The sequence below is a fragment of the Heterocephalus glaber genome, unplaced genomic scaffold (genome assembly GCF_053883595.1).
Source record: "Heterocephalus glaber isolate CG9 unplaced genomic scaffold, H.glaber_assembly_v1.0 deba00001523, whole genome shotgun sequence".
In the NCBI taxonomy this organism is placed as follows: Eukaryota; Metazoa; Chordata; class Mammalia; order Rodentia; family Bathyergidae; genus Heterocephalus; species Heterocephalus glaber.
The window spans coordinates 17,213,078-17,739,446 of NW_028258327.1; the positions used below are offsets into that span (position 1 = coordinate 17,213,078).

At 38.7% G+C, this 526,369-nt stretch overlaps 4 protein-coding genes, 2 non-coding genes and 1 pseudogene across 19 annotated transcripts; 5 read left to right on the top strand and 2 right to left on the bottom strand.

Annotated features, from left to right (window-relative positions):
• Positions 1–64,995: 64,995 nt before the first annotated feature.
• On the top strand, positions 64,996–440,838 carry Bach2 (BACH transcriptional regulator 2). 8 transcript variants are annotated; one of them, XM_087187974.1, is made up of 10 exons: positions 64,996–65,496; positions 147,257–147,321; positions 149,828–149,926; positions 156,422–156,531; positions 279,905–280,053; positions 352,585–352,718; positions 356,981–357,235; positions 414,957–416,549; positions 428,032–428,238; positions 433,015–440,837. In XM_087187974.1, exons 7-10 carry the CDS (start codon positions 356,993–356,995, stop codon positions 433,498–433,500), a joined length of 2,529 nt encoding a protein of 842 aa, XP_087044100.1. In that variant the 5' UTR covers positions 64,996–65,496; positions 147,257–147,321; positions 149,828–149,926; positions 156,422–156,531; positions 279,905–280,053; positions 352,585–352,718; positions 356,981–356,992; the 3' UTR covers positions 433,501–440,837. The 8 variants fall into 8 exon arrangements, with proteins under 8 accessions (XP_087044100.1, XP_087044103.1, XP_087044101.1 ...); XM_087187972.1 differs by lacking the exon at positions 64,996–65,496 and adding an exon at positions 143,609–144,927; XM_087187977.1 differs by lacking the exon at positions 149,828–149,926.
• A 10,982-nt stretch (positions 440,839–451,820) lies between these two features.
• Gja10 (gap junction protein alpha 10) lies at positions 451,821–456,599 on the bottom strand. The gene is given in 3 exon segments (XM_004921152.2): positions 451,821–451,983; positions 455,159–456,337; positions 456,339–456,599. Coding segments are annotated over 3 exon segments (1,479 nt in total). The 3' UTR covers positions 451,821–451,944.
• LOC147824974 (U8 small nucleolar RNA) lies at positions 453,622–453,740 on the top strand. The gene has a single exon (XR_015441601.1). It is a non-coding gene; the product is annotated as a U8 small nucleolar RNA (small nucleolar RNA).
• An 8,172-nt stretch (positions 456,600–464,771) lies between the features above and the next one.
• LOC147824975 (U6atac minor spliceosomal RNA) lies at positions 464,772–464,906 on the top strand (annotated as a pseudogene).
• A 5,388-nt stretch (positions 464,907–470,294) lies between these two features.
• Positions 470,295–475,619, top strand: LOC147824976 (uncharacterized). The gene is given in 2 exon segments (XM_087187979.1): positions 470,295–475,123; positions 475,438–475,619. Coding segments are annotated over 2 exon segments (4,551 nt in total). The 5' UTR covers positions 470,295–470,605; the 3' UTR covers positions 475,471–475,619.
• Positions 475,620–488,478: 12,859 nt separating this feature from the next.
• Positions 488,479–522,052, top strand: Casp8ap2 (caspase 8 associated protein 2). 7 transcript variants are annotated; one of them, XM_087187982.1, is made up of 12 exons: positions 488,479–488,637; positions 497,756–497,838; positions 500,835–500,903; positions 501,534–501,634; positions 502,372–502,446; positions 505,141–505,256; positions 509,944–512,141; positions 513,125–516,248; positions 518,852–518,951; positions 519,343–519,395; positions 519,537–519,656; positions 521,461–521,748. In XM_087187982.1, exons 2-11 carry the CDS (start codon positions 497,784–497,786, stop codon positions 519,637–519,639), a joined length of 5,994 nt encoding a protein of 1,997 aa, XP_087044108.1. In that variant the 5' UTR covers positions 488,479–488,637; positions 497,756–497,783; the 3' UTR covers positions 519,640–519,656; positions 521,461–521,748. The 7 variants fall into 7 exon arrangements, with proteins under 7 accessions (XP_087044108.1, XP_087044107.1, XP_087044112.1 ...); XM_087187981.1 differs by having other exon boundaries at positions 519,537–522,052; XM_087187986.1 differs by having other exon boundaries at positions 509,944–511,880; positions 519,537–522,052.
• On the bottom strand, positions 502,534–502,644 carry LOC147824977 (U6 spliceosomal RNA). Its single transcript, XR_015441588.1, has one exon. It is a non-coding gene; the product is annotated as a U6 spliceosomal RNA (small nuclear RNA).
• Positions 522,053–526,369: the final 4,317 nt, after the last annotated feature.

Sequence of the window (526,369 nt, forward strand, 5' to 3'; positions counted from 1 at the left end):
ACCTTTTTATATCCGTGAATCTAACCCAAATGAAAGCATTGAGAAAAGAAAATTATACAATTGTAAGAACTCCCCATCTCTGAATGTCTGTGGGTTTTGGAAAAATAAAGAAATGGGGAGTTAAGAGCTAAGGTAAGCCAAGGGTGTGCACCACGCATTGTACAGATCCCTGGAGTGCTGTGGCTTTGGGGTACTTTGTCTCTCACTGAGACAAGAGTGCCATTGTTGCTTTCATCACAATTCTGGAATGAAGAATAACAGTGTTCTTTATTTGTACATCCTGTATAATCTCTTTATTGAAGACCTACATTTCGGCAGTCTCAATTTGAACCATGGATCTTAGAAAAACCTGCCCAGTGATCAGAAAGAGACTGAGGCAGGTAAGAGAAGGAGCTTGCTGGTGTAGTGCTGCTGTGCACATGCCCTGACCTGGGCCCCAAGCCAGGCAGTCAGGGTCCTCCTTTGTGCCAGGCTGGCTGGGGGCATAGCTGGGCACTGGGATTGCAAGCACCTGCACAGACTATGGAACCCAACAGACTCAGGTAACCCCTGGCTAATGTGATTTTGATCCTCAGTTTACTCCCTGTGAAATGGGAAACAGTAAAAAGTGTCTCATGGGGTCTTCATGGTGGTTGAGTTAGTGTTTATAGAGTTCTTACAGCTATATGTGGCAGGTAGTTAGCCCTTGTGTGCATATTTACTATTGTGATCCCCAAGACTCCAGGGGAAATCCAGTTAATGGCAAAATGGTCTTTATATGAATATAAACCATGAAATGCTAGCATTTAATACACACATGATCCCAGATCACAAAGACAGGTTTGTAAGAAGACATAATTTTATCATAATAATGCATTGTTGTTGACAAACACAGCAGAGATAGCCACACAATGGAAAAGACACTGCTGAGCCATTTCAAGGCAAAAAAAGGAATTGACCCAAGAGCAATAGGATTGTGACATTGCCTCAGTGGTATGTGCCTTTGAGGACTCGGGTGTGTATGAGCTTCAAAAAATGGCCCCTTTGAGACAGACTTTCTCCCCCAATTCCCTGGTTTAGAGAAACTCACAGTTCACCAAGGCAGTTTGCTCAACTCTAATTAGGAACCTGATTGCTGGTTGGCCTTGCACAAAGGACTTTTAATTAGGGCTGAGAATGCTTAGAAAAATCCACTTGGCAAGTCGACTCCCTCCCTCTATCTCCTTTTTAACATCTTGCCAAGATCATAAGGAAAGGGAGAGCTTAATTACAGTTGGTGTATATATCTTTAAGAAAAAAATACATTAAGTGCTTTAAAATAGGCTCTCTTGGCTCTGTGATCACAAGGATTTTACTCACTTCTTATCCCTGATTGGTCTCATTCTCAGTTACAGATGAATCAGACACATTTTGAGCAGCTTTAAGATTTGCTTTTCATCCGAAGCCAAGTAGGCAAATGGCAGTGAATTCACAAGCTTTTCCAAATGATCTCATAGGTTCCTCTGGCTCCACTTTGGGGGCCATTTGCACTCTGCAATGCTGTTATCTTAAATACTCCCGGCCTGCTGGTATCTAAGGAGAGGCCACAGTGTAGGACAAGGCGAGGTGCTCCACTTTCTAGAAGGCAAGTCTGAGTCCCTTAATATGTGCACATGGAAGCTGTGTATGAAAAACGGAGAAAAAAACAGAACTCATGAAAGAGTTCAAGCCAGGAAGGTGAGCTGGGAGGAAGCCATGGGTAAGCAGAGAGCCTTGGATATGGATGCTTTCTCTTAGCTGTTCAGGAGAGCATCCTCATCTCTCAAGGTATTGGCCACCCTCTCATTAAGTCAGCCTGACAACAAATGACCCAAGGTCTCCCCATCAATCCATTTGAACCTGGTCCTGGCAGCCAATAACATTTTAATTATTGATATGAAATGTCTGATAGTACATGGAAGAGCTGACCCCAGTATAATGTATGCTCAGGGCTGGAGAGTTCTAATCAATCACTAGAATGCACAAGATTTTCCAACTGAAGTTTTTCTTTCTGTGGTTCCTTTAGTCTCTGCCTCCTCCCCCCACCAGAGTCTTTGTGCCTGAAAGCTAAGGATCCCTTTCATCTTATCTCAGGAACCTGAAGCTCTGCTATTGAATTACATTTTTTCACTTACTATTTATGTTTGATGCAAAAATAAGAAAGTGGGTAGAACCAGAAGATGCTGTCACTTACTTCAGAAAGGGATATGTCGATCATTCTTGAGCCCCTTCCAGCTCTTTCACACTTTTAAAACGTGATGCTTCTGTGCAGACTCTTGAGTTTGGCTCTGTGGAAATATCTTAAAATGTAGTCACATCTCTCCCCAGGGAGCTTGAGCAGGTTTTGGTCAACAGAGATTTTAAAGTTCTCTTCCTCTTGACTTATGGCAACTCGGCCAGGGGTAAAGGAGCTGAGCTGCTTTGAAATTGTTGTCAGCACCTGGAACTATCTAATGTCAGCAAAGTGCTTTCCTCTGCACACATCTTCTTCCTATGTTCACTCTGATTCTGTAGTAGCCGCAACAAATACATTGAGCTATTTTATGGTGAATGTCATTGGGCTAAAAACCCTTTAATGGCAAAGAAAATACTGGAGGCAGAACAGCTTTCTAATTCAAGACAGGTGAATTTCCAAGATATTTGGCTGATTTATTACAACATATGTATGTCTCTTTTTTTACATTGTTTTTACCCTGTCTCAAGGGAGATCAGACATCTCCTTATCACTGTTATGTTCTTCAGGCTATTAAAAATAATCAGGTTTATAAGTTACCTTCTTTCCCAACTGCCAGCAATGCTCCCCAGAATTTAGTGCTACCTCTTCTGATGAGCTGGAGAAGGAAATATCATTATCCTTGTTTTACAGATGGAGAAATCTGAAGCCCAGGGAGACTGTTTTGCCTAAAGGTGAAAGTGTTGTTTTAATCCTATACTTTTATTTTTATCTCTTTAAATTTCTTCCTGAGGGTGGTAATAAGCTTGGAGGATTCATCACGACTAAAGTCTGTCTGAAGACTTGTTTATGAAATTATTTCAATAAAATCCACAATCAGATCGGCTGGGTGGGTCTTCAAACTGAGCAGCTTCCCTAATGAGCACATTCATCAGGGTGGCAGAGGCTCGTTACAGGCGGGCATCTCCCACACTTCGTCAAGGCGGGTGGTGAGGCTGGTAGAGATGTACTAGTAATAAAGACCAAAGCTCTAGGAGCTTTGGTACTGGAATCTGGTTTCATTCTCATTTGTTTAATTATTTAACAAGTTAGATTGAAAAGTGTTTGTGAAGCAGTTAATAATGTGACTTCAGAGCAGGATGGATATCTTTGGCACGTCCTTCTTTTTAGCTCCAGATGCTACTTGAATTTGACTTTCCATATCTAGTTACTGTATCCCAATTTCTCTTTCTTGTGGTTGTGCTGTTTTGCCCTCTGATTTCATCCTGCTTCCTTGCTTCAACTCACACACTTAACTTACACAAGATGTTGAATTTTGAAAGGAAAAAGGAATCGAAAAGGGATTGTTGTATTGTTTCAGAGCTCAGAGCTTCAGCAAACTCATAGGCCTTGGTGTTACCAATTGTATTCAGGTACCTTGTGTAACACAGTACTCTGGTTATCCACACTGGATAAATGAGACCAAAATGGAGCCACTGTGCAGCCAACTTGTCAAAAGGCTCCATCACTCAAAGATGAGAAAATGCTTCTCAAGATCTACCATTGCACACACCTGTGTGTAAGCGCAAGCGCGTGCACGCACACGTGCGCACACACACACACACACACACCCTGCCCCATTGGCTCAGTTGCCCCTATGTCGTCTATGAAATGGGAAGGAGACAAACAAGGTGAGTGCCACCACAGACTGCCTTGTCTAATGGAAACAACTAGGTAGGATCGTTACATCCATTTTCCACTTCCTATGTGAAAACTATTTGATGGAGAGGGAGAGAGACATAACACCATTCTCTCTTTGTTATTTTTTAAAGCATTTACAGCTCTCATCACAGTAGCTTTATAGAATAATTTCAAGTCAGGGATTGTGATGCCCCTGCCTTGCCTTTGTTGTCCAGAATTGCTTTTGCTATTCTAGGTTTCTTCTGGTTCCAAATGAATTTTAGGATTGTTTTCTCTAATTCTGGGAGATATGCTATGGTATTTTGATCAGGATTGCATTAAATCTGTGAAACAATTCTGGGAGTATGGCCATTTTCACTATATTAGTTCTTCCTACCCAAGAATAAGTGATATCTTTACATTTTCTGATATCCTCTTTGATCTCCTTTTTCAGAGTACTGTAGTTTTCAATGTAAATGTATTTTACTTGCTTCGTTAGATTGATTCCTAGGTATTTCATATTGGGAGGATGCTATTGTGAAAGGGGTTGTTTCCCTAATTTCTCTCTCTCAGTGAGTTTGTTATTTGTGTACAGGAAGGCAATTGATTTTTGAGTGTTGACTTTGTATCCAGATATGCTACTGAATTTGGTTATTAAATCTAGAAGTCTTTTGGTGGAGTTTTTGGAGTCTTCTATGTAGACTATCATGTCATCCACAACTACTGATAATTTAACTTTTTCCAGAAATGCCTGCTCATTGTTAAGATTTGGTGGGGGTGGGACAGAAAAACAAAAATTAAAAAGAAAATTACATGACTCATAATTAGATCACCCAAGTAGAAAATGTTAACATTTGGCTGTTCTAATCATAAAACACACTTTTTAAAATTGAGGAATAGTATGTGTATATATTTTAAATCTTACTTTTCTTTTCCCTTTACCATTATTTCTTGAGCGTTCTCCCATTAAGCAGTCTTCAAAAATACAATTTTTATCAGCTTTATAAATTCCATTGCATGATGTTACAAAGAATTCTGTGGGCCGAGGATTTAGCACCACGCCTGCCTCACAAGCACAAGGTCCTGAGTTCAATCCTCAATACCAAAAAATAAATAAATAAATAAAAAGAATTCTGTAATGTGTATCCTTTTGCATTCATCTCCATTTTTGGAGGAACAGATTTTTCAAATGAGACTAATGAGTTAAAGTTCATTAACATTTTGAAAATTCTGTTTTCAATTTGTTTTCTAAAAGCATTGTACCAATCTATATGCTGATAGCTATTTATGACAATATCCATCAAACTGAATCTTTGCTATATTAAATTTTTAAAAAATCTAATCAATTGGATAGATTGATAAATGGCATCTTATTGGTATTAATTTGTCTTTCCTTGATAACTATTTTTTTGTATTAAATTCTTTTACTGGTACATTGTAGGTATAAACACAATTACATTTCTCATTGGGAATTGTACCTTTATATAATGCATCTTGGTTCTTATTTTTTCCCCATTCCTAGCCCTCCCTTCACCCCCTCTACCCTTCCCTATTTACAAAGACTTTATTTCTGCTTTTTCCATTTCTCAGCATTTTTTCTGTTTCCTTCTTTCCTTTCCCTTGCCCCTCCCACTACCCCTACCCCTTTGGACCTTTTCTTCCTATTTTACATTATCGATTATTCATTCTAATCATTGGTACATTTTAGGTATACAATATAATGACATTCATCATTGGAAATTTGCACCTTTACATAGTCTCTCTTGGTTCTTATTTTTCACCATTCCCCAGCCCTCCCTTCAACCCCTCCAGTCCTCCCTATTTACAAAGATTTTGTTCCTATTTTTCCATTTTCTCATATTAATCCCATTCCCTTCTATCCTTTACTCTAGCCCTCCCACTTCCTTCCCCTTTGCCCCTTTTCTTCCTATTTCACATTACCTATTATACATTTAGTCCTTATTTACACTTTCATTTTCTGACATCAGAGAAACTATTTGGTATTTACACATGTGTGTCCTATTTATTTCACTTCAGAGTATTGCCTCCATGTGCATCCACTTAGCTATAAAGGTCTCTAATTTCTCATTTTTTATGGCTGAGTAGTACTCCATTTTATAAAAAAACCACATTTTCTTTATCCAGTCTCCAGTTGATGGGCATTTGGGCTGTTACCAAGTTTTAGCTATTACAAACTGCACTGCTATGAACATGGGTGCACATGTATCACTGTGGTATGATTCTTTTAATTCTTTGGGGAAGATCCCCAGCAATGGAATAGGGGGTCAAATGGGACTTCCAGTCCTAGTTCTTTGAGGTATCTCCATACTGATTTCCACAGTGCTTGCACCAGTCTACATTCCCACCAGCAGTGGAGCAGAGTTCCTCTTTCCCCACAGCCCCGCCAGCATTTCTTATTGGTTGATTTCATGATAGCAGCCATTCTTTCTGGAGTGAAGTGGAATCTCAGTGTTGTTTTCATTTATATCTCTCAAATGACCAGTGATGTTGAACATTTTTTCATGTATTTCTTTGCTATTTCTACTTCTTTGTCTGAGAAATGTCTACTCATTTCAGATGCCCATTTTTGAATTGGGTCTTTAAATTTGGGAGGTCTGATCTTTCTAAGTTTTTTATAGATTCGAGATAGTAGACCTTTGTCTGAGGAAGAGCAGGTGAAGATATTTTCCCACATTGTGGGTTGTCTCTTCACACTGCTGGTGGTTTCTCTTGCTGTGCAGAAGCTTTTTAATAAAAAGAGATCCCATTTGTTGATTGTTTGTGCTAGTTCACGAGCAACTGAGGTTTTGTTCATAAGATCGTTTCCTACACCGATGTCTTCAAGGGTTCTACCTAACCTCTGTTCCAATTGGTTCAGAGTTTCTATTTTAATATTTAGATCTTTCATCCATTTTGATTTTAGTTTAGTGCATGGTGAGAGATACAGGTCTAGTTTTAATCTTTGGCAAGTTGAAACCCAATTTTTCCAGCACCATTTATTAAAGAGGCTATCTTTCCTTCAGTGAGGGTGTTTGGCTCCTTTGTCGAAGATGAGATGGCTGAGTGTGTCTGGCATTGTTTCTGCATCTTTTAATCTGTTCTGCTGGTACTCAAGTCTGTTTCTTTGACAGTACCATGCTGTTTTTTTTTTATCACAGTAGCTTTGTAGTATAGTTGCAGGTTGGGGATTGTGATACCCCCTGCCATGTCTCTGTTACCTAGAATTGCTTTTGCTATTCTGGGTTTCTTCTTGTTCCAAATGAATTTTTGCATTGTTTTCTCAAGGTCTATGAAATATGCTGCTGGGATCTCAATCGGAATTGCATTAAATCTATATAGCAGTTTTGGAAGTATGGCCATTTTCACTATATTAATCCTTCCTACCTAGGAGCAGGGGATGTCTGTCCATTTTCTGATATCATCTTCAATCTCTCTGTTCAGAGTGCCATAGTTTTCAGAGAAGAGGTCTTTGATTTCTTTCGTTAGGTTGATTCCTAGGTATTTCAGTTTTTTGGATGTTATTGTGAAAGGAATTATTTGCCCTATTTCTCTCTCAGTGAGTCTGTCATTGGTGTAGAGGAAAGCTATTGATTTTTGTGTGTTGACCTTGTAACCAGCTACTTGACTGAATTTGGTTATTAAGTCTAGAAGACATTTGGTGGAGTTCTTGGGGTCTTCTATATAGAGTATCATGTCATCTGCAAATAATGACAATTTGATTTCTTCATTACCTATCTTTATTCCTTTTATTTCTTTCTCTTGTCTAATTGCTGTGGCTAATGTTTCCAAAACTATATTGAACAAGAGTGGTGATAGTGGACATCCTTGTCTTGTTCCTGATTTGAGTGTGAAGGATTTCAGTTTGTGACCATTTAGTATGATATTGGCTGTTGGTTTTTCATAGATGGCTTCTATCAGTTTGAGGTAGAGACCATCTATTCCAATTTTTTGTAGGGTTTTTATCATAAATGCATGTTGGATTTTGTCAAATGCTTTTTCTGCATCTATGGAGATAATCATATGGTGTTTGTCCTTGGCTCTATTGATATATAGTGTATTACATTGATTGATTTGTGTATATTGAACCATCCCTGCATCCCTGGGATGAATCCCACTTGATCAGGGTGTATGATCTTCTTGATGATCTTCTGCATTCTGTTTGCCATTATTTTATGAAGGATTTTTGCATCTATGTTCATTAGTGAGATTGGCCTATAGTTCTCTTTTTCAGTTGGGTCTTTCTCTGCTTTGGGGATCAAGGTGATGCTTGCTTCCAGGAATGAATTTGGGAGTATTGCTTCCCTATCAGTTTCATTGAAGAGTTTCAACAGTAGTGGCAGCAGTTCCTCTCTAAATGTCTTGTAGAATTCAGCAGTGAAGCCATCAGGGCCCGGGCTTTTCTTAGTTGATAAGTTTTTAATTACATTTTCAATTTCATTGGTTGATATTGGGTTGTTCAAAATTTTTAGGTCTTCTTAGTTCAACCTTGGTAATTCATATGTATCTAGGAATCTGTCCATTTCTTCTGTGTTGTCCATCTTATTGGCGTATAGGTTCTGGAAGTAGGTATTGATGATCCTCTGGATTTCTGCTGGGTCTGTTGTCATTTCACCCTTTTCATTCCTACTTGCATGGATTTGGGCCTTTTCTTTCCTTTTTCTGACAAGGTTGGCTAAAGGTTTGTCAATTTTGTTGATTCTTTCGAAGAACCAACTCTTGGCTTCATTGATTTTTTGTATCATTCCCTTAGTCTCCATTGCATTGATTTCTCCTCTGATCTTTATAATTTCCTCCCTTGTATGAGCTTTGGGGTTGTCCTGCTCTTCTTTTTCTAGAAGCTTGAGGTTCATTATCAGGTTGTTTAATTGGGCTCGTTCTGTTTTCCTAATATACGTATTCACTGCTATGAATTTCCCTGGTAAGACTGCTTTCATTGTGTCCCATAGATTCTGATAGGTTGTATTGTCATTGTCATTTAATTGAAGGAACTGTCTGATTTCTTCTTTAATTTCCTCTGTGACCCATTGGTTATTCAGAAGTGTGTTGTTCAATTTCCATGTGTTTATGAAATTTTTTGAGTTTCTTTTTTGATAACTATTTTTAACAGCTTCATTAAGATATAATTTACATACTCTACATACTGTAAAATCACCCAATTAAAGTGCACAATTTCAAGATTTATTCTGAAAAATTTTGAAGTTGTACAATCATCGCCAATTTTAGACCAATTACAGGACATTATAATTTTATCTCACCATCCCAAAAACTTCCCTTTAGCCCACTTGTAGTTAGCCCTCACTCCCTAATCCTTTCCCTAGGCAACCTCTCTAATCTGCTGTTTCTATAAATTTTTTCTGGACACTGCACAGAAATGAATTAAAACATAGTATTTTGTATCTAGCTTTTTTATTTAGCATAATGTTTTTGAGATTTATCCATGTTTTAGCATGTCACAACAGCATGTGTCTGTATTTAATTCATTTTATATGGTTGAACAGTATTTTGTTTTACGTTTTTTTTGTTGTTGTTGTTGTTGTTTGGTACCGGGGATCAAACTCTGTTCCCTGTGCTTGCGAGGCAGGCGGCAGAACCACTGAGCTAAATCCAAGGCCCCTTAAAGAGAGATTTTTGGAGCTTTTGTCAGTTCCTTCCAAAGATTATTAGTCTTTTCATATGCATAATTTATTTAATCAGTTTTGGCATTTCCCCCTAGAAAACCATTCATTTTGTCAACATTTTCAAATTACTAACAAAATATTATCTTATTCAATTTACTCTTCTCTGTAATATGCTCATATCCCTTTTCTCATTTTCATTTCTCATTATTTGTTTATATTTTCTCTTTTCCTGGATCTGACTGGTAAAAGATTATTTCCTTTTAAATTTTAAAATACTTGGTCTTATCAATTATATTTTATTTTCTAATTCACAAATTGTGCATTTATCTCTATTTGTGCTTACTTGGATTTATTTTATTCTTCTATTTCTCATTTTCAGTCATATGTTTATTTTCATTATCTCTGCTTTACTGAGAGCACATGGGGCCCTCAACATACATCTTTGTACAGACCTGGCTATATTCCATGAATGCTATATATAATACTCTGATTTTTAAATTTTCTAAATAGCTTACAGCTATAATTTTTTTCTTTTTGATGCAGTCAAATAAGCTTTTCTCATTTATTTCCAAGTGCTTCAGAGTTTAGATTTTTAACTTTTTATTTAAACTTTTGAGACTTGGTTCTAGCTGCAATTTGGACAAAAGCTTTATTTGTGACTTTATATATTATTTGTTTTGCTAAGAGTTTTAAATAATACTTCAAGAAAGGCTTATTCTTTGTTGCTAGGGAACAAAATTCAGATTTTGCCTATTAATCAACTTTAATAATTATAATCTTCTGAACTTTGGTATCCTTATATGCTATTGATTGTCAAAGTGTAGTGCTTAGCTTTCCCATAACAATTACTTTTTTATGGACTTCTCTTTTTGTGTCAATTTTTTAATATTTAATTCTGTCCTTTTATCATAACTATATTTTTCCAGTTCTGTACTGGGAATTGAAACTAGGACCTCGTGCATGCTAGGCCAACACTACACCACTGAGATACAACCCTAACTCTTTTTAAATTTTGAGATAGGGTCTCATTAAGTAGCCCAGGCTACCCTAGAACTTGTGATCCTGCTTCAGCCTCCCAAGTAGCTGGGATTTCAGGCATGTGCCAGCATCACATGACCTTTATCACTATAATATCTTCATTTTGCATTGAACCTTTTGTCAACATAAAATGCCAAAAAGTTTCCTTTTTTCCAAGTATTGCTTTATGATGCATCTTGTTTTGTCTAATCCTTACTGCCATTTTTTCTTTTTATTTGCATTTGCTTGAAAAAATATTTGCTATCATTTTGCCTTTTGACCACTTAGGATTAATTTCAATATTGGGGGTATTTTTCCTAATTTCAGGTTGAATTCACCATCACTGCATAAATTTTGACAACTATAGAAAAACACACATATGAAAAATAATTACCAGTAACCAGACTTTTCTCCCTTCTCCTTTCTTCTTTTTAAATCCCTTCTTCTTTTTAAATTTTCTTTGATATGTTCACAGAAAGCTGGAAGAGCCCACATGGGGCATGCAGGTCAGAGACCAATTAAACCAGAAACTGCATCATTTTACAGGCCAGAACAGAAAGGGAAAAAGTTATCAAGAAACATGGCTTGTTTCTGTTTCATTTCTTGAAATCCGAAACAGCAAATCACATTCCTCTCTTGTCCACTGTGGCAGCTCAGAAATAAAGTGATTAGATTGCCAGGGCTTCAGGACAAGAATGACTTGAATCTGCCACAGTCTGGAGGAGAAGCCCAGGAGGTCCCTTGTGTCAGGAGTTTGGAGAAGTTGATTTCAGCAGCTGCCACTAAGAAAAAAACTCCAGCTTCAGAGAAGGCCTGGGCGTGGGGGGTGGTGTGTGTGTGTGTGTGTGTGTGTGTGTGTGTGTGTGTGCATGTGGTAATATGTGTACGTGCAGGGTAAGCCAAGGGGCTACAGCAGCAGAGAGGGCTTGGCAGCAGCCCAAGGTCCCACTAAGGGTGAGAAGATCGTCAACACAGCTGAGTCGGTTTCCCTCCAGACATCCCTGGAGGGCAAAGAAACACTGGGTGTAAGAGGTGCCTCAAGTCATGTTCTGGCTGAAAATTAAGATTCAGAACTTAAGCAAAAAAAAATGTGTCCTGTGTCAAAGTATCTTAAAATAGGCTCTCCAAAGAAAGGTTAAAGGGATTGAATGCTTTCAATATAAAAGATCGAATCTGAGGTTACCTTAGGGGTGTCGCTCAATGGTTTTCCACTTTGTCTAGAAGACAAAAATGGTGAAGTGTGACCTTTTAAAACAATGGAAAGATCAAGGAGTTTCTTAACCCCTAGATTTACACAACAAACAGTCTGCAGGAAAAGACTGTAGACTCTCCATTTCCAGTGGTCTCTGGAGAGTGGATCACCAGCCATGTAAGAGGCAAGGGCTATGGGCTGCTGGCAAGGGCACCAATGTCTGGGTCTGGCAGACCCAGGCTGCACCTCTGTACCATCTCAGAACACTACTGAACCTCTGTATACCTAGTTTCTGCATCTGTAAACCAGGGATAATAACAAGTGTATCACAGGCTTTTGTTGGATTAAATTGAAGGATAACTACATAAATCTAGCTCAGTACCTGATGGTCCTCGATGCAAGTTTGCTTCCTCCCTTCTTCCAGCTATCATTTGATGAGCAGTTAGTCTTACATATTGACCATTGAAGAGAATACTACTTCAACTCCATTTACCAAAACCTACTGAGCACCTACTTTATGTAGGGCACTGGCATGGACATTTGGTATTTCTTAGCTCCTAAATATCCACTTGCCCTACTTTTGGTACATCTCCAATTTTTGTGAGAGGGTCCACCCAACCTCCTTCCCTCTCTCTTAGTCAGTGTGGTTTTGGTGGAACTACTGGGTGAAATGTGACCTATGTGCATTTCCAATTAAAGATCCTAAGGATTTGTCAAGAGTGGTTGATTCAGCAGGAGAGCTAAGACCATTTACTAGAGCTTTCTGGAGAGCAAACCATCTCTTCTCCTAAACCTGAATCGAAGGCTGGAGCTAGTGCAGTCTTTTCCCCTCCTCCAGTCCCTTAGAAAAAAACACAGAAAGGAGAGCAGAGCTGAGTTTAGAAACACTGAAGAGCCCAGTTGGCCCCTGAAATTTTCAGTTATGTGATCCAGTAAATTCCACTTGATGTTTAAGCCAGTTTGCCTGTTGCCAAAAGAGTATAAAATGATATAGGCCATGTAAGACACATAAAAATAAATAAGGCAAAAAGTTTATAAATTGTAAATAATCATTTACAAGAATAATAACAGCATAAGGCAAAAATTTATTAGGTACTATTTATCTAGTGTTTCCTAAATGCTGGACCATTGCTAAAATCTTTGCACACATTGTTATATTTAATGTTCACAACAGCTATTTTTGTGGAAATAGCAGTATTTGACTTTGAATTTGATAGACATGTAGAAATTGGACAGGTGCAAGAGGAGAGTAAAGAAGGTAAATGGAAGAAAACAAATGAAGACAGTTTGGGAAATAGTTCACATACTGTAATTTGGGGCCTAGAAGCCATGAAAGATAGCAGTGGTGATAAGATCGGAAAGGCAGATTGAGACCAGCTCATTGGAAGTTTGGAATATCCAGGCAAGGGATCTGTGCTTTTTTAAATAAGGTTGTCTAAGGAAAGAAGTTAGAGACCCCAAATCTAGTCTCATATGGCTTACTTTATCTGGGAAAAATATTCTTTCAATAAAAAATAGTGATTTTTTTTTCAAGCTGCGTGTAGAAGAAGGGAGAAATTATTACTGCGTAAGCACTCAAATTTTTTGCCCTTCCCTAACTTTTATAAAGTAAGTCTTGCTCTTGGGTCAGCAGCCAGGTGCCCTCAACTGTGCAGAGAGTCAAGAAAATGGAAAACAAAGCAAAAAATTTTTAAATCTAACGGGTGAGTTGCCCTTACCCTAAGTTTAGGTAACATGTAAGAAAGAGGGACAGAAAGGCTAAGTATTGAGGGATTGGAAATTGAGGAGAAAATAGAGTTCTCAGGAAGTTTTTGCCATCTGTGTGGAGAAAGCTGAGGGTGACAGGGGTAAGGTGTTCTTAGAATATGGTGTATGTGCTTTCTTGGGAGAAAAGAAAATAAGGACTAGAGGCACATCCTTGTAATGACTTTTTCATTTCCAGATTGCAAGTGCCAGGATTTATCGTCAAAGAGGAAGAGCTTGAGTTATACTTATAGCAAGGCACAACTGGCCAGTGGTAGGGAAGAGGAGGCATATTTGTGTTCAGCTTGTGGGTGGGTTGGCACAGGAAAGGTGCTGAGAAACAGCCTACCCACAGAAAAGGTACTGAAAGCAAGAAGAGAACCAAAGGTGCACGTATATCAAAACCATGGGGCCAGGTCCTCCAAAAGCTAAACACAGAAATTACAATATGACCCAGTAATTCTACTTCAAAACAATTGAAAGAAGGGACCTGCACATCAATGCAAGTATAGCAGTATTAATAACAACAGCCAAAAGGTGGAAACAACCCAAATGTCTATAAACAAAATGTGATATATACAATGGAATATTTTCCGCCTTAAAAAGGAGTTAAATTCTGATAAATTCTGCAACATGGATGAACATTAAAAATATTGTGCTCAGGAAGAAAAGATCCAAAGGGTTAGGGGAAGTGGGAGGGGAAGGGGAAAGGAAAGAAGGGAAAGGAAAAATTATGAGAAAAGAAAAAAATGGAAACGAATTCTATGTAAATAGGGAAGGGTGGAGTGGGTGAAGGGTGCACAGGTAATGGGGGAAAAAATAAGAACCAAGATACATCATGTACAGGTACAAGCATCCAGTGATAAATGTAAACGTATTGTATATCTAAAATGTACTGATAAAAGAATTTAAGGGGAGAAAAATTATGCTCAATCAAAATAAGCCAAACAGAAAAGGACAAATACTATACCTACTTGTACTGAATTCCACTTATATGAAGTACCTAAAATAGGCAAATTCATAGACACAGGAAGTATGATAGATGTTAGCAGGGGCTAGTGGAAGAGAGAATATTGTTTAATAAGTACAGTTACTTTTTGGCATGATGAAAAAGTTCTGAAAATGGATAGTAGAAATGGTTGCATAACATTGCAAATGTAACTAATGCCACTGAATTGAACACTTAAAATTGTAAGATAGTAACTTTTATAAAATGTATGTTTTACCACAATTTTTTAAACCACACATGATGTAGGGTCATTAATGCTTGAGTAGGAAGTGAGGTTTTGCCTACTATCCCCATCGATGGGTCTTGATCAGAAGGGAGAGCTATCAAAATGTTGTTCTAAGAACACTGATCAATAGCGATAAGCCAGATAAGCTTGGATCAATGCCAAGCACTAAAGTAGGGTGTAAATTTTCAAAACAGAGCAGACAGGTTAAGTCTAAGAGCCAGACAAAGGGTGAATCAGGGGGATTTGTGATTACTGGATGAAGAGAAAAGTATTGAGGAAGCTAAGAAATTTTCATGATTTCTACTTATTTTCCCTTAAAAATTTTTTGCTACAGTGTTTTTAAAAGACAGATAATTTCTTCTCAGTATTATCTAATATTCTCAATAGATGCCATAAACAGAACTAATCAGGCCCAAAATCTTTAAATTGTCAACCTCGGCCAATAAGCAGTAAGTACTTTACCATATGGAAAGAAGTGGGCAGTCACGACTCAGACAAAGTGACTCTGCTTTTCTAAATGGAAAAAAACATTTTGTGTTCTAATGTTGACCAGAAACGTTACTGAATGCAATGCTGAAATCTGTAAGTCAACTTTCTTGTGGTACTGCTATGTTTCCTGTTGCATCACTATATGCTTCTAGAAAGAGGCAAATGTCAAACTCTCAGCTGATCAATAGGAAAGCCAATTTCCAACCTGTTTTTCAGGATCTTCTCTGTCTCATTTTTTATATTTTCATAACCCTGCTGTTCCAATAGTAGTTTGACATTTCCACTTATTTTAAATCATATAAAATCCAAAGCAAAGTATATATTTATATAAAAACTCAAATTCCTACAGGTTCAAAAATGGTTTGTTGTTGTTCTCTATAACCCTTAAAGGCAGTTTATAGACATTTTTTTTTTATCAAGGAGACCCCAGCACCTCTTAGTCACAATGAAATTAAAGCAGCAGTTCTCCCAGGAAAAGAGGGAGATGTGGTGGAAGTGAAGAGAGAAGGGAAAATAAGGGGAAGTAAAAAGAATTTAGATATATTATGTACATGTACCAATTCCCTATAATAAATGTAATCATTGTGTACTGCCAATATGCACTAATAATTTTTTTTAAAAGAAACAATGAAGAGAGAACTCTGACACCAGACTAGGTTGCTGCAGAAGAGATCATCCTGACTAGATACCACAGTGAGACTCTGAGCAGCCAAATAAAAACAGAAAGAGAAAAAAGATGACAAAAGCAGTTGGAACTGAGGGCGGGGTGAGGTTTCCTAAATATCGCCTTTGTCTTTCCTAAATATCACCCATGAGTTACGTAAAGGAAATCTCAGAACTCTAATGTCTGGGTACTAATTTTAATGTGGTAGAAATTGAACTCACAGGCAACAGCAGCCAGAGATGTTTGGGTTGTAGGTAGTTTAAGGCAGTGGCTTCAGATAGTTGCTTCCTTGGACCTGTGTTTCTGTTTATGTACACAGGGAACAGCAGCTGAGACTTTAAATAACAAAGATTCCACTTTCCTTCTAAGGTCTTTGATTCCATCCCCTCATCCAGCCTACTGTTCCGTCTTACTGGTGACACTGTACAGATCCTCCTTCCCCTGCAGGGTAGAATCCTACAGCTCTGTCTTGGTCATGCCACATCCTGAGCAAACATCCTTCATAAAATTTTCAGAATGAAATCCAAACTAGTTTGGTATTTAAAGTCCTACACAGTTTCCCCTTTACCTATCTCCCAAGCTTACCTTCTTATACATCCCAGCACACAGCTTATGTTTAAAATATGTTGGCATGACCTCTTTTGTATCCTGGGCAGTGGTAGTTTCTGTATCCTAGAAATCATTACATTGAGGGGTGTGACAGCTGTGTTGATGAAGTAGTCAAGGTGAATATGCTGAGGAAGCTAGGTTAAGAGAGGGAAGACAATGGAAAAGATTTTCCAAGGCTCAGATCTGCAGCTTCTGGAGATGAAAAGAATGCTTAGCTCCTGGTGGCTTCTTGGTACTTGGGTCCAGTCTCTTACTCATCAGGGTCTCTGTATTTCATGTCCTTTAACATACAGTGCAATAGAGCAAGCTTGAGTGACCTTTTAGTGTTTTGCTTTGTTGCCATCAAAGGAATCTGAACTAGAAAAGGGGCAGCGCAGCACAGACTGATAAAATCTCTGCTTTCATTCTCTGTGTTCTTCCCAGGCAGGGCTCCTAAAGGATCCTATCCCTTCCCTTCTCTTTGGGCTGTCACAGCAAAGCACGACTTCTAAATTCCTGCTGTGGAGAACCAAGAATCAATTGCTCAAATGCTGTCAAAAGGTGACATCCAAGTTTGAGTGACAATGATGTCGCTGGTCGTGTCCTAACCACTTGTCTATTTTTAGTTCTGTTCCTGCTTTCTGAAATTATAATGCTTAAGCAATTTCCAGGAGTGATTAAAAAGTGCCTTACCCTTTTTGAAGACGATTCTTTGATCCTGAGCTTACACCCTCCTTACATCTTTCTGTCAGTGACAGGGACTTTGGAATGTTTCATCTTACTAAATACCAAAAGACTTTGAGCCCATTGGTTGATAACAGAAATTGGAGCTTGTCAGTAGAAATTTACTCCGTGTGTTCACCAAGTTACTCTCCATCTATAAAATAGGGGTAACATAGACAGGCCTTCTCGAGGATTCTGGGAAATAAGTCAGTCTAATGGATGGAAAGTGGCTTATTAACAATTCCAAATAGCATTATTATTATCAATGCTCACTTATCTTCAGGTATATTATTCCAAGTTTAAATGTCATATACAAAGAACTACTATCAGGCTGGGGACATAGCTCAGTGGTACAGCATTTCTCTAGAATATGTCAGGCCTGGGGCTTAGTCCCCAGCACTACAAAAACAAACAAACAAACAAAACTATACAGCCCTTAGAGATATGTGAAGATGCAGGTGACTACAGTATTTTAGGTCTTCTAGTAAATGACGACTAACCATTTGGAGGGCACTAGTGTATGTGTGTGTGTGTGTGTGTGTGTGTGTGTACATTATCTAATTTTTTTACATTTAACACAAATTACCTCTCCCATCAGAAGAGAATAGTTTAAAAAACAACCTATGTGTGAATTAGGGACAGATAAAGGTAGGGAGCTTGGATAGGGAATGAATTAGAAACAAATTTTAAGTAAATAAGATAAACATCACCCTTGCCCAAAGAATTTAGGAAAGTTCATATGAATCTTCCCCCAAAGTGGTCTCCATCCTTCAGCGTTCGGAACATATTTTCAGGAGTTACAGATCAGATCCCACAGAAACAGACTAAGGTACAGGAAGTTTATTGGGGAGTGCTATTGGGAACCATTCTGGTGGGGAGGAAGAAGCAGCAGGATTGGGCACAGGGAGAGGTTGGTCTACATTCAGTCACAACTAAAACCTCAACTGACCCCACAGCAATGCTCTGCAGCTGGGATGCCTTGCAGAGCCACCCCAAGCTGGGCCATGAGGCAGGGCTTCTATCTTCCCGCATGGAAGGAGTTTGATTGTCCTTTTCAGCTGAGAGTGACTGCCTATAGAGGCGACTCAGCTGCCACCGTCAGCTCCATTTTCAACAGCTGGTGCAATAACACCCTCAGAACAGAAGCAGGGCTACAAGGATCTGGCTCACAATGCAGGATCCACCACACCAGATCAGGATTTCCATTGTAGCATTTTATGTGCCAATGAAATAGTGGCTAAGAAGGAACTCCACGAAGATAAGCTGCTCTTTCCAACAGTATTCTTGGGGCATATGGTCAAGCAAAAGGAACAAACCCTAAACTAACTGGTAGCTGAGCTTCAATAGAAATTATGCTCAGAAGCAGGAAAGCTCCAGACAGCACCTTGTACTTTTATGCCAAGCCCAGCAGCAGGCCACACCACACAACTGGCTCCTTAAACCACAGACTTGCAGCATTTATCACAGGTATTTAATTCCAAAAATGAGGGCTCAGCTTTAACCCAGCTGAAAGAATTACTCTTGTTTTGCAAGCTTGCCATCTCTTTTAGCACATACACCTGAGAGTTGACAGTATAACTTCAAAAAGGCCCATGGTATTGAGCTGAAAACTAAAAAGTATCAGAAACAACTTGGAGAATGAAAAGATCAAAAAGAACATCTAGAAAACTTGATATGCTCCCGTTAAACAACAGGATGTGCTAAAACTTATCTATATGAAATTTTGAAGGATTAAAGTCCTTCTATATTTTCTTTAAATTTCATAGATATTCATTCCCTGGAACATTTTTTAATTAAAATTTACTGAAATGTGTCGCAAAACGTTTGCCATGATTTTTTTTAACAGGACTGTGTATTTTTATAAGTTCTAAGGAAGGATATCCTCTCTCACCAAGTGAAATTCTGAAGTGGCACCTCTAATGTCTCTTGGTCCCTACTTGCTGATTACCTTGGCTCACAAGTGTATCAGATCAAAAAGAAATACTGCTAACTCGGTTAATTCAAGATTGAATTCTGTGATTTTAGTTCACCTTTAATGGACATTGTATCCGGATTATTATAACTAAAATAATGGCCCTTTATACTTTTTCTGGCTGCTCAATTCTTCCTTGTCCATTTGCAAGGATTTTTATCTTTAACCATGGGGGAAAATGTACACTGGCTTACATTGGTGGTTTGGTAGATCATAAACAACCATCATACCTTTCTCTTTATGGTGTTCTTCATATTTTTAAATGACTTTAACAAATACTTTGGATGTCCCCAATCTGTTCCAAGTTATCACTGTCATATTGTTGATGCACATGATTGATAAATGGATAACTGTTCATTTTTATGCCTGAGTATTAAACTACCTACACTCATTGGTCTAGATTCTTGCCAGTTACCCACCCACTGATCACACAGATTGAGCTTCAAGTTCCACCTCTGGGACTTAGCACCTCTCCATACCTCAGCTGTCCCATCTATGAAATAGGAATATCTACTCACAGAGTTACTGGTAGAAATGATTAATATAAAAGCAGCGCCTGGCTTATGGAAAAAGCAAGTACTATTATTTCTATGTATTTTCTTTGAATTAATTCAGTTAAAAGCAGTGCCTGGCACATAAACACTATATGCATGCTAGTAGTATCATTGTCATACTATTTTAAAGCACAAACACAAATTTATAATTGCTACCACTTACAGAGCTAACTTATGACATTTCTCTTAAATTACAGCACAAAATCCATTGCTTAATCATTCTCCTGTTATTAATGAGTTCACATTCTGTATTGCACTTATAGGCACCAAAAACATGACATCCAAGCTAATGACAATATGCATTTAGTGGCAGAGCACTTACCTAGATTGCACAAGATCCTAGATTCAATCCCCAGAACTGAAAAAACAAACATATATAAACATATATATTAGACAGCAAGAGAGAATTTCAACAAAAAGGATTCAGTAGATGCTACAAAATCATTTTGATATTCCCTGCTAATATCTATTTCTAGGCAAGTAGAAATAGAGTCCATCTTCCCTCTCCCTGTATTTTCTTGGATAATATGATTCTGCTTTACAGAATTGCTTGTTTAGTTGATAGCTTACTAGTGTCATCAATAGTACAGTATTTACTGCATATAGCTATCCCTGGGTAAGTCACAGGCCCAAACTGATTGCTGGTGTGATAAACATTCCACTACTCGATACATAGAAAGAGTTAAAGTACAAAAAAATTGACCAAATTTTTGAATTCAAAAAAGAATACAAAAGCTGTCAGACCAGGAGTGGTAATGTACACATGTAATCCCAGCACTGTAGGAGGCTGAGGTAGGAGGATTGCAAAGTTTAAGCCCTGCCTGAGCAGCCTAGGGATTGAGTGAGAACCTGTTTTAAAATGCAAAATACAAAATTAAGAGATAGAGCTGAAAATGTAACACTGTGTGAAGACCTTCAGTTCAATTCCCATTAAAACACATACACACACACACAAAAAATCATTGAGCATGATAGAATTTCAGAGAAAGCTTTAGGGAGGTGAATTTTAAGCCAGAAAAATTATATACATGAATGTGACAGCAGAGAAAAGGGTTCTGGAATTCATCACGACAGAGAGGAAGAAGTTAGCCGTTCAAAAATCTGTTCAGAGAATCTGCCTGTGGTAGCACCACACACACACACACCCCTCTGCCCTTCCAAACCTCATGTTTGGAAGGACAAGCCAATCAATTAATTTGATAGCTGTTGTAGAGTGTCTGCTGCAGATTCTGTGGTCGCAGATCAGGCATGACTTTCGCAAACTTTCCCAGAAGACGGGGTGAATATCAGAAATCCCTGTGAATCCCAGGGGAACTCTCAGGCCTCAGAGGAGAGTTTTGGGTCTTAGAAGCTGTCATTGGATACTGAATAGTAAATGATAATTCCCTACACTGTTGCTTGGGGAATGTTCCCTATCATGACACACAAATTATCTTAAGGTTGCTCAACTCAGAAATCTGATTCCCAGTAGCAACTAAAGAGGTTTTAAAACTGCCCTCCTGTGGCCACAGTATGGGAAAAAATATAGATGTCAGAGAAACCACACACTGAGAGAGAACTCAGGTTAGAAATTTGAAGAGCCAAAGCATCTGCTCTGGTACCATCATTAGCAAGCAAAGATCAATAACTTTCTGGCTTTTTTCTATGTGGTCATGCATTCTGCCCTTATTTATTACATCTTTGTATCATCCCAACCTAGATTATTGGCTTCTAACAGGCAAAAATTTATGCTGACACATCCAAATGCTGTGACTTGCAGGAACTTCCACATTTGTTTCCTCCCTGGAAAGTTATTAAAGAGTATATCACTTGTTAGTGTTCTTGTTTCCTTTCAGGAACATGTCAGATCTTCCATAATTTCAGAGAACAAAATAGCTTACTTCCTTATTAGTCAAGGTTTTCAAAGAAACAGGAAAGAGACAGAGAGACATTAAGATTTATTTATTATGGAAATTGGCTCCTGCAATTATGGAAGCTAAAAGTCCCCTGGTCTGCCATCTGCAAGTTGGAGAACTAAAAGCCAGTGGTATAATTCAGTCCAAGTCCAAAAGCTTGAGAACCAAGCATATTAATGTCCAAGGGCAGAAGAGATGGATGTCTCAGCTTAAAAGAGAGTGAATTCTCCATTCCTCTGCCTTTTGTTCTATCCAGGCTCTCACTGGATTAGATGATGCCCGCACTACTTGGGGAGGGTCACCTGCTTCACTCAGTTTGAAAATTAAAATGATAATGTCTTCTGGAAACAACCTTATAGGCACACCTAGAAATACTAGGTTTCTGGACATCTTGTGGCCCAGTCAGGTTAACACATAAAACTGTCATACTTCCACTTGTTCTCTGTGATGGAGTGTCTATACTATCACTGATACTGTTGTCCTGTTGTTTCCACCATGGCTACCACCACCACTACCTACTCCCTCCCCCCACCCCTTTCAACTCAGGTATCTAAGCATTGCTGAGGGTACTTTTAAAGACATTTGTTCTTCTATCAAATTTCAGGACTCCGGACAAGAGCTATGGCCATAATAATTTTCTCTCACACTGAGCTAATTCTTGTCCTGTCCCACTCAGCTCCACTCTGGTTTGAAACTCTATGGAGGGTTTAATGCAGTACTCTAGGCAATTAGGTGTTTGACAACTGCTTTTTCATGGTGCTGAAGCTGAAGATAAGAGGCTGAAAACCCTTCCTGAAACAAAGGTCAAATTATGAGAGAATACACCTTTCTGAATGGGCTGTCTGACCACCAGGCCCCTCTGTGCCCACCATATAGGACAGCAACATCATAAACATGAGCACAGGTCTGAGCATGCAGGGACTGGGATGATGGTACCACATTCTTTCAAGCCAAAATGTCTCCACTGCACAGAGGAACAATAATATCCTAAACTTAATGACCAAGTTGGGAAAATATTAACTAACATAAAGGATTAGGAACTCTCAAACTAGCATAAGCAAAAACCCCATAGATTCCAAATGAAATAACAAATGTTTATTCAAAAACACTAATTAGCAAGCAAAATGTAGGTTAATGAAACAGAGCTCTTAAGAAAGTGAGGAAGGATATAGAGGTAAGGGGGAGGGGAGTCAGACAATTTCCTTAGTGAGAATGATGAGAGAATTGCTTGCTCAAGGGCAAATTTTATGGAAAATCATGATCCAGTGCTAACAGAGAAACCTTTCCAAAGAGTTAATGGAGCAGTTAGAGAAATTCAGCTTCAGTAAATCATGAGGACTTAGAGTATTGATCTGAACATTCTAGTAGATAAAAATATGAAGCTGAGCTGCTGACCCAACTATATAATAGAACAGCTCTTCAAAAGTGGCTAGGATTTTAGTTGCTGAGTTGATGCTGGAGTCTTGTCCCAGGAGTTCTCTCTCCTAAGCAGATTCTCTTAAATTCTGCACACTCTCCTGGAGGTTAGAAAGCTCACACACTCACATAACTTCCACAACTGCACCTCTTATCTTCTTTTTTTTAATTTATATATATATTTATTGGTATATTTTAGGTATAAAATACATTTACATTTATCATTGGGTGTTTGTACCAGAACATGATGTATCTTAGTGCTTCTTTATTCTCCCATTACCTGTGCACCCTTCACCCCCTCCACCCTTCCCCATTTACACAGAGCTTGATTCCATTTTTTTTCTCATAATTTTTCCTTTCCCTTCTTCCCTTTCCCCTTCCCCTCTCACCATCCCCAAACCCTTGGACCTTTTCTTATTTCAAATTATCAATTATTCATTTTAATCATTTTCATCCTTATTTACACTTTCAATTTCTCACACTAGAGAAACTATTTGGTATTTACACGGGTGTCCTATTTATTTCACTTAAGAGTATGTCCTCAATATGCATCCCTTTAGCTATAAATGTCTCTAGTTTCTCATTCTTTATGGCTGAGTAGTACTCCATTTTATTAAAAAACCACATCTTCTTTATCCAGTTTCCAGTTGATGGGCACTTGGGCTGTTTCCAAGCTTTAGCTATTACAAACTGTGCTGCTATAAACATAGGTGCACATATATTGCTGTGGTATGATTCTTTTAATTCTTTGGGGAAGATTCCCAGTAAGGGAATAGCTGGGTCAAATGGGACCTCTAATCCTAGTTCTTTGAAGTATCTCCATACTGATTTCCACAGTGGTTGCACCAGTCTACACTCCCACCAACAATGGAGAAGGGTTCCTTTCTATCCACACCCCCACCAGCATTTGTTATTGGTTGATTTCTTGATAGCAGCCATTCTTTGTGGGGTGAGGTGGAATCTCAGTGTTGTTTTCATCTGCATCTCTCAAATGACCAGTGATGTTGAACATTTTTTCATATATTTATTTGCTGTTTTTACTTCTTTGTCTGAGAAATGTCTGTTCATTTCAGATGCCCATTTTTGAATTGGGTCTTTGAATTTGGGGGGTCTGATTTTTTTCAGTTCTTTATATATTCTAGATAGTAGACCTTTGTCTGAGCTACAGCTGCTAAATATTTCTTCCCACATTGTAGGTTGTCTCTTAGCTCTGTTGGTAGTTTCTCTTGCAGTGCAGAAGCTTTTTAATATGATGAGATCCCAGTTGTTGATTTTTTGTGCTAGCTCCTGTGCTACTGAAGATTTGTTCATAAAGTCTATCCCTATGCCAATGTCATCAAGAGTTCTACCTAACTTATCTTCCAGAAAGTTTAGTGTTTCTGACTTAATATTTAGAATTTTAATCCACTTCGATCTTAGTTTAGTGTGCAGTGATAGGTATGGGTCTAATTTTAATCTCTGACAGGTTGAAATCCAGTTTTTCCAACACCATTTATTAAATAGGCTATCTTTCCTCCAATAAGGGTGGTTGGCTCCTTTGTCAAAGATGAGGTGGCTGAGTATGTCTGGAGTTGTTTCTGCAGCTTCTAATCTATTCCACTGATCTTTGGGTCTTTTTCTTTGCCAGTACCATGCTGTTTTTATCACAGTAGCTTTGTAGTAGAGTTTCATGTTGGGGATTGTGATACCCCCAGCCATGTCTCTGTTGCCTAGAATTGCTTTTGCTATTCTAGGTTTCTTCTGCTTCCAAATGAATTTTTGGATTGTTTACTCTAGTTCTGTGAAGTATACTGTTGGAATTTCAATTGGCATTGCATTGAATCTATATAGTAGTTTTGGAAGTATGGCCATTTTCACTATATTGGTTCTTCCTACCCAGGAGCAAGGGATATTTTTCCATTTTCTTATATCCTCTTCGATGTCCTTCTTCAGAGTGCTGTAGCTTTCAGTGTAGAGGTCTTTTGCTTCCTTTATTAGGTTGATTCCTAGATATTTCATTTTTTTAGATGCTATTGTAAAAGGAGTTATTTCCCAGATTTCTCTCTCAATGGGTCTGCTATTTGTGTATAAGAAGGCTATTGTTTTTTGAGTGTTGACCTTGTATCCAGCTACTCTATTGAATCTGTCAATTAGGTCTAGAAGACTTTTGACTGAGTTTTTTGGGTCTTCTATGTAAAGTATCATATCATCAGCAAATAATGACAGTTTAACTTCTTCCTTTCCTATCTTTATTCCTTTTATTTCTTTCTCTTTTCTAATTGCTATGGCTAACGTTTCCAGAACTATATTGAACAGGAGTGTTGACAGTGGGCATCCTTGTCTTGTTCCCGATTGACTCCCAAATTCCTAATCCCTCGCCCAACCTCTCATCTGGTCTCCAGGGTGGTATTTCGGAGTCTCTCCAGGACAGTTCTACTCAGGTGACTCAGAGTCATAGTTGATTAGACACTCTCCACAACAACCCCTTCACCACCATGGCCAATGAAAAAACAACAATAAAGCAAGCAGACCATAAATTCATCCAAATTGTATTCCTTGTCCCCTAGCCTCAAGAACACAGACATACTTGTAATTCTTCCCACTTCCCCAGCTCCTCTACCAAACTTGTCAATAATGTTAGTATTTGACTTCAGGTTGGTATTCAGCCTTCTTCTGATTAGTTTTCCCATCTGGAGAATGTAAATAACAAAGGGTTGGTGAGAGAATTGAACAAGGCCCCATGTGTAAAGCACTCAGAATGATATAGTTATACATGAGCCATCATTTTTACCATCACTAGCATTACATTAAAATATTTCTTCACTTTTTTCTCTTCATAAACTCCATCAGCATACCAGACTCATCAGGCTGCTCTCTTGAACCAGGCTTCACCTTAAGCCTAGGATGATACCATAAATATGAGTTCCTGAAGCTTCTCTGGATATCTTGCCAAACTCTTAGAGTATGTGTCAAAAATAGAATAGAATAGTGGACAAATCATACTGTAGGCAAGAGGCTTTCCTTCCAAGAGAAAGCCAACTAAACAGTGAGGGCCCTGAGGTGTGGGGGACCAGAGAAGGGGACTTGCTTACAGTTAAGAGAGTACTGTCTCATCAGTTGCTTGGCAGGTTGGAACGCTCTAGAAGGGTACTTCAGAGCCACTTTTTATAGCTTTATGAAGATGTCTAGCCAATTGCATCTTGTGTGAAATAAGTAGGAACTTGGGTACATTAAAAATTAATAGAAAATTGCATGAATAATGAATCTGTGGTGGCGTATAAAATGATCATACATTTCCTCCAGGTTAGACAATGCATCCCTGAAATGCTATGGGCTTTGTGACCTTACAGTCTTCATGGGTGGCCTAAAGAAAACAGGGAAAAAAGAAATCAAATAAAACCCAGGCTGGGTGAAGGACATTTAGCTACACAAGCCACCTATGCTTATAAAGCAATATGCCTGAGAGTCTTTCCCCAGCCCTTCATTCTCAGAGATGTGACACAAAGCCAAGACTTCTAAGCCTAAATTGCAGTTCACACAAATCCCTGGCACTGACCCAGCCTCTGAGGATTGAGAAAATACCATCAAAGCTGGTTTGGGCCAGCTATCTCGGAGTCATGCCCACTCCAGGGAATGTGGTCACAGGAATTGCAATGATCTGTTCTGGCCCATGGAGGGTCAGGAGGGGAAGAACCAAGAATAAGCAGTGTTTACCAAACTCCCACCTCCACATCACCCTTACCCTTCCCAGGAAGCCTGCTTTTTGGGATGTCCAAAGAAAAGTACTGCAATTAATGTCCATCTCCAGCTTTATGAGGTTATTTCCAAATGTTTGGTAATTTCCCATGTTTTGCTTCTCATCCTGCCAGTATCCACTACTTGGTTATCATGAGCACACACACACACTTGGCTGGCACATTTTGGCTTGCAAAGTTTTAGATATGTTGATTCAACAAGAGAAACAACAGAGAAGGGAACATTTCCTAGCAAATTAAAGACAGGCAGAGCCTGGTAACACAGGTGATGAGATGAACATTTCCAAATCCACTTCCCCACACAGTTTCTTTGATGCAATTTTTTTTTTTTTGCCCTCAAGGAATTTCATGGTAATGCAAACTGTACTCAAAAATCAAGCCTTTGTAACAAGGGCTACCTTGGGACTGTTTGTTCTCTGTAGTGTAGCCGTGTGTGGCATGACCCCGTTTCTGAATGTGCATGTGAAAGTGTGTATGGTGGGAGAAGGGGGATGTTTCTATAATGTGTGATCCAAGAGTCTGCTTTCAAAGCTAATCCCTAGAGGTAAAATAAGATATGGATCTAATTTGATGAGACACTAAAATCTTCTGACTTGTCTTATCTAACAGAATTTTGATGCTTGTTATTCATTAAAAGATCTAGGGTAATAACTTTATTTAGTGCTTGTATTTTTTCCCCCTAGATTGCTAGTAGAAAGTCTAAGACACTGATTTACAAACAGAGGTTTCTTAAGTACTATTTTTAGAACAATGCTACAGCAGATTTATATGATGGGGGGACTATAGTCACTTTTGAGCAAAGTAGCATTTCACTGCATAATAATGAAGTACTAATTGCTCTTTGTCATCACTTTTTATGCAAATTGCCCTGGAGCATTTGCCCAATATGCATTTTACATTTCAACAAAGAAAGTGGAGTCTTGACAAACAAGAATCCTATACTCAAGCAAAAATAAAAATATCAGCTATAAAATAAACTGCTTAAGGTGCATTCTCTAAGGATATAAATTTTTCTATTGTATCATTCCCATTATTAGATCTATTGGGCCAATAAGATGCTTTTGAATCTGAAATAGCGGGTTATGTGTCAAGCAAAAAATAAGTTTGTGTGTGAAACCTGCATATTTTACTCATCCTACAATTTACCATGGAAGTTTGATGTGAAAATTATGTTCCCAGCAGAGTTTAAATAGACCAGGTCAAAATGGAGATTGTCAAGGAATCAAATTGTGTCAAAGCATTTATCACAGGCACAAGTCTCACTATTTTAGAGGTTTCCATTATCCTAACAGATTCCCATTTTTTTAAATCAGTATTATTAAAAATTTTAGAAAACATATGACTTGTATACGATAAATATCTTCAGAATTTGAAACACTTCTTAAGTGTATGTATGTTCAAACACTGGCATGGATCATCACTGATCACTGTGAGAACAGGCACCAGAAAAGCAGAAGAGAAATGATTTTTAAATTTTTAGGGGCCTTCAAATTCAAAACCTAAAATTCAAACCTGTTCATGTAGGTTATTATGAAGGTATATTTGTCAAGGTAAGAGAATAAAACATATTCTATTTAGCAGTCTATTAGCTTGATCTATACCATTTAAATATTTAAACATGATGAGTGGACCTCCACTTGTACTCTTTCCCTAGGCCCTACAAAAGTTAGGGGCATGTCTACTTCACAGAAGCTCCCCAACCCCTACTCCAACACATAGGCACTTGCAGCTCACAAGTATCAATGAAGTCTGTATATGTGCATTCTAAATAAAAAATGAAATTTAAGGGCAGCTGACTTCTAAGGCCATCACTTCTGCTTTTCAGTAAATCCACACTTTGCAAACAGAAATACACAGTACTCTATGTGACGAGGTGCTGTTTAGAAAATAGAGGATTTCTTCTCAAATACACTGATTTAAACTGTAGCTATGTGTAAATGACCATCATAGAGCATCATTTCCAAAGAGAAATAATTCCTTGGAATAATAGTTAGTGCACTGTAATGCCTGTTTAGTTTCAGACTTCAAAGTCATTACAACCCTGAAATAATTAGCCTATGACCCCTTCTTCTAGACTGGATCTATAAAATATTTTCTATCCACTTTCACAAGCTTCCAACACCATATCCAGAAAAGTATTTGCCTAAGGCCATTGAATCAGTCAGGGGCAAGTGAAATCACAGAATCGTCACTCACAGGACCAGACCCCCTCCATTAGACAGCCTGAGTATGAGACGAAATACTGGTAAACATGAGCTTCTGAGTTCAGGAAATGTACTGTGAAGGGCATAATGAATTACTTATGCTGTGTAGTGTATGTATAAATCATATTAAAGCATGCTGAATAGTACATTATCATGCTTCTATTTTGCATTACAAAAGTAACTAATGTAAGCTGCAAAGTGTACTTTAATCCATTATTCATTTCTAAAAGTAGTCAGACCACTATTCAAGTACCATAAAAGGCTACCCATATAAGCAAATCTACTTTTCGATTTATAAAGATGAAACAGCGAGATTTTAAAATCAATTTTAAATTAGTCAAGTTGTATTTATCAAAACTTATATTAAATCTATATATTCCTAGTTCAGATGGAGGAATTATGACAAATTATAACTCCCCCCAGTCCAGAATCAATATAATTCCTTTCATATGTGTGATTCTCTGACAGAGTTTGTTTTTCCTCACTCTTAGTGTTTACATTGGGTCAAACCCTTTTAGTTTCCTCCCTCATACTATATACCCATTCTGATTTCCCACAGTATCTACTTCAATGTGGTCAGTGCCCCTTCCATTTATATTTCCCCAGTGCAAGAGGTTGGAACATGCTTAGATTGTGCCCCTTAAAGGCCTTTCTAATCATGGCTTGAAAGCCATAGAAGAAAAGCCTCTTACCAATTAGCCCATAATGATATAAGAACAAAACACAAACAACAAATGAAGAAACTACTCACAACCTATATTGCAGTCAATTTTTTAAATGTTTAAAGTCAAAGAATTTGAGAAAAATCCAACAACTTAATAGAAACTGAAAAAAAGATGTGAAAAAAATGCAGAGAAATAAATACAAATAGACTTAAAACATAAAAATGTATAACATTACTTATATAAAGAGCAATTAAAATTAAAGCTACATTATATCATTTCTCACTTATGAAGTTATGAAAAATCAAAGTTTGATAATATAACTTTTGGCAAAGCTATGGGGAAATCACATATGTATACTGGTGGGATTGCAAATTAAAATAAATTTCATGAATGGAGATAGGTAGAAAAGGGATCTGGGAATAGGGAAAGGTGGAAGGGAAGAGGGGGACTTTGAGAATTAATAGAGAATTAATTGCATAAATGATAATACATATATAAAACTCAACTATATAAAAACAAATGGGGATGATCCCTGTTGAGTAATATGGAAATATCCTTGGGACATATTAGAATAATAGTAAGGTACAGAACAGGATATACTGTATGCTAACTTTTGCATAAAAGATGAGGGGGGATGAAGACAAGTATTTATAATTGCTTAAATTTGCATTAACAAATTGAAAAGAAACACAAAATATAAAAATAAAATTATCCTATTGGAGATAAAAGTGAATCAGGACATATACTTCTAAATGAATATTTTTTCAATCCTTTTGGTTTTTGAATTATATGAACATATTACTCAAAACAACTTGAAATTAAAAATAGATAATGGTATTTACATCACCCTGATTTATTTCTTTTATGGCACTTAGCACTATCTGATGGTTTCTTGTTTAATTATGTGTTTCTTTGTTTCTTCTCTTCTTGAACAGAAGTCAGAAAATTATTGGCCAAATCCAACACCCATCTTATTTTATAAATAAAGTTTTATTGAAACAAAGCCATGCCCATTCATTTATACATTTCTAAGGCTGCTTTAGTGTGATAGTAGCAGAGTTCAGTAGTTGTGACTGATAACCATATGGCCCACAAAGTCTAAAAAATTTACTATCTGGACTAAATTTACCAAAAAATGTATGGAGACCTTTGCTCTAAAATGTGAATTTCTGCCTAATAAAGTGTAAGAATAGAAAGTTTATTGATCTGCATTCTATCCCTTTCCACCCAGAATAGTGTCTAGTGCACAGCATTGCTCAATTAAATTCCCTGGTTGGGTTCCTGGGGAAACAAACTCAGAAGGGGAGAAGGGCAGAGGGAGAAGCCAATGCCTCAGAGCAGGCATTGCGTGGAATGCCTCACTGACTTGACAGGGAGCTCTGTAGATGGAATGACCCTTCAGAGCTGTCTGAGTTGAAGAGGCTGGACTTTTCAACTCCCGCTAGGATCTGTTGTTGCATGGGGCCACCCTGGGAAGGAGGTGTGACCTGGAGGGAAGTAGCTTTCTTTAGGCAGATCTACTCTTGAAGGGGTGATGCCAGCTGAGGGCTGTCTGCCAACAGCACTCCCAACAGCTGGGAGTAATGAGTCTTTAACTATTGTGAGGAAAGGAGTGTCACAGCATACTTCACAAGAACAAACTGAAAAAACAACCATGGGAATATGTTTTTACGCATTTGCTCCAGGGATAATTCCAACTCTTTGGAAGTACGATTCAATAGATTTTATTTTTACACTCTTTCTTGAAACTTCTCGGTATATGTCTGAGTATGTTTTCTCAGAAGCATCCTCTGCAGTGCTGACTGGGACACAAGTGGATTTTTGTTAGATGCAGGGAATGCCAGCAGAGGAGCAGAGAAGTCAGACAGGGAAGGTGCAGCAGCAGTCAGTCCCACTGGCTGTGGACAATATAGAGTGGGCTCAGGGAATAGGGCTCACTTGGGAATTGTTGTCACTTTGCCACTAAGTTTGTAACTATCATTGTGATCAGTTATACCTGGTTCTGATTCTTAGTTTCTGATTATAAGTAAGCAATTTTGGTTTTTTTTAACCCACTCCAAATCATTACATTTAACTTAAAGACAAGAGTCTACCCGATGTGGAAAAGTTATGCTGACATTCAAATGTTCTATGCAACTTGCAGTAAGAATCCCTTCTTTTTGTTCCCTTCTCCAATAAGAAAACCAGCAGTTTAGATATTACTAAGTAAAAGGTGTAGGTTTACCTTCCCTAACAACTCTCCTGTAACTGTGGTTAGTTTCATCTCCCCTCACTCTCCTACCAAGCATCATCAAGCATTACCATTAACACAAGGGAAGCAGACAGAGAAATAAGATTTTCACCTTATTTCTACACTGAGCTGGGGGTTAACTCAGTGGTACAGCACTTGTTTGGCATGTGGGAGGGAGGCCCTGTGTTCCATTCCCAGCACTAGCAAAAAGAAAAAAGAAAAAAGTCACATAGAACTTTTTCATCTATTTGAGAGATTGCAACCACATAACTAGATTTTTCCAATCTGGAGACCATAATTTTCACATTTTTCCAGAAAGGGTGAATAACTTCCCAACTCAAACTTAAGTTTTTATCCTTTGAAACTAAAGATTCTATATTTCTTACTTAAAAACAATGATTCCTGTGAGAACAATCAGTTTCTCTTAGGAACCACTGAGGCTTTTACAACTCAGATAAACATGGTTTCAACTCAAAACTACTTTCAGTAAGAGCTATTCTTACTGTAAAACCAAACGTACCATAGTATAAGTAAAAAAAATTTTTTTAATAAGAAAACAAAATTACGTATAAATTATAACTATGTAAAAAATAACCTATGAACAAAACAAAAAACTCAAACATTGAAATAGTAACTTTATTTGTGTCTATATTTTATACATGTTTGTTTTGTGAATAAAATAACTACAGGAAAAAAAGATAACTAGACATAATATAATTAGGTTTTAAATACTGGTGGAAGATGGGAGTATTGTCTAGTGCAATAAAAACCAAACTGGCATCCTAGCACTTTCTTCTAGCTCTGGCTTCATGATGGTATTAGTAGGTGGCAGGGCCCAACTCTCTAATCCCCCGGTCTCGGGCTCTTCCCATGAAAAACTGATGTCTAAATTTCTTTTGAACTCTAATATTCAATGATCCTATAGTTTTATCTTCCCATAATTATATACAGCATGTTGTCCCAATATTATTGAAGCAGTTCTCAGACTTTGGAGGGCATGAACATCACGAGGGGAGCTTTCCAAAAACAGATCCCCGGATTGCAATCTTATAGATTCTCTATCAGTAGGTTAGACTGTTTTGCAAGCATCTGCATTTTTATCTCAGTCCACAGGAGATTCTAATGCAGCCACATTTGAGAGCTATGTAATGTCATAATCTATGTACAAATCTTGAAGTCTTAGAATCGTCTAATGAATGAAACTATCTGGTATAACACTATGAGTCTTGATTGAGATCATCCAACACTAAGTTATACAACTGGGGCAGATTTTGTTCTAAAATACTTCACTCAAACTCATCCACTTACCCCATTCACCTTGTTATTATGTTAACCTTCAGTCTGGGCTCCATCAATATTTTTTTACATCTTTGTGTCATTCTACAACATCTGTATCAGCCTATGTGCCTCATCTCTGAAACACAGCAGACTCCCTTTGCATGTAGAGCCTGACTCTGAAACATGCACACTTTTCCATTAGCACTGGAAGCTGGCCTCTCGTTCTTGGACAGAAACCATGCTTGCTTTGGTATAGGTAACAGCAGCACATCTTCCACTGGTGACATGAAAGCAAACAACAGAGCATGGAGATGAAAGTAAAACAATTTTGAATTACTATATATTTAATACAATATATCCAAAAGTCAATATTCTCTGTGTTAGCAAATCAAAGAACAAAATCAGCAGATTGTGTCTGGACCCTTTCTTCTCCCATGAATATAAACTTGGACTCATTGATAAGACAAATTGAGATGTCCTCATACAGGCACTGCTTGTGGACAAGCAGTTTAAAAATTCAAAACACAAATGTCCTTACTGGATGGTTATGATGAAAAGTAAATTTTAAATTTAATAACCAGAAGAAAATAGCCCAAGGACTGTAGGATGTTTAGACATGAGTTTTGGATGGGAGAAATGTTCATATCTTGGTGCTTACATTGTTCAACAAAGGTTCACTTTAAACATGTCATGAATTTAAATAAATGACAGGTATTCAAAAATCAGAATAGGATTATAACAAGTTTGAGCCCAGCCTGGGCAACTCTGCAACTTAGTGAGACCCTGTCTCAAAACTAAAAATAACAAAAGGGTTGAGGATGAAACTCAGTGTACAGGCTCTGATTCAATCCCCAGTGCCGATGAAAAAAAATCAGAATACCATATTCCTTTTGACATTTAAAATATCATTGGATCTACTGGTAATGTTTTATTCCTTAATCTAGGGGCAAGTTGTACATGTTCACTTTGAGAAAATTCTTTGAGCTGTAAACTTATGATTTCTGCTCTTTACAGTTAGTATGTTGTATTTTAGTAAAAAGCTTACCTGAAAATTCAATAGACTTATAATCAAGTGTGCATACACTCTTTCATGAATGTAAAGTTGCTATATTTTTTGTACATGACATATTAGAAAAACCAAGGAAGGGAAAAAGGAAAAGGATAGAACCAGTCTCTGAACTATAATGAATAAAACTACATGAAGTAAAAAGGAAGAGCTAGGTCGGAAGAAAGTATAATTTAATGTCAGTAAGATGATGTGACCATCTAATATTACCATTTTTAGGGTAATGTCAGAGCTAAAAAATATTATTAGTATTCTTTTAAAAGAAGACCAATACAGATACAGATCTGTGCTACAAAGCAATGTAATTTCTCCTATAAGACTAGAACTCCATTTTCAAAGGAAGTATTACGAAACCATTCGTCCTAGGATTTGAATGGCAGAACTGGCCACTCACAAGCTCTATGGGATTGGGTGTATTAACTTATGTAAGCCCTAATTTATTCATCTGTAAAAGAGAGATAATAAAACCTATCTTGTGAGGTTGTTGTGAAGATTAAGCAAATAAGATGTTGAAGCCCTGGTCCAATGTTGAGCTTAAATAACAATTATTGTTTTTCATTAAATTTATTGGTACATTTTAGTTATTATACAGTACAGTTACATTCATCATTGGGATCGTGTACCTTTACACGATGTATCTTGGTTCTTATTTTTTTCCCCATTCCCCTTCCCTCCCTTCACCCCCTCCACCCTTCCCTATTTACAAAGACTTTGTTTCCAATTTTTTTCCTTTTCTAGTATTTTTTCTTTTCCCTTCTTTTCTTTTTTTTCCCCTACAGTAACAATTATTATTGCTGTTCCTGCCACAAGATGTAAACATTTTGAGGAAAACTTGTGTTTCCATTTGGCATTACTTACATTGATTTAAAGGTAAAATAGAATGTTCTGGTAAAAAAATATATATTTTATTTTTTATGGAGCATTAAGACCATTTTTAGGGAGCTGGGCATGATGGAGCACATCTATAATCTCAGCTATTCAGAGACTGAGGCAAGAGGATCACAAGTTCAAGGCCAGCCTGAGCAATTCAGTGAGACCCTGTCTCAGAAATAAAGGGCACAGGATGTAGCTCAGTGGTAAAATGCTTCCCTAGCATGCATGAGATCCTGGGTTTAGTCTTCAGTACCAAAAAACAAAACAAAAAACTAAACAAATAAACAAAAATACATTTTAGGACAAATAAATGATTTCTACATGCTAAAAATGTCTGATTTGGCATCCCTTCTAGTTTTTGAGTAAAACATGGAAGATGTAACTAAAAGGGCTTGTAAGTGGGTTCTGACTGCTGATCCATAAACTCAGCAGTTAATATAAACTCTGGATTTACATGGCCTTCAATTTCCTCTTACAACAGTTGCCTGAGTCGAATTTATCACCCTTATCCTGCAACACTCAAAAGGGTAGACAAGGTGACAACAACAGCCACACTGGCCAGACAGTTCTCTCATGTGAAAGTGTTTTTGAGCAAGCACTAGCTTTAACTTTTCCACCCAAATCAAAATGTGATTATGAGGTTGTGTTTAGACAGGGCTTGGATCTAGATCACAATGTTATTTATGTATGCTTATTTAAATACCTAACTATGAAGGGAAGTTTTCCCTATAAATTACCTCTGGGGTAATCATATGCTGATTGGTTAGAATCAAATAGATCTATATCTACAAAAAGCTGTGTTAATATAAACAGAACTCTGTTAACATAAAAACCCTTTAAAATACTATGGACCCCAGCTGAAACCTACCAATGCAAGGAAGATCAGAGGTTGAATGATATTCTCTCTTTTTTTGTTTGTTTGTTTTTGGTACCAGGGATTGAACTCCGGACCTTGTGCTTGCAAGGCAGGTGGTGGAACCACTGAGCTAAATCCCCGGCCCTGAATGATATTCTCCTTCATTTGCCCTGCTGCTTTGATAGTTGCAATTTGGTAAACTGGAAACAAATTCACAAGGGGCAAGCTTGCCATTTCAAGGTCCTCGGATTAAATTGAAGTCTTGTTTTTAATTTCATTTCCTTTTTTATTTAAAAAAATGAACTTGTTATTCACTTTTCTAAAGCATATGAAAATGTAAGTTAACTGTCCCAGCTCTGCCTCTCTGCCTGGTTGCTCACTGGATAAAACACAAATATATTATCAAAAATACCATGGGCATAAGCAACCCAACACAACCATTAAGGTTGACTGAGAAAGACTCTAAACAAAGAAATAACCATTATCTGAGAATCCCCTATACAGGAAAAATCTAGATTTTTATGTTCAAGTCCATTTGGGGCACTGGAAAAGAAAGGCAGGAGTTTTGTCTCTATTTTAAAGAGGAAATTATTGTGAGAACAGAATTAATTTTTGATTTGAACAGAGTCAATGCTAACGATTTTCTGCTTTCTAGCCACAACTCTGATATTGATAGTCTTTGTCATCTCCAACAAGCTTTTGTGCCTCAATTTTATCATCACAACATAGGAACAATACAAACAGGCTTCATCTCCTGCCATTGATGTTCCCTTGGCCACCTATGTGAACTGAGTGGTGGAAAATAAAATTACAGGCTTTGAATATATTAGGAAAAAATATTTTAAGAAATCTCCAAATGAATCCTTTTATCAAATGAAACATGCTATGTACCTTACTTTTAAGAATACATTTATTTTTTAGTATTATATTCTTGGAAAGTGAAACACATTCAAAGAAGGAAAGTATGGTGATTTATATGAACATTTTATGGGCCCAGGGGAGGTGTCTGAATAACCACCTTGTTCCTGCTCAGCTCCTTGCTGCAGTGCTAAGGTGGGAATGTGGAGGAATTCCAGAAGAGGTCAGTTCTTCCATGATGATTCTTCAGAAATTGAAAACATTCTGTGTTTGGGGAGGGCTAAGAGGAAGAAGAATAGAAACCCAAACTACAGAGGTGGGAAGTAAGAAAAAGCAGTAAAGCTATGGCCATGAGGGAGTTTTTGAGCAGAAGTGGTAGAAAGCTTAACATAGTCGTGAACTTGAAAGATAAATATGATGAAAGACAGAGATCATGACATAAGCTTGAGTGAAAGACAAGAGTCAGGTTGTGCAAGGCCTTCTAGACTGTGAATGTTGCTGAAATTTTAGTCTAACCTCAGTGTGGGGTCATTAAGGGTGTTTTGAACAGATGGCCTAAGCAATACCATTCACACTTGAAGAAAATCTTCCTACTGCCATGTGAGGATGGGCTGGAGGTAGCAAGACTGAAAGGGAGGGGCCTTTGCACTTGTGCTAGTCCAGAAAGACATTCTACAAGCTGAACTAAGGTGAAGACAGTGGAAATGGGGAGTAGTGCGCAGCTTCAATGTAAAATTTGGAGGTAGAATTGTCAGGTCTGGCTGAAAGATGGGCTCTAGGGATGTGAGATGAGGGAAGAATCAAGGATGACTCCTAGGTTTCTAAAACGAGTGACCAAGACTCAGTTGCTTGTCCCTTACTTCTTTGCAGTACTTGCATAGAATCTCAGTAGTCTTATTATTTCAGCTCTAACTCTATTCACAGTTATATCCTCTTCAGCTCTATCCTCCTTCTGAGTTTCAAATCTAGATTTCAATCTGCCTACTGTGCATCAAATGCAATCATCTGCTTCATCTTCTTGATCAATTCTGAAACAAGAGAACCTTTAAAAAGATGTACCTGGGCTGGGGATTTAACTCAGTGGTTTCGCCACCTGCTGCACAAACAAGCACAAGGACCCAAGTTCGATCCTCGGTACTCCCCCCCAAAAAAAGATGTACCTCCCTCTCTGTTTCACCCCAACATCAGATAATTTTCCAAGATCAGAGTTACTCTGCCTCCAAGACAACAATCAATTCCACTCCCTTCTCTTTTCCCTCTCCCACTTCATTCATGTTCCAACCTGCCCAGGCACTGTTAATGTCTCCTGCTCCTTCCCTCACCACCCATCTCAGTTCTCTCAGTCCATTCTGTACTCTATTTCCAGACTGATTTCCCGTAAGTGAAAAATCCAATCACTTCATACTTATGCTAAAAAATTGCCAATGTTACCCAGAAGGAAGCTCCCCTGCTGCCATCCCAAGCTCCTAGGGCACAGAAGGTGAGCTGTGGAGGCACCAGACCCCCCTCCCCCCAGAAATGAGAAGACACATAAATAAGCCTCAAAAACAGACTTCTGGATCACCTACTGCAACCCCAAAGGGAAATGAGATGAAACAATCTGATACTCAACCACCTGGACTCTCTGAACTGGCAACAAAAGAGGATCTGGGAAAAATGAAATCAGAAATAATTACTCAGATAACAGCAAAGATTTTGCTCATGGTGCAAGACATGATTAATAAATCTAGAGAGGACACAGATAAAAAAAAAATAGAGGATCTGAGGAACATGATGGAATCCCAACATAGGAAACAAATGGAATCCATAAAACAGATGCAAACAGATTTCCAGGAGATTAAAAACTCCATCAAAAGTCTGCACAGCAGAATGAACCAATGTAAGGATAGAATTTCAGATATAGAAGAAAAGATTGCAATTAGTGACCAGGAAAAGAAAAATTGCTTTAAAATTGTAAAGGAACACGAGAAATCAATCCAGCACCTGCTAGATGATGCAAAGAAGAATAACATAAGACTAATTGGAGTCAATGAAGAAACAGGAGAGAGTGCAGATGACATAAAAAACTGTTTCACAGAAGTGATGGCAGAAAACTTCCCAAGGAGGGGAAAAGACCTTGACATACAGATAAGTGAGGCATATAGGACTCCAAATAGCCTTGATCAAAAAAAATCTACATATAGGCATATAATAGTTAGGAGTCCAGAAATCCAACAGAAGAACAAAATTCCACAAGCAGTGAGAGAAAAGAATCAAATCACATACAAAGGAAAGCCCATCAGAATCACAGCAGACTTCTCAATGCAAACCCTCAAGGCAAGAAGAGCTTGGAGTGATGTATTTCAAGCCCTAAAGGAAAACAGCCTCCAACCCAGATTGATGTACCCTGCAAAACTATCTTTGAAAATTGATGGAGAAATTAGATACTTTCATGGTAAAGAGCACCTCAGGAACTTCATGAATATCAAACTGGCACTCCAAAAAATGTTAGACAATACCCTAGCAAAAGACAATGAGGATCACAACCCCAGGAAACCCAGCAGAATGAATCCATTGGGCGTGACAAATTAAACGCAAAGGGGGAAAATCCAACAAAAATAAAAAGTCATCACAAGGCTTTTAAAACTTTTAACTTCATCTCCCTAATGAGTGCATAATTCAGTCTTGTTATTGTACTGATTAGTATTTTTCTGATTCTAGAGTTGAACACCTTTCCTTGTGCTGTACTGGCTATTTATCATCTTCTGTCTACTTTTTAATTGGGTTATCTATTAATGAGCTCTAAGAATTCTTCATATATTCTGGTCATAGGTTATATGCATTGTAAATATGGTCTGTTTAAGGACTACTTTTCATTTTAATGATGTCATTTAAAGTTCTAAATTTTGATGGAAGCTCATTTATCAATTTTTTTCTTTTATACATCATGTCTTTTGTATCCTAGGTAGTTCTTGCCTACCCTGAATTCATAAACATTTTCCCTTATAATTTCTTCTTAAAGTTTTATACTTTTAGGCTTTCATATTTAGGTTCATAGATCCCTTCAAGTTATTTCCATGTATGGAAATAAAGGGTTGAGGTTAATTGTTCATATACGGATACCAGGTGTTCTACTGCTGTTTGCTGAAAACACTATCTCTTCCTCGGCTCTTGAATTGAGTTTATATTCTATAAAATGCTAATGTTAAATAATCTTTCAAAACTCAGTGGACCATATATGTGTGGTTCTATTTCTAGATTCTCTGTTTTATTCCAATGATCTATATGTCTTTCCTTACACCAACACTGCCTTGCTTACTGTAGCTCTAGAAGAAGTCTTAAAATTAGATACTAAACGTCTTCCAACACTGCTTTTGACTTTTTGTTTCTTTTTTTTAACTTTTCTAGGTCCTTTGTACTCCTACATAACTTTTAAATTTCAATATCCAATTCTTCATTTATAGCAAGTGTACACAGACCTGAATTTTTATATATAGCTTGTGTTTTCTAATCCTGCTAAATTCAAATACAAGTTCTAGGGGCTCCTAGAGATTTCTTAGTATTTTCTCTGTAGATGATCATTTCATCTACATATAAAGATTTTGCTTCTACTTTGACAATCCTATCCTAATTGTGTCATTTTATTGCCAGACTATTTTGGTGGGGCCTGTCATGTAAAAGGGCCGAAGACCAAGACCAGACCAGGCCACAGCAAGCCTTTATTAGGGGAATAGATCTGCCGGACTGTCTCTGAACAAAGGAGAGACAAAAGCAATATGGCCAGGACAGGGAGAGTCTTTTATAGAGACTGGGGTGGGGTTTGTAGGGGCTGAGGTGGGCTTGAGTGAGGTAGTGACTAGGGAATGGAGGAGCCGATGATGTCACTAGATGGTAGGAGATGAGCAAGTATTACGTTACTTTCTAGGTGGGAACAGGGGCATGCTGGGAAGAAGGGTTTATTCTTTGGTGGGAGCAACCATCTTGGCATGACGTCACACAGGGGAGGGGGCAAGGCACCACAGGAAGAGGGCAGCTACTATACATAATAGCTGCTGAGGTAGTGGGAGACCTATCAGGGCCTAGGTTTCAAAATTTAATGGACAGATAAAGAGTAAGCATATCTGCCCTTGTTCCCCACCTTAAGGAAAAAGCATTGTATCTTCTCCATTCATATAAGGTGTTCTCGCTGGAAGTATGGAGTACATGTCTTTAATCTGGTGAGAAGGTTCTGTTCTACTTCTAGTCTCCTGATAGCTTTCACCATGAACAGCTGTAGAATTTAGTCCAATACTTTTCCTCCAACTAGTGACAGGATCATATGGCTTTTTCCTTTCCTCTGTTAAAATGATGACTTTTGGGGGTGGATCTTCCAATGCTGAACCAACACTGCCATCCCTATAAAAAAACCACTTTCTACATACTGCCAGATCTGACCTCTAATAGTTTGTTTTGTTAAACAAATTTCTATCTATGTTCATACTTTTTCTTCTATTATCTTTATCCAGTTTTAGGATCAGCACAATGTTGAGTTCCTAAAATGAGGGGAGAAGTGTTCCTTCTTTTTTCTGCTTTAATTGTTTGATATAATTTATCAGTTAAAATGTATATGAGCCTGATGTTGTCATATAGATATGTTTTCAAGCTAGGAATATACTTTCTTTAATAGGTGCTATTCAAATTTTATATTTCCTCCACAGTTAGCTTCATTAATTTGTCTTCCAAGGTACTTCTTAGGAGTTGTCCAATTTATTTCAAAACAGATTTTTGAAATATGCTTTCTATATCCTTTTAAATTCTGTAAAATCTGTGGTAATGTCTCCTAGATCTTGATATTATAATTTAAAAATGCATAATTGATATTGTGTAGCAGGAAGAAAAGGTCTAAAGGTGCAGGGGAAGTGGGAGGGGTAGGACAAAGGAAAGAAGGGAAAAGAAAAACTATGAGAAAAGGAAAAAAATGGAAACAAAGTTTTTCAAATAAGGAAGGGTAGAGGAGGTGAAGGGAGGGCAAGGGAAGGGGAAAAAATAAGAACCAAGATACTCGTGTATTGGTACAAGATCCCAATGATGAATGTAACTGTATTTTATACCTAAAATGCACCAATAAAAGAATTTTTTAAAAATTGCAGATGTTTCCTTGTTGCTAAAGAAATCAAATGCAAACATTTATGTCTGGCATGCAAGGTTTTCTGCCACATATACACTAGCACACTTTAGGGGAATCTTCCACAGAAGTGGAGTGACCTTGTGAACATTGGGAAGAACAGGCAGAGGGGTTGGCACTAGACTTGAACATGGGAGACTGAATATGGAGCTGCAGCTGGGCTGTCCATCTGCATTAAGAGTTGCTCCTCCTCAAGAATGCCCTTCATCACTGTAGTTTTGTAATATAACTTCAAATACGGGATTGTGATGCCATCATACTATAGTGACACATATATATCCATGTTTATAACAGTACAGTACATAATAGTTAAATCTTGGAAGCAGCCTATGTGTCCATCAACAGATGAATGGATAAAGAAAATGTGCTATTTATACATAATGGAGTATGGCTCTGCCATAAAGAAGGACAAACTTGAGTCATTTGTAAGAAAATGGATGCACCTTGAGATCACATTGTTAAATGAAATATGTCAGACACACAAGCTTAAATATTGCATGGTTTCTCTTATATAAGAAACTCAAAACATAAATAAAGAACAAAATAAAAGACAGATAATAGAAAGTGGGGAGATAGATCTTTTTCAAATGAGAAGGGGATCGAGAGATGGAAGCAGGGGGATGGAAAGGACAGGAAGGGGATGAAAAAAGATTGAGATGTGTTATATGCATGTACCACCACACAAGAAATGTAAACATAATGTACTGCAAACATGTCCTAAAAAATTTTTTTAAAAGAACGCCTTTCACAAAAATATCATTCAGATTAGAATTAGACCCACCCCAGCTCAGTGTAAATTCCTGAAGGAAGCTGTAGAGCAGTGAACTTATAGCACAGGTGCTGCAGAGGGCTATTTGTTATCACCAGAAGCTTAAAAGGTCCATCGTTACTGCTGTACAGTATTGGCTATTTTGGTTTGTCCAACAGGCTTTTGCTTTCAAGATGTTCAACAGCCTTTTTATTTTGAAGGTGCCAACCAAAGCTTTTCTCCCCTTTTCCTCAATGATGAATCCACACATGAGGACATAATCCCCCAGAGCCGAGCAATGTATGGATTCTGGAGGAGAAGGTGCTGTTGCCCCTCCAATAGTGTGGAGCAGTAGGAACCATATGAGCCTGTAGCTGCAGGTGACCACTTTCCCTGCACACAGTGAGCACCTGCTTGAGCATGAGTCAAATGAAGGGGAACAGGAACTAAGAGGACTAGGTCTCCTTCCTGGGCCTGGCTGTTACACAAGCAAATGGCTGTAAGGACAGCAGCATGGGAGGGAAATATTAAATGACCCAACACACTTCTCTTATCATTGTGGATCAGTGTTTCATTTCACCAAATCCTGTTCTTTGCCCTTGGGGTGCTCCCTGTTTTGGCTCCTCTCTGCCTGCCCCCACCCAAGCATCCTCTCCACCTGGAGCTTTGGGAAATGTGTGGCTAGATCATTGCCTCTCCCTTCTCAGGTATAAAATGCTATCCTCCTGGTGTTCCCCAGTGGGCTACTTCAACCCTAAAAAGAACTAATTATCTCTAAAACATCTTGAGCTTTTATCAAGACAAAATATAGAACTAGCGCTCCACATAATTGGATACAAAGTACAATCTCATGTATTTGAGATCAAAAACAGAAACATTGTAAGGCACACACACAAATACACCATTCCACAAAACTTTGAATTAGTGAGATTTGGATTATATGATAGTTGTTTAGTGAAACAATACAGTATGTCTGTACAGCTGGAGAACAGCAATTGCTCTGAGGTATTCACGGTTTTTGAATAAACAAATAGTAGACTCAAGTAATTTCATTGCTTTCCATTCCCTATTTGGGCCCAGTTCTCTTATGCTTTCCTCTTTGGGAACACAGGATGCCTTTGGATGAGGGGTGATTCTCTTAGGGCATTGTCATTACTATTTTAAATGTGACACTAATGGCCTAATGGCATTAGCGCACCTTTCAAAAGTGCCCAGTTTTCTCCTTGGAAGAAATTTCAGCAATGATAGGCTGCAACTGAGTAATTTCTGATAAGCAATTAGTACATATCAAATAAAGGCATGTTATTCAAGGTTTCATACTGCTCCTAGAGATATAGCAGGGATTACTCATTAAGGCACATTTGTAAGAAACTTCTGTGATTATTATGGAAGCAGTGGGCTATATTCAATAGAGACATTTAACCATTTAAATAAATGTATTTTTAACCATAAAGTGTCACTGTTCTACAGATCTGTTTGTCGTATCAGCATGTTGGAGATAATGAGATTGAGTTAGTGTTTTAGGAGCAGTTGAAGTCATCTTGGGAAAGGTAGCAGCAAAAGACACAGCAGTGTCTGAAGCTGTGAATCATTACTTATCTGTGTGAAATCTGATGGTGCTTAAATCTATAAAATACAGCCTTAGATGACAACACAAAATGTCTCTCAAGCACTCTTCTACTCTGTAGCACTAGTTTTCATAACTGAGATGAAAAAAAATAAAATAAATAAAACACACCAGGGTTGGAAATTTTAATGGGGGAGAGCCTTACATTCATATTTCAGAAAACAGCTCATTTTTGAAGTATGGGCCACTATATCTATCCATCAATGATGCTTCTAAAGAAAGAATACCCCCACACACAGCCTATGAAGAGAAAGGCCAAGATTTGTTCCCTGGGACGCCACTCTGCTCTCTCCACCCTCTCCAACTTGGCAACAGGTAATTAGACCAGGAGTGGGTCCCCGACCCATCCAAGGCCACCAACCCCTGACTGGCCATCAGCCTGTGCTGGATAACAAACTGGGACATCAGATTTCTTCTCTCACAAATTTGGACTAAGAAACAGCTAGAAAATAAGAAAATAGGCAATAGCAGCTGGCGCTGAAAAGATGTGTGTGGAACTGCCACAAAGAAGAGCCAGAGTCTTAAAAAGGGCCACACTTGCCCAACACAGAAGCAGAGACCTGCAGCCCCAGTGCTCAGGAGGGTGAAGCAGGAGGGTCTTTTGAGCTGGGATATGAGGCCAGCTAGGGCAACACAGTGAGGCTCTGGCTCATCCATTTCTGAACTTTTTAGGAAACAGAAATTATGGGCATTGGAAGATGTCTTAGTCACTTTTCCTTCATAGAACACAAGACCAGAACACAAGACCCAACATCTGCAAATCAAAGGAGGAGAGGTTTATTTGGCTTCCAGTTTTTATAGGATTCAGTCCATAGTCAGCTGTCTCCAAGGCAGGAAGGATGTGGTAGAAGGGTCTGTCGGAGGAAAGCTATTCCACCAATAATGGCCAGGAAGCAGAGAGTGAAGGGAGGAGCCACAGAGGGAGATATACCCTTCCAGAGCATGTCCCCAGGGGACCCCCTCTTCCAAACAGACCCCACCTCCTAACATCAGTTATGAATACATCTGTGGATTAATCTGCTGATGAGTACAGCATCCCCATGATCCAATCACCTTTCAAAAGCCCCACCTCTGAATACATGAAGCTTTAGGAAGACATTCTAGATCTACACCACAACAGGAGGTATTCTGGCTGGGTTCATATTGGCTGGCCTGTGAGATGGAAGGAACCTCAGTGATCACTTGATTTTTTTTTTTCACAGAACATGAGAGGGCCTAGCAACGTCTCCAGTTTTCCTGAGCTTGCCAGTGCACAGACATCCGGGGAGGGAGAAGTGAAGAATGCTGGAGCCTATCTTGCAGGGAGCCACTGTAGACCTTCTGAGAGGAAAGACCCATAAGCAGTGCAGAAACCCAGGAAGTGGGCTGGAAGAAGTCACAGAGGTGTTGGTATTGGGAAGGAAAAGTGTTCTGGGTACAATCTGAGGCAAAATCTGAAAGCCACAGGCTTCCCTTCATAATTCCCGCCCCTGGGAACGGGAGTGTAATACAACCAAAGAGCACTTATCACTTGCCTCGGGAAACACTCATACCCATATCACCTAGACCAGAGAAGGCAAAAAGGAGAAGCCACTGCCCTAGAGGAAACACACAAGCAAGTGAGCAAGTAACCTGGAGTATGTCCCAGGTCAGGGTTGCTCAGCACCACTGTGGAGCACTAGTGAGGGCAGGAATGGCAGCCACACCACAGATGGCACCCCCACGGAAGCTAAAAGATCCCCCTCCCCGTATACTCTGAGATGGGGCACAGTTAAGGTTTTACCACCTGTTAAGTGGAGACAAGTAATCCAATGAATCCAAAGACATATTACTCAAGGAGATTTACCCAGGTACTCTAGATGGTAGGGCTGAGAGTAACAGGATTTTCTGAGTGAGCAGACAAAGCTGGTCAGCAGTGAGCAGAATGGAGCAGCGATTGGGGCTATTGACACCTTTGAAATTCCAGTTTCAAACTGAGTCCTATATATTTTTTATAATAACTCCCTCTATCTCTTTCTTGCCGTGCCTGAATAGGTCTCTACTTATTGCAACAGAGAGACAAATAAATATAATTAAATAAAATTAAAGGTTCAGAGTAGAAAAAATCTCCATCATTCTTTGACCAGAAAATCACCAACTTTTTAGGGTTTACACCTGCCTGCGTCTTTGTTCTACCTTCCGTCCTCACTTCCCCCATCCATCCTGTCCTAATAATTGTCTGGCTCCTTCTAATAATTGTCCTGCTCTTCTTGTGAGGCTGTGGGCTGGCTGTTCACCTCTAGTCTGAATCAAATTTACAAATGGGTCCTGGAGCTGTGAAAAGTAGATATAATTAAGCACTTACAATACTCAAGAGACTTTGCTTGTTGCTGTCACACCTGTCATCTCATTGAGTTGTTTATGATTATCCATTATGGGGTTATAATAGTAGATCTTTTCAATGAGGAAAAAACCTTGAAGAAGTAAAATTATGCAACAGGAAAGTGCAGAGAGCAGCATTTATGTCGATAACAGGTCTTTATGATGCCACAGCTTATGCCAACTGTGTGGTCCTCCTTCAATTTAGAGAGTAGAGGAATCCAGTTTGATCATCTAATATTTACACCTATATATGGTGGGTTATGAGGATTGCCACAAAACTGCTCTTCCAAGTGGAAAAAGCAGAAGAAGGAGAAGAACTGCATAGGAAGTAGAAGAAAAGAAGCAAAAGAAGACTAGACAAGGTGGCAGCTGAGGAAAGATGTTCCATAGGGTTGATAGAGGAATTGAGGAATACAAAGCTCCTTCAGAGACCCTGAATTCCATCTTGCACCCCCTACTTTAGAGCTCCCTAGGAACCAGGTCAATCTGGTCCATATTTCTCAGTCTCACATCTACCACAATAAAAGACACAATCAATATTAAAATAAAGTCAGGCCCAAATCTGATAGCCAGTCAGTTAAGTCTAGAAAGCAATCTTTGGCACTTTGTCAGCACAAAGTACAAGTTTCCATTTTTCATTTTGGAAAATTTCATATTACACAATTTACTATTTCCTCCACAGCCACCAGTGTTATTTGCCATCCGTTTGGCTTTTGGACCAAACTCAAGCATTTGCTGGCCAAGTCGGCTTTTACAGGCTTGGGCAACGTTGCATTTTGAGTACGAGAACAGGCCCTGGAACCAGACTGTGTAGGCTCAATTCCTGCTTCCAGTACTTGATGGGGTGTCTTTAGGAAATCACTTCACTGCGCCAAGTTCCCTACTCCCAAGGTTGATTAGGGTGACCAAGCCTCCTGGTTTTCCCCTGCTGTAGTTTGAAAGTGTCCCTCAGTACTGGAAATGTAATCCCCATGTGACAGTGTTGGGAGCTGGAGCCCTTGAGAAGGAAGTGATCAGGTCATGAGGGCTCTGCCCTCCTGGATGGATTAATGTCATCATGGTGGGAGTGAGTTCACTGTCATGGGGATGAGTCTGTTATTAAATTTAGGTTGACTCTCCCTTGCTCTCTCTCTCTCAAGTCCCCTTTTGCTCTTTCATCCTTCTGCCAGGGGATAATGTAGCAGGAAGGTCCTCCTCAAATGAAGCTCCTCAATTTTGGACTTCCCAGCCTCTAGAACTGTGAGAAGTAAATTTCTGTTCTTAATAAGTTACCCAGTTATAGATATTCTGAAATTGTAGTGTAAAACAGACAAAGACAGCTCCAGACTGAAAGGCTTTGTGCATTGTAGGACTTTCAGTGCTAAAACAGAAAACAGCCTAATTAAACAATAGGTAAACTGGGACGAGTTGATCACACAAAGACAAAAGAAGAAATTGCATTAAGAACAGTGAGTGTTCCACACATTAACCATCAATGTTATGTGAACCTGCTGTCAATGTGAGTACTAGAATGGTCATAATTTTTCCTTAATTTGTGGCTCTGGAACTGGATCTTACTCTTCCTTTTCTCCAAAGCCTAAAAATCACTGAAAATAGGACAAAGATGAGGGTGGGGATGCCTGTGCTAGCAGGGAAGCCCACCAGCAGAGAGAGCGCAGACCAGATCCCAGGCTCCTCTTCCAGCCTAGAATAATACCAGACATCCCACCCTTACCCCAGATACTATACAGGCTTTGCTGGTCCTGAAGACTGCACTCAGAGCTTGATCCAGTGTCATGACATCTCATCTCTAGAGTCAGATTTCTTGTCATGTCATTCTGACTCCCCCTCAGAGTTCCACATGAGTTTTTTAAAAATGAAAGGAGCTAAAAATATCAGGCCCATCTGGACACCATGATCAGGAGTCCTGTGATGTTCCATTTCTTGCAGACTTTTCAGGTGCTTTATACCTGAGGGGCTTGTGCATTTCTCACTAACTGGTCTCAGATATAAGAGTAAATGGTGTGCACTATAGTGTATGGCTGAAGCACAGTACTTAGGGAGTCTAGATTCTCTGGATCATGATCCTGGGCAGCTTTCTGGCCCAGACCTGGATTCCCACATTTGCAACATTGAGATAATAATTGCTAGTATTTAATAAGTACTTACTGTGCGCTGGGCACCCAATATGGAGTATCTTAATCCTCAGGAAAAACCAAAGAGGTACGCAATTTAGGTATCTATATTATAGAACTGTGAGAATCCCTTCTCGGTCTTTGGCTCAAATGAACTGTAGAACTGTGAGGAACAGAGAGATTTAAGTAACTCACTAAAGGTCACACAGCTTGTAAGCGATAGAACCAGATTCAAACTCAGGAAGTCTGGCTCCAGAATCCAAACTTGTTTTTTTTTTTTTTTTAGTTTATTAGTACATGTGTGTAGTATATATTGTTTACAATTCCTTGTGAAAAGTTGGTACATGTACATAATATATCTTAATTCACTTATTCATCCCCTTTCCTTTTCCTCCTTCCCCCTACACTCAACTGAGTAAAGCACTTTTTCCCACCTGATCTCTTTCTTTTAATTGAGACATATCTAAGAAGTATAGTTTACACAAATCTTAAATATACAGTATAGCTCAATAAATTTAGTAAAACACTTTGAGTGCAGTCAAAAGAGATACTGTTGTGTTTCCTTTATCCTTTTCTTCCCTTCCTCTGGAGTCAGAGCTGGGGTTGTGGGCTGAGACATTAGCAGGGAGCTGATCCACAAGCAAGGAGACTAAAGAGATATGACAACCAACTCTAGCCCATGATCCTGAATTAGATCTTGTTCCACAGAGGAAAATGATAATTGTTGGGACAATTGGGGAAATTTGAATAGGATCTCTAGATTGGATGGTAGTGTTACAGCAATGCTAACTTCCTGATTTGCAACTTGTATTGTGGTTAATATAATGTCATTGCTTTTGAAAATATGCACTGATGCATTTAGGGGTTGATGGAGTATCATGTTGACAACTTGTAAATTATTCAGAGGAAGAATAATGGTAATGGATGTGTATATGAAGATATATATATATATATATATATATATATATACACACACACACACACACACATATATGGGGGAAGAAAGAGAGAAATAGACAACAAATGTGTCACATTGTTAACAATTAGGAAATCTGGCTGAAGGAGATATGGCAGCTCTGTATCATACTTGCAACTTTTTAAAAAGTTTGACATTTTTTCAAGATGAACTATTTTAAAAAGATGCTGTCTGGACACGACGAATCACCCCGCTGCAAACAGGCAGGGCTGCCCACGCCCTACCGAGGTCCCCAGTCGCGCGGAACACTCCAAATCAGCCCGATGCAGACAGGCAGGTCTGTGCACGCCCTACAGAGGTCCCAAGTCGTGCAGAAGACGCCAAATCACCCCACTGCAGACAGGCAGCCACCTGGTTCCACACTACAAAGACGCAGAGGACACCATACCACCAGACCAAGGTACTGAGTCCCGCTGCTCCTGGCCCAGAGGTAGGGGCTTCTGAGCCACCATCCCACTGCTCCTGGTCCAGAGGAAGGGGCTTCCCAGTCACCATCCTTCCCGCTGCTCCCAGCCCACAGGAAAGGGCTTTTGGGTCACCATCCCTACCGCTGCTCCTGGCCCCTGTCCCACCTCTCCCAGCTCAGAGGAGGTAATCCGTGCAGGCACTAACAGCACCACCGCCTCAGTCAAAATGAGAAAACATGTAAATAAGTCTCAAAACCAGACTCCCAGATCACCTACAGCAACCCCAAAGGGAAATGAGATGGAACACTGATACTCAATCACCTGGACCCACTGAACTGGCAACAAAAGGGGATCTGGAAAAAATGAAATCAGAAATAATTTCTCAGATAACAGGAGAAGTTGTGCTCCTAGGGCAAGACATGATTAATAAATCTAGAGAGGAGCTCAGGAACATGATGGAATCACAATATAAGAGAAAAATGGAATCCATAAAACAGATGCAAATAGCTTTCCAGGACATGAAAAACTCCAAAGTCTACACAGCAGAATGAGCCAATGTGAGGACAGAATTTCAGATATAGAAGATAAGATTGCAATTAGTGACCAGGGAAAGAAAAATTGCTTCAAAATTATAAGGGAACATGAGAAATCAATCCAGCAGCTGCTAGATGATGCAAAGAAGAATAACATAAGACTGATTGGGCTCAATGAAGAAACAGGAGAGAGTGGAGATGACATAAAAAAATCTCTTCGCCAAAATAATGGCAGAAAACTTCCCAAGCAGGGGAAAAGAACTTGACATACAGATAAGTGAGGCATGCAGGACTCCAAATAGCCTTGATCAAAAAAAATCTACACATAGGCATATAATTGTTAAGATTCCAGAAACACAACAGAAGAACAAAGTTCTACAAGCAGTCAAAGAAACAAATCACATACAAAGGAAAGCCCATCAGAATCACAGCAGACTTCTCAACACAAACCATCAAGGCAAGAAGAGCTTGGAGTGACCTATTCCAAGCCCTAAAAGAAAAGAGCCTCCAACCCAGATTGATGTACCCTGCAAAACTATCTTTCAAAATGGATGGAGAAATAAGACACTTTCATGACAAAGAGCACCTTAGGAACTTCGTGAATACCAAACCAGCACTCCAAAGAATTTTATGCAATATCCTAGGAACAGACATTGAGGATCACAACTCCAGGAAGCAAAGCAGAATGAACCCATCCGGCATGACAAGAAATTAAATGTAAAGAGGGAGAAGACAACAAAAAGAAAAAGTCATGGCAATGACAAGTCAATACATTTCAGTTATAACCATCAATGTTAATGGTCTCAATTCACCAATCAAAAGAAATAGACTGGCAGAATGGGTCAAGAAGCAAAATCCAACAATATGCTGCATACAAGAAACACACTTCATTCAAAAGGAAACTCATAGGCTGAAAGTTAAAGGGTGGAAAACAATACTCCATGCGACAAGTACCCAAACAAAGCAGGAGTAGCTATCTTCTTTGCAGATCAAGTAGATTTTAAACCAACACTGACTAAGACAGATGAAGAAGGACACTACATCCTTGTAAAGGGAAGAATCCAAGAGGAAGAGATGACAATCATAAATATCTATGCACCAAACACTAGTGCACCCAACTATATAAAACAAATACTAACAGACATGAAAAGTCATATATGCACTAATACAATTGTAGTGGGGGACCTCAACACCCCACTGTCACAAATAGATAGATCAACTAGACTAAAAATAAGTAATGAAATACTAGAACTCAATCAAACTCTTGAACAAATGAACTTAACAGATGTTTACAGAGTCTTCCACCCCACAAAATCAGAATACACATTCTTCTCAGCTGCACATGGGTCATTCTCCAAAACAGATCACATACTCACACACAGAACATGTTTAAGTAAGTGCAAAGGAATTGAAGTTATCCCCTGTATATTATCAGACCATAGTGCGATGAAATTGGAGATCCATAGCAAAAGAAACTCAAAAAATTTCATAAACACATGGAAATTGAACAACACACTTCTGAATAACCAATGGGTCACAGAGGAAATTAAAGAAGAAATCAGACAGTTCCTTCAATTAAATGACAATGACAATACAACATATCGGAATCTATGGGACACAATGAAAGCAGTCTTATGAGGGAAATTCATAGCACTGAATAAGCATATTAGGAAAACAGAATGAGCCCAATTAAACAACCTGATGCTGAACCTCAAGCTTCTAGAAAAAGAAGAGCAGGACAACCCCAAAGCTCATACAAGGGAGGAAATTATAAAGATCAGAGGAGAAATCAATGCAATGGAGACTAAGAGAATGATACAAAAAATCAATGAAGTCAAGAGTTGGTTCTTCGAAAGAATCAACAAAATTGACAAACCTTTAGCCAACCTTATCAGAAAAAGGAAAGAAAAGGCCCAAATCCATGCAATTAGGAATGAAAAGGGTGAAATGACAACAGACCCAGCAGAAATCCAGAGGATCATCAATACCTCCTTCCAGAACCTATATGCGAATAAGATAGACAACACAGAAGAAATGGACAGATTCCTAGATACATATGAATTACCAAGGTTGAACGAAGAAGACCTAAAAATTCTGAACACCCAATATCAACCAATGAAATTGAAAATGTAATTAAAAACTTATCAACTAAGAAAAGCCCGGGCCCTGATGGCTTCACTGCTGAATTCTACAAGACATTTAGAGAGGAACTGCTGCCACTACTGTTGAAACTCTTCAATGAAACTGAAAAGGAAGCAATACTCCCAAATTCATTCCTGGAAGCAAGCATCACCTTGATCCCCAAAGCAGAGAAAGACCCAACCGAAAAAGAGAACTATAGGCCAATCTCACTAATGAACATAGATGCAAAAATCCTTAATAAGATAATGGCCAACAGAATGCAGAAGATCATCAAGAAGATCATACACCCTGATCAAGTGGGATTCATCCCAGGGATGCAGGAATGGTTCAACATACACAAATCAATCAATGTAATACACTATATCAATAGAGCCAAGACAAACACCATATGATTATCTCCATAGACGCAGAAAAAGCATTTGACAAAATCCAACATGCATTTATGATAAAAACCCTACAAAAAATTGGAATAGATGGTCTTTACCTCAAACTGATAGAAGCCATCTATGAAAAACCAACAGCCAATATCATACTAAATGGTCAAAAACTGAAATCCTTCACACTCAAATCAGGAACAAGACAAGGATGTCCACTATCACCACTCCTGTTCAATATAGTTCTGGAAACATTAGCCATGGCAATTAGACAAGAGAAAGAAATAAAAGGAATAAAGATAGGTAATGAAGAAATCAAATTGTCATTATTTGCAGATGACATGATACTCTATATAGAAGACCCCAAGAACTCCAAGAGTCTTCTAGACTTAATAACCAAATTCAGTCAAGTAGCTGGTTACAAGGTCAACACACAAAAATCAATACCTTTCCTCTACACCAATGATAGACTCACTGAGAGAGAAATAGGGCAAATAATTCCTTTCACAATAGCATCCAAAAAACGGAAATACCTAGCAATCATCCTAACAAAAGAAATCAAAGACCTCTTCTCTGAAAACTATGGCACTCTGAACAGAGAGATTGAAGATGATATCAGAAAATGGACAGACATCCTCTGCTCCTGGGTAGGAAGAAGTAATATAGTGAAAATGGCCATACTTCCAAAACTGCTATATAGATTTAATGCAATTCCAATTGAGATCCCAGCAGCATACTTCATAGACCTTGAGAAAACAATGCAAAAATTCATTAGGAACACGAAGAGACCCAGAATAGCAAAAGCAATTCTAGGTAACAGAGACATGGCAGGGGCTATCACAATCCCCAACCTGCAACTATACTACAAAGCCACTGTGATAAAAAAAAAAACACAAAAAAACAACAACATGGTACTGGCAAAGAAACAGACCTGAGGACAAGGGGAACAGATTAGAAGATGCAGAAACAACGCCAGACACACTCAGCCATCTCATCTTCGACAAAGGAGCCAAACACCCTCACTGGAGGAAAGATAGCCTCTTTAAGAAATGGTGCGGGAAAAACTGGGCTTCAACTTGCCAAAGATTAAAACTAGACCTGTATCTCTCATCATGCACTAAACTAAAATCAAAATGGATTAAAGATCTAAATATTAAAACAGAAATGCTGAACCAGTTGGAACAGAGGTTAGGTAGAACCCTTGAAGACATCGGTGTAGGAAACGATTTTATGAACAAAACCTCAGTTGCCCGTGAACTAGCATAAACAATCAACAAGTGGGATCTCTTCTTACTAAAAGGCTTCTGCACAGCAAGAGAAACCACCAGCAGTGTGAAGAGACAACCCACAATGTGAGAAAAAATCTTCCCGTTTTTCCTTAGACAAAGGCCAACTATCTCGAATCTATAAAGAACTTAAAAAGATCAGACCTCCCAAATTTAAAGACCCAATCTGAAAATGGGCATCTGAAATGAACAGACATTTCTCAGACAAAGAAGTAGAAATAGCAAATAAGTACATGAAAAAATGTTCAACATCACTGGTCATTCGAGAGATGCAAATGAAAACAAGGCTGAGATTCCACCTCACTGCAGAAAGAATGGCTGCTATCATGAAATCAACCAATAACAAATGCTGGTGGGGCTGTGGGGAAAGAGGAACCCTGCTCCACTGCTGGTGGGAGTGTAGACTGGTGCAAGCACTGTGGAAATCAGTATGGAGATACCTCAAAGAACTAGGACTGGAAGTCCCATTTGACCCCGCTATTCCACTGCTGGGGATCTTCCCCAAAGAATTAAAAGAATCATACCACAGTGATATATGTGTGCCCATGTTCATAGCAGCACAGTTTATAATAGCTAAAACTTGGAAACAGCCCAAATGGCCATCAACTGGAGACTGGATAAAGAAAATGTGGTTTTTTAATAAAATGGTGTACTACTCAGCCATAAAAAATGAGAAATTAGAGACATTTATAGCTAAGTGGATGCACATTGAGGCAATACTCTGAAGTAAAATAAATAGGACACATGTGTAAATACCAAATAGTTTCTCTGGTGTGAGAAACTGAAAGTGTAAATAAGGACTAAATGTATAATAGGTAATGTGAAATAGGAAGAAAAGGGGCAAAGGGGAAGGAAGTAGGAGGGCTAGGGGAAAGGATAGAAGGGAATGGGATTAATATGAGAAAATGGAAAAATAGGAACAAAATCTTTGTAAATAGGGAGGACTGGAGGGGTTGAAGGGAGGGCTGGGCAAGGGTGAAAAATAAGAACCAAGAGAGACTACGTAAAGGTGCCAATTTCCAATGATGAATGTCATTATGTTATATACCTAAAATGTACCAATGATTAGAATGAATAATCGATAATGCAAAATAGGAAGAAAAGGTCCAAAGGTGTTGGGGTAGTGGGAGGGGCAGGGGAAAGGAAAGAAGGGAAAGGAAAAATGATGAGAAATAGAAAAAATGGAAATAAAGTCTTTGTAAATAGGGAAGGGTGGGCTAGGAATGGGGAAAAAATAAGAACCAAGATGCATTATGTAAAGGTACAATTCCCAATGAGAAATGTAATTGTGTTGTATACCTACAATGTACCAATAAAAGAATTTAATTTTTTAAAAAAGCTGTCTGTTATTGAAATGAACCCACAGATGAGACAGCAGGTGAAAAGCAAGATAGAAATGAAAATAAACATTTTGTTCTCTTTCCATTTCTTTGTTTTTGAGACAGGGTCTTGTTACATCACCCAAACCGGTCTCAAATACCCATCCCCTGCCTCCGCCTCCTGAGTAGCTGGGACCACAGGAGGATGCTACCATAACAAGCTGATAAACATTTTCTCCATCACTGAATTTGAAAAAGTAAAGTTTGAAAGAAAAAGAGTTTGTAGTGTTCATTTAGATCTCGCCTGGATGAAGCAGGCTCTCCTGCGGATAACAGACTTAGGGCTATGATGAATTAATAAACAGGCATTCTGATCCCACACCTGCTTTCATTAGCATGAGCTGGTCATTGGATCTGGAACACAGGCTCCCCATTTGGACCATGGCCCAGCACCAATCCTGAGACACACACTCACCCACCTGTGGGACACCGTCCGTTTCAGCCTCAGAAAATTGAGGAGAGAAGAAAGCTACCAACAGGATCTTGCCTGTTGCCAAGACCTGGACAAAACTGTAAATCCAGAGGGTGCTGGAGTGAAACTGGAGCTTCACTGTGTACCTGTGTCTTCAGCCATCTGCAAAATTGCCAAAAGCCCCAGTCAAGTCTGAGCCTAAAGCACCAGTTTCCACAGGCACCTAACAGCTGAGATGCAGAAATATTAGCTCCTTGATGTACGGTGGGGTGGAAGACCTATACAGGGGGCATCTTGGGAAAGTGGACAGTTACAGGAGGCCCAAATCTTGTCACAGGCATAGGCGCCATGCCGGAGGCACCCACGTGGGCTCCAACAGCTGTGCTGACCAGCACATAGCTGTTAGCACTGTTCAGGTTGGATGCCCTTGTGTAATTATATCACATAAACAATTTTTTAAAAATAGATTAGAAACTGTAAGTATGGTCTTACATCTTCTTTAGGGAAATTGCTACAGGGCTAGTGAACTCAACTTTCTGTACCCCTCAAAAAAAAAATCTTAAGCTGGGTTGAGGAAAATAAATCAATTTTTATTAGAGAAAATCATCAAGGGTTTCTTCTCACAGTGGCTTGAAAATTGTAAGATTATTTCTGTCTCCAGCCAAACTTTTTCAAATTTCTTTAAAGCAAAAATGTAATGAAAGTATCAATTGATGGATAAAAATATCTTTTTGATGGGATCAGAATAAAGAGATGGGTATTTGTTAATCAGTTAATACAATCAGTTAGTAAAAGCCAGACATCACAAGCTGTGGGTAGTAGGCCTTGCTACAGCTATTTTTTAAAAAGAGAGAATAAAAGGAAAGTGATCTTATGATTATTATTTTGTTTATTGGAGCCTAAACTCATCGTCTCCTTCCCAGTTTCTCAGGTGGAAAAAAATCCATCTCTCTCCCCAAATTCCCTACCTCTTGCCCCTACCTTTCCTCCTGAAGCCTCAAAGTCTTAGCATCATCGCTGTAACCCAGTCAGTTTTCAAGTCCCACTTTTCATAGTAGATTTGGGAGTCCTTTCCCCATCCTGCAGATTATATGTGGTGCTCATGTTCTTCCTTTCTCACATCCACCCATAGCTACCCCTGCCCAGAGTTCTAGATTCTTGCTGTTTCCTCTTCCACATGCAGTGCTGCTTCTGTAGCCTATCTCAATCTTGCCCTCAACTCAGGTTCCCCCCATCTGACTTTATTCTCCAGGGCTCCACTTCTCCACCTATCCTTCCTCCCCCTGAGATGAGTCTAGAACTTTTCCCACCAGACCTTTCTTTGTCATGGGATGTCATTCTCAGGCCCCTCATTGAAATGTGCTTTCCCTTGCCTTCCTCAACTTCCCAGTCTCTGGAACCTTCCTGGTTGTTCCATTCCTATTTGTTTTTTCATGAACCTCTTGCGCACACTCATCCCCAACACAGATGTCTCTCAAAGTTCAAACCTTGGCCATCTTTCCTTTTGACTCCACCCTTTACCAGAGTGATCTCACCTTCCTCCTGCACCCCACATCCAGGGCCCTCCTGGTCACTCAAACTAGAAGTCTCCAATCCCTCTTCCCTCTTGTTGTTCCTCTTTTCCCTTACCTACCATATAAACATGACCCCTAAACCATAAATATTTCTGAATTCATCTCCTATGGCTCCAGCCCCTTTCAGGCTCCAGATTTCAGCTATTTTCTCCAGCCTCTTCGAGCACCTTCATGCGGCCAAAGCTATGTTTTTTTCCCAAATCAGATCTTATTATGGCAATTGATCATTGATTTTTCCATACACCCAGCTAGGCTTTCCAGCATCTCTGGGGAACTGAAGGCACATCTTTGAGTGTCAGAGAGAATTTTTAGTCCTGATGGACACAATTAAAAAAAAAAACTATAGTGTAAACCAACCCACATACAAAATAGAGGACAAAAGAAGTTCAAGTGAAATTTTAAAATATAACAGGAAACTGAAAGACGCTTTGTGCTTAGAGAGGCCACTGGGGGCCATGTTCTGAGATCCCTAGGAGGTTAGCATTCCATCTTTTCTGCCATTATGAGCACTTCATTGGAAAAGTTCAAAGGGAACTTTGTCCTGTGGATAAAATTGTCTTCACAATTCTGTTCCGTGTCAACTTTCCCACTTCCACATTCTGCTATTGGCTGTCACTTGTAATCATCTCAATGTTCTACACCAATTCTGCTGCCTGGAAAGACCTCCCAGTACTTTTTGACAAAATTTCCTTTTCCTTCAGAATCCAGCTCTGTTGTCACCTCCCCCAGAAGCCATCATAAACTCCCAAACAGAGTGAGTAGACAGATGCCCTCTTTCCCACTCAGGTCCTTAATATGATGTACTGTGATGATTTGTTTACCTGTTATCTTCCCTACAGGTCCATAAGCCCTTGACTTATGTATTTCCAAAGGCTAGATTAATGCTTGAACATAGGCTGTGCATGCTCAAGGAGATGAGAAGGGAAAGGATTGTTCTATAACAGGTACAAGATTTTTCCCAATGGGAAGGGAAAAACTCATGGAAATAAGGCACCATCAGAATGGCATTTTGTTATTGCAGAACCTCTGTGCTGGTCTCCTATGCTTTCTACTTCTGATCTGACCTACCTGTCTTCATGTAATGAGTGCTCACTCTTTCTCAGCACTCCAACTTGTGGATGTTTTGGTCAGACCAAAGCCTTGTCTCTGCGGAGCCTCTTGTATTGAGTATCCAGCTGCCTTCCTCTTCTCTGGATCCTCCCTGGCCTCCAGATTCAACACAAATTGCACTTCTTCAGTGAAACCTTTCCTGGCTGTCTCAAATCTTAAGTTTTTTCCCCCTTTTAACACCTAAAACACTTAAGTTCTTATTATAATTTAATTACATACATTTTGAATTTTATAACTTTTACTGGCTTCATTACAGAAGTAATACATTTATAATGGAGAAAAAATTTTAAGCAAAAAAACAAACAAACCACTCATTAACTCTTCTTGAATCACTTTAATATTATATATAAATCCTTCCAGACTTTTTTCTATGGATACATAGGCAATTTATCCACAAATTACATTATATCCTAGTTTTGTAAATTGTCTTGAAAATGTACTAATAAACCATTAGCATGCTAATGTATATGATTCATGTTTTTTTGATGAATCCATAGCATTCAATTTTATATATGAACCACCACTTTTTTAGTCAATCCTCCACTGTAAGTCATTTATATTTTCTATTTTATTTTTGCTATGATACAAAATATCTTTTCGTATATCTTTTTTTTTTTTTTTGGTATGGGGGATCGAATTCAGGACCTTGTGCTTTCAAGGTAGGCAGCAGAACCACTGAGCTAAATCCCCAGCCCTCTTTTTGTATATCTTAATATTTGCATTACTATAAATTCCAATGAACACAATTTATATGTAAATAAAATATTACTTATTGCAACATGTTAAATCATAAAAACAATTAAATATATAAAATAATTGCATTTGTCAACTGTTTCATGTACACTCATTCCTCAAGGATAGGGTCCAATGTTTTGCAATTTTTTTACCTCTCCTCAGTATAACAGATCATATCGTGCATATTGGAGAATTATTTTATTTTATTTCATTCAAGTTTTCGGGTAACACAGGTATCAATTCTTTAGTGTAGAAGCAAGTCTTGGGCTATATCATTATGAATAGCAATGTAAGAATCCTTCCAGAGATGGGACAAATAAGAGAGATGTGTATTTCAATGAGAAAATGCTGCCAGCTAAATTTAACAATAAACTTGAACTCAAATTTTTGTGTGGTCCCAGTTACCCTAGAAACCGCAGTGCTCTCCAGTTTGGAGTACACTGATCATTTTTCAGAACTTGTGTGAAATTTTGTATGATGAGAAATAACTCTTATTGACAGAGGCATGCTATAAAGATCCCTGCAGTGACCCTCCAAGCCCTCTGTTGTCCAGCAATACTGCTACATTTCTTGGCACCAGTTCATACTTGTTCTTCTCTCCTCCAACTCCCACTCGATGCCCTCCTCCACCATCAGTTGATGATATCATTTCTTAGTTCACTAAGAAAATAGAATCACTCAACAAGGGTTCCCCATACTCCCACCACCACATCCTGGCATCCCAGCCCCCACCTGAACTGCCTTCCTTCTGGTTGCTAGGGATGAACTGGCCCTGCCCTGAAGTTCCACCTTCTACTCAAGAACTTCATTCCAAAAGTTCTTGGGCTATCCCTGGGCTCTTCTTTCTTTCTTCCTTCCTGCATTTTCTTTTGTGGGACTGGGGATTGAACCTAAGAGTACTCTACCACTGAGCTGCATCCTCAGCTCTTTTTGAGACTGGGCCTCGCCAAATTGCCAAGGCTGGTCTCGAGCTTTTGATCTGTCTCAGCCTCCTGAATAGCTGGGATTACAAGCCTGTGCCACTGTATCTAGTTCTCTCATCACTCTCTATCTCCCTCTCAAGGAGACCATTCTTACCAAAGAGCTCTGATTTCCCCCATCACCTTCTAGTCATTTCCCCATTTTCTCTTTCACAACCAACCTTCTCTAATGAGGGTTAATGCTGTTTACTTCCTGTCCTCTAACCTCCTCTCAGATCCACTCCAGCCACCGTTCACCTCTACCATCCCTCTGTCCAAGACACTCATGACCTCCAGGTCACCAAACATAAAAGTCAATAATGTGTTCTCTCATTCTATTGGTCCTGTAAGTGGCACTGGCACAGCTGACTACTTCCTGCTCTTCAAAACGTCCTCTTTCACTTGGCTTCCAAGATGCTGCCTTCCTCTCCCCCCGTTTCTCTCCCTGGCTGCTGCTTCCTGGCCTCCTTGGCTAGAGGGTCCTCATTTTCTTCATCTTTCCAACCTCTAAATGCTTCAGACCTCTTCTCCTTTTATCTTCTCCACATGTATTCCCAGATGCTCCATGTTGATGACTCACAGACTTCTATCTCTAATTTGGACCTCTCCCCTGAATTCCACATTCCCACGTCTCATCACATGGCCAATTTCCCCACTTAGATGTCTGGTAGACATCTGAAATTTATTGCATCCCAAACCAAATCTTGAGTTTCCCTGCATACCTACTCCTCCTTGTGGCCTCCCCCATTTCACTAAATGGAACTGCTACCAATTAGCTGCTGCAAAATCCAGAATTTTCTTTGACTTCTCTTCTCTCATATTCCATAACTGAACCATCAATGAATCCTATGAAGTTTACTCTGAAATTGTGTTCAGACCCAATTTATGCCCATTATTCTTGTCCAAGTCATCTTTCTCCTAATCCATCTTAATAGCCTTCTATCTGGTTTTCCTGGTTCTGTTCTCATCCTCCCCTCCATCTAGCAAAGAAAATGATCCTTTAGGAGTCAAAGCCAGGTCATGTTCTGCATGTTCTGCAGAAACCCCTAGAAATATCTTCTCATTTTGCTTAAATAAAAGCCTGTTGGCTATCTCTCTGGCATCACTTCCTGCTATTCTCCTTTCCTGCTTTTCTGCACAAGTTACAGTGGCCTCTTTGCTGTTCTTATTGCTGGAGCAAGCCCTGTCTACTGTACCTCAGAGCCTTTGCACTTACTCTTCTTAATATCTGAAAGGCTTTTCTCCTAAAATAACTGAAGCAATTGCCCTCTTGTTGCATTCATACCTCTGTTCAAGTTTTCCTTTATCAAGGAAAACTGCTTTGACCCAACCACCCAAATACAAAAAAGCTCCAAACCCTACACTTCTGACCTCCCTTATCTACTTCATCCTCACGCATTATAACACACATTTGATTGTGTATGTGTGTGTGTATTTGGCTCATTGTATGTCTCCCTCCCCATACCAATCTCATCACTAGAATGAGCATTCCACAGAGGCTTTGTTCTGTTCACTATCACATCCCAGCTCAAAGAACAGCACCTACCACATAACAGGTGGTTCAACAATTGTTGAATAAATCACCAAAGCTATTCAAATCTCATCAGTTCTCCAAAGCATCACCTGTGCACTACTAAGCTGACGTCTTATGGTTTATACATTTGACATCTGATTTTCAAATAATGATCACTAAGTGGTAATTCCAAAGAACTTGTCCAAAACAGCAGAGTTCTCCTCTTTGTAGAATTTCCTTCAACTTCTGGGCTCCTCCCGGCTTTGATCTTCCTCTCAGCATCCCACTCTCTTATCCTTTGTCAGATTTCACTGGATGTCAACTTGGCCTTGCTATGTCTTGTTCAAGGCACCACATTTGAAATTCTGCCTAATGCTTTGCCAAAGGATAATCACTGTCCTCAACATCAATTAGACCCTTGGATAGGGTGCAGGAGAGCATGAAAGTAGAAGACTCCAGAACTGCTTTCTTTCCTCTGTCTTCTTTTCCTCCTCTTGTTTGTGTCCTGTATATCATATCTTTTCCTGGTTTACTTTTTAAAATCAGGAATATTATAGAAATCAAGTTGATTAGCTTCAATGCCATTGTACAAAGTTACTGTCCCTGAAGCTGGATTGTGCTTAGAAATACATCACAGGCAAAGCCCATATTCTGGTTCAGAGTACACTTGTAATTATGTAGAGGAAAAAAATCTGTATTAGAAAAGGTTGAATGTCCAGGTATGGGAAATAGATTGACCTCTACTCAGGTTTCATACAGAGTGAAAAACCTGCATCTCTTTCCCAGTGTGCACACCGACAGTGCCAGAGCAGCACCACAGCCTAGGAATCACTCAGCACAAGGGTGCTGAGGCCGTCCACAGCCTGACCTCTAGCAGAGCTTGATTTATCATTCTCATTTCATATAATTCTGAATAAATTTTTTAGGGTATAATTCAAACAACCTATTTCTTTTATGGGGGGGTATCGGAGATCGAACTCAGGACCTTATACTTGCAAGGCAGGTGGTGGAACCACTGAGCTAAATCCCGGGCCCTACAACCCACTTCTAACTATTGAAAATAAAATTAAGTAACTAGCTCTCTTCTAGACTTCTTCAAGCTTCTCAAGAGCACAGATTTTTGTCTTAGCCAAGCCATAGAGATGTATGATTGCAGAACTGGAAATAACCTTACAGGTCAGCTGGTTCTAATTCAAACTCTTTGGCTTAATAATGCAACCCTATCACAGGTGCATTAGATGCTTTTCATCTCTACTTGCTGTCTACCCCATACTTGAGGATTTCAATCCAAAAGAAGCTGAGTCTTTAGACAAGAAGACTAACTGGAAATACTTATCAGCCTTTGAAGTGTCTATCTAGGGCCAGAAATAAGGGGACAAGATCAGAATACAGCCATATTTCTCCAACTCTACTCAGAAGGGCAGCCATGGCTTGCTTGAAAAGAAATGAATTTACACATCTTCATAGGGGTGTTCTCAAGCTTGGCTCTTGTGAGAGAAATGTTTATTGGTGCTAGTAATGCAAAGCAGAGTCATCCATAACACTGTAAGAAATAACAGTGGTGTGTCACAGGCAGGAGTAAGGAGTCTTTCACCAAGGATCAGTGTTCTATCCTTGCAGTGGGATCAGGCAGGAACTTTAGAAGCTGAGTATCTGCCCCAAGGGGCTGATCAGAAATCAGGAGACCAAAAGCTACCCTTAGCTTTAAGACTTCTCATCTGAAACAGAAGGAGTGGCAGAGGAAATCTCCCAGTGTGTTACCAGACCTACACGTTGAAGCTCTGCAGTGCTGTTAGAAAAAAATGAGCTCAGCACCTTCAGCCTGCATTGGGCCAAAGCTCAGCTTTCCACACAGACATCCCAAATGGGGCCTTTAAAAACTCTGCCCTCCAATGAAGGTGGTTCGAGCAACACTTTGGATGATATCACAAGACTCCCAAGGCGATACTTCACTGCTTCCTCAGCATATGCCGGTGCCCATTTTACAGGGGGGGATTTATGATCCTTCTCTCAGTAGAGCGTGCCAAAGTTTTATAATATTCATTAAAAATCAGCACCACATGTAATAATATGGAATACTGCCTTACATAAGTGGGCTAAGTTATAGGTGTTTAGGGAAACATGGCAGAATTTCCTGGCCTTGGCAAAGGGTAAAGTTGCAGGCACCAGCACAGCACTAACACAACCTAATTTTATTGTAAATGTACCTTCAGCCTAAGTCCTAATTACTCTCTGTAAAGCTCTAACCACCACCAAGCTTTTTTCCGACAGGGAAGCCACATGATGGCCTTAAGGCGCAGCAACACTAACCCTGCAGGGTCCAGAGTGGAAGACAGGGGAAAGTGGTTGCAGCGCAAAGGAGCTGGGAAAGGGTCCTTTTTAACTGAGGCTTAGCAATAGATAGAGCTCTTTTCAGAACCCTGGCACGGGGGTTAGAGGCTCGCTCAGTGGGGCAGTCCAAGGAACTGCAGGAAGAGGATTCAAGCGTTGGCCTCGTTCGTGGGTAGGGGGCTGCTCTCCCAAGGCATACTCCACCCCGCAGAGGGGGACCCGGGCGCATCTTTTTCCGTCCCTCCAGACAGCCCAGGAATCCCAGGTTTGGAGGTCGGGCTCCCCTCCCTGGGTGTACTGCCTAGGGTTCTGGCACCCTCCTTGTGTGCCACACTAGCTCTCCCCACTACCCTAACCCCACTAGCCGGCAACCCTTGTCTTATAAGACCTGTAAAGCCAGGCCCAGGCAGACGGTCAGCAGGGCTGGGAGGAGCGGGCCCTCCCGGCCGCGCGGCCGCACAAAGCAGGGAGATGGGAGGCGGGAGGCGCGCCCCCTCCCGCGATCCGGTGGAGCGCGCGCTCACCCCCACCCCCACCCCACCCCACCCCACCCCACCCCACCCCACCCCGTCCCCGGAGCGCCGTTCGCGGAGCCGCTTACGCTAGTCGCCAGGCGTACGGCGCCCCAACAGCAGGGTGGTGCGCTGCCCGGCTCCCGTAAAGTTATTGTGAATGGGGAGCGGGTGACGTCAGCGCCGAATGTCAACAATGTAGCGATTGAGAGTGTGGGCGTTCCGGGGAGAGCGCGAGCCGCGCGGCGCGGAGCAAACACAGCCAAGCCGCCGCCGCCTCAGCTGCAGCGCGGCCGCGCACACCCGGGCTGCGGTCGCAGCAGCGCAACGCGAGCGCCCGCCGCCCTCCCGCCCGCTCCGCCGCCGCCGCCCCCGCTTTCTCCCGGGCCTCCCTCGCCCCCGCCCCTCCCCCTTCCCGGCACACTCAGGGGGCTGGGAACGAGCTGCCATGTGATGCGCGTCCCCTCCGCGAGCTCTCGGTGACCCCCGAACCGCCCACCGCGCCGGCTGCCGGGAGGGGGCTGCGGTCTGGGAAGACGCGGCGCAGAAGAGGCGGAGAAGGACCCAAAGTTCTCCGGTGAGGTGAGTCCCGGGCCCGGGCCCGGCGCCGGGCGGGGCGGCGGGGCAAGTTTGCGGGGCGCGCGGGGGAGGCGTGGGGAAGCGCCCGCCCGCCCAGCGCCCTGCCCGCCTTCGCGGTATTTTCTAGGAACTGGAAGGGGTGGGCATGAAGCCGGCGGACGCGCCGCGGCGACTGTGCGCTCGCCCGCCTGGCTGTTTACGGCGGGCGAGGCGGCATTGTATTTTGCTCGCGTCGACGGGTGTTTTGGAACAGCAGGGGGAGGAGGAGCAGAGGGTAATAAGTCAGGCGTGGGGAGGGCGGGCTGGCGGGAGGCGCGCGTCCGCGCGAGCAGGAGCAGCTGTCAGACCAGCGGCCCTGCCCCCGGTCCGGCGAGGCGCCGGCGCCCCCGGCCCGCGGTCCCCGCGCCAGGCCAGGCGGCCTCCGCCAGCTCACAGCGCCCTCGCCCAGGGCTGCTCCACGGAGACCGCGGCCGCTGCGCCTTGCGCTCAGCTGTCAGTCGCCCCCGGGTGGCCCGGACCACCGGGACGGCTGGGGAATTGGAGCTTAAGTTTAGGGTCTTAGGAAGAGGCGCTGGGGGCCTCGCGCTGCAGACCCAGGTGGAATCCCTCCTAGCCAATGATCGGGTTGTCGGACTGCGTCCTGCGGAGCCTAGCTTGGGTGCTGGCGGCTCCTGAGAGGGACACCTAGCACCCCTTGCCCCCAAGGTCCTGCATGAAGTCAGAGAGCCACACACCCACGCTCTACACTCCAGTCTCCAGCCCCGGTAGCTCCATTTACAAGAGTTTATCCAGGGGATACTTCACTTGCCCATGCCGAGGTGCCCCACGCCGATGGGTCTCAGTTCCCTCACCCAGTGGGTGCCGAGGAGCCGGGAGAGGGCGGAGAGGGCGCTCGTGGGCTTCCCCTGATGCCCCTGAGAGGGGGATCGACCGAACATCTCAGCGACCTCGGTCTGGCCAAGGATTTACAGGAACTTGGACCACGGGAGGAAGCGGGCAGGGCCGGGCGTCTGTGTCTGAACGGCCGTGCGCCCCTGGCTTTGGGGGTCGTGGGTGTGCGGGGAACCCCAGCATCCTCTCGCGTGGAAGCCAGTTCTGCAACTTGAGGGAAGTTCCCGCGGCCGCTGTCCGGATGGGTTTGTCTGCGGCCAGGAAGATGCGCCTCACAACCTGCTCGCCGGGTCACCACCGTCGCCACCACTCGTGACCACCGGGAAAGGAAGGAGATGGGGGTGTCTCATCCCCGAGACGGAGTCGCAGACGACTGTACCCGCGGGTAGCGAGACGAAGCGTTCCTCGGTCTTCACCTTCGCTGTCTAGTGCTGCGTTCTCTCACTCCGTGTAAATTTCATCTGTTGAGTGTATTTAACTAAAAAGGGTAATTACTTTAGATAAAAATCCTTTCCTGCCTAGTGGGAACCTTGGCAGAGATGATGCCTAATGAGATTTTTTTTGCTTTTGTCTGTTTAGAGTAAAATTAGAGATGTTAACTCTGATAACAATTTTCTCAGATCATTAAAATGTAACATGTAGGAAAGGCATGTCGAGCTTCGAAGGCTCTGGCTGACATGAAAGAAGCTGAGCGTGAAGGCTGCCCCTCCTCCGGTGGAGAGGGTTATTTCGGTGAGGCATTGGGCGTCTTGCTTAAATGTGAGATCGCCCCGCCCTGGTTCTCGGCAGCTCCCAAGTAAACGGCATTTTTCATTCTTGCAAGGTAATAATAAACCTGAGTCAAAATGACATCTTGTTAGAATTAGGCTTTAGTCTGTAAGAGAGATTGCTAAATTACAGTGTTACATTCAAACTGCACCAATGAAAGGTCTGTCAGCATTTCCATTATAAATTCAGTTTTTCAGGAGTTTGTAATTTCACCACAAAACTTTGAGTGGGTGCAATGCTATTTCTTTTTTCTTCTTCTGGTGTTCTGGTCTTTTAAAAGATGCATTGATTGTCCCTTTCCATCCATCCTGTTTTCTATTCCTGAAACTTCAGTATTATTCGAATGTGGGAGGGTGGCAGGTGTCAGAAATGAATATACAACCATGGACTCAAGTACTTTGGTCAGTATTTTCACTTTGAATTTTGGAAGGCATCAGGTTTGCCATTTGGTAATCATAAATGTATTGAGTAAATTCTTCTGATATCTGTCTATTCTGCAGGTGGATTGAAATGTTATTTGGCAGTGTATATGCTGCGAGTATACTGAGAGATACATTTTCCTCATGCATGTGTGTGTCTGAACTCATGGCTAAATTATGAACACTGTTAGTTATTTTTCAGTCTTTTGTATGTTGCATATCAGAATCTGCCATAGAGAAGAGGGGTGAGGCAGAAAGGGAGGGTGGGAATAAAATACCCTAATTCACTTTCAATCTTACCAGTGCTTGAGAGGAAGCCATTTATTCTCTTTCTATTGAATTATGCCCTTTGACTCAGTATCTTCAGGCAATTCCCTTCCAGTCACTCACCTCTGGCTGCTGTGTGAGGGGCTTAATTATTTGCAAACTGCCTTGAAATCCCTAGATGAAAGACACAGAATAAGTGCAAAGTATTGTTATTCAGATATGGAATTTAATGATCCATTACAGTTCATGAGGAAAATGCACTTTGCAGTAATGGTAGGAAACGTTTCCACCTGATAGAGGGTAATAATAACTGCTTAAAAGTAGGTTCAGATTACAGATGAGACAATTAACTCTAGCCATGTGCTCTTCAATTTGTTGCAATTCATTTTGTGATCAAAGTGAGTTGCAGAGAGCCAGATGGTCAGGTTCACGTTCAAATCTCTCCTAGGCCAGCCCTTCACTTCTAGGCCCACTGTCTGTACAGCCCAGGACTTGGTTATTCATTAGCACTTGTGAGCTGTTCCTCAGAATTTCCTAATAGAGGTTCCTGGGATGCCAACAAAAGGGCTCAGGCCAATCTGTATTGTTGGGAGCAGTTTAATTTTACTTGGATTAACTCTCACTTAGTGTCTCTGGTGTAGATTCAGCCTTAACAAGGAAGAGGGCCCAGTGGGTCTCGAGCTCCATTGCGTGCGGCTCCACTGATCTCTAAGGTTTGAACTTCAGATTTCAGGGAGTGTTGCAAATACTGGCTTGATTGTTGAATGAATGGGAGAATACTGTCCTTAGGTAAATAAATACCTTGCTGTTTGTCTAGGGCAGTGATGGTGAACCTTTGAGAGCTTTCAGTGATAACAAACAGCCCACAGTGGCACGTGTGCCATAGGCCTAAACCACTGGTGGTGGGGGGTGACCATAAGATGCACATGACCCCACCTCTGTTCCACTCAGAAGTATCTCGCATCTGGTTTATATTCAGCTGTTGTTTATGTGTCTTAGTCATTCCTGAGCAAAGTGCTCTTCATTTCCATTTTTCACATCCTATGAATTTTGTATCTGGTCCTGGTGAGGAGAGGATGGGTGTGGAGTGGCAGGCAGTGACTACACTGCCTCACTCATTGTCTACTCTTGTCAGGCGGGAATTGGTGAAATGCTGGCTTTGTGTTGCCACATTGTTGGATTTTTCCAGGGGAAGCTGAATATTCAGGTTTTTATGTAGAATCCCCTATTTTAACATTTTGACTCAAAAAATTTTTTAAATGTTGGATGAGAACATGTATAAAAGCTAGAGCTGCCCTGCAGACAGCATGTTTTCCATTACTAAATAGACTGAAATGTCTTGTTGTTTAATATTTATGTATTTAGCTGTTTTCTAAAGGCTTGGCGCATAGTGGATGATTTGAGAGTATGTGCCAATTGAATCCTTGCAACTATCAAATAAATTAAAAAAATAAGAGAAACGAAACTCTGAATCAAACCAAATCAATGATGAACCTCACTTGGGGATGGATATCTCTTTTTAACAGAGAATTCAACGTGAAAGACCAAATGATACCAGGAACATAGTTTTATCCTCTACAGGTAAATAATCCATTGCTTTTGAGCCATGCACCTTCTATTTAGCTGTGAGTGACCAGATGGTAACTTGTCTGTTTAATGCCTGAGGACTTCTATGTGAGTTTTACATTTGAGAACACCCACTAAAGTAATAGATTTGCTTTATTGAATGCCCACATGTGCCAGACAGTGCTAACTACTTTATCTGTACGCATCTCATTGACTCCTCTGAGCAACCCTATAAAGTAGGCATTGTGCCCATCCTGCAGAATTACAAGGTATTAATCAGAACTTTGAATGTGATGTCTAAAGGTTATTTCTCTGCTATGTATACATAATCCAGCCTGGAGTCAGTGATGGTAGTTAGCACTGTCTGGCATGGTGTAGAACTGTGGTATGCAGAGAATATAGTCCCTGCCCTCATGTACTTGGACAGGGAACAATGCAACATATAATGTATTTGTCCACATCAACGATTTTAGGCCACAAACTGCTCATGTCCCTCCCTGTTCCTGTTTTCTCTCTCTGGATATTGAATAAGCTCCAGTGACATATGACCCTAGCAGAGGCACTCAAAGCTCAGAAGTCAGGGCTTGTTGCAAAAATTGGAATTTCTTAGGTAAAGCAGATTAATATGCTTTTGGCAGAGCTGGAGTCATGTTAAGGAAGGCAGTAGCAAAGCTGTGGGAATGAAGGAGAATAATTCTGTATTATCAATGACAGTATGTGACCTGGTGCTGTTCTATCTTTAAATTTTATGTAAATATTTACAAATTATTCAAGTCCAAATTGAAACTTTCTATAAACAAACACTTTGAATGATTACCCGAACTATATCCCTTTTAGGTTTTTTGGGGGGGACGGTCTGGGAGGCATTTAGTAGAAAAGTTATTTGTCAATTCAAGATTCTCCTTTGAAATTTTTTGTCTTTTTTCCCCCTTTGTTACTTTTGAATGTCAGTCTCCTAACAACTGAAACTTAAATCATACTGTCAATATGCTGCTTAGCTTTCTTAACGTGGGAAGAATCCTCAGAATCTTACGATCATGTCCTTTACAAGGGCCGTTTCTTTTCTAAAGAATTTGTCAATTGAATCTTGTCCTACTACTAGCACTATTTCAAAATCAGGTAGGAATTTTGCCTCTGATTTTCTTTGAGCAGTTTTTTTCCCCAAAAATAATAAATCTCTCCAATCTGAACACATGTCATGTACTAGTGCATTCTGCATACACCCAGAGTGCCTCAGCCTTCCCCAGTAAGTTCACACTCCCCACTTCTCTAGCATATTCCCCTGGTTAACTTCTTTTTTGTCCCTTAGCCTGATAATGAATTGTCGTTTGGTTCAAAGATGTGTCATTTTTCTCCCTGACCTTTTTGTCCTTCTCCTGAGGGCTATAGGACATGCTGCAGCTGATGTGATGAGAGCCGACGCTTAGTTGCCAACTCCCTCCCATGCTTGTGGCAGCCTTCATCTTCTTCTTTCCCAAGCATTTGAATCCTCTGCTCTCTGTGCCTCCTACTTCTTGTAATTCTCTTCAGTTGTTCCTGAGCCTCTAGCTGGCCTGTCTACAGACTCTGTTCAGGTACCTTCAGAAGAAGGCTTTGAGGTGTTCAGGTCCCCCTGCATTCAAGTCTTGTTCCAGCATCTTGTCTGTCTCCCATCACTTTCAGACAGAGGCTCTAGGAGTTTCCTTGGGACTCTCCCCAAGTTTAATCCATAGAAGGCTTAGATCTTCACTTTGGAGCTTAAAGTTGGGAGACTCCAGCATGATGAGTTCTCATTCCACAAGTAGGAAAACAAACTGAATGTGCAAGCTCAGCAACTTTCTTAGTATCATACTATCTATACATTATTGAAAATTTTTATTTTCTTCTCAGCCTGTATTCTTCTAAGCAGCAGATTTATAGATGCTGCCAAATGAACCAGGTTTCCAGAAATGCTATTCTTTAGAGGCAGGTGCCTCAATCATCTATTAAACAAGAATACTAAATATCTCTTAAGTGACAGGTGACCACAGTGCTAATGGGGAGCAAGTGCATTCCAGGCCTCTGCCCTCATGATGGACAGCCTTTAGTAGAAGGATGACACAAACCAGTTAGAAACAGAGAGCTCATTAAAACTCCTGCAAAACAAAACAAAACTCCTGCAAAGGGAGGCTATTCCAGGGAGGGGGTTGCAGAAGCCTCAAGCCCGAGGAATTGTAGTGTGAGATTCATTCAGGACCATTCTGAAACTTGAGGCTTACTTTTTCCTCCAGCTGCCTAATCCTATTAATTTACTACTATCTTTGGCCCTTTGGAGTATTGCGTAAGCCATGATATAACTCATGGGGCCATTTTAGCAAATAATGGTTCCTGTATACAGAGTCCAGAATTGATTTATTTACCTGTGTCTTTGGAGCCTGATAAAAACAGAATTGCTAATTGCCAAAAGTACTGTTAATTTCCATACTTGGAAAGTTACATTCTTACTTGGAACATATTAGGGTCATTTTGACCACATTTGAATGATCAGAAGCTGCATATAAACAGTCCCTTTCAGTCAGCTGATGTGTGTGCCACCTAGGCAAGGACCTTAGTGTATGTGTAAATCTAGCTTCTGTCTGAAGTCCCCATCTACTCCAGAGCAGGGGTGGTCTCCATCCTCTGCAAACTGGGGACAATTATTTGGACCTCTCTTGGAAGCACAACTTAGGAATGTTGACAGTATCTATATAAAACCAGGTGATTATATTGAGCACTGCAAACTCCTTCTTTTCTTTTTCTTCAGTGATAGCTAACCAGCCTTAAAAGCTTCCTATGTGTGTTGCTCATATGAAGTCACTTAATCCTCATAGCCATCCAGAGCAAAGTGTGATCATTAGAAGCTGAAGCAGGCTCCCAGCCCAGAGGAAAGGGCTTCCGGGCCACCGTTCCATCGCTCCCAGACCAGAGGAGGTGAGCCGTGCGGGCGCCAACAGCACCGCCCCACCTTGAAATGAGAAGACACGTAAACAAGTCTCAAAACCAGACTTCCAGATCACCTACAGCAACCCCAAAGGGAAATGAGATGGAACACTCTGATACTCAACCACCTGGATTCTCTGAACTGGCAACAAAAGAGGATCTGGAAAAAAATGAAATCAGAAATAACTTCTCTGTTAACAGCAGAGATTGTGCCTATATTACAAGACATGATTAATAAATCTAGGGAGGACACAGATTAAAAAAAAATAGAGGAGCTGAGGAACACAATGGAATCCCAACATAGGAAACAAATGGAATCCATAAAACAGATACAAACAGATTTCCAGGAAATTAAAAACTCCATTGAAAGTCCACACAGCAGAATGAGCCAATGTGAGGACAGAATTTCAGATACAGAAGATAAGATTGCAATTAGTGACCAGGAAAAGAAAAATTGCTTCAAAATTTTAAGGGACCATGAGAAATCAATCCAGCAGCTGCTAGACGATGCAAAGAAGAATAACATAAGACTGATTGGAGTCAAGAAAGAGGAGAGAGTGCAGATGACATAAAAAAACTGTTCACAGAAGTGATGGCAGAAAACTTCTCAAGGAGGGGAAAAGAACTTGACATACAGATAAGTGAGGCATATAGGACTCCAGCTAGCCTTGATAAAAAAAATCTACACATAGGCATATAATAGTTAGGATTCCAGAAATTCAACAGAACAAAGTTCTGCAAGCAGCTAGAGAAAAGAAACAAATCACATACAAAGGAAAGCCCATCAGAATCATAGCAGACTTCTTAACACAAACCCTCAAGGCAAGAAGAGCTTGGAGTGACGTATTCCAAGCCTAAAGGAAAACAGCCTCCAACCTGGATTGATGTACCCTGCAAAACTATCTTTCAAAATTGATGGAGAAATAAGGTACTTTCATGACAAACAGCACCTTAGGGACTTCATGAATATCAAACCAGCACTCCAAAAAATTTTAGATTATATCCTAGGAACAGACAATGAGGATCACAACCCCAGGAAGCACAGCAGAATGAATCCATCAGGCTGGACAAGAAATTAAATGTAAAGGGGGAGAATCGAACAAAAAGAAAAAGGCATGACCTTCATCTCTCTAATGAGTGTATAATTCAATCTTGTTATTGTACTGATTAGCATTTTTCTGATTCTAATGTTGCACACCTTTCCTTGTGCTGTACTGGCTATTTATCATCTTCTTGTGTCTACTTTTTAATTGGGTTGTCTATTAATGAGCTGTAAGAGTTCTTTATTCTGGTCTTAGGTTATATGCATTATAAATATGGTCTGTTTAAGGACTACTTTTCATTTTCTTAATGATGTCATTTAAAGTTCTAAATTTTGATGGAATCTCATTTATCAATTTTCTTCTTTTATACATCATGTTTTTTTATATCCTAGGAAATTCTCGCCTACCCCAAATTCATAAACATTTTCCCTTATAATTTCTTCTTAAAGCTTTACAGTTTTAGTCTTTCATATTTAGCTTCATAGATCCTTTCAAGTTATTTCTATGTATGGAAATAAAGGTTTGAAATTAATTTTTTATATATGAATACCAGGTGTTCCAGTGCCATTTGCTGAAAACATTTTTTCCTCTGCTCTTGAGTTGAGTTTATGTTCTATAAAATGTTAATGTTAAATAATCTTTCAAAACTCAGTGGACCATATATGTGTGTTTTTATTTCTAGATTCTCTGTTTTGTTCAAATGATCTGTATGTCTTTCCTTACACCAACACTGCCTTGATTACTGTAGCTTTAGAGGAAGTCTTAAAATTGGGTACTAAATGTCTTCCAACACTGTTTTCTTTTTCTTTTTACTTTTCTAGGTCCTTTGTACTCCTACATAACTTTTAAATTTCAATATCCAATTCTTCATTTATAGCAAGTATACACAGACCTGAATTTTTATATATGCCTTGTGTTTTCTAATCCTGCTAAATTCAAATACAAGTTCTAGGGACTCTTCAAGATTTCTTAGTATTTTCTCAGTAGATGATCATTTTATCTACATATAAAGATTTTACTTCTACCTTGCCAATCCTATTCTAATTGTGTCATTTTCTTGCCAGACTCTTTTGGTTTGGGCCTATGTTTCAAAGTTTAATGGACAGTTGAAGAATAGGGTTACCTGCCCTTGTTCCCCACCTTAGGGAGAAAGCATTGTATTTTCTCCATTCATATAAGGCATTTTTGCTGGAAGTATGGAGTACATGTCTTTGATCTGTTGAGAAGGTTCTGTTCTACTTCTAGTCTCCTGATAGCTTTAACCATGAACAGCTGTAGAATTTAGTCCAATACTTTTTCTCCAACTACTGATAGGATCATATGGCTTTTTCTTTCTGCTTTAAATGTTTGATATAATTCATCAGTTAAAATGTATATGAGCCTGTTGTTGTCACATAGGTAGGTTTTCAAGCTAGGGATATACTTTCTTTAATAGGGGCTATTCAAATTTTATATTTCCTTCAGAGTCCATTTCATTAATTTGTCTTCCAAAGTACTTCTTAGAAGTTGTCCAATTTATTTCAAAAAAGATTTTTGTAATATGCTTTCTATATCCTTTTAATTTCTGTAAAATCTGTGGTCACATCTTCTAGATCTTGATATTGTAATTTTAAAAATGTGTAATTGATATTGTGTAATAGGAAGAAAAGGTCTAAAGGAGTAGGGGAAGTGGGAGGGGTAGGGGAAAGGAGAGGAAAGAAGGGAAAAGAAAAAATATGAGAAAAGGAAAAAAAATGGAAACAAAGTCTTTGTAAATAGGGAAGGGAGGGCAGGGGAAGAGGAAAAAAATAAGAACCAAGATACTCATGTAAAGGTACAAGATCCCAATGATGAATGTAACTGTATTTCATACATAAAATGTACCAATAAATTTAATGGAAAAAAAAAGCTGAAGCACAGATGTCACCTAGAAAATGAGTGATAGAGTTAGGGTTGGACTCCAGATGTCTCATGCTAGAGCCTGCACTCTGAACTGTCATGTTGTGCCTCCCACTTTCCTTTTCTTCTTCATTTGAAGTTGGAATTCTCTGTAACAGGTCTCAGAAGGGTAAATATAGGACAACCCATCCTGAAATATTGGATGTTATATTGATAGCTATCTCAAAGGTAAAATTGAACAATAATTTCTCAGGGAAACTGAATTAACTCTTGTCATTGACATGACTTACTGTTTAATAATTGCATTCCTCAGATTTTAGTGTCCATTTAGGGATAAGAAGATAGAAGTGATTACGTGGAAAAGCAAAATATGAACTAGGCTGAGGACCTCAATCCATGGCCAGTCACCTCTTTAACTTTCTTGTTGAAGAAGTTTTTTGGCTTTCTCTTTTCTTTCAGTGGGAAGGGAAAATGTGAAAGCAACTATTCCTCTAATAGGTATTCTACCCTGGAGGAAGAATATCATTCGGAACCAATTCCATTAAAACTCCTAATTGGAAATATTAGCTACCAGTAACAGATACAAGGAGGTAACCTTTGTTCTCATTCTAGTCAATTTCAGGAGAAGATTACCTTGCCAGATTAGCATGTTGCAACTCTCAACTGAGAGTTGAATGATTTTAAAGGACTTAGCCAGGCAGTTAGTTTGGCAGTGCCCCCAATTACCTTGGTTTGCAGGGTCACTGTTTGGACTGCTGACTCAGCTGAGCTCTGCCTGGGCTGGACACCAAGTTGTCATCACTAGTCAAGAGGCATTATTCTTAGGAGCTGCTTGAACATTAAGCACATGTTTGAAGCTCAGCTTTGGAGATGATCAAGTGTATGAATGTACTGTGCTTATTTTTCAGCATTTATTTCAAATTTTGGAGCCAGCTAAATGGGGAGATACTTAGTGTATCAGTGTTGGAGGTTTTAAGTGATTAAAAAATCAAGCAGATGAGTGCATAAAGATTTCTATGCAAACAATGATGAGCTTAAATTAAAGCTGCTGATTTAGTGTGAGAATTACTTGCATTGATTTGTAGAATATCTATATGGGTTCAGGATTCCATATTATGCAAATGAATAAGCCCTGAAGAGTCAAACTGAAAAAAAATGAAATTAACTGTGAAAGATATTATTACCCATTCAGTAAGAGGAAAATGTAGACATACCTTGAGTTAACCCTTACTTTTCATATATCCTTCTAAGATCAGCATCAGGAATGATGGTCATTCCTTGTCTGAATTATAAAGAAGGAAGACAAGTGTGCTATCAGTTTTCTTAAGGTCCTTTTTCGCTCCTTTCTTCTTTGCTTTGTGCTCTGCTGCCTTTTGGCTACCCAGGACCCTTAATTAGTTCCTTTCCTTCTCTCCCCAAATCAATCTCAGAAAGATTTTAGGAGCATAATTTTACTAGAATATAAATAACTGAGCACACCTTGTGTATTATTTTTCTGAGGCATCTGCATATTAATAGGACACAAAGCCAAAGAAGTAAAACCCTAAAGATAGGAATAATGGGATTTTACATACTAACCAGGTAATAGGAGTATATTTTTAGTGAAGAGAGAGTGTTTATAAACCTAACCCTGGACAAAGAATATAGACAAGTAGGTGAGAGGACATGAACCACAGTCATATTAAAAATATATAGAGCAAATGATTTTTAATAATATGTTTGTTAGTGAGCATCACCTTCCTCTTGCCAGACACTGGATTTGAGCACAAAGTATCAACCTATCTAGCAAGGCAGTGAGTTATGTGACATTTAAACAAAACTGTAGGGAAAAGCCACTTGTTCTGTGACTAGGGATTTCTGTCGGTCAGTGGCAATGACTCTGAAATTCTCTGTTATCCTTGTGTATTGAATCTTAGGGGAAAAAGCCACACCTCCTACCTTACCTACTTCTCTACTGCAGTTTCAATGATAAAAATTGAGTTGACGAATTGGTACTACTCATACTGTTAGCATGGCGGTGACATTTGGACAGTAGGAAAGGTTGACTAATGGAACTATGCTTATTTTATTTGTTGCTTGGTAAACACCCAGCTGTGAAGAAGAGTCTGACCTGCCTTCCTTACCACCCCTCCCCATTACACTCTTCAAGCAACCATGCTATGTTGGGTTGATGGCGCCATCTAGTGCCAGTTATGAAATTGTCTGCTGGACTCCACTCTTGGTGTGGGTGGAGCTGAGTGTAGGAGTCCTCTTTCTGTGGGAGAGCACGGTAAATTGAGGGTCCTTGCTCTAGTTCTGAATTTCCTTTTGTCTTCATAGTTGAGTTATGGCTCTGTGTCTTCCTTTCTCCTAGACTTCATTTCTTCTTTTTTTTTAAAATTATTTTATTGGTACATTTTAGGTATACAAGACAATTACATTTCTCATTGGGAATTGTACCTTTACATAATGCACCTTGGTTCTTATTTTTTCCCCATTCCTAGCCCTCCCTTCACCCCCTCCACCCTTCCCTATTTACAAAGACTTTATTTCCATTTTTTTCCATTTCTCATCATTCTTCCTTTCCCTTCTTTCCTTTCCCCTGCCCCTCCCACTACTCCTACCCCTTTGGACCTATTCTTCCTATTTTGCATTATTGATTATTCATTCTAATCATTGGCACATTTTAGATATACAATATAATGACATTCATCATTGGAAATTGGCATCTTTACATAGTCTCTCTTGGTTCTTATTTTTCACCCTTGCCCAGCCCTCCCTTCAACCCCTCCATTCCTCCCTATTTACAAAGATTTTGTTCCTATTTTTCCATTTTCTCATATTAATCCCATTCCCTTCTATCCTTTCCCCTAGCCCTCCCACTTCCTTCCCCTTTGCCCTTTTTCTTCCTATTTCACATTACCTATTATACATTTAGTCCTTATTTACACTTTCAGTTTCTCACACCAGAGAAAGTATTCGGAATTTATTCATGTGTGTCCTATTTATTTCACTTAAGAGTATCGCCTCAATGTGCATCCACTCAGCTATAAATTAGACTTCATTTCTTCTGTCTGCCTCTCTCGTGATCCCTCTTTGTAACTCTTCTCCTTTTTCTTTGAAGCAAACAAAAACAAAATTCTGTACTCATTGTGACAAATAGAAATGATTTTCTCATGATACTTTATGCCAAAGTGAGAGGACACCATGAATTTTGAAGTGAAATTAACCATTTAAACCATATTGAAGAATCAGAGTGAAACTAAAGATGGAGTGCAGAAGCCTCACTTAGAAAGCTGTTCTCCTTATCCTCCACTAATTAGATGTTTCCTCAAACACAGTCAAGAAAGTTTTCCTTTCATTGGTTTTGGAACTTTCCTCATCATATGATCTTATCCTTCATAAATTGCAGATTTAATTTCTCGTATCTTAAATTAGAAGAAACATTTTCATGGACTGCCCTGGGACACTGTCTCATGGGCATGGCACTGTTTCTGTGGGAAAATGTATTCTGAGTTCCAAACCAGTTCTCTGGGTTTTGGGATCCAGTATTAAATGAGATGCCACTGATAGAAGACATGTAGGACGAAGTGTGGCATGTGATCTCTGCATAATGTTTGTGGGACCTGAATTAGGTTTAAGACTCCCACATTAAACAATGAATTTTTGATTTCCATTTATGTTAAGCATTTGACATTGTGGGTTTGAAAGTAAGTCCCTTCTGAAAAACAGGAACTGTGCTCGTCTGTTACCAGTTCTTGTGGTCGATATGGCAACTATTTTGATTTTTCAGAAGGGAGGAAAAGCAGTTAAATCTAGTTAAAATTACAGCCAGTTAAAATTAACTGGCTCATGAGATTTGAATGCAGCTGTTCCACACACAGAGTGTGAGTTATTTATTACTACTATCAATTATTAGTAGTTGTTATTTCTTTTTGGGCCAAGGCATAGATTGTTTATATTTTTGGTCTTATCTTGGGAAATAGGAACTGCAAGGGTAGAGAGGTTTCTGTTTGTTTATTTGCATGTACCCTCTTTTTGTTTTTGTCAGGTAGGTGTGTGCACCTTGTGTATGCAAGAGTATTTTAGCATGTCAGCAATTTCTTATCAGAAGTGCCTGCTGACTCATGTAGCCGTTGCAGTGCTCAGCTGGCCACACTGTAAACTGTCCACCTTACCAGTACCACCCTTGAGAGCACCAGCTGGCTTGGTGCTGAAAGGCTATTTTCAGATCTGTGGTGCCTTCCCCTCCCTATAGCCAAACAAAACCGTCTGGTTGCAAGATAAAAAATTGGGCAAATTTCTGCCTTTGTAGGGACTGCACGAAGAATCACAGCATATTTCCAAATGCCTTAGGAAAACTGATTTACTTCATTGTATTTTGTGGGAATATTTAAGGGGAAAAGACTGATACAAAGGGAAAGGGAACCTGCTGTTATCCCTTCTTAGCACTAGAAGGGTTTTTGTAAACCTTTAGCTTGGGCTTTCTGTCACTGAAACTTGACCCACTTCTCTAGGAAGCTGTGTGCCCTGAGCAGGGAAGGGGGCAGAGAGTGGGAGTGACTAGCCTCAAGTCCCTGAGTGAAGATAGCTTTTGTTTGTATCCATTGCATATTGTTAAGAAGAACAAAAACAAAAGCAAAGCACCTAACTTCCAGTTATTTAAGCTGCCATATACTTTCTGAGATGGTTTCACTGTTTGTTTTCAGAGTTCAGTGCTACTTCTTTTCATCGGAAAGTGTGAAGTGTGCTTTTCTGAGGTTTCTATATAAACTTCCTTCTGTAGATGCAAGTTGATCAAATTATCCTTCCTAAATTCTCTGGAGAAGTTTAAGATGAGCACATTTAGGGAAAGGAAAGCTTTGCACACACCAAAGAATTCTTCCTTTCTTTTCTTTCTTTCTTTTTTTTTCCCTGTAGCTTCAATAAGAATTCTGAAGCAGCTTTGACCAGTAATAGAGAAAAAGCCGCAGTTACTGTGTGTAACATGATGTTGATGGATGTTCTTGGTTTCCGCTGATATGAATGACTCATCAGTATCAATAGAATTGTGACTTCTAATAATAACAAAGTGCAAAACCTTCAAAACATGTGGTTTTAGCCCTTGCTTTTAGTGAAAGGTTGGAAAATGTTAGTTTGAGCTTTTTTACTTTCTGATCTCTTAATTTCACCTGAGTATAAAGTTGTTTTTCGTGGGTGTGATGATGACCCTATTTTTCATTTTACTGTTTTTAGTTTCATTATGATAAAGGAGACAAGCTCAGATCATTTCATCATTTAGAAATCTGTGCACTAAGCATCTCCTGCCAGGGCTGTGTTTTTGAGGGAAATGTGGCTGAAAAGCAGATCCTCCCAGAATGCAGAAAGGAAAAAACTGGTCCCAACTACAGTCCACCAAGCTGCTTGCCTCCTACACAGCACCTATTGTGGAGGGCTGTGGTATTGCTGAGTAGCCCTATTGCCATGTGAGTCATTGTCAAAGGATTCCGAGAGGATGGATAATAGAAAACACGAGTCAGAGGAAACACCACAGTGGACAGAAGCAGCAGTCACAGGAAGTGTGCTACCGCCTCTGCACAGCAGAGGAGCTGCCCACCAGCCCTGAGCACCCCAGGGTTTAGGCATACATTAGCACTTTGCAGCCTGTTTACATGGGTATGTGGGGACACGGTTCCTTTTTTCTTTAGTCTTGGTTTGTTTTTCCTGCAGTTTGACCAGACCATTACAGATCACTGTCTTAACTCTGTGCCCTACTGGTCTTATCCAAGAGCCTTTATTTTTACATTCTGCAGTTAAAGCAATGGAATTTCTAGACTATAGTAGAACAGTATCATATTTACTTTTATATGGTTTTTCATTCTAAACACTACACCTTTAAAATGCTCCTTTGTCATTTGCTTTCTAGTTGCTACAGCCAAAGGCTTTTTACACCTTGCTTGCTTGGTCTGGGAAATAAATCTTTTACAGGAAAGCTCACAGTTAGAATTTTATTAGTTAAATGTTTGTGTCAGTCTTGCATCTTTCACGCTTTATTTTCAATGGATTTTTAGTCTCCTTCCATCTTCTTAGCATTTTGGATTTTTAATAAATTTACCTCCCTGCTACTCTTTTTGCCCTTTACTCAAAGTGCTTAGAAATGTCAGGTACTACATTTATTCAGTAAATGATTGAATGAATGAATGAACTTAATGACTTGCCTGCTTAAAAAATCACATGTGGCTTATTGATACCCACAACAAAAGTTCAGACTCCTCAGTGTGACATTTAAAATTCCTTATAACCTGTTCCTGACCTATACTTTCAGATGTTATTTTGCAGTTTCCTAATATATGAATTATATTTTGACCCTGAAGTTCTTTTATTCTAAAATTACTTTTTGAGCAGATAAATAATGTATCAAGGGCTTGCTCTTGTAGAGGATTCTTACCTGTGTGTTTCAAGAAACGTGGACAAAAGTGTTCAAAGAAGTGTGTTCGGTAAAAACCTGAAAACCCCCAAGCACCCATTAAAATTAGATTGAATCAGCACATTTTGTTCTGTTTATTCATGGGATACTGAGGTACTATTTGGAGTGAAAAATGAGTATATACATATACAGAGTCTACCCCAAAATTATACATACACTTCAGGAAAAGAAAAACTTGTATAAATGTTTTAATACTAAATTTATTGAGACATCATGAGAGTAATAAAAGTTACCTTTGGCCTCTTCAATTGCAAGAGTTTCTCAGAGTGGTGGCCATTAGCTTCCAGACATTTATTAGGACAGTGAACTGCTGCTTGGGTAACCTTGGTCATTGAGATTGCTGCACATGCATTTTCAATTTCTTCTCTAAGGGCCAGCAATATAGTGAGTTTTCTGCAATATGTGATATCCTCTAGGATCCTTCATACAGGGGAACACTATCTGTTGAAAAAAACATCATAATGTTTTTCTTTTTCTGAAATGTGTATACATTTTTTGGCAGAGAAGATAGGTAGATAAATAGACAGGGTATGGAGGTGAAGAGGCAGCAGTGCTTGGTAGGTAAGAGCAAGGATTTTGTGTGAGTTCAAATTTTGTTTCTGCCACTTATTTTATGACCTTGGACACATTTGTTAAGCTCAGTTTCCAGATCTGTGCATCAAGAAAATTGATAGTTTCTGCCTGATAGAATCGTCAGAAGGATGAAATGGATTAATATTTGTGACATGTTTAGGAGAGTGGCTGGCATATAATATGTTGTGTGTGTTTGTTAAACCAATAAAAAGGCATCAAACTGGGTGAACCTTCTGAACAGAGTGTCAAGTGATAAAAGCAAGACACAATGGAACATACATAGCATTCTATTCATGAAAAGTTCAAAAGCACGTGAAACTAAATACATTGTTTAAGGAGACATACATAGATGCCAAAACTACAAAGAAAATTAAGAGATTATCACAGAATACCAGTTAATGGTTATTTCCAGAGGTGTGGGGAGGATATGATGAGGACAGGGCTTCTAAGGCCCTGAAATATTTTGTTTCCCGAGTGGGACAGTAGTCCCAAGGATGTTCTTTTTTATGATTAGTTTTAAAGTATATATTATACATGCCATTAGATAAAACATTTTTAAAGGATTTGCATAAGTTATTATTTTCTGAAAATGTTTCTGATTTGATCTGATACCTTTTACATGACCTGAGAGAATGCAAGGCCCAAAGCACCAAGATGACATTAAACAGGAGTGACTGTAAATTTCTACATTTGGGTTGAAAAACTAAATTGTTCAGATAGACACTTTGGTACACCTGCTTCATACTAGTTCTTCCAAATATCATGAGCTACCGGTAATACCTAAATGTATTTACCTAAGGTGGCATCTTTCTAAGGACACATTAAGAGAGCTGTCCCATTTAGATTGGGGAGTATAAGGGTCTTGTCCCATGTGAGGAATGCATCAGCATCACCTGGAATGTGTAAGAAATTCAGTCTAACCACCACTGAGCCAGAATCTGCATTTTTTTTTTTTTTTTTTTTTGAGAGACAAGATCTCACTAAGTTGCCCTGGCGGGGCTTCAAATTTATGATCCTCTTGCTTCAGCCTTCCAGAGTGCTGGGATTACAGGTGTGTACCACCTTAACTGACTCAGATTCTGCATTTAATCAGGATTCTCACAGGGATTCACACACACACATTGGAGAGACACTGGGCTGTTTCTAAAATCCCTCATAATTCTTAAAATGTGATGTTTTTATCTAGCAAACTGCATACCGAGCTGAAAACTACCAGTGAAAGTAGTAACTTCATCAATTTAAAACACCCAGTTATATGTATACAAAACCAAGTATCTGTCACTGAATTAGTTTTAAACAAAATTTTGAATTTCCCCTCTAATGCAAAAGTCAGGTTGCTTATGCATGGACTACTATTGGAATTAAAATATAACATTATTAGATTCTCTTCTTTTTTTTTTTTTTTTGGTATCAGGGATCGAACTCGGGACCTTGTGCTTGCGAGGCAGGTGCTGGAACCACTGAGCTAAATCCCCGGTCCAGATTCTCTTCTTTTTGATAGAGGAGTGGATTCTTATTGCATTAATTGGTATATGTTTGTAGTACATAATGATTACATTAATCGTGGGGAGTGGATACATGTACATGACATTTCTTAATTCTTTTTTTAACCCTTTTCCCTACCTCCCCCTTGAATCTAGAACTAGATTCTTGCTTTAAAATTCTCTGTTAGTGTCTTCTATATTCATTAAAAATTCCGAAGTAGATTAGGCTTCTGAATACCTGTTAAAAATATTCAAAACAGACATTTAGATGATTAAAAATTCTCATAATACATTGATTTTACATTTAGCCTATTTTTTCGTGTACATATTCCATATTTTGACCTAGGAACCTTTGAAGTCTTGAGTATTTTATAATGATTTTCCACAGTACCCCTTATCTTTCAGATTGTAGATCTGAGATCAGGCAAGTAAAACAGTTTTATCTTTTCCCCCTCAAAAGATCATGACTAACTTAAGCTCATCTCTTTTTTTTTTCCTTAAATATTTTACTAGTTATCCTTTTAACTTATGAAGTTCAAGTGGAACCCATGATTCATTTCATCTTTTCCCCTTCTTGTTATTAGTCATTTGTTCTTTTTATGTCTGTAGCAAAACTAATAGTTAACATGGTAGTCAAAAAATTCCAAAATAAAAAAGTTTCTCAAATGATTTAAAATCAGATATAAAGCATGCTTCACTGTCTGGTAAAAATCAATGGAGAAAACTTCTCATGAATAGATGTTCTTTAATGTTTTGTGACCGTGAGTTATTTAGTTTAAGCATGTATTTCTAGATCTGTTTTCTTTTGGCATATAGGAAAAACTACACTTTTGCAGTCGGCTTAGGTAGTATTTAGTGTATGTGTGTTACCTGGATGAGATAAGGTATGACAGAAGGCTTTATGAAGTGGTAAAGTACTATAGACATACTAATAACTTTTGTGTATTATAACTATGTTTTAATTTTAGTTTAGCAAGATTTCCCTGCTTTTTATAGGACTTCATGAGACTCTTCAGATTATGATTTCTTAAACCATAAATGATTGTGAACATGTCATCACACTCTACCACACTGACTGTGAGGCAGATGGCTAGACTCTTTCTACCATATTTCATGTTTGCTTACTTCATACATTTGTTTCTTCATTCACCATGGGTATAGACTATTTCCTGTGTGAAACTTCCTGGGCTGGGTGCTTTATGGCTGAGTGGCTTTGGTCTTGATAAAAGAATTTTGTAATTTATACATTTATTTTTATAAATCATAGCATCTTACCAGATTTTGGATTATTAACTCGCCATCTTAAAAGTTGAGGATTGAAGCTGAACTTAGTAGATTGAAGTTGAATTTAAGAGCTATTAGAAATACAGTTGCTTGACATATACTCTATTTTTAAGAACAGAGTTTAAGAACATTACTATATATTTCTACATGGTCTGTCAGATTTTGGATTTTTTTTCAAAATGGCTTGAAATCATAAAGCTAGTCCAGATTCTAGCTTGCATTGTCCAATATGACAGCCATGGATCATGTCTGGCTTTAATGCACTTGAACCCTGGCTAGTCCACATTGAGATGGGCTGGGAAAAACACATCAGATTTCAAAGGTTTAGTACACAGAAAAAGACACAAAATATTTTTAACGATTTTATTATGTCAAAATAATATTTTGCATATGTAGAGTTAAGTAAAAACATTAAGATTAATTTGGCCTATTAAAGTGTGGCTACCAGAAATTTACAGTTACATATGTGGCTCACACTAAATTTCTATTTTAAGTGGTGGTCTAGACTCTAAAGTCTAGGGAGTTGAGAACATTCAGCAGAAAGATCAGAGCTTAACAGAGTTTTAAAGATGAGACACCACTGACAGATCCACTTTCTGAAAGGAGAAATCCCAATCTGCACCTTCGCCCTACTTTTAGATATACTTGCTTCCTTTCTCGAACCCACAAAAAAGAGCACCAGCTAGCAAGAATTTAATATCTACAATGTACAAGGCATTGAAAGGCTTAAAATAAATGTTACACATGTTCTTATCTTTGGGGGGGAAGTATATACTACTGAGGATACAAGATATGAGCAAGTGATTTGTTAAAGCATGGTGTGAGAGAAAAATAGCTGTTCATTGCCCTTATCCAAGGCTGTTACAGCAAACAGGTGGTAAAGGAAAAAATGAAAAGATGCTTTAGAGGGAGGAAGGATCCCCATGGTCTAGAAGGGTATCCTACAGGAGGAATGGCTTAACCTGGCACCACACAGTGGGTATGATTTCAGTGAGCAGAGAGAAAGGGGCATAGCCTGTAGGAAGGAAGATAGAGTAGAAACAACAGAAGATAGGAAAGCATTAAATGATTGAGAGATATGTGAGAAAAAGAGAGCTGAACCAGAAGATTTAATAGAAAAGGTGTGAGGCGGATCATTCTCTGATTCACTTAGCATTAGGGTTTAACCTTTGACATCATCTTTTTTTTTTTGGTATATTTTAAGTATACCGTATAATGACATTCGTCATTGGAAATTTGTACCTTTACATAATCTCTCTTGGTTCTTATTTTTTCCCCATTCCCCTGCCCTCCCTTCAACCCCTCCATCCCTCCCTATTTACAAAGACTTTGTTTCCATTTTTTCATTTTCTCATGTTAATTCCATTCCCTTCTTTCCTTTACTCTACTCCTCCCACTTCCCCTTCCCTTTTGCCCCTTTTCTTCCTATTTCACATGACATCATCTTCTAATATGCAGTATGACACTGTTCCAAAATTTATGTTAATAAGACCTTATTGACATCTCAGATGATAGGTTTGCCAGGATGCTTTACCTTGACGTAGAATACCTTTGATTGTTAGGAAATTCTTCAAATAGCAAAACTGGTAATATTAGATTACTAGTCACATTTATACTCACATTTGTGTAGAACTTTATAACTTAAAGAATTCTTAGATAAATATAAATTTGTTTAATATTTTAGGCAACAATGACAAGCATTGCATAACTGCTTTACTTCAGTGCCTTGATATAGTATCATTTAATTTTTGTTTTCAGCTTTATTATATAGAAGTGGAAGCCAGAGTTGCTAAGATTGAATAATTCATGGTAAAATTTGGAATTCAAACCCAACTCTTAAGCATCATTTTACTATGCTGAACCACTTAAGTTTTCATACCTATGTATTAGTCACTTTCTCATCAATAAGACAAGACACTGAATACCCACAACTTAAGGGAGGAGAGGTTAATTTTAGCTCACGATTTCAGAGGATTCAGTCCATGGTTAGCTGGCTCCAAGGCATAGTGGAAAGGGACAGGAAAGAAAGTTGCTCTTGTCTTGGTATCCAGGAAGTAGAAAGATGGGGGAGGAGCCAGGGACAAGAATAGATCCCCAGTTACCTCCCTTTTCTAACCAGGCCCCACCTCTGAATAACACAGTCAGCTATTAACTCATCAATGGACTAAATCACCGATTAATATAGCACCCCATGTCCAATTACCTTTCAGAGGCCCAACCTCTCAACATGAGACTATTGGGAGACATTTTAGAACTGTAACACACTTGTAAATCTGTTTCTTGAGAGAAGCTAATTTTATGTAACTTTATTTTGTGGTACTGGGGATTGAACCTAGGAGTGCTCTCCCACTGAGCTGCATCCCCAGCCCTTTTTTTGAGAGAGTATCTCACCAAATTGTCTAGGCCGGGCTCAAACTTGGGATCCTCTGGCCTTAGCCTCTCAGATAGCTAATATTATAGGTGTGTACCACCATGCCAGCTTTTTATTTGTTTTTGATTGAATGATAATATAGAGAGACAAAAGTATACCTATTACATACATTCATCCTAATGAATTTTCAGAGTGAACACACTGATGTAACCAACTCCCAGATTAAGATAGAGAACATTAGTAGTGCCCCAGTTATCCCTCAGGGTCCCTTCCAATAACTACACAATATATGATAACCACTACTTTGATAGTTAAAAGCATAAATTTACTTTTCCTGTTTTTCAACTTTATATAAATGGACACATAGCATGTACTATTTTGTGCCTGACTTCTTTCCTGAATAATGTGTTGGTGAAATTCACTCATATTGTTGTGCACAGTGGTTGATTTTTGATCCTCCATGCTTCATAGTGTTACATCGTGTGACTGTACCACCATTTATCCATTTGTGTACTTTCCAGTATGAGGCCATTATGTGTAGTGCTGCCATTGAACATTCTAGAATATACCTTTGAGTAAAGGCACATGAGCATTTGTGTAAGGCATATATGTACAAAAGCAGCATGAATTTTAAAATACCCTATAGATGAGGTTGAAATTTGACCTTGTAATACTCTTTTGAAGGAAAGTAAAAACTTCAAACTCAAATCTCTCAAATGCTGTATCAAAATTACTATTAAGGTGGCCATTAGAAAAGAGTCCAAGGCAGATTTTCACTGTCCTAAAACATTTCTGAAAGGAACAATAAAAGAATTAGAAAGAATTCTAGAAAGAGTTTGAAGGGGTTAAAATATTGAGATACTGAATTTATATTGCTCAGTTTCTTTTATTTTTATACATTTTTATGCAAGAGAAGTTAAGATGATAGTGGAAATTAAGAGGAGATTGGTACCAAGATGGCCGTTATGTTAAGGCATAATAAGTGATGAATAACTGGGGAGTATATTTGCTGGGGAATGAAAATAGAGATGGGAGTAAATGGCAGGAAATTCCATTTCAAAATCTATAATGAAAGCTATAGTTCTCAAAAGTTAACAGAAATTTCCTCTCTTGCTAAGAGTAATCTATAGATAATAGAATTTATATTCATGTAAAGGTGGCAATTACAGGTATTATAACTTGTTTCTAGAAAAAAATTTTAAGGCAGACATTCATTTGAAGACATACTGTCTGAATATCCTAGGTTTTGCCAACATAGAAGACTTCAGTGTCTACCCTCAAAGCTTATTAATGTTCATGATGATCATTTAAAGATGTGCATCTTATGTTTAGACTTACAAGGGCTGTTGAACTTAAGCAGTCTGGGCATTACCTTTTCAGAATTGTTTTAGGCAAATTACAAGGGAAGTGGGAATATGGGAATACTTCCATAGTTTCTTTGACTTCAGTGAACAAAGAACACTGTTAATATTATCAATCATAAATTAATATTGTTTTAGAGTATTAGAGATATGACATTAACTCAGGACTTGGCTCTTATAGAATAAATGCTTTGTACATGTGCTGCTGTAGTAGACTTTCCTTCTGATTATTGATTGCCCCTCATTATTATGCTGTTAGTGATGTATGACTACACTGACCTGGATCCAAATACTGGGTGTATTTTGGATTATGGAAGTGTGTTTAAAAATCACATTTTTCTTTAATGCCCATTGGTGACTTTTAGGATTATAAACTATGGTCAGAATTTTAACTTACTCAGTTTTCTTCTCATTCTCCAAATTAAATATAAAATATGAGCATCCGGGGGTGGTGAGAGGGGGAAACTAAATTATTTTCAAGTCATATTTGAAGAGCAGGTGTGTTCGCTCACGATTTACAGTGCAGGTGCATTTTATTTTAGCTGTTTAAAATGGTAATAAAATTATTCAAGTAGAACAAAGCAAAGTTTTAAAAATGACTTGTAAACAGTTGCTCTGTTTTTCCCTTGTAGTCCCCCCACTTGACTTATGTGACTTATGTGGATTTCTGAAGCAACTGCCTCAAAGAATACTGTTCCAAACCTGTGAATTACACTCATTCAATAATATCCACCCTTTCCATTTGCAGGACAGTGTGGAGTCATGGGGCCATCAGTCTTTTCTTTGTCCAATCTTATCCAAGGCCAAGAATAGTCCTCTCTGCTTTTGGACCTAGTGACATTTCCAGTTGTCATTGAATACCAGGGACACAAACTGCACCCCCAGGCAAACCCCACTTGACCCTTGCCCTCTACCAGAAGATTTGTCTGCCTCAGCCTTTTACGCACCCAAAGAATCTATTGCCAAGTGTGTACTTGTGTAGCTGGTTATCAGGGTGGTGTGGGTGTGTTTAGAGGGGTCTTCCCTTAGCTCAGCTTTGGGTCTTCGTGTGATAAAATCTAAAGAACACAGGTTACTCATCACGAGTTAAAGATTTTTCCCTTTTCACATCGATGCTGCTGATATAATGTTCTACGTTGGCTGATTATGTGTGCGTACTTTGTGGCTGCCAAGATGCAGCTGGAAAGTGTGCGGGGGCTGTCTGCTTCCTCTGAGGCTGCCACAGGTGGTCAGGTGGGGGCGGCCATGATAAAGGTACAGCACCCACTTCCGTCAGCCTGTCTTGTGAGTCGTGTAACCTGCCACCTGAACTGAAGTTGCACTTCAACCAAACTCTCCATAGAATTTATGTTTTGCTGCTTCTGATTTGCCTGTTGAAGGTTTATGACTAAGGTTGTGGTTAATTCCCTTTTTAGGTATGAAAAATCTAAGTTATTCTGTGTGGCAATTTCTTTTTCTATTTTCTTGACATGGACTTTCTGGATTTTGTAAAACCAAATCTTAAAAAAAATTTCGTGTCATATAAAAGTTATATAAAGGTTAGATTGATAATTATTCCCTCATTATAGCAAGAATACAATCAGTTCTTGTTCTTGGAAGGTTAAGTATGTTGCAGTGCATTTTTTTTTTTTTTTTTTGGTACTGGGGATTGAACTCAGGACCTTGCGCTTGAGAGGCAGTTGCGGCGCCACTGAGCTAAATCCCCAGTCCTGTTACAGTGCATCTTACGATGGAATCACTGCAGTTATTTAGAATAGATATGGCAAGGCCCATTTCAGAATACTGTTATAGAATCATTTGATTGAAAAAGGATTTCTTATTCAGACTGCTGTTTACCACTGTGTCTCTAGTTTCTACCAGATACTGTGCTTGGGTGGTGGAAAACATATAAACTGCCCTTGCAGAATTTATAGGCTCACTGTAAGGGAACCAACATGTTTGCCTGATGATGTGATAGGAGTTTTATATGCTCTTTTTCAGTCTTTGAGGGACTCCTATAAATAAACTAATACCATATTATTAACTACTTCTCAGAGAAAGAAGCTGAGGCTCAAAAGACATTAAGTACCTATTTAGGGACACCTGTACTGAACAGCCAGGCCTCTGCTCCAACCCCAATGCTCTCTCCATATCTAGGCTACCTTCCGTGCTTGGTGATGTAGAAAACAGCTGGATTCGGGGACATCCACTAAATGTTAGAGTAGAGGGAAGGAATGGAGTGTGACTAGAATAATCAGAAGACCCACTGATGGATCTGGGAACTAGACCAGAGCTTTGACAGTGGGTAGAACTTGTACAGACCCTTGGAGAAGAGAGCGGTTTCTGCATAGGGTATACTGAATGAGGGAAAGTTTAATAAGAAAAGGAGGATAAGTGGGCATGTCCAGGAGGCATGGTATAGGCAGTCTCACTGGAATCAGTTACAAATTAACACATAACAGAGTTCTCACTCTGCCAGACACTATTCCATGTTTATTACATCTTACAACCAATCTTATCTTCTCAGCAACCTTCTGAGGGAGATATTATTAAGTCCATTTTAGGGATGAGACTGAGGCACAGAACAATTAAGTGGTGGTTGGCACTTTAATTCGAGGAGTGACTGGCAGGCTTCAGAGTCTGAGTTTTTAGCTGCTCTTCCATCTCACTGCTATGCCATACAGGTTGCTTTATAAGGTGGTGGCAAGGGTTCTTGAAGCACTAGGAAGATCCAAATGATGGGGGGTTAGTGATAAAAAGATCCAAATGGCAGTAGCACGTGAGCTAATTTGGAAAGAAGAGGAAAACAATTATTCTAGGCTAAACATGGTCTGGGCAGGGGGTAGCAAGAGACAGCAGTGAGATATAAAGAATCAATGGCCTTTATGAATGATGGGAATGGAAGATGAAGAGGAGGGAATGAGCAAAAAGAACTCTGGGTGGCTGAGAGGATAATTCTGCTATTGAAAAAAAAATGAATAAAGTCAATAGAGAAGCTCTTTTGTCCATAGAAATAGCACTGCAGCAAAAAATGAAAGTATTTGAAAGGATTAAATATGTAGTAGAGGTACCATATGCAAGAAAAAAGGCTCACTGGAGAATTGAAATTAAGGGATAGGAGTCAGGTAGGGATAGGAATGATTTGTGAAATACCTGCAAGGAATTGGTGTCTTGGGAATAGATGATTAGACAGATGGATGGACAGAGTAGGAGGGGTTAGACAGACAGAGACAGAGAATGAATGACAATGGATATGAATGAATCAGGTCAAGGAGAACAAGGAGTAAAAGGGGGGGGTAAAATTTGACAGAGGGGAAAGCCATTTGTACCCTGAACAGTAAGGCTTGGTGGAATGAGGAGGTGATATCAAATTGGAGTCAGGACTATAGTCTTTGGTATTACTGAGTTCTTCCTCAGTGGCAAATACCTGGTCCTTTTTCTAAGCACTGAATTGACAGGTAGTTTAATGAGGGCCAAGTAGAGAGGAGCTTAGTGCTCACTACTTGGTTGCCTAATTCTGCACTTTGTTGCACCAATGAAAATGAATTAATATACTTTGCCTTTCAGCACATTCATTCACATAGCTCCCAGTTTCTGATTGTGGAGGTGTTCAGTTTATGGCCACAAACTGAAGATATTATTTGGGGCCAGGTTAATGAGCCCTTGAAGCAAAGCAGCTGACGCCAAGGTGTCCACTTGGAACCATGGTTGCCTACTATACCCTCTCTCTCCAGGCAGGGGCCTGAGTGTCAGCTTGCGTATATGTATTTCTAAGCCTCTTAGGAATACACTGATTGTTAGAAGGAATCTGAACTGCATTATAGCACTGCCACACAGGGGGCTCCTTTCTTGTGTAAAGTCCAAAAGATATGACGGTAACCTACATTTTCTTAACTTCTCAGAAGTCTCAAAATACCAGAATGTGTCACAGATTTTTTGATGTCTGTTTGCCCTTTGGTGAGAATCCAGATTTCCCTTATTTCAGTATTGCAGCTGTAAATTATAAAACATCTCATCCACTACAGTGGTACTCACAGTTGTTTCTATTTAAGCTGCCAGATTTGGAAATGCACCTCATTGTAGCATTAAAAATTTTAGGGAAGAGAGAAGGAGTTTTTATTTACAAATGGTTAAATTTTTTATTTTAGCTTTGACTATAAGCTTATTTGGTTCTTTATTATCCCAGCCAGTTTTTCTTGGTAACTATAACTTTGGTGTATTCTGCTTTTAGAAAATTTGTCTTCATCCAGAAAAGTCAGAAGATTTACGAAAAAGAAAGCTCCCCACCAGCATAGACTATACTAGCAGATGAAATTTTGAAACAGAGCCAGCTCAGGAATGTCAACCCTCCTTACCCCTTGCCTCTTTTTCTTGCTGCCTGTCTTTTGTTGTCATTAGTATCTTCTCTCACAGTGTGCCAGGGGAGGAAAAATATAGTCAGGGAGATTTTGCTTCTTATCTACAGTTTTGGCAAAAGTTAGTGTGTTTGGATGAACTTTTGGTAGTTGATTTTGGAAATGTCTGGAGTTTTATTCATTCTCCTGTTCTCTTCACTTATAATCAAATTCATTGTTCCTTACAGGAGAACCACCTCAATCGCTTATCTAACTACCTCAGTGGTTAGTAATCTCTTCTGATTATTAGAAAGTTTTCTTTTAAACATAGTCCAAATATACTGAATAAAATCTAGTCTGTCATTATTAAAGTTCCTAAGTATCTTATATTACTGTTATGACTATTGACTCTCATTGTTTAGAACTGTACTTCTCTGTTTGGAGTAAAGCATCCATTTTGTTTTAAATTTCCAATATGTTGTGGAGTGACAGTTTTATAAAATACAAAATGAATCAATATAAAAATGACATTTAAGAGACATTAAAAACATAAGCCTCATTTAAGATTTTTGCTTTGTTTTGTTTTGCTTTTTGTTGTTTTTTGAGACAGGATTGCAGTGTGTACTCAAGGCTGGCCTTGAACTGGGTATATAGCCCATGCTGGTCTTAAACATGAGATCCTCCTGCCTCACCCTCCAGAATACTGGAACTATAGGTGTGCATACCATGCCTGGATAATGTTTTTATTGCATTGGTCAGGCATAAAGTTACACTGGCAAACTGCCACAGAAGTTTCTCAGTGCCTACTCCCAATCTCAGTGCTGCTTCCAGCCCTGTGCCTGGCCTGCACATCCTACTTTGAGCTGCATTGACTGGATAGATTATAAACAATTCAGGAGGATGAGGTTGAATATGTACTAACTTTAGGAAATACCCTTCAAGTAGGCTTTGGGGGACTCATGTCACTTTCATATTATTTGTATATATAAAAATTAAGTGCCAAAAATCTGCTTATTTAAAATTTTTCTATGTTTTAAAAAAAAATACAGGACAGTACATGGTTATTCCAGTGTTTCAAACAATAGAGGTAAATATAGAAAAAGTTAATTGCATTCTCTTCCCTTGTCTGGTTGTTTCTTTTCAATTCTTTGTGCACAACATATATAAACAACCATATGCATATAAAAGTAAGGTGACTGTTTTCTTCTATAAAAATAGCATCATAAAAAATGCTCTATAACTGATTTTTACTTAATATTTTCTCATAACAGTTTCCCTTATCAATAAATATGAATCTTATTTTTAACAGCTATGTAACATCCTACATTATAGTTGCACAATAATTTATGGACTGTTTCCCAGTTGATGGGCATTCAGGAGTATTCTAGATTTTCAGCATTCCCACCAACATTACAGTTAGATTTGTGCACAGATATCCACCTGGATGTTTGAAAGAGAGATTCCTGAATGCTGCATCAGTGCCAAGTGACATTCTGAAACAGTTGCCTTAATGGCAAGTCCCACCAGCAAACCAGGAGATACCTGTTTGCCTCATACTGCAAGGTATTGGGACTCTCTTAAAAATTTCCCATTATGATGGATTAAGTGATACCTAGTTGTTTTAATAAGAATTTACCTGCTTACCAGTGATGTTGTGCCTCTTGTCATATGTTTAAGGGCCTGTTGGATCTTTCTGTTGAATTTTGGGGAAACCATGACAGATTTCATTTATTAGGCATTTTAGCAGCAGTCTTTCTGTGCACAGTGTACCCAGTAATTGGGGTGTGTCACTGTGTCTATTCTAGTGATGTAAAGGAGATGGGAAGAGGGCAAATATATAGTATTGAGGATGTTTTGTTTTAGGGCTTTTTCCTGAGGTGGTTCAGTTCTGTTTTCATTTTCTGACATTATTTTCTTCAGAATAAGCTTACCTATAGGAAATTAATCTCGGTTGAGGATTTAGCCCTGCCTCGCAGTGGCACCGTACCTGCCTCGCAGCTGTAAGGTCCTGAGTTCGATCCCTGGTAATGGAAAAAAAAAAGAAAAGGAAATTCATCTCCCTATTTGTGTATAATATAAAAGGACCCAGGGTGGGGCCTCTGTGTGACTTGACACAATGTATACTGTGTCTTTATTCAAAAAGTCCCAAAGATTGCCACTCACATGCTTTTCATTAAGTTAAATTCACACAACATATTGACACATGACATAATTGTAAACTGTGTTTAAGTTTACAAGTCAGTCAGTGACATTTAGTACATTCACAGTGTTATGAAGTCATCACCTCTAATTCCAAAACATTTTGATCATCCAAAGGAAACCCTATACCCACTAGGCAGTGACTCCTCTCCCCACTCTCCTCATCCCCCATCCCCTGGAAATTGCTGATCTGCTTTCTTCTACAATAATTTAACCTTTTGGATATTTCATAAAAGTAGAATCTTACAGTATGTGACTTTTTATGTCTGGCTTCTTGCATTCAGCATCAAGTTTTTGAGATTCATCCACCACATCATTGTATACATCAATCCTTCAGTCCTTTTATGGCTGGATAGTATTCCATTGTATGCCACAGATCCTCCATAATTTGTTTGCCCACTTACCAGTTATTGAATATTTCCACTGTTTACACTGTGCAAATGTAGACTCCAGGTTAGTCACACAGATGGGACATCTAGGGGAGAGGACGGCCTCTAAGAAGAGCCTTCCTATGAGCACTGGGGATCTTCCAGAGGTTCTTCGTTGTAGCTGGTCATTGATAGGATCTTTTAGAAGGGTCAGCCTTGGGGCCAGATTTAGGATTTACTTTCATCGTTTCAAGATCTAGGTTAACAGGGATCACAAAGCCTCCCTTTCACACCCTCTGAATTTAAAAAGGAACTTTCTTTCTGTCTTCAAGGCACTAGGTTACTCCAGCCTTAGCCCTGCAGTGGCTGGGAGAGATATTCCCCACTGTTCCCTTTATGGAGGTGGCTCCAGCATCCTATCTGGAGCTTGTAGAATGTCATGCCCAGAAGGAGGAACTGTCTGTGTTGTGGTTGGCATAAGACAATGCAGGTTCATTTCCCAGTTCAGCAGCTTTGCCCCAGTTATGTACCTCCCAGTTTTCACCACTGTAAAATTGGAGCACCAATGCATTATAGATTGTGAAGATAGTTAAATGGAATAATGTATAGAGCACTGTTACAGTACCATGTGGTACTGTAAATATTCATTTCCCCTTCTCAGAGTTTTTTGTCCTCCCCTGTACAATGTCTACATCATTACCTACTTTATGTGTTGTAGCAAAAATAAAATGAGGTAATATGCCCATAAAGGTTCTTAGCACCATGTCTGACACATAAGTTAACACATACTCTAGACAGAAAGATACCTTACCTCGAAATTAGTATTTCTTGCTGGGAAAATGCCATATAGTTGATTACATGCAATCTGAACGGCTATAGGTAGTAAAGATTTCAGCTGATTGTGTTCAGTTCTGAAGCTTTGTGTTCATCAGCATAGACATTTCAGGATAAGTAAAAGACAGCCATGTTCTGGATAGACAATAGCTGAGATCCTGCCTTGTGAGTTAGAAATTTAGCATCATATTTGCATAAATCCATTAAAGAAAGTTATGTATGTCATACTGTTGCATCCAGAGGAAATACATGTACAGTATAATGGCTGCACCTTCAGATCACAACGTTAAGTGAAATAACTCAGACACACAAGCTTAAATATCATATGGTTTCTCTTATATGAGAAACCCAAAATATAAATAAAGAGTAAAAGACAGATAATAGGAAGTAAGGAGATAGATCTTTCTCAGATGGGAAGGGGCTCAAAAGATGGAGGGAAGGAGATAGGGGAGAGAAAAGGGATGAGAAACATTAAGATAACATGAGAAATGTAAATATTATGCACTGCAAACATGTACTAATAAAAATAAAAAATAAAATTCTCTAAACACACAAGACTTCTGTCTGGCCTTTGGAAATGGTCATTTAATATCATGTATTAGGTACCATTTGAATGCTGTTACAGTATTTAGAAATCCTGTATGTGGGAAATGGGAAGTGATTATAGAAAAAATAGTGGAAAAGAGAAGAAACTGTCTTCTACCATGGCACCTCACAACTGTGTCACTAGCCTGCCCTGGGGATGAAGTGGATCCCCCAGTGTAGCTCCATGTGAGGAAATGTTGAAAAGATTTTCTCAGGGTAAGTACCAGTTTAGCTGAAGAAAAAGAGAATCCATGATTTTCCAGAAATAGAGCATGCCCTTAATTACAATCTTGTTTCTCTGGCCAAATCTATATATACCAACTATAATAGAGTACCACTCACGTACAATTTGCATATATTCGATGAAGCATTTTTGTCAGCTGACTTTTGAAAGTGTTTAAGAATATTTGTAACACTTATTTTTTTAATTTATAAGTTGAACACAGTCATTTATTTGTTAAATTTATTCCATGAGTGTACTTTGAATTGCCCCAGTCCCTCCTTAATCTCCCAGGAGCCACTGATGAACAGATAGAGAGGGAGCAAGTGAGCCAGCATCTCTCTGGGAGGTAGAGACCCCAAGACCTGAGGACCAGCTCTCTGAGTTGTGAATGTGTTCATTATGCTTCCTCACCTGCATCCTAGACTCAAATCACAGCCACAGCCAGGACAGGCACATTGAATCAGCATCACTTCTGGAGTAGAAAATAAAAAGTGTCTTTTGTTGGTCTTGACATTCTTTTAGCACAAGGCCCCTCAAGTTTTAGATTTTTGAATCCGAAGAAATGCATTTGCAATTGGAAAACCTGGTGCTCATTAAGTAATTATTTTAAAACTTTCTTTTGAAAATGCAAACCTAGAGGAAAGATGAAAGAATAGTATAAGAACCGTCTTTTTACATTCACCAGTTATTAACATTATTTTGTGTCTATATGTATAATTTTATGTATGTTGGCTGGAGTTCTTTTTTTTTTTAAAGAACTATTTTAAACTAAGTTGCATAGTCCATAACATTTTACCCCTAAACACTTCAACATCACCTCTGAAGAATAAGGACATTTTCCTACCCAACCACAATACTATTACAAAATAACTCAAATGAAAATGTTAGCCAGAGGACAAAATTAGGGGGACCGAGATTGAACAGTGCTTTCACTAAACTTGGAATGTATAAGGAGAAATACAGGGTGATGATTAGAGCTCATATTGGATTCCCTAAAGGATGAATTTTGTGTATACCACAGGACTATTCAGCTGATGCAGATTTTCTCTGAACATTTACCTACTTTAAGGAGTTTTTCTTGGTGCCCTAACATCTTTTAGTATTTTTTGGAGGGTTATAATCCTGTCATACTATAAATACATCCTTTCAGCATCATCAGTCTAAACTCAAAAGACCATATCCTACTTGTAGATAAAATTTTCAAGAGACTTTGCTGGTGCGATTAAATTGAGAATATGAGACTTTAGTTGTTATGGTCAGAAATGTTTATTAATGGGTAGTTTGAGTAAACATGGGAGTCCTGTCATGGCATTTCACTTAAGTTCGAGTAAAACTTGGTATATTAGCACACTATTTTGAGAAATAATTTTACCAGCCTGGTAAAATGTTAAACTTTACTGTCATCAGACATTTTACAGATTTAGGCTTCAGGAGTCAGTTTAAGGACAAAATTCTGCTCTTATAAGGCTGAATGGCAGAGACAAAATTAAGTAGATGATGTGTTGTATAAAAACATCACTAATTTGTGTATTTTAAAACAAAGACATATTTTCTTGATACTGTTAGCTCATAGAACATTAAAAAATTAAAAGCTTTCTTTGAACTATTTACCTGAAAACATCCATTTTTGGTAGGTTTGCATATTTTATAAGAAGAAATATGTTTAGGGATTTTTCACATTTAAAAAAAAGCTATTTTCACTAAGCTTTGGGGTGGAACCATATTAAGCTGTCTTTCTGAATAGGCCTATCATGCATCATCATGTCAAGAACGAGAAAAAGTGTTTCCTTTAACAGCAGTATATGTCATAGAGATGTCTGACCCATGATTTTTAATGAAAAGGTCCATTTTCAGGAAACTTTTGTGTTTATCCAGTGTGTTGAATGTGATAACTGGCCTCCTACTGATCAGGGGTGAGATGATGTAACCAGAGTTTGAGATTATATATTTTATATTTCATTTTCATTTTCTTTGTACTCTGCTCTATTCAGTGGTCATGGAGATTTTTAATTTTAAGTTCCCTTCTTACGTATCAAATTTATAAGCTATGATTTTCAGAATAGTTGGCTTTGTGGACAAATTAAAAAGCATTTAATGTAAAATGCATGTGTAGCTTTTTGTGTAGTAAAGCCATGTTTTTCCTTTGCCCAGTTTAATCATCTCCTGTTTCCAATTTGTGTTAGAAAGTTCTGTGTGAAATGTGACCTCTAGTTTATACAATTACTAAGAGTGAATGCAAGTCCCTTGGCATAATAGCCCTTGAACTATCTCTGTGGCAATCTTATGTAGAATATTTGAATCTTTCTCCTTTGATGGCAAGCATTCACATTTCAAATGTAAAATGGTGATGTCACCACTTGGATTTGGCCACCAGTGTGTACATGTAATATTGATTGGTATAATGGTTTTGGCCACTCTGTGAGAATGCTACTTTCTTTTTTTTTTTTGGTACCAGGGATCGAACTCAGGACCTTGCACTTATGAGTCACGCGGCGGAACCACTGAGCTAAATCCCCAGCCTCAATATCTGCCTCTTAAAAGCAAAAGCAGGATTCTCGGGCCAGGGATTTAGCTCAGTGGTTCCGCCACCTGCCTCACAACAGCAAGGTCCTGAGTTTGATCCTCGGTACCAAAAAAAAAAAAAAGGCAGATATTGTAGGGCAAACTCAAGCTGGAAGATGGTGTTTGTTCAGCATTCAATCTTTCAGTCAGTAAACACTAATTAAGTGCCAACTTTGTGTCAGTGTTCAAAAAAGGAACAAGAGAAGATTGTTGCCCTGAAATCATGTGGCCAGGTACTAGGACCAGGCACTAACAGCACAACGGTCCCTTTAGTATCCTTGGGGTGGGGCTGTGGGGATGGGAAGGGTCCCACCGAAAGTTGTGTTAGTCAGGAAAGACATCACTGAACAAATGAACCCCAAACTACACATAGAGAGGATGAGTAGAAGATTCCCCAGGAAGACAAGGGTGATAGTAAGAACATGAAGGGGAAAGGACACATACAGGAATTACTTGTCATGTTGTATGAATTTCAGACAGTTCCATATGACTAGAGTTTGGGAACATAGAGTAGTGGAGGAAGATAAGGCTAAAGCTGATTCCAAGGGTCTTATAAACCATGCTAAGGAGGTTGGCCTTCATCATATATGCAGTAAGGCATCATTTCAGGAATTTTAATGAAGCAGTCTCATAGTCAAATTTGAGCTTTAGAAATATTGTCTTGCAGCAGTATGGAGATGCAGTGAAAGGGGAATGGAATCCAAGGCCAGAGGACTCGCTGCTATGCTCCTGCAGAAGTTAATGGGAGCAGTGATGAGGCAGTGACAATAGGGATAGAGATCAGGAGAGATGATAATGCTGAAAGCCAGTTAAGAAATAGAATCTTAGAACTCTGGGAGGCAGAAGGATCACAAGTTCAAGCCCAGGCTGGGCAAGTTAGTGACTTAGCAAAACCCTGTCTCAAAATAAAAAAGGGCTGGTGATGTAGCTCGGTGTGAAGGCCCTGAGCTCAATCCCCAGTACAGGGGATAGAATCCTCAGAACTTAGTGACTCTTAAAGATATGGGTATTGAGAGAGATTGAGGACAACTTCCAGGTTTCTGTTGTTGGTGACTACATGAGTGATGTCATCATTTTATGGGTACTCAACCGGGTCATGAGATTGGAGAGTGAGATTAGTGTAAAAGACAGAGAACAGAACCAGTGATAGAAGCCCTAGGAATGGACATTCAAAGAGGAGGCAAATAAAAGATAGTCTTAGAATGATGTGAAGAGAGGAGGAAAACCTGAGGATAGAGTGTTCCAAAACCTAAAGCAAAAGTCTCAAGGAGGGAATGGTTAAGAATGTTAAGTACTTCGGCAAAGTCAATCAAGTTTTATTGGATTTGTTAACTCAGAAGTTAACCAAAGTAATAAGTTCAGTAATACAAGCAAGAGCAATTGGTGAGTAGTGAAAAATGAGAAAGATGGCAGTTCATTTGTGCTCCTTTTGTTAGAAGCTTCCATGTGAAGAAGAAGGTAGGAGAGTCAAGGAATATTTTTTAAATCTTATATTTGGGTTGAAATTTTCAAGCATGTTTATATTCTAGACTAGAGGATAAATAGAATCCAGTAACAAGGAAGAGCAGGAGAGAATCAATGGAATAATGTCTCTAAGAAGACCTGAGGGCATATCAGCTGAAACATATGAAGAGATTAGTTTTGAACTAGAAAAAGAATACCTCATCTTTATTAAGACAGGAGCAAAAGGAGAAAGGCTAGGTGTGGATATGGATAAATGAGAGCAGAAAAAGGAAGGTAGGACTTGAAAGTTGGAACTTTGAGCTCAATGTGGTTGTGCATGCCTGTAATCCCAGCACTCTGGGAAACTGAAGCAGAAGGTTCACAAGTTTGAGCCCAGCCTGGGCTCAAATTTAGCATCTATCTCAAAATTTTAAAAGGGGAAAAGGATATACCTCAGTGCAGAAGCCTTGGGCTCAATTTCTAGTTTTACAAAAAAATTATATATAAATATATATATATGAAATATGTATATGAAATTTGAAATATATTTATATATGAAATATGAGGGATGTAGCATCTATGAAAATGTATGTTTTAGATCTGCAGTTGGAAGCATAGTTGACTGATGGCCCAGCTTCTCCCCTCTGGAGCCTGCCCTGCATTGCTAGGGCCACTGTTAGCCTTGGATTTTCTCAAATGATAACTAAACACAACAGGGGCTCCTATTACAGGATTATTCCTGTAGGATACAGAATTTTTCTAAGGAGCTGCATTGGCTGGATAATTCTCATTGGCCTAACCAGATCTTTCTTAGAATTGTGCTGCAATTTGATACTTTCTACCTGTTCCTCCTTCTCTCCCCATATTCATAAGTGTGGTCTGAAGGACCTCCACTGTTTTCTAGCTTTCTTCCTCAATAAAATTTGTCTTGCTTCTTAGTAGATTTAGAACCTCTTCTTAGTAGACTCAATTTAACAAAAAAGAACTTGATCAAAATTTATGTATTATTCAGATAAAGCTAGCTGCTGTAAATATAACTCCTCAGTTCAACAATAAATCAACCAGATAGAAAATAAATAAGGAAATATTGGCCTTCAATTGCTTTTATTACTTAATGACCTAATAGACACAGACAGAACATTCTATCAGCAGCCAGATATACATTTTTCCTTATTGTATATGGGACATTCTCCAGGATAGACTGTATATTAGGCCAAAAAATAAGTTCTAATTGAGATTAAAATTATAACTAATATATATATTTTTTTTGGTACTGGGGATTGTACTCAAGACCTTGCACTTGTGAGGCAGGCACAGTGCCACTGAGCTAAATCCCTGGCCCTACAGATAATATTATTTTAGACGACAATGATATGAAACTAGAAGTCAGTAATGGGAATAATCTTGGAAAACTCACTAATATGTGGAAATTAAACAACATGCTTTTGAACAACCAGTGGATCAAGAAGAAATCAGAAAGGAAACTTAAAATATGAATCTTGAGAGACAAATGACAATGGGAATACAACTTACAAAATGCAGCAAAAGCAGCTTTAAGGGGGCATTTATAGCAAAATATGCCTACATTAAAAAGGAAGATTGCAAATAAATATATCTCAATAAGTTAGAAAAAGAAAAATTAAAGCCAAAATTAGCAGAAGGGAAGAACTAATAAAAATTAGAACAGAAGTAAATCAAATAGAGAATAGAATAACCAAGAGTTGAATTTTCCTATCAAACATTCAAAGAGGAATATCATTACTTCTAACATTCTTCTAAAAATATAGAGCTGAAAGGAATACATTCAAACATAAAGGGCTACTTTACTTTTTGATACCTAAGCCAGATAAAGATGTCTCAAGAAAACTACAGGCCAATCTCTCTGATGAACAGAGATGCAAATATCCTCAATATATATTAGCAAACCCATTTCAGCAACACATCCAGAAAGATGATATACATCATGACCAAGTGGAATTTATCCCTGGCATACAGGGCTGGTTTAACACATCCAAATAAAACAATGTGATACATTAACAAAAGAAAGATAAGTCAACAAAGTCTATCCTTCTTAATAAAAACTCTCAATAGTACAGTTATAGAAGGAAAGTTTCCCAATATAATAAAGGCCCATGGCTAACATTATCTTGAGGGGAAAACTAAAGGCTTTTTCCAGTAAGATTCAGTACATGCCAAAGGTCCCCATACTTGCCACTTGTATTTAACATAGTTCTGTACTACTACTAGCAATTAGAAAAGAAAAAAAAAAGATACTCAAATCAGAAAGGAAGAGGATGGGCCAGGGATTTAGCTCAGTGGTTTTGCTGCCTGCTACGCAAGCGCAAAGACCCGAGTTTGATCCCCGGTACCAAAAAAAACGAAGGAAGAAGAAACATCTTTATTTGCAGATTACAGTATTCTACATGTAAAAAAATAAAACCAGAGATGCACATATACACAAATGATAAAGAATCAATGTCAAAAATGTGTAAGGAGGGCCTGGGATATAGCTCAGTGGTGAGTGAAAGGTCCTGAGTTCCATCCCTGGTACCAAAAAAACAAAACAAACAAAAAAAATGTCTAAGGAACTCACAGCTCAAAAGCTGAAAACAAGATAACAATTGAAAAAAAATCTCAACACAAAGCAGTTCAATGTTTAAATGAGCAAAAGACCTGAATAAGAATTTTTCAAAGACATAAAAGTAGCTGATTATTATAAGAAAAAGTATTCAACATCATTTATCATCAGGGAAATGCAAATTCAAACTATTACAAGGACTGAGGGTGTGGTTCAATGGTACAGCCCTTGCCTAGCGTGCATAAAACCTTAGGTTTGATTCCCCAGCACTGCAAAAAATAAACAAATAAATAAAATCAAATATCATTTCATACATATTAGGATAGTTATTACCAAAACTTCAAAAGATAAATGTTGACAGTAGCATTGAGAAAAGGAAACTCTTGTACACAACTGGTGAGAAGGTAAATTGGGGCAGCCATTATGAAAAACAATATGGAGATTCCTCACAATATTAAAAATAGAGCTGCCAATGAGTCAGCAATCTCTCTTCTGGGCATATACCCAAAAGAAATGAAATCACCACCTCAGAGATAGCTGTACCCTCTTAACTTACCCGTTCTTCTGGTAATTTGCTATACTCATTGCATTTGTTGCTTTTGCAGATTTTGATCATTGTATTTTTTCTGCTTAAGGTTGGCTTTCTTCTCTCTCTCTTTCCTGTTGCTTTTAAATTTGTCAATCAGAGTCTTGGACATCCTTTCCTCTCAGGCCCAGTTTCTTCTCATTACACACAGCTAAGCAGCCCTTCTCCTTGACCCCCACCTTGGGTCCACATTTACCATTCCAGTGGCACTTAGCTGCTTTGCAGAGTACACTGCATCTTTCTCATGCCACCTGCTCTTAGCACTGTCTTGTACATGGTAAACTTCTAACAGATGTTGAGTGAAAAATAAATCTTGATTTCTGTGGAGGAACAGAATGAGGTTCAATTTGGAAAATCAGTCATGTAGCCACCAATGCACAAGAAAAATACGAAATTTTAAAAGAACTAAGCAGAGAGGATAGGCCTGTAGCTGTTTCTTACGTCTGTCATGATCATAGAGGTATAACTTGTATTATTTATGGGAGTTAGACAAAGGGGTATTTTATTTTTCCTTAAATTCTTTTATTGGTACATTTTAGGTATACAATACATTTACATTTATCATTGGGTACTTGTACCTGTACATGATATATCTTGATTCTTATTTTTTCCCCATTCCCTGTCCACCCTTCACCCCCTCCACCAAAGGGGTATTTTAGAACACTCAAGCCTATGAAAGTTTGAGATCATCATTCCAGTGTTGAAAAAGCCAAGAGATTGAGAACCCACCATTTTTGCAATCTTGACTTATTTTTACAGTCTTGACATATTAATGGAGGCAAATTGAGACTTTGGTTGGTTGTAGAAAGTATAAGTTATATTCTCATGAGAATATATTTAAGTTTGAAATATGATAATAGCTTCTGCAGGCCTTTACAAATGTATGTAAAATACTTGTAAATGGAAGATAATGAATTAACAAGAGACTTTTTATCCAGCTAAAATGTATCAGGTTATTGTTACTTTTCTATAAATCCCCTAGCAGATTTTATTTTTCTGGTACTGTTTTTATTGTTTCTGTGCTTGCTTTTCATTATATGATAAAAATCCAAGAGGAAATAGTTCTTAAATGCAGGTTAAATATCCCTAATCTAAAAATTTGAAAAGCTGCAGAATCTGAAACTTTTTGAGCACTGACATGACACTATGAGTAGAGAATTTCACACTTGACCTCTCATGTGAAAGGTCACTGTCAAAATGCAGGCATGCTAACAATCATCTATAAAATTAACCTTCAGCCACCATAACACCACCCCCAGCACCGAGGAGCAGAACTGCCCCCAGCACAGAGGAGGTGAGCCTTCCAGGCCACCATACCACGGCCCCCAGCACTGAGGAGGTGAGCCTCGAGGGTGCCAGCAGCACACACACCCCTCCATTGAAATGAGAAGACATGTAAACAAGTCTCAGAACCAGACTTCCAGATCACCTAAAGCAACCACAAAGGGAAGCAAGATGGAACAATCTGCTACTCAACCACCGGGAATCCCTGAACTGGCAACAAAATAGAATCTGGAAAAAATGAAATCAGAAAAAATTTCTCAGATAACAGCAGAGATTGTGCCCATAGTGCAAAACATGATTAATAAATCTAGAGAGGACACAGGTAAAAAAAATGCAGGAGCTGAGGAACATGATGGAATCCCAACATAGAAACAAATGGAATCCATAAAACATGTGGAAACAGATTTCCAGGAGATTAAAAAGTCCATTGAAAGTTAACTCAGCAGAATGAGCCAATGTGAGGACAGAATCTCAGATATAGAAGATAAGATTGCAATTAATGACCAGGAAAAGAAAAATTTCTTTAAAACAGTAAGGAACCATGAGAAATCAATCCAGCAGCTGCTAAACTATGCAAAGAAGAATAACATAAGACTGATTGGAGTCAATGAAGAAAGAGGAGAGAGTGCAGACTACATAAAAAAAACTATTCACAGAAGTGATGGCAGAAAATTTCCCAAGCAGGGGAAAAGAACTTGACATACAGATAAGTGAGGCATATAGGACTTCAAATAGCCTTGATCAAAAAAATTCTACACATAGGTATATAATTGTTAAGATTCCAGAAACACAACAGAAGAACAGAATTCTACAAGCAGTGAGAGAAAAGAAACAAATCACATACAAAGGAAAGCCCATCAGAATCACAGCAGACTTATCAACACAAACTCTCAAGGCAAGAAGAGCTTGGAGTGACATATTCCAAGCCCTAAAGGAAAACAGCCTCCAACCCAGATTGATATACCCTGCAAAACAATCTTTCTAAATTGATGGAGAAATAAGATACTTTCATGACAAAGAGCACCTTAGGAATTTCATGAATACCAAGCCAGCACTCCAAAAAATTTTAGACAGTATCCTAGGAAAAGACAATGAGGATCACAACCACAGGTAGCACAGCAGAATGAATCCATCAGGCATGACAAGAAATTAAACACAAAGGGGGAGAATCCAACAAAGAGAAAAGGTCATGACAATGATAAGTGAATACCTGTGAGTTATAACCATCAAAGTTAATGGTTTCAATTTACCAATAAAAAGAAATAGACTGGCAGAATGGGTCAAGAAGCAAGATCCAACAATATGCTGCATACGAGAAACACACTTAATTCAAAAAGAAACTCACAGACTGAAAGTTAAAGGGTAGAAAACAATACTCCATGTGATAGGAACCTGAAAAAAAGCAGGAGTAACTATCCTCTTTGCAGATCAAGTGGATTTCAAATGAACACTGATTAAGAGAGACAAAGATGGACACTACATCCTTGTAAAGGGAACAATCCAAGAGGAAGCGATGACAATCATAAATATCTATGCACCAAACACTAGTGCACCCAACTATATAAAACAAATACTAACAGACATGAAAAATCAAATAAGCACTAATACAATAGTAGTGGGGACCTCAGTACCCCACTATCACAAATAAATAAATCAACTAGACAAAAAACAAGCAACAAAATACTAGAACTCTATTAAACTCTTGAACAAATGAACTTAACAGATGTTTCCAGAGTGTTCCACCCCACAAAATCAGAATTCTTTTCAGCTACATTCTTTTCAACTACACACAGGTCATTCTCCAAAATAGACCATATACTCATAGAACATGTAAAAGTAAGTACAAAGGAATTTAAGTTACCCCTATATATTATCATACCATACTGCAATGAAATTGGAGATCAATAGCAAAAGAAACCGCAAGAATTTCATAAACACATGGAAATTGAACAACACACTTCTGAAAAACCAATGAGTCACATAGGAAATTAAATAGGAAATCAGACAGTTCCTTCAATTAAATGACAATGACAATACAACATATCTAAATCTATGGGACACAATGAAACCAGTTTTAGGAGGGAAATTCGTAGCAGTGAATACTCATATTAGGAAAATAGAGCAAGCCCAATTAAAAACCTGATGCTGAACCTCAAGCTTCTAGAAAAGAAGAGCAGGACAACCCCAAAGCTCATACAAGGGAGGAAATTATAAAGATCAGAGCAGAAATCAATGCAATGGAGACTAAGAGAATGATACAAAAAAATCAATGAGGCCAAGAGTTGTTTCTTCAAAAGAATCAACAAAATCGACAAAACCTTAGCCAACCTTATTAGAAAAAGGAAAGAAAAGGCCCAAATCCATGCAATTAGGAATGAAAAGAGTGAAATTACAACAGACCCAGCAGAAATCCAGAGGATCATCAATACCTACTTCCAGAACCTATATGCCAATAAGATGGAAAACACAGAAGAAATGGACAGATTCCTAGATACTTATGAATTACCAAAGTTGAATGAAGAAGACCTAAAAATTCTAAACAACCCAATATCGATCAATGAAATTAGAAATGTAATTAAAAACTTACCAACTAAGAAAATCCTGGGTCCTGATGGCTTCACTGCTGAATTCTATAAGACATTTAGAGAGGAACTACTGCCACTACTGTTCATACTCTTCAATGAAATTGAAAGGGAAGCAATGCTCCCAAATTTATTCCTGGAAGCAAGCATCACCTTGATCCCCAAAGCAGAGAAAGACCCAACCAAAAAGGAGAACTATAGGCCAATCTCACTAATGAACACAGGTGCAAAAATCCTCAGTAAGATAATGGCAAATAGAATGCAGAAGATCATCAAGAAGATCATACACCCTGACCAAGTGGGATTCATCCCAGGGATGCAGGGATGGTTCAACATATGCAAATCAATCAGTATAATGCACTATATCAATAGAGCCAAGGACAAAAACCATATGATCATCTCAATAGATGCAGAAAAAGCATTCGACAAAATCCAACCTGCATTTATGATAAAAACCCTACAAAAAATTGGAAAAGACAGTCTCGACCTCTATCTGATAATGCCATCTATGAAAAACGAACAACGAATATCATACTAAATGGTCAAAAACTGAAATCTTTCATACTAAAATCAGGAACAAGACAAGGATGTCCACTATCACCACTCTTGTTCAATATAGTCTTAGAAACAGTAGCCACAGCAATTAGACAAGAAAAAGAAAAGGAATAAAGATAGGAAATAAAGAAGTCATATTGTTATTATTTGCAGATGACATGATACTCTATATAGAAGACCCAGAGAACTCCACCAAAAGTCTTCTTGACTTAACCAAATTCAGTAAAGTAGCAGGATACAAGATCAACACACAAAAATCAATAGCTTTCCTGTACACAAACAACGTACTCACTGAGAGAAAAATAGGGCAAACAATTCCTTTCACAATAGCATCCAAAAACTGAAATAACTAGGAATCAACCTAACAAAAGAAATCAAAGACCTCTTCTCTGAAAACTATAGCACTCTAAAATAGTGATTGAAGAGGATATCAGAAAATGGAAAGACATCCCTTTCTCCTGGGTAGGAAGAATCAACATAGTGAAACTGGCCATACTTCCAAAACTGCTATATAGATTCAATGCAATCCCAGTGGAGATCCCAGCAGCATACTTTATAGACCTCGAGAAAACAATGCAAAAATTCATTTAGAACAAGAAGAGACCTAGAATAGCAAAAGTAATTCTAGGAACAGAGATATGGCAGGGGGTATCACAACCCCTAACTTGAAACTATACTACAAAGCTACTGTGAGAAAAACAGCATGGTACCAGCAAAGAAACAGACCTGAGGACCAGTGGAACAGATTAGAAGATGCAGAAACAACGCCAGACACACTCAGCCATTTTATCTTCAATAAAGGAGCCAAACACCCTCACTGGAGGAAAGATAGCCTCTTTAAGAAATGGTGCTGGAAAAATTGGGTTTCAACTTGCCAAAGATTGAAACTAGACCTATATCTTTCACCATGCACTAAACTAAAATCAAAATGGATTAAAGATCTAAATATTAAAATATAAAAGCTGAACCGGCTGGAACAGAGGTTAGGTAGAACTCTTGAAGACATTGGTGTAGGAAAAGATTTTATGAACAAAACCTCAGTTGCCTGTGAACTAGCACAAACAATCAACAAGTGGGATCTCTTCTTATTACAAAGCTTCTGCATAGCAAGAGAAACCACCAGCAGTGTGAAGGGACAACCCACAATGTGGGAAAAAATCTTCACCTGCTCTTCCTCAGACAAAGGTCTACTATCTCGAATCTATAAAGAACTTAAAAAGATCAGACCTCCCAAATTTAAAGACCCAATCCGAAAATGGGCATCTGAAATGAACAGACATTTCTCAGACAAAGAAGTGGAAATAGCAAATAAATACATGAAGAAGTGTTCAACATCACTGGTCATTCGAGAGATACAAATGAAAACAATGCTGGGAGGGGCTGGGGATTTAGCTCAGTGGTGTCAACACCTGCCTCACAAGCGCAAGGTCCTGAGTTCGATCCACAGTACCAAAAAAAAAAAAAAAACAAATGCTGGGATTCCACTTCACCCCAGAAAAAATGGCTGCTATCATGAAATCAACCAATAATAAATGCTAGCAGGGCTGGGGGGAAAGAGGAACCCTGCTCCACTGCTGGTGGGAGTGTAGACTGGTGCAACCACTGTGGAAATCAGTATGGAGATACCTCAAAGAACTAGGACTGGAAGTCCCATTTGATCCAGCTATTCCCCTGCTGGGTATCTTCCCCAAAGAATTAAAAGAATCATACTACAGTGATATATGTGCACCCATGTTCATAGAAGCACAATTTGTAATAGCCCAAACTTGGAAGCAGCCCAGTTGCTCATCAACTGGAGACTGCATAAAGAAAATGTGTTTTTTTCCTATAAAATGGAGTACTACTCAGCCACAAAAAATGAAAAATTAGAGACATTTATAGCTACATGGATGCCTACTGAGGCGATACTCTTAAGTGAAATAATAGTACACACATGTGTAAATACCAAATAGTTTCTCTAGTGTGGGAAACTGAAAATGTAAATAAGGACTAAAAGGTATAATAGATAATGTGGAATAGGAAAAAAAGGCCCAAAGTGGAAGGGGAAATGGGAGGGTAGGGGACAGGAAAGAAGGGAATGGAATTTACATGAGAAAATAAAAAAAATGGAAACAAAGTCTTTGTAAATTAGGAGGGATGGAGGAGTTGAAGGGAGGCCAGGGGAATGGAAAAACAATAAGAACCAAGAGAGATTATGTAAAAATGCAAATTTCCAAAGATGAATGTCAATATATTGTATATCTAAAGTGTATCAATAGAATTAATAAAAAAATAAAAATAAAATACCGGCCTAAAAAAAATTGACCTTGAGGCTATGAAATTAGTAGTATATGAAATATAAATAAATTTTATGTTTAGACTTGGGTTCCCTTACTCAAGATCTCATTATGTATATGGAAATATTCCACAATCTGAAAAATCTCAAATATGAAACACTCCTGGTCTCAAGCATTTTAGATAAGGGGTATTCAACTTTAAGGTATATACTCAGATTGTAAGACACAGACATTAAGTATAAGATGATACCATTTTTCTGATCTAGATCCTTTTTCTTTTCTTTTTTTTTTTTTTTTTTTGGTACTGGACATTGAACTCGGGCCCTTGCACTTGCGAGGCAGGTGGTGGAATCACTGAGCTAAATCCCGGACCCTAGATCCTTTTTATTTTCTTAAAATCAAACATATCATGAATTCAAAAAAGTGGAGAGTAGCTAATTTAATATGGCCCTGAATCTACTTTCTTTTTCTCTTTTTTTTTTGCGGGGGGGGGGGGGGATGCCAGGGATCGAACTGGGGACCTTGTGCTTTCGCGGCAGGCGGAGGAACTACCGAGCTAAATCCCCAGCCCTCTTTTTTTTCTGTTTTAAGAGTGTTATACCTTGTGTGGTCCAGGGTGTAAACAGATTATTTTATTCACCACTCCCTTAGAACAATCAAATAATGTGCTTCATTTTATCAGCGTGCTTTAATATATGAAGTTATATTTAGTGAATATTTTACAATAATTTTTGAAACGATCTGGGAAGACTCACCTACCCATTGATTACTTTTCATGAACAAATTATACCATATACTTGAGTCCATGTAGGGAGCATTTATTTCTCTTTATCAACTGTTGATCAGCACTGTTCGCAGAGCTCTGTGCTGCATATGAAGACAATAGCCTATTGATTTGTTTCCACATATTTTTATAGTATTCTTTTTTTTTTGTATGGGGGATCGAACTCGGGTCCTTTTGCTTACAGGGCAGGTGGCGAAACCACTGAGGTAAATCTCTGACCCCTTTTCTAGTATTCTTTACTTGTTTTGTTTTATTTTTGGCCCTAAATTCATTCTGTAATTTAAGCTCTTGGTTGTGATTTGTTGCTAGGTTTTTATAAATTGATGGAAATATTTTGGAAATTAATTTTTAGGATGTTAACCTGTAAGACAAGTATAAGCACATTATTGTATAACTCAATAGAAAGTCTTTAAAAATAAATATTCTTTGTGTGATAAAAGCATAATGATAAATTTTAAGTAGTTTGGTAGTGACGTTTATTTCCGTGTACATTTTTTTTTTTTTTTTTTAACCACGAAGAAGGCCTTTATGATGACTAGGGCTTCTGTGTGACCAATTTCAGGTCAAATAAATATGTCATGTAACTACTGCTGTATTTTGTCTTTCAAATACTCTTAGATTATTCTATATGATATGTCTAAAATGTTTTGTTTGACATCTTTCAACTTAGGTTTCTCTTTCATTCACTAGCTTGACTAGAAAAGAAACTCTAAATACATAATAAGAAAACCCATAGATGCATCTCCAGGCCAATTCTTAGTGCTTACTTTCATGAGAAGTGCTGTATTTTCCGCCAGTGTAGTTATTTGTTGTTCAGGTTGAGTAGGATGGTAACCAACCTCAGGCTCAACACCCATTAAATCCACCTACTTCCTCTTAGGTATCCTAATTTCTGTATAAAAATAAATAACTATCAGTTCATGTGAAAAACCTGTAGTTATTTAAATAAAGTCTTCTTTTTCCAAGTTGTGAATACTCATTCCCTTCAGTATTCCTCATAATATAGTTCCTTAATCATTCTGATTTCCCTCCTCTTTGTATTCTTCAGTTTAATAGAGGGTGCCTTAACATGTAGTGGGCAAAATGTAAAGTTACTCTCTCTCTAAGCAGTTTGACGGAAGCCACATATGGTGAGACTTTGACTTCTCTGGCCTGAGGACAGTGCTTTTGTTAGTGCAGCCTGAGTGCCCTTTAGTAACACATCACATAGCCTGTATTGCACTATCAGGCTGTCTGACCCCTACGTACAGGACGTCATGGTGAAGCCTGGTCAACTGGACTGTATTCATTTTGACCCAGTTTTTTAAAAACACTTGTAAGAACTTTTGGTATCTTGTTTCTGAGATCCCTGGTATATTGGATTTGTGCTAATATATCTTATGGGTCCATTGTTTCAGTCATTGATGAAATGGGCAAATACAGACTTCTGTCCAGAATAATATCCACTTTCATTTGCTTTAGATGGTCTTGCTGTTGAGTGTCTGTGCCTGGGGAAGTAGAATGGTAAAATAAGAAAAAAGTCTGCTTTCTGATCATTACAAATTTTACTTTCAAGGAATGAAATAAAAAGAAAGTTAAGTAGGAAATTCAGGTTTTATTAATGTTATCTAATATGTCTTAGGATACCCATACTGTCAAAGAAAACAAAAGTTTACACTGGAGCCTAGTTATAACTTTGCCTTTGGAAGCCCAAAGCTATGGGGGTCCATATTTTGGGGGTCCAAAGCTCTCTGTGGTTTGGGTCAGATACCTTTCCATGTTCCAAGGGATTTTTGTGTGTCAGTGGTATTATTAATTCTTTATCAAATTTGGCTAGAGGAAAAAGCTATCTGGCACCAAGATGTGTGAATCTTTATATTGTTAAATAAAATGAGGATACCTAGGCGGTCTTAAATTGGTGCCTCTCATTATTTAGGTTTTAAAATAGTGTGGTAATCATGTGTATTCAGGCTGGCTACTTCGGTTTTGGTACAACATAATGTTGCTAGGACCATGGTTGAAAATTTGATCTTAAGCTCTTTCTCTTTCCCCCTCTCCTGCTCTCCTCTTCCTCCCTCCCACCCCTCCTGAAATCTGCATATGTATTAAATTTGCCCACTCCTGAAAAAACAACTTAGAATACATACTGTGTTACCATTATCATTCTTCTGTGTCAGTACAGATTTACATGAGATGTTTTCATCTAACCTTGAATGATTTCTATAAATTATAGAACAGAATTAACTTTCTATCGAAACTCTAGCAGTTGTTCTGAAGACTCCTGTTTGAGAAAGTTTCTCTCACATCCCAAGAGGTAGGTAGGTTGTGCTGAGGGGAAATTTGCATCTTCATTAGTTACCCATGACTAAGTCCAGGTGTTATCTTCTGAGTTAGGAAGAGAGAGCCCAACCTGGCACATAGTGCCCTGGTAACACATTTGGTTTTTAAGGGAGAAAAATTCTGAAACTGAAAAAGTTCTATCTTTTTATATGAATAGCATTGATGAAAATGCATCAAGCAGGTGCTGGGTATGTGCTAAACAACTTAATGATTTTTCAGGTAGTAAATGACTGTTTTTAAATGTTTCTATATTATTCTCAGCCAAGCTACTGAATTAAAAAGTACAAAGGGCTAAAAATATTTAGTTTCAGTACTGACGGTTTTAAAAGAAGCCATCCTCTGTGATTTTAGTTTTCCATTTGCAGGAAAAGAATGTTATAGAGAGAAATGGTTGAAAGCATTTCACTGCTCAGGTTTTAAGAAAAATTGCCATCAAGAAGGGCAGTAAGTTAAGTTTCAAATCATCAGGGTTTTAAAAGCCCAATTGTAGAATGAATGCAGGTATTTACAATTACTTTTACTATAACTATACTATTATTATTCCTTTTGTACTATTGGCTCCAGTTCCAAATGAAAATATTATTGCCTATTTTCAAAACTTTTTTATATGAAATTAGAGGGCAAATTACTAGTGTCAGATTACTTGGTCTCATATCTCATTTTCATCCCTTGGGTTTATGATACTTGCTTGATTTCTTTGTAAGTCAGTGTACCCATTTGTAAAACTGGGATAATAGCTGGGGGTTAGCTCAGTGGTGTCGCCACCTGCCTCACAGGTGCAAGGTTCCGAGTTCAATCCTCGGTACCAAAAAAAATAAAAACCACACAAAAAAACTAGGATAATAAGTAGTCCCTGCCTCCTAAGGTGGTTGGGAAGATTAAATGATATGATGCTGTACTTATAGAGTATAACCTGGTACATGTTAACTACCCGGTAAATGTTGGCCATGTCTATGTTTTTCTTTTTAAAAACATTTATTTTAGTTTTTAAGTATAAGATTTATTCTTTAACTATATTAATGTTATATATAGTTCAGTGTATTAACTATGCGTTGTTGTGCCATCGATCTTTAGAATTTTCATCTTGCAAAACTGAAATATTTATTATTATATTTTAAATCTCATTTCTCTCCACAATCAGTTGCACAGCTCAGTGTACCTAACATTGGGTGCAGTTTCCATGGGCAGGGAGTGTAGACTGTTGCATTCTCTGCTGTATCGTGAATCAAGAGCAGTTCCTGGCTCATTTGTTGATTGAGCAGTGAGGCTTCATTTGACATGGTCGATGGGCTTTTGAAAGATTATTTCTTACTTACATTATAAATCTGTTTCACAAGTAATTCTAAATATACATGCAAAGCTGACTCCTTTCTTAAGGTTATTTTTTAAACAACTGTTTTTTGTTTATAAATTTTGGTTTTGGTAACTCAATTTTTAAAAAATTGAGGATGGATGGATAGATGGATGTAGATGGCAGAAGAAAGAGACATTAGATGATTTGCCCAGAATTTGGACAGGATTCAGTAAGTTCAAGCCTGGTTTCTTTCATTCAGATCTGGCCACTACGCCTACTGTTACTTAAGGCATGTGTGAATCATCTTGTTCTTTCATTTAGAAATCAAAAGTTCAGGCCTAGATTAGTATTTACCCAGATCAGTGGAACACCACCTTTCCACTGAGAGGGCAGCATCCTTTTGTGAATCTGTGAAGAGAGTGTCTGCTGAACATTGTCTAGAAGTGGCCCAAACTCTGTGGGTGGAGAGAAAGGCAGGAGGAACATGTACTCACTGAAAAACTTCCCATCTATTAAATAATTTAGAGTCATGTTCAGTGGAGTTGACATTTAGACTATTCTGATGGAAAAATGTCGATTTTTGATAGGGCTTATTTGCTTCTGGGTGAAACAGTGTAACTTTTTCTTGCTCAACTTTAGGTTTTGTTTTTATGGCATATTAAAATGCTCCCATGAGCATTTATTTTTTATTTAACTATTACTATTAGGAAAAAGGCATGAGATATGGCTTATGCAAAGGTTAACTTCCTTCTGCTAGAGACTGTGGAGCCTCTAATTGCCCAGGACCTCGCAGTTCTTGGAGGAAGATGACAGAAAGCCACATTACCTGCCAAAATTGTTATGGGGCCACATCTCAGCTGAGTGGATCTCTCCTTTCAGCTGATGCTTGGAAAACCTCACCCTGTTCCCACGGCAGAGATAGTCAACAGCCATCTTCCAATATGTGGCAGTTTCAATCAGTTCCATTATGACTTCTGAAAGCGAAAAGGAAAATGATCTTAACTAGTCACTTTTTCCCATGCCACATGACAGAGTTTATCTCTGAATCACAGACCATAATCTTCTGAAAGATCTCTGTTGATTCTCTGAGATATTAAAATATTCTTGTATTTAGATTCTCTGATAGCAGGAGAATATAAAAGTTCTTCCCAAATTTTTTAACTCCTCCTTTTGAATCACTTAAAGACCAGAAACCAGATAAAAGATAGCTCCACAGTCTGGACCCTTAGAACAAAATAATAATTTTTTCTGTTCCTTCATCCACAGCAGCAGGGTTCCCTTCCTCATAAAGAATTCAGCCTCCTCTTCAGAGCCTCCCAGGGCTCTACTGACCTGGCCCCAGCCGCCTGCTCCTCTCTGACCTTGTATCAACCACTGGACCAGGGGCCGGGCTCTTTCTGGGGCTGCTGCTTCTTCCTGAAATGCCCACCTCACCCCCCAATTTTCCTTTTTCTAACTCTTGCTCAGCCTTCACCTCCTTCACTTTAAAATTACTGACTCTGAAAAGCTTTCCCTGGTCCCCACCCTCAATGAGCACCACCCTTGTCCTTTCTTTTCTAGCCTGTCTTAGAACTTTAATTTCACATTTACCTATGAGTTTCTTTCTTTAGTGGTTTTTCTCTTCTATTACACTGTAAGCCCCATCAGGGATCATGGCTGTTTTTGCATGTTGTGCATAATAATCCAATTTCTAGGAAGCAGGATACACTCAAGGAACAGCTATTGAATGAATTAATTTTCCATACCTTTTAGTAGATAAAAAGTATAAATATACAATTTTAAGGATGTATAATTTTATCAGGAATTTTAGATAGTGAAAACTACATTGGATTAATCTTTTCATTTCACAAACATGCTGAGAGTTGAGGGTGCACTATGATATGATGTTCTGGGTACTGAATACATGTGGATGGGATAGGCCCTGGCTTTGTAGAGGTCTCACGTAGGGGAGATGCTGCTTGTGAATTGGCAAATGAACAGTTTGGCCAAATGTGATTCACACAAATTATTTAATTCACCAAATATTTATTGATTACAAATCATGTACTGGAAAAGTTAGCTATACTCGCAATAAGTATATTCATTCATGTAAAAAATTTGTTAAGCAGCAGTGATACACCTTAATCTAGACTTCATAATGTATTCTAAACTAGAACCTTAGACAAATATACACTTGAAAGTGAGTATAGCATAAGAAAATAAAAGAACTTTCTAAGATTAAGGAATTAAGGACTAAGGAATGCAGATTAAGGAATGCTTTCTGATTCAGGATGTCAGAAAATATAATAATATCAATATTTATTATAACAATTGAAGTGCTACACAAAGAATGGGCATAAAATTGGGTAAATATTGATAATGGATTATTGATAACATAATAATATTGATATTTATTGATATTGATATTAATGATTTCTCAATATTTATAATTTCTCAATATTTATAATAATAATGATGATTGAAACGCTACACAAAGAATGGGTAGAACTTTGAAGCTATGAGGGAGGAAATTCTAGGCATGGGAAGTACTTGAGTAAAACATGGAAATGGGAAAGCATATCAGGAATAGCAATAAACTCCCTTTAACTAAAGTGTAGAGTGGATGATGGTGAATAGGAAGAAACCAGACCAAAAAAGCAGGTTGTGACTATTGACCTTTAGACAAGTAAAAGATTTCTCTAAGCTCAGAAAAGGATGACTTTAATTACCTTACCTAATACCGTAATGACACTAATACCACAGAATGAACTGATGCTTGTGTAAATGCATTGTGAGCTCCTGCCACCACATCAGGCCTCTCCATGTGAGGACATGGGCAGCTTCATCCTTTCGAATCATAGCTGCACTGTTGTTTCAGCAGTAGTGTACAGAGTAATAATTTATATGTGGTACTGAGTTTAACCCCTATGAGAAAAGTAAAAACAGTAAAAGCTTTTTTAGGGAAACCTAACATTTGAAGTATTTTTCATATTTTTAGTATATAAAATCCTGACAACAGATATCCTAAATGAATATATATATTTTATATATATATATATATATATATATACCTTTCATCAAACTTTAATGTAGGTTTCTTTTGAATACTTCCCCATATGATACCTTACAATTTCAGTGTAAATGTTCAGTTTCCAGATCAAATTCTAACTGCTGCCTTGGTGTTTAAGTTGAGGTAGGCTGCTTTGTGGATTATTGACTATCTGTGTTCCTAGAAAGTTTATTACAAAATAAAATTTATAAATCAGATTTTACTATTTATATATGGTGGTATTTTGTTTTAAATAATCCTGTGGTAAATCCATTTATCTAATTTACCTTTTATAAATCCAATCTTAATACAGACCTATTTTTCTTGAATTAGGGGTAATTTTATAAAAAGTAAGCTAAGTAAATGAATTTTTTGCCAATCAGGGTTTTTACCAGAATGTGTTATTTTGTTTCCAATGAATGTGTGTTATTTCCTAAGCTGCCCTGCAGAGACAGTCCATAGGGAGGAACTGGAGGAGGCAGAGAGAGCTCAAGACCAACATACTTATTTTTCCTTTTGTAATGGAAACTTGAGGGAACCCGTCTTAAACAGCTGAGTAAAAATTGAAGGATGAACCTAAAGTATTCTAATTAGTTGGAGGATATTATTTTCAGGATCACATTAAGAATAAATGTGGAAAAATTATATTTAAAATAGATACTTTGTTGTAACTTTTAGAAATTGATCATTTCCACACATTATACTTATAAAAGTATAGTAAATTATCAACTTTATAACTATGTATTTTGTGCACCAAGAGACTATGTAGAGGCACGAAAAGAACAATAAATTAGAATCCGTGATTTTATATAGATTGATGGCTTCTGGCTCTCACCATTCTGTTCCAGCAGTAATGATTCAGTTTACCAATTTATCACACTGGCTTAATCTCTGCCTCTTTCCTTCTCACTTCTCTTCCCCTGATAGCTTCTTTAGCTGTTATCCCTTCTGCCTCTTTGTGCCTAATTCTTTTGCCATTGTCAGCTTCCTGACGTGGAATGAGCATCTGGGCCTGGAGCGCTTTGGAACAGCTTCCTGGACAGCAAGGCTTCGTAGACTTTTTTTCAACTCTATTTACACCTCCTTTAAAAATTTTTAAAATCCAAACACTAAAAATATTTTAAATTCAGACTTTTTTCAAATTCGGATTATTTCTAGTCACTTCATAGCTAAATCTGAAGTTCATCTTTATAGGAGTGAAGCTAACTAAACTAGTGAATGGTATAAATGAACTTATAAAGGATAGACTTACCTACTTAAGAGAACAAATTGCTTTCAGCCAGTTTAAAAATGCTTATTACCTTTAAAATGTAATCATATTTCAAGGAGGAATTTGCAGTGCTTGAACATTTATGTTTGGCAGTTTATGAAAAAAACCACTAAAATCTATATTTAAAGCAAAACTGACAATAGAGGTTGTTTATCCTTCGTAGTTCTTGCCTGGTTAAGTTCAGCACACTAAGGAAGATCACTTGGAGCTAGAAAAGCTTAAGAGGGTGGATGAAGGATCAGGGGGAGATCAAAAGCAGCTCCAGGGAGGAGGCAAGTCCAGCAGGCAGTTGTAGGCTGTATCTGGTATGGTGCCAGGCAGTGTTCCTCACAGCAAAGGCAGCATGAGGCACGGCCTAGAGCTTCGCACAGAGGAGTGTATCTGTTTGCATAAATGGGGCTGTGTGGGCGTTCCTGACAGGTGGGCAGTACATACAAGTGGAAAGACTATAATGCTAGTCAGAAAATGTCTCCAATGGAAAGATATTGTTTTCTTCTGTTACTAGGACAAAATTTTTATGGTCTAAAGCCAAAACAATAACAAAAACAATAGCAACAAAACTCAGCACAACAACCTAAATGATTTTCACTATTATGATCATTAAGCATTTTTTTTCCAAGATCTCAACTATAGTTTAGAGAGGTTTCATTGAAAATGATACCAAAACAAATTTGTTTGAAAGTCAAGTGGAATCACTGACATCACAAAAAACATGACCATCTTCTTAAGAATTGCATAAAATTTAATAATTATAAAGAATTTTTAAAACGATCTTTATGACTACTTACTTTTTTTTTTTGGTACCGGGAATAGAACTTGGGACCTTGCACTTGCGAGGCAGGAGGCAGAACCACTGAGCTAAATCCCCTACTTACATTTTTTGAAGCCATAAAAGTCAGGTAATTTGCCCAACAACAGCCACTTTTCCTAAATTTTTTAGTCAAATTATCTCACATGTTTGATCAGGCCCCGGAAAGTTAACTGTCCTTCACTTAAATAGATCACAGACTGGGAGTGTTTCCTGGTTACATCACGTAGGTACAATAGGATGTACTTTGGTAGGTGTGTTTTCTGTTGTAGTTTTGTTTTTGTTTTGTATTGGGGGATTGACGTCAGGGCCTTGTACATGCTAGGCATATACTTTACCACTGAACTACACCCCAGCCCCTAGATTGATGTTTAAATACTAAAAATGATCGTTATAATCACTTTAAGGGGCACTTTGACACTTTTGTACAAAGTTCACTATAGGTGGAATACATGGGACATGTGGGGCTGTGACATGCTCTGTGTAATATTGATAAACAGATGACTGTATGAATTTTCTAAACCCCACAGAACTATTTTACATGAAGAATAGACCCTAATGTGAAGAATATAGTTAGTGGTAATATAATGATTTTGGTTCACTAATTATAATAAATACTCACGCAAGATATTAATAAAGTAGGAAACCTAGGGGAGAGGAAACTTTCTGTTCCATTTTTTCAATAAACCTAAATCTGTCCTAAAAAGTAAAGTTTATTAATTAAAAAAACTTTAAAGGTAAATAAAAATAACATAGGCTATAGTTTAAAAATAAAAAGAATACCCCCAAATTTTTAGAAAGTCTGATGCAACTTATGTTTTGTAATCCTTCCTACCTTGTATCTTTAGTTTAGTTTTGTTTTTTTTTTTAATTTAGCTTACATTTTATCTCATTGACCTTTAGCTAGTAATAGGCAGTTAGAAAAAGCAAAAAGGAAGGTTGGCAATTCCATGTGGTAGACATTTTAGATTGTGAGCAGGAGCTCTGCCCTTTTTGTGCCTAACAGGCTCCCTTTTCCCTGCCCACATCTCACCTCTTTTTCCCCCCTACCCACTTTTAGCTGAGTTCTACCTTGCTTTTGACAGCAGACAGGCTGAAAATGGACACTAATAGCCACTGTGCTGTTTGTTTTATTTTTGTATATCTTTTAATCTTCACAACAATTCCCATTTGTTAGAGAGAAAATGAAACCAATGGAGATTCAGACCATCCACTTTGACTCCAGTCTGATCTGTTGACCACCTGGCTGCCATGAATATGCATAACTGTACCCCCGCCTGCCCCCAACCTCCTGTGTAAGTAGGTGGGAAGGGGAGTCTTTGGAGAAGGTGGTCCCAGCCTCTGCTATTTAAGTTGATTGTATCTGTGCTGGATGCTACTGCTCCATAGACTAGTGGCTGCCATGGAGAAGATCTGTCTCAGCACTTTTAAACCATTAGGTGATGCATTATTATCCTATCATATTACTACACATGTATCATTGTAATATATGATATAGGAAACATATGTACATTTAGTTAACTCTTAATACCTAATTTCACATTGAAAAATGATAGGGTTGCAATGTAAGGTCTATTTGGCATTAAAAAAGAGTATTGTTATTTTAGTACAAGTTAGCAGATTTAGCTTCTTTATTATATTTGGCCAAAGGCAATATTGACATTTGGTTGTCATCTTGTAGCCTGCAGATGTTTGTGATGTAGGAGATAGAAACTTGGTCCCTGGCAGGGTAAAGCTAATGTGGTGGGTGATGCTCACTCCAACTAATCTACAAAGCAGGTGGTCTACATACTGAGGATTAAGAATGACTTCATGTAAAACGTGGTTTTGGAAGTCAGTTTGCTTTCTTACTTTGTGTTGAGTATTTAAAATTTTTGACATACTTCTCTATTCAACTTGATATTCTTGTAAGGTTCTATTACATTGCAATGGGGCCTCTAGCGGATTATTATTTTTCCTTGTGTCCTTTTTCTTAATATAATAAAGCAGATAATAGCAGTGTATTTAAAGAAATCTTGACTCAATATTATAAATTTAATCCTAAACCAAATAAAAATATTTTACAAGTGTTTGAAAAATTCATTGCCATATAAATATGTTTAAAATTCATATCATTTAGACTGAAAATTTTTTAGTGTGTTTTACCTCCTTAAAATGTGAAATGTGCTTTATTAATGTTAAAATTACAGCTTACTTCACATTTTTTGTGAGGCAAAATAAGTTATCAAAAGATTTAACATGTGTTAAACTTCTTCATACTCTGAAAAAAATTATAGTATTGGAAATACTATTTTTCATTTACTTTAAAATATTTTGAATTAATTTTTTGGACCTAGTCCATAACTACAGAAAATAGAAGATTTAAAAATTAGTATAATACATACTTGTTACCTATAAGATTAATTTTAATGATCAACTCAAGTAATAAAATATATTGTTTTATATCTATTTTTATATTTTCTGTAGCAGTATGGAAATACTTTCCCTGAGGTTTCTTTTTGTATATTAATTTTTATACCTTGATTTTACTTAGTAGGTCTGAAGCAGATTCAGCCAACTGCATGCAAATTGAAAATATTCAGATAAAAAGTTGTGCCTGTACTGAACATGCATTTTTATCAGTCTCTAAACAATACAGCATAACAATTATTTACATAATGCATTAGATGTTATGAGTAATCTAGAGATGATTTAAGGTATATGGAAAGATGTGTGTAGGTTACATGCGATTACAATGCCAGTTTATGTGAGGAACTTGATTGTCCTTGGATTTTGGTATCAGTGGGGAATCCCCCACAAACACTGAAGGTAATTGTATTTGATTTTTCAGTTGTCCCACTGGCTAATTCTTGCATGCTGGTTGTAAAAAAAAATTTTTTAAATAACATATATATGCAAATATATATAGTTTGTAAAATAATGTTTATATATTATCTATATTATATATGTTTTTTACTATGCTATAGACAAGATCAGGCGCATTCAAAGTGGTATTGCCTTAAAGTTGTTATGTTGTAGAGATCATATATGTCAGTACAAGCTTGAGGAAAGCAGAAAAACAAACATGACCTAAGATCCCACCAGAGATAACTATCAGCTCTTAGTCATATAGATAAAATTTTTATCTTAGTCATATCTAGTGCTAGGTATAAATATGTTCATATTTCCAGATATTATTGAAAAAATATATAGAAAAATTTAAAGCAAAAAATAGGTCATATAATGCTTTATGGAGTGATGGCTGTGTTCCTTTAATTTCTCATTAGGACCTGGCTGTAACTCTACAGCAAGCACCTGGCTCAGGCTCACCCATGACATTTTGAGTTGATCTTTCTCTTGTTTTCTTTTCTAGCTGACCTTCAAACAGAAAGTTCATAACCTCTTCTCAGCTGTTAATGTGATTTACTTCATATGTCTGGGAAGTTAGGATTGTTGCTGAATTTATTGTTTTAAGGGGATTGAGGTTCTTGGTCTATTGCCAGGATGTTTCCAGCTGAGAGAAAACTAAATCCACCAACCTCCATTTCAAAGATTACCAGGTTTTTGGCACATGGTCATTTTAGGAGCCCCGTTAAGCAATTGTTAGTCTGTTCCTGGCACACTTTGTACACATTGATTGTAATCTAAGTATCATTTTAGTACTGATCCACAAACACCCCAGTGGCTTTCAATCAGAAAAATTTAGTGCAGCAACTAACCTGCTGCTTATGTTTTAAAATAGGTATTTGAATTAGTTATCATTTAACTTTGTAATTCTGACCCTGTGTTAAAATGTGCAATTTTTCCTAATTTTCAAAATAAGAGCAGCATGTGCTTTTCAGGCTCATATTTGCAGCAAACACCTTATTAAATATAAATGAAAAGTAGGCACTAGATGAGCTCTACACGTGGTGATATTACACCCCTAAGAACAAATATGTCATCGTTTCTTACTGTATGAGAAAGAACCATTCTGTCATAGAAAAATGAGATTTAAGTGTTAGTCTAATGAAAATCAAGTGACCAGAGTTGTTGTCTTGTTAGCCAGCCTGGAGAACATTAGCAGCAGTGTTTGGAAAGCCATCAGGAATGGCCATCAAGCAAGACCAAGCCAGTTGCTTTAGATTCCTGTTTTATGCCTGTACCACCCTCACTTTTGCTTCTTCCTAGCATGAAACAATAGGGAGCAGAAGAAGAGTTTTAAAAATCAGCTTACTACGAATGAAATTTTTTCTGTATAATTAGTAATCTTAAAAAATAGAACTAGGTTAAATAATTTTTAAAGTATATAATTAATTCAGCTGGACACCAGCCATTGTGCTATTGTATGTATATGCAAATATGCTAAGAAATTTAATATTTTATCAAAAGGCACAACTCCAAAAAATGAAGCCTACTGACACGTTTCTATGGCAACCACTATTACAGTGTGTCTGGCCAGTGAGTGTCTTCACATAATTGTTCTCTGAGAGTTTCAAAGAGTTCCTTTAAGTTTTCTTTTCCTCTCATAGATGGCCAAATAGATGGGTGGATAGATGATCGACAGATGATAGAGATACAGATACATTTTTCTCCTTAATGGGGATTTGAGACTATTATAAAATTCCCTTAGATTCATATACAGTGTGACTTCATTCTTATTCCTGAATATGTTTGGCTGGGGGGGCAGATCCATTGTTTTATAAAATTAGTTTAAGCCAGTAATGAGGCCAGGTAAGTACTAATTTCTAAAAATATAAATAGAGAGTGAAGAAGAGGAGGAGGAAGAAGAGGAAGATTGCCTTGCCCCTTAACTGTTCTCTGTGGAACTGCTGGATTGAGACAGTGTTGATTTCTGGAATGACTAATGTCCTTTTAAAATTAAAATTCATTTGCTGTCCCTGTGAGACTGTATTAGATGCCCTCCTTCATCTGTCTTCTGTCATTGTCTTTGTTATCCACCAGGCCCTTGAGACTCTGCCTTGGAGATCTGACCTGGATTTAATGAATGCTCTTTGTAGCCCTTCTTCCTTGTCTGAGGATGTGTGTGGCAAATACAGAGGAAGTCACAACTAATTTATACAGAGACCTTTGTGTTTCCCAGCAGGTTTATTCCAAAAAACTGCGATGTAACCACTGGTACAGAAGGGATTCTGTTGAGTTTTATTCATTTGTTTGCTTTTTTATTTTTGGTTTGTTTTGAGAAAGTTTCTGCCTCTCTCAAGACCATAATGTCACAAAACAAACAGATGTGTCAGGCATTCCCATGATTAGAATGTGTGCTCACTGACAGCATTAATGGCATTTATCTGGTTAAATTCAAAGGAAAAACAGTCTATGAGGTAAAGTGGCAGGAAATAGAAAGATCCTAAGGAAATAAAATGAGACTGAGCCCAGCAGCTGGGGAATTTCATGTGGCTTACAAAGATGACAGAGAAGCCAGGATGTCTCTGAGCCTGTTAGATATGGTTGGTTTATAACACTCCGTCGCTTGCTGAGGAGAAATGAGTATTAACTTAGGCACCCATTCTCTGTGTTTCTGAGTCCTCCTAGGTGTGTACAATAAGAGACTTTGTACAGTTTCACAAGGCTCACTACAATAGTGTAAGTAATATAGTCATCAATTTTAACTTTTAGTCTCAGTCTCTTCAAAAGCAGCTGAATGATAATAGGCCCACTTTTCTCTCCAGTGAGCTGAAGTTAGCTTCATGGAATCCAGCTTTTTGCATCTGGAATCCCAAAGTCTCTTTTTTTCACTTTGTCCATTTCCCCATGGCTTTACCATTTCTCTTCTGGACAAACAGTGACCTCTTTCCTAGGCTCCTACTTTCCACAGATGGCTCCTTTTTTCATTATTCATACTGCCAAGTGGAATGGTCTTTCTAGAGGCAAAACTGAAGATTATGTCATGGCTGGTTAAAATCTCTCAAAGACTTCCTTCTTCATCAAGCACATTCCTTTGCAGGACCCTAAGTCCCTGAATGTTGAGGGCCTGCCTGTCTTTTCAGTCTACTCCTCCTCCCTGCTTCACTCCCTCCATGGTCTAGCCCAGTGATGGAGAATCTTTTAGAGGTTTTAATGATACAGCCTACTGTGACATGCAGCTTCAGCCCGCTTCACCACCACTCTAGCCAAACTTTTGATTTCCCACATTTTGTGCTGAATGCTGAATGCGTGAGTCCCACCCTGCAGAACTGAGCTCTCCTCTTGCCTCTGTCCGTGCACTGTTTTCAGTGGTTATTTGACTTGCCTTCCTCACTAGACCATAAGCATCTTGAGGACCATTTCTTGCCTCTGTTTATTTGCATAAACCAAATGCATAGTTGATGCTCAGTAAATGTTTATTATGTGAACGAATGAATAAATAAGTGATTATATTACACAGGAAGCAGAAGTGAAGGAGGGGCTGAATTTAATTAGTAAGTAGAATAGGCTTGAACTATATTTAATACAGATTCCAACAAGAGCGAGGCTGGCTGGTTGTTCAAGTGGTCCTCATAAGAACTAGCCCTGGTGGATATCCATGGGACCTAAATCAGTTTTATTAGTTCTTTTACAGAGAGGAGACTTGTAAGAATTGACTTATTAAGGTTATGAGACTAATTCATAACTGAGATGCTCTATAGTTCTTGACAGTGAGAAAGAGTGAAGTCCAGCAGCATGACTGAAGTGGTCGTTTACTTAGGACACATCCTCTTGGTCAGTACATCCACTTAGGAGGACAAGTACTAGAGCTTTGTAAATCCTAAGAGGAATAAGTCAATCCTTTCAAACTGTTCTGCAGGGATGTCTCATCAGGCTGGATTACCTAGAATAATTCTTTTTATACTGAAAGATATTTCTCTCTAGATTGGTGGCTTTTGCATAGTCCTTAACAGCACTCAGAACAGTTCTCCCTTTGCAGTAGTAATGGTGAACTATTGAATGTCCACTGTGTGTTGGGCACTGTTACAAATGATTTATCTACTTTAACTCAGTCTTCACAAGACTTAACAAGGCAGTTATAGTCATTGGCTCCACTTTTACAGACTACGGAACTGAGAACAAAGATGTTGATTGGTTCCCCCTCTTGTGAGGGAACAAGGATTTGAACCCATACAACTGGACTCCAGCAATGTGCTAGCAGCCATACTCTAGCTGCCCTGTTTGAGAATGTAACTAGCATGTCTTACTTTTCTTTATGTGACTTCATTTAATTCTCACAGCACCTTTTGCAAATCAGGTATATTAACCACTTCTTTGATTGCGAGTGACAGACTAACTTCAGCAAAAAAGACTTAAAAGACTTAGCTATGTCCTATAACAACTATCTTTGGGCCAAGAGACTGATTGCAATGATAGTCCCCCCATTGTTTAGGAGGGGCAGCTTTTCACAAAGGAAGGAGAGAGAGCCCTGAACAAAAATCCTGTGAGGAAGTAGAAGTTTTGAGAGGTGAAGTAACTGCTCATGGTTGCTGAGCCAGTGAGTGGCAAAGGGAGATTCAGCACTACTTCTCCAAAGCCATTCTGGGTCTGCTGCAGATTGTATGAACCCTGTGCAGATTTACATCCTGCTTCTACTGCCTTGTCTTCGGCAGGTAATGGTATTATTAGCTGAGACCTTGTTTTCTTTGTGTATTCTATTTCTGGAACCCACTGTGATCACCTGTGAGCCTGGCTGCCTCCCAAATGGAGTGTGCCTTACGTTATTTAATCCTAAATTATCTTTTAGGATGGTTGTATAAACAAGTTAGTCCATCTAAACTTTTACTGCTTTCCACTTCAGAAGGTGACCTTTTCTGACCTGGCCTCAAATTCTGGAGAAATCTTGACTGAAGTCCTGTAAACAGATCAGAGCTTTTTCAGGCTAATTTTATGTAAAGCATCAACCTTCATTGATATTTTGGCTCTTGATCCCTTAAGCAAGTGAGTTTGTGGGAATGCCCATCAATTCAAGCAGCAGGCCACAGGTCTAGAAGGTGTAGAAATAGAAGGTCAGTTTATACTCCTGCTCTCCAGCTCAGTGAAAGATACTGAGTTTCTGAGTCTGTTGTGAGGAAATGACAGTATTTTTCAGCACTTATACCCCCACTGACTGAAGCTCTGACCCTTGATGTGTTTAGTTTTTACATGTGCTCATCTCTGTATCAAAAACAGAGGAAGCCACAGGAAATCGCTGCCTGTATTTCCAGGAAACGTAACTACATCACCGGCTCCCCAGTCTGCACAGCCCAGAATACCCTGGTTGCAGGCACCACTGTCACTGATGAAGGTGGTGATAAGGAGCAGGAGTGTTCTCATCCTGTCACTCTGCCAATGAAGGCCCACAGAAGACAGCCTCTTCAGACTGACAGGAAAACTGTCTCATTCTTCAAGCATTCAATCTCTGAAAATGTGAGTGCTGCATATGAAGTGAGGTTTAGTGCATATCAAAGGGCTGGGGGTCCTCACTCTCTGCTCAGGTGTGATGCTGGTGCCTGGACAATGGGGATGAAATGATCCTGGGAAAATCCTCACATGAGCCCCAGGATGGAGTTGGGAGCTCTAAAGACTAAGGTTACACTGACCATCTACTATTTTTAAGGAATTATTATTATACTTAGTGATGATCATACTAACAGCTGATCTTTACTGAATGTGGACTGTAGTATACAAGGCATTTTGCTAAGATCCTATGAGCATTATTTAATTTAATCATCAGCAAACCGCAAAAGAGATTTGCTTTGTTATTCCCAACTTTTGCATATACCTGAGACTCATAGAGCTTAATATCTTTGTCCAGGGTCACACAGCCAGTGAAGGATGCAAAATTTAAACCCAAATCTATGTCAGGCCAGCACTCTCCATAGCCAGGTTTTACAAGGGTGGCGTAGGGCTGCGTCAAAGGTAGGCTGGGAACATATGCAAAAAAGGCTTTAGGGTAGATCTGTGGAAGTGACATTCTTACCTGGAAGAAAGGGTTGGCTCCAATAAATACTTTACCTTGAACAGTTTATGTGTCTTCTGGTTGCTGGCCAAAGTCATAAGTTTAAGGCTTCCCTCCCAATTCCCCCCGAAAGTGACTTCTCACCTCGTGCTCTCATGCTCTCAGTTTTTTTATATGAGAAATTCAGAATGTGATTACAGGTTTGAGAAACTGATAGTGTTCAGCTTTTCTGTGAACTGAAACAAACTTTTGTTTATGCATGAAGTCTATGTCACAGATCAGAGAGAGCTGGTATGGAAAAGTCGCCATAAATATTTGAAGCTTAATGAAGGCTATCTATGAAATAATACTCCACATTACTGCAAAAAGATTTCATTTGGATTCAGAGATTTACCTTATAAAAGCAGATAATAAAAAGTAAGAAAAGGAGGTTAGGAATTGGTAAAGGGTGTCAAAAGACTGTTTAAGTACTTGACAGAGACAGGCCATAAATGTGGTTTTGAACTTTCTGACAGTTTTTATGAAGATGGAAAGAAAAATATTGGAGAAATTGATTCTTGAAATTCAAAAAGTTCTCAAAATTTAAGGAGAAAAACAACTCCTACATAGGTACTCTCTACATAGGTACTGGTTAGTGTTGGTTTAAACTTGTTGCTGTGCAGTGCTGCTGCACATCTTTCTATATTTGGCTTATTATTAGAATTTTTAAAACTATCATATAGTTTGTGTGTGACCTATCATATATCTCCTGGATTACTCTGGGACTGATAATGTAGTTTGCATATTATCTGTCTTCATTTCTCTTTCCTTCTGTGCCTGTTGTTCATATTACGGACATTTCTTTTCCCATTAACATTTATGGTGAATGATCATCAGGGAAAATAAAAATATGCACACATCTCTAGCAACCAGTTTTGCTGTTTGCAGAAGTGATTTTAATGCTTTTTTTAATGCAAGGGCAATGTCTTCAGGTCTTTCTACTCACAGTAAAGCTCCCAGCAGTCTTGGGGCTCACCCCACCCTCGTGTGTGCTTAACCTAGGTCACTGTTTAAAGCAGCAAGGAAGAGGCACCTGGAAGGATGGGTTTTGACCCTATTATACCTGAGATAAAGCCCACTCCATGAGAATTAGTATACAGGGTGAAAAAGGGTGAAAACTGCTGATTTTATATGAAAAAGGGCTTTGATTACCTGTTTGGCAGTAACATTTCCCCCTCCTTCAGTTATAAGGAATTGAAATTATTACAAGGTACCCTTGTAAATTTGTGCCCTTAAAGGGCTCAAATCATAGTCAGATTTTTTCCCCTCTTTTTTTCTTTGGATCACACACACTGAAAGTTTGAAAGTTTGAAGGATAGGAGCATTTCCTCCTATTTAGAAAACAATAATGCCTAGCTTTCACCAAAGTGCTTTTCATCTCCAATGCTCTCTTAAATATTGACTAATTAAATAAAAATGGAGGAAGTCTGGCTAAATATCTGTCTCTGAGGACCAGCCCAAAGGACTGAGAATACACAGTGATTTGCTGTGTCTTTGAAACAGAAGCAACTAAAAGTCTTTTATTATTGGCTGTAATAGCAAGTGGCATCTATGATTATGTTTGGCACCTGACACATCAAATTGCATTTTAGTTGGCTGTTATACATGAAATAGAAGGATATGAGTAGACTAAAAATGGTAATTTTCAGCCCTGGGATATGGAATATTTGACATCTAGGAGTTGCCATGACAACTCATCAGGATGTTGCTTTGTAATCTTTTGGATTAGGTTCTGGCCTAGGGTCACTGGATTGGAATTGGCAGGTGGTTTGGTAACAGGATGCAAATATTGTACCTTTACACAATGATAGTTGAATTTGTAGTTTGGTCATATTGCTAAGGTCAAGTACAAGTGACACTGAGAGAATATTTAAATTCCTGCAGAACCTAGACGAGGTCATTTTTGTCAGTGAAAATCCTCAGAGTGGTCTGAGATTCAGCAATTGAGAAAGATAGGATTTCCTGTCCTTAGCCAGTGTATAAAAAATATACAATAATCCTCAATATATGTACATCCCTGAGCAGTTACATGTAATGAAATCTGGAAAATTAAATCCTTTTTATAATTGTCTTACATTATAAAATTGGAACCAAACATCCATAAGAAAACAGTTTGGTCACAAAGCAAACCACAGCTGCTTTCTAGTGCTCCATGTCACCCATCTCACGAGAAATGGCCTGCAGGAGTGGGAATTGGGCAGAATGTAGAGGGAAGCACTTGGGAAATAGGGCACCACATTCCTCCCCCCTCATATTGGGCTTGGCCAGAGGGATGGCATCCTGCATATAATAATGTGCCTCTCCAGCACACTCCTCACCGGGATGATCAGTGGAAGCCACCTGGGAACTAAAGAGGTCTGTCCTCAGTCTGATCCCATTTCTGCCACTAATAGTGTGATCTTGAACAAAACACATTTCCATTCTGGGTTGCCCCTAGGAAATCAGAGGGTTGAATTTCCTCTGGCTGTCATGGTGTGCTATTTATCATCTCGTGGGGCAGAGCCAGGTTTCCACGTTGCTCTGCTTTGCCAGCAAGCCCACATTTTCATCATCACTTTGTAGCAGAACTATCTGTAATGGTTAGTGGGACCTCCTAATAATTAAGAAAGAGTGTAAAAGGATTCCTACTTGCCCCCATAATTTTTCAGCTTTTCTGATTTTGGTTCTCAGAACCAAAGGTTGCTCTGTGGTGAGGAAAGGTTGAAATCCCCAGGAGAAGACAGCCAGTTGTGTGTAGCTGTCCCATGACCATACCATTAGCATCAGTTCAGCTTATATTTACTTAGCATTTTCTTTATGGAGAAAGTGCTAAGTACTTTGTATACATCAGGCCATTTTATCCTTTTAACAAATACACATGCATGCAAGTATATACCTGTATGTGATATGTATAAAATTGAGCATTTGCTGTGTACCTTTTATTATGCCAAATCCTTACAATAAGCCAATGAGGCAGGTAAATGGATTAAATTAGGCAAGCCTCTAAACAAAGGAGGTATTATCAATTATCTTCATTTTTACAAATAATGAAACTGAACCATAGCTAGTCACAAACGGAGCAGGGATTTGAACTCCCACATAGCATGGCCTCAAGCCCCTTCTCATAGCCTCTCTACCTGTGGTTCCCCACACTTGTACGCTTGAACAGTCACCCGAAGAGCTTTTGATATATGCACATCCTGGGACTCCACTCCAGGCCAGTGAGCTGCTCTCTGGACTCGGGTTTGCACATAGCCAGCCAGAATCTCAGCCTCATAGGCTTATGTGGTTGAATAGCTTCATGGCCAGCAAATGACTGCCAAGTATCTTGATAGCACAGTGGGAAACCTTGCAGTTATTGTTGTTTTCAAGACCTGCACCTACCAACATGCCTTTGTTTCGTTTTCCTCATCTAAATCCCAAAGCCACAAGTTCCATTGGGGCCTTTTAAAGACTCTGTAGTACACTAGATTATAAGGATCAGAGAACAAATTTCTTTTTAAACAAAAGTAGTTATTTCTCACATAGAAATGTCAAAGTTAACCTTTGCCCATCACTGTCACCAATTTAACTTTTAGTGATTTTTTTTCCTCGGTGAGTTCAACTTTTTACCATGAGAGTTGCAGACTGGGTTCCAAAACTGATGCACATTGAAATTACCTAGGAGATCCTTAAAAACTACAGATACCTGGCTTCTACCCCACACATTCTGGTTTTGTTAGGTCAGATGTGACCTGGGCCTGGGACTTTAGAACCTTTCCAGGGAGTTGTTATGTGCAATAGATTCAAGCCAGTGATTTGAAAATTTGGCCTGTAAGTTCCCAGATGTATCAAGTTGAGAAGACCAGGGAGTCCCTCTGTGGACAGAACTTTCTGACAGTGTCTCACCATCACCTCTCTTCTGTGTTTCAGCTGGAATGATTGATTTGCATTTAATTCTGCTCACTTCATTACCTTACTTTGAATTCTGCCTCATTGTCAAATGATGGTTTCCCCACAAAGGATGCTCTTTTACCAGTATCCCTTTTGGAGAGATATTGGCGACATGTCTGTGTGATACATTTGTAAAGTTCTCAACCTCATATGAATCTTTCTTATTTTCACTATTTTTTCTATGTAATGCATTTCTTTGTACCTTTCAGAAAAATTTTTTTGTACTAGGAATTTCCAGGATCTTCTGAGCTGCTACATTCCCAGCTCTTCTTTTTTGTTTGAGACAGGGTCTGGCTAAGTCACTAAGTTTCCTAGACTGGGCTTGAACTCTCAGTCCTTCTGTCTCAGCCTCCCATAGTGCTGTGATTGCAGATGTGCATCATCACATCTGGCTCAAAAATTTTTATGGTTTTAACACATGTTGCTTCTTTCTTCTAAGACCAAAATAAACACCTTTTTCTACTTACCTTGCTTTTTTTCCCCAAAAATGTTTGACCATTAGATTCACTGTTGGGAGGTGACTGCTGGGATGCCTCTAGTAACAGTTGACAGCATTGTACAGATAGCAATATGGTAGAAAATTGGAGATTGTGTGAAGAATTGCCTCAGACTTTATCCTTAGGGAGTTTAGTAAAGTTGAAGTAACAACAACTAGAAAATATGCTTGGATTATAAAACCAAATTAAATGAGAAGGGTAAATTTGTTGACAAGTTTGCAAATATACTTGATCAAGAAATTATTTTTGCAGATGGTAGATCATGAACTAAGACTTTTAAATTGAAAAGTGTTGTATGCTGGGTAAGGGGAGACAGGCAATTTACAAGTGGAATTGGGCTGGAAATTTAGCTCAGTGGCACTGTGCCTGCCTGGCAAGCACAAAGTCCTGAGTTCTATTCCTGGTACCAAAAAAAAAAAAGTTCTACAAGTGGAATAACTCTACCAGAGACCGGGAATGAAGAATGAAGTGTTGCAGGCTACTAGGCCTGCTAGCTAGCTAGGCTGGTATAAAAAGTACAAATTGGGAATGGCTAATAATGAGGAAGGATTGCTGAGGTGGAGCTAGCTGTTGTGTGAGATTTAATAGCAAGAATACTTTGGAAGAGCTTTAAAAAATTATATCTTAGGAGTTTCTGTTTCCCTTTTGTGATTGTTGCAGTCCAGTTGGTCTGTAATTGTGTTGATATTTTGGCTCATAGAAGAAGGTTGGTAGTGTGGGTTGATTATTATGTTTTTCTTAAGAAAGGTTTTGAAATTAACTCTGTTCCTTAGGTTTAAAAAGTTCTTGTTCTGATGTCTTGTCTATGTCTTACTGCTGTAATCCCCAAGAAAAAACAAGAAAAGAAAAGGGAGATAGGATGCTTCTCTTTTGAAATGGAAGGGTCAGAGAAGCCAGGGGGCTGTCATGGTTGTCTCTCTTTGTTCAGGAATTAGAACATGTGACCGAGTGGTTCCACCCCTCATTTTGTGAACTGTTTTCCTCTGATATTTCCTAATTTTTCCCTTGATGTTTCGGTCTGTTTCTTCACAAGACTTTGAGGTCTGAAAGACCTCATTGTTTCACAGAAGTGCGAGCTTGTGCACATTTTGCTGGTCTGGCTGCCTGGGGTCTGAATGGATGGTACACTGCTGAGGGACCAGGAAGACTGGAGAATGCATGGGGCACACTCCTGATAGTAGCAAACACTTTATGTTTATCCAGAGTCCAACAAATGTTCCTTATACAGGGTGCTGTATTCTTTTGAAATGTTACTCACAAACTGCAATTTGATTGGCAGAAATATAGACATTCCACAGAAAGCTTCTCCATGGCAAATCAAACAGATGAATGCCCTATACAAATGTCATGTCATCTCCAGATTAATGCAAACTTTTGTTCTTGTAATACACATATACTTCTTGAGGGTCTACCTGGGACTTACGGATGCTTTCAGAGTAATAGGTCCCTACATTCTGGACAGCAAATCCCATTTAAGTGTACTTTTTCAGGGTACAAAATATTAAAGTAGAAGGAAAAATGAAATGACAAATGAGCCCTAAGTAAAGTTAAATGGGTTCTTTTGAGTAAAAGAAATTGGGGTTTAATACTAATGGTGGTTTTCTTTACATGAAGATAATGTTATCTTTATATTGAATTCTAAGGAATTGAGATCTACATTTGATTAACAGTAATAGACCAGTAGAAGACACTGCATTTATATGGATTTATAAAAGAACTTTGACATTTTCATTCCATTTTATAAAATTCCCCATTGTTTTTGAATGATAATGGTAGCAGTGACATCCAGATCCAAAGTTGGTATTATGAGTCAAACTTGTGCATATTTCTTCGCAGATCCATGTTCAGTGAGTCACACTGGCAGCTTGAAATCAGCTTAGCCATAGTGGGAGTATTTACACCATGGGAATCAGCAAACACTAAATTCAGAGCTCCCCACCCTCAGAGCATGTTTTTACACAGTTAGCAGCATACCACTACCCAAAGTGGAACTTAAAATTTAAGGAGTCTTCTTCAGAGACAACTAACTTAGTGCTTCCACTTGATGTACAAACAGCAGGAACATTTAAAAATATAAGCCAGGCCATATGGCTCCTCTGTCTGAAACCTGCCAGTGGCTCCCTATTATACTAGGAGTGAGCATCTCACCATGACCTTAGACTGCATGCTTTGACTGCCCCTGATCTCTTTTTCCTCATCCCTGCCAGCCTCTGGGCTGTCACCTCCAGACCCTGGTTTCATATCTGTTTCTACAGAACACCCTAGACCAGTGGTGGTGAACTTAGGGCACGTGTGCCACAGTGGACTGTTTGTATCATTGAAAGCTCTAAAGGTTCACTCTCACTGCCCTAACCATTTTCCTCTTTTAGAGCCTTTACCACTCACAAGCAGTGGTACTCAAACTTTAGGGTATATCAGAATCACCTGCAACCTTGCTAAAACAGCCTGCTGGGCCCCACCTCCATGTTGCTGAGCTAGTGACAAGTCTCCAGGTGATGCTGCTGGTCTTTAGGTCACACTTGGAGAGCCACTGCTGCTGTAAGTAATATTCGCTCAGTTTACCTCTCACTTCCCTCAATTCTTGATCCACTTGCACTTTCTCCATAAGGCACACCCTGACCACCCTATTTAAATTGCAACCTTCCTCCTTCTCCACTCTTCCAGTCCTCTTCCCACTCTATTTTTTTCATTGCGTCTGTTAACTCATAACAAAAATAACTTAATTATGATTCTTAATTGTGTTTATTGCATGTCTCTCCCCCAGTAGACTCTAAATTACACAAAGGTAAAAATTTGTCTCTTTTCTTCATTTATGTATTTAAGTCTCTCAAACAGTGCCTGGAACCTGGTAGGTGAATACATTGTTGAATGCGTTAATGAATGAACAACATTGAGAAATGAATAATGTATCTCACATTTTCGCCCCAGCCTCTTAAACTCACTAGAGAATCTTAAAACGCTTCCTGTAGTTTTGTCTCTTGACTCACTGCTTTTAGGATAATGAGAAATGGTTTCTGCTTTCTGCTTAAGTTTAAGAATGACTTGATCCTTAAGTAATAGGTGCACCCAGTGGATTCTTCTACCTTTACATTTTAACCTGAAAGTCCCTAAGCAAGTGGTCTTCAAACTCTGGTCTGCTGAAGTTCCCTGGAAATATTTGAGAGGTTCTGCAAGCATTTAATTTGCATTTCATTTTTAATACTTTTTAATTATTTTTATAACTAATTTAAAAAGCATACACACTTAAATGTCTCATACACCAAATTTTAATGCATTGGAACTACTAGTGCATTGATTTAGATCATTAAGTTAACCTCGAAATAGTGGATTTTTTGCTTCTTTGGAGTAAATATTTGAACTCTTTAAAAATAAATCATCAAAGAGGAAGTTCTGTAGAAGCATTTTTTAGATGCCATCCTGATCATAAATTGAAAAAGTGAATTCCTCCTGTCAAATGTATTTGGCATGCTCAGTTATATGCCAGGCAGGGCCTCAGAGCCTCAGTGATCTGTAAGCTTCTGTAGGATTAATGGGCAGTAATAGGATATATATACACGGTACACATCACTTAGAGACTTGTGCTCTTATGGATCATGGATACTCTATATTTTGGATATTCCTATGTTACCAGAATCTGGGGTTCTGTGGACTCTTTTCAGGTCCTTGGTGTCCTGAACAAATATTTGAACAAGACACATGAAAAAAGTCGTGGGTTTTACATTTATTAAAGGTAGAAAAAGAAGTATACTCTGCAGAGTGAAAGCATATTACTGAGAGAGTTCACATTGGTCACAAGGTTAATGATGGAGGTCTTTTGTATCCCTCATTCTTTTTTTATATTAATTTTACTGGTACATTTTAGGTATACAGTATAATGACATTCATTATTGGAAATTTGTACCTTTACGTAATCTATTTCGGTTCTTATTTTTTTTCCCATTCCCCTGCCCTCCCTTCAAACCCTCCTCCCCTCCCTATTCTTTAGGCTGACATCAGGTCTAGGCCATCCTATCAAAACCCTCTTGATCTTGCTCCAGAATTGAAGGTAGCACTTTCTGAGGTCCCAGTTGCAGAGCTTGGAAACTGCATTCTGCGCATGTGTCCTAGGTCTGTGTGATTGACAGGTCACACATACTTACTCAGATGGTTTGCCACACCCTAATCTCCTGCCTCACCTTGACTGACTCTGAAGGAGATCAAGTAGTTGTCAGATTATCACTAGCAATTAAGATTTTAATAAGTTTTTGACCACTGCCTTTTTTCAAGCTTTTGAATAAGTTTGAGGTAGATCATGAAACTATAAAATGAAGTGCTTCAGTTTGTAATAGCTAAAACTTGGAAACAGCCCAAATGCCCATCAACTGGAGACTGGATAAAGAAAATGTGTTTTTTTTTTATAAAATGGAGTACTACTCAGCAATAAAAAATGAGAAATTAGAGACATTTATAGCTAAGTGGATGCACATTGAGGCCATACTCTGAAGTGAAATAAATAGGACATACATGAATAAATACCGAATATTTTCTCTGGTGTGAGAAACTGAAAGTGTAAATAAGGACTAAATGTATAATAGGTAATGTGAAATAGGAAGAAAAGGGGCAAAGGGGAAGGAAGTGGGAGAGCTAGGGGAAAGGATAGAAGGGAATGGGATTAGTATGAGAAAATGGAAAAATAGGAACAAAATCTTTGTAAATAGGGAGGACTGGAGGGGTTGAAGGGAGGGCTGGGCAAAGGTGAAAAATAAGAACCAAGAGAAACTATGTAAAGGTGCAAATTTCCAATGATGAATGTCATTATATTGTATACCTAAAATGTAGCAATGATTAGAATGAATAATCGATAATGTAAAATAGGAAGAAAAGGTCCAAAGGGGTAGGGGTAGTGGGAGAGGCAGGGGAAAGGAAAGAAGGGAAAGGAAAAATGATGAGAAATGGAAAAAATGGAAATAGAGTCTTTGTAAGTAGGGAAGGGTGGAGGGGGTGAAGGGAGGGCTAGGAATGGGGAAAAAATAAGAACCAAGATGCATTATGTAAAGGTACAATTCCCAATGAGAAATGTAATTGTGTTGTATACCTACAATGTACCAATAAAAGAATTTAATAAAAAAGATAAATAAAATGAAGTGCTTAAGAACTGTTACAGTGTCCAATGCAGCTATATTTTGCTGTTCAAATCCACTCATTTTCTAGAATTCAGATGCAGAAATTTCCCAGAGTGAGCCAACAACAAGGGATACAGTGTTATTTGTGCCAGTTTGGTTTCTGAGTTTCAAATAGTAAGAGTCTGAAAATTTGAGTTTCAAGAGTAGGATTCAGATAGTGATATCTGAATTTGTCTGTGTTAGGATTTTCTTAACACAGTGCAACTGAAAGCAAACACAAAAGTATGATATGGACCTTGCTATCTAAAAGCACCACTGCCTACTATCTTAAAAGTACAGTACATTTGTGAAATAATTCTGTTTACTTTATGATACATTTTATAGATTCCCCTTGCACATCTGTTAATGCATCTAACACTGTGTTTTAATGTTTTGTTTTGTCTCCCACATTATGTTTGAACCTCTTAAATAAGTAAGGATTAGGGCCGGGGATTTAGCTCAGTCGTTTTACCACCTACTGCGCAAGCAAGAGGACCCCTGAGTTCGATCCCCAGTACCAAAAAAACCAAACAAACCTGAAATAAGTAAGGATTATGTCTCATTCATCTTTGCTTCCCCAGAGTCTAGCACTGCCTAACACATGGTGAGTACTCAGCCCTTGTTTATTAAATGACATTGCATTGCACTGTAGAGGGAAGCAAACTTGAAAGAAAATTCAAATACATAATCAGTGACCTTTCGCTGTAAGCACACATTTTAGCATAAAAACTTTTGTTAGTTCTGTGATTCCTTTTCTTTTATCCCTCATGTACAATCATTTAGGATTTTCTGAATTCTTTGTAGAAATGTCCTTCATCTCTGACTCTTCCATGCCATCCTTCTTGCCACTGTACTGGTACAAACTTTTTGTCCTTCTCTTCATCCCTTACGTCGCCCATGGAAGCAGGCTCCAGAGCTCTTTTCCAGACCTGGTCCTCCCTCTGACTCTCCATGTTGCTGATGCAGTAGCCTGCTTATTAAACAAAGCTGAGCATGTCCTTTGTTTTGTATTGCCTGAAGGAAGAAGAGTAGACCTGTGTTGCCCAATATAGTAGCCACTAAATCGAAGTGGCTGTAGAGGTCTTAATTGTTGCTAATCCAAATCAGAATGTGCTATACATGGATAACCCACACCTTGCTTCAAAGCTTGATATGAGAAAAAGAAAATAGCTTAATAATTTTATATTGATAACATGTTAAAGCGATAACATTTTAGGTATATTAAATTAAATAACAAATGATTGAAGTTAACTCTTGTTTTACTTTTTTAATATAGCTGCTAGAAATTTTTATATATTTGGTTCACCTTGCATTTCTGTTGGCCAGTGCTGACCTATGCTACTTAAAGCTTCAACTGACCCCAAGAACTGTATTGGCCTCCTGTCTATCCCAGTCCTTCCTATTCCCCTAAAAATTCCTCATAACCCTCAGACTCACTAACCCTTTTTTATACTTACAAGTTTTACTTTTTCCAGTTTAAGTTCCTTCTTCCTGAAATGTCCTTCCTTTTCTTTGTTAGCTGTCCAAAATTCTGTTCAGACTTTTAAGACCTGACCTATTTGTCACCTGCTCGTGAAGTTATGCCTCATTTCCTGAAGCAGAATTAGCCACCTCTCCCCTTATAGCAAGCCCTTGTTACCTCCATTATTGTCCTTGTCTTGATGCTCTGCCATTAGATGTTTTCTTAACCATGTTCCTCAAGGGAAGAGGCTGCAGCTTGCTTCTCTGATGACTGCCAAGGGCAGTGTCTAATGTGTACTAGACATTTGATCGACCTTTATTAAATTAATTTATGGGATGTGGGTGTAGCTCAGTAGTAGAGCACGTGCTTTGCATGAACAAGGCCCTGGGTTTGATCCCTAGTGCCAAAAAAATTAACTTATGAATTAATTTTATCCTACAGTACATGCTGCTATTTTGCATGCATCAAGATTTGATTACTTTAATCATTGGTCATGAGAAAAATTAGATCCTAAGGTGGACAAGACTAGACCTCTCAGCCGTAATTACAATTTCCAATTTTATGCTCAGTAAAGTCTTTTTATTCTCACTGACTAATTTAAAAAATTTTAAATTCAAATTTATAAAACCTGTAGGTAATGTACAGTTACAGATACCGGTAAATATCAAATGACAGTGCAAATTACTACTTTTACCTAATTATATCTACAGAAATTTCATGAAAGATTTTTGTTTGATGGAAGAGTATACTTCTGAACATGTTTGAAAGGCACTGTTCTAATCCTAAATTTCATTTGCATTTCCATTCCAACAATTTTGTTTTAAGTTTGATGAAGTGGTTTCTACTATCACACCAGTTCACATAGAGCAGTACTCTTCAACTCTAGCTGCATAAACTGGAAAGCTTTTCAGTAAAGTGATGTTCAGCCCATCCCAGGGACCCTAGTACAGCGATGCTAGGGAGAGTGGGCCCAGGTACCAGTTATTTATGAAAAGCATAAATTCCTTGTAATAAATGATTCTGCAGTGCTTAAACAGGTAGCTAGCTATTACAATGTTGAAATTTTGAATTAATTTTTTTTAGTCTTTTTATTATATCATGCTGTTGCCTTTCTTGGGAGTAAAACTAATATAAGCATACATTTGTATGATTACGAATGTATGCATTTGTATAATCATACATTTGTATTGTATACATTTGTATGATGGTTAGGGACCAAATTTAGCCTTTAGTGGAACTCATCACCAACAAACAATTTCCTAAAGCTTCTGAAACTTAAAAATTTCCTTCTCTGCCCTTCTCTAAAAGCTGCATGCAGCATAATTTTAATGTCCCTTTATTGGTAGAGATAGCCAGGACCACACCTATTTGAGATCACGGAAATGGAAACTGACAAGGGCAGTGACTGAGAAGTCTGCACAGATAGTGGCCCTCTTGGCCACCTTGTTGGCCTGAGTAAACAGTACTCCTTTGACAGATCCTCCCTCTCTCTGCCCTGTTGAGTGTTGTTAAAATCTGACCTCTTAGTTAATCACTTTTTAATGATAGTCTTCCTTTTGTTCTTGGGATGTGAGAAAGCAGCCTTTTGAAAAACATGTGAAAGATTTAACTTAATTTCCTAATTCAGTGAAATGGGCTTATACTATAGACATCATTCTTATGGCAACAAAGAACAAAATGATCTAATTTCTGTGTGTTATATATCTTTCACGTTTTTGTTTTTTGGGGGGTTTTTTTTTGGTACCAGAGATTGAACTCAGGACCTCACACTTTTTTTTTTTTTAGTTACTTAAATTCTTTTATTGGTACATTTTAGGTATACAACACATTTACATTTCTCATTGGGAACTTGTACCTTTACATGATGCATCTTGGTTCTTATTTTTTCCCCATTCCTAGCCCTCCCTTCAGCCCCTCCACCCTTCCCTATTAACAAAGACTTTATTTCCATTTTTTCCATTTCTCATCATTTTTCCTTTCCCTTCTTTCCTTTCCCCTGCCTCTCCCACTACCCCTACCCCTTTGGACCTTTTCTTCCTATTTTGCATTATCAATTATTCATTCCAATCATTGGTACATTTTAGGTATACAATATAATGACATTCATCATTGGAAATTTGCACCTTTACATAATCTCTCTTGGTTCTTATTTTTCATCCTTGTCCAGCCCTCCAATCCCTCCATTCCTCCCTATTTACAAAGATTTTGTTTCTATTTTTCCATTTTCTCATATTAATCCCATTCCCTTCTTTCCTTTCCCTTACCCCTCCCACTTCCCCTTCCCCTTGCCCCTTTTCTTCCTATTTCACATTACCTATTATACATTTAGTCCTTATTTACACTTTCAGTTTCTCACACCATAGAAACTATTTGGTATTTATACATGTCTGTCCTATTTATTTCACTTAACAGTATCACCTCAATGTGCATCCATTTAGCTATAAATGTCTCTAATTTCTCATTTTTTATTGCTGAGTACTACTCCATTTTATTAAAAAACCACATTTTCTTTATCCAGTCTCCAGTTGATGGGCATTTGGGTTGTTTCCAAGTTTTAGCTAACACAAACTGTGCTGCTAAGAACATGGGCGCACATATATCACTGTGGTATGATTCTTTTAATTCTTTGGGGAAGATCCCCAGCAGTGGAATAGTGGGGTCAAATGGGACTTCCAGGCCTAGTTCTTTGAGGTATCTCCGTACTGATTTCCACAGTGCTTGCACCAGTCTACACTCCCACCAGCAGTGGAGCAGGGTTCCTCTTTCCCCACAGCCCTGCCAGCATTTGTTATTGGTTGATTTCATGATAGCAGCCATTCTTTCTGCAGTGAGGTGGAATCTCAGCCTTGTTTTCATTTGCATCTCTCGAATGACCAGTGATGTTGAACATTTTTTCATGTACTTATTTGCTATTTCTACTTCTTTGTCTGAGAAATGTCTGTTCATTTCAGATGCCCATTTTCAGATTGGGTCTTTAAATTTGAGAGGTCTGATTTTTTTAAGTTCTTTATAGATTCGAGATAGTAGACCTCTGTCTGAGGAAAAGCAGATGAAGATTTTTTTCCCACATTGTGGGTTGTCTCTTCACACTGCTGGTGGTTTCTCTTGCTGTGCAGAAGCTTTTTAATAAGAAGAGATCCCACTTGTTGATTGTTTGTGCTAGTTCACGGGCAACTGAGGTTTTGTTCATAAAATCTTTTCCTACACCAGTGTCTTCAAGGGTTCTACCTAACCTCTGTTCCAGCCGGTTCAGCATTTCTATTTTAATATTTAGAACTTTAATCCATTTTGATTTTAGTTTAGTGCATGACAAGAGATATAGGTCTAGTTTTAATCCTTGGCAAGTTGAAACCCAATTTTTCCAGCACCATTTATTAAAGAGGTTATCTTTCTTCCAATGAGTGTATTTGGCTCCTTTATCAAAGATGAGATGGCTGAGTGTGTCTGGCATTGTTTCTGCATCTTCTAATCTGTTCCACTGGTGCTCAGGTCTGTTTCTTTGCCAGTATCATGCTGTTTTTATCACAGTAGCTTTGTAGTATAGTTGCAGGTTGGGGATTATGATATCCCCTGCCATGTCTCTGTTACGTAGGATTGCGTTTGCTATTCTGGGTCTCTTCTTGCTCCAAATGAATTTTTGGATTGTTTTCTCAAGAGGACCTCACACTTGCCAGTCATATTCTTTTTAATGGGTTGTAAAATACTTTAAATTCTGTAAAGAAAAAACGCTGGGATAAATATTTGGGAAACATTGTGAAAAAAATCCTATTAATTCTGATAGCGGGATCCATGTCATTTAATACATTGTTAAAAACACAGCCAAAAGAAAGCAAAACATTTCCAAGTTATCAATTTGTTAAAAATTGTAATATGCTTTTATTTTTCTAAAATGTCTTATCTCTTAGTTCAGGTTTTTTTGGGAGAAATACCCTCCAAAAGATGTACACTAGGAATCTAATATTTTAAAGCAGAAAAATCAAATCCTGTAGTTTAGCATGGTTATTTGTAGTCAGGGCTATGTCATCCTGTGTGGGATCTACATCAGGCAGATTGAATGCAGAGACAAACTTTGGGTTGGGTGAGTGCGTGTGTGTGTGTGTGTGTGTGTGTGTGTAAGTCCCAGTCAAGGAATATGAAGTGACTCTGAAGGACATCACAGCAACTCCTGGATGTGTGAAGAATGTACCTATTTTTAACATGCTGGATCAAATGTCAGCACTGGATAGGACATGAGGAAGGGGGAAGGGGCAGACTTGTACAGATTCTGTGGATAGTAAAGGGATCACTGGTGTGTTTACAATACAGCTATGCATTCTTAATGGCTCTGCCGCTGCCATGTCAGGTAAAGTTTTCTTTGCATGTGATGAATGGCAGAGAATTCCTTAGGGAGGGAACCAAAGGAGCTGGGAGGAGGAAAGGGGAAGGGAAGAGTGGAAAAGAGAGAAAAAGAAACATGCAGCTCCAGAGGGACGCAGCCTGTGCTTTGCAGTTGCTTGTGTGGATAGAAACCAGATGGTAAGCTGGAACACCCGCTTGGCTATCTGAGGAGCCAAACATATGGTTAATGGTTGGGAGAAATAGCTTTCAGAGCCAGGGCTTTGCTGACTGCTTCATATTACAGATTGTTACAGTGTGTCATTACATTGCCAACCTAAGTGCTTAATACCCACTGCGGGCGCTGGGCAGACACTTACAAGAAGGACTTTTAGCTCTTTGCTGGCTCTGAATGGAGAAGTGACATCATAGGGAGGCTGAAAATGTCTGGTGTTGGAGGTAAGGAGAAGGATAATTTTGTAGTGGAAACAACCCTTCTCCCCGTTTTTACAAGGCAAACCTTCATTGCTTTGAACTCTGCTGTTTTCTGAGAACCTTTTTGTACCAGACTGACCCCCCCACCCAAAGCACAGAGGGAGGTGCTAACAACAAAATCTCCCATGCAGGCCATGTCCCCCACTCCAGTGGGTGTGGTAGTCCCCTTCACTTGGAAGCTGCATCCCTACACTCAAGAGTCCCCACATTTGAAGTTTCTGTTTGGGGGAGCTTTGGGCAACAGCAGGCCTGTGTTATCTAAGGAACTGCTGAGCCCATTCATCTGCTTTTCACGGCCCGCTTCCTTTTATTTTTAGCCAAATCCGTCAGGCCTGACAGGCGGGTAATTCGAGCCAGAGAAAGGGCAGAGCTCCAGGTCCTTTCCACAAAGCAATTCTTCTCCTCCCTCCAGGGAGGGCTCCAGACTTGGCCTGCTTCAGGCAGATGGATTTGTTGAGTCATGTGAGATCATTTACACAAAAACACAGTGAGGCAGTGGAAATTAAAAAAAAAAAAAAAAAAAAGAAAGAAAAGGAAAAAAAGAAGGGTGGGCAGAAGGCGAGAGGAGAGAAAGCCAAGGGAGAGTGTGCTGCCCTGGCTGCTTGGGAGTGCAGGAATTTTGCAGCAAGGCAGCTAGACTGAGGAATGCCTAAGAGTCATTTGTGTATAAGGTAATGTCTAGTTTACAGAGCAGGGTGGAGCCGGACTAGAAAGGCGCCTCCAAACGCTGCTCACCCCTATTTAAAAGTGGAAGGGGGTGTGGAGAAACTTTTTTAAAGCAACACCCACCAAACAAAGATTGCACTGTTGACAGCACTGGATTCCAGTAGCAGTAAACTACCAACAAGCTGGTTTAGAGAAAATGAATTTGCTCTGTGATGTAATACAAGTTTGCTTTGTCCTGACGCCAGCATGACTGAGGAAGCAGGGGAGGCAGAAGAGGAAAATTGGAACGGGACTCTTGGTTAATGGTTTCCAGAGATTATTTAGCAGGACTTGAGGGAGGAAAGTGGATATTGTGGAGAATTGCTTTGAGGTGTACCATAATTGTGGTAGGTAAAATAGAGTCATTACTATGGTTTCTTTGCTCAAAAAAAATTGAGCAATGATTTTGAAATGCCAAAGAAGGTATCATTTTTGTCTAGCATGGTATTCATTTTCCCTTAGCTTTTGGGGCATTTTTTTTTTAAGGCTGATTTCTTACATCATGGTAAACAATATTAACATTAGTGAATCAGTTTTGTTTACTGTTTATACCACAAGCCTTTAAGGCATTCCATTAAAAATTTGTCCCTGCTCATTCATGAAATTTTTCTTTTTCTTCAAATTTGCTTACATGCATTAGCTGTGCTTGGATGGGATTTTCCCCCTTCTTTTGCTGGAATGAAAGAACTCATAAGAGAATAATGACTGGGTTATCTAAATGTGTATTCTTCAACCAAATGTAATGAAAGCATGCCATGTAGGGGATAGACAATACATGGGAACAGGAACAGAAAATTAGAAACGGGGCATTTCAAAGTATACACCATGGTTATTTCCATTATGCATTTCTGCAATTCTGCATTTATTTGGGTCCCTCTTATATAGCTTTTTTTTTTAGTCATGTTAGAATGTAGGTCAACATCAACCATGGTTCCTCTTATTATTTTGTTAGTATTTCAAAAGTTGAAACTTCTTGCCATTTTTTCCAGACCCAGATGTACTTAGGTTGCCTGTATGTTTTCAGTAATCATAGCTCATAAATTCTTTTTATTAATATTCACCACTGAATTTTGATAGTAGGCACTCAGATCACACCTTGACCTGGCACAAGCTCAGTGCTGCTGATAATAACATTGATGTCACTCCACTTTTTCTAGGGTCTCTAATGATCTTACTTGGAGTAAAGGACAGCTTTCATTTATTTTGCTTGAGGAGAGAACTGGTAAGTTTTTGTGGTTGTTAATCATGTACATTTCGGAAACTCCAAACAGCATGAGGTCAATGTTATTGCAATGTGATTATGAGTCTGGTTTGTTTTAAACCTACTCATATCTTTGAGTGTTCTCTCTGCATCAGGGTCTGTCATTCTCAGCACTTTTGATATTTTAGACCAGATAATTCTTCATAATGGAGCCTGTCCTGGGCATTGTAGAATGTTGCATCACTGACTTCTACCCACTATTTACCAAAGCCACCCTCCCCTGGTAACTACAAGCAAAAATGTCCCCATACATTGCCAACTCTCCCCTGGGGGGCAAAATCACCCCCAGCTCAGAACCACTGCTCTGTTCTACATTCTTATTTTGGTTTGGGTGTTCACTTTCTACCTGATGAGCTGGGTATTATTTTTGAGACTGAATTAAAAGATATAAAGTAATGTTCTACCTCCTATCTTTGTATGTGCAGTGCTGAAGATTGAACCCAGGAATTCATGCATGCTAAGCACTTTCTACCAGAGTTTGTAGATAAACCCTCATTCTCCTGTCATTTTAAATAGAAATCCCAAGTTAGGTCAAGTTTTCCAAGATGCAGGCAGGAGTATTTTAGGGAGAGATTTTCTCCACCAGAAGACTTAAGGGTTTTGGCAGAACCTCTCACTCTTGGAATTCTGGCCTTAGCAGTTGGAATCCTTCAAGGCTGCCTTGTAGTGACTTTTCCAGAGCTACTCAGTAGGAAATGACCCCATGGCTGAGCCTTGGGATGATGACATCAGCAGCAAGGGGGCTTCTCACTAGGAACCAGTGCAGAGGGCCCAGGCTTCACACTCACCACCTTTGTGTGCAGCCCCAGAAAAAAGGAAAAGCAGAGTGGCAGTGCTCTCTTGAGAACAAAGCCAGCATCTTCCCCATTCCAGTGGCTGTGGTCTCAGAAGCTGGAACTCTCTTTAGGAAGCAATGTGGAGTTCTCCACAGCTAAGGCAGGCATAAATTTCCTGTTTGTTTTGTGAGGACTAGTGTTGACTGCTGTAATGAGATCAGAGGAGACTGCAGGGACATGGCCTCCAGGTCAGCTGCTGGGGCCATTTTCTGTGGCTGTTCTTTTGGCTTCTGATGGAGAACGGCAGTCACTCCCTAAGACCTTGGTTGTGACATAGTGAGGTGATTGTGTCCTTGTTTCGTTTCATGCCATCTTTGCCTCTCTCATCCTACCAAAACATTAATGTGTAGTCATCTAATTCTAAATCATGGACTAGTGAGTGTCAGGCACATTCCTTTCCACAGAGCCAAGGATGGGCCTCCTCGTGTGCAGAACATGCAGCCTCAGGCAGGAAGGTGACCTGCTTCATTGGGGAAACTACCTGACTAGTTAATGCTGGTAAGGGTAGGTTTCTCAAGGCCTGAGCTACCTGGAGCTCTTCTTACCCAACATCACTCCACTAGGAGGGTGAATTAGGTTAGGGAATGAGTCACAACAAAATAGCTTATTCTACAGAAATAATATTTCTGGCTCTAGACTAAATGAGAGCTAAATGGTGATGGATATATCTCTATATATATACAATCCCAAATATGGTAGATTTGCCTTTAGAGAACTACAAACTGGGCATTTTTGGCAGAATAGTATATACTATATTGAACTGACATAGCGTGGCCCACTCCTGACACCCTCCAAAAATCCTGAGGTGGATTGTATAAAATATATTTTCAAGTCTGTATAAGTTTCAAAGCAGGAAGGGAAATCTCCAGATACCAGATGACACTGCTGCTGTTGAACTGTGTTTTAGACCTGCAGTTAGCTCAAGATCTAAACTGTGGTATTCATACGCAGCACAGGAATTGTTTGTTCAAGGGGACAAAAAGAGCTCCCCTCAGAGTGTATGGGGCTGAGAATGGCAACTGAGTGGCACAGCAGTGGAATAGCTGTAGGGTTCCTAGTTCTACCTCCTACATGTTAGGAAACTTATTTTGATATAAAAAGTAATTGGAGAGCACTGAAAACCATTGACCCTGGTAGAAGCAAACACTAGATCCCTGTGTAGAGGTTTAACAATCCAGTAGGTGATTCTCCCTCCAAAAGAATAGGGCTTGCTAGAAGGAAGCTGGTAATGAAAAGTGCAGTATATGAACCCTAGGAAGGCGAGGTTAATAGTTAATCCCTGGGATTGCTTCCCCCCACAGCCCACCTTCTCAATAGAGCTTTTTGCGGGGTATTAATGAAAGTCTCTTTCCAGAGGAACAAGGCATAAGACCCACTCTTGCTTACTACGCAGATGAATTTCATTTGTAAGCACTACCTCCCATTTAGGTACTATGCCCTCATATAGCCTTTCCTCAAATTCTTCTTAAAAATAAATTTATGATTGAAAATGTTTTATGGAAGAGAGAACTGGCCCTCCAAGTTCTTTAAAGAGGTACCTCTGTACATTGATATTTTCCTTGATATTGCTCTCTTTTTAGTGAGTCATTCTGCAGTAATCCACTAAGCTGTCTGTTATTTCTGCTTCTCAGCAAATCACAGGAAATGAGTTTGCCAGAAACGTGCAGCACCCCTCACCCCAAGGGAGAGTGAAGCTGAAATTGTTTGAAGAGTTCTGGGATGCTGTCAGCGTAAGTCCAAAGAACCCTGGGTAAATCAGGCATGGTTGGTAAACCTTTATCCTAGATTAATGCACTTTGGCCTTCTCAATCCAAAGTGGCTAAGTGGATCAGAAGTGGCCACCAAGGATACCCCTTGTGGTGACATGCACTACTGGCAAACTTGAGTTGAGGGAGCTAAAAATTAAACCATGATTCTTTATGTATCACAAGGTAGTGGAATCTCCTAGGTTTAATTTTTTTATCCTGAGCATGAAAAGAGTGATGTGATGGCCCTAGTATTACACAGATAGTATCCTGCTGACATAAAGTGATGTCATTCTTCTTGGGAGAAAAGGCTTCAGTATTTTATTGTTTTTTTTCATTTAGTCTCAAAATATTCTGGACACATGAAGGGTAAAAATAGATATTAACGTTAAAGCAATAGAAGATGATGGAATAAAAGGAAATAGGCTCAACTGGTGCTGAATTTAACCAGGATACTCCCAAACATTAGTTAGTACCTCCTGTGTGTAAGGCAGTAGAATGGGTGGTCAGTGTTTGGGTACAATTGTTTGACTAATCCAGCAGGACAATAGAGAGGCAAACACCTAACTGTAATTTAGTGCAAAATGAGGTTGTATGAATGGTGGGAGCTGGGGACAGAAAGGGAAGGGCCCAACTTTTTGGAGTACTATGTGTCAGATACTTCTCTTCATTATATGCCATTTAGTCTTCAGAACAATCTTGGGAGGTATTGAGAATTTCCCTTAGTTTTAGGGAAGAAGGAAGAGAGACTTACAGAGGGTCAATAACTTGCCACAAACACATGCCAAGAGGTAGAGCTGATGTTTCAATTAACTTCACTCCCAGTCCCTGCTTTGCCCTCTCTCTCCCTGGGATTTCTGGGTCCGGTGAAGCCACAGCAGTGTAACCCTGGAGTAGCCAGGTGAAAACATCTAGCCCAGGAGAGTTAAAGGAAGGAAGAATCCCCTGGTGACTTGAGATCATAGACAATAGAACATGCAAACTGATCCATCAAATCTAATCCCTGTTGGATTTCAAACGCATTAGCATAAGTTTCCAACATTAAATAAACAAGTGTTTTAATACAGTATCTCAATATCTTGGCTTTCTTGAATATCAGTAACTCGGGCTGTGCACCTTGCTCCTACTTTAGCTGGGCTAGTGCTGAGTAGCAGATTCATTGACTCCTCATTGTCTTTCCTGAATTGACCATTTGCTCATCTTATTCTTTCTTGACTGCTGTTGCCATCTGAATTTATGATCCTCTGGTTTAGACTGTCAGACAAGCAAGGGAAGCGAGCTGGATCAAGTTATCTCATGGGGGTTCTTCAATACTGTGCCTTTAATTTCAGATAACCCTAATTGACCAGGAGACTGAGCTTGATCTTTTATAGTGATAGCCTGGAATATAAACATTAGCTATACATGTGATTTAACTATAGGACCCCCTTGAACGGGTACCAGAAGTGGTCATGTGAAAGCGCTACTCCTTATCTAACTCTCAGACCACGTTTTGGTTATTAGTAGTGTGTCTCTCCTTTGTAATTTATAATCCTCTTGTTTCTTCTTCCTTATCACAATTTCCTATTGAGCTATAATTTATGTACTAGTTAAAATTCAGAGTATTAATTTTTTAAACCACCTTCCCTGTCCTTGGGGAGGAAGGCCTTTGGTTGATGTTGATGGCAGGTGCTCTTGTCTGTCTGGCTCAGGATGCATGTCTTCCTGCTGTGCAGTGAAGGTGGGCACAGGGGAATAAGGCATGTGGCAAACACTGTCAGTCTCTTGGGGCAAAAGTATATTAGGGAGCGTTTGCTGCCTCAGTGTGGGGTGATGACACTGAGATCCTCCAGAACCAGAGCCACACATATGTTGTATAATTTGGAGGAGGGAGAAGGACCCGTAAGATGCTCCTCAGGCAGCTCTACCCTAGTCCTTCTGCCTCTTCTAGAAGAAAGGAGTGAGCCAGCTACTTGAGAGGGCTGGGAAAGTGAGGGCTGGCATTTGTTTATTCCTTTGCCTTGGGTCATTAATCCCAACACCATGTACCTTATTGTAGAAGGGAGATATTGAACTTTCTATAAGAAAATGGCCTTATATTTATTTAATCTTGGACAAGGATTCCAGTTGAAGCTTGTCAGAATTTAATTTCTGATACCTATGAGTAATCAGGAGCCTGATTAATCCTAAAAATAGGATGGAGGAAACAAAGGATATTTTTCTCGCCTGTTCAGCTGATTGCCCAAGTTCCTAAGTTCTGGAGTTTTGAGTACTTCCTCTAGATTATTCTCTGCCCTTTCTGTCCAAAGCCTGCTCCTCTTTATTACTTCACTGTTCCTTCCCTACAAGCTCTTGGGTTTGTCATGGGTCTTCACACTCCAGGCCTCTTGTAAGCTGCTATGTGTGGTGGTGGGAAGAGGAGGGACAAGAGTCCATTCCATAGACTGGCCTCAGGGTGCATTATATTTAAAACCTAGTGAGACTTTTTACATTGTGAAGCATGACCTGCTTGTTCTTGTTCGCCTATATTCCTTTGGAGTGCTTGAGCTATCCAGCTTTGAGAAAAGGCTTCTAGAATAAACATCTCAGAAGGGAGTGGGGGGTTGGAGTTGAAGAAAAGCCCAAGTCATCATAGTCCATTCCGGCAATAAGTATTAACTGCATTTTTGAGGACCAAGACATAATGTACAAAGAAACAACCCTTGACACTTCTAAACTTCTCTTAGAATATGGAGAAAAGAATAGTTGGCTTATGCTGTTTCCACCACCATACCTCTGCACCACCTTAGCAGTGATCCCAGCTAGTAATATGGACTTTCTCTGTGGTAGGTGGAGGTTGATGGTAAATAGTGGTGAAACTGGTAGACCCGGTCTTCACTTTTCTCCAGCTCCCACTTGCTGATGCCTGAGTTATGAGAGTGTATAACCCTAAAGATGCCAGGAACCTGAATTTCTTGTCCCTGTTGTAGCAAAGACCTGGCTAGTGAGGGGTCCTTGGCTATATCACCAAAGCTATCTCTAGGTGTTTACCCACCTGACTTTCTTCCTGTCTTTATAACTTTGATCTTTTCATTTCTTTTATTCTTCATGAGTGTGTGTGTATGTGTGTGTATGTGTGCACATGCACATGCATGCACTGGGAATTGAACCCAGGACGTCATGTGTGCTAAGCATGTGCTCTACAACTGAGCTACACTCCCTGCCCCCTCTCACTTTATACTTACCCTCTCTGCCTGCCTACTTACCTACACTTTGGCCATCTCTAAAGATGGATTATGTTTCATTTTACCTTTTAGACATCCACTATTGACCACAAGCTTTATTGTTCACTGAACAAACTCTGTTAGGGTCAGCTGAGTAGATGTCACACATTGGCTTGTGGAATTGGCTTACTCAGGATACCTATTAAAGGCATCTATACTTTCTTTTTGTTCAGTACCAGGAGGCTCTAACTTCTTAAAAGATTAAAAAACATTGAATAAAAAGAAAATCCCTGAATTCTACCATGGTAACTCAGGTATCATTTTCCTTAATGTTTTATATTTAAGATTCAGTCTGGTTTTTGACCTGAATATTTCTCTGTGCTTCTTCATAAACTGAATTGGCTACAAGATAGCCAGGTTCTCTCTGTTTCAAAGGAGATGGAAAATACTTGGTAGAACAAGTTGGCCAGTCTTTCTGGTTGCTGTCCAGAAGCAAATTGACCCAGTTTTTAAAACTGTCATCTGTTCTCTGAAGTGTTTTCTGTTAATGGTGGTTTATGAAGGATGTGTGTATATTATTCATGGGCAGAAGCTCATGTTTATTTTTCACTTGTGGTCTTTTTACATCCTTTAATTCCATAGTGTCTTGAAACGAAATCACTTCTTGTCCAGGTGTACTGCTTATTACAGCATGACTAGGAAGAATATTTTTACCTTCCTCTATCTGGTTAGGAAAACTACTCCTCTAATTAACATCACCACTAAATGAGAGCATTAATATAAATGTCCACTGTAGAGTTTTGAGTACTACATAGCTGGATGATATTCTTAATATTTTAAAAAAGATTTACTACCCTGATATTCAAAGATTTTCATTTTTTACAAAAACCCCAAGGATATTCAGAAGTAACTGAATTTTTAAAAAATCCTATGTTAAGACTGTGCCATCCTAGGCTCTGTGAGAGCAAAGAAAAAAAAGTAGTCATAATATTTTTTAGGAACTTTCTATGTGTCTAATATTTCCCTCAAAGAAACTTTAGCCTTCTGGCTAGATTGTATAATGACATATATGACAATGACATAAGGACAAGGTACAGGGAGAGGTCCATAATGAATTTAGTGTCCATTGTGTGCCTGAGTTTTGAGGGAACCCAGACTTTGTCATGGTTAGAGCTGGCACAGGAGAGGGTCCTCAGAGCAGCTGTGCTACGGACCCCTCATCTGCTTGTTATCTTCTTCTTGTGGCCACTTTCCTGTGTTAATGCCATTATAAATGTTCTGATAACATTGTGACAGTAGGCATCTCCACGAGGCATGGGGACAACCTTTCCCATTAAGTGCTAGGCTGTAGTTTGCTTAATTTTTTTTCAGTCATTTTTAAGTTGATGAGAATTAGACACTGAATATTCTTAACTTTGAAGCCTTGATTACCCAGGGTTCTGTACACATGGAGATGTTTGGATGCACTTATGCTGAAAAATCAGAATTCCAGGATCTCTCCTTGTATGTCATTGTTAAAATATGTTATTGCTCTGACTGAATGTGCCATTTTCTTTGGAATCTTTTGTCTACAGTGATTTGCAGCTAGCCTTCTGATTTATAAAAAAGTTATATTATGTTCCAGAATAGTAATGTAGGAATTTATCTCTTAAAAATATAATTGCAAAGGCAAGAAAAAGGAAAGAAGGGAAAGGAAAAAATTGAAGAAAAGGAGGAAAAAATGGAAACAATGCTTATGTATATAGGGACGGGGGGAGGGCAGGGGAATGGGAAAAAATAAGCAAGATATATCATGTATATATTATGTACAGGTACAAATTCCCAATGATGAATGTTATTGTACCTAAAATGTACCAATAATCTCTCCCCCCCCATATATATATAATTGCAAAATCATTGTCTCAGCAGTGAAAGACCTGGACTCATTGAGCAAATCACTCAGAGTTAAAGGTGATCGTGGTTGGCTGGTGGGATTAGGAGTACCTTTTCTTTGTCATATTGAATCTATTCTATATTGTTGCTGTTAAATAATACATTTGTACTGTTTAAAAGCACTGCAGTTCCAGTTAAACCTCCAATTCCACTTTTCACTGGAAGCTTCTTAAATATAAATTCTTCCTAGATGCAACCTGAAAAACTAATGCACTGGTCAGGTAATAAGGAACCTTACAATGCTTTGTTCTCCTCTCAGATCTACCCTGTAAACATCTTTCAAAGAAAAAGGCTACAAGGCCGGGGATTTAGCTCAGTGGTTTTGCCGCCTGCTGTGCAAGCGCAAGGACCTGAGTTCAATCCCCAATACCACAAAAAAAAGAAAAAGAAAAAGGCTACAAATCTATTTAAGTGGTTGGAGACATTTTATTTTATTTTATTTTTTAATTTGACAAATTGAGAACTTTGGAACCATACTATAAACTGCTTTTTAAGTGGATTAAAAACCTTATGTAAAGAACTAACAACATGAATAAAAACACAGACCATATTCTATTTTGGCAGTGTTGGATTATGTAGTTCATTTGGCCCATAGAAAACTGACCTCCTGAATTCCACAATGGCATACTGCCTTCCAAAGTTCTGTGGAAGGTCCTACTTACCAATTCCTGGCAGTGACACAGGCTGCAGCCTATGCCTATTTTTTTGTTTCTTGTGGGCAGCAGGGAAAGGATCTCAGGTCTGGTACACAGTGGGGCTGCTAATGTGATAGTTTCTGGCCCCTTTTAAGGAAATCATAGTCTGAATTAGAAGCTTATAAGTCATTGGCCTCTCTAGCTTACTGATCACTAAATCCTCATAACCAGCCCATGGTAAGTACTCAAAAAATAGTTATTGAATCAATGAGTCTTGTCCCTGTGAATCTGCAGTCACTCTAAGCATTTAATATCTAGCTTTTTCTTGGTCACTGGCATGCCCAGTACCCAGAGGCATGCCTTATGGCTCCTGATATGACTATACAGAGCTTCACTATCCAATGTAGTAACCACTAACTGCATCGGCTATTTAAATTTAATTCCCATTAAATATTTAGCCCTCAGTTTGTACTAGCTACTTTCTAGTTTGAGCTTTGCTTAGAAAAGGCAAGGAATTAGCATGCGAGCAGCACCACTGTGTGCCAACTTCACTGCCTTACCCTGTTCTCCAGCTGTGCAGCTGAGAGCCTAACAATGCCCCCCCTCGCCAGTGGTCACCAAGTTGGACAGTAAAGAACATGAAACATTGCAGTCATGGCAGAATGTTCTGTGTCATAGGACTGCTCAGACCCTTCCTGAGTACCAGCTGATGGATTTCTTTGTGTTCACAGTGCAGCTGCCTGCTTCAGGAAGTGAGGGCTCCAGGAACGAGAATCTTTAAGAGCTGCCTCACATTGTGTTGTGTCTGGTCCCTTGGTCCCATCCCTACAGCATGAACAAGGTAAGAGGTGCTTTGGATCAGCACTTGTGTTTTTTCCTTATGGTACTGTGGTGGGCACATTCCTTTTTCCATGCTGTGAGGAGGCTGATTCTCCTTCTGGAAAGCATTTCAGAGGTTGGAGAATTGTATGATCCCTGTGAGCAGTGTTTCAGGCAAGGTTGCAAGAGCTGGTGGCCATGCCATGGCTGTATAGCCCTCTGGAAATAATCACTTGTATTTTCCAAGGCCTCTGGGTGGCAGGAAGATTGACTGGTGGGGGCTTAATTTCTGTTTTCACATCTGTAAAATGCTAGTAATAGTGGTACTGACCTCACAACGTTGTTGTAAGGATGAAATGAGTTACAGTAATGGATGTACTAGTGTTAATACAGGCCTGCCCACATTACTAGCACTTGGTAAATATTTGCTGCTGTTGTTTTTGATTTTGAGACACTTGCGTCCCTCAGACATAGTTTCTAAGAGTTTAAACAGCTCTGGTTGATTTGGTGAGGAGTAACTGATTATCAGATGGACACTCTGGAGATAAATGATGAAGAAGGCTTGAGTGAAGCCTTTAACAAGTGATAGGCTATTTTGGGTTATTGTGACTAGTGTTCTGAGGCATGTACCTCATTTCATCTGGAAACACAGAAGAAGTAACATCTAACTCTGGGATCTAGAAGGGCAAGATAGAAGTGACATTTGGAGTTGAACCCTGGATGGGAAGTGGTAATTTTCTGGACGGAGAAGTTGGGACAAGGCACTCTAGGTAAAGGAAGCAGCTTGTATTCTGGTGCAAAAGCATATAAGAAAATCTGCCGAAGAGTTTCATATGGGTAGAACAGGGGTTTCTCAACCATGACACCTGCATTACAGGTTTTTTAGTAGTAGCCCCTTCCCCTACATTCTAGTCCTAACAAAATATCTTCAGATATTGTCAAATTTCCCTTGGCAGAATCACACTCTGGTTGAGAACTCCTGGTCATGGAAAATGGCCAAGTATGAGCCCAGAAGCAGAGGGAAGGGCCAGATTCTTTGATCCACTGACGCATTTAAAACAGAGAGGCACTTCCAGAGACCGGCAGAAACAGATGTGAGTTGTGGTAGAAATGGACAGCACTTCTATTAGGTGATTTGGTCTTGAAGAGATATAGGAGAATCCCTAGACTTCAGAAAGCCCATTAGACTCAAGGAGTTTTCTATACTAAGAACCCTCTTCCCCCTGGTGACTTTTCTCATGGGCATTTGTCTGGCCTTCTCAAAGATGAGAAGCTCCCCAACCCCTTCGGGCTTGAGATTGTGGGAAGAAGCCCCTGCACACTCCTTATCCCTGAAAGGATGCTTTACAAGCAGCTATGCTTGCTTTACTCTGTCTGAAGAGACCAGGAAAAAATAAGCATTTGTTCTTGAGAGGTTTTCATTTGGGCAAGCCAAGCTAAAGAGGAGGAAACCTTGTGCTGAGTGCCCCGCCAGCCCCCTCCCTACCCAGGCTTAACTATTTGCCCTTAAGCATTCTTTGAGAAGTCAACTTTAGGTATTCTGGAAGGTGGGCAGGTGTTCTGCCCCACAGTGCGATTAAAGGTGGGGAAGGTGATCTGTCACTGCAAATCCTGGCTTCTGTTATTTAGAGTGTGGTGTACTGAAAAGCTAGAAAAACTCCGGGGAAATCTGTATTCACGTGCAAGCTTGTTCTGACAGCCCTGACCTAAGACTCTCCAGGGCAATTCAGGACCTGATGTCATGGATTTTCTCTTGATACACAGCTGGGAACCAGATTCTTCAGCAGTTTCAACTGTCTCAGTGCGTGTGTCTGTGCTTTAGAGTTACATTCTGCCTGAGTAGACCAGTGTGAGTGCTTTATTTTCTATTATTTTAATTGAGAGTACTGATTAAACTGGATATGTCACCTCCATAGGTCAGCATTTTTATTTTTTTGGCATAAGGTGAAGAATAGGTCACTCTCTGAGGAGGAAACAGCTCTTCCCAGCATTAATAAAAGAAGGGAATTATCTCATCAATTAGGTATGTAAGTAAGTTAGAATGTTGGAAATGTTGTTGTGAGGGTGACTGGTGTTCTAAGTAGAGTTCTTCCTAGAAAGTTGGAGTGAGATGAACTGTGTGTGCTTCTCTTTGTTGGACACACACTGTTATACTGTCCTTCCTAAACCCCAATTAGCTGATGGGACATTGCAGTTAAAAACTGTCAGGATGAAGGGTGGCTGCAGGTTTTGAGGGCAGCACTAAGGTGATGCTGATTGCAGTTCACTAGTGACAGGTCTTTTGGGGATCAATAAAGAATCGTTCCAGAAAATACAGGAATGGCCCCTAGGGAACAAAAGGCTTGGCAGTTTGTCTTCCTAATTTAACAAGGCTGATTTGATAGCCCATGAGCTGCCATCCACCAGGTAAGGCCTTCATTCCTCACATTCTTGAGCTCCTATATGTGATAAGATCTGAAAAAACACCAGGAAGGATTGCAGCTCTGACTAGCACATTGGTGCATTAGAGAAGAGAAAAGGAGGTATTCCCAGGCACAAGGCCCATCATGAGTGTGCCACCATTTCTCGAGGCCAGTGTACATGAGTTATGTCATTCAACTGATACCAAATTCATAAGGTTTATACAGAGTAAATATCCTCCCATAGATTTACTTTCTCAATATTGTAAATAGGCCTTGATGGTTGTAGAATCTGTGACTTATGTGTTACAGGAACTGGGAGTCATATATTTTCCCAGGGCATTTATTTTCCCTGCCCTTGAAAACCATCTTTCCTGCAGACTAAAAAACCATCTTTCCAACTTTCATATACTCTCCAGATTTGTTTTGTGAGAGCTGACTTCCCACTCTTTATGCTGGTCAAAAACTTCATACAGTAATTAAGTTTTAAGTTTTGTAGAGTCTTCATCCTTTCTTCTTGACCATTCTCTCATTAATACATATGTGTTAGCAGAAAAGCAGGGGAAGGATCTGGGATAGAGATAAACCCTTCCAGGTCATGTCCCCAATAAGCTACCTCAAACCAGGCCCACCTTCTAATAGCAGGTTAGCTGTAGCACCCCATAATCCAGTCACTTCCCTCCAGCCATGCCTCTGAGTGAAAGAGGCTTTGAGGGAACATTCCAAAATCTAAAGTACAACATATAAATACAGGGGTACCTCAGTTGAAAAACTTAAGTCTTTCCACTATTCTGGTTGCAAAGCAAATTGGACAAGAACCGAATCAAATTTCCCCATTAGGTCAAGGTTGAACCTAGCCATTGAATTTGATTTGGTTCTCATCCAATACGGATTGCAACGAGAATAGTGGAAAGAATTAAGATCATGAACCGGCACGCCCTACCGAGGTCCCGAGTCACGCGGAAGATGCCGAATCACCCCGCTACAGACAGGCAGGTCTGTACACGCCCTACCGAGGTCCTGAGTCACACGGAAGATGCCGAATCATCCTGCTGCAGACAGGCAGGTCTGCCCACACCCTACCGAGGTCCCCAGTCCCGCAGAACACGCCAAATCAGCCCGCTGCAGACAGGCAGGTCTGTGCACGCATTACCGAGGTCCCCAGTCCTACAGAACACACCAAATCATCCCGCTGCAGACAGGCAGCCACTGGTTCCACACTACAAAGACACAGAGGACACCAGACCACCAGACCAAGGTACTGAATCCCGCTGCTCCTGGCCCAGAGGTAGAGGCTTCTGAGCCACCATCCCACTGCTCCTGATCCAGAAGAAGGGGCTTCCCAGACATCATCCCTCCCGCTGCTCCCAGCCCACAGGAAAGGGCTTTTGGACCACCTTCTGTCCCGCTGCTCCTGGCCCAGAGGAAGGGGCTTCTGGGCCACCATACCTCCCACCACTCCTGGCCCAGAGGGAGGGGCTTCTGAGCCACCATCCCACTGCTCCTGGTCCAGAGGAAGGGGCTTCCCGACCACCATCCTTCCTGCTGCTCCCAGCCCACAAGAAAGGGCTTTTGGGTCACCATCCCTACCGCTGCTCCTGGCCCCTGTCCCACCTCTCCCAGCTCAGAGGAGGTAATCCGTGCAGGCACTAACAGTCCCCCGCCCCAGTCAAAATGAGAAAACACGTAAATAAGTCTCAAAACTAGACTTCCAGATCACCTACAGCAACCCCAAAGGGAAATGAGATGGAACACTCTGACACTCAACCACCTGGACCCACTGAACTGGCAACAAAAGGGGATCTGGAAAAAATGAAATCAGAAATAATTTCTCAGATAACAGGAGAAATTGTGCCCCTAGTCCAAGACATGATTAATAAATCTAGAGAGGAGCTCAGGAACATGATGGAATCCCAACATAGGAAACAAATGGAATCCATAAAACAGATGCAAGTAGATTTCCAGGACATGAAAAACTCCATTGAAAGTCTACACAGCAGAATGAGCCAATGTGAGGACAGAATTTCAGATATGGAAGATAAGATTGCAATTAGTGACCAGGAAAAGAAAAATTGTTTGAAAATTATAAGGGAACATGAGAAATCAATCCAGCAGCTGCTAGATGATGCAAAGAAGAATAACATTAGACTGATCAGAGTCAATGAAGAAACAGGAGAGAGTGGAGATGACATAAAAAAACTCTTCACAGAAGTAATGACAGAAAACTTCCCAAGCAGGGGAAAAGAACTTGACATACAGATAAGTGAAACATTTAGGACTCCAAATAGCCTTGATCAAAAAAATCTACACATACGGAAATAATTGTTAAGATTCCAGAAACTCAAAAGAAGAACAAAGTTCTACAAGCAGTTAGAGAAAAGAAACAAATCACATACAAAGGAAAGCCCATCAGAATCACAGCAGACTTCTCAACACAAACCATCAAGACAAGAGGAACTTGGAGTGACATATTCCAAGCCCTAAAAGAAAACAGCCTCCAACCCAGATTGATGTACCCTGCAAAACTATCTTTCAAAATTGACGGAGAAATAAGATACTTTGATGACAAAGAGCACCTTAGGAACTTCGTGAATACCAAACCAGCACTCCAAAGAATTTTACACAATATCCTAGGAACAGACATTGAGGATCACAACTCCAGGAAGCAAAGCACAATGAACCCATCTGGCATGACAAGAAATTAAATGCGAAGGAGGAGAACCCAACAAAAAGAAAAAGTCATGGCAAAGACAAGTCAATATGTTTCGGTTATAACCATCAATGTTAATGGTCTCAATTCACCAATCAAAGGAAATAGACTGGCAGAATGAGTCAAGAAGCAAAATCCAACAATATGCTGCACACAGGAAACACACTTAATTCAAAAGGAAACTCATAGACTGAAAGTTAAAGGGTGGAAAACAATATTCCATGGGACGGGAACCCGAAAAAAGGCAGAAGTAGCTATCCTCTTGGCAGATCAAGTAGATTTCAAACCAACACTGATTAAGAGAGACGAAGAAGGACACTACATCCTTGCAAAGGGAAGAATCCAAGAGGAAGAGATGACAATCATAAATATCTATGCACCAAACACTAGTGCACCCAACTATATAAAACAAATATTAATGGACATGAAAAGTCATATATGCACTAATACAATTGTAGTGGGGGACCTCAACACCCCACTGTCACAAATAGATAGATCAACTAGACTAAAAATAAGTAATGAAATACTAGAACTCAATCAAACTCTTGAACAAATGAACTTAACAGATGTTTACAGAGTCTTCCACCCCACAAAATCAGAATACACATTCTTCTCAGCTGCACATGGGTCATTCTCCAAAATAGACCACATACTCACACATAGAACATGTTTAAGTAAGTGCAAAGGAATTGAAGTTATCCCCTGTATATTATCAGACCATAGTGCGATGAAATTGGAGATCCATAGCAAAAGAAACCCAAAAAATTTCATAAACACATGGAAATTGAACAACACACTTCTGAATAACCAGTGGGTCACAGAGGAAATTAAAGAAGAAATCAGACAGTTCCTTCAATTAAATGACAATGACAATACAACATATCGGAATCTATGGGACACAATGAAAGCAGTCTTATGAGGGAAATTCATAGCAGTGAATATGCATATTAGGAAAACAGAACGAGCCCAATTAAACAACCGGATGCTGAACCTCAAGCTTCTAGAAAAAGAAGAGTAGGACAACCCCAAAGCTCATACAAGGGAGGAAATTATAAAGATCAGAGGAGAAATCAATGCAATGGAGACTAAGAGAATGATACAAAAAATCAATGAAGCCAAGAGTTGGTTCTTCGAAAGAATCAACAAAATTGACAAACCTTTAGCCAACCTTATCAGAAAAAGGAAAGAAAAGGCCCAAATCCATGCAATTAGGAATGAAAAGGGTGAAATGACAACAGACCCAGCAGAAATCCAGAGGATCATCAATACCTCCTTCCAGAACCTATACGCCAATAATATAGACAACACAGAAGAAATGGACAGATTCCTAGATACATATGAATTACCAAAGTTGAATGAAGAAGACCTAAAAATTCTGAACAACCCAATATCAGCCAATGAAATTGAAAATGTAATTAAAAACTTATCAACTAAGAAAAGCACGGGCCCTGATGGCTTCACTGCTGAATTCTACAAGACATTTAGAGAGGAACTGCTGCCACTACTGTTTAAACTCTTCAATGAAATTGAAAGGGAAGCAATACTCCCAAATTCATTCCTGGAAGCAAGCATCACCTTGATCCCCAAAGCAGAGAAAGACCCAACTGAAAAAGAGAACTATAGGCCAATCTCACTAATGAACATAGATGCAAAAATCCTTCATAAGATACTGGCAAACAGAATGCAGAAGATCATCAAGAAGATCATACACCCTGATCAAGTGGGATTCATCCCAGGGATGCAGGGATGGTTCAATATATGCAAATCAATCAATGTAATACACTATATCAATAGAGCCAAGGACAAACACCATACGATTATCTCCATAGACACAGAAAAAGCATTTCACAAAATCCAACATGCATTTATGATAAAAACCCTACAAAAAATTGGAATAGATGGTCTCTGCCTCAAACTGATAGAAGCCATCTATGAAAAACCAACAGCCAATATCATACTAAATGGTCAAAAACTGAAATCCTTCACACTCAAATCAGGAACAAGACAAGGATGTCCACTATCACCACTCTTGTTCAATATAGTTCTGGAAACATTAGCCACAGCAATTAGACAAGAGAAAGAAATAAAAGGAATAAAGATAGGTAATGAAGAAATCAAATTGTCATTATTTGCAGATGACATGATACTCTATATAGAAGACCCCAAGAACTCCACCAAGAATCTTCTAGACTTAATAACCAAATTCAGTCAAGTAGCTGGTTACAAGGTCAACACACAAAAATCAATAGCTTTCCTCTACACCAATGACAGACTCACTGAGAGAGAAATAGGGCAAATAATTCCTTTCACAATAGCATCCAAAAAACGGAAATACCTAGGAATCATCCTAAGGAAAGAAATCAAAGACCTCTTCTCTGACAACTATGGCACTCTGAAAAGAGATTGAAGATGATATCAGAAAATGGACAGACATCCCCTGCTCCTGGGTAGGAAGGATTAATATAGTGAAAATGGCCATACTTCCAAAACTGCTATATAGATTTAATGCAATTCCAATTGAGATCCTAGTAGCATACTTCATAGACCTTGGGAAAACAATCCAAAAATTCATTTGGAACAAGAAGAGACCCAGAATAGCAAAAGCAATTCTAGGTAACAGAGACATGGCAGGGGATATCACAGTCCCCAACCTGCAACTATACTACAAAGCCACTGTGATAAAAAAAAAAAAAAAACAGCATGGTACTGGCAAAGAAACAGACCTGAGGACAAGGGGAACAGATTAGAAGATGCAGAAACAACGCCAGACACACTCAGCCATCTCATCTTAGATAAAGGAGCCAAATACCCTCACTGGAGGAAAGATAGCCTCTTTAAGAAATGGTGCTGCAAAAATCGGGCTTCAACTTGCCAAAGATTAAAAGTAGACCTGTATCTCTCACCATGCACTAAACTAAAATCAAAATGGATTAAAGATCTAAATATTAAAATAGAAACTCTGAACCAGTTGGAACAGAGGTTAGGTAGAACCCTTGAAGACATTGGTGTAGGAAAAGATTTTATGAACAAAACCTCAGTTGCCTGTGAACTAGCACAAACAATCAACAAGTGGGATCTCTTTTTATTAAAAGGCTTCTGCACAGCAAGAGAAACTACCAGCAGTGTGAAGAGACAACCCACAATGTGGGAAAAAATCTTCACCTGCTTTTCCTCAGACAAAGGTCAACTATCTAGAATCTATAAAGAACTTAAAAAGATCAGACCTCCCAAATTTAAAGACTCAATTCAAAAATGGGCATCTGAAATGAACAGACATTTCTCAGACAAAGAAGTAGAAATAGCAAATAAGTACATGAAAAAATGTTCAACATCACTGGTCATTCAAGAGATGCAAATGAAAACAACGCTGAGATTCCACTTCACTCCAGAAAGAATGGCTGCTATCATGAAATCAACCAATAACAAATGCTGGCGGGGCTGTGGGGAAAGAGGAACCCCACTCCACTGCTGGTGGGTGTGTAGACTGATGCAACCACTGTGGAAATCAGTATGGAGATACCTCAAAGAACCAGGACTGGATGTCCCATTTGACCCCCTATTCCACTGCTGGGGATCTTCCCCAAAGAATTAAAAGTATCATACCACAGTGATACATGTGTGCCCATGTTCATAGCAGCACAGTTTGTAATAGCTAAAACTTGGAAACAGCCCAAATGCCCATCAACTGGAGACTGGATAAAGAAAATGTGGTTTTTTTATAAAATGGAGTACTACTCAGCCATAAAAAATGAGAAATTGGAGACATTTATAGCTAAGTGGATGCACATTGAGGTGATACTCTTAAGTGAAATAAATAGGACACACATGTATAAATACCGAATAGTTTCTCTGGTGTGAGAAACTGAAAGTGTAAATAAGGACTAAATGTATAATAGGTAATGTGAAATAGGAAGAAAAGGGGCAAAGGGGAAGGAAGTGGGAGGGCTAGGGGAAAGGATAGAAGGGAACGGGATTAATATGAGAAAATGGAAAAATAGGAACAAAATCTTTGTAAGTAGGGAGGACTGGAGGGGTTGAAGGGAGGGCTGGGCAAGGGTGAAAAATAAGCAAGAGAGACTATGTAAAGGTGCACATTTCCAATGATGAATGTCATTATATTTTATACCTAAAATGTACCAATGATTAGAATGAATAATCGATAATGTAAAATAGGAAGAAAAGGTCCAAAGGTGTAGAGGTAGTGGGAGGGGCACGGGAAAGGAAAAATGATGAGAAATGGAAATAAAGTCTTTGTAAATAGGGAAGGGTGGAGGGGGTGAAGGGAGGGCTAGGAATGGGGAAAAAATAAGAACCAAGATGCATTATGTAAAGGTACAATTCCCAATGAGAAATGTAATTGTGTTCTATACCTACAATGTACCAATAAAAGAATTTAGTAAAAAAAAGATCATGAACCGAGGTACCAATGTATACTTTATGCATCACATAAATTTTTACTAGTACACTTGATCTGAGCCAAAGGACCAAGAAGCGATAATAAATTTTTACTAGTAACAAGGATTAATTTGGTGGCTTATCTATGTTCCATGTACATTGTCATGATATAAAGGAAGGATTTTAAGGTGTTATTTGGAAAAAATTATAGCCAAAATGGGAAGAGGTGCAAATTGGGATTTATAGGAACAAGCAGGGAAGGATAAGTACATTCACTTCATACCACCTTGTAAGTTCCTAAAACCCCACTAGCAGGCCAGTAGTCTACTCTTGAAAGATCTTGTTTTTCTAGTACTAGCAACCTTGACATTATGATCATTCACTCTCTCCTTTGTGGTTCTTGCTTTCACAAAACTATACCATATGCTGGATTTATGGGGATACTCTAATTGGAAAATAATTGATTTTTCTGTTGTTACACAAAATGATCCTGTTCTTTCCCCCACACTTAATAATAGAGTCCTTTTCAGAACTGTTTCTTCCCTATTATGTTCAAGTAAAGCTAGATCTGACTTTTATTGCTTTACAAACTGTTGTGCCATCCAGTGAAAAAGAGTAGTGCCTCTTATCTCTCTTGGTGGGTAGATGCCATTGTTTGCTTGATTATCTGCTCACCAAAATTTTTTCTTTGATTGTTTTCTAGTATTTAGCACCCTGTCCTACTGTACCAGGTTGAAGACAGTTTCATGTTTACAGTCAGATCAGTATCTCTACACTCAACTGAAAAGTAAAACTGAAACTTAGTTTCTGCCTTCATTTACAGTTTTTCTTACTTTGCATCTCCTTACTGCAAAGCAATGAAGTCCACAATTTGTTCCCCCCTTACTTTCTCACCCAACATCTGATGTATACCCAGCTCTAATTGATAAAACATCAACTCCTCCAACACTTATTAATCAGGTGCATGGTGCTCTCCTACCCTGTGCTTGCAACAAATACATCAGTGAATAAAACAAAAGTCTTTGTTGTTCTGCTAAAGGTGGGGAGAGTCATCCCATCCAGAGGTTTAATATTTAAACATAAACCTAGTGTTAAAATTTTTTCCATTTAAAATACTTTTTCACTGAGTGAGCAAGTTAACAGAGCTACTGGATGCAATATAAGGAATTGGTGAATGATAAACATTAAGATCTCTCTCTTTCCCTTCCTAGGACACCTTTAGTGGTTTCACCAAATGCCCACTCTATATTTGATATACCTTGATTGTCATTTTTTTCAAAGCAGTAGTCAAGTCCTTGTTGTGGTAGACTTTGAAGAACTATTGCACAGTTTAAAACTGGTGACAGAAGAAAATATATGTAAACTAAATGATCTTAAAAGCCTTATTGATTTCTAGCAGCAGAAATTAGAAACAAAGAGTGTTTAATAAAAATCTCAATTTATTTTTATCAAAAGACATTCTGAACTACTTTGAAAGAACATACAACAGAAAATTAACTTACTTTACTAAGCATTCTTACAAATTAATACAATTAATGAGATAAAAATGAGTACATTAATAGAAAAGGGGCATAGACAGAAAGACCCATAAAGACAGACATGTAATTAAATAAATAACATATAAGAAAATGTTCAACCTTGACAGTAATCAAAGAAATGCAAATTAAAATGATAATTTGATGTTTTCTACCTATATAATTGATGAAGATTTGTAAAATTATTGCATTGGGACTATCATTCCCTCTCATATACAGTGAAAAACATCCCCATTCTGAAGTGGGACTTAGTGTATATCAAAGCCTAAAACTTGCATGCACATTTGACCTAGAAATTTCATTGATATAGCATTAACTCAGTAAAAAATTGTGTAAAAATTTAGCTAAGGTACTCATCACAACATTGTTAAAATAGTGGTTTTTCTAAGGTAGTAACCACAACCATACAATAAAAATGCCATGGGAGGGTGGAGGAACATTTGATGACATAAAAAAGTATTCTGGATAAATTGAGAATTACTTAAAAAAAAGATGGACAATTTGACCACTATGTCATTGTTTTAGGAAGGTATATGTGTATGTATGCAGAGAAAGGATTACAGGTGCATGTCCAAATTTTAAGGACATATATTGCACGTATATTCTAAATTTTCTCCAGCAATGTATATCTTTCATACTAAAATAATATATTTAAATTAAAAGCACAAAGTCACATTTAAGATATGAATTACATGCATTTTTAAATATACATAATTTAAAAACTGGAAGAATATTCCCCAGAATGTTAACTGGTTTTTTTCAAGCAGTAGATACATGGGACACATCAGTTTCTTCCTTTAACTTTTTTTTTTTTTCAACTTTCTTACAACAAATATTTGTGTTTCATTAGTTATTAGGGGAAAAAAAGCAAACATTTAAAAAGAAATAATTTTTTAGCTGTTTTGCAATTGGGGCACAACTGGATGAAGTTTATGGAGAAAGAGAGGGAGAACAGGGGATTGTTCACACAGATTTAGATTTGAGAGTCATTTTGTTTGGCATTTTATTGGGAAGGAGTGTTTTAATGTATTAATGATTTGGGGACAATAGTAAGTAGAGAAACACTCTTTTTAAAAAAATGATATCCTTTGATTCAGTGGCTCAAATATTTTTAAGTGGACATTATGTCCTCTTATTGTGTCATTTCTTCATACCTGTTCAAATGCATTGCTGATGTGTACAAGGCTGAGCAAGACCAGTGATTCTCAAACTATGATTTGGGGACCCTTGGGAGAATATGAATAGTGTATTCATCCTTCAAGTGGTCTACTTGTGAGATCAAAGCTATTTTCATAATACTGAGACATTATTTGCCTTTTTCACTCTTCTCAAGTATATAGTATGGTGTTTTAGGAGGCTGTGTGACATACAATGATGTCATCTCCAAGACAGCTCTTGGGATGTGTGCTTATGTTTTCATGTTTCCCACATTTCTCAACTTCAATCTCTAACATGGTGAACATTGATAAAAATAATCCACATAAACAAAAGTTCTTCAGGGTTTGTGATAATTTGTAAGCCTGTAAAAGAATCCTGAAGCAAATGTTTGAGAACCAGTGTGCAGAATGATGGACATGTCCTACATGTGGCAAAGCCTACTTTAACAAAAAATGGACCTCGGACTCTGACCACTGAGGATAACACTTCTGTTCTCACCTTCTGCATCCTTAAGCAATAATTGCCCTTAGTCGTTCCAAAAAGTGCATTTGTATAGAGTTTGAGAGGTTGCCCTTAGTCCTTCTAAAAACTACATTTTTATAGCACTTGAGAGGTTAAAAAAAAAGACTTGTTAGCACAAAGCCAGTGTAGCACCTGTGTGACAGGTAAATCGAGTTTTGTTGAATGTAGGATATATGGAAACAGTGACTGTAGACCTCTAGATTGTGCCTCTACATGCATTGCAGTGGGAAATTGATTCTTTAGGAAGGTAACAGGAATGTACCATGGTACCTTGGTTCATGAATGCTTTTGTTTGTGAACAATTTGGTTTGCAAACAGAAGCATTTGGCAAAATTTTGTTTTCTGTTTGTAAACTCTATCAGGACAGATATCACCATAGCCACCTTTCCCACACAAAAACATAGTCATCTTTTCCAGAATCAAAGAACAAATTAAGTTCATGAACTGAGGTATCACTGTAATTCTCTTCTGAGACATAGGGGAGTACAAATTTAAAATAACAGCCAACCATGTAATCCAATAGATGGTTGATTTGGCATGGAGGACAAATTTTTAAAAATTAACTGTATATTTTTATGATCACTTGTCTTTGAAATGTTTGCATGCATATAACTTGTTTGTGTGTTTGTGTGTAAATATGTATAAAATACATTTTAGAGATTGTTTCCTGAGCTATGCAGAATTAGCTCTTTATACAGTCACTTGGACTGTGGGAGCAGAGCTAAAACCCTGTCTCAGTCCCATGGTGTCTCCTCCTTTCTGCTTATCTGGAAACACACTAAAGTTGGTCTGCCCTTGAGTATGGGGCTCACCTCTGAATCTCAGAGTGTGTGCATGATGGAGCAGTGATTGGTGCCTTCTTACCTGAGAAGCAGTCTGCATGGTTCAGGGCCTGTGTTGAAAACCTCAACTTTTCTGTACAAAGAATATGGCCATCAGATGAGTAATTGTGCAGGAGCACCTCAAAATAAGCTTCAGCCCTGAGTTGCTGTGGACCCTCTGTATCGCTACAGGGTCCTAGCAGTGTCTTGAATGAAGGAGTCCCATGGCCTGCCCCAATAGCTCCAACCCTATCACAAAAGATGAAGGAGAATCAAATCAGGTAGGAAGAGGTAAATTAAGGCTTCAGAGTAGAAAAGCTAGACTCTTGGTTAAGCTCCTAACAGCCCCAGGAAAGGAGAAGGGATATGTTTTAGCATGATTGTAATATAATTGCAAGTCTGAGAGCCTTGTGGTGAATCACTATAAGCTCTTTGAAATGTGGTGACAGCTACTGATGGTCAGATAGGTCTCACCTGAAGGAATGATGCTCCCTCCCACCTTGCTCTTCTTGGTGGAACTTCCAAACATTGTGATGGCTGGGTTTTGGAATGTTGTTCATCCTTATTTCTTAAGGATTGAAAAGAGAAGCACCTAGGATTTTCTTGATAATAACAGGCTTTGCTCCCCCACCCCACCCCCATACTGATGAATTGCCCAGTGATTTAATTGAATTTTGACAGAACTGGTGGGTCTTATTCTGTGTCACCATATTGAACTGAGTCTACACAGCCCTGCAGCATAAGTAGAGAGGCCTTTGCATACCTGACAGGTGCAGGCCTCTCTCTTTGAGGCTGGTGGTTGTAACAAAGAAGGCAGCACCTTCCAGTCTTTTGAGTCAGGCAGAGGAATCCTTCTGTTTTCTTCCCTAAGTCCTCAACTCCTTCCCTCTCAATCAATAGGCCTTAATGGGTACAATTAAGTTACATCCTATTTAGTTAATTGGTGATTGGAAACAGGATTATTTAGTTACTTAATCTGTCCTTGTCCATCTTTAGAATATCAACAATCAACTCAATCTACCTGATTTTTTTTGCAAACGTGTGATCTCAAAGAGTGGAATTGCTGTGTATAAAAGAATATATGTAACAGAGGGCTTCCTTTCAATGCAGTTTATTAATATGAGTACCTGGTACTTTAGATTGGCTCTTTTTCCTCCCTTTTTTGTGATATACAGGTCTTACAGCGCATAGGTATTTGCTGGTGTTCTTCATACTATCTTTTGTCTGTAAAATCAGCCTATTTCATTTACTATAAGATGTTTTCAAAGAACACTGTACTTTTGAGTTTATGTGCCTCATTGGCTTCATTTTTTAAAGACCTCATACATTCTGTGAGATAAAATTAATAAATGTACTGTACTAAACAGAAAAAGAGAAATGCCTATTTAGAATATATAAAACTACATAATTTGCAGAAATTTTTCAGTTAATGTTAGAAGACATATTTCTAGTCTCACATAAATGGCAATGTTTATATTTAAATGAAAACATTTAGATTTGATTAATCACAGCTTATATGTTATTCTGGTTTGTTTATTTGGGTTTCTTTCCCTTTTTTATGGAATAGTTTAATAACTTCTTACCACGCTCGTACTTCAATACAGTAGCATTATCTTGAGAGTCTAGTCTCAATTAGTTATAAAGATAAGTAATTAATTAAGATAACTAACCCTAGCCAAAGAGGTAAAGTGCCATCACATGTCATAGTGATCAAGAAGCATCTGTTAATTAGAACAGTAGGAAAGCTGCAGTGGGTTATGAAAAAAAGTATTGGGTGAAATTAGCAATACATGTATTTCTTGTTTTTTCTTAAATCCAACCCATAAACAATTTGTTGTGACAGCTCTAGTCTGAGATTATGGCATTTTGGATAAGGTCTGATTATAGCTAAACATAGACATATATTGAAGATCAGAAAAGGAATATTAAACAATTGAAATTTTGTGAAAGACTGATGCTGTTTCATTGTAATAATTTCCCCAAAGGCACATTAGTAATGCTGCTAAATACAGACTTTAATAGACTTTAATAATGTGTACTTAGAGGCCTGATACACAAAGGGATAATGTATAAAACATTCATTATGGAAAATTGCTACCTTTTTTTATTTAATAAGAAATCTGTTGAAACAAAACCATCACACTGCCTATGGCATTGTGTTCCTGGGTATTAGCAAGCTGAAGAATAATTGCCAACTTCTTTTACAATTTTTTCACCTATTCTAGTCAAATTGCAATCATATTTACTTATTTGTTCCATGAATGAAAATGGGGGGAGAACTTGCATTGGATGAGCTGTTGTTCAAATTGTGGCCCAGGCTCTGGTTACCTCTGTAATCTTGGGCAAGTTGTTTAACATCAAACTCATTTGCAAACTGAACATTATTCTACTTATCTTGCAAAGTTATGGGAGAAAGAAGTTAAATGTTGGTACCACAGAGGCTTCACACAATAGACACTTAGTAAATGTCCTCTATTGTCATTACTTTTTACATCTGTTTGTCTTTATATTGCTTATATCTATGCATGCTGGTTGTGGAGGGAGCAGGAAGGGGGTTGAGAGTAGGAAAAAGCAATTATAAGGAAGCCTTGGTAAGCAGGTCTGTAGCCAAGCCTTGCTTTGGATTTCAGTGTGATTTTAATGTGCTGCTGCTGAGAGCCATGCCGCTGAAAAAGAGAGAAAAGTAAGAAGCATATGCTCTTAGAAGAACAGTGGGGCATTTATCTCTTTTAATGAGATAACATCATTAGAGTGACAGAGTGCAGCGAATCGATACTCAAAATGGACTGGCGCTATCTTCCCGAAGTGCTCTGATTGTTACACTTCACAGTCTTAGAATCTGCTGAATCACGAATTCTGTCTTATCTGTTATTAGAGCCACTGGCTTTGATCTCACAGAATAGATCCACACCTTAGGGATCTCCAGAGAAGCGGGAAAAGGACTAATTGGATAAATGAGAAAAATCCGAGGTGATTTATAAACTGCTCTGTAATCAAGGAACCTCAGAGAAAGGAGGTCAGGCTTCTTTTTCCTTTGACTTCTTTAAATGGCTGCACATCCTAACTCCTTTACCCTCCATCTCTGCTCCCCGCTCTGTCTGCTTCTTGGTGTAATGTCAGAAACACTAATCATGTCAGACTGTGACACTGACAGCCCTGACATTCACAACAAAGAGAGAAGAAAGAGAGAGAGGAAGAGAGGTGGGGGAGGGGAGGCAAGGGAAAGCAGCAGAGCAAGGATTTTTTATTGCGTATAAAACCCATAGCTGCAGAATCACCAACGTTTCTGGACATATCACATAGAAAGAAAAGCAAGGAAAGGCACAGGTGAATGCTGATAGAGATTAAAATTGGGCTGAGGAGATTTTTATGCCACTGTTTTTTTGCCCTCTTCTTTTAGATCTTGGTGCAAATAACCTATGTCAGAATCACCATGCTATGGTTTCTTTCCATGAAGAAAAAAAAAGGAATTTGAATTCCTTTTCCCCTCTTCCAGTTTTTCTCTTTGCCCCACTTTTTCTCTTTGGAATAAAGGAAAGTTAAACACGGGTCTGAGCAGGAATCGTGTACTTCTGAGGGTGCCATTTTATTACCAGCTTAAACTGTTACCCATAGTTTAATCTGAACATGAGCCACTTCAGGGAAGAACTCATTGGTAAGGGATATTTTCTGACCAAGACAAAGCTGAATAGCGACTGTTCCAAATATCCTGAGCAGCACTTGCCTGTGGTGGCCAGATGCAGGAAACTGTTGCTTTGGGCTCCCTAACAGTTGGGGGTGGGCTCCCCAACACCTTTGCACTTACTTCCCTCTCAGACATATTCGCCACTTGGAGCCATTCTGGTGAGCACTCTCTGTCTCTGTCTTGGATCAGTCATGACCTGGAAACCGGCTGCCGCAGCACACATGTGTTTTGAATCCAGATGCTGTGATCTAAATTGAGCTCTGAGCGCAGGCAGAATCATCCTAGCTTTTCTATAAACACAAGAATCCAGCTGCCAGCTCAGCTTTTGAGGGATTTTGAACTACGTCTCTGTCTTAGCTAGGATAAATGTCTCTTTATTTTTTCTTCATGTAAGAAACAAAACTGTGCATTTATCTTATGTTATTTACCCTATCATAAAGGGAGTACATATCGTCTATATTTGAGGGCAGAATACATATGTAGTGACTTCTCTTCAGACTAAAGTAATATTAATTGAGAACTTTGTAAAGGCTGTCATATCATTTTACAGTATTCTCATCCTTAGCATGCAAGTAAAACTTCACATACTTGGGCCACTTAGAAGAAAGGCTCCTCTGAATTTGCAAAAGAAAAAAAAAGAATTAAGTGACTCGTTTGAAATTATTGAGGAAATTCTACTTCTGATGACAGAAGATAGTTTGTTGGGGAAAAGTTGGAAGAATCATCTCAGAACATCTTCCTATAAACTCAAATTTTCTTTGAAATTTTTTTCTAAAATTTTATGTAGATTTTACTTCTGTTGTTCTCTGTGATATAGTCACATTTGCTTTAAGGTAAAGTAATTTAAAATTATCAGTTAAGTGACCTACCATATTTCCCCCAAAATAAGACCAGGTCTTATATTAAGTTTTGCTCCAAAGGAGGCAATAGGGGTTATTTTCAGGGGGTGTCTTATTTTTTCACATACAGTAATCTTCATTTATTCATGTATAACAATCTACATTTATTCATGTACAAAAATCTACATTTATTCAAACATAGTCATGTCATCTTTTGGAACATCATTGTAATTCTCCAAATCCCATTGTGACTTCATTTCCTGTAGAACCATTGTTCCAGTCTTTCATGCCCAGCAACAGAGCTTTCCTGAAATGAGCGCTTCTTGTCCATGTAGCCTGCTTTTAGAGCATTGGCAACATAGCTGTCAGTGATTGTATCCCATGATTTCTTCATCCAAGTTACAGCCTCTTACAGGCTAGGCATCAGAAAATTTCCATTAATTCAAGTGCTAATTTAGGACTTAGGAGACAGGAAGGGCAACAAAAATGATGACAATTAAGAATATGGTCCACACAAAAATGACAAAAAATCGCAAGCATCAGAATTCAGAAAACACTTCTTTAATTCACATGAATGCATTAAGTATGTCCCTTACAACACATGATGTATTACAACGATTCATATAGACACAGGTGTGTCCATTTGTTATCAAGTGAACATGTTGTTTGTGCACTGTGTCTGTACTTTAATTGATCATTCAGCAATAAGTCTTGAATCCATCTGCTTACTTAGATATTTCTCATCCAAAGGCACCTGCTTGGGTATTTACAAATATTTAATTATAATTTATATTATCATTTAAGTATTAATGTCAGTAATATTACTTATTTATATTTAATTATATATCATACACTATTACTATTTTATAATTTAATACATTCATCATGTGTTGCAACTGATGCACTAAATGTGTCCATCTTGCTGACCATCTAACTGGGGCTTATTTGGGGGAAGGATTTATCTTAGAAGCATCCTGGAAAATCATGCTAGGGCTTATTTTCTGGTAAAGTCCTATTTTGGAGGAAAGATGATAATTAAATCCTATATTAGGTAATACTAGCTGGAGTTTTTTCTCTTACTCAAGTATCCAGTGTAGATCCCTCTGATTAGTAAGATGCTTTTATTCAGAAATGATTCAGGAATCCTGAAGTCAGGCTCCATCCATCTTCTGGGTTTGCCATCTTTATTGGTCTATTCAGGCTTCTGTAACAAAGTACCACAGATTGGGTGACTTAAATAACAGAAATTTACTGTCTCACAATTCAGGAGACCAGAAGTCTAATAAGATCAAGGTATGGACACAGTTGGTTATTTTATAGGAAATAATCTATTGCGGGACTCCTTGGGTTATGGATGGCCATCTTCTCCATGTCTATACATCATCTTCCCTCCATTCCTGTCTGTGTCCAAATTTATTCTCTTATAAGTCGTTTTTGTTATTAGTCACCTTTCAGCTGCTGAGACAGGGCCGGGGATTTAGCTCAGGGGTTCCGCCTCCTGCCTCGAAAGCGCAAGGACCAGAGTTCAATCCTTGGTACCAAAAAAAAGAAAAAAAAATTGTCTACAGCTGCTGGTACAAAATGCCTGACATGCAGAACTTAAAAAGGGCTTATTTTAACTCTTGGTTTCAGAAGATTCAGATACTGGCTTGGTCTGACGCAGAAACATTATCCCAAAGAGAATGGCAGAGGAAAGCTGCTCATCTCTAGGCAGCCAGAAAGCAGAGTGAGAGAAAGAGCCAGAGAGGAAGGGGCCAAGGACCAGATACAGTCCCCATGGTCACACTCCTGTCATCTACTGCCTTCAACCAGTGATGCCATCAAATTATGATCTCACCAGTGAATTAGTTCACTGATGAAGTTAAAGCCCTGGTGATTCAGCCATCCTCTCCAACTTTGAATGCATGAGATTCTGGGGGACAGTTTAGATTTAATCCTTAACACCAGTAATATTGAATTAAGGCCCCACTGTATTCCAGTATGACATCATATTAACTAATGATGTACTAACAATCTTATTTTCAACTGTTTTTAGTACTTCAACACATGAATTTAGTCCAAGGGATGTAACTCAACCCACAACACTAATTGAGGCTTGTAACTATATCTAGCTGGTGGAAGGAAAAGAGCATGAAAAAAGAGCCCGCATGTCTTAATCATGAGAGTGGTGAAGTTAGGCAACATCTTTTCTCCTTATATTCTTTTGATAATAACTCATTACATGGCTCTACTTGAATGCATGGAAGCCTGGGAAAAGTCGTGTGGTCCTTGGCTGAATAGTGATGGTGCCCAGTGGCTCTAGACACATCCATGTGCACATAAGTTACCCATCTTTCTAGGAAAATATATCTGATGTCTCCAGCACTGCCTGTATTACTGAGCATACCCAACAGGAGGAGAGAGCAAAGCGTATCCAAGTTTGAGACTCCATTCTAGCATGACTAGGATGCTTTTCAATTAACACTCCAATTATTTATATGTAAGTGAGTGCCTGTAGTTGCTTACTATTTTCTTTTTTTAGGCTCTAAGACATTCCCTAGGGATTTTCTTTTATAATACTAACGGGCATCTTTTCTCCTTTTTTCCCTAGTAAAATCCAGATCAATGAGATTTTATTACAATATCTCCCAAAAATTTAGCTTAAGGGTTAGACTGATTTCCTACAATACAGTAAGGGGTTTTTTTTTTTCTGTTACATGTTCTGTTATTACTGAAAAACGATACATATCCAAGAGGGGAAAAAAGGATATTGTGAGTACAGAAGACAGTTATGTAACCTGCTGTCCTTATCTCTAGTGGCTAGACTTCAGTATTTAATTATAGAAGTCTTGTCTCTTCTATCAGATGAGCCATTATTTTGAAGTTGAACGTGGGTTTTAAAAGTGACTAATTGCTTTATATGTTCTTTTTCAATTACAGTAAGAAGTCATGAATTCTCTACATTTAGAACTGCTAACATTATTTAGATTTGCCTGTTGAATAAGTTTATTCTTTAAAAAAGGGGGGAGGACTCAGAAAATAATTTCCACTGCAGCTTTTTAGCTTCTTAAAGTAATTTGTAAGAAATTTCGAGAGCAGTAGTAATTTGAAAGGATAAGTAGATGCAGTCTGAAAACTTAGTAGGTACTATGAAAGCACATTAATACTAAACCATAATACTTAAGATTTTAGTCCTGAAGTTTCATGTCAAAACCATTATCTTGCTGTGTTTTATTGTTCCATTACTTAAAAACACTATTTTAATCTAATTCGTGTTTGAAATCCATCAATAGTACTGTACTGAAGATTTTCTTTTGATCAAAAAACCTGACAATGGAGAAAGGTCTAGGATGAAGTTTTTCCTTCGTAGATATCTAATAAACAGTCATTATTTTAAGTGTTATTATTTAATTGTCTAATTTTAACCCAACTTTGTATTAACACCTTTCCAGTAGACCCTATTATTGCTAATTTTCACAGCCAACTGTGACTAGGCGATGTTACTCCTCCTTTCCAGAGGAGGGGGACTCAGAATCCCTTAAGTAATGAGCCCCAAACATGTCTAGATAAAGTAGATCTAGTGTTTAAATTTGGGCGTTATTAACCCCAAAACTCATACACATTTCCATTCTGTTACATTGTTTCCTAAGGAGAATATTTGTCGAATTGAATATGAAACATATTGAGTGAATTTGCTAAGCTAAAAGCAAATGTGAGATCCCAGAATGTTTTAGTTCTTGAAAGAACAAGTCATTTACCAATGAACAAATTTGACATAGTAGATGGAAATTTGTTTCATCTAATTATTATACTTGCTGACATTTCAGTAGACTATCACTTCCTAAATAAATGAGCACTCATTGATTAAAATACTACCTAAGCATCCATTATGTGACTAAATTAGATTTCTTGTTAGGGTTCCTTAAAATGAGTTTCTAATTAATGTTCTCATACGGCCCCCCTTTCTGTGCCCAGTCTTTTGTTTTGTTTTTTTTTTTCTGAGCCCAGTTTAAAGCAGGTTATACTGATTTGTTGAGGTAAACAGGGAAAGGCAACCTTGAGCCTTGATGGTGGTGTAGGCAGGCTGGCCTGCAGGCAAGATAAAGAAAACCTGCTGACTTTTTAGTGAGAAGTTCAGCTAGACCCCTAAGAAAAGTATAATCTCAACATTTCTCCTTTTCACCCTCCCAAGCAATGTGATAAGCTTGACTTCCGATAATACAGAGCTGATGAGTTACAGGCATCATTTTCAGTTTCATCCAGGTTGCTCTACTCATCATTTCTGCTGAGTGACTGTAATCAGTTCACATCCCCTGTTTGAAACTAGTGTCTCCATGTGTAAAATGAAGGGGTGGGATTAGACCAGAGTTGTGAGGCTGGTGGCTCAGCCCAGCTTGGCCTCAAGAGTGTCTGTGACATGCTAGAAGTGTGTACATGCATTTTTCTGGAGGGAGAATGGCTTAGAGTTCATATTGGATTCTCCAGTGGGGCTTCTACACACAAAGAAATCAATAAACCAGATTATCTCTGCAGTCTATAGGGACTCTAGCATTCTACATATCCATACATTTTCTTTTACTTTTTTTTTATTGGTACATTTCAGGTATACAACACAACAATTAGATTTCTCATTGAGAATTGTACCTTTACATAATGCATCTTGGTTCTTATTTTTTCCCCATTCCTAGCCCTCCCTTCACCCCCTCCACTCTTCCCTATTTACAAAGACTTTATTTCCATTTTTTCCATTTCTCATCATTTTTCCTTTCCTTTCTTTCCTTTCCCCTGCCCCTCCCATTACCCCTACCCCCTTGGACCTTTTCTTACTATTTTGCATTATTGATTATTCATTCTAATCATTGCTACATTTTAGGTATACAATGTAATGACATTCATCATTGGAAATTTGCACCTTTACATAATCTCTCTTGGTTCTTATTTTTCACCCTTGCCCAGCCCTCCCTTCAACCCCTCCAGTCCTCCCTATTTACAAAGATTTTGTTCCTATTTTTCCATTTTCTCATAGTAATTCCATTCCCTTCTTTCCATTCCCTTAGCCCTCCCACTTCCTTCCCTTTTGCCCCTTTTCTTCCTATCTCACATTAGCTATTATACATTTAGTCCTTATTTACACTTTCAGTTTCTCACACCAGAGAAACTATTCAGTATTTATACATGTGAGTCCTATTTATTTCACTTAAGAGTATTGCCTCAATGTGCATCCACTTAGCTATAAATGTCTCTAATTTCTCATTTTTTATGGCTGAGTAGTACTCCATTTTATTAAAAAAACACATTTTCTTTATCCGGTCTCCAATTGATGGGCATTTGGGCTGTTTCCAAGTTTTAGCTATCACAAACTGTGCTGCTATGAATATGGGCGCACATATATCACTGTGGTATGATTCTTTTAATTCTTTGGGGAAGATCCCCAGCAGTGGAATAGTGGGGTCAAATGGGACTTCCACTCCTAGTTCTTTGAGGTATCTCCATACTGATTTCCACAGTGGTGGCACCAGTCTACACTCCCACCAGCAGTGGAGCAGGGTTCCTCTTTCCCCACAGCCCCGCCAGCATTTGTTATTGGTTGATTTCCTGATAGCAGCCATTCTTTCTGTAGTGAGGTGAAATCTCAGCGTTGTTTTCATTTGCATCTCTCGAATGACCAGTGATGTTGAACATTTTTTCATGTATTTACTTGCTATTTCTACTTTTTTGTCTGAGAAATGTCTGTTCATTTCAGATGAACATTTTTGAATTGGGTGTTTAAATTTGGGAAGTCTGATCTTTTTAAGTTCTTTATACATTTGAGATAGTAGACCTTTGTCTGAGGAAAAGCAGGTGAAGATATTTTCCCACGTTGTGGGTTGTCTCTTCACACTGCTGGTGGTTTCTCGTGCTATGCAGAAGCCTTTGAATATGAAGAGATCCCACTTGTTGATTATTTGTGCTAGTTCCCAGGCAACTGAGGTTTTGTTCATAAAATCTTTTCCTACACCAGTGTCTTCAAGAGTTCTACCTAACCTCTGTTCCAGCCGGTTCAGCTTTTATATTTTAATATTTAGATCTTTAATCCATTTTGATTTTAGTTTAGTGCATGGCAAGAGATATAGGTCTAGGTTTAATCTTTGGCAAGTTGAAACTCAATTTTTCTAACACCATTTATTAAAGAGGCTATCTTTCCTCCAGTGAGGGTGTTTGGCTTCTTTATCGAAGATGAGATGGCTGAGTGTGTCTGGCGTTGTTTCTGCATCTTCTAATCTGTTCCACTGGTCCTCAGGTCTGTTTCTTTGCCAGTAGTACCATGCTGTTTTTATCACAGTAGCTTTGTAGTAGAGTTGAAGGTTGGGGATTGTGATACCCCCTGCCATGTCTCTGTTACCTAGAATTGCTTTTGCTATTCTGGATCTCTTCTTGTTCCAAATGAATTTTTCGATTGTTTTCTCAAGGTCCGTGAGCATCCCCAGGAGCAGGGGATGTCTGTCCATTTTCTGATATCATCTTCAATCTCTCTTTTCAGAGTGCCATAGTTTTCAAAGAAGAGGTCTTTGATTTCTTTTGTTAGGTTGATTCCTAGGTATTTCAGTTTTTTGGATGCTATTGGGAAAGGAATTATTTGTCCTATTTCTCTCTCAGTGAGTCTGTCATTGGTGTAGAAGAAAGCTATTGACTTTTGTGTGTTGACCTTGTAACCAGCTACTTGACTGAATTTGGTTATTAAGTCTAGAAGACTTTTGGTGGAGTTCTTGGAGTCTTCTATATAGAGTATCATGTCATCTGCAAATAATGACAATTTGACTTCTTCATTACCTATCTTTATTCCTTTTATTTCTTTCTCTTGTCTAATTGCCGTGGCTAATGTTTCCAGAACTATATTGAACAAGAGTGGTGATAGTGGACATCCTTGTCTTGTTCCTGATTTGAGTGTGAAGGATTTTAGTTTTTGACCATTTAGTATGATATTGGCTGTTGGTTTTTCATAGATGGCTTCTATCAGATTGAGGCAGAGACCATCTATTCCAATTTTTTGTAGGGTTTTTATCATAAATGCATGTTGGATTTTGTCAAATGCTTTTTCTGCATCTATGGAGATAATCATACGGTTTTGTCCTTGGCTCTATTGATATAGTGTATTACATTGATTGGTTTTCGTATGTTGAACCATCCCTGCATCCCTGGGATGAATCCCACTTGATCAGGGTGTATGATCTTCTTGATGATCTTCTGCATTCTGTTTGCCAGTATCTTATTAAGGATTTTTGCATCTATGTTGATTAGTGAGATTGGCCTATAGTTCTCTTTTTCAGTTGGGTCTTTCTCTGCTTTGGGGATCAAGGTGATGCTTGCTTCCAGGAATGAATTTGGGAGTATTTCTTCCCTTTCAATTTCATTGAGGAGTTTAAACAGTAGTGGCAGCAGTTCCTCTCTTAAATGTCTTGTAGAATTCAGCAATGAAGCCATCAGGCCCCAGGCTTTTCTTAGTTGATAAGTTTTTAATTATGTTTTCAATTTCATTGGTTGACACTGGGTTGTTTAGAATTTCGAGGTCTTCTTCATTCAACTTTGGTAATTCATATGTATCTAGGAATCTGTCCATTTCTTCTGTTTTGTCCATCTTATTGGCGTATAGGTTCTGGAAGTAGTTATTGATGATCCTCTGGATTTCTGCTGGGTCTGTTGTCATTTCACCCTTTTCATTCCTAATTGCATGGATTTGGCCCTTTTCTTTCCTTTTTCTGATAAGGTTGGCTAAGGGTTTGTGAGTTTTGTTGATTCTTTCGAAGAACCAACTCTTGACTTCATTGATTTTTTGTATTGTTCTCTTAGTCTCCATTGCATTGATTTCTCCTCTGATCTTTATAATTTCCTCCCTTGTATGAGCTTCGGGGTTGTCATACTCTTCTTTTTCTAGAAGCTTGAGGTTCATTACCAGGTTGTTTAATTGGGCTCATTCTGTTTTCCTAATATGCATATTCACTGCTATGAATTTCCCTGGTAAGACTGCTTTCATTGTGTCCCATAGATTCCGATACGTTGTATTGTCATTGTCATTTAATTGAAGGAACTGTCTGATTTCTTCTTTAATTTCCTCTGTGACCCACTGGTTATTCAGGAGTGTGTTGTTCAATTTCCACATGTTTATGAAATTTTTCCAGTTTCTTTTGCTATGGGTCTCCAATTTCATCACACTGTGATCTGATAATATACAGGGGATAACTTCAGTTCCTTTGCACTTACTTAAACATGTTCTGTGTGTGAGTATGTGGTCTGTTTTGGAGAATGACCCATGTGCAGCTGAGAAGAATGTGTATTCTGATTTTGTGGGGTGGAAGACTCTTTAAATATCTGTTAAGTTCATTTGTTCAAGAGTTCGATTGAGTTCTAGTATTTCATTACTTATTTTTAGTCTAGTTGATCTATCTATTTGTGACAGTGGGGTGTTGAGGTCCCCCACTACAATTGTATTAGTGCATATATGACTTTTCATGTCCATTAATATTTGTTTTATATAGTTGGGTGCACTAGTGTTTGGTGCATAGATATTTATGATTGTCATCTCTTCCTCTTGGATTCTTCCCTTTGCAAGGATGTAGTGTCCTTCTTCATCTGTCTTAGCCAGTGTTGGTTTGAAATCTACTTGATCTGCAAAGAGGATAGCTACTCCTGCTTTTTTTGGGGTTCCTGTCGCATGGAGTATTGTTTTCCACCCTTTAACTTTCAGTCTATGAGTTTCCTTTTGAATGAAGTGTGTTTCCTGTATGCAGCATATTGTTGGATTTTGCTTCTTGACTCATTCTGCCAGTCTATTTCCTTTGATTGGTGAATTGAGACCATTAACATTGATGGTTATAACTGAAACATATTGACTTGTCATTGCCATGACTTTTTCTTTTTGTTGTGTTCTCCTCCTTTGCATTTAATTTCTTGTCATGCCAGATGGGTTCATTGTGCTTTGCTTCCTGGAGTTGTGATCCTCAATGTCTGTTCCTAGGATATTGTGTAAAATTCTTTGGAGTGCTGGTTTGGTATTCACGAAGTTCCTAAGGTGTTCTTTGTCATCAAAGTATCTTATTTCTCCGTCAATTTTGAAAGATAGTTTTGCAGGGTACATCAATCTGGGTTGGAGGCTGTTTTCTTTTAGGGCTTGGAATATGTCACTCCAAGCTCTTCTTGTCTTGATGGTTTGTGTTGAGAAGTCTGCTGTGATTCTGATGGGCTTTCCTTTGTATGTGATTTGTTTCTTTTCTCTAACTGCTTGTAGAACTTTGTTCTTCTTTTGAGTTTCTGGAATCTTAACAATTATTTCCGTATGTGTAGATTTTTTTGATCAAGGCTATTTGGAGTCCTAAATGTTTCACTTATCTGTATGTCAAGTTCTTTTCCCCTGCTTGGGAAGTTTTCTGTCATTACTTCTGTGAAGAGTTTTTTTATGTCATCTTCACTCTCTCCTGTTTCTTCATTGACTCTGATCAGTCTAATGTTATTCTTCTTTGCATCATCTAGCAGCTGCTGGATTGATTTCTCATGTTCCCTTATAATTTTCAAACAATTTTTCTTTTCCTGGTCACTAATTGCAATCTTATCTTCCATATCTGAAATTCTGTCCTCACATTGGCTCATTCTGCTGTGTAGACTTTCAATGGAGTTTTTCATGTCCTGGAAATCTACTTGCATCTGTTTTATGGATTCCATTTGTTTCTTATGTTGGGATTCCATCATGTTCCTGAGCTCCTCTCTAGATTTATCAATCATGTCTTGCACTAGGAGCACAATTTCTCCTGTTATCTGAGAAATTATTTCTGATTTCATTTTTTCCAGATCCCCTTTTGTTGCCAGTTCAGTGGGTCCAGGTGGTTGAGTATCAGAGTGTTCCATCTCATTTCCCTTTGGGGTTGCTGTAGGTGATCTGGAAGTCTAGTTTTGAGACTTATTTACATGTTTTCTCATTTTGATTGGGGGGTGGGGGTGGTACTTTTGGCGCCCACGCGAATCACCTCCTCTGAGCTAGGAGAGGTTGGACAGGGGCCACGAGCAGTGGTAGGGATGGTGGCTGGGAAGCCCCTTCCTCTGGGCCAGGAGCGGTGGGATAGAAGGTGGCCCAAAAGCCCTTTCCTCTGGGCTGGGAGCAGTGGGAGGAATGGTGGCCGGGAAGCCTCTTTCTCTGGACCAGGAGCAGTGGGACAGCGGCTCAGAAGCTCCTACCTCTGGGCCAGGAGTGGCAGGACCCAGTACCGTGGTCTGGTCATCCGGTATCCTCTGCCAATATCCATAAATTTTAGTATGCACACACTATCACAGACCCAGTAGGTGAGGAAATTAATGCATTCTGTCTGCTTTCAGCAGTATGACATAAAAGGGAAACTTGGAGTATTTTTACTGCAGACAACTGTGTCTGTCATCTCTAACATGGGTGTTCTGTATAGTAGATGTTAAATAAATGTTTGTTGATGGTGACAAAATTTTGTTATTAGCAAAGACCAGGCACCACAAATGAAGTAGAAATAAGTCACATTTTGGTGACAAATGAACATGTTTTTCAAGCCTGGATTTTTCTTGTTATCTGGAATGGTAAAGAGTCATTTAAAATAGTACTTCTTTCTTGGGAATCTCGGACACTGGAATATTAGTGCCATGCCGAGGGAAAAAAAATGATCAGCAGTAATAGACCAATTCTGCCTTGCAAAAGCAGAGGCCTCCGAGCTCAGGCAATGTACTTTGGGTCCTTTTGCCATCATGTTGTCTCACCTGAAAGCTTTCTCACATGTCATGCCTCAGCAGGTGAACACATTGGAGAATTAAGTAAAGGACTCTAGCTCCTCCCGCTTTGGGTAGGGAAGAAAAAGAATTAAGTAGTATCCCTGTCCAGCTGTTCAGTTTGAAGCTAATGGAAGCCCACTCTTGAAGTGTGACTAGTGCATTATTGAAAAACAACATTCTATTATTCTCCAGAAAAGCTCAGTTCAGTTAAAACAAAGACAGCATTTTTTGGATAATTAGACATGCCTTTTAAAAAAACAATGGCGTCTGCCTACATTATTCTCTCCAAAAGTTGCATTTATGTTTTTCTGTTGGTAGACTTTTAAAGTTTGCCTTTAACTCTTTAGTATAAATGTCTACTTGTGTGTTTTGTAACCATTTACTCTCTCAATTTCTGTTTAAAATTTAAATATTTTGACTTTCCTTATGAAACTTTGCTAAAGAAAGAGTAATCATGGTAGATCAGAATTACATTATTTGTCTTCAAAATTTCTATGAGCAATCACTATTAAGGTTATTCTCTTGGCTGAGCCCCAAACTCAAAATCAAGGAGGCAAAGTGTTCAGATCTGGCCTTTAGACACTGTTATTTTATTTTTTAATACTGAAAACAAATACACAGAGGGCCCCTTTTTATTTTTTTTTTCATTTTAGGAACACTAGTCTTTATTATAGCTGCTTAATATGAACCTGTCACACTTACAGTCACTTTTTGGAGTTGTCTGAAATAGATTGGTAGTGTGGTAATCTTGGTGGTATGATAAATGTTTCAGGAGGACTAGAAAAATAGTACAAAATGTTATTGATTGTAACCTTTGACTCAGTTTACTAGCATAAGTTTATAAATTTATCAGAGTGCCTTTTGGTCATGAGTGAATGCACAGTATGGCACATGATTTTGTACCATGTGTATTTGTACATGTATTTTTAATAGATAAGCCTAGGTACCAAATACTGAACACCCTCAAAATTTGAATTGCAAGGAACAATAGCAGAAAATATCACTTGAAACTGAAACATAAAAATAGCTGAAATTAGCCATATATAAAATTCCAAGCAGTTAATTCACTTAGAAAATTCCATGGTATGACTGCTGATAGCTCATGAGGAAAAAATCAAAATGCATACAGATAATGTTAATAAAACTTAACATTTTATAAATTATAGCATATTAGTGTCAGAAGCAAACAGCTGGCTTCTAGTGTGTGTGACAGCCAGCAAAAAGAGTTAGGAGGCTGAAATTTTTAGGACTCTTCCTGCTTATTTCAGACCAGCTGACATCTGTATGTCATGCACACACTTTAAGTTATTAGGCTTGATGACACCAATCTAGGGCATCTGGGATCACTCAGTGATAAGACTGGTGACTTCTGTGATGGGGGAACCTGGGCTCTGCTGGGAGCTTTCCTATGCTTCTAACCACATGACTTCAGCATGCCACCCCCCCAGCCTCGGGCTCCACAGTGCACTCAGAGAGTATTTCAAGGATTTGTTGTGGGAGCTACAAGTGAAAGTGCCTAGGATAGATCCCAACCCCGTAACAGTTGCTCAGTAAATACTTTAATAAAAAGAAGGAAATGGAGAATCCAACTCTGCTCTTTGGGGAGATTATATTTCTCAGTATAAGTTGATCGGTAAACATTTCAATTAATTTGTTGATCTGGCTTTCATCTCTATGTGAACACACATAAATAATGTCTTTTTTGTGCAAAGCTGAGCCCTCATTGGGCCTGGCCTTCAGGTGACCCATCAATTAGTGGTGAGACAGCCTAAAGCCCCAGCAGACCTCTGCTTCATTACTACAAAATGATGTTAGCTCGTCCCAGAGCTTTGTAAATTGGGCTGAAAAGTTAAGTATGTGTTTATTTATTTATTTATATCAGACAGCGAAGTGTATGTATGTACCATAGCGAATGAGAGAAATATGAGTCCCACTCACACTGTACTTTTCAAATTCTGTTAACCCAGTTTATTTTTACTTTGACAGATACTTCCGTTTAGGGGGTGGTTTCCACAGACAGATTCTATTGTGCAATAGAAAATTTGGTAAAGTTTGTCTCTGTTTCCTCTAGATCTCTCAGGTGACCACACCCAAGCCTTGGTATTGCCATGTTCTCTATAACAAACTTGAGTCATTACTTTAGTAAATGATCTTAGTTTCCCTCAGGAGGTCTCTGTTGGCAGAATTTGTGATCTCTTTTTTTTTTATAGGACATCATAGTTAATGTAGGGTAAGACAACTGTGTATATCCAACAGACTCAAATTAAAAGTGGCATAGTTATGTTTACCCATTGCTTTTGATTTCCCAGTTAATTAGCCTTCTGAAATCAATATGTTCATAATGGTTAAGAGTTTGCACCCTGGGAATTATCCAGACTTGGGTGCAGATCTCACCTTTGCCATAGAGGTTCCTAGCCTCTTCCCAAACCTTTTCTGAAATAATGATAGAGGGCTGGGAATTTAGCTCAGTGGCATCTTGCCTGCCTCGAAACACAAGGTCCTGAGTTCAATCCCTGGTACTGAAAAACATAATAATGATAGAAACGTCCACCTCTCAGGTCTCTGTTAAGAATTATATTAAATCACGCACATAAAACACTTAACAGTCAGTATCTGGAGAGAACACTTGGTGAATTAGCCATTGTGATGAGAAGGGGAACAAATGTTGGGGAGGTGAGGACCAAGTTCTCAAAAAGTGACTTCTCTGTTTCAGTGAATGTAGTAAGCACCTGGGATTCACATTAGCCTGCCTATTTCATATCCTTGAAAAGGAACTAATTTGGGTCAACTTTGATACATTGTATTTTAAATTTCTAGTAAGAATAACACTTCAAAACATTGATGATTATTTGTATCAACTTGTAGCCACTACGCTAAAAAATAAGCCAATCTTCATAGATTTCAGAGTACATCCTGAGTGTGACCTCAGAAGTCACAGTAAGGTTGGTTTTATTTTGGGGATTTGGAAGAGCTTCAAGGTGTCTAGAAAATGCTGTAAATGGAAGCTGCTCCACTGGTTATGGTTCCAATGTTGTAGGAATAGTTTGACTTGGGTTTTGTTTCTTAAAGGGAAACTTTTCTGGGTCTTCTTATATTTTTATATTAATTCCAGGGATGAGTCAGTCATGAGTTCAGTAGTTCAATTAGTAGGGAAATCAACTGTTAACTCATCCTTAGGCTTACATCTATATTTTGTAACACAAATGGGCCACAACAGAGAAAATTAGAATATTGTTTTCCTTTCTACATTAAATATGGTAGAGGATCAATCTTCTGTATGAATGTACAAGCTGCCAAAAAAGGTAGATCATTATTACATTGGGGTTTAAAGCAAGGATTGGGGGAATGTGTGTTCTTATTCTATCTTGTATCAGTAGCACTAAGAGTTTTCAAAGTTGACTACCGGAGTGAACAAGAATCAGGTGTATTTGTATAACTGGCATAAAAATAACATTCTGTCTGCATTTTTAATTGAACCAAACATCACACAGAATTGGATACAGCCTCTGCTCTCTGGGATTTTACAGTGTAAAATAGAAAATACTAATGTGTGTAGACATAAAGACAAATTCATTTTAACATTTTGTTAACCTGAATTATTCTATTTAATTGTGTCTGCCTTTCCCACCTTCCTCAAACCTAGGTAACCAGATGTCATTTCATCCATAGGATAATTTTTTTTCCATAGGATAATTTTTTTAAAAACTTTAAATACTTGGTTATTTTCTTGACTATGAAAGTAACACTTATTTTAGAAAAACTGAAAAGTGAAATATAAAAAATGCACTAATACTATCACCCAGAGAAAACTGTCAAGTGTTTTTTTTTTCTGGCATGTTTGCTGTATCTTTTTAAATGTATCTATATATTTTACATAATTGAGATCTAGTTTTGCTGTGTGCTTTTCTCATAGTGTATGTTTGTGTGTTTTTATATTTAAAAATTTAGAACACCATTTTAATGGCTTTACAATATTAGGATAATTTAAAAGTTGAGAATCCAGCTGCAAGTTGCCTAAAAACCATTTAATGTACAGAAATTCAAAGAACCATTCTAAGTGTTCACCAGCCTATCCAGACCCATTTCCAAAACAGAGCTATTGTTCGCCTAAAGTGGAAACTCACCCAACTCTGCATGTTTCCTCAGGCCGGGTGGCTGTTCTGTCTGTCTGCCCCAGTGACTTATCAGCCTCCATGCACACATGCACATTTGTTTATAGCAGCCTTCCTGATACGCAGCCACGGCCTGGGTTTTGGAAAACTGCCCAGCTACATACCATTCATACCACTGACATTTGGCTTCTGGTGGCCAATCAGGTACTCTAACTCCTTCAGTCTCTAGAGAAATCACCCTATAGTGCCATTGACCATGGAGCTAACACACTTGTGAGTTTTCTGGTTGTTAATATCTGGGTACGCAAAAGAAAGACAAAATGGCAGAGTATTATGAAAGGTCACTTATAAAATCAGCCAATCTTCTGTTTGCCCTGGCCATACCATAAAGAACTGCTTGAATTTACACTCCTTTGAGCATAAGATGATGTTTCCTCAAACACTGTGGTGGCAGGTAGTGTCTGAAGGGACTTCCAAGGAGTGACAAAAAACATTCTTAGCCTCCTGGAAGATGGATGTGCCCCTGGGCTGGGGCTTACCCTGTGTATTAGAAAGAGTTGCCTCATTGTCTGGGAAGTCATCCCCTTCACAAAATTTCATCTGGTCCTCCACTTCCCCCAGGAGCCTGGTCTCCTTCTGACCACTTCCATTTCTTGAAAATGAACATCAGAGCACAATGTCTAATCTGGGTGAGGGGTGGGTTAGGAAGAGGAAGTGAAGGAGCAGATGTAGGGAAATTAGGCAGGGTAGTAAGATTGCCCAGGAATGTAGAATGAGGCTCAGAATCCACCTGTTATCTCAGCCAACACTTACTTCTTTCTCCAAAATAGATTTTTTACCTCCTTACATCAAACAACATTCCTTCTCTGCAAGAATCTAAAGAAGAAATATACATAATAAGAGCACACCAAGAAGGAGGAGCCTACATAAAGAGGAGATATTAAAATGATACTCATTCTACAAACATCTCCACTAAGTAATAGTTAATCAGAGCTTTCTTACCTGGCACGTACTAAAATGATATCATTACCTTGTTTGCTATTTCAGCTGTTTCAGGAATACCTTGCCTGTGGGTTGGAGCACTTCTTATAAGCCACTCATATGAGAGCCCTTTATATTTTCAGAAAGGCAAGAAGAGAAATGGCTCTATAAGTTACGTGGGCAGAAAATAAATTGACCTTATTCCTCATGTGTCTAACAGACACAAGGAAGAGGTGTCCTCTGCCACCTCTTGTGGTTAAGGGATGTTAATTTGTTTCTCAGAACACCTTGAATTTAGTCTCTTTGTAGACGAAGGCACCTTTGAAGTTCCTGTGAGAGACCATGAGGTGCATGCCTAATTGCCTCATGGATGATATGAAGTCTTAGAATGAAATCCAGCCATCATTCATTAACTAGCTCAGCTTAATAAATCTTGACAGCTAACAGAGCTCAGTCAAATATTTTTGATTAGAAGCAGCTTATAGGACCCCAGAGCAGTGTGGGGAAAATGGCAGTGTAGAATGAGTTACCCTAGTATCGTCAGTTTCTTCTATTTGAACTTCTCCAGCAGAAATCTAAGGACAATGGAAATGATTTTGCCAGATGCTCTTCCTGCTTTCATTGATGGCAGTAGGAACAAATGAAGACCATTTTCTTAATTGAAATACTATTTATAGTTATTGACAGGAATAATCAGTTCTTGTTAAAACTTTTGCCTCACTAAATCTCTGCTAGATAATAAGGGACATATATGTTATTAGATGTATTAGAATTTCAAAGATCATATTTCTCATAGTAGGAACCTATAGTCAGTCAACAATTTATGATATGAACATGAAGTCATAGCACAAAATCAATAAATGACTCCCCACTGCAAAATTGGTATGATAATAAGCATAAATCCAGCTGATTGATTTGCTATCTGCTCCATACCACAGATAATCATCCAAAATGTTGTGTAACTTTCAGCCATTATTATTTTCTGTAAATGATCTCACACTTAGAAAGTAAAGGTTGATCTGAACTGGAACACACACATACATACAAACTTACATACGTACCACAGTGTAGGTGTGGTTTCACAACCAAAAAACAGCTTTGGAAAGGATTTTCAGAACTTTTGGCTGTTGCTGAGTTGAGGAAAGGCACAAGTGAAGAACCAACTATGTAAGATGTATCCTGTTTCCTTATAGAGGTTTTTAAAGCAAGGGGTTCTTGGTCTTATGCACCTAAGATTGCAGGTTCACTTGCCTGAGTGTCAGACCTACTACTTACCTTGTGAATTAATAATCTCCCAATCTCACAGTTCTACGGAACCAACATTTAATTGAAGGCATGTGATGTGACAACCACCATACTAGCTTCTGGGGCAGGGTGAGGGTGAGAACTGTGATGATGGAGGTAAAGAAGACACCATGCTCATAGGAGCCAGTTGCAAAGATCGACATCTAAACCCATACACAAAGCCAAAGTGAGGACCAGCAGAAGTCTGTCCTGACCCATGTAAATCTGCACATGCTGAAGCAGTTTTGCCTGGAAGACGGAGGGAAACATTGACAGTGAAGCTGGCATTTGAGCTGCATCTTTAAAAATAGTTTCATAGTAAAAGAAAAAATGAAAGGCATTCCAGATAGAAGGAACAGCATGTGACAGGGTGTAGAGAAAGCTCCTTGCATGTTTGGTGATTGGCAAGATGTTGCCATTTTTAATTTACTTGAGAAAGAGAGGAAAAATAAAGTGTGTTTGATTCAGAGATGAACACATCCCTGTTTCAGATCAGGGGTAATTAAAATAACATGTCTGGGGGCCGGGGATTTAGCACAGTGGTTCTGCCGCCTGCCTTGCAAGCACAAGGACCAGAGTTCAATCCCCGGTACCAAAAATAAAACAACAACAAAAAAAAAACATGTCTGTGGAACAGAGGTTATTTTCACCATCCAAACAATGGCTGAGCTCTATCTCCAGCACACCCTGCACTGACCACATTCCAGTGGAGAATGGAAAAGTTTGGCGGACCATGGGCTGGTTTGAAAAGAGCCCCTGAGGTTCACAAGTGATGGTCTGGAGTGCCATCCTGGAGATGCCAGAGGCAGGGCTGGTGAGTATAGCACTAATGGGATGCAAAGACTTCTTAGATCACTGTACATCACCCTGTTAGCTGGGTAGCCCCCCGTGAGCTTCAGAGCTCCGCTCACACAGCCAGAGAGACCTGGGTGCAAGATTTAGTTCTTCTGTCATGTACTTAATGTGGGACTTGGGCAAGTTTATTTCCTTTCTTTAAAGAAATTAAGCATGTAATTGTGTATACCTATAAAATAGAAGTGATTTTACATAAAATATAAATGATTTTACATAAGCGCACATGATAGTAGCATATAGGCTTTTTAATTCCCTACTTAAGAAAATGCTTTTCCCTTTCAGGGGTCCTAGATTATGGTTCCCTTCACAATAAACTTGAAAAAGAAACATTTGTTGTTTTGTTTCTTTTTACACTTTCGTGAATTTGAAATAATAAACTTTGCTCTTAATTTTTGTGTACAACAGTTTCTGTCAGTTGAATTTTTATAGAAACCATCAATATTTAAAAATGTTAAATGTTTATAACCTTTCAAATATTATTTTTGGTAAATAGTGTTTATACTTCAGAAATTAATAAAGTTTAAAAATGCACTAAGCCTTTTTGGGACTCCTGTTAAATTCTTTTTTACATATCCCCCCCCCCAAAAAAAAAACCATATTAAGGCAGAGATGTAGCTCAGTGGTAAAGAACTAGCCTAGTATTCACAAGTCTGTCCCCCTAGCCCCACAATGCAAAAAACACACAATAAACAGCCAAAACCATGTTGAAATCTCTTCATTCAACTGACAGAGTTCTGGAACATTCATTTTAATGGCTGCATAATATGTTATAGTGTGATAGAATCTGTTCCACCATTGTCCTATTGGTGGATATTTACCTTAGTCCTGTTTTTTTGGTCATTATCAACATTGAAATCATAAACATCTTTGTTCATGTTCTTGCTTATAGCACTATTACTGTCATGGCATAAATTTCCAGGAGTGAGATTACAGGACTGGGAAACAAATACAGTTTTAACCTTAACATCTGTTGCTGTAAAAGACTTAACTTGATTAATAAAAAGACTTAGATTTTAGAGTACTTGAAAAGCACATTCACATACATTGTTTGTTCGATTCTCACAATGACCTTTGAGGTAAGTAGAGTAGATACTATTATTTTCCATTGAAGAAAAAATAGAGGCACAAAATGCAAAATGGTTTTTTAGAGTTATCCACCTGGACAGTACTTGACTCCAAGCTAGAACCAAGACTGATCCACAAGAAGCCACACACATTCTTACCTACATTTTTGGTTTTGATAGCTCAGTTAGATGAAAATCTTCAAAATCCTTTAAGGAAAGGAAACATACCTTTGGTTCTGCCACCAGGAGATGGCAGTAGTTGAAATATATTTATTTTCCTTAAAATTAGCACCCCCAGCCTCTTTCTAGGGCCATACCTTTGTTTCTTTTGACATTTGTAACATCTTGATTTTAGTTTTGGCTTACTTGTTTGATCATTGAAAGCTTTAGTAAGATTTTATGGATACTTTTCAATGATCCATTTCCTTGGATTTTTTTTCTTTTTTTTTTGGTGCTGGGGATCGAACTCTGGTCCTTGTGCTTGCGAGGCAGGCGGCGGAACCACTGAGCTAAATCCCCGGCCCTGGATTTTTTTTCTTAATGTATGGAAACATAGTGGAGTGTATTCCACGGGTTGTAAAAGAGTACATATTGTTTCCTTGCTTCCACTGAGGAGCTCCTTCACATATTCTGACAAAATTCCACTTTCCCAAATTCACTGTTCATGTAACTGTTTCCTCATATGTAAAATGGGAGAATATAAATAAAAACCTCCCAAGGCTATGTTAAGGAGTCACAGATGTAAACCATTTAGTACAGCAGGTATTTCTCAGCAAAAGCTCAGTACATGCATGTGAGTGTGTGGTCCCCTCTGGAGCCATACAAATCCTGCTGATAGATACAACAGGCATCCAGCAATATCTACCAGGAACATATATGTGGCATGTACATTTAAAAAAACAACTTTCTTCTGTACAACTGTCAAAATGCCACTAAGCTACTCTGCATTTTGTACCCAAAGAAAGTATTGATACAGCGTATCTCCTTAAATAGAAGTGAAGTTATAAGAAACTCATGGCATTTCTAGGCACTATTTTTGAGTGACAAGTATTTAAACCACAGTGAATACTTTTGTTGCTGCAAGAGTTTGATTGAGAAGAACAGCAAAAAGAATCTTAGTTTCTCTTCCTCCAAGTGAACAGTGTTTTTTTAGCTGTCTTTTTGGGGAGATAGGAAGGAGTGGTTAGTTAAAACCAACAGTGTGTGTAAATAGGAGCAACAAGTGTAGTCAGCGTTTACTCGCCATCACCAATAGACAAATCTCAGAAATGTGGCTCAAGAGACATCTGTAAACAAACAGACTTTCTCCCTTCAAAATAATTTTTTGTTTGTTTCTAGTTGGAACAGCTGTGGAATTCAGTTTTGTATTTGTAGCATGATGTCCAAGTGAGAGATGATGTTTAGATGTAGCATATTAATATCCAAAATGTCGTCTTAGATAATGGTTAAGTGGTAAGGTAAGTGGAGCGAAGCCAGGAAATTCAGAGTTACAGCTGACATTTCATTCTCTCCGAAGTTTGTGAAAAGGCCACAGCTAACTTTGCATTTCCCCAGGAAGAAGGGCGGAGGTTCGGTTGGTATCACACCCTTCATAATATTTAAACACAATGTTATTCATTTTCTCTCTGTGATGAGGGCTTACAGAAACTGTGTCTTTGGCTAACTTCATCTGAGTGTGCTGTTCTGGTCCACAACACCTGGGAAAAGGGAGTTTCCAGGTACCTAGTCTGGGTTAAGAAGTACAGTGAACATTTTCCTGACCTTACCTCAAAATGCCATCTGGCCTGATTGCTTCAGAAACAGTTTTTCAGAAAAGGAAGAGCTGTCTCAAGGCACTAAAAAGACTACAAAACTTACGGTTCACAAGACTTCCTTCTTGACAGCATAAGAGTGAAGACATTACAGAATCTCTTCATCCTCTCTGATAAGGACAGTGAGGCCAGAGAAAGCTGGAGACAGCACAGAGTTGAGAGTTCAGTAGCAGAACCAAAGAACCCCCATGTCCTGACACCTCCTCTGTACTCCACATGTACTTCACAGCCATCAGCCCAGGGCATGAGTTGGGTGAGATTTCACGTGATCTGACTGATATTTCACCAGTGGCACAGGAACTAACAGAGACAGTGGAGTTAAGAGAAGCCCACATCCTAATCTGAATCCCAGATTTACTAACTAGAGGGCCCTGATGATACCAGTTTCCTTGTTTGTAAAAAGATAATGATAATAAGTAGCTCGTTGAGTTGTGGGAACTCAGTGTGACAACATGTGGAAAGCTTAGTATAGGGTATTCAGTAGGTGCTCAATAGATGATAGCTTTTTATGGGCCAGTTGCTGTGCTAAACAGTGAAGATACAAAGAAAAATAAGGTAGCATTTTTGCACTCAAGTAGCCTGTGGTATGGTTGGGAAGACATATATACATATATACATAAATAGTGTTATGAACAGCTGTGGAATTTAGTCCAATACTTTTCCTCCAACTAGTGACAGGATCATATGGCTTTCTCCTTTCCTCTGTTAAAATGATGACTTTTGGGGGTGGATCTTCCAATGCTGAACCAACACTGCCATCCCTATAAAAAAAACCATTTTCTACATCCTGCCAGATCTGACCTCTAATAGTTTGTTTTGTTAAATAAATTTCTATGTTCATACTTTTTCTTCTATTATCTTTATCCAGTTTTAGGATTAGCACAATGTTGATTTCCTAAAATGAGGGGAGAAGTGTTCCTTCTTTTTTCTGCTTTAATTGTTTGATATAATTTATCAGTTAAAATGTTTATGAGCCTGCTGTTGTCATATAGGTCAGTTTTCAAGCTAGGAATATACTTTCTTTAATAGGTGCTATTCAAATTTTGTATTTCCTCCAGAGTTAGTTTCATTAATTTGTCTTCCAAGGTACTCCTTAGAAGTTGTCAAATTTATTTCAAAACAGATTTTTGAAATATGCTTTCTATATCCTTTTAAATTCTGTAAAATCTGTGGTAATGTCTCCTAGATCTTGATATTGTAATTTTAAAAATGTATAACTGATATTGTGTAATAGGAAGAAGAGGTCTAAAGGTGCAGGGGAAGTGGGAGGGTTGGGGAAAGGAAAGAAGGGAAAGGAAAAACTATGAGAAAAGGAAAAAAATGGAAACAAAGTCTTTGCAAATAGGGAAGGGTGGAGGGGGTGAAGGGAGGGCAGGGGAAGGGGAAAACAATAAGAACCAAGATACTCCTGTAAAGGTACAAGATCCCAATGCTGTATGTAAATGTATTTTATACCTAAAATGTACCAATAAACTTAATGGGGGGAAAAATAAATAGAGAGAGAGAGAGAGAGAGATAGTGTGTGTTAAGTGTAGCAACAAGCTACATAAGGAGTGCAGGTGAGGGTAGTTTGGGAAGCTTTGAGAATAGAGGTATTTCACAGATTTTTGAAGATGAGTAATAACTTGGAGACAGGCAAGGATCAAGGAGAGAAAAGTGCATATAGCATGCTGATATGGACTCATGAAGTAATATTTTATTATTAAATATTAAATTAGCATATTAACAATAACATAGAAATGCATTTGGTTTATAATGCTGTGCTTTAAAGTGTCCAGATAGAGAAGCCAGAAAGGATAATAAAAAGGACAACATCTTCTAAAGAGGCTTAGAGGCTATTCTGTGAAAAAATAGGTCAATACTAAAAGATGGGTAAAATGAGAAGTAACATAGTAATATTTGTGTTCTATAGCGATTGCTCAAACCTGGGCATGGTGGCACACTCCTGTAATCCCAGCACTTTGGGAAGCTGAAGCAGGAGGATCCCAAGCTCGAATTCAGCTGGACAACTTGGCAACTTTTAGGGAAACCCTGTCTCAAAATAAAAAATAAAAAAAGAACACCTCAGTATCTCCAAGGTCTGGGGTTCAGTCCCTAGTATCACACACACACACACACACACACACACACACACACACACGCTGTTACTCTGTGGATAGGTGGCAAATAAACTCAAAGGGGAGAACAAGAAGTGGTATGAAATTAGGAACACACTGAGTTGGGTGTGGGTGTCTGGACACTGTCCTCAAGACTGATTTGGGAGGGTGGGTAATGTGTACTATTTGTAAATTGCAAAATGGACTATTATCTACACATATTTTTCCATTTTTCTAGGCTATGTGGATGCTCTGAGTTTTTTCAAATTGTTGCAAGTCTCAACAGCAACAAAAAATCCATATATAAATGGTTCCACTCAGTTCCAACCTGTGTTCAAGGCTGTGTTCTCAATTCCTTTTTAATGCAGACTTTGTGATTAAATAGAAGTCTTTTAAGGATGGGGCTGTTGATAATATGTCATTATTAGAGAACTTTGGATTTAGACTCTTTTTGTAGATGTTTTAACCTTTTGGATTGTCAGGAACCCAGTTCTTTAGGACAATTTTTGGTCAGTAATATAAGTTTAATTATGTTGGCAATTTTAAAACATTTTTGAGAAAAAGTATTTTCACTCTTGTGGCATTGATCAACCCATTATTTTTGCCTGAACAAAAATTCTTTCTAAAGAAGAGATTGTTTTTCAACTGTAAAGTTTTTAAAACTTTTTTCTATTTTCTATATTTATTTCTATATTTATTTATATTTGTTCTATATTTTTCTATATTTCTATTTTCTATATTCTTTTTATTAAACTGTTCATTTGTTGCCTTTCTTCGTATGCTGACAGTTATAAAAACAGTGATTTTTCTGTCTTCCTTTAAAACCTACTAATAAAGGGGGTTTTTTTGTTGTTGTTATTTTGTTTGTTTGTTTGTTTTTTGTACCAGGGCTCAAACTCAGGACCTTGAGCCCGCGAGGGAGGCGGTGGCACCACTGAGCTAAATCCCCGATCCAAAGAAAGGTTTTTTGTTTTGTTTTGTTTTTGTTATTTCAGTGTGTTAGGAGTGAGGGCTCTGAACTTTTGTAGAATAAGAAAAAATAATTTCAAAACTTAGACATAGAAAAGAAATTTCTAAGGCCTGTGTTTTCCAATTTGAAATAACATTATAATACCTTAAATTAGAAAGTACATATGTAATACATATAGAAAGGAATATATAACACAGAGATACACTTTAAGGAATTCAAGAAAAAAAGAGGAAGGATCTCTATTCCTGTTACCCACCTTAAGAACATTATCACTACAATTGAAGGCTTTATGTACCTCTTTTTTGTTTTCTTAAATTCTTTTATTGGTACATTTTAGTATACAATGCATTTACATTGATCATATGTACCTCTTTTCTATTCTGGTTTCTCTCCCCTACTACTTTTCTGGATTTTGAGTTAGTCATTCTCTTGCTTTTCTTTAGTTTTACCACATATATATATACATATGTATCCCTAAAGAATATTCCATATTATTTTAATCCTTTATATAAACAGAATCACACAGAAACATTATGGCCTATATTTCATCCACATTCACCTAGGTAGCTTTAGTTTATCCATTTTTATATAATATTTTACATTTAGTATACTATAATTTAGCCATTTCATTGTTGATGGGCTGTGTACTTTATCATGTATGTAGCAACCTTTATTGACCTTCTTATTAATAAAAAAAGTTTTATAGATTCTTAGGGGTTTTCCTTAGGGATAGACTATTGTAATTTACAAGTAATGACAGTTTTGGCTTTTTCCCTTTTTTTTTTTTCTTTTTTTTACTTAAATTCTTTTATTGGTACATTGTAGGTATACAACACATTTACGTTTCTCATTGGGAACTTGTACCTTTGCATGATGCATCTTGGTTCTTATTTTTTCCCCATTCCTAGCCCTCCCTTCATACCCTCCGCCTTTCCCTATTTACAAAGACTTATTTCCATTTTTTCCATTTCTCTTCATTTTTCCTTTCCCTTTTTTCCTTTCCCCTGCCCCCCCCCCCACTACCCCTACCCCTTTGGACCTTTTCTTCCTATTTTGCATTATCGATTATTCATTCTAATCATTGGTACATTTTAGGTATACAATATAATGACATTCATCATTGGAAATTTGCAACTTTACATAATCTCTCTTGGTTCTTATTTTTCACCCTTGCCCAGCCCTCCCTTCAACCCCTCCATCCCTCCCTATTTACAAAGATTTTGTTCCTATTTTTCCATTTTCTCATATTCCATTCTCTTCTTTCCTTTCCCCTACCCCTCCCACTTCCTTCCCCTTGCCCCTTTTCTTCCTATTTCACATTATCTATTATACATTTTAGTCCTTATTTATACTTTCAGTTTCTCACACCAGAGAAACTATTCAGTATTTATACATGTGAGTCCTATTTATTTCACTTAAGAGTATTGCCTCCATGTGCATCCACTTAGCTATAAATGTCTCTAATTTCTCATTTTTTATGGCTGAGTAGTACTCCATTTTATTAAAAAAACACATTTTCTTTATCCGGTCTCCAATTGATGGGCATTTGGGCTGTTTCCAAGTTTTAGCTATCACAAACTGTGCTGCTATGAACATGGGCGCACATATATCACTATTGTATGATTCTTTTAATTCTTTGGGGAAGATCCCCAGCAGTGGAATAGTGGGGTCAAATGGGACTTCCAGTCCTAGTTCTTTGAGGTATCTCCATACTGATTTCCACAGTGCTTGCACCAGTCTACACTCCCACCAGCAGTGGAGCAGAGTTCCTCTTTCCCCACAGCCCCGCCAGCATTTGTTATTGGTTGATTTCATGATAGCAGCCATTCTTTCTGTAGTGAGGTGGAATCTCAGCCTTGTTTTCATTTGCATCTCTCGAATGACCAGTGATGTTGAACATTTTTTCATGTATTTACTTGGTATTTCTACTTCTTTGTCTGAGAAATGTCTGTTCATTTCAGATGCCCATTTTTGAATTGGGTCTTTAAATTTGGGAGGTCTGATCTTTTTAAGTTCTTTATAGATTTGAGATAGTACACCTTTGAGGAATAGCAGGTGAAGATTTTTTCCCATATTGTGGGTTGTCTCTTCACACTGCTGGTGGTTTCTCTTGCTGAGCAGAAGCCTTTGAATAAGAAGAGATCCCACTTGTTGATTGTTTGTGCTAGTTCATGGGCAACTGAGGTTTTGTTTATAAAATCTTTTCCTACACCAATGTCTTCAAGAGTTCTACCTAACCTCTGTTCCAGCCGGTTCAGCATTTCTGTTTTAATATTTAGATCTTTAATTCATTTCGATTTTAGTTTAGTGCATGGTGAGAGATATAGGTCTAGTTTTAATCTTTGGCAAGTTGAAGCCCAATTTTTCCAGCACCATTTATTAAAGAGGCTATCTTTCCTCCAGTGAGGGTGTTTGGCTCCTTTATCGAAGATGAGATGGCTGAGTGTGTCTGGCGTTGTTTCTGCATCTTCTAATCTGTTCCCCTGGTCCTCAAGTCTGTTTCTTTGCCAGTACCATGCTGTTTTTATCACAGCAGCTTTGTAGTATAGTTGCAGGTTGGGGATTGTGATACCCCCTGCCATGTCTCTGTTACCTAGAATTGCTTTTGCTATTCTGGATCTTTTCTTCTTCTAAATGAGTTTTTGGATTGTTTTCTCAAGGTCTATGAAGTATGCTACTGAGATCTCAATTGGAATTGCATTAAATCTATATAGCAGTTTTGGAAGTATGGCCATTTTCACTATATTAATCCTTCCTACCCAGGAGCAGGGGATGTCTGTCCATTTTCTGATATCATCTTCAATCTCTCTTTTCAGAGTGCCATAGTTTTCAGAGAAGAGGTCTTTGATTTCTTTCCTTAGGATGATTCCTAGGTATTTCAGATTTTGGATCCTATTGTGAAAGGAATTATGTGCCCTATTTCTCTCTCAGTGAGTCTGTCATTGGTGTAGAGGAAAGCTTTTGATTTTTGTGTGTTGACCTTGTAACCAGCTACTTGACTGAATTTGGTTATTAAGTCTAGAAGATTTTTAGTGGAGTTCTTGGGGTCTTCTATATAGAGTATCATGTCATCTGCAAATAATGACAATTTGATTTCTTCATTACCTATCTTTATTCCTTTTATTTCTTTCTCTTGTCTAATTGCTGTGGCTAATGTTTCCAGAACTATATTGAACAAGAGTGGTGATAGTGGACATCCTTGTCTTGTTCCTGATTTGAGTGTGAAGGATTTCAGTTTTTGACCATTTAGTATGATATTGGCTGTTGGTTTATCATAGATGGCTTCTATCAGTTTGAGGTAAAGACCATCTATTCCAATTTTTTGTAGGGTTTTTATCATAAACGCATGTTGGATTTTGTCAAATGCTTTTTCTGTGTCTATGGAGATAATCATATGGTTTTTGTCCTTGGCTGTATTGATATAGTGTATTACATTGATTGATTTGCATATATTGAACCATCCCTGCATCCCTGGGATGAATCCCACTTGATCAGGGTGTATGATCTTCTTGATGATCTTCTGCATTCTGTTTGCCAGTATCTTATGAAGGATTTTTGCATCTATGTTCATTAGTGAGATTGGCCTATAGTTCTCTTTTTCAGTTGGGTCTTTCTCTGCTTTGGGGATCAAGGTGATGCTTGCTTCCAGGAATGAATTTGGGAGTATTGCTTCCCTTTCAATTTCATTGAAGAGTTTAAACAGTAGTGGCAGCAGTTCCTCTCTAAATGTCTTGTAGAATTCAGCAGTGAAGCCATCAGGGCCCGGGCTTTTCTTAGTTGATAAGTTTTTAATTACATTTTCAATTTCATTGGTTGATATTGGGTTGTTCAGAATTTTTAGGTCTTCTTCGTTCAACCTTGGTAATTCATATGTATCTAGGAATCTGTCCATTTCTTCTGTGTTGTCTATCTTATTCGCATATAGGTTCTGGAAGGAGGTATTGATGATCCTCTGGATTTCTGCTGGGTCTGTTGTCATTTCACCCTTTTCATTCCTAATGGCATGGATTTGGGCCTTTTCTTTCCTTTTTCTGATAAGGTTGGCTAAAGGTTTGTCAATTTTGTTGATTCTTTCGAAGAACCAACTCTTGACTTCATTGATTTTTTGTATCGTTCTCTTAGTCTCCATTGCATTGATTTCTCCTCTGATCTTTATAATTTCCTCCCTTGTATGAGCTTTGGGGTTGTCCTGCTCTTCTTTTTCTAGAAGCTTGAGGTTCAGCATCAGGTTGTTTAATTGGGCTCATTCTGTTTTCCTAATATGCTTATTCAGTGCTATGAATTTCCCTCATAAGACTGCTTTCATTGTGTCCCATAGATTCCGATATGTTGTATTGTCATTGTCATTTAATTGAAGGAACTGTCTGATTTCTTCTTTAATTTCCTCTGTGACCCATTGGTTATTCAGAAGTGTGTTGTTCAATGTCCACATGTTTATGATTTTTTTTTTAGTTTCTTTTGCTATGGATCTCCAATTTCATCGCACTATGGTCTGATAATATACAGGGGATAACTTCAATTCCTTTGCACTTACTTAAACATGTTCTATGTGTGAGTATGTGGTCTATTTTGGAGAATGACCCATGTGCAGCTGAGAAGAATGTGTATTCTGATTTTGTGGGGTGGAAGACTCTGTAAACATCTGTTAAGTTCATTTGTTCAAGAGTTTGATTGAGTTCTAGTATTTCATTACTTATTTTTAGTCTAGTTGATCTATCTATTTGTGACAGTGGGGTGTTGAGGTCCCCCACTACAATTGTATTAGTGCATATATGACTTTTCATGTCCATTAATATTTGTTTTATATAGTTGGGTGCACTAGTGTTTGGTGCATAGATATTTATGATTGTCATCTCTTCCTCTTGGATTCTTCCCTTTGCAAGGATGTAGTGTCCTTCTTCGTCTGTCTTAGCCAGTGTTGGTTTAAAATCTACTTGATCTGCAAAGAAGATAGCTACTCCTGCTTTTTTTGGGTTCCTGTCGCATGGAGTATTGTTTTCCACCCTTTAACTTTCAGTCTATGAGTTTCCTTTTGAATGAAGTGTGTTTCTTGTATGCAGCATATTGTTGGATTTTGCTTCTTGACCCATTCTGCCAGTCTATTTCTTTTGTTTGGTGAATTGAGACCATTAACATTGATGGTTATAACTGAAACATATTGACTTGTCTTTGCCATGACTTTTTCTTTTTGTTGGGTTCTCCTCCTTCACATTTAATTTCTTGTCATGCCAGATGGATTCATTGTGCTTTGCTTCCTGGAGTTGTGATCCTCAATGTCTATTCCTAGGATATTGTGTAAAATTCTTTGGAGTGCTGGTTTGGTATTCACGAAGTTCCTAAGGTGCTCTTTGTCATGAAAGTGTCTTATTTCTCCATCAATTTTGAAAGATAGTTTTGCAGGGTACATCAATCTGGGTTGGAGGCTGTTTTCTTTTAGGGCTTGGAATAGGTCACTCCAAGCTCTTCTTGCCTTGATGGTTTGTGTTGAGAAGTCTGCTGTGATTCTGATGGGCTTTCCTTTGTATGTGATTTGTTTCTTTTCTCTGACTGCTTGGAGAACTTTGTTCTTCTTTTGAGTTTCTGGAATCTTAACAATTATATACCTATGTGTAGATTTTTTTTGATCAAGGCTATTTGGAGTCCCATATGCCTCACTTATCTGTATGTCAAGCTATTTTCCCCTGCTTGGGAAGTTTTCTGCCATTATTTCTGTGAAGAGATTTTTTATGTCATCTCCACTCTCTCCTCTTTCTTCATTGAGCCCAATTAGTCTTATGTTATTCTTCTTTGCATCATCTAGCAGCTGCTGGATTGATTTCTCATGTTCCCTTATAATTTTGAAGCAATTTTTCTTTTCCTGGTCACTAATTGCAGTCTTATCTTTTATATCTGAAATTCTGTCCTCACATTGGCTCATTCTGCTGTGTAGACTTTCAGTGGAGTTTTTCATGTCCTGGAAATCTATTCGTATCTGTTTCTGTTTCTTGTGTTGGGACTCCATCATGTTCCTGAGCTCCTCTCTAGATTTATTAATCATGTCTTGCACTAGGGGCACAATTTCTCCTGTTATCTGAGAAATTATTTCTGATTTCATTTTTTTCAGATCCCCTTTTCTTGCCAGTTCAGTGGGTCCAGGTGGTTGAGTGTCAGAGTGTTCCATCTCATTTCCCTTTGGGGTTGCTGTAGGTGATCTGGAAGTCTGGTTTTGAGACTTATTTATGTGTTTTCTCATTTCGACTGGGGCGGGGGACTGTTAGTGCCTGCACGGATTACCTCCTCTGAGCTGGGAGAGGTGGGACAGGGGCCAGGAGCAACGGTAGGGATGGTGACCCAAAAGCCCTTTCCTGTGGGCTGGGAGCAGCGGGAAGGATGGTGACTGGGAAGCCCCTTCCTCTGGACCAGGAGCAGTGGGATGGCGGCTCAGAAGCCCCTACCTCTGGGCCAGGAGCAGCGGGACTCAGTACCTTTTTCTGGTGGTCTGGTGTCTTCTGTGTCTTTGTAGTGTGGAACCAGGTGGCTGCCTGTCTGCAGCGGGGTTATTTGGTGTCTTCTGCACGACTTGGGACCTCAGTAGGGCGTGCACAGACCTGCCTGTCTGCAGCGGGCTGATTCGACCTATTCCAAGCAACTGGGGACCTTGGTAGGGTGTGGGCAGACCTACCTGTCTGCAGCGGGCTGATTCGGAGTGTTCTGTGGGCCTTAGGACCTGGGTAGGGTGTGGGCAGACCTGCCTGTCTGCAGGGAGGTGATTTGGTGTCTTCTGGACGACTCAGGACCTCGGTCGGGCGTGCCCAGACCTGCCTGCCTGCAGCGGGCTGATTCAGCGTGTTCTGTGTGACTCAGGACCTCGGTAGGGCATGCACAGACCTGCCTGCCTGCAGCAGGCTGATTCGGCCTGTTCTGTGTGACTCAGGACCTTGGTAGGATGTGGGCCGACCTGTCTGTCTGCAGAGGGCTGATTCGGCGTGTTCTGTGCGACTCAGGACCTTGGTAGGGTGTGGGCAGACCTGCCTGTCTGCAGCGGGGTGATTCGGCATCTTCCACGTGACTCAGGACCTCGGTAGCTGACTCAGGACCTCGGTAGAATGATGGTCTGTTTAAGGACTACTTTTCATTTTAATGATGTCATTTAAAGTTCTAAATTTTGATGGAATCTCATTTATCAATTTTTTTCTTCTATACATCATGTTTTTTCTATCCTAGGTAGTTCTTGCCTACCCTAAATTCATAAACATTTTCCCTTATAATTTCTTCTTAAAGTTTTATACTTTTAGGTGTTTGTATTTAGGTTCATAAATCCCTTAAATTTATTTTCATGTATGGAAATAAAGGGTTGAGGTTAATTTTTTATATACGGATACCAGGTGTTCTAGTGCCGTTTGCTGAAAACACTATCTCTTCCTCGGCTCTTGAATTGAGTTTATATTCTATAAACTACTAAATAATCTTTCAAAACTCAGTGGACCATATATGTGTGGTTCTATTTCTAGATTCTCTGTTTTATTCCAATGATCTATATGTCTTTCCTTACACCGACACTGCCTTGATTACTGTAGCTCTAGAAGAAATCTTAAAATTAGGTACTAAACATCTTCCAACACTGTTTTTTGTCCTTTTTGTTTCTTTTTTCAACTTTTCTAGGTCCTTTGTACTCCTACATAACTTTTAAATTTCAATATCCAATTCTTCATTTATAGCAAGTATACACAGACCTGAATTTTTACATATACCTTGTGTTTCCTAATCCTGCTAAATTCAAATACAAGTTCTAGGGGCTCCTAGAGATTTCTTAGTATTTTCTCTGTAGATGGTCATTTCATCATCATGTAAAGATTTTACTTCTATCTTGCCAATCCTATCCTAATTGTGTCATTTTATTGCCAGACTATTTTGGTGGGGCCTAGGTTTCAAAGTTTAATGGACAGATAAAGAGTAAGCATATCTGCCCTTGTTCCCCACCTTAAGGAGAAAGCATTGTATCTTCTCCAGTCATATAAGGCATTCTCCCTGGAAGTACGGAGTACATATCTTTAATCTGTTGAGAAGTTTCTGTTCTACTTCTAGTCTCCTGATAGCTTTTACCATGAACAGCTGTAGAATTTAGTCCAATACTTTTCCTCCAACTAGTGACAGGATCATATGGCTTTTTCCTTTCCTCTGTTAAAATGATGACTTTTGGGGGTGGATCTTCCAATGCTGAACCAACACTGCCATCCCTATAATAAAACCATTTTCTACATACTGCCAGATCTGACCTCTAATAGTTCATTTTGTTAAATAAATTTCTATCTATGTTCATACTTTTTCTTCTATTATCTTTATCCAGTTTTAGGATAAGCACAATGTTGATTTCCTAAAATGAGGGGAAAAGTGTTCCTTCTTTTTTCTGCTTTGTTTGATATAATTTATCAGTTAAAATGTATATGAGCCTGCTGTTGTCATATAGGTCGGTTTTCAAGCTAGGAATATACTTTCTTTAATAGGTGCTATTCAAATTTTATATTTCCTCCAGAGTTAGTTTCATTAATTTGTTTTCCAAGGTACTCCTTAGAAGTTGTCAAATTTATTTCAAAACAGATTTTTGAAATATGCTTTCTATATCCTTTTAAATTCTGTAAAATCTATGATAATGTCTCCTAGATCTTGATATTGTAATTTTAAAAATGTGTAATTGATATTGTGTAATAGGAAGAAAAGGTCTAAAGGAGCAGGGGAAGTGGGAGGGGTAGGGAAAAGGAAAGAAGGGAAAAGAAAAAATATGAGAAAAGGAAAAAAATGGAAACAAAGTCTTTGCAAATAGGGAAGGCTGGAGGGGGTGAAGGGAGGGCAGGGAAATGGGGAAAAAATAAGAACCAAGAGACTCATGTAATGGTACAAGATACCAATGATGAATGTAACTGTATTCTATACCTAAAATATAGCAATAAACATAATGGGGAAAAAAAAAGAAGTTCAGCATATTAAAGTATTAGTATAGAAAATTTAAGCAAAAAACAAAAGTCACTTTAAAATATTATCTATTATATATTATCTATTACAGCATTATTAATTCTAACTTAAATTTGTAAAGAGCAAATTGGAATTGTAGAAATTTTTAAATTGAAAAAATGTTTGAATAATTCCTTGGGTACCTCTTAAATAAATAAATACTGACTATAATAGAACTTCAACTATGTGGTGCCAAAACTTTTAAAAATTCATCAGGTTTTTAAAATAGCATTAAACTGGAAAATGCTCCTTTTTACCTACCAACCACTCTGAGGACAAAGACAAACAAAATACTCACCAACTAAATACCAAAGGGGACTAAATATCCGTTATACTTAACTCACTAAGTTGGTTCTAAAAGTTCCAGTGGGTGAAAGTATAAAAGACCATTCATTTCTTTAGTATGAAAACTGACAAACAGGGCAGAAGTAACCAGAAGAGAACAAAGAGAGCAGCAGAGATCTTTAAAGACAGCAGCAGTGGACACCAGGGTGAAAAGCAGCATGCACTGTTTTAAAAAGAGCACCGTTAATCCAGAGACTAAAGCTCTGCACACCAAGAGCAAAGGAGCATTTACAGCTCAGTTCCCACGAGGGCATGACCATGCTCTGTTACAAGTGCATCAGCTGAGGGACAGAGAGTCTATTGTTGAACAATTGTAGTGGCTACCCGCAGGAAGTAGGGTGAATGTCTGGGTTAGTGTCCTGACACCAGTGACTTCATTGATCCAACCTGTGCAAGTATCAGGGAAGGGCTCCACATAGGAAGAGTTATTGCAGAAGGTTGGTCCTGAGTATGTATGTTCTTTTTAAATCATGAAAGCGTCATCTGAGACTTTCCATTTTTAATGTTTATGTTTAGCCTTTGCTTCAGAGTAAAAAATTGAGGGAAGCAGAATATCTTCTTTTAAGGACCAAAGAACTTTTCAGAATACATAAATCACTTTAATGGTTTTTTTTTCTAATTGTAAAAAAGTGACATATTTATTGGGAAAAGGTGCAGAAAAGCTTGTTTTAAAAAATCACCAGTAATTTGAGAGAAGGCAGCTGTTGAATTTTGTTACATATTTGCAGTTCCCAAACTGTGTGCTGTAGTGCTCTGGTGCACTGTAGCAAATTCTGAGTGCAGCTCTGGGTTGGCACAAGATATTTTTCATCATCAAGGATAACACATCTTTACAGCATTGTGCCAACTATTAGCTGGAGGTTCTTCCCACTTTCAGGATTAGACCACACTACATTCTTTTTGGTGACATTGTATCTTTGCAAAACTAGGTTTTCAGTGATTGCTAAGTCTTTAGTGAAAAAAGCAGCATGTGGAACAGCAAATGAGGGTGGTGGTATCCACTCTGGTCCCCAGATGCAAAGTTAACAATACCTAAGAGGTGTACACATTCTATTGACAATTTATTCCACGGTTATTTCAGAAGGAAATAAAATTAGCATTTGTCATTTGTGTGTTATTTTTTCAAAGAGCTACTAAGTTACTAGAACATAAATGGTTATGTTGGTTGGGTCAAACTGCTTAACAAACAGTACTATTAGATATTTATTTTGGCCTGGAGGCACTGTGAAAAAATACTGAGATGGTAAGGGACTATTTAGGGATGTGGAATATGTATCTTGCCAGAGTTCTTTTTACATACACCCACACGTATTTTCAAAGCCTATTATTTTCTTTTACTTAACAACATTATGGAAATCCTTTCATATTAGTAATATAGATCATTATTTTGAAATTTTCATGACCACCAAGCAGTTTTCCATTGTGTGAATTTTCATATTTTTCAACCAATCCTCTAGTATTAGAGGTTTAGTAAAACTTAGTGTGGTCAAACTTTTTGTACATCCTTTTCGTTTACATTGCCAGTGATTCCTTAGGCTAGAGTCCTAGAAAGTGAATCGCTAGGTCAAGGAATAAGTACTTTCTAGTGCCTTTGATATCCATATGGAGAGAAAAAAATGTCAATTTACCCTTTCAAAAAGATTGTACCAATTTCTTTCAACAAATAGTTTTATGAGACTACTTCATCAAAAAGAAGGGAAGCATTGGAAAATTCACAGCCATCAGAACTAAGATCTGTGAAGTGGCCAAGGATGTTTCTCCTTTCCAACTACTAAATTTAAATTTAATGCCAGTGAGAAAGCTTGATAAGTGTGTGCTGGCCACCAGCTTCTGAGAGCCTCCAGCCCCAAAGGTCCAGCTGAAGTCAAAGGTTGCTGATAGCAGCATTCAAGAAGACACCCACTTAAGGACACAACAGCTTTTCAGTAGGAAGATTCTTCAGCCTTTGGCTTACTAACTGGTTTTTCAAAATAACATTGTACTGTACTCCACTGAAATTCATACCACACCTAAGATGTATCGTTCCCAGTCATGCTCCTATGACCTCTTCAACTAGGCCTGGCCTCCAATGCCAGCACATTAGGAATCCATCAGTGCATCGATCCACTGATAAAGTTAAAACCCTCAATATCCAACCGTCTTCCCAAGCCTTATCTCTGAGCATTGCTGCTTTGGGGACCAAGCCTTTAAACATGTGAGCCTTTGGGGAAACATTTTAGATCTAAATCATAACAGATGAAGAACCTATATAATTTACTAACATATTTTAAAGCAATTCTGTTTTATAATTTTATAAGCTTTCCCATTAAAATAGCACTGTAAAACTTTTTGAAAAATTAGTGCTTAGCTAACTCTGAAAAGGTGAGTGAACTCTGCTTGTAAGGGCCCACATGTTACTTTTTCCAAATTGAAATTAAAATTAGTGGGATGCAAAGCAGGATAATCCTGCTTAAAACAGAAAACATTAAAAATTTTGGTATAGATAAATCAAATCTGAGTTAATATTCATCACTATGTTGCCTTCCATATGCAGAACCAACTTGTGTTCACTTATATCAGAAGAGAAGCAAAAAGACCACCCTGGTCTGTTTATCAAACAATTGCCACAGAGAAGGCCTTTCCCCCTTTGTGTAGTTAAGAGAATGTCTGAGCTGTTGGAAATCTCCATGTGACTCTGCACTGCCATGAGATGCTTCCTTTTGAATCCCTTCTGAAGAATTCTGGCAAGTCTGATGTGTTTGGATGTGTCATCTTTAGAGAAGACAATTATTAAGAGAGGGATGAATTTCTGCCTATATCTGTGACTGGTACACTTAGGGGAAAAGTCAGCTTTTGCAGGACTTCAGGAGAATTTCTTCAGGAGAATATCTGTTATTTTTATTGACTAGTATGGTTTTCTTTGTTATTTTTTTCAAACACCAACAACAAGTCTGCTTTCACAGCACTGTATATATTTACGGATTTCAGAAACACATGCTGAAAAATGTGCTGTAATTAGAGAACCCTCATCTATCATGCCTAGAGCAGTGTTCCTTCAAGATAAAGGAATGGGGGGGGGGGTTATCAGTGATGTATGGATGGTTCTGTAGCCCTAGTTATTAAGTATAAATAGGGAGGGATGGAGGGGTGGAAGGGAGGGCAGGGGAATGGGGAAAAAATAAGAACCAAGAGAGATTATGTAAAGGTGCAAATTTCCAATGATGAATGTCATTATATTGTATACCTAAAATGTACCAATAAAATTAATTTTAAAAAAGAAAATCAAAATCATTCTTTGCTCATTTGTCCTTAGGAAATTAAAGTGGATATACTTGGACAGATCTCCAGTCTCTGAATTTTCTTGAGATAACTTCAAACATTACCACTTTTAACCCACACCATTTTTATCAGATCTTCACCAAATTAACAAATTATCTGATAAGAGAATTAATAACTTAAATAAATCTAGTCCTAATGGTTACTCACTCAGTCAGCAGACATTCATGGAGCTCTACCAATTTATAAACATTCATAGGATTTGAGAGATGAACAAGACAGATATGGTCACTGCCCTTGAGAAGTTTTGATTGAATCAGGAAGCTTTCAAAAAGGCCAGAGTCTAAAAATCATTGATATGTTTAGTGGAACTTGAGGGAGTCCTTTGGAACAGTCCTAGAGTCTAGCCTAGGGCTCAGAGAAGTTTCCCTGTGGAGCTCCTGCTCAGTCTGCATCTCAGAAGTTGAGAAGTCAGAGCATTCCTAGACATGAAGCCCAAGTAGATCCCTTCAGGCAGAGGCTCTGCTTCTTCCAGTACACAGTGTCAGCCTTGTAGTTACCCAGGTGCCGGTGTGTTCCCTTGGCTGTTTGCATGGTACCTTCACATGGCTCCAGTGGGCTGCATCATGTCTGTGGTTGGCATTGTGGTCCAGTAGACATTGTCAGTTATGGGTAGTGATGGAAAGGTGAGACATTAAACACTTTTTTCCTAACTAATGCTCTCTGATGTACCAAGTTTATGTTACTCAGTTTAATTTGATTTTTGAGTCAGCCCTTCAGTGAATTTTTAATTAGATGCTTACTGTGTCTAACATGATACTTTGTGCATTCATACATGTGTACTGTATTATTTACATTTATTTAAAATAAATTCAGATTTTAGTCATCTGTGATTTGAGACAGATCATGAGTAGTTATATCCATCTTCCCATTTGTAAGATGTAGTTACAAGTGGATGTAATTTACCTGAGTAAATACTTAATGTTTGTAAAGTGCTTGTGTTTCATTAGAAAAAATATCATTATTATCATCATATATATGACTTGCAAATCATTATACTGATCACAGATATTGTGCCTGCTAAAAAGATCATATTTTCATACAACTACACTTTAGGTGGCTTTAAATTCATTTAATCTTAAACTTCCATTGCAGAGGTTTTTTTAGGGAGCAGGGTCCTTCAAAAATATCTATTTCATCTCCTTCTGGTTAGGACCATCCTATTGTAAAAGGGATGTATGATAATTTGCCCTCTTCTAGTGGAAGCACAAAGGCAAAAATCCTTCCTTAAGGACCAAAACATGATTTGAGTCAAGACTGCTTAGTTGTTGTCTCCATGTGGTCCTTTTGTCTCTGGAGAGACTTAAGTCTGAAATACTGTGATTTGGCTGAAAATTATGTAGCTTTTTGGAATGCTACACAGAAGTTTCTCATAAAGAGGTGATGTTTGTCTTAAGTATCCTGACACTCTGTTTTTGAAAAGTCTGCGGTACAAAATTCACATTTGTTTTATTTTTAGCTTGTGTCTACTCTGCTAGTAAAAATAAAACTATTTTTGTAAGTGCTGCTTCTAGTACTTACATCCACATTTTTAAAAGAACTCATGGAAAACTGTCCATAGTGATAACTGTGTGCAATGCCCAGACTGTTGCAGAATTTTGTTTTAAATATATCTTTACAATAGCTGCATCATAGGGTCCTGCTCACATGATTCCTGCCTCCCCCACCAGGCACACACACAGAGGGACTCATCTCCTCTTGCTTACTTAGAGTAAGTCCTTATTTAATTTGTGCGTTTATCCAGTGTGTGTACTGACTGTCCTTTGTGTATTGTCTGTGGCCTCATGTGCACACATGGCACTGAATAAATGACTGTGATGAAAGTTCTCCATATGAGGCAATGGATTGCTCTTGTAGAGAGTTGTATGTTTCTATGGCAACTCCCTTGCTAAAACTTTGAATTTTATCCACATATATTTTGCAGATACTGAAAACAAGCTTAAGTTTAATTTAGAGAAGCTTTAAGTTTTGAAGAAGAGGACTGCAGCTCCTCAGATGTTACGAGTATACATACTTTGAAAGCTCGTAGGGAAAAAAAATGATAATTCTTTTTGTGCTTGACACTTACCAAAGACCAGTATTCCATTCAGATCGTCTTTTATTGTCAATTTTTCATGCTGCTTGGGATAAAAGTCACAAATATATACACAATTTTATAAAACTAGAAAAGAACAAGCAGGCACTGTGTTTTCTCTGCCTGTCCCCACCCTGTCACCCATCCCAGTTCTGTATAGAGTAATGTCTCCAGCTCAGTGACTTAAATTCACTTACATCATCTTTTTCCTTCACTGCTTGTGACTATATTATCTGTGGGCTCTCAATTAGCCAGCTTCATCTGATCTAAAGAAAACAGGTTCTATCCCTATTTTGAAGGGAGGGCTGTCTCCACGGCTCAGTGCTTTGTGTTTTTCATAGTTGGGTTACAAGAGACATGAACTTCCTTCCTGAGTGATAGAATACAAGTCTAGTGACCATTTCCTAATTCTCTAGGATGATTCAGACAAAGTAATTTGTGTAATCTATGAGGTCTGTGTATGTAAGAGTTTTACTTTGCTTTCGGTTGTCTTATTTTGCTTTTAAGATATTTTGTTTCTTTTAAAAATATACTTAAGTGTTTTATGCTTTTCCCTTTCTTCCTGAAACACATATTCAGTTTTCCTAAAATCAAATCATCTGTGCAGTGGAAATTGTTTTGCTTTTCCACATGTGTTAATTGTTCTGTGGCTTGTTTTGTTTACTGTTTTTGCAGCAGACCTGATTTACCATGGTCCATGCCTTTCATTTTACTAGACCTTGTCATTGATTTCCCAGTGGGGGAAAGACTCTGCCTTCTTACTGGGTAATTAGTTATCTCATTTCAAAAGGGCTAAGTTTCTCTGAGATTAATTTGTCACACTTTAAATGTCTACCTTGAGGATGAGAGTCCAGAATGAGAGTCCATTTAGTTACTTGCTCAGTCATGTGGTAAAAGAAATGCATAGTTAGTCAGTATGGAAATTTTTAAGTATTTGAAGGGCAGAAGATGGTTAATTTGACCATTTATACTTGGCTACTGAGAAATTATGAGTTACTTTATTAGTAATAAGAAACCAGAGTAAGAGATGATACTTCTTAGCCCATGAGGAAGTGTTAGTGTTCTTTATTCCTGAGGCATGTTTTTATTTGCTGGGGCACCGCTGCATAGCACTTTCCCTTGAGTAGTTTTTGCCTAATCCTCTTGCTAAATGAGCAAGCAACACCCCACACACACCCTGAAGTGCAGAGGAGACTGAGTTCTATGGTCTCTTATTGTTACCTCCCAAAATAGCAGCAAGTAAGTGCTAGGCTCTTCTCTGAGGGTGGAGCAAAGAGAGGATCAGTTGCCTCCTGGAATTGTGCCCTGGAACTCCCGCACCCCCACTCACCCACCTATATGGTGTCACTACCCCATCAACCCTGATGCTGCTGAACCCTGTCTCAAAGCCATATTCTTCCTTTGGGTTCTTTTCCTTTCATTGCCCCTTTATTTTCTTCCTTTCTTCATCAGTTACAACTGCGAAGTTTGTCTTTAAATCCCAGTTCCCAGGCCTACCCCTGCCCTGCCTTCCAGCCTCTACTTCTGTCTTTTCTTCTCTATGGGACCCTCTAAGCAAAGCCACTACAAATGTACACTTTGAAAGGAGAGGAAACTGACAGTTAATGTTCTCACCACATGTGTGCGCCGTGTATTTTAGCACCTTTGTTTATGTAAAACTTCATGTGAACAAAGGGTCTGATTTTTTTTTTTTTAATTAAAAGAAATGTTTGTTAAGATGGTCTGGCTCCTGCTTACCTTTTAGCTTCATCTTGCTCCAGACTCGCCCTCCCTGTCTCTTCTCCATCTGGGACAGATTGTGAATGGGCATATTCCATCCTTCCCCTTGGCCACTGCACATGCTGCCTTTGTCTAATTGCTTCTCCCCACAGCCCCATTGTCCCTGCTTCAGGGAGATCTCAGCTCCCCTTCACATAACCTAACTTCCTCATCCCTTCATGCTATCACAACATCACATTCCTTTTCATTATGGCACTTGTCACAGTTGCAACTTTCGTTTTGTGGGTTATTTCATTAATGTCTGTCTCCCCAGTTAATCTCCAAGCTCTTGCAGGCTGGCAGTTTCTTGACTCTGTGTTATCAGTTACAGACACAAGAGTAGGCACATAGATATATATATATAGTACAAAGGATTGAACCCAGGAGCACTCGACCACTGAGCCACATCTCCAGCCCCATTTATTTATTTGTTTATTTAGACAAGGTCTTGCTCAGCTGCCCAGGTTGGGTTCAAACTTATGGTCTTCTTCCTCAGCCTTCCCCGTAGTTGGGATTATAGGCATGAACCACTGTACTCCATGGCTCATTAAGTGACCATCTGGGCCCAACCAGCAGCCATTAGACCCTTTTGTGCTCACTCAACCTTGATTTAGTTGAATACTTCCTCTAGGTGGCCATCTGCTCTAGGGCAGTGGGTCCTGGTCCCAGTCCCTGATCCCCAGGGGTCAATTCTTAGTCTAGGCAGCTTGAGATTGAACAGAAAGAACCAAAGTCTTTGATGATGCTGTTGAGCTGCTAAATAAACTAAACCTGGGACAGCTCTACTAGACCTTGTCATTGACCACATGCACCTTTGTTTTTGGAAATAACAAATCCCCTAATATGTTTAGGTCAATCAGTTTTCTGTTTCTGAAAAGATCCTGATACAAACTGTCATGAGTGAGTAAACAAGTGAGTGATGAATAATTTAATATCACTTTCTTCTTCACCATCTTTTTGGCCCCTAGAGTGCCTTTGTAATTCAGATTTTTCTTCATTTCTGTGAAATGTTGGTTCATTAGTATAGATGTTGATCAGTATTGAGCTCAGTGCTGAAATCCCCCAAAATTTTGGAAACTGTTTTCTGTTACTTAATACCCTGTGAAAAGAAGTTGAACTCATATTCTTCTTCACCTCTTACCCTTTGGCCCTGCACTTTGTTCGTTACTTTTGGGGCAAGCTCCTCTTTAAGGAGTTTGAGAGTCAGGTGAAGTCATACCCAGCAATTTCCTGTTTGTGAGCCTTGAAGCTCTTGAAGAGTGAAGGCAGGTTTGACAGAATCTGTAGGTGTTTTCAGACGTGGAGCTGATTCATCCCCTTTTGGTAGTTAGCTTTCCAAAGGTCTTCATCTCCCCAGCTACCATACCTTGTCTCCTCTCTGGATGCTGCACCACTTTTCTTGGTGTAAGGATGCAATTTTCAGGGCATGACCACTTCATGTATTACGTGTCTTAGTTTTGGTAGGTTGCATTTTAGGCCTTTCTTTCTCCATCGTTATGGCATAGCTACATATAGCAGAGAAGTGTAGTTTGTTTCTTAGCATCTTTTATTACTGTGGAGCTCTAAAGGAGGACTGTAAAGTCGACTGCCTCTATAGACCTCCCCCACCTTGGTTCAGTATAACAAGCAAAGTGCAGGGCCTTAAATATATATCACCTGAAATGCCTACTTATTTGGCAGCAAAGACTTTGGCTGTTTCTCATTATTTACTTGATTTTCCAGCACTTTGGCAATGAAGACTGGAAAATCACCTGTTTTTGTGAAGTGCTTTCCCTGGTAGCATGGTGGTAGGGTGGGCAGATAGGTAACCCTTCTATGAAAGTGTTACTCTTGGGCTGGGGATTTAGCTCAGTGGTTTCGCCGCCTGGTGCGCAAGCTCAAGAACCCGAGTTCGATCTCTAGTACCAAAAAAATAAATAAAAATAATAACTACAACAAACAAAACAAAAAGTGTTACTCTTGGCCATGCCATGAGGAGAAAGTACTGAATTTGTAACACAAAATCTTACATTGGTAAACCAAAGTAGGAAGGATCCTGCTCTGACCCACTGCCTTGCACAAATGACACATTCTCCAAGATTCAGAATATACCCTTTCCTGCCTTAAGGGCCATTATGAAAGTAGAATAATATTTGTAGAAGTGATTCTTATGCCCAGAAAGTACTGTACAAAAGTAATAGTATTATACGGCCACAGAGACAAACCTTTGTAAAGGATTTTTTCCCACTGCTCAGTACCTTCCTCAGTCCCCATCTACACACACCTCCAGAGCTGTGCCAAAGTTGGTCATTGATTTGGCCCCATGTATACCGAGATCATCCCTCAGAACCTGTAGAGTGGGTCACCTGCTGCTTCTAAGGGCAATACTTCCCTCACTGACCTCTGAATTTGGATTTTTTTTAACTTTGATGATTTCCTTTGGAAACAAAATAGTATTGAGGCAACTTCATGAATCTGAGAAAAGGGCTTTATACACATCTCATTCTCAGTCAGCCAGCATTTCCTCATACCTGCTGGCTGCTAGGCATTGTTCTACATGTAAGTGATAGGTTTGTGCAAAAAAATAACATTCCTGCCCTGTTGGAGCTTATTCTCTATGGGAAGAAAACAAAAATAAGCAGTAAACAAGCAAATCAGAATATGTTAAAAAATGATCATTGCTATCAGAATAAAAAGACAGGAAAAAGTAGAAGAGGGTAGGAAGAAGGCCAGTTTGGGATAAGGAGAGGTCAACATAGACCTCCTAAATTTCTAGGATGTTGTTGTTGTATTGTTGTCATCCTTGTTTTTACAGAATGTTATGGTGATTTAATAGTGCAAACAAATTATGTGTAAATGAATGAAGGCAGTTCAGCCAGAAGCTAAATCTAATTCCTAAATGCTTGTGAAAGCATGGGAAGAGGCTCTAGGCTTTATCTGACATGGTCAGGTTATCTATTCTTAGTTTAGTTTCCTTTTCTGAAATTTGTATTTATTATGAAACCTTTGAAGGAGCATATCACTGACACCTCCTGCCATGTGGTTATGGTTAATCATAACTAGCCTCCTTTCATACAAACCAAGAGGGTCATCCAAAATGTTTCCCTTTGGAAGTTCTAAGAAGATTGGCTTTTCAGCCCATAACGGATGGATTTTGCAGCCATGTGGAAAAACCCAATGCTGTGGGTAATTCACCCCTTTTAACATGTGCTTTGTGTTTTGGTGGTAGTCATTTGGGGCTGTTGTGTCTAAGGCATGGAGTTTATTATTCCCATATAAATTACAGATCTCAGACACCCTTCCCAAATAGCATTGTATTTATGATCCCTGCTCTCCCTGTTTAGGACTCCTTCTCCCCATGTCTGCTGTGTGACCTAATGCGTAGATGAACCTCCATCTAGTTCTGGAATTCTGTCTGTATGTTTGTACTTCTTCCTGGAAGCTTGCCCACTCATCCCTTTTCTGTACTTCATTTTGCCGTTCTCCTGAAGTAGCTGAGCCTGGAAGGGGCTGTTCCATTGTCTGAGCCTGTAGACTAGTGGCTCTCTGTTGGGTTCTCTCCCCTGGCAGGACCCTGTCCAGATGATACTTGCTGAGCTTCCTGTCTAGTAGTGATGAGTATAGTGCTATTCAAAAGGCAGACTGGAACTGGAGCTGTCAGAATGAACACTTGAGCACAGCACATGTCCTTCCGATCCTGCCTGTTGATGTCATTCACCGATTTCTGAGGGTTGCAGTGGCTGATGAACAAGGCTGGATGCCTAGGGAGAGCATCCTTCAGACTGAGGATGGCTAGCCACCCTGGCTCATTGCAAGCTCTTCAGGCTTTGAAGCTGCCACTTGTTTTTCTAAATTGCACAGCACACCTCTGTCTGATCCTGGCATAAAGTGGCTGTATTAGTCAGCTTCAGCCATGAAGAGAAGAGGTTTACTCCAGCTCACACAGTTCTAGATTTTCAGTCCATGATCAATTGGGCCCCCTGCTTTTGGTCCTATGACAGCACATCATGGCAGGTACATGTGGCAGAGCAAAACTGTTCACCTCATGCCCAGGAAGTCAATAAAAGAGGAAAGGACTGAGGTTCCACAAGGACAGACACATCTTCAAGGACATATCTTCAGTGACCCAAAGACTTCCCCTAGACTCTACCCCCTAAAGGCTGCACTGCCCCCCAGTTGCACCACCCTGGGGAGCAACCTTTACTGCATGGGCCTTTGGGGGACATTTAAGCTCCAAACTGTAGCTGTGACCTTGAGAAAGTCACCTACTCTCTGTAAGCCTCAGTTTCTAATCTGTAAAGGGAGAGCATTCATCTCTAAATGCTTGGAAGATTGCTTTCTCTTCTAATGAAAACACTATCAACTGCTTGTCTCCTAAAACTTTACTTTTTTGACATGATTGAGCTCTTCTACATCTTTATTTTTTTCGCCCTTGCCTAATTCTCCTCATGAATTAATTTTGTTCATTTTACTACTATTCTCTCTGTGCTTTACAGAGCACAAACCAACATTTTCCTACTTCTAACACCTTCCTGTCTGTGATTCAACTCAGCAAATAGCTGATGTTGTTTCCTCCTGAGCTCCCAAATGAAATTATGCTTTTGTAGTGGTGTCTCTGAGTAGGGAGTTGGGCTGTTGAGAAAAAACATGCTATAGCCACAAGTCCTCATTTTAAAAGAGATAGAAAATGGAATGATATGTTCTTTTTAGGCTGTATGGGCTCCAGTGACCACAACCAAAATAGATCTCTATCCAAGCAGTAAAAAAGGTAACGTATGTGAATTTTCTCATCATACAAATCCTAACACAAAAGCAGTTACAGCACTTTAAGCACAAATTGTATAGTCTGCACCATGATTTTGTCAGAATTTGTTATATGAACCCTGAGGAGGAAAATACTCCGATGGTTAGGAAAGCATTATTTTCTCTAAATCCCTTAACACAGAAGAAGTGTTTTATTTTCTTAGTGCCTTGTGTCTGGAATTTTGAAATGATAGATACAGCTGTGGTATAATAATAAAGATCCACCGTAGGAATTTTAGCATGGAGAGATTTGTACAAATACACAAAAGCACTTGGATTTTGAAGATATATTCCATAACCGTCAGATTGCTATTCACTCAGCTGTCTGCCACAATCTAAAATTTATCTGTTGCTATTTATTTTCTAATTGTTACCAATGTAATGAAAAGAAAAATAACTCTTCTTTATATATAGGATAACTTATTTGAGAACATAGGATGAGAATATAGTGTTAAGATCACATGATATTTTAGGAATCAGATGACGTACTACTTATTTGTTCAAAATATAACTTCCCAACAAGTTCTGATATAATTTATTTTGAAGAGTAAGTACTTAGAAGTGGGCTTTTTCTAATTTAATTGGAAAAGAATCTGGATCTTAGGGCTAAATCCCTTACCCAGAGTCACATAATAAATGAAGGGCTAAAATGACAAGTCACAACTTTGGCATACATTCAGTTCCTTGAATATGAATTGATGCCAATATTTTATGTGAACTATCCATTCTCTGGAAAATTATATTATTTTACATATAATTTTAATAAATATACTTGCCCTTCAAAAAATATTAGAACCAATTCCTACTTCGTCTTCACTTTGGGGGTATATTTAATTATCTATGCACTGATAAAATTCATCTTATTTTTTAAAACTTCTAAAAAACTCATAACCTCCCTCATTAACTCATTCTAGTGTTTAATTAGCTTTGATATCAGAACATTCTCTTATCTAACTTAAATCCCTCATGAGGTAGCTTGTTTCCTCTCACTCACCTAAGACATTAAAAGCAGCTAGTCACAATTATCCAGAACAATATTCATAAAGTCTTCCATATATTTGAAATGTTAGCTTTATAACTGACAGTAAGCATAAATCCCAAATACCAGTAAATTTTAAAATAGAGCAGAAGCTTACAATAAATATAAATGACATAGCATTATTAGTTTTGATGAATGAGTAACACTTTCTAATTTGACTTAAGTAGACTAATTGAAAAGCATTCATCTATTAACACATTTGCTTAAATATTTATCAGGCAACACTTTTGTGATATTGTGCTATGTTCAGAAGTGCAAAAAATGAATACATTTGAGAGTTAAGACTATGTCAATAAAAAGGATTTTTTACTTACTAGATACATTTCTCAGAAATGTAAAGATATAGTAGCCTTATCTTAAGAGGATAAGCCTGTGTCCTATCTAATGACCCTGTGATATTTACCCATGTCTGGGGTAGTGTAATTATTAGAATATTTCTGGTCATTTTTTCCAGCTTAACCATTACTAAAACCTGAAATAGGCATCAAAATTCTACTCTTCATAGTCACTGAGCCCTTCACCTGGAAGTCTCTTCATGTTGGCATTAATATTGAAGAATTACCTGTGTCTTTTCATGTGTATCTGGACATGTATGAGCATGTAGTCAGTTTAGGACTACAAGAGGTTATCACTAGAAATAAATTACAGAGTTGTGAAGCATGAAAATGATACGCCCTGGTTACCTTCTGCAGCCTTTCTTTATCATGAACAGCAGAGGCAGACAGGAGAAAGAGATTTATTCTGAAGCCATTTGAAGCTGACCACGCAATTTATAATAGATGAAATACTGATTTATTGCTGCAAAGAAAATAATGGGTGTTCTTGCTAAAATGCCATTAATAGCTTTATTGTTTAAAGTGCAAATTGTATTCAGCAATTTGTTAGTCCCCTATTGAGGCAAAGTTGAAGTAATTGAGTGTAGGCTTTTAGCAGAAAAAAAGGGCGAAGTGATTAGCAAATCGTAAAAGAATTCATTCACCAAGATTAGCTGAATTTGAATTCTGTCTGAACTATAAAGATGTAGAAAAAATTCACAAATACAAGGTAACACTGACATCTGTTTAAAACAAAATCAACAAGAAAGTTGAAGATGTAACATTGTATAAAGAGTATGCCTTCTCTTGATGCCTTCGATATGTGTAAGACATTGTGGTGGTCACCAGAGGACACATAACTGGAAAAAACATTGTCCCTGCCCTTAGGAGTCTTTTTGCTTGATGGCAGAAATAAGATCATACAAAATTAATTAAAATAAATAGATCTGAGTAGGAGCACTATTTCAGGAAAGGGACACATAAAGTAATTTCAAGGAGGAAAAGGTGACATTCAGAAAGTGATATTTGCCACCACCTGCCTTGCAAGCGCCAAGTCCCGAGTTCGATCCCTGATACCCCAAAAAACCCAAACAAAAACAAAAACCGAAGGTGATATTTGCCAGTTTTAAAAGATGCCTAAGAGCCAGGCATTAGAAATTGCCGCTACTTGGAAGGCTGAGTTGGGAAGGTCATTGACCCTAGGAGTTTGGGGCCAGCCTGGTCAACATAGTGGGATCCTATCTCTTTAAAAAATGCCTAAGATTTCTGTAGCCATGATTTGGATTATGAAGCAGTTCCAGTTGCTCGAATGCCAAAAAAAGCGGTAAGATCTGTGCCGATGGACACTGAGTAGGTCCTTTGATGCATCTGTTGCTATACGGTGACCTTACTTGCTAGGATGGTTCCTAGTTTTATCTATTGTCCTGATGTAATTATTTAATAGATCCCCCTCATATTCTTAAATAATGTCTGTTAAGTGTCAAATAATTATACAGCAATGGAGGTGACCATGCATGTGCCACTCAGCAGTCTTGAGGGGGCACAGCTGACCCAGGCAGGTACCAGCTACTACCGTTTCAATGAGGCCATGCCTCCTCAGGGCTACTCCCAGCCAGTGGCTATGCATGTAGGATTGCTACAAAACACGCCTCTTCCAGCAACATAGGGGATTCCCTACTGAGCAACTTGGGCTTCTCATTGGCAACTGTACTGCACTATTAGATGCTTTACACTTTGTCCTCCTTCTCACCTGCAGTCCTTCCCAGGGCCCAGCATGAACTTGAGCTGAAGGCTTTTCCAGCCTCTTCCTGCGCTTCCCCAAGAAATCTCTACATATGTAATTACACGTTCATGTTTGTTTCCCAGTAAATCTGAACTAACACATTTGCCCTAGTAATTGATAAGTGTCAGATTTTAGATGAAGATAAAACTAGAAGGAAAATTGGAACTGTACTGTGGGCAACTTTGAAAACTACATTGAAGTTTGTGGTTGTAGCTCAGTGGTAGAGCACTTGGGTAGCATGCCCTGGGTTTGATCCCTACCACTGCCCAAAATAAGTACATTGAAGATTTTGACCTTGAATTCAGGAGACAATGAGGCACCATTGAGGGTTTATCCGCCACAAAATAATTGCTAAGTATTTGGTCCTGCTGATGAGGGAGTCGAATAATTGAAGCAAGAAACCCATTTAGAAGGGCATAGCAATCCTCCAATAAAACCCTAAACTAAAGCAGTGTATGTGATTATAAACACTGGCATGTATATGAGAGACACTGCCATAGTAGGCTTGGTTGCTGATCTCTGTAGACAAGGATAACTACAGAGCAGACTCTGGTGCTGATCAGACCCCTCTGAGATGATCAGAGCAATGAGGGAAGAGGGGGAGACCTGATGTTTTCATTAACCTTGCAGTGAGAAAAGTATTGAGAGTGATCGTACGTTGGTGTCTGCAAGTAGCTAGTAGATGGTAAAGCCCACTCATTTAGTGGGATCTGGACCCATTTTAATCTGATCCAAGACCAAAAGAGAGGTAACATTGCAGAGCCTTCTGTGATGTTTCACACTAAATAATAGCCAGGACATCATGCAGCTCAGCATCATTCAGCTTACACTGAAGACTTCTGGTGTTTCATAGGCAGCACTAAATGGAACCCAGCAAGGGATGCAGGTTGTGTATTAGGAAGAAGGAAGCACACATTTCTTGACATATGGAAGAACAGGATAAAGAGACGTTCATCTACCTCTTTATTGAAAAACCAGATAGTGAGATGCTGTGCATTCCCTTTCTTCATCCCATTGCCATGTTCTGGGGGAGCTGATCATATCCCTTCAAGTATTTGGTTGGTTCCAGGTCATACTGTGGGCCTTCCCCATGTTAGTGACTCACCAGTTGAGGGGTATGATGCAATTGAAACTCCAGATGCAACAGTTGATAAGTAACCTGTGTGAATTGAGGTATTTCTGTCAGGCAATAAGCAAAGGAGGTAATGCATAGTGCAGTAGAACGGCCATCCTGAGAGCAAACCATAGCTCTATTACTTGCTAGCCCAGTGACCAATGCTAGTCATTTTAGGGTCCTTATCTGAGAAATGAGAGTACTGGTATTTTCTGAGTTCTTTCAAGCATTATATGAACTAACGTGAACCTTTTACATGGAAGTACAAATATGTTAGTTTCCTGCCCTTTACATATCTCTAATCTCCAGATATTCTTAAGTTCCCAGATATTCTTATTGTTCCAAAACCCAGTATCACTTGGGACTTGCAACTCAGTTGAATCCAAACTTTCAAATTGTACCAGTCATGTGTATATGTCTCTCTCCCTCTCCCTTCCTCCTTCCCCTCCCTCTCCTTCCCTCTCTCTCTTTCCCTCTCCTCCTGCTCCCCTCTCTCCCTTCTGACTTCTCTCCCCTCTCTGCCTGCCAGAATACCTTTCCTGAGTGAGCACGCCTGCGTGCTTGCGTGTGCGTGTGTGTGTGAGTTTGTGTGTGTGTGTGTGTGTGTCAAGAAAGAGACTGAGTATGGAGATACCTCAAAGAACTAGGACTGGAAGTCCCATTTGACCCCACTATTCCACTGCTGGGGATCTTCCCCAAAGGATTAAAAGAATCATACCACAGTGATACATGTGCACCCATGTTCATAGCAGCACAGTTTGTAATAGCTAAAACTTGGAAACAGCCCAAATGCCCATCAACTAGAGACTGGATAAAGAAAATGTGGTTTTTTTATAAAATGGAGTACCACTCAGCCATAAAAAATGAGAAATTAGAGACATTTATAGCTAAGTGGATGCACATTGAGGCAATACTCTTAAGTGAAATAAATAGGACACACATGTATAAATACCAAATAGTTTCTCTGGTGTGAGAAACTGAAAGTGTAAATAAGGACTAAAAGGAAGGAAGTGGGAGGGCTAGGGGAAAGGATAGAAGGGAATGGGATTAATATGAGAAAATGGAAAAATAGGAACAAAATCTTTGTAAATAGGGAGGACTGGAGGTGTTGAAGGGAGGGCTGGGCAAGGGTGAAAAATAAGAACCAAGAGAGATTATGTAAAGGTGCAAATTTCCAATGATGAATGTCATTATATTGTATACCTAAAATGTACCAAAGATTAGAATGAATAATCGGTAATGCACAATAGGAAGAAAAGGTCCAAAGGGGTAGGGGTAGTGGGAGGGGCAGGGGAAAGGAAAGAAGGGAAAGGAAAAATGATGAGAAATGGAAATAAAGTCTTTGTAAATAGGGAAGGGTGGAGGGGGTGAAGGGAGGGCTAGGAATGGGGAAAAAATAAGAACCAAGATGCATTATGTAAAGGTACAATTCCCAATGAGAAATGTAATTGTGTTGTATACCTAAAATGTACCAATAAAAGAATTTAATACAAAAAAAAAAAAAAGACTGAGGATTGAGCCTTGGGCCTTCATTCTCAGCTGGATTCCCAGCTTTTTTGGTTGTTCACTTGCTTGTTTTTATTTTTTAAATTCTGAAACACAATCTTGTGAAGTTGCTGAGTTGCGCAGGACTCAAACTTGCCATCCTCCTGCCTCAGCCTCCCAGATTTCTGGCATTATAGGCGCGTACCATAGCACCTGTTGCCCTGAGCATTTCTGAGATGAGAACTTCCCTGTTCTGGAACTGTTTGGTTCTTGTCTGTGAAATATCAGAAGTGATTCAGGTCACTCAAAGACCGTTTTGGTCCTGGCATTTGATAGGCTTCTGTACATAAAACCACCACCCTATCTTTTGTTGGTTGTTTTCTTTATCATAAAACAGTACATTGTTATTAAATATATTTTTGAAAAGAAGCAGGTGAGGAAACATTTTAAAACTTTTAACTTCATCATCCTTATTAATTACTGTGTACATCCTGAATGTATCTTACCATCCAAAGAGAGAGAATGACACAAAAATATAATCATTGCATTCCCAGTTTCTTTTCCCATGCCACATGAATAGTCTTCAGACCATCATGTCAGGTGACTATCTAGAAGTCTATATGTGCATGCATTGTGGTTTATTACTGGACATCCAAGTTGTTTCTGCTTTATTCCACTAAAATAAGCAAACACGAAGAATGCAGCAAATAGCATCCTGTATATCTGTCTTTTCCCACACCATTGAAGTGAAATTACCAAATCAAATTGCGTGCACATTTTTTTTTGTACCAGGGATCGAACTCAGGACCTTGTGCTTGCAAGGCAGGTGAGGGAACCACTAAGCTAAATCCCCGGCCTTGCATGCACATTTTTAAGGTGTTTTGGTGGTGTTTTGTCAAATTTCCCCACTGAAGAGATGAACCTGTTTGGTTCATAAGGCTTTCACCACCTGGATACTCAGGGGAACAATGGTCCTACTTGGGGGAAAAAAATGAGAGGACACTATGGTGGGGAAAAATACCTCTTTTCCTCATTCATGTAGACCAGGTTTCAAGGCTCCTGTATTTTAAACCTCTTCTTGAATGTGGGATCTTCTTGGTTGGTGTGTGGTAATCCTCATTCATCAGCCACTCCTCTGCCTCCTCTAAACGCCACCTTTAAGTCAGTGACCTGCTCCTTTATAGTATGGACCCTTCTCTGTCATCAAACTGGAGAATCTCATCTGTTTCTATAATTCCATTTTACAAGATTTTCTGTTATTTGCCTTTTCATTTAACAATTTAATTTGGCATATTATACAGTGTCACCATATTTCTCTTTTAGGTAATTCATGCCATTTAGATTGAGTATTCTGTAAAATTTTTGTGAAACATCATTTTGTGAAAGATGTCTTAAAGACTCAAAATTATTTATTTTGCAGAAGTGAAAACGAGATAAAAAGCTTTGTGCTTGTGATAACTACACAACTTGATATTTTCAATTCCAAGTGCTCAAGATCTTTTAGACAAGAGGATGAGGACAAGCACAGTCTTTAAGTGATTATCTGAGGTGTGGGTTGCTGTGGCAGGCCAGCCATGCCACATTTCACCCTCTTTAAGGAGGTGAATACATGGGCTCCTCAGAGGAAGACTGGGTCACCCAGCCCCTTCTGGACCTGTTGTAGCGTCCCTATCTTGCACCTGGGATTGGGACACCAGTGAGTGGCTCCCACCAAATGGTGAAATGAACGACTCTCTGCGTGTGCTGTTTTGGCAGCATGTTCAAAGTCTTATGGTACAGCAATGTGACAGGCTGTGAACAGCAGATCGGAGAAGAACATGAGATAATTTAATTGAAGAGCGAGGAGAGAGGACAGCTGAAGAGCAGAGAGCAGGGATGTGGCAGAAAAAGGGCATTTGAGGAAAGGATAAATTATGAAATAGTGTTCTGAGGACAGTGTGAAAAGGGTACTTCCTCATTTCTTTGGCAGTTTAGGTCAATTTCCTACCCTCACATGCTTTACAAAAAGGGAAATAATTTATTTTTATTACTGCCCCATTCTTGCTATGGCATTTTTAAAATATCATACAGAGCATGTCACCCATTTCTATGTAAGAAACTAACTTCCTCTTTTGAGGGGTTTAGTATTTACTATTTCTGCCATAATATACCCTTTCGGGAAAAATTCTCTTTTTCTTCTTCCTTTTTTTAAACAGCAATAAAAATGAGAGTAGGATCAAACAATGGTGTGTTCTCTTTGACTTATCTTATATCTTTTGGAGGCCACTGCAGACCTTTTTATTTCTTCTGTCATTGGCTCTGAATCCTGAAATGAATAGTTTTAATCTTCATTTGAAAACCACAGTTTTGTGTGGTCTGTTTTATATACCATCATTTATTTGCTCACTCTCAGATTATCTTTGTAGGACAAGAGGTGAAGTCAGCACTATCCAGCCTTTTAGTAAATTTTTGATATCCATTCTAGGTGCTTAAAAAACAGCAAACAGAACTTTAAAATATGGTTTGTCTAGAAATATATAGGTATTTTATTATTTAAGTTGAAATACTTTGTCATTAATCTCTCAGGTTTCCATTTTTTTCTGTGTTGAGACCCTTTGTCCATTTAAGGACATATGATTCTATTGTTTAGAACTAAGTCTTGGAAGTGTTAACAGTCAGCGCTGAGTCACGGAGTAGTTGAGACAATTTAGACTCTTCTGTGTTCATGTTTCATTCTAGAAAACTTTTACTATGTCAATAACAGAATCAGTCCCTTGGTATAAATCAACCTTGTCCTTGAGGGTAGATACCACTGCAAAATAAAGACTGGGGTGTACATAAACAAACACAACAGAAAGTTGTGGCATAGGTCAGTGTGTTAATTAACTCAGTTGAACATACTATTACTGTTACTTCTATGTTTCCGAGTCTTCTTTGATCACACATAATGGTACAAGACTATTGATTCCAGCATAATAAGACTTGAACCCAAATTTTACTACCCCTAAAATTAATCTCTTAAAATCCTTCATATTTCACCTCTTCAGAATTCTCCTCTACATATGAACATAAATCTATACACAGATTTTTAACAAGTTTAATGTGTTCCTGACACCACAGTTGATATTACAGAAAACGTTGTAAGTCAAGGAGAAAAGGTCACAAACTGCCTTAGCCACTTGGACAGGGACATTGGACCTTTCCACCAATTGCTCTCCAGTTGTCCTCCACCCTGCATTGTCTTCTTACTTAAACCCATGTGTTTTCTCTCTGTGTGAAAATGTACTCATGTACTTTGAGAAGATGGCATCTTTTTTTTTCTGGAAGTCACCATCCCTTGCAGATGAATGGGTCAAAAGGTTCAAAATAATCAGAGAAAGATTTATTAATGAATTCATACATTTTAATATAAATGATTTGATTTAAAGGCCTGGAACATCAGTTATATTTGGGAAAATGTCACTCCACACCATTTTAAGGGATATATCTGCAGAAAGAGACCCATTAGGGAGCTTCAGGCAACCTTGTCAGGCAAGGTTATCTGAGAAAGCTTGGATTTTATTTTGAACTCTTCAGTTAAAAAGTTGTGTGTGTGAACTAGTTTCTCAACAGCTGACTGTATACTAGTCTTGTAAACTTTTTCTCTCCACTTCACACCCTCACCCTATCTTCCTAAGTTTGTCTCCGAATGCTTTATATCACCCAAGCACTTAAACAAGAAGGCAGACATTTTCGTCTAAGCTGGTAGCAGTTAATTACCTATCTTTGTCTGTGTTTCAGCACTTAATACTATTTTGACAGGGGTTGCATACTCTCTGTCTTTCTGGAATTTTTAAAGTGCTCTTATGAGTAATTTGAGAAATTCCAAGTACAGATTAGATGAGCTGTTCTTTCCTGTGTCGCATTAAAAGAAGAAAGCATTTACAGAGGACCCACTGTGTGTCAGGCAGTGCGCTCTCCCACGTGCAGTGTTTAATTTAATCTCTTCTGAATCTGCATGGTGAATCACTGGCATAATCTCAGAGTATAAGTGGAGGGAAGGTAAGTCATCTGAAGGATCGGGGAGAAAGATCATAATCTCTGGGTAGTAGATCTACTTTTGTCAGTGATTCAGTCTGTAAGGGCATTCCTGGTCTCATCCTTGGTTGGTAAAAATCCTAACTGGCTATTTATTGGAAGAAGTGTTTCACAGTCAAGGATGTTGGCTCTCTGGGATTTTTCAACATGAGTTTGTTTCTGTTTATTTTCAAAAGCTCATGTTTGTTCACCTGCATTGTAGGTGAATAGGAGGCTCAACTCACCCAATGGAGTGTGTCAGGAAGGATTACTGACTTATATATGCTTGCTTTTAGAGTATTGCAAGAAATTGATTTTACTACTCTTGTCAATAGAGCTTACTCACCCATTCAGTGTTTAAGTATCTCAACCTGTCATTCCCGAACAACAGTGTTCCTAAAGCTGTTTTCCCAGACCTGAGGCAGGAAACCTGCTCCAGATGTGGCAGGCCACACCAGGATCTCTCTATCCCACCCAGGCTCCGCCATTGGAATCACACCCGTATTTCCCAGCAGCTCTGGGCATGCCTCACTGCCCCCAGGGATAAAGGTCTTGCACTTCCAGGTCCTCTCTTGGCACCCAGACTTTCATTTTTTATCTTGCCTTCCTTTGTCCTTCTTTCCTTGAACAAGCATTGACTGATGACCTACTGAGTACCTACCACAGTACAAAGTTTTGGGGCTGAAGAGCTACATAAGTAGACTTTTCTCTGAGTTGTTCAAAACTAACAGATGTGGTTTTTTTCCTAAAGGCAAGCCATAGGTGCCCATTTTTTTAAATAAAGGGAAAATTTAATCATCCCCATATTCCTAGATAGGTTTGCCTACAAAGTGATGATAGGTAAGTATTTTCTACCTGGAAGATTTTTTCAGAACTTTTATTTAAACTGATAGCAAATATGTATTAAGTGATTAATGTGCCAAGTTCTGTGTTGGCCACTAGAAATAAACAAACAGGTAAGATAAGGTCCCTGTGACCTAACAGGGGAAAGAGTTCCATAATGTGTATAGGAATGGCATAGTAGATCTCAAGGGGACACTGAGGCATCTGAAATTATAAATGTGGAAAAAGGTGGAGTGGAGTATCCAAAGTGCCTCCAACAGGGCCTGACACATGGTAAGCTGTTAATAAGCATTGAACTAACCAGTGGTGGTGGCCCTCGGTCAGCGCTTGGTCAAGGTGACCTTTCACCTGTTTCATGCAGGGTGAGGAGAAGAGGGCCTAGGAGAGGAAGCACATTCTAGTGAAGCAGAAGTGGCAGATGCAGAAGTCCCTGAGGGTTCATGGGAACAGCTCAAGGGGTGTCAGAGAGATTATTCCAGAAAGGCTGACTGAGGCCAAGCTATGAAAGGTCTGAAAGCTTTGGCGTTTTTCCTGTTGGTCAGCAGGGTGAGGAGACTTGGTTCATTTTTGAGCAGGGGAGCTATATCAGACCTGAGTATTAGAAGAGCCCTTGGGCTTTCCTGCCTAGGATGTTCTCTAAAGTAGGGAGAAACTTAAGAAGCCTGAGGAAGAGTTGTGGATCACTCTGACCATAGCAGTGGTGACAGGAGATATGGAAAGAAGTTGAGAGAAGCAAAGCTGAGAGGAATTACAGGCATAGCCCATATCAGAAGTGAGGCTGGGAGGAGTCAAGGATGACTACAGCTTTAAAGGACTCATACTGCCCCCGTTTTATTATTTTATTAGTTAAACACACTCCGGCAAATTACTTTATTGTCCAGTGCCTCAATTTTTCCAACTGCAAAATAGGCACAGTTGTACTTACATGTCGGGCCTGCTGTGAGAATTAGCTGAGATAATGGTGGAAGAGCTCTTAGTGGGCTCCCTGGTACAAAATATAACTAGCATTTATTGAACAGACAGTATGGCTAGTGCTTATACTTACTTTGTCATCACAGTAACCTCATGGAGTAGAAACTGTTGTCTTTCTTACCCAAGTGAAGAAAATGAGAAAGGGTAAGTTACTTGCCTGACATAAAACAACTGCTAATGGGCAAAGGTAGATCTGAACCAGTCAGGCAGCCCCCGAGGCTGCATTCTTAACTGCAGCTGCACTGCCTTTAGGTGTTATCAGTGATTGATGATGATGATGGTGATGGTGTTGATGTCTTTGTCTTTGTACCCTCTCAGCCCTAATCCTCAGCTCTCTGGCTGCTAAGACTTTGTGGGGAGTAGGCGGGAAGGGGTAACCAGTGCCTGACCTTTCTCATCCTCTCCCTTCATGTAAAATTAACCTGGCTCGGTCCCTGCTTCATTCTCACCGGACCCTGTCCTGGCACTGAAACAAATCTGATACGTGATTCAGGGAGGTGGTAGAGAAATGAATTACCCTCTAGGAAACACATCTACATTTTAACTGACTTGCAACTACCCGCCACTCAGAAGAGTGACAAATTTCAGGCCAAGAGGGAATTATTTTATTTTTTAAGTTGGAATACCTTAGCTCACACCCTACGGCTGGCTTAGCCTGCCTCTGCTCCTGTGCAGTGTGTTAGTAACATAATGTCTCTCCCTTTAGACCTTTTTCGTTGTTAGTATTCTTTTCCTACTTACCATGCTCTAGTTCATTAAAACTTTAAAAAATAAAGTGAACCAAAAGAAGATCTTGTATATTGCTCTCCCTACTGTAGACTTTATAAGATTGTCTTTCTTTTCTGTATTTGCATGAAATATGTCTGAATCTAATACAAGAAGGAAGATTTTTTGTAACCAAACATTATCCTTCATGAAACTGGGTATCATTTTATAATCAAGTCCATGCAAGTCTCTCAGATTATATATACACTCTTATTATTTTATTTTGAACAATGAAGTACTATTGGGCAAAGCCTCATTATCCCAAAAGCATCCCAGTTAGTAAGAGTTTTGGCACTTATAGAGGTCACCTGATAGAACTGCTATAAAAGTAGATGTTATAATTTAACAGAAATTTAGCTATTAAGCCTTGGTTGCCATCATGACAAGTCTTTCTTAAAGAGTACTTTGAAGAGCAATACAATAAGTGGTCAGATAGTGGAGCTCCCATAAAGATTGAAGTTTAACACTAGATTTCTTAATATGATGCAAATGGATGTTTCTCATGCAGGACCAAATTCCCAGTGCAGCATCATGTACCACGTCAAAGATTCTCTCTGAGACCATGAGAGGTGTCAGATGACTGGAAAGGGGTTCTAATGATGTTGACAACATTGAGGGTGTATGTGAAGCATTCATATAAATTTTTTCCACAAACTATTCTAAAAATACCAATCAATCTTATCATTTTGTATGGAATATAAGTTCCAATATGTATTTATAACTAAATTGAATTAGATATCATAAGAGAGTTACTTCATCACATTCCTAACAGTTTATAAACTCAAGTTAGCAAAGCCCTGTGTATTTTTTATGGTTTTGATTTTATTTTTATTTTTTGTTTTGGGGGGGGGGTTGATATGTTTTTAGGTTGTATTTTTGTTTTCTGATTTTTTTTGTCTTGGTTAAATGAGATCTTTTATTTAGGTTACTATATATTCAAGTATATATGGCAATATAGACTCATCTTTTTTATAAAAACAGAATAATATGATACACTTTATTTTGTAACTTTTTACATTTTATAAAATTACTACTATTTTCCATACCTTAAGTACCTTAACCACCTCATTTGTAATGGCTACATTGGAATTGGTAGGCTGGCATTTATTTAACAGCGCTCTTACTACATATTGAAGGTTATTTTTATTTTCTGTTTATTTACTATTTTAAATAACCTAGATGAATGTATCCATAGATATGTCTCTAAGATAAGTCTCTAAGCATGGCTATTTTTCTTAAGTTTAATGTCTGGAAACAATAGCTGAATCAGGAGCTTGCAGAACTTTGAGGTATTTAATATGAATTGCCAGGTCACACCAACCAGGAATACATCTTAGGGAATTATTCAATTATTGTCCCCTTGTGACAGTATCTTAATTAATTCTTAATAAGTCTTTAGCATGATCATTTTCTTACTGTCCAAGATATTTGTTCTGTCTTTATCATTCCTCACTCCTCATGCAACTGAAAGAGTATTAAATACAAGTTAGAGGATTCCATGTCTATTTTATTGTCCAAACTTATTGATTAAACATGCTTGGTGCCACTGGGCTCAGTGAAGATGTTTCTGCAGCACTACGTGATACATACCCCTTTCCTGTGAATGATGTTAAGTCACTAGAAAATATCCTTGAGTCTTATGAAAAAGAGAACCTGTGATTTTTTCTTAAATTCAATAGAATACTGTTACTGTGGTTTACTAAAATAGTGCTTTTTTTAACTTTCCATTTATTGAATGGGTTGCTAATCTTTATTTTACACAGCCTTAGAAAATGAAGCTTACAAAGCCATCATTATGGGAGAGACTGCTAGTCTACCACCAAATCGCCACCTTCTCACAGAATCCTGTTTAACAGTTGAGCTGGTGGCCAAAAGACCATATTGTTGCTAGCTAACACATTTGTTCCAGCTTCCCATGTAAGAAAGGAGGGGGGCATTCTAGGAAGCTTTACAAGGGATGAACCATACCCTTTGTCTTTTTCTCCATTTTATTCTTTGGGACGTAAGTGTGATGGCTGGGACACCAGCACCATTTTGGACTCGGAGGAGAATGACTATATCCTAGGATTGGTAGAAGGAAATTTGGAAGGAATTTGGGTCCTGATGAATGAGAAACCTTCATACAGTTCTGAACTGCTTGCCCCTGACTCTACTCTTTTTATATGAGAAAAAATTGTTTTATGTAAGCCATTTCTTGGTGGGAGGGGTCTCTATTAGCTGGAGTTTGGCTTAATCCTGTTTAAAACAATGGTCTTAGTTGATTTTATGGTCTTCTCTCTCCCTGTTACCTGTCCTACACTCATTTTCTTTCTCTAGTCTCATTAGCTAAAACCGATTTTTTAGTAAATTTGGAGAACCCACCCCATGCATGTGGAAGTAGGACTGGTGATGCTTTGAAGGTAAGGACATCATCTGAACACAGTGACATTTCCCATATTCATCTCCAAATGTTATGGGAGGCCTATTAGACAAAAAAGGAGGATGGGAGATTTGTATAAAGAACTAACAAATCATTTGCACATGGGGTGACTAGAGATAATAATAATGTACTGTACATTTTTAAAAAGCTAGAATAAAGAATATTGAATGTTTTTGTCACAAAGATTAGAATAAGTATGTTTAGTATGCTTATCTTGGTTTAAATATTATACAGTGTATACATATGCCAAAACATATGTATACTATACATATATACAGTTTTATGTGTTAATTTGAAAATAATATTTTCAGATAAATTTTTAAATTCTCAGTTTGAAAAAAAATAAAGAAATAACAAATGTACTTCTACTCAGAAACTAGTTGGACAGCAGCCTCCTGGAGGTATGAAGTGGCTGCATATCTGTAACTGACAGCTCCATGCAACAAGCTGGAGTGTTCTCAGAGAATCTGTCACTGTGATGTCAACAAGATGCAGGCTGCACTTCTCTACCTTTTCCCTCACTTTTCCTACTAAAGTTAGTTGTGATTATTTGTTAGATTTTTCTGGCTCTTTCATCAAACAGCTCAAGGCATGTAGCTTTTTCATTGGGACATTAAATACAGTAAGTTCCCAACTTACTAATGAGTCCCATTCTGTGAGAACGTTCCTAAGTTGGATTTGTTTGTAATCTGACAAAGTCTTGTACAGTATACCTGCGAGTCTTATACAGTATACCTTTGAAAGTTTACAACTCAAATGTTCGTAAATTGGGGACTTACTATATTATAAAACTTACTCATGAGAAGCACAACACAAGAAATATTGTAACTGAAGAAGGACAAAGAAAGAAGAGAAAAGTGAAGAAAAGAGAGACAATCAGGAATACCTGGGTTCAGCCATGAACACACAGAAGCACCATAAATATAAATATTTTTTGATCTGGTGACAGTCAAAAGCTTTGACTCCTCTTTTTCACTGAAGTCACCTTGAGAGCAAACAAGGAAGTTGAGTTGGGCACATCCTGTTTGTCTTAAAGTGTGTATGCAGAGGAAGATGACGAAGCATCCTTCCAAAATACAGATTAGGCTCCTGCTCTGGAGTATCCTACTTCTGGTCCCCAGGATGAACCCACCCCATCCTTCTTGCTATCCTACTACTGTGCGGAGCATTGAAGTGGGTTGTGGGTATGGTGTTTACTGTACCCTACATCACTGGGGTTGTTTTTATCATTTCTTGATACAACTGTTGAGAGTTATTATTTGGTGGAGAGAAGTCAGTGGTGCTGGAGAAGTGGGCCTGAAAAATGGCCTCCTCCATTTAATATGCTCTGGCTCCCTAGCAGGGGCCCTCTAGTGTATTTAAAGAATCCACTTCAATAATCCATATTGTCATGTCATCTCCAGGTTATGGTTGTGATTTTTGAAGGATTTTTCAAAGGGATGAGTTAAGTAGATCCTTTCTTCTTCCTGTTACTTTGTCTGTATGTCCCTGGTGATTTAAACTGACTGTCACTGTCCAGTTCCTGTTTACATTTCTCCCATTTGTCTCTTTGATTGAATCTAGAATGAACCTTTCAATCTGAGAAAGCATGTCTTGAACTTGTTATATATGTGTGTGTGTGCACGTGTGTGTATATATGTATATATAGTTTGTGTGGAGTATAAGTAGAAAAGTAAGCATTAGGGCTGGGAGGATCAGAGAAGCCGTCACAATCTCTTACATTTTATAGTTGCAAATGCTGGGTCCCAGCAAGGTGAAATCATTTGGTTCTGGTCACACCAAGCAGATCTAAGCCTAGACCCACTCAGCCCCTACCAACTGTCCCACTGTCTTTGGAAGACAGCTACCAAAGCTTATTAGAAGTCTGGGCAACAAGTCCTTCATCATTTAAAATTGTCTTGGAATAAATCATCCTGATTGGGAAGAACACCAGAGAATTATCAAATCCCACAGGCTCCTCAAAGATAATTCACTTTAAACTGTTCTCAGTAAAAGCCGCATAAAAATGTCCAACAAATCATAGAAAAATGAGCTCATGGAGTTGCTTAACCACTAACTTGAATAAGAATCTGTTTGTCCAGAGATGGAAGTAGGCAGAAGATATTTTCAAGTGTGGCAAGCAGTAAAAATTGCCTGGGTTGGTTCTCATGTTTTTCTGGGAAAGAACAGAGAAATGCTTTAGTTCCACTTCTCCTTGCTCCACCCTAATTCTCAATTTTCTTAGAATCCATTTCTTTGAAGCTCAAGCTAATAGATTTATGGCATATTTATACAGTTGAAAACCATCACATTTCACTCAAGCACACATGCTTTCTCTCCAGGAGAAACTTCCTACAGCTCTGCTTGAATATTTGTAAAGAGCTGGTTTACCTCTCAGACAGCATAGAGTTTAGACAGAAGTGCTCTCAGGTAATTTACTTCACTTTGCAGTGGAGCAATTGTTGAATAAAGTGTTAGTGTGAATATTCCTTGGGTGATATTGTGTCTTGGGTTAAAAAATGGCAAATAGAATCAAGATAAGCCTGTCTCTTGCTCTGTCATGGCACACTGTTCTCTTCCTGGCTTTATTAAAGTGGGCTGTGTGTGTGTGTGTATGTGCGTGCACATGTGTGTGTGTGCGTGTGTGTGTGTAGTGGTACCATCATAGGATGACTTGGCATACTATAAGAGCTACCTCACTTTCATAATAGATCCAGTTATTTCTACAAGTTCCTTTCAAAAATGGGAATCTGGGGTAAGGTTTTGCATATTTGTTAGTTTCACACATTGGCCATGTTTTTCTCACAGGCTAGTTTCCTTATATCCTATTTCTTTATAGGATGCTTTAACAAATACCACAGGTTCATGCCCATTATTTTAGGACCTGGCTATTATGTCAACATTTAGTGACCTCATTCTTTTTGCTGCTCCTACAGAACTCATTTTGTTCCCTTTTTAAACATCTTAATCTGTAGTATTCTATGATAGACCAACCCTGGTGATATTAACTGGTAGCTGTATTTAATCTGTTAGTTACTATCAGTTTTGTTAATGTCACCAGCATGTTCTCTATCCCTCCTTTCTGTTTCTCATAGCTGTTTTCTATATCACATATGCAACAAAGAGGGAAGGACAGAGACATTTCTAGGTTACTTTTTATGGGTAAGGCATTTTGTATAGTGAATCCTTTTCAAAATAAACACAGGAGGTAAGAATTGTTAATCCCCATTTTGCAGATAGATGTAGCAACTGAGGCTGAGAAGAAAAGAGATTTGTCAAAAGTACCACAGCTGCTAACTCTAGTTGATCAGGATTTGAAACGGGATCCTTCTGACTCCAAACCCAAACCCCTTCTACACTATCATGTTCATGTAGCAGTTGCCCACATTAACAGTCCAGTTTATGTATAGAACTGACCCTGAAGGTTTCTAGGTATCCCAAAGATAAAGAAATACAGCCTTAGCTTGGAGCATCAGTAAAACATAGTGCAGAGGTGCAGCCAAGGACTGTGCCTGCATGACTGGCAGGTTACAGGAAGGAGCCCCTGACTGATGGGTAATGTCTGTAGAAGGGTAGCTGGCCTTGAAGAAATTCAGGAATCTTAGTGAAGAAGGAGGAAGATCAGAGACAGAACAGAGGAGAGCAGGGAGCAGCATGGGTGACAAGCAGGGCTGATGTGCTTTCTGCAGCAACGATGGGGTCACAAACTCGGCGGCAGGAGAACAAAGGGAGCTCATGGTGGAGGCTGTGCATTGTCAGCTTCCCACCAGCTATGAGGCCCGGATGTCCAATAAAGCTTGGTGAGAAAGGGAATAAATGTGGGGAGGGCTAGTGTGGAGAGGATACAAGGCTTCTGGTCATCTCACAGAGTGTAATCTGGTATTTTAAAGATTTTGACCAGAATTCTGAGCAACATCAAGCATTCAGTAAAAGTTGAGAGAAAAAAATGGTAGCACAAGGTCCTTGGTGCAGAAGCATCATCGTCTTCTAAATTCCTGGAGCAGATTCTCAGAGCCTAACTGTGTTTATGATGAAGGAACCAGTGATAATATTTTGGTTGGCTGTGCTGGGTGGGACAACAGTGACAGCAATAGTAAAAACCGCATTTGTCAGATGGGGAAACTACTTTGAAGAAGGAAATCAAAGCTATCATGATAGCCTTTGTTGCTTAATTTCAATCTCTATTTATTTACAAAAAGACAGCCATAGCATGCTTCCAGGGAGATATTGCTGTTGTAAGGGCATTGCAGCACTGGGGAAGAAGGAGACACACCTCCAAAGTGAGGGTCTGTTGGTATTCCAGGACCACTGCTAGGGTTGGGATCTACTCATCCAGTGCTTCCTCTGCTATATGTGCTGTGTCTGTACCAGTAGGTACAATTGGTTCTTGACAACCAATTGTTAAAACAACCAAGGCCCTACAGACATGGGACATGGCCCTCCTAACCAAGCTCCTAGGGAGGAATTGCCCAGTCATCTAAAACCCTTTCCCCCAAAGGCTGTCCGCCTTGACCAAAGCAAATGCCAGATGTTGCACAAGCGTGCAATTCAACCAGACCACACAGTCCTCAACTTACACATAAATACCACATACCACGGCACCTAGCAAACTCAGCTTCCTTTGTGTCACGAAGCCTGGGCTCGGACTAGCATCACTCTGCAGACTGCCATTGTGGAGATGGTTCCCATTCAGATTATTCTTCTGCACACTGCCTGTCCCTGATGCAGAATTTTTACCATCCCATGGATCTTGACTCAGACCTCTAACCACCTGAACTGGACATCCCAGGATCCCAGCTCTATCAGTTTCTCCTGCCTCACTGAACCTCACAGATCGGGAGAGACTCTTGTCAGTACAACCTTATAAGTGTCTGCCCTTATCTTTCTCCATGCCCAGGTTAATACTAACCTCAGACAGGGCACTAATTGTGTGTTGTCACAAAAGTGCTATATTACAAAAATATTTCTATATTAAAATTAATATTAACATGAAAATGTGCTTGAAGTATTTACAGGAGGTGCAGTTCTGTAGAGAAATAATTTTCTTTTCTCTCTCCCTTATGTACTGAATTTTGTGTCAAACCCAGGGTTACCAGAGTTTCTCATATAACATGGATGGAGGTGTTCAGTGGTGTTGCAGATCTGCTGACAGCAGATATACTTAATTCTGGGTTTATTCAATTCAATTCCAACAACCCAGAGGGGCCAGTTACATTGTTGCTGAGCTTACTCTTGCATTTCATTTAGGTTTCCTTCCAGATTTCTCTTCAGGACATAGATAAAAAATTCTTATTCACTACAGTTGCTACCTAATCTGGGAAGGAGGAGAAGGACAAAGGACGGGGTGGACAGAAATGATACAAAAAGTAGAAAAATCCAGTTTTCCAGGAGCCATGATAATCTAGTTGAGACAAGAAAATAATTTGCTTTTGAATAGCTGTCAAAGTCATAAATATTGTGAGAAATCACCAGGAGGTCCACTACTTACCCCCAAGTGAGTGGAGCAGGTAAGGGCTGCATGTTTTCTTTCCTTTTTTTTTTTTTTTTTTTTTTTGGTACCAGGGATCCAACTCAGGACTTTGCACTTGCAAGGCAGGCGCCAGAACCACTGAGCTAAATCCCCAGCCCAGGCCTGCATGTTTTCAAGGAATGACCAGAGCTGCCTTCCAAGAGGAAATGTGGCTTATCTGGGCCAAGGAGGGTGGCCACACAGAGGAGAAAGGCCTATAATCAATAGGAAAAGGTTGTGTGCCTAGTTGTGGGCCATGAGCACAAAGTCAGTTGTGAATTGCTCTTTGCAAGTCCAGGGAAACCATTACAGTGGCTTGATGGTGGTGTCTGACAGATTGATGGGGCAGAGATCAGAGGTAAGGAATAATCTGTACCAGTGGTACAGAGGGGAACCTGTACAAAAACGATGTCTGTAGGGCTAAAGAGATGGAGATGGACTCTGGGTACATACTAAAGGAGTAATTGGAAGGACTTCATTGAAAACTGAATGTGAATACTGGTGGGTTCAACAAAGGAACTGGAGAGAGAAATGAGAGATGGCCTGGAGACACCAAGTCTGGGTGCCTGGAAGAATTATTGATGGACATAGGAAAGTAGGATGTGTAGCTGGTATACAACCCAAAGCTTTTCTAACACTTTTGTTAGATTTGAAAGACACTGCTTAGGGGCTGTGACCAGCTCTGTTACATGCAGGAAGGCTCATGTTCTGTCATAGGAAAAAAACAAAGACCAACTTGGGTTGACCTACATGACACTGCACATAGTGCTGCCACTGCTTGCACATAGAAGTCTTTCCATGAAGTATCTGGGATTTAGATAACCTCTTCTCTTATTACCTCCAACTCTTTTGTATCCATTTTTACTGCTACCTGCTTCACTGTAGGGTGTGTTTCCATAACTTTTTAATCACCCTGGACATGGTTATGTCAGTACTCAGGAAGGCTAACAGCCTCTGGCCCCAGTCACTGAAGCTCTCTTTCCATTTAATTTAGGGAAGCAGTCACTTTGCTTGGCTATCATAATAACAATAAGCTGTTTTAAAAATTTTAGTTGTGAGCGAAGGCAGCTTGCTCCATGTACATGGACTTGACCTTCCCTTTTCTGTGGCCCACTGACCTCATCCCTTGGATGCCCTGTTCTTGTAGTGGAACCAACACCACGAAAGTGAAATGCTGTATTTTCCACACAGTCAAGCTACATGTGATTGTTTGTTTACAATGACATAATGCTTAAACTTTAATTCAACCCTCCCAAGAATGGCAAGAAATGTGGCATTTGAAGAGTGAGCTCATTTGTTAAAAAAAAAAAAAGGCATTGATATTTCCCATAATAAAGTAGTAGGTTAATAACCACAGTTTGTCCTTCTGGGACTCATCTGTTCATTCAGACAGATTTGCCTAGATTCAGCCCACCAAAGCCAGGAAGTTTGGTATCCTGATGGCTGCCCCTGGGTCTCAGCAGGTTGGAGTCTTTGGACAGCTTTGGGAAAGCTAGTGCATTTAGGGATTTTTATGAAATGTGGAAGTGGCTGCATAAAGGTGACTTTTCCTTTGAACCAGTCTGCAGTGTACAGAGGCCTGAGTATAATCACCAACAAGAAAACGATGCCTCACGCTCCACTCCAGCAGCTAATACACAGATCTCCTAGCAGCTAGGAGTATGGAATTTCTGAATTCATAGAAAGTTAGCATTCATCATCCACATGTTTCACAATTCATCTGCTTGTGTTATTTTTTAGGGTCAAACTTCATTATTACTGGTAAATGCCTTTAATAACCTGTTCCTATTCCCTTTTCCTCAATGGTTATCTGAGAATTTGCTCCTGGGTTTGTCTGCTGGGGCTGGTTGGCACCTACATGCATGAAAGTCAGTCTTTGGCTCTCAAGAATGACTGTTTCCATTAAAATATATTAACAGTAATGACTCATCTGACAGCTTAGGCTTCCGGAAGTATTTTTTGTGTGTATTACCTTATTCAGTCCTCATAAACTACTGTGTGTACCAGATAGTATTAGATTAATTTTAAGGTGAAAAATCTAAAGTTCAGAGATTTACGTCAGGTTATGTAGCAAGCAAACAAGGGCCAGGATCTTAATCAGTTCTGGCAGACTTCAAGTTCCTTCAAATTCTCCACCACATTCATGTGAGAAAACTGGCTGCATCTGCAGAGGGATCTCTCAGTAACTCACTGTGGGAAAATACAGGCATTGACCTGCACTGGCTGTTCATCATAGTTTAGATAGCTTATGCGAGGTTGAGACCACTAGAGGTGGGTAGAAGGCTGCTGGCTGCAGACTCAATTTACTTTCAATTCTAGTTCTGTCATTTTTTGTTAGCGGGTGTGGCTTTAACCAAGATACCTAACCCCCTTTAAGTCTCTATTATCACCTTAGTGGGAAAAATGAAAGTACCCTCAGGGTTGTCATGATATTGAGTGAAATCCTATTTGTACAAGCATATGGTGCAATGCCCGGAACAGAGGAAACACAGAAGGAGTGTCAGCTGCTGCATCAGCATCTCCATCACCAGATGATTTTCTTGATCCAGTTGATTCCTTTGCTGGCTGTAGGTTGACATTTGAATACTGGGTTTGGAACTAGACAGATAAAGCCAACCTCCTTTATCTCAGGATTTCTGACTGCATCTCGTCACACTGGAAGGAATTCCCCCAAGTCACAGTGCACTCTAACGAATCCCCCAAGCCTTATGAAGGTGAAGTCTTAAGTCATGGGTCATTCTTCTTGAGATGGAGTCCTTCTTCCATTTTCTTCCCAACACCTAAAGGAAGGAGAGTTGGGTTCTGATGAGGAATGAGGAGGGAGAACATGGTAGGGCAGGGGTGAGGGGCAAAGCCAGAAGAACTCAGAGGGCACTTGTGGACCATGGCAGGGACACTAGGAAGTAGTGAAATACCTGGGTCACATTTTCTTCTGAGTCAGCTCTATCTAAATTTTATTTTCAATTATAAACAGCTTAATAAAGCTGTTGTATTACCTAGTTTTATATGAGTGGCAACTTCTTATCAAAAGTGCGTTTAATGGAAGTATTCATTTTCCAAGGCCTGTGACTCCTCCCCAAGAGCGCACGTTGCTTAACAGAAACTATTGAAACACAACACCTACCGCACAGCATACAGCTGAGCCAAGGAGCCTGTAAAACCTCTTTGAGATAAAGCCAAATATTTGCTATCCTACCTGGCTTCTTTTTTTTTTTACTCTAATTATCTCAACTGATTTGACATAGTTAAATCACACTGCATTCTTTCTGAGTTTTTACTGTAAATCACTTTGGAGCAAGCAAGTCCTGTCTTCCCAAAGCCATCCTCAGTAAAAGATTACTGCTTTTAAAAAGAAGAAGGAATTCATTATTTGCATCTGGGGATGTGGTTAGAAAGGCACAAGATCTGCTCCTTTTCCTACCCATTGCCTGAGGTATTCCCCAGGGAAATCACTCTGGAAAGAACCACCTTGACCTGGGGAGCTGAGGCTGGAGAAAGGCTTCAACCTTCTTCACCTCAAAAGTAAAGTCTACACACTTCTCGTGCCTGAAGCCAGAAGCCTCCAAACTGAAAATACTCACCTGCAGGGTGACTTTTACAATCCAATCTCAGACACATTTCGTACACTGTCTTTGGAGCAACTTTAGTGTGTATGGGCTGGAAATGAGGGAAAGTGTGTTACTTTTTTTAACCCAACAACTTATAACTGTGTCAACACATAAGACAGTCTGTCAAAGCTTTCTGCTGGTGTTGCTGCTGTGAATTAATTTTGAGCATCACTTGTGAGCAGTAAACACTTTTGCAGTGTGAACAACTCTTTGTACGGTCGGAGTTGTCAACAGCTTACCATCCCCCTCTAAGGGGGGGGGGTCGGCGAAGGAGAATGCCTCCTCCTGACAAGCCAAGCTGGCTGGAGGTTGAGGAGCAGAAAATTGTTGCCACTCTCATTTCTTATCTTTCTGCAATTTTGCCTTTTCTTTAAAGATTTCAGGAAAACTGAAGAACCCTTAAATGTTGAATTAAGCATCTGCCTGTGCCGTGGAGCATCTGGCCACTTCTTGCTGCTTTAGAATTGATTGTAGAATTTGTGGTCCACATCGCTTTTGCTCTTAAATTGTTAAAGAAGAGAGCACCATAAGGAACAAGACGCAAAGACACAGTGTGCACGTCAAACACTAACTTGAAAGAGCTGCTTCTCATGATGTCAAATATTTAATTGAACTCTATGTGCGCTTAAAACATAGTCACTCAAGTTGATGCTTCACGTAATTCTTTGTATATTCATGTTTACCTTTGGTTTGGTTTGGTATGGGTTTTGGTTTTATATTGTTTAAAGTCTCTATTCTTTCCCTCCTTTCCATCCCCTACCCATTACTGTGGTGCCCAGCCATGGCACACCCAGTGCCTTCTCTCCCTGCACACCCCCTGTCGGAAAGTAGCTCTGAGAACATTTTATGACACAGCAGTGAGCTTCCTTGGCTTTGGCCCAGAGTTTTGAGATGTGTTTCAGAGTCACCCTTTCCTTTAACATCTGTAAGAAACTATGGTGTGTAACATTCCCATCCTAGCTGCTACTGAAATATATCTTAGCTTGTGCAATCCCCAAGGTGTGTGTGTTTCCTGTCTTTACATACAATCCACTATATAATGTCATGCATTTTTGACCTAAAATTCCTTTCTTCAGATTTTATAATTGGCCCACTTGTTCTAACATCCTGATGTACTGCCTAAGCCCAGTTTAAGCGGTTCATATCCCACAGGTCACAAAGTGGAGCCTACAGACTTTCTCTCCCCAACATCTCTGTCCCGCCACAGCTCTCCTTTCTTGGCACTTAGTGCAGCACTCTTGCTACGTGCAGGAAGTGCTCTGTAAAGGAGGAAAACTGATTTGCCTCAATTCTCATGACGCTATAGCCACAAGAAAATGAGTTGTATTTTCACCCACTCAGCATCACTTCAGGTTGCACAGATTTCAGGGACGCTATGAGAAGCATCCATCACTTGTTAGGAAAGAGAGGGTGCATGTGCAAGCTGTTGAGCCTAAGGAGATGCCCCTATGACAGTGCAGGCTCGAGGTCACCCAGGGCGTGGACATACTGCCTGTGCCCTGTGGAGAGTCATGGTCTGCACATGCTGCTGAGTTGAGCCACTGGACATCTTTGCCCTGTTTTTCTCAATTCTGAGCAAAGAACTAGTTTCATACCCAGTCAAAGGATATTGCTGTTCTCCTTTCTAAGATGGGAACATCTGGGAGGGGTGATCCTTTTCAGAGGCAGCTGTGCTGTTTCTTCTGCTTTCCTAGGAGTGTGGTTAGTTCATCTCATTCCTCATGTAGAAGAGAGACAGGAGAAGAGACCGTTTCATGAGAGTCTTGAAAGAGTTAACTAAGGGTGTTTTAGAATCATCATGAAATGTATGTAACATAAAAGGCAAATGCAAAATACTTAAATGACAGGTGGCATCATTTGAAAAGGATGTGGGGGCTGATCCCAGAGCTGTGATCATACACAGCTGCATTAATTTGCCTAATCACTGGATTGCTGTAACCAGTGTCTATAAATAAACACACAAACTAATCTTTTGATTATCCTTTTTCATGGCACATTTTCTTCTCCCTTCCTTTTTTCATCTTCATGTCTTTTCATTGTGATTAAACCGTATTTCTAAACTCTGTAATTCCACACATTCTTCTATAACTGTTATTTTAAGCAACCAAAATAGCTTTGGGTGGCTCACAAAGGAGAAATACAGATGGCCAATAAACATATAAAAATTCAGGGAAAAAAAGAAATGAGTTACTATTTTTAAGTATTGGATAGTCCAAGGTTAAAATTACTGGAAAACCTTCAGTGCTGGCAAAGGTGTGGGAGAAAGCAGCATTCATTTGCCAAGTCAGTGGGCACACATGCCGGTGTTCTGGCATTATGTAGCAGAGTGATAAGTGTGCATATCATTTGATTTATGAAACACAATTCTAAGGATTTACCCCCAAATAGTAACAATGAAACAGAAAGGTATATTTTCAAAGATTCTTATGTGATTTTGTTTGCAATAATGAAAAGAATGGGAAAATAAAAATGATCTTCAAAGGAGCAGATTAAATAAATTCTAATACATAATGGAATAATACATATCTCTTAAGAAAGATCAAATAAGCCTATATTTATTGACAAGGACAAAAGATTACAATACCTTGATGTATTGAAAAGGCAGCTTACAGAACAAGGAATATAGTATGTTTGCCAATATAGGAAACCATGATTTCTCAAATGTCCATGTGCTAATATAGATTCCTACTCAGCAGAATGGGTGAGGAGCCTGACATTTTCAGTGTGTTAACAACTTCTCCAGTGTTCTTAATGCTGCTGGTCTGTGAACCACACTTAAGTTTCAAGATTAAATTGTAGACATAGATTGTGTGTAAATTAATACTTGGACATGTGTGTGCAGAAGGCTCTCCAAGATGATAAATCTGAGTAACTTTTAGCTTTGCTTTTTTATATTACTACTTTGTAATGCATCTATCAGCTTTACCTAAATAGTAAAATTGACTTTTATTTAACAAATAGCTTATTCAAAATATCTTTTTAGAAGATGCTGACTTCAGATCTATTTCTCAGACTTCTAAGGCAGGGTAGATCACCAACATCTGTCATTTTTAAGAATAATGGATCACTAAATCACAAAGATTCTCAAGCCTGACCCCCAGAAATTCTGATTCGACCATTCTTAAGAGGAGAAACCAGCATTTTTAAAAAGTTCTCCTGGTAAATCTGATACATTTAATGGATTGGCCACTGATCCAGCCTTCAAATTCCTCATCGTCAGTTTTCAGCAGTCAGAGGAGATTTCTACCTGCTGTCCTGCTCCTTTTTCTTTGAGTCCTTCAGGTTTAGGCTGTAGGAAAGGGGTGTTGGTGCCCATGTCTTCTATTTCCAACAAAAGTTTTCTGGTTTTTTTTTACCAGTCTCCTTTACACCGTTCTATCATTGTATGTTAGTTTCCCAGGGCGTTGTAACAAATTGCCAGACTTGGTGGCTTTACTACACAACAGAAGTTTATTCGCTCAGTTCTGTAGGCCAAAAGCCCAAAATCATGGTGTCAGTGAGGCCATACTTCCTCATAAAGCTATAGAGCAGAATCCTTCCTCATTTCTTCCAGCTTTTGAGGAGGCTTTGAACATTCCTTGGCTTATAGACATACGACTCCAATCTCTGCCTCCATCTTAACATGGTCTTCTCTTCTGTCTCTTATAAAGACTCCTGTCATTGAATTTAAGGCCCACCCAGATAATCCAGGATGATTTCTTCTCAAGATCCTCAATTCAGTTATATCTCTAAAGACCCTATTTCCAAACAAGGTCACACTTAGGTTCCACGAGTTGGTACAGAAACATCTTCTTGGGGGACCACAGTTCAACAACACTTTTGAAGTTAAGTAAAATGTTCTATGTTTCTCGTCCCATTTCTCTATGAGGTTGAGTTTTGGGGTTTGACTTTTCTTTGTTAGGTATAGCGATAGGAAATTCTTCCATGAAAAGAAAATTGAATAGCTACCATGATGTTTGAGTATCCACGCTAGTGATACAGCTGCCCTGTGGAGCTGAGGGTTTTGTTCTTGGGGGAGAAGGGGTCTCCTTCTTGGTAAGCAGCTGTCTCTGCCAACAGCAGGCCTACCCAGCACTCTGCACATATCCACACTTCTTGCCTATGCTCTAGAGAGATACAATCTAACATTCATTTTTCTCCCAAGACCTCCTGAAGAGCAGAAATTAGAGATATGTTTACTGAGAAATAAAAGTGACATTTTGGCAGAAATTTTAGAAAACTATCACTGTAAGCCAGTTAGTTGTGTTCATCTGGACTTGAAAAAGTTGAGGACTGCTTTTCCCACCCCGTCCTTCAAGGAGAAAGAGAAAGACTGAAATGGGGCTGGCTATTGACCTGTCTTACCACTCTTAAGTAGCCCTTTCCTGTAAGCCTTATTTTTTTTTTTTTTTTGGCTGTTGCTATTGTTCTGGTGAGGCAGGATGAGAACTGAACTGTGTTTGACACTAAGAATGACACAAACCTTTTTTTTTTTTTTTGGTGTTTACTGCATCCTTGTGAGGTACGCACTACAGGTTTCTCACAGTCAGTATTTTCAGTTGAGGAAGAGGTTTCTCAAAAATGCTTTGCCAGTGTCTGGTCATGCACAACCTCTGGGCATCCCCAGTGAAGGCTTTGAGTCACAGCCCCTTCAAGGCCCATACAGAGATATGCATTTGGCCTGTGATATGCTTGGCCTGGACTTGTGTCATTTCCCAAAATATACAGGAGAAGAACCAGATTAGTAAAAGGAAACCTTGTTCACACACAGCAGGTGTCTGCTGCCCCAGAAGCAACCTTTACAATTGGAAAGCTCCAGCCTTTGTTAGTTGGGGGAGGGGAGGTCTTGTTCACTGAACTCCAGTTGAATCAGTCTTACTTTTAAGTAGGTAGCCTCATACCAGAAGTGGGAGCCAAAAGACCAAATTGCTAAATATCTAAACCATATGAAAGTAAAAATATTTGACCTTTTCTTTCCCTAAAATGTGTAAATCGTGTATGATTCAGGATAGCTGAAATTTCTACGCTGTACATTTAATGAAAATGTTTTAAGTGAAATAAGCAATTAATAGTCATTGAGAAGAGATAGAAAATTAAAAAGTACAAAGCGCAAAAAAGCAAGAGCCCCATCCGTATCTAGAGATTCTCAGCGTTCATAGCTAATTGTACAGGCAGAGCCCTCTTAAGCTAGCCTGCCTGAGACCAGATGTTTTCTTGTTAGTTGAAAACTTGGTTAACAGATGCATCACTTTTTTAAAAGACGCTGCATACCCTAAATATTATATTTAACTTAAAGTTACAAATAAACAGTAATCTGCTGCCTGTTGTCTTTTCATGTGGGCCCAGTACTTACTCTTGGAGTTTGGGTCTGCTGATCAGGATTCTGTGTCATCTTTCACAAACATTATTGCATGATCCATTTGTAGTCTCTTTAAATGGAAGAATTTTTAAGACACAGCACAATCTGACTGTGAAATCATTTTAAATTTCTATTTCTCAGTCTTTCACAGTTATCTTACTTATACCTAATTCAATAGCAGATTAACTTCTTTCATGTCTTTTATCTTGCTCAATTTTCATAAAAATAACTTCTCACACTAAAATTTAATTGGCTACAATAAGTTTAAATCCATAATTACAATAAGAAGTACAGCTGGCATCCACAGTTTAAGCGTGCAGCTAGATCAGAGGCAGGTGGTGTGATCCAGCGGGCCAGAGAGCATTCTGACATTTATTTGACCACAGGATTATTCACTATAGTCCACAGAGGGAATGGAGAGTGGTGATGAATCTCATTATTCTACTAATGTTGATCAATGTTGGAGAAACTTTAGATCCATCAGTTAAGAGTCTTTGTACCAAGTATGATCTAAACTTCTCCAGGAAACTCATAGGAACAAACCTATGTAAAAAGCAAATAGTCATCAAGTGGTTGAAGGATTCTGCCAAACATAGGAAGCCACTGTGGGACAGTACAGTCTGCAGGAAAACTTGAGATATCTGAGGGAGGTTTATAGTTAGGCAAATATTTAGCTTCTTCTGATGAACCAATCAATAAATATATCAATGAAGATATTTGTGAAATAGGCAAGCTTTGCTCTGAGAACCTTGAACTTAATTGGTTTTCCTATCAGTTTATTTTGATAAAATAGATTTATTTGACTTGTTTTTTAATTTCAAGTTTGTATAACATTGCTAGGTGCACACACACTTTGGTCCTTATGAAGTAGAGAAAGCAGATGTTTCTATTCCCTTTTTACAGATAAAGAGATAGACCCAAAGAATTTCTGCTCCTTGACAACAGTGGTGACTAGCCTGGACTTTCTACTGTGATTTCTGGCTTAAATTCTGTGTTGTCTGTGGTCCTCTTCCCATTTTTAGGGTGTTGGTGAAGCCTTATTTTATAAGCACTATGAGAGGCATCTGTCTTGCTCATTGATATCCCCAAGACCTGGGATAAGTAGGCAAATGAGTGAAAGAGGCAGGACAGATAGGTATTGAGAAGTGAAGTTGGATTAAAGCCAGGTTTTCTGCCTCTTGATCCTATTTCTCTGCTGCCACAGGATATCCTGGTGGGGTTTTGCTGAGTTTTCTGTCTTCAGTGTTTCCTGGGCCTTAGAAAAACCTGTTAGTCTAGACTGTGACAGATAACACGGACCAAGTCCAGTAACTCTGATTTCAATACATTTAGCATTTCAATGATTAAACACAGCATGCAATTTTCACACATATATCTGAGAGTTTTTAACTTGAGTTTCAGAATTATCTGGAAATGTCCAAGTCAGTAATTTCCTTTTCAAGTTGGGTGAACATTATATTTTAAGAGATTGTTTTGCCAGTAACTAAGAACTACCAAATATTTGTTTCATTTAAAATATTTTTACCCACCGATAATCTTCAAGTAAATGTTAATTATATCCTTGTATCAACTTTTTCACTTATTGAGTAATATTACTTGCCAAATATTTTTAATAAATACTGTAATTGCCTTTCTAACTGCTGGGAAGTGGTTCATATATTTAGGTGGTTGTTTCTGTGGCTGCCTACTATTATTTACATTCAAATTTCAGGCTTTCAAGTTTAAATTGATGGCTCAGTAAACTGATACCACAAATCAAGTGGAACTTTGAACAGTCATTAAACATTTTTCTATAATGTGTACAGTATTTTAAATAATGAATTTTTGGACATTATATTAGTGTTTAAGTTAATTTTTGAAGGTTTGCATTCTCATTTTCATGTTTAATTAAGTCTTCATATTTTAGTTGTTGGTTGAAACTAACATAATTGGGGAAATGCAGTAAGGGCTGGACCTAGAGGAGACCCTGGAAAGATCATGACTTAATCATCATTAGATGCAGCTACGTGTGCACAATAGATCAGTTTCCACACATAAAGATAAAAGTTCCCAAGTATCATATGCACATGGAAGTTTACAAGTGTTACACAGGGCCTTATCTGTAAATAAAGTTGTAGATTTTATGAGTCCTATCATGTATTTGTGCAAATGAGGAGGACAGATAACGTACAATACTTAATTTAGGTAAAATGCTCTGAACATTTGCTGTGTGTCCCTGGGACTGGCTTCAAGTTTTACTTGTATGTATTATCTCCTTTAATCTTAACGAAAATCCTGTTAAGCCCTGTTATTTCTATTTTATAGTACTGGTTTTAGGGGAGTTAAAAGTAACTTTTTCTAGCTACCTTATTATAGCCTGCAGATGGCAGAGATCGGAACCAAACATCGGCCACAGCATCCACATGTTAATGTCTTTGCTCAGCTGCTACCTGTTTGAATAACTGTGAAGAGCAAATATTCCTTTTTCTATTCTACTGTATTTTTTTATTTATATATTTATTGGTACATTTTAGGTATACAATACATTTACATTTATCTCTGGGTGTTTGTACCTGAACATGCTGTATCTTAGTTCTTATTTTTCCCCCATTACCTGTGTGCCCTTCACCCCCTCCACCCTTCCCTATTTACATAAATTCTGATACTTACCATGACCCTGATGGCTTCATGTAGTCAACTTTTCTTAAGACCATATCTTGGTCTTTCTCTAATTGAGGCTTTTTTCATTCATCAAATGCATATATCTTGAATTAATGAGAAGATGTGAACATTAACAGGTTAATTATAGCTTGTGCAGTGATCACTGATATGCCAGTATTAATTGTATGTACATACAGATACAATAAAATTATTTATCAAAACTCTTATGCACTATGAGGACAGATCTTTTAAAGGAATAAATTCTAGGGACACCAGAGATGTACTTGGATGAAATAACAGGACATCTTAAAAAGCTGTTTTAATCACTGAAGGGTAAATCTCCCTAACGTGAAGTCCAGTTGCTTAAAGAAGTTACTTACACATAGAATATCATGATTCTTTCATCTTGTATGTGTAATCCATGGAGCAAAAGAAGCTAGTTAGTAACAAAAATCAGCTGTGTAAGGCTGTGTCCCTATTCCCTTAGTATGAATAATAGATGATTCTTCAGGTTCTTTGGTTAGCATGACAGTTCCAAGGAGTATCCATAGGCAGTGCCTTTGCTTTAAAGCTTACTTTTTTTTTTTTTTTTTTTTTTTTTTTTGGTACCGGAGATCGAACTCAGGTCTTTGTGCTTGTGCAACAGACGCCGAAACCACTGAGCCAAACCCCTGGCCTTTAAAGCTTACATTTTAATTGCTTTAGAAATTTTAAATTTTAGGCATTTTACTCTGTTAGTTCGAAATGTCCTTAAGCATAACTAAAGAAATGAAGCCATAATGGATCATTAAAAAACTATTATAAGCAGTAATAAACACTGTAATGTAATGAACTAGACAAAAATGAAGGTGAAAAAGAATTTAGCAGAAAAGGGCATAAACTTAGGTAAGACAAAGTTCATTCTTGTTTGGTTCAAAGACTGCGAAATAACAGAGATTTTTATTGATCCAAAATACATGTAAAGACTACCAAGCAAAAACATGAATATTGAAACTCGAGTTCAAAAATTAGAAAGAACCAAAGATCTTAAAGAAAAGAGAAAAAGCAAAACTGACCACACATGCTTTAGAATTTTATCTTTGATGGGATTCGAGCATTAATTCACTTGTTCATTCATTCCAAAGTTTTTATTGAGTGAGCACCTGTTGTGTCTTAGGTAGCATACTAGGTGCTAGGGCTCAGTAATGGAAAGGGAGAGCAGAGTCCTGGATCCTGTAGGCTCACAGTTGAGTGGAGAATATGTGTAAATGAGTGTTTGTCATAGGAACTTGCAGGAGTATAAAATGATGTAGAATTGTAGAAGAAGTGAACCTGACATAGAAATTCAGAAAAGGTTCTGAGGGAAAATGCTCTCGAATCTTACACTTCAAGGATGATTTTCCCAGGGGAAGAGGAGAGGAAGAAGAGGGAATGAGTGTATGAAATCTGAGATGAGGATTGCTGGTGCTTTTCAAGAACTGAAGTTCAGGATGGCTGGAGCATAGAGCAGGTCAGGAAGAATGGTGAAGGATGAGGCTAAGGAATGAGCAACATGCTGATCATGACTAAACTTGGAAGCTGTTTTTAAGCTCCGCTTACTGGGAAGTAGGGATGTGCTATGGTCAGGTTTTCACTTTGAAAGATTACCTTTCTGAGTGTAAATAAGGACTACATGTATAATAGGTAATGTGAAATAGAAAGAAAAGGGGCAAAGGGGAAGGAAGTGGGAGGGCTAGGGGAAAGGATAGAAGGGAATGGGATTAATATGAGAAAATGGAAAAATAGGAACAAAATCTTTGTAAATAGGGAGGAATGGAGGGGTTGAAGGGAGGGCTGGGCAAGGGTGAAAAATAAGAACCGAGAGAGACTGTGTAAAGGTGCAAATTTCCAATGATGAATGTCATTATATTGTATACCTAAAATGTAGCAAGGATTAGAATGAATAATTGATAATGTAAAATAGGAAGAAAAGGTCCAAAGGGGTAGGGGTAGTGGGAGGGGCAGGGGAAAGGAAAGAAGGGAAAGGAAAAATGCTGAGAAATGGAAAAAGTGGAAATAAAGTCTTTGTAAATAGGGAAGGGTGGAGGGCATGAAGGGAGGGCTCGGAATGGGGAAAAAATAAGAACCAAGATGCATTATGTAAAGGTACAATTCCCAATGAGAAATGTAATTGTGTTGTATACCTACAATGTACCAATAAAAGAATTTAATACAAAAAAAAAAAAAAAAGAAAGATTACCTTTCTGGTAGAGAATACCCTGGAGAAGAAAGAGACTGACAGGAGAGAGACCAGTTTGGAAATAGGCCATGCAGTCTGGGACTTACCTTGCTTGATCTGCAGAAATGTATCTATCAAGATGGCCAACATTCATAAAGTGTTAATGTCATCTAAGATTTACTTAGGAAAGCAGAGTTGTACCAGTGAGGGGCATTATAAGTTAAGCACGTTATTTCCTTTACCTTACATATACAGTTAGTCCTCCATATCTATGGCTTCCACACCCAAAGATTGAACCAACTACTAATCAAAAATTTTTAATTTTTTTCAGAAATAAAATATGCATCTGTGCTGAACATGTATAGGCCTTTTTTGGTCATTATTCCATAAGCAAGCCACTATGACAACTACTCACTTAATATTTACATTGTATTAGGAATAATAAATAATCTAGAGATGATTTAGGCATATTGGAGAATATGCATAGATTATTTGTAAATACTATGGCATTTTATGTAAGGGTCTTGAGCACCCACAGATTTTGGTATCTAGACAACTGTATATGCTGTTTTTCAGCACACAGAATGATTTTCAGCATAGTACCTTAGCTCCCATTGTCACTCATACATGTTTGCATCCACTCACCAAATACTAATTAGTCACCTCCTGCATTCTGTGTACTGTCTTGGATTGTAAGACAAGAAGTGAGATTCCTACTCCTAAGGGAATTCACATTCTGTTTCAAGAATACAGACTATAACCCAGTAATCAAATTAATAAACAGTATCATTTCAGAGAGCATTGAGTGCTAGGAGAGTATTAAAATGCAGCCATGTGATGGAGAGGAGGGCAGTATTTAGGGAGGTCTGTATATGGAAGGTTGGCCGATGCCTAACAGGCGAGTTAAGACCTGAACGAGAAGGCCCTACCACAGCAAAACCTGGGGGAGGAGCCTTCCAAGTTGAGACAAAAGGAAATATGAAAGTGCTAAAGCACACAGGAAATGAGGAACAGCTGAAGGCCAAAGTGACTGGAGAAGAGGGGAGGAAAGGATAATGGGCAACAATGAGAAGGTCCAGGCAGGAACATGGTCTGGGTGAAAACCTCAGGCTCCTGTGAGCACTGGAAAGCTAAAGTAAGGATCTTAGGACAGTGATATGATCTCAAGTACAATTTTAAATGATTACTCTCACTATTATGGAAAGAGGGGCTTTATAGTCACAAAAGTGAAAGCACAGAGGCCAGAAAGGAAGTTTTTGCACAAGTCCAGGAGAGAGATGGTGGTGACCACCCTGAACAGAAGATGTTGAACTCAAAGTATAGTCTCTAGGTTCCTGAAAGTCCCCAGACCTGTTGAGAGAAATGCAAGGTCAAAATTTTTCCTAGTGGAATTGGGATACTGTTTTCCCTTTTTACAGCACTGACATGTAACTAATGGTCCAGAAGTGACGGTGGGTGAGACTGCTGTTATCTTATAGCATGAGACATGGCAGGTGCACCAAACTGTGCAGGTTCTTCACTGCCACACATTCACGGGAAAACAGACTACCAGTGCCACCAAAGAATGTCCTTGCAGAAGCAGTAACCATTACTACTTTTATTAAATCTTTACTCCTGAGTTGATAACTTTTTAGTATGCTGTGTAACAAAGTGGGATGTGCATATGAAGTTCTTCTGCCCTATCCCAAAGTATGAGGGTAATCTCAAGAGACACCTTAGTCCAATTGTTGAGTTGCAAGCTGAACTAGCTGGGTTTTCTTTTGTTTTGTTTTGTTTTTCATGAAACTCCAACCTTACTTAGAACAACTCACAGGCAAACTCCAGTTATGCAGAGTTGAGTATTTACTTGACAGACATTTTCTCAAAATTGAACGAAGTGGTTTTGATACTTCAAGGAAAAAAACTATAGTATTTGTTGCCAATGATCAAATTCAAGCTTAAAACAAAAATTAGGATTTTAGAAAATATGTCACTGCCACTATGAGCTTGACAACTTCCTAATGCACTAAAAACTTTTTCTGATGAAACTGATGGTGATATTAATGAATATGGATCTTTTGATATTGAAGTATGTAATGTATAAACATGTGGAAGATCTCTATGACAGTCTACAAGTATTTCCAAATGATGAATGTGTGGTGTTATAAAATAGAATACAAGTAAAAGAGTGATTCAAAGTGTAAGACACACTGATAGATTCCAATGTGATAGAATGAGAAAAGTTTCTGCATGGGGTTCTCAGCTCTACATTTCAGACTCCACGTTTTTAAAACTACCACTGTTATGTTCTACATAATCAAAAAAGAATATCCAAAGTTATGAAAGGCTCTGAAATTCTTACCATTTGGGGGGGCGGGGAGAGTGCCGGGGATCGAACCCAGGTCCTTGCTCTTGCAAGGCAGGCGGCGGAACCACTGAGGTAAATCCCCGGCCCAAGAATTCATTGTTTTTTAATTATTTTCGCTACGTTTTTCCTTCCTTCCTTTGTCTTTTTTTTTTTTTTGGTACCGGGGATCAAACTCAGGCCCTTGCCCTTGTGAGGCAGGCAGTGGCACCACTGAGCTAAATCCCCAGTCCTGTTTTGTCTTGGGTTTTTTTGGTGGTACAGGGGATCAAACCCAAGTCCTTGTGCTTGCGAGGCAGGCAGCAGAACCACTGAGCTAAATCCCCAGCCCTGGCTCTGAAATTCTTTATCCACTTCCAACTACATCTGTGTGAAGTCAAATTTTCTTCATACACTTCAATCAAAACACCATCCCCCAACAGAATGAATGTTACAACAAATATGCCCTTGCCGGGGATTTAGCTCGGTGGTTTCACTGCCTGCTGTACAAGCACAAGGACCCAAGTTCAATTCCCGGTACCGAAAAAAAAAAAAGAAACAAACAAATATGCCCTGGATAGATCAGTCTTTTACTGAAGACCTTTGTGAAAATGTACAACAATGTTATTTGTCTCACTCTTATTTGGGAAAATATACTTATTTTTCACAAAGTGTGTTATTTATGTTAACCTAGAATAATTTTAATATTCCAAATAAGATGGATTTTGTATTTTTTAATTTTCTGCTTTAATTTCTAGTATCAACAGATATAATTCACATACTCATAATCAAAAAACTCTCTGAGTTCTTTATTAATTTTTAGATATATGAAGGAGTTCTCAGCCCAACATGTTTGAGAAACTCTGAGCTAGTGAAAACTAGTTTAGTTTAGGATATATTATGGAGATGCAGTCAATGGAAGACTTATTATCACTTTCTTTGATTCATGATCATGATTTCATTAATTCTTCAGATATTTTTCCCAAGGGACTATGATTTTTTTAAAAAAACTGGAGAGAAGCAAATTTGGAGGGAGAGTAGAAACAAGAATTCTTTTTTGGCTATATTATATTCGAGATACATGTTCAGATACCAAATAGGAAATTGGATTTGGAAATTAGGGAAGAAGTCAGTATGAGGTATAATAAATCTGGGCTTCCTCACCATAGAGGTAACAAAAGCCATAGTCCTGGGAGTAAGTGTGATTAGAGAGGAAAAAAAAATCCAAGGTTGGAGCTAGGAGACCCATAAACATTTAGAGGAGGAAGAGCCAACCAAGGAGACTGGGAAGGAGTCCCGGTGAGGCTAATGAGAAGTCAGGGCAGTGGAACACCACAGAAGAAGAAAGTTGGCAACTCAGTCAAATGATGCTGAGAAGTCATTTGTAGGAGGAGACAACAGATTTGAACATAGAAGTGACAAGACCAAGCTCATCAGTGACCATGATAAAAACAGTTTCTTTGGGGTGACACATCAGAACTACTTATAACAGTTTAAGGAAAAAGTAAGAAATGAGAAAATAGGACATCAAGTGTAGACAACTGTAGGGGACAGGGGAAGGGGACGTTACCAGAACCTCTGCAGTTAGTCCTGGTCTCCTGCGAGCCACGGCAGCACACGGCGAATTACAGGAAAGGTAGAAAAATGAGACTGAGAAGAAGCTGAGCTTTGGGTCTGATCAGTGCTGCTCTGGGCAGCAAAGACAAAAGCCCCCAGCTTACCACACCTTTTATTCAGTACATCGGGAGAAACAAATGTAACAGATGACTTGCAGAGAGTTCAATAGTTCACATTGGGATAAACAAGGTGTAACGGAAGGCTTGCAGAGAGTTCAGTACATCTCCGGCAAACAAGATGTTAATCAGTCCAAGAACAATGAGGAACTGAGCAGATGTTTGTTCTCCCAGGATGTTTCTTGTCCTGGAGAATCACAGCATCACTGGATCACTGAAGTCTCAGTTGTGACCGGAGGCCAAACTGGAGTTATTCTGTAGCTGGGCTGTAGGCAAGAGAACTAGGCTAACCAAATGATTTATCCCTAGAATTATGTAGCATTGCTCCCAACAGACAACTCTTTTGAGGATTTTCCTTCAGAACAGGAACAGAGAAAGGAGTAGTATGTGGAGGAAGCTGTGGAATCAAAATGGGATTTTTAAGATGGGAGATGTTAAATGTGTTTATTTTCCAGTGGAACTGTCCAGGATAAAGAGAGAAAATAATGTCACAGTGAGAGTAAGGATAAATTACAGAACATATTGCTTAAATGAGAGACATATTGGGTTCCAGAGCTCAGGAATAATGATCAATCCCTGACACAAGGGGGAAGAGCAAAGAGAGCCGAAGAATAGAGCAGATCATCCCTACTTCTCAACAAAAGGTTGACAATAGGAAACATAAATTCAAGAGAGTTCTTGGGAGGGGGATCTCTAACATAATAAGGGTTGTTCTAGTCTATTTTCTGCCTCTAAAAACACAGTACTGCAGATTGAGTAAGTTATAAAGAAAAAAGGTTTATTTTAGTCTCATAGTTCTAGTCCAAGGTCAGGAGGCCACATCTGGTAGTGGCTTTCTTGCTGACAGAGTCCCAAAGTGGACCAGGGCATCACATGATAACATAGAGGTAGTATGAGAAACCCAGCCAAACTGGCTTTTGTAGCAGACCCACTGTTAAAAGATAACTCACTGATCTATTAACCAGTTGGATAGATTAATCCATTCATGAGGGCAGAGCCTAATCACCAGTCAGAGATGCCTGATCCCACCTCCTAATATCTCATTAATGGGGATTAAATTTCAACATGAGTTTCAGAGGGGAAGAACCATATTGAAACCACAGCAAGAGCCTAGGTCATTGGTGGTGAACCTATGGTACACTTGCCTCAGTGGGCTGTTTGTATCATTCCAAGCTCTAAAAGGTTCACCATCACTGGCCTAGCTTCTGCATTTGGTTGGTTGGTTGGTTGGTTGGTTAATTGATTGATTGATTTTCTTAGTTTTTGTTTTTTTCACTTTCTTGAGTCTGGAGAGATGGTAGATGTTTCTCCACTGCTTTAGCCATTTAGTTCTCTTTCTTGGGCTGCATTAAGCAAAGTCCACTTGATGACCAGCTTGTGCTTTGGCCTCTTCTCTCTGATCCAGTAGACTCAGTAGACTCCAGTAGACTTTCTGATCAGTAGACTCTCCTGATGGGAGAAGGAGATTAAACAAAGAGTGTCTTCTAATTTTAAGGGGTGCTCACCTTTAGTAATATGCCCTGTAAGTGAAGCCCAGTCATCTCTACCTGGATGCTTCCTGACTTCTCCTTGATATGTCGATTAGAAGAGGAAATGTCTCGGGTTGCAGGGTTTCCATTCTCAGTTGGGAAACCATTGGGACCAGCAGCTTTTAGCAGAGAGCTTTAGGTGAGGTTCTATTCCATTCCAAGAAAATACTGTCCATAATCCCAGGGGGGTATTTTAAATATTCTTATTGCTAATGAATGCCAATCATTCCCTTCAGTATCTCATGTTAGTAATACATGACTAATTCTGTGTCATCTCAAGACATCCCCCAGGTGAGGGGGTGGTTTTAAAAAAAAAAGGAAGTGAACTGTGTCTGGTTTCATTATGAGGCTGGGGCTCATATCAGTCCTCACACCCCTGGGGCAGGACACTGCATAGAACAGAAATCCTGAAATCGGTTTCATCATTAAACATCCTCTTGTCTTAGATAATTCTCAGTAGGAGAAATAAATAAATATAGTAAATATTTATTCAGAGTCGCCTCTCAGAATTTACTGAGGAAATTTCAGTACAGCATACACACTGAGCCAATTCCTAAAGGGTATTGTTTTCTGAGTTAGTTTTCACCCTGACTGCCCACTGCTATGTAAGCCTAGTACAATTTCATAATAAAAAAGAAAAAAGAAAAATCCTTTGAGCATAGTTCTCTTTTATGTGTTCCTTGGCCTCTGAGTGAATAAAAAGAAGAAAAAATAAGGGACTAGAGCTCAGTGAGTTGACATTTAATAATGGGAGTAAGTTCTAAGACCTACAATTGTATCTCACTTCCAAAAAAATCACAAATAGAGATTGTGGGAAATAAAGCACACTAGTAATACATCAAAGGGTTTCATTTCTACAGGTTTATCCCAGTCAGTGTGGGGATGGAGTTCCCCAAAACAATGAAATTGTGGCCTACCTTGTAAGACTAAGAAGATCATAGTTCTGTCTGCTCCTCACTGTTAAAATTGCTCTATATTTGAGATCACATTTTGATGTATATATTGGCAAACATATTGTTGGTTACAACATGGTATTAAATTGAAATGATTATCTTTAAATTTAGACTTAAGAGTTTATTCAGAGAACACTGACCCAAGGCAGTGAGAGTGAGAGGACTTAAAATCACGTTGTCCCAAGTGATATTTGAAGAAACTGGAAACAGTTACCTAGAGAGAAGACCCAAAGAAAGAGAAGACCTGCCTCCACTTGCTCTATGCTATCTTTATGGATCCCATCCTTGCTCTGGCTTCCCTAGAGTGCAGACCTGTTTTTTTATGCCATGAAGAGGCAGACTGCCCTCAGAAAGAACTCTGTAATGGTATATGCAATAACATTATACATGAAATTCTTCAAAATGGACTTGGCTTTCTTCTCATTATAGGTAACCAATTAGAATCAAGTAGTTGTGATCAAGCCTTTGATGGCAGATTATACTAACTCATCCCCAAAATGCCTCTTACCCTATGGTGGTATTTATTTCATGCACAGTGTAGTTTTGATTTTTTCATTGACCATCTACCTGATTAAATTAATGAGCTATGAAAGCCAGATAAGAAGAGGTGGCCACTGCAGATGTGTCTTGCCATGGAGTGATGAAGTTCTATTCCCTGGGACCTGGGACCTGAACTCTTTTCCTACCTGAAGACAATGTGGGGTAATATTGAAGTGTTTCAGTTTTTTACTTTTTAAAATGTCTCCTTCAAATATGAAGAAATCTTGTTCTGGCCAATTCTTAACTCAAGGAAGAAAAAGAAAACATATTGAATATAGACAAAGGCCAACCAGCCTCTGCCCTTGGTTTACTCCTCCTACTTCTGAAGATTGATTGTTTAGGTAGGAAAATATAGAGAGAGGAGAAAGCACAACATTTTTGCAAGAGGTTCATTACCTTCAAGATAAAGCATTAGTGTAACATAGGGTTATAATATGGGATAAGTTGTAAATAATTACTTTGAATGTAAGGGGCCCACATTTTGGTATTTAAGGTCTAAAAATTAAGCCTTTTAAAACAGATTTTGATGACTAAAGACAAAAAATTGCCCTATCCTTCACTTTTCTTCTTGTTCCATTGGTAACAGTAGAATTGCCACCCCCATAAATAGATGAAAGGACTGAAAAACAGGAAGCAACATCAAATAGTTTTAAATTGCTTTGGGAAACTCCAGAAAGTGGGTGTAAGATGTGTGGGCCTTTAAAAATGAATCACATTTATGCATTTGATGTACAGCTACTTAATTATTTCTTATAGTTCAGCCTAACATTCACTGGTATTTTTATTTTCTTGCCTGTGTTTTGGTCCTTATTTGCACTGTATAACTGCTGTTGGTTTAGTTGACATTGGTCCCATCAAGTTATTCAGTAAATACATTATAAATTATGTATGAAAAAAAAGAAACCACAAGAGATGAAGGTATTAGGTGATTGTTTTGTGGTGGTGGTGGTGGTGGTGGTTGTCATTGCTGTTATTGTTGTTTAAGATTAAGGTTTGCTTAGTTCACCCATGGCAAGACCATGATATATTTGTTTGTAGTACAGCCAAACAGGAGAAGGTTTGTCTAAGCCATATTAGCATGGTTTTCCCAAAGTGGCAATAAAGGTGGCCTTTGCTGAATTGAGTACCTTGATGTCCTGGAAGTCCCTTGAGCCCTGCCCTTGCTCACTCATAGGATCAGTGTCTGTAACCCTGGGTGTCCATAGTCTACCACTGCTTACCTACATCTTCAGGCTGCCCAGCCCTGATCTTCGTAGTTCCTGGACAGGTCTAGCTCTGAACATTTTAGGGCTCAGAACAAAGACACAATTCAAGTTCATGTGCCACATGTTTAAATATTAAAATGTTGGCTTACTTGACGTGATGACCTTTCTGAAGGCCAGGTTTAATTTAGGATTTCCAAGCTCCTTGGATTGCCAGCCAGAAACATGACAGTGTTAGGGAGCTAATACACTCATTTCTTCTTTCCTGTTCCTGTTCCTTCCATTTCCCCATTCATTCATCCTACAGGTGCCTTGATGCCCACACAACCATGATAAAACCACATTTCTATTAACATCTGCCCTTGGCCTTTGCTCACTTTTCAAGTAATGTAGCCCATCCAAGAGAGGAAGGACCCAGGGAAAAGGCCTCCGCTGACACTGGAAGCTTGGGACCATTTGGGTGGGAAACTTTAAAGCACTGAAGGTGGAAGTATGAATTCAAGGTGGGGTAGGAGACAAGGTTATTTACCCTGACTGAAGGAGAGTGGGACCCTTCTTCCCCAGGCCCAAGAGTCTTGCTGGTTTGGAGCCTTTACATGGAGTCTGCTGCATCTCCTTTTCCATCATGACAGCAGTTATTTCTCTTCACACTGACACCACTCCTGCCTAAATTTGAAGGGCCAGAGTGAGTACACAATTCCTAAAGAAGATTATCATGCTCTGGGCAGGGCAAGAGCAGACACAGTGTTAACATCTTGGTGGTATCTTGCCTTCAGTCTTCTTGGGTGTTTATCTTCTCCAAGCTTTGTTTCTGATCCCTGCTGCGTGCTCCTCCTCTCTAGGCATGGCTAAGTCTCTAACTCAAGGCCTGGGCAAGGAAACTGCTTGAGGGGCTGTTAAGCTGTTCCTCCTTTGCCTTCTCCAGAATAACTGGTCTTCTCAAACTAGTGAAGAATTGTAATGTTTTTGATCAATAATATCAAAGAATCCTTGATACTTAAGGATTTTTGGAATGTTGATGAAGTGTTGGTTTGTTAAAAGACTTGAGTTACATATTGTCCCCTTTTTGTCACTTTCTTGGTCACTGATCAGGCCACTTCTCTGTACTTCATTGCACACCCCCAAATATGAAGAATAAATAATGCCTATTTTTACTACTTCAATTGGACATTTTCAGGACAGACTCTTAAGTATATATGTGAAAAGCAGTCATAATATCACATCATGTGCCCTTCTAGTAGAACTTCAATTTTTAAAAAAATGTATTACCAAGAAATCCAATTCAGATTTCCATAAGTTGACAGAAAAGTGTGAAATCTGTTTCTAACAGATGTTGCCTATGATCCCCCAAATGTAAACAGGTTTGCAAGATGATAGTGAGACAACCTGTTTACACAAGGAAGTACTGAAAAAAGCAAACACAAAAAGCATCACCCAGAGCAGTCATTGTGATCAAAGTGCCGTTGATTATTAGGGTGTAAAGGGAACTGATGACTCAACTTAGCACCACCGCGGTCTCCACATTTCAGTTTCGTAACAGAGTTTCTTTTCAGGAATATTCTTCATTTACACACAAATCCGATTTTCTTTCTAAAATGTTTCTCGATTTTTGTCAAACCGAAAAACCAGGATCCCCTCAAAGATGACTCCGATACCCAGATTATGCTCAGTGAGCATCTTGCGGATGCACTTTACCTAGTAGAGCAAAGGGTTTTACTCCCTGGGATCCTGGTGGCTGAGACAAAAGGTAGGTCTTCCACATACAAACTTCTGGCTCACTCTGCTCTTATGCATCGTCCCTAATTAGTCAGATGAAGTATAGAAACTCTCAGACTGCATGGTGGTAGAAAGTAACTTTCTGAATCAATCAAAGTGTGATATTTTGATCCTTTCATATGCCTGGGTATTCTTGGCAAATGCATGCTCAAATCGGTGACTCAGAGATGCAAAGTAGATCTCTGATGCTGCTCCCTGGCTGGAAATCAAGTTTTAAACCTGAAGCAAAATATAGTCTAGTAAAAAATAATTATGATCTGTGTTAAATTTAGCACTTTTTATGTGAAAATAACTACCACTGTCCCTCAAAATAATGTACATCAGGAGTCTGCCCTAAGTAGAAAGAGGAACTAGGTTAGCAGAGGTAGAGTCTACATGAAAATTGATAAGAAATCTGTAGGATGGCTCTTTTTGTAAAGATTCACTCAGAGCTCATTTAGGATATGGGTTCCCACTGAAATAAACTTTTTAAGTCTGCTTTGAGAATGGTGAGGCTAGGCCTGTGGCTTTTTCACCCGATGATGTCCATAAAAATAAGAGTTAAGAGGGCTGAGAATCTGATTATTTCTAACACCATTCTATGGAAAATAGGTTCGTGTTTCACCATGGACCCTGGGTTTCAGGAACCTTCCTTTCCAGGTAATTACAAGAGCTGTCAGTAAGAGCAGTAAGAGTAGAGACATCACCAAGCCTATGACCCAGAAGCAGGAGCATCACCCAGGGACAAGGAGGGAAGAACTAGTAGTGTGAGCTCCTTGTATTTATAGTGCAATTTAAGTCCTGGATTAATGTGTCAGCATTTTCCTGTGCTTTAGAATACTTAAAAATATCTAAGACTCCAATCCACCAAAAAATAGACATGCAAAAACTGTTAGAACTAATAAACAAGATCAGCAAGTTTACAAGATAAAAAAAATCAATATGCAAAAATCAATTTTATTTTCATATACTACCTGTGAAACACTCTGGAAATGAAATTAAGCAATTCCATTTATAATGGCATCAGAAATAATGAAATATTGGGGAATAAATTGAAGAAAAGAATACTGAAGACTGTAGAACACTATGGAAGGAGATTAAGAAATAAATGGAAAAACATCCAGTGTTCATAAATTGAAAGATTGCAATACTATCCAAACTTGTGCATATTCAACACAATCATCATCAAAATTCTAGCTAGCAGGCCAGGGATTTAGCTCAGTGGTTCCACCACCTGCCTTGCAAGCGCAAGGTCCCAAGTTCAATCCCTGGTACAAAAAAAAAATTCTAGCTAGCTTTTTTGTAAAAATGGATAGGCTGTTTTTTAAATTCATATGGAAATACAAAGAACTCAGAATAACTAAAATAATCTTGAAAAAGAAAAAGTTGGAAAACTCACATTTTCTTTAAAACATATTGCAAAGCTACAATAAACAGGCAATATAGTCCTGAATTACACCACATACAAATATTAACTAAGAATGAGTCATAGACTAAATGTAAGTGCCAAAACTCTTAGAAGAAAATAGAAGAATAAATATGACCTTGGACTCATCAATGGTTTCTTAGATATGACACCTAAAGAAATAGTGGTGTGATGAGAAACAAAGAAAAAAATAGAAGCATGGAACTTTATCAAAATTAAAACTTACATGTTTAAAGAAAACCATTAATAAAGTAAAACCTACAAAATGGAATAAAATACTTGTAAATCATATACCTGACAAAGTTTTTGAATCTAGCATATATAAAGAATTCTTACAGTTCAAACACTCAAAAGGAAAATAACCCAATTAAATAATAGGCAAATGATTAAAATAGGCATTTCTCCAGAAAATATATACCAATTCTAATAAGTATATGAAAAGATGCTCAACATCATTAGTCACCAGGAAAACAAAACCACAATGAGATGTTGCTTTATCCTGGTTAGGATGCCCCAAATCTAAGACAGAAAGTAGGAAGTATTGCTGAGCATGTGGGTACATTGGAACCTTTATACATTGCCTGTGAGACTGTAAGATGGTACAGTCATTTCAGAAAACAGTTTGGAAGTTGTTCAAATGTTAAACATAGATTTACTGTATGTCCTGGTATATATTAGTAAGGGTTCCCCAGAGAAACAACAGACAGGAAGTTGTGTGTATGTGCACATGTAAGGGGCGGGGAGGGGGGGGGAAGGAGGGAGGGAGAGGTAGGGGAGAAAAGTACATTTATTTTAAGGAATTGGCTCCTGTTATTGTAGAGGCTGGCAAGTCAAATTTGCATGGTAGGCCTGCAGACTGGAGACTCAGGGAAGAGTTGAGGTAGCAGTTTGAATCCAAAGGCAATTTGGTGTCAAAATTCCCTCTTCCATAAGAAAAGTCAATCTTTTTTCTTTGGGGCCTTCAACTGTTTGAGTGAGGCTCACCTACATTCTGGAAGATAATCTGTTTACTTAAAGACTACTGTTATAAATGTTAATCACTTCTGAAAAAAAATACCTTCACAACAACATCCGAATATATTTGACCTGGGTACCATGGCATACGCAAATTAATGCAAAAAATTAACCATCACACCCAGCAATTCTACTCCCAGACATATATCCAAGAGAAATAAAAACATATGTCCAGATATGTCTAATTATACATAAATGCCTATAGCAGCATTATTCATAATAGTCAAATATGGGAGTAATACAATGTCCATCAGATGATAAATGGATAAACAATGTGGTGAATGCATACAGTAGATTTTTATTCAGCCATATGAAAGGAATAAAGTATTGATGCACGCTACATCATGAGTGAACCTTGAAAACATCATGGTAAGGCATACAGAAGAAACTACATAGTGTATGATTCTGTTTACCTGAAATGTGCAGAATAAGCAAATCCATAGAGACTGAAAGTAGATTGGTGGTTGCCAAAGATTGAGGTTTGGGAGAGGAAATAAAGAATAACTGCTATGGGGATGAGGTTTCTTTTTGGGGTAATGGAAATGTTCTCATAGTAGTGGTAGTTGTACAACTTTGAATATTCTAAAACCACTGGATTGTGTACTTTAAAGGTGTAAATTTTATGGTATGTGAATTATATCTCATTAAACCTATTTAAAAGTACCCATGGGCCAGGGATTTAGCTCAGTGGTTTTGCCGCCTGCTGCGCAAGCATAAGGACCCGAGTTCGATCCCCGGTACCAAAAAAAAAAGTACACAAGACTCCAAACATAAATAGTCATGGCTACCTTAGAAGCAGGGATTGCCTTTAAAAGGCAGAATATGCTGAATCCTACTTGTGAAGATGGGCACGTCTGGATCTCAGGAATTTAAGTTGGTATTACTATCCTTATTTTTTCATATCAGGAAATTGAGCCTTCCTTTACATTACCTGGGCAGTCATTGCACTTGTATGCTGGGGCTGGACCCAGGTCTGTGTGACATCAGGCTTATTCTTATGCACTTTACCACGTTGCTTCCAGAAGGGAAAACCTGGCCCAACAGAGAATGCCCAGACCTGCTGCTTAAGAGTGGGCAGGCTTTCACCACCTGCTGTGCAAGCTCAAGGACCTGAGTTCAATCCCCGGTACCAAAAAAAAAAAGAGTGGGCAGGCAGATTATTCTCAAGGACAAAGATATGAAAGGTTAAAGGATGCTTTTGGAGAAAAAGCAAAAGAATTTTAAACAATAAAAATGCCAGAAAGGATCAAAAAGAAAAGTGGCAGAAAAACAGTGGGGGTAGAAAGGCAGACCACAAGATCTAAGGTGGCCAATGGAAGAGCAGAATTTAAGAATGTCAAAATAGGGCAAGCACATCATAGACTGACAAGACCGATGGATGTTCCCAGAGTGGCCAGCTGACTTGGTGCAGCCATGCTGACTGTAATTTTGACCAGAATCCCCCTAGTACTATTCCTGAAGCCTAAACCAGAGAAGCCATTTGTTAGGCAGATACAAGGAGCATCAAAGGAAGTCACCCTGAGATGCTCCAGGAGCCAGAGTCTGTTGCAGGGGCCTGGGCAAAATTTGAACTCCTGTTGAAATTCTTTCCCAAGAGATTTTAACCTGAGATTCATGGATTCTTAGGAGATCCTCAGATAAGCTTTAAAGGGTCCTTGAACTCTCCAATTTCATGTGGAAATCGTGTGTGTGTGTGTGTGTGTGTTTTCTGAGAAAAGACTCATCAGGTTTTTAAAGGATCTGTGGTACAAGAAATGTTAAAGTATTTAGAGTACTAGGCTAATTTTCTGGCTGTGTGATAGATTGTGTTAAATGGCCTGGTACTCCTCATTTTGGGAATAAAAATGAATTCTTAGTGAATGATCTCACTGGTGGAAGTACTGTCTTGATTCTGTCATGGCATTTGATAGAACTTATTGGAAGATTAGGTAAGACAGGATGTTAGTACATTTGAGGTCATTAAACCAAGAAAGGAAGGAAAAAATAGTTGTCATGCTAAATACATTGTGGGGTTGAACTAAATGCTGAGTAGCTAAGGGACATACTCTGTGTTCTAAGACAATACTTTTAAATCCTGTATAGAAACAAACAAATGATGGAGACAGCTCCATCTAGACACAAAGGAGTGATTAAAAAAAAATGTCTCCAAGAAATACTGTTTTACTTGGCATTTTAGGAAGGAAGCATGGAAGGTTATAATGTCCTGGGTGGCATAACATTTTTATAAGTGGCTACAACCAGCATAGAACCTAGAGAAACAACAAAAAGTACAAAAGCTTGTACCTTTGCACTTGGCAAACAGCATTCTTACAGTTCCTGTTTTAAGGACAGGGGCATAGTGAAGAGTATGTCACAGGGAATATGATTTGTATAAAATATTTTATTAAATGAAATGCAACCCCAAACATTTATTTTCTGCTTGTCTTTTCCTTCAAATACTTTTTTGGTTTATTTTGGTTATTTTCAACCTTATTTTATTTTTATTATTTAAATGGTGGTGGTTGCATGACAAAATAAATGTACTTCATGCCACTTAAAATGATAAATTTTATGTTTTGAACATTTTACTACAATAAAAGTATATTTGATAATATAGAAGAAAAATCTGCTTACCTTTTAGGACAAAAATTTAAAGTTTCTTTACAATATATGTTAAGTGCCAGATCCTTTCCTAGGCTGTGATGATAGGAGTGTGTAAGTGTAGGCAAAGCTTCTGTGGTTTATAAGTGCTCATTCAAGTACTGTGTAGTCCCAGCTGTGCCACCCACTGGCTGTGGGGTCTGGACCTGTGTACCTGGAAGCAGACATTAAGTCCTCAATAAATGTTCTTTTTTCTTCCTTCTAATCTCTTCACACCTTGGTTTCATCATCAAGATTTGGTGATTTCCAAGGCCCCTTTCATCTCTGCTGATCCACAGTTTAAACTCACTATGAAAAAAATCTGCAGGGCTGGGGATTTAACTCAGCAGTCCCATGCCTGCCTGCCAAGTGCTAAGGCTTGAGTTCAATCTCTGGTACCAGAAACAAAACAAAAACACCTGCAAAACAGGAAAAGCCCACATGGATAAACTCTGAGCAGATGCAGCAACTTGTGTTGCTCTCTACCCACATCTCCTCTGCTCCCCTTTCTCTCTCCTCAGCCTGCCAGAAATCATCCATAACCTTGGAGGTGGAATCAAAGATATACAGGTCAAAGGATTGAGGTGGCTTGGGACAGAGGGCACAGGAAGAGCCTGATGGTGATCTCAGGCTGATTTGGGTATTTCAGGATATGGCTTGCATATGTCAGATTGTCCAAAGGGTATGTGACCACCATGGGATTAAACACTATTGATTTTTTTTACAAGGCAGATAGTGGTGTGAACATAGACACTAAATCCAGAGCAAAAATCTGAGTTCATCGTGTAAGGAAGGAGCAGCAAGAAGCAGGGGAAGAAGAGACTGTATAGGAGGTGGCGTCTGGGGAGGAGGGCTGAGGACAGACGTGAGACCAGTTTCTAGGCAGCAGATGAGCTGGGTTCAGATGAAATCTGACTAAGGACTCAAGGCCCAGTGAAGGTAGGCAGATCCTCAGTGTGGCAGTGTGCCTCCAGCATTTTTTCTGTGTGCATCTGTCACTGCACTTGGCAGATACATGGTCTTCATTCATATATTTCTTCATATAAGTATGTGCCAGGCACTCTTGCAGGTGCCAGGTATCCATGATGAGCAAGAGAGGCTAGGTCCCTGCTATCATGGGTCTAACCCAGGTCTGGAGGAGGAAAAGTAGTTATACATTAAATAAACATGTGGATTTTAATTATCCTCCAGTGAAACCAAATAGGGTGATGCATAGCTGTTGGGAAGACTACAGAGGATAACAGGGACAGTATCTCTGAGGGGACCTACTGGAAGAGCAGTAACCAGCCAAGCTAAGAGAGGAAAGAAGGGAATTCTAGGTACAGAGACTAGCAAGTGGCAAGGCCAGGCAAGGCTTTGCATAATCAAAGAACAGAAAGGGCACTGAAGTGTAACAAGTGAGTGTGGTAAGAGCAGGTGAGGAGATGGGGGCAGATTTTTTTCTAAGAGCAATGGAAACCATTTCAAGATTTTAAGTAGTAAAGTGAAATAATTTTTAAAAATTTAAGATCACGAGCTCCTGTGTAGAACATGGATTGTGGGAGTGTGTACATAAAGAGTCAGTATAGCCGGCCTGAAACTGCTGTTCTTTGAAAGCCCTGCTTGACTGAGTTCCCTTGGCTGGCATCTGGGAACTTGGACTTCAAGAGTGTCCTTGCCATTCCGTAACTGATAAGGGTGCTGTTCCAAAGCATTTGTAAAAACAATGCACTGGGATTCTGGAATTCTGCTACATGCAGGCAGAGGGTGCCTTCCCTGACCAGCCCCCAGTAAAATCCTCACCCATTGAAACTCTAGTGTGCTTCCCTGTAGACAGCACTTCACACCTGATACAGTTTTATGCTGAAGGAATTAACCACATCCTGCGTGACTCCACTGAGAGAGTACCCTTAGGAGTGAGTGTCTGGTTTCCTCCACACTCGCCTCTCACCTTTTTCTTTGGCTGATTCAGTTTTGTATCCTTTTGCTGTAATAAACCATATGCAGAATACAACATATGCTTGTTTCTTTGAGTCTTCCCAGTGACTCACCTAATCCAGCGTGATCTTGGGGACACTGCATGCCAAAGGGAAATTGAAAACAGAGTTCATTTACAATCATAGTAGCAGTGGACCAGATGAGAAATGATGCTGATGGTAGTAGAAATGAAGAAGAATAGATAGATCTGAGATAGCAATTGAAGGTAGAATTGGCAATACTTGCTGAAGGACTAGACGTAGGGTATGGAGAATCAAACTGATAGGTTTTTGGCTAGAACAACGGGATCAATGAAAAGATCTTTTCTTGAAGTGGTAGATCAAATGCCACATGCCTTACTTGTCTTTAAAGCTCTTGGCCAGACTTCCTGCAGCCTTCACCCCTTCTATAGTAATCAGCTCTGTGGACCTCAGCAGTTTCATGTACGGTCAGCCCAGCAGCACCTTGCCTTGTGTAAGATACTGGAGACCCTGCCTGGTACCCACACCTGTGCAGTCTCAAAGTCAGAGTGCCTTTGCAGATGAGGCTGACAGCTATGCGCAGCTTCCCAAAAAGCGGGGAGTACTTTGCAGGTTTTTCTGGCTGGTAGATGAAGCCCTGGCAGAGGTGAAATTCTCAGATAAAGAGAAGGATGGGAGGCAGAGAGCCCTCAACAGCCCCAAACAAGTGCTTCACTATGAGGAGTCAAGGCACTCTTGATGCCCATCTAAGTTCTCAAGAAACTGCTCTTCACTAAGTTGCCAAGCACCCGCCCCCACCATGCCCACCTCCATCCTGCAGTGAGTTTAGTCACTACAGATAGCTACCTGCAATTATGAACAATCCTGAAAGAAAGAATGGAAAAGATGGCACTTGAATCCTAAAAACACCCCTAAATGTACATCAGAAACTACGTCAGGCATTTTCTGTGTAGGCATTGAAAAGAACGGTGATGATCTTCAGAGAGGGAGACCCAGAGTGAGATACCTGATATTGTGTGCTGTTCTTGCCATCTTCATTGACCCAGGACAACTGTCATACAGTGCATCTTTAGAGAATGATCTGCGATGTTTTTAATAAGATGCCTCACAGTGTTTTTGTTTGGTTTGGTTTGGTTTGGTTTGGTTTGGTACAGGGGATCAAACTCAGGACCTTGAGCTTGCGAGCCAGGCTCAGTGCCACTGAGCTAAATCCCCTGCCCTCCTGACAGTGTTTTTAAACTGCAAAAAACTTTAGAATTATAGTACAGTTCATGAAATATACCCATTTTATACTAACAAGGTAACCAGTTATTTTTGTTCAAATTCATTGCAGTAGGACCTGAAGTTTTGTCACCTTACTTGAACGTTTCACGAGTAGCACATGGGAAAGGTCATTTCCTTTGGGGGAAAAAAATAGTGTCCCAAATTTTAATGGATGTTAGAGGGGACCATTTAGAGTCAGGGGAACTTGGGCTCAGATCATGTGGCAGCCCATCTCTAGCAGTGTGACTTAGGCAAGGCACTTTGCCTCTCTGAGCCAGGGTTTTCTCATCTACCAAGTGGGCTAATAACATCTGTAAATTTTCTAGGATAATTCCTAACAAATAGAAACTTTTAGCAAAGGAAAATTGTGGTGACCTGATCATACTTCATCAATATAAGCTAGTATTTTATCTATTATATATAGTCTACAGAAACTCTAAAGTTTTTCAGGGAAGATGTTTTCAACAGTTGTCTCCTTTTATCTCTTTCTCTTTTCTGAATTGTGAGCAGCCAGTGGTTCCAACTGTACCCTCCTTTCATGATAGAGGTGAATTTTTTTTAATTTTGCTAAATTTGGGCACATACATACCTTGAACATCAAAGAAGTGAATTTTCTAGCTGTGGTTCCCCAACCAGAATAACTGAGTCTCCCAGCACGTGAATGTGTAAATGGAAACTTTTAGAGTTTTTGTTTTTGTCTTAATTTTCTCCATCCTGTATGGCTATGTCTCCTGCTCACTTCTTTCCCTGTTGCAGTAGAAAAAACTTACATTTCCTTGTGTCACCTTCCCATGCTTGTAGAACAAAACACAAAAGCCACAAGGTCTATGATTCAGAGGTCTTCTGCCTTATGCAAGTGACTGTTTAAATTCTGTTTAAAAGGTAGATTTTTAAAAATTCATCTCTGTAGTTTCCCAAAAATTAGCATCAGTTTGACTCCTTTCTTTTAAAAAAACTCTCTGGCCATGAAATGGTGCATGACTACTGCATTTAGTCTTTCTGAATATGAATAAGAACTCCAGGGCTGTTCAAAGTTAGGAGAGTGTTTGTCAGTAAACCTGTCCACCAAATTTTTAGTAATGTTTGTATACAACCTGTGACCAGGAGAACATTTGATATTTCACCTTTTTAAACATGTAATAGTTTAAATGCAATTTGTATTTTTGGAACCGAGTTTTAAACTCGTTTCATTTTCAGACCTCCATAAATCATCTTTCTACTCGATCCAAGGGGAAAGTGAGGGAGTGTATGTATGTGTATGTGGAAGTGTGGAAGAATTGTTTTAGTAGCCCTGAAAATCAGCACACTGACTATGGCCAGAGGTGACATTTTGACACTTTAAAGTCAGATTTGCTTAGGTGTCACTCATGTACCATTTCATTGGGATGCTAAGCAAAATCATGTTGTTTTGCTTGGTGAATCTTTCACCTCAAAAGTTATAACATGAATACAGTGAATAGAGTTAGCTTAAAAATATTGTGTCTGAAAACATGATGTCACTAGTCTTAAAGTTTATACAAATGCGAATTCAGGTTCAAACAAGAGTATAAGCTAATATTCTGAATATTTTTTTTGCGGGGGGGAGGTTGTATCACACTAAATTCCAGTAAGGTTGAAACAGGCAATTAGGGTAGGAAAGAATTGACAAGAGGACATAGGGAGCAATGTCAGAAATCAGGAGAGCATTAAACCACTTCTGTGTTTCTTAGAAATTACGTTGTTGGTATTAGATTTGTGATTTCGAAAAAAATAATTCCACCTGTAGTTTCCTGGGGAAAAGCAAATAGGGCTTTGCTCATCAAATCCTATTAAGGCCAGTAAGAAAATCTTAGCTAAGAATTGAATTACAGGAATAAAGAATGCAATCAACCTTACTTGTACAAGAAGTACCTTCTGAAAACCTGATCATTTCACAACTAATTGATACAAATGTTCCCTTGCCCACTGTTTGCAGCTGGAGACCCACTTGTACTTTTTATGACTGTAGCTATAATTAAATACCATTTGCTTTTTCTTAGCCTAAGAATGCAGGTCCCACTGACTTTTTCTCTTAAGTAAATTCAAGATTAAGCAAGAGGGAATTACATACAGATAATTTCCCATATCTGGGATATGTTATTTTATTTGAAAGTGAATGAGTGGTAACCTTTCAGATATCTCTTTTTAAACTTTCCCCAAGCTTCTCTAACAGTAAATATGAAGAAATGAAAAAGGCAGTGCTTTCATGCTTAGTGTAGCATTACCATATCTCCTCACCCACCTTTTCCCAAGAGCAGCCTGGTGAGCCGCTTCAAGATTTTGTGAAGTCACTGGAAATCAGTCTAGCTGAAAAAAAGGCCATTAGGGCAGGAAGTATCCATGGTTCTCTCATTCATTGTTGTTTGGGGACAGCTAAACAGTATGTAGAACCTAGGAGGAGATCAGTAAATACTGTTTGAATGAATGTATTATTTGTTGTTCTGTGAGATCTGAAATACCTCCAAGATTAAGCTAGGGGTAGAGGGGCAGCCTGTGTGGTAGCTACATTGTCCATTACTACATCTGGGTGTTTAAATTTAAATTAATTTAAATTGATTAAAGTTAAAAGGTACCTTTCAAGTCCTTAATGCCCACCCAAGGCATTGGTAACTACCATATTGGACAGTGCAAATGTTGAACTTTTCTGTCATCACATAAAGTTATATTAGTTCTAATGTAGTATCAGTAGAGGCCTAAATTTATGGACCCAATATTTTTTAAGTGAAATTTCCATGTGACTGTAATGTGCCCTCAACACAAAAAGCCCTTTTACACAACTTGCCCCACACTAAGAACTCAGCCAAGAAAGGTGGGTGGCCCACAGAAGTGACTATCTCTTTAGAGTGACAGCCAAACAACAGTGATACTGTTAGCAAGACTGACATCTGTCTAGTTGATATGCATTTCTTTGGCTATAATGGTTGTGAAAGTAATAAAATAGCTGTACCAGTTAATGAAGACCTGCTGTTTTAAGCCCCTCCAGTACCTTCTTATGCCCCCAGAGATACTGCTTATTCCCTAGGATTCGCCCAACATCTCCTCAGAACAATAAGATGACTGAGGTAATATATGCCCCTTCCCCGCTGGACGGAGGCTACTCAAAAATGCTACCCCCGCTTTGCAGGCCTCAGAGTGGCAGATGGTGCCTTTGTTGTCATGGTGCCTTGCCCTTCAGGAGAAACACTTGCTAAGGAGCTTTCCAAAGGTTCCCCCATCACTGCTATGTCCAAGTCCCAGATTATGGAGCCATTGCCTCAAGAAGACCTTAAAATCATCTCATCCAGTGCCCTCGTTTTACCAAAGAAATCAAGTCCCAAGGCACTCACTCACCTAGTTTGTGGCCAGTGCAGAAATAAAACTAACTTGGTACTTCTTTTTTGCAAATCTTTCTTTGTCACTTTCCTTAATTGTGAAGGGGGGATTAATATTTTTAAGCCTCACAAAGTTGTTAGTAAAAAAAAAAAAAGATGACCAACATTTTAGGTATGTCATAAGCTATGAAAAAAAACTACTTTTATACATATTTTCATTGAATCTCCACAAGAACCCACAGGAGGTGTCAGGCTGGGAGGCAATGAGTGGCCTGTCCAACATAACAAAGGTAGGCTAACTAGAGAGATCTACACTCTTATGGCTGAAAAAAACCCCAAAACTATGAATTCTCAAAAATGTAAGATAACATAACCATGTGGTATTACTAGTTTTTAGCCTGTGGCATTTTGCAGTTCAGGATTTAGCAACATCAAAAATAATAACTTTATTCAAGTGATGCATTTTATTATTTTTTTTACTTTGATTATGTGCCAGTTGCACAGACTTTGGTTCAGCATTGAAACAGAAGTGGGCTGCTTTGAAGTATAATTTTAAAATGAGAGAATCCAAATTTGTAATTAGCTTTACAAATGCTAGTTGTACAGTTTAAGTATCTAAAGAGCTTCTGGTAAGCATTTCTGTTATTAGTGGTGATTTGCTTTTTGTATTTTCCCCAAGGCAATTAGACCCTTTGAAAAAAACAAAGTATGCTCTTTGAGGGATCATATCGTCCATTACCACTTTATTTTTCACACCCTGTATTCCTGGTGTGCTTAGAAAATTAACCATATATCTGATAGTGGGCAAAAGAAAATCATATATAGTCCATTCTACCTCCTCTGACACCTAAATATCAGGCAAACACTATTTAAATTATGAAGAAAAGCCACAGTGAAGGAAATGGTCCATTTCTTTTTTTCTGCTTAAATTCTTTTATTGGTACGTTTTAGGTATACAATACGTTTACATTTATCATTGAGTGCTTGTATCTGTACATGATGTATCTTGGTTCTTATTTTTTCCCCATTTCCTGTCCTCCCTTCCCTATTTACAAAGACTTTGTTTCCATTTTTTCCTTTTCTTATATTTTTTCCTTTCCCTTCTTTCCTTTCCCCTTCCCTTCCCACTTTCCCTACCCCTTTGGACCTTTTCTTCCTGTTTCAAATTATCAATTATTCGTCTTAATCATTTTAATCCTTATTTACACTTTCAATTTCTCACACCAGAGAAACTATTCGGTATTTACACATGTGTGTTCTATTTATTTCACTTAAGAGTAAGGCCTCAATATGCATCCATTTAGCTGTAAATGTCTCTAGTTTGTTGTTCTTTATGGCTGAGTTGTACTCTATTTTATAAAGAAAACCACATCTTTATCCAGTTTCCAATTGATGGGCACTTGGGCTGTTTCCAAGCTTTCGCTATTACAAACTGTGCCGCTATAAACATGGGTGCACATATATCACTGTGATATGATTTTTTAAATTCTTTTGGGAAGCTACCCAGCAGGGGAATAGCTGAGTCAAATGGGACCTCTACTCCTAGTTCTTTCAGGTATCTCCATACTGATTTCCACAGTGGTCACAACAGTCTGCACTCCCACCAACAATGGAGAAGGGTTCCTTTCTCCCCACGGCCCCACCAGCATTTGTTATTGGTTGATTTCCTGATAGCAACCATTCTTTCTGGGGTGAGGTGGAATCTCAGTGTTGTTTTCATCTGCATCTCTCAAATGACCCGTGATGTTGAACATTTTTTCATATGCTTATTTGCTGCTTTTATCCATTTCTTGATATAGCTTTGGTCTTTTGATCATTTTAATAGAAACAACTCTTACTTTTACGTGAAATTGTTTGGAAAGATCAATTTCACTCACAAAATTTTAAAAAATATTTTGAATCCCCATCCTCCAATCCTTAGACATTTTGTAGTACCTACTGGTGGCAGAAATTGAATTTATAGATAAGGGATAGAGTAAGGTTATATCATTCCAATAACACAGAAATATCTTTTTTAAATTCTTTTATTAGAATATGAAAATTTTGACATTCTCTACACCAATTATCCTGTAAGATTAAATTCATATAAAGGGAAAAAGAAAGAAAAATTATTAGAAAAAGCCATAAATGGAAAGGAACTTGGATCTTGGAGCCCTGTTTTGGAAATCCTAATTTGTAGTCACATTTGGGAAAAATATATTACTTGTTTGCTTTTTAAAATATATATTATATATATGCCATACTATCTTCCTCCATGTATACCCTGATTTGTGTTGTGTATCAGTTACCACTCTATTGTGCTCTAAGAAACATAGCCTCCTTCCTGCTAGTAGAGGACCTTCAAAGGGTTTACTGTTATCTCAAATTTTCTTGGACTTAACACAATTATCCCTGCTTCATGTAGATGCCATAAATGGTGCTGACAAATGGGTGAAAAGGTAAAGTTTGTGGAGTTGTCTTGGTGATAAGATACTAGGCTCAAATAGATCTTTGATATTCTGAAGCTCAACTTCCTCCAAACACTGGGGCATAAAGAGGACTAATGAGTGAGTACATACATACTTTCAAACTTGCCAGCTACCAATTTTTATACCAGTGCATGCAGCCCCAAATGAGAGAATGCATGGAAAACACCTGGCACCAGAAACAGCACACCACAGCATATTGGAGAGTTAGCCATTATTAGTAGTAGGTCTGAGTTGATTTTGTCCTTACGTCTCTTTCTGCTCTCTGAGACCACGCTGAGGAACAGCAGAATGTCTAGGAAAAAGGAAAACACCAGAAGGAAGGGAACCACAAGGCCTTGGTATTCCAGAAGCTGAAGTTTTAGCCCACAGATAACATGTGAATTATTTCCAAACTCCCAGCCACTTCAGTATTAAGACCCCATTGACAAGTAGCAGCTGTCCCGTTATCTACCTCTGACTCAGCCTGGCCTAATGAGAGCCTTTTGATGGTAAACTTATACTAATCCCATTTCTCTCTTATATGAAAATATAGCAAGCTACTCACTATCTTCTGTGTAAGGAAAAGTAAAATAAAATATCCTATTTTATGTCCTGTTGGTCCTCACAAATTAGAACTTCAGAAGATGTGTGAAGTGCAAGTATATTTTTCTGCTCCTACAGTAGAGTTGGTAATTAGCAAATCACTCATGGCCCTCATGAGAAGGCCATGAATTAGTGAGGCTCTCTAGGAAATCATCAGGACACTTAAAGTTCACACCATTTGACTTGTAATTCTTTTTCTAGGAACCCATTTAAGAAAGTGTTCAGAAATTCTGACTCTGATAATCAAATACATCTCTGAAAATGTTAATTGCAATATCAAAAAAAATCTGTTATTCCAAAACTGATGAAAACAATGAAATAAAATATAGTTTGGTAGAATATAGTAGTACATAGACATTATAGTCATGTTTCTAAATAATTTTAATAATGGGGAAATGCTCACATTCAGATAACTCACATTTTACTTCATAGTTAAATTTAAAAAGTATTAGAAACAAAACTCCAAGTATGTCTGTATATCCCACAATTCCTTAACCCCAATTCTAAATCCAAATTGTTCCAGGGTTTGTTTTATTTTTGTAACTTCTTTGGTGCATAGATCTGGCCTGGTAGAGTTTGAGTGAGGCTCTAGGTTCTAATCTGAGCACTCCAAAAACTAAGAGGAGGGAAAAAGAATAAAAAGAAAAATCTGGCCTGAACTTATAAAGGACTCAATTTTGTCACTATAAGTGCAAGCCTCTGTTTTTGCACAGAAATATTTAATATGCTAGTCCAGACTTAAAATGATAAGTAGTAACTTTATCATACTACTCTAATATCCAAAAAGAGCCTGACTTCTGAAACTTACCACCTCCAGGAGTTCCAGTGAGGAGATTCTAAGCCCTTTCATTAGTGATTTATACTTTCTCTTTCTTTGTGCCTTTTTTTTGTATTTTCTGCATGTCCTATGATAAGCATGCATTCATTTGTCATCAGAGAAAGTAAATGTTACTAACTTTAAACACATCTGAGGCATCACAAACTCACCTCATTTAAATCAAAATTCACAAACTAATTGTTTCCCGAGTCACTGCTAGTTACAGCAGCCACATGTGTCTCTTAAATGTGAGAGAAAACATTATTGAGATGAAATTGAGAAGTAGATAACTGGTGGGATATTGACTGACAAGAAATACCTCAAAGAGGGCCAGGGATTTAGCTCAGTGGTTCCACCGCCTGCCTCGCAAGCGCAAGGTCCTGAGTTCAATCCCCTGTACCAAAAAAAGAAAGAAAGAAATACCTCAAAGAATAGAGCTTCCACCTGGGTGGAGCCAGGCATTAATACCTTGGACCATTTTGTCATATTCTGTTTATGTGTCTTGGTCAAGAGATAGAAAGTTAATGAAAAGATCATAAAGAATAAATCAAGATATTGTAAGATTGGGGTGGGAAGTATTCACATGCAAAGTTTACTTTATTAATAGACAACTTTTCCTCTCCAATCAGGTGGACAGTTACTGACCTACCACACGATTGCCCTGCAAAACTTTGGGGTCCATGTCTGAATGGATTGCTGTAGCCTTCTCATCTCTCCCTTTGCCCAGTTCCCTGCATCCTAAGACTCGACGTCAGGACAGGACCTGGAAGAATTATATGTAAGTTTTGACTAAGGTTTCTTTTTCTTAACAAAACAATGACAAATATTTTCTTAGGTGATAGTAACAAATAGTCTAAGCACACGCTGATTACTTTTAATAGAGTATTTTGAGAGTTAGAATTGAGCAAAGGAGCAAGGATTAGAATCTGCATATTGGCGGTTCCCTAACTCAGTGATTCTTAATTTTAGCTTGCATCAGAATCACCTGGCAAGCTTGTTAAAGTACAGATTGCTGGGCCTTGCATGCAGAATTTCTGATTCAGTAGATCTGGATTGTGTGGGCCAGGAATTTCCTTTGCTAACAAGTTGCCAAGTGATGCTTGTGTAGCTTCCAGGACTCCCCACTTGAGAATGACTGCCTTAAGTATGATTGGAAGAATGAGCAATAAAGGTAGAAAACTGTCTGTTTCAGTATTAAATACCGTTAAATTAAGATATGGCATGCTTTACTTAATACATTGACACACATCTCAGGAAAAATAAGTTTAAAGTCTGCCCAGTACCTTCAGATTTGACAGTACAAATAGATGCCATTATTGCATGTCAGCTTTCCTACCAGTCATTCTTTGCTCCTGATTTTCAGAAGATATGACTAATAGTACTATTATCAAGCTAAAAAACAACAACTATAGTTCTTCTACAAGTATGCTCATCATGCTTTCAGCTACACTCAAAAAGAAAAATCTTTTTTTCCCCTGGGTTGGGAAATATATTGTTCCCGTTCAAAGTTTGTCATCATAGTATTATCCCTCCCTCATACACTTAAATGTGACTTGATTTACAAAACACATGTGACAGGAGGCACACTTCCAATAAGTATCCCAAATCATCAAATTCAGAATTTTGGGGGTGTATTTTGAAGATGGGGTTATATTGTGTTACCTTTCAAATAGCCAGTTGCCTCTCTGCCAAGGACAAGGGCAATTTATTCCATGTTAATAGAAAAATGTAGAAGAGTTTAGGCAGACAATTGCATACCTGGGTGAGTATGTGAACACACATACAAATATACACATATGCCTGGGAATAGATACACATTTTGTATTTTCTGAATTTTCATTGTAGGAATTTCAAACACTTTTTCTTTTGTTTTCTTGAATCAAGATGAGAGTGAAAATTATATAATACTGTCCAGGAAACATTTGAGTTGCTGGGCATTTTAAATCTGTGGAAACAGCACTGTGATTTAGAAGATTTTACTTGAATATAGTAATAATCATTGCTAATAAAGCAATTGTCAAGAAATTATGTAGTGAAGGAGCATAGCCATTGCCCGAACATTAATACAACCAAAATCCCTGGAGATAGATTTTTAAATGTGTGTGTTTAAAATAAAACTCACAAGATCAGAAAAATAAGAGGAAAAGTAGTGGGTGATAGAAGAGTTCTATAATGAAATTAATCCAGAGCTGTCTTCTGAAGCTGCCCAACGAACAACTGGGCTGGTATTAGGGCTGACAGAGTTGTGAGTGATATAATTATCTCTTATTACTCCACCCTCACAAACTCTAACATCTCTGTCAAGCACTATTCTGCACAGCATTCTGGGAAGGAAAGTATTGGTTTATGAAGCATCTCCATGAAGTGAAAGAAAAGGCTTGGATGGAACGCTCCTTATGCTCACTCCTTTATGCTTTGAAATCTGTGTATCTCCACATTTACACATCAGGCTTTCCTGTAGGATGACCTGTGCTCTCGGTCAGTTTCACACCTACAGGTCAGGGTTGAAAGAAAGTTTCTGTGACTAGTGAATCAGGGCTTCACTTTCTGACTGGATATAACAGGGCCTGGCTGTATCACCTCTGTGCCCTTGGAGAGAGGACTCAGTCACCAAGAGCCTAGGACAGTGATGGTGCGAACCTTTTAGAAGTTTCAGTGATAAACAGCCTGCTGCAGCACACATGCCATAGGTTCACCACCAGTAGCCTAGGGTGTCTCTGTTAAACTGAGTACTGACAGGGAGTATATGAAAAACATCTTCACTTTCTGCCTGGTTTTATTGTGAACCTTAAACTTTTCTTAAAATTAGTTTATTAATTTAAAAATACTGAGGGCCAGGGATTTAGCTCAGTGGTTCTGCCACCTGCCCTGCAAGCACAAGGACCCGAGTTCGATCTCTGGTACCAAAAAATAAAAATAAAAATACTGAATATCAAGCATTATGGTGATCCCTCAAAAAATTGACCAGAATTACCATGTGACCCAACAATTCCACTTTTTGTTATATATTCAAGTGAAAGTATGGATTTGTGTTTTTGTGTCCATGTTCATAGCAACATTATTCTCTGTAGCCAGAAGGTGGGAGCACCCAAGTGTGTGTCATCAGATCAACAGATAAACAAAATGTGACATATACATACATTAGAATATTATTAAAACTTTAAAAGATATAAAATTTAGACACGTTACCATAAATGGGGGTGGATCTTAAAAACGCTAAATGAAATAAACCAGATGCAAATGGATGAACATTAAGTGATTCCATTTATATGAGATACTGTACTAAGAGTTGTCAAATTGATAGAGTTAGACTGTAGAATGATAGTTGCTAGAGGGAGTGTGGATTGGGAAGTTGTTTAATGGATATAAAGTTTGAATTTGGAAAGACGAAAAAGTTTGGGAGATGGATAGTAGTGATGACTGCACAACAATGTGAATGTTCTTAATGCCACCAAACACTATATTCAAAAATTACTACAATGATAAATTTTCTGTTTTCACATTTTACCACAGTTGTTCAAATCCTGGATACCAGGGCTTACCCATCTTCCAGAAATGCTGTGCAGAATAACTAACTAGTGCTGGACAGCAGTGTTTAACATCTTCAGTCTCTACCAAAATAGTATTTACACATAAAGGAAGCCTCCTTCGCTGGGACAAAGGGAAGCATGTAGCCACCTGTACTCCTGTCATGAGGCTGCTCTGGTTCTTAAAATTACGTGCTTATAGTAAGCCCATGCACAGAGAGTTGTGTGAACAATGTTATGGAGCTATGTGCCTGACTGTGGTTGTGATAGGTCTTGCTCAGTGGAGGTGGACATGCAGGGAGGAACTAGGGAATGCAGGTTTGTCAGTGTCCAGAGCAGTGGAAAAGGAAAGATTTGAGAGGAAACTCATAGCAGCTGGTTCTCCTGCTATAGGGCCTCTCATTATTATAATTCCTCTTTACATTCTCCAAGTGCTACCTAAGGTATCCTTCATCTGTACTGCTGAGTGAAACAGGTATTATTTTTACCCATAAGTCACAGAATGAGTCAGTGAGTGACCTGCATTACTGTGGGTAACATGTAGGATGAAATCCACTGGGTTAGTCCACTGGGCCCTAGTTTTCTGTGTTTAAAAAGCTGCATTGAAGAGCAACCAGCTGATTCTCATCAGGTCTAGCAGACATGTTTCTTTCAGATCTCCTTCACTACCTTCAGGCCTTCTTCCTGTGGCTGACCAGGGATGGAGTTCCTGAAGAGTACTACATAGGGACCTATTTTTAAAGCTCCAAAAGCACTTTCTTCAATGATGCCCCTTTGTATTACTTTTTTTTAAATGGATGCACAGTAAAGCGATACTCTTTAAGTGAAATAAATAGGACACACATGTGTAAATACCAAATAGTTTCTCTATCGTGAGAAACAGAAAGTGTAAATAAGGACTAAAAGGTATAATAGATAATGTGAAATAGGAAGAAAAGGGGCGAAGGGGAAGGGGAAGTGGGAGGGGTAGGGGAAAAGAAAGAAGGGAATGGAATTAATATGAGAAAATGAAAAAATGGAAACAAAGTCTTTGTAAATAGGGATGGAGGGGTTGGAGGGCGGGCAGGGAAAGGGGGAAAAAATAAGAACCGAGAGAGTATATAAAGGTGTAAATTTCCAATGATGAATGTCATTATATTGTATACCTAAAATGTACCAATGAAATTAATTAAAAATAAAAATATAAAAATAATGCCCCTTTGTTCTTAAGATACTAAGATTATGTATGTGTGCATACACATACACACATACTCATGCATATGTAAATTTGGCTTAAGGAAATAGTACAAAGCAAAAAGGGGGTAAAATGAAGTCATCAAAATTAAACAGTAGGGCCGGGGATTTAGCTCAGTGGCACCATTCCTGCCTTGCAGGCACTAGGTCCTGAGTTTGATCCCTGGTACTGGAAAAAAGAAAAAAACAAATTAAACAACAATATGTATAAATCAGTCTCCTCATTCTTGTACCAGACTTTCCAGTCCTGCTTAGAAACAAACTATGCTTTTCAATTAGGTGTGGACAGTAGGACAAAGCAGCAAAGGTTTCTGAGTCAGTTATTATAATATCACAAAAAACTGGACATAAAGAATTTTTTGTTGTGTTTTATTTTTGGTTTTTTGTTGTTGTTTTTGAGACACAGTGCTGGAATTACAGCCATCACCACATCCAGGTTTAAAGCGTTTTTAGAGAAGAAAAGCCAGGTCATTAAGTGTAAGAAAGAAAAAAATCAAGGACATACACTCATCTCTGGTGTCCACATGGACCTACTACACCCTGAGCTTGCACTGAAATGGCACAGATAAGGTATCTAATCAAAATGAATACAGCCCTGTGAGTTCAGATGACACATTGATGACAAACTCCCCCCAGTGAAGACCAGTGAACCAGTTGACAGCCAGACAAAATGACATGAGGTAGAGAAATGCTGTAACAACAAACCTTTGGGGACCCTCCTTCTTGGCTTTTTTTTAAACAGGGTCTCACTAAATCACTGAGTTGCTCAGGCTGGGCCCTGGGCTCTAATTTGCAGTCCTCGGATCTCAGCCTCCCAGAGTTCATGTGCCACCATGCCTGGTTTGTTGGCCCTCCTTTTCTTATGACTCTGATGTGTGTGGTTCCAAACCTTGAATTCATGTTTACTGATGGTTTAGCTACCTGGAACCCAACTAACCAGAACCTGAATTAATTAACCTTCACACTTCCCCAGCCTTTCCCATCCACCCCACCCTACTGCACACACCCCACTTCCCTTTTTCAGAGATAAAGGCTCAGAAAACAAGATAGCTTTGGTTTCTAGTGAAGAGAGGAGAAATATACCCTGGAGGATATTTGTAGATGATGACACTGACCTGCTGAATCATAGAGAATGGTTAAATACTTTTTAACTAGGAAAAGAAACAGCTTGGGAAAGACCTTCAACAAAAAGCATTTTCTAGCTGTCAGCCAGAAATTTGAAACAAAAACAACTGTCTTTATCCTCAAATAGTCTAGTTAAGATTTTATTGTACCTATTTTCATGCCTGCATAATAACCTAAAAATGTTGAATGAGGATAGAAAAATAAAACATTTTTATTCTTTTTGAGAAACTATGCAAGTTTTGCCTTTACTGCCTTTCCAGTGCTAGAGTTTAAAACTTAGATCATTTGTATATGTTTTCAAAGTAATTTACAAGTTATGATATAACTGGTTTTAAGAGCATAATAAAATAATACCTGTGTATTAATTTCTGTAGTAATTGGGGAACCATTGACATCATTTTAAGGCTAATTCTGTTGGGGTTTTTTAAAGAATGTTTGATATGATTATTTGTAACAGATTCAGTTTTGCAATTATGCTCTGCTCGTGGCATCATCAAAATTCATTTTCATTCTTCACATTCATACTAATAGTATAGGGAAGGGTGATGTTACTGGCATAATGATATATGTAGATATACAAATTGGAAATTTCAGATGATATTTCTTCCCTGTGAGTCTCTAAATAATATAAAACTATGTTGTATTGTGAAGCTGTATACCAAGTGATGTAAGTTGTAGCAAAAATGGTGTATTAGTTCATTCTGATCATTTCCAATCTGTTAGGTTTTGTAAGAAATCATTTGTATGCTCTTATTTGGATCTACCTGCACTAGTGAAATGATGCCTGCCTCTCTCTCTCTCTCTCTCTGTCTCTCTCTGTTTCTCTCTGTCTCTCTCTGTCTCTCTCTGTCTCTCCCTGTCTCTCCTCTCTCCCTCTGCTGCTTTCTTCTCTCTCTTCCCCTCTCTCTTCTTCTCCCCTCACCCCTCTCTCCCTGTCTCTCTGAGCCCTGATTTAACAGACAGGATATACCATGTCCTTCAAGGACACTTCAATAAACTGATCATTGAGATGGCCTGGTGCCTACAGCTTTGTTCCAGCCAGAAAGTACAGAGACCAGGTATTGTGATAAAGAAAAGCACTTATGCTGTTCTGCTCAAGAATGGTTTTTGCAAAGCTTTGCAGAATAGCAAGATTTTTAGAATTCTTGTAGTGCTTACATAGAAATTACAGTTTACTGTTTATATAGATTTTTTCATATTCCATGCCTTGTCACCATGCCAGATTATTATACTGGGTCCTATGTTTTAAAAGTTCTTAATTTCTAGAAAAAGTCAGAATCAGCTAATAGTTGCTCCCTTTTATCAAAACAGAAGTCAAAAAAATGATACAGTCATGGATCGCTTAATGACATAGATATGTTCTGAGAAATGTGTTGTTAGCCAATTTTGTCATTGTGTGAACACCATAGAATGCACTTACACAAATGGTTATGGTATACTAAGTAATATCTTATGGGACTACCTTATATTTGCTGTCCATTGTTGACTAAAATATGAATAGGTAGTACATGACTGCATATATTTACGTTACATAACTTCTACAACAGAAAAGAATAAAAATAGAGTAAGTTACTTATAATCTGGTTACCCAGATACAGCTCACCTATTCACTCATACTTTGTATATTTTTCCAGGCACTTTTCAGCTAACCAACTAATTATAGATTTATAAGAGGTACTCTGTACTCTGCAATAATTGTATGCCACAAGTTGATGGCACTTAGGAATAATGTTTAATGTCATTTTATAGAACAATGATCTCCTTGTTGCTTATGTTTTTACTTCACATTATATTAATCAGTCCTTTAAGAAGAGTTACTGTAGAAGAACTGGAGAAACAACTTTCACAATAGCATCCCAAAAAAATTAAATACCTAGGAATCAATCTAATGAAAGAAATAAAAGACCTCTACTCTGAAAACTATAGCACTCTGAAAAAAAGAGATCGAAGAGGATATCAGAAAATGGAAAGTCATCCCTTGCTCCTGGGTAGGAAGAACCAATATAGTGAAGATGGTCTTACTTCCAAGACTGCTATATAGATTGAATGCAATCCCACTTAAAATTCCAAAAGCATATTTCAAAGAGCTAGAGAAAACAATTCAGAAATTCATTTGGAACCAGAAGAGACCTAGAATAGAAAAAAGAATTCTAGGCAACAAAGACAAGGTAGGGAGTATCACAATCTCCAATTTGAAACTATATTACAAAGCTACTCTGATAAAAACAGTATGGTACTGGCAAAGAAACAGACCCAAGGATTGATGGAACAGATTAAAAGATGCAGAAATAACTCCAGACACACTCAGCCACCTCATTTTTTTTTTGCCACCTCATCTTTGACAAAGGAGCCAAACACCCTCACTGGAGGAAAGATAGCCTCTTTAAGAAATGGTGCTGGAAAAATTGGGTTTCAATTTGCCAAAGATTAAAACTAGACCTATATCTCTCACCATGCAGTAAACTAAAATCAAAATGGATTAAAGATGTAAATATTAAAACAGAAACACTAAACCGGCTGGAAGAGAGATTTGGTAGAACTCTTGAAGACATTGACATAGAAAAAGACCTTATGAACAAAATGTCAGTTGCATGGGAACTAGCACAAAGAATCAAAAAGTGGGATCTCATCTTATTTAAAAAGCTTCTGTACAGCAAGAGGAGCCACCAATAGCATGAAGAAACAACCCACAATGTGGGAAAAAAAATTTTACCAGCTGTTCCACAAAGGACTACTATCTAGAATATATAAAGAACTTTAAAAAAAATCAGACCTCCCAAATTTAAAGACCCAATCCAAAAATGGGCATCTGAAATGAACAGACATTTCTCTGACAAAGAAGTAGAAACAGCAGATAAACATATGAAAATATGTTCAGCATCATTGGTCGTTCAAGAGATGCAAATGAAAACAACACTGAGATTTCATGTCACTCCAGAAAGAATAGCTGCTATCAAGAAGTCAACCAATGGGCCGGGGATTTAGCTCAGTGGTTCTGCTGCCTGCCTCACAAGCACAAGGACCTGAGTTTGATCCCCAGCACCAAAAATAAATAAATAAATAAACAAATAACAAATGCTGGTGGGGCTGTGGGGAAAAGAAGCCCTTCTTATCTGTTGGTGGGAGTGTAGACTGGTGCAACCACTGTGAAAATCAGTATGGAAATAAGTCAAAGAACTAGGACTAGAGGTCCCATTTGACCCAGCTATTCCCCTGCTGGGTATCTTCCTGCAAGAATTAAAATCATCATACCACAGCAATATATGCACACCCATGTTTATGGCAGCACAATTTGTAATAGCTAAATCTTGGAAACAGCCCAAATGCCCATCAATCAGTGACTGAATAAAGAAGATGTGGGGTTTTTTAATAAATGGAGTACTACTCAGCCATAAAAAAGATAGGCTAGAGACATTTGTAGCTAGATGGATGCACATTGAGGCCATACTCTTAAGTGAAATAAATAGGGCACACATGTGTAAATACCAAATAGTTTCTCTGGTGTGAGAAACTAAAAGTATAAATGAGGACCAAACTGTGTAATAGATAATGTGAAATAGGAAGAAAAAGTCCAAAAGGGAAGGGAGAGAGGGAGGGGAAAGGAAAGAAGGGAAAGGAATAAATATGAGAAAAGGAAAAAATGGAAACAAAGTCTCTGTAAATAGGGAGGGACAGAGAGGTCAAAGGGAGGGCTGGGGAATAGAGAAAAAATAAGAACCAAGATATATCATGTACAGGTACAAATTCTCAATGATGAATTGTCACCGTATTGTATACCTAAAATGTACCAATAAACTTAATGAATTAAAAGAGATACTGTACCTGTGTGGACCCACAAGTATCTTTATCAGGTAGAATTTTTTATCAACCAGTGTTTGTATTTCTACATCTCCCAATATAAAATGTATTGAGTGGCCCTGCAAGACTTTTTTTTATTGATACATTCCTGCACTTCATTATGATTACATTGGTACATGTATATGATATTCACTCAATCCCTTTTCTCTTAACCTCCTCCCCTCTCCCCATCTGTCTGTACCTCTTGGACCCCTTCATGGATGGATGGATGGATAGACAGACAGAGACATCATTAAAGTGATACACACTTTACTTAATATGATGTCTTTGACTCTTTCAGGAAAAATACCTCATAGGGAATACAGTAGCTGCATCAAATGGAATTTCTAGAGATTTACAGAAATCTCTATACTACCATGGTGGTTGTACCAGTCTACAGTCCCACCAACAATGAAGAAAGGTTCCCTCCCCAACCCCTGCAGCCTCTCCACCATTTGTTATTATTTGATTTCTTAAATCTAGCCATTCTTCTGGAGTAAGATGAAATCTCATTGTTGTTTAAATTTGAATTTTTCAAATGACCAGCAATGTTGGAAATTTTTTCATGTATTTATTGGCCATTTGTATTTTTTCATCTGAAAAGTGTCTATTCATTTCACTTGCCCATATTTTAATTGGGTCTCTAAATTTGGGGGACCTAATTTTTTTTGAATTCTTTATATATTCTTTATATATATTCTATTTTATATATTTTAATCCTTTGTCAGATGAGTAGCTGGCAAAAAATTTTTTTCCATTCTGTTGTTTGTCTTTTTATTTTGTTAGTGTTTTCCTTTTTTAACTTGATATCCAGTTTGTTGATTTGGTATTATTTCCTGTACAGCCAGGGTTCTGTACATAAAGTCTTTGCCTACACTTATGTCTTCAAGAGTTTTACCTATATGGTCTTGCTGCAGATTGTTTCTGTTTTAATATTTAGATCTTTGATCCATTTTTATTTTAGTTTAGTATATGGTGAGAGATATGGGTCTAGAGTCAATCTTCAGCATGTGCTGTGGATAGCTACTTTTCTCAGCACCATTTGTTAGAGGCTGTCTTTCCAGGTAGCTGAGTGTGTGTGGAGTTGTTTTTGCATCCTCTATCCTGTTCCACTGATCTACAAGTCCGTTGTGTTGTTTGGTTTAGTTTTGTTTTTGCCAATACCACGCTGTTTTTAATCACTGAGGCTTTGTAATAAAACTTGAAGTCCAGAATTGTGATGCCTCCTGCCTTTTCCTTTTTGGCCAAAATTGCCTTGCAAGATTTTTTATAAGCCTCTGGAATCATAAAAGGAAGATCACTTACACACATATGGTTTTAATATTGTGTTCTGCTTATTTAAAAATTAGTAATCAATGTGCTATAACCCTATTTAGAAGAAACAAGGAAGGTTAATTCAGCCAGATTTCTGCATCTCCATCCACAATCCAAATATAGATTCCAATAAAATTCCAATTTTATAATTGAATGTAACAGAGTTTCATTCAAATATCTGCCTTCTTGTGCTCAGACCTAGAGAATTTTTCTTCAACTTTACTTCCTTGTCCTCCTTCAGAGAAGCACCTCTTCAGTTTGCTCTGGTTTGACTTTTGGCACTGAGGATCAGGCTGGAATCTCTGTTCTCTGTAGCGAGCACTAGGCTTTTGGGTTGAGATGAATCCTTACCATTAGCTAAGCTTAGGAAGGGCTTTGAGCACTGAAAGAAATCCCAGCTCAAATTTGTGGGATTGTTAAAAATTCGTCTCATAGAGGCTGGGGATTTAGTTCAGTGGTTCCGCCACCTGCCTTGCAAGCACAAGGACCCGAGTTTGATTCCCGGTAACAAAAAAAAAAAGAAATTCGTCTGAGAAGTATCATCTACAAACTTTATGTCAATGAAATAGAAACTATTTAGTAAGCATCTACAAGAAAAGATTTCGGTTAAAATAGCCCATATTTGGCCAACCCCAGTACCAGGACACCAAGTTCCTTAAAAGCAGAGACTCCTGTCTTCATCCGTTCAGATCCTTTTTGTCCTGGATATAACAGGGACTCCATATGCACTGATTTGAATTAATACCTTGTGTTCTTCAGTGACAGATGAATGAATGTGCACAGGTAATTCCATCTTGCCTTTTTCTCACAGTGGTGAAAGGGTGCTTTGATAAAGATCTGAAATTGTTTTCACTGCCCAGGTTGGGTACAGGTGGAGGGAAGTGGTATACAGTACTTTGATCCTCTCTTGGAGAAGGAGATGCTAATGTGGATAATGAGAATTTGGTTCTTCGGCTTTGGTTTCAGTTTGACCACCTTATTTCACTGAGTCACAAAGCTCATGGTTCGGTGATGAACACATCATTTAAGCCTGAGATTGCCCCCTCAGACTATTTACGACATTGTATCTGAATTTCCCATTGAATTAACAGCATTTGTTGTATAATTTCAAGAACACACTAAAAGTTAATTGGCTTTGCAGTTGACATTGAGATTAACTTTCTCTAACCTAAACCAGTGAAAAGTAAAATGCTCCTCACCACATAAGAGTTTTGCTTTCGCTGTGTTTAGACCCCTCCCACTTTGTCACAGCACAGTCATTTGGAGTCTGATTTGGGGGCGGTGTGGTTGTTTCTCAGTGGTGTATGACCCACTTTTTCGTAATACTTAATTGCCTGTGTTTTTACAACATAAGCCAGAAGTTCTGACAATAGTGGACTAAAACCTAAGAAAGATTTTCTGAGGCATCACCTCAGTGCTGTTCTGCGCTGTGCATTGTTGAAAGAAGGTGTTAGTGCTACAGGATGTGTGTGAAGTACTGGAGGATGACAGGACATTTCCTCTAGTTTCTGGATAATGAGCAAGCAACACAGGTAAAGTTTCTTTTCTCAGAGTTGGCTCCTTTTCTGTCTTCATTATTTTCTTGAAGTAGACTTTTAACTATTAATCACTAACTGCTTATGTTTGCTGCTGTGCCTTTTGATTCGTACTCTTGAGACCTTGCTTGATAACATTCATTAAAAATTTGAAGAGATAGTAATCAAAAGAAGACTCATCTCCATCTTCTTTGTGCCCCTGGCAGACATTCTCTTCATCAATGTTTATTCGCTTATTTGCTGTCAAGGTGTTGTCTCTAGACATCAAGTGCTTCACTCTGCAGTGATATCCATGTGTGAGTTAATGCTTGATAAGTGTCAGGCTGCAGGGTGTTAAGTGTGTTTAAGGCAGACAGAAGGAAAGGAAGGGATAAGTGGATGCTGTGCCTTGGTAAGTTCGGTCCACTGCAGACTAAAAGCAGATATAAGGCAAGTGCTATTAGCTTAAGTTTAGCAAAATCATTCCTGACAGCCTGCTCTGTTTTAAAAATGTTTATGTTTATGATATGACTTTTGTTGACTGGAAAACCTTTTAAAGCATCATTATTGTTTCAAAATAAAAAGATGTAGATATCACCTTCCTGAATACACAGAAGAGTTTTGGGGTACAATTTCTTGCTCCTGAAGGTTGACTGGCATGTAGTTCATGGGGGTTTGTCTCTACATTAAATTACATACCCACTTAGAGTCTTTGAACTTGCCCAGAGATAATAAGTCAACCTTGTTTTCCCTGAAAGTCCAGAGACAGAAAAAGAATGAAAGTACAGGCACCAACTGGAAAAAATGTCACACATTTTAGCCACTTTGCATCCCTTGTTAGGACAAACCCTGGGTTGGGTTTTTTACATTTGTAAAATTGTGCGGTAGGTGGAGCAGTGTGGGTGGCCCAGAAAAAGTAATGGTTAGAATAACATTTTCCATTTATTGCCCTTTGTACATGGCTAAAAATAAGATTCATACAAATCAGAATATGTAGTGCAAGCAAAATCACTCTGTTAATTCTGATGACTGGTTTGCCCACATCTTTGCATCTGTCTGGTAAGTGATATATTGGGTAATAAATGTGTGTCTGTTTAAATAGCAAAAGGCAGCTAGGGCTTTGCACTATTTGTCTGCATGTGATAGTTTATCAGCATTTTCCTCTTGTGAAGGAAGAAAGATACAACTCATACATATACAAATTGTGTCAATCAACAGATGAAAGGAGTAATGGAACCCTTGAATCTTTTTTTTTTTTTTTTTTTTTTTGTTGTTGGAAATGCAGTCTTACAACATCCATCTTCTTGGCCCATTGTTAGAAGGTTGTTTATTGTGAGCTCATAAAACAGTGAGGAAATGGTCTCTTACTAGAGTTGCTGTAAATGGAAAATGGGAGGGAGAGAACTCAGGGTTCCAGGGAACAAGGAAGAGCCCATGAGTGCCCTGTAGGACCCTCCATCGACACAAATGTTGGAAGAGCAATTAACCGAGTAAAAATTCCCCTTCGTCTGGCTTCTGAGTCTACTGCACCCACAGCGAGTGATAACATGTTAGTTTGTGGCTAGAAGAAACACCAAACAGGGATGGCATCAGCATTTATAGGGAAATTTGTACTTTCGTGATCCCAGAGATGGTGCTGTCCCGTTCCACTGACTTAGTGCCTGTGGCATTTCCAAAGAATGAAAATGTGTACAAGTGTTTTAAGCCTTTTGGTTTGATGTAATTGGTGAAATAGATGAGTCAAGAGGGCAATCATTCCAGAAGCCTCTAAAAAATGAAGACTGCAAGTCACATTCCTCCAACTGTGCAGACAGTGTGGCACAGTGGTTAAAGTGAGATGAGAGCTTTGGGACAAAAAAGACACCAGAGCAAATCTTAGCTGAGGTACCTATTGACCTTGATCTATTTACTTAACCTCTCTTATGTCCATGTGTATTTATTTGAAAATGGGAACAAGAATAGAACCTACTTCATAGGGTGAGAATTCAATAGGATTAACATACATGAAATATAAAGCCAGTGCTCCATAAAATTAAGTTGGTGTTATTTTGTGCCATTGCATCATAAAGATATTTTGAAGAACTTCAGGAGATTTGAGGGTTCCTTTCTATGCTTGGAGTATAAGTTTTGGGATTAAATGGACAAAGGATCAGCCTCTGATTCAGTGTTTCTCAATCAGAAAGATAGCATTTTCAAGGTGGCTTGATTCTTCATAGGTTACTAATGTTATCTGGATGAATATTTCTTATTGTGCAATTAAATGAGCACAATATGAGCCTTCTTTCTTTTTAAGATTAGCACTGTGTTGACCATATTCAGTTATTTTTACCTGCTCGCTATGTTTTTTATTTAAATATGGATATTTCAGTTCTAACATCTGTGCATGTTAATAGTAGTACCTGCTTGTATAGATTAAGAAAGAGAGCATGCTAATGTTGTAATCAAGATAGATTTTAAATATTTCAGGTGGGAATGAGCAAAACTTCAGGGGAAATTAGCTTCCATGATGATGCAGTTTCCTGAAGAAAATATTACATCTTTTATAATTCTGTTTACTGATCAATTACATGACCAAATACTGACAGAAAACAATTAACTGTTGCTTTTATTTTCATTAGTTTTGCAAATCATTTTCTGTTTCATGTAATGTACACCTGTCTTTCTAGGAGTCCTTTTCTGCCCACCAGAGTTTTCCATTGCAAATTAAATATATTATCAGTGTTATAAGGTCCTAACTCTAGGTATTATGTAACTTTTTTAGTTAACCTTTAAAACCTTTAGAATTAGATGCTAACAGTTCAAATCAGACTCTTCTTTCAGCCTCCTCCATAACCTTCCTGGCATAGTGCTTCTTCATTTATCAAATTAAAAAAGAAACTATGACAGCGCCTTAACTTTGCCTCGCCCAAGACCTGACAAGAAGTGATAAATGAGACCAGTAGCTAAAGAATTAAATACTTGGTACACATAGAAAATGGTGACGGCTTACTTTTATCAATGAATGCATTTTGTTTTTCTTTAAATGGACTTTTCATGGTCTGTCTTGCCATTCCTGTCCCAGATACCATTACTGATTATAATTTATCTATTAGCATAATCATCAGATTTTCTGGGTTTTTAAACATTAGGTGCCATTAGTCCGCAGTGGAGACACTTCTCAGGTCAACTCTGTCAGGAAGATTTGTCTTTTATTAAAACAATATCCTGCATCCTCCAGTGTATCCAGTGTTCCTTTGTCCATTTTTCTCTGTTGAGCAAAATAGAAGAATGCTTTTCAAGCCAAGCAAATCATTCTAGGTTACTTTCAAGGTTTCTGGCATTGCAGATCCACTTTCACTCCCCTCCACACATCTGCCCCATTATCTTTGCCAGCCTCATTGTATTTTGCCAGAGACTGGAGTTTCTGTAAAAATCATAGAGAAGGTGATAAATTAGGCTCTGGCTGTGATTCCCTCCCACACCTTCATAAGGAATGACAGAGATTCTGAAATCCATCGCAGTGATACACCATGCACTTCTTCCTGCATAACAGCCAGTTTTAACCTATCCTTCATGTGCAGTTTAAGGGCACTGGCTGGGATGGGTTCATTATTCTTTTGGTTGAATAATGTAAAGCATTTGCAATGGAGATTTACTCTAATGATGTATTTTAAGTGCATGTCTGCATTGCTGGTTTAATGCACTCAGTCATGGAATGCTTTAGAGTTTATTGCTAATGGATGAATCTTCAGAAAAACCAGAATTTTTAATAAGATTGTCATTTGGAGTGAAAAATATAAACCTAATGAGAGCATTTCAACCAAGGTTTGTAATTAGGGCTGAATGGAGTAAATTTGTACACGTACGCCACAGAAGGGCACCATGGAAGGTGAAATTGCATGCTCTGCTGTGAATGAGGGACGGAGGCCAATGTATCAGTGTCAGGCCATGGCACTGTGGAGTATAAATGATACTGTCGCCAAGTGCTGCACAGGGTACCCAGGGAATTCCACTCTAGTAAATTACATTACTGAGACAGACCTTGAAGGCATTGTGTCAGAATGCGAAGAGGGAAGAGAGGGCTGTGGGCACCGAGAGGAAGATAGTAGAGGACAACTGGCTGCAGGGATAGAAGCACTGGTTTTCCACTGTACTGGAGAATTTTGTGTTCTCCTTTGTTAATTAGTTTATAAAAGTGACAGCCATATACATGTCAGAGAGCATAATGTCTACTTGAAGTAAAGGTTACACTTAGCCATAAGAGAATGAATGTAAGTTGATTTCTATTAGCCAGTGTTGCATTCTTTAATGTTCACATCTGGATAATATTAGGTGTTCTCTATGAGCTTGCCCTTATTTTGTTTCTGTAAAGAGCCAAGATGCATTGTGAGGATTTAGTCCTCCTTCTCTCAGTAGCATTGTTTTTTCTTTTCCACTGCCTTAATAATAACATGTAAGTCTTAGACCTCTCCTATCACTAGTTTCCTCACATCACCTTCCAGTCCTAAAGCAAACACACTATAGTGGTGCCTAGCATTTCATTTTATGAAAGCACTCAAAGTTAAGAACAGTTTGTTCCTAAAGTGTGATTTATGAAGAAAACCTTTTTTTTTTTTACTTCTTTTATCTTTTGTCCACCTAAAGTAAAGTGAGGCCAATGTTTTTGAGTTGATTTGTCTTGCATCTCTAGGAAGGAGTTAGAAGAAAATAAGCACATCAATTCTTTTTTTTTTAACTGTATATCCTTTTATTGGTACATTTTAGGTATATGATATAATGACATTCATCATTAGAAATTTGCAGCTTTACATACTCTCTTGGTTCTTATTGTTCCCCCTTCCCCTTCCCTCCCTTCAACCCCTCCATCTCTCCCTATTTACAAAGACTTTGTTTCCATTTTTTCATTTTCTCATATTAATTCCATTCCCTTCTTTCCTTTCCCCTACCCCTCCCACTTCCCCTTCCTCTTTGCCCCTTTTCTTCCTATTTCACATTATCTATTATACCTTTTAGTCCTTATTTACACTTTCAGTTTCTCACACCAGAGAAACTATTTGGTATTTACACATATGTGTCCTATTTATTTCACTTAAGAGTATCACCTCAATGGAAGCACATCAATTCTACCACTACCTTTTAGGTCATTGAAGATGTGCCTTTGTCACCTTTGTCTAGTTTGACTCCAAGTGCCAGTTCTAGAAAAAGCCTAGTACTGGGTATTCTAAAATTAGTTATGGTCACTTCTTTTTTAAAGATAATGTACTTTACTTATTTATTTAAATTTAAAAAGGAAATATCAGCTTTGTTCAGTGTTATAACCAGTGAGATTTTCCCCAAGATACTATTATTGTTACATAAATTTTAATAATGCTGTATAATTAAATACCAAGCAGTCACTAAAAATGGCAATATAGCTGATATTTCTTTTTCTCTTTAGCAGCTTTATTTATGAATAATTGACATATAATAAATTGCACATATTTAAAGTATGTAAGAAGTTTGAACATTATGTATATACCCATGTAACTGTCAGCAGAAACAAGACAATGTTTACCCTCCTGGACCCAAATTTTCCCCACCAACGTTTCCTCATTCCTCTGTTTTTTATTTTTGTATGTCTTCTTCTAATTTTTATTTTTATTAGTACATGTTTGCAGTGCACAATGATTACATTCGATACTGGGGATCGAACTCAGGACCTTGCGCTTGCAAGGCAGGCAGCAGCACCACTGAGCTAAATCCCTGGCCCCACAGTCACTTTTTAACTAGAAAATAAATGTCCCTCTTGATGGGTAGATTTTTGAAATGACATCAATCCTGACTGTAAGTATGTGTTATACTTTTGTCCTTAATGAAGTAAATTTGAGAAGCAACTCTAAAAATTGATTAGCTGGGAGAATGCATATGATTCTGCAGAATGTCGCTGCAAGGCTTCTAAATGGCTGGCTTTATCAGTCTTTTTGAAATAGGAACAGATAGACAGCAATGGTGATAATAATACCTTGAATTTGACTTTTACTCTTTCCAAAGTAATACTGTATGCATATCAGGATATAGTTAATTTGATCTTTATCTAGTGGCCATAGTTGCAGGCTTATTTTATTCATCCAATCATAAAACTTAGTGATGCCAACATACTTGGAAAATCAGATTTGTGGATAGATAGGAGAAACCTTGGTTAACAGTAAGGTGGTGAATATTTCTGTTTTGTTTAGACTAGACCCTTACCTTAAAAGGTGTTTTTAGTTGTCGATTCTGAAGTAACATCTAAGTGTAAAAGGTATCGTGTAAAATGTCAGTGCCGTGTGCCGTCCTCAGTGTGGAAAGACTGTGCTTACAGACTTAGCTGTATTCACTAACGCCATATGAAAGTCAGGGGTTCTTACTTCTATGGGACATAAGAGTCTCTCCCTAAGTAAATTCACTAGAAAGTTCCTCTTTGTTCATATGGTGTTACCGGTGGTATGTACCTTATGTCTTACATGTTCTTTTCATCTATGATATCTGCTGGGAACCATCACCTGTGTTTATTGTTTCCACATTACACATGCAGCTTCTTTGTCCTGGCTTTTTGATGCAGCATGCTATCAAACTGCATCTTAGAGTTTTTCTGAATTGAATATTGATAGAAGGGATTTGACCACATCTAAAATGGACCTGGTTTCCATTCTCTTCATTCTGAAGAGCTTCCTTTGTTGCTCCCTACCCATGTCTGACTGTACTCTTTTTTCTTACATTAAAATTAGAAAGGGAGAAAGGGGGAGCTCTTTGGGAGAAATAGGTCTGTGGAGAATTGTGAGTACTCATTCAGAAGCTATTCTTAGTTCTGAGAAGTATAATGAACTTGAGCTTTGAGTCCTGCTGAAGCTCCCATTAATGATCTCATCATCGTCACCTCCCCTCCACTTAATTGTTTTCCCCGAAGAGGACTGGTATTTTCTGCTCAATATTCTGAACGGAGTGTCTTCCAGGTAAAGCACATCTTGAAAGACACTGAGTCCTCTTGCAGTGATAGTTTGCTGGATGATTCTTAATCGTCCTATTAAGTGCTTCTATTTTATATTAACTTAAAGTCTGCTGTGTAGAAGACACTTCCATAGACCTTGATTTACTTGTCAGAAGTCAACCCACTAAAGTTAGCACTTCACTTACATTATCATTATAGTGTTTCCAACTGACAACTGCTGCCACACACTGCCGTGTTCCAGTGCTCCCACTGTTGCAGAAAAAGACTCTTGTTCTGACTTGATGAAAAACAAAATGCAAACAACAACATAGCTCTACCACCAGAGATCCTATAAAGACACGTTCAAATGAACAAAACGTCGTTTGTTCACATCTGACATTAGGATATAAGAATTTAAACAATAAGACCTCTTGTGAAATGTGGCAAAATATGCACCCTAAACGTTGTGAAGTTCTTTGTCTCATGAAAGGCAATTTTTATATGGGCTTCAAAAACCCATTAACTTCAAACCACTCTTTAAAAAAAAAAAGAAAGAAAGAAAATCACTTGTCTCACTATAACGTTAAAGCAATTTCTGTTCTAAGGAAAGGTAAAATGTATTCATCTATATAAAGCTCATGCATTATAATTTATAAAAATCTTAGTACTCTACTAGGAATTGCAGCACCTGAAATGGGAAATCTGTTTTATGAAGCTCATTCTTCCTTTTAATAATATTTATTTTTCTAAATGAAAAAAGAATCCTGTAAATCACTTAAATTCAAGATGAAATTGTAAGGCTTGATAATAATTCTGACATTGTTGGAGCATGGTAAGGGGATAATCCTATTTGAAGATAAATTTTAATTAAATTTGCTTTAATATGAACCCTGTCCTTTTTTGCTTTGAGCCTTTAAGGGACTCTTAGTGTATCTGCAAACCTCCACAGAGCTATGGAAGAAAAATGTAGCTATCTCCCTGTCAGCTCACATCAGGGACTCTGACAAAACCCCAAATTGTCCCAATATTGATGTTTGAAGTGTGACTTTTCAGGAAAGGTTGGGGAACACATGTTGAATGGCCAAAGGTGCTCCATTGAACTGATGTAGTATTAAACTCTAAAGATTTTCGATGTTTGCAGATGGATACATACCGCATCCTTGCAGAATTTTCTTAATTGAAGAAATGTTTCATCTCTGTCTCTGTTGACAGAAAAGATTGCCTACTGATAATTGCTTTGCTTAAGTGTCTGATAATATGCCAGGAATGAGAGCATTCTGTGTTAGGTCATCTTTAATTATGCATGTACCACCTGTCAGCTCTGAATCAGTACCAGATTAGATCCTCTCTTGGAGTCACTTTGGGGAGGGTCAGAGGGAAGCCGAGGTGATCTCTTTTAGAAACAACAAAAATAGTAGTAAACATTCTTATAACCTGCAGCTTTTTTAAGGAGTCTCATCTGCATTGTTCTTGAACAGGAATGAGCCATTGGTACATCTGAAAAATGTTTGAAATCTTGCCCAAGCAAGATAAATTACTGTGAAGACAAATTACTGCAAGAGGGGATGGTAGTACCCCCTCCCTCAGTACCATCTGTTGCATTTCCTTTTTGCTCCCTCTCATCATTGTAAATGAGCCAGGGAAAAGCTCAGAAACATTTTTATAAGCTATGTGAGGACAGGAAATATGTTAACGATGTTAGATTTCATATATTTCAGGGGTTTTTTTCAGTAGTTGGTTGGCTTTTTTTAGAAGGACAAGTGTGGGTTGGAAGTAATGCTTGTTACCCTCTGTCAGCTTTTGGTAGTTTTATTCTCACTTTTCAGGGTTGTTTGGGACTTTCTGGTGGGGTGTTTAGGGTTCTTTACTGAAAGCTCTGTTCTCTTCTCTCCTTCAATAAAGTGGATTTGTGGAAGTTGCTTCTCTTTGTTCACCTGTCAGAGGTCTAAGGGAAGCTTTGAGTTGTTGTGCCCTTTTCACAGGTGGGCTGGAATGACTGAGAGGCTAAAGGCAGAGAAAGGTCAGGTGGATGGAAATGGCAGGTGTGTGATTACTACGTGGGGCAGCTTTCACCTGCAAAGATGAGGCTCCAAACCTGTCTGCTCTCCAGCCTGAGAAAACTGCCTTGTGAGGAGTTTGTGGATGATATCCTAAGAAACCATTTGGAAATCCTGAAATGCCACATTTCAAATTCTGCTGGCTAAAGAACTGAAGAGAAAATCAGGGCAACTGACGGAGGGGTGCAGACCCTCCCCATTTCCACCAGAGCACTGTGCTCTGGTCCACCTGTGGCCCACCTCATAGCTCTAAGTGCCTCTTGGCTGCCCCTTGATATGTGGGTTGCCCCTTGCTTTTTGATCCTAACCAAACAGTTCACTGAAGTAGAGATGCAGTGTATGAAATGCAGAGCAGCCTTGCAAACTAATTACAGTACCATTGCCAGTGCTTTGGCTATTTAATACTCCCTAATACCTAAACAAATGTTATATGACAAACTTTCGACTGCGTACCAGGGATACTTAGGAAAACAGTGTATTTTGGGCTGTGATAGAAAAGAATATCAGGAAGTAAAGCTAAATCCAGAAAAATTGAGAAGGAATTGAAAAAGAGAAGCAGAGAAGAAAAAGCAATATTACTATGTTCTCTCACACCAGCTGATCTTTGCAGGATCCTTCCCATTTACCTCAAAAGATCTTCCACTGTCTACACCTGGTGGACTCTTACTTTGGGTTGTTGTTCAAATGCTATCCCCTCTGAAAAGCTCTTTTGCTCCTTTCTGGAAAAATTTGCTGCCCAACCTCCACCATCCCACTGCATAATCCATGCCTTGGTCACATTCATCATGTCATCCCGTGAGAGTTTATGGACTTTTCTCTTCTACAGAGTGGCTGCTGAAAAAGCTAACATTGTCCTAATCTTGATGGTAGCAGTCCTATATCCAGAGAAAGCAGGAATGGCTTTGTTGACATCTATAGTACTAGGCCACACTAAGTGTGTTATGACAGTACATTTGAGGAGGAAAACAGATACATTTGAAAGCTTCATGAATAGAGTGTCAGGAACGGAGAGGGCATCTGAGTGTCTTATAATCAGTAGTTGAAGAAACAAAAGAAAGCCTGAAAGGAAAGAAAAAAGGAGAAATACAGTAGCTATAATTAAATGTCTGAAAGGGTGTTATTCTAGAGAAAGCAGAACCATAAAGATAGGAGTTTTAAGGAAGAGCTTTGGGTTCAGAGCAAGAATTTTCTTCAGATAAAGCTAGCCCATCCTGACCCTATGCCTTCATTTCATAACAGTGACCTCCCCTCCTATTACTAGAGTGCCAGGCATTGTCTTTTAAGGTCCTATCTGGGGTTGGGGAGCTGTTATAGACAAGATTGCTGCACTGGCAGAGAGGAGATGCACATAAAAGGTAACCCAAACGTTTTTAAGACTTGGGAGTCCCCGTTCCATGCAGAATCACAGTCAGGATAGCTATAGGATATGACACCTAACCTGCTTATGGTACTGGGTGGGTCTTGTACTTAGCATGCATCCAGTCACCTGCCACAGGCTGAAGACAGGATGGAGTTGCAGGAAGGAAGCAGCTACTTCTTCATGGAGGCTGTCCAAAGAAGCAGAGGAACAGTGGACAAGTACCAGTCCACATGCTTTCTGGTCTCTTAGTAGCTACATGATTGTGAGTGGCTCCCTCAAAGCCTATATTTCTTATCATGCAAAGTAGAAATTGAAGCTGGGCCTGATGGCTCATTCCTGTAATCCCAGCACTCTGGAGGCTGAGGCAGGGGGAATCTTGTGAGTTCAAAGCCAGCCTAGACCACCTAGTGATTTCAAGGCCAGCTTGAAATACATAGCAAGACCCTGTCCCCCCCCCCAAAAAAAATCAAAATAGTATTGTTCACTTCCTACAGTTGTCATGAGGCCTACAGAAAATAAAGATGTCCTTTGTGGGTGGAAGTGTGCCAGAGCAGGTCATGATTGTTGCCCTTGTTTCACCCTCCAGAGCTGAGGAGGCGAGAAGAGCATTCTCTCCACCACTTCTGCTGGCCAGAGCCTCAGAAAGTTCTTTTCCTTGCCTCAAGACCTGACCATGTGCTCATATCTTTCTGCTTCCCTGTCATGTGAGCCCGGAGTCTTCTCTACTCTTTCTTTTTTCTGCTTCCTTCTCTATTTCCACCCCTTCCTTCTCTATTTCTATCTCTCCCTAATCATCTTTTATCTCTGGCTAATTTCTGTCCTGGCCTTGTCTTCATTCTATATAGGCTTGTTCTGATAAGCATGGGTTGAAAATTATATTCTCAGTAACTTTTTTATTGTAAACAAAAGATTGTATGTAGCTTTGAGGGGAAGGAGAGGCAAGTCCTTTCTCGGTTTCTTCTGAATTTGCTTCAAGTTATTATTTTCTTTGTTAACATTTTCCCATTCTCTCATCCCTTTGACTTGTAGTCCTTAGCTTACTAGACCCACAGCAACTGATTATCTTTATGATTTTGCTCAATTAGGAGAGTGTCACTCATAGGGAGTTTAACCCATATATTAACTCAGACATAGCAAATTGCTAAATATATGCCATTAAATGAAGAGCTTCAAAATGCCAATTTGATTCTGTTGTTCACAGCCTCTCCCACTGAGAGGGAGTTGCTGAAACAGAAAAAGAAATGGGCAAGGCATGGGAGGTTTCCACCATTATACTGAGTCGGACATTGGAATGCTGAGCCCTCCAGACCCAGACATAACCTTCATCTATTGGTCCACCCAATGTTCAGGAAAACAGATCCTTGTCTAAGACCCAGCATAAGGTCTGGGGCAAACATATAAGGTGAGAGGCAGGATTCTAGTCTGCTATTTGGGTATCAGCAGCTGTGGTTCATTCATCTTTTTCTTCCCACCAGTCTTCATGAGGTCTAGTTCAGTAAATGCCTGAGTAACCGTAAAGTTAGAGAGATAGAATAAAGGAAAAAGAGAAGAAAGGAAAAATAATCAAAAGAAAAAAGGCAGTTGTATTATGTATAGTGCCAGGGGTATAAATTGGTACGTGCTGTAGGAGCAATTTCATGATTACAGTACAAATCAGGGAGGGTTGGTACATGTGGAAATTTGAATAAAATATATGAGGAAATGATGCTAATTATTCTCATCTGTATAGAAGTCAAAAATGGAAGCCACACATTCTCTAGATTTATCACTAGATTGTGCATCTCTCTCCATTTTTCTCCCACTAAGCTATGTTGCTTTGTATTTAGCAGAAGAATGTTACTTTACCTGTTCAGTCATTTCTAACTTTCAAATCAGAGAATTGTATTTGTTCCATGCCATGGGAAGAAAGAGAAAAATCTTTTTCTGTGCCTCTCTTTTGGAACACGATGTGGCTATGGGAGCCACAGACCTGGTAGAAAAGCCTGACTCTTAGTTCTTGGGTCAGCTTATGACTCAACATCAGCCCAGCCTCAGAACCACAATGCCCACCTGAGTGGTCCAGACAATCACATGCATGAGAAGAGATGTCTGAAAAGATCTCTGAGAACAAATGTGCTTAATGTGTAAGGAATTTTCTTATGAAATACTGTATAAAGGTGTTCCCTTTATTTTTCACAGAATATTTATTTCTAAAATCTTCACATAATACTTGAGGTCATTCACTGTCTGATTGAGTCAACTGCCAAATTTTACTTAAAATTAACTTGCAGCATCTTTAAAAGGAAGTAATTTTGTTTTTTCTGCAAAATGCGCTGGAACTTTGTTTTGTTCACAAATGTACATTTGCTGTTTTTTCATAAACTAATAGAAAGATATCTGAGCTTTCAAATTTAATCCCTCTGGGTTTCCACAGCAGTGTTTCTGTCTTTAGTAGCCACCACACTGCCTTGCAGGGCTGTGTAAAGCCCAGTCCCCACAAAGAGTCTGCCATCTAGCAAGGGACCTAACACAGATACAAATAGTTGTGACATAGATAGTAAATGATAGCTGCCACTTTTTTGATAGAACTAGGATGGGAGGAAGGGCATGCTTAGTGGAGATAACTTAGCTTTTAAGCAGGACAAGGAGAAGAGAAAAGGCAAGACACATTTGGGAACCCTAATACTGTCCTGTCATATAGTATCTTTCTATTTGTCCTATTACTCTTACTATGTCCCAGGATCCTTGAGGGCAGGAACTTTCTGATTCATCACTGTTTTGTTCTAAAATGAGCTTATAGATAATAGATCTTAATAAATGGTTGCTTGAACAAATACATTCTGTACCATACATGTCATGATTAATTTCAGTCTCAAAATTAATACCAAATTTTTTGAAACCTCTGTATTTAACACATAAATGAATTTTAGATACTTCTAAAATAAGTATTTTTTTAACTCTGGGGGAAAAAAAACAAATGCAAACTTCAGAAAAGGTTCTAGAATACTGTAGAAAAAGTAAAGTGATTTTGTTTGTGCTTTAGGTGCAAAGTGAGTATAGAGAGTTTTCAAGGAGCCTCAAAAATATTTGTTATATTCTTTGATATATCCCCTATGCTTAACATGTAACAAGTGCTTAATGAATATTTGCTGAATGAATGAATTCAGTAAACATTTGTTGGACTTTTCCTCCGATGGACTCTGAAGGCTACAGTGATAAAGGGTTGACCCAAGAACACCATAAATGAATGGAAAAGACAAGCATTGCTCCTTGTAGTTATTATCCAGTGTGGAAAAGCAATGATAAAGATAATGTGGAGAATTTATTTTCGGTTAAGTATTGTTATCACCTCCAAACAAGAAGTAACAAAAAAGAATCAGCATTTGTCACTTGTCCTACCCATTTGTCTTACTACCCTTTGTCCCAAGTTGTCACATAGCCTAGGGTGGTAGGGGCTTATGGTAAGCTTCAAGACACAATCCTTGTGAAAGGTGGCATGAAAAATAAAGTGTGCAGCAGACTTCCAGGTCAAAGACAGTTTCCGTATGAGAACAGACAGCTGCTTTGAACTTGTCCTTTCCTGAATGTGTCCTAGTCCATGTTCCTTTGCAGTTCCTCTTCCTCTCTCCTCCATCTTTAAAGGCTAGTGCAGAATTACCTGCAGAGTACCTTTGTGTGCTGAGGACTTGACTATGTCTTATCTCCAGACTCCACTTCTCTCCAGTACTTTATACTAAATTGCCTACCCTGCATTCCTTGGGGATTCATATGCAAGGCATCCAGATTGGAACTTGTTATTTTACCCCCAGCCCCTTTCCTCCTGTCAGGAAGAATGTTTCCATACCCATTCATCAAGCAAACCCATCAGTAGAGTCATCCCATGGCATTTGAAGAAAATTGGACCCAGAATCCCCTGAGGATACCAAAATCCAAGAATGCTCAAGTCCCTTATATAAAATGGCATAATGTTTGGATATAAACTACAGATATCCTCATATACTTTAAGTCATCTCTAGATTACTTTATGATACTTAATACAAGCCAAATACTATATAAATATTTACTATAATATGTTGTTTAGGGAATCATAGCAGGAATCTGTACATGTTCAGTATAGACACAATTTTTTTCAAATATTTTCATTCTGTAGTTGGCTAAATACAGAATCTGCAGATCTGGAGGAGAGACTGCACTGCCTTAAACCTCTGGGATCCACATCCGCTCTGCAGTCCATGGCTTCAGTCACACACCCAACTATCCTGTCTCCTGAACTTTTCTCCTCTTATCCATAAAGAAGTGAGAGTGAACTTTCTAAAGCACAAATGCAAGCTGACATGTTCTAAACTCTTTCATAACCTCCTCCATATTTGGCCCCTGCTTATTTGTTCACTCTCATCTCCTAGCTGTCTTCAGCCTGACATGCTAAACACTGTGTGTTTACTGAATAAAATGATAAACCCAGAGCTGGAGATGAGAAAGCATATTAACATGGAAAATCTAGCATATGAAACAAAGATGGGCAACTATATGATGTGTTCAAGAGAGGAGACCAGTGGCTCAGATAGAGGATTCAGGCTGGGGAGTAGGAGATATAGCTGGATACACACATATAGACACACACACACACACACACACACACACACACACCCCAGTTCTGCCCTGTGGCCATACTAAATAATTTGAGGTTTCTCTACATAGCCTGTGGTTTCACAGCTTCATGCCCTGGCTGCTCTCTCAAGCCTCCTCATCGCCATCACACCTCATCCACCTGACTCACCTTCCAGGCCACCTCCCCTGACCTGTCTCCCTTCCAGATAGTTTTTCAGGCCTGAAAGTAGTTATTTAGCCACTGGTCTTATGCTTATGTTTGTATTTTCTAGAACATATAAGCTCCATTAATGCAGAAATATTTGTCTGTTGTATCCCCACCATCCACAGTCCACCACTGTGATCACGTCTCATGCAGTCTATTATCACACTCCACTGGAAAGATTTGTGTGTCTGCTGTGCTTCCTAGAATGGAGAAAAGGAATCGACTCATGTATAGTGTGCACCCACCTCTTTAAAAAGTGTTGGCAAACAGCAAACAAAGCTTAGTGAGAGTTCAACTGAGTGGACAAAGGAGTCAGCCAAAGGTCCATGTTCACACTTCCTGGTGAACTTCAGAGTAGCCTTCTCCCTACCCACCCTGCACTGTCCCCAGCACAGTCAGTCCACAGCCTCTCTCAAACGCCCTCCCTTGCCAAAGCTCTTGCCACTCCCTGAAGCAACGTTCATTAACTCATTCCTGACCTCCTGGCTTTAGCTTCTCCTGCCTTCATATCACTCCACATGCCACTGTGGCCTGATCTGGTATAAACATCCCTTTGATCACATCACTCGCCCTCTCAGGCTCCTTCACCAACACATCATTACTTACTGATAGTCCAAACTCCCTACCCTGGCATGAAAGCCTCTCTCCTGCCTACTCCCTCACACCTCTCAACAGCTGAGCTAAATTCCACAGGGGGCTCTGCCACCCACAGGGATGCTCACTTCCTAGAAGGACTTTCCCTTCAGCCACCTCTCACACTTTCCTCATTTTTTTTTAGCCCAGATCAAATGCTGTCCTCGCTCTCAAATCCAATATGACTGTCCAACTGGAAATGCTTAGGACACTACACTGTTAGGACACTTGGTTTATACCATTTGTATGTTCCCTATTATTGTTTCTTTATTGTAATTGTGAATCATATGAATGCCTGCTCTCTTCAGAGAATGGTGCTATGCATGCCACCAACTCTCTTTCACCAAAATCTGTAGGGTAAACACCATTATCGGTGACATTCTCCTCTGTCCAAGGTCACACAGCTAATAAGGGTGGAGCCAGCTGCAGGGCCTGGTCTGTGTCACTGCAGAGCCTGTGGACCACCCACACTAGCAGCCACCTTAGTCACAGTTCCTGGTTGTCTTATGCTTTCCCTTGAGAAGGGAGGGGTCCTGGACCTCATGTACCTTGGTTCCAAAGGCAACAGAAATATATTGAGTGGACTTATGTGCTCATTATGTATCACTCAGTGTCTTGTGCACAGTGTTTGTGACATGAACGAGTGTCTGACATGTCCCCTTTGTCTTTTGCAATTCATGCTGAAGCACCCACTGTGTTCTGAGTTTTCCAGGGGATGGCACAACCTTGCCATTCCCACCATCTCCTGAGCTAGTCTGTGTTCTGGCTCCCAGATGACTCACTTGTCCTAACTCTTCTCCTTGCTTCAAACTCACTCTACCTGCTATCAGACTGATCTTCTAAACATCAACTTGGTTACTTAGCTCTAGTAATGTTTGATTTCAGATCCCATGCATAATACTCAAGTTCCTTTGCTTTGCCTCCTCACCCCCACTCCCAACCTAGAATCACATATCCAGCTGTATCTTCTGTTTCCCCCCAATCTAAGTCCTCTGTCTGAGCCATTATTCTCCTCCCTTGAACAAGCATATCACATTGATTACTGTATGATTTGCTTTCTGCCAGAGGTTTGAGTTTTCCACATAAAATAAGCCCTTCTTCCTCACTAGCTCTGAGTTATTGGTTGTTCATGAGCACACATTGAACCTGCCTGTGAACAAAGTACTACACACTAGGCTCTGGGAACAAAGCATAAGGCACACTGTCCCCTGAGGGGGCCTCTGGTTTACTGGAGTGCATAACCACAAAAGCAGACAATATAAAAAAAACACAATAAATGAGAAAAAGGTTTGGAGAATTGTCACATTCTACATATTCTCTATAATCTACCCAAGTCTACTTTAGCCCAAACTACTATTTCCATTTTATAAATTCTTAAAATTCTTTTTATTCTACATCATGCATTTTGACATTTAATGCCTAAAGTTGTTATTCAAATGTGTATGTACACTACTTTCATGGGTGAATTTTAAGTGCCTTGAAACAATATATATGCCTCGTGTGGTTTATGCCACCTTTATCAGTTAGCATGTGCTGTGTAACAAAATACTCCCAAACCTAGTGGTTTAAAACAACAAACATTTATTATTTCTCACTGGGAAATTCTGGTTTGGACAAGCTTTACTGGAGCAGAATTGAGTAGTTGGCAGTAGAAATACATGATCATATGGCCTACACGCTCACATATTTAATGTCTGATGCTTTAAGAAGTTTGCTGAGCCCTGTTCTGGGATGGTTGGTCTGAGAAGCCTCACCTAAACTGACTTATCTCTATTCCACATGGTCACTCATCTCCAAGAGGCTAGCCTGGAATTCTTTATATGGTGGTCTCAGGATTCCAAAAAGTAGCAGGAGGGCCAGGGATTTAGCTCAGTGGTTCTGCCGCCTGCCTCGCAAGTGCAAGATCCTGAGTTTGATCCCTGGTACCAAAAAAAAAAAAAAAAAGTAACAGCAAGCCCTAATACGCAAGTATTTTTCAATTTTGTGCTTATATCACATTTTTGCTTAACTCTGGTAAAACCAAATCCAATAACCAAACCTAGGGTCATTGCTGGGGACTACCTGTGAGCCTGTATGAAAGGGGGATTATTGTGGCCATTTTGGAAAACAGTCTACCACAGCAGCCCATTCTTCCCTGACCACCATTCCCTCACCTCCATCCCCAGTGCCCAGTGTCAAGCACAAATTAGATATTGAATACATTTGTGGAATTGAATTAAAAGTACAAAGAGAAGCTTGGGAGGAAAGAATACAAGGACAAGTTGTGGTATAACTATTATGTGTGAGGTATTGCCAAATAAACTGATAAACAGTAACAGAAAAAGCATGCAACACCTGTCCTCAAGGAGCATGTAGCCAAACAGTTCTGTGAGTCCTTTCTGTCCAGTTGTAACGTAGGATTTTTCTCTAGGATTCCCATTAAAGATCTTTAGCATTTGCCATGACCCTGACATCCACTTGTCATTTCCTTTCAACCCTTGCCACCCACCATTATCTGGAGTTCTCAAGCCTACAAAAGACATGCTTTAGGATGCCCTGCACCAACCTCTTCCTCACCTATCCCCCTGAACCTCATCAGCCAGATGATGCTCCTAATACCCTACTTTTATAAGGATGCTTCTTGATCAAAAGCTTCACTCATTCACCAGTTTCAGCCTAGTCCCTAAACTCCTACCTGTCTAGACTATTACTCTCTGTGTATACCACACTGTACGTCCTTATGTCCATGCTTTGCTTGTCCTCTGTGCATAGAGTATTCCCCTTCCCAAATATGCCTGTTGAGAGACTACCCCTCTAAACAGTCAGGTCCAAGTGCTGCTTCCTCCATCTGCTACCTTGGTTGCCCAAATGATAAGTTATTTCCTGGTCTGTATTCATGGGGTACTATGGCCCATGTCACATGCTATTTGGTGTTTGGGTTATCCTAACATCTACTTCGTGCATTGCACTTTGCTTGAGATAGGGACCAGGTCTTAATTCATTTTTTTCACTTCCATCTGAGTGCCTTACAAGGGAGACTTTTAGTAAAATCTTCTGTTATGATTAAATGAATAACTGATATTTTCATTGCACTTTTACCATTTCCAAATGTTATGTTTACTATATTTCTAAGAGGCTGTTGATTTAAACATATTATTTTATATTCACCTAAGAAAGAAAAATACTAATTAAAATATATTAAGATATCAATTCTAAGATATGTCCTAGTTTCTGAAGTATTATTAGGTGGAAAATATATAACCTAGACTCAGTTAAATGTAAACTACTAAATCTAATTCAGATAGATTCAAGTGTCCAATTAGATATGTATAAAACACCTAAATGTGCCAGTCATTGGAATTTCACAACAGCCATGTAAAAGAGGTAAGGTGGTTAGCATTATCCGCATTTTACAGAGGAAAAGATTAAAGTTCAAAGAAGCAACATCACTTTGTTCAGCTTATGACTCAGATCTTTGGTTGAGACATAGCTGCCTTACTAAAATCACCTGTGGATATCAAAACCCTTACGTCAGCTCTGCCTCTAATTGTAAACATGTACTTTTTTTCATAATGATACCTCCCCAAAACTATATGCAAATCAGTTGGCCTTTTGATTTGTTTTTCCCAGCTGTATTGTTTGTCACGTTACCCTCAGGAACATCCTGTTACTTGACATAACATAATATGATGTGATATTTCATGCTGTTTAAGAAAGATTAGAATGATTGTTGGGCTTACGTTTGTCTTGGGTAGTAATTAGCAGCCAGAATCTCTCTCACACATACCCATAGGAGTTTCTCAACATAGTAGAAGACTCAACATAGTAGAAGACTTTCCAAATCCAGCACTTCACTTCATTACTTCATCTGACTACTTGCTTTTGAATTTTAAGAAACACTGTCTGGAATATATATTAAGAGACAAATCTTTTTCTATTAGTAAATTTAGATATTTGGTACTCTTTAGAAGAAATGCATACTTTGACTCATGTAAGAATCAAGCTGATTTTCAAGAACAGGTACACTAAAAACATTTTCCCATGTTTGCTTTTTTTTTAAAAAAAATTCAAATTGCTAGAATAAAGAAGAATACCACAAGTAAAGAGTCTCTCTAGATCAACAGAAACTGGAATGTGTTCAGGTCTTGGCAGACTCAGTTCAACCTTTCATCCATCTGTGGGAGATGTGTTGAAATTCCCCACTGTTATGAGGATTACTCTTAGTAGCTTCTCGATTGGTGGTCACTGCATTTAAAAGAAGAAAGTTGGAGAGGAGGAAAAGAGGAAGACTAGACATATGACACAAAATAGTATCTGTAGATCTGTGGTAGAAAGGAAAGACAGATTATTTAGCTTAGAGAAAAAAGGTAAAGTTAATTGCTGACTTCAAATACGTAAGAGTTTCTGGTAAAGAAAATAATGATCCAGCTATTCCTTGTGACCACAGAGGACAAAACAGGGGGAAATTGGTTGCTGTTTGTGTTGGAGACATTACATTGTGTCAGAGTTCTAAAAGTGGGTTCCAAGAACAGTAAGGTTTCAATTCCAAGACCTTTAGGATTCAGTTACCTAACGTGAATAGTAAGCCAAACTAGAAAATTTCTTAAGGCCGCTTCAACACTGTGATTAAATGAATCACTTTCATAACTAACCAAATTTTAGATCATGATTAGATATATTTTATAACCTCAACCCCTGTCTGCTATGATGCAGTTAAATTTGAAACTAAGGTGTTTTGGACCCCATGAGAATTTGGCTAATTAAAATTATACAGATTTTAATATAGATGTCGCAGCCCTTCTGTCCTATAGGTTATACACATGGGTCAAGCTACACACATGTACTATGTCACATCTTAAAAACTTGAGTTCTTGGGCCAGGAATTTAGCTCAGTGTTTTTGCTGCCTGCTGCGCAAGCACAAGGACCCAAGTTCGATCCCCGCTACCAAAAAAAAAAAAAAAAAAACTTGAGTTCTTCACTTTTCCAAGAATATTGCTCCTGAAAATATCCCCTTACTCTCCTGCATTATCACTCGCTCTCTTTATACTAAGTTTTTTCTATTGGCATATAAAATCTTTACTATTGCCCAATGAAAAACCTTTCTTATGCCACACCCTCCCCTAGCTTCTACCTCCTGTTACTGCTTCATTCACACAAAACATCTTGAACTTTGTGCTTCTTGTCTGTAGGCATTATCTGTAAGTTTCTGGCCCCACTATGCTACCAAAACTACACACTGTAAAGGAAACACTGACTGGCCACCTTGTTGCTTATCTTCCCCAGCTTTTCAATAGCATCCAACACAGTAAATAACCTCTTTCTTCCTAAAATTCACTTCTCTGACCCTCCAGGGTAGCTCCTCCCCTGGATATATTTCCATTTTAATCACTACTGCTGTCTCCTCTGCTCAGGCTCTGAGATAATGTGCCCTAGGGCTTGACCTTTGACCTCATCTTTTTTCTTTGCAGTTTGTTATCTTCTCTCAAACCTTTATGGCACTAACTCCCCAATTTACATCTTCAACACTGATCTCTCCCCTATCAGGCTTGTATATTCATTGAGACACTGACATATCTACTTGGGTGTCTAGTAGTCATTTCAAATCCAATGTATCCAAAATAGAAGTCTTAATATCTACCCAGACCCACTCCACACACATACACTGGAAATTGTCCATCTCCCAGTTGGTTCCATCTCAATAAATCTCATCACCAACCATCAGTCAGTAGTCCTTCACCACCTTCTATATTCAAACCATCAGACTCTTACTGTGTTTACATCTAATCATCTCCTCTAGACTATGTCAGTTCCATTTCTTGCCTAAACTACCTTTGCTCCTTATCTGGCTCTCTACTTTCATTCTTTCCCCCTACAATTCATTCTCTACACAGTAGCTAAAGTAAGATCTTCAAAAACAACAATCAGAAGTCATTCCCCTGCTTTCTAAAACCTTACAAGGAGGATGGTCTGTTCTGACTGATGTCTCTTGTATTTTGAATTCCTAGGAAGTAATAGAAACTTCTAAAGAGGAAAATCTACAAGTAGATGAGTATAGATATGTCAGCAGTAATTACACAAGAAAAGATGAAATTGCCCATAACTTGTGTTTGTGTGTAAGATAGTGTGAGGGAGCAAGAGGGACTGTACTGCAGCTTCCAGATTAAGCCATGGACGCTATAAGGAAGATTAAATGGTTCTAAGTTGGCAGTAACACTTAACTCCATTTGAAGCAAACATAACTTAGGCTCTTAGTTTTTTTGTTATTGTTGTTTTGTTTTGTTTTTGTTCACAGATTAAGATCTTTTAAACAAAAGTCATCAAACAAGAGGAAAAAAATGCTGAGTGAAAATCAGCAAAAGTAACAGATAACATATTGATTACCCCTTATCCAACAAGAACTTTGACGCTTTAACAGATTAAAAATAGACTACCTCTACATAAAAAAAACTAAAACTAAGTTAAAGATAGAATAAGAAATGAGCAAGCAACAATAAGCTATCAAAATATATCTTAAAAGAACAAAAAAATTTTAGTGGTAAAAAATAATTATAAATTCCTTAGATAAACTTGTTGTAATGGACAAAGTAGTAAACAAAAAAACGAGCTAAAGTAGTTTCATGCACTAGAACACAAACAAGATGAAACTATAAGGAAGAAAATAGGTATGAAGGGAAGAATAAGAAAGCCTAGCATAAACCTATTCAGAGCCCCAAAATAAACACAACTATATAGAATGGAGGTAAGAGAGTGCTGGAAGAGATTATGTTTAAGAACATTCTAAGTAAGGTGAGGAATATTGATCAACAATATGCCAAGCACACAAAGGAATTTACCACCTATTGTACTATGATAAAACTGAAGACCACTGAAGAGCTCCCTTAGATGCAGCTGTAGAGAAAACAATGTGCATCCATGAAAGAATCAAAAATTAGACTGACAGCAGATTCCTCAGCAGAAATAATTGAATCCAGGAAACAATGAATTATTTTTAAAGTTCCAAAAGAAAATAATTTTAACCTAAAATTGTAAATTCAGCAAAAATGAGAGTGAAGTATTATTTTCAGAAAAATAAAACTTAATGGAGTTTACCACCATCAGTCTATGCTAAAGGAACCTCAAAGGACATATTTCCTAAAGAGGAAAAGGAATACCAAAAAAAAGTTTTGAAAACAAGAAGAAATGATGAGCAAAAAAAAATGGTAAATATGTAGGTACAGTGGTGCCTCAGTCCATGAATGCTTCTATTTGCAGACAATTTGGTTCTTAAACAAAAGTGTTTGACAGAATTTTGCTCCTGTTCATAAACTCCCCATCAGGTGACAAACACAACTGTGGTCATCTTCCCCACACAAACACAAATACAACCATCTTCCCCAAAATCATAAAACAAATTAAGTTCATGAACTGAGGTACCACTGTAAATCTTAAAAACTATTGTGGCTTAAAATAATATATAATATAGGAATTTTAAAAAATAAACTAACATACTAGTTAAAACTCCAATATGTGAAAAAGGAGATAATCAGAGTCAGCATTCTAAGGTACTTCTGTTGTTCTGAAGGAGTTAAAATACTAGTTTTAGATTTCAATGGCAACTACTAAAAAAAGTAGAAATAGTATTTTACTCCCAAGCCAATTTTTTTAAAAGTCAAGAAGCCAGGGATTTAGCTCAGTGGTTCTGGCGCCTGCCTCGCAAGCGCAAGGTCCCGAGTTTGATCCCCGGTACCAAAAAAAAAAAAAAATCTCCTAATGTAGTTACAATAAAAAAAATCTTGTTGGGCTGGGGATTTAGCTCAGTGGTTCCACCGCCTGCCTTGCAAGTGCAAGGACCTGAGTTCGATCCCCGGTACAAAAAAAATAAATAAATAAATAAATAATAAAAGTCAAGAAAGGGAAAATTGTAATAAAGCATTTAAAAAGCAGAACAAATAGAAAACAAAAGTATGTTTATAGAAAACAAATACAAATATATTAGCAATTGCAATGCATGTAAATGATCTAAGCTCTCTGGCTAAAAGACAAATTAGTTAAGTAAGGATTTTAAAAATAATAATACCTTTTGAGCTATATAGGTTTAGAGAAGTTACATCTCTAATATAGAAAGATAAAAGTCTAAAGCAAAAGATGGAAAATTATATTCTAGCAAATACTAATTCAAAGGAAGCTAGACTAGCTTTGTTTAATTCAGTCAAACTAGACTTAAAGGCAAAAAGATTAGCAACAAAGAGAGCACTACATTTTGATCAAAGTTTTAATTCATTGGAAAGGTTTAATATTTATAAAATAGCCTCAATATATATAAAGCAAAAGTTGATAAAACTGTAGAAATTTTTCACGTGTTTCTTCAAGTTACTTGGTCAGGCAGATAAGAAAACAATAAAAGCATATAAAATTCAAGCAGCACAACTAAATAATTTCGTTCATGAACATAAGGAACTTCATACTAAACAATTAGGATCTATATATATTGTTCACATGGATGTGTTCTTTAAAATTGACCTCATACTAAGCTGTAAAGCAAGTCTCAACAGATTTCCAAGAATCACTATAATAATGACCACATTCTGTGATCATAATAGAATTAACTTAAAATTCAATAGCTAAAAGATCAATCCCCCAAAATTCCCCTTATATGTGGAAATTTTAAAACATTTCTAACTAACTCATTAATCAGTTATCATAATGGAAATTTTTAAATACTTAGAATCAAATGATAGTGAAAAATATAAAAATATTATATTTCAAAACTTGTGGGATGCAGTGTAAGTTGTACTTAGAAAAAAATTTATAGTCCTAAATGCTCTTATTAGAAAAGAGTGAAAACTCATGTAGCTAACTTTGAGAAGATACAAAAAAGGAAGGAAAAAAGATAAAATGAATGTGTATAAGAACATAAATTAACTAGACAATAAACATTCCATATAGTGGATTGACAGAGCCAAAATCTATTCTGTGAATTGGGTTCATAATACAGGGTTTGGTAAACCTTTTTTTGTAAAGAGGCAGAGAGTAATTTTTGTCTCTATCAGCTATAGACAGTAGGAAAATGAATGAATGTGGCTTTGTTCCAATAAATAGTGCATATTTTCAGTACATGCATTTTGCAATTGTCTTGGCCAGTTGACACATGTACATAATACAGCTTGTTTCTTTTTTTTAGTCTTCTTCCTTCCCCCACCCTCCCTCTTCTTCTAGTTGTCCTTTCCCCCTTTTCATTCTTGTTGATATTGTTAATCTTACTTCATGTTTATGGCCTACAATATCCATGTTCATTCAAGTTATTAGGACCTTGTACATGGGATATCTTGACTCTACCTATGTCCTCATCTCCTCACCCTCAACCCTCACCGGTCCGTGGACCCCTTCCCATCTGCAAGAGAGCCATCCCGTCTTTATCTATTCTTCATTTTTCTCTTAGTCTGTACTCTTCTTACGCAGATGAGAGATACCATACAGTATTTAAAATTTATGTGTCCAATTTATTTCACTCAGTGTTGTATTTTTTAGATGCATCCATTTTCCTACAAATCTCAAATTTGTCCTCCTTTATAGCCAGATAATATTCCATTAACTATAGATACCAGAATTTCTTTTTCAAATAATCTCTTGATGGGTGTACAATCTGTTTCCAGGATTTAGCTATTATGAATTGTACTACTACAAACATTGTATGCATGTATCACTGTAGTATGGTGTCTTAAGCTCCTTGGGGAAAATATCCTAGAAAGGTTCATATGGAATTTCTAATTTTAGTTCTTTGAGAAGTCTCCATAATAATTTGCATAATGATTGTACTAGTTTACATTCCCACCAACAATGTAGAAGGGTTCCTTTTTCACCACAGCTATGCCTGCACTTGTTATTTTTTGATTTCTTGATGATTGCCATTCTTTCTGCAGTAAGATGAACATTTTTTTCATATATTTGTTGGTCATCTGTACATCTGCCTCTGTGAAGTGAGTTCATTTTACTTGTCCATTTCTTGACTGGGTCTTTTTTCATATATATATATATATATATATATTTATTGATACATTTTAGGTATATAATACATTTACATTTATCATTGGGTGTTTGTACCTGAACATGATGTACCTTAGTTCTTATTTTTTCCCCCATTACTGTGCGCCCTTCACCCCCTCCACCCTTCCCTATTTACATAGACTTTGTTTCCATTTTTTTTCTTTCTCATAATTTTTCCTTTCTCTTCTTTCCTTTCCTCTTCCCCTCCCACCACCCCTACACTTTTGGACCTTTTCCTATTTCAAATTATCAATTATTCATTTTAATCATTTTCATCCTTATTTACACTTTCAGTTGCTCACATTAGAGAAACTATTTGGTATTTACACGTGTGTCCTATTTATTTCACTTAAGAGTATGTCTTCAATATGCATCCCTTTAGCTATAAATGTCTCTAATTTCTCGTTCTTTATGGCTGAGTAGTACTCCATTTTATAAAAAAATAAAAAAATAAACCACATCTTCTTTATCCAGTTTCCAGTTGATGAGCACTTGGGCTGTTTCCAAGCTTTAGCTATTACAAACTGTGCCGCTATAAACATAGATGCACATATATTGCTGTGGTATGATTCTTTTAATTCTTTGGGGAAGATTCCCAGTAGGGGAATAGCTGGGTCATATGGGACCTGTAGTCCTAGTTCTCTGAGGTATCTCCATACTGATTTCCACAGTGGTTGCACCAGTCTGCACTCCCACCAACAATGGAGAAGGGTTCCTTTCTCTCCACACCCCTGCAAGCATTTGTTATTGGTTGATTTCTTGATAGCAGCCATTCTTTGTGGGGTGAGGTGGAATCTCAGTGTTGTTTTCATCTGCATCTCTTGAATGACCAGTGATGTTGTACATTTTTTCATATATTTATTTTCTGCTTTTACTTCTTTGTCTGAGAAATGTCTGTTCATTTCGGATGCCGAGTTTTGAATTGGGTCTTTGAATTTGGGAGGTATGATTTTTTTCAATTCTTTATATATTCTCGATAGTAGACCTTTGTTGAGGTACAGCTGCTAAAAATTTCTTCCCATATTGTAGGTTGTCTCTTAGCTCTGTTGGTAGTTTCTCTTGCAGTGCAGAAGCTTTTTAATATGATGAGATCCCTCTTGACTGGGTCTTTAATTTTAGGTGATCTATTTTTTGTGTGTTCTTTATATATTCTAGTTATTAGTCTTTTGTCTAAGGCATAGCTGGCAAAAAATTTTTCTCATTCTATCGGTTGTCTCTTCACTTTACTTTTTCATTCTTTTGGTGTACAGAAGCTTTTTAGTCTGGTAAAATCCAATTTGTTGATTCTTGTTAGTATTTCTTGTGCAGTTGTGGTTCTGTTTAGAAAATTCTTTCTTACACCTTTGTCTTCAATCCCAGAGATGCAAGGATAGGTCAACATATGTAAGTCAATAACTGTAATATATCACATAAGCAAGATCAAAAAACCACATGATCATATCAATAGATGCAGAAAGGGCTTCCAACAAAATCTAACACCCCTTCATGATTAAAAAAACCTGAAGGAGACAGGTAAATAAGGACATTCTTGAAATTGATAAAAACTATTTATGACAGACCAACAGCAAGCATCATATAAAATGGGGGAAAACTAAAAATATTCACCCTAAAATCAGAAAGAAGACCTTGACACCCACTACCAGCACTTCTATTCAACATAGTACTTGAAACATTAGCCAGAGCAATCAGGCAAGAGAAAGAAATAAGAGGGATACATATTGGAAAAGAAGAACTCAAATTACCATTGTTTGCAGATGACATGATACTCCACATAGAAGATCCAAAGAACTCCACCAAAAAGCTCTTAGAATTAATAAGCAATTTCATTGAAAATGTAATTAAAAACTTATCAACTAAGAAAAGCCCAGGCCCTGATGGCTTCATTGCTGAATTCTACAAGACATTTGGAGAGGAACTGCTGCCACTACTGTTTAAACTCTTCAATGAAATTGAAAGGGAAGCAGTACTCCCAAATTCATTCCTGGAAGCAAGCATCACCTTGATCCCCAAAGCAGAGAAAGACCCAATTGAAAAAGAGAACTATAGGCCAATCTCAGCAATGAACATAGATGCAAAAATCCTTCATAAGATAATGGCAAACAGAATGCAGAAGATCATCAAGAAGATCATACACCCTGATCAAGTGGGATTCATCTCAGGGATGCAGAGATGGTTCAATATATGCAAATCAATCAATGTAATACACTATATATCAATAGAGCCAAGGACAAAAACCATATGATTATCTCCATAGACGCAGAACAAGCATTTGACAAAATCCAACATGCATTTATGATAAAAACCCTACAAAAAATTGGAATAGATGGTCTCTACCTCAAACTGATAGAAGCCATCTATGAAAAACCAACAGCCAATATCATACTAAATGGTCAAAAACTGAAATCCTTCACACTAAAATCAGGAACAAGACAAGGATGTCCACTATCACCACTCTTGTTCAATATAGTTCTGGAAACATTAGCCACGGCAATTAGACAAGAGAAAGAAATAAAACGAATAAAGATAGGTAATGAAGAAGTCAAATTGTCATTATTTGCAGATGACATGATACTCTATATAGAAGACCCCAAGAACTCCACCAAAAGTCTTCTAGACTTAATAACCAAATTCAGTCAAGTAGCTGGTTACAAGGTCAACACACAAAAATCAATAGCTTTCCTCTACACCAATGACAGACTCCCTGAGAGAGAAATAGGGCACATAATTCCTTTCCCAATAGCATCCAAAAAACTGAAATACCTAGGAATCAACCTAACGAAAGAAATCAAAGACCTCTTCTCTGAAAACTATGGCACTCTGAAAAGAGAGATTGAAGATGATATCAGAAAATGGACAGACATCCCCTGCTCCTAGGTAGGAAGGATTAATATAGTGAAAATGGCCATACTTCCAAAACTGCTATATAGATTTAATGCAATTCCAATTGAGATCCCAGCAGCATACTTCATGGACCTTGAGAAAACAATCCAAAAATTCGTTTGGAACATGAAGAGACCCAGAATAGCAAAAGCAATTCTAGGTAACAGAGACATGGCAGGGGGTATCACAATCCCCAACCTGCAACTCTACTACAAAACTACTGTGATAAAAACAGCATGGTACTGGCAAAGAAACAGACTTGAGGACCAGTGGAACAGATTAGAAGATGCAGAAACAACGCCAGACACACTCAGCCATCTCATCTTCAACAAAGGAGCCAAACACCCTCACTGGAGGAAAGATAGCCTCTTTAAGAAATGGTGCTGGAAAAATTGGGTTTCAACTTGCCAAAGATTAAAACTAGACCTGCATCTCTCACCATGCACTAAACTAAAATCAAAATGGATTAAAGATCTAAATATTAAAATAGAAACTCTGAACCAGTTGGAACAGAGATTGGGTAGAACCTTTGAAGACATCGGTGTAGGAAGATTTTATGAACAAAACCTCAGTTGCCCGTGAACTAGCACAAACAATCAACAAGTGGGATCTCTTCTTATTCAAAGGCTTCTGCTCAGCAAGAGAAACCACCAGCAGTGTGAAGAGACAACCCACAAAATGGGAAAAAATCTTCACCTGCTCTTCCTCAGACAAAGGTCTACTATCTCCAATCTATAAAGAACTTAAAAAGATCAGACCTCCCAAATTTAAAGACCCAATCCAAAAATGGGCATCTGAAATGAACAGACATTTCTCACACAAAGAAGTAGAAAGAGCAAATAAATACATGAAAAAATGTTCAACATCACTGGTCATTTGAGAGATGCAAATGAAAACAATGCTGAGATTCCACTTCACCCCAGAAAGAATGGCTGCTATCATGAAATCAACCAATAACAAATGCTGGTGGGGCTGTGGGGAAAGAGGAACCCTGCTCCACTGCTGGTGGGAGTGTAGACTGGTGCAAGCACTGTGGAAATCAGTATGGAGATACCTCAAAGAACTAGGACTGGAAGTCCCATTTGACCCCGCTATTCCACTGCCGGAGACCTTCCCCAAAGAATTAAAAGAATCATACCACAGTGATATATGTGTGCCCATGTTCATAGCAGCACAGTTTGTAATAGCTAAAACTTGGAAACAACCCGAATGCCCATCAACTGGAGACTGGATAAAGAAAATGTGGTTTTTTTATAAAATGGAGTACTACTCAGCCATAAAAAATGAGAAATTGGAGACATTTATAGCTAAGTGGATGCACATTAAGGTGATACTCTTAAGTGAAATAAATAGGACACACATGTATAAATACCGAATAGTTTCTCTGGTGTGAGAAACTGAAAGTGTAAATAAGGGCTAAATGTATAATAGGTAATGTGAAATAGGAAGAAAAGGGGCAAAGGGGAAGGAAGTGGGAGGGCTAGGGGAAAGGATGGAAGAGAATGGGATTAATATGAGAAAATGGAAAAATAGGAACAAAATCTTTGTAAATAGGGAGGGCTGGAGGGGTTGAAGGGAGGGCTGGGCAAGGGTGAAAAATAAGAACCGAGAGAGACTATGTAAAGGTGCAAATTTCCAATGATGAATGTCATTATATTGTATACCTAAAATGTACCAAGGATTAGAATGAATAATAGATAATGTAAAATAGGAAGAAAAGGTCCAAAGGGGTAGGGGTAGTGGGAGGGGCAGGGGAAAGGAAAGAAGGGAAAGAAAAAATGAAGAGAAATGGAAAAAATGGAAATGAAGTCTTTGTAAATAGGGAAGGGTGGAGGGTGTGAAGGGAGGGCTAGGAATGGGGAAAAAATAAGAACCAAGATGCAGTATGTAAAGGTACAATTCCCAATGAGAAATGTAATTGTGTTGTATACCTACAATGTACAAATAAAAGAATTTAATAATAAAATTAAAAAATAACCAATTTCAGCAACATAGCAGGATACAGGATCAACATACATTGGCATTTATGTGCACCAATAATGAACTTGATGAGAAGGAACTTGTGAAAACATTACCATTCATAGTAGCTTCAAGAAAATGAAATACCTAGGAATTAACCTAAACAAGGAAGTGGAGGATCTCTACAAAGAAGACTGCAGTGCTCTTTATAGTCTTAAAAATTACTGAGGACCTAGAGGAGCTTTTGCTTATTTAGGCTTTATCTATCATATTCTAACTTAAAAACAAACATTATAAGTATTTACTAATTTTAAAATAGTAATGATAAACCTACTACATGTTAACATGAATAACATTTTTATGAAAAACTATATTTTTCAAAATAAAACAATTAGGGGAATAGTTTTTTTCTATTTTTCCAAACTCTTTTGGGTCTGGCATAATTGAAGACACTTTTGTGCTGATATCTATTTCAATATTCACTCTGCTATGATATGTGATTTTGGTGTCATTATATGAAAAACTCGACCTCGCATGAGTATTTGGAGAAGGATAGGGTATTTTAATAGCCTTTTCAAATAATTGCGGGTATTCTTTTTTGATACCACATCAAAATTTGACAGTTTGTAACTTCTTAAAGGTAGTTCCTTTCTGGATCTAAAATGATATTGCTATCAGTGAATTTCTCATTCTCTTTTATATTAAAATTCATTGGTCTGTTTGCACATTGAATAGATCTTTTACCCAGGCATGGTTTTGTAAGACCATACCTGGTTATTTGGAAAAGTTATTTAACTGAGTTATACAGAGCTTCAAAATGGTGACACTACTCTACAGTGTCAAAAAACTCAGATTAATACTACCAACAGTCTCATCAGAAAAGTCTTTCAAACATTGAGAAACTGTCAGGCTCACAGTAGTAAATACACATTTTCCAAAATCTGATTTTCATTTGAAGGCTTGAATTTTTTTTTTTTGGCAACAAATACTGTCAGTTGTTTTCCTTGAAGTGACAGCTTGCTCACCTTGTTCTTTTTCAAGAAAATATCTGCCAAATACCCAAGTCTGAATAACCATAGTTTGTCAGTCATTCTTTCTAGTAAAAATACTGTTCTGTGAAAAAAGTGGCTTGTTAAATATGTAACCCAAACCATCCCACAAATGCTTTTCCTTAAGACAACAGTCATACTTCAGTACATACCAAAAACACTTTATGTGTACATCTCATTTTGTAACACAGAATGTTAAAATGTTGTGCATTCAAGTGTTGACACTTAATATGAATAATTTCTAGTGCTTACACAGGTATATTTTTAAGTGAAACTAGCATTTTGTTTAATGTGAGTGTGTGATGGGAAAGAACTAGAGCAGTTTGATTCCACTGCCTGGTTTCATGCTGAGACAGCGACAGTTCACCAGCTATTATATTTGTACCATCAGTGTAAATGTCAGCACTGTGAAAAATACAAGTAACATCTTAATCTTACAGATTTAGGATCTTTACTCTGAAAATCCAAAATGCTTCAAAATCCAGAAGTTTTTCATTACTGACATGATGCCCCATGCAGAAAATTCCATCCCCATAATCATGTGGTGAATTACAGTCAAATCACAGATACACGAAAAATAACTGTACAAGGTATATAAGGTACATATAAAACATGAATAACTTTTGTGCTTAGACTTGAGTCCCATCTCCAAGGTATTTCATTATAAATATGCAATTACTCCAGAGTCTGAAAAATATGAAATCCAAAACTCACTCGATCCCAAGCATTTCAAATAAAAGATAACCAACATAGATTATAAAAATAGCATTGACTTCTTTGATGTTCTGGAAAAGTCTGAGAAGCCCCAGAGGTTCCAGAGACCACACTGAGATCTAATGCCTTAGAGTCAGACATTCATGTGTCTCTCTCCTTCACAGAGTTCAGATCTCAGCTTTAAATTCATGACCTAAAAACGGTCTGTCCTCCATAATCCCAGTGATTCCTATCCTATCACCCTATTTTGTTTATGTAGTAGCACTGATAACTACTTTTTTAAAAACTAAAATAATACTTTGCACCTAAGCCCTCAATAAATGTTTATAGAATTACTAAGTTTGGTTAAGATGATGTGTAAAAAATTGAGATTCTCATCATTTCTCATTCAGATGGCCTCATGACTACAAATAGCTATTTTTTGCTCACTCTGGATTCTTTAAGAACAGAAGGAATATTTAACTTCTGTATTTTTACATATGTTAATGTAGTCCCTACTAGAATCCTGTAAATTGAATATTATTTATCCTTTTTTATTTTTTATTTGTATATGTTTGCAACACATAATATATTCATCAGGGGGTATTGGTACATATACATATCAAATCTTGATTATTTTTACTTCCCCTTCTCCTTTCCCCTCCCATCTTTCCCCATCCTCAGATCCCCTTTCCATCTTTTGTATAAAAAGTATCTGAAGGTCAAAAAGACTATTACACATCTAAAGAGCTAGTGAATGTTCGAGCTAAAAATTGAACTCATATGCCAGACAGAACAGTAACTCAATGGATGCACATTAAGACATGCTTATAATTATTGCTCAGAGTGCCAAAGTTTTGAGAGTTGCCTGCCAAATGGTGAGGCAAGAGTCATTCAGAAAGTGTAATTGTTAAGAGGGAATTTTTAAAATAATTAAAATTGAAACTCTGAAGTTATAACAAGTGAGCAGCAGATTTTCAAAATTATCTTTTTTTGCACATTTTTAAAATGCTTACCTCAACCTTCAATTCTCAAGAAACTGTTATATTTCTTCAGTCTTTTGCCCTAGAAACTACAGCAATGGTAAATGAGCACCAAGTTCACATGTTACATTCACACCAAAGACCTATCTTTTGCCCTGGCTCCTGGTTTGAATAAGTGTACAATAACCTGTGATAATGCCCAATATTAGCTTTAAGACTTAGGCTAGAGCCTCATTTCAACTTTTATATCCTTACTTCATAGAATATGCAACAGAGAGGCAATGAATGAATATGTAGGGGTCACACAAAAGTCAGCAATGGAACATGCAATACACATTAAGTCTCCAATAGTATAGACCAGTAGTGGTGAACCTATATAGCATGTGTGCCACAGCAGGCTGTTCGTATCATTGAAAGCTCCAAAAAGTTTGCCGTCACATATAGACAGATGCTCTGTTTGCTTCAAGTGACAAATATTTGAAATATTTAATTCCTAGGAGAAATTTACCAAGATATTTTCAAGGGACCTCCTAGACTAGCCGATTAGACATTGAGAAATGAGACATTTGAGAATCAGTTCTCTAGGATTGTGTTTGCTAGCAATGAAATCTTTAGCTAAAAATTGAAGTGGAGTTATTCCCCAAGTTCTGTTTTTAAGGTGTGCTAGTGAGAGAACTTAGGTCCAGCTTACCTGCAGACATTAGTAGTGTGACTCTAAGGATGTACTGACAATTAATTATTAATTCACCCTCCAAATATAAACACTCCTAAGGAGAGATCACTATAAGTCAGGTACAATTTTCCAAAAACTAAACCCTGACCATCCAAAGGTGCTCAAGTTTGCCAAGGAAACTATAGGAGTAGAGATCAAGAAGTGATTTTGGGAAATGAGGTAGGAAGTATGGATTCTGACCACAGAAGACCAATGACATTTACAGGGAAGGGGAATATCTCTGGAAAAGCACTTATGTGCTTCAGTCTAACCCAAGGTAAACTGCATATGCCACTACAGCTCTAGCTGATTTTGGGTTCTCACCAATAATGAGAGGAACCTAGGGGCGGGGGATTTAGCTCAGTGGTTCCAGCGCCTGCCTCACAAGTGCAAGGTCCTAAGTTTGATCCCTGGTACCAAAAAAAAAAAAAGAGAGAGAGAGAGGAACCTGCTGCGTAGCACAGAACAGGCCCCTCTGACCCATTTACCCCAATTAACTTGCTCAAAGCACTGGGGTTTATAGAAACAGCATGGCTAGCTGTTCAAGGCCTGGACTTGGCCACCACAGATGATTTGCTTGGTCTTGAGGATATGGATTCAATTTACCCTTCACTTCATTCTTGCAGTTATGGTATGAAAAATCAAATAATCACCTCTTAAGCACAGTAGGTGAAATATTTGCAAAAGGTCATCTAATACATTTCTTCTCTACCCTTTTTTAAAACTATATTCCCTAGAGAGCCTTTCTCACTCTTGAGCACATCCTACCAACAAGACAATGTCTGTAGTTTGTGATATAAATTTAGCAGATAGGCAGAAAACTTTACAGGCTCCATGTGCCCCCTGTTCCTCCCACTCCCAGAGTACAGCCACCACAGCAGTCACCAGTCTGCTGCATATCATAAATTTCTTCTCTCCACAGTGTCTGTATATCTTAGGACTTTGATCCATTGTAGAGTTCTGGCTTGTGTTTTTTGTTTGTTTATACCATTGATATCTGCTGACAACCCTACCAGGGTTTAAGCAATCTGTAGCATTCAATGGGATAGCAGTAAGCCATAAAGTGGAGAGCTGCCCCAAGAGTGGTTGGGTACAGTCAATAGCATAGGTACTAGTTCTTGGAATCATATTTTCACATTAATGATAATAGGCTTAGTTACCTGATACTTAGATTCTTTTGATTTCCATTAATAAGCATGCCTCTGGCTAAACTGTAGGCTTAATTGGGAAGATTGTGATACATCTGATCAGTCTGTTTTTGAGGCTTATAAAGTTGAATTTTTTTCATAAAAGATGTCTGAGACCAGTGGAAGGAAAAAAAAACTGAAAAAGCCTATTGAATTTATTCTCCAGCAGCCTCCTGCCATAACACCTTCTCTGTTAAAATCACTATATGACCACACCCAGAAAAATACGATTCTTCTACGTAAGGCCTTAGAAACTTAAAAGTAGCTACTATGTCTTCTTATTGGGAGAAGTGCACCATATCTATGTACCTAGCATCAACCTTAGGAGGGAAAATGTAGTTAGGAATCCACTAATATTAGTTGATTCTTCCTCTGCCCTTTCTCTTAGATATTCTATTTTCTTCTTTAGAATTCAGCTCAGGCATTCCCTGTGCTGGGAAAGATGTCATCTGTGCTTGGTGGCATACTGAAGTACCCTGAAACAGGCCACATGGCATGGTATCTCTTTCCCTGGTACCTGTTTACTGTATCATTGGCTCCTGAGATGTATTTGTGTTTGTGACCCCAAGTGGCTGGAATGTGATAGACACCAAACATTTCCAAAATGCATAAATGACTGAGTCATTCCATTTTTCCGAAGTTCTGCACAATTCTATGATTCTTTGAGTGTGCTTCAATATACTTGTAAGCTCCCAGAGCTCATTCTAGAACAGAACGTGTAGGACAGTTGAGAAGACTTGAGATAATACAACTTCACTTGGGGGTTCTCTATTACCTGTTTTGAGGATGAAACAGAGAAATGGAGAAATATCTATGATCGCAGGCAAGCAAATATGAGCAAAGTACTGATGATTTTTAAAGGAGAAAAGTCTAAAACTGTGGAAATGAAAAGAAAGCAAAAAGTCAAAAGACACTGGAGGATTTTATATCACTTTTACTCTCTTGTGATTATAAGCTAGTAAGAGGCAGGCAAAATTCTGTGTACTTGGAAAGAAATATCTCAGAAAGCATGCAAGAAAAATTCTTAACAGTGGCTACCTCTTACATCACCATTCATTTAATGTTTTGTTTTGTTTGGCTTGGCTTTGCTTTGGTTTTTGTTTTTGTTTTTGTTTTTTGTACCAAGGATCAAACCTAGGACCTCGTGCTTGCCCGGCAGGCTCTGTGCCACTGAGGTAAATCTCTGGCCCTAGTGTTTTTTTAAATGTGATTATATTCCTATGGGCCTGAGAAGCTATTGGTGTTGGCAACATGATATTTAAAATAACCTAAAGAATTTGATGGACTCACTGACCTGCTTTTGACTTCTGGGAAAAATACAGCTTCACTGTCTCAAATTCTATAAAATTTAACTTGGAGTTATATATAGTAAAGATTAATTTGTCTTAGTTGTGGAAAGATACCTGCTTATTTTCTTCAGTAGAGAAACATGTGGTACATAAAGAGTGTCTACAGATGTTGGATTTGTGATCCCCCCACCCCTTTCTTAATTTGAAACACGTTGTATACATCTGTTCATCTCATTTCTTTCCAGACGGACTCATTCTGGTAGGTTCCAGCTTACAGCACATGCTCAAAAGGTACTCCCTCAGAGAAGTGCTTAGTTACCAAGGCACCTAAAGTAAGTTGGCACACTTTATACACATACAGAGCTATGGGAACTGCTCCAGGGAATCCTGTGGCCTGTTTTGTCCCCAAATAATTTGGAAAAAGGCTCTTCTGTGAATCCAAGGAAATAATCTGAATTGGCTATCTAAACAGAAAGAAAATGTAGTTCTGTGCACTCTCAGCCCTGTATGTATTATTTCTTGCTCTCGTCTCTCTAAACTCAATTGATATCAACCTGTTAACATCCTCCCTCCTGCACATAAACTTGCTTATTCATCCATTCAACCCATATGAGCTTACTCCATGGTGACCTCTTCCAGTCCCGTGGCTTTCAAATAATTTCCACTAATGGCTCCGAGGTTTATATCTCTAGAATAAAAAGCTCCTCCATCTTAGTACGTCCAAAACCAATACTTGTTCTCCTTCCATCCACCCCACCCCACTCCTGATCCTCCCCTGCGGTTTCCTGACACTACCATTCACCAGTCACTTAAGCTGAAGTCCTTGGAGCCGTCCTTAACTCCTTTCATTTTCTTCCTTCCCACATTCAACCCCATTACCAGATCTCATCAGCTCTACCTTCCAAAAAGATGTCAAATCCCACCATTTTGTCACTGCACTACTTCTCCTTCCTCTCTGTTCTAATCGACCATTCACCAAATCCACCTCAAGAACTTTCTAACATGCCTTCCTGACTCAGGTGTGATAACACCACAACGCATTTTCCACATGGAAGCCAAAATAGTCTTTTAGAAACATGTCTTATCCTATCATAGGCCTGCAATAGCTTCCCATAGCCCCTAGAATAAATTCCAAGCTCCCATCCTGAACTGCAAGTCCTTTCCTGTTTCGAATGACCTCTGTAGTCTTCTCCAGCCAGGACCCTCCATGCAGTCTGGTCTTTAGGTCATCATGGTGCAAACCCATTCCTGTTGTAGGGCCATTGAATCAGCTGTTTATTCTGCCAGAGCTGTTTATTCTTTCTTCAGATATCTGCATGATTTACTCCCTTGCTGCATTTACAGTCTGCCTAAATGAGACCCTCCATGACAAAAATACCTAAAACAAGATCTCACCATGCATATCTTTGGTTCTGTTGCTTTGCCTTGTGTTTTTCTCTATAGCACTATTCATTATAGATCTACTTGCACATACATTATAGATCTTTTGTGTATTAATGCTTCTCCCAACATAATGCAGACTCCTTGAGAAGCACAGCTATGCTTTGTTCATTGCTATATACTCAGGTACATAGAGCAGTATATAACGTCATATACATTCATGGTAGACACCCAATATTGATTGAGTATATGAAAACATTTATTGAGTAGTCACCTTTGTTTCAGACATTATGCTACAGGAAAAGAAAAAGAAAACAGCATGATCTCTCCCCTGGGGAACTTGCCCTGAGTAGCAGAGATAGATGCATAAGCAGTTCTGTAGTGCTGATATGGCTGGGATGCTGGGGAAGCTCCAAAATGAATTGCCCACAGTACCTTCAGGAGTCAGAGAAGCAACCAGAGGAGGTGACATTTGATATTATTCCTGAAGGATGAGCAAGTGCTGGCAAGACAGAAGAGAGTGAGCAAGGCACTTCAAGGAAACATCCACAACAGCATGGAGCCATGCTAGGACAAAGGCCAAGAAAACCTGAAGATGACCAGCTTATGGGAGATTGTATGAGATGAGTTTAGTTAGATGAGCTGCCAGGAAGCAACAATTTATTTTAGTCCTGGCCCTAAATGTGATCCTCTCTGGAGTTTTCGCTTTCAGAGAATGACACCCCCATCCATATAATTGCTCAAGTTGAACTTCTCAAAGTCACTCTTAATTTTTCATTCTGTCATATTCCACATCCAATCCATTAGAAAATCCCATCCGCTCTACTTTTTAAGTATTTGGCAAATCCAGCTTCTTGTTACCAATCTCAGGCTCCCTTCCTAGTCCAAGCCATCATCAGTACTCAGCTAAACTATTGCTGCAAAAGCTTCCCTGCTTCTCTCCTGGCCCCACCATGACCCATATTCCAAACAGACACTGATATTGTCATTGCAGACTGCTTTGATGATAAACTGGAAGAGAAGCTTAGGTTGGTACCAATTCAATGGAAGCCTGTGATATCTATTATAGCATATATATATATATATTTATATATGTACATATTTGTGTATATATATTATATATATGTGTTTTGAGAAAAAGGAAGGAAATTATTTTCATGTCAAAGTTTGTATATTCTTTATATTTGTATGCCTTGTCATTATACTACTTATATGGTGATATAGTCTGTGTTCATGTGACGGAGCCTTCCATTCATATTCATATTTATTTTCATATTTATTTTTATTTTCATAGTACCCTGCACTGTGCCTTTCATACATGGTCATACACTGAATGTCAGTGAAAGTTGTAATTTATTTAACAACCAACTCACTGCTGGATTCCTTTAGTAATCACTCCTGCCATCTTCTAAAATGATTGATTTCCTATAATTTATGTATATACAATGGTTAGAGAAATGCTTATTAAGTAAAACAAACAAGATCTAAGTATCTTCTTGTCAGAATTCAGTAGATACAGCTAAAGCAGTGGACAGAAGTCATGACCTAGAATACTTAATCTTGGCAAATAAGAAAAAATAAATTAAGGATCTAGAGTAACTCAAAAAGTTAGAAAAAGAATGAAAAAACAAACCTAAGACTCAGTCTATGGTACTTTATGGTAGCCCTAATAAACTAATATAATCCTGAAGATTTTTTTCTTTTTGATCATCTTTTTAAACTAAAGTATATTTTTATGCAGAAAAGTACAACAACCATAAGGGTACAGATCAATAACTTTTCCCAAGTAAATATACTCATGTAACTCCCTCATATTGTCCGCACCCAAGAATTCTTCATGAACTCTTCTGTATCAACTAAGTGAATGCCTATGGTGTCTGTTAAATAGCATATACTCTATGTGTATATATGTATGTATGTGTATTATACATAGGACAGAATTCTTCCAGCCCTATCCCCACCAAGACAGCTGCTATTTTAACTTCTTCACTATAGATTAGTTTTGTCCTCTCTTGAACATCAAATAAATGAAATAATATAGTATATGATATTTTCATGTGTTTGGCTTCTTTTGCTCCACACTGTGTTGGTGAGATTCATCCATGTTGTACATAAGAGTGGTTTCTTCTACAAATAATTTTAGCTACACAGTTCAAGGGCAGCATGAACCCTTTTTTGAGACCCTGTCTAAAAAAAGCAAAACAACAACAAAAAATCCAAGGCTAAATAGTAAAGTATCATCTATAGCAAAAGCTTGATTGGTTGTGGTTTTGGTGAAATTTATGAGGGCCCCTGTAGTTTTGCACAATTCTAGGAGGCACCTTCTATAATTTAGTAGCTCTGTAGTACTATGTACACATGTATGCCATCATTCTGTAAACATTTCTCTTTGTGCAAGAGGTGTGGCATAGGTCTGTAATGCCAGCACTCTGGGAGGCTGAGGCAGGAGGATCCAGAGTTCAAGCATGGCTCCAGGCAACTTAGTAACCTAGCAAGGTCCTGTCTCAAAAAAGGGCTGAGGATATAGTTCAATGTGAAGGCCCTGAGTTCACAGGGGCCTACTACCAAAAAAAAATCTTGTAGATCATTGTCAGAGCACATGGGTAAATAATACAGCCTTTTTTTAAAAAAAAAAAAAAAAAAAACACTACCTGTTTTAAAGAACAATACAGCTGGAGTAGTGGCGCACACCTGTAATCCCAGAACTCAGGAGGCTGAGGCAGGAAAATCGCCAGGAGTTTGAGGCCAGCCTGAGCTACATAGTGAGTTCAAGGCCAACCTGAACTGCACAGTGAGAACTTTCTCAAAAAGAAACCAAAACATAAATTAATTAAAAATTTTAAATAAATATTATTTTAGAATATCATTACAGTTTTTATATTTTACTTTGGTTGGTTCAAATTTCAAAAGGCATAGAGTAAAAAGGCTTTAAAATCTCCCCACCTCAGCTTTCCAGCCACACAGTTTCATTTTCTAGAGGCAACAAATATTTCTCATTTATCCTTCTAGAGATATTTTGTGCCTATGTATGCAAAGATATATAGGTCTATGAGTAAACATTTCTGTTTTTACACAGAAGTCTACATATTGTATCACTATCATGTACCTTGCTCTTTCACTTAAAAATATAACTTGGCAATCATTCCATTTGATATATGAAAGTTTTCATTCTTGTTTTATTGTTTCTTAGAATTCCACTGTAAGGACACAGTATAATTTATTTAACCAATTTTCTATTGATAGCTATTTGGGTTGTTGTCAATCTTGTGTCATTATAAACAAGATTGCAATGTATAACCCTGTAATTTTGAACATGTGGAGACTAGCCATATATGTTCCAAAGTGCAATTACTGGATCAAAGGATACACAGTTGTCCCCTTATCCACACTTCAACTGTCAGTTGCCCGCAGTTTCAGTTACCTATGTCACATAGGGTTCCAAAATAAATAGAAAATTCTAGAAACAGACTCCTTAAAAGTTTTAAGTGTGCATGATTCTGAGTAGTGTGATGAAATCTTGTGCTATCTGGCTCTGTCTTGCCCATGAATCATCCCTTTGTCCAGCATATCCATGCTGTATATACCACCAACCTCTTCATCACCTAGTAGCCATCTTGGTTATCAGATCAATTGTTGTAGTATTAAAGTACTTGTGTTCTAGTAACCCTTACTTGACTTAATAGTGGCCTCAAAGAACAAGATTTGTGCTGCTTGCTGTTTGGCTATGCCAAAAAGAAATTATAAAGTGCTTACTTTAAGTGAAAAAGTGAAAGTTCTTATTAAGCTCCTTAATAAAGGAAAGAAAAAACTTATATACTGAGGTTGCTAAGATCCATGGTAAGAATGAGTCTTCTGAAAAAAAAAAAAAGAATGAGTCTTCTGTTGATGAAATTGTGAGGAAGAAAAAAGAGATCCATGTCAGTTTTGAAGTTACACACCTCGAACTACAAAAGTTACACCCATAGTGTGAAAAACAGTTAAGATGGAAAAGGCACTGAATTATATAGGTTTTGCTACTATTTATGGTTTCAGGTATCCACTGGGAATCTTGAAATATATCCTCCAAGGATAAAGAGAGACTACTTTAAGCTTTGTAATTTTGTCCTCCATTGAGATTGTACCAGTTTATAAGCTTATCACCAGTGTATGAGAGTACAACTTTATTCATAGTCTTGCTAATAGATTGTTATCAAACTTTTTAAATCTCTGCCCATTTGGTGAGAGATAGCATCTTGTTATAGTTTTAATTTGCACTCATTTTTTACAAATGAAGCTGAACATATTGTATGTTCATGAGCAGCTATGTGTATTTCCTTTTCTGTAAATTGTTAATAATCTTACTAGTTTTTCTAATGCACTATTGTTCTTTTTCTTAGTTCTTTTGAAAAGATCTTTATGTATTAGGGAAATCAGCTCTTTTTCTGTTTCACAAATGTTTATCCTTTTTTGTTACTTGTCTTTGGTGGTATTTACCCTCAGAAATTGTTGATTTTTATGTAGCACAGTTCCAAAAACTGAAAGTCAACATCAGGGTGTTGACAGGGCTATGTGCCCTCTGGAATCTGTAGGAAAGAACCCATTCTTGCTTCTTCTTAGCTCTGGTGATGGCCATTAATCCTTGATGTTCTTGGCTTGCAGTTGCATTACTCCAGTCCCTACCTCTTCTTTACTTGGTGTTCTCCCTATGTCTCTGTCTTCCCATGGAATTTGTTTCCCAAGGACACCAGTTATCTTGGATAGGGAATCCACCCAGCTCCAATGTGACCTCATCTCAACTAATTATATTCTTCAGTGACCTTATTTCCAAATAAGGTCACATTCTGAAGTGCTGTCATTCAAGACTTCAGCATTTCTTTTGGAGGGAGGGAAAACAGAATTCAATCCATAGCAAAGGTTAATGGAGAACTTTTTTTTTTGGTACCAGGGTTCGAACTTTGGATCTTGCACTTGTGAGGCATGCACCAGAACCACTGAGCTAAATCCCCGGCCCAGTGGAGAACTTTTGAAAGAGTGTTAAAGTTTCTAGAGAAGAATGTTTTAAGCTAGTTTCAGTGACTGATACATGCAGTATGCCATTGTTGAGCACTTGCAGGAAGAAGTAACCTAATGCTCTTTGCACCAAGGGTGTCACCTCCTTGGTAATAATTCATCTGCTGGAAAATAAGGGCCTGACCACAACTGAGTTAAACACAGGAGGAGCTTTTCAGTGTCTCTGGTTGTGTCCTTTATGACTTTATAGTTATGTAAAATTAAGAACTGTATCTAGAGCAATAATTTTTTTTATTAAATTCTTTTATTGGTACATTGTAGGTATACAACACAATTACATTTCTCATTGGGAATTGTACCTTTACATAATGCATCTTGGTTCTTATTTTTTTCCCCATTCCTAGCCCTCCCTTCACGCCCTCCACCCTTCCCTATTTACAAAGACTTTATTTCCATTTTTTCCATTTCTCATCATTTTTCCTTTCCCCTGCCCCTCCCACTACCTCTACCCCTTTGGACCTTTTCTTCCTATTTTACATTATCGATTATTCATTCTAATCATTGGTACATTTTAGGTATACAATATAATGATGTTCATCAACTAGAGCAATAATGTTGGTCTGGAGATGGGCTTTTTTAAAAAAAAAAAAAGTCTCTTCATTTTTCACATTTACTCCAAGGATCCTTCAGAGCCCTCCTTTTTCACTTGGCATGGATTTGGGTTTTATTTTTCTATTGAGGAGTCAGCAAGTTTCCAAATGAGTAATAAGCCCAGGGTGTGGTATGTGGCTTCCTTTTTGGTCATGTATCCACATCATCCCTGAGGTATAATTAATCCCATGGTTCTCACCACCTTTGAAGTTGTTTTCCCAATTTAATGAAATAATTATTTTGTTGTCACTGGCTTCCCCTGTGTGTGGCTTGTTGTAGGAGCTCAATGAGTGTGTGTTGACTAAAAGAAGGAAAACAGAACAGCACTCAGCCATCTTAACAGTTTTAAAATTTAACTATTTCAGGAATTGAATTCTGTTAGACAACCATTAAAGCAGTGACTGCCTTTGACAGAGATGAGAGGGCACATGGCTGGTTGATGGTCATGTCCTATAGTTTAGTAAGGCATAGATTACACAGGTATATGCATTTGTCAAAACTCAATGAATGTGCACTTAAGATGCATACATTGTATATGTTACCTCAAAAGAAAAAACTGTAAACAAATCTTGAACTCTGACAAATACTATAAGGAATAATATTTAGAGGAAAGTGTGCTGATTTCTGCAATTTGCTTTTATATATATTGAAAGAAATAACATGACTTGGTGTATGGATAGAGTGGTAGGTAGATATGTACTTATATAAGCATGTTAATTTAGACTCTAAATAGTAGGTATATGTAAACTGAGTATTCTTTTTCTAAAATAGGACCAGAAGCACTTCATATTTGGGGGGTTATTATTTTGCAATATCTGCATATACATAAAGAGATATCTTGAGAATCAGGCCCTAGTATTATAATTTATTTATCTTTTGTATATATCTTATACTTGTAGACTGAAGGCTATTTTATACAATATTTTGTTTTTGTACATGAAGTAAAAGTTTTATGATATGGAATTTTCTACTTATGGTATTATGTCAGTGCTCAAAAACCTTTGGATTTTTGAACTAAGGATGCTCAAACTGTAGTTGTTTCCTGTAAAATTCTTTAAACTTTTAAGTATATTTGAAATCTTCTGTAATAAAATGATAGAATAAAAATCCAAAGTGCAGAATCACATAAGACTTGGCAAACAAGGGACTGCATTCCACTTGCCATTTTTATCTACTTTCAAATTTGTGTGCCCACTGCTTGAAACAGAACAATATTGTTTGCTGGGGTTCTCCTACTGAATCTAACAATAAATTTTCAGGAATATATAGGGAATCTGTTTCACTGCTATACTGGGAATAAGGCTTTGAAAAGTAGTTGATAAAGGGCAAAAGAAATTTATATTTAGCATGACATCATACAATATGATCTTGTGTCAGCCGCCTACATGTGGTTCAGGAAGAAAGCTGATTAGGCACCATTGAAAACAATACCCTGTTTCATAATTGTGCACATAATTCAAAGGAAACTCATTTTTTTTTTCACTTGAAAAAAGACAACGAAGAGCTGCCATTCTATAATGTTCTCTTAAAATGACTCTTCTTCTGCCCACCTCCAGGTCCCAAGTCATACACACTTGGAGGCTCCATTCTTTTTGATTACTAAATGATTCTGTGATCTTGGATACATGAATATCTTTGAGCCTAAGTTTCCACAATTTTAAAAGGAACAAATTCAATTAGGTCATCTACAAGTCCCTTCTACCACTGGAATGCAGTCTTCCTCTATCATTTTCCTTGGGGGGGGGGGGGGGTGCGCTTTAGTGAAATCTTGAATCCAGACCCAGGCACACCAGAAGGAGGGGCCCAGCTCCAATCAAGGCACACAAAAGACTCTCTGCAAGGAGCTCATTTAAATAATGCCTATGATTTTATAGTCCCAGCAAATTTTCCATCTGTTTCTCCATGTTAGTTGAATGTGAAGTTAGATACTTACAGCATTTGGGAAAGTAAAGCCAATATGTCTTATAAATCTCTTCTAAAAATATCAAGAAGAAAGAGCAGAGAAGAAAGTGATTTTTTTATATTTGTGGGATTGTATGTTTAGTTCACTTGGGCTTATCCCTAGGTGAAAATTCTCTTTTATATACTGATTATGGGAAGAGGCTATCAATTTCTAATGTGTTTTTTCACATTGAATGAAAGCAGAGGAAAGTATTCTTAGCAGGATGAGTCTCATTTCATTGTCAGAATATAATAGAACTCAAGGGCAAGAATAGTTTATATCAACAACCCAAAGAAGGTAATTGTATAAATTTTCTATCTCTTCATGTGCTATTTACTCAACTGTAATGAAAAGGACAAAGATTCAACTTCCATTTTGTGTCCCTTGGCTTACTCTTTATTTATCAGAGGGGCAATTATACATGAATACATATATTTGTATTCATAGTCACAGCGGATGTGTTACATACCAAATATGATGTATCCATATAACTTTTCTATAAATTATGTTCCTATGTTTGCATATCTTGGCATATACCCTTATGTTATTGTCTCCCTTTGATTAGCTGTAAACTGAATATGAGTAGTAGAGTTACTTAAATAATGGAAAACGCTAATTATTAAGAATTTGACTTTACTAATCTACTTAGGCTGGAAATGTTTCAGGTGAGGAAAGCATGGGCAAGCCATCTGATTTTGTCCGTTATTATACTTTCAATTATCTTTGGTGCTTAAAGAGAGACATTAATATAGCCATGGATGACATAGCAAATTACCACAGCTCTCTAACCTTTTAAATTGCCAACACTGTTGTAATCTGTAATTATAGAAATCAGTGTGAGAATTGTGGCACTGCATAATTATCTTTTCCTGATACTTTATTGCTGAATGAATTATTAATCAGAATCAATCTTGTATAGTATTTGCAGCAACTCAGAAGAATAATGTATAATTAAATTTCATTATTCCTATTTTTGTGCTAATGTTTTATGATGTTGTAATTGATAATTAATTGGCCAAAAACTCACACAATACTTGGGAGTTTCAGGTGGCTAGAAAACGTTCAGTGTGCTGAGTTCATTAACTAAGTAATGATCATTCTGTAAAGACCACAGAGTCTAGTCCAGTCTGTATGGGAATGTTTTTTGAAGTGGTGTATTATTCTTTAAGCTTTTCATGTTTCCTTAAAAGAAAGTAATAATTCTGAGCACATACAAATAATTAAGAGTTCTTAATAGATTTACAATCTGGACAAATCTGAGTAATAAACATTGGTTATGGATATCAGGCTGATACACTAGATAGCCTGGGAGTGCTTCTCTGTATATCAATTTCCATTCTAATTAAGCCAGCAGTCTCTATATAACCACAATATGATAGAGAATAGCAGCGTGGCAGCCTTAAAAGCCATTTCTTTCTGCTTTGATGAGTGTAACCCATAGTGTAGCACATCTTTATAGACAAAGTCTGGTTTAATCTTCTTTTCCAATTGTCCAAAATACTAAATGGGTTTCCTCCTCACTGACACATAGAATTTAAAATCTGAAGGGATTATGAACTTTTCCTTGACAGGCATTCTAACGAAGAATTCCTGGTGTGAGTCTCTTTTGGTATCCTTTGCAACCTAGGTAACCAGGAAAAGCTCAGAATCCAAGAATGTCTTTCACTCAGCCTGAGTTCTATTGAAAAGAAACATTGTTGGGCATTTCATGTGAACTTCTGCTGTGCTATTTGATTTTTTTTAAAGAAGTTGCTACTTCTTTCGGGTTTTTAAGTGTCTCCTTTAGAAACTCGCAATTTTTTTAAACAGATGAGCATCTTTTTTTTTCTTTCTGAAGAATTTTGAAGGCATTGTAATAGAGAACTTGACAGTGCATATACTGTTTTTTAATCAGTCCTTTTCTGATCTGATCAGAAAATGATCCACAGGGGACTGTTCCTGGGGATTGCTGTACGAATGCAACTTCACATTCCCAGGAGGATCATGAGTGCTTTATTTTTATATTAGTTGCACTGGCTCTGATGTCTTACGGTTCCAGATTATAAATTGTTAAAGAGGAATTCATCATCAGGCCAATGTGATTAGAACTAAAGCACGTTCTTGTAGCGTAAGAAGATAAGTTGTTCAATGGCCTTCATGCTTGTCTGACCTTGGAATGAAGATCAGAAGCCTTCTTCTTACTATTCTTTCTGGATCCTAGGCCCTCCACAGCCATGTATGGTCTCAGGGTATCAGAGACCTGCTCAGTGCTCTCAGTGAGCTCTGTCACACTAAAGCCATCATCCTGAGGATACAACTGAGGGTCCTGTTAGCTGGTTGTTTTCTGAGAGTTGGGTGCTGTTGAAAGGGAGGACATGATTGGTCCTCTTTGACCTTGTTTGACAGCTTGAAATTAGAGGCTGTGAACATCATGGGAAGGGAATTGGAGTTATCATTCAGAAACAGGAGTAGGGAATCTTTTACTAGGACAGAACACCCAGAATATGCTCTGCAGGGACCCACACTGTACACAACAATGGATAAAGAATAAATTTAAGGGTTTATAAGTAGTTGAGTACAGAAAGCTTTGGAAATAAAGCATATGTAAGACCCCTGTACCCAGAAACTCTACATATGCTATCTTTTCTGTCACCATGTCAGTCCGAGCCTTTCCTGTAGCCTTTGTGCCTTTCCAGTTTCTTGCATGCATGACTTGGAGTTCTTTTCATTAGTTTCATCTAACATTTGCATTGCTTAAAATGGACTAAATTTCCTGTGGATAAATAGGCAAGGTGACCTTACGGCCCAGAAAAGTCAAGCAGCTCCAGAGAGTGTGGGAAGATGCATAAAGAATCAGATTGGAAGGAGACCTTGAAGAAAAGGAGCAGACTTTGCATTCTCTTTTTTACAAAGTGTGTATTGTCTCCTGTGTTTGTACCTAGCACTTTAGAAGCTCTAGGTCTTCCATAAGGAACAAAACTGATAAAAATCCCTGCCAATGAGAGAAAAATAAGCAATACATAAAATATGGCTAAAATATAGTATATGCTAGAGCAAGATAAGTGCTATGAAGAAACACAAAGCAAGGAAGGAGGACAGTGTGTGGTTGAGGTGGGCATGTGGATCAGTACAGTGATCAGGACATCTTCCTGAGGAGGAGATATCTGATCCATGACCTGAAGGAGGTCAGAAATTGACCCATTACTTTTAAATCCCAAGACTGGCTCTCAGAAGACAGGTTTTTCTCTTTATTTCAAATATAAGGATACCCACATCACTGGCTTGCTATAGGAATTAGCAGAGCAGGAATGCCCATTTGTGAGATTCTATAGATCAGGTACCATGAATATTTAAAGTCTAATTTATAGCCAGGTACAGTGGTACACACCTGTAATTCTAGTGCTTGTGAGGCTGAGGCAGGAGGTCACAATTTCAAGTCCCACCAAGGCAACTTAGTGAGACCCTGTTCCAAAATTTAAAGATAAAAGGGACCAGGAATATAACTCAGTGCAAGGTCCTGGGTTCAAACATCAGTATGGGAAGGGGGGGCTGATTTCTAGCCCCACACCAGTTACCCTACATCCATGTAATTTGGGAACTATTGTAATTCCAAGAGATAGGAAGGTAGCTGGGTGAGTCTGAGTTGGGTAGACAGCTAAAAGCAGAGAATGTCAATGTGACACCCAGAAAAAACCAAAAAGAGCTATTGTCAGCCCGAGAATTAAAAGTGAATGGTTGGGCCAGGGATGTAGCTCAGTGGCGCTGCACCTGCCTGGCAAGTGCAAAGTCCTGAGTTCGATCCCTGGTACCAAAAAAAAGTGAATGGAAGAAATTTGCAGGGTAGGAGAAGAAGAGCTAATTTTACTGACCGCTTATTATATGTTGAATGAACTAATGAATTAATGAACAAAAAATGTAGGTTATTTTATTCCTCACAATCCTGTGAGATCAGTATTCTGTATCATACCCATTTTGTACAGATTGGGAAACTGAGGCAAAGAAAAATTCAGTATCTTGCCCAAGGTTCTGCTGCTAGTGAGTAGCAGAGCCAGGATTCAAAGCCAAGCAGTCTGTCTCTAGACCCTGCATTCACAACAGTTACACTATCCTGCCTCTGTGACCCATGAATGTATGCAGTATTTGGTGAGTGCTTACTACGCTGCAGAAATTATTCCAAGCATTCTGTACTTTTGTGTGCTAAATCACTTGCCCTGTATAACAACTGAGTTCAGCTGAGTATCCCTTGTAAAGAGCTTACATAATTTGTCTGAGATGGCAACATAATTACCATTCAAATGTGGGCAGGCTGGTCCCAGAGCTTTGCTTGTTTCTTGGGATACTGCCTCTCATGATGAAAGAGGGTTCATTTGTGCAAAACATACATGCAGAAGGTACCAGTGAGAAAAAAACAGAGCCTATAACAAGAAGGTGGAGCATTCAAACCACGCACTTTGAACAAATAAGAAGGGATAGAATCTTTTAGGAAATGTTATTAGATGGGAATCAATTTAATTCCCCCATCTGCCAGATATCTTTGTTAAGCATAAGAGAGAAATATATCAGGGTTAAGTGCCCATAAGAGCAGACATTCTTGATATAATTATGTGCAAAATTAGCCAAATGGTGGTAAAGGTAATTCCTGATGCAAACAGAGTACTTTGTACTTCTCAAAGAGCCTCCAGATCTGTTGCCTTCATTGACCTTCATGGTCATTGTAGGATGTTTTGGAGGGAAGGCTGCAGTGATGTCATGGCCCAAGTTGCCAGAAGGCATAAGAATCCACACCTTGACCCCTTGTTCTCTCACAGGCATTGGATGGAAATTAAGCGAGTTGGCCTTTCCCCAGGTTTAAGCAGAAGAATCAGGCAAATGAAAATAAACATCATTCTTGGTGCTATCTAGGCTTTCTTCAATACAAGAAATTCTCAGTGTGTGTAGAATTACAAACATATCATGTGCAAAATTTGTTTTCATTGGATGGTAATGTTTTATTTGTGGAATGTTTACTGTAAAACAATGAACATCCTAAATATTTAGTCTCATGCCTTTTAATCTTCATAAGCATTTTATAAATGGAAGACCAAGGATTACAGTCTAATTAACATGCTCAAAGCCTGACAGCTAGGAAGTAGGAGATCAAGATTCAAATGGAAGGGCCGGGGATTTAGCTCAGTGGTTCTGCCGCCTGGCTCGCAAGCACAAGGTCCCCAGTTTGATCCCCAGTACCAAAAAAAAAAAAGAAATTCAAATGGAAGCCCTCTCTCTAGAGATGGAAGGCAAAATGGGAAGTGAGTGCCTACTTTGTAGAGTCAAGAAAATGTGAAGCAGCTTCCCCTTCCTCAGTGTTTCCCTTCACATCTCTGTACTTTTCTCCACCACCTGGCCAAAGGGCCTTGTTGAGCCCATTCCTATTTGAGGCAGGGCTGTTTTCTGTCCTTGTGGCAATAAAATTTTGAGCTTTTAAATAAGTGAATTAGGAAATAATCTCTTCTTTGATGCACTTTGCTTTATCCAAAGCATTTTACCTCTGTAAGGTGAAAACAGTATGTGTGAGTGCTGGTGCTACAGGCATGAAAGACAATTTGTATTCTAAACAGTATACTCAGTGTCATGAGGCATTTTTGTCACTATCTTTTGGTAATAATATTCATCACTCTGAGAAGCTGCCAAGGACAGGACAGGGACCTGGAAACCTCCAGGCATGTTCTGTTTTCCCCCATCCCTCTTCATTGACCTCCTGTCTTCTCCACATACTCCCAAGAGAGCCTTTCACCTGTGTGTTAATTTTCCAGTTCCATTTGACCTCCTGTATGGTGACAGATGTTCTGTTTTTTTATTACCTTATGTGGAATTCATCAAACTGCTGACCAATGGTCTTAGCCTCATTATTTTAATCATTTTTCAATGGAAAACACAGGAGTAGGAGTCTGCATACTTCAGTGGAAATTCCAGTTAAAGGCTGCCTACCTTTAGTGCTGAGTTTTTTCTTAGTTACCAGGTGAACCATCTTGCAATCTAAACCTCATCCAGTCCAGTTTGCATCCCTGCAGAGAAGGTGATATTTCAGAACAGAATCATGTTGTCCACAAGACCCCAATACGTGAAAAAGCAGGTTTCCTTTTATTAAGAACCTTTTCTGTTAAGGCTGTGGTTTTTGCCAGTCCTCAGTAACTCATTATGTTTCCCACCTACAAGCAGCACATCCTCTCAGGAGACCAGGCAGGTAGAGATTGCAAGGATAAATAGCCAACTAACTATAGATACTCTTTGTGTACAAGCAGAGTTTTCTGTCAAAAGTGTGTCCATAGATGCTCCCCACACATACACATATTAACACCTGCAAGCAATAACTAGCCCAGAAAAGAAGTGAGGAACAATGATATTACTAACATCGGTTCTTAAATTCTCATAGAAATCCTAACCCACCATTGTAACTGACCTAGTGGGCAATCTTCTGACAGTAATAATCATGATAAAATCTTTTGAAACTGATTTGAGGAAAACAGAATGATTTAACTTTAGCATGTAGGTGTTCTTTTGTTCTCTCTTCTTCCTCCTTCCTTCTCTTTCTCCCTCTTCTTCCCCACTTCTCCCAACAGATTTGAAGTCCACTAGTAACTGAATTCAGTTTTTCAGATTGTGTCCTAAGTTTGACAGTAATGCTAAAGTTGGAATTAAACAGCCTTGCTGTCTCCCCTCTCTGCTTGCTTTTGACTGTCTGTTGTCTTCTTAGTCTTTGATTCTCTGTTGTGAGTTTTGACTTGGTTTTTTCTAAGACAGAATAATTTCTGTCAGGTTCTGGGAACTCCCCTCCTACCCAATAAAGAAGTTCTGGGGAGGAGTTGCAAGCCCTGTGTTGAACTGTGCGCTAGGTACAAATCTGCAGTGCCTTCTATTAAAATGTAAAATGATCCGTTGAGTCATCTTCCCTCTGGTTTGACTCAGATGCTTTATGGCGCACTTTGCATGTCATTTCTCTCTAATGATTTCCCCATGGAGAAGGGTGTCTGATAGAATCCAGGCAGACTGAAGATTGCTCTGAGTCAAATGGATCTTTTATTCTTTTAGCATTAACCCTTATCTCTCAGTTTCTCATTCTCTCATTTTCCCCGAAGGAACCTTAACGAAATAAATAGGTTCCACCACCCTCATTTAGCCTCCTAATCACTATTCACAATTTCTTCTCACATCAGCAGCATGAAGCTCTAGGGTAGTATTTCTCTGGCTAGAAGGAAAGGAAAGGGGACCCTGGGAGAAAATATTTCACACAGATGCCCTGATTAAAAAAAAATGCAGAAAAGAAATGACTTTTCCCTGTCCTCTAACTCTTAATAGGCACATGCTAATAGGAAGCAGAGATTGATGTTATGAGGAGTGAATATAAATGGAGAACACACATACAAAGAAGTAACACCAGAGACAAATTGAAAGGACAATATAGAAAAGAAAACTTACCAAGAGTAGAAAATGACCTCCCTGAGAAGAGTACATGAATTGCATCCTTAGTTGAAGGGTCACTACAAAAGAACCATAGCAAACCTCAAAAATATAAAAAAGAACAGACTAGACAGTTACAATGCTGCTTGTTGTAATCTGCCCATTCCCAGTTCCACACTTCCTCCTCCTCCCTCCTCCTCTCCCACCTCCCTTGCCCACCCCCACCCCCACCATCCCCAGCCACCACTAACATACTCATGCATCTTGGTAACCTGGCCTAGTCTCTTTCACACAGTGAGGGCAAAGCATCAAAGTCCTTCATCTCTTTTTGAGGTGACAGTTTATGTGCTATGTTATTGTCAAATTCAAGCAATATCCTTTTGCCTGGCCCCTAAATAGTCTTGTCTCCCTTGTCATCGCTCCATGAAGACTCAGGAAGGGAGGATGGACACTCTGCTTGATTCTCTTACCACATGTTTCAGATGGCTTCCAAGAAAGTCCCTGTCCTACACCAAAGCACTTTTAGGGATGGGAAGAGAGCAAAGTCAGTACCAATGGATACCATAATCCATTAGTTTGTGAAAATTGGCTTTTGATTCATCCATCCTTCAGGTTGACTTCATTTAGAAGGGAGGAAATGCACTCATTTATTAGGCGAGTCTTCATCTCCCTCAAAAGTTACACAGTGGCATTTTCCCCTTGCAGCTTGCTGTATTCTTTTGAGTATCTATAACTTCCTAAAACAAAGTTTTATCAAACTTGTAGTTAGAAAAAAAGTGTCAGGACTTTTCCTAAAGTTCTTATACTTTCATAGGACCATAAAAATTAGAATTAAAAATACCATGGAGGTTACTTATTTACTCATGTTATAAATATGGAAATAGAAATGCATTGAAGTGGTTTGGTTTTCACTAGAAAGAAGAAAAAACATGGGATCTCTGAAAGTAGTTTGTTGTGAAGCAAAAACCTGGGTTCCTAATTCTCACCATTGTTCTCATCATCTTTGTCCCTGAATTAAGCTCATTTGTATAGATTCTTATTGAAAACTTCAGCATGAAAGTGATTAGATTTGGGTACCTTTAAGGACCCATATGACTATCAACTATAGACTGTAAGGAAGTGGTGGCAAGCCTATGGCACGTGTGCTGCAGTGGGCTGTTTATATTATTAAAAGCTCTAACAGGTTTGCCATCACTGCTAAGAGGTGAATGTGTTGCATTTGCAGCTAAAAGTCTACCCTAGGACCTTTGTAACCAAGTCAAAGAGCCTGTGGCAGGTTCTCTGTTAACACTTGAGTTGTTAACCCTTTCTTATAATCTTTAATTTGAGAAGAGTTGGATTTTTTAAAATAAAATATAATGTAGGAATGGAACAGTGCATAAAGCAAATGTATAATTTAAAACAAAGTCAACCTGTTACCCATGTCAAGAAATAAGAACATTGTTGGGCTGGGGATTTAGCTCAGTAGTGCCACCACCTGCCTCAAAAGCTCAAGGTCCTGTGTTCAATCCCCAGTACCAAAAAAAATAAATAAAAATAAAAAAGAACATTGTTGCTAGGCATGATGGCACACTCTTGTAATCTCAACACTCAAGAGGGTGCAAGGCCAGCCTAGGCTATATAGTGAGTTCAAGGCCCACCTAAACCACATAGGTTTAGCAAGACCGTCTCAAAAAACAAAAGACATTGTTGACACAACTCTCTGAGATGTTGCAGTGCCCATTTCCAATGACAGTACTCATCCCCCCGAAGAGATCCTAAGCTATACTCTAGGCTTTTTCATTATAGTTTTGCTACCTTTGTCTGTGTCTCCATCTATTAAGGCTGCTCTAAGAGAGTGCCACACTGGATGACTTAGACAACAAATGTGTTTCTCACAGTGTCAAAGTTTAGAAATCTGAAACCAGAGTGCCAGTAGGCTCAGGTTCTTGTGAGAGCTCTCTTCCTGGTTTACAGATATCTGTCATCTTACTCTGTCCTCACGGGGTAGAGAGAGGAGAGTCTCTTATAAGGTCACTAATCCCATTCATGAGAGCTAAATCCTTCTGACCTAATTACCTCCCAAAGGCTCCACCTTCAAAGGCCATCACATTGGGAATTAGTTGGATTCATAACAGTGTGTATTCCTAGATGTTTAAGTTTTGCCCATTTTTGACCTTCATAATGAAATCAGATTGTATGTGATTTCTTTGTGCTTTGTTCCTGTTAGCTTAGTATTCAACATTAGGTTTGTGAGATTCATCCTGCATGTGGCTTTAATTTGCTGTGTATTGTTCCATGATATAAATATATGAATACTATATACCTTGATGTATTTCTGCATCCTGCTACTGGCAGACATTGTATTCTTTTAGTAGGGAGTTATTCTGAACAATGCTGCCATGATTTCCTGTTATAGATACGTGAGAATGTCTATACTAAGTCATAATCTATGCATGAAGAAGAACTCTATTACCATGGATAATCCCAAATTGTCTTCCAAAGGGACTGAACCAACTATATCAATAAACAACTCCTGTTGCTTTTCATCTTCAAAAACACTTAACATTGCTGCTGCCTGCCTCACAAGCACAAAGTTCCGAGTTGGATCCCTGGTACCAAAAAAAAAAAAACACTTAACATTGTAAAACCATCTTAATTTTTTCCAATCTGATGGCTATATATCTTTAATTATTTGTTACATTTAGATCAGTACATATACTCTGCTACCAGAATTCTAATAGTTCTTTCAGCTCAGCTTCTGAATCAAACACTGCTTCTCCACTAAGTTTATGCTTAAGTATAAAAAATTGCTAGTAGTATCCACTGCTTTCTTACTGTATATTTTTGAATATACGGGCGGTTTTTTGTTCTGCATAAAAGAATAAGTGACATGACCCAGGCATGGTGGTGCATGCCTGTAATCCCAGCACTCAGGAGGCTGAGGCAGGAGGATCACCAAGAGTTTGAGACCAGCCTGGACTATGTAGTGAGTTCAGGTTCAGCCTAAACTACAAAGTGAAACCCTGTCTCAAAAATATAAAAAATTTTTTAAAAATGACATCAACCAAGAAAATAACAAAAAAGTGAAATTTGTTATAATTGTCCCTCTTAAGTTTTTTGATATAGTTTTCAATTGTGCGGTAAAAACATTGTCACAAACTATCTCAGTAAGTTGAACTTCCTTCTGAAAGGTCAAGGAAAATGGAAGTTTATACTGAAGCGCAAGAACCATTCGGAGCTGTTAAGGATTTGATGATACAATTGCAAGTGCTTCCTCCTAACAACAGCCTTAAATTTCACTTCCCTTAGCACTAACCAGTAGGCACTCAGATGCAGTGTTTGAGTAAATAAAGAGCACTAAACATTTTAGCTGCTCCTCGTCAGACCATTACTTTAGCTATCTAAGGCATTAAGCAACATTAAGTGACAAGCACAGTTTTCCATTACAAAGTACTGAAATTAGATTGCTTTCCACTTTAAGTAAGAAGTTAGAGTCTTGATGCAGTTTTAAAGTGTTCCCAGTGCAAAAAATGGTAACTGAGTAATTTTAACAGCACTGTGCAGTCTTAAAAGTTCTATAGTCTTGGTAACTGTCTTTTGTAAAAACTAACCCTTACGGATTTATAGTAAATAACTTTGAAGAAAAATAATGCTTTGATAAAAGCATAAATTTACTCAGCAGTGACTAAATAATTTAGTATTTTATTCATAGAAGTATTTACTTAATGCACTGTTTCTGGGAGAAATGTGATTGAAATTTCAGATGAAATGGTTTATAATTTCTTTTTCATTACCTGCAAAGCATATTCATTTCTTTTCATCTGAAGCATTCTGGACATGACAGGTTGTCTATAAAACTTAACATTCTACTTTTTTGTGAATTACAGCTTTTCAGATTTTCTGCTGTGGATTTTTTTAACTTTTTAATGTATACTTTTACCTTCATAACTGTTAGACATTTTATTTTCTGAATATGATCCAATAATGAATGAATGAAGATTGAATGAGTTAATGAGTCTGCATTCATTAATTCAGTACTTTTGATTGATATCAGTTTGAGATGAACATACCATGATAGAATAATAGTATTTAACTTTTACTGCTGAACCATATGATCAAATTATTGGAGTATGTATGTATGTACATGTGCAGCTGGGGTTTTTGGCCTACAGAGAGAAGAATGAGATCCAGCCAAAACCCAAATCAGAACCTTTGGAAAGCTTTCTTACAATCTGATTTCAGCTAATGTCTACATACTTTAACACATTGTCTAATGCTTAAAGACTGACTGTCAGACGCCTACATGCTATTCTGGGCTTTGTTACTCACTATACTGTAAAGTATTTCATTCTTAGATCCCATGGGTCTTGCTGAAGATTTGAGGATTTGCGGCACTAGGTTGAAAATGTTAATAAATATCAGTAAAGCAGGTTTTAAAATATCTAATACAGTGATAAGAAAAGCAGAATTCACTTTGATAGTGGTAGGTCAAAAAAGACAGATTGGAGGAGTTTGTAGAAGAGCACCCTAGATAACTGGAGAATAGGAAGGGCTGCAGAAACAGAATGATGCTTGAAGAGGGGTCTACAGGGAAAGGTGCGACAGAACTCAATAGAAACATGAAAGCCAAGAGGGAGAGAGTAGAACTGGCATGGCAGAAAGAAGGAATAATGTCATAAAATCAAGAAAATCCTCAGACAGACTAAACCTAGCAGAAACTACAGATAATGACAGATTTCTGATAATACTCTTTGAGCAAAACTAATACTGTTTAAACATCTTCCAAAACTCTCTGGAAGATTTAGCCAAAAGAGCAGATGTCCATGTTTATGTGACTCTCATGGCCTACTTCATCAACTTGGAGGGTATACACAGCCACATCTTCCTTATTTTCCCAAACCTGCCCTGTTAGCTGAATATGGAGGCTGTCTGAGATCCAAGAAAGAACTCAGTCTTGCTTGTGACCTAGCATCTGATTGTCTGCACACTGCCTTGCTTCACCACTATTAATGTTTTGTTTTGTTTTTGTTTTTGGTACGGGGGATTGAACTCAGGTCCTTGCGCTTGCGAGGCAGGCGGCAGAACCACTGAGCTAAATCCCCAGCCCTCACCACTATTAATGACTGCCCCTACCTGGCAAAACACCCTTGTTTCTGCTGTTGTTATGAGGTGGTTGAACCCCTATTCACACGTCAGTGGAACGTGTTCCAGGGTAATGTCCTGTTTTAGTTCATATTTCCTTGCTCAGCTATGACCCCCAGAATAAATCTCTTGAGTTATTGACTGAAGAAGCTAACAGCACAGGTGTAGTGTGTCAAAATGTCCTCCGAGGCTTGGATTCCCATTTCCTAAAGGTTACCTTGCCTAAGGTGACTTGTTCTCCCCCTTGAGGATACCATGATTAATTCAAACAGATCATTTCACCTAGAATCTATAAAGAGCAGGGGTTGGAATCTCGCTTCTTTCCTAGAATGCTTTTGTTTCTTCACATATTATCTACCCCATTCCCTGCAACCAGCTCTGTAGAGACAGTTTTGTTGAGTCATACTATAAAATTGGGTAAATAAATGGTCTTTAGAAAGTCAAAGAAAGCTCATTTTTCTCTATTAAAATGACAGAGTCCAACTCCCTGTGATCACGTAGGTGTTTTGCTTTTATAGACTCTTAGACTCATAAAATTATAGATCTGTAAGAACATTACTGGTCTTCTGGTCCATACTTTTCATTTTACAAACATGGAAGCAAGACCAAACAAATTTAGACAATTTTTCCAAATCCACAAATCTGGTCAGTGCCACAGATAAGTCTGCCATACTTCACTTTCATTTCTCTTTTTATTTTCTTTCATTTCATGTTTCACTCAAGAATTTATGGCTTTGTATTCTTCAAAGCAAGCTGCTATCATGGTGTAGGTACATTAAAATATATTACACATAAGTAAAAGGGAACAAAATGAGATATTCCTTGTAAATCTAATTCTAATGAATTAAGCATATCATCTATGTCCTAGAACATTAATTGTTCTGTCCAGTTTTGAGTCTTGCCTGCTACCTTCAACCTATTATGATTTTTAAAGCCAATACATTTTGTAGACCAATTGAGAAAATAGAATGTGATAGGAGGAAGAGTAACAATTTTAGAATTAAGAATGGAGGAAATAAATAAGAATCGAGGCCCTGTGTGGGAGATAAGAAAATCCTGACAACATTCTAAGAATTGAAAGACTAACAAGACAGAATAGAAAATGTTTTTCTTCTTACTAGATAAAAAAGAATTTACCAATGATTTCCTAGTCATAAACAGAAACCAAATGACTTTAACCTTACTTTAAGGCTCAGGGTCGTTATAACTGAATTGTGTCATTTAGAATACTATTTTGATTACATTTTTAAGGGATTCTAGTTCATAAACCTCACAAATACCTTTTCTTGAAACACCAAAGGATTAATTATTTTTCTTTAGAGAAATATTTTTTGTAATTAGGTATTTAAAGGGGCAATTAGTTAACAGAGCAAAGTTTATACCAAATGGCTAACAACATAATGTTATTATTTGTAAAGTACTTAGAATAATTATAATATAAAGAATAAATCCAGGAGTTTGCCTCCAGCCAAAATAGAGTAACAGGCACTATATTTACACACCCTGAAATAACTGTAAATAAAATATGAGACAGTAGTCTTCAAGACATTAGACATGAGGTAAGAAAGGAAAGTAATCCCCAAAAGACAAAAATAAAAGTAAAACGAAACAAAAACAGAAAAGAAAGGAAAAGAAAAGTAAAAGAAACTGGGAGTTTCCAGACCATGGCACAGAAAGGAGGAGTCGAGGAATTGCTGGCTGACTCCCAAGCTGAGGAGACAGAGATAAGTCTAGAGAGATGACAGTGGCTAGAGTTTGGAAAGTAGGATAGCAAGGAAGAGAGAGCTGCACAGAGAAAGAACTCCAGAGATTTGTTGCAGAGTTCCCCTTCAGCATTCTGCAGAGTGCTGCTCAGCACATGTGTGTGAGGAAACTTTCCAAGAATGGGAAGAGAACCACCCAAAATAGAGGAATCTTAGAGTTCAGAGAAAACTGCGACTAACATGTATTCCTACCAACCAGACTAGAAAACCCACATTTCATCAGACATTAGATAAAGTACTTAGTAAAGTGTCTTGAATCCATAGTGGGAGACACAGAGCACTAGACTAAATGCCAGCACACAAAAAAATTGAATCTAAAAGTTGTAAAATGTGCATACAAATGTATTACATCCAATTTAAAAAGTCCAAGAAAATGTGACTCACAATTGAGAGAAATAACAAACTGAGCCAGAAGCGATACAATGTTAGAATTAACAAAGACCACTGATATTGTTATTATAACGTTATTCCACATGTTAAGAAGTTATAGGAATAATTGAACATCTTAAGCAAAGGTGTGGAAGAAATTTTAAAAGACCCAAATTGGACTTTTGAGATGAGGACCACAGTGTCTGAATAAAAACTACATGGGAGCAGAAGCTCAAGGACCCCAGTTCAATCCCCGGTACCAAAAAAAAAAAAATTATATGGGAAGTGATTAATGACAGATTAGACATTTCAGAAGAAGAGTGATGAACTTGAGAGTCTAGCAATGGAAACTATCCAAAGTTAAACGTAAGAGAGAAAAGTATCAAAAATTAAAAGTGAACTTTAGCCAGGAATAGAAAGATAAATAAATAAATAAAAATAAATGTGAATTTTAGAGCTGTGGTACAACTTCAGGTGGTCTAATATATGTCTAACTGAACTGCCTTAAGGAGAATAAGGGAGGAGACAGGAAAACTATGTGGCAAAAATATTTTTTAAAATGACTGATGTTTTCCAAATTTGTTGAAAACTGTACACCCACAGATCCAAGACGCTCAAGAAACATGAAGAAAACTATACCAAGGCACATCGTAATCAAATTGCTCCAAAAAAAGTGATAAAGAGAAAATCTTAAACGCAGCAGAAGGAAAAAACACGTTATACACAGAGGAACAAAGGTAAGGATGACAGATTTTTCAATGAACAATGAAAAAGTGAAAACAGTGAAAAAGACATGGAATGACATCTTTCAAAGTGCTGAAAGGAAAGAGAACAAAAACTGTGAATCTAAAATCTATAACCCACAAAGATAATTTTCAAAAATGAAGGCAGTAAGATTTTTTCAGAGAAGCAAAAGCTGACAGAACTAATCATTAGCATACCTGCACTGCAAGCAATGTTAAAGAAGGTTCTTTCAGCAAAAGGAATATATATATAAAACAAGTATGTATAAATTTAAAAGGATTAAACTCATACAAAATTTGTTCTCTGACCGCAATGGAATTAAGTCAAAGAAAGTAACAAAAAGATACCTAGGAACTCCCCCTAATGTTTAGAAACATTTATATCACATTTATAGATAACTTATGTGTCAAGGTAAAAATCAACAGCAAAATTTACAAACATTCTGAGCTGACTAAAAATCAAAATTAAGCATTTCAAAATATATGAGATATTGGTAAATCAGTGAAATTTATAGCAATAAAACTAATGTTAGAAAAGATAAAAGATGTCAGATCAATGAGTTCATCTTCCACCTTAGAAAATTCGTTGGAGGAAAGAGCAAATTAAATTCAATGTTGGCAGAGTAAAGCATATAACACTGAGAATAGAAATCAATGAAGTAGAAATCAATGAAACAGAGAACAAAATCAATTTAACCAAAAATTAGTTCTTTGAGAATATAAATAAAATAATTAAACCTCCAGCCAGACTGATGAGAGAAAGAAAGAAAGAAAAAAAACAGAGAAGACACAAATTTCCAGTGATCAGGAATATGAGATGAGACATCAGTATGGGTTTTACTGATAGTAAAAGGAAAATAGAAAAATATTTACAATTTTATGCCAATAGATTTAACAGATTTTTTAATTGATTTTTAATTTAAGCAAGTTCCAGGCTCAGAAGGCTTCACAAGTAAATTCTATGAGACATTTGGGGAAGAAATAACAATTCTACAAAAAAAGAAAAAGAAAAGAAAAGAAACCACTTCTAGGAAGTTGAAGAAGAAGAAATAGTTCCCAGCTCACTTTATTAAATGATCATTATTCTGATCCTTTTAAACCAGACCAAAAGGACTACTGAAAAATGTCAGTTAGCATAGATGTAAGATGTTAGCAAACTGAATCCAACGATGTATAAGAAAGGAAAGACATCATAACCAGTGGAGTTTAGCCTATTAATGCAAGGTTGATTTAACATTCTAAAATCAATCAGTATTATTCGCCATGAACTAAAATGAAAAACTAGGATTATCTCAGTAGATGCAGAAAACGCATTTGACAAATCCAACATATATTTCTAATTTTTTAAAAAAAGAAAACTCCAGCACTAGGAATAGAAAGAGACTCTCAGTTTAATAGCAGCATCTATGCAGCACCTATTACCAACATCACATATAATGGTAAAAACCAAATCTTTTCCTCTTAACACCAGGAAGGAAAGGTCCTCATCACCTCTGTTCAACATGGTAATAGAGGTTCCGCCCAACATAATCAAGCAAAAATAAACAAACAAACAAAAAAGATACAACTAATCATCTGAATTAAAAGAAATGTCTTTATTTACAGATCACATAATCTTCAATGTAGAAAGTTATGTGGAATCTAAGAAAAGAAGCTAGGATCTCCAGAACCACACAAAATAATGATAATTATTTGTATTTGTATATTAGCAATGAAAAACCAGCAATTGGAATTTTTTTTTTTTTTTGGTACCGGGGATCGAACTCAGGACCTTGCGCTTGTTAGGCAGGCGCCGGAACCACTGAGCTAAATCCCCGGCCCAGCAATTGGAATTTTTAAAAATACCATTTACAATGGCATCAAACATATTAATACTTAAGTATAAAACATTTCTGGGATTATAAAAGCATTTCTGGGAAAGATTAAAGATAAATAGATTCATTATTATTTGGATGACTGTTCTTCCCAAATTGATCAATAGACTCAGTACAAGCCTAGTATAAATCTCAACAGACTATTTTGTAGATGTTGGCAAACTAATTTTAAAATGTATATGGATATGTAGAGAATCAAACTAACTTTGAAAAAGAGCAGATTGATACATTGTGGCAGTGGCATAAAGATAGGCAGCTTGATAAATGGAAAAAAGAATCCATAAATAGATCACATATATAGACAACTGATTTTCAATAAAGATACAAAGGCAATTCGGTACAGTAATTGTAGTCCTGGAACAATTCAAAAAAAAAAAGAACCTCAATTCATATCTTGTAACATATACAAAAATTAACTCAAAATGATCAAATACCTAAATGTAAATGCTAAAAAATAACAATAATTCTAGCCACAAAAATAGGAGAAAATCTTTGTGACTGGTTTAGGCAAAGATTTATTTAGATATGGCACCAAAAACACAAACCATAAAAGAAAATAATTGATAAATTCAGCTTCACCAAATGAATACTTTCTACTCTTTGAAATCACTATGAAGAGAATGAAAAGAGAAGCTACAGAAGTCTGTGAAAAATATTTACAAATCATATAAGAGACTTTTATTCAGAACATATTAACTCTCAAAATTCCATAATAAGTAAACAAACAACCCAATTAAAATGGGCAAAGAACCTGAATAAACATCTTGCCAAAGAAGATATACAGAGGGCAAATAAGCATGTGAAAGATGCTCAACATCTTAAAACATTAGAGAAAGCAAATTAAAACCACAAGGAGGTATCATATTATACCTATTAGAAAGCCCAAAATTAGAAAGATTGGCCATACCAAATGCAGTCAAAGATGTGAAAGAACTAGAAATCTCATATGCTTCTGGAGAAATATAAAATGGGCCAACCACTTTAGAAAACAGTGGCAATTTCTTAAAAAGTTAAATTTATCTATACAATTTGATCCATCCACTCTACTCATAGGTACTTACCCAAGGGAAATTGAAGTATATATTCATACAAAGTCTTATAAACTATTGTTCACAACAGCTTTATTTGTAATAACCAAAAACTGGAAACCCAAATATCCATCAATAGATGAATACATTTTTCAAAATGTATTCAGACACTAGAACATGATACACCAATAACAGAACAGACTTTTGATACATTCCACAACATGAATAAATAGGAAAATAACTATGTCAAGTAAAAGAAGCCAGATGTAAGGACTGTATGATTCCACTTATATATAACCCTAGGGGGACTGAAAGGTACAAGGAGGGAACTGGTGAGGGGCTTACGGAGACTTCTGGTGGTAATGGGCATGTTCTCCAGCCACATACATATGTCAGAACATCATACACACTATAACTCTGTGTAATAACATAATCATTGTATGTTAAAGCTGTTCTAAAAAATAAGAATAAATCCAAAAAGAAAGAACTTACTATTTGAATTTGTGAGTAGTAAACAAAAACCATGTTATATAAATTAATTATGGATACTCTGTTTTAAGGTAGAAATACAGTATCTTCAAAGGATACGTTTTAAAATGAAGAAGACTTTTATAAATGTAATCCTCATTTTGAATACACCTTTATACGACCCCTGTTGTGATAAATTGTTTCCTTAAAGAGGATTTGCTTCAGTAATGGTGCTGGGATAATAACAGCACAATTCTACATCTGTGGCCAAGCAACAGTTGCATTGTGTTGGTTGTGCTTTATCTTAAGGTGGCAGAGGGCAGATACAACAGCTGACTATTTTTATGCTTCAGTGTGCATACAGTTTAGTTCACCTGTTAAATTGCATATTATGATTAGATACTCTACTTGGCAGCTTAGTCAACTTCAACTTGGGAACTTACATGTACTTCATCAAAACAGCATTTCAAATACTTCAAAATGATTCATTTCCTTTTAGCACAAATTTCAATTAGTACTTAAATTAGGACTGTTTATATGTGAAAGTTCTGCTTCACCTTCTTAACAAAATCAAAACTACACATTCTAAAATGTGTGTGTGTTGTGTGTTTATATTAAATGTTTTAAGTGTTTTCTTGAAAGGTCTGGCTTTGTTACCAAGGAATGAAAGAATGCAGTGAGTAGAAAGGATACAAGACAGCCATCAAACTTGACTTTCCAGATATGTTTTCTGACCTCATTGTGTTAACGGACTGTGAATGTGGTGATTGGCAATTCTGCACCTTTCTGCCCAGCTCATGGCAGTGGAACCCAGGAGTGGGGATGTTGTTTCTTGCCTTCTGTCTGTGACTGAGACTGGTGGTGACTCAGCCTTTCTTTCTTTTAGGGTGTGAACGGCATGTCTGTGGATGAGAAGACTGACTCCCCCATGTATGTGTATGAGTCCACAGTCCACTGCACCAACATCCTCCTGGGCCTCAATGACCAGCGGAAAAAGGATATTCTCTGTGACGTGACTCTGATCGTGGAGAGGAAGGAGTTCCGAGCCCACCGGGCTGTGCTGGCTGCATGCAGTGAATACTTCTGGCAGGCACTGGTTGGACAGACAAAAAATGACTTGGTGGTCAGCTTGCCTGAAGAGGTACGGTAATTTAGTTGGTTTGTGTGGTTGTTAAAAGAGGTTTGTTGAAAACTGAGAGAAGCTAGGAAGTGTACCCTGTGCCACATGGATGTCTCAGTCGCCCACGTTAGGCTTGTAGCATAGCTGGTTTCTGTTTGATACACTTGACATCTCAGAGGCATGAATATGAACACAGCATGTTTCTTTAAGGGAGCTGAACCTTACTTGGGACTTGGCCAATCATAGTTTCGAGTTCACTTAAACTTCAGGTTTTGACTAGTTCAGGCGATATTGGGTATAGTCCTGGATGTCAGATCTGAATCACTGCTATGCTTTCTGTCTTTCAAATCGTTTAAGGAATACTAGAGTTCTCTTGAGAATAAAAAAATGAAAGCATTCACAGTGCCTTCCTCACCTAGGGAAAAAAATACAAGCAACCAGTAATTCTCACTGTTAATACACTGAGATTCTAAGAAGCATAACCTTGCTTTTTTCACCACTGTTGAAAATACCCTACTCAGGTTTCTTAATTACTTTAGTGACTACAATCATTTCATTACTCTGGGGACAGCAGTAACTGGACCTGCAGTGTCCAGAGATGACATTCAATTGGATGTTTTGAGCTGCAGGAACTCAAAGGATGGGCTTCATCATAGTAAAGTGTAAAACTGATCACCCTTTGAAATGTGTATATAATTCCTCTTCTTCAATCATCCTGACTTCTCTCTGTTGTCATGGGATAAGGATAATACTGAGCATCCTTAGGCTTTGTGCTCAGGGCAGCCACTTCCTATGCACTACCACCAGCCATTTACTGCACAGCTCCTGGTGGTATAGCTGACATCCACAGTCCTTTACAAACAGAGTCCCAGCACTGTACACTGACTGCTGAGCAACTCTTCACAGCAGTCTGAGGAGAAACCAGAGACCCATCACTTGGACATGAGGTGCTAATGATTATAACTACCATTAAATCCCAAAGGTCACTAACCCAGATGCCTTCAGAGACCTGGCAAATAATATTAATGGGAAAAGCAGGTGGTGTAGAAACAATAGGAAGCAATGGGGTGAACACCTGCTCCACCAAAAAGTATACAAATCTAGCATAAAAAATCAAATATACAAGGCTGGGAATGTAGCTCAACAGTAGAGTGCTTGCCTAGCACGTACAAGGCCCTAGGTTCAATCCCCCGCACCCCTACCACCCTCTTCAAAAAAAAGACACTGATAGAGCACTTAACTAGCATCAGCAAGGCCTTGGTACCAAATCAATGGTACCTGGTATCTGGTATCAATCCCACTACCAAAAAAAATAAGCAAACAAGATTAGGGTGAAACCGAGTAGAAAGGTCACCAGATTTCAGTCCCTTGTTAAGCAGTAGAGCAGCAGGGTGCCTGCCTGATAAATGTGAGAGCTGCACACACACTCTGTATTTTCACATTAGTATCTTTTTTTCTGTACTTACCATAAAATGCTGCATTAACACTCCTCATGCCACTAGTACCCAGACAGCTAGAGAGATACTAGAACGAAAAGGACAAATTGGTGGAAGATGAAATAACTGGAGCTGGGGTAGGGTATAGAGCATTATATACCAGGTAACTTGAGAAGGCTCCAAATTGGCAGCTGTGGTGTGGCTGGGGGATTTCAAGCTGGATTTTTCTCACCTACACTACTGGGAACATACTTAACCAGTAGGTGGGTTGCCATGAGGGTCAGCCAAGATAAGAAATGTAAAAGTTTTCAGCACAGGGCTTGTGCCAGAGTAGGCATTCATCAAGCATAATTCCCTTTCTTCTTTAGATAGAAGCAGGAATGGCTTTATTACTCCAACTCCAGAATTCCCTGGAAACATCTGGAAAACTTTCAGTTATCTAGAATGACCTTGGGACAGAAAGTGATGCTTACCGTTTATTTATTATCTATTATCGATTCAAAAACCATTACAATTTGCAAAAGAATTGAGTGATACTTAAATATATGTACAAATGAAAACCCTATTTTATATACCTTAGTCTTTCTTCAGTGGCTCTGTGGACCCTCATCTTGAGACTCCCTGAACCATATACCCTAGGCCCAGAAGTGTTCCCATCTAGCACTGGACTCCTGGTCTCCTCAGTGTGCCTGAGCCCCAGTTCTTAGCCATCAGAAGCCCTAAAATTCTGAAGTCCTTGAATTATTTATCAAAATACAATACCAATGCAGCAAAACATAAAAGAAACCAGGATATAAATGTATATGACATATCCTTGAAATTTCTTTTTAGATCAAATCCCTAATAATTGTTTCTTTCCATGGCACACTCTTATTTAAAATAAGAGGCACACTGTAGACATTCCACTAACATGTATTTGACTTTTTTGGGTATATTGGATGTTAAGTGAGAATTTGTTTTGTGTTGATTTGCTTGCTTTCTAGCCTTGTAAAATGACTATTGTTCCTCTATCAAGTATATCCTCCAAACCATTAAAACATTCTGACTGTTCATGTTCCTGCAATCTTCAGCTATAACTAGACATTGGTTTTTCTTCCTTACAAAACATTAATTCTCACTGTTAAGAATCTAGCTCTTCAGTTTCTTGTTGGTGAGATCTTCGAAACAGCCCCAGTGGCATTTTCCTCTGTGGTTCCATAACTGTTAGGAGGCCTAACCTTTGTTAGGTTCTTGCTGGAGGGAGAGGGATGAAATCCTACTGGCTCAGAAGAGAGGAAAGATGTTTGGATTGAGAGACAGGGTAAGGCCATAGAAAAGGAAGGCAAGCTGTTCAGGAAAGCCATAGGACTCTGAAGAGGAGCCTGCTCAATTCTATTACTTATTTTTGTCACTACTCCCTGAGTTCTCAGAAAATGTCTTACAGGCACGAAAGGTAGCAGTTAAAAACCCGTAGGACCACTGGAGTATTTAATAACACAGAACGCAGATTGTAGACGATGCAGGTAGACCATGGCTCTTTAACCATTTCAGAAGCTTTTAACATTTTGAGAAAAGTATTTCACATTTAATGACCTCAATTTCAATATGAGTGTGCAGGGAGTAACAGTACTAGTTCCCAGCTTGACTTGCCAGGCTGCTGTTCAGATTAATGAAACATAATATGTCTACTTCTTGGAAAGATAGTGCTATAGAAACAGTAGATGTTATTATTCCCCTAAAAGGGAAGAACGGTCTTCTCTGATGAAATGGCTCTTACCTCAGAATCCTCATTAAAAGCTATGGTGTAATTTTCCAAGTTGCATTAGTGAGACTTGGCAGCAGATGAAAAAAAGCAAATAAATAAGTCAGAATATTCTAGGTAGCTACTTGCTGGCAAGTAAGGAGTTTTCAAGTCCTAGAATCATGCTGATAATTCTGAAATGCCTAAAGGAAGAATGTATTTATAGTAACACAAAGGTGACTTCCAACCCTGAAATCTGGGCCTCTGTCTCAGATGAGATGCAGTGAAGCAGAGGCATGAAAAGGAGAGCAAATACCATTGTGATTGCATCTCTGAAGGCTACAAGATGATGCTGATACCGAGGGAGGGAAATCTACTGTGAAAATAGCCATTGCAATAGCTAATTTTAAAACTGAGAGGAATAAGCTGTTTTCAAACCTCTTACATTTTTTTTAAGTCCTGAGGCCAGTAAGTCCTATTTAAAGAAACTTAAGCAGAAATGTGTTCCTCTTTTGGCATAGTAGTAGGAGTTGAATAGACAAAAACCTAAGACATACCTAAAAATTATTTTTAAGTGACCTGATTTCAAAGCTAGTTTTAAGGTTTCTTTTCACCTTACCTGTTTATCTCTATTTGATATGAGATGATTACAATAATCACCTACCAAGGCCTTTAACAAAGTTTTTACATTCAATTTTATTAAATTAGTTACCAATGTATCTATTCATTTTTTTAAATTTTATTTTATTGGTACATTTTAAGTATACAATATAATGACATTCATCATTGGAAATTTGCACCTTTACATAATCTCTCATGGTTCTTATTTTTTCCCCCTTCCCCTGCATTCCCTTCAACCCCTCCATCCCTCCCTATTTACAAAGACTTTGTTTCCATTTGTTCATTTTCTCATATTAATTCCATTCCCTTCTTTCCTTTCCCCTACCCCTACCACTTTCCCTTCCCCTTTGCCCCTTTTTTTCCTATTTCACATTCTATTCATTTTAAAACTATTTCCTATATATGAACAAAATATCCCTGGCAGTTTTTTCTTTTTCCTTTTTATGGGCAACTCTTAGCTATTTCAATTAAAATTAATAATAGCTTTAAAGACAAAGTTCAGAGCTGTAAAGTTCCTCTCTTGATCAGTAATCATAACTATTATTTTGTCATATTTAATCATAGGACCTAGGCCTTCAACAGGTTACTTAATTAAACTTTTAATTCATGATAAGAAGTTAAATAGCATTCAGGAGGGGTTTTTTTTTTTAATTATTTCACTTCCCATCCAGATTTAATAAAAAAAAAAAAAAAAAAAGGTGTGCTAAAGAGGCAGAATGGCTGCCGGCCAAGGGTATTGTAGATCATGCCAACATGAGCTGGCAACAAGCCATTATCCAATTACCATTGCTTCACAGTTGCAGAGTAATCGCTCTTGAGTAGATGGTTGAGTCACTGATGATGTAGTGGTACTTTACTTGAGCCAGTACTTCTTAGAATAGGTCTCTTGTTCACTGTTAGTACCTGTCCTGCTTTGCCCATAAAAGTACAGGACTATTTAGGCTGAAAGCCCAACGGAAGAGAAACATTGATTATGTTTTTCATTTCTCTTTGCTTCCTGAAAACTGAGATTGCAATTAAACAATGAAAACATGGTATGGTTTTTAAGTGAGCTACAAGAAAATACAGTTTCCATACTGAAATATTAAGAGTTGGAATCTAAGAGCCAGTTTTTTGTTCTCTCTTTTCTTTGGCAGCTTTAACATTTGGCACAAAGTTGAGGATATCAATAAAGTTACCTAATAATTTTAATGGATTCACATTCCATTCAAAAACTTGGAATGTCACCAGATTGCTTCAGGTTTCAGCTCTATTGTTAGGGTCCTCATGACATTTCTGGTGGATGTACAGTTATAAAAACAGACAGCTTTTGAAAGAAGCCCTTTTTTATGATGAGAACACCTGGAATCTTGGTTGGACAAGCTGTGAGCCAGGAAATTGATTCAGGATTTTTTAATAAAATGGGTCATACCCAAGCATTGGAATGATGTGTGGTTGTTAGTTTAAAAAAAAAAATGCTATTCCTATTCTTAGAAGCTGAAGAAAGTAAAATTGTGTGCCCTAACCAGTTAACACCTATATATTTATATTCTTGTTTGTTTTGGTTGTTGACCAAATCTCAGACTAAATAAAGGATTGGTTTTTGCTTTGAGAATTGGAGCAATTAAATAATAGCACTTTTGTTTCCTAATATTTTGGAACTGTTCTTTTTCTCATTAACTTGATGTGTATTGTAAAATTCACCACTTTGCCACAGACTCCTAAAGTATGTTGACAGTCTCTGTAACTGACATTGGCACCACCTCTGAGCTAGCTAGTGATGCAGTGCACTTCACTGTCTGAGATGGACTTCCACGTGCAGCCTGGCAGAGGCTGTGTGTGAAAAGTTTATACATTCAGCACCCTGGGTGGGATAGAGCCAGGCCTCCAACATGAACACAGTTTTTGACTGACTGGCAGCAAAGAGAAATACTGGCAGCTGTTCCCAGCTAAGCCAAAAAGTTGGCCTGGGGGTGAAAAGAAATGCTGGGATTTGGCCAATGAAAGATTCCTGGATTTAAAAGAAAATCAAAGGAAGGATACACAAGGTCACAAGGTCACAATCACAGGCTTTTGACTTGTTAAGGTAACAACTATTTCATTTTACCTTTTTTTTTACAAAGGATAGTGTTAAATATCATTGCTGCACATTTTTCCTGATTCTTTATTTCTAAGCCATCATCTTGTTCCATTGATTTCCTTAAATATTTTATTCTTTATATATAAAACCAAATGACAGATTATTCTTCCTAAAAGCCATATATAGGTGATATCATTTCTGGAGCCAGTATCAACAGCCGATTGAATGGCAAAGTGTCAAGTTTAGTGGCACATGTGGGAATGAAATGGGTCACTTCAAAGGAATGATACAGAAGGTTACAACTGCCTTCAACTTGTATGTGGGTCATTTCACAGATCTGTCCATGGTAGAGTGTATGCTTAGTATACACAAGACCCTGGGTTCACTCCTCAGTACCCTCACCCCCCAAAAAAAGATCTATTCGGGGAGATTTTTCAGATGCTTCATGGCTTATCTTATTTTTTGTTTTATTGGTTACTAAAATAAGAGGATAGAGAAGACAGGAAAGTAACTAAAAGACTGCTAACAGAACCCTTAAGGGTCTTGCTATGGAAAAAGGAGCATTCTACTACTCACGTTTTCATGTTTATGCTGTCATTCATCTTTTCCACTGGGTGCCTGAGACTGTGGGGATATTCTTTGTGTCTCTTATATCTGCCAAGTAAAGCTATGCAGCCCAAAAACTTAATTGTGCTCTGCAAATAGGAAAGTGGAAAGATTAAAAGCATGGAACACCAAGATTCAGAATAAGGACTCCATAGGTTCAGAAAATCTGCACAATACTAAGGGATGGTAATTGAAGCATACTTTTTCTAATTCTGGAGATTTTTTTGGATGAGTTACATCCATCAGCTCTACATGATGTTAATGTAAAGAAATGCAGTGACCTTTCAAAGTTCTGTTTAATGAGGTTTCTCCATGCCTGCTACTTAAGGCTGTTACAATAGATGTTGACCAGCTGTTCTTATTCACTGACAATGAGGAGAAATAGCATTCCACCTATACCTAAGGGGTTTAAGCCATATTACAGAGAATTCTATAACAGTACAAGATGCTAGGCATCAGAGTGAGGTGCCAAAAGTACAGAATTACCTTCAGAGAAGTGTATTGCGGGTATGTTCACACACATGCACGATACTCAGCACAAAATAAGCACTTAAGTGCAGCACCTAATAGAAGAAGAAGAATGAACCATACTTCATAGGCCACTTCTTTGGGGGATAAACTCTGAAATGTAAGCAAGACCATATTCTTCCAAAAACTTAACAATGTAGTTGAAGAATTGAGACCATTAAAGGTGCATAATTCAAAAGTATTTGTTATAGATGTCAGGTTATATTGGTGGTTATTTGTGCTACATAGGTTCAGATGAAGGTGAAGACAGGCTATGGTCAGATTACATGAGGCCTTACTATGAATATAAAATTTACATGAAAAATTTAAGCTTCATTGGTTAAGTAATGGAAATTTACTAAAACACTGTGAGCTGAGAAGTGACATACTACCAAACAGTGTAAGGAACGTATGTCTAGCAATGGACTGCACGATGGGTAGGAATAACAAACTACTATAGCCAGAGCAGTGAGAGGGTGCCTGCTCATCCTAGCATGAGCTGTGAAAGGGCTATACTTGGGTGAAGAATTAGGAGAATGATGGATACCTTTCAGAGATACCTAGAAATCAGGTATGGTAGCACATAGTAGGGAAAGAGCCCATCAGGCTTTGATATGTACCTATCCATAGTGCTTTTATGTACCTGAAGTGCTGAGAGAACAGGTCTACAGGTGCAGATATGAGAAACACCAGCACATGAATGATGATTGAAACCACTAAATATTGCTGATCTCTTTTAGAAATTGAGAAGAGAGAAGAACAGTACCCGAGATTGAGCTTCAGCACTTAGGTTCTATTGCTGATACCTCTATTCAGACCCAGGTTTACTCAGAAGTCCTAGTTTTAAGTTTATCTTCATTTTATTTGTGAAATATTTAAGCCGCGACAGTTTATTAGACTGAAAATACATGTAGAGGTAATCACTAAATTGTATTTTGAGGCAGATTCCCCCCAAGTGTAGTGTGAGCATCAACTCTTACTTAGTTAGCAAAGAGATGCTGAATTTCTAAAGAGCAAAGCCCTTCCCCTCAAGGTTATTTGTAATCCAGTCATATATATATAATATTTATTATTATTTATTATATTTATTATTATTGTATTTATTATTTTATTTATTAATATATTATATAATATTTATATTATATAATATATTATAATATAATATTTATTGATATGTGGTATGTTTATTATTTATTTTATTTATTAATATTTATTTATTTATTTATATTTATTTGGGTGGGGACTGGGAGGTCAGTTTAACCATCATCCTGTGCAAAGCAGCACCTAGGTACTCAACAGACACTTGCTTAATTTAGTGATATAATTTCCAAAATGAGTCAAAACATATGTTAAAGTGAGAAAAGCTACTTCAACAATAGTCCTTGGGCTTGTAATTTTTTTTCAACAGCACCACAATCATTGTCAAGACAGAAATGGCTGAGTAATGTTCCAGTAGGTCTATACACCATATTTTGTAAATCTCTTCTTCAGTTGATGGACATTTAGGTTGATGCTATATCTGAGTGATGGTGAATAGTGCTGCGGTAAACACAGGAGTACAAGTGTCTTTTGGACATGATTTCACTGGCAAAATGGGAAAACATCTCAATTACCAAATTACAATTTACTTATGGAGAGTCACAAGTTCAAGTCCAGTTTGAGCAGCTTAGTGACTTAGTGGGTCTAATTTGTAGAGGTTTCAGTCCATAATCAGCTGGCTCTAAGGCAGGTTGGCAGAGGGACAACAGTTCACGGCCATTTTATAGAGGCTTCAATCTGTAGTTGGCTGGCTCCAAGGCAGGGCATCATGGCAGATAGGAAGCCTAGTCCTATATATTTTTTTAAATGACATGAACAGATTCAGGAAAAGGTTATCAATTGGGTTAAAACCATGAAAGTGAATGATTGATGAACATTAGTATAGTACCAGAGCAACAAATACAGAAACAAGGTAGAAACACACACACAACACACACACACAGGAAGATCCACAGAGATGTAATTAAGTATTAATAGTGATGGACTATGAGTGGTGGGAATATAATCTTTTTTATTTATTTGTCTGCATTTCCTAATGTCCTACAGTGTACATTCTTATATTTGTATAGTAATAAGAGGGTGATTTGAACAATTAAATATGTAGAGATTAAAGAAAAGGAGAGTTCTTTCATGGGTATTTTCAAACATATATAAATATCTGTATACTCTGTAAATCCATGCTTTGGGAAGTCACTGAACAAGCTTGATGTTCACTTCAGGCCCTGATTGTATATGGAATATCTCCAAGTAGCTGCTCCTTAGAAGATGTATTAGAATGTTACATTTTTATATTAATCAGATGGAAGATGATATGTTTTTTTTTTAAAAAGCTAATAGTAAGAGGGCCGGAGATTTAGCTCAGTGGTGCTGCCACTTGCCTTGAAAGCACAAGGTCCTGAGTTTGATCCCTGGTACCAAAAAAAAAACTAATAGTAAGAGAGGACAGTTCTATCTTCAGTTGGACTTTGTTGAAGGAAGACAATATGAAGCTACCACCAAATCCTGGCAAGCCCAGACCGTGGGGTTCCCAGGGCCTGTGCCACTTTTGTCCTCCTCTGTCTTTCACTTCAGTTGGGTTTTGGGAGCCATTCAGTGTGGGCCTTGCAGTAATGAGGTAGATTTCCTCCTCTGTTCATTTTGCCCCAAGCGTGGAAGAAGATAACGACAGATGTATGATAGAGATTTCAGAAGAGCAAGTGTGAACAGAAAGCGATGCTCTACGGAGTCTGCCCCTTAGACTCGCAGTCCTATTTAAGATAGCTGTTAATACAAACTGTTGCCTCCTTCATTGTCGACAGAATGTTAGTTTTTCCTTACTTCCTCCTCAGGGGCCTTTAGAAATGTCTTTTATCTTTTAAAGTGTTGGTGCTTTTCTTTTTAAGTACATCATTTTTTTTTTTCTTAATTCAGTCTTCAGCCTGTATTCATAAGAGATCTACATTGAACTCTTAGCCTGCTCAGGCTGCCAAGATAAAATATCACAGACTGGGTGGTGTGGACAATGAAAACTCTCTTACAGTTCTGGAGGCTAGAAATCCAAGATCAAGATGCAGTTGGGGTTGATTTCTGGGGAAGCCTATCTTCCTGACTAACAGCTTCTTGCTGTGTCCTCATGAGGCCCTTCCTGACTGCATACCTGGAAAGAGAGCTCTGCTGTCTGTTCATCTTATATGATCTTGACTTCTCTCTAGTTAGGGCCCACCCTTGTGGCCTCATTTAACCTTAACTACCTCCTAAAAGGCCCACACAAGAGAGTCACACTAAAGGTAAGGGCTTTAATATGTGAATTTGGGAGAGATATGATACAGTCCATAACAACCTACCAAAAAATAATTGACTTATAGAAACACAAAAAAACACATGCACAAAATTTACATATGTACAACCACACAACTTTCTTACATATAGCTATAAGAAAGAAAAAAAGTTGTGAACTGATATGGAGTAATTTGTTTGTTTTATCTTTTGTGGTCCCAGGGATTGAACCCAGGGCCTCTTCCATGCTAGGCAAGCACTCAACCACTGGACTAAAGATACTTAAAAGGCAAAAACAAGATGCAGAAGTATATGTACACTATATATGATATGGTACCTTTGTGCAAGAAAGAAGGGAAATACGTATTTATAGCACAGAATATATGTATGATTTATAAACATACACACATATGTATATTTGAATATTTGGAAAAAGGCAGAAACATTTAAAAAATAGTGAAAAGGTCACCTATAGGAATAGGTAGAAACAGTAAAAATGTTGGGAGACTGTGCCTTTTTATTTAGTGTTGACTTTTGAACCATTTAAATCTTTCATATAGTCAATCAATTGAAATTTAATTTTAAAACAATCAGCAAACCTGAAAATTTAAAACAAACAGAAAAATGAACTCATTGTATATTAAATTGGTTAACCATACAGGAAAAAAGAATTAGTTTAAAATTTGTATTACAATTATTAACACATATTGTATAAATGAGTGGGTTTCACTGTGACGTTTCCATTCGTGCATATGTCATGATTTGACCACCATGACCACTCTTCCTTCTACCCTCCCTTGCCCTCCCCTCTCCTCCCAGTGTCCTTCCCCTTTCCAAATAGCCCCACTTCTACTTTCAGATAATAAGCAGACCTGAAAACTTGAGACAAAAATGAATTAACTATATATAAGTTGTTTAATTAGCCACACAGAAAAAAAGAACACAGTAAAGTGACTAGACATCCTCTGTGGGACATTCTTTAAGACAGCTGACCTAAACTTTTCAGAAATGTCACTGTCATAAAAGAAAATGATGGATACCTAGATTAAACAAAACTAACAAAAACATCAATAATTGGTTCCTAGATTGAAAAAGAAAACTGTAAAGGCTATTTTAAAGCAATTGAGAGAATCTGAATGTATGCTGTATGTTAGTTTACAGTATTGTGTCAACATCACTGTTCTTGGGTAGGAAAGTGATACGTTGGTAATATAAAATGTTTTGTTCTTGGGACATATGTGGTGGGACATTGTTTAGGAGGAAATATCATAATATCTACAATTTACTTTTAGATGGTCCTGGGGAAAAAATGTGTGTGTGGCTGTGAGTGTGTCCAAGCACAGGTATAGGCAGATAGGTATGGATGGAGAGAAGAGAGCACACAAATTTGGCCAAATTTAATGATTTAGCATGACCTGTCTCCTCCAGGATTCACCCCAGATTAATCTAGATTAAAGGTGTACAGATATGCATTTCTTTCATCTTTTCTATGGATTGAAATTTTCAAGATAAAAATGTTGGGGAAAACGAGTAATAGATTTGGACTGATTTTGTCATGAAAGTGCACCATTCGTCCAAGAAGTATTTTACTGAGCCATGCACAGTAGCCCACACTTAGAGCCTCTGCCACTCTGGGGGCTAAGGTGGGAGGATCACTTGGACCCAAGAGCTCAAGACTACCTTTGGCAACATAGTCAGACACTGCCTTTAAAGGGGGGGAAAAAAGCATGTCCTGAGCACCAGCTCTTTGTCATACCAGAGCAGGTGTGGATATATCATAGAGAAGGAGAAGAATTCTCACTGATGTACATGTAGTATAGAAGATATAGGAAAACAAGATGGTTTAAATTATTATAAATGCCAGAAGCAAAATAAAGCAAGTGATGTGATAGACAGTAATTGGAGAGGTAACATTAGATAGAATAGCCAGGGAAAGCTTCCCTAGGGAGAATACCTTTGAGATAAAACTTGGATGACTAGAAGGAGCCATTCATTCACTCAACAGATTTGCTTTGAACACCTACCGTGTGAACTGTTCTGGTACTAGGGACATAGCCGTAAACATGATAGAAAAAACTGTCTGCCTTCACAGAGTTTATATCCCAGGTAAGGATGACAGACAATAACTAGGAATATGTAATTTGATGATGAGGCAAAATAAAGCAAGAAGGGAAGTAGTGAGGACAGGATTAAAATTTTAAATATAGTAGTTTATAAAAGCCTCTCTGTGAAGGTGACATAAGAACCAAGACCAGCTGGGGTATTGGGAGGAGACATAGTGTATAAAGCTTGATCAGCCATTTAATGACTTTGATTTTACTCAGGGAAATGGGGTTCTTTTGAAAGATTCTAAATAAAACAATGACATAATGCAGCTTTTCTTTTTAAATGATAGCTCTGAGTGCTGAGTTGAGAATAGGCTGAAAAACGGCAAGGGCAGAAGTAGTGATACCAGGTAAGCCTCTCCTGCAGTAATTTGGGAAGGAGGTGGTTTGCACAAGTGTGATAGCAGGGAAGAATGCAAAAGTTTTGATTCTGATTCCATTTTGAAGGAGAAGCTGCCAGAATTTCCTGCTAACTGGCTGCAAGTGAGATGTGCAAAAAAGAAATGAATTCAACATGATTGTGGTTGGGGGTTGCAGGACCAGAAAGATGGAAGTTGCCACTAACTGAGGTGGGAAAGATCACCCAAGGAATGGAGATGGAAGAGGAGGTGGGTAGTTGGGAAGGTAGACAGCAAGATGAGTAAGATCAATAGCAGCAAAGGCAAAAACTGAAGCTCTGCTGAGTATTTAATGGTAAGCTTGGGCAGGGATAATTAGGAATACCTTGTAAAAAAATTAATAGAATTTTTTTCACTTACAAATTAGCCTATTGGTATATTGAGATATGTCAGCTCAGATGAGAAGGTTAGCTTCCAGTGACCCCTGACTTTTGTCTCTGAGGGCCCAGCTCCCCACAGTTTTAATGGGAAGGGGAAAATTGAGGCTGAAGATGTGGCCGTATTCACAGTGACATGTGCAGCAGTATTGGTAGGAGTGGCCTTACAAGGTTCAGCCAGAGTGTAACAGTGGTTCCCAGACATTTTTTGCCAATGACCTCTTTGACATGTCACTAAATTTCACAGACTGCCTTTCATTTTTTGAGCCAAATTTCCCTCCAGCCTGTGCCCCACACATAAGTCCACAAGGGACACACATTCTAAGCATATTTTGTTCCTCAAGAGCAGGCTCTGGCAGCTTTGAGACTATTCATTCACATTCCATTGCCTCTTCTGTTCTACAGAGGCTGCTCTTAAAATAATGCCAATTGATTTATTCAGATTATTCCTCCCCCAAGGAGATGCTGAAGGCCCTTATGAGAATTCTTCCAGAATTGCTGAGGTTCTATGGACTTCAGAGAATGTACTTAGAACAGTGGCTCTGACAACTTGGGCCCTCAGTGGATGCTTATTGACAGAGATGGGGGGCCTTGTTAAGTTTTATATCCAGAAGTCCCCAAAACCCTTGTGCTTATAGACGGGGGTTTAGGGAAGTAATTGAATTATGAGGGCTGGTTTAGGTGACTTGCTGTTGGAGGTATGACCTGGAATGATCTATTCCCTCCTCAGCTTGGCCCTTCACTCTCTGCTTCCTGGCCTCCATGAGGTGAGCAGCTTTCCTTTACCTAGTCCTTTCCACCATGCAGCTTCCATTTTGAGCCCAGTCTAAACCCACTCACCCACAAGGATCTTCTCTCTGGAGCTCGAACATGTTGTCCTAAAGACAGTACATCCAAGAGAACATTCCGGGGGACCTCCCTCAACAAAACGGTGATAGATTTGCCCTCTCTTTCTTGCTCTTTGTACCTCCAATTCCTGCCTCCCTGGGTTTATTTTTAAATTCATATTAATGAGATAAGTTAGTGATAAAAAGATAAATACTGCATGATTGCACTTAATACTGTATGAGGTCTCTATGGTAGTCAAATCTATAGAAACAGGAGGTAGAATAATGATTACCAGGGAGTGAGGAAAGCAGGGAAAGAGAAGCTGTTAATGGACATAGAGTTTCAGATTTTTTTTTAATATTATTGGTACATTTAAAGTATACAATATAATGACATTCAGCATTGGAAATTTGCACCTTTACATAATCCATCTTGGTTCTTATTTTTTCCCCATTGCGCTGCCCTCCCTATCTACAAAGACTTTGTTTCCATTTTTTCTTTTACTCATATTAATTCCATTCCTTTCTTTCTTTTCTCCTACCCCCCCTTCCCCTTCCCCTTTGCCCCTTTTCTTCCTATTTCACATTATCTGTTATACTTTTAGTCCTTATTTACGCTTTCAGTTTCTCACACCAGAGAAACTATTCAGTATTTACACATGTGTGGCCTATTAATTTTACTTAAGAGTATCGCCTCAATGTGCATCCATTTAGCTATAAATGACTCTAATTTCTCATTTTTTATGGCTGAGTAGTATTCCATTTAATTTAAAAAACACATTTTCTTTATCCAGTCTCCAGTTGATGGACAATTGGGTTGCTTCCAAATTTTACCTATCACAAATTGTGCTGCTATGTACATGGGTGCACATATATCACTGTGGTATGATTCTTTTAATTCTTTGGGGAAGATACCCAGCAGAGGAAGAGCTGCGTCAAGTGGGACTTCCAGTCCTAGTTCTTTGAGGTATCTCCATTATTGATTTCCACAGTGGTTGTACCAGTCTACACTCCCACCAGCAGTGGAGCAGGGTTCCTCTTTCCCCACAGCACCACCAGCATTTGTTATTGGTTGATTTCACGATAGCAGCCATTCTTTATGGGGTGAAGTGGAATCTCAGTGTTCTTTTCATTAGCATCTCTCGAATGACCAGTGATGTTAAACATTTTTTCATACGTTTATTTGCTATTTCTACTTCTTTGTGTGAGAAATGTCTGTTCATTTCAGATGCCCATTTTTGGATTGGGTCTTTCAACTTGGGAGGTCTGATTATTTTTTAAGTTCTTTATAGATTCTAGATAGTAGATCTTTGAGGGACAGCTGGTGAAAATTTTTTCCCACATTGTGGGTTGTCTCTTCTCACTGCTGGTGGTTCCTCTTGCTGTGCAGAAGCTTTTTAGTAAGAAGAGATCCCGCTTGTTGACTGTTTGTGCTAGTTCACAGGCAACTGAAGTTTTGTTCATAAAGTCTTTGCCTACACCAATGACTTCAAGAGTTCTACCTAACCTCTCTTCTAGGTGGTTCAGTGTTTCTGTTTTAATATTTAGGTTTTTAATCCATTTTGATTTTAGTTTAGTGCGTGGCGAGAGATACAGGTCTAGTTTTAATCTTTAGCAAGTTGAAACCCAGTTTTTCCAGCACCATTTATTAAAGAGACCATCTTCCCTCCAGTGAGGTTGTTTGGCTCCTTTGTTGAAGATGAAGTAGCTGAGTGTGTCTGCAGTTGTTTCTGCATCTTCTAATCTGTTCCCCTGGTCCTCAGGTCTGTTTCTTTGCCAGTACCATGCTGTTTTTATCACAATGATTGTAGTATAATTTCAAGTTGGGGATTGTGATACCCTCTACCTTGTCTTTATTACCTAGTATTGCTTTTGCTCTTCTAGGCATCTTCTTCTTCCAAATGAATTTTTGCATTGTTTTCTCCAGGTCTGTGAAGTGTGCTGCTGGAATTTCAATTGGAATTGCATTGAATCTATATAGCAGTTTTGGAAGTATGGTCATTTTCACTATGTTGATTCTTCCTACCCAGGAGAAAGGGATGTCTTTCCATTTTCTGATATCCTCTTCAATCTCTCTTTTCAGAGTGCTATAGTTTTCAGAGTATCGATCTCTGATTTCTTTTGTTAGGTTGATTCCTAGGTATTTCAGTTTTTGGATGCTATTGTAAAAGAAATTGTTTGCCCTATTTCTCTCTCAGTGAGTCTGTTGTTTGTGTAGAGAAAAGCTATTGATTTTTGTGTGTTGACCTTGTAACCAGCTACTTGACTGAATTTGGTTATTAAGTGTAGAAGACTTTTGGTGGAGTTCTTAGGGCCTTTTATGTAGAGTATCATGTCATCTGCAAATAATGACAATTTGACATCATCATTTCCTATCTTTATTCCTTTTATTTCTTTCTCTTGTCTAATTGCTGTGGCTAATGTTTCCAAAACTATATTGAACAGGAGTGGTGATAGTGGACATCCTTGTCTTGTTCCTGATTTGAGTGTGAAGGAGTTCAGTTTTTGACCATTTAGTATGATATTGGCTATTGGATTTTCATAGATGACTTTTATCAGATTGAGGTAGAGACCATCTATTCCAATTTTTTGTAGAGTTTTTATCATAAATGCATGTTGGATTTTGTCAAATGCCTTTTCTGCATCTATTGAGATGATCATATGGTTTTTGTCCTTGGCTCTATTGATATTGTATTACATTTATGGATTTGTGTATGTTGAACCATCCCTGTATCCCTGGGATGAATACCACTTAATCAGGGTGTATGATCTTCTTGATGATCTTCTGCATTCTATTTGCCAGTATCTTATTAAGGATTTTTGCATCTATGTTCATTACTGAGATTGGCCTATAGTTCTCCTTTTCAGTTGGGTCTTTCTCTGCTTTGGGGATCAAGGTGATGCCTGCTTCCAGGAATGAGTTTGGGAGTATTGCTTCCCTTTCAATTTCATTGAAGAGCTTAAAGAATAGTGGCAGTATTTCCTATCTATATGTCTTGTAGAATTCAGCAGTAAAGCCATCAGGACCCAGGATTTTCTTAGTTGGTAAGTTTTTAATTATGTTTTCAATTTCGTTGATTGATATTGGGTTGTTTAGAATTTTTAGGTCTTCTTCGTTCAACTTTGGTAATTCATATGTATCTAGGAATCTGTCCATTTATTCTGTGTTTTCTACCTTATTGACGTATAGGTTCTGGAAGTAGGTATTGATGATCCTCCGGATTTCTGCTGGGTCCGTTGTAATTTCTCCTTTTTCATTCCTAATTGCATGGATGTGGGCCTTTTCTTTCCTTTTTCTGATAAGGTTGGCTAAAGGTTTGTCAATTTTGTTGAGTCTTTTGAAGAACCAACTCTTGTCTTCATTGATTTTTTGTATCGTTCTTAGTCTCCATTGCATTGATTTTTGCTTGGATCTTTATAATTTCCTCCCTTGTATGAGCTTTGGGTTTGTCCTGCTCTTTTTTTTCTAGAAGCTTGAAGTTCAGCATCAGGTTGTTTAATTGGGCTCAGTCTGTTTTCCTAATGTTAGTATTCACTGCTATGAATTTCCCTCGTAAGACTGCTTTCATTGTGTCCCATAGATTCTGATAGATTGTATTAGCATTGTCATTTAATTCAAGGAACTGTCTGATTTCTTCTTTAATTTCCTATGTGACCCATTGCTTGTTCAGAAGCGTGTTGTTCAGTTTCCATGTGTTTATAAAATTCTTGTGGTTTCTTTTGCCATTGATCTCCAATTTCATCGCACTATGGTCTGATAATATATAGGGGATAACTTCAATTCCTTTGCACTTACTAAAACATATTCTATGAGAAAGTATGTGGCCTGTTTTGGAGAAGGACCCATGTGCAGCTGAAAAGAATGTGTATTCTGATTTTGTGGGGTGGAATATTCTATAAACATCTGTTAAGTTCATTTGTTCAAGATTTTGATTGAGTTGTAATATTTCATTGTGTATTTTTTGTCTGGTTGATCTATTTGTGACAGTGGGGTATTGAGGTCCCCCACTACTATTGTATTAGTGCTTATTTGGTTTTTCATGTCCATTAGTATTTGTTTTATATAGTTGGCCGCACTAGTATTTGGTGCATGTATGTTTATGATTGTCATCTCTTCCTCTTGGATTGTTCCCTTTACAAGGATGTAATGTCCTTCTTTGTCTCTCTTAATCAGTGTTGGTTTGAAGTCCACTTGATCTGAAAAGAGGATAGCTACTCCTGCTTTTTTTTGGGTTCCTGTCACATGGAGTATTGTTTTCCACCCTTTAACTTTCAGTCTATGAGTTTCATTTTGAATTAAGTGTGTTTCTTGTATGCAGCATATTCTTGGATCTTGCTTCTTGACCCATTCTGCCAGTCTATTTCTTTTGACTGGTGAATTGAGAACATTAACATTGATGGTTATAACTGATATGTATTGACTTATCCTTGTCATGACTTTTTCTTTTTGTTGGATTCTGCCCCTTTGTGTTTAATTTCTTGTTGTGCCTGATGGATTCATTCTGCTGAGCTTCCTGAGGTTGTGATCCTCATTGTCTTTTCTTAGGATATTTTTTAAAATTTTTTTGGAGTGCTGGTTTGGTATTCATGAAGTTCCTAAGGTGCTCTTTGTCATGAAAGTATCTTATTTCCCCATCAATTTTGAAAGATCATTTTGCAGGGTACATCAATCTGGGTTGGAGGCTGTTTTACTTTAGGGCTTGAAATACATCACTCCATGCTCTTCTTGCCTTGATGGTTTGTGTTGAGAAGTCCGCAGTGATTCTGATGGGCTTTCCTTTTTATGTGATTTGTTTCTTTTCTCTAACTGCTTGTAGAATTTTGTTTCTCTGTTGGGCTTTCTGGAATCTTAACTATTATATGCCTATGTGTAGATTTTTTTTGATCAAGGCTATTTGGAGTCCTATATGGCTCACTTATCTGTATGTCAAGTTCTTTTCCCCTATTTGGGAAGTTTTCTGCCATTACTTCTGTGAACAGTTTTTTTTTTTTATGTCATCTATACTCTCTCCTGTTTCTTCATTAACTCCAATCAGTCTGATGTTATTCTTCTTTGCATCGTCTAGCAGCCGCTGGATTGATTTCTCATAGTCCCTTGCTAGTTTTAAGAAATTTTTCTTTTCCTGTTCACTAATTGCAATCCTATCTTCTACATCTGAAATTCTATCCTCACATTGGCTCATTATGCTATGTAAACTTTCAGTGGAGTTTTTTTTTATTTTTTAATTTTTTTTTTTTTTTTTTTTTTTTTTGGTACTGGGGATTGAACTCGGGACCTTGTGCTTGCAAGGCAGGCACCGGAACCACTGAGCTAAATCCCCGGCCCTTTCAGTGGAGTTTTTAATCTCCTGGAAATGTGTTTGCATCTGTTTTATGGATTCAATTTGTTTCCTGTATTGGAATTCCATCATGTTCCTCGGCTCCTCTATTTTTTTATCTGTGTCCACTCTGGATTTATTAATCATGTCTTGTACTGTGGGCACAATCTCTGCTATTATCTGAGAAGTTATTTCTGATTTCGTTTTTTCCAGATCCTCTTTCATTGCCAGTTCACGGAGTCCAGGTGGTTGAGTATCAGACTGTTCCATTTCATTGCCCTTTGGGATTGCTTTAGGTGATATGGAAGTCTGGTTTTGAGATTTATTTACGTGTCTTCTCATTTCAACAAATGCATGTGCCTTTTTTTGAGGCGAATTTTTGCTCACCCAATGGTCTTGAATTCTCAGCAAGCCACAGAGTAGCCTTTAATCTGCTGCTTACAAGTACACCAATTCCTGGGTTCAGAGTGGTGGCCTTCTGGATCCCTGAGCTGACCTGTTTTCTGGGCAGGCTTCTGGCTGGGGCCTGAGCACACTTGGGATGGTATCTAGGCATGCCTCTCACTGGGGGCCTTATATAGCTATTGTCCATGAGGGCCTTTGGCTGGGGGCTGTGCACCCCAGTTCCTGTTGTCTGTACAGGCTTTGGCTAAGGTCTCCACACACTTATCAATGGCATCAGTGTGAGCCTCTGAGTATTGCTTGTGTGCCTGTGTAGCTCTTTTCCAGGCGGGTCCTTGGCTGTGGTCAGTGGTATGGCGGGCCTCTGGCTAAAGCCCATGTGCCTGTGCAGCTCTTTTCTGGGTGGGACTTTGGCTTGGGTAGGTGTTCAGGAGCCTCTGAGGTTGGGGTGGAGCCCTGGCTGGGATCTGCCTGCAGCTGTGCTGGTCTGGGCCTCACAGCTGCTCCCTGGGATCTTCAGGCCCTTACCGATGGAATGGCGAGCCTCTGGCTGAAGATTGTGTGCCTATGCAGCTCTTTTCTGGGTGGGCGAGTTTCAGATTTCTAAGATGAAAAGGTTCTGGAGATCTGTTCCATAACAATATAAGTACATGTAACACTATTGAACTTTATACATTTTTAGGTCAAATTAAACATTTCTGAAAAGAGCATGCTATTGTCTTGCTATCCAGGGCTTTTTTCTTTGCTTTGTCTTGTAGAGCTGAAGGGCCAGCCTCTGGACAAGTGTGGCCATCTGTGGTCAGAGGCCAGTGTCAACAGCTGCCCCCTGCACAACATGAAGCCTTGACTCAACTGTTCAGCTTGAATTTATGTCTAAAGTTCAAATTAGAATTAATAATGAAATATCATGGTTTCAGATCTGGGAAAACTACCCAGAAAATTTCAACCCAGTGTCAAGTACAAACCTCTGGCACAGAAAACAGATGGCTAAACGGGCTAGAAGAGGAGACCTTCAGAAACCAGGAGGTTGCATCTCTTTTACCTTTGACTTTAGTTGCTCCTACAGAACTATATTTTCTGCTAATTTTTGCCTGTTCTTGATAAACTATAAATATTTATTGAATATCTACCATAAGTAAATGACTATACTGCTACTATGTTTTAGAGCATATCTTTTACCTTCATCTTGCTTCATTTCCTTGCATCCTGTGTCTTTTCTACTCGTAATCAGATCTGGGGTTTTTTCTTCTCATTAGCAAAGATTTCAAAATTACCTAGTTCTATCATAAAGTCTGTCCAAGAGATTATTAAGGAGGAAAGGCTTTGGGCTATTTTCTCCTGTCATTTTAGGGTATAGAATCGCAGGGTGTGTTCAACATTTATGATATTTTTAATGGCTTAGTTATTATGTCAACCCTAGGAAAATACAAGATGGGGCATGCTGCTATCCATTCAAACAAAACTGTAGGTTTGTGTGACTGGCTACATTTGCTCGCCTAACAGGTCTAAGTAGGAAGTGTTGACTTGTTCAGGAAGGGAAACTAATACCTAGAAATAATGCCTGTGTAAATGCCTTCAAACTCAAATTATTGATTCTGCATTTGTTTAATTTCAAGGTTCTATAATTGTACAGTTGAGTTTTTGTTGAACAAGAATGATGGCCTTTGAAAACTTACCTACTTATGAAATCACTGACTTCTTTATTTTTAAAAAAATACTGCTTTCTGGACCAGGGATGTAGCTCACTGGTGCCGCCACCTGCCTTGCAAGCGCAAGGTCATGAGTTCTATCCCCAGTACCAAAACAAAAAAAACAAAATATTGCTTTCCATTACATCTTATCAAAGCTACTTGTGTTCTCTGAAAGTTGTTCATGATCTCAGCAGACTGGTTGGACTAGGCCAGCATGCCAATCTGGAGTAGCTTTAAGGAGGCATCATTCGTAGATTTATAGGAGACTCAGAGAAGTTCAAGCATGCTCTGTTTATTTTGCCAACTCATAAGTCCACATATTTTTCTATGGTATCCAGAGTAAGTGAAAGTACTATCAGCTGCCTTTTATTCTATCAATTTGTATATAAAGTGTTTAGGGATATTAGAAACTTAACAGCTCTCAGATTAATGTGCCATGAGGTGAAGAATACCTTGGAGGATTGTTTTTAAAGGCACATTAGAGTGCAACCTCCCAGTTGGGAATCCTTTTGTAATAATACATAGATAGCTCCCTAGCCTCTGCTTCAACTCTTGCAATAAGGAGCTCACCAGCACTCAAAACAGTGCCTTCCATTTTGTACAATTGTGATTATTGGAAGATTTGTTCTTGTTTGTAGAGGAAGTCTTCTTCCCTTAAATTTTCAAGTGTGACCCTATTTATGCCCTCTAGAATGGAATAGAACAAATCTAATCTCATCTTCTCATGAGAGCCTAATGACTCTCTGGAGGAAACGCTCACATGAGTCCCTATGAGTGCCACTTTCTGAAGGTTTAATACAGGACTCTGTCCCACATGCCACCTGGGATGCAGATTCAGTAATCATCATGATCCTTGTTGGTCAACCCTACTTTTACACACAGCACTTGGAATAAGCACAGGAGTCTCAGTGTGATCTGAACAATAAAGAATAAAACTATGACCTGCTGTCTCTGCATTAAATATCCCTTGTGTCACAGTACTTACCCACCTCCTTAAAGCCAGGAATCTCCTATTCTATCCTTACAAAGTTGAACTTTTTAATACAAGGGCAGGATTTGATACTTGTTTTTGTTAAACTAATCTTTATACATTTACCAAATAGTATCAGGCTGTGGTCACACTTGGGATCCTGATTCTGTCTTCTGGAGCAGCTCACCAGTTCCACCCACATCTTCTCTAAGACAGAGATAGAAGTAAAGCATGACAGAGTAGGTGACAGAAGGCTAGGTCATATCACCAGACACTTCAAGTTGAAGCTGAAATCAATCTATCAACCAGCTACTGATCGCTTAATTTTACCTTTGTCCGGGCCTCATTTTTTTCACAGGATTCAAGGAATAACCTATAAGAGATGTCAGCTGCCTTTCTGAAATCCTAGAGTACTATTTCTGCTGCATTCTCTGAGCAGTAATCCCATTAAACCCAGAAATGAAGTTATTTTGGCATGACTTGTTCCTAATGAAGCTTGAATCATCTGCTGCTTTCCTGTCTGGATTCTAAGTGGGTGATGGTTTGTGTGCTAAACCCAAAAAGATCAAATATACAATTCAGATGGAGATGTTGTTCAAAGACTTGGTTTACTTACTAGGAACATTGAAACAGTCAGAGAATGGATAGGAAGGTTTAAAAGTGCCATATATACTTCCAAATTGAGTGACAGGAAAAATGTCAGGAAAAGACCTCCTCCATTATGGGTATCATTATAAAAATGAAAAGAAAAAAATCATCCACTACAATTCCTGGAAAAATGTGTGATAAGATCAGAACATGATTTAAAAACAGAAATGGATCCTGGATATAAGAAAAAATAAAAAAGTTTCAGTCCCCAAAGCACATGGTGCTACAAACCTCTATTAGAAGTCAAGTTGAACAAAAACTCTTTGGGAGCCAGCCCCATTTGGGCAAGAGTAGGGATCCAGGGCTGGGGACTCTAGGAAAAACAGTAGTTCTTTGACCATGGAATGGACTTTTAAATCCTATAGAAGGAGACATTTAAAACATGTGCCAGAAAGAGTCATTCTCACAAAGCTCCCTCAGTGAGAGTGAGGCACTAACAGATCATCCCCTGCCACCAGAGTTCATATTGCCTCCGACATCTGTCTCCCCAACTTTGTCTTGCACATTTTCCTGTTCCTTTCTTTCTTTGCGATGATGTCTCTGAGAAATAGCAGCCCCTGGCCCTCATCCCTCCAGCCCCTTCACTGTTTTCAGCTGTACTTTGGTTCCTCAAGCTCTTCTTCCAGCATCAGAAATGATTGAATCCTGGAAAAAAAAAATACTGCTGTGGAGTTATTTTTGGCTCCTTTCCCTCTAGCCCCAGTGTCTGCCTCCTCTGACAACCACTAACAGCTGTTAGAAGGGGTTTTCGGTTGCCTGTTTTCTTACTGAAGTGCTTTAACACCAGTTTTCTAAGAGCTCAGCTACACAGTAGAGGGGAGAGAAAAATGGCAGGAGAGTTACATAAAATCTCCTTCACCTGGGGAAGCAGATTTTTTTCTCCTTTTGCAGAAAACATAAGCCTCTGACAAAGGCTGCAGAGACACTGCCAGCTGAGTGCCTCTGGAGGTTAATTCAAGTGATCTGATGCATTGGCCTCAGAGGCAGTCTTGTGTCATTCTCTGGGACACAATCAGGAGTGCTAGATGTCTGTGCATTGTTGCTGTGAGAATCTTAGCATCCTGCCCTCATTCAGCCATCTCCACACAACATCTGTAGTCCTGGATTATACCAAGGGGAGGTGGCTGTCACCACAGAAGTTAGAAGCTGCCCCAAAGGCCCCCAGAGGCCATCAGGAAACCCAGACCCTCCATCAGCCTCTCTAGCAGAGGCTCCCAAGTTACCCCCTCAGTTGTTTACTTCCCTACAAAGAATTGAGATCTGTGGTAGACACTTGGAAAGCTCATTCTCCCCGTAAACATGAATCCATCAATTCTCACTAGCCTCAGGAAGGGTAATGTTGCTGCTGTTTTTGATCCATCCTTATAATTTCATATCTAGCAACATTTTTCTGTCTTTTACTGCTTCACTTTTCAGAGCACCTATTCCAGTGCTTTGCATGGGAGTCACATAGAACTATCCCTGATAATTTCACATTGGAAAATAGGAGAGGCTCTGTCCAAATGTCTTCAACTTAAGAACTTGGCCAGGCTAATTATCCAGGCTCCTCAGCCAAGTATTTCCCAAAATATGAATATGTATTGCACATCTTAGAAATGTAATTGTTTCAGGCAGTATATAAGGACTTTATCAAATTGTTATATTTTTTCATATGTATTCAAAAAATATAATTCATATGTCAAATCTGAAAGTTTATAGATATTGCTTAGGGCAAGTTTCTTCTTAAACTATATTTAAGAAAGACAGTGAATTGCATTAGAAAAAAATATTAAAAATTGTGACAGTAGGTCATGAGTGTCTGTAGTTTTGGAACCACAACATAATTCAGTGCTTTTGCTTTTTAGTCCACTAACTCTGCCTTCTGCAGCCATTATTCAAAACCACAATGGCTGGGGATTTAGCTCAGTGGTACCGCCACCTGCCTCACAAGCGCAAGGTCCTGAGTTCAATCTCTGGTGTCAACACACACACACACACACACACACACACACACACACACACAATGACATCTGGTTGGAAGTGCCTAGTTTCCAAACTTTTGTACAGCAATAAGATTTTTTTTTTTTTTGGTACCAGGGATCGAACTCAGGATCTTGCGCTTGTGAGGCAGATGGTGGAACCACTGAGCTAAATCCCCGGCCCAGCAATAAGATTTTTTAATTAATTGTATTTAGATAAAAGCACTTATCTGTGTTTCTTTGAATCAGCTGTTATTTGGGTTTCTGGTTATCTGATTTGTGTATTTTTTCCAAAATATTTTAGGTCTCCTGCTTGGGTCTGTAAACATTATACAGCCTCCTCACAAATTTTTGTAGCTCATCTTATGCTGAGGATAGAGAACAACATTCTACCTGACTCCTGTTTTGTGAGGTATAATTTCTTCAGAACTATCTTTGATAATCAATAATCCCATCTCCGTTCTCTAAAACCACACCTCTGCCTACCTCCTTCCTCCCCTTCTGTTTCATTTCAGTGAAGTTTTTAAATATATTTTATTAGTCCTTCTTAATCTTACAAAATATTAGGTCTCATGGTATTTTTACCCATGAATATAATATATTTTGGCCATATCCATCTCCCCATTACCCTCTTTTACACTCCTTCCTGTTCTCCTTAGACCCTTCCTCTTGTCTAATAATAGTCTCCCTCTATTTTCATGTCCTTCTTTTTGGATTCCACATATTTCATTTAATGTGATAATCTCCAGTTCCATCAATTTTCCTGGAAAATGACATGATTTTATTTTTCTTTATGATTGAAGAACACACCACTGTGTGTGTCTATGTGTGTGTGTGTGGCACATTTTCTTCATCCATTCATCTGTTGATAGACCTAGACTACTTCCATATCCTGGCTATTGTGAATTGTGCCACAATAAACTTAGCTATACAAGTATCCATATAGTACGCTGGCTTTAATTCCTTCTGGTATATACCAAGGAGTGGTTTACCTAGGTCATATGGTAGCTCTATTTTTAGTTTTTTGAAGACCCTCCATACTGATTTCCAGACTGGCTATTCAAATTTACATTCCCCCAGCAGTGTAGAAGGGTTCCTTTTGCTCCCCTCATCCTCACTAGTATTTGTTGTTTTTTGTATTTTCACTGGTAGCTATTCAGACTGAGGTGAGCTAGAATCTCAGTTGTGGTTTTTGATTTGCATTTCCCTAATAGCTAAAAATTTTGAACAGTTTTTTTATTTACTCATTGGCCACTTATATTTCTCTTGAGAAGTCTGTTCAGTTCATTTACCCATGCATTGATTGGGCTATTGCTTTCTTGGTATTAAATTTTTTGAGATCTTTATAAATTCTAGATATTAATCCTCTATCAGAAGAGTAATTGGCAAAACATTTCTCCCATTCTATAGGGTCTCTCTTCACTCTGTTGTTTCTCTTGCTGGGTAGAAATTTTTTAATTTGATGTCCCACTGGATCATTCTCGGAGTTATTTCATGTGCTATTGGAGCCCTATGCCAGAAGTCTTTTCCTGTGCCTGCGACTTCAAGTGTTTCCCTTGTGTTTTCTTCTAACAGTTTCAAATTTTCAGGCCTTATACCTAAATCTTCATTGATTTTGGTACAAGGTGAGAGATAGGGATCTAGTTTCAGTCTTCTGCATACAAATACTCAGTTTTCCCAGCACTATTGGTTAAAGAGGCTATTCTGCAACATATGTTTTTGATCCTCTTGTCAAGAATCAGATGGCTGTACTTTTGTGGGTTTGTTTCTGTGTCCTCTATTCTATTCCACTGGTCTATATATCTATTTTAGTGCCAATACCATGTTGTTTGTTTTTCTTTTTTTTTTTTTTTTTGGTACCAGGGATCGAACTCAGGTCCTTGTGCTTGCACAGCAGGCTGCGAAACCACTGAGCTAAATCCCCGGCCCACTGTGTGATTTTTATTGCAAAGGCTTTGTAGTATAAATTTTTATGATATTTCCAGCCTTGCTCTTTTTGTTTAAGATTGCTTTGGATATCTAGAGTCTTTTGTGTTTCCATATGAATTTTAGGATTGTTTTTTCTAGTTCTGTGAAGAATGTCATTGGAATTTTGATGAGTGTTGTATTGAATCTGTAGATCACTTTTGGTATTATGACCCTTTTAACAATATTAAATTTTCCAATCCATGAACATGGATGATCTTCCCATCTTCTGATTTTTTTTTCAATTTATTTCTTCAGCATTCTATAACTTTCATTTTAGAGGACTTTTACATTCCTGGTTACATTGATTCCTAGGTTGATCTGTTTGGGTTTTTTTGTTCATTCATTTCTTCATTCATTCGTTTGAAGCTATTGTGAATGTAACTATTTTCCTGATTTCTTTCTCAGCTAGTTTATTTTTGGTGTATGGAAAAGCTAGATTTTTAAATACTTGGTTTTGTATCCTGAAAAGATTTTTAAAAGGCATAGTACTTGATTGGCTGCTGTGAGCATCCATATAATTTAGATGTTCTTCCATAGACAGGATATGGCGGACCTGAGTTTGTTACTAGAAATTTTATATTTCTTCCAGAGTTAGTTTCATTAATTTGTCCTCCAAGGTACTTCTTAGAATGTTGTCAAATTTATTTCAAAGCAGATTTTTGAAATATGCTTTCTATATCCTTTTAAATTCTGGAAAATCTGTGGTAATGTCTCCTAGGTCTTGATATTTTAATTTTTTAAATGTGTAATTGATATTGTGTAATAGGAAGTAAAGCTCTAGGGGGGCGGAGGAGGTGGGGGGAGGGGAAAAAGGGGGGGAAAATATGAGAAAGGGAAAAAAATGGAAATGGGATCTTTGCAAGTGGGGAGGGGTGGAGGGGGTGAGGGGAGGGCAGGGGAAGGGGAAAAAAAAATAAGAACCAAGATACTCATGTAATGGTACAAGATCCCAATGATGTATGTAAATGTATTTTATACCTAAAATGTATCAATAAATTTAATGGTGGAAAAAAATTATATATAGCACTGAGTATAGACAGTCATAGCCTCATTTTCATTTGTACATTCAGGTGTGCTTTTCAGTTTTCCTTTTACCAAAATTGGGGATAAAATAATCCACTTTTTTAAAATATGCAAGTTCCATGACTGTAGAGAGAATCTTCACTCTTTGTTTGTACTATTTGAAATATTCCCATTGTCTTATACATTTTGGTCCATTCAAATGCAGGTTATATTTTTGATGGCCCAGTGACTTAGAAATGAAGTATAGGATAGGCAGTTTGGACAAATTGCCTTCCAGAAATTTAAGAAGTTAGCTATTTGAGCATTTTTTCTTGGAAATTGGTTATGAATCGTGTTTAATTTCCTAAATCAGCTCCCAACCCTTGGTATCTATTCTTTTTTCTTTTTCTTTTTTTTTTCGTACTGGGGATCGAACTCAGGACCTTGTGCTTGCAAGGCAGGCAACAGAACCACTGAGCTAAATCCCCTGCCCAACCCTTGGTATCTATATAGCTGTCTTCTTTAGTTTTTTTCAGCATATAATTTATCATCATGTAAAGAGAGAAGGAAATTAATTCTATATACTCCACATGTAAGTGAAGGGCAAACTACCCAAAAGAAGAGTAGATAATTATAGTGAGATGGGAGATAGAAGGTGTGAGTAGGATTTTCATTAAGTAGGAAGGCTACCTTGGGTTTATTGTCCTTTCGCTGTACTCCTGTAGCACCTTCTTTATAGTTTTGTCACAATACCTGTTACATTTTATTGTGATTGAATTGCATATCTCCTCATTTGGATAGTTAGATCCCTGTGCAGGATTTCTGTGAGGTACCAACAGAGTAGCTATTTGGTTAATGTTGTCAAATAAGTGAAGGACATCTTTTACCAAAGTTTTAGAGGCAGGAAAATGTGTGGGGTATATTAGATAAAAATAAGAGGAGGACTCAAAACCAAATCATTGAGGGGCAGAGACATGAAATGCCAAGAAACATGATATCAATGGATTCTAGTTCTGATGCACTTTGTCAGCCATGCCTAACATCTAGTCACATAGTTATTTTTGGTAGGAAAATATCTTTAGTGTTCCAGCTAACGAACCTATCTTCTCCCAGAATCAAGGACACACAGACTTCCTCTGCAGTGGGACAAAGATCTCAGGGCAGCAGTAATTTATCTCAATAGATTGGAATAAATGTGCTGGGGGAACTCTTTGCACCAACATCCTAGGAGTTCACAGTTGGAGAACAAAGGATAGTTGCTCCCATGAGCTTCCTGAGGACTTGCTGCCATTCAGTTTCAAATACAGCTAATTCATAAAATGGAGGTTGTTTGTAAGTCAGGGACAGCATGTATTTTATGAAAATGCTTTCAGTCTCAGATTTCTCTTTATCTGTACCACCCACACAAACATATATAGAAAAATTCGCTCACCTTTTCTTTGCATTATCCATTTACTTCTCTTTCCACCTTTAAAGGATTAAATTAATATATTTTATGTTTGCTTTACATTCTTTTAAAGCCAACAAAGCTAATCAGTAAATTTAGGTTAGAGTGACACTTGCCTCAGTCGGGTGGCAAACAGCCTTGAACCAGAGCCTGGCCAGCCTTCTCTGGCAAGCTATAGAGTTCACTCTCTAGGCTTCAGTTTCACCACTATAATTATCACTGAGAAACCTATAGTTAATTACAAAGCATGAATGGGAGATATTCTTGGACTTATTTTCATTCATTGCTTGCTGGTAGTTTCTCTGTTGAGGTCTCCATCCATGTTTTTATAGAGCTTTTGGCAGTGTTTCTGCAGTTAGTGTGTGAATTTTTATGATCTGTTGCATGTTATTCATGCAATTTCCTGCCCTGTAATGGTATCAGTTTTCCAGACACAGAGGAATACAGACTAAAACCCAGGAGCCTGCATTAGCATAAAATGTCCCAGTTCTGTCAGTTTGATTAATTTGTCTCTTTGTCTCCACTCTATATGATAAGTGCTATTAATGGTTGCAGCACTTCATATGTCAAAGTCTTTCTTCCTAATGACTTGAAAATGTGGTTTATTTCCCCCCTTTTTGTATTATTTTTCTCATTTAGCATTCCACTCAAGTATAGATTTATGCCATGCTCTTTCATTATCTTACTGGTTGCAGCACTGGAGTGATTACATATGGTGTAGAGTATGCGTAAAGATGTGATCCCAGGGGCAGCAGCTGCTGATGCAAGCTGAAAATAGATCCAGCGTACGCTCAGCAGTTTTCCCAGAGGCCTTTTATTTATTAGTAGCAGTCTTGGTATAGGACAGCTTGGATCCTCATTTAGTGAGATGACTTTTTGCCTCTCTGAACACTGCAGTGACTTTGCTCTATTTACTGACACTGCTGTGTAATTTTTTAACTGCCTTATATCTCAGCAATAACTTAACTCAACATAAATTGTAATATAATCTCAATAATAATGAACTTAAGAAGTGACAGGCTCCATTTGAAGTAATAGAGCTTGACAGATCTAAGGTTCAAATTAATCCTATTTGTAAGACAGCATTTGTACATAATACACTGCTTTAAAATAAATTTCTGTTCTTCGCCAGTGATTCTCACATGTTTTTAGTATTCTCCCTTTCAAGAGGACATTTCTCCAGAAAGAAATGCACCACAAAGCCAACACCTCTTTCATAAGGAAAGCATAAGAGGAAATGTTTTTTTGTATGTTTTGTTTTGTTTTGTTTCGTTTTGTTTTGCTTTTTTCCAGTTCAATCACTGAACTGGGACCAACATCATTAGTGATTCAGGATGGTTAGTTATCACTCCAAGCCAGCAATTCCAAGTAGCTGAGACTTTTTTATCAGTACAGTACATCTGTGATATAATAGCAGAATTATAATTAAGATAATAGTTGACTTACTGTGTTTTTAGGTTCAAATAGGTATTTTTCATAATTTTTTAAACTCCCAGTAATGGACATACATATTCATTTCTGAATAAATATAAGAACTGTTACTTTGTAATATTGTTCTTCTCTATAGGAAGTATTCTTTAAACAGAATCAGGAGGAAGTTCCTTATACATCTTAGTAGAAAACATCTGCATAGTAATCCCTTGCTGCATGAGAAAAATTTTTAAATTACAAAAATAAAAAATTAACATTAAAAGTTTACGGGTAGATCATATTACTGGTGGAGCCTAGTAATATGATAAGGAAATCTTGAAAAATGTATTTATTAATAAAGAGCAGACCATTTTCTGGTGAAATAATAGAAAAGGGAGACAAAAACCCTAAGCCAGTCAATAAATTTACTTTTTTCTGTTTTATGTAAGATTTTTGCCTCCTCAATAGCCACCCAGGCATCAGTAGAAAGCACGATGATCCCTCCCTAAATCTGTTGTTGCCCTGAGAGTGCCATGGGTTTGTTCCTTTGGTAATAGAGATTTTATTAATTCCCTGATTGAAGAGAGCTACACATGATTTCCTGCTGGGTCAGGTTAAAAAATTAGAACAGTGATTCATGATAAATAAAATGTGATTGTTTCATTTTAGCAGGTATGAGACCTGTGGTATTGTTGAAAGAGCATCACTGAAACCATTACTAAACTAAACAAACCAAAGGGGCTTTGAGTGCAGTAAAGAGAAGCCCTCTTTTCCTGTCCACATGCATAATTGCACAAGAAAGAGTAAGACCACAGCATTTCATCAGCTGCGATGGTTGTGGTTCACGTATTATTTCAAATGAGGGGGCGGGGGTAGACTGCTAATAGCCTGGGTACTGTGACAAGGGTGGTAGCACGCATTCTTCCCGGAAAATGCCCTCCAAGGCAATAGTGAGGTGATAGCTGCAGGACAGAAGGCAAGCAGGAGCTTGCCTGCCCCTAATGTGCCTGCTTTTCTTGCTCTTTATTTTTGACTTCTTTTCTTTCTCTCCTATCCTGCTTCACACTGTTGTGTACAAAGAGCACCCAAGCTCGTTCTCCAGGCTCAGCCCTAGTTCCCTGTGTTGTGACACAGTAATGTTATAGCTGACTTCATTTTCTGTCTAGTGGCCTCAGAACAGTGGGTGATCTTACTTGCTGTAGGAGAGGTGATATTCAGGCATGACAAGACGAATTAAGGATGGGGTTTAAGTATTAACTCTTAATTTCCCAACTCTTGTGGTTCTAAATTAGATTCACTGGTGCTGTAACTCAGAAAGTGTGAGCATTTATGTGTATGTGCATGTTGCTAAAACAGTGTGTGATTAGTTGAATTGACCTTGTTTTTCTCCTGAAACACCTAGTATTATGAAAAAAAATGAAGAAAAACATTTCATACATCTTGTCAAATTTTTCATTGAGACCTCTGAAAACTGATATTTCCTTTCTGCCACTAGATCTGCCACTAGACTAGAACAAAAGCACTTCATTTTCATAAGTAGAACTTTATTTTTCTCTGAAGCCTTTTCATTTCCAGGATGTCTTAACAGAGTCATCTCTTTTTGGGTTAAGCTGCCCAATAAATGATGCAGCCTGGGAAACAGGCTCTTGAAGCCAATTATTTACCAAGCGGTTTGTAAAGCAAATAATAAAGAAAGAAATCCATTTTCAGACTGAGCCCAAGCAGAGAAATAAGGAAGAAACAAACTTTACTGAGCATCTGCTGTGTACCAAGTGAATAATCTAAGCAAAATCACAAGATTTTAGTATCAGAGGATCAAAAGAAGATTGAACGCTTTAGAGTTGTGTGTTTTTTAATGGGAACAGAAATGTTTGAACATAAGAGAGAAAAGGGGAAAAGACAAAAGAGAAAGACAAAAAAGTTGTTAAAGTTTATCTAAAAAGATCTTAATGAGGTGAAAGGATTTCAGACACTGTTCTAGTCAAAATCAGTCATGTTTAATAACAATAGTTGCTAGCAAGTAGAGATACAATGGTTTTGTTCCTGTATTTCATGAGCAACTTTGGCCTCTTGAAATTCTTTTGAAAATAAGAGAAAAAAATCTGCATCCAGAGCTTTGCTTGGCTGTCAGTCTAAGGTCTCCCAGAAAACTATTGTCACAAAGCCCCAAATCAATGGGATTTTTTTTTCCCAGTGGATAACACAAGCCAATTTTGAATACAAGTTAAAATTCACTGTGTAAATTCATCCTGGCTTGCCACAGCTGTGAGTGTACTCTATTTTCTATTGCTGTCTTTAAACAAAACATACATCCACCCCACTTCCATACTTCAGATTTCAAGTGAAAGAGAGCTATTTGAAGGCTCGCTCTCAAAACTGACTTGTCAGACCTTGTAGAACTTATTTTAAAAGCTACCACAAATATAGATGTGTGTATCTACCTTTTGAAAATGATTTTAATCCAAGAAAATTACAGCATTTGAATTTGTAGCCATTCAATTATGCACTGAACTCTCTTAAGGCACTTCTGTAAACAAGCGGGAGCTCATGGACCTCTAGTTTTGGTTATACCCTGTTGCACTAAAAAGATACGTATGTTTAATTAAGTTTAGCTTTATTAGCAAGGCCAGCAGGTGTTAATAGGACAGTAATTTTTACATATCAACTTTGTTGCCTTTAGTTGGCAGCAAGGAGAAATATTAAAAGATCTTGCATGCACAGCATGATACCTGGGCGGGGAGGACGCCAGGGGAGTTTTTCTCGTGATGTACTGGGAATCATAAAACCTTAGTCTGAAAAAGCATCTGAACCAGCACTAAGAAAAGGACTATATTTTGTCATTTGTGTACCTGTGTTTTATACAGTGATGATGAAGATGATTTTTAAAAATGATCTTTATTGAGCAGTCACTGCGTGCCAGGCACAGCTCCATACACTTTAGATGTTTAACTCACTGATGCTATAGGATTGTTACTATTATTATCTCCACATGCCAGATGAGGAAATTGAGGCAAGAGAGGTTAATTAACTTGCCAAAACATCAGCTCCTAAGCAGAAGAGGCTGGATGTCAGCCCAGGCACCCTGGCTCCACAGCCCATGTTCTGAACTCCTTGCTTCAGTGATGACAACAGCCAATACTCATTAAAGATGTGAGTGCCTGTGTTTTTAACAGGTGCAAAAATGAAGTCCAGAGTCATGAACCCTCTAGAGATTCAGAGTATTTCCAACTCTCTTTCACGGTTTCCCTGTACCACACAGAAAGCACCATCAACCCCGTGTCACTAGAAATTTACTTTACATAAGAATCACATAAAGATGGAAAAGATGCTCAAGAAAATGGAATTTTAAATGACAACAAAGAGAAAGCATCTGAAATTTGAAGTAAATTTTAATCATTTTTTCCTTCGCTTTACACATTGGTACCTCTCCTCAGTTCAGGCCACCTGATCACATAAAGACCTTACCCGGGGCCTCAATTATGAGACACTGAAGACATAGTTAAGACTTCTCTATGAAACCAACTATAGTATATAGATTTTATAATAACCCAGTATGGTAGGCAGAATAATAGCCCCAAATATGCCCACATCTTAATCCCCCAAATCTGCACGCCAAGACTCGGCAGTTGTAATTAAGAAGGGGAGCGCACCCTGAGGAGCCGGGAGAGCCAGAATGAGAAAGTCCACTTTGAATCTTGAAGTGCACTCAAATGATGATGGACGTTCTGGAGATCCTAGCCAGAAATCCAGGCAAGTGCCACCTGTGACCAGAATACAGGCAGTGGTGGTTGGAAGAGAGGTGTAAATGGATTAGAAAGCCCACAAGGGTCCTGGGAAGACAGTTGCCTTCCCCTATCTCTGACCAGTGCTATGTTTAACACATCATCTTACATTATACGACTGCATCTGTCTTCTTTCGTCTTTATTTTTTTAAAAAAGAACCTTGCATTGTATAAGAACTTTCACCTCTTTCTTATTGGCAGACCAGAATGATTTGTTGAGCAAATTTGCTGTTTCTTAGAAATCCTACATCAGACAATATGTAAAACAACTAACTGGCATCAGTCATGTCTCCTTCAAGAAAGCTTTAGACCACAAAATTCATAGCTCTGTCCTCCTAAGTAAAGTAGGACTCTGAAACCTAAACTGCCTTGGTTACATCTGTGAACCTTTATACAATTCCTCTTGTAGCAAACACATGCTCAAGTATCTCAGATGTCTTCCAACTGCAACTTTATTTTCACCAGTAGGGTATCCAAGTTCTGGCTTTGGTGAATTAGTTAAAAGCAGCATGATGCCGTTTTAATCATTCTGGGTCTTGAATTGGCCTATGCTCTCACACAACCACCAGCTCTTTTTCTTTGTGGCCTTTCTAATCCATTTACACCTCTTCCCACCACCATTGCCTATATTCTGGCCACAGCTGGCACTTGCCTGGACTTCTGTGGCTGTTGCCTCTGTCCAGGTTCTTCCCCAGATGCAGCCAGTATGATCCCTCCTGCTTGATACACTGTAGTGCCTCTTCATTGCCAGCCAGCCTCTTCACTGTATTAAACGACCTTCCAGACCTGTCCCCCTGATCACCTCTCCAGTGTCACTCTGTCCACCACCGCAGCTACTGTACCGCACACTATGTGCTGAATTCCCTCCTGTGTCTTTGCACATTTCTTTCTACCCAGCACACCAGTTCCCACCCCAAACCTGGCTAATCCTCCCTTGGGCATTAGCTTATATGTCATTTCCTCAGTTAGATACCTTCTGCCAGCACCTGTACACTCCTGTTACAGTTCTTACCGTACTGGTTTGTAATTACCTGCTGGCTTGTCTATGTCTTACCAGCCTAGAACCAGGTACTCTTTTCTTCATAATTGCTGTTCTAGTCTCCCTCCCGCCACCAAGCACCTAAGCCTCTGTGGAACAACAGAAGATAATCCATATGCATTTGTTGAAAGAATAAGGTGATTTGTACTTTAAATCGCTAAGGTGATTGTTAGTAACACCTTGTGATTTTCTGCTTTGGAGAATGCTGGTCCCATTGCTTTGTCTTGGAGAACAGAGACTCCTCAGCCTATAAGCCTAGTCCAGCTAAGTACTGTACTGTAGTGTAACTGAGAGCTACTGGTCTCTCTGTGAGACCACATGCTTGCTGCTGGACAAGTTTGTTCCCATATCACTGTATACTATAGTGACAGTAATCTGAAATAGATGAAAAGTGACCAGCTATAAAGTGTTATTAATTGCTGACAAAACTGGCAGTTCATAAAGTCAAGTCACACCCAAGACAATAACAAAATGGCCATTTAGGTCTGACTTCAGTTTAATCAGCTTAAAATGTATTCTATGTGATAAACAACAGTTTCAAATTTTCCCTTTTTTCGCCCTTAAAAATTACAGGATTCAGATTCCACATACATTTTTTGTCTTGTTTTCTTTTTGACTTCCCTTGCAACCCAGATATATAAATATCTTGTGTTCTTGTGCTCCCTCTCCTGGTCTGTTCTATCTTCAACAAGACCACGTTCCTAGAATTGTGCACCACCCAGGTAGGAGCCTGAACATATGAACAAAGAAGCCAGCCAGTGCCAGCAGTGCCTGTTACAAAACCCATGGGGGGACCAGAAACAAATTCTTTTTTTTTCCATTATTTGCAGTCCAGCTTGACAAGGTGAAAAAGGGGCATGCTTCTGTGGGGGAGAAATGCCTAGTATCATTTTTGAGAAATGAGATACTCTCTGAGAAAAAAAAATGTTGCAATAAAAAGCACTTGATATTGCATTTTTTAAAATATGCCTCCCTGAAGATATATAATGCATGTATGAATGTGCTAGATCAGTTAATAGTGTTGATGGCTTCATTATCTGGTCAGGTGCAATAATAAACCCTTTGACATCCTATTCTTCCACATGCCAGATGAAGTGCTCTGATGCCTGGTCTGTGACTACTAGAAGCACACTGTATTCTATTCCTGCCAAAAGTCAAAATCAGAACAGTTTTCACAGGGTGGCAGGGCAGGACTTTGCTTCAGCCACACCAGACTAGGAATGGAGCAGGGTAGAACAGCACTTCCCTTACTTTTCATGAGGGAGACCAGGACTTTACATAGCCTGTTTGGCTCTCAGGATCCTCTAAAATCTGACCCTGCCTACCTTCTTTTCCTGTTGTGTTGTTCTTAGATATTTAATCATTTTACCTGCTTATATTCTTTTTCCCAATTTAAGTTTTTGAAGTATCTTCCCTGACAACTATGTTTCTTTCCTACATTAGCATAGGAGATTGATTTTACTTTTTTCAAAAATCCCCATATCTAAACTTTTTCTCTACCTGTTTTATGCACCATTCATACATTGTGAGCTCCTGCAGGGTAAAACTAATTTTTACTTCTTTTGGATTCACCTCAACACACAAAACACTAAATGCTCAAGTAATATTTATAGCATCTTGTTTATGCCAGATATCTCATACATACAGAGAAATACTCATAGCCTTAGCATTTCTGTGTAATTTAATGATTTCCTATCATTTAACCTTTCTTGAATACTGTACTATCTAATTCACATGGAAAAGTGACCTTTTGTTAATATGTGATGTTATTGCTTTCTAAAAAAAAAATAACAAACTTGGGCTGTGGTGTAGCTCACTGGTAGAGCTCTTGCCTAGCACACATGAAGACCTGGGTTTGATCCCCAGTACCACAAAAAAAAAATTTTAAGCACCTTATTTTCCACAAGGCAAGTATTTAACAAATGTTATGAGAATTGATGCAGAATATACACATGAGAACTATAAGATGTGGTCCTTGATTTTCAGCAAACCCTAATCTCAACAGACAAAGAGGAATATTTCAGTGATGATGCAAAAAGTACTCATGATTAAATGCCAAGACTGGTGTCTGTAAGCAATGCTGTTGTCTGGGTCAGAGAAGGGAGAGTCTGTTTAATTGCCACCTCCTTTACAAAGGTTTTCCCTGGCCCCTTTGTTTCACGTTGATGGATACTCTCATACCTATCCTCCACAGCTTTCATAGGTACAGCTATATGAAGGTAAAATTCAGGAAGTAAAGTCATCAATCCCTCCAGGCAGTAGGTACACCTTGACCAAATGCTAGAAGTCAAAGGGCTGAGAGTCTGACCCTAGAGCATAACTAGAGATGAGACTACAAAGGAAGTAAAATTGAGGGGAAATTTGAAAGACAGAGAAGAAAGTTAAATCTGCTCACTAAGGCAGAGAGTTGCTGCTTGAAACATAACCCATGTCAGGAGCAATAACTCCAAGACTCTCCAGCCTCCCTTTGATTGACTCTCCAGAGAAATTGTGGAGGTACAGGAGAGAGGTGAGATGGAATCAGCAGAGAGGAGAGTTCATGAGCAGAGAAGTGGGCTGTAGAAGCAGTATTCATTTTCTCTTTTGCTTTGAGTCTGTATTTTTACACAATGGAGACTCTACCTAGAGATTCTTAAGCCCTGGCCTCCCACACTTGTTAAAGAAAGAAGTGATGATGCTGTCCAGACACCTGCTAGTTCAGTTGAGGTCTTCAAAGGTACGCTGCTCTGGAAAGCTACTGTCAAATAGCCATGAGTGAGCACTGTGGATCCTCCCTCCCATGAGCCAGACATTTGCTGCTATAACAATGCAAAGACAATGGAGGACTTGTTTTTCATTATGGTTTCTTAGGTTTCAGATTTTCAACTTTGTGACTGAAATTCCATCAAAGTACTGGAACATCCCAGGTATTGTAGGCATCTTAACCTGTATCCTTAAGGCCATACCAGAAATACTTTGATTTCTCCAAAACAAGAACACCTGATGTTCTTGAAATTTGATGTTTTCCAAGAACCAAAGTTCATTTTCAGAATGTTTGGATAACTTTATTTATAGTAGAAAAGGTGTTTTCCCAGGTAGGAGCTATGAATAAAGAGAAATTTCATAATAGTTCCAAACTAAATTCAAAATACATGGCCCAGAAAAGCCTCCAGGGTACATTCTGGATGCACCTGTGAGTTATTTCCTCTTTTCACTGCCCCCCAAGTCAGTGTGAAAGTGTGTTTCAACACTGTAGAGACTGGACACAACCAACCAGTCATTGTTGAGAATGTCCACCTCTCCTGTCTCGGCAGCTCTGATACTGCCAGAGATGACACCATTGACAAAAATAGGACCCTTCCTTTATACCCCAGCAAGCTAAAGTCTTGAACTCACTGCTCTTTCCAGTAAAGGCTTGCTTCCAGTCCTCATTGATGTTATTTGCAATCCTAAAGCCCTAGTTTCCCATGGAAGACTGCACAGCAAGAACCCAGCAAGTCTAGCAAAGATGGTAGTCATGGCAATCCTGATAGATGGTATTAATTCCCTCCCCTGACAGAGAGGAATCATATAGAGAAAAGATTGGGGCTCACTTGGAATGGGTTGAGAAGTAGCTGAATGACAAAAGCGACTCATGCTCTGATCCGGGGATGTGGGTATTGTGTCATGACAATTTCTGCAGCCCTGAGAGCTACAGAGCTGTATATTCTGTCTGCTTGTCCTGTAACTCCAGGGCAACCATTGTCCAATTCACATGTGGAGGTTTTGTGTTAATGGCTGCCGCGGAGAGCACAGATGGTACCTGCATTGCATTAGCATTAACTCTTCTCCATTGACAAAGCCTATTGTAGAAACTGAGAAGGAAGGAGAAACTAAATGTGTACAGTCCTTATGGAAAAATGTCTGGTTTCCATGTGATTTTAACCCCACCTCACTGTATAGCCTTAGGTGACCCAGTCAGCGTGTCTCATCTACTTTTTTTTTTTTTGGTACCAGGGATTGAACTCGGGTCCTTGCGCTTGCGAGGCAGGTGCTGGAACCACTGAGATAAATCCCCGGCCCCTCATCTACTTTTGTGTGGTGGTCAGCAAAGGGTGAAAATGGAGAAAACTAAAGAGTGTAGGAGTACTGTTATTGCTGTTGTGTAAACCCTGCTAATGAGGCAAAGGGTTCTTTTGTTCCTTCTGTGAGCTCCATTAACACATACTTCTGTTGTGAAGGAAGGGACTCTGCTAGAGAAGATGGTACACATCTTTTCAGAATTTTACATTTGTTTCTCAAAAACCTGTCAAGTCCTTGTTTCTTCCTGTTTATCAAATAAAGGGGGAAATAGACCAGGGATTTAGCTCAGTGGTGTGGCCGCCTGCCTCACAAGCGCAAGGTCCCAAGTTTGATCCCCAGTACCCAAAAAATAATAATAATAATAAAAAGGGAGCAAATGACAGCAGACACTTGCTCAGATTGCCAGCAGAGGATTGTCTTCACTAAAAACTAGTAGTCCTCACTTTGGTGGCACTGGATCCTCGTGGCTACTGGGGGATTAGTGGAATGTCAGCCCTCTTTCTTCTAAGGTTAAGAGAAAAATAACATTTTCCATAAGAGACATGTGATCTGTCATTTCTTCAGTTCTGATTTCACATGGAAAATATGACTTCAGTTCTTAAAGAAAAAAAACCTCCCTAATCAGCCACAACATATGTCTTCAAATATGTGATGGATTGTCATGTGAAAGGATTCAGATTGTCTGCATGCCCCAAAGGGCAGCACTAGGACTCAGTTCAATCCCACTAATAGTTATTAAGAACCTGAGGTGCACAAGGGACATGCTTTAAACTGAAAGTGTTGGAGAAAAGAAGAGTTGAATATCAGGCTATCCATGACACCAATTATGGCAGAAACTGGCAGGTTTGACATTGATACAAAAGTGTGAAATATTTGGTGAGTCATTGGATAGACCAAGAAGAAAAAGAAGACAGAAGCAATACATACAGTCTCCAATCTCTATGAGTAAAGCAAAAGTAATTGTAAAATTTTGAATTGGAGACTATTGCCAAGTGTAAAAAATAGAATTTCTTGGGGCCAGGGATTTAGTTCAGTGGTGCCGCCGCCTGTCTTGCAAGTACAAGGTCCTGAGTTCAATCCCCAGTACCAAAAAAAAAAAAAAATAGAATTTCTGTAGAAACTCAAATAACCTAGTGAGCAAAAGGACATCACATTAAAATATGACTATGGGAAAGAATTCCATATTCAAATAATAAATGTAACTACTGGGAAGAAAAGCAAAGCAGCACTGTACACCCAGAAGCTCTGTAAGCAAGTGCAGAAACAGGGACCCTCTGAAGAGTTCTGGGAGGAGATAAGAAGGCAAAGAACAAAATTTAGATTGTTGTAGGCACTCTTCACGGGCCATATAGTCAGGGTAGCTATAATTTCTGTATTCTTATTCTCATTTACAAAATTAGGGCAAAGGAGAGGCATGGTACAGAACTTCACCTATATAAGTAGCTTCCAGAATTCTCTTCAGTCAATAGAAGAATATTTTAGTGGTCATTGATTTGTCATATTGACATTTTCACCATCCACAGGATGGAGACTGCAAGGGCAGACTGCCATTTGTGTCCTAATCTGACTGAAAGGAATTGTCAACAGTACACTGGAGAGGATCCTTTAAGGAAAGAGATAGTATCATCTGAGATATCACTATTGTCAAAGACGAAATTGTTCACAGTCCAGAATATTTCATGACTTTTCTGTTGTGATTTTTTTCACTGTTTTTGTTTTTGGTACCAGGGATCAAACTCGGGACCTTGCGCTTGCGAGGCAGGTGCCGGAACCACTGAGCTAAATCCCCAGCCCTCTATTGTGATTTTTTTAAAAACACATCACATAAAATGTAAAGCAAAAGTAATTGTAAAATTTTGAATTGGAGACTATTGCCAAGTGTAAAAAATAGAATTTCTGAAGAAACCCAAATAACCTAGTGTCATCTTTACCATTTTTAAGTGTACAGTTCAGTAGTTTTGAATGTATTCACACTATTGTGAAAGGGATCTTTAGAACTTTTTCATCTAGAAATTTAATACTCTCTTTGTATTAAATAACTTTTCCCCCTCCCCTCATCCTCTAATAAATACAGTTCTACTTTCCATTACTGTTACCTTTAAATACCTCATATATATGAAATCACATGGTATTTGTCTTTTGTTACTGACTTATTTCACTCAGCATAATGTCCACAACATTTATACACATTGTAGAATATGGCAGAATTTTCTTCCTTTTGAAGGCTGAATAGTATTCTGTTGTATGTATCTACCCTATTTGCTCATCCTTCTGACCATCAGTGAACACTTGCTTTGCTGCTACTTCTTGGCTATTGTGAGTAGTACTTGCTAACAGCATGGTTGTGCAAATATATCTGTAGTATTCTGCTTTTGATTTTTCTGTATATATATCCAGAAGTGGAATCTCTGGATCATATGGTAGTTCTAGTTTTTTTCTTTTTTGAAGAATCTTAATATTTTCTGTAGTATTTGTACTATTTTACAATCCCATCAACCATGTAAAAGGGTTTAAATTGTCCATATTCTTGTCAGTATTTGCTAGAAGCTGATGTATCATTGTAGCTTTGATTTATACTTTCCTTTTTTTTTTTTTAAACAGGGTCTCACTCTGTAATTCAGGCTGGCCTTAAACTCACTATGTAGCCCAGGCTGGCCTTGAACTAGCGGTGATCCTCTTCCCTCAACCTCAAGAGTGCTGGAATTACAGGCCTGCACCGCCATGCCCAGCTGATTTACATTTTTATGATAAATACTGATATTGAGCATCTTTTCATGTATTTATTGACTATTTGTATATCTTTGGAGAAGTGTCAATTCAAGTCTTTTGTTTACTTTTAAATCAGGCTACTGATTTTTGTCAATTTTGTCTTTTTTTTAGTGTGAATATTTAACCCTTTTTCAGATATATGGCTTACAAATACCTTCTATTCTGTAAGTTGCCCCTTCATTTTGATTTTGTCCGTGATGGACAAAAGTTTTAAGTTCAATGAAATCCCATTTGTGTAATTTTGCTTTTGTTTCCTATATTTTTGGTGTCATATGCAAGAAATCAGTACCAAGCCCAGTCTCCTAGTGGTTTTCCCCCATGTGTTCTTCTATGGGTTTTATAGTTTTGAGTTCAAGACATTTTGAAAGTGTTTTCATCTTTTTAAATGAGAGAAAGGTAGAAATTATGCATATTCAGGGAAGGATGATTCAAGAAGGCTAGCAGTGTCCAAAGCAAAGTTCAGAGGAGGACCTTTCTTTTTTTTTTTTTTGGTAACAGGGATCAAACTCAGGACCTCACGCTTGCAAGCTAAATTTAGCTCTGAGCTAAATCCCTGGCCCAAGATGAGGACTTTTCTTCAACAAAGGAGGGTAATTGTACCAGCAGTTCTATGTTTAGTTCAGATTTTTACATTAAATGGTAGAAAATATGATCTCTGAGAAAGTGTGTGGAACTACAAAAAGTGACAAGATAATGTAAAGCTAAAATGAGTAGACACTTTTCAAAGAGATCATGGATAAGGAAAAAGAATTTTCGGTTTTCTTTGGAGCGAGAAAAATGAGAAAACCAATAGCTACTCTTGGAGATTAGCTGTGTAATACTGAGAATAGTGCCAATAAAGGAGAATGACCAAACACTGAGAAAAATTTGGAAAAGAAAATTTAAACACTGATTAGAGGAGCAATTAGAAAGCACCTAAGTTCCCAATTTGATGAAGGAAAGCCCTCAAACTGAACTAGACATGATTATGGTACAACTTATTATGGTCAAAATCTTTAAGGAATTGCAGTGCCTAAGGAAAGCATCTAAAGACAGGCGATCAGAAAGTGACATGATAGTTTTCCAAAAACATAGGAAAATGGATCTGAAAAGTCTGAAGAGCAGTTCCTGCAATAGGAATAATTTCTGAATATCTAGACAAATATACACTCTTAGGTGAAAAACCCAATTTTGCATAGTCAAGATGAAGACATGGTTTATTGGTACCACATGCTAGGGAAAAAAACTTCAGAGATGTTAACTGTAAGGAATAAATGACATTGAAATAAATCTTAGTGTTCCTAGGATACAAGATACAGACCAAAGGACATGATAGTCTGTCCTCTGTAGCTATGACTGGAACATTTACTTAGTGCCAATATCCTGTTGAAGATATCATCAAGTTCATAATGGTTTAAAGGACACTAGCAGGAAGGGAGAAAGACTTGTAACTGTTAAGTTTCAGAAATGGGAATTTTGGCCTGTTAGGAGGAGCCATAGGAAGACTCTAATAGCAGACTGAACTTCTCCTTGCTGGAAGCCTTCAAAAATGTTTTGTGTGTTCTGGCTGAAAATCAAGTGGTTGATGACTTGAAATGATTAGAAGGGTCAAGGGAGTGAAACCAGATCTTGACTCAAAAAAAAGTCTAGTCTAGGAAGATCACTGGCTTCCTGAATGAGGAGAAGGTCATTTAAAATGGAAATTAGGTAATTTTTTCTAAATCTTATGTTTAAAAATAGTTTTGTTTGGAGGCAGTTTTTTAAGTGAAACTGTAAACCTTGATGCAGGTTTTACTACTTCATTACCAGTGAGTGGGATGCTTTTCGTTTTCGTATCACACTAAAAAATGTAAAAAGTTACTACAACTTTATGGCTATTTTAGGATCTATGCTTATCTGAAATTGGAATTTTTAAAATTTTGTGAACTTCATTATAAGTATACCTCAGTTGTTGAATTTCAATTCACTCTAAATTCATGTTTGAACACCGAAAAGTTCAAAAACTGAACATATTTTCAACATAAGAAATAATGGAAAACCAAATAATTGGTTCTGAGGCCCAAAATTTACACTTATAAATTCATTTTTCTAAAACTTTAACAAATTTCACAATAATTTATTTCATTAATTCTATCACGCTTCTCACAATTTCCCTGTCAGCTTTACTGCTAGTGTCACCAACTTTCTTTGGAGCCATGGTTATGATATCTTACACATATAAAGCAAAAAAGAGGCGCAAAGATGAATGTTTTAATGCACTACCGCAAGCACTATACTGTATGTTGTCTAGGTGAGAGTGGGGCTTAGATTGAAGCATCACCCCTTTGTGTCCGTGGCAAGACATGGTGTATGACTCACTCTCAACCAATACAGGTTTTTTCATGTCAGATTTTCAGTTCAACTATTGAGCAAAGCTATGAACACCAAGCAGATTTTTTTTTCAAACTCTCTGTTTGAGTAGTGAAAAGTTCAAGCTTGGAGCCATTGGACAACTGAAGTAGTGTTGTATAATCTTTCAAGAGGGAGATTTTCTATTTTCATTGTATGCTGTCAGAGTAAATATGAATGTATTTATATCATATATGATTCTTGCCCATCACTTAACTGGGAAACATAATCATTTGAATGAAAAGATGACAAATGCCATACATGAAGGAGTTCAGGTGAGGGGGCAAAACCACCTTCTTGAAATGAAAGTTCCATAAGCTCAAGATGTCACCAGTTCTCAGGAAAAACATACTTGCTTTACTCTCTCCATTCATATCAACCCTGACATAACCACAACAAAAAAATACTAAAGAGGCAGTCTTCAGCTTATGTAGTCCATGACAATTCTAAGCCAAGTGACACAGATGGGGGATACATGGTGTTCCCTCTCAACATCAGCTTTATCTGACTGCTTTTCAGTCTGGAAGAAAGCTTTGGCATCATGTGGCTCCCTACCAGAAAGGAATTTCTGCTTTGGTATCTTCCATATTCTAAGGACTTACTCTGTACTAAGCATGCTCATTTTTGAATTTCCATGTGATCAAAGGGCTTCCAAGGATTTACATTTCACTGAGTTACAGAGGAACATAGCACTTATCTTCATTCTTTAGGAGAAATCTAGGCACAAAAACCTGAATCACGCAAATAACAATAGAACCAAGTTTGAGAATCACCCTTCTTCATATCCGAAGAAGTACCACATTCAGTTGGCCAGACTCCTTTGAATAGGATTGTACACAATTGAATTTTCAGAGACTGTAAGAAAACCTACAGTAATATGTTCCCATATGAAATAGCATTTCTTTTCTGGTTCACCCCAGAGAAATAGCAACAGGTAAGAAAGGAGCATGAGGGCTGGGGATTTAGCTCAGTGGTTTCGCTGCCTGCTGCGCAAGCGCAAGGACCTGAGTTCAATCCCCAGTACCAAAAAAAAAAGAAAGAAAGGAGCATGAAAGTTGAACTCTGAGTCAGAATACTTAAGCTAAGCCATGTGACTTTGAATACACCCCTTTACCTTTGTGGGCTTTGGCTTTCTTGTTGGTAAAATGGATGATTAAGTCAGAGAAATAGAAACCCTGCCAGATGTTTCAAACGGGGAATGTAAAACAGGGAATTGGTTATAGAGGTGTTGGAAAACTAAAAGAACAGAAAAGGTAAGGACAGTTAACCCACTGATTAATTACTGCAGGAAGCATCTACCACTCCTAGGGCTGGAAGGGGTAAAAGGGACCTAAGAATCTGAAAGAGTTGTCCCTTCCTCAGGAGTATCCCTGTGGAAGAAACAACTCTTTCCAGATACTCCATCAGGGAAGGAAAGAAAGAGAACAAGAAACAGAAGGAACTATTGCTTCTTGAGATCATTTCTGGCCTCAAAGTCTGTGTTGTCCCACAAATGCCCCTTACTGAGAAAATCTAAAATAAACCAAGTAGCAAAAGAGCCTAGGAAATTGAATTTATAAACCCCCAACCTCATCATCAATCACAGAGAGGAATATAAGATGACTGGGAATGAGACTGAGAGACAAGAGTAAGTAATGAGCACGTGAGTTAATAATGTCAACCAAAATTAAATGAGAGAAGTCAAAGTTAGGAGTAGGTCAGAACCAATAGATTTTCCTATCTTATGTGTATTAAAGTAGTATTATATAAATACAGAAAGAGACACAGATTGGGTTCTGATCTGAAGAATCTCAGAATTTTTTGAAGTTTTTTTCATTAAAAAAAGTTTGTTCTGGAAAAGGTTCAGGCAAGCAGTTATTGACCAAATTCAAATGCATTTCCCTCAAGCTTTTCAATCTTCAAGGCTTTCCCCAAATTTTAATTTTATAATTGAATTGAATTTATCCTCTAAAATCCTCCTTACACAGTTTTCTTTTGTTCTGATTCTTCTTCATCACTTTAAGATTAGTTTGGCCATAAGAGAAAACTGTTTGGTATTGACAATAACAATTTTTTTTTATTTTATGAAAAATAAAATTTCATAACAAAAATAAGGGTATAACAATAGTACACGGTGTATCACTATGTTCAAAATAGTTATTCAGAGTACAAGATATAGTCAAAAATATTCTTACAAAGAAGAAACAGATAAGAATTATTTTAGTTCATTGAAAAAATTTTGTTGACAATAACAATTATTGAGTTTAAGTTGAATATCCTTATTGCATTTTAAAATGAATGGGAGGTTGGTATTTTGTCCTCACTTATAACAAATTCATACAAAAATATTGAGAAAAACACTGTTTTCTTTTTCTTTTTACTTTTCTAGGTCCTTTGTACTCCTACATAACTTTTAAATTTCAATATCCCGTTCATTTATAGCAAGTGTACACATACCTGAATTTTTGTATATACCTTGTGTTTTCTAATCCTGCTAAATTCAAATACAAGTTCTAGGGGCTCCTAGGGATTTCTTAGTATTTTCTCTGTAGATGATCATTTCATCTACATATAAAGATTTTGCTTCTACCTTGCCAATCCTATCCTAATTGTGTCATTTTATTGCCAGACTATTTGGGTTTGAGCCTATGTTTCAAAGTTTAATGGACAGATGAAGAGTAAGCATATCTGCCCTTGTTCCTCACCTTAAGGAGATAGCATTGTATCTTCTCCATTCATATACGGCATTTTTGCTGGAAGTATGGAGTATATGTCTTTAATCTGTTGAGAAGCTTCTGTTCTACTTCTAGTCTCCTGATAACTTTTACCGTGAACAGCTGTAGAATTTAGTCTGATACATTTTCCTCTAACTAGTGACAGGATCATATGGCTTTTTCCTTTCCTCTGTTAAAATGATGACTTTTGGGGGTGGATCTTCCAATGCTGAACCAACACTGCCATCCCTATAACAAAACCACTTTCTACATACTGCCAGGTCTGACTTCTAATAGTTTGTTTTATTAAACAAATTTCTATCTATGTTCATACTTTTTTCTCCTATTATCTTTATCCAGTTTTAGGACTAACACAATGTTGATTTCCTAATATGAGGGGAGAAGTGTTCCTTCTTTTTTCTGCTTTAATTGTTTGATATAATTTATCAGTTAAAATGTATATGAGCCTGCTGTTGTCATATAGGTAAGTTTTCAAGCTAGGAATATACTTTCTTTAATAGGTGCTATTCAAATTTTATATTTCCTCCAGAGTTAGTTTCATTAATTTGTCTTCCAAGGTACTTCTTAGAAGTTGTCAAACTTATTTCAAAGCAGATTTTTGAAATATGCTTTCTATATCCTTTTAAATTCTGTAAAATCTGTGGTAATGTCTTCTAAATCTTGATATTGTAATTTTAAAAATGTATAATTGCTATCGTGTAATAGGAAGAAAAGGTCTAAAGGTGTAGAGGAAGTGGAAGGGGTAAGGGAAAGGAAAGAAGGGAAAAGAAAAAATATGAGAAAAGGAAAAAATGGAAACAAAGTCTTTCTAAATAGGGAAGGGTGGAGGGGGTGAAGGGAGGGCAGGGGAAGGGGAAAAAAATAAAACCAAGATACTCCTGTAAAGGTACAAGATCCCAATGATGAATGTAACTGTATTTTATACCTAAAATATACCAATAAACTTAATGGGAAAAAAATAACACAAAAATACTGGGAAAATAATATATTTTTTACTTGTGTTCAGAGTAGGGGGGCGGGCTAGGCTTTTAAAAGGAAGAGGTCATGAAAAGGGAAATACATGGTATTTAAAGCTCTGATTACATGGTAGTTCTGATTAAAAATGCATAATGTTTGGTCCAAAAAAAAAAAGTTTGTTCTGGGCCGGGGATTTAGCTCAGTAGTTCCGCCACCTGCCCAGCAAGCGCAGGACCTGCAAGCAAGGTCCTGAGTTTGATCCCTGGTACAAAAAAAAAAAGTTGTTCTATTATGAATTAAGAAAAACTATAGGATGTACATTTCTCCAAACCCTTGTAACAGAAGACGTAATAGCAAAAATGGAAGTTATCATAAGGTCCTTCCTCAAGAATTTCCAGAAAGTGACTTCAGAGAGTCTACGTCAGTGGACTGTCTCCAGTCTGGGATCATGATTGTTAATCACCCGGATTCAGGTCATGTCTGTGTTCATCAATGCTGCATGATTCTTTCCTTTTCTTTCCTTTTTTTTGACCAATTAAAAAGAACCTTGGTGGGCTCAGCATATTTTCCAAGATCCCAAAACTTTTTTCTTTTCACTATTGCCTAAACAATACAGTATAGCAACTATTTATATAATAATTATATTAGGCTTTATAAGTAACCTAGAGATAATTTTTAAATCAGGCACCCCTGACTTACAATGACATTTCCAGTAGCCATGCCAGCTAGCCTTTGGAGTTTAACTAGAGTTCCACTGTTGGACCTCTATCCAAGGATGCCATGACCCCTTCTGAAGTCGAAGAGCCCATTTCAACTGCAGGAGATAGGTAACCTGTGTATGTATGTTGGCAGGATCAAATTCACAGGCATATGACCAGTGCATTTGTACAGTTCTCTGTGCTCGGAGGGTCCTGCACTTGACTTGATGGGCTGTCTTGAAATTCTTAATAATCTCTGAACAAGAGGCCCTGCTTTCATTTTGCACTGGGGCGTACAGGTCATGTAGCCAGTAATAATGTTGGGTTAAGGGAAGGCAGTTGTGAATAGAGGACCAGGAAAGGCCTCACTGAAAAAAATGGAATTAAAAAAAAAAAACCTGAAGGAGATGAGGGAGAGAGCCATAGCCTCTTTTACTTCAACACTCAGGGAAAATGTCACCTCCTCTGTGGACTCTTACATTGATGGTTGTAGCATTTACCACTTCAGCTCTATCTTTCCCAGTGCTCTTCAGATACCTCTGTGACATACTTAGATAATACTGTAAACAATTATATTGAATATGTATCCCTCTAATCAATCTTCTAGATCCTTGGAGAAAAATGTGGTACAATTGTCCTTCCCTATCCTAGAGTCTTGCATCTGCAGACTCAACCAACCGCAGATGGAGAGTATTCAGGAAAAAAAATTGACTCTGTATTGAGTACATACAGACTTTTTTCTTGTCACTATTTCCTAAACAATACAGTATAGCAACTATTTACATAAGTTATATTAGGCTTTATAAGTAATCTAGAGGTAATTTAAAGTATATAGGAGGTTATCCATACTTTAGATACAAATGTAAATTTTTATATAAAGGATTTGAGCATCCATGGATTTTGGCCTATACAGAAGGTCCTGGAACCAATCTCTTGAGATGCCAAGGGACAACTGTACTTTACTCATATTTGTAATAGAGCAATAATAATACTTTTCTTTTTTTTTTTTTTTTGGTACCAGGGATTGAACTCGGGACCCTTGAGCTTGCGAGGCAGATGCCGGAACCACTGAGCTAAATCCCCAGCCCGCAATAATAATACTTAATGCCAAGTTCTGTTCCAAAGGTTTAATAGCAAAGCAGGCACTGTCCGTAGCCTTGTATTACAGTTAAAATAACTGAAGCCCAGAAAGATTAAGTAACCAGCTCAAGTTATCACACAGCTGATGGACAACAGATCTGGGACTTGAAACCAAGAAAGCTGATTCCCCCCAGACTTTGTATCATACACAGAGAGTATCCAGCATGTGGTTGGAGAAAAATGAATGAATAGATAAACAAAAGTAGTAACTAATCAGACAGAGAATTTCAGGAACAAATTTATGAATAGGAGAGGGACTTTATGTTTCAGCCACAGACCTAAATTCAAGCCTGCACAGGAGAGAAAAAACAACTTGTTTCAAACCATTTTCACTAGCACAGATAGTAATTTTCTTTAGAAAAAAATAAAATACTTATATGTATAAGGCAACTTGACTTTATATTATTGCTTTAGGAATGGAAAATAAGATTGTTTTTTCCTTTGCCTTAAATTAATACTAAAATGACCAGAAGCTTTTTGCTTTGTTGAAATAGTGGTGTTAACATTAATCTAACAAATACATCTTAAATGTGGTGTGCTTGTATAGCATGCTGCTTGAGGGAGAAAAATGTGATAATATTGGCATTACTTATTTTTTAAATTAAGATTAGAAGTGATGCCTCATTGCTGAATTAGTCTTCATCCTGCAAATTGGGATGCAATGCAATGTGCAACAGAAAGAAAAATGAGTTGTTGCTAGTGTCGTTTATTTGACAGATGCTTTGCTGTGCATATATATCCCAGAGAGATGGTCAATAGATTCAGAGTATTAAAAAGCCCATGATTGTGGCCTTGTTACCTTCATTTTCCCAGTTTCTATAGTGTGTCTTTGTTGCCTTTATTTTACCAACTCTTGAAGTGTGTAAGTAAAATACATACAACTAAAGGGAGGAGCAGTTTATTTTGGCTCATGGTTTGTAAGGGTTTCAGTCCGTATATGGCTGACTCCAAGGCAGAAAGGGCATGGTGGAAGGCCTGAGCAGAGCAAAGCTTCTATCATAGCAACCGGGAAGCAGAGAGACAAGGGACAAGCTGGGAGGGAGACAGACCCTCTTCCAACCAGGGCCCACCGCCTAACAGCACATAGAGGTATGAACACATCAATGAATTAATCCATCAATGAGCATAGAGCTCCCATGATCCAATCACCTCCCCAAAGCGCCACCTCTGAACACATGAGACTTTTGAGGAATATTCTAGTTCTAAATCATAACAAGCTGCATGCTACCACAATGCGTATGTACTGCTAAAACCAATGGGGGATATCTAAATCACAGGGTTTAAATAGAGAGTGATGTCCTAAATCTCATAAGAATTCTTAAACCCCACTTTTTATGTATGCCTGAAGGCCAACTGTCTGATCCCTGGCATAGTCCAGCAGTGAAACTGTTACACATGTCCTATCACATACTCTGTCCAACATCAAAATTGGTCCCTCACAAGAGAGTGAGCTCCCAGCCCTGCAAACAACACCAAACATATTCTCTGCCAGTTGAATTTTCATCACTCATCTTCCTTTCATTAACCACATAGAGATGAAATATCAGAATCCAAAGGAACAGAGGGTTAAGAATCATCATTTCAATGGGTGAGATAACTAATACATTGTCTGTATGTTGACTCACGTCATAGTACAGGTTTGGTAACCTAGCCTTATTTCTCTCAAAAGCTGGCACCTAAAAGTTAGTGCCATTTACCTCACAGGTGCCAGCGTTTGAGTGGGGAACAGTCAGAAAGCAAGAAAAGTGTCACTTCCTGACCTCTCCCAGGTTTCATTCTGCCACCTGTGTGTGATCCAGTCTCATCTGTAGTACAGTGTTTTGTACATTCCCAAACCAGGTAGTAGCATATTTAAGCATGATGAAAAACATACCCTTCAAAATGATCCATCCAAAATATGCCATTCAGACTGCAAGACTATTATCCCAGGTTGTCCCTAATACTGTATTTTACATTTGTTTATCAGTCTTTTAGGCCACTCCTGGCTATTGGATTAGATATGTCTACTTTTCTTAGAGCAGCTCCATTGCCATCAACGGAATGGAACTTCATTTCACTTTCACTTTATTATCGTTATTTTTTAAACACTATTTTTACAGCTCATTAGTTTTATGTGTTTTTCTCACCTCCTGCCCACTCTTATTTTTCCCCATTATTACAGCCTTACTTGTTAAGAACAAAAAGTAACAATACAGACTTGGGGTCACAGTTTCATGAACATACAGCTTTATATTGGAAACTTGATATTTGCCACTCATCTGCACTCCAGGTGTCCTGGCATAGTGTCCAAGAGACCTCTACAAACCTAGAAGTCTTCTCCTCTCTGGAACTTCTCTGGATTTTGCCATGCTAGTCTTATGATCTTGTGATGCCCTTTCCATGGTTTCCTCATTTACATTGTTAGCAATAATTAATTTTTCATTGTTTGTACCTCATCTACAAAGTTCATGTGTAGATCTCTAAAGCACAAGGCTAAGGCCTGTTCATGTCCATCCCTCACAGATCTTAGTGTAGGAAGAAGAGTCAGATGGCCTTGGGTTAGGGTCCCAACTCTCTGTCTGCCAGCTCTATGACCTTGGATAAATTCTTTCACCTCTCTGCTCAGTTTTCTTATCTAAAAAAATAGAAGCTGCCACAGCTGCCTTGCAGAGTGTTATAAGAGCCTGCTAGCAAAGTGCTGGGCATTAGGAGTTGCTTGATAAATAACTATGACTCACTACACAAAGCCTTGTATATAGAAGCTGAGCAAAATTTTGCAGATTTGAATATGGCAAAGATGGATTTAAATTAATGTGGAAGAACAGCTAGTTATGGGCTTTTGAAATTTTGCATTGAAGACAGCATCTCCTCTGCCCTTGAACTTGAATGACAGTTTATAAACCCATCTTTTTTTCTTAAATTTATTTTTTCATTACTGAGGATCGAACTCAGGACCTTGCAAGGCAGGTGTGGCACCTCTGAGATAAATCCCTGGCCCTATGAATTTAATTTTTAAATTGTGTATATTTTTCATGTACAGCATAATATTTTGAAGTATGTGTAGTCTGTGGAATGGTTAAATCTAGCTCATTAAATGCATTGTAGTTACCACCATTTTGTGATGAGGACACTTAACATCTACACTCTTGGTATTCTTTAAGAATACAATATATTGTCACCACCCCTTATCAAATACATAGCATGCAGAATTTTGTCCTATTCTGTAGATTATCTTTTCAGTCTGTTGCTTTCTTAGATGTGTAGAAGATTTTTATTTGTATGTAGTCCCATTTTTCTATTTTTGCTTATGTTACCTCATGTCCAGAACATATGAGGCAACATAGTTGAGGTTTTATTTATATATATATATATGCATAGCCCAGACCAGTGTCACAGTACTTTTTTCCTATTCTTTCTTAGTTTCATAATTTCAAATCATACATTTAAGGTTTTAATCCATTTTCGTTGATTTTTATATTTGGTGAGAGATAGAGGTCAGGCTTCAGTCTTCTGCATGTAAACATCCAGTTTTCCCAACACTAGTTTTTGAAGAAACTGCTCTTTCCCCACTGTGTGTTCTTAGTACTTTTGTCAAAAATTAGCTCTCTCTCTAAATACATGGTTTCATTTAGCTCGCTCTAAATACATGGTTTCATGTCTTGGCCATTTTGTTCCACTAATCTGTATTTCTGTTTTATACCAGAACCATGGTGCTTCAGTTACTACAGCTTTGTAACACTTTTGAAGTCATGTAGTATAATGCCTCCTACCTTTTTTTTTTTTTTTGCTCTAATTGCTTTGGCTATTTGAGATCTTTTTAGTTGTATACAAACTTTTTAAAAGACAGGGTCTTACTCTGTGCCCAAGCTTACCTCCAACTTTTGGGTGCAAGCAGTCCTCCTTTCTCAGCATATTAAATAGCTGAGACTGTAGGCACACACCACTGTGCCTAGCTTCTCTGTGAAAATATCAAGGTTGTTTCTTCTGTTCTGTAAATAATGTTATTGGTATTTAAATATGGATTACATTGAATCCATAGATTGCTTTGGATAGTATGGACATTTTAACATTATTAATCCTTCTAGTCCATGAACACAGAATGTTCTTCCATTTATTTATGTCTCCAATTTCTTTTTTCTTCTTTTTTTTTGGCGGTACTGGGGATTGAACTCAGGACCTTGCACTTATGAGGCAGGCATGGTGCCATTGAGCTAAATCCCCGGCCCTGTCTCCAATTTCTTTCATCAGTGTTTTAGCTTTCATTGTAGAAGTCTCTTGCCTCCTTTGTATATTTATTTCTAAATATTTTTGTAGCTATTGTGAATGAAATGGTTTTCTTGGTTTCTTTTTCAGATAATTCACTGTTAGTATATAGAAATGCTGCTGGTTCTTGTGTGTTGATTTTGTGTCCTATAACTTTCTTGAATTTGTTTATCAGTTTTGACAGTTTCTTGGTGGAATCATGTAGGTTTTCCACATATAAGATGATGTCATCTGAGAACAGGAACAATTTAACTCCTACCTGTCTCTCTTGTATTTCTTTTTCCTGTTTGCTTTGACTAGGACAGGAAGCATCTTTGCCTGTTCCAAACCAGTTTTCCCTGACTCTTTCATGGCCATGTGACAGTTACTGCACACTCAGTCTGTTTCCTTAAGCCCAAAGAGTCCCAGTGCTCTGAGCAGTGTCATTGATTTGTAATGTGGACACTTTGTTCTCTGACATCTTCAGTCCAACCTAGACATTTAAGCATCAATGCTTTTCTGTAACTCCCAGTACTGGCTCCTGATCTGAAGATCCCCATGGGTGTCCCTGGCTTCTTTATTAATTTTCCTTAAAAGAGACTATAGTGGGAAATAATAGGGCTCGCTAAAACCAACAACATCAAAATAAATAAGAAATGATGATGAGAATGAGCATATGAAAAGGAGCGAATGAAAAGTATAAGTAGTATTGAGATCAATTTCCCACAATTCCAATATAGTTAGCACATTTGCCAAAGCTTATAATGTGTATTCATCTACTCACTCAGCAACTGGCAAATTGCCTAGGAGTATGTGGAAGATGTTTACTTATGGGAGAGTCAATTCTGCCTTCATTCTGCTGTTTCTCTCTTTTGTGGTGGAGCCATGCTGTGATAAAAAAATAGATTATGGAACATTTTTATCTCCTTCTTTAGATACCAACTTATACATAACTCCTTACTTTATTACTCTCTTTTAAAAGTTCCTGGGAGAAACAGACATGGTAGGTACTACATTCACTGAATCTATTACTGTGTCAGCTTAATAGGATACAAAAGTGTAGGTCAAATGAACTACTTTTTTTTTCTTTCAGTTTTTTGAGTCAGGGTCTTGCTATGTAGTTCATGCTGGCCTTGAACTCACTGTGTAGCCCAGGCTGGCCTTAAACTCATGACAATCCCCCTGCCAGGAAGGATCCTGAGTGCTGGGATTATAGGCATACACCACCATGCCCAACTGAGCTGTATTTTGGTGTTGGTACTTAGGGACAGGACAAATGAGGACCCTTGCTTGCCTTTTGTTGAATAATTGGGTTGGTTGGTTGACATGATGCCTTGCGCCAAAGGTAACTTGAGACAACTTTCAGTAACCAGCCTGTGTTGTTGCCTTTTGTACATGATAATTGTGTGTTAGGGCACATTTATGGCATATTCAGTAGCATACAAGCTTTAGCCAAATACCACATTAGTGACCCCAGGTTAGGTCAGACTCAGGGTTATGGAGAAAAATGAAGCTACCTTGATCTGGACCTTGCTGCCTCATGGTCGGATTAAGTATAATTAAAAGTAGACAGAAATGATTGCTATAATGGGTCTAGCAGAATTGGATTTTTGTTTGTTAGGTGTTGTAACCAAATACTCTGGACTCATTATCTGGCACAAATTTTTATTTAGGTACTTCAAAAATATTAACATTTTAAATCCTATTCAACTAAGATACATCATGTTCAGGTACAAACACCCAATGATAAATGTAAATGTATTGTATACCTAAAATGTACCAATTAATATATAAATAAAATAAAATAAAATCCTATTCAGCTGTATATCTAAAAAATTTCCCTTACTGGAAAGAATGCAGTTATAGAAGATCAGCACTCCCTGGAGAATCCAGGATGTTTCATTCTGACTATAAGAGAATTGGAGAGGACTCCTGGAGGAGATAATGTCCAAGCTGAATCTTGAAAAACAGATACAGGTCCTTGCAAGAGTTTTGGTTCTGTGTACTACAGTGAGTTTAATACACACAGGAGTTAGATATAAAACCTACTAGTTAACCTTGTTCTTGCACTCATTCCTCCAGCAGAAATTTGTTATCACTGTTACCACAGCTTCCAGCAAAGACCCCATGATTACTGCTTTCCTTTGGTTTGTACACATGATTTGTAGACCTGCCTCTTCTTCCTGTGAGCATAGCGGTGCTTGCAAGAACATAGAGTATGTGTAATATTATATACAGGGTCAGGAAGCCTACCCTGAACATCAGGAAGTTTAAACTATCCCTCCTGGGGAAGAAAAAAAACAATTGCCCTTAGGCAAGATATTTTTAATTGTCTAAGTTGTTATGTGTGCATATACACGTGTCCATGCAGGCTGTGCATGTGTGCCACATTTTCAGTCTGTGTAAGATGTAATAGATAAGTAGCAAGTGACAGTAGGCTTAGCCCCTGAAGATTTACTAGGAAAGAAGACAGCTGCACAGTAAAGCTGCTGCTAATAATTAAAGAATAGCCCATGTCTTACACCACTCAGCAGATTCAACTATTTAAATGACAGCCAGTTTGCTTAGCTTTTTAACCCTCATTCTGTAAGGGCCAGGAGTCAATTTCTTGTTGAGAACATTGCTTTTGATTGTTATCATCGCTGGTATCATTATAACATCAGGTATGACATGATGATTGAAAGTTCCAAGCAGAACCATGATGGATGAGCAAAACAGTTGTTTTTAATGTTGCCTTTAACATTAAAAGTGAGAAAAAACTGTTTTTGAAATACTATGGACTTTGAGTTTTTAACAGGGCCATCTTGCCTGTTTTGTGGATGACAAGAAAATGATAATGTTTTCTTTTGCTCGAGGGAACTGCAAGAAGTGTCACAGCATTCCCTCTTGTGTAGAATGGCTCTCAACAGGACTGATTGGGAAGGAAATTAATAGGCTTCCCATTGTTCCATGCATTTTTGCCAGGATATTTCATTAGCGTAAACACTGAACCCGTTGTCATCTTGTTTAGTCACTTGACCCTGGTGATTTTCAATTGTGCTTGTGCTGTGATCAAGTATAGCAGTGGCATGGGTGAGACAGGCACTAATTATGGGAAGCAGCCATTGCTGACCCAGTAGAAGATTAACTGCTCCTTTGCAGTCTTTATTCTGGGACATTAGCACTGTCTGGTTATCTTGCTTCAGTTGAGAGATTTGGGACAATAGCAATGCTGATGGTAATGTTGGCAATTTCCCTGTTTGTTTTGCAGGTCACGGCCAGGGGCTTTGGGCCACTGTTACAGTTTGCCTACACTGCCAAGCTGTTACTCAGCAGAGAAAACATCCGCGAGGTCATCCGCTGTGCTGAGTTCCTGCGCATGCACAACTTGGAGGACTCCTGCTTCAGCTTCCTGCAGACCCAGCTCCTGAACAGCGAGGATGGCCTGTTTGTGTGCCGAAAGGACACTGCATGCCAGCGCCCACATGAGGACCATGAGAACTCTGCAGGAGAGGAAGAGGAGGAAGAGGAGGAGACGATGGATTCAGAGACAGCCAAAATGGCTTGCCCCAGGGACCAGATGCTTCCAGACCCCATCAGTTTTGAGGCCACTAACATCCCAGTAGCAGCGAAGGAAGAAGCCTTGCTACCCGAGTCCGACATACCCACAGACCCCAAGGAAAGCTCAGAAAAGGATGCGTTGACACAGTACCCCAGATACAAGAAATACCAGCTTGCATGTACCAAGAATGTCTATAATGCATCATCACACAGTACCTCAGGTTTTGCAAGCACATTCAACGAAGATAACCCTGGCAACAGCCTTAAGCCAGGGCTTGCCATGGAGCAAATTAAAAGTGAGCCACCCAGTGAAGAGAACGAGGAAGAGAGCATCACGCTCTGCCTGTCTGGAGATGAACCTGACATCAAGGAGAGAGCAGCAGATGTTGAGATGGACCGCAGGCAACCCAGCCCTGCCCCTGCCCCTACCACTCCTACTGGAGCCACCTGCCTGGATAGATCCAGGAGCGTGTCCTCGCCTTCCTGCTTAAGGTCTCTGTTCAGTATAACAAAAGGTGTGGAGTTGTCTGGCCTGCCCAGTACATCTCAGCAGCACTTTGCCAGGAGTTCAGCTTGCCCTTTTGACAAGGGGATCACTCAGGGTGACCTTAAAACTGACTATACCCCTTTCACAGGGAATTACGGACAGCCCCATGTGGGCCAGAAGGACACATCCAACTTCACGATGGGGTCGCCCCTCAGGGCACCTGGGTTGGAGGCTCTCTGTAAACAGGAGGGAGAACTGGACCGGAGAAGTGTGATCTTCTCCTCTAGCACATGTGACCAAGTGAGCACTTCAGTGCATTCATATTCGGGGGCGAGCAGTTTAGACAAAGACCTCTCCGAGCCGGTGCCAAAGGGTCTGTGGGTGGGAGCTGGCCAGTCCCTCCCCAGCTCACAGGCCTACTCCCACAGTGGGCTGATGGCTGACCACTTGCCAGGAAGGATGCGGCCCAACACCAGCTGCCCGGTGCCAATCAAAGTCTGCCCTCGCTCACCCCCGCTGGAGACCAGGACCAGGACTTCCAGCTCTTGCTCCTCCTATTCCTACGCAGAGGATGGGAGTGGGGGCTCACCCTGCAGCCTCCCTCTCTGTGAGTTCTCCTCCTCACCCTGTTCCCAGGGAGCCAGATTCCTTGCCACAGAACATCAGGAGCCAGGCCTGATGGGAGATGGAATGTACAACCAAGTCCGACCCCAGATTAAATGTGAGCAGTCTTACGGAACCAACTCCAGTGATGAATCTGGATCATTCTCAGAAGCAGACAGTGAGTCGTGTCCTGTGCAGGACAGGGGCCAGGAGGTAGGGAACCCACAAAATTCAAGCATGTAACCTATTCTTTCGGTCCTTTATCTGGACTTTTCCCTAACCCCCCCCCATTGTTCTTATTTGCCAAGATTTAAGGTGAGGACTGCCTCCCATTCATGGAGGCAAGATGCTAAGAAGGTGATTCCAAATTAAACATTTTTGCCTTAGCAAGCACTGAATGTTTGATCTAGATTTCAATATTCAGTGAGCAGAAGCAAGCTGCTTAGTGGAAAAAGCAAGTTTAATGCATAAAAGTGCATTCAGATATTTCAGATCTTCCGCCTTCCTCCTCCCTTTTCCCTCTCTCCCCCATCTGCTTTGAAATGATGCCATATTCATCACCCTCATTCTTGCTCTTCATCCCTTCAGTATAAAAGAAAATGTAGTATCTCTTTCCAAATTGATTGATTGAAACTAGACAGATCAACACAAAACAAGTGTTTTCCCAGCACCTTGTAAGTTTTCCTTGTCAACAGAGGACCCCAGGGTCATCCTGTGTCCATCATGATGCAGGTGATGGAATGCTCACCATCCATCCTGGTCCCAGGGTCACCACAGAAGTGTCCTAGTCAGCACACATAACTATATAATGGCTCATTTCCCAGGCAGCCACAAATGACAAGTCATTTTGTGGAGGAGCAATTTTGTCCACCCTGAAAGCAAAATGCTTTGTAGATAAAAATATCCAGTCTCCTCCTGTGTTTTAATGTTTCTGGTAGAGGAACAGAGGCGCTTCAGCCACGACATGAGTTAAGATTCACATGACTGCAGAGAGAAGAATAGGATCTCTGAAGCCCTATACATCTCCATTTTCTCAGTAAGATGATTGCTCCCTAGACAGACCCAGGAGTCTCTGTCATGACCTGCTGCTGATTGACAAGGAACCAACCTGAGACTACCATTTGTGTCTCAGACCTGTCTCAGGAGCAGGAGTGTGTGAACCCAGTGACAAGTCCTGCTCCTGTATCTTAAAAACGCAGGAAGAGAGGACCGTGGTCTTCATTAGGCCAGTGTGCTCCTCTCTGCTCCCTAGGCATTTGCTTGTGTGAGGCAGAGGATATTAACCCAACCAGACACCAGAAATGCCACACAGGGAGGTGGCTTTTTACAGAGTCACATGAGGTTTATTCAGCCTCTGCAAAGTTGGTGGGCAAGAAGCACATGAGGTTTTTGTTCAGGCCTGGTTTTGTTTTGGGCTTTTTTTGGTACCAGGGATTGAACTCAGGACCTTGTGCTTGCGAGGCAGGTGGCGGAACCACTGAGCTAAATCCCCAGCCTGCAGGCATGTATTAAACATAGATTCTGGAGCTCCCTGTGCCAATTTCAGAAATGCCCTGTGATCACTTCCTCTTCTTTGCCAATTAGCTCTGTCCCTGCTATTCTGATATTGCCGGGCACAAATGAAGAAACACAGAAAAGCACCAAAAGTAACTAAGAGAAGTCATACAGAAAATGTTCCTGGGAGCTGTTCCTATCCGGATATACCTCATCCCATAGGTTTAGAATGTGCCTAGTGGCCAAGCCAGACTCACAGCTGTGTCCCTAGCATTGAGAGAGGTTCCCTGAAAACAGGGAAAAGTTATGTGCTCTCTCCTCACTCGTTCTTTCCTTTTGACCACAGCTTTTGTGATGTTTGCTTTTTTGCCCTGAAACTGTGAGTAAGCATGTTTGACGCAGAGGGCTGGCCACTGGATCAGTTTCATCCTCATAGTTTATCTTACCAAGGACTTGTGTAGTGAGAAGGACAAATGCCCTAGGTCTTGTTTTTTTACTCTCCCATTTTTATTCTCCCATTGAGCTCCACCATTCAGCTCAAGGGGTTTTGTTATGACATCTGCATATGTTCAAGAAACTGTCAGTTTCAGATATGCCTCATTTTACCCCGTAATATCCCAAAAGAGAATTTAAATTACTTCTTGGAACTCATTGACATTAACAAGAACACATACATTTTTCCTGTGTGCAGGCCATGTCAGGGTCCTCCTTGGAACTGAAAATAGTGACTCAGTCAAATGGAGGATTCATTCAACCTGTGACATAGTCATGAACAGGACTAGTCTCCCCTAAAGACACTCTCATGCTTTAAAAAATATTTTTATTTTTACTTTTCAAAACAAGAATATTTTTGCATCCCTAAACCTCAAAAAAAGAGACATATCCCAAAGCTCTTTGTCATTTTGGGAGTCACTCTTAGCCCCTCTCAGTAGTATGTTTCAAACAGCAGAGTGACAATAAAGCTAAGTTTGAAATTTTAGTTTTTCTAGAATGAAGGAGGTTAGGCTTTCTAAGAACTCTCTCGGGGACTTAGTGTCACTACTTCCTTGGGAGTTAATAACGTGCTTTCAGGAGTTACTTTGACCCTGGTGGAAATGTTGTCCCCAGGAATACACTGAAGACAAATCCTTCCCAGCATGAGTCACAACCTATCTTCCTGGACTGATCTAAAAGAAGCCAAGCATCTGTTGGGCTGCTTCTAACCCAGGCTGTTCTCATAGGGGGTCCAGGTGCCTTCTCTTCCAAGTGAACCCCAGGGGCCAGGGATTTAGCTCAGTGGTTTCGCCACCTGTGGCACAAGCGCAAGGACCCAAGTTTGATCCCCGGTACCAAAAAAAAAAAAAGTACCAAGTGAACCCCAAAGAGACACAAGTCATAAACAAAGCATGAGATTCCTACCTACCACCAGCCACCAGACCAATGCTTCAGATGTTCCTTCCTAGTTTCTTTTCATCTACATCTGTAAGAAGCCCAAATATTAACCAGGCATGGTGGCACATTCCTATAATCCTAGTACTCTGGGAGGCTGAAGCAGGAAGACAGGAAGTTTGAGCCCAGCCTGGGCCAGAGGTTAGCAACTTAGCAAGACTCTGTCTCCGAACAAAAAGGGCTGGGTGTGTAGCTCAGTACAAAGCCCCTTAGTTTAATCCCCAATGATAAAATAAAAAGTGTTGACATACTTCACATTCTATAAGATGTTCTAGTTATACCATATTAAGTATCCCTTCTCAAAAACATTAACTTCTCCCATCTTTTTACTTCTTTCCTAGTTTTCAAAAAGCTTAAATTAGCAGAATGTAGTTAATTGGCATCTTTTTTTTAGTGCTGAGGATTGACCCCCGGGCCTCATGCATGCTAAGCATGTGCTCTACTACTGAACTACACTCCCAGACCCAACTTGCTTTTTTAAATCAAATTATGAAATACCAAGTGCCAAACGTACCAAATTTAACAGGCTTTCTCTGTGCCTGCAACAATATATAACATACTTATTCACATATCTTATTTAAATGGCATCATGCTGTACAATTTTTAATAGCTTCCTTTTTCCACATAGCTACCTACTGTGCACTGCCAGTAGTTTAATCACACAGGGCCAACACATGCTTAATAACCATAATTTCCATAAATCACAATTTATTCAGCTGTCACCTACTGCCAGATATTCCAGTTGTTTCCAGTTTTTTCCTCCCTTATAATGATTGCTACAGTAAACATTTTTGTGAACATATTATTAGTAGTGGTCCTTTTGTTTTTGAGCTTGGAGTCCCATAGATGGGAAAGGTCATGCCTCCTAATTACTTTGCCAAAAGGTTGAAGCAATTCACATACCCTTCAGTATTCAGGAGTATCCATTTCCCCCATTCTTGCCAGTACTACTCATTGCTAGTTTTTATAATTTCCACAATTTGATGGCAAAGAAGTTGACCCTTGTTTTTTGCATATTTGCCATTTATATTTTCTTTCCTGTGAATTGCCATCTTTCCTATTGTTTTTTGTATTGCTTTTCTTTAAACCAACTTGTAGGAGACTTAATCCTTAGTATTAAGAATGTTAGCCCTTTCTCATAGATACAATATTGTCTGTCTGTATTTTCTTCTAGTCTGTTTATTTATTTATTTATATTGTTTTTCCATACAGAAAATTTTAAATATCTAGTCAAGGTATTAGCTTTTAATCTTTATGACTTCAGCTACATTCCTTAAAAAGTCAGCTTGGAAGTTTTCCTCTTCCAATGATGGAAAAAAAAGAATTAAGTCATACTAAATGAAAAAAGTCACAAAACAGTATGGATAACAGGATCCTAGTTTGTTTCATAAATATCAGTATAAATAATGAAACAGTATAAGAGTAAGAAAATTGTAAGCAAAGTTAGGAAAGGGAGTATATGAAAAATTTTATTTCTAAGTATATCTGTAATGTTTGAATTTTATGTGTGTGTCTCAAACAAGTTCCTGTTTTTAATTGAGACATAATTCCCATACTACAAAATTTATCCTATTTGAAACAGGGAGGTAGTTCTTTTTTAGAAGGGAAGGGGACCAAGAGATAGAGGGAGGAGGAAGGAAAGGAGAGGAAAAAAGGATTAAGATGTATTATGCACATGTATGAATTCTCCACAAGGGATGTAATCATTATGTACTAGAACATACACTAATAAATAAAAGTTGAAATAGAAAAGAAAAAAAATAACAAATGTTTACTTTCAGTCAATTTTCCTAAAAATGCTAAGAAGGGTTTCAGGGCCTTACAGGCAAATTGACACATTGAACGTATGTGTTTTCTCTGCATTAAAATGATACAATGAGGCCAGGTGTGGCGGCACATCCCTATCATCCAAGCACTGAGGAGGCTGAGGCAGGAGGATCGCCCTGGATTCGAGGCCAGCCTGGGCTACATAGTGAGTTCAAGCCCAGCCTGAACTGAAGAGTGAGACCCTGTCTCAAATAAATAAATAAATACATAAAATAAAATAAAACAATACACTGCATAGTCATCAAAAAGTTTTGCCCTATTAAAGTGAATGACTTACCAAAAAACAACAAAACAAAACAAAACAAAAGTGAATGATTTAGTGATTTTAATGTATTTACAATGTTGTACAAACATCTCCACTAAATCTAGAACATTTTCATCACTTCAAAAGGAAACAGTTTACTCATTAGCAGCTACTCCTCATTGCCTGTTTCCCTCATTCCCAGGCAACCACTGATATATACCTTCTGTCTCAATAGATTTGCCTATTCTGGACATTTCACAAAATAGAATCTTGCAATATGTGGCCTGTTGTGTCTCACTTTTTCACTTAGCATAATGTTATAAAATTTATCCTTACCATTAATATATCTACAGGTACATTATCGCGTATCAATACATCATTCCTTTTTTTTTCTTTTTTTTTTTTTGGTATCAGAGATCAAACTCGGGTCCTTGCTCTTGCGCAGCAGCCAGCAAAACCACTGAGCTAAATCCCTGGCCCATATCATTCCTTTGTAATTCCTCAATAATCTTCCATCATGTTGATCCACTTTGTTGAGCTGTACCGCATTTTTTGATCCATCATTGGCTGAGGGATTTGTGGGTTCATTTCCACTCTCATTATAATAATGCTACTATGTGCATTCAATTACAAGCTTTTTATAGATATATTTTCAGTTCTTTTCATTATGTACTAGGTATGGAATTGCTAAATTATATGGTAACTGTGTTTTACCCTCTTACTATTTTTCAAGGTAGCTGTAGCATTTTACATTTCCCTCCAGTTCTATAGAAGGGATTCAGATTTTCCACATATTCAGTAATACATGTTATTGTCCATCTTTTTTTAATAGCCATCTCACAGGTTCCAGATATCTCATGAGTTGTAGGTGTTTTTGAAATTTGAAAATTGGATTTCCCTTTCAAATACTCCATACTCAGGGCTGGGGGTTTAGCTCAGTGGTACCGTGCCTGCCTTGCAAGCTCAAGGCCCTGAGTTTGATCCCTGTATGGTATGGAAAAAACAAAACAAAACAAAAACTCCCCACTCATCCAGAGTAGCTAGCACACTCTCCTCCCCTGCCCCCACCTTCAAATAAATCATCTGATTTTATTTTTTTAAAAAAGAAATTTGAAAAATGTAGAAACGTCACAATCATTTTCCAAGTAAAAAGCTTCCTAGGAAAGCTATTTTGAACCCAAAGCATTTCTAATTAATTATGGATTTTAGTTAAATATCACTAGATAGTCTATTTGCACAGCCAAAAGTATTGATTAGTTTGACTTGCTTTCTTAACAGATTTTATGTTGAGAGAGATGAAACTATGAGAATGAGTGTGGGGTATGAGAGAAAGAAAGATATCCAGAGAAAACAGTGAAATAGTACACAATAGGAGAGCCATGTCTAACTCATCCCACCCAGATGATGACTTTGACACACATTTTGAATGTAAAATTTTTACAACCGTTTTTTGGTTTGGTGAATTGGGCATGTTTTTAGAAGTGTCTGTACTCTGTCTGGTTAATAAAAAGAAGACCTCACAGGGCAGCATAGAAGTGAGCCATATTACTAATTAAAACAGTGTTTTTGTGTTGTCTGAAACATTCTCAGTATCCAGAATTCCGGAAAATACTATATAAGCATATAAGAAGAAATTATGTGGCAAAGAGAGAGCTGATAAACAGAAATAATACCTCATTGCTACAAGGCAGTTCAAATTTTCCAAAGCACTTTCTCTGCCTATCGCCCAATTTTACCCTTCATAACAACCTTATAAGCTAAGTAGGGTAAATGTTCTCTCTGTTTGACTCACAGATCCTGAAAGAGCTTTAAGACAGAGCTAATGGCCTGCTCGGGATCACACAGTTCATTCCTTGCAGTATCATGACTAAATCCCAGGTGTCCTGCATTATGCCAGACCGTGAGAATAAAGGGTAGGAGGTCAACTGTGCGGGAAACATTTCTTGGTCTAGGTGGGGAGATCTTGACATTGGTATCTGACTAACACTGAGCTGGTTGCCTGGTTCCATTAACACTGGAACCCTCAGTCTAGGGAGCATCTTGATGCCTCCCCTAAAAACCCACTGGGATCTAAGAATCTTTTTTTGTAGTTAAAGGAGATGGGAAAAAAATATTCACCAACTACTCTTCCACTAGGACTTCTAAAGGAAACAGATAACTTCTTTTTGGCTTTTTCTCTAAAATGTAAAGCTCCATTCTCCTCCTTCAAACACTCTCACCAAACAAACAAACCAGAGGCAGTAGGGAAGTGAAATATGTGCGCGAAGGAATGGTGAGGTGAAATGGATGTAATACCACTGATTATAGCTCCATAAAAAATGTTCAGAGTAAATAAAGATCACAGGGAAATCCATCAGAGCAGTACAATCATTTGGGGATGGGAACTTTTCCCCCTTCTTTTGTCTCATCTTTGAATTTTCCATGAGAAATTATATAACTTCTAAATCACTTTTTTTTTTTGGTACCAGGGATCAAACTCGGGTCCTTGCACTTGCAAGACAGGCAGCAGAACCACTGAGCTAAATCCCCAGCCCCCTAAATCACTTTTTTAATGAGGAGGAAAGAGATAAGGATTTAAACCACAGAATGAGTAGTTGTTGGCAAGGTGTTTTCTGTTTGGTGAGAAGGAAGCCACAGCCACAGCCTCCCCTGTTCATCCATGACCTCTGGCCATTCAGATAGCACCAAGAAAGGTGTACTTAAGTTTCATGCAACATCCAAATTATCACAGCTTCCTCCAGCCTTTGCCAACTCCTGAGGCCTGAGGTTACTGCGCACACAGAAGGAACCAACCATTTCACTGCCTCCTAAAGAATTGGAGTACCCAGCCGGTACTTTCTCTGGTCATTGCTTAGAGGGCAATGCAGGTACCATGCTAAAAACTGACCTCTAATCCTGCTCCTTCTGTGTGTTCCAGAGAGAAATGAAGAGTCAGCACTTTGGAGAGGCTGGATAAAATCAACAGTAGCTTATTGTGCAAACCATGGCAGTGGCCTGTGGTGCCCTCTTTTGCCCTTGGCTTGCTGATTCAGTGGCTCTTCCTGATTCTCAGAGGCTCTAATGAGAGCCACAGCAGTGGGCTTATACCTAAAGAGAATCAGTCCCCACAAACCCCACATGCACTTCTCCTTAGCAGCCTGTCTTCCCAGAGCCACATGTGGTCAACCAAATATAAGTGGAGATCAGACAGGTGGTGGTAGTAGTTGGAAGGATTCTTCGCCTTTTCTGATTGGCTGTTCCGCACTGTTTATGAAGATCCAGTGAATGAAAACCAAACCCCTGCTGAGAAGTGAAATCCTGGAAGAATAAGTGTGCAAAGAGATAGTAACTAAGATGTGAAGCCTGTTGACCTCATTTGGGTTGTAATGATTCTCTGCAAGAGAAAGGAACCTCAGCCTTCCCCATATATTTCAACTTTCTAAGGCCCAGTGCATATCTGACATTTTTAGCCCAAAGTGGGGAATATTTAGGTATCTGAGAGCCTGTGAGTAGGATGTTCTTCAGATGACCAAAAAGGGTGCTGCTCATTGGCTTGGATTTACCACTCAAAAACAATAAAGAGATGTTGTAAATTTCCCTCTGTGCCACTCAGGGACAAGTCAGGGGCTCCCACTTGCTATCAGTGTGAATTCTTCCTTGCTGTAGGGGAAGCAAATCTCTAAAAAGGCACAAGAGTGTGGGGTATTGTGGGGGGTTTTCACATGGAAGAAAGTCTGTAGTTGACTATTTTCTCATGACCCTCTTTAAAAGCAGCTTGAATTCTAACAGCCTTGCTGAAATTTTATATGGCCTTTTGCTTCAAGGACTTTGAAATTAGCATTGTTGATTTTTCCTTTCTCCTGCCAACCCTCAGTTCCATCTCCCTCGCGTTTTCTATTTGCTGTCTAGATGATTTTTAAATAGAGTAGCTCTTAGTATGGAAGCCCTTTTGACTTTCCCTGCGGCCAGAACTATAGATACATTTTCTTTCTGAAGTAAGTGACAATTTGGAACAGAAGCAGAATGGCTTTATTGTCATTAAAGGAGGAAACTCCACAACCCCCAAAAGGACCACAACCTCTGCTGTGTGAAAACATCTGTGTTAAAAAAAAAAAAAAAGAAAACATCCGTGTTTCCATCAGACAGAACTCTGTGTTATTGATGCACCATCCAGAATATGGGTGTCTGTTATCCAAAGGGTAGAAAGGGGAAAATCAAACATTCTTTCATATCATTATAAGCCTTGTGCAAACAAAGCACCATGGACAAAGACCTTTCTCGATCCCATAATAAGGACCTGTCTGTCCTAACTGCCTGTACTTAGCAGTAGGAGCAGGGCTGAGCTGAGAGTGGTGTAATGTACTCTGCTACAGTTTTGCTTTCCTGAGCCAAAATTTTACAGGTGTCATGGTGGAAGTTGAATCAGAGCACCCATTGGGAGCCTTCAACAAATGCCATGTACCACAGGCTCAGAGCTAGGAAGCAACCTGACAAAGAAATTGCACCCAACCACAGAGAAGTCAAATGATCATTTAGTGTTTGCTTTTGTGTGTGGGAATTAACTAGCTACAAATACCAGGAATGGGACTCATCTGCCTTCATCTGATGCAACCAAAGAAAAAGGCTGTGCTTAGGAATAGCTTCATTCTAGTCCTCTAACAAGCATAGACTTAACACTACAGCACCTGATAACTAGTAAGGGATTAGTTTCTTTACCAAAAATGTTTTAATCAATTACACCCCACTCCCATGTGTTTTTCTAGGTACTCAAATTGTGCCTTCTGGAGCTCTGCTATAGAACACAGTAGCCACACCCTGCACGTGGCTAATGAGCCCCTAGAAGGGAACAGGTCTGAGTTTTGACATGCTAGAATGGCAAAATGTGCTTTGGATTTTAAACATCTACACAAAAATCAGTAAAATATTTCATTAATAATTATATTAATGGCATGTAAGAAATATTTCAGGTACATTGGGTTAATAACATTAAAATTAATTCCACGTGTTCATTTTTACTTCTTTTTATGTGACTACTAGAAAATGAAAATCACATATGTGGCTGGTGGTTGTATTGTACAGCACGGGGCTAGCACATGAATGAAGTTTAGGTTTGTAGTGCCATCTGCTGGCCCATTTGAAGCAGACGCGAATGTAAACTGGACTTAAGCATTCTGAGCTGGTAACACTGTCTTCTGTGCTAGCAACGTGCAAGCTTCTTTTTTAAGGATCTTCTGAAGAACAACCAGAACTGAACCCAGAAGTCCCTGAATCATCAAGAGCTTTAGAAAGTGTAGTAGCAAGTTTCTTGAAGATGCAGGCCTGTGTTCTTCACCTAATGAATGCTGAGAAACCATAGAGAGAGAGCCTTGCTTTGCTTCTCACCTGCTGCACAGGGCTTCTTATGTGCACTCATTTTCATTAGTTTCTATTCTCTTTTTAAGAAATACATCAAATTGTATAGAATTGTAACCAAGTATTTAACCATATAGGAGGGACACGTCCATCCTTCAAGAAATTGGCATCCTCTGTTTAGATAATGTTATTTGCCTTGATTTGTCACGTAGGAATCTTGTTGATGAAGTGCCTATATGGGTTATCTTTTGACACATAATAAATCACACCAAAACTTAATGCCTTAAATCAACAATAATCATTTAACGTCTCTCACAGTTTCTAGGAGTCAGGAATTCAGGAGTGACTCAGATGAGCAATTCTGGTTCAAGATTTCTCATGTGTTTGAAGACAGGTTGGGGCTGCAGTGAGCTGAAGGTTTGACTGGGCCTGGAGAATCCATGTCCAACATGGCCCATTCACACGACGGGCAAGGGGCTGGCTGTTGGCTGGAGCCATCAGCTCCTGTCCACATGGGCTTCTCGCAGGGCTTCTTTAGTGTCCTCAAGGCTTGGCAGCTAGTTTCCTCCAGAGCAAGCAATCTAAGAGACTTAAGATGCAGTTCCTTTTATGACCTAGCCTCTTTATAAAGAAATTTCAGCATTACATTGTAAAAGAAAATGTGAGAGAAATGAAATGACCACCTTGGGAAAATACAGTCTGCCAAAGTACCAAACACAGTTACCCTGCATAATACTGTACAGATAAAAAGCATTCCCTGTTTTTCAGTGAGGAAATTGAGACTCAGTGAGCTAAAGTAGCTTGCCTGATGTCTCATGTCTGGTAAGGACTAAACGTGGTTCTTACTTCTAGGCCATATTGATGGGGCCTGTCCACGGTATCTCTTTTATGCTGTTGTAACTAAGAATTACACTGATCGATCTTCCCAGCATCCTCAGAATGTGCAGGACTCTCTTCATTCCAGTGCCCTGCATAAGTCCTTAGATGGTATTCCTCTATAGCTTGTCATTTTGTTGAGTTAGACTATATATGTCTTGTGAAGGAAGGTCTTAACTATGAGTGCTCCTTTCAGAAGTGCTACAGTCATGAAAAAATGTCACATTTTCCAACATTTTACATGCCACCTGCTTCAAAAATCTCAGCAATGATAACCATACTATAAATTGTGTGTATTATTCTGTTTGATTATCCAAATATTTCATTTTACTTGTTTTTGAAACAGGAAATTTTTTTGAAACAGAATTACTACTTGCTTTAGTAGTTTCTGTATTACCTAGTAATCTTTTAAGAAGGTTTTACTATTTTCTGATGTTCTACCTGCTGGAATTAAAATCCAGCTATATAATCCTATCCTGTTATTCTTGGTTTCAGGTCAAACTTCCTTTTCCTGTAGATCAAATCACAGATCTGCCAAGGAACGATTTCCAGATGATGATTAAGATGCACAAGCTAACCTCAGAACAGTTAGAGTTCATTCATGATGTCCGGCGACGCAGCAAGAACCGCATTGCGGCTCAGCGCTGCCGCAAGAGGAAATTGGACTGTATTCAGAATTTAGAATGTGAAATCCGAAAACTGGTGAGTTGACCCATCAGCAACCTGAAGTGAGCAGCTCTGATGTAAAAGTTACAGCAATGACAGCTGAGGAAATGGAGGGAAGGGTCACCCTTCAGGGAAGTTTGCATTTATTTTTAAAGTTTCTCACCAGAAATAACAACATCTGCAGCATGTATGGATGTGCAAGTGTGTAAGAGTGTGTCATATCCTTCAGTCATCCACATAGAATTAGTTCTTTTCATTTGACATTTAATAATATCTGATGCTTATTGCATATATCTATGTGCAAGGTAGTCTTCTAAACTATTTTTGGTTGTCTCCCACGCCTGTCTCTTAGTCACTATAGGAGGATAATACTGAAAACCCTGAAGTAGAATTGTTCTGTGACTCCATCTTAAACTATTTTTGTGGATGATCACATTTAATCTACACCTTAATCCTCTAAGTAGGTACTGTTTTATTCCCATTTAAAGAGGAGGAAAAAAATAAAGAGGAGGAAACTATGATGCAGAGAGATTAGATAACTTTCTACGATGCATGGAGCTTAAATGCAAGCCCAGGTGTCTGATTCCAAATTGTGTGATTTTTGCCACTGCTTTCTCTGCCTCCCAACAGAAGAATCTAGGTTAGAGACAGAGAACATCTGCCCACAGAGGGGGAATCACTCAACAAGATGATGTCCTACCACACTTTGCAGCCTCAGGGTCCTTGATTTTGTAGTTCTCCCTTAAAGTGGCTCCCTTCTCTTGCCTGCACCTCAGGGTTCAAGCTCCTCCATGTTCAGAATTATGAGCCTCCCTATACCTCCTTTTCCTTGGTAATCATCCTTGGCAGCCTCTGGCTCCCGACTATAACTTTGAAGGCAGCCAACTCAACCTCATTCGGCTTGACCTTTCCACAGCCAAATGCTGGAAACTCATCTCCAGTCTATGTCAGACTGCAGAAGAGGGAGGCCACATAATATGGGTTGGGATCTAAATTTGAGTCCTCAGACTATATGCAGCAAACCCTTTGCCTCGTAGCAAGCCACTGCTATCCTGATGAGAACCTAAGAGCAAGGATGAGATGTTCGAGAAGCTCAAAGAAATGTTGTATGTTATTAAGATAGCCCTGAACTTCAGGGCTTTTAATTTTTTAACCCAAATCAAGAGACATCTGCCTGTGTTCAGTAACTCTCATCATCTATAAAGGAAAGCTCAAGCTCTTTAGTAAGATATATGTTATGGAAGGTTGGATAACAGATACCAAGAGAGTCAAATAGAAGGAATAAGTTGCAAAATGTTCCACAACACAGGAGAGTCATTATAGTTCATAGTGATTTATTATATATTTTATAAGGAACTAGAAGAGAGAAATTTGAAGATCCTCAACACAAAGAAATAAGTGGTTAAGGAGATGGAAATGTTAGCCTGATTTGATCATCACACATTATTTACATATATTGAATTATTGTATTGTGTTCCATAAATATATATAATTATTATGTGTCAACTTTTAAAAATTTTTTTAAATGTACCCTGCCTTTCTTGAACCAATCTGTAGCAACCCTCCGACATCACCTTCCATTCCCTTCCTAGCACTTGATCCCAGTAAAATCACACTGAGCAGTTCCCCCACATCTCCTACTCTTTTATACTTTTGCGCTTGTGCCTGTGTTGTTCCTTTCTGCTCTGGACATTTCTCTCTTGCCTTTCTCTGTTTTCTTTGTGCTTTAAAAATCAAGTTACAGGGCCAGGAATTTAGCTCAGTGGTTCCACCGCCTCCTTTGTAAGCACAAGGTCCGGAGTTCGATCCCTGGTACAAAAAAAAGAAAACAGAATCAAGTTACACATCACCTCTCCAGAAAGCCTGCCTTTCCTATTCCCATTTAGGCTGGGCCTGTGTCCCAAGAACCCTGATCTGGCCTCTGGTTTGGTGCTTATCACTCGATCTTGGACTATCTCTGTAGACATCTGTCTCACTAGCCTTCAGCCCCAAACTGTAGGCTCCTCAAGGACAAGGACAGTGTTTTGATCATCCTTGAGTCTCCAGTGATGGAATGGTTGGCTTTTAGGAAATGTCTATTGCCCTGAACTTACTGGAAACTATGACAGTTTATGCCAAGAGATTATGAGTTTCTTCTTTTTTTAAATTTTTTTCTTAATTTGTTTGTTTGTTTTGCTCTGCTGGGATCAAACCCAGGGCCTTGTACATGCCAGGCAAACATTCTACCACTGACCTACATCCCCAGCCTTAATGTTTTAATAACAACAAAATATTACTTAAGCCACATAAGGAAACAAGCTATTCCTGCTGGTGAGTGTGGGTATTCTGAAAGCCTGGTGTACTTAGGTGACCAAGCCCACCAGGTACAAGTCCACAGGATCTTAGGCATGTGTCTAAAAATTCTTGCCCAATACTCATCTTCAGGTAGTAGAATTAACTCTACTCATATTTGAGAAATGACTGATCTTGGTAATTAGCATTCTATTCAGTGCAGTTGTGTAATACGGAACAAACTATAAAATCTAAGCTGTATACCAGGCAGAGAGCTAAAGCAGTTTGCTAATGTTGTTCAGCTGAAAAAACAAAAAGACATCTCGTAGTTCTCTACCCACTTTTCATCAACCTCACAAATACTATGCTGTTTCAGTGCATAATGAGAGCTTTGCATGTTCCTTGGTACACATATGTGACTTAGAGCATCATACTTTTAACCAAGGTATGACTTATACTGCCCTTTCTGCAGAGAGCCAAAATACTGTCACACATGGCACCACATTTTCTTCCTCTTGGGAAGTGCCGTGGAACATTTTTCAGATGAATAGGCCAATAAGGGTCAGTGCCTTGTCCAAGATGACCTGGCAGAACTGAGAGTGAGATTCTTCTCCTGGTGTCCAGAAGATACTGTCCCTGCCAAAGATTTCTAGGTTCAAGGTAGAGAGATCTGTCCATATACCCTCACTTGTGAGACGTTTTCCCCTGGATTGTCCTGTCTCATTAGCTGCCCCGTACTCAGGATGCTATCCCCATTTGCCTGGTCTCATTAGGCAGGGTGGCATGGGTGGGCAGGACAGCTGCGTGCCCGCTAGGTCTCACCCTGCACAGTCCCCAACAGGCTCTGCACTTGCTTCCTACTCTCACACTGTCTCCACACACACCCACCACTCTGCTATTGCAAACTCACATAATGTATTTCTCTCAAGTTGCACTTGTACATCTGTTTATTTTTCATTTTTAAAACATGTTTTCTTGATAAATTTATAAATATTTTAGCAGGTGCCCTTTCCTCATGTAAATCTCTCTCTCCAACACACATGCCCACGCTGCCTGCCAGATTGTCTTCATGTTACGGCACGTGCAGCTCCCATGTCGGAGACCCGCTCCTTGTGCTTGTCGGATGCCTGCTCCTCTTTCCCCTCTCTTCTCTCACCCACCCTCTGCTTTCACTTCCTGCCTGCGCTTGCAGAGGCCAGGCCAGGACTCCTTCACCCTGCTTCTCACACCTAGTTTCTTCATCTGCCTCATCATGCGAATTTCGTAGAACCTGCCCATCTCCTGTTCCCAGTACAAATATAGATGATAAAACCTTAATTAATCTCCTTTCTGATGCTAAATTCACCTGTGTGGTCGGGAATATATTTTAATAACACAAGAACATAGGTGGGATTCTGTCTAAGGGGAAAACATCTCAGGGATTGGGCTCTATGTTTCTGTCTTCTCTCCCTGGTCTGGATCCACAGCACATTCCCCAGCATCCTAAAGAGAATGTGTCATGTTCAGTCTGCTGTGCTATAAAGGCTGGAAAGCCTGCTGATGTTTTGTTGAACCATATGAATTGTTGATGGTCACTTGTATTTGTTTTTAAATAGACTTACTTCTTCAGAGTAGTTTTAGATTCACAGCAAAATTAATGAAATACAGAGTTCCCAAATGTTCCCTGACCCTACACTCTCACACCCTACCCCACCAACATCCCCAACCAGACTGGTACATTTGCTATAATGGATGAGCCTGTATTGATACAGCATTACTACCAAGAGTCCTTACTTTATTTTAGGGCTCATACTTGGTATTGTACAGTCTGTGGGTTTGGACAAATGTATGCCAAATGTATGTGTCCACCATTGTACAGAGTAGATTTCCTGGCCTAAAACCCTCTATGCTATACTTATTCATCTTCCCCTCCCTCCTTACCCCTGTGAACCACTGATCTTTTTACTGTTCCCATACTTCTTACTTTTTCAGAATGTCAGATAGTTGGAATTGGTCAACTTTTTGCACCTCAAAACTGGTAACCTAATACATTAAGGGGAGATTTTTGACGATAGAGTTTGGAATTAAGAATTTTCCAGCTGATACTACTTTGTGAGAACTGAATTCCAAGCAATGGGAATACTGACTCTCTGCAGTTTCCTCATTGGTGGTGATTGCTGATTGCTTGCCCAGGCCTCAGAGTGGGACAAGGAGACACCCTGGGGATGGGGTCAGTGTTGGCGCACATCTGGATGAGCTGCTCAGATGGGAGTCATGGCAGAGTGTGTCCAGGCTCCCGGGACATGTGAATTTTTTAAGTGTCTAGATCCTGACCTATTCATTCATGAGTTACATTGTAATAGGATATAGAAGGGGCCGGAGACTTAGCTTAGTGGCACCTCACCTGCCTTGCAAGTGCAAGGTGCTGAGTTTGATCCCCGGTACCAAAAAAAAAAAAAATAGGAAATACAAAAACAAATGTTGGAAAACTCCCAGAAATGAGGTCTTGTGTATTCCAATTTGGGCTTGACTGAGCCTTCTTGTTTTTCCAATGTATTCCAGGTGTGTGAGAAAGAGAAACTATTGTCAGAGAGGAATCAGCTGAAAGCATGCATGGGGGAACTGCTGGACAACTTCTCCTGCCTCTCCCAGGAAGTCTGCCGAGACATCCAGAGCCCCGAGCAGATCCAGGCCTTGCATCGGTATTGCCCTGTCCTCATACCCATGGATCTCCCTGGAGCCTCCAGTATTAACCCCGCTCCCCTGAGTGTGGAGCAGAACATCGCAGCTTCCCAGTGTGCGGTAGGAGAAAATGTGCCCTGCTGCTTGGAGCCAGGTGCAGCTCCCCCAGGGCCTCCCTGGGCACCCAGCAACACCTCTGAGAATTGTACCTCTGGGAGGAGGTTGGAAGGTACTGACCCAGGAACCACCTTCTCAGAGAGGGGCCCTCCTCTGGAACCCAGGAGCCAATCAGTGACCGTAGACTTCTGCCAGGAAATGACTGATAAGTGTACGACTGACGAACAGCCCAGGAAAGATTATACCTAGTGACTCAGATTTGCCTCCCAATCCTCACACCTCTCCCATCTAGGTGTTCTTCAGTCAGCCCATGGCGCTGTTCATCTGTTGTCTCGAAGAACCAAGAAGGAATTGGTGCACACTACAGCAGTCTTAGCAGCAATATGTTCCAACATATTCCCTCCTCTCTTCAAGCAGGAGTGATAGATAGTTACCTTCACAATGGTGCTACCCCTTGCTCAGGCAAGGAAAGACAACAGTGCTGACACTGTCTGTCTGTGGGTTAATTTCAGTCTTCACAGGGATAGACTACAACACCTCTAGGACCCAACCACGGATTTTTTTTCTCAGTGGCCCATGTCACAAACCCTATCTCAGGAATTTCTTCTGAATGTTCAATTTTTTCATTGAAGACAGCTTCTATACACATCAAAGTTTTATAGCTAGACTGTACATATTATATATAATATATATAAAATATATATATCCATATGCAAAAGTCCTGCATGCCTCAGTTTTCTCACTCTAAAACTGGAAACTTCATTTCTCATTTATAAGCAGGTTCCAACATTCCTCTCTTCTTTTGTCTCTGATGCTCAAACTAATTGGGTAACTGTTAACATGGTTTTTCTTGCTTCACAGTTCAATTTCAATTTGTGCTTATTTATGGACAAAATTCAATGTTGGAAACTTTTTTTCAAGATTTTATTTCATATCTTTTTTTTCTGTTTGTTTGGTTTGATTTTGGCACCACCAAATGGTGTCTTGTGAGCATTGTGGGTTTGTTCTTTGTTTGTTGATTTGTTTGTTTTTCTTGCAGATACTGTACAGTAATGGTCAACTTTGCCACTTGCACTGAGTTTTGGGTCAAACTTATTTTCTTAAATGAAGTTGTAACTTCATATAACTCAAGTATACTGTATTTCTTTGCTTTTAGTTAAGAAGTAAAACATTTTAGCTAATTAAAAAGCACTCAGGTGATAATTATGTAGGAAAAACAATCTTGCCAAATAATGAATTCATCCTAGGATGTGTAAACAATAATCTGCTTGAATATTTTTATATTTCACCTCCTCCCCACCTTTCCCTAAGTAAAGTGTAACTGCAGATAGAGTTCAGAACTGCTGGATGTTCAGATTCCTAAGTGGGGAGAGAGTTTGGACACCTTGTTGAAAAGTCCATCAAAACAGCAGGAATCTATGATTTTGTACCAGAACTCAGCAGGCATTGGCTCCTAGAAATCAAGGTAGAGCTGTTTTCTTGCCCAGGGAGAACATCCCATTCATTTCCACACTTCATCAGGCCTCAGCTTGCTCTTAGAAGTGTTACACAGTAGGCCTTCTCCTTTGAAGGATATGGCTGACCAGCCACCCCACTTTCCTGCCCAGGACTGACCTCCCAGGGCACCTCACCTGAGGGGATGTGAGCTGCAGCCTGAAGGTCCCGCCTTTCTGGGGCAGCTCCTATATTGATGCAACTCACTGAAAGTATGAGAGAGCAGGGAAGATTGGAGCCTGAGATCCATCCCTGACACAGGCGAACACGTTTCTTTCTCCTTTTCTTTTCCAAATGCTTTGAGTTGTACTCTGAGGTTTTTCTGTGGGTCTCTTGTCTGTAGGCAGCTTCATACAGAGGCTTTGGACAAGATATCAGCAGGAGCCCTCTCTACCCTCTTCACACAGACACACACACAGATGCAGACACACACACAGATGCAGACACACACAGACACACACACCTTACCCTCACCTGATGATAATTTTCTTCTCTTGCTGCAAAAGTGGTTGCTTGCAACCCAGAGAGAGCAGCTTCCCTGGGCTCTCAGGTTGTTGTGGCCCTTGGCCATGTTTACAGGAAGGTGTGTCACAAGGAGGAGGAATCAGCTCCCTCCTTCCTGTGGTCCCTGTCTCCTCTTGAGGAGTAGCCCGAGGGCCACTCCCACCTGGCTGAGCAAGAGAGTCCAGAACAGTTTGATGTGGGGCTGGGGTGGTGGGCAGTGGGGAATAGATGGTTGACTTTGTTTCTTTATTTGTGCCATTGTTTGGACAATATTAAAGCTGCATGTGAATGAAAAAATTAGTATATGATTAGTAGGCAAAAGGTGAAATCATAGTAACATATGTTTTAGTATTAACTTTTTTCTGTACAAATATTAGCAGTAAATGTTTAAATATGTATGAATGTCAGAAGTTTGTTGGTTCATGCAGTAGGATGGGAAAAAGGGTTTTCTTTTAAAATAGTTCCACTTCTAAAACCTGCCTCTGGGTTTCCATTTTTTCCTTGTGTGTGTGTATGTGTGTGTGGTTGTCAGAGACAGATTTTGATGAAGCTCTGTTAGAGCTACTGTTTTTGTTTTTGGAATTCTTAGCCTAGTAGAACAGTTCTGTGCTTCACTAAGGAGGTTCGCCTTTGTGGGAAACTGGTGACAACTAGAATTTTAACTCAATGTAAATCATGTGATACTTCCCAGGTATGTGTTGTGGTGGAGGAGTCAGCAGACAGTATTTTGTTCTTTAACTCTCTTGTTGCCTTTTTAAATGACCTCTCCTCTTCTTTAAAAAACAAAAGGAATGTTTTCTGCTTGTATCATAACCAGGTGCAGATCAGCTTCTTGGTTTGATTTATCCTGGTGGCAACTCATGTGCAACTTGTAGTCTTGACCACATTCCATCCATTTCCCCAGATTTCTGTTGTTCTACAACCCAGAACTATGTGGCAGCCATTTCCAGGAGGGGAGGGGTCTCTTTATTTCTCCCCACCCTAACTCAGCCCCCTTCTTCCTCCCACCAGCCTCTGCCTTTTTTTCTCTCTTTCCCCTTCCAACCCCTGCCATGGAAACTGGCCTTTTTAAAAAGAAAATTGCTCTAAAGGCTGTAGTTCTATTTCTTAGATATTTTTAAAAAGTTATTTCATTCATTATCCACCAAGAACAGTGACCAGCTTTGTGTAATTGTTCATATGACATGTCTATGTCTTTCTCTGTTCTGAATCATTGCTTGTCAAAATTATTTCTGGGCTGATTGAAAGGAGGACTTGCTGGGGACCAGAATCCAAACTGCCTCAAGTGAAATTTAAAAACTCAATCTGTTTCTTCTCCCTGGGATCCCTTAGTCAACCTCATTCCTTTTTTCTGGAGGAGAGGAGGTGGTTGCGACAGGGTCTTGCTATGTAGACTAGGCTGGTTTTGAACTCACTATGTAGTCCAGGCTGCCCTCAAACTCATAGTGATCCTCCAGCCTCAGCCTCCCAAGTGCTGTGTTTGCAGGAGTATACCACCACACCTGGCAACCTCATGCCTTTTGTAAAGAGGAAAAGTAAACAAAGAACAAGAAATAAAGGACACTCCAGTCATGGGCTGTTTAGGAGGATCACTCTGACAACCTGGTTGGGTCTCCAAATGGGTAGGGTAGGAATAGTTGTTGGGTCAGGGCCAGTGCAGGCAACCCTGACCCTAATTAACATCCCACCTGAATCTGGTTCTCCCCTGGGTCTGCCTTTGTCCTCCTTGTGTCTCCAGACAACCTCCGTTCATTCAGATTAGTCAGGCTGTGGGCAGGCGAGTGCTTTGCTATATGTGTTTGTTACTCTGCGTTATTTGGGGGTGCCTTGAATAAAATCGAACTTCATTACATACTGATTCTGGAACAAAACAGTTACAAAACTGTAAAAACTGGCAAAGTTGCTCGGCCATCCTGCTACTTCTCTTCCGGGTTCTTCAAGAATGACTCAGGCGTCAGAGGTGATGCTGCCGTAGAAAACGTTATTGTGTATGTTGTACAAGTAATTTATTGACTGTCTTTCTAAAGGTATGCTGCTTTTTAAAATGCACTATAATTTTGGATGTAATCCTTGTATTGCTTTTCCAAGGATATAAAAAGAAAGGCTAAGGACTTAGTATGCCAACTGTCACTTCTCCTTAAAAAGGAGCTCGGGGACAGCTATAGCACTTGCATGAGTGAACTGGCTAAAACCTATACTTCCTTTTAATATTTTGTGATTTCCATTAAAGAAGAAGAAAAAAAAGAAGTATTTTTAAATTGTAGGCCTTTTAAAAAACCTTAATATACCCCAGGAAGCTGCTCTGCATCCTGTAGAGTAGCATAATCATTTCAGAATGAATAGAGTCCTACAAACCTTTTTCAGATCCCTATTTGGCTACCTTTTTCTGCACATTGTGCCCCTCTTGAACTCAGAGTTGTTTTATAAATGACTTCAAACTACTTACTGTTGCTTACAGTTTAGGAGGAAACACAAATCTGGAAGGGAGCAAGAATCAAATTTTTCCTTAAATTACTGAAAATAGACTAAAGAACAAGATTTGTTTTTCAAGTATAAAGTTGCTCATTGTATCATGAGTTAGTATTTCTCCCCAAAATTGAGGATTTTTCTGTAGGTTCAATTTCTGGAGAGTCAGTGCACAATACAGAGTCCTGTGTGGAGTTGGTTTTCATAAAGGAAGTCTGTGTGTATGGAGGCATTTTGTTTCCAAAGTGTATGTTTATAACACTGCCCAAGCCATCTCATGACACAGGCATCAGAGACTGATGCTGCAGAATAGAATACATTTGTACACAAATAGCATGTTCAAATGGTATTTGTACATAGAGAAGACTTATTGTGGCAGATCAAGAATAAATTATTTAACTGACAGTGCAAAAACATTACTTGCAAAAAAAAGTAATTGTATAGTATTTTCCTATACTCCACCCTGGGAGATAATATTTATATCAATGAATATCAGTGCATTTTAATTGTAATATGAAAATTATGCTGCCATTTTGTGAAGAATACCCACTTGGTTGCAGAGGCCAATTTTTGTAGTTTTGATTTAATGTTCTGATATGATGTGTACATTTACAAGCAATGGATAAACAGCTCTGACTTTCATTTTCATTCCAGTTACTTGACATCAGATAAAACAGTGGCCCTTATAAAAGCAGAAGTGCACCAAGACCATTTCAGGTAGAGTCACATTCAGTGCCAAATGCTCCCATGGGGACAGTCAGACATATTTATCAGGAAAGAGTGAAGGGACTTGGATAAAGAGGGGTTTTCCTACAGATCAATGTTAAGTCTTCTACCAAAACGTGTCTGGAGGCAGAAGGGTGGCTACCACTTGAGTCCTAACAAAGCATTTTGGGTGTGCAAATGCTGGCATGACTGTTCACACTCTACAAGAACCTGGCACTTCTAGTGAGTTATCAGGAAGACTGCAGATGCATTTGGGAGCTTCAGGTGCTTGTTAGACACAGTGAGCCATTGAAGGCAAGAGGGCTTGTGAGAATTTGTTCCAGAACCAGTCTAATCCAAGTGCACCTCTGATATATGCCTTACAAACTCCAGAGGCCATACTCAAAACAGGGTCTTCTCAGTGTATGCAAGGGGCTGCAGCCCCTCTTCTCTTCCTCCCCAGGTTGAACAATACGGACAGTTTTCACACATATCTACCTGTATAACCCTCTGTACCTCTCATAACTGGTCAACGACTGTAACAGGTTACATCAGGTGTTTTTCTACATACTTTTTACACAGATTCTATGCGATTAATGTAACTTAATTCAATGCATCATTTTATTGTACTAGTTCTTAGGCTTGTCCTTATTTTTTTTCTAAGTGATTGTGGTTTTTCTTGTGGTTTTTATTGTAAAGATGAAATGGCTGTTGATGCTTATTCTCTGTAACTAAGAATTTTTACCTTTTTGGGAAAAAAAGCATTGCTATGAACTAATGAAACTTCATTTACTCATTGTAAATACACTATTGTGCAAAAAAAATTTTCACTCAGTTGAATTGCTAGTGTTAACTGAATTTTGTCTAGACACCATTTCTGTTGATGAAATAAAGACATATCATTATGCATTGTAAATTGATTTTCTCTGCCTCTGATCCCTGCATTTCAGATTAGAAAAATGGAAAGCCTCAAAAAATCTTTTTTCCTCAAAAGGCCATTTTCCTTCTCTAGTTTGGAACCTATCTTGATACCTGATTAATCTCATTAGAAATCTTTAAAACTTGATGCTGCTAATGTAATTTCTAAACTCTAAATTTTAAAAATCTGGCACCTATGAGAAGAGGTAAAGGGCATTAGACCAAATTTTCTGGTTTTGATATTGTACAATAGCTATGCAAAATGTTACCACTAGAAAAAACTAGGTGCACACCTGTAGTCCCAGCTACTTGGGAGGCTGAGGCAGGAGGATCACTTGAACCCATGAATTCAAGACCAGCTTGGGTGGCAAAGTTAAGAACTACCATAAAAAAACAACTAAAAGTAAATGGTGAGGAGAGCATCAAACCAACATCAAGATGCAATAAATTGTAATGACAAGTTTAGAATTGTACTTGGGGAGACCAGTTGCACAGCAAATAACAAGAATCAGCAAATTGGGTCATACCCAACTCAAAAGCTTCTGCACAGCAAAGGAAACAACAACAAAGTGAAGACAAAATTTACAGAATGGGAAAATTTTTTGCCAGGCATTCCTCAGACAGAGAACTAATACAATATCTAGAATAAAGAACTATGCCTTCTCAGCCTTTTGGCTAAGATCAAGTGTACAATAAAGAATGAAAATATTGTGCCCCCACAATAAGACACAATTTTAAATTTTACAATTGAAATAAGTAGACACTTCAGAAGTACAGATGGCTGATAAATACATGAAAAAATGCTCAACATCACTGGCCAGTAGAGAAATGCAAATTAAAACACTGAGAGTCCATATTACTCCAGAAAGAATGGCTATCATCAAGAAATCAATAACATGCTAGAGAAGCTTTGGGAAAAAAGAATCTTCCTACATTTTTCATGGGAATGTAAACTAATTCAGCCACTATGAAAATCAGTATGGAGGTTCCTCAAAAAAATGAAAATAGATATTCCATTTGACCCAGTTTTCCCCCTTCCAAGTATCTTACCAAAGCAGTGAAAGACATCAAGCTGGGCATGGTAACGCACACCTGTAATCCTAGCACTCGGGAGGCTGAGGCAGGAGGATCGCTGTGAATTCAAGGCCAGCCTGGGCTACATTGTAACATTGAGGCCAGCCTGAACTACACAGCAAGACACTGTCTCAAAAAAAAAAAGTTAAAGACATCATATTACAGTAATACCTGCATACCCATGTTTATAGCACCACAATTATGCCTAAATCTTGGAAACATCCTGTATGTCCATCAACAGATGAATGGATTAAAAAATGGTGTATTTATAAACAATAGCATACTATTCTGTCATAAAGAAGAATAAACGAGTCATTAAGAAAAATGGATGGACTTTGAAACCATAATGTTAAGTAAAATTAATCAGGTTCAAAAGCTTAAATATTGTATGGTTTATATGAGAAATCAAAATATAAATAAAGAACAATAAATGATAAGAATAATAGATAATAAATATCTTTTGCAAAAGGGAAGGAGACTAATGGAGGGAGGGAAAGAGGAGGGGGAAGAATTACATTAAATATTAACATATATACATGTACCAGGTCCCCATGAGGGATGTAATCATTATGTAATGCAAACATACTAATAAAAAATTATAGTTGGGAAGTAAAAAATTAGAATTGTACTTGGGAAGTTAAACCAAAAAAATTGTATTTAATAGCTTGGCTCTTAGATTTTGATATAAAGGGGAAATGAGATATTAGGTTGTGGGCAGGCCAGATGCCCACTGGACTTGCACTGGGAGGTAAGAGAGAAGCCACTGGAAGACAACAGAAACATTCTGTCTGAGCTGGCAGTGAGGCTCTGAATAATGAATGTACATTATGTCCATCAGATCCAAGTTTCTAGAAGTATGTGGGATCCAGGCTATGTCCCATCCACCAGATAAGAAAACTGAAATTAAAAATTGATGAATTCTGCTGTCTCAACAGGCATCCATAGGCACCTACTGAGTCAAAGAAGGCCTCCATAATTTGAAATAGGAAGAAAAGATCCAAAAGGATAGGGGAAGTGGGAGGGGAAGGGGAAAGGAAAGAAGGGAAAGGAAAAATTATGAGAAAAGGAAAAAATGGAAACAAAGTCTATGTAAATAGGGAAGGGTGGAGGGGGTGAAGGGCACACAGGTAATGGGGAAAAAATAAGAACCAAGATACATCATGTACAGGTACAAACACCCAATGATAAATGTAAATGTATTGTATACCTAAAATGTACCAATAAAAGAATTTAAGCAAAAAAAAAAAAAAGGCTTCCAGAAAACAATAAATTCTGTGCTGTTGGGAAAATACCACAATCATACCATTTTAGGTGCAAGAGGTAGATTTTCTTTGCCTAAACCCATGAAGTTACTTGGTCCATTCTGGTAAAAACAGGTTTCATTGTCCCCAGTTTTTCAGTAGAAAAACCTGGTAATTTAGAAATGGTAGTTCATTTGCACCTTCGACCATGATATTTGCTCTTGTGGCAGGAATGACAATCACAGTTTGAAATAAACCTCATCAGCTATCTGTCCTATAGAAATGAAGCATTTAAGCACTGTCCAGCCCTAGATAAGCAGCATTTTCTTCCCTACATTTAATGTATTCTGAAGGAATAATTCATATAATCTACTTCCAGGGCATAACTGACTCCTACACCAAGCCCTGCCAGCTCCTCTGTTGTGTATTTTTGGAAATAAATTGTTCTTTGAAATCACTTTATAGTTTTTTACTTTTCTCCAACCTACCACCCCATCCCTCAAGTAGGACACACTGACAAGATTGCACAGTCCTTGATGTTTATCTAACATCAGCTGGTGATGGAGTCCTGGGCAGGAATGGATGCCCAGTTCCCCTCACTGAGCACCTTTGCTTTCCTACTGTAAATGAACATGAAAAAAACTATGCATCTCATTATCCACGTGTTGTTCTTCTCATTTTACTCAAGAGCATGGTGTCCGCTGTCCCCACACCCACTTCAGCCTCCTGCAGACCTTGACATACATTTGTCTCTGGCCTGTTTGACCAGAAAGAAGCATCGCTGGTTCTCCATGGTGAGTTTTTGGTCCACCTGTTGAAGACAAGTGTACCCAAGACAATGACCCTTATCCCAAAACAATGGATGGAAACCTTCAGAGACACTATTGCCAGCAATCATGGGGAGCATTACACTTTGCACTGGGCCCTTCACACTTTTTACCTCTATTTGTGCTATGTGGTTGACAACCCTGTAAAGCCTTTTCAGAGTGAAGGGAATTTAAATTACAAAAAAGAGGAAATGCTGCCATACAGACTTCTGAAATGGTCTCATCATAAACCTGTTGACAAGACATGACAGAACAGTGAAAAATGAATAAAAACTGGAGAATCAGAATTAATAGAGAAGGGTGTTGTTTTTGGCATTTATCATATATTCACTTAAATAAGACATGCAACATTCTGAGCATCTAAAATTAAAAATGCAGAGGCATTTTTACCCTTAATGTTTTCACAGGCTAGTCAGGCAGAGATATTTACAAATAAAATATTTCCCAGGGGCTGCTGACTCATATAGCCAGGATAGCAGGACTTCATAGAGAACCAAGAGCCTCAGAGTCACCTCAGAGTAGAGTTTAGACTCCCATGGGCACTTCCACTAGGTAATCTTTGCTGTCAGGAAAGTTATTTAATCTCTGAGTTTTGATGTTGGATCTATAAAATAAAGATGAGCAGCAACAACTCTGGAATATAGCATGCACCTTAAAAATGATCTATTTGGACATTGCCCCCCATTGCCTGGTCTTCACTGTCTCTTCTACAAACTCACTGTCTATAGAAGACCATCCTTTCACAGCTCACCTCTGCAAAATATGAGAACAGACAAGACTTTGGTGCTGTTTGGGCTAGAAGCACAGATCATCCCCAGCCAGTGTTAGGCTGCCTTCTGCAACATCTCAGCAGCTGCCCAGCCTCTGAACACCTTCTGAAATGAAGATATCATTTCTGATGGTTAGAAAGTACCCTCTAGAGCCAGACATGATAGCACATACCTATAATCCCAGAAGTGGAGAGGCTCAGGCAGGAGGATCATCAAGAGTTTGAAGCCAGCCTGACTACATAGCAAGAGCCTGTCTCAAAAAAACAAAAAAACTGCTTTCTGGAAATAAGGTGGATCTAGTCTTGTTGTGGGATTTTAAGAGACAAGAGAGACCAACGAGTGATGCAGAAAGATTTATTCCAGGATTTTAGGTGTACACCGATTCAGCAGACTAATGTCCAAAGGCTAAGCCCAGAACAAAGAAAAGACTCCAGTTTTATACATTTGGTCAAAGGGAGTTGGCATAAAACTGGTGAGTGGGCAAGCAAGGGTACCAAAGTGAGATAAAGCAGACAAAAACAATCATGCAGTGATAGCCTTGTAGCTTAGCCTTGAAAGAAGACAGAGCCTTGTGAATCTTGTGAGAACAAGATGACATAAACTTTGTTTACAGGACATAGTTGCCAATTTTATCTATACCAGAACAAGGAGTTATAGCTACAGGGAAAGGAGGGTGATCTGAGGGGCTGGTGGACTGCCCAAGGCTGAAAAAAACTTGTTTTCCTTTAAGTCTTGCTTTATTCCCCCCTTTTATGCTTTCTATAACAAGTTTTAATGGAAAGCATCATCATCAATTTCTTTGTCACAGGGAGTGACTCCCTACTGAACAGAGGTTGGTACCTTGGTTAGATCCATTAGTAAGGTAGTGGTGTGTCTATCAGAATCTCTATGGCTGACTCAGTGTTTCTGACAAGTTGAGATAAGAAGCAAGGAAGACTTATAACAAAGAGGATAAGAGAGTTATGTTGTTGTTTTGACTCTATGTTGACCCTCAAGCTTCAGCCATGCATGAACTTGTCGTCTTCCAGAGTAATGAGAGCAGGTCTGTCATTTCCTCAGGCTTCGGCCATGCACAGATTAGTCAGCTTCCAGAGTGACTAGAGCAGGGCGGCCATTTCTGGTGGTGCCTTGATCTCATGGCAGGATCAGCAGGTTTGGGTGGTCTAGATCCTGCTGGTTGGTCCACTGGTCTTGGGCTGCTGGCTTTATCCGACTGTGGTGGATCTAAGGCACAGTTCCTGAAACTTTCAACAGCAGTGGAGGTGGACGGAATTACAGTATGAGGCCCATCCTATATGGGCCCCAGAGTTGTTGGATTCCATTTCTTGACCAAAACAAAGTCCCAAGGCTTGAAGGGGTATATTGGGTCTGTTAGGCATATGGGCCTTTTCTCTTGTACCCAGTCATGGATGCCTTGCCTGGCTATTTCCAAAGCCTGCATCTGCTTTCTTGGGGTCAATTACCCTAGTTCACAAAGATTTCCCTTAATTTGTCTTATAATTGTATGGCCAGCCAAACAAAAATCTCATAAGAGGAATACCCAGTTTGTTTGGTGGGGGTGTACCTGACTCAGAGGAGGATATGGGCAGGACTTGATCCTATGTCAGGTGGACTTCTTGGCGATACTTTTTCAACAATTGCTTGAGTGTTTGGTTCATGTTCTCCACTTTTTCTGAGCTCTGTGGCCAGTAGACTGTGTGTAATCTTTATGTTTAACATCCATGTGAGTCCTTGGATTATCTCGGCTATGAATGCCAGTCCATTGTTTGACCTCAAGCTCAAAGGCAGTCCAAATCTTGGGATGATGTCTCTTAACAGTACTTTGTCACCTCTTGTGCCTCTTCTGTTCAGGTGGGGAAAGCCTCAACCCACCCTGAGAAGGTACAGATGAGCACCAGCATATATCCATAGTCTCCTGCCCAAGGCAATTCAGTGAAGTCCACAACTAAGTTTTCATAAGGGGTAGCACCCATTTCTTGAATACCTAGGGGCTGAGTGGGCCCTTGTCTTGGGTTGTTTTGAGCACAGGTTAAGCACTGCTCACGTATAACTCAGGTGATGGCAGTGAGCTGTGACACACAGAAATGATGGCTTAGCAACATCTCTAGAGCTGTTTCTCCCATGTGAGACCCTTGATGAAATTATTTTATAAACCTGGGGGCCATTATTTCAGGGATGGCCAGTCTCCCATCAAAGAATTTCCACTATCTCCCCTTGACATAATTTCCAGTTTCTCAAGCAAACCAGGCTTTTTCATTTGAAGAGTAATTTGAAGTTGGGGGGAGGGGCTCTGGGATAAGGGGCATGGTTAGGGCCCTTTTGGAGGGTTGTGGGGTTGTCATAGCAGCCCATTTTGTTTGCCTGTCTGCCCTTTGGTTTCCTCTAGCTTCCCATGTTTTAGTCCTCTGGTGCCCCCTGTAGTGTATAACAGCCACTTTGGGGAGCGGGGAAGGATATAGCATCTAGGAGCTGTAAGATTTTTTCCTTATATTTTTTTCTACCAACCATCAGGAGTCCTTTTTCCTCATAGATAGCCACATGAATATGTAGTGTAGCAAAGGCATAGTTGGAATCAGTATAGATGTTAGACTTTTTGTCCTTTGCTTGCAAAAGAGCCCTTGTCAAGGCTATTAGTTCTGCCTTTTGGTCTGAGCTTCTGATAGCCAGAAGCTGAGCTTCTATCACAGAGTACAGTGTTACCATTTCATGTCCTGCATGCCAGACCCTTTCTAATACAAAACTGTTCCCATCTATGAAGTATTCAACATCTGGCTCTCTGAGGGGGTGATCTGGGAGAGCGCCCCAACTCAAGAATATATCATCCACAATTATGAAGCGGGGGGGGGGGGGCTCCTGGTTCAACTGGGAGAAAAGTGGCCAGGTTAAGAGTGTTCACTGTCTCTAGAGTTATGCAAGGATTTTCACATAGGAGTCTCTAATATCAAGTCATCCTCGGATCTGATAACTAATGGTGTCCTCTCTGGTCCAGCAAGGTTATAACTCAGTATGGTACTCGAATAATCAGTTGTTGTTCCAAAGTCAGCTTGTCAGCCTCCTGCATCAGCAAGGTGGTGGCAATAAGCATCCTTAAGCATGGAGGCTATCCTAGGGCCATAGAGTGCAACTGCTTTGACAAGTATGTCACTGGATGATGCTAGGATCCTATGACCTGAGTTAGGACCCCTATGGCCATTCCCTTCCATTCATGGACATACAGGAAGAAAGGCTTGTCCTAGAGCTGGAGCCTGAGTCAGGGCTTCTTTGATTTGTTTAAATATTCTTTCTTGGTCAGCTTTCTAGAGGAGGGGCTCTCCACCCCTACCCTACCCTTGGTGGCTTCATATAGAGGGTTAGCCATAGTGAGAAATTTGGGATCCAAAGATGGCAAAATCCTGTTGCCCCCAAGAACTCTCTTGTTTGGCATCAGGTGGTTGGTGTTGGGAGGACACAGACAGCCTGTTTCCATTCAATGCCAAATTGGCATTCTACTTTTGCCACTATGAAGCCTAAATATTTGACCTTTTGTTGGCAGATTTGTGCCCTCCCCCGTTTTGGACAACTTATATCCAGTCTTCCAAAGTAAATAAAAAATGTTTTAGTTCCTTGATAGCAGTCTTTGAGAGTAGGGGCAGCCAAAAGGACGTCACCTACATACTGTAGCAAGGTGCAATTGTCCTCTGGTGTGATGAAGGCTTTGAGGTTGGTAGCCACCACCTCTCCAGAGATTGTAGTAGAGCTTACTCCAGATGAGCTGGTTTTTAACGTCCATGACATGATCCTTCCATTGAAATGCAAAGATGGGCTGACTGACTGGTACAAGGCAGAAACAGGAAAAGGCATCTTTTAAGTCGAAGCAAGAAAACCAGGCAGTGCTTGCTGGAATGAGCCCCATCAATGTGTAAGGATTTGGTATCATTGAGTTACGGTCTCAGTGGCCTGATTTACATCATCCAAGTCCTGTACTGATTTATATTTATTAATTCCTGGTTTCCATACCAGCAAGAGCAGGGTGTTCCAGTATGACTGACATATAGTCAAGATTCCATGTTCTAAGAGCTACTTTAAATGACCTTGAATGCCTTGTATGGCTTCCCAGGGTAGAGAGGGTATTGGTGAACTCAAATCAGAATTGTCCCTGGTTTTTGTTTCATCATCACTGATTTTTTTCCATTAAGTTTACTGGTACATTTTAGGTGTACAATACAGTTACATTCATCATTGGGATCTTGTACCTTTACATGATGTATCTTTGTTCTTATTTTTTTCCCATTCCCCTGCCCTCCTTTCACCCCCTCCACCCTTCCCTATTTACAAAGACTTTGTTTCTATTTTTTCCTTTTCTCATATTTTTTCTCTTCCCTTCTTTCCTTTCCCCTACCCCTCCCACTTCCCTACTCCTTTAGACCTTTTCTTCCTATTTCACATTATCAATTATACATTTTTATCCTTACTTACACTTTTCGTTTTTCACACCAGAGAAACTATGTAGTATTTACACATGTGTGTCCTATTTATTTCACTTAAGAGTATGGTCTCAATGTGCGTCCATTTAGCTATAAATATCTCTAGTTTCTCACTCTTTATGGCTGAGTAGTACTCCACTTTACTAAAAAAAAACCCCACACATCTTCTTTAACTAGTCTCCAGTTGATGGGCACTTGGGCTGTTTCAAAGCTTTAGCTATTACAAACTGTGCCGCTATAAACATGGGTGCACATATATCGCTGTGGTATGATTATTTTAACTCTTTTGGGAAGATACCCAGCAGAGGAATAGCTGGGTTAAATAGGGCCTCTAATGCTAGTTTTTTGAGGTATCTCCATATGGATTTCCACAGTGGTTGCACCATTCCATACTCCTACCAACAATGGAGAAGGGTTCCTTTCTCCCCACAACCCTGCCAGCATTTGTTGTTGGTTGATTTCTTATAGCAGCCATTCTTTCTGGGGTAAAGTGAAATCTCAGTGTTATTTTCATTTACATCTCTCGAATGACCAGTGATGTTGAACATTTTTTTATATGTTTATTTTCTGCTTTTACTTCTTTGTCTGAGAAATGTCTGTTCATTTCAGATGCCCATTTTTGAATTGGCTATTTTAATTTGGGAGGTCTGATTTTTTTTTTAGTTCTTTACATATTCTAGATAGTAGACCTTTGTCTGAGGAACAGCTGGTAAAAATTTTTTTCTCACATTGTAGGTTGTCTCTTAGCTCTGTTGGTGGTTTTTCTTGCTGTGTAAAAGCTTTTTAATAAGATGAGATCCCAATTGTTGATTCTTTGTGCTAGGTCCTGTGGTACTGAGGATTTGTTCATAAAGTCTTTTCCTATGCCAATGTCTTTGAGAGTTCTACGTAACTTATCTTCCAGCAAGTTTAGTGTTCCTGTTTTAATGTTTAGATGTTTAATCCACTTTAATTTATGTTTAGTGCATGGTGAAAGATAGGGTCTAATTTTAATCTTTGGCAAGTTGAAATCCAGTTTTTCCAACACCATTTATTAAAGAGGCTATCTTTCCTCCAGTGAGGATGGTTGGCTCCTTTATCAAAGAGGAGGTAGCTAAGTATGTTTGGAGTTGTTTCTGCATCTTCTAATCTATTCCACTGATCCTCAAGTCTGTTTCTTTGCCTTACCATGATGTTTTTATCACAGTGGCTTTGAAGTATAGTTTCAAGTTGGGAATTGTGATAGCCCCTGGCATGTCTCTGTTGCCTAGAATTGCTTTTGCTATTCAAGGTCTCTTCTGGTTCCAAACGAATTTTTGGATTGTTTTTTCTAGTTCTATGAAATATAATATTGTGGTTTCAATTGGGATTGCATTGAATCTGTACAGCAGTTTTGGAAGAATGGCCATTTTCGCTATATTGATTCTTCCTACCCAGGAACAGGGGATGTCTTTCCATTTTCTTATATCCTTTTTGATGTGTTTTTTTCAGAGTTCTGTAGTTCTCAATGTAGAGGTCTTTTGCTTCCTTCATTATATTGATTCCTAGATATTTCATTTTTTGGATGCTATTGTGAAAGGAATTTTTTCCCTAATTTCTCTCTCAGTGAGTCATCACTGATGTTTGATTCACAGCCAGCCCAGGTGGATTATCTTCAGCCCATACCCTGAGAATCTTATTTGCCAGCCCATATAGTTCATTTGCTCCCAGTTGTGGTGGCCTATCTAAATACAATCTTCATCCCTCAGCCTATGGGATGGTAAGGGTCAGCACCGTGGTCTCTGGGTGAGTCAAACTTAGTCACCTTTCCCTGTGGCCCAAAGGCAATTTGGACCTGTATCTTGTGGAGTAAGTCTCTTCCTAGCAGGGGAATTGGGAAGTTTGGAAGATACAGGAACTCATGTTGGGCCTCCTTTTGCCCTATGACACATCTCTTAGACCAAAAAAAGACCTAATTTCTGGAACCCCAGTGGCTCTCACAATAGTCACATAATTTTGGATAATGACCCAATGGGCTGTATTGCTACTGAGTGTTGAGCTCCACTTTCTACCATAAAGTCCATCAATTGGCCTCCTACTTTTATTATGACCATGGACTCCTGGGTAATGGTTTTGTCTCCTTCCCCTGGGGTAACACCTGGGACTCACTGTCATCTGACCTTGTTTCCTCATGAGTTGACCTCGGTAAAGGCAGGTAGTTTGGGGCATAACGTGGGAGGATTTTTGTCTCCTCTATCAGCTCTTGTAGAATTGGCTTTCCTGGTTCTCTTTGTCTCTGAGGTTACCAGCAGGGTTGATTTTTCTTTTTCTTTTGGCTTTTGCTTAGCTCAGGCACAAGTGTCTTATCATAAGCCTCTAAACAGGGCTGTAGCCAAGCAGGGTGGATCTGGATCAAATTCAGCCATGAGTTGATGTAAGGAAATTGGGCTGGGTGCCCTAGCCATCCTCTGTCTCTGGTCACCACCCACACCCAGTTGTTTTCCCATACATCATCCCTTCATCCAGCCACATGAAAGGAGGGCCACATGAAAGAAAGGCCAATCAATTTCACAAAGAGTTCTCAACCTCTGGGGGGACAGCTTTACTCTATAGTCCCCTGTGTAGTCTTTTGAGCAACAAGGAGCTTTTAGAAGGAACAGCTTGGGCTCCACCAAACCAACAAGTAAACATACATATTTCTTTTGATAAACTACTTCCACAAGTTTTCCCTTGACATACATGATCTTTCCAGTTTTATCATTATGTCTCTTTTTATCTTTTTAGCAGGATAAAACTTGTATCACACAAAATCCTCTCACATCAAAAGTATGTCTCTTACGGCCAGGGATTTACCTTAGTGGTTCTGCCACCTGCTTTGCAAGCACAAGGTCCCGAGTTTGATCCCCAGTACTCCACCCCCAAAAAAGTATATCTCTTATACTTATAGCATTCTTAATATTTTTCTCCACTTCACTACAAACCTTCTATAACAAACTTGGCTATGACCACCAGGATTTTAAAGCGTCCTTTTCTCTGTTTTTTGTTCCTTTGTTCTCAGATTGTTACATTTTAAATTTGACTGACTGCCAACAGACTTCTAATTAACTTTGAATCCGTGTTCTTGTCTTAAACCAACAGAGAGCAAAGAGCAAGTTAACCCTGCAATTAAAGTTCAAGAATTTGTAATGCACAAGAAATGCTTTAAGCACAGCAATTAAAAAAAAAACACTAACTCAAATTGAAAGCTAAAAATATAATTATCAATTAACTAAAATTTGTAATTTGATTTCTCCTGTAAAACCTCCTTAGGCCCAGCAGGGTACAGTCGTAGATCCTTTACTTTGGCCATCCAGCCCCAGGCTGGTGTTGCCCTGGCTTCCAGGCACCTGCAGTCAGCACCAGGCTGGTGACACTAAGTCTTGGCCTTGGGGCTCCTGGAAGCCAGGAGAAAAAGACCCTGGAGCCAGCCCACATTTCTTTGTTTTTCCCTGTGGAGCAAGTTCCTCCTCTCATGGTGCACAATTTCTCTCTCCCTGGATTTCAAACTTGTTTCAGGCAATGTGGCCAGGTGGGACAGAAAGATGCTGACTCCAGCCCCCATAAGGGAAGACTCTCTTATAGAGATGACCCCTGGCTCAGAATACCCTGTCCACAGCCTGGCACAGCCTGCCAGTTGCCTCTGTGTGTGTTACCTTGCTATCACTATAACAAATGGCTCAGATAATTAATTCATAAAGGGAAAACTTGCCCAGGCATGGTGGCACACACCTAAAATCCCAGCACTTAGGAGGTTAAGGCAGGACAATCAACATGAGTTTGAAGCCAGCCTGGGCTACATAGTGAGTTGAAGGATAGCCTGAACTACATAGTGAGACTCTGTCTCAAAACAAACAAACAAACAAAAGATAAAAAGTATATTTTGGCTCACAATTTTAGAAGCTTCTGTCCATGGTTGGTTGGCCCTGTTGCTTTGGGACCTGGGACAAGGCAGCACATCATGGTGGGAGCCTGTGATGGGGTAAATCACTTACCTTACAGCCAGGACATGAAAGATAAGGAAAGGACTAGAATTCCACAATCTGAAAGGGCACAGCGCCACCCCCCCCCATGACCCAAGACCTCCCTTAGGCCCCAGTGAAGACCAAGCCTAGAAGACATGGGTCTTTGAGGGACATTTCAGATCCAAACTAGAACACTATGGAAGATGTGAGTTCCAAAGTTCTTCCCTAGTCTCACATGACAAAAGTAAAACTTTCCTCCTGCTCCTGGTACATTACTTTTTCATGATAGATGATAGTTCTAGAAGCATGTTCTAAAAGAGAGGAATCAGAAAACAAACAAAATGTACTCCTAAGACTTGTAAAAAAAAAAAATCAACTCTGCCCACCCACTGGGACTCTATGTCACAAATACTCTACATCACAAATCAAAACAAAACCTGCTACAGGAGGCGACTTTCTCTGGTTCCTCAGAGATGTTATGAATGAGTTCCTCTTGCCTATCTGTTGTTGTACCCAGTGAGAGAGAACCAACCAGAGACTGATATTAAATCCACACAGGAGTTTATTACCGGCGGGGACCCGAGCCGAGCATCAGACTCAAGCCTCGACTGGGGGTTGACAAACATGTTTTATACACCTTTGAGGCCAACAGTTTCTAGGCCCCCCTATGGGATAGAACTAGTAAAGCAAGCAAAAGGTACAGAAGCGAAGCAGAAGGTCCTGTTGTTGGAACATTTGTAAAACAATAGTTGATTAATTGTTTCTAAGAGACTCTCTAAGGTGAGGAGGTTTCTAAGCTTCCTCCTTCTGAGTTCATGTAAAGGGCAGGCAGGTGGGTCAAGCAGCAATATGGAGTCTGTCTCACTAACAAGGGACCTTCATCTGTCATCTCCTTCTTCTCCTCCTGTTGTCCTTTTGTCTAAAATCTAACCCTAAAGCTAAATGGCTTTTCCCTAACCTCCAGCTTAGTCTCTTCTACAATTAGCCAGATTTTCACCTTTCAATAATGTGGAAAGAGGAAACTAATTCAAATGTAGAATGTTGCATTTTTAAAATAAATTTTATTTTATTTTATCCCATTTCCCCCAAATATTCCATTTTAAAACAACCTATTCCTAATCCTAAACATATGGTACACTCAAGGTGCCTCCTGAGGGAAAGCAAGAAGCAGCAATGGGATATAGGAGTATAAGCTTGAGTTGAAACAGTTCATTCTTCCTCCAATAAATATTAATTTATTCCCTGCTAAACTGTGTCTGAAGAACTATGCTTTACCACAACCTAATTGTGTGACTTTGGACAAGTAGCCTGTTATCCATAAAATGGAAATTTCACAGAGTTACTTTATTTTTTATTTTTTTATTTTTTTTTTGGTACCAGGGATCAAACTTGGGTCCTTGCACTTGTGCAGCAGGTGGCAAAACCACTGAGCTAAATCCCCGGCCCCCACAGAGTTACTTTAACCCCATAGCAGCATCCAGACCTGACCAGGCCCTCAATAAAGTGAGTGCTCTTCTTCATGCTCCTTAGATCCTTTGATATTTGATAAGTTGGGCTAAACTTCTTGATCAAAATGCTCAATAAAATATAGTAATCCTGGGCCAGGGATTTAGCTCAGTGGTTCTGCTGCCTGCCTTGCGAGCACAAAGTCCTGAGTTTGATCCCCAGTACCAAAAAAAAAAAATGTATATATATAGTAATCCACTTTCCAAATAGCCACCTAACAACACCCTTGGTAATAACTTTAAGCAGAAAAATACCTTCCCAAATGAAACAAAAAAACCTAGAAGTTGCCAAATGTGGTGGCACATGTCTATAATCCCAGCATTTGGGAGACTGAGGCAGAAGATCACCACAAGTTCACAGCCAGCCTGAACTACATAGCCAGATCCTGTCTCAACAACAACAATAACAATAACAACAGCAACAACAGCAAAAACAGAATCTAATCATCAGGTGGGAAAATCCTTACCCACTCCTTTTGATGATGATTGGAATTTGAATGATACGTGATTAGCATCTTTGTGTTATCAGGACTCCCCACACCCTAATTGCTCAGGCTTATGAGTTTGGCTGTCCTATCCTAGAGGATAAACTGAAGGAGTAGGAACAGGAAAATCTGTTGCCACTAAATAATTTCTCTGTCTCTGTCTCTCTGTCTATTTCTCTCTCTCTCTCTCTCTCTCTCTCTCTCTCTCTCTCTCTCTCTCTCTCTCTCCCCTACCCACCTCATCTCTGCCAATACAAAAGCTTCTCTCACATGAAAAGAGGTACAAGAAAAGAAAAATGATGTGATATTTTTTCTGACTTCACAAATGCAGATAAAAAGAGGTATTAACTGTTCAAGTTACTTTGGCACGTATTGTCTCCCAGCAACTAACTAACAGGACAGGAACTAACTAACTAACAGGAAAACTAACTACCACAGCAGTGGGCAAAACAAGTGTCATCTTTTGTTCCAGAACTGAGAAGAATCCCCAGTAAATATCCATTATGTATTACAATGGCCAAGGAATGTTAATATTACAATGGCATTTCAGAGGACAAAATTAAAATCAATTTGATATTGTTTTAGTGTTTATGAAATACATCACTAAATATTTGTATATGACATTTTTTTTTGGTACCAGGGATCGAACTCAGGTCCTTGCGCTTGCGCAACAGGTGGTGAAACCACTGAGCTAAATCCCCAGCCCTTGTATATGACTTTTAAATCCCAGAGGTATAACAATGGTAGATGCCTGCCTACCTTAGTGGTACAAGGGCAACTCGAAGTTATAAGGTTATATCCATTTTCCACATTGTGACAGAAAGAGCTTTCTAAAATACAATTGTGATCCAGTCTCTCTTCTACTTCAGATCTTTGTTGGTTCTTCATTGCCCCTGTACAAGACCTCCATTTCCACTTCTCCAGCTTGCCATCTCCCCACAACCCTCCTGTTTCTCTTTGTTCTAATCACCCACAGTTCCTCAGACAGTTCTGCTGTGTAGCCTTCGTGCTGTTTTTACTACTAGGATTGCAGTTAGTTCTCCTAGTTCTAGAGAAACTTACCACATCTTCCAAGATTGAGTTCAAAGTAACTTCAATCATAAAGGTTTCTGTGATCATCTATACTTCCTTAACCCACCTACTCTCAATAACATTGCTCCTTATACTTGGTTGCACCTATATATACATCTAACTTTCCCATTTATCATCTGAACCCTTTGATAGAAGAGACAGTATTTTATCCATCTATACACTCAATGTTTATGAGAGCCATTGGCATAAAGTAAGTTATCCACGTGTTTGAATTATGAATTTAATTAAATGGAATTATTGAATGAATGAATTTATCTTTTCATAAATAATTTCTTTCTACACCTTCCTGTCTCTTAACACATGTATATATACATTCCAGGAAGGAAGAAAGGAAAAGAAGTAGCCAGAGTGGGTCAGCTTTTGTGATAATTCTGTGATCTGTATGGCTGGCTGTCTTTACTTACTATCGATGTTCTGTGCCCAGTGGATGAGGGCAGAGGGGAGGGGCTGTTTTCCCGGTGTGGAAAATCCAAGCAGGAGCTATTCAGAGAACTGGAGCTTCTTGAGTCACTGTCCAGCTGTCCCTGCTCAGACATCCATCTGGAAAGAAAGCTGACCTTGTGACTGCCTGGGTGAGATCTTTCTATCTAGACCCCACTCTCTCTCACACTGCCATCACTGTTTCTGCAGTGACGGTGCAAATCTGTGACAGGTTCACCCAAGGGTGCCTGGTCCTGGGATTGCTCCCAGGTTCCCAATGTGTAGGATGAATAATGTCTAGAGCCCATCACTGTACCTAGGCAGGACTGGGACATGGTGCTCTGTAGGCCAGAGGAGGGATTACTTGGGTGCTGTCCCTGGTGCTGAATCGTGGCACTGTCGTCCTGGAGGCGAGGGCTGTGGTCGTGGAGCTGTCCGTGGTGCTGATCTTTCTCAGGACAGTATTTTTTGATACAGGAAAAATCAACTTCAAGTTGCCTGGACTGTGGGATATGCCACGTGGTTTTAGACTTTGGCACATTGGCTTCGGTGACCTGCTGTTGGTTATTGGGTTGAATTAAAGAAGTCTTTTCAGGTAAGGAAGAGCAAATTGTACACTGCTGGGACCCTGAATATTTCTTCAAATGGAATGGATGACCTCTTTCATTCTCAACGTCCCCACTGCTGGATTTATCATAAAGTGCCCTCATAATTTTCCTGATACCCAAGTGAAATATTTCCAGTATATTCAGTAACAAGGAGATGGCTGCAATGCTGTGCATAAAGAGCGTGAAAATGGTCTTCTCTGTGGGTCTAGATACAAAACAATCCATTGCATTGGGGCAAGGAGGTTGGGTGCATTTGTAAAGGGGTTGCATTTGAAATCCATAGAGAGAATATTGGCCTATCATAAACCCTACTTCTAGCACAGATCTGACTAAAATGTGTAAGACATAAGTACATAGCAGACATCCTTTCAAAGGGACTTTATGGATCCTCTTCTGTTCCTCCAACCTCCTCAAGTCCCTGCTTATCCTTTGTTGCTACTCCAGGTAAAGTTCTGGATTCTCCATCTTAGCTCTAAGGTGTGACTCTTTCCTCTGCCTCTCTTTCTCAAAGCCTCTGAGTCTATAAAGTGCATGACCCATATACACCAGAGAAGGAAGAAGACACAAAGATAATCTGTAAAACACAGAATCTTATCAAAGAGATAGGGAAAGCATCATCATAACAGATATTGTTGCAACCTGGTTGCTGGGTGTTGCAGGCAAATGCTTACTGTTCATCATCCAAGACATCTTCAGCAGCCACACCAAGTACCAGCATTCAGAAGATGAAGAGGATGGTCAGCCAGATTTTCCCTACTATGGTTGAGTAGGAGTGAACTTCCTCTAGGATGTCACTCAATAAGTTCCAATCCCCCATGGTTAGAAATTAGTGTCTGAAATATACAGAAAACACTGAGGTTAATACACCCATGGGTGTAATGTACAAGAATAAGGAAACATGTTCATAAATATGGCAGGTTCTTTTTTCAGCAAAATTATCAAGGATTTTCCAGCCCTAACATTTCTGATCCATGCTTGATGAAACAGAATGTATCCAAAGAATATCAGTTTTTGAAAAAAACACTAAAATGCACCACTATCCAACTCAGTTTACTTCTTACCCTCTTCTAGTCTCTCACACAGTTGCCTGTCATTCCACTATACTGGTTCACTAATATGGTCTTCGTATTTTCACAGTGCATTCTTATTCCACAGATTTGTTCATTTTTCTACTTATATGAAACACAACATTTACATTCATCTAACATGATTTTTAATAGATCTCAACTCCTCAGGAATTTTTCCCTAACCATCCCAAGCCAGTTATTTTCCCTTTCCCAAGTTCTTACAATCACTCATTTGGCACTGTGTTTAGATGAGTTTTGTAATGTTTATCTTCCCCTTCCAGACAGCAACTTTTTTTTTGGTACTGGGGATCGAACTCAGGTCCTTGCACTTGTGCAGCAGGTGGCAAAACCACTGAGCCAAATCTCCGGCCCCAGACAACAACTTTTAATAGCATCTTCATCTTTGTAGACAGAAGATATCAATATATAATAGTTGATGAGATGTCTTTTCTGTTTAAAATTTGGCTCCTTGACTGTATCAATAGGAAATGCAAAGTAGATCTTTATCATATATTATTTATGGCTTTTACTGTAAGATAAAGTATAAATAAATAAAACCAGCTAAGGAAATCCTCAGGAATTGGCTCAGACCAGGACAGCAGTAAAGATTAAGCAGACACAGAAACAGTACAGCAATAACACATGATTACATCCACTAAGTCACATCTGGAACATCATCAGGGAAATGTTTGCTAACTCAGAAAGAAAGTGAATATAAATAGCTTCTCTAGAAATCTTGAGATCTAGGAAAAACTTAAGACATAGTTGACATGAAGAGTTTGCTTGGTTTACCCTAGAAAAGCTTTTCAAGATTTGATGAGATTAAAATACTTGATAAGTTAAAAGGTTTCTCAGAAGTGGAAGACTTCCAGATATGAAAGATATAGAGGAAAAACATGAAAATATTATTAAGTTAAAACAGATAATGAAACAATTTTTTCCAACCATTCAATAATATTTACTAACCAGATGTGGTGGTGCATACATGTAATCTTAGCTACTTGGGAGACTGAGGCACAAGGTTTGAAGTTCAAGCCCAGCCTGGGCAACTTAGTGAGACTCCATTACAAAATAAAATTTTTAAATGTTGGAGATGTAGCTCAGAGGTAGAGCACTTTCTTAGCATGAGTGAAACCCTGGAGTCAATCCTAACTCCTGCAGTAATAATAAAAATGATAATAATAATAATAATAACTGAAATCTTACTATCACTAGACATTGTGCCAGATGCCAGAAACTCAACCACGAATGTGAAATGTCTGGTCCCAGCCTTCAGAGTACTTCATCACTAGGAACACCCACTAACCCATAAAGTCAACTAAGAGTGTAAAGAAAAAAATGAATATCATCCAGAAAAAATACAAGAGAAAAATAGAAATTTTAGATTTTTTCCCAATTATTTCCAAACACAAAATAAATTCCCAATGAGTTCATTAAATATTTAATTTTTCATTGATACAGTCAAGGAGCCAAATTTTAAATGTAAAATCTTACATGTAAAAATACTTAAATATTTTAAATTATATTAAGTATTTAAAATGTAAAATATTAAATGTCAAAATGTAGGCCATAAAAGTATTAAAATAAATTATAAAAAACATGTTTTATAATCTTTTCAAGAACATCAATGCCAGTAATTATAATTTGAAAAAATACAGATTTTACCCAACAAAACTGAAGGACAAAAATGAAGATGTCCAGAAGGCATTGAGGTTTAGAGAACAACAAAAACAAAAAGATTTAAATTTTTTGGACTCATAACTCATTAACTGAAGCAATAATTTCCTAAACCCTATTCTGTCAAATTAAGAGTTAAAGTCTTTTCCCACAAATATTCTGGCCTCTAAAAACTTCTGGCCATTACTTATTATATTAAAAAGATTCCAGGCCGGGGATTTAGCTCAGTAGTTCCGCCGCCTGCTTTGCAAGCGCAAGGACCCGAGTTCGATCTCCGGTATCAAAAAAAAAAAAAAAAAGATTCCTTTATCACTTAAAAACCCTGTTGTGGAAGAACAAACTCATTATAGTTAGCTTCTCTATTTGGAAATTCTAAACCATATAATGCTTCTCTGTTGACACTACCATTTCTAAACATGGAGATTATTTTAAGTAGCAAATAAACTCGGCCTATATGAAAAACAGAAACACAATCTACATGTTAGTACGCAAGGCCAAGGTCCTTTAGACTGGTAAGCCTAAATTTTCTAGAAATAACTTCTTTTTACCTTTAAATAACTGCAGGCTTTAGAAGTGTTCTGTTTTCTTTCATTAATAAGCACTAATTTAGTATCTCCTATGTAAAAATCTGGCAATCTTTTCTTGCATTTAATTTCAGACCTTGGCTTTCTATGCCAGCAGGGATTTCCTATATATTTCTCAAAAGCAAGACAGTCCACATATTTACCACTTAACTTACAGATGGATGATAAAAATCACAACTGGACTCGCAGAAATTTAAAGTAGTACCATGTGTGGCTGATAAGTGGGACAAACACTGCCGGTTACAGATATAAAGGCTCTAGTCAGGTGATTGTGGGGCACTAATCCAGAATGAATACAGTAATATTGATCAATGTAGTCTAGCCCAGTTCTTCAAGGTTCAAAATATCCTTTGGTCTTTCACAATTTTCTTGTAGTATTTTTCTAGTTCACACCAACCGGGGACCCCTCCTCATGAATCACATTTGGAAATTAAAAGTGAAACATATAGGAATTCCCTATTTCATTTGTAAATAATTACTGTGATTTTAGTTTGGGTGCATTTCTTTCAGTTCATTGATTGCTCTGGGAATTCATACAGATCAATGGCATCGTGTCCAATTTCATAAACAGCTCCCTGGGGTGAGTCTAGCTTCATTAAATGTGAACAAATAACAGTGGGGTGACAATCAAACCCAAAATATCCTTGCAAATCACACCATACCAAAAGAAGAAACATTTAAAAGAAGAACACATATTCTTAGACCATGGGTGGGGTATAGTATGCTTATCTTTAGATTATGTATTTTAACAAAACTCTATTAGGCCAAAACCCACAACTTCTCTTAAAAATTTATCTTTTTCAATAGAGAATCTGAAAGCCAATAGTAGCTCTAAAACCTAGGTCTAATTTTTGTGGAGAAAATTTGAATTTTGTTTGTTTGTTTTGTTTTTTTGGTACCGAGGATTGAACTGGGGACCTTGCGCTTGCGAGGCAGGCAGCGGAACCACTGAGCTAAATCCCAGGCCCAAAAATTTGAATTCTGGAGAGATGAAATGACTTACTCAATGCATCAATAAAGACTAGTTCTCCTAACTCCATAGCATCTTTCACTAGTCACATTGCAAGTCTGCGATGTTACTGTCATTCCAGAGGGTCTGATAGGGAGGGCAAGGGCATCACTAGAACCAAATCATGGCTTCAAATCTCAGTTCCTAGGCACATATCTAGATTTGCATAAAATGGTCAATAGTTCATAAGTAATCACCTGCCTATTCAATTTTAGGACATTTGATTTTTTATTTATTTTATTTATTTAATTCTTTTGGATTTTCTTGAGACAGAGTCTCAATATGTAGTTCAAGCTGGACTTGAAAAACTCACTATGAAGCCCAGCCTGGCCTCAAACTTGCAGTGATCCTCTTGCCTCAGCCTCCCAAGTGCTGGGATTACAGGTATGTGCCACCATGCTCAACTCTAGGACACTTAATTTTATTTTTTTCTGCCCTTTAATTTTATTTTTAATTAATTCTATTTGTAAATTTTTGATATACATAATGATCACATTCATCATAGGGAATTTGTTCCTGTATATATCTTGATTCTTTTTTCCCCATTCCCCTCCCCTCCCTTCAACCCTTCTTCCTCTCCTTATTTGCAAAAGCTTTGTTTCCATTTTTTCTTTCTATTCTCTCTTTTTTTCCTTCCTTTTCCCTACCTTTCTTCCCTCTCTCCCTTCCCTTGTTCCCCTGCCATTTGGACATTTTATTCCTACTTCCCAATATCTATTATCCATTTCTGTAGGACACTTAATTTTAAAGATGGATAATAATAAAAGGTAGACAAGAAAGGAGGTTAAAACTACAATAACTTCAAGAACCAAATGATTGTCAGAATTAGCTAGAAATGAAAATGTATTATGTTTTAATATACATATTTGAATAGTATCAGGTACACTGTTCAAGAAAGCTGTCAATGTTTAACTATAAAATCCACCTGCAAAATAATAAATTGAATACCCTTAATGCATGTCAGCAGAGCCAAAGCATTAAGTATAGAATAACTTGAAAAAGTACATGAGAAGCTCTTACTGTTCACTGTCGTAAGGGAAGGTAACTAGGTTTAGCTGAGGGGATGAGAGCTGTACTTTTATATTTTATCTTCTGTACAGTGAATGTATTACCTAGTCAAGAAAAAAATGTTTAAACTAGAAAATAAAGTAAAACCATATATACAATTGTTTAAATCAAAATTTTACTGTGAGATATAAAGCTTCATTAATTTTTAATCTGTCACACATAAATCAATATGATGACGGGTGGGCATACTGGGGCTCCCAGCCCAGAGGAGGCCTCCGGGTGGGCATGCCACAGCTGCCAGCCCAGAGGACACTTCTGGGTCAGTGCCCCATGGCTCCCAGCTAGGAGGAAGATTCCGAGTGGGTGTGCTGTGGCTCCCAGCCCAGAGGAGACTTCCAGGTCTGTGAGCCATGGCTCCCAACATAGAGGAGGCTTCCAGGTGGGCATGCTGCGGCTCCCAGCACAGAGGAGGTGAGCCACGCAGGTGTCAGGAAACCTGCCCCATCAAAATGGGAAGACAGGTAAACAAGCCTCAGAACCAGACTTCCAGATCACCTACAGCAACCCCAAAGGGAAACAAGGTGGAACACTCTGATACTCAGCCACCTGGACTCTCTGAACTAGCAACAAAAGAGGATCTGGAAAAAATGAAATCAGAAATAATTTCTCACATAACAGCAAAGATTTTGCCCATAGTTCAAGACATGATTGATAAATCTAGAGAGGATACAGATAAAAAAAAAATAGAGGAGCTGAGGAACATGATGGAATCCCAACATAGGAAACAAATGGAATCCATAAAACAGATGCAAACCGATTTCCAGGAGATTAAAAACTCCATTGAAAGTCTACACAGCAGAATGAGCCAATGTGAAGACAGAATTTCAGATATAGAAGATAAGATTGCAATTAGTGACCAGGAAAAGAAAAAATTCTTTAAAATTGTAAGGGACCACGAGAAATCAATCCAGCAGCTGCTAGATGGTACAAAGAAAAATATCATAAGACTGATTGGAGTCAATGAAGAAACAGGACAGAGTGCAGATGACATAAAAAACTGTTCACAGAAGTGATGGCAGAAAACTTCCCAAGCAGGGGAAAAGAATTTGACGTACAGATAAGCAAGGCATATAGGACTCCAACTAGCCTTGATCAAAATCAATACGATGAATCTTTTCTTAAGAATTTAGAAAGTGAGTGAATACCCTAAAATAGAGGCACAGAATGGGACTCTCATACACTCAAGACAATAATCTGAAAGAACATCGTGGTAAGGTAAGATTGGTACTGCAGGGCCGGGGATTTAGCTCAGTGGTTCCGACACCTACCTCACAATGGGAAGGTCCTGAGTTCAATCCCCGGTACCGAAAAAAAGAAAACAAAAAAGAAAAAAAGATTACTACTGCATTCCTGATGGGAAGAAGGGGGAGCAAATCAGCAATGATAACACTAATGGTTAAAAAACCTTGACATGGAGAACAAGTTGGGTTTTTTTTTCAAGTTTCTTACTCTCACACTTACTAAAGTTATGCTGAATCTATGCAGTTGCCAGCTGACCCAACACAGAGAGAAATAGAAAGGAACAGAAAAGTTAGAGAAAACAAACATCTCAGAATAATGACAAAAGATGAAGATGCATGTAGGGTGAGGTCTCCACCAGCACCACTGCCTATGTGCTAGTCAATGCTACCAATAATTGCAGTTACAGGTGTAGCTAAGTGATAGAGAAGATGCTTATCATGTGTGAGGCCTTGGGTTTCATCATCAGCACCAAAAAAAGAAAGAATACCGATATTTACCATGCCACTTTATTCACGCCCAGTGAGAAAACCCTCTGTAGCAGAAGGGGTTGTAGGTTTTTTTGTGCACTGGTAAAACATTTAGAATTGTAAAAGCTGACAGAACAAAAAGAAAGTACACATAACAAAGGATGGCAACAGCAGAAGAGATAATTGCCCACTGAAAGCTCACTTGTGCCAGGTCCTTCACCAACTAATATGATCCTGAGGACTTTACAAAGACAAAATGAGGGATTTCCAAGAGAAATTGAAGGGGCTGGGTTTACCAACAGGTTCCTAGCAGAATTTTTCAGATATAAGGTGTCACCATGCCGAAAACAATAGCCACAACAGTGATAGAAAAACAGAACTGCAAAAACCTTAGGGGCAAAGACCAAGGATTTTCCATAAATTTTAGCAATAGATTCTCAATTCAAGCAATAAATTTCCAATTATAAGCCAGATAAAAACAGTTATTCTGGCTGAAGTCTGCCACAGAGGAGAGCCCAAGATTGCCTACCTGCCCTTCTCTCCTCCCTTCAACCTGAACTCAAGTGAGAAATGTTGTTTGAAATCTTCTTCTAGAATGATCCCTGTTTACACAAGAAAAAAGATCCAAAGATTATAAATAGTTCGAAGGCACATCAGAACAACAATAACAATGACAGGTGAAATTTTGAAATTAAATGTGCAATCCATTAATATTGTGTTCTTTCCAACACAAGAATTTTATTTTTTCATGTGATATACACTTTGCTTCAGGAACAAAGTATGAAGACATAAGAAACAAAGTACATTAAAAAAAAAGAAAGAAACAGTGCATTTGACAAATGAAGATTCCTCCAAGATCATTTATACTTCACTCTTCCATGAGTGCATTTGTCTTCAATATTAGAGCATTTCTGGAAAGATAAAAATCACTTATTTTATATATTACCTCAAAATCTTAGTAGTATGAATATAGAATTCAATAACTTTGAAATCTATTACTATTTACTTTTTAGGTGCTTTTTCAAAGGTAGTTCTAAGTTGCATGAAGTTAGGGCTCATCTTGGATTTGTAAAACTATCCTAGGACAGTGTCAGTCTTACAGATTTAATGAATCTGTGAAAGGCAGCATTGACTATCTCACTTCTCTCTCACTATCTTCAGCCAGCTCCTCCTCCAATCAGAAGATGTGTACATTGAACTACTTTAAGCTATTACACTGGGGTTTTTTGTTTTTGTTCTGTTTTTTTGGTATTGGGGATCGAACTCGGGATCTTTTGCTTGCAAGGCAGGTGGCCGAACCACTAAGCTAAATCCCCGGCCCATTGGGTTTTAATAATATGAATTTATTCTACAGATAAGCCTGCACATGATGACATGATCACATGATGTGTTCAAAGTGACTTGTTATAACATTGTTTACATTTGCAAATGAAGGAAACACCAAAGCTTCCGTCAATTGGGAACTTGTTAAGTAATCTTGACACATTCACACAATGGTGTATTTTCAGCTATGTAAAAGAATTTAAAGATATGCCAATATGGAACACTCTCCAAAATACATTCTGAAATGAAAATAGCAAAATATACCTCATAACTGGAAAAATCATCCTGCCTTTTGTGTAAGGAAAGGAAAGATAAAAATATGCATTTTATTTCCATAAAGAAATACTGCGGGTGAGCATGGAAGAACATGCCAGCTACTCAGGAGGCTGAGGCAGGAGGATCATAAGGCCAGCCTGAGCAATTTAGCAAGTCCCATTTCAAAATGAAAAATGAGAAAGCCTATGGAAGTAGCTCAGAGGTAAAGGCCCTGAATTCAATCCCCAATCAATCAATCAATCAATCAATAAAATTTTAAAATGAAAGAAATATCAGGTGTTGTGTGAAAGGAGAAGTTAGCATTCACCTTGATAAGGATGAAAAAGGCCCTCAGCCCTGAAACCATACAGTTTGGAATATGTACAATTAAGGCATTGCCACCTAGTTGTGTCACCTTAGCCATCATTTTTTATATGTATCCTCAATAGAGAATTATTTAGTCATAAATAAAAATGAAGCCATATCATTGGCAGGAAAATGAATGGAACGAGAGGATATCATATTAAATGAAATAAACCAGGGGCTGAGGATTTAGCTCAGTGGTTCCCACGCCTGCCTTGGCAAGCACAAGGTCTTGAGTTCGATACCCCGTACAAAAAAAAAAAAAGAAATAAACCAGACACAGAAAAACAACTATTGGGCCAGGGATTTAGCTCAGTGGTTTTGCCACCTGCTGTGCAAGCACAAGGACCCAAGTTCAATCCCTGGTACCAAAAAAAAAAAAGAAAAGAAAAACAACTATAACATGTTTTCTCTTATATACAGAAACAAGCAAACAAACAAAAGACAATATGGTAGTAGAGGGGTGATTCTTAGTGACTGGGAAGGAAGCTGGGAGGATAGAAAGGAAGAGGGTAGAATAGAGTGGGTAGGCATGATCGATGCATGATGCATGCATGTAAGGAAATATCACAGTGAATCTCATTAATTTGTACAATTAGTATGTGGTAGTATTTTAAAGTATTGTAAATACTGGCCCGGGGTATACCTCAGTGGCACAGCACTAACTGGGCATACATATTGCTCTGGGGGTAAAAATACTGAAAAGATATATAAGAATGCAATATATGAGGCTACCCAAACAGGGTACACAAAGACAGGGTTGGGAGGAAGACTTCCTATTTTTATATATTTTTAGATTTTTAACTACATGAACATATTATATAGGCAAACATTTAAATTTAAAAATAGCTTACTTAAATCAGTCCCAGTGGTTCATGGCTGTAATTCTAACTATTACAGAGACTGAGGAGGGAGGATCCCAAGTTCAACGTCAGCCTGGGTAATTTAGTGAGACCCTGCCTCAAAAAAATGAAAACAAGAAGATAAAGACAGAATCTCAGGATATCACAGTCTTTCCAGGATTTAGACTCATAAAACCTTAGCAAAGAGGAACTGGAGAATCTGAAGACAATGCAGGGAAGGGCAGGATGGAACATTAAAACCAGTTTCCAGGGAGGATGACCTGTCTCTACAAACACAAGGTAAGCCCAGAGAGGGTTGGCAGCCCAGGGAGAAACAGTGGACTGGGACAGCAGCACTAGCCCTAAGAAAAACCCATGGTTCTTGTAAAATGTAAAAACAGCATAGGGTTTTACTCTGAATGTAACTCCTTCTACATGGCAGGTTAGAATTGGGCAAGAAATCAAATGCACCCCCTGCCATATTTGAGGGTGATTAACCAAGAGCCATTTTGAGAGAGGGTTAATTGTTTAAGACTGAGCTACTCCAGCAATCAGAACTCATTGAACAGCTATACTTCAGGGTTTCTGGGGTAACCCAATCATAGTGACTGGGTAGGAGGGAAGACAGCTACAAGAGACAGTCACAGAGAGGACATTGGCTAGACAGAGACCCCTTGAGAAGTTTAAAGGCCAGGAAAGACACAGGGATCCTTCCCTATGTGCTGAGAAACCAGGCTGGTAGAATGTGGTGTTCAGAGAGGTGTGGGTCTGAAAGTTCTGGCATTAAATTCAGCAGATGGCTTGACACATCCCTCCCATCTCGATGCCTGAATGCACCACAGAGCTCAGTGGTCTGTTTGCTTTCCCCATCTGTCAACATGATCAGGGAACTGGGAGCAGCTGAAGAGAATACAGGGTGTACACCACTAACTGACCACACCCAGTAGAAAAGGCAGAAAAAAGAGAGTGGAAACAAAGTAGGACTGAGTAGTGACTCAATATCCCACTCCCATATCTGGTGAATACCAATACTTCAAGCCCTGGGTAAGGGCACTCATTCAAATACACAGAGACATTTTTTTCCTTATTTTTTAAATTAATTTTATTGGTATACTTTAGATATACATAAAGATCACATTCATCATAGGAAATTTGTACCTATACGTGATTTACCTTTTTTTTTTTTTTTTTTTTTGGTACCAGGGATCGAATCCTTGCGCTTGCGAGCCAGGTGGTGGCACCACTGAGCTAAATCCCCAGCCCAGGTAGCAATATATATATATTTTTTTCTCCATTAACTTTATTGGTACATTTTAGGTATAAAATACAGTTACATTCATCATTGGGATCTTGTACCATTACATGAGTATCTTGGTTCTTCCCCCCCCTTCCCTTGCCCTCCCTTCACCCCCTCCACTCTTCCCTATTTGCAAAGACCTTGTTTCCATGTTTTTCCTCTTCTCATATTTTTTCCTTTCCTTTTTTTCCCTTCCCCTACCCCTCCCAATTCCCCTGCTCTTTTAGACCTTTGCTTCCTGTTACACAATATCAGTTATACATTTTTTAAATTACAATATTAAGATCTAGGAGACATTACCACAGATTTTACAGAATTTAAAAGGATATAGAAAGCATATTTCAAAAATCTTTTTTGAAATAAATTTGACAACTTCTAAGAAGTAACTTAGAAGATGAATTAATGAAACTAACTCTGGAGGAAATATAAAATTTGAATAGCACCTATTAAAGAAAGTATATTCCTAGCTTGAAAACCTACCTATATGACAACAGCAGGTTCATAAACATTTTAACTGATAAATTATATCAAACATTTAAAGCAGAAAAAAGAAGGAACACTTCTCCCCTCATTTTAGGAACACAACGTTGTGCTAATCCTAAAACTAAATAAAGATAATAGAAGAAAAAAGTATGAACATAGATAGAAATTTGTTTAACAAAATAAACTCTTAGAAGTCAGATCTGGCAGTATGTAGAAAGTGGTTTTATTATAGGGATGGCAGTGTTGGTTCAGCATTGGAAGATCCACCCCCAAAAGTCATCATTTTAACAGAGGAAAGGAGAAAGCCATATGATCCTGTCACTAGTTGGAGAAAGAGTATTGGACTAAATTCTACAGCTGTTCATGGTAAAAGTTATCAGGAGACTAGAAGTAGAACAGAACCTTCTCAACAGATCAAAGACATGTACTCCATACTTTCAACAAAAACTCCTTCTATTAATGGAGATGATACAATGCTTTCTCCCTAAAGTGGGGAACAAGGGCAGATATGCCTACTCTTCATCTGTCCATTAGACTTTGAAACATAGGTCTAAACCAAAATAGTCTGGCAATAAAATGACACAACTAGGATAGGATTGGCATGGCAGAAGCAAAATCTTTATATATAGATGAAATGATCATCTACAGAGAAAATACTAAGAAATCTCTAGAAGCCCCTAGAACCTGTACTTGAATTTAGCAGGATTAGAAAACACAAGGTATATATAAAAATTCAGGTTTGTGTATACTTGCTATAAATGAAGAACTGTATATTGAAATTTAAAAGTTATGTAGGAGTACAAAGGACCCAGAAAAGCCAAAAACAAAAACAAAAACAGTGTCGGAAGACATTTAGAACCCAATTTTAAGACTTCTTCTAAAGCTACAGTAATCAAGGCAGTGTTGGTGTAAGGAAAGACACATAGATCATTGGAATAAAACAGAGAATCTAGAAATAGAACCACACATATATGGTCCACTGAGTTTTGAAAGATTATTTAACATTAGCATTTTATAGAATATAAACTCAATTCAAGAGCTGAGGAAGAGATAGTGTCTTCAGCAAATGGCACTAGAACACCTGGTATCCATATATAAAAAATTAATCTCAACCCTTTTTTTCATACATGAAAATAACTTGAAGGGATCTATGAACCTAAATAAGAAAGTCTAAAAGTATAAAACTTTAAGAAGAAATTATAAGGGAAAATATTTGTGAATTCAAGGTAGGCAAGAACTACCTAGGATAGAAAAAACATGATGTATAAAAGAAAAAAAATGATAAATGAGATTCCATCAAAATGTAGAACTTTAAATGACATCATTAAAATGAAAAGTAGTCCTTAAACAGACCATATTTACAATGCATATACCCTTTGGCCAGAATATATAAAGAATTCTTAGAGCTCATTAATAGACAACCCAATTAAAATATAGATGTAAGAAGATGATAAATAGCCAGTATAGCACAAGGAATGGTGTGCAATTCTAGAATCAGAAAAATACTAATCAGTACAATAATAAGATTGAATTATACACCCATTAGGGAGATGAAGTCAAAAGTTTTAAAAGCCTTGTCATGACTTTTTCTTTTTGTTGGATTCTCCCCCTTTGCGTTTAATTTGTCACGCCCAATGGATTCATTCTTCTGGGTTTCTTGGGGTTGTGATCCTTATTGTCTTTTCCTAGGGTATTCATGAAGTTCCTGAGGTGCTCTTTATCATGAAAGCATCTTATTTCTCCATCAATTTTGAAAGATAGTTTTGCAGGGTACATCAATCTGGGTTGGAGGCTGTTTTCCTTTAAGGCTTGAAGTATATCACTCCAAGCTCTTCTTGCCTTGAGGGTTTGCATTGAGAAGTCTGCTGTGATTCTGATGGGCTTTCCTTTGTATGTGATTTGTTTCTTTTCTCTCACTGCTTGTAGAATTGTATTCTTCTGTTGGATTTCTGGAATCCTAACTATTATATGGCTGTGTGTAGATTTTTTTTGCTTAAGGCTAGCTGGAGTCCTATATGCCTCACTTATCTGTATGTCAAGTTCTTTTTCCCTGCTTGGGAAGTTTTCTGCCATAAGTTCTGTGAACAGTTTTTTTATGTCATCTGCACTCTCTCCTCTTTCTTCATTGATTCCAATCAGTCTTATGTTACTCTTCTTTGCATCATCTAGCAGCTGCTGGATTGATTTTGTGGAGCCAGAGTGACTCCATTTTGGAGCTGTCTCCTTTGTTCTCTCAGAATGACTCCATTTTGGAGCTGTCTCCTTTGTTCTCTCAAATTTGTGCTTATCCACTCAAAATTCCTAAGTTTATTACCCAGCCATCTGTGTACTCAGGAAGGACATTCCGGACACACTACCTATAAGGTAAACAGTTAATGGCTAACTGCCCACAAAAGATAGATGTGACCATTAGTCAGTGGACCTGCTAACCATCAGCTTATGACAGTCGACCCCTAACCTTTGCCCCCTTCTCCCTTGCAAAAATCTATACGTAACCCCCTTAACCCCCCCCGAGCCTAACCAATCAAAACCCTACACTTCATATGTATTTAGCATTAACCAATCACCTGGCTACTAACAACCAAAGCTTGATGTATACTCAATAAAAACCCTGCTAGTTTCGAGGCTCGGGGCTCTCAATCTCGATCCGCTGCGTCGGTGACAATTGAGAGTCCCTGCTTAAGCTTGAATAAACGACCCTCGTGTGCTTACATCGGAAACGGTCTCCTGGTGGTCTTTGGGACATCGCGATCTGGGCACAACATTTGGGGGCTCGTCCGGGATCCCAAGACCTTCAGGACTCCCGTACCGGAGGGTCAACGCCGGCTGGTGAGTGTTTTTTTTTGTGCTTGTAAAGTCTGGGCCTATTTTCTGGGAAGGTCGGCAGACGGTCTAGGCGGACGCGCTGCAAGGGCCGCCGACCCGGAATCCTGGAAGACGTTCCGGATTCCACTGGTGGGGACGGAGTGCCCCAAGAGTACGGGTCAGTGAGACTCCTGGAGGGACGGTGCGGGTCGCTCCCGCGGCACGGCAGGAGGCCGTCGTCCCATTTGCATTGCCTCCGATCGCGCGGAGGACGGTTTTGTCTCACCTTGTGCTTCTCTGTTGCGTTTGTGTGTCTGTTTGTGCTGACTTGGACCGAGACGATGGGACAGACTGTGACTACCCCTCTTTCCCTTGTAACAGACCATTTCAAAGAAGTTAGGGAGAGCGCTCATAACTTAAGTTTAGAAATTAAGAAGACTAAGTTCATCACCCTCTGTGGCTCAGAGTGGCCCTCCCTCGGGGTAGGATGGCCCCCCGAGGGAACTTTTGATTTGCAGATAATTCGCAGAGTTCGTAAAGCCATCCTCCCCCCCGATCAGATACCCTACATCGCCGTTTGGGAATTTCTGGTTTCTAACCCGCCCCCATGGGTTAAGCTCTTTTTGCCTTCACAGCAGCAGCAACCGGAGTTAATCCTGACGGCCAAAGAAAAGGCTCCTAAAAAGCGCGCGGATGAAAAACAAACCGAAACCAAGCCAACCGCGCCACTTTACCCTGTCCTCCAGGGAGGGACCGAGGAAGATCTTATATTTCCTCCCCCCTATTCCCTCCCCTTTCTTCCGCCACAGCAGGCTGGAGGAGGTGACCCAGTCCCAGCCGGGGCTGGGGAGCCCGCCCCGGGCGCCGCCGACAACCGTGATGGTCCCGCCCAAAATACTCGTCACCGGCGCGCCGCCTCGCCGGCAGGACCGGCAGATTCAACTGTCTGCCCGCTGCGAGCAATAGGGCCCCCTGATGAACATGGAAACCAGCCTCATCATTACTGGCCCTTTGCTACCAGTGATCTTTATAATTGGCGCCGACAACATGCCAATTTCTCTGATAACCCTAGAGATTTGATTAACCTGTTAGAAACTGTTTTGTTTACCCATCAGCCCACTTGGGATGACTGTCAACAGCTTCTGCAGGTTCTGTTCACCACTGAGGAACGAGAGAGAATCCAGAATGAGGCCAGAAAATTGGTTCCTGGTGACAGTGGTCAGCCCACCACCAATGCAGACACCATCAACACTTCTTTTCCTCTGTCCCGACCTAACTGGGACTTCAATACGGCAGAAGGTAAGGAGAGACTTCGAGTCTATCGCCAGACTTTATTAAGAGGTCTCAGAGCAGCGGCGAGGAAGCCCACCAATTTGGCTAAGGTAGGAGATGTACAACAAAAGTTAGATGAAAGCCCTGCTGCTTTCCTAGAAAGAATTCAGGAAGCTTTTCGTAGGTACACTCCTATGGACCCAGAAGCAGTTGAGACAAAGGCAGCTGTAATAATACATTTTGTCAACCAGGCGGCACCAGACATTAAGAGAAAGTTACAGAAAGTAGATAGGTTAGGAGAAAAGAGTATTCAGGACTTAGTGGCAGTGGCAGAGAAAGTGTATAACAATAGAGAAACCGCAGAGGAGAAACGAGAAAAAGCTGATGACCGCCAGACCCGAAACTTAGCTCGGATCCTTCTGGCTGCCACTGCGGGAGAGCAGAAAGAATGTGAACGTAGACTAAAAAAGATTGTGATGGAAGGAGAAAACAAAGAGAGACGCAGAGAGCGCCCCCAGTTGGGGAAAAATCAATGTGCTTATTGCAAAGAATACGGACACTGGGCCAGGGACTGTCCTAAAAAGAAACAGCGAGAAGGACGCCCCAAGACCCCTATTCTGGCTGCGGATGAATCAAATGATTAGGGGGGACGGGGTTCGGCACCCCTCCCCGAGCCCAGGGTAACCCTAAAAGTGGAGGGGAGACCTATTGAGTTCCTGGTGGATACAGGGGCTCAACATTCAGTCCTACTCAAACCGTGTGGCCATATTTCTGATAAAACCTCCTGGGTTCAAGGAGCTACAGGCATGAAAAAGTATTCATGGACAACCCAAAGAACAGTAGACTTGGGAGTGGGCCAAGTAACCCACTCATTTATGGTTATACCAGACTGCCCCTACCCCTTATTAGGAAGAGACTTACTTACTAAATTAGGGGCTCAAATTCATTTCCAACCTGGGGGCACAAAAGTCCTTAATCAAGAGGGAAGGCCCATTCAGGTACTAACCATAAACCTGGAAGATGAATATCTACTACATCAAAAGAGGGCCCCTCCTGATCCTGATATGGAACAATGGCTCTCCATGTTCCCACAAGCATGGGCGGAAACTGGAGGCATGGGGCTAGCTATACACAGGGCACCGGTGTTTATAGAAATAAAACCTGGAGCAGATCCGGTACGAGTTCGCCAATATCCTATGCCCCTGGAGGCCCAGAAAGGAATAACTCCACACATCAGGAGGTTACTTGCTCAGGGGATTCTCAGACCTTGCCAATCGGCCTGGAACACCCCCTTGTTGCCAGTACGAAAACCTCATTCTAATGACTATCGGCCAGTGCAGGACCTCCGGGAGGTAAACAAGAGGGTTATGGACATCCACCCCACAGTGCCTAATCCATACACCCTATTGAGTTCTCTTCCCCCGAGCCATCGCTGGTACACAGTCTTAGATCTCAAAGATGCTTTTTTTAGCCTTCCACTGGCACCTAAAAGCCAACACATCTTTGTGTTTGAATGGAGTGATCCAGAGCAAGGCATCAACGGACAGCTGACGTGGACCCGATTACCTCAAGGATTCAAAAACTCTCCCACCATCTTCGACGAGGCCCTACATGAAGACCTGGGTGAGTTTCGCCTCCAGAACCCCCAACTAACTCTGTTACAATATGTAGATGACCTTCTTGTGGCAGCTGAGACACAGGAAGACTGCTTAAATGGAACCAAGAGACTCTTGATGGTCATAGGAGAGCTGGGGTATCGGGTGTCCGCTAAAAAGGCCCAGATCTGCAAACCCGAGGTAAGCTACCTGGGGTACGTGCTTAGAGAAGGGCAGAGATGGCTGTCGGATGCTAGAAAAGAGACAGTTCTTAAGATACCCACACCAGATTCCCCTCGAAAAGTCAGAGAATTCTTAAAATCGGCGGGCTTCTGCCGCCTATGGATACCAGGGTTCGCAGAGCTCGCAAAGCCCCTCTACGAGGCAACTAGAGACAGTCAGGCTTTTCAATGGACAGAAAAGCTACAAAAATCTTTCGATCAAATTAAAACAGCCTTGCTGACGGCACCAGCCTTGGGCTTGCCTGATATTACTAAGCCATTCCACCTTTACATTGATGAAAACAAAGGAGTCGCTAAGGGCGTCCTGACCCAGTATCTAGGGCCATGGCGCCGCCCAGTGGCGTACTTATCAAAAAGACTTGATCCAGTTGCGTCAGGATGGCCCCCGTGCCTAAGAATGATTGCAGCAGTAGCTCTAATGGTCAAAGACGCTGACAAATTGACATTAGGCCAAGAACTATGCGTGACCACCCCTCACGCCATTGAGGGAGTCCTAAAACAGCCTCCAGATCGATGGCTCAGTAATGCTCGCCTGACCCACTACCAGAGCTTACTCCTAAATCCAACCCGAGTTGTCTTTCAGGCCCCGGCTGCTTTAAACCCAGCCACACTGTTACCAGACCCGAACTTAGAGGCTCCGCTTCACGACTGCACAGATATCCTGGCCCAGGTACACGGAATTCGAGCAGATCTGAGTGACCAACCATGGCCAGACGCAGGCAACACCTGGTACACTGATGGAAGCAGCTTTGTTCGTGAGGGCCACAGGTATGCTGGGGCAGCTGTGGTGACAGAAACTGAGGTCATTTGGGCAGAACCATTGCCCACCGGGACCTCAGCACAACGGGCAGAACTCGTAGCCCTGACCAAGGCATTGACTTTAGGACGGGGCCTAAAGTTAAATGTATACACAGATAGCCGGTATGCCTTTGCCACTGCGCACGTCCATGGGGCCATCTACAAAGAAAGGGGACTCTTGACAGCTGAAGGAAAGACTATTAAAAACAAAGAAGAGATCCTTGCCCTCTTAACAGCCCTCTGGCTACCGAAAAAATTAGCCATTATCCATTGCCCAGGACACCAGAAGGGCGACACTCCAATTGCCAGAGGAAATAATCTAGCTGACCAGACGGCCCGAAAAATAGCTTTAAAGGTTGATCTGACACTGGCCACTCAGCTGCCCGATCCGGGAAGTGCAGCCCTACCAGAAAAACCCCAGTACACTGAAAAGGACTTAAATTGGATAAAACAATTACCTACGCCCCAGTGCCTCAACGGGTGGTGGAAATCTTCTGATTGTAAAGTCATCCTGCCTAAGACACTGGAAGAACAAGTTCTCTCCAAGATACACCGGACCACCCACATGGGCACTCGGAAAATGCAAGATCTCCTGAGACATGCTGAAATTAAGATCCGTGATGCTAATTCTACAATTGAACATATTGTTGCTACCTGCAAAGCCTGTCAATTGACAAATGCCACCCACAATAGGGCCAACCCAGGAAATAGGCTGAGGGGAAACCGACCTGGAGCCTATTGGGAATTGGACTTCACCGAGGTAAAACCTGGAAAGTACGGTTATAAATACTTGTTAGTTTTCGTAGATACTTTTTCAGGATGGATAGAAGCGTTTCCTACCAAACACGAGACAGCGCAGAGTGTGACTAAAAAGCTGCTAGAAGACATCCTGCCAAGGTACGGTTTTCCAGTAATGCTAGGATCAGATAATGGACCCGCCTTCATTTCCAAGGTGAGTCAAACCCTAGCACAGGTGTTGGGGACAGATTGGAAATTACATTGTGCATACAGACCCCAAAGCTCAGGACAGGTAGAAAGGATGAATAGAACCTTAAAAGAGACCTTAACTAAATTAACCTTAGAGACTGGCGGTGACTGGGTGACTCTCCTTCCCTTCGCCCTTTATAGGGTGCGCAATTCACCCTATAAAATGGGGTTGACCCCCTTTGAAATCATGTTTGGAATTCCCCCTCCCATTATCCCCAACCTTCACTCAAATGTACTTGTTGAATTTGATGACCAAAAGTTGTTACTTTCTTTAAAAAGCCTCCAAAGTGTACACGAAGACATCTGGCCTAAGTTAGAAGCCTTATACCAGACCGGACCACCTCCTGAGCCCCATCGCTACCGACCTGGAGACTGGGTCTTCGTTCGGAGACACCGGCAGAAAGACCTTGAGCCCCGTTGGAAAGGACCCTACGTCACAGTCCTGACCACGCCCACTGCTCTCAAGGTCGACGGGATTGCTTCGTGGGTACACTACACTCACGTTCGCCCTGCAGATCCTCACACTGTCCTAGAAGACTTCGTTCCATCATGGCAGGTGTCCAGAGACCAAGACAGTCCCCTCAAACTCAAGCTACGTCGTCGACGATCGTGATTATGGTAACTGTACTTTTGACACCGACACTAGGAGGACAAAACCCATATGCTCCCTTAAATTTAACCTGGATGATCATTAGTACGTCTACGGGCAACATTGTTAATAGTTCATCCGAAGTGGCTCCACCACTTACCTGGTGGCCAGACCTAGACTTTGACCTGTGTTCGCTCGCCACAGGGACTTGGAACACTGGAAACTGGAAAATCGGGCCTAGAGGAGAGCCAATATGTAAAAAAGGCATAGGCCAATGTAATACTAATAGAACATCCCTGCCCATGGCTCCAGTACCCATGGCCCCTCCTAGACTTGACCCTGGGTGTAGCCATTCTCTTGATAGAAACATCCTACAAAGCACCCCCTTTTATGTTTGTCCGGGAGAAAGGCGCACACAGTCTCAGATAAACAAGTGCGGGGGACCTGACCAGTTCTATTGTGCCAAATGGGGATGTGAGTCCACGGGCACCGTCTCCTGGGCCCCGCCTGTCAAGGACGATTTTATTTCTTTAAAAAGAGTCCCTGGGCCCCCTGGCCTGCAGACAAATCAAAAGGGTGGTAATTTCTTAGTTCTTAGTGGCCCCTGTACCGGGTTCCTCTGTAACCCGGTCAGACTTTCATTCACGGATTCAGGTAAAAGGTACACTAAATGGGAAACAGGCCAGACTTGGGGACTCCGTCTATATCAAGATGGTTATGATACCGGGTTGTTATTCACTATAAAACTGAAGGCAGAGCCGCTCACCATAGGGTCTCCCCAATTGATAGGGCCAAACTTGGCGCTAGCTCCAATAGCCCCTTTCAGACCTATTAAGCCCCCTCCCCAAAAAGCTCGCCTATGTCACCAAAACCAAATGCCTCCGTACGGCCATCAGACTTAACCTCCGCTTCCACATCCCCGCCCTTGATTCAAATGATCACCCAGATTGATAAAGTCGATCATAACCGGGACCAGGACCCCCTTTGGGAACTGATGGTTCACACCTTTAAAGCCCTAAATGCATCTAGGCCAGACCTCACTCAGTCCTGCTGGCTATGTTATGATACTAAGCCCCCATACTATGAAGCAGTAGCTTATCTAGACAATTTCACTAAGTCAGACAGCCCGACTCAATGTAGATGGCAACAAAAAGGGACAGCTAGGCTGACCCTACAATCAGTAACTGGGCAAGGAACTTGTGTCGGCAGTGTCCCGGCCTCCCACCAACACCTTTGTAACAAAACCATCCTTAGACCTAGGCCTAAATATCTCATTCCCCCTTATGACGGGTGGTGGGCCTGTTCCTCTGGACTTACCCCTTGTGTACATGGGCTAGTGTTAAAACAAACAAGAGATTTCTGTGTACTTGTACAATTAGTCCCCCGGTTGTTATATCACTCAGAAAAAGACATCCCCAGCCGCCTGGCTGAAACCCAGGTCAGAGTTAAGCGAGAACCTGTAACGGCCATTACTTTGACCGTTCTCTTAGGATTAGGACTAGCTGGGACAGGAACGGGAGTTTCATCGCTACTAATACACAATAAATATTATAATGACTTAAGGACAGCCATAGATATAGATATTGAAAGGCTAGAAAGCTCCATCTCCCACCTCCAAGAGTCTTTAACTTCACTAGCAGAGGTAGTCCTCCAAAACCGAAGGGGGCTGGACTTAATTTTCCTTCAACAAGGAGGACTCTGTGTTGCACTAGGTGAAGAATGCTGTTTCTATATAGATCATTCAGGAGTAGTCAAAGAATCCATGGCTAAAGTTAGAGAAGGCATCGCCAAACGTAAACAAGAAAGAGAACAATCTCAAACCTGGTTCGAATCTTGGTTTAATTCTTCCCCTTGGCTCACTACCCTAATTTCTACCCTGTTGGGCCCCTTGCTTATCGTGTTGCTACTATTAACCTTTGGACCTTGCATACTTAATAGACTAGTTTCGTTCATTAAAAAGCGAATTAACGCTGTTCAGTTAATGGTACTCAGGTCCCAATACCAGCCAATACCTATTGATTTGACAGAATTAACCCCCAGAGGCCCATGATTGGCCCTCTACAGCACCCTGAGAAGGGGGGAATGTGGAGCCAGAGTGACTCCATTTTGGAGCTGTCTCCTTTGTTCTCTCAGAATGACTCCATTTTGGAGCTGTCTCCTTTGTTCTCTCAAATTTGTGCTTATCCACTCAAAATTCCTAAGTTTATTACCCAGCCATCTGTGTACTCAGGAAGGACATTCCGGACACACTACCTATAAGGTAAACAGTTAATGGCTAACTGCCCACAAAAGATAGATGTGACCATTAGTCAGTGGACCTGCTAACCATCAGCTTATGACAGTCGACCCCTAACCTTTGCCCCCTTCTCCCTTGCAAAAATCTATACGTAACCCCCTTAACCCCCCCCCGAGCCTAACCAATCAAAACCCTACACTTCATATGTATTTAGCATTAACCAATCACCTGGCTACTAACAACCAAAGCTTGATGTATACTCAATAAAAACCCTGCTAGTTTCGAGGCTCGGGGCTCTCAATCTCGATCCGCTGCGTCGGTGACAATTGAGAGTCCCTGCTTAAGCTTGAATAAACGACCCTCGTGTGCTTACATCGGAAACGGTCTCCTGGTGGTCTTTGGGACATCGCGATCTGGGCACAACAATTTCTCATGTTCCCTTAAAGTTTTAAAGCAATTTTTCTTTTCCTCCTCACTAATTGCAATCTTATCTTCTATATGTGAAATTCTATCCTCACATTGGTTCATTCTGCTGCACAGACTTTCGATGGAGTTTTTAATCTCTTGGAAATCTGTTTGTATCTGTTTTATGGATTCCATTTGTTTCCTATGTTGGGATTCCATCATGTTCCTCATATCCTCTATTTTTTTTATCTGTGTCCTCTCTAGATTTATTAATCATGTCTTACACCATGAGCACAATCTTTGCTGTTATCCGAGTAATTATTTCTGATTTCATTTTTCCCAGATCCTCTTTTGTTGCCAGTTCAGAGAGTCCAGGTGGCTGAGTATCAGAGTGTTCCACCTTGTTTCCCTTTGGGGTTGCTGTAGGTGATCTGGAAGTCTGTTTTTGAGGCTTGTTTATGTGTCTTCTCATTTTCACGGTGGGGGGGGTGCTTCTGGCACCCACGCGGCTCACCTTCTCTGCCCTAGGAGCTTGGGATGGCAGTGGGGGAGCTTCCTTCTGGGTGCTGGGACCAGCTGAGCTTCACTGCCCTAGGAGCCTGGGATGGAGGCGGGGGAGCTTCCTTCCAGGAGCTGGGACCGGCTCACCTTCTTGGCCCTAGGAGCCTGGGATGGCAGCGAGGGAGCTTCCTTCTGGATGCTGGGACCAGCTGAGCTCCACTCCCAGGTAGCAATATATCTTAAGACCTCAGAGTCTACTGGGGAAACAGACAAGTTTGAAACAGTGAGGTCTATGGTTTTTGTCTAATTCCGCATCTTTGGGTAACACATTCTTTTTTTCTTTTTTGGTACCGGGGATCGAACTCGGGACCTTGTGCTTGTGAGGCAGGCACTGGAACCACTGAGCTAAATCCCCGGCCTGTAGAAATATATCTTGATTCTTCACTTTTTCCACATTCCTCTCCCCTTCCTTCAACCCTTCTTCCTCTCCAAAGTTTACAAAAATTTTGTTTCCATTTTTTCCTTGTATTCTTTTTTCCTTTTTCTCTTCCTTCCTTTCCTCCTCCCCCCTCCCTTGTTCCTTTTCCAATTTGGACATTTTCTTCCTACTTCCCAATATCTGTCATTCATTTTGGTCTTTATTTGTACTTTTGGTTTCTCACACAGGAGAAATGTGCTATTTAAACATGTGTGTCCAATTTATTTCACCCAAAACTATGGTCTCAAGGTGCATCCATTTACCTAGAAATGGCTCAAGTTTATTCTTCTTTATGGCAGAGCGGTACTCCATTATATATGAAAACCACATTTTCTTTATCTATTCATCCAACAATGGGCATCTAGGCTGTTTACAAGATTTAGCTATTACAAATTGTGCTGCTATAAACATGGGTGTGCATATATCAGTGTGGTGTGATGATTTTAAATCTTTCAAGAAAATACTGAGACAGGGAATAGCTGTGTCAAATGGAATCTCTAGTTTCAGTTTTTTGAGGAATCTCAAAACTGACTTCCATAGTGGTTGTACCAATTTACATTCCCACCAACAGTGGAGAAGCGTTCCTTTTTCACCACAGCCTCACCAGCATTTGTTACTCGTTGATTTCTTGATAATAGCTATCTTTCTGGACTGAGACACAATCTCAGTGTTGTTTTAATTTGCATTTCTTGAATGATCAGTGATGTTGAACAATTTTTATATATTTATTTCCTGTCTGCACTTCTTCATCTAAGAAGTGCCTGTTCATTTCAGATGCCCATTTTTGGACTGGATCTTTACATTTGAGGAGTCTGATTTTTTTGAGTTCCTTATATATTCTGGATATTAGTCCTTTGTCTGAGGAATAGATGGTGAAAATTTTTTCCTATTCTGTGGATTGTCTCTTCGCTCTGTTGGTGGTTTCTTTTGCTGTGGGAAAGTGTTTTGTTTTTGTTTTTGTTTTTGTTTTTGGTACCAGGGATCGAACTCAGGACCTTGCGTTTGCGTAGCAGGCAGAGAAACCACTGAGCTAAATCCCTGGCCTGAGGGAAAGTTTTTTAATATGATGAAATCCCAGTCAAGGATTCTTTGTAATATTTGCTGTGCAATCAGGGTTTTGTTCATGAAGTCTCTGTATACCTATGACTTCAAAAGTTTTATCTATTTTATCTTCCAGGAAATTGAGTGTTTCTATTTTAATATTTAGATCTTTGATCATTTTGATTTTAGTTTAGTGCATGGCAAGAGAAATGGGTCTAGATTTCATCTTCAGTGTGTGGAACACAGTTTTTCCAGCACCATTTATTAAAGAGGCTATCTTTCTTCCAGTGAAGGTGTTTGGCCCCTTTGTCAAAGCCAAGGTGGCTGAGTGTGACTGAAGTTGTTTCTGAATCTTCTTCTGTTACATTGATCCTTGGGTCTGTTTTTTTTTCCCAGTACTATGCTGTTTTTATTCTTCTGGGGGGGTGTTTACCGGGAATCGAACTAGGACCTTGCACTTGCCAGGCAGGTGCATTGCCACTGAGCTAAATCCCCAGCCTATCATGCTGTTTTTATCATTGTAGTTTATAGTATAATTTCATGTTGGGGACTGTGATGCCAACTGCCTTGCCTTTGCTGACCAGAACTGCTTTTGCTATTCTAGGTCACAGAGAAATTTTTTGATTCATTTCTCTTTTTCTTTGTTGGTCTTTGGGGGAGGGTGGAGTTCTTTTTCTTCTTCTCTTTTCTTTTGGTCCTTGTTTTTCATTTTTCTTCTTTTTCTTGTTTGTTCTCTTCTGTCACTTTTATCTAATTCTATCAATTTTTCTATTACTCTTTAACTGGATCTTTTATCTCACTTTTTTCTCCTTCTGTTCCTTTTCTTCATTTTTCAAATTTTACTTCTATTTCCCTTACCCAACTCCTCCATTTTTATTCATACTGCTATTAAACTTTATTAATTTTTATATATTAAGTTGACTATTCTATTATTGTTGAATTCTTTTCTATTGTTAATGGTGGCACACTTGTTACATTTAGTAGAAATATATTTTATGTCAACATTTGGTTGGCCTTTGTTTCTAGATTATCGTAGTTCTCTTTTCTCTTAAGGTGGTACAGCCGGTAGCTTCTACTGGTTCTTATGGTACATCAATATTTAGTTTGCCCCAGCCAGGAATGTAGCTCACACCACAGTGCTTGCCTGGCAAGTGTGAGGCCCTGAGTTTGATTCCTTTTACCAAAAAACAGCCTGGGTGTGGTGCCACATGCCTGTAATCTCAGCATCTGGGAGGCTGAGGCAGGAGGATTGCTGTGAGTTCAAGGCCAACTTGGGCTATATAGTGAGTTCAAGCCCAGTCTGAACCACTTAGCAAGACCCTGTCTCAAAGAAAATAAATATATTTGGTTTGTCTTTGTGCCTAGATTATTACAGATTTCTTTTCTACTAATAAGGATGTCTTAATTACTTTTCTCATTGCTGGGACAAAATAATTGACGCTCACAACTTCAAAGAGAAAAGGTTTATTCTAGCTCAGTTTGTAGAGGTTTCAGTCCACAGTCAGCTGGCTCCAAGCAGGGCAGCAAGGCAGAGAGGCATGGAAGAAGAGCAGCAATGTATGGCAAGGCAGGAAGTAGCACAGCTTTCATCTTCTTTCCTTTTGTAATTCTATCCAGGCTACAAGTCTATTGGTTGGCTCCACCCACATTCAGGGCAAGGCTTCCCTCTTCAGTAATTCCATCACCCACAACTATGCTAAGCCAATAGTCCAATAATCAGTGGATTAATCCAGTTATCACACACCCATGATCCAGCCACCTCCCAAAAGCCCCACCATGAGCATATGAGGTTTTGGGGGGGGGGCACATCTAAATATAAACCATATCAGGGTGGTACGGTAGTAATTTTTATTGATTCTTATGGTATACCAATATTCAGTTTGTCTTTGACTCTCTTATTGTTGCTGATTTCTTTGCTATTGCAAGTGGTGGTGTAGTTGTTGGTATTAATTGGTTTTTAATGTATGCCAGTATCTGGTTTGTCTTTGTATAATCAACATTACTACAGTTGCTTCCACAGAACTGGGTGCTGGGCTAATTTCATGGCACCCTCTCCTCCACAAATTAATGGAAGTGATAGGATCTTGAGACAGAAACAAAGGCTTAGAGTGAGCCATGCCCAGAACATATCACTGGAAAGTAGGCACTAGCTAAAGATATCTCTATACAGCAACAAAATTATTTCCCTTTGATCAATCCTCAACCCTCAGCACAAAAAAAGAAAAGAAACATGAGAAAACAAGGCAACAAAATGCCTCCAAAAAATCCCCCAAAAGCAATCCATGGGGCATGGATGAGGAAGAAATAGCACAATGATGTGAAGTGATAAAAGGGGAAACAAAAAATCAGTGAGTTGTTTGGCGAGCTCAAAAACAATATAACTAAACATATTATGAGCTTAATAAACAAAATGATCAATAAGCTTACAGAAGACACAAATAAAATGCTAGCTAAAAAAAAAAAGCTAGCTGAGATAAACAAAATTATACAAAACATAAATGACCATGTTAGTGGAGAACTAGAGTCCATGAAAATGTTCCAAACAGAAATCCAGAGATTAAAAATTCCATTGAAAGTATGGGTAGCAGAAGTAACCAGTGTAAGGACAGAGTGTCATAACTAGAAGACAGGGTTGCTGTCAGAGATGACATATTCAGAGATACCTTTAAAACAAGAGAACATTAAAAATGAATGCAAAGAAGGGTAAGATTAACTGGTATTAGTGAAAAATCAGAAGACAGTACAAATAGGATAAAAACCTGTTTACGGAAGTAATAGCAGAAAACTTTCCAAATATGAGAAACAATTAAACATAAAGATAAATAAAATATATAGAATCTCAAATAACCGCAATCAAAAAAGAACCTCCCCATGATACCTCATAGTCAAAATTCCAAAAGTTCAACATAGGAACAGAATCTTAAAGCTGTTAGAGAAAAGCAATTAATCACTTATAAAGGCAAACCCATTAGAACTGCAGCAGACTTCTCAACACAAACTTTAAAGGCCAAGAGAGCTTGGAGTGAAGTATTTTAACCCCTGAAAGAAAACTTCCAAACCAAACTGATATATCCCGCAAGCTATCTTTCAAAATTGATGAAGAAATTGGGTCTTTCCATGACAAAGAGCACCTCAAAACATTCATGACCACCAAACTAGCACTACAAAAAAAATCTCAAGGATATCCTAGAAAGAGACAATAAAGCTAACAATCCCAAAATGTCTCATATAATGAATACACCAGGCAGGGTGAGCAGTTAAGCAGAAATGGGAAAAAAACAAATCAGCAACAGAAAAATAATACAGTGACAGGAATAAGTCAATAACTTTTAGTAACAACTGCCAATGTGAATGGTCTCAATGCCCCAATCAAAAGACACAAATTAACAGAATAGATCAAGGAACAAAACCCAGTGATATGCTGTATACAAAAAACACATTTACTGAAAAAAGAAATTCACAGATTAAAGGATCAAAGGATGGAAAACAATACTCCATGCAATGGGAACACAGAAAAAAAGCAAGAACAGCTATCCTAATATCAGGAATGGTGGACTTCAAACCAAAACTTATTAGCATAGGCAAAGAAGGTTATTACATTTTGGTTATGGAAACAATTCAACAGGAAGAAATTACAATTATAAACATTTATATATAAACATCAGTGTACCCAACTTCATAAAACAAACACTACTGGACATAAAAGAACATATAAACACCAACACAATTATAGTGAGGCACTTCAATACAACACTATCACAAACAGATCAAGTAGCAAAAAATCAACAAAAAAATATCAGAGTTGAACCATAACTACAAACAAATAGACTTAATAAATATCTAGAGTGTTTCAACCAAAACAGAATACACATTTTTCTCAACAGCACATGGAACTTTCTCCAAAATAGATTACATATGAGGCCATAAAGCATGTTTAACAAAATACAAAAGAATCAAAATTATATCATGCTTATTATCAGATCATAATGCAATGAAACTAGAAATCAATGGTAAAAGAAGCCAAAGAAATTATGCAAACACATTGATATTACATAGTACACTTTGAATAATCAATGGATCACAGAAGAAATTAAGGAAAAAATTAGCTCTTAGAACAAATGATAATACCAGTAGAGAGTGCTGAATCTTAACCATTAGATCACTAGGGACAATTTTTTAATTTACGTTCCATTTTAACATGCTTTTTTTCTTTCTTATTTAATTAAATCTTTGAATATGTGAAAAGAGGTTAGGGGTAAGGGCATAGTTTTGTGGTAGAGCCCTGGAGACTGGATTCTAAACCCGGAATGGAAAAACCAAACAAAAGTCTTCCATAGTCTCCACACACATCAGTCATTTTAAGATAAATTCCAAGTTCTTTAACACAAATGGCCTTTCATGATTTGATCCCACTCATAATGGCTAAATCTTGGAAGGGGCCTATATGTCCATCAACAGATGAATGGACAAAGAAAATGTACTTAGCTCCTGGGAAGATGGTGGAGTGGTGAGCAGCAGAAAAAGAACCTCTCTGGGATTTTGGTGTCCACTGGAATATAGAAGCATGAGGAGGAGGAGAAGGAGGAAAGTGGGTCTGCAGGACCGAGAAAGGATCCAAAGTGAGAATTAAAGTCCAGAGGGAGAGCCAAGAGGGAGACTTCAACGAAAAAGAGGAAGCTGGCAGGTGGCTTTGTCCCAAAGTCCAGACTCATGGTATGGGAAGGGTAGGTCAAACCTGCAGACACATGGTGGCTACTGGTGACCCCAGTAACCTAAAGTTGAAATGGATCAAAGATCTAAATATTAAAACAGAAACACTTAATCTGCTGGAAGATAAAATAAGCAGAACTCTCAAAGACATTGGTGTAGGCAAAGGCTTTATGAACAAAACCTTAGTTGTACAGGAACTATAACAAAGAATCAACAACTGGGATCTCATCTTATTAAAAAGCTTTTGCATAGCAAGAGATATCACCAACAGAGTGAAGAGACTATCCACAGAATGGGAAAAAACTTTTACCACATATTCCTCAAAGGATTAATATCCAGAATATATAAAGAACTAAAAAAAAAAATTAGACTCCCCAAATGCAAAGACCCAATAAAAAATGGGCATCTAAAATGAATAGACACTTCTCAGAGTAGAAATGGCAAATAAATATATGAAAAAACGTTCATCACTGGTCATTTGAAAGATGCAAATGAAAACAACACTGAGATTCCACATCACTCCAGAAAGAATGGTTATTATCAAGAAATCAACCAATAACAAATGCTGGAGGGGCTGTGGGGAAAAAAGGAACACTTCTTCACTGTTGGTGGGAGCGTAGACTGGTGAAACCACTGTGGAAATCAGTGTGGAGAAGTTCTATTTGACCCAGCTTTTCCCCTTCTTGGTATCTTCCTGAAAGAATTAAAAGCATCCTACCACAACAATAAATGCACACCCATGTTTATAGTGGTACAGTTTGTAATAGTTAAATCTTGGAAACAGTCCAAGTGCCTATCAAATGATGAATGGATAAAGATGTGGTTTTTTTATACAGTGGAATACTACTCTTCCATGAAGAAGGATGCACTTGAGACATTTCTAGCTAAATGGATGCACCTTGAGACCATATTCTTAAGTGAAATAAATCAGACACACACGTTTTTTTCCCCACACACATTTAAATACTGCATTGTTTCTCTTGTGTGAGAAACCAAAAGCAGAAATAAGAACTAAAATGTACAACAGACATTGGGAAATTAGAACAAAATGTTTAATGAGAAGGGGAACAGGGAGGGAAGAAAGTGAAAGGAAAGAAGGGACAAGAAAAAAAGAGAAAAGTCAAAGGAAAATGGAAAGAAAGCTTTTGTACATAATGGGGGATGGGGAAAAAAGAAGAAACAAGATATATCATGTACTGGTATAAATTCCCTATGATGAATGTTATCATTATGTGTATCTTAAATGTACCAATAAATGTTTTGCTAAAAAAATGTATTTATACACAATGGAGTACTACTCTGCCATAATGAAGGATAAATGAGTCCTTTGTAGGAAAAAGGATATTCTTGAGACCATAATGTTAAGTGAAAGTGATCAGACACACAAGCTTAAATATTGCGTGGTTCCTCTTATATAAGAAAACCAAAGTATAAATAAAGAACAAAATAAAAGATAGATACTAGCATTACAGATAGCTAAGTTAGTTAGAAATTATTATAAGGAAATTAGACATAGCAGGGCCCTCAGCATAGAAAAACAATTGAGGCACAATCACTGGATAGCATTATAAAAATAAAGTAGCTAGGGGCTGGGGATTTAGCTCAGTGGTTCCGCCACCTGCCTTGCAAGCGCAAGGTCCCAAGTTCATCCCCCGTACCAAAAAAAAGAAAGAAAGTAACTATTATATCTATGTACTTCCCCTAGGGATGAATAGCACTGATTGATATTCTAAACAGTAACAGTGATTGATATTCTTGGACCAAGACCCTTCTAGGAAAGGTCCCTGACCCATTCCTTACCAAAAATCCGAAAACTCTTGCTCATTGGTTGTATCCTTGCTATGTGACTTACTTCCCCATTGGGTCCCCATTTAATCAATACTACCTAACCAACTGTACTTGTAATCTTACTAGTTGATTATAGTTTTGTCCCACCTTGAACCCGCCTCACCTCATGGTTTTGCTCCATAAAAAAACCCCTGGAAACAGGGTCCCTGAGCAACCCATTTTCTGATCCCCCTTCTGTCTCTCTTAGACAGAAGCTATCTTTCTCTCAATAAATTTTTCGTATTCTTAATCTCCGTTGTTCCTAGAATTCATTCTTCCATTTTAGAGAACACAGAGTCGAATTTCCAAGCTCTAGCAGGTTTGGCAGTTACATCTATTCCCCCTATATCACTGGGACACAAGGAGATACTGTAGATATTTTAGAAATTGGAAGGGGACCTTGAAATGGAGGGAGGGGGGTAAGGAGGAGAAAGAAAAGGGAAGTGAACAGAATTAAGATGTGTTATGTACATGTACCAACTTCCCACAATGAATGTAATCATGTAGTGCACACATCAACTAATTTAAACAAAAGATCTGATCCCTGCCTCCCTCTCCAGCTTCACCTCCCAGCGTGTTTGTTTTTTTTGGGGGGGGGGCTAGGCTAAAACCCGGCACCTCAAGCACGCAAAGTATGAGCTCTACCCGGGAGCTACACCCCCAATCTCTCATCTTCCACACTATCCTCTTGCAACAATGGACACCTGGTGCCTGCCCTGCACATTCTATATTCCTTCCCAGGCTCTTCTACTTAAGATGAACCGCCCACCTGATTAACTCCTCTTCCAAAGCAAAGCTGGGCAGGGGGAATCTAGGAAGCCAGTGTTCTCCCGGACCATAGTCTCCAAAATGGGGCTCTTTCCGAAAATTTAAACATATGCAGTAAGTTACTATGACTGTCGTGATAACTAAAATGGGCAATGGGCTGAGCTTGAACCTGGAATCCCAGATACTCAGGAGGATGAAGCAGGATTGCAAATTCAGTCAGCCTGGCCAAATAAGCAAGTCCTTCTCTCAAAATCACCCAGCACTTGGGGGCGTGAGGTAGAAGGGTCGCAGTGAGTTTGAGGCAGGCTGGGTTAAATTGTGAGTTCAAAGCCAGTCTGAACTACATAGCGAGACCCTGCCTCAAAATACCAAAAACAAACCAAAATGGAGACGCAGTTGAAGTAGCCGAGGAAGGTGGCTTTTAGTTCCCCACCCCTGGTTCTGGCTGGTACTAAGAAGCAATTCAGGAATTCCCCTTTCTAAAAACTCTATCTCTCACTCCGCTAAACCAGTGTTGCTTGGCAGAATTTATAGAAAAAAAGGACCAAGTGACTGACAAAGCCTAAAAGGTTACTTTCCCTTTCATTAAAGCGCTCAGCCAGGTCGCACCCTACTTCCGCCCAGGTCCCACCCCTTCCGCAGTGAAGTTCCGCCCCATAGTTGTCCCCGCCACATTACGCGCCGCCCCTTTCCTTAGTTTCTACCGAAGACTACCGGGAGTTTGGCGCGAACTGGGTTTTTTTCACCATTTCCAAAGGCGGGAACTAGTTGTGTGCGCCGCAACGTGCTTTGCGTCTGATATGATTGGCCGTAGGGGCTTAGTACCGCCTCCGCGTCTTGATAACGCGCTGGTATTGGTGGAGACGCCAGAGAGCCCTCAGTGTCCAGAAAGGATCCTAGGCTATCTTGGCCCGGGCTGGGCGGGTAAGTTGCTGTGGGTACCGTCTTCGCGCGGGGCTGCAGGGGAAGAGGCTACATGGCTCAGCAGTGTTCCGAACCAAGGCTGGCCGCGCCTGGGAAGCCAAAGAGTCAGAGGGAGTCTACCTGGAGCCAAGTCGGTGGGGCAAGGGCTGCGCCTGACGTCCGGGTGCCGCAGATATCCACTCTCTCCCCGCCCCCAGTTGCCACTTCTTGGCTCGTGCTCCACTTCCCTCTGTGGTCCCTGAGCGGTCCGGGAGGAGGCTGGGTGTTCACCCAAAGAGGGATTGCCCTTGCGACCCTGTCGTTGTCCAGGACCCCACCCCCCGGAAAAGCTCGCTTTGGTACATAAGCCTAAAGATTTCTTCGGGTGGAATTTTCTGGAGAAAGGGCTTTCCCCGAGTGTAAGGTGGTCATTAACATTGGTTGCTTTCGAAGTAATTTATATTGATCTCTAGGACACCTAGAGACATTCCTGACACATAGTAAGGTATGAACATAGAATTCGTAGAATGTCAGCATTTCTGCTTCAGAATCAAGTTGGCTTTGACTGACTTTTCGACTCTTCCCTGGACTCGACAGCTCCAGCCCTCAACCTTTTCGCCTCTCCTGAAGGCCCTTCTCTCATCTCCTGAGGCCATCAGGGCAGGGCAAGAATTCTCTTATCTCCTTCCCCAGAATTATTTTCTCCTAGCATTTCTTGATGTTTTACATCAAGAGATGGTGTCCTTCAAAATATATATTTATACTCAAATGGATATCATTGATTTTTGTCACCTGGCTTTAGAGATAGGCCTAGAGAGTGTAATCCCAGCTCTGCCACTTAGCAACTCCCTTGGGGAAATTTTCTTGGGCAAATCTATTTCTTCATCTGTAAAATGGGAAAAAAAGAATAATATAGGCCTTACAGGACTTAGATTCGGAGTAAGTTAATAATGTATGTAAAGTGTTGAGGTCAGTACCTGGCACATAATAAATGTGCGGTATATAGTGACTTTTGTTGATATTTGAACCTCACATCTTGGAAGCCTAGAAATACAGGCTATCCCTCTCACCCAGCTTTTTCCTATTTTTCCCTAAAAATTCTTGCTTCTTTGTCTCAATTTTAAAAATAAAACTTCCTTTAGGCTCCCTTTTAAGACATTGTCCTATCATAAAACAGTAGATGATCCTTTTCTATCACATTTGAATCCACTGGACTTATATGAATAGCTGGGCCCAAAGGCACACATCAACTACTCGGAAGGCTGAGGCGAGAGGATTGCAAGTTCAAGGCCAGCCTGGACAACTTAGTGAGACCTCGCCTCAAATTTTTAAAAAAGAGCTGGGTATGTACCTCAGTGATAGAGTGTTTGCTTAGCATGCATGAGGCCCTGGGTTAAGTCCCCAGTACTAGAAAAAAATGAAAAGGAAAAAAAGATACATGACTAAGTAAGTTGCAACTCTGTGTGTGTGTGCGCACGCGTGCGTGCACGCACTGAGAAAGGACCCAGGGACTTGCACATGCTAAACATACGCTTTACCGCTGAGCTACACACCCAGCCCAGCAACTCTTTAATCATTATGATTCTCAACTTTAAAATTTTTACCTCTGTGTTTTTCACATGTAAACCACTCCCATTAGTACTAACTCTCATTATATACCAAGAACTTAAAATGGAGGAAGGTGTGAGTAAGTGTAAAAAAAGTTCTTCCCAAAATACTCTAATACCATGCCTACTCTCTCTTCTTCCTCCTCCCTTTCTTTTCAGGAGAATCACTGGCCTTTGTTATTTCAAGAGTGTAATCTCAACTGTCACCACGATGCTGATGAGTCCCAGATCATAATAGCTTCTCTTTTGTGCCATATAGTATTTCAGCTCTCTGTTACACATCTTCATCTGAATGTTGTACAGATAATTAATCATGTCTTTGCTTTTCCAGTGCTACTTATAGTGTGACTTCCACCTTGTTGCTAAAGATAGAAATTTCAGTCATCTTTAACAAACTAAGGACATCATTAATTCAACAAATACTCTTTTATTACTTAACAACCCACCAGGCCCTGTGCTGAGAGCTGGGGATAGAGCAGTGAACAAGACAGAGATGATTCTTGTCTTCATAGAGCTTATAGTCTAGTGGACAAGATGGACATTTCTCCAGGAATTCCACAAAAAATGTAACCATGCCAGGTGTGGTGCATGCCTATAATCCCAGCACTCAAGAGGCTGAGGCAGGAGGATTGCCATGAGTTCAAGGCCAGCCTGAGCTACATAGTGAGTTTAAGGCCAGCCTGAACTGCGTAGTAAAATCCTGCCCCACCCCCCCAAAAAAACCTAAAAACCTTCAGTAGGTGCTGTGGTAGATTGGTTGCCTACCATGTATGAGGCTGGAATTCGATCTCCAGCACTGCATAAATGAATAAATACCAAAAAACTTTTAAGGCATCCAATCCTTACTGGAGGCAGTCCAAGAGTGTATCTTAATCATGTAGTATAGTGTATCCTGTGATTATTATTTTTTCCCTGTGTTGGGGTTCAAACCCAGAGCCTTATGCATGCTAGCCAAGCTCTCTACTACCCTATCCCCTTTATAAAATTCATATTCTGATATTTCCGTCATACATTCAAATTTATGGGTATTGGCAACTGGACTTGGTTGTAAACTTGTAGATAGATATGATAGGGACCAGATATGAAAAGATGGTGTTAGGAAGTGTGTTTGCAAACAGGAACTGAATTTATGTGGACTTTGTGGTTTTGGAAACTTGGGAATTGTGAATAATAGAGCTAGAAAGGTAGGTCCTGTACCAGTAAATATCAAGAAGTTTAGACTTTATTCCTAGGTATTGGGAAATAATGGAAAGATTTTGAGCAGGAAATGATAGGAGCAAGAGTGCCATAAAAGAACTAACCTGGTAGTTGTGTATAGCATGTATTTGGGATAGGGAAATGATTTGGTAGCTCTAGTGCAGGTGTGAAACATGATGAAATGGCAAGAATGGAGATAAATGGGAAAAACATTGCAGAGATAGCATCAGTAGCCTTACATTACGAAATGTTAGTGCTGCTCCAAGAAACTGATGTCAAGAAGTGAACAGATAGATGTTGATTAAAAGATCTCTTTTTGTTTGGGACTTGATGAGTTTGTACTTACAGGGGTGTATTTATTGTCTTTAGCATCTTACTCCTGATTCCAGGTTTGTATTTTAGTATAAGCAGTTTGTAAATTCAAGTAGTATGAGGAGGCAGACTGTAAATCTGCTTTAGTACCCCAACTTTTGACAGTATTTACTGTTTTCTCTTACGCTTTGGTTTTTACCTACCAATAGTTTAACCCAAAGAAATAATTTGTGCTTGTGCAGTTTAAGAAAGGTTTGAGAGGGCCAGGGATTTAGCTCAGTGGTTTTGCCACCTGCTGCACAAGCGCAGGGTCCCAAGTTTGATCCCCAGTACCAAAAAAGAAAAGAAAAGAAAAGAAAAGGTTTGCGAATAATGCTTTTGTTTGTGAATAATTTGATTTGCAAAGAAAAGTGTTTGGCAAAATTTTGTTTTTGTTTGCAAACTCTACGTCAAGTGACAAAACACAACTGCAGTCATCTTTCCTGCACAGACACAAATGTGGGCCATCTTTTCCAAAATTGTGGAGCAAATTAAGTTCCTGAACCAAGGTACCACTGTATTGATAGCCATGTTATCACCTTATGAAACTATTAAATACATTTTTGTAAGTTCCTAAAGAGTAGATGTAGTTATGTGTCATTGAAATTATAATAACCACACCTCTGTGAAATTCTTTAGATGTGAGTTTTTTGTGATAAATGAACCCATATGGGCTTTGAGTGAGGTGATTGGCATCCTCTTAAGAGTAAACTGAGCTTCAGTGAATGAATAGACATATTTTGGCTGTTAGTCTCTTTGGCTGATTTCCTTGATTATTATTTAGGAATATTTATGGGGTTTCTGGTTTTTTTGTTTTTTTGTTTTTGAGACAAGGTCTTGCCATGTAGTTTAGACTGGCTTTGTACTCACTATGTAGCCCAGGCTGGCCTCAAATTTACAGCAATCCTCCCAGGTGCTGGGATCACAAGTTTGCACCACCATGCCTGGGTAGGAATATTTATGTTTATGAATGTATATTAAGTATGAGACATACAGATATTTATAAAACTTAATCCCTTCCTTCAGGTAGCTCATGGTCTGTGTTATCCAAGTATCTTCTAGCCACATGTGTCTATTTAACTTTAAATTAATTAAAATTTTAAAATCAATTCTTCAGGCCTAATAGTGGCCCTGAAAGATCCCCACATCCTAATCCTGGGTACCTGTGAATATGCTCCTTTAAATGGCAAAAGAGATTTTTGCAGGTGTGATTGAGTTAAGAGTTTGGTGTGTGTGCGCGTGTGTGGTGATTGGGATTGAACGCAGAGCCCTCACACTAGGCTATATCCCTAGACAAGTTCTTGCTAAATTATTCAGGCTGGACTCATACTTGTAATCCTCCTGCTTCAGCATCCCACAGTGCTGGGATTATAGATGTGTGCCACCACACCCCCAAAAGTTAAAGGTTTTGGAGTGAGGAAAGTCTCCTGAATTATCCAGGTGGTTCTCAGTATATTCACATAAGTCCTTGTAAAAGGGAGACAGGAGAGCAGAAGTTAGCAAAGTGATAAGGTGACAGAAGCGGAGAGAAGAGCAAATGGGACTGTGGAAGCAGAAGTTGAATGGGAAAGAAGATGATACATTGTTAGCTCTGGAGGTAGATGAAGGAACCATCAGCCAAGGAATGTAGGCAGCTTCTAGAAGCTGGAAAACATGAAGAGCAGATTCTCCCATACGACCCTCAGAAAGATTGCAGTCCTGGTGGCATCCTGATTTTAGACAAGTGAAACTTCTTACCTCCAGAATTGTAAGCTAACAGTTTTTGTGTTGTTTAATCTACTGTTGGTGGTAATCTGTTAGAGTAGCAATAAGAAACTAACGCATGCAGTCTCATCACACGTATTTTGTGCATGTGGTGTTGTAGCTACCATATCAGAGAACAGACAAAATGCTTTTATCATTGTAGGACATTCTCACTGGGCTAAAATAGTAGTTCTCTAAGCAACAGAAATATAGATTCTCAAACATAATCCTAGGCTTCCTGAATCAGAATCAGAAACTTTAAGGCTAGAGCATTTTAACTCTTTCTGCTGCCTGTTATAGTCTAGGAACAACTGGTTTAGAAAGCAGATGATTGGATTAGAGATTGCTAAATGCAATAATAACGTGTTCAGTGTGTTAATAGAATAAGGGAATGAAGTTAAATGGGTTTGGGAAGGGGATGAGCATTCCAGGAATAAACAGAATAAGCATAACAAGATATTGTGGCATTGAAGTATATGGAATATTTTAGGAATTGCAAGTGTAGACATTTCTGCTTTAATACTTTATTTTTATAGGGGGAGGGGGTGTGAGGGATTGAGTCTGTACTTTGTGCCCCTTGTGCATGCTTCAACACACACTCTAATGCTGAGCTAGACCCTCAGCCTCCTGAGATAGATGTGTGTGTGTATTCTTTATTAAAAACTTTTAATTCTATGGACTAATTTACTAAAACAGGGTGTATGGAGAAGATACAAGTAGAATACCCAAGACCCACCTACATATATCACTAGAGCACAAACAGGAGCAATAACAGTTTAAAATACTGACTTTGCTTAAAAGATATGTTAGTTGGGTGTTGTGGCTGGGAGTAAGATCACAGAAGTAGAAAGATCACAAGTTCAAGGCCAGCCTGAACAATCTGGTGAGACCGTCTCTTAAAAAGTAAAAGAGCTGGGGCCGGGGATTTAGCTCAGTGGTTCCAGCGCCTGCCTTGAAAGCGCAAGGTCCAGAGTTCGATCCCCAGTACAAAAAAAAAAAAAAAAAAGTAAAAGAGCTAGGGATATAGCTCAGTGTTCTCCCTAGTACCGCACTTTCAAAAATAGGCTCGGGCCGGGGATTTAGCTCAGTGGTTCTGCCACCTGCCTTGCAAGCACAAGGACCAGAGTTTGATCCCCGGTACCAAAAAAAAAAAAAAAAAGTTAGACTCTTAATACCCTGGAAAATTTAGTCAGTCCTCTGTAACCACAGGTTCTATGTCCATGGATTGAAAATGTCCAAAGAAAAAAGTTGAATCTATACTGTACAGATTTATTTCTTGTCATTACCATATTACATAAACAATATATATAACAACTGTGTACGTTTATACTGCATCTGGTATTGTAGGTAACATAAAGATGATTTAAAGTATGGGAGAGTATGGGTAGATTATGTATAGTACTGTGCCATTTTACATGATCATTTGCAGATTTAGGTATTGGTAGATGGGTTCCAGGGGAGGGGCTTTTGGAAGCAATCCCTGTGGTTATTTTTTATTTTTTATTTTTTGGTTTGTTTTTGTTTTTTTGAGACAGGGTCTCACTGTGTAGTTCAGGCTGGCCTTGAACTCACTATGTAGCTCAGGCTGGCCTCAAACTCACTGTGATTCTCCTGCCTCAGCCTCCCTAGTGGTGGGATTACAAACTCAGCTCCCTGTGGTTATTGAGGAACAGCTGTATAGGTCTTTTCCTTAAGAATAAAGACAAGATGGGCCCGGGGATTTAGCTCAGTGGGGCCACCACCTGCCTTGCAAATGCAAGGTCTCAAGTTCGATCCCCAGTACCAAAAAAAAAAAAAGAATAAAGAAAGGATAAAGATAGCTTGATTTTTAAGGAAGGAATGAGGAAGGATTGACACCATTGAGTTATGGAGAGGAAGGAGGGATATTAGAGATTGCATATGTAAAGGTAGTTGAAGATTTTATGAGAAATAATATGGCTGACTGGATGGATCTGGCTTATTGCTGTTCAGTTTTACACAAAAATTGAGGAAAAGTAGGCTTAGGTCATTGTAAGATGAAAGTCTAAGTTAAGAGGAAAAGGAGAGTGATGAACATCTAGGTTAAGTGCACTACATGCAAAACTTGTTGGGAGGGCACCTGCTGCATTTAGCTGGTATTGATTAATGGAGCAAAGTTTTTATTTTTAATTATTTTTTGAAGGGCTAGAAACTTGAACCCAGAGCCTTGAATATGCTAAGCAAGTGCTCTACTGCTCAACTACATCCCCAGCCCAATGGTGCAAAATTTTAATATCCTGGGAAGAATACTGTATAGGCTAACATAATTTCTGCCTACACTGACATCATTTCCCTATTTCTCAGTAATGCGTGAGCTAATTTGGGTTATGTAAACTTGTGTTGTGGTGATAATGAATATATTGTACATTTGAATGGAGTAGGTAAGGGAAGCAGTATGAGATAGTTACAAAAGCAGGGAGACATTCCTGGAAAGATACTGAGTTTTGTTCTAGGGACACTTGATTGTTTTGGTTAGTAGGTTTTGTTTTTGCTTTTGTTTTGTGGAGCTGGGGATTGAACCTTTGTACTGATCTACATCCCTACTCCTTTTTATTTTTTGAGAGAAGAGTCTTGTTATGTTGTCTAGGCTGGGTTCAAATTTGTGATCCTCCTGCATCAGTTTGCAAGAGTGCTGAGATTACAGGGATGTACCACCATGCCTGGTTGTATAGGTTGTGTTATTGCTCTTGTATTTTTTATGTGAGAGTGAAACACAGGCTAGACATAAATTAGACTTATATGGATGTGGAAAATGATGAGAAAGATTTGGGAAACTTTTGTCAAATTAGTATAGTATTGAAGTTTTTGATCCTTTGTTTATGTCACTGTGTCAGGAGACCTCAAGATCATATCCAGAATTGCTGACTTTAAAGAGGTCTTACAAAATTCACTGCACAATTGTACCATAGTGAAAGGACTCAAAACACTGTCAGCAAAGGGAAATGAGGCCCATGGAATGAAATCGAGAGGAAACCAGGTTGAATTGCCAAGGTTCTGCTCCCAGTTGAGTCATATATGATGCTCTTAATTCCCTCAGCAATTAGTTGTGACTATTTGTAAACAGTTGCAGTTTATTAGACTTATTGCCTGTGGATTTTATTGGGTACTGGACGTATAGGCTGCCTCTGCCTGGCACTTAGTAAAGTTTTAGATTCTTGGAAGGAAAGCAGGTGTTTAGCATAAACTTTATTGTTTGTATGACTAGTTTAGGCAAAGTGAGCCACTCTGTATCAGTTCTGGGAGTTGCAGGAACTTCCCTAAATCCAAATTGTAGACTAGCCAAAGTCTTTTGGTGTTTTTGTTTTTGTCTTGTGAGACCATGATTTACTGCAGGCTGGCCTTGAACTCACTATGTAGCCCATGATGGCCTGTAATCCTCCTGCCTCAGCCTCCTGAATGCTAGGATTACAGGCATGCACCACCGCACAGCATAGCTAACAGCCTTTATAAGCCAAGAAATCAAGTCTTTTCTACACATGGTATCTCTTTGTCTTAATTTGCATTTCCTTTATTACTGAAGTTAAACATCTTTTCATTCTAAAAGCTTTTTTTTTTCCCCCAGTTTTTTGAGACAAGGTCTCCCTTAGTCCAGGCTAGCCTTGAATTCACTATGTAGCCCAGGCTGGTCTCAACTCAAATGGTGATCCTCCTGCCTCAGCCTCCCAAGTGCTGGGATTACAGACGTGTGTCACCACACCCAGTGTTCTAAAAGCTTTTTTAAAAAAAATCTTATCTTTTGTCTATTTTTCTTTTAGGTCTAAGTGGGTTTTTTAATTGTGTGTGTGTGTATTTCTGGTTCATATTAATGTGTATATGTGTTGGTGATAATGTTGGTTAGTACAAGGTTAATTTGTATTTTGAGATGTTTTTTTCCCACAGTGTTGCTAAGTATCAAACAGAAGGCCTTGTGCTTGCCATTGTATTTTGTTCTATTTTATAAAATTAGCGTTGTTTACTTTGTGCTTAACCCTAAAATAATGTGACTTAACCATATTAACAATCTTAATGTTTTCATTGTATAATTTTAGCTTTTGCTCAGAAAATGTTAGGCTTTTTATTATCACAGGTCTGCTTTTTAGGATGGTAGAGAGTGATTTTATTCAGTGTTTACAATTTGGAAGTTGCTTTTTAACTTGAAGCTAGGATTGTTCTGAAACTAGGTTTATTCTGTGAATTGTAAGGTTGATTTTAACAGTGGAAAATCTTTATATTTAATACCTTAGATGGCAACTATCAAAAGGAAATAGGATCATGGCAGCAGATGATGACAATGGTGATGGAACAAGTTTATTTGATGTCTTTTCTGGTAAGGTTGCTTTTAGTTGTCTAAGTTCACTTATTTTTTATTTATTTTTAAATTTTTTTGTGCTGGGAATTGAACCCAGGACTCTACACATGCTAAGCACACACTGCCACTGAACTACAGTCCCAGCATCACTTTTTAAAATTACAAAGCATTTATTCTCATGCTGAACTATCATTATCAACTTTTTCTCCCCACACATAAGTAAATAAATACAGTACAATGCCTGTAACACAGCAAGTGCTTAGTAAATGTGAACTTTGTTTTCTTTGTTTTGTTTTTGTGGTGGTGGGGATCAAATCCAGGGCCTCACATGTGCTGGACCAAGCAAGCACTCTACCTACCCCCTAGTCATCTACTTTTTTGTTTGTTTGTTTTGGTGGTACTGGGAATTGAATGCAGGGCCTTAGCACTGAATTACTTCACCAACCCTTTGTATTTTTTGACACAGGATTTTGCTAAATTGCCCAGGCTGGACTCAAACTTGCAATGTTCCTGCCTTAGCTTCCCAGAGTGCTGGGATTACTGCTGTGTGGCACCCACCACACCTGACTGTGTGTCTGGGGTTTTTTTTGCTTTGGTTTGGTTTTTCATTATTGGTGTTTTTGTTTGTTTGGTTTTGCTTTCGCTTTTGCTTTGAGATGGAGTCTCCCCATGTTAGCCTCAAACTCCTAGACTCATGCGATCTCCCACCTCACCCTTCTGAGTAGCTTGGATTGTAGGTGCACACTACCATGCTTAGGTGAACCTTCTTATATTCTTTCAAGCCTCCAAGTGTAAGCAAGTTAGCAATACATACAGCTGGAGTTGTGGCTCAGTGTAGGAAGGTTTGCCTAGCAGATTGAAGCTTTGTGTTTTATCCCCAGAATTGTTTTTTAAAAAATCAGTAGTCATAAACAGGCAAAGGCCAACATAACTACGCTAATAGCATTATGTGGTGTTAAATATTTTTGCTGATGTATTTTCAAGTTATTATGTTGCTATGCAGTTCTGTGGGTTTTCTTTTTTTTGGTTTTAGTTTTTTTGAAAAAATTTTAAACTAACAGAAAAACTGAAAGTATAATGAACAGCTTTATTTTTCACCTAGATTCACAAATAATTATATTTATCATGTCTACAATTCTATTAAATTTTGAAGGACAAAACAACATTGTTAATCTCATTTGCTAGATACAGTGGTTTTCATTTCTGTGTATTACTCTCAGGTCCCTGTCCACGCACGTACTAGTTTTTTGTTTTGTTTCATTTTGGGGTTTTTTTGCTGTGTTAGGAATGGAACCCAGGGCCTTGTGTGTGATGGCAAATGCTGTACCACTGAGCTGCATCCCCAGCCTGTACATTTTTAAAATAGTGACGGCCCCTATATACATTCTACTTAGAAAATATATATATTTGGCGGGGGGGCGGGTTTTTTGGTACCAGAGATCGAACTCGGGTCCTTGCTCTTGTGAGGCAGGTGGCGGAACCACTGAGCTAAATCCCCAGCCCTTAGAATATATTTTTTAATTCCATTTCAATTTTTAGATGAACCTTTTAATTTTATCTCTGCATTATTTTAGTGGTTGTTCAAGGGATTGTACTATACATCTTTAACATTTTGTAGTCTCTTTACTAGTATTATACATTTTCACATAAAATACAGAATCTTATATTTATAGTTGTATTGCTTTTTTTTTTTTTTTTGATACTGGGGATTGAACTCGGGTCCTTGGCGCTTGCAAGGCAGGTGGCGAAACCACTGAGCTAAATCCCTGTCCCTTATTTATAGTTGTATTAATCTTCCATGTTGCTCTAAACTACAACATCTATATGTCCTAAGCCCCACAGTATTGTAATTACTCTAATTAAATGCTATAGCTTTCACTTTAAACAGTCCTATGTATTTTAATGGAATTAAGAAGGATTAAAAGAAAATAAGAGGAAAAATTAGTCTTTTGCATTTACTCAATTATTTTATCATTTAGTGTTGCTAGTTCTAGCATCCTTTAGTATCTTTGAGATACCATTTCCCCCTCATTGTCTTATTTGCTTCTGGACTCCAGATATACATTATATGAGAATTGTTGATATCCTGAAATCACTAAGACTCATTTTTTTTTTCTCTGCTCTACAGATTGGATAATTTCTGTTGATCTACCTAATGCATTGGCTCTACAGTTTTCAGTTGTAGATTTTTTTCACTGGGTTCTTTTTAATTTTTTCTATTTTTCTGCTGTAATGTAGTAATTTTGAATTGTATTTTTAACATTATAAACAAGACATGGATTCCTTATATTTCTCTAAGGCATTCCTGTGGTTTTTAATTTTAACAGGTGTATAACTTAGCTGAATTTACACTTTTGTCTCCCTTGTGGTAAATAGCAACTAAAATCTCTGTTCAGATATTTCACCTTTAGCTGGTTTTCTGGAGTTCTATGCTTTGTGAAAATCACACAGATATTTGGGACAGAATTTGAAGAATCCCCTTCTTGGCTCTCTGGATTTCCCCTTCTAGCTGCTGTTATCACCTCAAAGCCTTTCCTCTCATTCTTCAGGCCATTAGGACTAGAGGTTTCCATCTGAGTTTTCACTGTCTACTGTAGCTCTAATTAGGGCCACTAGGACCTGTCTTTCAAGAAAAACAGTAATGAAAGGGAGGTATGGAACTCCGACAGTCTTCTTTCATGTATAATTTCCCCATCAGGTTTGTTCTTCTTCCTCTGAGGTGCTGGGGATTGAACTCAGGACCTTATAATTTTCTTTGGTTTTTGCCTGCTTGGGTTGTTCTTTAGTTCTTTAGGTAGCATTTAATATTTTGTTCTAGCTTTTATTCTTACTGCAGGATTTAAGTCTGAATATGAAGTAGTCGAGTTATAAATCTTTGGGTCAAAATCTTGTTTTTAAGTACAGTATGTAGAAAAATGTCTCTTTTTTTAACATTTTTCTTAGACCTTCAGAGTAGGAATGGAAAAACCTCAGTGTATAAAGTAAATTTTAACCATTCTTTGCTGTTCTTACAGCTTCTCCTCTCAAAAATAATGATGAAGGCTCATTGGACATATATGCTGGGTTGGACAGTGCTGTTGTTGGTAAGTAAGTTCCATAAAATGCTATCATTTTATTTGGTCAGTTTGTTATGTTTGTTTTGTTGTTACAATTCCTGGTAACCTCATACTGCCTAAATTTGCCTATTTGAAATAATTACACTCAGGTAATTTTCTTACCCAGAGCTTGATCCATAAAACAGATTAGTATACAGGTTTGTTATTCATCTAAGTCTCAGATTTAAATGGACCTTGTACAAAGATATTTTGTACCATTGAAATGCAGCCGGTGCTGTTGTCTGTATGTTACTGTTCATTGTGTCACTGATTATATGTTACAGCTCATTGTGTCACAGAACATTTAAAAGATGTTGTTACTATAGATATTTTCAAATGTAGCAGTAACCATGATATACAGAGAATACAGGGACCTATCTACATATAAAATCTTTTCCATAGAAACTTTTTCCATAATCAGACCTTTCAGTGTTTTGAAAAAATATGATCATATTTGATTTGTTGGCATGACCATTTTATGTAACTGGTATTCCAGCTGTCATGTGAAATCAGTGTAAATGTGGATAAAATGTAGGAAGTGGAGAAATGATATTTCTTTGAGGTAGACACATCAGGAAGCCTAACATATTTTAACGTAAGGGTTTTTGTTTGTTTTAGACAGCACTTCCAAATCCTGTGTACCATCCAGAAATTGTTTGGATTTATATGAAGAGATCCTGACTGAAGAAGGAACTGCAAAGGAGGCAACATATAATGATGTATGGGTTGCCACAGTTTTTAAGGACAGATATTTACTATTTTGTAGCCCGTAGAGAGCAGGTAGCAGCTTACTACTCTTGTATTCAGGAATTGGTTCTTAGATTAAAAGAATATTTAAGTCAGTTTTTGCCTTCAGACCTACCTTTAAGGGAATGCTTGAATGCTTTCTGAATACTTTTCTAAATTTAGTGACAATTCTGCTTGACTAAGTTTAAATGTCCAAATATATAAAACCTCAGCAAGCATTTGGTATAATAAAACGTTTTATTTTTTTATGATTTGTACTAAGTTAATAGTATATTTTCTATAAAAAAGTTCTGAGACTTAAATGAGACAAATTTCTACTGTATTTGAATTTTAAGGTTTGGAGGTTAAATATGAAACTTACCAAAATATGTAATTGGTAGGCTGAACTTTAAAACCAGTAAGTTACTAAATACCTATTAGTAGATATAGACCTAGTCAATACTTTTTAGTCGATTGAGGTGCAAAATTTTAAATATTTTGAAATGTTATTTAAACTAGGAAAATACAGCATTCTAGGAGGCTAAGGCAAGAGGATCTTGTTTGAGCCCAGCCTGGGCAACTTAGCAACTTTGTGAGGCCCTGTCTCAAAATAAAAAGCAGTGGGTATAGCTCAGTTGAAGGCCCTGGGTTCAGCCCCACACACACCCCATATGGGGCATGGGGCAGTACCTTAGAATGACACTTAAATTATTCTTTTTATATTTTACAGTTACAAGAAAAATACGGAAAATGTCAGTTGCAGATAAAAGAGCTGATGAAAAAGTTTAAGGAAATACAGACACAGGTAGGATTGTCGTGAATATTTTATTTATTTTTGCCCTATTAACTATGTTTGTTTTTCCAGGTAGGAATTTATTTACAGAGTCCATTGAAAAATATGAAATGAATGCTTCACAAATTTCTGTGTCATCCTTGCATAGGGGCCATGCTAATTTTCTCTGTATCATCCCAATTTTAGTATAGGTGCTACCAAAGCGAGTACTTTTTCGTTTGTTTTTTGAGACAGATTCTCACTAAGTAGTCCAGGCTAGCTTGTAACTTCCTATGTAGCTCAAGCTGTCCTTAAATTCACAATCCTCTTACCTCAGCCTCCTGAGTGCTAGAATTACAGGTGTGTGCCACCACAGCTGACTTAACACAGGTTTTTATTTTGTTTTTGTGATACTGGGGATTGAACTCAGGGCCTTCTTACTGAGCTACATTCCCAGCCATTTTTTTTAATTTGAAGCAGGGCCTTGCTAAGTGCCCAGGCTGGTCTTGTACTTGTGATCCACCAGCCTCCCAGAGTACTGAGATTATAAGTGTGCACCACCATGCCTGGCCTGAACCTTGGTTTTTAAAAATTTTTGATTTAAAAAGATCACTGGACACATGTGTATAATCCCGGCACTCAGGAGGCTGAGACAGGAGGACCTTGAGTTGACACTAGCCCGGGCAACATAAGACCCTGTCTCAACAAAACAAAATAAAACCCTGGTTCAATCCCCAGGACTGAAAAAACATACTTAAGAATATTTTGAGCTTGACACAGTGATACATGCCTGTAGTCCCACCTGCTTGGGAAGCTGAGGCAGAACTTAAGCCCAGAAGTTCAGGATCAGCTTGGGCAACATAGTAAAGACACCCCCCCACACACATTGGTTTTAAAAAAAAATGTGTTGTTGTTATAAAAAGTTAAAATGCAGTTTATTAAGAAGCTTTTTTTTTTTTCTTTCTTTCTTTTATGGTGCTGGGGATTGAACCCAGGGCCTCATGCATGTTAGGCAAGCATTCTACCACAAAGGTACACCTTTTTTTTTCTGGCTATTTTTATAAATGGAAATTAAAATACCAAGTGTCAGCAGTTTATAAGGAATGGTTGTTTTGAGGTCCCCCCCCCCCTTTCTGCTGGGGATTGACCCATCCATGCTAAGCATGTGCTCTACCATTGAGGTGCCCATCCAGCCTTTCCCCCCTCACCGCCTTGGAGTTTTGAGACAAGATCTGACTATGTAGTTCAGGCTGGCCTTGAACTCACTCTACAGCCTAGGCTGCCCTCAAACTCTTGATCCTCCTGCTTCAGCCTCCCAAGTGCTGGGATTTATGGGTGTGTGCCACCATACCTGGCTTTGTCATCATTTCTTTATCTGATGAAGTTGATGTAAGAAAAGTGCTGAATTGTTAAAAAGACATTGACAAACTGGGTATGGTGGCACAAGCCTGTAAGGCTGAAGCTAGGAGCATAGCTGTGATATCGAAGACCAAAAAAAAGAAAAAGACATTGACAAAAAAGATCTGTTAGATTTAGAACAATTAATAATTATGAAAAAAATCTGTAGAAATGGCAAATAGTTTAAGACAATGGTTTTGAGGAGCAAAGATTTACAATGGCTTTGTGGAAAAATGACTGCCTTTGCAATTTTTACTAGCATGGCCCTTTTTGTGATTGAGCTGCAGAAAAAGGAATGTGATGTCCTGGTTTGATTTTTCTTATTTGTTTTGAGACAGGGTCTCCCTGTGTAGTTCAGGCTGGCCTTGAATTTGTGGTTATCCTCCTGCCTCAGCTTCCCAAGTGCTGAGATTATGGGTGTGTGCTAACACACCCAGCTGGTTCTTTTTTTTTTTTTTTTTTTGTACTGGGGATCAAACTCGGGACCTTGCACTTGTGAGGCAGGCGGTGACACCACTGAGCTAAATCCCCAGGTCTGGGTCACTAAATTTTTTTTTTTTGGTACCAGGCATTGAACTCGGGTCCTTGTTCTTGCACAGCAAGGGTGGTTCACAATTTTTAATAAAATTGTTTTTCTTTCTTTCTCTGTCCCCTGAAGGAACCAGTCGATGTTAGATTCATTCTTTGTTTATTCATGATTGTAAATTTAACTTGTTAAATATAATAGAATTTTTTATCTTTTTGTTTGTTTTGTTTTTTGAGACAGATACTTACTATATAGTCCAAGCTGGCCTTGAACTTACTGTGCCCAGGCTGGTTTTGAACTCCCATCAGTCCTCCTGCCTCAGACTACTGAGTGCTGGGATTACAGGCACTGTCCTCAGATAATAAAAAAATGATAATAAAATTATTTTCAAAATAATGATTCTGGGCCAGGGATTTAGCTCAGTGATTTTGCCGCCTGCTGGGCAAGCTCTAGGACCCGAGTTCGATCCCCAGTACCAAAAAAAATAATAATAATAATGATTCTGGCCAAAGTCTTTTTTTCGCTGCTGTTTATTATTTTTCTATTTTGATCCCTGTTTGAAGTAGTTTCACTTTTAAGTGGGCTTTTTATGGTGCCTGTTATCTTCTCTGAATCTGTTTCCTTGACTGTGTAGTGGCGATAATAGTAATTCTCACAGGCCTCTTTTGAGCATTACTTAAAATAAAATGTGTGATGCCTAGCATGTAGTTAGCCTTCAATAGTTATTAGCTAATATAAGCATGAATATTATGAATAATCCTGTAGAGAGGTATTTTAATATATTTTATTAATGTATATTTTAGAATTTCAGCTTGAAAAATGAAAACCAGTCTCTTAAGAAGAATATTTCAGCACTTATCAAAACTGCCAGACTAGAAATAAACCGCAAGGATGAAGAAATAAATAATCTTTACCAAAGGTACAACTAAGGGGTGTACATCTATTATAAATTATACTGATAATGATATGTGGAATATTTTTCAGTTTGAGTGGAAGATAAAAATATGCATTTTATTAAATATTTAATGTAAATAGCGACTAATATACCAGTGGTTTATAGAACACATTGCCACATGCCTCTCTCAATTTATTCAGTTTTCTAAAACATTAGGATCTTAGTCTAGTACTTGTGCCCCTGAGATGTTGCTGTTTGTGTTATGAGCTCTTCTAGGTCCATACCAAATGACTGAAATATCAGGAGAGCAGGGGCTGATGGATGGGCAGGGATAACTCAGTGGTACAGTACATCCTTAGCATGTAGTAGGTCCTGGGTTCAATCCCTCATGCCAAAAAGGCATCTGTGCTCACAGCCCTTGTTAATTAAGCAGCCCTAAGCTGAGTGCATTAGAGTACATCTGTAATCTCAGCACTGAAGGAGTCTGAAGCAGGAGGATCACAAGTTTGAGTCCTGTCTGGGCAATGTAGTGAGACTGCTTCAAAAGACTAAGAAAGTCTATGGATGTAGCTCGGTGGTAGAGTACCCCTGGTTTTCATCCTCAGTACCCTTCCCCAAAACTCTCTCAGTTGCCTGTTCTTTCCCCTCAAGTGGCTTTCTTTATTAATTTTGCTCACTCTTTTTTTTTTAGCCAGAGACAATATTCTGCTCTAGTGAAGTTCATAATTCTTCTGCCCTTCATAGTGAAATCTCTGAAAAACTTGTCTGAACTTGTTACTTCCATTTCCTCTCTTCTCCTTTTTTTTTTTTTTTAAATTTCATACTGGGAATTGAACTCAGGCCCTCATATGTGCTGATTAATCACTGTACTACTGAACCTCATGTCAGCTCTTACTCATATTTTTGAGACAAGGTCTCATTCGTCATCCAGGGTGGCCTCAAATTTAGGATTATCCTGCTTGAGCCTCCCAAGTAGCTGAGATTACAGGCATGTGCCACTACATCTGGCTTCTTTCTACTCACTTTGAACCTAATCCATTCCAACTTTTGCCTCCATTGGTTGGTAGAAGCAGCTGTCATGGTAAAAGCAGCCATCATTTGAATATCATTAAATTCATCAAGTAGTTTAGACCTGCCACTTAATTGTCCCCATGCACATTGTTTGACACATCATTGACCCTCACTTCCTGAGTAGTCTCTCCCTTGGGCCTTAGTGATCTAATGATTTTTTGTTTTCTTCATAACTCAAGTTTATTCTTGTACTTGATTGCTTTAAGTTTTGAGTCTTTCAGAGCTCAAGCCTATCTTTTCTTATCTCTTTCAGTATTTTCTAAGATATTCTTACTCATGCTAGGTGAATTGCGTTTATATATTTATATGTACATACCGACTTCATATATACACATAAATGTCTTTAAAGGTTTTTTAAAATTACCTCATCAAAAATGAATTTGTCATCAAACCTTTTCCATTGTTCTCTAGCTCAGTGGATTGTCCTATCATTTTTTCTGTTAGTATAAGTTAGGTACCTAGGTGTAGGGTAACCATTTAATTTATTGCTCTCACTAGAATACTTTTGAGAGTAGAAGGGATGCTGTTAATTACATGCAAGGGGCTGGGGATTTAGCTCAGTGGTTTTGGCGCCTGCCTCGCAAGCGCAAGGTCCCGAGTTTGATCCCTGGTAACCAAAAAAAAAAAGTCAGAAAAATAATTACACTCAAACTGGGACACAGTCACTCTGCCTAGAAATTGTCATTGATATTTAAGTCTCAGTCATTTTTCAGAGCCAATTCACCATCATATTCTGTTGATTTTATGTCTTTTTAATCTCTCAAATCATTTTTTTCTTTTCTGTGGTTGTCACAGCCCATCTACTCTCATATGAACTGGCAGCAATCTTTGAATATGTAAAAATAATAAACCCCACGAACATCTCTGCATCCATTCTTGATCTCTAGCCTTTGGTTTGTTTTTTCTCAGTATTAAGGCACAGAGCATGTTCTGAAGCACAAATTCTAGACATTTTACTATAAAAAAAATTACCCCACCTCCTTTTCTTGACTTAAAACATATCCATGGCTTTTTATTGATCTCAGGATAAAAGATCATAAATCTTAATCTGGCCTACAATACCCTTCATAGTAAAGTCCCAGACTACTTCTCCAGCCTTCCTTCAGTGCTTACCTTGGCCCCAGGTGTTACATTCTTTCAGTTCCTTAGAGGTACTATGCATCCTGTGTTTGTGTGGGCTCTTTCCACTGCTTGAAACAATCCTCTCATTCACCTGCTAAATGTGTGCTATATATTCTCAGATCTGAGGTAATACTGGTTTATTATTTCTGTCTAGGTCACATTTCTTTTTTGTAACTTTATGTATATTTTTGGTTTTTCAAATCATGAATGGGATTACTTGATTAGTATCTTCCACTAGACTATAAAGCTTCTTTAAGCAGGGGCCATATCTATTTGTCCTCATTATTTTTTCCAAGTACCTAGGACAGTGCCTGTCACATTCTAGATAGTCATTTATTGAGTGAATGAAGACAGTCTCATTATACATTACATTATAGGACCACATTATACATTACATTGGTACCTCAGTTTACAAACAATTCTTTTCCACCATTCTGGTTACAGAATTCGTTTTATGATGGTACCACTGTATTTAGGTCTTTTGAAAATAAAGTTGAGAAAAAAAGTGATTATGTACACTTACTAAGCTGAATTATTCTTCTCAGTGCACCTAGCATAAGGCTGGTTCCTGAATGGTTAGGGAAGTTGTATATGTACTTGAGTCTTCTGGGGGAAGGCATGGAGTTTGTATAGGGAGAAAAGAAAAACTCAGTGAATAAAATGATGGAAGTTACTTCATTAGTTGGTTTGATCTTGTTAAGCATTATCTCATAAATGTTCTGTTAAATTTTACACTTTTGTGAGCTATAACTCATATTCTAATAGTAAATGTTTATCATTTTGTTGAAACTTACTATTTAGTGAATTAAAACGTTAAAATTAACATGAGCTGAAAATAAGGTCATATGCTGAAGTATCGTGGGTTAGAACTACAGCATCTAGGGCCAGGGATTTAGCTCACTGGTGCCACTGCCTGCCTCGAAAGCTCAAGGTCCCAAGTTTGATCCCCGGTACCAAAAAAAAAAACAACTACAGCATCTGACCGTGTTGGGGTAGCAGGAACAATTCTATTCATGAAAGAATCCATATAAAGTCTGTTACACATTGCTTTTAGTTGTTTGTTTCATAAATCTTCTTTTGCTTTATAACCATCTCCCCTAACTTCTGAGTTTTTTAATTTGAGGGGTGTCTACATGTTTAATATTAATTAGGAATAGATTTTTGAAAAGTAATGGTTGATATGGAAGTGTGGGAAGATGAACTTATTACAAAAAGTTAAAATTGGGGATTTAGCTCAGTGGTTCCGCCGCCTGCCACACAAGCACAAGGTCCTGAGTTTGATCCCTGGTACCAAAAAAAAAAAAAAGTTAAAATGAGCTATGTACATTTTATTGCTAGGCAAACTCCTGGTTTTCCAAAACATTAAAACCTTAAGACTTAGGCTTTTTAAAAAAATGATACATATTCTCCTAAAGAGAGAATCACAACTCTGTAATCCTTTTTATTTTTGCATACTATGTACCATTTTAAGATGGCTGCCAAAAACTGAGTACAGTAGCACATCCCTGCAATTCCAAGACTCAGGCAGCTAAAGCAGGAGGATTGAGAGATCAAGGCCAGCCTGGACTACATAACAAGACCCTGTCTCAAAGAACAAAATAAACAAAAAAGATGGCTGTTGATCCTGTGCCTTATGATAGGATTATATGTGAAAACTAGGATAGTGAATTCTATAAAGTGTACTTTTTTTGTTGTTGGTACCAGGGATCAAACTTGGGACCTTGCGCTTGCAAGGAGGAAGTGGCACCACTGAGGTAAATCCCGTCCCTATAAAGTTTTACAAGGTTTTACTTTTCCTTCTGTTTTAGTCAGGCTCATATGAGTGAAAGAAAGAAAATAAGATACTTGTTCTAAAAGAAGTGAACTTGTAATTAGTTTGGGAGTTGTGCATCTTTGGTAAAGGAAGTCTAAAAAGAAATTGTCGTGTGCTGGGATAGATTGTCTTTTGAAACAAAGCAAGTAAGAGATAGCTGGGCGTGGTAGTGCACACCTGTAATCCTAGCTCTCAGAAGGCTGAGGTAGAAGGATCGCCACAAGTTTGAGGTCAGCCTTGGGTACATAGTGAGTTCAAGATCAGCCTAATATACATAGTGAGACACTGTCTCAAGAAAAGAAAGAAACAACAGAGAGACAGAGAGAGAGAGAGACTTTTGAAAAGTGACTCATTTAATTAGAAACTAATAAATTATTTACTTGTTAATTCATTCATAAATATGTTTATTTTCCCTGGTTCTGCGGATTAAACTCAGGGCCTTGCATATGATAGGCAAGTGTTCTACCACTAAGCTACCTATTACTTTTTTTTTTTTTTTTTTGGTGGTACCAGGGATCTAACTCAGGACCTTGTGCTTGCGAGGCAGGCGGCAGCACCAACTGAGCTAAATCCCCGGGCCCCCCCCGTTACTATTTTATATAAAATATTAATGTGACACTTTTAAAATTGAGGGGCCAACGTGTGAATAAAATTTTAAAGATTACCATCAATTAACTTTGCTTTTTTGTTAATTTTTCTCAATAGATTGTCTGAGTTTTCTCATTTTCGAAATAATCATAAAACTGCAAGAACATCAGATGCAGTTAGAACAAAAGATCTTAGATCCAGATCTCCCCATTTGGATGATTGTTCAAAGCCTGATCACAGAGTTAAAAGTGATGTTTCCAAAGATGTACATCATAACTCTTCACTGCCAAACCTGGAAAAGGAAGGAAAATCACATTCTGAAAAAAAGAACACTTCATATTTGCCTTCATCCATTGAGAAACATGGCACCAATGGCATTTGGTCACGTTCCCATTATCAAATTGGTGAAGGTAGTGCAAATGAGGATAATAGAAGAGGGAGAAAAGATATTAGACATAGCCAATATGGCAGAGGAACGGATAGAATACGAAAAGATTTAAGTAATAGTCTTGGTGAGAGTGAACCAAGAAACACAGAGACTAGTCTAAGGCTACAAGGACATGCTGAGAAACATGGTAAAGGTGAACCAAAGGCTGAAAGCAAACACTCAGTGTTCAAAAGTAACATAGATTTGGATTATAAAAGTGAACGTGGTAACTCTTCTTGGGAGAAAGAGACCTCTAGAGAAAGGTCACACATACGAATAGAATCTCAAAATGACAAAAAACTAGAAAGACAAAGTGAAAGATTACAGCATACAATTAGAAAAGAACTTAAATTACAGGACAGAGAAGAAAGAAAAGTTGATCCAAAACTTAAATCAGTAATAAAAGACCAGGATCACTGGAGGAGATCTGAACGAGCATCACTTCCTCATTCTATAAATGAAATAAAATCTCATAGTTCCAGTAAATTCCATCCAGAAGAGAGAAGAGGAAAGGAAGATTGTAAAAGAGACAGGAACGTGAGCAGTCATAATTTTCAAGTTGGAAGAAGTTCATCTTCTCTTTCAAGTATTAGAACTCACAAACACATGGAGTTCAAGGAAACTGATGCTACACACCAATGGGACAATATACCTTTAAAAGCAGAAAGGCATAGAATTGAAGAGAAGAGGAAAAGAGAACGAGAAAACAAAGAAGAAAATCGGCATATGAGAAATGACAAAAAATCTCCTGCAGAATATTTGCAGAAGACTAATAAAGAAATTAAAAAAACTACTGAATTAAAGGAACAGAATGGGACAAAAACTGATAAAAATGAAGTCTCTAATAGTGAATTTTCTGAAGGAATGGATAATAAAGAGTTTGCAATGAAAGCAGAGAACGGTACAAAAGAAACAAACAATAAAGACTTAAAGTTAAGTTTTATGGAAAAATTGAACTTAACTCTTTCTCCTGCTAAAAAGCAGCCTTTTTGTCAGGATAATCCACATAAAATAACCGAAACTTCCAAATCTAATGACATACCTGGTTTGGAGTCCTCAGTGCAGGCTGAAAGAGTGACATGCGTGCCCTCTGTCAGTGAACATATCACTGAGAAAACCAGATCAAAGTTACTGGAACCAAAGGTTGCTCTTCCAGCAACATCTCAACTCAGAAGCAATAGTTCAGAAAGCAAAATAGAAGAAAGTAGATTGCTAGTTCAGTCTGTTGAGAATATTATGCCTCGTGAAGTACCCATTTATGGTCCAGAGACTTCCTTCACATCTGTAGAAATAGAACAAACCGAATCCTTGTTTACATCAGCAGCAGAAATGGAAAAAAACATTGATGGTGCAACAGCAGCAGATTCTGTGGTAATGAATGTATTACGGACACATGGTTCTCAAGACTTTAGCCTGGAATTGAATACCAAAAGACATGATGGTTTAAATTCTTGTGATATTTCTGAAAGTATGGAAATGAAGGAGGGTCCTTCAACTAAAGTGGTTGAAACCAGTGAAAGCCTTCTGCAGCCCTCAGTTGAAGAAGCTACCATTTTGCCAGTAAACCTTTCAGAAATAGATAACCCCAAATTTAAGCCGCCTTCTACAGATACACCACTGAGTGACAGTAAGTCTTGTCCTTTGGAGACCTGTATATCTAAAGAAGCTCTAGCATCTTCACTTCAGCAGACTGAATTAATGAACCACATAAGAGAAACTGGAGAGACAAACTCAGTATATCATGATGATGAGAACTCAGTTTTGAGTATTGACCTCAATAATCTGAGACCTATTCCAGAAGCCATCAGTCCTCTGAATAGTCCAGTGAGACCTGTAGCAAAAGTTCTTAGAATGGAAAGCCCACCTCAAGTTGCATTGTATCATAAAGGTATTTTTCATAACATAAAAAGTAACATTGTTCAGACCTGATCGTTTACTAGTGGTATACATTGAGCCTTTAAAAGTCTAAATATAAATTTAAAAGTTATTTTTTCCTGGCGCTAAATTGAATCTGGTCTTGTGCATGCTAAGTAGGTGCTCTCCTGCTGTGGTGCACTTCTAGCCCATTTAATTCTTAATTTTTTAATATTATTTTGTGTTACTGGGAACCAAACCTAGGGTCTCATGCATACTAGGCAAAAGCATTCTATAAATGAGTTGTATCACCAGCTAATATATTTGGCTTTTTTTGAGACAGGGTCTCACTGTGTTTCTCAGACCAGGCTTGCAGTCATGATCCTCCTGCCTCATCCTCCTGAGTGAGCTAGGATTATAAGCCACTGTTCCTGGCCTAATTCTTAATTCTTTATCCAAAAAGGTAGCAGTAGAACAGATTATTTAAATTGTATTTCATTGTACTTTTTTTTCTCTCAATGTCCTGGTAGACCCAGCATGACTATTTTATTTTTTTATAGCAAAATATTTATTGGTACATTTTAGCCATACATAATGATAACACTCTTCATAGGGCATTTGCACCTGTCCATAATAAATCCTACCTCTTTTTTCCCATTTCCCCTCTCCCTTCAAGCCCCTTCCCCTCCTGTACTTCTTAGAAAAGATTATTGAAAGAATGAATTGCCTCGTATTTAGTTTTTGCTTTATGTAGGATGAAAATGTCAAATGACCAAGACTCAATGGGTGAAGCTGTAATAGTAGCACATGCCTCAAATCCCACGGCACTGAGGGTGGCTGAAGCAGGAAGATTGCAAGTTTGAGTCCTGCTTAGGCAACTTAATGAAACCCAGTCTCAAATAAATAATAATGTAATAATAATAATTTTTTAAAAGCTGAGGATGTAGATCCTTGGTACTGTTATGGAAAAGCAAAACTCAGTGGCTATGTGACTTTAATATACTTTTCTCTTTCCAGGTGTGCTTCCACAAAATTCAGCTCATTCAACTTCCAAGAATCAGTCTGATCTCAACAAGGAAAATCAAAAACCAGTTTATAAATTTGACAGATGTACAGAAGCAGACTCCTGTAAGAATTCATCTTTACATGAACTAGAAGAAGGAGAAATTATAACTGACAGTGAAGACTCCAACCTACAAACAAGTTTGGAAAAAGGTTCCAAGTCTAGATCTTCTGCTGCAGTGCAGAACACAAAAACTAGCTCAGGAAGTAGGAAAAGTACTGCTCATTTGAATATAGACTGTAAGAAAACATATGTAAAAATCCACCAAACCAACACCAGATGGCATAAAAACCCAAGTGGATCTAAGCAATCTTCAAAAACAAAGAGAAAAGATGAAACAATGAGTACTTCCAGTTTGGAAAAAATAGTTTCAATTATTGCTGTACCCTGTTCTATAGGAGAGATTATGTATATGTTACAAATGATTAAAAAGCATGTAAAGAAAAATTACATGAAATTCAAGGTAAAGTTTTCATTGTTACAATTTCACAGAATTATTGAGTCAGCTATTTTGAGTTTTACATCACTAATTAAACACCTTGATTTATCTAAGATCTCTAAGTCAGTAACTACTTTACAGAAGAATCTCTGTGATTTTATAGAATCTAAACTTAAGGAAGTTAAAAAGAATGGCATAGTTGATCGCTTATTTGAACAGCAACTGCCAGATATGAAAAAAAAATTATGGAAATTTGTAGATGAACAACTTGATTATTTGTTGGCCAAGCTTAAGAAAATCTTAGTAAAGTTTTGTGATTCTATAAACTTTGGAAGTGACAGTGATGAAGAAAAACTTGCAAAGTCAAAAAAAGACAAAGCACTGTATTCAAATAGGCAGAAGGGAAATGTGGAGAACAACAAAGAAATGCTAAGAGAAAAATTGCTAAAATCAGAATACTCTGTAAATTGTAAGTCTTTACCAGGATCTAAAAAAACTGAGGAAAAACATCAAGACCAAAATACCTCCAGTTTTAACATAATAAAGCATGACATTAAAAGAAATTTTAACACCTGCTTTGATAATACAAAGAACTCTCAATCTGAAGAACACTCCTTGGAACTAAACTGTCCAAAAGGCTCAAAGCCAGCAGAAGAAAATGAAGGCAATGCTGTAGAGGATTCACAAATGCCCCAGCATGTATCTTTGAAGCCAGAACGTAGTTTTGAGATTCTTACTGAACAGCAAACATCTAGCCTCACTTTTAATTTAGTGAGTGATGCTCAGATGGGTGAAATATTTAAAAGTTTATTGCAAGGTTCTGATCTTTTGGACAACAGTATTAACTGTACTGAGAAATCCGAGTGGGAGTTAAAGACTCCAGAGAAACAGCTGCTGGAGAGTCTTAAATGTGAACCTATACCAGCTTGCACAACCGAAGAGCTAGTTTCAGGGATGGCTTCTCCATGTCCTAAAATGATTAGTGATGATAATTGGTCTTTATTGTCATCTGAAAAAGGTCCGGCTTTGCCTTCAGGGCTTTCTTTGCCAGTTCATCCTGATGTTTTAGATGAAAATTGTATGTTTGAGGTATCTACTAACCTAGCCCTAAATAAAGATAACGTATGTAGTTCAGAAAAGAGCAAGCCCTGCATTTCTTCCATACTCCTTGAAGATCTTGCAGTCTCTTTAACTGTACCATCACCTCTGAAGTCAGATGGTCATCTCAGTTTCTTAAAACCTGAATTTTTGTCTAGTTCAACTCCTGAAGAAGTTATTAGTGCACATTTCAGTGAAGATGCCTTACTTGAGGAAGAGGATGCGTCTGAACAAGATATTCATTTAGCTTTAGAGTCCGATAATTCAAGCAGTAAATCAAGTTGTTCCTCATGGACAAGCAGGTCTGTTGCTCCTGGCTTTCAGTACCACCCTAATCTACCCATGCATGCTGTCATAATGGAAAAGTCCAATGATCATTTCATTGTGAAAATACGGCGTGCAGCTCCATCTACCTCTCCTGGACTCAAACAGAGTAAGGTAGCCAATGAGTCATTGGTATCTTTGCCCAGAGATGAAAAAGAAACTGATGATACAGCAAAGAAAGAACATATTTCATGTCAGAACACAGGTTTTAAGTCTGTGGAGGATTTGGAAAATTGCAACAAAAATGATACCAGTAAATCAGCTAGTGAAGGACAGAACTCTGTGATACAAACACAGGTTCCTGATATATATGAATTTCTCAAGGATGCTTCAGGTAAAGTCAGTCTTAATAATGAAGTGCCTGTTGATTGTTTCAAGTTGCATCAAGTATGGGAATCAAAAGTGCCCGAAAACATTGAAGCATTGCCTGCAGTGGAAGAAATTCCACACTCTGTTGAGGATCATCTTCCAAACACATTAATAAACTTAAAAGATCCAGTCACTGAGACAAAAAACTTGGGGGAATTGTTAGAAGAAACAGTTTTAAATATTGATCAGTTGGGATGTTCTGGAGGCAATTTAGATCAAAATGCTAAAATATTAAATAATTCTTTGCAGCCCGAAACTATAGATGCTTTTATTGATTTGACACAGGATGCTTCAAGCAAGAGTAAAAATGAAGGTAATCATCCTGTGTTAGCAGTGGAAGACTTGGAGTGTCAAGTGATATGTGTAGATGATGACAGCTTCAGGGAAAAGGTGGAAATGGCAGACAGGTCTTTGGAATACATTGTTGAAGAAACTTGTATAGACTTGACCACAGAATCTCCTGGTTCATATGAAGTAAAGAAAGATGATTTAAAATCAGAACCAGCATCAAATTCTGATGGTTCAGAGTTGCCTGGGACAACTAATGTTCACAAGAAAAGAAAAAATTTGTCTGATTTAAATCATTCTTGTCAGAAAAAACAAAGAAAGGAAACAGACCTAACCAGTACGGAAAAGACTAAGAAACTCATCCAAGAGTCTAGTGAAGATGGTGACACTCATCAAAAGAAAGCCAGTAAGAAAAGGGCAGTGAATAAAGATTCCTCATCATTAACAACAAGCCCAGGGTTTAATAATTCAGCAGCAGCACCTAGCACTTCTCCTACTACAAGTCTTTCCGCAAAGAATGTTATTAAAAAGAAGGGAGAAATTACAATTTTATGGACAAGGTAAGAATTTTGTGAAGCATTTTAATCACTAGGAAATTTTGAGAGGTCAATCTAATCTGCGATTTCATTAGAATTTGTTCCATTTTAAAATAAGGAAAATATTTAGTTACTTCCAAAAAGTTGGCAGTACATTCCAGAGTACAGTAGCTGTACTGTAAAATAAATAATCTAGAGTTATTTTTGTGTGTATGTGCATAGTATTAGAGATTGAACCCAGGACCAACCCAGGACCTCATATACTAGGCATGTATCCTACCACTTAACTATATTCCCACCCCTTTCTATTTTTGAGATTGGGTCTTTTTTTAAAAGTTAATTGTATTGGTACATTTTAGATATATATGATATCATTCATCATATGGAATTTGTAACCTGTACATGATGTATCTTAATTCTTTTTTTCCCCTTTCCTTCCCCTCCCTTTAACCTCTTTTCCCTTCCTTATTTACAAAAGCTTTGTTTCCATTTTTCCCTTCTATTTTTTTCTTTTTCCCTTCCTTCCTTGCCCCATCCTCCTTCCCTAGTTCCCCTTCCCATTTGAATATTTTCTTCCTATTTCCCAGTATCTATCATCCATTTTAGTCCTTATTTATAATTTCGGTTTTTTCACACCAGAGAAACCATATAATATTTGAAAATGTGTATCCCATTAATTTCACTTAAGAGTATGGTCTCAAGGTGCATCCATTTACCTAGAAATGTCTTAACGTTTCTCCTCTTTATGCCAGAGTAGACAGGGTCTTGATAAATTGCCCGGGCTGTCCTTGAACTTGGAACCCTCCTAAGTAGCTGAGATTACAAGTATACCCCACCAGGCTTTAGATTAATGAGTTTTAACCAGGGGTGTGAATCAAGTCTCTTAGATAGAGCTTTTATTTTTCCCTTCCTAGGTAGAGCTTCTGTCTTTTTCAATTAAAAAGAATTCTTTGGAAGAAACAAGTATAAGCACATTTTAAAAGAAATGACATAGTGAGACAAAAACTGGGAGTGTTTATAATTTGATTTTTTTCCCTTAAAAGTTTCCGGTTTCCTAAATAGGTTATACTTTTTAAGTTTTATGTGAACTTTTTAAAAAGTTTCAGATAATAAGACATCAGACATAAATGTAACCATAGTTGTGAACCATTGTACTAGAGATGGGTAATCTCTAAACTTGATGAAAATGCTTAATGAAGGAACCTGATTTTGTTAAAGCTGGTGATATTTTTTTAATACCACAGTCCTCAAACCCCGACTTCAAGTAAGTTGCAGGTAGCAGAATAAAGTCTAAGAGATTATAACAACACACGTTCATTTAGACTGTATGGAAAGAACTGAGATCTGGACATTAGAAGATCAGGACTCTTTTAATTCTGGTTCAGCATTTGTGATCACCTTTGGGCTTTTTTCTTTCTTCCTTTTTTTTTTTTATACTGGGGTTTGAGTCCAGGGCCTTTGCACCCAGCTATATCCCCAGCCCTTTTTATTTATGTTTTATTCACTAAGTTTCCAGGCTGTGCTCAAACTTGTGATCCTCCTATCTCAGCCTCCCAGAGTGCTTGGGTTACAAATGTGTGTATTCTACCACACGCAGCAGAGCCCTAATATTTTGGGGGGTTTTGTTTTGTATTTGTGGTATTTGGGATTAACCTCAGGGCCTTTGTACTGAACTGCATCCTCAGGTTTGTATTTTTTTATTTTGAGACAAGGTCTGGCCAAATTGCCCAAGCTGGGCTCAAACTTTTTTTTTTGCAATATTGGGGATCAAAGTCAGGACCTTGCGCTTGCGAGGCAGGTGAGGTGCCAGTGACTTATATCCCTGGCCCTGGCCTCAAAATTTTTTTTTTTTTTTTTTTTTTTGGTACCAGGGATCAAACTCGGGTTCTTGAGCTTGTGCAGCAGGCAGCCAAACCACTGAGCTAAATCCCCTGGCCTCAAATTTTTGATCCTCCTGCCTCAGCCTCCCAGAATGCTGAGATTGTAGGTATGTGTTACAACTCCCAAAAGGGCCCTAGTGTTTTAAGTAGCATATATATTAACACATTTACACCAGGGCTGTAATTTGTATGTCTCACTGTTGGGTTGCTTGAACCACCAGTGGTATATGCATGATGGGTGGCTTTTTATTAATTTTAGTAGTAAAAAGACTGATAAAAGTGATTAGATCCATTTGTACCACCAGTGGTACAAGCCACCCAATGGGATATTCGGTCATGTACCACCACTAGTGATTCAAGCTGGCAGGAACATATTAAAGATAGAATTAGGGGGCTGGGGATTTACCTCAGGGGTACCACACCTGCCTTGCAAGTGCAAGGCCCTGAGTTCGATCCCGTACCAAAAAAAAGATAGAATTAAAAGCAAAAACTAATTTTGTTGTTAGAAAAATTAATTAGTACTTTTATTGTAGAAAATTAGTAAATATCTATAACCTCAAAGAATAAAATCATATATAATCTTGCTTCTCAGAGGTAACCATTGTCCATATTTTGATATATAGACATTGTTTTTTTCCCATAGGTTTTGACAAGACTGTCACTCCTGTTGGCAGATATGAGGGCAGTGCAATTTATTACCTTTATCTTCCATTGTATAAAAGCTGACTATAATTTTTCCCTTCTTAGAAATGATGACCGGGAAATTTTACTAGAGTGTCAGAAAAGACGGCCGTCACTGAAAACGTTCACAGATTTAGCTGTCAAGTTAAATAAAAATCCAAATCAGGTAACGAACCCAATTTTTACATCTCTATTGGTTGCTGCTCTACATAATTATATTTAATTTTTTTAAACAAGTTAAAACATTTATTAGCCTACTTTAAAAAGATGGCTAAATGTAGGACTATTAAACTTGGTGATTGTGGAAGAAATGTGTATTACCATCTACTTATTTGAACTCAGGCAATTTGGTAGTGTTTTCTTGTTTAATAAAATTTAGCATTGAAAACTAAGCAAATGATGGCCTTTAGTATGAAGATATTTCATTTCACTAATCATTTAATCTCATTATTGAACATAACTTTGGGTGTCAGCAGATATGTTTTTGCAGATATGTTTTTGAAAGCATCAGCGATGAAAAAACATTGAGATATTTATAATCATTTTTAATTTTTCAGGTTTCAGAAAGATTCCAGCAGCTAATGAAGCTCTTTGAAAAGTCAAAATGCAGGTAGCTAATGGTTACACTACAGAAGACTAGTATAGTAAAATGCTGACACATCATACATCATTTTGCAGGTGGTGGCCCATTAATAATTGCAGATGTGGGCAGTGGGTGAGGGAGCAGCCTCCAGTAAAGTTCCTGCTTCAGTCACAGGTTGGGGATGCTCGTAGACACTTCAGGTTATGACATGTGCAGGTCCGTACTCTTGAAGCCTGCTACTGACCAGCATGGCGTCTCCTCAGCCTTCTGATTGCTGATGAGTCAAAGGTGAGGGAAATCCGTTTGATGATTACTAAAAAAGTTTTTATAGATGAAGAATAAAGGAAAATATTTGTGAGTAGCAATATCTTTCATAACTAGTGAAGTCTGTATGGTCATTATAATTTAATATTTCTCACATTTTTATCAGGATTACTTACACTTTAAAATACAAAATTTATGTTCATAAATATGAAGTCCATTGTCATCTAAATAGATGACAGTATTACTATATTAAGTTACTGATATTGTTCACAGACGTGCTTCGGTTTTTTTAAGCCGTTCTTATATAGGTTTATTAAAGCAATAATATTTAAATTTAAGGGCAAGTTTTTCATGTTAGACCTCAGTGAAATGCTTATTTTGGATTTGTAGGAAAGAAAAAAATGTAATGATATGAACATTGTATTTGCTGTACTTTTCAGTGGATTTGTAGTCAAAATTATTTGAATGCTAACCACCTAATTTTTAAGTAAGTTTGAGTTAAATCTGAATAGAAACTATTTGGACACAGATCAATCTTTGTTTCTGCCTCCCTGTGAATTACTATCTAGATAATGTCAAAGCAACTAGTTTGCTAGTGAGATCTGCAGAAGATGTTTCCTAGTTTACTGTGAATTTGTATCATTCAAAATGCAAAATTAAATAATGGAGAATTGAGAAAAGATCTTTAGTCTTAAGTCTGAAGAACTTTAGAAGAAAAAAGAATATAGCACTAGGCATAAGTTGCTTGATTAGTTATCAGGTTATACCTGCATTAAGATTTTTGCTGCCATGGACCGGGGATTTAGCTCAGTGGTTCCGCCACCTGCCTTGCAAGTGCAAGGATCCAAGTTCAATCCCTGGTACAAAAAAAAAAAAAAAAAAAAATCACAAGATTTTTGCTGCCTTTAAAAAACTAACCTGAGTTTGTTTTACCTTAATGTTACCTGGAAATATGATTTCTGTTCTCTTGTGAAGAGAATGTAAATTCATAAAAGAATCAACTTGACTCTGGAAATGATGCTATTATTCCAGGTTCTATTATATATCTAAAATCTTTTTTTTTTTTTGGTGGCAGGGATCGAACTTGGGTCCTTGTGCTTGCGCAGCAGGCGGTGAAACCACTGAGCTAAATCCGCAGCCCAAAAGTAGTTTTTTGGGTTTTTTTGTACCAGGGATTGAACTCGGGTCCTTGCACTTGTGCAGCAGGCAGTGAAACCACTGAGCTAAATCCCTGGTCCATATACATTTAAAAATCTTCAAAAATTTATACAAATGTAAAATCTTTAATATCAATTAATTTGATATTTAAGGGTGGGGTTTTTTGTATGTTAGTACACATAGAGATTTATTTCACTCCTGTTAACTGATTTTATTTCCCCCCAAGTATTATGGTTCCATTAAATTCTTAGCAAAATTGGAGTATACTAATAGTTACCAAATTGATTCTGTAAAAGCTAGTTTTTTTTTTTTGTTTTTTTTTTTTGGTACTGGGGATTGAACTCGGGTCCTTGCGCTTGCGCAGCAGGCAGCAAAACCACTGAGCTAAATCCCCGGCCCAAAAGCTAGATTTTTAACCAGTGTCTAAGTAGAGCTCATGTAACAGGTAACACTTATGGAGCTGGGTATGGTGGATGACACCTGCAATCCCAACACTTGGAAGGCTAAGGCAGGCTTGCCGTGAGTTCAAGGCCAGCCTGGGCTATGTAGTGAGTTTAAGGCCAGTCTGAACTACGTACTGAGACCCTGTCTCAAAAAAAAAGATATAACTTATGAAAATGGTCATACTAGAAAAATAGAATCATAACTTTAGCATTTTCTTACATTACAGATAAGTGGCTGAATTCCTTGGAGTTTTAATTGATATTTCATACTACAGAGAAGCTTCAAATTCCTCATGTTTTAAATGGGGAACTAGAGGGAGTTTTACCAAATTTCTGATTACTAGATGATAGCCAACCTACATATATTATTACTTTTTAATCTCAAGTTGGTATATTCAGTTTATTCCAGTCATCAGTCTGATTTGCTTACCGGTTATTGGTCAAAATATTTATTTTTTAACATTAGAACTTATTACCAAAATGAAAGCAACAATGGCATAGTATTGAAACATTAGTTTTGATATTTCAAAGAAATAATTTTCTTTTCTAGATTTTAAAAAAATAGTTTTGTAACATTTTAAACTTAACTATTTAGTTCAAATTTTCATTCATTTTTATGTGTTTATAATTGCCTCCTGATTTTGGTATTTTGTAAAATAATTTAAATAGTGTATTTGTAAATATGTATAATTATAATGATGTAAAATACTGTGTGTCTATGCACACACAAATCAATTTGCAAGGATTTTTTTATCTGTGTAAAACTTTTTGTAAAGTTTGCTTTCTATATGGTAATGTATAATAAAACCATGTTGAGTTCTGTTATGTTTGATTAGAATGTTTCTTTTAGTATATTTAGGTAATAATTTAAAAGGAGATAAAATTCCCTGGGGACATGGGAGATCCTTTGAAGTGTTTCATGCTGGGAATGTGGCTGGCTAAGTGACTATGAATAGGATCATTAGAGAAAACCTTTTGCCTGCTTTCACATAGCATGTACTGTACTGGTACTGTCAGAACTATACTTCTACTGCAGGTATCTGCAGATGAAATTAAAGTAGAGCAAAAGGAGTGAAGATTGGGGAGGCAGTATAAAGATTGATTAGCTTGGACATTACTCCTTTACTCTTCCCCTCTGGTCTTATAGGACTCATAGGTGACAGTATAGGCTCCAAACTTTAGGATGTGCCTTTTCTCATTGTCATTTCTCCCAGAATGTCCAAAGAGTGAGCCCTGACCTAAAGGATTGCTTGGTAGATAATGAAATAGAATAGTTAACTGGATTTGTAGTGCTGGGGCCCTCCACCATCGGGCTTGTCCCTTTTCCTCTCTTGGAACATCCAGCACAGGCTATATGGCTGGCCATTGGTTGAGGGTGATGGCACATACCTATAATTCCAGCACTCAGGAGGCTGAAGCAGGAGGATTATCCCAAGTTTGAGGTCAGCCTGGGCTACATAGTGAGTTCAAGGCCAGCCTGAACTGTATAATGAGACTCGGTCTCAAAAAGCCAAAAAAAAAAAATTTATTTTTTAACCAATGTGATAGAAGAGCTAATGAAACATAAAGAATATAATCAAATGGAATAAAAAGAATGGATATAGGGATCTGGGGTTGTAGCCCAGTGGTAGAATACTTGCCTAGCATGTATGAGGCCCATGGGTTTGATGCTCCAGCACAACCAAACCAAAAAAGTAGCAAATATGAAGGAGTTAAGTGAGATGAAGGACATAGATGTGCCAACTTTGAGATAGTAGAGAGACCTAAAATGAAAAAGTTTAGGGCCGGGGATTTAGCTCAGTGGTTCCGGCGCCTGCCTCACAAGCACAAGGTCCCGAGTTCGATCCCCAGTACCAAAAAAAAAGAAAGAAAAGAAAAAGTTTAGAGATAAACACAGGGACACAGTGCAAAATGAGAGACAAAGATGTACTCACAATGATACGGAAAAGTTTTAGATAACTTAATAGATTGAATATTAAGGTAGTTAGTTGTAGAAGCAAAATAAGTAATGTGTTCTTTTAAGATTTGCTTTTCCCATAACTCCTTGTTTAAGGTGAAACTTCATTAACCTAACAAAATTACCATGCCAGGGTGAATTTACAATGTATATGGCCTGTCTTGTGTCTGTGACTTGTAAATAGGAACTGGAATTGTTATTTACATATCAAAGACCACTAGGGATGAGATAATGGCTAAAAAGGATATAAAAAGGGAAATGCTGAACAGAGAGGGTGCTGGATTTGGAGCAGACTGGTTTTTGGCATTCCCGTCCGCTCGTGAGAAGAAATTTTATTATTTTACCCGAATTCTGTGTCTCTGTGTATTTCTTTCCAAGATTTCTGCAACAACATCTAAACACAAACTAAAGAATATAAAACATAATGAGATGAGTAAAACTAGGACATTTTCACCATGACCCTGAAATGTCCCATTTGCATTCCAAGACTCTGACAAGTCAAGGGACTGACTTATGGAAAGAAAGCAGAATATGTAGACAAGTATTATCTGAGCCTCAATGCTAACTGGAGAAACTAGTGCTATCACAGCTATTGCCTTCCTCCCCATATGCTAAGTCAGGTTTTCCTTAGAATGCTGATAATACAATACAACTAAGCAAGCAAATGATGTTAGTGTTGTGTACTTTACAAAAGCCCCCTCCCTTTCTGCAATCCCTGTACATGGAACAGAGCTCAGTGGAGCGCCATAGTCCAGCCAGATGCCACTGAATGAATATTGCAGGCTGATCACAACCCCGAGGACACTTGGAGGTAACTCTGGCGATTTCCTAGTATGGCCCAGCACCAGAACTTCTGTCCCGGTCTGCCCCCAGACACCATTCCTTCTGGCAACTCTCCTGTCACCCTAGAAATCCCAAACTTTTTTTCCCTAGTAATACTTGGTTAACCCTCTACTTGTCTCTTATTATCTTAATAAAATGTATCTCTCTCATTCCAAACAAAAAAAAACATAATGAGAAGCCTGGCATGGTGGTGCACACCTACAATCCTAGCACTTGGGAGGCTGAGGCAGGAGTATTGCCATGAATTTGTGGCCATCCTTGGGTACATAGCGAGACCTGTCTCAAAAAAGATTGACCTGCATCATCTCAGTCCCAAAACTGTAGGACAGCGATGTAATCTTTTTTTGTACTGGGGATTGAACTTGGGACCTTGATGCTTGCGAGGCAGGTGGCAGAACCACTGAGCTAAATCTCCAGCCCAAGATTATATTTTTTGATCTGAAACTATAACAAAAAGTTTATTCCAAAATTATTCTCAATGGAAAGATTAGTAAATATTTTCTTCAAATTCAGGAATGGCTATGAATTAGGTTATTATATAACACTTAAGGTAACATTGTTGTACTTAAATTACCTAACTTTTCATAACTAGTTTTTCCACACCGTAGGCGTGTCTTTTATACTTTTTTTTTTGTGGCAATACTGGGGATTGAACCCAGGGCCTTCATACTGAGCAATATTCCCTGCCTTTTTATTTTTAGACAGAGTGCTAAGTCACTAAATTGCCTAGGCTGGGCTTGAACTTGCAATCCTCCTGCCTTAGCTTCAAGTGCTGGGATTCCAGATATGCGTCATCACACCTGGCTTCTCTGTGGCTAATTTCATGAATTTTGAATACTACAGTATTATGGCTTGTATCTGGATGTCCCTTCAAAGCCTTATGTACTCATAGGTGGGGTTTTTTAAAGGTGGGTGCATCTAGGGCGTGTGATACTGAGATTAACAGTATGTGATAACTCAGTTGGTTTAGCATAGTTCTGGGTGTGGATAATGGGAAGGCTCACCTTGGGAATGTATGGCATCATCTGATAGGTTTGTAGCCTGGGTAGGATAAAAGAGAAAGGAAGGCTCACCTTGGGAATGTATGGCATCATCTGATAGGTTTGTAGCCTGGATAGGATAAAAGAGAAAGGAAGGCTCACTGCTGCTGTCTACTGCCTTGTTGCTTGCCCTGCCATGGACTGTTTCTCTTCTGCGGTGCCCCTCTCCCATGCCATCCTACCTTGGAGCCAGCCACCTATGAACTGAAACCTCTACAAACTGTGAGCTGAAATAAACCTTTCATTTTTTCACTTTGGGTGTCAGGTATTTTGTCTTAGCACTGAGAAAAGTAAGACATAAAGCCTCATCTAAAAATTACAGGGTATTTTGAAAGAGATTCATATTATTTTTATATGCAGTCATTAGAAAGTTCAGGTTTGATGCCCGGTAACAAAAAAAAGCAAGTTGAGGATTTTCATCTAGTAGCTGTATTTTTATTTATTTATTTTATTTTATTTTTGGTACCAGGGATCAAACTCGGGTCCTTGTGCTTGCACAACAGGTGGCGAAACCACTGAGCTAAATCCCCAGCCGTAGTAGCAGTATTGAGAGTAGTTTCTGGGTTGCTTTGAGGAATGGGGGATACCAGGAGTTGAACCCAGGGCTTTAGCATTGAACTAAATCCCAAGACCTTTTCAAATTTTGAGACACACTCTAGCTAAATCACTGAGTTGCCCAGGCTGTGCTCAAATTTGTGATCCTCCTGCCTTAGCCTCCCAAAGTGCTGAGATTATAGGCCTGCTCTACCAGGCCCAGCCAACTATATTTCTTGAGTGCTTTTTCACCCATTAGCTCATCTGGTTTTGGAGGCTTGGCCTGAACCATCATCTCAACATTTGTTGACCAGTCTAAATTTTCCACAGGCGCTTCATTACTTTTAGTTATTTCTTTTGATAGAGGACAACAGAATTCACTAGCAGCTTTTACACTTTCCAAAATACCAAACTCATCTTGTGTTTTCAACTTTGTCCCAACTTCAGACAGACACATTTCTCAAAGCCTACTGTGCAAAATTGCGGATTCCATACTTTCAATACTATTTTCTGTTGCTTATTTATATTTCTCTGAATTTATACACTGATAGCAAAGTGAGTCTCATGCTTAGTTCTCAGTGGTGTTCTCTTTCATCTGCTAGGTCCCACTTGTTATGCCAAGTTCACAGGGTTACAGTGCCTCAGCCACATGGCCCAGAATATGCTTCCATTTTACGCCCGAATATACTAATAATTACAAAATTATTATTTTTTTGATACTGGGGATCAAACTCAGGACCTTGCACTTGCAAGGCAGGTGCA

Coding starts and splice junctions, on each gene's coding strand:
- Bach2 (XM_087187974.1), top strand. CDS start 356,993: ATGTCTGTGGATGAGAAGACTGACTCCCCCATGTATGTGTATGAGTCC. Junction 357,236..414,956: donor TGGTCAGCTTGCCTGAAGAG/GTACGGTAATTT, acceptor TTTGTTTTGCAG/GTCACGGCCAGGGGCTTTGG. Junction 416,550..428,031: donor TGCAGGACAGGGGCCAGGAG/GTAGGGAACCCA, acceptor TCTTGGTTTCAG/GTCAAACTTCCTTTTCCTGT.
- Casp8ap2 (XM_087187981.1), top strand. CDS start 497,784: ATGGCAGCAGATGATGACAATGGTGATGGAACAAGTTTATTTGATGTC. Junction 516,249..518,851: donor ATTACAATTTTATGGACAAG/GTAAGAATTTTG, acceptor TTCCCTTCTTAG/AAATGATGACCGGGAAATTT. Junction 518,952..519,342: donor TAAATAAAAATCCAAATCAG/GTAACGAACCCA, acceptor TTAATTTTTCAG/GTTTCAGAAAGATTCCAGCA.